The sequence below is a fragment of the Bubalus kerabau genome, chromosome 10, assembly GCF_029407905.1.
Source record: "Bubalus kerabau isolate K-KA32 ecotype Philippines breed swamp buffalo chromosome 10, PCC_UOA_SB_1v2, whole genome shotgun sequence".
NCBI classification, from domain to species: domain Eukaryota; kingdom Metazoa; phylum Chordata; class Mammalia; order Artiodactyla; family Bovidae; genus Bubalus; species Bubalus kerabau.
In genome coordinates, this window is record NC_073633.1 from 51041315 (window position 1) to 51585523 (window position 544209).

At 40.6% G+C, this 544209-nt stretch overlaps 3 protein-coding genes and 1 long non-coding RNA gene across 18 annotated transcripts; 2 read left to right on the forward strand and 2 right to left on the reverse strand.

Moving 5' to 3' along the window:
* The first annotated feature begins 67431 nt into the window (after positions 1-67431).
* Positions 67432-281504, forward strand: HERC1 (HECT and RLD domain containing E3 ubiquitin protein ligase family member 1). 9 transcript variants are annotated; one of them, XM_055537702.1, is made up of 79 exons: positions 67432-67593; positions 118157-119112; positions 125508-125603; positions 132665-132859; positions 133639-133950; positions 137688-137784; positions 138346-138489; positions 139870-139997; positions 142275-142419; positions 142796-142967; positions 144886-145020; positions 145353-145518; positions 149290-149415; positions 150383-150604; positions 154557-154709; positions 154834-154966; positions 156719-156910; positions 159534-159755; positions 161835-162008; positions 165347-165461; positions 165546-165666; positions 167437-167608; positions 170303-170615; positions 171034-171154; positions 178320-178371; positions 181893-181958; positions 185016-185284; positions 187095-187310; positions 190081-190201; positions 190441-190678; positions 190831-191015; positions 194328-194483; positions 196446-196552; positions 197088-197198; positions 200475-200651; positions 205035-205274; positions 207196-207279; positions 209283-209803; positions 211888-212657; positions 215106-215304; positions 217438-217598; positions 223468-223584; positions 223795-224026; positions 225097-225221; positions 226223-226443; positions 227370-227638; positions 228743-228795; positions 229595-229795; positions 230469-230643; positions 236273-236543; positions 236676-236889; positions 239688-239893; positions 240645-240772; positions 241767-241894; positions 242651-242851; positions 244197-244327; positions 245861-246060; positions 246466-246571; positions 248399-248545; positions 248893-248994; positions 250060-250233; positions 251489-251782; positions 256849-256914; positions 257089-257214; positions 258040-258178; positions 259755-259936; positions 260640-260795; positions 261511-261633; positions 265427-265529; positions 267065-267234; positions 268634-268772; positions 270693-270862; positions 271899-272068; positions 272326-272491; positions 273310-273386; positions 274237-274489; positions 275191-275343; positions 277692-277997; positions 278138-278598. In XM_055537702.1, the coding sequence occupies exons 2-79, from the start codon at positions 118183-118185 to the stop codon at positions 278150-278152; spliced, it is 14466 nt and encodes a 4821-aa protein (XP_055393677.1). In that variant the 5' UTR covers positions 67432-67593; positions 118157-118182; the 3' UTR covers positions 278153-278598. The 9 variants fall into 9 exon arrangements, with proteins under 9 accessions (XP_055393677.1, XP_055393669.1, XP_055393668.1 ...); XM_055537694.1 differs by lacking the exon at positions 278138-278598 and adding an exon at positions 280862-281504 and having other exon boundaries at positions 67433-67588; XM_055537693.1 differs by lacking the exon at positions 278138-278598 and adding an exon at positions 280862-281504 and having other exon boundaries at positions 67434-67593.
* Positions 281505-285424: 3920 nt separating this feature from the next.
* LOC129621351 (uncharacterized) lies at positions 285425-318676 on the forward strand. Of its 4 annotated transcripts, XR_008699241.1 has the most exons (5): positions 285425-285439; positions 286409-286514; positions 286638-286755; positions 316063-316162; positions 318440-318676. It is a non-coding gene; the product is annotated as an uncharacterized LOC129621351 (long non-coding RNA). The 4 variants fall into 4 exon arrangements; XR_008699240.1 differs by lacking the exon at positions 285425-285439 and having other exon boundaries at positions 286406-286514; XR_008699238.1 differs by lacking the exons at positions 285425-285439; positions 286409-286514 and having other exon boundaries at positions 286612-286755.
* On the reverse strand, positions 286614-291319 carry FBXL22 (F-box and leucine rich repeat protein 22). The gene is made up of 2 exons (XM_055537707.1): positions 290865-291319; positions 286614-287769 (listed from the first exon to the last, which is right to left on the reverse strand). Exons 1-2 carry the CDS (start codon positions 291197-291199, stop codon positions 287424-287426), a joined length of 681 nt encoding a protein of 226 aa, XP_055393682.1. The 5' UTR covers positions 291200-291319; the 3' UTR covers positions 286614-287423.
* On the reverse strand, positions 297058-468677 carry USP3 (ubiquitin specific peptidase 3). Of its 4 annotated transcripts, XM_055537703.1 has the most exons (18): positions 468155-468290; positions 434178-434355; positions 399895-402508; positions 369862-369922; positions 365807-365938; positions 347393-347476; positions 343790-343871; positions 342748-342830; positions 341420-341533; positions 338737-338850; positions 331183-331329; positions 327822-327928; positions 327564-327644; positions 302460-302578; positions 301149-301262; positions 300947-301014; positions 297461-297556; positions 297058-297303 (listed from the first exon to the last, which is right to left on the reverse strand). In XM_055537703.1, exons 3-18 carry the CDS (start codon positions 399983-399985, stop codon positions 297138-297140), a joined length of 1659 nt encoding a protein of 552 aa, XP_055393678.1. In that variant the 5' UTR covers positions 399986-402508; positions 434178-434355; positions 468155-468290; the 3' UTR covers positions 297058-297137. The 4 variants fall into 4 exon arrangements, with proteins under 4 accessions (XP_055393678.1, XP_055393679.1, XP_055393680.1 ...); XM_055537704.1 differs by lacking the exons at positions 297461-297556; positions 399895-402508; positions 434178-434355 and having other exon boundaries at positions 468155-468669; XM_055537705.1 differs by lacking the exons at positions 297461-297556; positions 434178-434355; positions 468155-468290 and having other exon boundaries at positions 399895-400286.
* Positions 468678-544209: the final 75532 nt, after the last annotated feature.

The window sequence follows — 544209 nt, forward strand, 5'->3', positions numbered from 1 at the left end:
TCACTTTAATCAAGAGGCTCTTTTAAAAAATAAATAAATAAAAAATTTTATTTTAATTTTTAAAATTTATTTATTTAATTGGAGGCTAATTACTTTACAATATTGTGGTGGTTTTTGCCATACATTCACATGAATCAGCCATGGGTGTACATGTGTTCCCCATCCTGAAGCCCCCTCCCACCTCCCTCCCCATCCCATCCCTCAGGATCATCCCAGTGCACCAGCCCTGAGCACCCTGTCTCATGCATCAAACCTGGACTGGCGATCTATTTCACATATGATAATATACATCTTTCAATGCTATTCTCTCAAATCATCCCACTCTCACTTTCTCTTACCGAGTCCAAAAGTCTGTTCTTTACATCCATTGAGAGGCTCTTTAGTTCTTCTTCGCTTTCTGCCACAAGGGTGGTGTCATCTGCATATCTGAGGTTATTGATGTTTCTCCCAGCAATCTTGATTCCAGATTTTGCTTCATCCAGCCCGGTATTTCTCATGATGTACTCTGCATATAATTTAAATAAGCAGGATGACAATTTACAGCCTTTATGTACTCCTTTCCCAATTTGGAACCAGTCTGTTGTTCCATGTCTGGTTCTAACTGTTGCTTCTTGACCTGCATACAGATTTCTCAGGAGGCAAGTAAGGTGGTCTGGTATTCCCATCTCTTTCATAATTTTCCAGTTTTTTGTGATCCACACAGTCAAAGGCTTTGGTGTCGTCAATAAAGCAGAAGTAGATGTTTTTCTTGAACTCTCTTCCTTTTTCAATGATCCAACAGATATTGGCAATTTGATCTCTGGTTCCTCTGCCTTTTCTAAATCCAGCTTGAACATCTGGAAGTTCATGGTTCATGTACTGTTGAAGACCTCACTTGAAGAATTTTGAGCATTATTTTGTCAGTGTGTGAGATGAGTGCAATTGTGCCATAGTTTGAACATTCTTTGGCATTACCTTTGGGATTGGAATGAAAACTGACCTTTTCCAGTCCTGTGGCCACTTCTGAGTTTTCCAAATTTGCTGGCATATTGAGTGCAGCACTTTCACATCATCATCGTTTAGCATTTGAAATAGCTCAACTGAAATTTCATCACCTCTACTAGCTTTGTTCATAGTGATGCTTTCTTTTTTTTTTTTTAATATGTCTAACTTATATATATATTTTTTTCTTAATTCACTCTCATTTTTATTTATTTTTTTAAATTTTATTTTATTTTTAAACTTTACATAATTGTATTAGTTTTGCCAAACATCAAAATGAATCCGCCACAGGTATACATGTGATGCTTTCTAAGGCCCCCTTGACTTCGCATTCTAGGCTCTAGGTGTCTAGTGATCACACCATTGTGATTATCTGGGTCATGAAGATCTTTTTGTATAGTTCTCCTGTGTATTCTTGCCACCTCTTCTTAATATTTTCTGCTTCTGTTAGGTCCATACCATTTCTGTCCTTTATTGTGTTCATTTTTGCATGAAATGTTCCCCTTGTATCTCTAATTTTCTTGAAGAGATCTCTGGTCTTTCTCATTCTATTGTTTTCCTCTATTTCTTTGCACTGATCACTGAAGAAGGCTTTCTTATCTCTCCTTGCTATTCTTTGGAACTCTGCATTCAAATGGGTATATCTTTCCTTTTCTCCTTTGCCTTTAGCTTCTCTTCTTTTCTCAGCTATTTGTAAGCCCTCCTCAGACAACCATTTTGCCTTCTTACATTTCTTTTTCTTGGGGATGGTTTTGATCCCTGCCTTCTATACAGTGTCACAAACCTCCATCCATAGTTCTTCAGGCACTCTATCAGATATAATCCCTTGAATCTACTTGTCACTTCCACTATATAATCATAAGGGATTTTATGTATGACATACCTGAATGGTCTAGTGGTTTTCCCTACTTTTCTTCAATTTAAGCCTGAATTTGACAATAAGGAGTTCATGATCTGAGCCACAGTCAGGTCCCAGTCTTGTTTTTGATGACTGTATAGAGCTTCTCCATCTTTGGCTGCAAAGAATATAATCAATCTGATTTCAGTGTTGACCATCTGGTGATATCCATGTGTAGAGTCTTCTCTTGTGTTGTTGGAAGAGGGTGTTTGCTATGACCAGTGAGTTCTCCTGGCAAAACTCTATTAGCCTTTGCCCTGCTTCATTCTGTACTCCAAGGCCAAATTTGCCTTTTACTCCAGGTATTTATTGACTTCTTATTTTTGCATTCCAGTCCCCTATGGTAAAAAGGACATCTTTTTTGGGTGTTAGTTCTAGAAGGTCTTGTAGGTCTTCATAGAACCATTCAACTTCAGCTACTTCAGCATAACTGATTGGGGCATAGACTTGGATTACTGTGATATTGAATGGCTTACCTTGGAAATGAACAGAGATCATTCTGTCATTTTTGAGATTTCACCCAAGTACTGCATTTCAGACTCTTGTTGACTATGATGGCTATTCCATTTCTTGTAAGAGATTCTTGCCCACAGTAGTAGATATAATGGTTATCTGAAATAAATTCTCCCATTCCAGTCCATTTTAGTTCACTGATTCCTAAAATGTCAATGTTGACTCTTGCCATCTCCTGTTTGACCACTTCCAATTTACTTTGATTCATGGACTAACATTCCAGGTTCCTATGCAATATCGTTCTTTACAGCATTGGACTTTACTTCCATCACCAGTCACATCCAGAATGGGGTGTTGTTTTTGCTTTGTCTCCATCTCTTCATTCTTTCATTTCTCCACTCTTCTCCAGTAGCATATTGGGTACCTACTGACCTGGGGAGTTCATCTTTCAGTTTTCTGTCTTTTTGCCTTTTCATACTGTTCATGGGGTTCTCAAGGCAAAAATACTGAAGTGGTTTGCCATTCCCTTCTCCAGTACATGTGTACTGTGAGATGAGTGCAATTGTGCGGTAGTTTGAGCATTCTTTGGCATTGCCTCTTTGGGATTGGAATGAAAACTGACCTTTTCCAGTCCTGTGGCCACTGCTGAGTTTTCCAAATTTGCTGGCATATTGAGTGCAGCACTTTCATTGCATCATCTTTTAGGATATTGGGGTACATGTATCTTTTTCAATTCTTGTTTTCTATTGGGTATATGCCAAATAGTGGTATTGCTGGGTCGTATGGCAGTTCTAGTCCCAGTTTTTTAAGGAATCACCACACTGTTCTCCATAGTGGCTGTACTAGTTTGCATTCCCAACAGCAGTGTAAGAGGGTTCCCTTTTTTCCACGCCCCCTCCAGCGTTTATTGTCTGTAGACTTTTTGACGATGGTCACTCTGATCGGTGTGAAATGATACCTCATTATGGTTCTGACTTGCATTTCTCTAATAAAGAGTGAATGGACATAAACTTGGACAGATTCCAGGAGATGGTGAGGGACAGGGAAGCCTGGCATGCTACAGTCCATGGGGTTGCGAAGAGTCAGACATGACTTGACAAGTGAACAACAACAATAATAAGGAGTGATGCCGAGCATCTTTTCATGTGTTTATTAGCCGTCTGTATGTCTTCTTTGGAGTAATGTCTGTTTAGGTCTTTTGCCCACTTTTTGATTGGGTTGTTCATTTTTCCCGTATTGAGGTGCATGAGCTGTTTGTATATTTTGGAGATTAAGTATTTGTCAGCTGTTTTGTTTGCTATTATTTTCTTCCATTCTGAGGGCTGTCTTTTCACCTTGCTTTTCCTTTGTTGCACAAAAGCTTTCAAGTTTAATTGGGCCCCATTTGTTTATTTTTGTTTTTATTTGCATTACTCTGGGAGGTGGGTCATAGAGGATCTTGCTGTGATTTATGTCAGAGAGTGTTCTACCTGTGTTTTCCTCTAAGAGTTTTTTGAAATGAGGGAAACCTGGCCATCCTAACACCCAGAGGCAATAGATACATTTGGTACCGATGCTGGGGTGACTTGTTGTAATGAGGAGTGTGGTCAGGAGGTGGCCCATGGAGGTGTCCCCTGGCTGTGAGGAGGGGGACTTCTGGGCCCCGTCACCTAAATCTGACCGCCCTTCCTTCCTGGGGTGGAAGCTACAACGCATGGGGAGTGGGGACACTTGTATTTTAGCCCTGGTCCGGTAAGTGAAGCCTGCCCTGTCACCTCTGCAAGCCTCCATTTCTTTCAGAAGAAGAATCTCAAGGTTTATTTTTGGTTTTCCACTTGGACTGTCTGGCCTACAGCTGGCACACTGCATTTGTTTGTTCAAAGTCAGATTATTCTGTAATGTTTTATTGGTTTTTGTTTGTTTTGGCCACATCATATGGCATGTGGAATCTTAGTTCCCTGACCAGGGATTGAACCCACGCACCCTGCATTGTAAGTGTAGAATTTTAACCACTGGACCACCAAAAAAGCCCTGTGATATTTTCTTTAATAACAAACGGAGGGAAGCAAAACCCAGCCCCCGTCCCTCTCTGACAACAGTCCCTGTTCTCCCCACCTTCCTCCTCCACCCTCAGGCTCTGGGTTGTCCTGGGTGATGGGGAGTTCCACCTGAAATGTTCTCCCATAATCCCGGGCCAGATGACTCTGACACGGGAGGTGCTTCTGCCTCTGGGGACCCACGGAACATGCCGGGTAGTGCTGAGTGAGGCCAGCACACGGCAGGGCTCAGTGGAGAGTAGCGGTTATTGTGATCATCCTACCAACCCTCCTATTCCTGGGGGGAATTTCCCTGAATGTTGGGCTGCTTTCTGGAGGCCTCAGGGCTCTGGTCACTACTGCCCTTTCCTCATTCCCAGGGGTCCCCACAAGGGTATGCGGTAGTCCCAGAGGGGAGTAACTTACCCAAGGGTAGCAAAGGTGGGGCAAAGCCCCCAGATTCCAGACCCCTGACCATCTCCTATTCTACCCTGCCCACCCCTCTCCTTGCCTTGGGCAGAGCACAAGCCTCTCCTCACAGAATCAGGCCTCACTCCTCATGATTCACTCCATAGTCACGCTCCTTGTCTTGACCCCTCAGGGATGAGTGCTGTGAGGAAGTCTATGGAGGTTGATTTAAGGGGACCCTTGTCCTCTAACTAGCTCCTGGACTGCTTATGGACAGCTACCACCCAGACTTAGGAACTCTTCACTTTGATACTTCCCTGTGTAGAAAAATGCTTTGTCTTCTCAGTCCCAGAGGGTAAGATGGAGTTAGATTCAGGAAGGCCCTTTCCCAAGAGAAGCTTCTGTGGTTGAGGGGGGAGGAAAGGGGAGGGTCTGTGCCAAGAAGTGCCCAGAGTGAGTGGGAATGGGGCTCAGAAGGAACAGATGGCCCAGGAAGGGCTTCCCAAGCCCCTTCTGCCTCACAGTGTGTGCTCTTCAGACTTTGAGAAAGATAACTTACACTGGAATGCTTCTCCTTCGTCAACTGAAAGAATGAGCAGTGTGCCACGGGAAAGTGCCTCACACAGACTTTGTGATGAGACACACTCCAGTCTGACCCTGATTCTGTTACCAACTCAATATGTGATGCTGGCAAGTGACTTCACTCCACTGAGCCTCAGTTTCCCCCTCTATCAGAATGGGCCTAAAACACTCACCTCCAAAGGCTGAAGTAGTAGTAGTAGTGAAAGTCACTCAGTTGTGTCCTACTCTTGCGACCCCATGGACTGGAACCCACCAGGCTCCTCTGTCCATGGGATTCTCCAGGCAAGAAAACTGGAGTGGATTGCCATTTCCTTCTCCAGGGGGTCTTCCCGACCCAGGAATCAAACCCAAGTCTCCTGCATTGCTGGCAGATTCTTTACTGACTGAGCTATAAGGGAAGCCCCCAAAAGCTGTAACCAGAGTCAAAGAAAGAATGTGGACTTGCCTGGTGGTCCAGTGGTTAACACTTTACCTTCCAATGTGTGGGGTGTGGGTTCAATCCTTTGGGGAGCTAAGAACCTACATATCTTACAGCCAAAACACCAAAACATAAAACAGAAGCAATATTGTAATGAACTCAATAAGGACTTTAGAAATGGTCTATATTGAAAAAGAAAAAACTTAAAAACAAAAAAGAATGTTTCAGAGCCTGTTGCCTGCACACAATAGGTCTGCACTAAAAGCAGGCTCTGTTCTTCCTTCCCTCTTTCCTGTTCCCCAGTCTGTTTGGATGTTAAACCAATGGTTCTTTGGTTGAGAACAACAGAAGTTGACTCAGTTCAGTTCAATCCCTCAGTCATGTCCAACTCTTTGCAACCCCATGAACCGTAGCATGCCAGGCCTCCCTGTCCATCACCAACTCCTGGAGTTCACCCAAACCCATGTCCATCAAGTTGGAGATGCCATCCAACCATCTCATCCTCTGTCATCCCCTTCTCTTCCTGCCCTCAATCTTTCCCAGCATCAGGGTCTTTTCCAATGAGTCAGCTCTTCACATCAGGTGGCCAAAGTATTGGAGTTTAAGCTTCATGTGTGTTCCAATGAACACACATGACTGATCTCCTTTAGGATGGACTGGTTGGATCTCCTTGAAGTCCAAGGGACTCTCAAGAGTCTTCTCCAACACCACAGTTCAAATGCATCAATTCTTTGGCACTCAGCTTTCTTTATAGTCCACCTCTCACATCCATACATGACCACTGGAAAAACCATAGCCTTGACTAGACAGACCTATGTTGGCAAAATAATGTCTCTGCTTTTTAATATGCTATCTAGGTTGGAGAAGGCAATGGCAACCCACTCCAGCACTCTTGATTAAAAAATCCCATGGATGGAGGAGCCTGGTAGGCTGCAGTCCATGCGGTCGCGAAGAGTCAGATACAACTGAGTGACTTCACTTTCACTTTTCACTTTCATGCATTGGAGAAGGAAATGGCAACCCACTCCAGTGTTCTTGCCTGGAGAATCCCAGGGACGGTGGAGCCTGGTGGGCTGCCATCTATGGGGTCGCACAGAGTCAGACACGACTGAAGCAACTTAGCAGCAGCAGCAGCAGCAGTAGGTTGGTCATAACTTTCCTTCCAAGGAGTAAGCGTCTTTTCATTTCATGGCTACAATCACCATCAGCAGTAATTTTAGAGCCCCCAAAAATAAAGTCAGCCACTGTTTCCACTGTTTCCACTGTTTCCCCATCTATTTGCCATGAAGTGATGGGACCGGATGCCATGATCTTAGTTTTCTGAATGTTGAGCTTTAAGCCAACTTTTTCACTCTTTTTCACTTTCATCAGGAGGCTCTTTAGTTCTTCTTCACTTTCTGCCATAAGGGTGGTGTCATCTGCATATCTGAGGTTATTGATATTTCTCCCGGCAATCTTGATTCCAGCTTGTGCTTCCTCCAGCCCAGTGTTTCTCATGATGTGCTCTGCATATAAGTTAAATAAACAGGGTAACAATATACAGCCTTGACTTACTCCTTTTCCTATTTGGAACCAGTCTGTTGTTCCATGTCCAGTTCTAACTGTTGCTTCCTGACCTGCATACAAATTTCTCAAGAGGCAGGTCAGATGGGTATCCCTATCTCTTTCAGAATTTTCCACAGTTTATCGTGATCCAAACAGTCAAAGGCTTTGTCATAGTCAATAAAGCAGAAATAGATGTTTTTCTGGAACTCTCTTCCTTTTTCGATGATCCGGCGGATGTTGGCAATTTGATCTCTGGTTCCTCTGCCTTTTCTAAAACCAGCTTGAACATATGGAAGTTCACGGTTCATGTATTGCTGAAGCCTGGCTTGGAGAATTTTGAGCATTACTTTACTAGTGTGTGAGATGAGTGCAATTGTGTGGTAGTTTGAGCATTCTTTGGCATTGCCTTTCTTTGGAATTGGATGAAAACTGACCTTTTCCAGTCCTCATGCTAACTTAAAGGGGAAAAGGCATTGGGAGTTTACTGTGTAATTAAAGCAAAAGAAAATAATGAAATCAGCCTTGAGAAGAATCGGAACCAGAGAGCACAGGGGTGATCTGGAGCTCCGTGGTTTGGGGTGCTGGCCTCGGAATGGTCATCAGCTTCCCATCAGTTAGTCCCCCTGCACAAGATTCCCCAGAGAGAGCATCTGATTGGCCAAGCTTGGGTCAGACGCCCATCCTTGGCTGTAGGCACTGGGATGGACAATTTCTCTGGGACATGTGGAATGGGAAGAAGCAGTTCCCCAAAGAAACAAGAGAAGAGAGGCTGGCTGGGAAAAACAGCAGGTATTAGACTCCACAGATGGAATTTCTGACACAAATGAAGACAAACTCTAGAATGTTCTTTGAATTTAAAGTAGAGGCAGGGCTTCAACCCTGGAAAGGCCAAGACAAAGCCAGAGCTTACATTTGCTATAGTCACGGACCCCAAGGTATGGGTAGAGTGAGACGAGAGCAAAAGAACTAAAGGGCTGCTGGATATGGAGTCAAAAAGTGTAGGTTCAAATCCCAGCTCTGCTACTTACTAAATGAGAATTGGGCATGTCACTTTACCTCTTTGGACCTCACTCTTTCCCTTCACAAAATGGGACTTATCCTCACAAGGATAAGACAGACAGACACGCATGCGCGCGCGCGCGCGCGCGCACACACACACACACACACACACACACACACACACATGTTCACTGTCTGGAACCTGACCTGCATTTGCAGCATCTTGAATTATATCATTATTGCTGATTTTACTTACTGTTGAGAATGTCACCTGGGAATGAGGGATACTCACCTTCAGTCTGGGCTATTTGGGAAAGTGTTTTATAGGGGTTCAAAGTCAATCAGTAGCAGATCACAGTGTTTTATTGGAACTATTAGAAGCCTGGCTGCCTTTGTGAGCCAGTGCGGGGGAGTAGGAAGAATCAGTCTAACTAGAAGAGTCTCCCTTCCTTCTGTCTCAAAGTCCTGGGCTTATAGCAGGGGATCATCACCTTTCTTGTGGCACAGCCCCTTTGGTAATCCCGTGAAGATTATGGCCTCTTCTCAGAATGATGTTTTTAAAGAAGTAAACTAAAATACAGAGGATTATAAAGGAACTCAATTATACTTATATATGATTATAAAAGTTATTTTAATGTATGTAATATAATCAATGTTTCCTTATTCAAACTTTTAATAACAAAATCTAACATAATAACTTCAAGAATTTTGAAATGAATGATGAGTATAAAGTGTATCTTGAGATACTTGCAAGGAATAGCAGTGTACTAAGAAAATATCTATGGTCTGTATTAATGACAAAGTCACAGATCTTGTTAGTATTGCTGAGGTTTATTGCCTGCACTCATAATCAGACGAGATGTTAGATTTCAGACAGAGGTTAGTGATAATCAAGATGTAATTTTAAAAAATCTCATTGAAATTCAAATCCCAATTTCCACCCACAGATACAGTGAAAGAATTTCCTGGGCTTATAGAGACATAAGATGAGTCAGCAGCCAGCCCCTCTCCTGTCAGCAGGTTTGGGCCACAGGGCTGGTTCCCATTCAGAGTGTGCAGCAGAGCTGGTACCTGCTCTTCCCTAAGGCTTGTCTTCTCCAGCTCTCCAAGCTCTTGCTACGTCCCCAAAACCTAGGCTTGAAGACCCTCTGGGATGCAAAGGGCCTTGACCAGTCTTGGGCTGACCCCAGTTTCCAGCCCAGGACTCTGACCACTGTTGAGCAGCCATGTGCTAATTCATCCTGAAGGGTAAGAGTGTGAGAGGCTGGAATAGGACTTTTTCTTAAAATTGTTCTATTAATTTTCTAAAATTAATTACTTTATTTTAATTGGAGGCTAATGACTTTATAATATTGTAGTGTTTTTTGCCATACATTGACATGAATCAGCCATAGATGTACATGTGTCCCCCATCCTGAACACCCCTCCCACCTCCCTCCCCATCCCATCCCTCAGAGTCATCCCAGTACACCAGCCCTGAGCACCCTGTCTCATGCATTGAACCTGGACTGGCAATATATTTCACATATGGTAATATGCATGTTTCAATGCTAGTCTCTCAAATCATCCCACCCTCACCTTCTCCCACAGAGTCCAAAAGTCTGTTCTTTACATCTGTTTCTCTTTTGCTGTCTCGCATATAGGGTCATTGTTACGATCTCTTTAAATTCCATATATATGTGTTAATATACTGTATTAGTGTTTTTCTTTCTGACTGACTTCATTCTGTATAATAGGCTCCAGTTTCATCCACCTCATTAGAACTGATTCAAATGAATTCTTTTTAATAGCTGAGTAATATTCCATTGTGTATATATACCACAACTTTCTTATCTGTTTGTCTGCCAATGGACATCTAGGTTGCTTCTGTGTCCTGGCTATTGTAAACAGTGCTCGATGAACATTGGGGTACACATGTCTCTTTCAATTCTTGTTTCCTCGGTGTGTATGCCCAGCAGTGGGATGCCGGGTCATATGCCAGTTCTTTTCCAGCTTTTAAAGGAATCTCCATACTGTTCTCCATAGTGGCAGTACTAGTTTGCATTCCCAGCAACAGTGTAAGAGGGTTCCCTTTTGTCAGCACCCTCTCCAGAATTTATCGTTTGTAGACTTTTTGATACCAGCCATTCTGACTGGCATGAGCTGGTACCTCATTGTGGATTTGATTTGCACTTCTCTGATAATAAGTGATGTTGAGCATCTTTTCATGTGTTTGTTAGCCATCTGTATGTCTTTGGAGAAATGTCTGTTTAGTTCTTTGACCTATTTTTTGATTGGGTCATTTATTTTTCTCGAATTGAGCTGCATGAGCTGCTTGTATATTTTGGAGATTGATTCTTTGTCAGTTGCTTCATTTGCTATTATTTTCTCCCATTCTGAAGGCTCTCTTTTGACCTTGCTTACAGCTTTCTTCGTTGTACAAAATTTTTAAGTTTAATTAGGTCCCATTTATTTATTTTTGCTTTTATTTCCATTACTCTGGGAGGTGGGTCATAGAGGATCCTTCTGTGATTTATGTCAGAGAGTGTTTTGCCTATGTTTTCCTCTAGGAGTTTTATAGTTTTGGGTTAATTTTTTTTATTGGGAAGATTTTTCTTATTTTAAAAGTCAGGATACTCAAGAAAGAAAATTTGGAAAACAGAAAAGCCAACACAATCCCCCCAGCTCCTCACAATAGCTCTACTCAGATCTAGATACTAGGAATATTTTAGAATTTTCAACAGATAACAAAAATAAGCTCACACTGTCATAATGTTTTATTATATTTTTAAAATGTGATAATACGCATACTTTTCCATATCAACAAACACTCTTTGCTGATATAACTTAAAAAAAAATTTATTTGGCTACTCCAGGTCTTAGTTGTGGCACACAGAATCTTTTAGTTGCAGTGTGTGGGATCTAACTGCCTGACTAGGGCTTGAACTTGGGTCTCCTGACTTGGGAGCACGGAGTCCTAGCCACTGAACCACCAGGGGAGCTCCTGACATAACCTTTAATGCCTGAAAAATGCTTCATTGTTTGGAAATAACATAATGTTATTTATCATACTCTATCAATATTTAACATTAAAATTAAAATGTCCAAGTTTTTAACTCTTACAGCTGGCACTATTGTGAAAATTCTTTTACATCTTGGATTTCTTTTTCAATTGTTTCCCCAGATAAATTCTTGGATAGCATTTCTGAGTCAAAGTGAAGAAAGAATTTTGCAATAAAATGCCCATCTGCTCTTCTAAAGTTTATTCTAATTTATATTCCCATCTAGGAATTTCTGCACATCCATGCCTACCCTAGGCATTTAAAAACTTTTTCATCGTAGCTAATAAGAAAATTTAAAAAATCTTATCTCTCTTTAGTTTAAGTTGTTTGATTGATTATGAGGTTGAGTGTATATTCACATGTTTATTGGTAATTTGTAACTTCTTATGTGAATTGTCTATTCAACTCTATCTCTTATCTACTTGGATACTCACCTTCTAAAGGGTTTGAAAAGTCAGTAAAAAGGATGTTACCTCCTCATCTGTCACATGCAAATATCTTTCCCTGATATCTCATTTGCCTTTTAGTCTCCCTAATGGCTTAGCAGCAGCAGCAGCAATGACTCAATGGGTAAAAATTCTGCCTACCATGCACGAGACACAGGAGACGTGGGTTCAGTCTCTGGGTCAGGAAGATTCCCTAGAAGAGGGCATGGCAGCCCACTCCAGGATTCTTGCCTGGAAAACCCCCAGGGACAGAGGAGCCTGGCGGGCTACAGTTCATGGGTAGCAAAGAGTCAGACACAACTGAGCGACTAACACTTTCACACAGAAGCTGGAAAGGCAAGGAAATGGATTTTCCTAAATAAAGTTGGTTTGATTGAACTCTTTCTTTGGGAAATTTCCTTTAAAGCTGAGGTATTTCCCTCTAGGTATCACTGGAAAGTTCCCAAGGGCCTCCTTCCCTACCTTCTCAAGCTGATTGGCTTCAGGCCAGGCAAGAGGTCAAGAAAAAGATGTGGCAGTTCTGGAATAGGTCTGCCCCCTCCCATCCCTAGCTTGTCTGTGGTTTCTGCACAGCTTCCTGATCCTTCAGAGTAGGAGGAGGGCAGACAGTAGTGATGGGGGTAGGAGAGACTCCTTGGCAGCTTCAGTATGAGGAGCATGACGTACAGATGCCTGACTCCCCAGGGCTAGGCCTGGGGTTAATTGAGGGGTATAGGAATGGATACCAGGAATGGGGTTTCTCTGGTAACTCAGTCAGTAAAGAATCTGTCTGAAATGCAGGAGACCTGCATTCGATCCATGGGTCAGGAAAATCCTCTGGAGAAGGAAATGGCAACCCACTCCAGTACTCTTGTCTGGAAATTCCCATGGGCAGAGGAGCCTGGCAGGTTACAGTCCATGGGGTTGCTAAATAGCCAGACATGACTTAGCAACTAGACCACAGCCACATAGGAATAGAAGGAAAGGGATCTTGCCAAAGCACCGTGGAGCTCCCAGGAAACTGCACTGGTGGAGGTGTCCAGACCTGAGGAGAGATGAGGGGGTTCTGGCTTGGATTCTGATAGACTGTGTTTGAATCTTGGCTCTGCACTTTTACCCCAAATTCTTTGGGGGAAGTGACCTAATCACTCTGAGCCTTGACTTCCTCATGGTAAAATGGGAACAGCACTTTAATAATGGGCTGCTGTGAGCCCTGAAAGAGGCAATACACTGAAAGAGTCTGGCAACTCAGGTGTCAACTGTAATAACCGGCAGTGTCTGCTCAGAGCGCTGTGTTGACAGGGTCAATGAGAAAGGTGCTGGGACCAACCAACAGAGTCTGCACGAGGTGAGATGTGAGGAAAGAGGATGAGAGGCAGGGCTGGCGCATGTATGGTGTTAAATAAATAACTGAGAAGTCCCTTTCCTCCTTTTTGGGAGGCCATCTTCCCTACTTGTCGCTCCCTTACCTATAAGTGCCTGGATGTCCCCTGTCCTCTGACCCCAGCCACAAACCCATGGAGCCACTGTAGGTCTGCAGTTTGAAACCCAAAGGAGGCTGGATTCCTAATTGCAGAAATCTCCCTCCTGTTTTTGCCCTAGGAGGCGCATAACTAAGATCCTTGAAGGGCTGACTTCAGATTGGGAAATGTGTCTAAATGTACAATTTTGGAAAAAAAAAAAAACCCTCTCTACTTAGCAAATGACTGTGCATCTACATGCTGAAATATTAACGGTGACATTAAATGCATATTTTGCCCAAATAAGCACTGTCTGTGTTCATTATATACATATATGCATAAGCAGAACTTATATGAATGAAGCAGAATTTCATTTCCTTTTTGTACATTTTGTACTTTTTGTATATTTTGTGAAATATATTTCACATTGAGCATTTATTATATTTATAATGAAAAACAAAATCCCATCGAACAATATACTTTTCCTTGAATAATTGCGTCCATGTTGCTTTTTCTTTAAAGTACTGAAATCTATATGAGCAGGTGGATCAAAGTATAGCTTGAACAGCTCAAATGTCTTGCACTCTCTCCTTATTCATTTTGATCCTTACTCATTTGGGCGTCTTTGAGAATCCCTAGTCCCTGAGTAGGGAAGATGCCCTGGAGGAGGGCATGGCAACCCACTCCAGTATTCTTGTCTGGAGACTCTCGTGGACAGAGGAGCCTAGTGGGCTACAGGCAGTAAGGTCACAAAGAGACGGGACAGAAGCAACTGAGCATGCACACACTAGAACCCCCGAAGAATTCAACCCAACGTCTCTCCCCTCAACTCAATACCATGTTCAGAGCTCCGTGAGTCCTAGCTCTGTGCCAGGGGCTGGCGATCACACTAAAGATGGATGATCTCCATCCTCTAGTGGTTGGGCAAATGAAGGAAGGAGAAAATGCCTTTCAGTGCTTGCATTCAGAGATGGAAGAATTATACACAGGTGGGAGAGGTAGAAGGAGGCTTCGCAGCAGGCAGTGGGGTCAGCCCCAGCTGCAACTTGGGCCCCTGCAGGGTCCTCTCAAGCTTGGCTGAGGCTTGGGGCCCCCAGGTGGGGCTCTCTGCAAGGGGACCTCTTCCCTGCTGATTCTGAGGGCAGAGCTGTTGAGAGCTGGGTCTGTGGGGTGGTTGTTCTGGGGAGCAGCCACTAGGACAGGCTTCTGTTGGCATATTCTCCACAGCTTCCTGGGGCCTGCGGGAGCACTGCCCCTGGGGAGCCCTCCCCTGCAGGTTGAGAGCTGCTCCCAGCCCAGAGGAAGGGTGAAGTCACTGTCTTCAGACCTCAGAGAGAGGCAGGCTTGGTAAGCTGACTCCCAGAGGTGGAGAGTGTTCCTGGCAGTTTCCCTGTGGACTCAGGCTGCAGCAGTCCTTGCTGCTCCTGGCTACTGGCGAGATCAGAGAGGCAAGGCTAGGGCATGGAGTGGGTTCAGGGATTGGGCTCTAGGCCTGACTCTGCCACTAATTCTCTGGGCAAGCCTTGTTACTTAGTACATGCCAGACACTGTGTAAGATACTTTATGCATATTTTTAAAAGTATTTTCATTCTTTTACTACTGAAGAAATTGAGACCCAGAGAGGCTCTATAAATTACTCAAAGTCACACAGGTGGACTTTCTCTCCAGTTCTCTCTGGCTCCAAAGCTGGTGCTTTTCCTCCTGCACTGCGTCTGCCTCTGGACTCACCATCTCTTCCTTATCCTATAAAGAGGCTGGACTTGATGAAGGGAGGGGGCAAGAAAGAGGCCCTTCACCAAACAACCTGATCTGTGCCCCTCACCCACCCAGGGGCTTACTGCCATTGCCATCAGAGCCACTGTGCCCAGGGGGTTCCCTACCAAGTTTGGGTTTGCACCAAGGCTTCTGATCTCTGGGGTCTGAGTCCAGAGCGGCCCTGATCTCAGTGAGGTAGCAGAGAATGGTGGCATGAAGCAAGATCTTAATTCCCTACCCAGGAATTGAACCTGTGTAGCCTGCCTGAAATGGAGAAGGCAATGGCACCCCACTCCAGTACTCTTGCCTGGAAAACCCCATGGACAGAGGAGCCTGGTAGGCTGCAGTCCATGGGATCGCTAAGAGTCTGACATGACTGAAGTGACTTAGCAGCAGCAGCAGCCTGCCTGAAAACTAGGAATCCTAGCCATCAAACCAGCAAGGGCTAGAGGCTAGAAGCTAACTTTCCCTGGCTCTTTGTCCTCAGTGAAAAATGCATTTATCACAGGTGCAGAAATTGTAAATGCGGGTACAAAGTTTATCATTAGAGACATACCACAATGACAAGTGGGAGAGCACATAGAGAAACAGTTTGTTTAGCTGAGATAGAAGCAAGGCAGAGATGCACACCTAAAGAGAAAGGGTGTGGGCGTCCCCCCCCTCCCCCCGTGAGGAGGAGCACAGTAAAGAGGGGGTCAAGCCATCTACATAGGTCAGTTCTTCCAGGTCTTTGTCTTCCTTGAGGCCAATTATCTGGTTTCTTTTTCCACACTTGACTTACCCTGGGACCCTCCCATGAGGTGCGCACACACCCCTCAGCCAAGATGGATCTTAAAATGAAGGCTTCTGGGAGGAGCAAGACTCATTTCGGCCTTGCATCATCTCCTTTTTACTCCAAGGAGCTTTTCTGCACATGTGTAGTGTCTCCCTTATCCTTTACTCAGACATGGATTTTGCCTCTCTTTGTCCTTGCCATGATTATTCCCTTGAGATGTTTACAAGAGACAAACACTGGCTATCTACCCTGTTTCTGTTGTTACTTCCATTTCTAAGAGCAAACCTGGCCAGTTGTAAATTCCTCAGCTGGAGCCCACCTATCTCTTGCCTCAGGAAATGCAAACAGGAGGCTGGCTGATTGTAAATGTCCAACCTGGAGCCCATCTATGTCCTACCTCAGCCCCATCTGATGACCTCAGATACCCCTTCCCATCCCCCCACAGCGGCCCCAGTCCACAAAATGGAAGCTGCTTTCCTTTTCTTTCCTTTTCCCTTCCTTCTTTCCTTCTCTTTGCACAGCTGTGGCCTGAAAATCAACTTGAGGAAAATATATAGAGAGATATTTCTCCAGAGAAAACCCTGATCTCAGGAGAAGCTAAGGCTGGGGCCTACTTTCTGTAAACTTTCAGGGAATCTGTAGGATCTACCTTTCTCCATCTTAAGCTCCCCAAATCCGGGCTCCTTCTCTCCCTGTTGCCCTTTTCAGAGTGAAGACCTCAGTGCCCTGTCTCCTCTGCTTGGCTGGTGGACGCTGCCCCTTAGGATTCTGAGCTCAATCTCCCTGCTGTGGTTCCACAGCCCTTTCCTATTTGTGACTTCACCCACAGCCCAGCTTCATGGGGGCAGGAGAAAGGGGTCAGTAGGCGCATAATTCCATGACCATTTGACAGATGAGAAAACAGACCATACAAGTAGGGGAGGCAGGCCTTTCACCTCCGAGTTCTGGCTCTTCACTCCTGATTCAGTCATTCTGTGCTCCTTTCTTCACCCTCTATGGAGGTTTTCTGATGAAGCTGGAGTGCAGAGTCTGGAAAGTAGGCTGTCTCCCTGATTTTCCTAGGTTTGTGCCAATAGCTCCCAGGCTGGCCCTTCTACAGGAGTTGGACTTATTCTCTGCTCCATTCCTGCTGACAAGAACCCCCCAAGAGCTTTGTTTATCCCCCAGAAGAAACTGGAAACCTGCTGGCCTGCTAAAGGCTCCATTGGAAAATACTTCCCGACCACTTGCCCTGGTCTCTGTCCACCCAAAAGCGGAAATGACACCCCACTACCACCCAGGATCAGACATGGGAGGCTGGCAGCAGGACTCTGCAGCAGCCCCGGGATCATGTGAATCAGGGGAACCAAATACTTGTGTTCTCCTTCCAGATAAGATAAAAGTTTCATTTTGTTCTCATTGGGGAGGGAGCTGATCTTGCCAGGTGCCAAAATGCTAATGAGGTCCCAAGAGACAGCCTGCCTGGAGGAAAGAGCACTGAGCCTGGGGTTGCACAGGGCTTGGCTGATTCCCTTGAGATGTTTACAAGGACAAACACTGGCTATCTACCCTGTTTTTGTTGTTACTTCTGACTTCCCTAGTGGCTCAGACAGTAAAGCATCTGTCTACAATGTGGGAGACCTGGGTTCAATCCCTGGGTCGGGAAGTTTCCTGGAGAAGGAAATGGCAACCCACTCCAGTACTCTTGCCTAGAAAATCCCATGGACAGAGGAGCCTGGTGTCCATGGGGTCGCAAAGAGTCAGACATGACTGAGTGACTTCACTTTCCTTTCACTTGGCTGATTCCCAGAGATGTGACTTTGGGCAAATCAAGTTGCCTCTCTGAGCCTGCCTTTGAGGGTTGTTTGGAAGGAGTGATGAGGCAACACTGCAGGACATATGGCCTTACAAAGATGCTCATGACATACTGGTATGAAAAAGCAGGTTACCAAAAGGTGTGTACAGTAGACCCTCATTACTGTGAAACAGAAAATCAGTGGAGCGCTGTATACCATGCTGGTAGTGCTTGTTCTGGGTGATGGGACCATGGGTGTTTTATAATTTTCCCTATTTATGTCTTCTCATTCTTTTCCTAGAGTGAGCATGTGTTATATATCTACCAGCTCAGTTCAGTTCAGTTCAGTCGCTCAGTCGTGTCCGACTCTTTGCGACCCCATGAATCACAGCACACCAGGCCTCCCTGTCCATCACCAACTCCCAGAGTTCACTCAGACTCACGTCCATCGAGTCAGTGATGCCATCCAGCCATCTCATCCTCTGTCATCCCCTTCTCCTCCTGCCCCCAATCCCTCCCAAATTGCCACAATAATACTGCAAAAGAGAGCAGTCCCAAAACTCAGTAGGCTTATAACACAAGGATTCATTCTCACGCTCACGGGTCAGCAGGTCAACTGCGATTTGACTGATGGAGATGGGGTTTGGCAGGGCTGCCCTGTCTCAGGCTGCAGGTCACCTGGGCCTGCTTCTCACTGCAGGTTGGATTGAGAGCTGTTCCACCTGTCCTCACTTTGGGACTCTGGCTCAAGGGACAGCAGTTATTCTGGACTTGCCTCTCCCTCCAAATCACCAGCGCCTGTGACACAAGCCAAACCATAGAGCGTATACAAACTCTCTGCTTACATAATTTCAACAACATGTCATTGGCTAAAGCAGGCAACACAGCAAAGCCCAACATCAGTGGGGAAGGAAAGTATACACCACCACAGTAGGAATGGGAGGGGAATGAACATATGCTCAGTTTTGTTTTTGTTCAGTTGCTCAGTCGTGTCTGACTCTTTGTGACCCCATGGACTGCAGCACACCAGGATTCCCTGTCCTTCACCATCTACCAGAGCTTGCTAGAACTCATGTCCTAGCAAGTCAATGATGCCATCCAACTACCTCATCCTCTGTCTTCCTCTTCTCCTCCTGCCTTCAATCTTTCCCAGTGTCAGGGTCTTTTCCAATGAGTTGACTCTTTGCATCAGGTGGCCAAAGTATTAGAGCTTCAGCTTCAGCATCAGTCCTTCCAATGAACACTCAGGACTAATCTCCTTTAGGATGGACTGGTTGGATCTCCTTGCAGTCCAAGGGACTCTCAAGAGTCTTTTCCAACACCACAGTTCAAAAGCATCAATTTTTCGCTGCTCAGCCTTTGTTATGGCTCTCACATCCATACATGACTACTGGAAAAATCATAGTTTTGACTCTATGGACCTTTGCCAGCAAACTGATGTCTCTGCTTTTTAATATGCTGTCTAGGTCGGTCATAGCTTTTTTCCCAAGGAGCAGGCGTCTTTTAATTCCATGGCTACAGTCACTGTCCGCAGTGATTTTGGAGCCCAATAAAATAAAATCTGTCACCGTTTCCATTGTTTCCCCATCTGTTTGCCATGAAGTGATGGGTCCAGATTCCATGATCCTCATTTTTTGAATGTTGTGTTTTAAGCCAACTTTATCACTCTCTTCTTTCACTTTCATCAAGAAGCTCTTTAGTTCCTCTTTGCTTTCTTCCATAAGGGTGGTGTCATCTGCATATCTGAGGTTATTGATATTTCTCCCAGCAATCTTGATTCCAGCTTGTGCTTCATCCAGCTGAATAGTAATCTAAATATAATACTTATATAATAAAACAAGAATGATGTGCTTTGTGGGATGTATTCATATTATCCACTAGAAAGAATCCTAAGGGGCTTGCCAAGAATAAGACCAGGGAGTCATTTTATAATCTTATTGTTGGAAGGTAGAACAAATGTTCTATCCTCTAACGATCCTAAAGGAAATCAATCCTAAACATTCATTAGAAGGATTGATGCTAACGCTAAAGCTCCAATACTTTGGCCACCTTTTGCGAAGAGCTGATGCATTGGAAAAGACCCTGATTCTGGGAAAGATTGAAGGCAGGAAGAAAAGGAGACAATAGGGCAGTGCACTAGAAATGGATAAGACAGGGGGCGGCTGTTTCAGATGGTGTGGTCAGGGAGGTCTTTCTTGGGGAGGTGCTCTTGGAAATTATTGGAAGATGCCTTTTGGGACCTGACCTTTTCACCTGGGCTCTTCAGGCCTTGACTCTGAGTCCCACTCAAGAATTTAGCTTGGCTTCTTCCCACCAGCTCACTCTTCACTTTGGCCTACCTCGAGGAGCTGTCTTGTCCTAGTTGAATTTCAAAACCCAACCCAGTTTCCCAGAGTTGGCTGGTATCCCAGTCAGCTTAACTAGCCCTCAACAAAGAGGAGACCCACAAAATCCTATTAGATCAAGCCAACTACTGTTGGCTACTGTGCACCAAACTAGTAGGCATTTATTGAATATTTTCTATAAACTAATCCAATAGGCATTTATGGAGCACCTATTGTATGTCAAATCAAGTCATTTACTAAGTTCTTACCGCATAACCAAACCCACAAGTATTTATTTACTGTATACCTGGAACTGAGGAGAACATAAAGGTTCTAGCTATTTCGAAGAAGCTGCAATTGAGTTACAGAGGCAAATGTTACACAAATGTAGCTGTAAAAGGCAGGGCTTCATAGAAAAAGTACTCTGATGCACGGGAATTCCCTGGTGGTCCAGTGGTGAGGACTTTTGGCATAGAACAAGCTCAAAGCCCTCTGGGACCCAAGAGGTGGGGCTAGAGATCAGCATGGAATGAGGGAGCCACAGAAGGCTTCACGGAGGAGGTGGGCTTTATAGGATAGATAGGACTCAGATAGAAAAAACAGGTGGGGACTGGGCCTGGGCAGCATAGTTCCTGGGGAGTCCGTGCATAGGAACCGTGGAAAATGATTCTGGGCGTTGGTATGCAGGCCTGTGCCCTCTCCTTTCTGGCTTGTCAGCGTTCTGGTAACCGCCAGCTCCTCCATGTCCCCTGTTTCTTCTAGGTCACAGCTGGATTCCTTAGAATAGATAATAATTTGCCTGAGTGATCAAGGGCTGATGTCATCTGTCAGAATGGGCAGCTCTGCAGAAAAGTATCTGTGATACTCTGGGTAGATAAGAGCATAAGCCCAAAAAGGCTGGGCTCAGGATGTCCACGTACAATGCAGTTCTAGTCCAGACGTCCTCCCACCTCCTAACACCTACGTTTTAAAACATGATCACATTTCTTTCCTTGGCCTGGAGCCTTGAGACAGCAGCCAGGGCCATCTAGAATTGATTAGATTTGAGGCATGGGCTCACTGATCTTTTACTAGATTTCTGGAAGCAGGAAGAATGGCCTCTTATCATTTTTATTAATCTGATGGCTAATAACGTAGTCTACTTTCCAAAAACTAGTCAGGAGAAAATGTGAACTTATAAAATGACCCCACTAAGGATAATCACTTTTTTTTTCCCCACACTAAAAATATTTTCATGGCACCCACTCTGAATAGACTGGGACTGGGGGAAAAGGGAGAATAAGCCACAGATTCAGGATCCGTGTAGATAAGGAGACCCTCCATCTTTTGACTATAAGACTTGACTCAGTTTATGAAATAGTCTATTTATACAGCTGCTCAGGAAACTTGCTCTTCTTTTTACATAAGGTGTTTATTCCATCTGCAGAATCACTTCATATTTCATTTATTTGCAGGTCCAGGGACTATGTAAAGCTTAAAAGCCTTTGAACATTGTCATTATAGAGAGAATTATTTAGACCTTGGGCAAAAAAAGAATGGAAACTGAGGAGCAGATGTAAAACAGACTGGAAGATTTATTCTGAGGAGGAAATAAACCCGCACAGGCTTTCTCCTCCACTGGAGTCCCTGGAAAAAGTGAGAAGCAGCAGGCAGGCTCTCGTAGTTTCCTGCAATTGCAGAATCAGCCCCCCTAGAAGGAAGTGAGAGGCAGCAGAAGGAGGGCTAAGGAGCCCTGTCATGTGCATGGTTAAAGAAAACCAGGCAGCCGGCTCTGGATTCATCCTGGACACTTGTAAGTGTGTCATAGCAGGTGGCAGAGGAATGAGTATGAGCTGGCCTGAATCCAGCCAGCCACTCACCACTCAGCAGCTGTGGGGCCGTGCCGACCTAGCCCTTTCGAGGCTTATATGTGTAGAGGTTTATTAGGCCAACGCCTGTGTGCAAAATGGGGAGGAGCAAGGGAGAGCCATCCGACCTCAAAGCAGATCTGATCCCTGAGGGAAGGCAGACAGGCCTGGAGGCAGAGTTTATTTGTATTTAAATATATATATATATATATATATATATATTTACTTATATTAATATTTGGAACATGGAACAACAGGCTGGTTCCAAATTGGGAAAGAAGTATGTCAAAGCTGTATACTCTTGTCCTGCTTATTTAACTTATTTGCAGAGTATATAATGTGAAATGCCAGGCTGGATGAAGCACAAGCTGGAATCAAGATTGCTGGGAGGAATATCAATAACCACAGATATACAGATGACATCACCCTTATGGCAGAAACCTAAGAAGAACTAAAGAGCCTCCTGATGAAAGTGAAAGAGGAGAGTGAAAAAGTTGGCTTAAAACTCAACATTCAAAAAATGAAGATAATGGCATCCGGTCTTATCACTTCATGGCAAATAAATGGGGAAACAATGGAAACAGTAACAGACTTTATTTTCTTGGGGTCCCAAATCACTGCAGATAGTGACTGCAGCCATTAAATTAAAAGATGCTTATTCCTTGGAAGAAAAGCTATGACCAACCTAGACAGCATATTAAAAAGCAGAGACATTCCTTTGCCAACAAAGGTCCATCTAGTCAAAGCTGTGGGTTTTCCAGTAGCCGTGTATGGATGTGAAAGTTGGATTATAAAGAAAGCTGAGCACTGAAGAACTGATGCTTTTGAACTGTAGTGTTGGAGAAGACTCTTGAGAGTCCCTTGGACTGCAAGGAGATCCAACGAGTCCATCCTAAAGAAAATCAGTCCTGGATATTCTTTGGAAGGACTGATGCTGAAACTGAACCTCCAATACTTTGGCCACCTGATGCAAAGAACTGACTCATTGGAAAAGACCCTGATGCTATGAAAAATTGAAGGACAGAGGATGAGATGGTTGGATGGCATCACCGACTCGATGGACATGAGTTTGAGCAAGTTCCAGGGGTTGGTGATGGACAAGGAAGCCTGGCGTGCTGCAGTCCATGGGGTCACAAAGAGTCAGACATGACTGAGTGACTGAACTGACTGATATATTAATTTATTTATTTGGCTGTGTCAAGTCTTGGTTGTGGAATGAGGGGTCTTTGATCTCCATTGCAGCACACAGGATCTTCAGTTGCATCATGCAAGCTCTTAGTTGCAGCATGTGCGATCTAGTTCCCAGACCAGAGATCAGACTCAGGCCCCCTGCATTGGGAGCTTGGTGTCTTAGGCACTGAACCACCAGGGAAGTCCCATGGTGGGAGAGTTTAGGCTGCAGTGCAGGTCTAAGGTCAACAAGGCTGATTGGGGTCCTCAAGTCAAAGCCCCACTTCAGAGGAGTCTCCCAGCTTGCAGCTCTGTCTTGATATCCCCACAGGGAGCGGCTTATGGGAAGTGTGTGATTTTAGCGCAAACACCTTGGGCCTAGGATTCCTCAACAGCAAAGGGAAAGTCGTTGAGAGATTTAAATAAAACAACATATTTAAAGTGGGATGGAAGCAGGTGCCCAGCAAATGTTCAGTGAACATCAACTCCCTCCACTCCCTTGTCATACCCCAGCCAGAGGCAGTTCAGCACAGTGACAAGACCTGTCTTCCCACAGCCCTTCCATTAACCATCCTTCGTCCCCTCCCCTCAGCCTATGCACAGGAAGGCAGACGTGTGTGTCCCAAAGCCAGGGCCTGAGGGCTTGTGCTTGAGCAACCAGGCCCTTGGGCCTTTCTTATTGCTAGCATGGGGCTACCGCCCTGATCAGGCCCTCGGGTGGGGAGGAGGGAGACTCTGAAAGCCAAATGGCATTCTCACTTAGGGGAGCTCACAGCGGAGTTGGAGCCGTGAGTCATACCACCTCAGGAACACCCTCAGGGAAGACTCTCGGACAAACTCTGCTTTCAAGTACACCGGGCTGAGGTCCAGACCATCTGCCTCCCCAGGACAACTGGGTGTCTCCCCTCAAAGGGAGATGTTGGGGGTGGCTGCAAGGCAGTCGCCAGCCCCTGCCTTGCCCACAGCTGCCACCTCACCCTCGTGATCCCGCCATGTCAGTCTCTGTCTCTGTTTGTCTCCCTGACTCCTCTGCCATGAAAAATTCCAGGCCTTTGTCCCTGTTGGCCCCTCTACCCATGGGGTCCTTCCCCTTGCCTCACCCTCCAATGAAAGCCTTCCTCCCTGTCCTGTTCAGCTGTATTTTCTTCCAGACAGCCTTATGGGACCTACTCCTTTGGCTACCAGCTCCAGTCCCCGAGGCATGTAGCTCTGGGTTTCACTTTCCGTCTCTGAAACCAGGGGTAATGGTAATAGCACCACTCCAGCTAATTATAGTGTAGTAGTAAAAATTAAATGAGGTAATGATAAACACACTTTATAAAGAGCTGTATAAGTGAGCCTCATTGCTAGGTGTGTCCAACAGACACTGGTCTATGAATGTATAATATGGTAGAGTGGGGGTGGGGTGCAGGCCCACAGTGTGACAACACGGAAGGAGCGCGGGACTTAGGTACAGAAGACCTGTTTTCTGTCTTTGCTGCAGGGCTACACATTCCCAAGCTAATCCTTGTCCTCTCTGAGCCTCCATTTCCTCCTTTGTACATAGATGTGGCCTCCAAGGGCCCTCCTGGCTACCCTAGCTTGGCTCAGAGTCCCCTGCACTCTTCAGATGTTGCCTGAGCTCCAAGATGCTGCCCAGCTCCCAGGCTGGACAGCTCCCATGGTATTTCAGGAGGCAGCAGAGGCTCCCAGCTCTCAGCATCTGGACAGCACCTTGGCTGGGAGGATGGAGGCCCTGGTGGACCTCAGGCCATGAGCTTCCAGGTGGGGTTGAGGAGAATGGGGAGCCCCCTTCTAGAAGAAGAGGGTAAGCACCAGCAGCAGTGAGGAGTGCCAAGGCCTTAGAGGACAGACGGGAGGGATCTGCACACACCATAGCCCCTGAGTGGAGGAAGTAAGAGACTGAAAATTTGGGGGATTTGCCTACAGTCTTTGAGGGCCAAGATCACCTAAATCAGAGTGTGGTATCTTGACTGGCCCCAATCCAGATACAAGATATAGGAATCTCATTTGATGCTATGGAAAAGAACATTTTTCTGCTCTGATTGTTCAGAATCTAATTAGCAATCAAGGGCTCTATCCCACACACAGCAACTCTGGCATATCTTAGATGATGGGAATTTTTTTTTAAAGTCCTTTGGTGTGTCTTTGATGCTAGATCCAGTAATTGGCTCTTAGGTTTTAAACGTCTGGCATTTCCACTGTGAGTCATAATTGTTCACTGACATATCTCATTTACTGCTTAATGCCATTTATAGACCCAAAAGATAAAAGGCATTGCATGAAATTTTTAAAAACTGCACTCCTTTAAACCGATTCTATACTGTATACTTCCCCCCAGGTCTTTCGTTCATTTGTTTTTCAAGTGTTCATCTAGTGTCCCCTGCATGCTGGCTGGTGTTCTCTTTTTCACACTTACGGTCTCATTTAATCCTCATAATCAACCCATGAAGCAAAGATTGCTATTCTTTTTTCACAAATGAGGAAAATGCAACTCAGAAAGGTTAAGTGATTTGCCCAAGGCCACATCTGCCTACAATGCAGGAAACTTGGGTTCGATCCCTGGGTCAGGAAGATCACCTGGAGAAGGGAATGGGTACCCACTCCAGTATTCTTGTCTGGAGAATTCCATGCACAGAGGAGCCTGGCAGACTACAGTCCATGGAGTTGCAAAGAGTCGAACACGACTGAATGACTATCACTCACTCATACTTACTATGGGCTTCCCAGGTGGCACTAATGGTATAGAATCTGCCTTCCAGTGCAGGAGATGTAAGAGATGTGGATTTGATCCCTGGGTCAGGAAGATCCCCTAGAGGAGGCCACGGCAATCCACACCAGTATTCTTGCCTGGAGAATCCCATGGACAGAGGAGTCTTGCGGGTTACAGTGCATGCTGTCCCAAAGAATTGGACACAGATGAGTGACTAACACTTTCACAGAGTAAGTGAATGAATGAGGATTTCAACTTTGACCTTGAACTTCTAATTGTATCACACCTCCTTAGCTCCCTCCCCTCTGATAGTTGTCATAGCCTGTCCCCTCCTACTTTGAAGTGGAGAAAGATGAGAAGAGCCATGACTTGGTAGATGAGACACAAAAGGATATTGTTGACTATCAACTTCATTTTCCATGTATCTGTTCATTTTTTCAACACAGATCAATGAGAGCTAGCTAAGAACAGAGACTTGATCTTAGCCCAGAAACCTAAAGTTCTTGGTCACCTATGAAATGTCAGGGCACATAGGGGCTCAATAGAATCCCACTCCTACCCTGAATAAGAAAGGGAACTAAAAATGGGCACAAATAACTAGGATTCAAACAGGGGATAGTTGGTCCTGTAGAAGAAGGCCTAAGGGAATGAGAGAAAAATTCTACCAGAGAGAAATCAAGTCTGAACTTGAGGCAGCAAAAGAGAAAAAAAGGTCACTGATTTAGAAAACAAAACAACTCTGTTTCCACTAATCTCATAAACTTTAGTTTAAGATGTTTTATATGTGACAGGATAGGGTATAAAACTATACACCTGGAAAAGAGGTAGGTGGGTAGGGAAACAGAGGCCCTGGTGTTGGCATCTGTCAAATCCTGGGCATTCTTTCAGGCAAGGAGCTTGATGTCTTTTGGCCTTTGTTTCTTTAATCTGGAGAAGGGATATATTTCCTGTCTCTCAAGACATTGTAAATAGAGGACATGGGGAAGTATGTGCAAAGTCTTTGGGGCAGTTCCTGGCATAGGGCACCTGCTTGAAAATTGTTATTTCAATTCTGTGAGTTATGTTGGAGTAGTTGGTCTGGAGCAGAGAGGGCCCAAAATTTGGATCAAAAGAAGGCCCCCTGGGACTTGAGGGTTAATATAACACAGGCATGAACCTTTGCAAAGACACAGTCTATTTTTTAATCAGTTTTTTTAAAAGTTATTTTTAATTGGAGGGTAATTGCTTTACAGTGTTGAGTTGGCTTCTTCCATACAACTACATGAATCAGCCATGGATATACACATGTCCCCTCCTTCTTGACTCTCCCTTCCACCTCCTACACACATCACACCCCTCTAGGTTGTTATACAGCACTAGGTTGAGCTCCCTGTGTTATACAGCAACTTCCCACTTGCTATCTGTTTTACATATGGTAATATATATGTTACAGTGCTACGTTCTCAATTCATCCCACCCTCTACTTCTTCCACTGTGTCTACAAGTCTGTTCTCTATGTCTAGCTCTATTCCTTCCCTGCAAATAGGTTCATCAGTACCATTATCCTAGATTCCATATACATGTGTTAATATGATACTTGCTTTTCTCTTTCTAACTTACTTTACTCTGTATAAAAGGCTCTAGGTTCATCTACCTCCCTTCATTCTTTTTTCTGGCTGAGCGATATTCCATTGTATATATGTACCACTACTTCTTTATCCATTGATCTGTTGATGAACATCTAGGTTGCTTCCATGTCTTGGCTATAGATACACTCTTTTTTCTAATGTGCTGATGAGATGTCCACATCCCATCATGAAGGTGATATAAACGGAAGTGAGATGAGCTCTTATTTGAGAAGTATAATAGATTATTCATGTGCCAATGGCAAATGCTAAAGATGATTGCAAAAAGACAGTGGCAGCCTGAATTAATGAAGGGTCCTTTACATGTTCTGGAGGAGAAGAAACATTATATGAGACTTCTGGTTGGGTATTTTAGGCTGAAGAAGGCCAGTACCATGGGAGACGGTATGATGGAGAGAAGCCTAGACTTGGAGCAAGAGGACCCAGGTTCAAATTGCAGCTCCAGCAAGCTTTGATACCTAGGCAAGTCACCAAGTGTCCTGTCCTCTTTATGTAGACAGTTGTCTTAGTACCTGCTCTGTTATGGAATTGTTGTCAGAACAAGAGGTAGGCTCTTAGAAAAACTAAACCGAGAGTTACCATATGATCCAATGATTCCAATCCTAGGTGTATATTCAAAATAATTGAATGGATATTTGTACACCCATGTTCATATTATTTGTGTGTGTGCATGCTAAATCACTTCAGTCGTGTCTGACTCCCTGTGACCCAATGGACTGGAGCCCCACCAGGCTCCTCTGTTCATAGGATTCTCCAGAAAAGAGTACTGGAGTAGGTTGCCATGCCTTTCTCCAGGAGCATCGTTATTTACAATAGCCCAGAGGTGGAAACAACCCAGATGTCCATCAACAGGTAAACAATTAAACAAATTTTGTACATACATACAATGGAATGTTATTCAGTCCAAAAAATGAATTAAATTCTGATACATGCTATAACATTGATGAGCCTTGAAAACAGTATGCTGGGTGAAATAAAGTGGAAGTATTAGTTGCTCAGTCATGTCCAACTCTTTGCGACCCAATGGTCTGTCCATGGAATTCTCCAGGCAAGAATACTAAAGTGGGTTGCCATTCCCTTCTCCAGGCGATCTTTCTAAGATCAAACCAGGGATCAAACCCAGTTCTCCTGCATTGCAGGCAGATTATTTACCACCTGAGCTACCAGAGAAGCCCTAGGTGAAACGAGCCAGACACAAAAGAACACATACTGTGTGAATCCATGTATATGAGGTACCTAGAATAGTTAAATTCATAAAGAAAAAAACAATAGCAGTTACCAGTGGCTAGGGGAGGGGAATGGAGAGTTATTGTTGAATGAGTACAGAGTTTCAAAATAGGATGAGGAAAAACATGGTGGTAATGGTTGCACAACAATGTGAATGTACTTAATGCCACTAAACTGGACACTCAGAAGTATCTAAGGTGTTAAATTTCATGTTATATGTATTTTACCACAATAGAAAAAAGAATATTGTTGTTGTTGTTGTTGTTTTGTTTTGTTTTGTTTTTTTAGAAAAAAGTATAATGTAGAGGAAAGTGCTTTGCAGTCTGTAGAGCAATATGAACCAATTAGTTTTGGTGAGTTAGGCTGCCATATTTACATTTGTGTTAGAGCAACCATCAAAGTTGAGGTTCCCATTTAGGACTTCTACATCTGTTTTCCAATCTGTAAACCATCAAGAAGAGGAAGATACAAAGACAAAGTAGCATCTGCTTAAAGAGTTGAAAGAGTTCCTCTAGGAAGTGAAAAACAGGAGTGGCGGGGTTGCTGTTTTTCCTAATATGCTAGAACAACTGAACCCTTTAAACGATAAACATATGCATGTTTCACGAAAATAAACATAACCTTGGCCTTATCAGAGGCCAAATTAGAGAAAAGTTATCAAGTATTTCCAGTTCATTATTTTATAATGCTTTTCATTTACTATCTGTTCTGAGTCATTGACTCCCATTCCATAATAAAACGAGCCAGGCCAAGGCAGGGCCTGAGTGTTATGGTCAAGAGAAGGAGCTAACTAACACTGTGCCCCACCCGGTGACCTTCCTCTCTGCTAGCCAGGCCTTGGAGCGGGGGGCCTGCCTCCAGATTCTTGGGGTGTCCCCATTGGTAAAGGAATCAATAGGCCTGCTTGTTTATCAAATTGATTCTCAAGAGTCTGGAGCCAGCGCCTGGATTCTCCAGAGCCTGCTTCCCACAAGTGAGCTTTACAGATGGAGTTTGATGACCTTTAAAACTAGGACCAGACCCTAGGATCCAAGCATCCCAACAAGGTGCTCTTTGAAGCTCTTCCTAAAGCAGCCTGGAGGTCTCGGCCTCTTTAATTATAACACTTGGCATGAAAATTAAATGATAAACTGTGTACATGGAAGTTCATATATACCACCAATTCAAAGTTCACTTTAGCAGTAAGATGGCACAATTTCTAAACCACACCAGACAATAACTCAATATGCCATTAATGTGTTTTAACAGTCTCTTGTTGTTCAGTCGCTAAGTCGTGTCTGACTCGTTATGACCCCATGGACTGTAGCATGCCAGGGTTCTCTGTCCGCCACTCTCTCCCAGAGTTTGCTCAAATTCATGTCCATTGAGTCCGTGATGCTATGTAACCACTTCATCCTCTGCCACCCTCTTCTCCTTTTGCCTTCAGTCTTTCCCAGCATCAGGATCTTTTCCAATGAGTCTGCTCTTCACATTAGGTGGACAAAGTATTGGAGCTTCAGCATCAATCCTTCCAATGAATAGTTAGGGTTGATTTCCTTTAGGATTGACTGGTTTGTTCTCCTTGTAGTCCAAGGAAGTCTCCGGAGTCTTCTCCAGCACCATAATTCAAGGCATCAGTTCTTCAGCACTCAGCCTCTCAGCTGCTTTATGGTCCAGCTCTCACATCCATACATGACTACTGTAATAACCATAGCTTTGACTACATGGACCTTTGCCTCTGCTTTTTAATATGTTGTCTAGGTTTGTCATAGCTTTCCTTCCAAGGAAGGAAGTGTGTCCTTCCTTCCTTCCAAGGAAGCAAGTGTCTCTTAATTTCAAGGCTGCAGTCACCATCAGCAGTGATTTTGGAGCCCAAGAAAATAAAATCTGTCACAGCTTCCACTTTTTTCCCTTCTTTAACAGCCTTATTGAGATGTAAATCACATACCATACAATATACACATTTAAAGTGTACTATTTCATGCTTTGTTGGTATATTCCATTATTAATTTTTAAAGATCGTGGTAAAATGTGTATAACAGAAGATTTGCCAATTTAACCATTTTTAAATGTACAGTTCTGTGCATTTATTACATTCACAGTGTTGTTGCATTTAATTCCTGTAAATAAACCATGACTAAGCAACAACAACGAAAACATAGATGAGAAAACTGAAACTGAGCAAGGTTAACACATCTCTTAGTTGCTCAATGAGGAAGTAGCTGGGTAGACCCTCAAACCTAAAGCTGCTAACTCTAAAATGTGAGGGTTTCCTGGCATGTTGTGTCACTTTGTACTGAGGCAGAGAGGTTCCTCAAAGGTAAACAGCCCAGGGCAGCTAGAAGGCGGGCTTGTCAGTGCCTAAACCAGGCAGGGGAAGCTACAGAAACTACACTTTGTGGCTCCTCGCTTGTCCTCCCGACTCCACTTTCGTGCATGGTTACTTGTGTTCTCCTTGGTGCCCTGTCACTGCTCTCCTTTGAGGACGAATAGGCTACCCTCGTGGCCAAGCTTTGTGAAACAGCACACAGCTCTTTCTCTCTCTCATTTCTTGTTATTCCTCAACACACTGAGGTGCAGCCCTCTCACCCCTCTGATTCGACCCTTTCCCCCATCAGTATGACTAAGAGACCGAATCCAATGGCCCCTTCCCGTGTCTGTGCTGGCTTTCCCCAGGACTCCCATGGCATCCTGCTCTCATGGCTCTCCCAACTCTGACCACTCCTCTACCTCCCTCACCCTGCCCTTCCCTTCAAAGCTGGCTTTCCTCAGAGGTCAGTCCGAAGCCTTCTTCTACTGCTCTTGCTTGCCCTGGACAGCCTCATGTGTGACCACGTCTGGGAGTAGGACACTGAGGGATCCAGGCTGAGAAACTTTTGAGAACAGCTCAGAACCTATGCTCCAAGGACATCTTCATGAAGTGACTGGTGAACTGACGCTGTGGGACTTTTGGGGGAAAATGCATTAAATTCAGGCTGCAAGGCTCCTCAGGAACTCAAATTCAGGCCGGGGACTTCTTGGGAGACACTCTGATTCTGACTGTCCAGGAGAGGCTACTGGTCTCAGATCCAAGAGGACGTTCTTGAACTCAGGCTATGGTGCCTTCTTGGAGGGGTCAATGTCCTCATCTTATAATTGCTTCTTGTGGAGTTCACCAAACTCACTCACATTGTAAGCCTTGAATTTTGCAAGCAGATTCCAAGTCCATGTGGCTTCCCTCTGCCACAAAAACCCACAGTTACAGGACCTTCAGACAAGCATGGACACAGACTGCAGTCACCACAAGATCATGGTCATGACCACCTCACTCATACACACACACACACACACACACACACACACACACACACACGTGCACACACACACACACACTTCTCAGCCCCCTCTCCTGGCTCTTCCACATTTTCCTGACCTCTAAATGCAGGACTTCATAGGGCTTATTCCTCAGATCTCTCCTCTTGTTTGCACTGTCTCTCTAGGTGATCACATTTAGTCTAATGACATTAAATACATCTATTCTCTGACAGTGGTTAACTTCACATCGTCAACTCAGATCTTTCCTATCAATTCCAGACTCAGTCACATCCAACGGCCTGCTTGACACATCCTGGTTGGCTGACAGGCATCTCTTGTCCACAACCAGACTTCTGACCTTTTCTCCTGAGCTCCTTCCTCCCAGAGTCTTCCTCATCTTAACAAAGGGCAACTGTATTCTCTCGATTTCCCATGTTGAAAAAAAGAGTCATCTGTGATCCCTTCTTTTATATAGTATATCAGCAAATCCTGTTGACTCTACCCTATAAGGTGTATTCAGAATCGAACTTTATTTGACCATGTCCAGCACTTCAACCTGGCCCATGCCATCATCAACTCTCCCTAGGCTCTTGGTTATCTAAATAGTCACCTTGCTTCAATTCTTACCCAGTCCTAGTCTATCACAATGCTGCAGCCAGAGTGGTTTCTCAAAAATGTAAGCTATATCTGAACGCTCATTGTTCAAAACCTGCCAGAGTGAAAGCAAAGTTCTTATCTTGACTTCCCAATGCTCCGGGTGATTCTTCCTCCCCACTCCTTTCTTTCTTCATTTTCTGTCACTCTCACCCATGTTCACTCCACTTCCACCATCCTTGTCTCCTTGCTGTTATTTGAACATGTTAAGGATTGGGATTGACTTCTGTATTTTCTCCTTTCTCTACCTGCAATATTCCTCTCTCAGATATCTACCAGGCTCACCCCCTCAATGCAGTCAGATCTCTGCTCAAATACTACCCCTTGGAGGGAGCCTTTTGCTCACCTGCATAAAAGGGTAATGTCCTCCTAGGCACTCCCAACCCCTTTCAGTTCATTTCAGTCACTCAGTCGTGTCCAACTCTTTGCAACCCCATGAATCGCAGCACGCTAGGCCTCCCTGTCCATCACCATCTCCTGGAGTTCACTCAAACTCACGTCCATCGAGTTGGTAATGCCATCCAGCCATCTCATCCTCTGTCGTCCCCTTCTCCTCCTGCCCCCAATCCCTCCCAGCATCAGAGCCTTTTCCAATGAGTCAACTCTTCACATGAGGTGGCCAAAGTACTGGAGTTTCAGCTTTAGCATCATTCCTTCCAAAGAAATCCCAGGGCTGATCTCCTTCAGAATGGACTGGTTGGATCTCCTTGCAGTCCAAGGGACTCTCAAGAGTCTTCTCCAACACCACAGTTCAAAAGCATCAATTCTTCGGTGCTCAGCCTTCTTCACAGTCCAACTCTCGCATCCATACATGACTACTGGAAAAACCACGGCCTTGACTAGATGGACCTTTGTTGGCAAAGTAATGTCTCTGCTTTTGAATATGCTATCTAGGTTGGTCATAACTTTTCTTCCAAGGAGTAAGCGTCTTTTAATTTCATGGCTGCAGTCACCATCTGCAGTGATTTTGGAGCCCAGAATAATAAAGTCTGACACTGTTTCCACTGTTTCCCCATCTATTTGCCATGAAGTGATGGGACCAGAGGCCATGGTCTTCGTTTTCTGAATGTTGAGCTTTAAGCCAACTTTTTCACTCTCCACTTTCACTTTCATCAAGAGGCTTTTGAGTTCCTCTTCACTTTCTGCCTTAAGGGTGGTGTCATCTGCATATCTGAGGTTATTGATATTTCTCCCGGCAATCTTGATTACAGCTTTTGCTTCCTCCAGCCCAGCGTTTCTCATGATGTGCTCTGCATGTAAGTTAAATAAGCAGGGTGATAATATACAGCCTTGACATACTCCTTTTCCTATTTGGAACCAGTCTGTTGTTCCATGTCCAGTTCTAACTGTTGCTTCCTGACCTGCATGCAGGTTTCTCAAGAGGCAGGTCAGGTGGTCTGGTATTCCCATCTCTTTCAGATTTTTCCTGTTTATTGTAATCCACACAGTCAAAGGCTTTGTCATAGTCAATAAAGCAGAAATAGATGTTTTTCTGGAACTCTCTTGCTTTTTCCATGATCCAGCGGATGTTGGCAATTTGATCTCTGGTTCCTCTGCCTTTTCTAAAACCAGCTTGAATATCTGGAAGTTCATGGTTCACGTATTGCTGAAGCCTGGCTTGGAGAATTTTGAGCATTACTTTACTAGCGTGTGAGATGAGTGCAATTGTGCGGTAGTTTGAGCATTCTTTGGCATTGCCTTTCTTTGGGATTGGAATGAAAACTGACCTTTTCCAGTCCTGTGGCCACTGCTGAGTTTTCCAAATTTGCTGGCATATTGAGTGCAATACTTTCACAGCATCATCTTTCAGGATTTGAAATAGCTCAACTGGAATTCCATCACCTCCACTAGCTTTGTTCGTAGTGATGCTTCCTAAGGCCCACTTGACTTCACATTCCAGGATGTCTGGCTTTAGGTGAGTGATCACACCATCATGATTATCTGGGTCATGAAGATCTTTTTGTACAGTTCCTCTGTGTATTCTTGCCACCTCTTCTTAATATCTTCTGCTTCTGTTAGGTCCATACCATTTCTGTCCTTTATCGAGCTCATCTTTGCATGAAATGTTCCCTTGGTATCTCTGATTTTCTTGAAGAGATCTCTAGTCTTTCCCATTCTGTTGTTTTCCTCTATTTCTTTGCATTGATCGCTGAGGAAGGCTTTCTTATCTCTTCCTGCTATTCTTTGGAACTCTGCATTCAGATGCTTATATCTTTCCTTTTCTCCTTTGCTTCTCCCTTCTCTTCTTTTCACAGCTATTTGTAAGGCCTCCCCAGATAGCCATTTTGCTTTTTTGCATTTCTTTTCCATGGGGATGGTCTTGATCCCTGTCTCCTGTACAATGTCACAAACCTCAGTCCATAGTTCATCAGGCACTCTATCTATCAGATCTAGTCCCTTAAATCTATTTCTCACTTCCACTGTATAATCATAAGGGATTTGATTTAGGTCATACCTGAATGGTCTAGTGGTTTTCCCTACTTTCTTCAATTTAAGTCTGAATTTGGCAATAAGGAGTTCATGATCTGAGCCACAGTCAGCTCCCGGTCTTATTTTTGGTGACTGTATAGAGCTTCTCCAGCTTTGGCTGCAAAGAATATAATCAATCTGATTTTGGTGTTGACCATCTGGTGATGTCCATGTGTAGAGTCTTCTCTTGTGTTGTTGGAAGAGGGTGTTTGCTATAATCAGTTTGTTCTCTTGACCAAATTCTATTAGCCTTTGCCCTGCTTCATTCCTTATTCCAAGGCCAAATTTGCCTGTTACTCCAGGTGTTTCTTGACTTCCTACTTTTGCATTCCAGTCCCCTATAATGAAAAGGACATCTTTTTTGGGTGTTAGTTCTAAACCGTCTTGTAGGTCGTCATAGAACTGTTCAACTTCAGCTTCTTCAGCATTACTGGTTGGGGCATAGACTTGGATTACTGTGATATTGAATGGTTTGCCTTGGAAACGAACAGAGATCATTCTGTCGTTTTTGAGATTGCATCCAAGTACTGCAGTCCAGACTCTTTTGTTGGCCATGATGGCTACTCCATTTCTTCTAAGGGATTCCTGCCCGCAGTAGTAGATATAATGGTCATCTGAGTTAAATTCACCCATTCCAGTCCATTTTAGTTTGCTGATTCCTATAATGTCAACGTTCATTCTTGCCATCTCCTGTTTGACCACTTCCAATTTGCCCTGATTTATGGACCTAACATTCCAATTTCCTATGCAATATTGCTCTTTACAGCATCGGACCTTGCTTCTGGGGGGGCGGCGGCAGAGAGGAGCAATTCCACGTCCAAGGAGCGGTGGCTGCGTGGGCACAGGAGGGCCTAGAGGAGCTACTCCACTTTCAAGGTCAGGAGGGGCGACAGTGAGGAGATACCCCTTGTCCAAGGTAAGGAGCAATGGCACGCTTTGCTGGAGCAGTTGTGAAGAGATACCCCACATCCAAGGTAAGTGAAACCCAAGTAAGATGGTAGGTGTTACAAGAGGGCAACAGAGGGCAGACACATTGAAATCATAATCACAGAAAACTAATCAATCTGATCACACTAGGACCACAGCCTTGTCTAACTCAGTGAAACTAAGCCATGCCCTGTGGGGCCACCCAAGACGGGCAGGTCATGGTGGAGAGGTCTGACAGAATGTGGTCCACTGGAGAAGGGAATGGCAAACCATTTCAGTATTCTTGCCTTGAGAACCCCATGAACAGTATGAAAAGGCAAAATGATAGAATACTGAAAGAGGAACTCCCCAGGTCAGTAGATGCCCAATATGCAACTGGATATCAGTGGAGAAATAATTCCAGAAAGAATGAAGGGATGGAGCCAAAGCAAAAACAATACCCCACCCCTTTACCCAGCTTTATATTTTCTTTGTAGCTCTTATCACCATCTGATGTACTATAAATTCGTTTGCTCATTTGTTCATTGTCTCCTCCTCCACTAGAATGCAGATTCCATGGAGGCAAAGACTTTGTCTTGCTCACAGCAGCATCCCCAGGTCCTACAACAGTGCTTAGAAAATACTGTAATGGATGCTCAATGAATATTTGGTGAACGAGTGAATGTATGTTGAAAACTAAGGGAAAATTTGTTGAATTGAGTGGAACTGAATCCACTCTTGCACTTTGTGGGCCTCACGGATCTATATCATTCTTTTCAGAGATTTTTAGCAAACAAAAAAGGAATTTTCTAAATTAGCTATCAAGGGACTTCCCTGGTGGTCCAGTGGTGAAGAATCCACCTTCCAATGCAGGGGACATGGGTTCAATCCCTGGTCCAGGAAGATCCCACATGCCATGGAACAACTAAGCCCATGCTCTAGAGCCTAAGCTCCCAAACAAGAGAAGCCACTGCAGTGAGAAGCCCAGGCACCTCAGTGCCACAACTAGATAAAGCCTGTGGAGAGCAGCTAAGACCCAGCTCAGCCAAAAAATCACCAAAGTCAGTTATCAAGACTGTTATATGGGAATATCAATACCTAGTCTGAGGGAGAGAGTTTAGGACTTCTAGAACAGTATAGGGTTCTTAAAGCATTACAACTGAAAGGGTAACAGAACTATATCTGGTCTGGAAAAAATACTACTTTCAGTAGTTAAAAGAGAGAGATATTTAAAAGGAGAACTGGTTACACAAGGGATGGAAAAATCAAGAAACCACTGGGTAAGGTGATGCAACTCAGAGATAAACAACAGCAGGAAGTCATTTCTACCTCCAGGTCAGAGGTCAGTGGGAGGGGACTGCCAGGGCACAGGAAACAGAGACACCAATAGAAGCTGGAACCACAGAGAGCAAGCAGAGATGGGGGAGGGGGAGGGCAGGGTGGTGGGGGGAGGGTGGTGGGGTGTGTGTGTGTGTGTGTGTGTTAGGGGAAAATAGCCTGGATTTTTTCCATCTCCCTACAGGGCTTTCCATAGGCTGAATATGCCAGGAACTAGCTTATCTAGGAGCCTGGGAAACACAGCCTGCAGGAGTCACCTCCTATAATGCAGACCAGAGCTGGGGAAAAGGAAGAATGGTATAGAGGGCAAACAGCACAGAACTAGGACAGGCGCTGAAGTGATCAGTGGTGTCAACAGACAGAAGAGGAGGGAAGACCTAGGGGAGAGGCAGAGGCAGCAGCAGAGACCATCAGTCTGAGCACGAAGGAAAAGCAGACCCAAACAGTACTTTCACTTTGGATTTAAGCTTGAGGATTAGCCTCCCACCCCTGTATATGATTGTTGCCACTTGTTTCCAGAATCTCAATTGTGGCAGCTGCTTTAAAGAGGAGAATCTGCGTTTCCTGGCTGGGCTTCCAAACTTGCTTCCATTCTCCTCTTTCAAGGTGGAACCAGCTCTGCTGTTTGACAACAGTTCAGGGCACTGCTTTTAAGAGCCCACTATTATGTGGCAGGCACCAGACTGGGTATTGTCCATAGGCACACAGGACTCTGATGGCACCCAGAGTACAGCCACTGATGTCATAGAGACACCCCAGGTGCCTCTGGTGCCTTTGATTTCACAGAAACACCCTTCAAAGTCTTCATTGCCCTTCAGGCTGTCACATCCCAAAGAAGGGGAGGGCTTGTTCAGCCTCAGTAGAGCCAGGGCCAATGGGGATGTTTCTGGGGAGGAAGGCTTACATTAAGGAAGAAGTTTTAACAACTGGAGCTGCCAGCTGGGGGACTGGCTGTCTTGTAAAGGAGTGAGGTTTCTGTTCCCGAAGGTGTTCTAACAAGGGTCCGTCAAAAATATTGTGGAGGGGAAGCCTGCAGTGGCAAAATGGACTGAATGCCTTCTCTATTGCCTCCGTTGTTGTCGTTCAGTTGTAAAGTAGTGTCCTACTTTTTGCCACCCCTTAGAGTGTAGCCTGTCAGGCTCCTCTGTCCATGGGATTCTCCAGGCAAGTATACTGGAGTGGGTTACCATTCCTTTCTCCAGGGAATCTTCCCAACCCAGTGATCAAATCCGTGGCACCACATTTCCTGCATTGGCAGGAGGATTATTTACCACTGAGTCACCTGGGAAGCCGGAGAAGGCAATGGCACCCTACTCCAGTACTCTTGCCTGGAAAATCCCATAGATGGAGGGGCCTGGTGGGCTGCAGTCCATGGGGTCGCTAGGAGTCGGACACGACTGAGCGACTTCACTTTCACGCATTGGAGAAGGAAATGGCAACCCACTCCAGTGTTCTTGCCTGGAGAATCCCAGGGATGGGGGAGCCTGGTGGGCTGCCGTCTATGGGGTCGCACAGAGTCAGACACGACTGAAGCGACTTAGCAGCAGCAGCAGCAGCAGCAGCACCTGGGAGGCAACCCTATTGCTCTTCTAACTCTGCCCAACTCTATTATTCTGTGGGTGACCGACTAGCTCTTTTCATTCTGTCCCTCTGGTCTGGACACATCTTTCTGCAGACCAAGCCCATATCCAAGTTCCCTGACCCTGGCAAGGGAACATCTGAGGGGAGGTTAGACGGGTGCTACCCACTCAGTGGGCTATTCTCTTCTTGTCTGGGTTTGAGTTTAGGAAATTGGCTCTCGGCGGGTGTGATAGAATAATGGTGCCCTATAGATGTTCATATCCTAATCCCTAAGCCTGTAAATTTGTTACCTTATATGGCAAGAGGCACCGTAAACAGATATGATTAAGGATCTTGAAATGGGAAAATAATCCTGGGTTAATCCAGATAAGCCCAAAGTAATCAAAGGTCAGAGAAAAAGTAGATGCGATGGTAAAAGCAGAGATTGAAATGATGTGCTTTGAAGATGGAGGAAGGGGTCATGAGCCAAAGAATGCAGCTTCTAGTTTCTTGGGTCTGCCCTGGTGGCTCAGACAGGGAAGATTCTGTCTGCACTGCAAGAGACCCAGGTTTGATCCATAGGTCCAGAAGATCCCCTGGAGAAGGAAATGACTACCCACTCCAGTATTCTTGCCTGGAGAATCCCATGGACAGAGGAGCCTAGTGGGCTGCAGTCCATAGGGTCACAAAGAGTCAGACACAACTGAGCCACTAACACTTTCATACAGAAGCTGGAAAGGCAAGGAAATGGATTCTCCCCAAAGCCTCCAGAGAAAATGCAGCCCAGCTGATATCCTTGATTTTAGCTCCATAAGACCCATTTCAGGCTTCTGACCTCTAGAATTTTAAAATAATAAATTGCTGTTTTAAGCCACCAAATTGTGGCAATTAGTTATCCAAGTAGGAAACTAATACAGAGGACTTAAGATCAAGTTCAAAGTCAACTAGCACACATCCTGGTAGACAGGAGAAAAACCACTTCCCATAAAAAGGGAGTAGACAGGCAGTGAAGAGCGTGGGCCTTGGAGACAACCAGCCCTGGATTCAAAGTTCAGCTCTGCTACATTCTGCAATATCTCAGAGGCTCATTTCCTCCTCTGTAAAATGGGAGAATTAACTGACTTTGCCCAAGGCCATTGTGCAGGAGAAATAAACTAATGTGGAAACTCTGCATACTGCCTGGAACATAGCAAGGGCTCAATAAAGAGTGGTGGCAGTTATTCTTTTGTTTTAGATTTTATGTATTCTGGACATAAGTTTTTAATTCATATATAAGGTATGCAAAGATTTCCTCCTATGGTATGACTTGTCTGTTTTCTTTCTATTTATTTACTTTTGGCTGCATTGGATCGTACCTGTGGCATATGGGATCTATGCTGGGACACAAGGACTTCTCTCTAGTTGCAGCACACAGGCTCTCATGGGCTCTCTAGTTGTGGCATGTGGGTTTAATTGCCCCACAGCATGTGGGATCTTAGTATCCTGACCAGGGGTCGAACCCATGACCCCTGCAATGGAAGGCCAACCACTGGACCACCAGGGAAGTCCCACAGCAGTTATTATTCCATCCAACATCACTGGTACTACTGCTACTGCTGCCATCGCTACTAATACTGCCAACAACAGCAGTGAGAACACTCTCTATGACTGAAGGACAGAGCAGGCGCTGCAGAAGAATTAACAGAGATAGCAGCCATAATGGCAACCCACCCCAGTACTCTTGCCTGGAAAATCCCATGGACGGAGGGGCCTGGCAGGCTGCAGTCCATGGGGTCGCTAGGAGTTGGACACGACTGAGCAACTTCACTTTCACTTTTCACTTTCATGCATTGGAGAAGGCAATGGCAACCCACTCCAGTGTTCTTGCCTGGAGAATCCCAGGGACAGGGAAGCCTGGTGGGCTGCCGTCTATGGGGTCGCACAGAGTCAGATACGACTGAAGCGACTTAGCAGCAGCTGCAGCAGCAGCCATAAGGAGGGAGGGTGTGATTAGAAAGGATGGGATTCTCCAGGCAAGAATACTGGAGTGGGTTGCCATTTCCTTCTCCAGGGGATCTTCCCGACCCAGGGATCGAACCCCGATCTTTCACACTGCAGACAGATGCTTTAACCTCTGAGCCCCCAGGGAAGCCCAAAGGATGGAAGTCACAATCTGCTATCTGAGATGGACTTTAGAACCTGAAGATGGGCCTGAGGGCCCTGGAGGCAGAAGAGGTTAATATCTGCCTCTGCCTACCCCAGATCTGTGCTGGGGTGTGTGTGTCTGGGCTCAGAGACCTGCGCTCAGAGCCATCAGCCAAGGCCTTCCCTCTGAGCATCTGTCTGGCCCAGGGCCCAGGGCCCCCCAGTCCAGGCCTCACTCAAGCTAGGGGAATGCTGGAGGAATGCCAAGACGTGACAGAGTCCAGAAGTTCAGGAGGTGGTCCTCTGTGCTGGGAGACAAACCAGGACCCTGAACCCAAGTACACATCCATCTCCTTGTGTTATTTTCCAGATGAGAAAGGTCAGACAGTAAAAGAATTTGTGAGCAAGGTACAAATCCCTCCTCATCTCTGTGGTTCTCTCCCAAGGCCCTGCTGTTGTTCAGTGGGCACTCCCTTTTCTTTGATTACAGAGGCACCAGGCAGCTTTTCCCTAATGCGTTCTGATGAATAACACACTAAGACAATGTGTTGTGGATATTTTCAGCATGTAACACCACCTAACATGCTGCAGTCACGGGGTCGCAAAGAGTCAGACACGACTGAGTGACTGGACAGCACCACCACCTAATAGGGGAGTCAAGAATCTTTCTCTGGAGTCTAACAAAATCTGGCTCCACACCCTGGCTTTGTCAATTTTTAGTTGTGTGACCTGGGACAAGTTCCTTAAGTTCTCTGAGCCTCAATTTCTTTATCTTTAGAAAGGTTGTGATAGCAGATGGCTTTTAGGGTTCTTGTAAGGAGAAATGAGATGATGCGTATATGGTACTTAGTACACTGCCTGAACCTTAGCACTTGCAAGGGGGATGTTGATTACTGTTGTTAGTATCAATGTCATTACTGCAGTGAAAAGGAAAACAAAAAGAGAGAGAGAGAGAAATGAGGTTTTTTTCTTTCCCTTTCGTGAGAACAAAGAAGATAAAGAGAACTATGAGCAGGCCTGAACATTCCTAGTTTTTTTTTTTTTTTCACTTTAACTGCTCCTAACTCTGCATGTCTGTACCTAAGCTTGCTTTTCCGCCCCCTAACTCTGCAGGAGCTACACTTCACATCTATTTTCTTTTGACTCTATGCTGAATACATCCTGTGTCTGGTGTTTACCCTTACAACACCCTTCCCTTTGTAGTTACATATCGGAAAGAAGGCCACAGAGCCACCGAACTGCCAGACTCAAATCCTGAGTTACTGACACCAGCCTATGAAGTAATGCCAGTCTTTGAAACAATGCAAGAGGAAGAAATCAAGATCCTAACATCTTTGTTCCTCATCTTATAGAAGCCCCTAGACACCTCATGGGTGGACAGGGCACAGTTCTTGAGGCATAAGCCTACTGAGTTTCCCTCTCCGCTGACTGAGAATTAAAGCCACCTTTCTATTTCCTCCAAACTCTGTCTCTGTATTTTTCATTCAACTTTGGTGGGCAGAGAAAGCCAAGATTTTGGCTTTCGTGTTATTTGATCATTTATATGATAATAGCATCATGTTATTATCATTTTCAGAAAAAGCTTTAACTCGGGAGCAGAGGCCGCCACAAGCCTAGGTACCAAGCTGACTTTCATTCTCTGTGTTGTCCCAGCTGCCTGAGATGGCTTGCTTCTCAGGGACTGGGAGGTCAAGCCCCTCTGTCCTGGAGGGTTCAGGAGGGTAGGCAGCTTGAAGCCCCCCAGGTGGGTTCAGCCAGGCACAGCTAAACGAGATAAAGAAGAATGTTAACATGTTCCAAATGTGCTCCACGGCTGCTGTATTGCAGGTTGGTGCTATCTCTCCTATCAAACTGTTAAAAAATTTTGTTACTGAGAAGATGGTTTCTATTCATGTGTCTTTGGACGAAAGAGTTGAATTAGTTGACAGGCTGATTTGGTTATAACCAATAAAAACGTACCTGAGAAATCATGACACTTCCAGTTTATTTCAAATGTGGTAACTAGGAGCAAATTTCCCCAGAGGGCAAACAGGATACAGAGATTACGTCAAATGACATTTGTCAGCAGTTTGGAATTCAAGTTCCTGGAGCAACAGCAATTGATGGGCTGCAGTGAAATGAGTCTTTGCCTTCACCACTGGTGGCTCTGAAATCACTGTAACCTTTGGGAATGTATTTTTGTTGTCCAATCCAAGTTCATGAGCCCAGTGTACACTGAGGCCAAACAATCTGAAATGTTGGAGTTTGGAGCAGAGGAAGGTCTAATGCAAGGAGAACAGGCAGCTCATGCTGAAAAGACTGGACCTCTCCAATCATTTCAGGGGAAGAATTTTTAAAGGTAAAATTTGGGGCAAGGGCTGCAGAATGTGTGTGACTTTCTTTTGATTGGTTGGGAATAAGATGACAGGGTGATGTCTTGGGAATCTCAACCTTCTGGTTCCAATCAGACTGGAGTCTGTGTGCTTGTGATCAGCTTATAATCACCATCCTCCACCTGGGTGGGGGTCTTAGTTTCTGTAGACGAAATAGGCATCAGATTGTTATCTGTGTTCCTTCAAGAGCAACTGGTCATCCTGTAATTCTGCCATCCTGTTAACTGCTAGAGCCTGCTCTTTGGAACTTGGGGAAGGCCTAGGATATTAACACTTTTTTCTTTGTCTCTCCCCTACAAACAAAAATCAGGGGACACAGAGGGGTGTTTGTACCCGGAGGTTCCTGCAGGGTACTGCTCAGTTTCAGTCCCCACTTTTCTGTGATAACTCCTCAATCTTAAGAGGAATAGGGCAGGACAAGAAAGGAGATAAAGTTTTAGATGGACGCATTAATCATAAACTCAGCAGAGAAACTTGGTTTTACTGGGCTGCTGTGCTGTGCCCAGTCATGTCGGACTCTTGTGACCCCATGGACAGTAGTCCGCCAGGCTCCTCTGTCCATGGGATTTCCAGGCAAGAATACTGGAATAGGTTGCCATTTCCTTCTCCAGGGGATCTTCCCGACCTAGGGATGATCAAATCCGTGTCTCCTGTATTGGCAGGTGGATTCTTTACTGCTGAGTCACCTAGGAATCCCTACCTTTTTTTTTAGTATTTTTAAACAAATATGTAGGCAGTTACTTTAGAAACAATTTTATGTGCCAATAATCTGTAATGTGCTACCCTTACATCCAAATTTCCAAAAACAATTAGGAGTTTTTGAAAAGAAAACCACACCAAAAATTTTAATAGGCACTGGAGTTGTGGAAAAATTTAGTTTATTCTACTAGGAATCTCAACTTAGAATTGAGTATTCTCCAAAGTGGAAATTACATAGTGCCATTTCAGGAACAGACTATTCAACTCCCCTTCAACATTCAGAAATGACTCTCATAATAGTTAAACAACATCAAAACAGTCCAACATAATTAGACTTCAATATATTGGACCATTATATTCTTCTAAGATGCTAATAAACCAAAACCAGAAATACTAAAATCAAAAGAAAAGACATTGGTTTCAATTTGACTGTTGGTGTCAAACTGTGTATTTCCCTAGGCTTGGTAATTCCATCTCTGAGAGTCTATCCTAAAGAATTCATAAATTTAGAAAGATCTGTATGAATATGTTCATCTCCTCATTGTGTGTAAGAGTGAAAAGATGGAAGCATCCTAAATGTCAGCCTAAACATCTAACAATAGGGCACTGGTTAAGTAAACAACAGCATATGCATTCTGTGGAATGTTTGCAGCCATTGCTGATGGGTATCACAAAGACCATGCAGCAGCTCAGGAGAAGGCTTGTGGTGTATACATCAGGTGAAAAAGTCAGACACAGCATGGTATAACTCTAATTATGGAAAGCCCAGATAGAAAAATAGATTGGATCTGTGACAACCTGAAGGGGTAGGGTGAGGAGGGATGTGGGAGGGGCGTTTAGGATGGAGGGGACACATGTATACCTATAGCCGATTCATACTGATGTATGGCAGATACCATCACAATATTGTAAAGTAATTATCCTCCAATTAAGATAAATAAATATTTAAAAATAAAAATAGATTGGAAAGAGTTGCAGAAAGATATCATTAGTGATTGTGTTAGGATAACAGAGAATTGTGGGTAACTTTTTTTGGTACATGTTCCAAGTAAATTTTGTAGTTATATAAATTGTGGTAGGCAGAATAATGACCCCTAAAGATCACCACATCCTAACCCCTGGAACCTGGGCATGTGTTATCTTACATGGCAAAAGGGACTTTGCAAATGCCGATGTAAATTAAGGATTTTGGGATGGGGAGAGTATCCTAAATAATCCAAGTGGGTTCAAAGTATTCACAAAGTTCTTTTAAAAAGGGAGGCAGGAATATCATGGTCAGAGAAATATTATAGTATGTTAGATTGCTGGCTTTGAAAAGGGAGGAAAGTCACCATGAGCTAAGAAATTCAGGTGACCTCTAGAAATTAGAAAAGGCAAGAGAAAGATTCCTTTCCAGAGACTTCAGAAGGAACAGTCCTGCCAACATTTTGATTTTAGCCCAGAGAGACCCATTTCAGACTTCTGACCTCCAGAATTATGAGATAATAAGTGTGGGAGTTTTTAATTTTCTTATTGAGGTATAGTTGATTTATAATGCTATTAAGTTTCAGGTGTACAATATAGTGATTCACAATTTGTAAAAATAATACTGCATTTATAGTTATAAAATATTGGCTATATTCTCTGTGCTGTACAATATATCCTTGTAGCTTATTTTATATATAATAGTTTGTAACTCTTAATCCACTGCCTCAAACTTGCCCCTCCCCACTTCCCTCTTTCCACTGGTAACCACTAGTTTGTTTTCTATGTCTGTGAGTCTGTTTCTTTTTTGTTGTATCCACCAGTCTGTTTTATTTTTATTTTTGACTGTGCCACAGGGCATGTGGGATATTAGTTCCCCAGCCAGGGACTGAACTGATGCCCCCTGCAGTGGAAGCATGGAACCCTAACCACTGGATCACCAAGGAATTTCCTGGTTCAGTTTTTAGATCCATGTATAAATGATAACATACCTTATTTGTCTTTCTCTGTCAATAAATGTGTTGTTTCAAGCCTTAAATTTGTGATAATTTGTTATGCAACGATAGGAAATGATTATAATACATATGATAAAACTGAAATGAATACTGCTGCTACTGCTAAGTCACTTCAGTCGTGTCCGACTCTGTGTGACCCCAGAGACGGCAGCCCACCAGGCTTCCCGTCCCTGGGATTCTCCAGGCAAGAACACTGGAGTGGGTTGCCATTTCCTTCTCCGAAATGAATACTATACAATAACAATTAATTTTCTAAAGTGTCAGCTATTACAAGAGTGTTACCAAACACAGTTGGATGATTATACATTTTTTTTACCCTTATGCCCATGAGATTTTCTCTTTGAATGAGGAAGAAGATTGATCTGTAGCATTGGCTTTGGAGGATCTGAATTTGCATCTTAGCCCCTCAGCTGTGTGACCTTGGGCAAATTTCTTAAAAATCTTTTTGACTCCTAATCTACATATATGTGGACCATGAAATATGATCATTTGTAGCTGCAGTGGGCCCCAAAAAGGTTGACTGCTTTTTCTTTCCTTAAATATTTTTTTTGAAATTTAAAAAATAATATAACATTACAAACAGAATCAAAAGTGTAAAGGAAAACTCTCTATTTATTGGGTAAAATTCCTTTAACCAAACACAACAATTCTTTTGTGCATTTCCTTCTGTCTTTTTTTTTTCATATATACATTGTGTTGGCCAAGAAACTTGGTTGGAAGTAACCAAAGCCCAACTCAAAGTTCAGTTTAGTTCAGTCGCTCAGTCATGTCCGACTCTTTGTGACCCCATGAACCCAGCACGCCAGGCCTCCCTGTCTTTCACCAACTCCTGGAGTTTACCCAAACTCATGTCCATTGAGTCAGTGATGCCATCCAACCACCTCATCCTCTATCGTCCCTTTCTCCTCCTGCCTTCAATCTTTCCCAACGTCAGGGTCTTTTCAAATGAGTCAGCTCTTCGCATCCAGTGGTCAAAGGATTGGAGTTTCAGCTTCAACATCAGTCCTTCCAATGAACATCCAGGACTAATTTCCTTTAGGATGGGCTGGTTGGATCTCCTTGTAGTTCAAGGGACTCTCAAGAGTCTTCTCCAACACCACAGTTCAAAAGCCTCAATTCTTCAGTGCTCAGCTTTCTTTATAGTCCAACTCTTACATCCATACATGACGACTGGAAAAACCACAGCCTTGACTAGACGGACCTTTGTTGGCAAAGTAATGTCTCTGCTTTTCAATATGTTATCTAGGTTGGTCATAACTTTCCTTCCAAATACTAAGCGTCTTTTCATTTCATGGCTGCAATCACCATTGGCAGTGATTTTGGAGCCCAAAAAAATAAAGTCAGCCACTGTTTCCACTGTTTTCCCACCTATTTGCCATGAAGTGATGGGACCGGATGCCATGATCTTAGTTTTCTGAATGTTGAGCTTTAAGCCAACTTTTTCACTCCCCTCTTTCACTTTCATCAAGAGTCTCTTCAGTTCTTCTTCACTTTCTGCCATAAGGGTGGTGTCATCTGCATATCTGAGGTTATTGATATAACCTCAAAATAGCTTAGGCAAAAAACAAACCAAAAAAAAGGAAATCTGTTGGTTCAGTAACAGGGAAGGGTCCTGGCTTTTGGAATATAGGTAGATTCAGGAACTTCCCTGGTGGCCTAGTTGCTAAGACTTTATGCTCCCAATGCAGGGGTCCGGGTTCAATCCCTCATTGTGTACTAGATCCCACATGCTGCAACTAAGAGTTTGCATGATGCAACTAAGATCTGGCACAGTTAAATAAATAAATAAAAGTAAGTATATATTTTAAAAGGAATATAGCTAGATTCATGTGCTCAAGTGTTGTTGTTAGGGTCCTGTGTCTCTCCATGCCCCAGCTCTGTTCTTCTGTATGGCTTCAATCTCAAGGGATCTCTAAGTTGTGGGAAGAATTGCTAACAGCAAAGTGACCTTCTGTGGTCCTTAACAGCCCTTGATCAGAGAGGAAGACAAAGTATCCATGTACCAAATGTCATTCTAAGTCTCTGATTGGCCTTCCATGGGTCACATGCCTTTCTCCTGGACAAATAATTGTGGGAAGGGGAAATGGGTATCATGACTGTCTGGATTGGTATCACTTGCCCACTCCTAAAAGAAGGGATTGGGAGAAACAGTGTGATCGCCATACAACCAGGGGGAGGGGCAGTTCCTTTAGCAAACATGAGGTGTTGGACATGCAAAAACAGGAGCTATCCTCCATCCATATTTTATATCATGAGTAGTTTGTACATCATTCTGTAGTCTTCATAATGATCAATTTAATAGATTTATGATTTCAGCACACTGTGGTCTACCTTTCTGTGTGCATGCTCACAGTCATGTCTGATCTTTGCAACCTCATAGACTATATAGCCCACCAGGCTCCTGTGTCCATGGAATTTTCCAGGTAAGAATACTGGAGTGGGTAGCCATGCCTTCCTCCAGGGGATCTTCCTGACCCAGGATCCAACACTTGTCCCCTGCATCTCCCACTTTGGCAGGTAGATCCTTTACCAATGTACCACCTATGAAGGTCAACCCTAGTTAAATACTGTTGGCTACTTATGTTGCTATTTAAATTCCTCATTATAAATAATGCTGAAATGAACACTTTTTGTGCAAATAATTTTCTCTATCGGTTAGATTATTTCTATAAGACAAGATTCCCAGAGGAGGGGTTGCTGGGTTAAAGGTGAGAACATCTCATTTTGACAAACTGTTTTCCAGAAGGGCTGCACAAATGTACAGGGAGTGGTGCAGCTGCTGAGCCTGAGAGGTAGAATTGCACTCATTCTGAGGCCTTCCACAGTGAGATGGGTTAAAAGGACTCCACAAACCACTGTGCGCTGAAGCCATGGCCAAAGCAACAAACAGGCAATATACTTAACCTGCTTCAGCCTGAGATGAAATGCAAACTCACTTGTAGTTATGGAGATGTGTATGAGAACAGTGCGATACCGTCTTTCATTCATTTGATTGGTAAAACTTGAATACACTGATAACATGCAGTGCTTGTCAGTTTGGGGACAGAAACTGTCTGATAGTCAGCTAATAGAAATAGGAATTATTACCATATTTTGAGAAAATAATCTAGCCATATGGATTAAAATTGACTTGAGAACATCCTCATTATATCACATAATTACCATTTCTTTTGTGGAGAGAAGTTTTTAATTTAATTGAAATATAGTTGATTTACAATATACAGCAAAGTGATTCAGTTATACCTATATATTCTTTTTCATATTCTTTTCCATTATTATTTATCACAGGATATTGGATATAGGTCCCTGTGCTATACAGTAGGACCTTGTTTATCTGTTTATGAAAAGTAGTTTGTATCTGCTAATCCCAAACTTCTAATTTATCCCTCCTCTCCTTTCCCTTTGGTAGCCATAAGTTTGCTTTCTATGTCTTAAATCTGTTTCTGTTTTGTAAATAAATTCATTGGTGTCATTTTTAGGTGCCACATGCAAGTGATGTGTGTACTTTGTGTGTGTGCTCAGTCATGTCTGACTCTTTGCGACCCCATGGACTGTAGCCCACCAGGCTTCTCTGTCCATGAAATTTTCCAGGCAAGAATACTGGAGTGGATTGCCATTTTCCTACTCCAAGGGATCTTCCCAATCCAGGGATCAAATCCGAGTCTCTTTTGTCTGCTGCGTTGGCAGGCAGATTCTTTACCACTGTGCCACCTGGGAAGTCCCCAATACTGGGGATGCTGGTACAAAACACAGGTTTGCACAATTTCAGGGAGTGTTTCTCCTCTTTTAGAAATTACACCAGAAGCCCTTCAAAAAACCTAAATTTGGGGGGGAGGTGGGTGGGGGAGGGGGCACATGGCTTGTGGGATCTTAACTAAGATCCCTTCCCTGACAAGGGATCAAACTCAGGCCCCTGGAAGTGAAAGCATCTAGTTCTTACCATTGGACTGCCAGGGAATTCATGCAACAAACCTACTTTTTAAAAATCTCCAACAAATCTAATACCATGGGCAGGCAACTACATTTAGCACTTACTTGTCTTCCCCATGCTGCTAAATACTGGAGTCAGATGTTTCCTGTGCCCTCGCTCTGGTGTGTGTCACCAGGTTTGTGACTTCCTCCTGTGCTGACAGAGTAAGTGATATCACATGGTATTTGTCTTTCTCTTTCTGACTTACTTCACTTAGTGTGATAATCTCTAGGTCCATCCATGTTGCTGCAAATGGCATTATTTCATTCTTTTTATGGGTGACTAGTATTCCATTATATATATATATATATATATATATATATATAAAAGAAGGCAAATGGCACCCCACTCCAGTACTCTTGCCTGGAAAATCCCATGGACAGAGGAGCCTGGTGGGCTGCAGTCTATGGGGTCACTAGGAGTCAGACACGACTGAGTGACTTCACTTTCACTTTTCACTTTCATGCATTGGAGAAGGCAATGGCAACCCACTCCAGTGTTCTTGCCTGGAGAATCCCAGGGACGGGGAAGCCTGGTGGGCTGCCGTCTATGGGGTCGCACAGAGTCAGACACGACTGAAGCAACTTAGCAGCATATATATATATATATATATATATATATATATATATATATACACACACACACACCACATCTTCTTTATCCACTCATTTGTTGATGGACATTTGGGTTGTTTCCACATCTTGGCTATTGTAAATAGTGCTGCTGTGAACATAGGTGTGCATGAATCTTTTTGAATTATAGTTTTGTTTGGATATATGTCAAAGAGTGGAATTGCTAGATCATATGACAACTCTTTAGTGTTTTGAGGAACCTTCATAGTGTTTTGTATACTGGCTACACCAACTTACATTCCCACCAACAGTGTGGGAGGGTTCTCTTTTCTTCACCCTCTCTAGCATTTGTCATTTGTAGACATTTTAATGATGGCCATTCTGAAATGGCCAATGTGAGGTGGTACCTCATTGTAGTTTTGATTTGCATTTCTCTAATAATTAGCGATGTTGAGTATCTTTCATGTACCTGTTGGTCATCTGTATGCCTTCTTTGGAGAAATGTCTCGTTATGTCTTCTGCCCATTTTTTTTAAACTGTGTTGTCTGTTTTGTTATTGAGTGTATGAGCTGTTTGTATACTTTGTTTTTTTTTTTTGTTTGTTTGTTTGTTTTGGTTTTAATTAATTTTATTTATATAATGAACAGAATACAAAGAAGTAGTACATTTCTGGGAAAAAAAAATATTGCTCCTCCTCTTAGATGAAATTGAGTATATCTTTAAAATTAAGACCTTGTTGGTCACATCATTTGCAAATGTTTTCTCTCAGCCCATAGGTTGTCTTTTAGTTTTGTTTATAGTTTCTTTTGCTATACCAAATCTTATAAGCTTGATTAGGTTCCATTTGTTTCTTTTTGCTTTTATTTCTATTGCTTTGTGAGACTGACCTAAGAAAATATTGGTATGATTTATGTCAGAGAATATTTTGCCTATGTTCTCTTCTAGGAGTTTAATGGGATCAGTTCAGTTCAGTCGCTCAGTCGTGTTCAACTCTTTGCGACCCCATGAATGGGATCAAGTCTTATATTTAAATCTTAAAGTTGTTTTGAATTTATTTTTGTGTATGGTGTGAGGGTGTGTTGCAACTTTACTGATTTATATGTGGCTGTCCAGCTTTTCTAACACTACTTGCTTAAGAGACTGTCTTTTCTCCATTTTCTCATTCTTGCCTTCTTTGTCAAAGATCAATTGGCCATAGGTGTGTGGGTTTATTTCTGGGCTCCCTATTTTTTTCCATCAATCCATGTGTTTGTTTTTGTGCCAATAGCATGCTGTCTTAATTACTGTAACTTTGTACTGTTGTCTGAAGCCTAAAGGATTATGCTTCCTGCTTTGTTCTTTTTCCTCAAAATTGCTTTGACAATTCTACATCCCCAGAATTTATTCATCTTCTAATTGGAAGTTTGTGCCCTTTGACAAAAATTACCTCTTTCCCCTCACCCCCACCCTCTTGTAGGCCTTATTCTAAGCTCTGTTTCCATGAGTTAGGCTTTTTTTAGATTCTTTTAATTCTAAAATCTAATGTGAAAAACAATGTGCATCCTAATAGTTGAGAATTATGCTTTATGTGAGTCACTACCGAGGACTGTAGCCTGGGAATCAGCTTTTCATCTAGCTCTGAGGAACTGTTCCAAGGAGGTAAAGGAGGAGCCAGGATATAGAGGCATTTTCACTGGGAGGAAAAAAAACAAACCCTCATGCAGTCAAAAATCAAAAGATTACTGCTGGTCACAAAAACAGACATCTAAAGATTCTAGTGTTTTTCTTTGTATGAGAAGATGCAAGTCAGTCAGTTCAGTGGCTCAGTCGTGTCCAACTCTGTGACCCCATGGACTGCAGCACACCAGGCTTCCCTGTCCATCACCAACACCCGGAGCTTGCTCAAACTCATGTCCATCAAGTTGGTGATGACGTCCAATCATCTCATCCTCTGCCATCTCTTTCTCCTCCTGGCTTCAATCTTTCCCAACATCAGGGTCTTTTCAAATGAGTCAGCTCTCCACATCAGGTGGCCAAAGGATTGGAGTTTCAGCTTTAGCATCAGTCCTTCCAATGAATATTCAGGACTGATTTCCTTTAGGACTGACTGGTTGGATCTCCTTGCAGACCAAAGGACTCTCAAGAGTCTTCTCCAACACCACGGTTCAAAAGCATCAATTCTTCGGCACTCAGCTTTTTTTATAGGCCAACTCTCATATCCATACATGATTACTGGAAAAACCGTAGCTTTATCTAGGACCAGTACCCTGTTTTTCTCCATCCTGAACTTTCCTCAGGGTACACCAGCAGGGGTGACTGAAGTGCCTGATGGCTTCATGATTGCAACATCCTTTGTTTACTGAAATGGCACATGACATTCCTCATCCACAATTTCATGTATAAGAGAGATCATGCAATATTTCCTGTTGGTGTCACTTTCTCTTTCGTTATAGCTCCCTGCATGAGTGAGATCTATCCTATTTCTTTGGCCTTATCTTCAAGAAGTGCCATACCCATCTTTGTCTTAAACAACTAAACATTTGATATGAACTGTGTGGAAAGGCAGCTAACTATCTCTAGGAGCTATCCTCCCCACCCCACCCCCCATCCTTTTCCTTTTAGTAATAGATCCCACCAAGCCTATGATCATCTAGTTAGAGACCACATAATCTAGCTTCCCTTATAGCTAGGTGTGGTCACTTGAATAAGTTTTGGTTGATAGGACATGAGTGGAAGGAATGTCTGCAAACTCCAGAGGTGGAGCCAGCAGATTTGTTCATCTAGTAACTTTGACCTTTGAGAGATACCAGTGAATATCTGCTGGGCTCTTGTATTGAGAAGACAGAAACTGGGAGCCACAGGATGGGTGCTTTCTGTCATGGGGACAAGAAACAAGGAGAGGTGGTTTGCAAAGGAAGGAGAATAGAGCAGATGCAAAACAAGAGGCATGATGGGGGTACTGTGAGGGCTGATGATGCTCAGAGGCAGCTCTCCTGGTCCTGGCTCTCATTCCTCATGAGTGAGGACATGCTACTCCTGCCCTTGGGTCCTTTTAATAGACTCCCTATTTTCCTTCAATGAATTTGAGTGAGTTTTCCATTATTTGCAAGAAAAGGGGATTCATAAAGATGTGGAATAACCAGATAACCCTTTCTTTTTTATTTTTTAAATTAATTAATTGATTGCTTTTTGGTTGGGCTTTGGTTGGGCTCATCACTACGCGGGCTTTCTCTAGTTGCAGTGAGCAGGGGCTGCTCTTCATCATGACGTGCAGTCTTCCCACTGCAGTGGCTTCTCCTGTTGCAGAGCACAAGCTCTAGGTGCATGGGCTTCAGTAGTTGCAGCTTATGGGCTTTAGGGTGTGGGCTCAGCAGTTGTGGTACACCGCCTTAGTTGGTCAGCAGTGTGTGGACTCTTCCCAGTCACGGACCAAACTTGTGTCATTGTGGCAGATTCTTATCCACTGAACTACCAGAGAAGTCAAGATAACACTTTCTTTTGTATATGGGAGCAGAGAAGTTGTGGCAGGAAAATTTATTGAGATGCTGTATTTTGCTTCTGCTGTTGTGGGAGAATTAGAAAGAATGACAGTCTTTTGTTGCTGTTGTTGTTTATTCTTGGGATTTTCCCTCCTTGTGCTAAGCAGGTGGACAGACTTTGGGTTTCCCACCTCAGAAGAAGCTTGAACTATGGGGCTTCTAGAAGCCCCATAGTTAGAAGGTAGAAGAAGTTACCTAAGGCAGCCTGCTGTCTGAGGTTTGGTTTCCAAAAGATTGAGTGTCTTAGAGGGGATTATTCTGAAGGTAAGGTTAAGTGTTCCAGGGTGGGATAGCTGGAAGTAAGGAGAGTGAAAGGAGAGTCCTTGCTATCTCAAGGAGAAGGATGAAAGTCTGTATATTCAAAAGTCTGTGACTTTTGGGAAACTGTACCCTAATCTGGTCCCAGGCAGATTCCAGAACCTCAGAGGGGACTGGAGGCCTGGTGCATACCAAGAGACGGGATTTGGCATTTCAGGACTAACTGTCACTTCCTGACAATAATATTTTATTTCTAAAAACAGGGGAAGTTTGACAGATTTGGTCTACAGTCCATTGTTTGCTAATCCTTTAATTAGAACATCATCATTCAGGAACCCTTGGTGAATTAGTAGATATGGATATTAGACATCAGTAGACATTAACATCTTAAAAAGGCATGGTGTGCTTCCTGCGGTCTTGCCAAACATTGCTTTTAGTCTTGCCAAAAGGGATCAAACCTGAGTCTAATCCAGTTTCTGAATGCAGCTACATATTTGCAGGAAATTTAGGGGGCAGAGAAACATGTCAAACTGCATCAAGAATATGCAATCAGTAAAATTCAGACTGGGCATTTGTGCAAGTCAAAAGCATTCTTCAACAGATTGGGTAAAGGGGTAGAGGGAGAGATAAGGGTTGAAAGATATTTAGGGATGTATCGACTTGGAATGGGCAAGACTAAAGTTCAGTTTCAGATCAGATCAGATCAGATCAGTCGCTCAGTCGTGTCCGACTCTTTGCGACCCCATGAATCGCAGCATGCTAGGCCTCCCTGTCCATCACCAACTCCTGGAGTTCACTCAGACTCACGTCCATCGAGTCAGTGATGCCATCCAGCCATCTAATCCTCTGTCGTCCCCTTCTCCTCCTGCCCCCAATCCCTCCCAGCATCAAAGTCTTTTCCAGTGAGTCAACTCTTCGCATGAGGTGGCCAAAGTACTGGAGTTTCAGCTTTAGCATCATTCCTTCCAAAGAAATCCCAGGGCTGATCTCCTTCAGAATGGACTGGTTGGATCTCCTTGCAGTCCAAGGGACTCTCAAGAGTCTTCTCCAACACCACAGTTCAAAAGCATCAATTCTTCGGCGCTCAGCCTTCTTCACAGTCCAACTCTCACATCCATACATGACCACAGGAAAAACCATAGCCTTGACTAGACGAACCTTTGTTTGCAAAGTAATGTCTCTGCTTTTGAATATGTTATCTAGGTTGGTCATAACTTTCCTTCCAAGGAGTAAGCATCTTTTAATTTCATGGCTGCAGTCACCATCTGCAGTGATTTTGGAGCCCCCAAAAATAAAGTCTGACACTGTTTCCACTGTTTCCCCATCTATTTCCCATGAAGTGGTGGGACTGGATGCCATGAGCTTTAAGCCAACTTTTTCACTCTCCACTTTCACTTTCATCAAGAGGCTTTTGAGTTCCTCTTCACTTTCTGCCATAAGGGTGGTGTCATCTGCATATCTGAGGTTATTGATATTTCTCCCGGCAATCTTGATTCCAGTTTGTGTTTCTTCCAGTCCAGCGTTTCTCATGATGTACTCTGCATATAAGTTAAATAAACAGGGTGGCAATATACAGCCTTGACGTACTCCTTTTCCTATTTGGAACCAGTCTGTTGTTCCATGTCCAGTCCTAACTGTTGCTTCCTGACCTGCATACAAGTTTCTCAAGAGGCAGATCAGGTGGTCTGGTATTCCCATCTCTTGAAGAATTTTCCACAGTTTATTGTGATCCACACAGTCAAAGGCTTTGTCATAGTCAATAAAGCAGAAATAGATGTTTTTCTGGAACTCTCTTGCTTTTTCCATGATCCAGCGGATGTTGGCAATTGATCTCTGGTTCCTCTGCCTTTTCTAAAACCAGCTTGAACATCTGGAAGTTCACGGTTCACGTATTGCTGAAGCCTGGCTTGGAGAATTTTGAGCATTCCTTTACTAGCGTGTGAGATGAGTGCAATTGTGCGGTAGTTTGAGCATTCTTTGGCATTGCCTTTCTTTGGGATTGGAAGGAAAACTGACCTTTTCCAGTCCTGTGGCCACTGCTGAGTTTTCCAAATTTGCTGGCATATTGAGTGCAGCACTTTCACAGCATCATCTTTCAGGATTTGGAACAGTTCAACTGGAATTCCATCACCTCCACTAGCTTTGTTCGTAGTGATGCTTTCTAAGGCCCACTTGACTTCACATTCCAGGATGTCTGGCTCTAGGTCAGTGATCACACCATTGTGATTATCTGGGTCATGAAGATCTTTTTTGTACAGTTCTTCTGTGTATTTTTGCCACCTCTTCTTAATATCTTCTGCTTCTGTTAGGTCCATACCATTTCTGTCCTTTATCGAGCTCATCTTTGCATGAAATTTTCCCTTGGTCTCTGATTTTCTTGAAGAGATCCCTAGTCTTTCCCATTCTGTTGTTTTCCTCTATTTCTTTGCATTGATCGCTGAAGAAGGCTTTCTTATCTCTTCTTGCTATTCTTTGGAACTCTGCATTCAGATGCTTATATCTTCCCTTTTCTCCTTTGCTTTTTGCTTCTCTTCTTTTCACAGCTATTTGTAAGGCCTCCTCAGACAGCCATTTTGCTTTTTTGCATTTCTTTTCCATGGGGATGGTCTTGATCCCTGTCTCCTGCACAATGTCACCAACCTCATTCCATAGTTCATCAGGCACTCTATCAGATCTAGTCCCTTAAATCTATTTCCCACTTCCACTGTATAATCATAAGGGATTTGATTCAGGTCATACCTGAATGGTCTAGTGGTTTTCCCTACTTGCTTCAATTTAAGTCTGAATTTGGCAATAAGGAGTTCATGATCTGAGCCACAGTTAGCTCTCGGTCTTGTTTTTGCTGACTGTATAGAGCTTCTCCATCTTTGGCTGCAAATAATATAATCAATCTGATTTTGGTGTTGACCATCTGGTGATGTCCATGTGTAGAGTCTCCTCTTGTGTTGTTGGAAGAGGGTGCTATGACCAGTGCATTTTCTTGGCAAAACTCTATTAGTCTTCACCCTGCTTCATGCCGTACTCCAAGGCCAAATTTGCCTGTTACTCCAGGTGTTTCTTGACTTCCTACTTTTGCATTCCAGTCCCCTATAATGAAAAGGACATCTATTTGGGTGTTAGTTCTAAAAGGTCTTGTAGGTCTTCATAGAACCGTTGAACTTCAGCTTCTTCAGCGTTACTGGTTGGGGCATAGACTTGGATTACTGTGATATTGAATGGTTTGCCTTGGAAACAAACAGAGATCATTCTGTCGTTTTTGAGATTGCATCCAAGTACTGCATTTCGGACTCTTTTGTTGACCATGATGGCCACTCCACTTCTTCTGAGGGATTCCTGCCCGCAGTAGTAGATATAATGGTCATCTGAGTTAAATTCACCCATTCCAGTCCATTTCAGTTCAGTTTAGGGATATACATTTGGATGGTCATTAAAAAATCAGGATCTGGGGAGGGTTGTGATTAGAAAGGGGCCCATGTATGGGGCTTTTGAAGTAGATGGCAAGATTCTATTTCTTGATCCAATGGTGGTGACAAGAATGTTCACCTTAGATTTTGCTATGCATTTTGGGGTTTCATTTGTTTTTTGTTAATATTTTTTTTAAAGAGTTCTAAGAACAACATAGAATTCTATAGATGTTCAGCTCAGTTCAGTTCAGTTCAGTAGCTCAGTCGTGTCCAACTCTTTGCGACCCCATGAACTGTAGCACACCAGGCCTCCCTGTCCATCATCAACTCCTGGAGTTCACCCAAACCCATGTCCATCGAGTCGGTGATGCCATCCAACCATCTCATCCTCTGTCGTCCCTTTCTCCTCCTGCTCTCAATCTTTCCCAGCATCAGGGTCTTCTCAAATGAGTCAGCTCTTCGCATGAGGTGGCCAAAGGATTGTAGTTTCAGCTTCAACATCAGTCCTTCCAATGAACACCCAGGACTGATCTCCTTTAGGATGGACTGGTTGGATCTCCTTGCAGTCCAAGGGACTCTCAAGAGTCTTCTCCAACACCACAGTTCAAAGCATCAGTTCTTTGGCGCTTAGCTTTCTTTATAGTCCAACTCTCACATCCATACATGACCACTGGAAAAACCATAGCCTTGACTAGATGGACCTTTGTTGACAAAGTAATATCTCTGCTTTTCAATATGATATCTAGGTTGGTCATAACTTTCCTTCCAAGGAGTAAGCATCTTTTCATTTCATGGCTGCAGTCACCATCGGCAGATTTTGGAGCCCAGAAAAATAAAGTCTGACACTGTTTTCACTGTTTCCCCATCTATTTGCCATGAAGTGATGGGACCAGATGCCATGATCTTAGTCTTCTGAATGTTGAGCTTTAAGCCAACTTTTTCACTCTCCTCTTTCACTTTCATCAAGAGGCTCTTTAGTTCTTCTTCACTTTCTGCCCATGAGGGTGGTATCATCTGCATATCTGAGGTTATTGATATTTTCCCCGGCAATCTTGATTCCAGCTTATGCTCCCTCCAGCGGAGCATTTCTCATGATGTGCTCTGCATATAAGTTAAATAAGCAGGGTGACAATATGCAGCCTTGACATACTCCTTTTCCTATTTGGAACCAGTCTGTTGTTCCATGTCCAGTCCTAACTGTTGCTTCCTGACCTGCATACAGGTTTCTCAAGAGGCAGGTCAGGTGGTCTGGTATTCCCATCTCTTTCAGATTTTTCAACAGTTTGTTGTGGTCCACACAGTCAAAGGCTTTGGCATAGTCAATAAAGCAGAAATAGATGTTTTTCTGGAACTCTCTTGCTTTTTCCATGATCCAGCGGATGTTGGCAATTTGATCTCTGGTTCCTCCGCCTTTTCTAAAACCAGCTTGAACATCAGGAAGTTCACGGTTCACGTATTGCTGAAGCCTGGCTTGGAGAATTTTGAGCATTCCTTTACTAGCGTGTGAGATGAGTGCAATTGTGCGATAGTTTGAGCATTCTTTGGCATTGCCTTTCTTTGGGATTGGAATGAAAATTGACATTTTCAAGCCCTGTGGCCACTGCTGAGTTTTCCAAATTTGCTGGCATATTGAGTGCAGCACATTCACAGCATCATCTTTCAGGATTTGAAATAGCTCCACTGGAATTCCATCACCTCCACTAGCTTTGTTCGTAGTGATGCTTTCTAAGGCCCACTTGACTTCACATTCCAGGATGTCTGGCTCTAGGTGAGTGATCACACCATCGTGATCATCTTGGTCATGAAGATCTTTTTTTGTACAGTTCTCCTGTGTATTCTTGCCACCTCTTCTTAATATCTTCTGCTTCTGTTAGGTCCCTACTATTTCTGGGGCTATTAGGTGTCATGATTCTTTCCATATGCAGAGAGCTACTTTGGGAATGAAGCCACCCTGGAAGAATGCAGGGTCTTGAGATGGAATGTGAGACTGAATTGCATAATGATTTTTTTGATTACCTGCGTCCAGCCATTCCTTAAGATTGATATACCCATGAAATCTTCAGTTATATGAATCAGTAAAGTCCCTTTTTATTTCTACTGCTTTGGTTTGCAACCAGGAGTCCATCCACAAGTCAAAAGTATCTTGACTAGTCTTTGTTGAATATTTCTCAAGAAACTGATGATCCTGTTGGATTTTTGGTGTTGGTTTTAACTGTCTGCAGTAACTCACATTCACTGCCACACACAGGCAAACCTGTTCTTCATTCTCTTTGTGCTTTTGAAAGCTTTATTCCATATTTCATAACGGTGGGGCCCATTGTCATTCTCTAAGACATGTTTCATTGTAGTCCCATCTGAAGTTGGCAAAGCTCACTGAGGGAGGAGATGGGAAGGAATCTTCTGCCAAAGGAGGATAAAGATCCTGTCACCCAAACGTCTGGCACGTTCATTGGGTTCGTCTGAAGTAAGGGGAAGTCATGTGTTTCAAGTATCTTTCATTTATTCATTCATTATGTATTTATTGACTTTCAGGCACTGCACATGACAGCCCCAGGCTCAGCTTTCAGGGAACTCACAGCTGGGGTGTGAGGTGGGGTGAAGAGTTATGTAGCACAACCTGGGGAGCTCTCAGAGGCCTACTTGTCTGGTCTGATCCAGTCTCCTCTTCCAGTTTCTGAAATTTCCATCATTTGATTTCTCTCTCTTTTTCAAAAAAATTATTTCTTAATATTACTGCCAAACTCCCAGAAAGCCCAATTTAGAATGCAGATGTGTTAACTAGAGAGATGAGCACACTTTAGGACACAATACTGCTATGGTAAAGTGTAGGAAAGGACAGATACAATACATTTTGATGAGGAGACAGCCTGGAGCCTAGGTGTTGTCAAAAATAAGAGGAAGATGGCCATGGGAGAAAGGGTAGGGGAAGGAGAAGTTGAGAAGCATCTATTATTTCACCATTTTTTCTCAGGTTTTGGCAGTATCCATGCCTAGAACATCTCTCTCTGGCAAGAAAGTGGGACTTACTATTTTATTTATTTATTTATATTTGGCTGCACTGGGATTTAATTGCAGCATGTGTAATCTAGGTCCCTGATCAGGGATTGAACCTGGATGCCCTGCATTGGGATTATGGAGTTTTAGCCACTGGATCACCAGGGAAGTCCTGGGACTTACTATTTTGTATTCTAGGCTTTGATGTCAGACAGAACTGTGTTTGTATTCCAGCTGGTGACCTGCACCAAGTCACTTCTAAAGTGTCAGCCTCAGTTTCCTTATCTATATAATGCAGAGAAAATACTCGCTTTACTGGATGGTGGTGGAAGTAAAAGATATTAATGTATCTAAAGAGCTCAGTAGAGAGCCCAAGCACATTGGTTTTTCTCAGTGAATATTAGTTTCTTCCTTTAGTTGAATAATCCCAGTCATTTGACAACATTCAGAACAAAGAGAAGAGAAACTTCAAATGGCTCTTTAGATCAGCAATATAGATGAAACTTTAGAGGGGAAATTTTATCCTTTTAAATAGAAAGAAAGAGAAGATTAGCCCAGTCCTTTCAGTTGGTATTCCACAACGACATTTCTCAATATCCTACTTTCTAGTATTCTATAGTGTTTCTCTTCCTGGCCTATTTTAGCCCCATTAAGTCAAGCCTAACCAACCCTCTCTATGTCAGAGATAAGGGGTCATAGAGTTCTTCCCTTAGTTTGTTTTCTGTTTTCTCAAAATATCAGCTTTTGGTGCCCAAGGCAATCAGGAAATGAGGAGAGTTTCCTTTTCTGGGAAACAGATAGTTAAAAATAATGATTTATTGAGTACTGGCTGTGTGCCAGGCAAATGGGCTCTGCAACTTACATGGTTTCTTTAATCTTTACAATAATCCTGTGAGTGGGGATTTCTATCACATATTTATAGAGCCCTTTAGGGTTGTTCTGAGGATTAGATGAAATCGTGTTTGAAAAGTGCTTAGAACACTTAGATTCAATAAATGATGCTGGTGTTGGTTTAGTTCCTAAGTCAAGTCAGATTCTTGTGACCCCATGGACTATATATAGCCTGCCAGGCAACTCATCCATGGTATTTTCCAGGCAAAAATACTGAAGTGGGTTGCATTTTCCTTCTCCAGAGGATCTTCCCAACCTAGGGATCAAACCCACATCTCCTGCATTGGCACTTGGATTTTTTACCACTGAACCACCAGGGCCTTCCCTCAATAGATGTTAGCTGTCCTTATACTATTATTTTCAGTGAAGAAATTCAGGCTCAGGTTGGTTAAGATATTCACCTAAAGTCACCCAGCTGAAGAATGATCCCAAATCTCACTATGTGACGTACGAAGTCAATGTGAGAGATCCACTCTGTTTTACAGCATCTTGATTGAAATAACAAAGCACTAATCAATTGGAACAAGGACCAAAGTTTCAACCCTGTGTTAGCCTGACAGTCAAGTGAATGTTCGCCATGATTTTGGGCCAAAACAGTTCTTCCCTTCCTGATCTCCTGATCTGCTCCTTGTATAGATGCTAACTTCAGACCTTCCAGTTCCCAGAGTATAGCCTTACAAGACTCAGCTGCTTTTAAACACACGTCTCCCACTTCTCAAACCATTAGCGAATACTAAGATGTATATCTATGTCCTACCCTGTACTTCCTCTTGGCCCCCTGGGATTGTCCTAGGGAAGGGCACTGATCCTAGCCTGGCCAATCAGCACGTTTTCTCTCTTAATTTCAAACTTGAATTAAGAATGATAGTCCCTTTCTAATGGTGGAAATAGTAAGGTGGAAAACTTGGGGGTACTGTATTTTCTGATATATGAAGAAAGTCAGTCTTGAAAGAAACTGAAGCCAATGCAACAAGGGAAGCAAAGATGCAGCAAGGGAATTCTGGTGGTGCTGAAGTTCTTGGTTCTACAAGTTCCTGAAGCCTCGGTTTACTGTCCCCCACCACCTGATTTTGACTGTTGACATTTTTTTGGATTCATTAAGCTAATTCTTCTTCTTTTCTTTGCCAAACAAGTTCAGGCAGCAAGTTTCTGTCACTTTCTTTTATAGTATTCAGAACTTTCTATTAATAACTTGTGTTACAATTATTTGTATATACTTCCCCTCTACTACTTTCTTTCTAGAACAAAGATATGCCTTGTTCATCTTATTCCCACTGTGCTACCATAGTGTCTGGTATGGGCAGCACTATATACTTTTTCCCTTCTCAGTGGAGGCACCCTTTCCCCCCTGTAGCTTCATTTTCTTTCCTCAGGATAAATGTTCCATTCCCTGCTGCTGAGTGAGAAAAACTGTCTGCCTCAGACAGTTGTGTTTTGATGAAACAACACTCACAAGCTCTTGTAAAAATAAGCTAATTTACCTAAAAATGGTAACTGAATTATGGCCTTAAGGAACTAATGAGGGCAGTGAATACTGGTGAGATAATGGATGGTCCTGCTTTAGGTGAAATTTCACTTAGAATGTGAATTTCTAGTGGGAACTCTGTAAAGTTTGCATTCAATGACAAGGGACTCCATTTCCAAAAGAACTACCTGTCAAACTTGTGGCCCTATTTTTAGTATCCCTGCTTCCCTTGAAACCTCTTTGACAGATCAATAATTCATTAGGGAGAAAAGATGTACCGAGTGGGAGAAAATACATACGGAGCGTGTTCTCAGTAGATACACTTAACAAAAATTCTAGGCAACTTTTGTGACCTGGAGGTTGGTATTTTGAGAATACATTATTATCAGAATATGTAACTTTTTCTATTTAGCTATCAGCTCCAAGGTGAAGTTCTGTCTAGAAATCTCTTTTTTGAGACTATTTATTTTCTGCACAATCTTTTAGCTCAAATCATACTGCTTTTTATTGATTGCTGATTTTGTTTGTTCCATGCAAGTCTCTGTCTTCCAGAATAATTTAATTAGTCCTTGGGTTTGGTCAGTTTCCAATTTTATGAGTACCCAGAGAAAGTTGCAATGGGTTATACTGTTTAAAGAATGATGTATTCCAGAGGACCTACTAAAATATCTATCATACATCTATAAATATCAACTTGCAATAAATATCTCACCCTTCCTTTGGATCCTGCTTCTCTTGTGGAGTGGTAAGGTAAATGAGTTTCAGAAATTGGGTGTCTTAACTTTACAATTTTGCTCATTCCACCAACAAAAAATACAGGGGAGTGGAATCCACATTGTTGGTAGTTCAGCTATCTTTTCATGGACATTTATCTCCATTTTCACTTTTCAGGACCCAAATGGCATGGACCTGCTTCATACAGCCTATAGTTTCAGCATGAAGTCTTATACACAGCAGGCACCAATAAATGTGAGAAATAATTGAATAATATATACACTCTCTTGGAACATGCTTAAGGATAGTGCTGATATCTATCTCAGTCTTTTTGTAAAAAAAAAAAAGAAGTGGAATATACAGAAACACATACAAATAAGGTATTGTTTTCACATTTTGGAAAAGCTTCTCTGATAGGCAGTATTGCTTGGATCAGAAAGACTGGCTGAAGGAAACTCCTGGAGACCAAGTAAGTGAAGGGGAATGTATTCTCCTTCTTTGGTATTTAAACAGAAGCTGTAAGAACAAAATGTTTCTAATGAAGATACCACTGATTTTTCCCTCCATTAATTCCATCTTTCTTCAAAACTAATGGGTATATACAATGACTCCACATCAAAGGCTCTTTTCTAATTGTTTAGGAGCTGTGAGTTTTATTAGAACAAAGCAAAATTCACAACCCACAACAGAGCAATTTCTTGAAGTTATTTTGGAGTTGATTTACGAATTGCTCTTTAGGAAATGGGCTGGATTCTCAAGATGTGTGCTAGGCTTAAAAAACCTTCTCCAGGATGTGTTTCAGCCCTGTCCTTCCTCTCACTCAATCCTTCCCCCCATACCCTTGTCACTTGCAGTCTCCTCACACTGTATTATACTAATCAACTCTCTTCCCTTCCCCCTCCCATTACACCATAAGCTCACTGAAGGTAGGTATTAAAGCTTGCTCAACTTAGTATATTCTGAGTCTTGCACAAGTGCCTAATTTATGATAGGCATTCAACAAAGATCTGTTAAATGAACGAATGAAAATAATGCATCATATCTGCAGAGTTTTAGGCTTACAAGTACTTTCCTGTGTTATTCGACTCCCATGATACCCAAGGCAGGTAAGATATCCATTATTGGCCCTATTTACAGATGTTAGAGGAGATTCAGAAAGGCTGTGTAAACTGAGGGCAGATAAGCTGCAATTTCAGGAGTCACCAGGACTCACGATTGTGGATTCCTGCTCTGGAGCCCAAAACAAACTTACCCCCTGAATCCTTTCAACTTTCTCCCTGTTCTGCCTCCTGTTGGTTGCTTTCACCTGTGACTTAGCTCCACTTTTTATTTCAGTTCAGTTCAGTTGCTCAGTCGTGTCCGACTCTTTGTGACCCCATGAACCGTAGCACGCCAGGCCTCCCTGTCCATCACCAACTCCCAGAGTTTACCCAAACTCATGTCCATTGAGTCAGTGATGCCATCCAACCATCTCATCCTCTGTCGTCCCCTTCTCCTCCTGCCCTCAATCTTTCCCAGCATCAGGGTCTTTTCAAATGAGTCAGCTCTTCGTATCATATTCCCCATATACAGATGAAAGATGAAAAAAATGTATTTTTCTGTTGATTTTCCACTTCCTCTATCTGGGACCTCCTGGTTGAGTTGTAGGGTTGTGGAGTATGTGGTATGAGATGGGGATGATGTGTGTGTGAGAAAAGATGTAGCTGGTTGTGGTGGTCAGAGTGTATAGCTCCAAGATCAGGCAGGAGCCTACAAAGATGAGGCCTTGGTTTTCGGTTCCCTTTATTTCCACCAACTCCCCATGACCCCACCCCCTCATCAGCAACATTTTTCTCCAGGGGAAATTTGAATAAAATCAACTGGTAGAATTTAGAGTATGATGCTGATTATGAGACTTCAGTAGATATTTTTCTTTGTTGCTGTTTCTAAAAAATATTTATTTGGCTGCACCGCGTCTTAGTTGTGGCACATCAGATCTTTGATCTTCACTGCGGTATATGGGATCTTTTAGTTCTGGCATGAAAAATTTTTAGTCTAGTTCCTTGACCAGTGATCGAACCCAGGCCCCCTGCCACTGGATCACTGGCGAAGTCCCTAGCAGATGTTGATTTGATTATTTAAGAGTGGCCAAGAAAGGGGGAGGAGTGATGAAGGTGAGGGTGGAAGGAATTCAGGGCTTACTTGCTGATATTATTTGTATTTCATAATTGTATGCAATTGGAGTCAATTGTATCCCTTTCTCCTTTCCACACTGTCCTGAGGGGGGAAGCTAAGGAGAGGGCAAAGGAGGGAATGTCTCAATTTGCCTTTAAAATAAGTGGCGTTCTAGTGAAGTTTTACAAATCCAAGAAAAATGGAATGTCATGGGATGCTTCGAGTGGCACTGATGCCTACATCATCAACAAGCTAACATGAGGCTGGCAAGGGAACTTGTTAATCTTGTTTCAGCTTTACACACAATACCCAGATCATAAAGCACTGGTAACAATGACATCACTTCACAGATACCCAGTCCCTCACATCTAGTTTACCAGAAATAGTCATACATTTCACAGATAGAAACTTATAAGTTATACACACAATAAGGCTTAGCATTTAATGATTAATTAATGTTAAGAGATTTATATACATTTTATTCTTCACAGACACCCTGTGATAATAAGAACTAACATTATGAGTTAACAGATAAAGGCCCTCTGAGGTTCAGAGCTCAAGCAACTTGTCCAAAGTCACATACCTGGTGAGTGGGACTCCAGAATTCCCTCTCACCTATGTCTGACACTGAGATAAATTATTTGACAGTTAAGTGACTCTTGGGCTAAACTGCTTCCCATATATCCATGGGACAAGCACTCCCTTTTCTGCCTATACCACAATTTTTTTACATTAGTGACACCTACATGGCCTGTATGTTGTACATTCCTCATATGTCCCCAGTTAGACTGTGAGGGCAAAGATCGGCTCCATGATCTCAGTCAGTGACACATATTGGTGCTTGTTAGAAAATTTCCAACGAAGGATACCAGGATGATGACTAAAAATGCAGTCTTGGAGTAAGAACAGGTACAGAAGGAAGAAGCGGCCAGGTATTGTCATTCGACAATTTAATGAGCACCTGGACCGGTGTTAGGTGCTGGGGGACATAGTGATGACTAAGCCAGTCACGGACCCTTCACTCAGAAGACTTCATTGTAGAGGTCGAGATCAAGGTCATAATTTACCCGTGTTGCTCAGGAGAAAAAAAAAAAAAAAAGAGTCCTCGCAGGCCCCAGCGACTGCGGGGTTTTGGCATTCCTGCAGCGCAAAGACACGAATAATAAGCTAGAACTCAGTCAAGTGAAACGCTTTCACGTGACAGAACCTGACCGGCCAGAAGTCTTGAGCTGGTTGTCGTGGGAGATAAAGCACACTGAGCGCGTCGCGCGGGTCCGAGATAAAGGGGTGTGGCCGCCCAGCCCCTGCAGCCAGTTTTTCCCGGCGTTCCTCCATCCCGCAGCACCAGGTGGCGGGGCGGTGGGGTCTTCCACGCCCACCACGAGGAAAAGGGGGAGCGCTGGTCACCCCCGTACTCCTCATCGCCCTTTATGAAACGCTCCTAACTGTGTTCGTAGGCGGAATCCGAGGAGTGCAGACTCCGCGAAGGCTGAAAGGTGAGAGCTGCGCCGCGGCGGGGTGTTCCCAGAAGCTAAGCTCCCCACCCCCATCCATTAAATCCCCGTCCCTTTTGCCGTCCTCCAGCAACCTCGCCCGTGTGCTCCTCCCCCAGTCGCTCTCGCCTCCCGCGCTGGGCCTGGTGGGCGGGGCGAGGGCTCCAAACTGCGCGAGAGTTCCGCCCAAGTCCCGCGAGACCCGCCTGCCGCCGCTGCCGCCGCCTCTTACGTCTTTCCCTTTGACAAGTCGCCGCTGCTGCAGCAAAAATAAAGGACGCGGCCACCGCAGCAGCTGCCGCGGGTCGCCGGAGCTCTGTCCCACCCCCGTCAGCTCTGGAGCCGCGTATGGTAACGCCTCCTTTCTGCTCTCCTGGCCGCCTGTGCATGCGTCCCGCCGGCCCGGCATGGCCGGCCGGAGCCGTTCGGGAGCCACCGCCGAGAGGGGCCGCCGGGGTCCCGGGTGGGCGGCCAGCGGAGGCCTGAGGAAACTCTCCTGGCGCGGTGCGGCTCCCCTGCCTCCTGAGGCCTCTTGCCTCCCAGGCGCCTGCAGAGCCGCGTTAGAAGCCGAGCCGCCGACCCCAGAGGGCGGAGGGACCCGCCCCTCCAGCGGCTTGCTACCTGTCCCTCGGCCCTCGGTGGTCGCATCGCTGACCACCTTCCCCACCCCTTTATCCGCTAACGAGAGCCCCGCCCCCGGCCAGGGCTTGGACCGGGGCGGGCGGTGGGCTGGGGTGGAGTGGCGGCCCGACTCCTTCTCGGGATCCGAGGAGAGCCGCGACCCCGGTGCTCACCGTTATCTTCTCCCTTTTGACGGGTGGAGGTTGGGACGACGTGCCTTTCAACCCTTTTCTATGCCTTTTGGGTGGGGAAGGCTCATCATCTGGTAAATCTTTCTCCGAATCTTCCGCCTCATAATTTATAAAGCTTCTGCTACAGGGAGAGGAGAAGAGATGCATTGTTAAGTCTCTGGGGTGAGATGAGGAGGATGATGACAGGAGCTGTCTCAAAGAACATGGTGAAACCTTTTTTGTGATGGGTGGCAGGTTCATGGGAGACACGAGAAGGACCAGAGCTGATACCACCTCCCACCTCTCCCAGTGGGTTATGTAAAAGACATGCTATGCATCGTAGAGAGCTGTAAAACACAGGGACGGACTTTGCCTTAATTGAAAAACGATTTCTGTTATACTGTAGAAAATAAGGATACTCAGGATAACAGGGAATACCAAATCTGAGCAAACTAACCTATCCTTGTAGTTCCATTTCCAGAGGTAGCATGTCAAGCTTAACATTCTGGTTTGTTTCCTAACAGACACTAATTTTTTCAAATAGTGTTTGGCTCATCCTTGATTGGGACTTGACAAAACTGTTTTGTTTTATTTGAGTCACTTCTTAGGCTTGCTTGATTAAAACTGGCTGTTTCTTCATTAGCACTGGCTGTACTGTATCATCACTATCTCTTTCACTGGGCCCTCTTCCAAAATGATTGTTCGCTAAATGCTTTTGAAAAATAAAACATTAAAAATTATTATCAACTTGATCTAGTACATATGTGTTGTTACAATCATGCCTGTGGTGACGGTGCTGTAAAGGAGTAGTGTTTGTGAAAAGCAAATAAACTTTTATTATTCATGGTGGGAAGAAACCTATTTATCATAAGGTTTTATAAAATTGACTTCCATTGGTTATTTTTAGACCAAAATCATTGGGTGACATTTTATGTTTCATAGTGCTTTTGTGATTGGAATGTGTTGGACATGTGCCTTTGACTATGTAGATTTTAGTGTTTATGCAAGCAAAATTGAGTATCCTAGGTGTCTGTATGCATATATGTGTGTGTATATACACACACATGTATTAAGTACCTGTACACGTTGGTAAATCTTGGAAGTGAATTAAAATGTATTGTTATATTATTTGAGGAAAGAAAGCATTAGGTGGAGCAAAGAATAGTCTTGTAATAATTCCCTCAAGTCACGTGATGGTTGTATATGGCAGAAGGAGACATTTAGGGATGTTGAAACTGGAAGCTTTTACAAGTAGGATAGATTGTCATCTATTTGGGGTTGTCATTGGAATGGATTAAGTGACCTATTAAGGCCTCTTATAATTCTAAACTTTTTATGAATTTTGCTTTCCCTAAGGTTCTTATCACTTTGCTTCTTAAATTTCTAGTTATGCTGTTTGCATGTGACACTTACCCATTCATTTGCTGGTCATGTATTCCATTCCCAATGCAGCCATCCTGGTGGTGTGTGGAGGAGAAAGCAAGTGTTAACACGTCACTTAACTTCTTTGTTAATATTATATAAATATATGAAAATATTTGATTGAAGCAATTTCAGAAGACTTGATTAGGCTGGTTTGGTTAGTAGAGGATGCAAATAATAAATACAATGGAATTCTAATGTCCTAAGCATTTTTTCCTAGAAAAAGACTAAATTACTCAATATCTGAAATTTTTTAAAAAAGACTACATACATTGAACAGCTGATTTTTTAAAATACAGATTTTCAGAACTTAAAATAACAAAATTGATGACTTTGTGGTTTAGGATGTGGAGAAAAGTTTATATTAGGATAAAAGCAAATTAACTTGTGAAAAAAAGCTTGTATTTTGTGGTTGGACAACTGTGTAATAATAAGTAACAAACTTACTATAATCTATTGATAATTTTCTATGAAAATAAAACTATTGTGTATTATGGGTACACACTGCAGATTATCATGATACTAAAAATGTAGAAATTGGTCATTTTAAAAGGAGTTTGCAAAGCCAGTAAAGTTGCAACAGCAGCAGATTTTTTTTTGACTAAAAAATGTAGAAGGTGTAAAAAAACATAAAGTAGGTAATTTACTTTTTAGATGCTAGATCTGATTTTTATGATTTTAGTTTCTTCTGCTGTCACTTACTGGACCCTTTAAATTAATGGGAATGTTAAATTCCAGGTGAGATCCCTGAACAAGGAATTAAGACAGTTGCATAAAATGACAATTGATGGACTTTATTTATTTTTAGCTTTTGAGATTCCCAAGTGGCTCAGTGATAAAGAACCTGCCTGCCATTGCAGAAGACAAAGGAGACACAGGTTTGATCTCTGGGTCAGGAAGATCTCCTGGAGGAGGAACTGGCACTCCAGTCCAGTATTCTTGCCTGGAAAATCCCATGGACAGAGGAGCCTAGTGGGCTACAGTCTGTGGGCTCTGTAGTCAGTGGGGTTGTAAAGAGTCAGACATGACTAAACACACACACACACACACACATCACATTTATTTTTAACTTTATTTTGAAATAATGTTAGACTTATAGAAATGTTGCAAAGATAGTACAAAAGGTTCCAGATTCCCTTCACATAGCATCCTCTACTGTTGAGGACTTACATAACAATGATCAAACCCAGGAAATTCGCATTGGTGAAATATTATTAATTAAACTACAGACTTTATTTGAATGTCACCTGTTTTTTTCCCAGTGTATTTTTTTTTTTCTCTTCCAGGATCTAATCCAGGATCCCACATTTCATTTAGTTGTTACATCTTTCTCGTCTCATCTCCTCCAATCTGTGACAGTTCCTCTGTTTTTCCTTTTCTTTCATGACCTTGACACTTCTGATGAGTACTAGCCCATTATTTTATATAATTTTTCTCATTTTGGGTTTGTCATGTTTTTGTATGTTGAGATTGAGGTCCTGTATGTTTGCAAGAAAACTACAGAGGGGATGTGTCCTCAGTGCATGATGTTAGAGGGTACATGGTGTTGATGTGTCTTATTGCTAGTGATATTTTAACCTTGATTGCTTAAGGTGAACTCTGCTGTATTCTCCACTATAAAGTTACTTTTCTTCTTGTAGTTGATACATAATCTTAGGGGAGATAGTTTGAGACTATGGTGATACACTGTTTCTCCTCAAATTTTCTCCCACTGATTTTAGCAACCATTGGTATATATTGTCTGCAGCAGTTATTATTGTGATATTTTTCCTGCCGGTGATTTTGTACTTCCCTCATTCCTGAAAGAGATGTCCGTTCCTCATTTGTTAAATTATCTGTTTTGATGAGTGTGACTTCATGGATATATATTCTAAAGATTCTAATCCAATAGTGTCATCATTTTGTTGCTCAGATTCTTCCAGTTTTGGCCATTAGGAACTCATTCCAGTTGGCCTCCACCCTTGTTTTAGTACTTCCTTATACTCTGGCACCACAGGCTATAGTCTGTGCTCATCTTGTAATTTTCCTTGTATCTGTCCTGAAATCAACTCCTTTTATTGGAGACCAGAATTTAAATCAAGACCTGAATGCTGGGTATGTTCACTAAGGTATCATTTCTCCTAGGTCCTCAGAGGACAGAGCAAGGAAATATATGTATATACTAACCTGCTCACATGTGCAAACAGATATACACATGTTTATCTCTATATTTGTCTTTCTCTGTATATTAAAACCATATTTGAGTTCATAGTTACATGTTCTATTCCAGTCCCAACACCACAAGATTCATTCCAACCTTTTCTTATTTGTAACTTTTTTTTGTCTAATGGTGAGAAACCTGGCTTTCATTATCTGTAATACTGTATACCAGTTTATTTGTTCAATTTTAGAATGCACATCAAGTAGTGACCAATTGCTCACCCTTCTGAGGAACATTTGCCAATTAGAGAGCACTATTTGTATACAAGTTTTTTTCTTGTCTTTAACTTTCTAGTATCTTGTCAACATACTGTTTTTCAAAGTTACTTAGGTTAATTCTTTTCTTCCTCATTTCCTTTAGTGTGGTTATATTATTCATCTGTAATGCAGTTAGGTTCTTACTCTTTGTATTCTATTTTGGGTTCCCCCAGTTCTGGTTGATTTTTATTTATTTTGGTATATGAGACATTGCTATTACTAAAATATACTTAGAAAATTGTCACTTCTTACTCCTACTACCCTGGTCCCATTCTCTTCTCCCCACCTTTTCCCTCGCCTGTTTTCTTTCCATGACTTTAGGTAACCAGTTTTTTTAGTTTCTGGTTTATCCTTCCATTGTCTCTTTTGCACAAATGAATAGATTGTGTGTGTGTATGTGTTTTACATTTCTTTTTCCCCTTGCGTACAGGTTTTTAAATTGGGGTACAAGTCACACAACACAAAGCCTCCTTTTTTGAAGTGTACAAAATCATTGTTTTTCGGTCTATTCATAAGGCTTTGCAGCCATTACCACTAGCTAATTTAGAACATTTTCATTACCCTGAAACGAAACCCTGTATTCATTAGTAGTCACTTCCTGTTCCCCTTTCCCCAGTCATTAGTAACCATTCGTCTACTTTCTGTTTGTATGAATTTGTCTGTTCTGTTCATTTCATGTAAATGTGGAATTATATAATATGTGGACTTTTGTGCCTAGCTTCTTTAACTTAACGTAATCTTTTCTAGGTTCATCTATGTTGTAGGCTGTGTCAGTACTTCATTCCTTCCTATGACTGAATAATATTCCATTATATGAATATATCATACTTTGTTCATCCATGCACACTTATTAGACATTTGATTTTCATTTTTTTTTAGCTATTATGAACATTCAGATACAAGTTTTTATGTGGACATATGTTTTCAGTTCCTTTGGGTTTATATTTGGGAGTGGAATTACTGGTTCATAAGATAACTTTTTGAGGAATTGCCAAACTGTTTTCCAGTTCCTTTCTTTCTTATATGAAGAATGGCATGGTATAGATATTCTGTGCACCTTTTTTCAGTGTATGAGTGTGTCCTGGTAATCACTCCAACAGTTCATCCTTTTGAAGTGATCCTTTTGATATTCTGCGTTCTTATTTTTTTAATTAAAGTTTTTAAAATTTATTTTTGACTGCACTGTGTGACTTATGGGATTTTAATTCCCTGAGCAGGGATTGAACCTGGGGCCCTAGCAGTGAGAGTGCTGAGTTCTAACCACTGGACCACCAGGGGATTCTCAGATATTCTCCATTCTTTTTTTTTTTTTAATAGCTGTATAGTACTCTCCTGTGTAGATGTGTCCTCAGTTATTCAGTCATTCTTCTTTGAGTATTTAGGTTGCTTTTTACATTTTGCATTTATAAACAATTTTATAGTACATGATCTGTGTATATGTATTTTTGTAGTGTAAAAGATATATTAATATCTTCAGGGTAGATTTTTATAAATGGGATTTCTGGGTCAAAGTTTCTGTACATATGTAATTTTGCTAGAGATTGCTAGATTTTTCTCCAGAAGGATTGTACTAATTTGTATTCCTCAGTAATGTATGAGAGCACCTGTTTTTACCACAGCCTTAACCAACAGAATATGTCATTGTGCTTTCTATTTTTTTTTTTCTGTCAGAGACGACTGATTTTAAAAAGCGCCCTGCAGTTATTTCAGTGACCTGAATCTGTTGTGAAAGGGCACTTATTGCCTGCCATTGGCAGATTCTTATAGCTTGAAAATGAAATATATTGTCCACTAATATTCTGCTGATACATGCAAGTTATTTTGTGCAGGGGAAATTGACTAGAATGCAGTTTCCTGGTCTAGCTAGGATTGCTCATTTGAGTATTTAATGCTCATTTTTGTATTTAATGGAGTTGCTGCGTTGATTCATAATACCTTGCTCTGAAATACTTGTGGAGTTTAACAAAGGATAACTGAAATTGTGAGGAGAGTTTTGTTGCCTCTAGAGTATGTATGAGATACTAATTATTGGTTCACACTGTCTGCTAGTTATTTTGAACAGGACATACAGGACCTATTGACACTATGGTTTGATAGTTATTTGACCACTAATGGCTTTATCTGGAACCTGTTTTATTTCCATATGAAAGAAGGCCAGTCTTAAGGAAGGTGAAATCATGAGTCTGAAGTTCTGGGTTAGGATAATCCTGTCAGATTTTAGTGGTGCCAGTAACCAAGACAACATGAAAAACATCCCCATCTTACAAGGAAACTTGTTTTGCCCAGTGAGGCTGGGGATTTAGGTTTTTTCCCCAAAAAGGACATTGTTCCAGGTGCTTGGAACAGATTAATGAAAAAAAGATTCTTGTACTAGAGGAGCTTACATTCTAGTGATTTTTTGATGAACTCATGTTCTCAGGAAGGTAGATACTAAGTTCTGATAGAATCAGTAAAGGTCTGGTGTAGTCTTAAAAACACCTTTGGTGGTATAAAAACCTCAAATAAAACTTTATTTGACTGATTACATAGAGAAGGCATGAAAAGTTTACCACCGAATGGTAACTTACGTTGTTCACCAATTTTTTTTCTCTCATTTTAAGTGATTTCTACTATTGCTACTAGTAGTGTGTGGTAGTCGCTCAGTCATGCCCAACTCGTTGCAATGCCATGGACTGTAGCCTGTCAGGCTCCTCTGTCCATAGAACTCTCTAGCCAAGAATACTGGAGTGGGTTGCCATTTCCTTCTCCAGGGGATCTTCCCGACCCAGGGATTGAACTCTGGGCTCCTTCATTGCAGGCAGATTCTTTACCATCTGAACCACCAAGGAAGCCCAATAGAATAATAATAGTAGAATAATAGTATACTATAGTTTTTTCCTCAACTGTGGTTCCATGAGAGAACTAAACTCTAATGTTCTAGGACACTTGAGCATTGATTGTATGTGAAGCATTAGCTCCTGTCCAGTGCATCCAGAATGTCACTAGTTGTGTACTGTCCTTGGGAGAACTGAGAAAAGGTTTACTCCGGTATTCATTTCAAGTTTTATGGTTCAAAACCTAGTTTTTATGAACCTAGCTGAGGAAGGTCATTGTCATTATATAATAGTTAATTAGGTGTTTTTTTTCCCTGACTTATTAACACTTATTAGCAGAGTGTTGTTGGATAAGTTTTAATCTCTTAGGCTGTTACCTGATCTATAAAATGTTTGATAGTTGCTGCCTCATAGGGCTCATGTGAAGCTCAATATTTTGGCCACCCAATGTGAAGAGCTGACTCATTGGAAAAGATCCTGTTACTAGGAAAGATTGAAGGTAAAAGGAGAAGGGGGTGGCAGAGGATTAGATGGTTAGATAGCATCAGTGACTCAACGGACATCAATTTGAGCAAACTCTGGGAGATAATGGAGGACAGAAGAAGCCTGGCGTTCTGCAGTTCATTGGGTCACAAAGAGTTGAACATGACATAGTGACTGAACAACAGGGCTCGTGTAAAGATTAAAAGAGTTTTTTCCATCTACATTTATCCATTTCTGTGACTTTAAAAACTAAGTGTTAATTGACTTCCACATTTATATCTTCAGCCCAGACCCCTTCCTTGAGGTACAGGGTCATAGTTCATCAGCTTATTCCACATCTCATTTGGTTGTCTAAAAGACTTCTCAAACATAGAAGTTGTGATTCCTGTCCTCACCATTTTCTTTGAATTTACCCTTAGTAAATTGGCAGGATCAATTAACTCGTCACTCAGACCAAAAAACTTGGTGTCAACTGCGCCTCTTTTGTTTATACCCTATAATCAGACCATCAGCAAATCTTTCTAGTTCTATCTTTTGAATATATTTCTAATCTGATCAGATGTTACCATCTCTGTCTTATTACTCTGGTCTAAAGCACCATCATCTCCTGGGTAGGTAATTAAAATAGTCTCTTAACTATTTTCTCACTTGATCTCCTACAGTCTCTTCTGTGTTTTATAGCTAGAATGGTCTTTTTAACTGTTCATCAGGTAGGCCACTCCTCTGTTTAATGCATTGTAATGACTTCCTTTTGTAGTTAAAATAACATCTAGATTCCTAGCCATGGCCTATAAAGTCCTCCTTGATGTAGTCCTTGTCTGCCTGTCTCTGTTCACTCCATTTCTGCTGTACCTAGCTTCCCTATATTCTTTGATCATGCTGGGTGCATTCCCAGGGCTTAATGCTTGTTCATGCACTGCTCTTCCTTCAGGTCTCTGCACTGCTTGCTCCCACACATCATTTGTGTCTGCTTAAAAAGGGGTTCAGAGAGTCTACTTCTTTAGAGAGATCTCCAATGATCATACTATACAAACTAGTGATCACCTTGCCCTAATTTCTCCTTGTCTCTCTCGCTTTTTTTTTTTTTTATGGTATGCTTTCTGAAATGTAATGATTTGTCTACTTGTTTATTACTTGTCTTCCTCACTAGAATGTAAACTCTGAGAGTAGGAACTTTATATCCTGTTCATTCCAGTGCCTAGAAAAGTCCCTGACCCACAGTAAGCCAGAGATGCAACTCTAGGAAATTGTATGTGTAGTAAAATTATCTCTAAATTAGATTAAGTGATTCTACCTTTTAAAGATATTAAACTAAAGGAGAACTATTAAACAGTTAAATGATGCTGTCATTTTTTTTTTGCATTAAATACTTATATGTGAAATGTTAAGATTTAGAACTTACTATTAAGATTATATATTTATGCAAAGGATGTGCTAAGTAACATTTAAAGAATAAGCTTGGAGTGTAGCTCTTCTGTTTGTTGTAGTGTTTAACATTCTTTGGTTGTCCTCTAATTATAATGTTAGTGATGTTGATGTTATAATAATATTTCCTCTTACTCTGGCAAACTATTTTTCCTCACTCTAAATTCTTTTTTTTTTTTTTAATTTTTTTTATTTTTATTTTTTTAATTTTATTTTATTTTTAAACTTTACATAATTGTATTAGTTTTGCCAAATATCAAAATGAATCCACCACAGGTATACATGTGTTCCCCATCCTGAGCCCTCCTCCCTCCTCCCTCCCCATTCCATCCCTCTGGGTTGTCCCAGTGCACCAGCCCCAAGCATCCAGTATCGTGCATCGAACCTGGACTGGCAACTCGTTTCATACATATTTTACATGTTTCAATGCCATTCTCCCAAATCTTCCCACCCTCTCCCTCTCTCACAGAGTCCGTAAGACTGTTCTATACATCAGTGTCTCTTTTGCTGTCTCGTAAACAGGGTTATTGTTACCATCTTTCTAAATTCCATATATATGCGTTAGTATACTGTATTGGTGTTTTTCTTTCTGGCTTACTTCACTGTGTATAATAGGCTCCAGTTTCATCCACCTCATTAGAACTGATTCAAATGTATTCTTTTTAATGGCTGAGTAATACTCCATTGTGTATATGTACCACTGCTTTCTTATCCATTCATCTGCTGATGGACATCTAGGTTGCTTCCATGTCCTGGCTATTATGAACAGTGCTGCGATGAACATTGGGGTACACGTGTCTCTTTCCCTTCTGGTTTCCTCAGTGTGTATGCCCAGCAGAGGGATTGCTGGATCATAAGGCAGCTCTATTTCCAGTTTTTTAAGGAATCTCCACATTGTTCTCCATAGTGGCTGAACTAGTTTGCATTCCCACCAACAGTGTAAGAGGGTTCCCTTTTCTCCACACCCTCTCCAGCATTTATTACTTGTAGACTTTTGGATCGCAGCCATTCTGACTGGTGTGAAATGGTACCTCATAGTGGTTTTGATTTGCATTTCTCTGATAATGAGTGATGTTGAGCATCTTTTCATGTGTTTGTTAGCCATCTGTATGTCTTCTTTGGAGAAATGTCTGTTTAGTTCTTTGGCCCATTTTTTGATTGGGTCATTTATTTTTCTGGAGTTGAGCTGTAGGAGTTGCTTGTATATTCTCGAGATTAGTTGTTTGTCAGTTGCTTCATTTGCTATTATCTTCTCCCATTCTGAAGGCTGTCTTTTCACCTTGCTAATAGTTTCCTTTGATGTGCAGAAGCTTTTAAGGTTAATTAGGTCCCATTTGTTTATTTTTGCTTTTATTTCCAATATTCTGGGAGGTGGGTCATAGAGCATCCTGCTGTGATGTATGTCAGAGAGTGTTTTGCCTATGTTCTCCTCTAGGAGTTTTATAGTTTCTGGTCTTATGTTTAGATCTTTAATCCATTTTGAGTTTATTTTGGTGTATGGTGTTAGAGAGTGTTCTAATTTCATTCTTTTACAAGTGGTTGACCAGATTTCCCAGCACCACTTGTTAAAGAGATTGTCTTTAATCCATTGTATATTCTTGCCTCCTTTGTCAAAGATAAGGTGTCCATATGTGCGTGGATTTATCTCTGGGCTTTCTATTTTGTTCCATTGATCTATATTTCTGTCTTTGTGCCAGTACCATACTGTCTTGATAACTGTGGCTTTGTAGTAGAGCCTGAAGTCAGGTAGGTTGATTCCTCCAGTTCCATTCTTCTTTCTCAAGATCGCTTTGGCTATTCGAGATTTTTTGTATTTCCATACAAATTGTGAAATTATTTGTTCTAGCTCTGTGAAGAATACTGTTGGTAGCTTGATAGGGATTGCATTGAATCTATAGATTGCTTTGGGTAGTATACTCATTTTCACTATATTGATTCTTCCAATCCATGAACATGGTATATTTCTCCATCTATTAGTGTCCTCTTTGATTTCTTTCACCAGTGTTTTATAGTTTTCTATATATAGGTCTTTAGTTTCTTTAGGTAGATATATTCCTAAGTATTTTATTCTTTCCGTTGCAATGGTGAATGGAATTGTTTCCTTAATTTCTCTTTCTGTTTTCTCATTATTAGTGTATAGGAATGCAAGGGATTTCTGTGTGTTGATTTTATATCCTGCAACTTTACTATAGTCATTGATCAGTTCTAGTAATTTTCTGGTGGAGTCTTTAGGGTTTTCTATGTAGAGGATCATGTCATCTGCAAACAGTGAGAGTTTTACTTCTTCTTTTCCAATTTGGATTCCTTTTATTTCTTTTTCTGCTCTGATTGCTGTGGCCAAAACTTCCAAAACTATGTTGAATAGTAATGGTGAGAGTGGGCACCCTTGTCTTGTTCCTGACTTTAGAGGGAATGCTTTCAATTTTTCACCATTGAGGATAATGTTTGCTGTGGGTTTGTCATATATAGCTTGTATTATGTTGAGGTATGTTCCTTCTATTCCTGCTTTCTGGAGAGTTTTTATCATAAATGGATGCTGAATTTTGTCAAAGGCTTTCTCTGCATCTATTGAGATAATCATATGGTTTTTATTTTTCAATTTGTTAATGTGATGTATTACATTGATTGATTTGCGGATATTGAAGAATCCTTGCATCCCTGGGATAAAGCCCACTTGGTCATGGTGTATGATCTTTTTAATGTGTTGTTGGATTCTGATTGCTAGAATTTTGTTAAGGATTTTTGCATCTATGTTCATCAGTGATATTGGCCTGTAGTTTTCTTTTTTTGTGGGATCTTTGTCAGGTTTTGGTATTAGGGTGATGGTGGCCTCATAGAATGAGTTTGGAAGTTTACCATCCTCTGCAATTTTCTGGAAGAGTTTGAGCAGGATAGGTGTTAGCTCTTCTCTAAATTTTTGGTAGAATTCAGCTGTGAAGCCGTCTGGACCTGGGCTTTTGTTTGCTGGAAGATTTTTGATTACAGTTTCAATTTCCGTGCTTGTGATGGGTCTGTTAAGATTTTCTATTTCTTCCTGGTTGAGTTTTGGAAAGTTGTACTTTTCTAAGAATTTGTCCATTTCTTCCACGTTGTCCATTTTATTGGCATATAATTGTTGATAGTACTCTCTTATGATCCTTTGTATTTCTGTGTTGTCTGTTGTGATCTCTCCATTTTCATTTCTAATTTTATTGATTTGATTTTTCTCCCTTTGTTTCTTGATGAGTCTGGCTAATGATTTGTCAGTTTTATTTATCCTTTCAAAAAACCAGCTTTTGGTTTTGTTGATTTTTGCTATGATCTCTTTTGTTTCTTTTGCATTTATTTCTGCTCTAAGTTTTAAGATTTCTTTCCTTCTACTAACCTCTAAATTCTTGATTTAAAGTTTCTGTTGATCTTGATTTTGGAGGGGAATGTGTTATTATCTGAGCTTTTTCTTTTTAAACTTAATATAGAAGCATTTATAGACACCCTTCTAAATATTGTCTTTTAAAATTTTTTATGTATTTAGTTTTTTTGGCTTTTCTCAACATGCAGTGAGCTGGGGCTACTCTCTAGTTACATGAGCATCTCATTGTGGTGGCTTCTCGTTGCCGAGCATGGGCTCTAGGGTGCTCAGTCTTCAGTAGTTGGCTCACGTGGGCTCAGTAGATATGGTTCCCCAGTTCTAGAGCACAGGCTTAATAGCTGTGGTGCACAGGCTTAGTTGCTCAAGCCTGACATGTGGGATCTTCCTGGATCAGAGATCGAACCCATGTCTCCTGCTTTGGCAAGTGGGTTCTTTACTACTGAGCCACCAGGGAGGCCACGTTTGCCATTTTTAAAGACCTTTCCTGTTAGTCACTATACAGTAAAAGTATTCATGGAAAGTTTTGTGTGATATAATTCAAGTAAGCAAATTTGCTAACTGATAGTATTAGAAATCTAGGATAACCTAGGAATATTATATTATTTATTTGTTAATATAATTTAAAAGCATGTGGGGGGCCAGTATCTTTTTTATAAGGTATCACTGAACCTTCTTATACATCTGAGCATTCAGTGATATATATTTAAATTTTGTCAGTAGTATAGTCATAGTTTCTGACTTCTCAAAATTGCATATTCTTTTGAAAAGAAGGAATGATGAAGAATGATGGAGAGATTTATATAATTTAGTGAAGGTGTAATGGACAGATGCACATATAAAGAATTAATATTGGGTAACACTGAGTATTTATTGTACACCAGGCACTATTGTAAGAACTTTGCTGTGTTGTATAAATCATCATATTAAATCTGGTTGAATTGTTTATTATTTAAACCAATTTAACTTGTTTATTTTGTAGATAGGAGATTGAAGCACATACAGAAAGGTGCTTGCCCAAGATCTTGTAGCTAGTAAATGGTGGCACCTGTATTTGAATTCAGAAACAGAGGCAGATGTCGGTAGAAACTGTGGGGCAGGGGATGGAAACAGCCAGCCAGTGATTGTTTTATCTGATTTAAAATCCCATCCAAATAATGTCATTTGAGCAGGTCTGTTTTACATAGGTGTTCAGAAACTCATGTTGACAAAGGCAGACTTTTAAGTGTCGTGTGTTGCTTTGACTTTTTAAAAAATAATTTTATTTTTTTTATTTTGGCTCGCTGGGTCTGTTGCTGTGGGGGCTTTTTTCTAGTTGCGGTGAGCTGGGGCTACTCTCTAGTTGTGGTGCTTGGGCTTCTCTTCTCACGTGTGTGCTTAATTGCTCAGTCATGGCTGAATCTTGCGGCCCCATGTACTGTAGCTTGCCAGGCTCCTCTGTCCATGGGCTTCTCCAGGCAAGAATACTGGGGTGAGTTGCCATTTCTGACCCAGGAATCGAACTCTCGTTTCCTGCATTGCAGGCCGTCTGAGCTACGAGGGAAGCTCTCTTTTCATAGTGGTGTTTTTCTTGTGGAGCTTGGCTCTAGGGCGCCCCTGCTCCCAGGCTCTAGAGCACTGGCTTAGTAGTTGCGGTGCATGGGCTTAGTTGCTCCTTGGCATGTGGGATCTTTCTGGATCAGGGATTGAACCAATGTCTTCTGTGTTGGCAGGCAAATTCTTTACCACTGAGCCACTAAGGATGCCCTGCTTTGACTTCTTAAAGAATGTTTCTATCAATAGTTTTCTTCTGCCAAAGAAGGTAATAGGTGTTAGACGAGAACAACAGTTGGAATACGGATTGAACTTTGCTATTTTAAAAAGGTGAATGTTAGTGAATTTTTATACCCTGAAATAAGTTTTTCTTGGTAGACCTTGAAACAATGATATTAAGTAGCGAGTTTAGTCTGAAAACTGTCTGGAGTGCAAACAAGTAGTAAAATAATGATGCCTCACATTTGTATATAGCTTTTCACTTTCCTAAGAAGTTTGGGAAACATCTCAATTTATCTTTGTAACACCTCTGTGGAATAGGCAGGATAGATATTTTGCCATTTGATAAGTTTCCATAGAGGAGAAAGGTGCTTGCCTAAGGAACAAGCCCTTGAATAACCTCTAGTTGCTAGACTCTCTTTTATGAAGATTCTATTCATAAAGGACATCGCTGTTGCTTTGCAAAACTGCCAGTGTAAGTGGTGGATTTCTGCATTGTATGGTGTTATGGACTTATCTCTTACATTAGTGATTGAGAAGTTCTTCATCTGGAGGCAGAATATACTTGGCATGATGAATTTGGGCAAAGATGGCCTATTGTAATTGGTATGTTCTTAGTGTTTGTTATGCTTAAAGCCTAGACATTTTTAAGAAATACAGCTTAGATTAAAAATATAATTCTTGTAGCAACACAGTTGTAATCTTTTTTAAACTGATATTTTTCGTTAAGACCTTTTCCAGTTAGGCTATAATAATATTGATGTTGTTTTGTTTATATTGTAGATTAGCATAGGAGTAGGGCACTTTGATTCTTTGAAATCTAGAAGGGTGTTTTGATAGCTTCTGAAAAGACTCACGTAATGTGTGACAGTAGGGAAATGCTGATAAAAATTTAGTATGTCACCTAACATACTAACACCTAACAGTATTCCTCCTGTTCATTTTGAAACTATTCTGAATTGCACTGATTAAATTGGTCTGAGATTTTAAGAGGAATTTTTCAAAACTCTTAAAAGATATGCTGTATAAGGGAATAAAATCAGGTGCAAATTTACAGAATCACTTCATTTTAATGATGGTTGAAAAAATGTGACATTGTTTTTCAGAAATCTATATGATTGCTGAATGTTTTGTATTTTTAAGTTGCATCTTTCAGTTCTCAGTGTTATTCTCTTTTTCCGTGGTGCTATCTTGTAATTGCCTCCTTGTTACCACCCCCTCCCTCTTGGTCTGCCATCTGTTGGCTTGGCTTTTTATTTCACTATAGGAAGGCAGGAAAGAGTTCTTGTACACAAGATAAAACTAGTCCTGTTTGGAGCTTGGTGAGCTGGAGCATCTATACAGTATGTCTTCTGATGATAAATTCCAGAATTACCATAAGCCCACGGGAATAGTAGCAATGACTCTGCAATACTGTCTACAACTTAAATAAAAATTAAATTATAATTAGACTATTATTTTCATGGAAAGCCATAAACTGGCTGGATATTATTAACAGGCTTGTAAATAAGAATTAATTACATAGGAGAGTTTAGCATATTGAGTATTTGTGAAATTCTTGTCAAATGATTTCATACTTTATAAACTTGATTTGTTCATGGTAAACTTAAATTCACTTATGCATGACTGTGCATTAATCTTTTATGGGAATACATAGAGGCTATTTGCAGTCCTAGGTGGATAATTCAATTCCAAGACAGTGTTTATTTTAAAAAATATTTTTATTATAAAATCTTTTAAACATATACTAAAAGTAGAAAGAAAAGTATAAAGCGCTCCCATGTACCTATCATTGAACCTTCATGAATTATTATAGACAATCTTATTTTCTTTATATTTCTGTCTACCACTACACACTCCCAGTTCTGGACTTTTTTGAACCATATCCTGGACATATTTAATTTGTAAATTTTAGGTATTTCAATATTACCTCTAAAAGATAGTCATTTTCTCTTTTTATTAAGTAAGCATAATACCATTATCTTAAAAAGTTTTATAACAAGGTGTTAATGTCATCAAACATGTAGTCAGGTTTTGTATTTTTCTGATTGTTTTATATACATACACAGTTGGCTTGAAGTGGATTCCAAATAAGGTCTGTAGTTTACAATTATCTTGTATATTAAATCACTTTTAATCTTTAGGCTCGCCTTCCTTTTTTCCCCCCTTTTTTTTGTTATTTTAAGAAACCAGGTTTTTGAGAAGTTTCCCATAGTCTCATTTTGCTGATTGCATCTCTGTACTGTAAATGTCGTTTAACACATTCTGTCCCCAGAATTTCTTGTAAATTGATAGATTTGTCAGGTTTTTTTTTTTTTTTCTTTTGGTAGGTGTACTTCATAGGAGAAATCTGTGTTCCATCAGGTCTTGTTCTCTTTTTGTGATATTGGCAGTTATTGATGATCATTCATTAGGGACTGCAAAATAGTGAAATTCTGTTGTTCATGTATTAGATGTTTTGGTTTTTTTTTAAGATGGTGTTTTTTAGGATAGTCCTTCAACAGTGTAAATTGTACATTTTGGGCCTTGTATTTATATCTGAACGGGTTCTGGGATGATTTGACAAAATTCTTTTAAAAAGGAAAGAGTGCATGTCTTTATTATTGAAAATCCAGAAAAAACTTGGGAATCTAGAGTTTTACATTTGGCCAGTAAATAGCTGAACATCCCATCATGAGATAACAGCTTGTCTCGTAACATGTGTAGCTGGTCATTGGGGTTTGTTCTTTTGCAGTCAGTGTTCATTTTCAGAAATTTCAAAAGTAATTTGTTCAGGGCAGCAGTTATTAGTTTTTTGAGTCTGATTTCTTGGCATGAATTTGAGAATAGGCTTTGGTGTGAATCAGATTTAAGAAATTTTGAGTTAATGTAACATAGCATATTTTGTATTAAAAGTTCTTTGACAACTAGAGCAGCAGTACTTCCCAGTGTAGATCCTTGACAAAAAGGTTTTGAGGTCAAGCAAACTGATATACTATGTGTACTTTTTCCTTTCTTGATATGTAATATAGTACATGTTAACATGTAAAAGACCTACAGTAAGGAACCTGTTTAATATTAACTCAACATTTTCCAAATTTATTTGATAACTGAGGCTTCCCCTTGTTCCCCCATAGCATCTTGAAGAACTAATGGAACAAATTTTCAGAGGAATCAGATTTTGGGAAATATGAATTGGGTTTGAACAGAGAATAAATAAAAATATCTAATGATGATGAGTGTGTGTTACTTCACTACAGTGATGTGGGGAAATTTTTGATAGATAATAAGATGGAAGGTATATATGTATATATGTGGGTGATTCATGTTGCTATATGGCAGAAACAATACTATAAAGCAATTATCCTCCAATTAAAAATAAATAAATAAAAATTTAAAAAATAATACATTTTTTCCAGTGAGAATAAAAGAAAGAAGCAAATGTTGTTTATCTTAGCCTGTAAGCATTATACTTTTAGAGAAGCCATGTTAGGAAAGGACTTCCATCATATATAACATTACATGCTAGGCACTGTTTTCAGTCCTTTATATATAATTTGTAATTTGTTAATCTTTACAACAAACTTATCCAGTAGGTGCACTGTTGTTATCCCAGTTTTACAGATAAGGAAATTGAGGCACAGAGAGATTAAGCAAATAGTTCGAAGTTACACTGCAGAGTTGTTGATACAGCAGAGCCAGAATCTAAACCTAGGCGCCTGGCTCCAGAGTCCTTGTGCATAGCCACTGCTCCATACTGCAAGATGTGGCAGATGGAGATCATGAAATACAAATTAGATTAAGAGGGGATATAAACTCTGCTTGAAAGGACCATACATATTTTCTTTAACTTTGAGGCAATCAGTGTCTGAGAGAAGAATGTGGAGAGCTGACTGTGTCCCAGTGAAGATAGAAAACATGGAAACCTGGAAACTGTTATCCATAAAAAAGGTACACCTCTCAAAGATATAGATTAGATGAATGTAAGTAGAATGCTGAGTTAAGAGGACACTGTTAGACCAGAATTTCAGATGTAGTAGGGAATTGGAGCTTACTTTATAAGACCCCTTCATTTTACATATGAGATCTGAGGTTCCACAGTTTGTTCATGTGCTTGTAGTAGTAATCATAGCTCACTTAAGTGTACTTCATTTTGCATTTGTACTTCATTCTACATTCATGTAGACTCTTGTTTGATCCTCTAAACAATCCTGAAAGGCAGGTAGGTCCTATATTTTCTACAACAAAGCTGGGTTTTGAATTTTTTTTTTCTTGGCGGGGGCGCATACCACATGGCATGCAGAACTTCCTTGATCAGGGACCAAACCGGTGCCCCTTGCGTTGGAAGCACAGAATCTTAACTGCTAGACCACCGAAGGAGTCCAAATCTGGTTATTGAATTTAGATATGGTGCATCCTAAAGGCTAAAATTTCATATACTGAATCACATTGCCTCAGTTCTTAATGAATAACATGTAAAAGTAGTGCACTCTTTTGGAATGAGATGACTTGGAATGAGAAGAAAACCTGCATTTTGACAAATGGAAGTGACTCCCTCCTAAGTGTAAAAGATAGTATGTGCTAATTGGAAACAGTAATTTTTAGATGGTATAGAGGAAAATAAAGAAAAAAGTAAAAACTATCTCACCACACAGAGTAACTACTGTTAAATTCTAATGTGTAGTTCTTGAGATTTTTTTCTAGATTTTTATATACTCAGAGAATTGTTTCAAAATTATATGTGTGTATATATATATGTATATATATATTGCTTTATAACCTAACATGTTGTGTTCTTAAAAGAGAATAATCATAGGCATTTGGTCTTTTGCCTCTAACATAGTAAAAAAGGTACATGCAGCGACAGTAGGCATAAACTGATAGCATCCTGGGCCAACTGAAATGTGCGGTCCCTTCCCTAGTACACTCAGTTTAATAGCTGACCTGTTAGTAACAGGGTGAATAGATGAAAAAACCTGTTTGGGGTTAGATTAATTTAAGGAGGCAGTGAGTTTCACTTTCTATAGTTTCAGTTAACCACTGTCAACCATGGTCTGAAAATATTATATGGAAAATTCCAGAAATAATTCATAATTTTTAAATTGCTTGCCATTCTGAGTAACTTGATTAAATCTTTGGTGGTTCTGCTCCATAAATCACCCCTTTGTACAGTGCTTGAGTTCAAGGAACCCTTATTTTACTTAAAATACAACAAAAGCAGTGATGCCAGTGATTCGGATATGCCAAAGAAACAGGTGCTTCCTTTAAGGGAAAAGTGAAAGTTCTCAACTTCATAAAGAAAATCGTATGCTGAGGTTGCTAAACTCTTTGATAAGAATGAATCTTCTACCTGTGAAATTGTGAGGAAGGAAATAGAAAATTGGTAATAGCTTTTCTGATGTCCCTCAAATTGCTTAAGTTTATGGCTACAGTGCCTAAGTGCTTAGTTAAGATGGGAAGGGCATTGTATTTGTACCATAAGATGTTTTGAGAGAAGGACCATAATTCACATAACTTTTATTATGGTATATTGTTATATATACTGTTTTACGGTATATTGTTATATTCTATTTTATTATTGTTAATCTCTTACTATCCTAATTTATACATTAAACTTTATAATGTATATATGTATTGTATATGTATACATATATATAATGTACATAATGTATAAGTATATATATATACTGTAAAAGTGTATAATGTATAAGTCCATAGTCTGTACAGTCCATGGAATTAATTCTCCAGGCCAGAATACTGGAGTGGGTGGCCTTTCCTTCTCCAGGGGATCTTTCCAACCCAGGGATTGAACCCAGATCTCCCGCATTGCAGGCTATTCTTTACCAGCTGAGCCACAAGGGAAGCCCAAGAATACTGGAGTGGGTAGCCTATCCCTTCTCCAGCAGGAATCAAACTGGGGTCTCCCGCATTGCAGGTGGATTCTTTACCAACTGAGCTATCAAGGAAGCGCAGTGTATGTATAGGGAAAACATAATATATTTGGATTAGGTACTGGCCATAGTTTCAGGTATCCACTAGGGGTCTTGGAACATATTTCTTGCAGATCAAGAGTGGGTACTGCACTGTAGTATAAAGCTTTATTTTAGTGTTGTTTTTTTTTCTGTAGAATTTGGGATCATTGATTGGTTTGTAGTTTTATGTGGAAAAAACTCTTTTCACACTATACTGGATTAAAAGACAAGTAACTGAGACTCTTAAGAAAACATTAAAAAGAATAAAGTATAAGTTTTTTGAAACAGTCTAAATATGGGCTTTTTTAGTGAGTTTGTGTGTTGTGTGGGGGTTATGTAACCATCTCTAATTATCAATATACTGTTGTAGTGGTGGGAGGGGAAAGGAGCCTATTGTGTTGGATTGTGGAAGGGTTCTTTATACTTGAAGTTGGTTCTTTAGCAACTCTCGCTTTCTGTTTTCATGACTACATCTAGTAGTTTGCTTTGTTAATCATTCTCTTTACCCAAGCAGATTTTTGACATGATCTTATTTTCAAAATGTTTTCTTTTTGAGGATTAGATTATATTGTATTTACATCTCTTAATATTTCCTTGTTAGTTTTAAATTGATAGTAAAGCTTATGATTTTAGGCATGCTAGTTCTTTTGCATTTCCATATAAATTTTAAAGTAAGTTCATCTATAGATGCAAAAAAATCTTGCTGTGATTTTGATAGATATTGTACTAAATCTCTAGATCATTTGGAGGGAGAACTGGCATTTTTATATTTAGTCCTCCACTCTAGGAACATGGTGTATCTCTTCACTTATTTAGAACTCCTTTGATTTCTTTCATCTGTGACTTGCAAGTTTTAGCCTATAGATCCTGTATATGTTTTGTTAGTCTTGCATCTACGTGTTTTATTTTTTTAAAAGTTTAAAACCTTTCAATCAGAGTATCATATATCTTCATAGACGTGTATGTAAACTAAATATACAGCTTGATTGCTTTCATGGAGATGGAATTATTTTCAAATTTTGCTATTTTCTGTTAACTTGAGAGATTTTCAGGAGGGAGGTAGGATTCAAGATGAAGGAAGGAAGAAAAGTTTTCTATTTCTCCTTTGTCAGGTTTTCATAGTGTGACTTCATTGTTTTGTTTAAAGGTGAATTCTCAAGGAACATAGTCATAGATAGTTAAGCTCATTTCCAAATTAACTTTGCCATTTAGATTTTTTCTATTGTAATTTACCACCATTCATGTTACAATAGATTAGCTTTGATGTTTTCTAATATAAGAAATTCATAGCTATTTCAAAACATGAAGATGCAGGTTAAAGATTCAAGAGATGGAAAGATCTGCCTTCTCATTTTTGTTGAACTGGTTATTCCCTGCTCGTTAGCTTCCTTCTGTGTACTTTGTACAGGGCACAAGCTTAAGTAAACTTGTCATCTTGCTGTCTGGTTTTTATCTTCCTTCTAAGAAGGGTAGGCAACTTAGGGTCTATGTTTATGGACCGCCCTGGTCCATTTTGAGTAAGATTCATTATTCTAATTCTGAGTTTACAAAGATGATATCATTATAATTACTTCAAATAACCATGTATCAGGGAAATTTAAAGTGGTATTTGATTAATACAGATACTCCAGGAATAAATGAGTTTGTTACGTATGCTCCACCAGGAAGGACATGGTTAATAATAGAAAAACCGTATGTATCATTTAACTCCTCTGTATATTCTTATTGTAAAAGATAATCTTTTTCTTTTTTTAAAAAAAGATAATTTTTTTTCTCCCCTCATTTTTATTACTGGAGCTCAGCTATGCTTGATTTAGCTATTTCTGTCCACTTCCACAAACTCTTATTTTGAAAAGATTTTAAGTCTATAGAAAAGTTGAAGAATAGTACAACAAACTCCTATGTGCTTTTCATTTAGTTTCATAGATTGTAACACTTTGTCGTGAGTGCTTTTTTTCTTTTCTCTAAACATACCCCCACCCTCCCCTCACCACACAATTTGCTTTATGTGAGAGAAGTTGTAGTCACTAAGATATTCCCTCACCCCCTCAATCTAAAAAAAAAAAAAAAAAAAAAAAAAAAGAATTTTCAGGTGTGCATCTTCTAAAAAGAAGGACATTTCCCAGTGTAACCACAATACCTTTATCGTGGAAGTAAAAGTGAAAGTGAAGTCACTCAGTCGTGTCCGACTCTTTGTGACCCCATGGACTGTAGCCTACTAGGCTCCTCTGTCCATGGGATTTTCCAGGCAGTAGTACTGTAGTGGATTGCCATTTCCTTCTCCAGGGGATCTTCCCAACCCAGGGATTGAACCCAGGTCTCCCACATTGGTAGACAGATGCTTTAACCTCTGAGCCACCAGGGAAGTCTTTATCATACCTAAGGAAAATAACATGAATTCATTATCTAATATGCAGTGTCTGTATTTAAATTTTTTGTCTTCCACTTATCTTTTATGCCTTTTTTTTTTTTTTCTGATTCACAATTCAGTCATGTTCACATATTACTTTTGGTTTCATTGTCACTTTAGTCTCTTTTAGTCTAGAACAATCCCTTGCCTCCTTCCCCTCTTTTTCAGTGATACTAACTTTATTGAAGAATTAATCTAGGCCATTTGTCTTACATAATATACTACAATCTGAATTTGCTGATTGTTTCTTTAAGATTATGTATGAATTTCGTGATCGCTATATAAGTGATACGTGCTTTTTGTGTCACCTCACAAGGCATGTAATGCCATTTTTTCCATTATCAGATCAGATCAGTCGCTCAGTCGTGTCCGACTCTTTGCGACCCCATGAATCGCAGCACGCCAGGCCTCCCTGTCCATCACCAACTCCTGGAGTTCATTCAGACTCACGTCCATCGAGTCAGTGATGCCATCCAGCCATCTCATCCTCTGTCGTCCCCTTTTCCTCCTGCCCCCAATCCCTCCCAGCATCAGAGTATTTTCCAATGAGTCAACTCTTCGCATGAGGTGGCCAAAGTACTGGAGTTTCAGCTTTAGCATCATTCCTTCCAAAGAAATCCCAGGGCTGATCTTCAGAATGGACTGGTTGGATCTCCTTGTTGTCCAACGGACTCTCAAGAGTCTTCTCCAACACCACACTTCAAAAGCATCAATTCTTCGGCGCTCAGCCTTCTTCACAGTCCAACTCTCATATCCATACATGACCACAGGAAAAACCATAGCCTTGACTAGACGAACTTTTGTTGGCAAAGTAATGTCTCTGCTTTTGAATATACTATCTAGGTGGATCATAACTTTCCTCCCAAGGAGTAAGTGTCTTTTAATTTCATGGCTGCAGTCACCATCTGCAGTGATTTTGGAGCCTAGAAAAATAAAGTCTGACACTGTTTCCCCATCTATTTCCCATGAAGTGGTGGGACCGGATGCCATGATCTTCGTTTTCTGAATGTTGAGCTTTAAGCCAACTTTTTCACTCTCCACTTTCACTTTCATCAAGAGGCTTTTTAGTTCCTCTTCACTTTCTGCCATAAGGGTGGTGTCATCTGCATATCTGAGGTTATTGATATTTCTCCCGGCAGTCTTGATTCCAGCTTGTGTTTCTTCCAGTCCAGCGTTTCTCATGATGTACTCTGCATAGAAGTTAAATAAACAGGGTGACAATATACAGCCTTGATGAACTCCTTTTCCTATTTGGAACCAGTCTGTTGTTCCATGTCCAGTTCTAACTGTTGCTTCCTGACATGCATACAAGTTTCTCAAGAGGCAGGTCAGGTGGTCTGGTATTCCCATCTCTTGAAGAATTTTCCACAGTTTATTGTGATCCACACAAGTCAAAGGCTTTGGCATAGTCAATAAAGCAGAAATAGATGTTTTTCTGGAACTCTCTTGCTTTTTCTGTGATCCAGTGGATGTTGGCAATTTGATCTCTGGTTCCTCTGCCTTTTCTAAAACCAGCTTGAACATCTGGAAGTTCACGGTTCACATATTGCTGAAGTCTGGCTTGGAGAATTTTGAGCATTACTTTACTAGCATGTGAGATGAGTGCAATTGTGTGGTAGTTTGAGCATTCTTTGGCATTGCCTTTCTTTGGGATTGGAAGGAAAACTGACCTTTTCCAGTCCTGTGGCCACTGCTGAGTTTTCCAAATTTGCTGGCATATTGAGTGCAGCACTTTCACAGCATCATCTTTCAGGATTTGGAATAGCTCATTATAGGTGATGCTAAATTTGATCATTAATTTAAAGTGGACGCTGTTACCAGATCACTTTACTCTTAAGTGCACATTCCCCCACTCCCTTTGTAACTGATAATTAATCTAGGAAGTGTGGTATTTTGAGATTATGTGAAAATCCTCTGTTGTTGCACATGGGCTTTCTTTAGTTGTGGCGAGTTGGGGCTGCTCCTCGTTGCGGTGCATGGGCTTCTTATTGCGGTGGCTTCTCTTGTGGAGCACAGGCTGTAGGTGCACGGGCTTCAGCAGTTGCAGCACATGGCCTCAGTAGTTGTGGCTTAAGGGCTCTAGAGCATGGGCTCAGTTGTGGTGTAAGGGCTTAGTTGGCATGTGGAATCTTCTCCAACCAGGGATTGAACCCTTGTTTCTTGCATTGGCACGCGGATTCTTATCCAGTGTACCACCAGGGAAGTCCTGTGTATTATTTATTTAACCAGTTTCTTATTGGTGGACTTAAGACTGTTTCTTCTTTTTGTTCTTTATACCTTTTATTCTTTTCTGCTACTCTAAAAGACTGCGATGAATAGGATATTTCTTAGTTTAAGCATTACCCTATTATTAATTAAAATTGCATAATGCAAATGTTGATTGAGCCTAGTCTTATTGAGTATATACCTTCTAAATATCCTTAAAATTTATCTCCTCACAAACCCGATCTATTATGACTGTTTTCTTTTAGGCCCTCATCTCTTAACTTTTCAGGTATTTCTTGTGTCCTGGGCATTCTGTTCTTTTCTTCTTTCTCAGTATTATCCACAGCTCCTTCTGAGTGACTTTTGTTATGTAGTGTTACCATAGTATATTCCAGTTGCTTGCACATCCTTCTCATCTGGGTTCTGAGTCCTGTGGGCATACTGTGCTTTGTGTGTAATAGATTTTCCTAGTGTAGATGCATTTGTACCTTTTTCTGGTAACATTTATTTATTTTTGGTTGCACTGGGTCTTCTTGCTGTATGCAGGCTTTCTCTAGTTGCATTGTGTGGGGTCTACTCTTCATTGTGGTGCACAGGCTTCTCATTGTGGTAGCTTCTGTTGTGGAGCCCAAGCTCTAGGTGTGTGCAAGCTCAGCAGTTTTGTTACTTTGAAGCCGGTTAGTATTTGGTACTGTAATGTCTCCTTGCCCATCCCCTGTTTCTTTTGATATACCATTAGTTCTTTCTGCTGCTGCTGCTGCTAAGTCACTTCAGTCATGTCCGACTCTGTGTGACTCCATAGACAGCAGCCCACCAGGCTCCCTTGTCCCTGGGATTCTCCAGGCAAGAACACTGGAGTGGGTTGCCATTTCCTTCTCCAGTGCATGAAGGTGAAAAGTGAAAGTGAAGTCACTCAGTCGTGCTAATACTCTCTTAAGTTTTGTTTTTTCTTCTCAGAATCATATTTGCATCCCTGGTGGCTCAGAGGTTAAAACGTCTGCCTGGAATGCAGGAGACCTGGGTTCAATCCCTGGGTTGGGAAGATCCCCTGGAGAAGGCAAGGGCAACCCACTCCAGTACTTTGCCTGGAGAATCCCATGGAGGGAGGAGCCTGGTGGGCTACAGTCCATGGGATCGCAAAGAGTTGGACAGGACTGAGCGACTTCACGACGACAATCCTGAGATTGTGTGAGGATCTAGCCATAGCACCTGCTTCCTGCGTGCGTGCCTGGTAGCTAAGTTGTATCTGACTCAGTGTGACCACATGGACTATAGCCTGCCAGGCTCCTTTGTCCATGGGATTTCCCAGGCAAGAATACTGGAGTGGGGTTGCCATTTCCTTCTCCGAAGGATCTTCCCAACCCAGAGCTCAAACCCGAGTCTGCTTCATTGGCGGGCAGATTCTTTACCACTGAGTTTGCTATTTCTCCATTCTTTATTTTAGGGAGCCTCATAAAAATGAGTTCTTGAAATGTAAGTTGGATATATCATTGGGAGTTTAGTGAGGATAAATTTACCAAAAATGTTATGGTTGCCATGACTTAGGCTTTAAATACTTGAATATAGATGGTTCTAAAGAAGAGGGAGGAGATTTTTCTCTACAAACAGCATATGATGAGGAGTGCAATGGCAACCCACTCCAGTACTCTTGCCTGGAAAATCCCATGGGCGGAGGAGCCTGGTAGGCTGCCATCCATGGGGTCGCTAAGAGTCGGACATAACTGAGCGACTTCACTTTGACTTTTCACTTTCATGCATTGGAGGAGGAAATGGCAACCCACTCCAATGTTCTTGCCTTGAGAATCCCAGGGATGGGGAAGCCTGGTGGGCTGCCGTCTATGGGGTCGCACAAAGTCGGACACGACTAAGGCGACTTAGCAGCAGCAGCAGCAGCAGCAGCATTGGCCTCTTCAAACCTCTAGATAATCTACTTTTGTTGAAGTCTGTTGTCTGGTTCATGGCCTCTGGTGAGCTACAAATTAAGGTATCCTGCATATGCTGACATTACTCTTTGCATTTCTGGAATAATTGCATCTATTTGCATAACAACAGGTTGTTGAACTTGACAAATTGATAACTTTATTCTTTTGTTCTCAAGGGTTCTTTCATTAGGAAGTGCACTGATGTTCTAAAAACCCCAAGATTGATAGCATCCGTTGTTATAACTGTGTTACATTGAAAACAGAATAATTAAAAGTGTAGTAAATTTGCTCACAGCTAGTTATCAAACTTTTTGTACTAGAACATATTTTTATATATCACTCGTCAAAAAAAATGACTGTTTCTAATGTTAGTGTATATTCTTGATGGAATGTAAAAGAAGGAACTTGAAGTAGTTCAGATTGCTTTCCTTTAGGAGATATGTGGTGAACAAGACCATACAGTGCCGTACCTAACATTTACTTTCATAGTTTTCAAAGTACTTCTGTGTAAGAAGAATGGCAATTCCAAGATAAGAAAGATAACTGTGAGTAAGTTATTAGGACAGGTTTAATGGGATGGGGTGGGGGTGGGGGTGGGGGTTGGCAGGTGATAATGTCGGTTCTGAATTTGTACTGAAGGAGGTATAGGACTTGTTAGGTAGAGAGGAAGGGGTGGGCATTCTTGGGGGGTGGGCAGCAACATGAGTAAGGGTACAGAGTAGAAGTGAATGCATCCCAGATGAGTGATGGTAGGGATTGGTAGGAGAAGGAAATGACAACCCATTCCAGTATTCTTGCCTAGAGAAACCCGTGGACAGAGGAGCCTGGTGGGCTGCTGTCCATAGGGTCACACAGAGTCGGGCACGACTGACATGACTTAGCATGCAGCATGCATGCAGGGATTGGTAGGGATGCCTGCCTGACCAAAACAGAGGGCTGCTGAGGAACATGTGATAGTTAAGGTCTGATAAGTTAGAGTGAACTGTTCATTGTGAGCCTTGGGAAGCAGAGTGAGGAATTCTAAGCCTAGGGAGCTGTATTACCGAGGGTCCTGGCAGCGAACAAATGGACTAGTTACAGAGATTTGGATAGAGTTAAGGAAAGCAACAAGGGATAGTGAAGTTCCCAAGGCCTTGCAGTGTCCAGCCATTGGTACTTTTAAGCCAGCAGGGACAGGGAAAGGAATACTGAAGCCTGATGACAGCGGGAGCAGTGGAAGCCAAGGACCTGTGGCCACAGGGGAAGGGTTCCCAGGTGGGGAGAAAGCCAGGGAAATAAGGACCTCGGTTTCTTTTTCTTTTCATCCTCTAGTGCCTGTCATTGGCCTGACCCAAATGGAAACTAGGGGAGCTTGACAGTATAGTCCACAAAGTAAGCCTTCAGTTCAGCTCAGTCCCTCAGTCATGTCCGACTCTTTGCGACCCCATGGACTGCCATTAACTTCTTTATGGGTGGGTAATGAAATAACTGGTTAAAACAGAGCTTTTAGAACATTAGCAGAAGTAGGTAGAATGCACTGGAATGGGTAGACTCTTTGGGAGCCCATTGCAGTTTCCCAGGGTAGGTTATGACAGCTGAAGCTGAGTGGAGCCAGTGGAAATGTTAAAAGAGGTTGGGGTGTAAAGGAAAGGCCTGAGTCAGACTGTTCTATGATTTTGACTTAGGGTACTTGAGTTGAGATATCAGAGGAGCTGGTTTTGTAAGGATGTAGGAGTGTAGGATAGAAGAGCATTAGGAGGTAGAGAAGCTAGAAGAGATTGAAGTTAATTTTGGAATGGTGAGTTGAGGGTGGGCAGCATTGACATGGTGATGTCCACGAGGCTTTTGGAAACAGGACTGGTGCTCTGCAGAGATACTGTCCAGAGATGTGGATTTGCGAGGTACCTGTGTAGTGATGGGTTCACCTTTAGCAATGAAGATAAATGGTTGATGTAAAAAGAAAGAAAAGTATTGAGGAAAAAAAAGAGGACATCTCAGAACCTTTGGGCTTTAAGTGGATAGGAGGAGGCAAGAAATCTCCCAGTTATTGGGTTTAAAATATTTTTTTTGGTCACCTTTAATGAATAGGACTTCCCAGGTGGCTCAGTGTTAAAGAATCTGCCTATGCAGGAGATGCAGGTTTAATCCCTGGGTGGGGAAGATCCCCTGGAGAAGAAAATGGCAACCCAATCCAGTATTCTTGCCTTGAAAATCCCATGGACAGAGAAGCCTTGTGGGCTAAAGTGCGTGGGTGTCATAAAAGAGTTGGACACCACTTAGCAACTAAACAACAGTGAAGCATAATTAACATACAATAAAATGTACCATTTAGTGAGCAGTTTGACAAATTTTGACCAATGTATGGTCCTGAAACTACTACCAGAGTCATGATATAGTCCATGTTCATCATCCCCAGAAATTTCCACCATACCTCCTTGTGAGTAGTTAATTTACTCTCCGTATTCCCTGGTCACTGGCAAGCAGTGATCTGCTTTCTATCATTATAGTGTTGCTTCTTCTGGAATTACTTATATATTTTATATATATATATATATACACACACACACACACACACATACACACATATATGGGCTTCTCTTGTGGCTCAGCTGGTAAAGAGTCTACCTGCAATGCTTGAGACCTGGGTTTGATCCCTGGGTTGGGAAGATACTCTGGAGAAGGGAAGCTACCCACTCCAGTATTCTGGCCTGGAGAATTCTATGGACTGTATAGTCCATGGGGTTGCAAAGAGATGGACACGACTGAGTGACTATATGTGTATATTTATATATGGAAGCATAGTTATATAGGCTTTTATGTCTGGCTTCTTTAGTGTAATTCGTTTGAGATTCATTTGCACTGTTGCTTACATCAGTAGTTTATTCCTTTTTATTACTGAGTGACATGCCATTGTATCGATACACTGTAATTTATTTATCCATTCATCATCAGTTGATGGATATTTGAGTTTCCAATTTTAAGCTATTATGAATAAAGCTGCTATGAACATTCACTTACAGATTTTTATGTAGTCATGTTTTCTTTTTTCTGGACAAATACCTACAGAGTGGAATTGCTGCATGTACAGTAAATATAATGTATGTTTAGTTTTATCTACCAGTTTTCCACTTTATATTCTCAGTAGAAGTTCATGAGAGTTTTAGTTGCTCCACATCCTCACAAATACTTGGTATTGTCTGTTAGCCATTTTTGTGGGTTTGTAATAGTATTTCATTGTAGTTTTAATTTCCATCTCTCTAATGACTAATGTTGAGCATCTCTTATATGCCTGTTTGGCCATTTATGTATCTTTGGTGACATATCTGTTCACATATTATATCCATTAAAAAAATTGTGTTTTCTTATTACTAAGTTGGAAGGGTTCTTTTTATATATTCTTGATACTAGTCCTTTGTTGGCTATATGTTTTGCAGATAGGTTAAATTTGAGGCTGGCCTTTTCATTTTCTTTTCTTTTTTTTTTTTTTAACTTCATTTTCTTAACAGTGCTTTTTGGACAGAAAAGTTTTTGAATTATGATGAAGTTCAATGTATCAAGTTTTTGAGTCCTATTTAAGACGTTTTTGCCTAATACAGGGTTGCTAAGATTGTTTTCCTTCTAGAGATTTTTAGTTTTAGCTCTTACATTTAGGTCTATGGGCCAATTTGAGTTGATTTTTGTATATGGTATGAAATCATTTAAGGATCTTGAGAGAGTGGCTAGGAGGAACAGATTTTATCACAGCAACAAATAAATAACTGAATTGGCAAATGATTTACTGAAACAGTCTGAGATTTTTAGTTTTTAGAAATTAAGTGATGCAGAACATGCAATGGTCACAATAGTTATAAGCAGCACGATTTAGTGGTTCAGGGTGGATGTCACACTGCTTTGGTTTGAATCCTTACTCTATCACTTACTTGTCAGTGATATTGGGTCACTGTTTAGCCTTTCTGTGCCTCCAATTTCCTTTCCTTGCAAATGGGAATAATAAGAGTACCTATTTCGTAAAGTTCTGAGATTAAATAAGATAATAGGTGGAAAGGGTTTAGTACAGTGCCTGCCAAATAGAAAATACTCAATGAATGTTAGTGGCTATTATTGCTCTTTTCACAAAGAGAATGTTAGAAAGCCACAGAATTTGATAAATTCATTTGTAGGAATGATTAAGTCTACTTCTGTGCTCAAATCCATCAACTTCCCTCACTAATTTATGTTTTAGAAAGAAAGGTAGAGCTATTTGGTTTCTTTTTCAGTCCTTTGGTAGTTTTTAAAACCACAGTTTTCATTGATGGCTTTAGTAGTTTGTATGTATAATTAAATTTGGATTTGTGCGTAGAAAAAAGAACAATTGGCCTTTAGTGGTATAAATCATTACTGTAAATTAAAACAAAACAAGGCAACAGCAGTTTTTTTTTTTTTTCCCTTTGCCAGTATTAGCTGGTTCATCAGGATTGTGAATTGGTTGTTATTGAATACAAGCAAAAACCCATTAGTTTGATTCAGTTTTGTCTATAGTTCTTTACTTGCTGAATAAGCATGTCTGCTTCCTGGTTTATTTGACTAGTTGTCATTATTGATGTAGCAAAACAGTTTGTCAGCAAACTCAGCAAGTCCTTTCATTTTCTAAGTGTACTCACTTTCTAAGTAGGAATAATAACAAGAAAAGCATTTTCCTTTTTTTATCAACTGTTTACTTTTGTGCAGCTAAACATTGATAATTTGTGTGGCTTATTGAGTTAGAGTGCCAAAATCAGTGTCAGCTTAATGAAGTCCTGGAGAAGGGACATACTTGGGGCAGGGTGGGGAGAGTGAGATCACAGTGTGCACTTCATTTTCAACTGCAGAACTTTGAAAATGGGCTGTCCCTCTTGCATTTCCAGAAGTGCCCTTGTTAAGTACCTTTATTGAGGTCTTGCTTATGTGAATCTCTAAATTGATAAATTCAGAGCTTCATACATTCATAGGGGTGGTGGGGAATGACAGGTTCAGTTTTACTTATTTATGTATTTATTTATTTATGTTGTGTCTCATGGCTTGTGGGATCTTAGTTCCACAACCAGGTATTGAACCTGAACTGAGGCCCTTGGTAGTGAAAGTGTGGAGTCCTGCCCATTATACTGCCAGGGAATTCAACAAGTTCAGTTTTAAACATGATAAGTTTAAGAGATCTTCTTTTAAAATTTCTTTCAATTTAAGATTTAAGATCTGAGTGGTTATATCATGTTAGCAGTGGATGCTCAAGTCTGGAGTTCAGGAGGGAGACATTTAGACTAACTCAGTATATGAGAGGAAGGTGAAAGCCTTGGGAGTAGCTAGAACTACTTCAGAAATGTATGTACAGTGATAGGAGGAGACAAGTGGACGGAAGACAGAATCCACAGTGTCCATCTCCTGTGGTACACCATACTTGGAATCAACTCTTTATGTCAGTTAAGAGTAAGATAATACCTGGGTTTAAATTAGATTCTATGTAAATAAGAAACCACAGACCCAGACTGCTTAAGCAAATGTTTATTGAGGTCCCTTTATGTGCTTTACCTTTATTTCTGAACATTGAACATTAAGAATATAAGCAAAATTGACACAGTTCTTGCCCTCATGGACTTAGTAGACTAACACGAGAGGACACTAAACAAATTGTCACATAAGTAGTATGTAATTGCAAACTCTGCAGAATGCTGTTGAGGTAAAATACTAGTTGTTTTGTGAGCATTGTAAAAGAGGGACTCAATCCTATCCGGGCACAGTCAGGGACAACTTCCCTGTGGAAGTGACATTTAATTCATATTAATAGTTATTGAGTATCAGTGCCTGGTACTGGGCTGTTAAAATTGAGAGTTTGTGACTAGACAGTAACTGGGTGAGAGGGGCTGGGATGGGGATGATAGGCTCTAAGTAGAGGGAGCATGTACAAAGGTTCTGCAATAGAGAGAAGCACACTGCCTTCTAGGAATTAAACAGCTCTGGTGTGGCTGGCTAGAGAAGGGCGAGCAATGGGGAGAGGTCAGTTCAGCTTCTGAAAAAATTTTAACTTTGAAAATAGACTTTATTGGGACTGTCCTGGTGGTCCAGTGGTTAAGACTCTGAGCTTCTACTGCAGGGGTTGAGAGTTCGAGACCTGGTCAGGGAATCCATGTGGGAGCCCTGTGTCCCACGTGCCACATAGTGCAGCCAAAAAAAAAAAAGAAAAAAAAGACTTTTAGCTCTTTGTTATAGAAAAATATTAAACATATACAGAAGTGGAGAGAATATTTCCCAACGTAAGTCTTCAACAGGTATCAGTTCGTGACCACTTTATTTTAGTGTTTTCATTCAGTAACACTTTGAACACCAAATGTGTGGGTTTTTTCCTCACACCAAGCAGTCCTGTAACTCGGCTGCTGCTGCTAAGTTGCTTCAGTCGTGTCCAACTCTTCGCGACCCCATGGACTGTAGCCTACCAAGCTCCTCCGTCCGTGGGATTTTCCAAGCAAGAGTACTGGAGTGGGGTGCCATCGCCTTCTCCGCCTGTAACTCTAGTCCTCCAATTTAACTCAGTGCTGATACTGACTATCTGGAATTAGCACAGACCCCATAGATGAATGGCTCAGTCCCACAGATCTGTCCCCATTTGCCCCAGATGCCCGTTGCAAGTCCCAGGTTTATTTTGTATACAAAGTATACTCCCAAGTATACTTTGCCAGCTATACTTAGCAACTGGCTGTAAATTGGGTGTTCCCAGTACCTCCTCATCAGGTTTGATAGTTTGCTAGAATGGCTCTCAACACTCAATAAAACACTTTCCTTGCATTTACTGACTTATTATAAAGGATACAACTCAGGAACAACCAAATGGAAGAGATGGTTTGGGCAAGGTATATGTGGGGGGACAGAGGGTGGAAGTGTGGCTAAAGAGCTTCCAGGCCTTCCTTGAGCATACTGGAAGCTCTCCATACCTGGTCTTTTAGGGGTTTTAATGGAGGTTTCATTATTTCATCATCATTGATTAAAGCATTGGCCCATTGGTGATTTACGTCAATCTCCACCCCTTCTCCCCTCCTGGAAGGTGGGGGTTGGGGGCTGAAAAGTCCCAACACTAATTATGGCTTGGATTTCTGAGGACCTGCCCCCATTCTGAAACTGTCTAGGGGTCCCAAGCCACCAGTCATCCTGTTAGCATGCAAAAGATACTTACCACTCCAGTGATCCCAAGGGTTTTAAGAGCTATGTGCCTGAACTGAACAAAGATCGAGTATCTTCTTTCATATCATACCACGTGCTCCCGTCCACTTTCCTTGTCTCTTGTATTATTTTGAAACAAATCCCAGATATCATATTCCAAAGGATTTTAAAGCAGAGGAGGGACACAATCAGGTTTGTTTTTTGAAGCACTACTCTGGCTAGGGAGGCAAAGAAGGGTTGGTGGTCCAGATGAGAGATAGTTGTAGTTTGGATGAGGGTTGTGACAGTAAACATGGAGATACATGGATAGATTTGAGAGCCTTTTAGGAGGTGATACATAAGTGCCAAAGTATGCACCCTAGGGTATGTGAAAATTCCAAGATTTTCAAGAAAAAGGGTAAATCTTGCCTACAATAGAGAAACAAAGCAGCTGCTAAGTAGCATGAGTTGGTGTTGTGGAAAGGGTAGGGCGTTCAGAATGTATTTCTTTAGTGAGTTTTGTTCAACTCAGCAAACTTTGTTGACTTTAGTACTGCATTAGTAGTTACAGTTGATACATTCTGGTTCTGTGGGTGGCCAGTTCATCCTCGAACCTTCTGCTTCTTTGCATTACTTGCATAGCTTTACTCTTTTTTTTTTTTAAATATAAATTTATTTATTTTAATTAGAGGCTAATTACTTTACAATATTGTATTGGTTTTGCCATACATCAACATGAATCCGCCACAGGTATACAGGTGTTCCCCACCCTGAACCCCCCTCCCTCCTCCCTCCCCGTACCATCCCTGTGGGTCGTCCCAGTGCACCAGCCCCAAGCATCTAGTATCATGCATCGAACCTGGACTGGCGATTTGTTTCATATATGATATTATACATGTTTCAATGCCATTCTCCCAAATCATCCCACCCTCTCCCACAGAGTCCTAAAGACTGTTCTATACATCTGTGTCTCTTTTGCTGTCTTGAATAGCTTTACTCTTAAGGCCCTACTTCCAGGCCAATGATGACCGGTTTCTGTGTTCTCTTAATTATAGTGAAGCAGGCTTTTTACTTTTCTGAGCCACGGGTCTAGGCCTTGGTTTCACAGCATCCTCTGCTCCTCCCCCATGCAATGTAACGTCTACTTTAAAAAAAAAAATGTATTTGTTTATATATATATATGTATATTTATGTATAAAACATCAAATTTACCATCTTAACCACTTTTAAGTGTACAGTTCAGTGGTATTAAATATATTTATAATGATGATGACCCTCATCATTGTCCATCTCCATAGCTATTTTTATTTTGTGAAAACTGAAAACTATTCCCATTAAGCAATAACTGTTTATCCCTCTTCCTCCAAGCCCTTGACAACCACAATTCTGTTTTCTGTCTCTATGATTTTGACAGTATACTCCTAAGTACCTCATATGAATGGAATCATACAGTATTTGTCATTTTGTGACTGGATTATTTCACTTAGCATAACATCCTCAAGGTTCATTCATGTTGTAGTATGTGTTAGAATTTCTTTCCTTTTTAAGGCTGAATAATATCCTATTGTATGGATAATACCATGTTTTGTTTATCCATTCATCTGTTGATGGGCACTGGGTTGCTTCTGTCTTTTAGCTTTTGTGAGTAGTGCTGCTATGAACATGTGTTTACAGTATCTGTTCTAGACCCTGGTTTCAGTTCTTTTGGGTATAACCCAGAAATGGAATTGCTGAATCATATGATAATTCTGTTTGTAATTTTTTGAGGACTGCTGTGCAGTTTTCTGGGTTTTGCAGGTGGCTCAGTGGTAAAGAATCTGCCTGCCAGTGCAGGAGACAAGGGAGATGTGGGCTCACTCCCTGGATTGGGAAGATCCCTTGGAGGAGGAAATGGCAACCCACTCCATATTCTTTTTTTTTTTTTTAAAGATGGCTATAATTTTTTTTTATTTTTTAAATTATGAAAGTATGATAACACATTTACAGGAGACTTGGAAAATGCAGCACAAAGTTACATATAGTTCCACTATATATTACAATTATTTTTTCAGTAGATTAAGATTTTTAGTTGGAGTTTCAATATCAAATCTCAAAAATTAATAAAATGAATAGAGATAAAAGTAGAAAGATGTAGGACCTGAAAAGCACTGTGAACCAATTCAACATAATTAAGATGTATACAATTTTCACATAATAGCAGGATACAAATTCTATTCAAGTTCCTATAGACTCTACACCAGGAGACACTGCAGCATATCTAGGGACATGAAACAAGGTGCAAAAATTTCCTGGTCTCAAAGTATTGAAATCATATAGGGTCTGTTCTCTTATCACTGTGAAATTATGTTAGAAATCAATATCAAAAGATATTTGAAAATAAATCACAGATTTTGAAGTGCAATGTGACATTTACCAAGAGAGATCTTTGACAGCCATTGAAAGCGTCAATAAAGTTCAAGACTGAAAAAACACAGAGGTGATTGCAGAAAAGAATATGAAAATGAGAAATTAATGTTAAAGATATTTTTAAAACCTCATGGATTTGGAAATTAAATATCCACTTTTAAATGATATGACTCCAGTATTATTACCTGGAAGATCCTATGGACAGAGGAACCTGGTGGGCTGCAGTCCATGGGGTTGCAAAGGGTTGGACACAGCTTAGAGACTGAGCATGAGCACAAGCACAGCGCTGTTTCCCACTCACACCAACAGTGCACAAGGGCGCCAGTTTCTCCACAGTGAGGTGGTAGCTCATTGTATTAACAGTTTTGATTTGCCCTACTTTAATGATTAATGATATTGACCTTTTCATGTGCTGATTGGCCACTTGTGTATCTTCTTTGAAGAGAGATCTATTCAAGTCCTTTCCCCATTTTGAATTGGGGTTGGTTTATTTTGTTTTGTTATTGCTTTTAAGAAGATCTCTGTATATCTTGGCTTTTAATCTCTTACCAGATAGATGATTTGCAAATATTTTCTTCCATTCTGTGGGTTGCCTTTTTACTCCATTGATACTGTCTTTTGATGAACAAAATTTAAAAATTTTCATGAAGTCAACTTTGTCTTTTTGTTGTTGTTGCTTGTGCCTTTGGTGTGGTATCTAGGACTTCAGTGCTAAATGCAGTGTCCTGAAGCTTTTGCCCTATGTTTTCTTCCAAGAGTTGCAGGTCTTACAATAGGTCTTTGATCCATTTGAGTTAATTTTTATATATGGTGTGAGATAAGGGTTCAGTTTCATTCTTTGCGTGTGGATACTCAATTTTCTGAGCACCATTTGTTGAAAAGATTGTCCTTTTCCCATTGAATGTCTTGGCACCCTTGTCAAAAATCATTTGACCATGTATGTGAGGGTTTATTTCTGATCTCTAGTCTGTTTTTTCGGCTCTTTGAGGCTCTTTTATTCTATTCTTTGTCCTTTGTAGCGGGCTTTAAAATCAGGAAGTATAAGTCCTACAGCTTTGTTCTTTGTCAAGATTGTTTCGGCCCTTGAGATTCTGTATGAATTTTAGTATTCAGTTTGTCTATTTTTGCCCAAAAAATGTCCTTAGGATTTTTATAGGAGTTGCATTAAATCTGTAGATCACTTTGCATAGTATTGACATCTTCACAGTATTAAGTCTTCTAATCCATGTTCATTTGAAGTGTTTTCATTCCCTGATTAAGTTAATTCTTCAGTATTTTATTCTTTTTGATGCTATTATAAATGGAATCATTTCCATAATTTCATATTGTGGTTAGTTATAGAAATGCAATTGATTTTTGTGTGTATTGACTTTGTGTCCTGCTACTTTGCTGAATTCATTTGTTAGTTCTAACAGTGTGTGTGTGGACTCTAGGATTTTCTATGTATAAGGTATTATTTGGTAACATAATTTTGCTTCTTTCTTTCCAATTTGGATACTTTTAATTTATTTTTCTTGCCTAATTAATCTGACTAGGACTTCTAAGACTGTGTTGAATAGAAGTAGCAAAAGTGAACATTCTTGCTTCCTTCCTGATCTTAGAGGAAAAGCTTTCAGTATTGAAGTATGATGTTCACAGTGCGTTTTTATATGTGGCCTTTACCTACCTACCTTTTTCAGATAGTTTCCTTCTATTCTTAGTTTGCTGGGTGTTTTTCACATGAAGAGATGTTGAATTTTATCAGATGCTTTTTCTGAATTTATTGAGATGATCATGTGGTTTGTTTTCCCGTCATTTGGTTTCACAGCATCTTGAGCCAGATTGGGTCCTAACACCTGCTCACAAGATATTTGACTTCTTTTTGCACCTCTGCATTTTTAATGGGGCTTACCAAGTGGCACAGTGGTAAAGAGTCTGTCTGCCAGTGCAGGAGATGCAGGAGACACTGGTTCAGTTCTTGGGTCAGGAAGATGCCCTGGAGGAGGAAATGGCAACCCACTCCAGTATTCTTGCCAGGAGAATCCAATGGACAGAGGAGCCTGGCAGGGCTACCGTCCATAGGGTTACAAAAAGTTGGACATGACTGAGCACACACTCACCCACCCACCACTTTTAGTCTTGTTTACAGTTATCCTTGTTAATTTAAGTACTTACCATTATTTGTAGTATTTTATTGTTCCAGTAGCTTCCATTTTCTCTCTTCCCTCAAATTCTATAGTTTTCTTTGTCTTCAAAGCGCCTAGTCCCTCAATAACTGACCTCCACTACTATCAATGGAGATCAGAACTTTCTTCCAAGCATCTTCTGAATCATTGCCTCCTTTACATAACTTGTGCCAGAGCACAGTATTTGAGACACACTACAGAAAAGAATTAAAAACAACATAATCCCAGTTTGCAAGGTAGTTCTAAACCAGGAGCCCAGACCTGAAGATAGCTCAGTAAATCAAAAGATAATCAGGTTATTAGGTGAAATTGGCTCTAACCAATGTGCTTGCTTTTAAATTTTATGTAATTGTTCTACTTCCCCAGAGGCATTTATCCAAGTGCCACAAGGGATGTTTGCTATCGTACAGATACCTCCTTACTCAGCATATAAGTAATCAAGCAGTTATCTAAAACTTGAACAGTGCGTTAAGCAACCATTGTTGAGGGAAACTGTGTTGGCTTGTGAAGTCAGCTAGCTCTTCTACTTTCAGGGCGAGATTCCAGAGTATTTGTTCATTGGTGCTCACTCTGATCCATGGGAAGAAAGTGCTCCTTATGGAGGCAAAGCCAGAATCATTTATGCCTCCTGGAGGTTCTTGTCTAAGGTGATTACAGAGGCTTTATGGGACAAACCAGTGAGAGACTTCTGTTTGGTTATGTAGGAATAATAGGACAGTGAATACAGCAAGGGCACACTGTCCCTGTATTCTCAGGTATCAAGGCAACAGAGTCCCTAAGGATAGAGGTCAGTCCCCAAATTTCCATGTAAGAAGGTGTAACTAGGGGTGTACTTAAGGCACCTGCAGAAGTGTTAGTATCTGTGGATTCATTTATTGACATAGAGGTGTTAGCATTACTCAACCAAGGCTCAAACATTATGTTGTTACACACTGAGAGGTTATCTGGGTACATAGATATGTTAATAAGTTTGTAAATGACTGGACTTAGATTGGCAACTCCACAGGACCTTTCTTGCAAGTATTCAAAATATCTCGTTTTTCCCTCCCAGGGCTGGGTCAGATTGAAGCAAGGAATAAGTTTAGGCAGGCTTGGCACTCTGACTCTAAAATGGGCTCATGGAACAGTCTAAACTGGCAGCAGCATATGGAACCTCTGTGAAATGACTTATAAGGTGAACCAGCGAATCTTTGTAATTTTAGATAGACTGAGTTTTCTTTGGGGCTTCCCTGGTAGCTCAGATGGTAAAGAATCTGCCTGCAATACAAGAGACCAGGTTTGATCTCTGGGTCGGGAAGATCCCCTGGAAAAGGGAATGGCAGCCCACTCCAATGTTCTTGCCTGGAGAATCCCATAGACAGCCAGCCTCAGACGCCATCTCCTTCAGATTCTGAGCTTTACTTTCACGTTGGCAGATGTTATGCAGGTCCGGTTGGGGTTTGGTGCCACTTGTAGGTGTGACATGGATCCAGGAATCTGCTCCCTGATATTCAGTGGCATACTGGCTAGTCAACAGTACCTGATAAGGCGCCCTTCTGCCTTCTTTTGATAATGTATCCTACATTCATTTTGGGTAAGCAGTTCCTGCCATACTGTTTTGTTTTCTTTTTCCCCAATAGTTTATTGACTTGTAATTCATATAACACACAATTAACCATTTTAAAGTGAATAATTCAGCTGTACTTCACCACGTTGTGCTACCACCATCTCTGTCTAGTTCCAAAACATTTTCATTATTCCGTAGTAAAACTTCTTACCCATTACGCAGTTTCTCCTTATTCTCTCCTCCCACTAGCTTCTGGCAAGAAATGACTTTCTTTTTCTCTCTGTGCATTTTCCAGTTCTTGGACATCTCATGTAAAAAGAATCATACAATATGTGACTTTTTAATGTCTAGCTTTCACTTAGCGTAATGTTAACAAGGCTCAGTCATGTTGCAGTAGGTATCATTACCTCATTCCTTTGTATGGGTGGCTAATATTCCATTGCATTGCATAGATAATACATTTTGTTTACTCATTCATCTGTTGATGGCACTTGAGTTTCCACTTTTTGACTATTATGAGTAAATATGTTGTGAATTTTCCATACAAGTTTTCTTGTGAATGTATGTTTTTAGTTTTCTTGGTATAGACCCCAGCTTTCATCACTTTCTCAGCGGGATTCATGGTCTGACAGTAGATTCATAACAGAGGTTTACGTACTGTTGTATTTGTCAAGGAATTAAGTCTGACAGTTACTATGGTTGCCACTCTGTATTTCTTTCATTTCTGCTTCATGTATTTCATTACTGTGCTCATACATAAAGGTTTGCAACAGTTGTATCTTGATAGTGATTATACTGTTTATTACCAAGAAACTTTTTGTCCCAATTGTTACTTACTATTAAATAGGTAATACTTTCTTGGCGGGGTGGGAGGGGGTGTTGAATTTGCTTGCTAAATTATTACCTTACATTTTATCTTTAAGCTTTCCACATTGTTTTGTTTTACATCTCTCTCTTATGGATAGCATATATATTTTAAATAAGTTTTACTTATTAGATCTTATTGTTATATATACTTAATTTATAACAGATTAAAAATAATGTGTCTATATTTTGTTTAGATAGCATATAGATTTTTTTTTGGTATCAGTCTTTGTCTTTTTAAAGTACTTTTTAAATTTATTTTTTAATTGGAGGAAAATTGTACAATGTTGTGTTGGTTTCTGCTGTACAACAACGTGAATCAGCCATACATATATCCTTTCCCTCTTGAGCCTCCCTATCCCTCCCCTTCCCTCCCCCAACCTCACTCCCCTAGGTCATCATAGATTGCCTGATGGCTGGGCTCCCTGTCTTATATAGCAGCTTATCGCTAGCTACGTATTTTACACATGATAGTGTGTATATGTCGATGCTACTTTCTCCATTTGTCCCATTCTCTCCTCCCCCCACTGTGTCCACAAGACTCTTCTCTGCATCTGCTTCTCCATTCTAGCCGTGCAGGTAGGTTCGCCAGCACCATTTTCCTAGATTCCATATGTATGCATTAACATACAATATTTGTTTTTCTCTTTGACTTACTTCACTCTGTATAACCAGCTCTTGGTTCATCCAGCTCATGGAACTGACTCAAATTCCTTCTTTTTTATGGCCGAGTAGTATTCCACTGTATTATGTACCACATCTTTATCCATTCATCTGTAGCCATCTGGTCATGTAGGTTGCTTCCATTTCTTGGCTGTTGTAAATAGTGCTGCAGTGAACATTGGGATACATGTGTCCTTTAGAATTGTGGCTTTCTCAGGGTATATGCCCAGTAGTGGGATTGCTGGGTCATATGGTAGATTTATTTCTAGTGTTTTGAAGAATTTCCATACTGTTGTCCATAATGGGTGCATCACCTACCAACAGTGTAGGAGGGTTTCCTTTTCTTCACATCCTCTCCAGCATTTATTGTTTATAGATTTTTTGATGATGGCTATTCTGACTGGTGTGAGGTGATACCTCATTGTAGTTTTGATTTGCATTTCTTTAATAATGGGCAATTTTGAGCATCTTTTCACATGTTTGTTGGCCATCTGTATGTCTTCTTTGGAGAAATGTCCGTTAGGTCTTCTGCCCCTTTTTTGATTGGAATGTTTGTTTTTCTAATATGAGCTGTATGAACTGCTTATATATATATATATTTTTTTTAGAGGTTAATTCTTTGTCAGTTGTTTCTATTGCAATTATTTTCTCCTGAGGGTTGTTTTTTAATCTTGTTTATTGTTTCCTTTGCTCTGAAAAACTTTTAATTAGGTTCCATTTATTTATTTTTGTTTTTACTTCCATTATTCTAGGAGGTGAATCAAAGAGGATCTTGCTGCGATTTATGTCACAGACTGTACTGCCTATGTTTTCCTTTAAGAGCTTTATAGTTTGTGGCCTTACATTTAAGTGTTTAATCCATTCTGAGTTCATTTTTTTGTGTATAGTGGTAGGAAGTGTTCTAGTTCAATTCTTTTACACATAGCTGTCCAGTTTCCCAGCACCACTTATTGAAGAGGCTGTCTTTTCTCCATTGTATATTCTTGCCTCCTTTGTCAAAGATAAGGTGCCCATGGGTGCGTGGGTTTATCTCTGCAGCCGAGGCCTGTGGGGAGTTGGTACAGTCTGAGGCGGTTCTGTGTGCTCTCCCATGGGAATTGGCCCTCCGAGTCATGTGTCCCTCCACAGAGCTAAGCTGTATAGGTTCCTGCAGTGGTGTGGGCAGTAAGTAACCTGTATTTTTTCACAGCTTAGTGGCAGATGCTATCTTTGCGGTCTGGACCGCAGTGGACGGTATTTTGTCCCCTGGCTCAGGCACTTGCCCTGGCTTTGGTGGTGACCAGTCGGCTTGGATTGCCCCCTCTGGGATCATACATTGCAGTTGTGTCTAGTTCTGCCTTTGGCACTCATAACCAGCTTTGATGGTAGCTGGGCATATATACCTGTGCGTGTGTGTGCACTCAGTTGTTCAGTCATGTCTGACTCTTTGTGACCCCGTGGACTGTACCCTGTCAGGCTCCTCTGTCCATGGAATTTCCAGGCAAGAATACTGGAGCGGGTTGCCATATCCTACTGTAGGTGATCTTCACCCAGAGACTGAACCTGCCTCTCTTGTGCCTGCTTCATTGGCAGGTGGATTCTTTACTACTGCACCACCTGGGAAGTAACTGTATCTACCTCTGGGGTTGTGTGGTTCACAGCCGCTACTTATTCCACTTGTGGCATTCACTAAGGTGGGTTACTGTGGTCTGTAAGCTCACGGAGTCCGAGGGTCTCTGCGACAATGATCTCTTGCCCCTGGGAGGCACAGGGCTTTTCCCTGGACTCCCTCAGCTGTGTTGTATTAGCACATATGTTCATGGCAGTCAACCCCGATCCTCTCCCTGAGGTCTGACCCCTGAAGCCTGAACCTCAGCACCCGGTCCCCATTCACTTCGGCGGGCATGCTGGGAAGTACTGTTTCACATCGATCTCTGTGAGGAATTCTTTCCATTTTGCCTCCCAAGCACTTGTTGCTGTGCTCCCCTCTGAGATTCTGAAGCTCCTCCCTTCCCCCCACCCATGAGAGGGTTCCTGAGAGTGTGGAGACTTTTTCTCCTTCACAACTCCGTCCCTGGGGTGCAGGTCCCTGTCCCAAAATCCTTTGTCTCTTTTTTATCTTTGTTTTTTGCCCTGCTTCATTCTGAGGAGATTGGCTTGCCTTTTTGGAAGCCAACGGTCTGCTGCCAGCATTCTGTAGGAATTGTTTCACATGCAGATGTAAATTTGATGTGTTTCTGGGGAGGAGCATGGTCTTTCCATCTTACTCCTCTGCCATGTTGAAAAGTTCCGTGTCTTTGGTTTAAATAGATGGGTTTTGCTGGTAGTGATGTAGCAGATATGCTTAGTCTTATTGCGGACCTTTTTTCTGTTTTATCTTTTAATACTTCTTTATTTTATTCATTTTTTTGTCCCTTTGTTATATATTTTGCATTTCTTTGATTCATCTCTGTCCTTGCATAATTTGGAAAAGTATAAGAATATCGCTGGATAGCAGTAATTATCCAGAAAAGGAAATTGGAAAATTCCATTCATACTAGCACAAAACCAAAAATACTTAAGAAACACTTTATTAAGAAAGGCATAGGACCTATATGGAGAAAATGTAAAATAAGGTTGGGTCAAATAGAAAGGCATATTATGTTCTTGGGTGAACAAATTATCATGAAAATGTCTCTTTTATGAAAATATATGTATTTAATGAAGTTCAAATTAAAATGTGCTCTGTTGAGAGAGGTAGCATGTAATTTTTTTTTTTTAGAGTGATGTTTCATTTCTTTTTTTTTTTCCTTTTTTTAAAAATTAAATTTATTTATTTTAGTTGGAGGCTAATTACTTTACAATATTGTAGTGGTTTCTGCCATACATTGATATGAATCAGCCATGGGGGTAGCATGTAATTGAATACAATAATCTTAGCGGTGAGGGACATGCTTTACCCCATCAGAACATTAATAACGCCATTGTAATCAAGTCACTGTTGGCGTAAGACTGGCAAGTAGACCAAAATAGAGAATTCAAAAATAGATCCTGTTAATGGAAAAAGAGTAAATTATTTTGTTGGTTTAGGTTTTCTATTTCCTTACATAATTTTGTCCACTTGATCCATCTTGTACAGGGAATGGTATTGATATATTCAAATCTCCCATTATTTGTGTTTCTGTTTCCTTGCAACCCCCATGGTTTTGCTTTATAAAAGCTGTTGAAATGCTGTGTATTTGATTGGTTTAAAAATGTCCAATGCCAGTCTGATTCTTTTACCTTTTTAAGTTTTAATTTGATATTTTTGCCTGGAGGTCTTGAGGATTTTACCTACATCTTTCAATTTTACAAGGCCAAAGTATTAGTGTTGATTGTTCTTGGTTAATTTCCTAAGTATCCGTGAGCCTTTATTGTATTGATTCAGATATTTTTCTATTTCTGGCAAGTTTTCTTGGCTGGTAGCTTTAAAATCAGATTTGTTTGTTTGTTTTGTTTTAATTTTTTTAGGTAGTCCAGTAGTACAAACACTTGCCCTTATTTGCTTCTCTTCTGTTTCCACTGCTTTCACTAATTTGTGTGTGTGTGTGTGTGTGTGTGTGTGTGTGAGAGAGAGAGAGAAGAGAGAGAGAGATATTTTAATTCTCATAGTTGTTTCCCCCACCCACACCCCTTAGTTGTCCTTGCCTTTGCTAACTTATTATTTGCGTCTGCTCTTCCTTGGACACTTTATAATTCTTTCTTCATTTCCAAGAATTTTGTCTTTTTCTTCCATTTCCTTCTTGTTGTTTAGTCGCTAAGTTGTGTCCAACTCTTTGCGACACCATAAACTGCAGCACACTAGGCTTCCCTGCCCTTCATCATCTCCCGGAGTTCAGTCAAACTCATGTCCATTGAGTCGGTGATGCCATCCAACCATCTAATTCTCTGTTGTCCCCTTCTCCTCCTGCCTTCAATCTTTCCCAGCTTTAGTGTCTTTTCGAATGAGTCAGCTCACTCATATCAAGTGGCCAAGGTATTGGCGCTTCAGCATCAGTCCTTCCAATGAATATTCAGGGTTGATTTCTTTTAGGATTGACAGGTTTGATCTCCTTGCTGTCCAAGGACTCTCGAGAGTCTTCTCCAGCACTGCAGCTTGAAACCATCAGTTCTTCGGCACTCAGCCTTCTTCTCTCCCTGTCCCTTACCTTTTCAAAAACTTTTATTTATTTATGTGGTCTTTTTCTGATTTTATTTTTCTAATTTCTGAATCAAGATTTTTTATATCCTCAAATGTTTAAATGTGTTTAGTTTTGTTTGAATTGTTAACTTTTATTTTTTTATGCTTTCTTTTTATCAGGAAGATTTCCGTTAGTTGATGTTTGTGAACTTTCCTGATTTTCTGTAGTAGTTCTTTGTGGTCTTTTTTCTTGTTCATTTTTACTGTATTGAGCTTTTAAGAAAATAATATTCCTAATTTAATGGCACCCTCTTTTTAAATTTTTAATTAGATAATAATTGCTTTGCAATGTTGTGTTAGCTTCTGCCATACAACATTAATTAGCCATAAGTATACGTATGTCCCCTCCCTGTTATACATAAGTATACATATGTACCTCCCTCCTACCCTCTGTCCCATCCTACCCCTCTAAGTTGTCACAGAGCACAGGATTGAGCTCCACTAGCTTATCTGTTTTTTACATATGGTAATGTTTATGTCTCAGTGCCACTCTCAATTTATCCCACCATCTCCTTCTCCCACTGTGTACACCACGAGTCTGTTCTCTATGTCTGCAACTCTATTGCTGAATGGAACCCTCTTCTGTCTATATAGCAAAGTCCAAGTACTTTGAAGAATTTTTTGGTGTGTGTATGTCATTTGTTTCTTTTGCTTGAGAGGAAGCTTTGTTATATCTCCAGTTTTATGGTTCTCTTTTGTCTTGCAGAACCCTAAATATTCACTCCTACTTTTTTTCTTTTACCTTTTACCATCCAGTTGCCAAAGAATTCTTCTCTCTTCTTTTTTGTCTTTTTTCTCCTCTCTGCATTTCAAGGATGACTCACATAAATCATACCTGTCAATTAAAATTGTACCTGCTCCTTTAAATCATTCCTGACCCTTTAAATCTACTTTGAAATCTCTTTCTTGTAGTTTGTGTTCTGGACACTTGTTCTGTATTTTCAGATTTAGTGTGGATCTAATCTTTCTGGCATCATTCCAGATCATCTTTAGGCTCCTTCAGTATCCTTCCTCTTCTCGGTTTCCTACAAATTTTCTTAGTCTGCTTTTGCTTGCCCAAAGCCTTGTGGCTGTTTGAGGTGAGAGTATGTGCACTGGGATTGATGCTGTTTCTTTTTTTTACAGCTAATTTGCAATTTTGTCATAATATATCTTCAAATTATGCTGTAGGTGTAGTTTTGTGTAGAATTTAATTTTTCCTTACTGTTTGGGAGGAAATTTGGGGAGATAATTATGTAACTGCCACTGTCCTCAGCTGTCTTGGAAGTCCAGGATTACTTAATAAATGGTAGTGGCATAATTAGCCATCTACATGGAAACAGTAAAATTGGAATCCAATTTTACACCCTACAGAGCTTATTAAAAATGCTACTGCTGCTGCTGCTGCTAAGTCACTTCAGTTGTGTCCAACTCTGTGCGACCCCAGAGACGGCAGCCCATCAGGCTCCCCCGTCCCTGGGATTCTTCAGGCAAGAAGACTGGAGTGGGTTGCCATTTCCTTCTCCAATGCATGAAAGTGAAAAGTGAAAGTGAAGTTGCTCAGTCGTGTCCGACTCCTAGCGACCCCATGGACTGCAGCCCAGTCTCCTCCGCCCATGAGATTTTCCAGGCGAGAGTACTGGAGTGGGGTGCCATTGCCTTCTCTGGCCATTTCCTTCTAGATGAATGTAAAATTCATATAAAGACTCATGTGTAAAAACATAAAAATATACCTCAAGAAAATCCAGGTGAATATCTGGATAATCTAGGAGTCACGTGTAAGAGCATGGTGATGTTGGGGTGCTCCTTTAACCAAAAATGGAAAGCAGGAGCTATAAAAGAAAAGATGTGTGTGTATGCAAAAGGTGGATTTAGAAGAAATATTTGCACTGTTGAGAACAATGATAAAATACAAAAACTTCTTACAAATTGACAGGAAAAATAACCCAGTAGAAAAATATGTGACTAGAAGGACACGAATAAGCATTTCCCAGAAAAGTATATCCAAATGACAAATACACATGCGATGTTCAGATGTTAGTAATCAGGGAGATTCAAATTAGAGCAGCGACATAGTGCTTTATAGCAATCAAACTAGCAAAATTAAAAAGAGCAAAATTACCTGTGGCTCACAGGGATGGAGGTAAATAAGGTACTTTTATATCCTCTGCACAATGTTGAGGTAAATACTTTGCTGAATAAAGTGGAAGGAGGCTTATGGTTTTATTTTCCCTCTCAAGTATATACTTTCCAAGTATCTAGTGAAGATAAAGCATAGTAATTATAAGCTTGAAAAGGGAAGTACCATTAGATTTTATATTTAGAATTTGACAGGATGTATTTAGAAACAGGAAACTCCTTTAATTAGCCTGGCTTATCTGTCACTGGAGCTCTTTCTTTAAGGTCTATCTATATCTTGAAAATAAAATGCCCTTCACTATATGAGGATCTTTCTCTACCACTAACTGTCATGACTACCATCCTGGGGACTTGCTTGAAAGGCAGGAGTTAGTCTCAACTCCCCTGCAATGTTTTATGATGAAAATTTTCAAACATACAGCAAAGTTGAAAGACTTAAAAATGAATAGGCATATATACTCAACACTGAGGTTCTTCCATTAATACTTTATTATACTTGTTTTATCATATAGCTTATCCATATATATGTGTGTATGTGTATATATGTTTACACATACCCACCAATGTATCTTATTATCTGATGTATTTCAAGATTACTCACATCAGTGTATTTCCTCCAAATATATGCTTTTATAATATATATATATCAACTCTATTATATATTTATGCTTATATATGTATATCAACTGGAGTTCAGTATTTATTAAGGTAAAATTTACATGCAGTGAAATGTAAAATCTTAAATATATATTCACTGTGTTTTTACAAATGCATAGAGCTTTGTAATCCAATATTGCCCTCACCTTAGGAAGTTACCTCATGCCCTTCCCAGTCTATTCATGCCCTCACCTTCTAGAGGCAGCTGTCATTTAGCATTGAATCTTCTTATGGTTGTGTTTTTTTCTGGGTCAATTTGTAGGAGAGAAATTGTTGGGTCATCAACAAACTAATACATGTTTAGTTTTGGAGGCTTCCCAGGTAGCGCTAATGGTAAACAATCTGCCTCCCAATGCAGGAGACTTATGAAACTCGGGTTTGATCCCTGGGTTGGAAGATCCCATGGAGGAGAGCATGGCAACCCACTCCAGTATTCTTGCCTGGAGAATTCCATGGACAGAGGAGCCTGGTAGGCTACAGTCCGTGGGGTTGCAAAGAGATATGACTAAAGCAACTTAGTACACACTTATGCATGATTAGTTTTATAAGAAATTACTAGACATCTTTCTAAGGTGGCTGTTCAGATTTTACATTTCCACAAATGGTTTGTGAGAGTTCTGATTGCTCTATATCCGTGCTAACCTTTGATCTTGTCAGCCTTATTAATTTTAATCCTTATGGGTGTGTATTAATATCTCTGTGTTGTTAATTGGCATCTTTCTGATGAATAATGATGTTGAGCACTTGCGCATTTTGGCCATTCACATATCTTTGGTGAAGTTTTGTTCACATCCTTTTTGACGATTTTAAAAATTAGGTTGTCTTTTTATTATTGAGTTGTTCAGTTCCGTTCAGTCGCTCGGTCATGTCCGACTCTTTGCGACCCCATGAATCGCACCACGCCAGGCCTCCCTGTCCATCACCAACTCCCGGAGTTCACTCAAACTCACATCCATTGAGTCGGTGATGCCATCCAGCCATCTCATCCTCTGTGGTCCCCTTCTCCTCCTGCCCCCAATCCCTCCCAGCATCAGGGTCTTTTCTAAGGAGTCAGTTCTTCGCATGAGGTGGCCAAAGTACTGGAGTTTCAGCTTTAGCATCAGTCCTTCCAATGAACACCCAGGACTGATCTCCTTTAGGATGAACTGGTTGGATCTCCTTGCAGTCCAAGGGACTCTCAAGAGTCTTCTCCAACACCACACTTCAAAAGCATCAATTTTTCGGTGCTCAGTAGGAGTCCTTAATTGTATCTTGGATAGTCCTTTGCAGGATATATGTCTTGTGAATATTTTATCCCAGCAAACTTAGTTTTTAAGTGTTATTTGTCAACAAATACTTACTGAGAGCACTTACTGTATGCTAGAATACAGCAGTAAACAAAATATATAAAAAAACATTCTTGCTGATGCCACAGTTTTGGCGTCACTGTGGTTCCTCAGTACAGTCAGGGAGACCAGTAAGAAGGCTTCTTCGGTGATCCAAGAGATGGCTTAGACTGGGGTTTTAGCAATGGAAGTGTGTGAGAACTATTTGGATTCTTCTGTATTTTGAGAGTAGAATTGACTAATTGAATTTGGAGTATAAGTATAAGAGAGGGAGCAATCAATGATGGCTCCCAAAGTTTTTTAGCCAGAGGAAATGGAAGGATAGAGTTGCCATTTATTGAAATGAGGAATTCCACAAGAGGAATAGGTTTGGGTGGGTGTGGGGAAAATGTTGGATTGGGAATTCAGTTTTGAATTTAATTTGAAATGCCTATTAGGTGTCTATTTATGGAGAGGTCAAGTGAACGATTACATTTATAAGTTTGGAATTCAGAGGAGAGGCCAGGAGATATAAATCTGGGATCCATCTTCATGTAGAACCCACTGTTATAATGATAGTGGGACCAGAATCCAAAGAGAAAAGGTACATAAATCACTGATTTTTAAAATAAACCTTTTATTTTGTGATAATTTTAGATTTACATTAAATTTGCAGGGATAGTGCAGCGTTCTCATATGCCCTTCACCCGTTTCTCCCTAATATTGCCATCTTAAATAACCATGGTACATTTTTTGAAGCTAAAATACTAACATTGGTACATAATTGTTAACTAAAGTCCAGACTTTGTGCTTCATCAGTTTGAGATTACTAATTGTAATATGTGATGGAAGTTAAGAAACATTTTCTGAAGTATCTTCATAGGTTTTTGATTGCTTTTTCTTCTCTCTTTATAGAACTAATGGCTGAAGAGTAAATCAATATGGCAACTATGGTTCCACCAGTGAAACTGAAATGGCTTGAACACCTCAACAGCTCCTGGATTACAGAGGACAGTGAATCTATTGCTACAAGAGAGGGGGTTGCTGTTTTATATTCTAAACTGGTCAGCAATAAGGAAGTAGTACCTTTGCCTCAACAAGTTTTGTGCCTCAAAGGACCACAGCTGCCAGACTTTGAACGTGAGTCTCTTTCAAGCGATGAACAGGACCACTATTTGGATGCCCTTCTTAGCAGTCAGCTAGCACTTGCAAAGATGGTATGTTCAGATTCCCCATTTGCTGGGGCACTTCGAAAACGATTGCTTGTACTCCAGCGTGTCTTCTATGCACTTTCTAATAAATACCACGACAAAGGCAAAGTGAAACAGCAGCAGCATTCTCCGGAGAGCAGCTCTGGTTCAGCAGATGTCCATTCTGTTAGTGAACGTCCTCGGTCAAGCACTGATGCACTTATAGAAATGGGTGTTCGAACTGGTCTAAGTTTATTATTTGCACTTCTGAGACAAAGTTGGATGATGCCTGTGTTGGGACCTGGTCTCAGTCTTTGCAATGACGTTATTCATACTGCAATTGAAGTTGTGAGCTCTTTGCCACCATTATCTTTAGCAAATGAAAGCAAGATTCCACCTATGGGCTTGGATTGCTTATCACAAGTAACAACCTTTCTTAAAGGAGTAACTATTCCCAATTCTGGAGCAGACACTTTAGGTCGTAGATTAGCTTCTGAGTTGCTGCTTGGTTTAGCAGCTCAGCGAGGTTCTTTGCGGTATCTCCTTGAATGGATAGAAATGGCATTGGGGGCTTCAGCAGTTGTAAATTCCATGGAGAAAAGCAAACTACTGTCAAGCCAAGAAGGAATGATCAGCTTTGACTGCTTTATGACTATATTAATGCAGATGAGGCGTTCTTTGGTATGTATAATAAATCTCAGCTTTAAAATTCTTATCTAACAATTTTGGAAAAGGTCAACTCAGCTTTTAATGAATTGGTGGTAACAGTGAATGATTTGAGAATTCTACTGGCGATATTAAGTTAGTTAAATATTTTACATACTTGGAGTGAAGAAACTTTTATATCTGTTGATGTGAATACGTAATTTAAGGACAAACTAGTTGGTATTATGTTAAGATTTCTGAATCAGGAGTCAGGATTGTAGTTTAAGTTTTATGGCTTCTTGTACGAACTTGAGAAATTCATCTAACTTCGCTCTGTTTTAGCAAACTCAAATGTAAAATGAGGGGCCTTGGCTGGTGAGTATGGAGATCTTTTGACAAAGAAATTGCTAATTTCAGGCTTCTCAATTTTTATTAAATATTTGTTATATGCTAAGTATTATTCTAGGCCCTAGGGATACAGCAGAGAAAAATGTAGTTTCTTGGATCTCACAGCCTAGTGGGGGAATCAGACAGTGCATATAAATTTCAGGTAGTGTGAAGTTCTAAGAATTAAAATAAGGGAGGGAAAGGGAATGCAGAATGATGGACTCAAGCAGAGATTGGGGAGGGAGATAGTTGTGGTATTTTAGTTAATGTGGTCAAGAAAGTCTCTGAATTGTGACATTTGAGCAGAGACCTGAATGGAGGGAAGTGATGAACTGAGCGTCCTAGATTTGTAATGAATATCTTGTTCATGAAGGAATTTAATTACTTGATTATCATAAAGGAGCTAACTTTGGATACCATATTGAAGAATAAACAGTAAAATGCAGTGCAATATGATCAATTTCAGGAATTTCTGAAATTGAAATTTAATGCTTTTTGAAAACAGAATAAAAGTTTGAAATAATACAAATTTGGAATATAAAGATTAAACCATTCATAAATTGACTTAATTTCATTTGGGTGACATTGATCAACCTTTTTGGTGTCCTTTATCACCAGATATCATATATCATTTAACAAATTTATTTAGTTTATAAAAATATGATTTATAAATTATGTGTGTATATGTCATGTCTTATCCCCTGCCAAAAGTGAAGAGCTCTTGGATTGACAGGAATGTTTCGTAAAAAACAATTATGTTGAATTTACTTTTAAACCAGGGCATTTAAATTTTCACCTGGCTTATGTTTTATGCTTGTGAACTGAATAGTAAATATTGGGTCTTTTTTTTTTTTACAAATAATTTATTGTAAGTAAGTACTTGGAGACTCTAGATTATATCTATGAAAATTTGAATTTCTTAATGTTAAATAAAATGTAGACAGGAAAGCATGTGGTGCTTTGGAAAGGCCCTATGATCTTTTATCTAAAGTAGAGACGTAGAGCCAGAGATGCAGTGATCTGAGTAAGAAAGATTTGAGGTAACAGCAGTGAAAGGCATTTAGGCCTCTTGTGGTTTCTTATTGAATATTTAAACATGCACTTGCATATCTGTGTTTCTCATTTTATTTTGTAATTCTTAATACTTCTGGTAACGTTCTCTAAATTTACACCATTTTCAAATATGTAATCCCATTTGATGACCTAAAGTAATGTATCTGTTCTTGGTCACATGTTAATATTTCTGTGAGGAGTTACTTAATTCTTCATTTTACAGTCCCATTTATTTTCCATTGCCTTTGTCATAAAGAAAAGATGTTAATTATTACACAGTCATCTTATATGATTGCATGCTTACCCCTAGTGTATTTCCTTTTTAACCAGAATGCTAAATACCCTGAGTCAGAGGCCTTTTCCCCACCTTACCCTCTAAACCTTATCCTGCAGTATTGCTCCTTAGCGGGAAGAGAATGCCCAAAGAAAGAAAATTGCTTTTCTCTGTATCTGTTTAGCTTCGTTGTCTTTCAGCACGTTGGAAATGTTTGTATGCATATTTGGTTGTGAGTTTAAATTGGCTCTATAAGCTTAGGAAATCTTCATACTAAATATACGTACTACCTATGTAATGGGCTTTAATATTCATTTAATTAACGTATAGTATACTATTGCATTCATTTTTTGAATTTTTACTTACTGCTTCCCAGTACCTGGCATAAGGGAAGAAGAGCTCTAACCCTCGTTGAGTGCCTGCTACCTACCAGCTGCTTTTTATAAGCAGTGTCTCATTCAATTATCTTGTTAATCTGTAAAGAAGATACTGTTTACTGTTATCTTAAGGATGAAAAAACTGTGGCGGTTATCCAAAGTTACACACCTATTTGTCAAAAGAACTGAAAGTATAACGTGCACTCCTAATTAAGCACGGATGGGCCAGGCACTGTGTTAACCAATTCTTACCAACCCCTAGTCTGTTGGCAAAGCCCGTGTTTTTCTCTGACTACTATAGGCAGCTTTTACACTATTTATGTTAAATAGACTGACTTTTCCCCCCATGAAGGCCTACCTTAAAGTAGATATAAAATACAATAAACTTATTTTATTGCTGGATTTCCAGTTTTCTCTCCACTTGACTTCTTTCATTTCTGGACAGAATGTTGTATTCACCTAGGCAGAAAGGGCCTCCTTTCTTCCCCTTCTAGGCTATACCCTTATGTTATAACTTTCTCTTGGGGCTAGGATACCCCAGATAGCTTTCGTCAGAATTCTGGGTATATTCTGGGGAAGAATTTTGTATGTTTGTGTGATTTAGTTTGGCCCTCCAGGAGACACCACAGGCCTATGTCAGATTGAATTTAATTAAATTTCAGATAGATTTTAGGGAAAAGAGATAGTTATTAACTTGAACTTTGTATTTATTATTCTTTCTTGCACAGTGAGTGATAGGATCTGATGCTTTTGGTCTCCAGGATTCATATTTCTTACACTTTACAGTGTTATCAGTTGTTGTTAGTTGAGAACTCATAAAGTATCTAGAGCCTCTCCTGGTACACTGGACCTCATCCTGACCTGATTCTCACTATCTTTAAGATTCTCTCCTCATGAGCAGCTGGGATAAAACTTACCCCCAAGCTATTAATAAAAGTTAGAGGGAGAGACACATAACCATCATTTGAGTACCTGGTATGCTTAGTCACTCAGTTGTGTCCAGCACTTTGCAACCCTTTGGACTGTAGCCCACCAGTTTCTTCTGTCCATGGGATTTTTTCAGGCAAGAATACTGGAATGGATTCTCATTTCCTTATCCGGGGTACCTTCCCCACCCAGGGATCAAACCAGCATCTCTTGTGTCTTTTGCTTTGCAGGCGAATTCTTTACTTGATGAGCCATCAGGAAACTGGTATAAGGCCTTAAAAAAAAAAAAAAAAAGAGTTCATCCTTAAATTGTATTTACATGTGTGATTCTCACTTAACCTCCACTACCCACACATGCAGTAATTCAGAGATTTGAGTGCAAGTGTGCAAGATAATCATTAACTTATATTTAAATAAAGAGTAGGGAAATAATGTCACTGTATATCCCCACATCCTTAAAAAATAAACTAAAAATATAAACAGCAGTAAAGGCATCTTTGGCCTTTGAGACCACTAGGTATTTACTGTGTGCCGGATACTGCTAGGCTCTGGGTTAAAAAGATGAATAAGCTTTGTAGCATCCATGCCTTTATCTAGCTTACAGTTTAAGGAAAGAGAGATGCATAGACATTTCATGTTAATGGTACTGGACTGCAGTACAGGTCTGCATAGGGACAAGGTCATGGGACATAGGAGGAAGGCTAGAGGGGAAGGGGCTGAAAATGAAGGGTGCCTAAGTTTAGTTGAAAAGAGTTTGCTTCCAAACATGAGGTTTGTGAATGAGGGAGCTGAAAAAGTCTTCAGGTGAGAGGTTTAGTGTTCACAGAGTGATGGAGGTGTGGGAAAGCAGGCTTCTGGATGTTCATGGTGGAATGGGATGAACTAAGGCTGACAAGCTCGGTGGGGCCATGTATCCCATGCTATGGGATTTTGAGCTTAATTCTGTAGGCAGTGGGGAGTCACTGAAACAATTGAAGAAGAATAAAACCAGATAGCAAGAACATAAGGAAATGTACTCCATCAAGTCTTAATGTTCTTGTCTGATTATCTTATTAATAAAAAGACAGGTGGGGAAAAAACAAAAAGGTATTATGATGGTAAATAAGAGAAAGGTAATTCAATGAAGACCTGTAAAACCACATATTTTTGTTATTTTAATTTCCTCTGTATCTTTAGACCTTTGAACTTCCTGTTAGTAGTGTATGAATTGTTACACACTTAACATGCTTTGTTTTCCAAAATGAAAAATGCCTAGATGTAGCCCTCTTTTTCTGTTATGTAGTATATTTACAAAACACATTAAGAATTCTATACAAAATGGGTTTTAGAGATGTCTTTAATCCTAATTGACTGGGGAGGGATTAGTCTCACGCTTAATACTGATTTTTTGGGGAGAACAGAAATCAGTGACAGTCATTGCAGACAGATTTTGAAGAATTTTTTTAAAAATTGGTTTGGTGCAAAAATATATTAAAGACTTCCTGTGTTTTCTCTTCTTTCTCTGTGTACATCATACAAAATAATGACAATCACTGCTTCCAGTTTTGAGTTCTTTCTATGTATTAAGAACTGTGCTACGGATGTTTTATGCATAATTTCAGTTGTTATCACCAACAGCCCTAAATAAAAGAGGCATTATTCCTGTCTAAGGATGAGGAAACTAATCCTTAAGTCACATTGCCCGTAAGTGATGAAGCATGGATTTAAACACAGGTCTGTTACTGAAAACCTTACGTTGTTTTCAGTGTTTTCCTTTATACTGTAAACAGGCATAAGAAAACCAATTATTATAGCCCTGGTACCAGCTCCCAAGAAGGTATAGTAAGCTGTTGTTTCTCATCTGCTTTTGGTTTGGTGATCAGTAGAGGTGACCTTTAAAGAATGGAGTCACAGATTACAATTCTGTTTTTCCCAGAGGTTCTACACAGCTAATTATGGAATTTGGAGAGGCTGTACCTTATAGTATTTTCTGGTATAGCCACACCTTATCTGTCTAGGATCTAGGTAATTTTGAACAGCCAGCTTCTGATATAACTCTGAGACCTGCAAGTGGCTCTTTAAAGCCTTACTGTTGGGAGTGTGAGCCTCAGACAGCAGCATTGGTGTCACTGGAAGCTTGTTAGAAATGTGGAATCTAAGGCCCCCACCTATATTTACTGAATTGGAATCTGCATTTTAACAATTTCAGGATAATTCATGTTTACATTAAAATTCCAAAAGTACCACCTTAAGGGATTAGGACGAAACATTGATTTGGTAGCAGTAGCTTAGCACCTGATGACCCAGCAGTAAATTAAATAGCCAATATAATTTCTTTCATTACCTAGGAATCATGTTAATTAAAATACCTTGAACTGATAAAATCATATAGTACTGGAGTTGAATGGGATCTTACAAAGCACGTAGGCTCAAATCCCTTCTACAGTAGAGGATATACTTTTCTATGGTATATTTGCCACGTGATCATATAGAATGTATTTTTACAAACAATAGCCTTTGAAATAAAGACACCAATGAAAATTTTACAATTATAGGATTGATAAATCAGAGAAGGAACTTGATATTTGTGAAGTAAAGATTTAAGAATTTAGGAATTTGAGGGAACAGTGGAGGTCAAGTTCACTCTGATTTATAAGTTTTCAGTAAAAGAGTGATTTCTGGTCATAACCATTGGGTCCTTTTGTGGAGGAATTGCATAGGAGGAACTGGTTTGGGTGAATGTGGGGGAAATGTTAGATTGGGAATTTAGTTTTGAATATGTTTATTTGAGATGCCTGTAAGGTGTCTGTAAATGGAGAGTCAAGTGGACAATTACATTAGGCTGTTAGTTCCAGAGAGGAGCTGTGATTCCTCAGCTATGAACTGACTTGTGGGACTTTTGTTATGCCAGAACTAAGGAGGAACAGACTTAACTGCTGTTCTGGTCAGGATCATCAGTTAAGTTGATTATATGCTGCTTTATTCTTGGAGCAAGTGAACAAGGCAGCCCCAGGGAAGTCCGGTATTCTTGCCTGGGAAATCCCATGGATAGAGGAGCATGGAGGGCTACAGTGCATGGTGTCATGCCAAGCGACTTTCACTTCACTTCATTTATTAAATACTGGCCACCCAAAGAGTGTGTAATTGACAAAATTCTGCCTCTTTGACTGTTTCTGTGTTAAACCTGTGGCCCTTAGAACAAATCACTGTTTAATAAGATAATCAGTGAGGGATTGGTACTTAATTTACTGCTTCACTGAATAGCCACATCTTTTACAACACATAAAAGTTGGTTTCATGATGTAATGTTAGGATTTGATCTTAAAGCACATAATTACATAAACAGTTCTTTAAACGTTTTGTGGACAGTTTAAGTGATTTTAATATATGTCTCTCTCCTTACCAAACTGTATTCCACAATATCTTAATTATAGGGTTCATCTGCTGATCGGAGTCAGTGGAGGGAACCAACCAGAACATCTGATGGCTTGTGCTCACTGTATGAGGCAGCTTTGTGTCTCTTTGAAGAGGTATGTAATAATCATGACTTTAAATAATCATACATTAAAAGTTGCTTTGTCAAGGGATAAACTGGAAGATTGTGATTGACATATACACACTACTAGATATAAAATAAATAACTTATAAGGACTGACTGTGTAGCTCAGGGAACTCTACTCAGTACTGTTTAATGGCCTGTTTGGGAAAAGAGTCCAAAAGGAGTGGATAGATGTATACGTATCACAGATTCACTTTGCTGTACATCTGAAACTAACACAACATTGGAAATCAACTATACTCCAATAAAAATTAAAGAAGAAAAACGAAAAGTTAGTTGTCTTAAAATGCTTATATTTATCCCTTAAAAATAATCCAATTCCGTCTCTGGAAAGGATGCAAAAGAAAGTGGTGTCAATGATTGGTTGTTTCTAGAAAGTGGAGCTGGGGTGTCATATAAGTGTTGGGAGGGAGACATATTTGTCAGTGCATACCCTTTTATTCATTTTGGACTTTGTGTAAGGTGCATTTTTTGAATTTAAAAATTTATTATTAAAACAGATAAGAAACACAAACATGTGCCTAAATGGAATTATTATAAAACAAACAGCCTTTTAATCTGTGCTCAGGAAAGAAATAAAACTTTACCAACAACTCTAGAAACCCTTTCACGTCCTGGTCATTATCCCTTTCCTCCTTCTCTAAAGAACCACTATCCTGAGAGTAGTCACTTCCTTGCATTTCTTTATAGTTGTTTGCATCCCTAGACACTGTAGTTCAGTCTTGTCTACTTAAAAAAAAATCATATGTATATGTTTATCTTTTCTTTCAATGTGTTTGTTCAGGGACCTGGACTTTTTAGGTTGTAGAATTTCCTACCATTTGGATTTTGTTAATTGATTAGTCATAATACAGTTTCTATGTATTTCTTGTATTTTGACAGGTGAATCTAGAGATTTGATCTGTTTCAGGTTTGATCCCTTTGGCAAAATCATACATGGTGTTGTGATCTTTCATTTGATTGTCTCTCTTTTTGTAGTACTAGCAACCCTGAATTCTTAATGATCAGATCTATTAATTCATTGGTGCTTGGTTGAAAAATGGTATCAGATCAGATCAAATCAGTCACTCAGTCGTATCCGACTCTTTGAGACCCCATGAACTGCAGCATGCCAGGCCTCCCTGTCCATCACCAACTCCCGGAGTTCACTCAGACTCACGTCCATCGAGTCAGTGATGCCATCCTACCATCTCATCCTCTGTCGTCCCCTTCTCCTCCTGCCCCCAATCCCTCCCAGCATCAGAGTCTTTTCCAATGAGTCAACTCTTCGCATGAGGTGGCCAAAGTACTGGAGTTTCAGCTTTAGCATCATTCCTTCCAAAGAAATCCCAGGTCTGATCTCCTTCAGAATGGACTGGTTGGATCTCCTTGCAGTCCAAGGGATTCTCAAGAGTCTTCTCCAACACCACAGTTCAAAAGCATCAATTCTTCGGCGCTTAGCCTTCTTCACAGTCAACTCTCACATCCATACATAACCACAGGAAAATATTCTAATTATATCTTTCATCTTTCAGTTGTTAGTTGGAATGTTTTCATGAAGAGATGATTCCCTTATTGACTGTTTGGTTACCTTGCGACAGTTCAAACAGGAAAAGCAGAATAAATGTTTGATTCTCCCATTTGATTAAAAAAAATTTTTTTAACACCAATTTTTATTTACTAGTTTTCAGTTTAATGAACTGGTCTTCTGTCATCCTTCAAGCTTCACCAGTTGATTTCACTTGAAAAATACTATTACGAACTCAGATTTAAACCTATTCAAGTTTTACTTCATTGAATTATCATCATCTGGAGTGAAGCTGGTACTATTTTATCTTTGGCCAACAGTCTTTCAGGGTAATAGTCTCTTCAGGGTGGTTCCCAAGTTCTTTTAACATAGACCTAATAATCTTGGATAGCTTCCTTGGTAACTGACCCATCAAATTGTTCTGAACTCAAGATGGACTCATCTCACACATTTCTTGATCTGGATCTGCAACTAGCTAGCTATTTCTCCATAAGCCTTGGTTTCTTCTGGTGGAAAATAGTATTTTAGGATCACAGTCAGGGTACTCACCACTACTGTGTCAGTGTTATTTTTCTAGGCTCTTACAGTAGAGCCAGGAAGCTTGAGTGTGTGTCTGTGTGTGTGTACATGTTTGTGAGTATTTAAAGCTAATAGTATACCTCTTTAGTTGATACTTTCAATTTCAGGGCTATGGAATTTTTACTTACCTTTTTCTATATTACAGTTATATCTCCTTTCTTTCAAAGTAAGAACATCAGTTTTCAAGGTACAGGGATGTAAAATTAGAATATCCTGTAATTATTTATTTTGGTCACATAGTGTGACACACAGAGTAACCCTAAAATAAGACAAATACTACCATCATATGTTTACTAAAAAATGCTTTTTACATGCGATTTCCCCATTTTTTGTAGTTGTATTATACGTACATACTCAGAGCATGCATAACTCTGTGTTACAACCCTCACTTAGTATGAGTTCTATAAATAACTACATCTTTAATGCTCACTGCCAGTTTATCTTAGTGTCTTTCTATTCTTTTTAGTTGTCTGAAGCTTATTCTCAAGTAGAATCCTCAGTAAAGAATTATGGAAAAGATTCTCTTAGTTCTTACATGTTAATTGCTATGCTTTTTATACTTAAAAGTCACTTTCCAGAAGAGAGAAGATAAAATCTTTGGCTCACATTTTCTTTCCTTCTCCTTCTTAAATATATTTATCCATTTTCTTCTGTCATAAACCTTTGCTGCTGAGGTCTGAAGATAATCTGATTTTCTTTCATATATTTATGAGTCACATGCTTGTTTTGCTGAGAAGCCCAAAGGATCTCTTCTTTAGAAATCAGTAATTTTACAAGAATACATCTTGATGTTATCCATTTAGAGTTGATATTCTCAGAGATGTGAAGATTTCAATATGTAGTCTGAAATCTTTTTTATTTCAGGAAAGTTTCCCTAAATTATTGTTTTTAGTACTATTTTTACTCTTTTTTTAATTTGGTTCTCTTCTGGGACTCCTATTGCTTATTTGTTGGATCTTTGCCTAACTAGTAATTCTCACGTTTTCTTTAATACTTTTTATGTGATGTTCATTTCTTTTTTATTTCTAAACAACTTTTATCCTTTTAATCTTTTGTTGCTCTTACGATATTATCTTTACTATTTATTTACTCTTGGATTCCCTATAGTTGACTCATTTCCAAAATGATGTTTTTTCTTTCATCTCGAATTCTTTTTTGAGTCTGTCACCTTATTCTTGAACAAGTCTATTTCAGATTTGTGCTTTTCTTTCATGTCTTGTTTCATTTTCTCAATCCCTTTAGCTGGCTTTGAAATAGGTTACAGTTTGATATGTCTTGTGGGCAGTTCTCTTCTGGCTTGCTTTTATTTAAAAGTAATGATGTTATTCTGTCTCTTCCCTCCCCCGCTCCCCCCAATAATAGCTTCATATGGAATTCGACCTTTGTACTTTTCTGTTGCTTATTTTTATGAAAAATTTGTTTTATTTTCCTGAATTTTTAGAATGGGATGAGATTCAAGGTAGCTTTTCTAGATCCAAAGACTCCCTTCCTCTATTGTTTTTATGTAATGTTATAAAAAAAAAGAAATAAGATGGTTTCCAGCGTATTCCCCTCCCCACCTTTTATCTTAAGCTTCTCTCTTTTCTCTCTGTTGTTCCCATTCTGCTGAACTTTTATTCCACTCCCAGTAGTTTCTACTTCACATGAGGGCTCTCTTCTGGAAGGGAGTACTGGCTTGTCAGTTTCTAGAGGTCACCGAATTAGATTGCTCTAGCTTCTTGCAAACTGCTCCTCGTGGATCTTTTTTACTTACCTGCTGTTTAGAGAGGGCAAAGCTCTTCCCAGTTGCAACTGCTTAGATTGGCTCACTGTTCTTTCTGGTGAGTACTGGGTTGGTTGGTTGGGGCCTTTTTCTTTCTCTTAGATCTGTCAGATATTCTCTGGCTTCCTCCTGTACAGATATATTACTGTGCACATTCTGTGTTTGGTAGTCGTCTGCACCTGCTCATACTTTGGAGTTATTGGAACTATGTTTGTCTAGTTTTATTGTGAATGTTAAGCATGAGTTTGGAGTTTTGCCTTCTTTTTGTTCTGTGCAGTGATTCCATGTTTGGAAAACTACATTGCTGCTGCTATCGTCATCTTCCTAGAATTCTTCCCACCCCGTAGTTGTTTTTAAAAAACATTTCTTAAGTCTTTTGAATAAACTTTTTTTTACTTCCTCCCCCATTCCCTCTACTTCTTCCTCTCTTTCCCACTTCCCTCTTCTTCTCTCTCTCTTCCCCTCTCCCCTTCCCTTCCCCTTCTCCTTCCCTGTCCCTTCAGCTTCTCCTCCTCTTTCTTTTTTGTGGGGGTCAGGGAAGGAGGGCTATGATTTTTTAAGCCTTATTATAGAATGGTAATCCACCCAGTATATAATGGGTCTCCCCTGTGGCTCAGATGGTGAGCAATCTGCCTGCAGTGCAGGAGACCCAGGTTTGATCCCTGGGTCAGGAAGATCCTCTGGAGAAGGTAATGGCAACCCATCCCACTATTATTGCCTGGAGAATTCCATGGACAGAGAAGCCTGGCTGATTACAGTCCATGGGATCGCAAAGAATTGGATACAACTGAGCGACTGTCACTTGACTTCACTTCAGTATATATTCCAAGACCCCCAATGGATGCCTGAAATTGTAAATAGTACCAAGCCCTATAAATACCATGTTATTTCCTATATATACATACCTATGTTAAAACTTAATTTATAAATTAGGTACAATAAGAGAACATCCAAATTGCCAGCATAGCTCCTCTTGTACTTTGGGGCATTATTAAGTGAAATAAGGATTACTTGAACACAGGCACCGAAATACTGGCAGTTGAGATGATTACCAGATGGCTACTAAGTGACTTATGGGTGAGTAGTTTATGTAATGTGGCTATGCTGGACAAAGGGATGATACTCAGAACAGTATGCAGTTTAACATTTATGAATTATTTATTTCTGGAATTTTCCATTTAATATTTTCAGATGACAGTTGACTGCCAGTAACTGAAGCCACAAAAAGTGAAACTGTGAGAAAAGGGAGACTACTGTAATAGATCTTGAGATAAATTCTAACTTACCTGAGCCCATCATCCTTTTGTTGGCAGCAGAATTTCAGATCTGTTATTAGGGACTAGCAGCCTTTATTTATGCACATTTTGTGTGTTCTCAGAACTCTCCTGATGTTCACTGAAAATTATTTGACACACATATTATCTTGTTTTTGGGTACTATTTAAAGGTTCTGACTGAAATTACTCTATACCTTCCCATTTAATGGTCTGGTGATATAATATATTGGCTTTTAAAGATTCCTCTCTTATTTTGCTTGATTCAGAAAAAAACAAAACCAATAAATAAATAAATAAAAAGCTTTAAAAAGCAGTCAACAAATTGAAAACTACTATAGTCAGAGATAATATCTTTATTGTATGGGATTCGTACAGGTCAATAAAAAATCCACGGAGCTCTAATAAATGAATGGATGCAAGTTAGTGGTAAGCAAATAGTTGGGAAATTTTTAGTTCTCTTGATAATAAGGAGCTGTGAAGTTAAAAGAATGCATCCTCTTTTTCCCCAGTGAACTTTTCAAAAAAATTTAAAGCATAATGGTTATTGGTATGAATGCAGTGAGACTGGTACTCTTACGTAGGCCTATTCATTGGTTAGGGAAACTGTGATGACAACCCTGGTTCTATGCTTTTGGCAGGGTTTTGAGGAGAGAGGAGGGGAGAGGGGAAGCCTGAATTTTTATAAAGCATTATGAATGGCAGTAGACTTTACCATTATATTCAACACAAATGGTAAATAAGCCATGATTTTTTATATAGCTATATCTATATATACATATAGATGTATATATAAAGATAATGTATAGATTGTATATAATATATATACAATGTATATATAATGTATGTATAGATAATGTAGATAATGTATATATAATTGTATATAATGTATATATAGATAATGTAGATAGATTATATAGATAATATACATATAGATATATACGTATATGTGTATATATATATATAATGGCCCAGAGCAATTCAACACTCACACATGTATCTACACATATATCTATACATATATATATGTGTATATATATATATATACACACACTCACATATATATATATCTATGTGTGTGTGTGTATATATATATCTATACATATATACATATATAAATATGTGTGGATACGTGTGTGAGTGTTGAATTGCTCTGGGCCATTATTATTTTTAGGGAAGCCCTCATTTTATTCATAATATCATAACACCAGTTTCAAAGGCAATTTGGTATGGTATGTTTCAGGAATCGTATGATTGTTGTCATTTTTTGCATATAATAGTCCCATTTCTGAGTTTTTCTACTAAGGAAAGTAATTAAACATGTAGCAGCAGCTATATTGTTAAAATGGCTTATATAACTAATAAGTAGAAAGAATCTGAATGTCCTTTTAAAGGAAAATGCTTAAGTAAATTGTGATTTTTACATCAGATGAAATATTGTTGGTTCAGTTATGAAGACTAGGTAGACAAAGAAAATTCTGTATGGTCTTTTTGTGTCATCCACTTGTATATCCACTGTGATAACTGTTAAAAAACATGTATATGCAGAACTCTGGAAGGACATATATTTAAAAAAGGTAACATATATTAAGGTGATGGGATTATTAAAGGTGGAGTTTTTCTACTTGTTTTTCTTTAATGCTGTTTTATGCATTAATAAAATATTTAGGTATAAAAGTTGATTGTGTCTTCTCCTCCCCATTTTTGCCATGTTAGTATCTTTTTGTGATTTTTTTCTGTGGGAGTAGATAATCTAGCCATCTTTGTTTAAGATTGGATGTGTTGTTCTTAGGTTATTTGAGCAGTTGAGATAGTTTTAGAAGCAAGAAAATCAACAATTTCAGAGAATATTTAAAAAAATATCTATACTAAAAATGTCTTGTGTTCATTGCATGTTTCTTATTTTAATAGGTTTGCAGAATGGCTTCTGATTACTCAAGAACATGTGCTAGCCCTGATAGCATTCAGACTGGTGATACTCCCATTGTTTCAGAAACCTGTGAGGTTTATGTTTGGGGGAGCAATAGCAGCCATCAGTTGGTAGAAGGCACACAGGAGAAAATACTACAACCCAAACTGGCTCCTAGTTTCTCTGATGCTCAGACTGTGAGTTCTCTGCATACTTTACAAATTGGTAGATGTTATGAGTGGGATTTTTTTGGTTTTTGTTTTTATGAGTGAATGTTCTTGCTTGTTTTCTTATCTGTATTGTTTCTATACTATACTGCATCAGTTTTTGGATTTTTATGGAAAAAATATTTTAAGTCCCTCATTTTCCTAACAGTATTTCCAAGTTTTAAAAAATCAAATTTGCATCAAGAGTTTTAAAAAGAATTATGAATGTCAACAGACTTACCATATATTCAACACAAATAGTAAATAAGACTAGGTAAAAATTAGAATTTTCCTTTTGTCATATTGGCATTCATTTTCTTATTGTGATCATTTTTTTACCTTTGAAGCTACCTTTTAGGCAAATTGGAACTTTCTATATTTTTATTAAAATATAAGTTTTTCTCAAATGAATTTAGAATAAATATTACATGGTTCTTGTTATAATGGACCTTAAAGAATTACAGGAAAATTTTATTTCTTTCCCTTCACCAGTTATATTAGAGGAGGCTGAAAATTTTACTTTGTTGTTTCATTGAACCAAAACTGGATAGATAACCTGAAAAGATAAAATATACATTAATTTGAGTTAACAATGAAGTCAATGTGAATAGGCCATTAATAATTTTCTTGATTTTTCTGTTTACTTCTTAATCTCTGTGGAGATGCATTTCTACTTTAAAAGATTTCCTTTGAGCTTCTTTTGTAAGATAAACTTTAATATACTTTGATTCTCACAAAAGCATTTTATATCTGATTCTGTTTGTTTATAGATTGAAGCTGGACAGTACTGCACTTTTGTCATTTCTACAGATGGCTCTGTCAGAGCTTGTGGTAAAGGCAGCTATGGAAGACTAGGCCTTGGCGACTCTAATAATCAATCTACTTTAAAAAAGTTAACATTTGAGCCTCACAGGTCCATTAAAAAGGTCTCATCTTCTAAAGGATCTGATGGTCATACTTTAGCTTTCACTACAGAAGGAGAAGTCTTCAGCTGGGGAGATGGTGATTATGGGAAACTGGGACATGGAAATAGTTCAACACAGAAATACCCCAAGCTTATTCAGGGCCCTCTGCAGGGAAAGGTATGTGCCTTCTTTTTGGATTTAAAAATAATTAGTTGCACTGGAACTCATGATTGCTATAATTGACAATACCTTTCAGATTTTGGTGTATTCTGAGGTAGCCCCCTCCTAACCCTTTGGCTTATCTTTTGTATGTCTGCTTATTGGTTTACAGCACACTTTCACATATAGTTTTAAATTTTAATTCTTCTAAAAGCTTTGTTAAAGCAGTTATTATTTTCATTTTACAGATAGGAAACTGAGAATCATCCATTTCACAAATATTTATCTAGTACCTTACATGGGATTCCCTGGTGGCTCAGACGGTAAAGTGTCTGCTCGCAATGCAGGAGACCTGGGTTTGATCCCTGGGCCTGGAAGACCCCCTGGAGAAGGAAATGGCAACCCACTCCAATACTCTTGCCTAGAAAATTCCATGGATTGAGGAGCCTAGTGGGGCTACAGTCCATGGGGTTGCAAAGAGTCGGATATGACTGAGCAACTTCACTTTCTTTTCCAAGTGCCAGGCATTTGACATATAATAGTGAACAAAAGGGGCTTCCCTGGTAGCTCAGCTGGTAAAGAATCTGCCTGCAATGAAGGAGACCCTGGTTCAATTTCTGTGTCGGGAAGATCCTCTGGAGAAAGGATTGGCTACCCACTCCAGTGTTCTTGGGCTTCACTGGTGGATCAGATGGTACAGAATCTGCCTGCAATGCGGGAGATCTGGGTTTGATCCCTGGGTTGGGAAGATGCCCTGGAGGAGGGCATAGCAACCCACTCCAGTGTTCTTGCCTAGAGAAGCCCCATGGACAGGTACTTGACAGGCTACAGTCCATGGGTTGCAGAGTCAGACACGACTGAGTGACTAAGCACAGCACAGTGAACAAAAGAGACAAGATTCTTACTCTCGTGGATCTTTATTTTATTTTATTTTTTAATTTAATTTTATTTTTAAACTTTACAAAATTGTATTAGTTTTGCCAAATATCAAAATGAATCCGCCACAGTGGGCTGGAGATAATAAGTAAGCAAACATAGAAAGTAATTTCAAATAACGGTAAAGAAAAAATTGAGTAATGTAACAGATACTAACTTTGATGGGGTGTGATGCTAGATAATGAGATCAGAAGGGTCTCTTGGAGTAAATGGCATTTTAACAAAAACTTAAATGAGGCATTAAAAGTGGTTAAGCAAGTTGCCCAAGGTCACACACAAATAATTAGCACCATTAGAAACTGAATCTAGAACTCCTCTTTTTGTTTCTCTTTTACCTTTCCTTAAAGAAATGAAGTCATTTTCCTAACTTAAAATTATATGCAATTTTGTAAGTTCCTCCATTTTAAGATTGCATTCTTTCTATGAATATTTTCTTTTATAAAAACCTTTAAAATTTTATTTTATATCAGAATTAAAAGTGGGATACTTTGCTTTCATGGGAGTTTGTCTGACAAGGTTGGCCGTCAAATGAATTTTCAGTTCGGTTTAGTTCAGTCGCTCAGTCATGTCCGACTGTTTGTGACCCCATGAACCCCAGCACACCAGGCCTCCCTGTCCATCACCAACTCCTGGAGTCCACCCAAACCCATGTCCATCGAGTCAGTCATGCCATCCAACCATCTCCTCTGTCATCCCCTTCTCTTCCTGCCCTCCATCTTTCCCAGCATTAGGGTCTTTTCAAATGAGTCAGCTCTTTTCATCAGGTGGCCAAAGTATTGGAGTTGCAGCTTCAAAATCAGTCCTACCAATGAACACCCAGGACTGATCCCCTTTAGGATGGACTGGTTGGATCGCCTTGCAGTCCAAGGGACTCTCAAGAGTCTTCTCCAGCACCACAGTTCAAAAGCATCAATTCTTTGGCACTCAGCTTTCTTCACTGTCCAACTCTCACATCCATACATGACTACTGGAAAAACCATAGCCTTGACTAGATGAACCTTTGTTGGCAAAGTAATGTCTCTGCTTTGTAATATGCTGTCTAGGTTGGTCATAACCTTCCTTCTAAGGAGTAAGCATCTTTTAATTTCATGGCTGCAATCACCATCTTCAGTGATTTTGGAGCCCCCCAAAATAAAGTCAGCCACTGTTTCCACTGTGTCCCCATCTATTTGCCATGAAGTGATGGGACCAGATGCCATGCTCTTAGTTTTCTGAATGTTGAGCTTTAAGCCAACTTTTTCACTCTCCTCTTTCACTTTCATCAAGGGTCTCTTTAGTTCTTCTTCACTTTCTGCCATAAGGGTGGTGTCATCTGCCTATCTGAGGTTATTAGTATTTCTCCCGGCAGTCTTGATTCCAGCTTGTGCTTCCTCCAGCTCAGTGTTTCTCATGATGTGTACTCTGCATATAAGTTAAATAAGCAGGGTGACAATATACAGCCTTGACGTACTCCTTTTCCTATTTGGAACCAGTCTGTTGTTCATGTCCAGTTCTAACTGTTGCTTCCTGACCTGCATACAGGTTTCTCAAGGAGCAGGTCAGGTGGTCTGGTATTTGCTGGAGCAAATGAATTTTACGTTATTATAACTTTAAATGTTTAAGACATCAGCCTTAAAGCAGTGAGCCTTAGAACATTCCACTTAACATCAAGGGATCTTTTGATAAAGGGTTGAATATGGGACTCGAAGAAACTTGAGAAAATACTCTTTAAAATTATATTGTTTTTAGTTTTTCTAGTACCTTTTTTCTCAGTTTCCATTGTTTTTAATATTTTGGCCCTGTTTCATGACTTTAAACCCAGTGATTGAACCCAGGCCACCACCGTGAAAGTGCTTAGTCCTAACCACTGGACCTCCAGGGAATTCCCTACTTATATTCTTTTAATGTTCCATTTTACAATGGAAACATTACCAGTTAAAAATAACTTAGTATGAATATCATGAAGGAAAAAGTCCCCAAAATGAATTAATAATTTACAGGTAAAATTTTCAGAAATCCTTAATAGATTATCTAAAATGTATTAGGTGCTCAGTATTTTTAATTGAATCTTAGATTTTCTAAAGTGAGTTCTGACTTTTGCAGATTAAAAAACCTGGTTATTAGTACAGATATTTTTCTGTTTATTTTTCAGAAGTTAGTGAATTTGATCATTGTTAAAAGGTATAAGTGATCCCCCTGTGCTGCCATATACCCTTATTTCCCTGATTCTGCTTATCAACTCTGTAGCTATTTGAGGGTAAAGAGATACTGTTAAGAGTTTAATTGATATAAACTTATATACTCCTTAGATCTTCTTTCATTGGTAACAGTCAGTGTGTTTTTGAGAGTTAGCCCTATTATGTAATGAATTTTTCTTGATTAACCAGGACTGGATTATATTTAAAAATCTAAATGTTTTATTTAAAAATTTTTCATTGTGTCATGAGTGTTCAGCCCCATCCAGGTCTTTGAGTAAAGAGTTGATTGGTGATGTAGTATTGTTGCAAGTGATTAGATTGATGTATTTGGGGTGGGGAGGCAAGGGGTGAGAGGGTGCTGCTAACCTTTACAATCTTTTCGTGGGAATTAAGAAAAGTTGTCCTTTCTTGGTAGAAGTCAGAGCTTGTGGCTTGGCCAGCAGAGCTTTGGCTGTATTTCAGCACTTTCTTGACCCTTTAGCTAGGCACCCTTGTCTGGAGCAAAAGCTTCTAAACTGTACATGGCACTTCGTGGATGAGTTGTGAATATCCGTATCTCTGAAGTCTCTGTGCACAGAGTCAAACGTGAGGTCTGTTTTGTAGCATCTTTGTATCATCAGATTCCCTTTGTGTGCAATGCAGGTAGTTGTCTGTGTGTCAGCGGGATACAGACATAGTGCTGCTGTCACAGAGGATGGTGAATTATACACATGGGGTGAAGGAGATTTTGGAAGATTAGGTAAGATTTTTTAATAATTGAAGTTATTCTTACAGAAAAATAGAAATGACAGTGGTTATTGAGAAGCAGTGAGACTGATGGGCCGATGACTCTTTATTTTTTTAGTTTTAAGCTCAGAGAAAGATAATTTTATAGAGAGAGTACCTAGATTCTGGTGCTTTTAAGATGTAATTAAATCTAGCTGGTATTTACTATAGGCGTTATAGGATTTCAGGGATAAGAAAGATACCATCCTAAAGTGATCCTGAAATGTGTAATATAGAGGTAGTGAAAACAAGTTAACATTAACATGATACTAGACAGCTATAGATAGGTGCTATGAGAGGAGCATGATAGAATGTTCTACTGATTCCCTGAAGGAACTGAGTACCTCATAAATGGAGCAGCCTAGAAGATTAGATGTGAAGATATTAGAAATGATTCAGGTTTTCATATTTAATTGCACTTTAACAATTCCTCAATTCTGTGTAAGTAACTTGTAATGTTTATTCTACCTGTGAAGTAATGACTTAAAGAAAGAGTTAACATTATTTCTTTGTTGTTGTGTGTGTTTTATCCAAGGTCATGGTGACAGTAATAGCCGTAACATCCCAACATTAGTAAAAGACATTAGCAATGTAGGAGAAGTTTCTTGTGGCAGTTCACATACTATTGCTTTATCTAAAGATGGGAGAACTGTATGGTCTTTTGGAGGAGGAGACAATGGTATGTAAAAAATTATTTATGGATAACTTTGGCTTTTTTTTTCCTTGAGTTTTAAAAATTTTATTTTTTAGTTGTACAAGCCTATTGCAGAGAACTCACATACAGATGAGCAAATGTTTTTTCTGACATTGAAAAAATTAAAATGAACTGTTTCTACAAAAGTTGCTCATAAACATTGTTAAAATTTTGGGAGATAGACATCTAAATGTTATACATATGCACTTATATAAATATGTGCATATATTTCTATATAGATGTTTTAAAAAAAGAAAGCAGACCTATCTATACCATAGATACTATCTTGCAACCTTTTGGTTTTTGTCTAATAGTATCTCATGAATATCTTTCTGTGTCAACAAACATGGCTGTACATTTTTCTTTTCAATGGCTCAAAGTATTCTTTCCTGTGATTGTAGCAAAACTTACAAAGCAATTTATTATTGTTGAATATCTAGACTGTTTCCAGTTTTTTTCAGTATCAAAAACAGAGTAGTGAATGACAGTCTTTTCCTACATTTCTTAGTCACTCCCACCAGCAATATGAGAATGCTCACTTCCCTATATTCCTCAACAATACTGGCAAGTAAAATTAAGATGATTTAAAAAATAGTTTCAATAGTGAAAATGGTATTTAGTTTGTATTTACTTCTTAGGGAGTTTCTTGGCCTCCCCCCCCCCCCACCCCCGCCCCCAGCCCGGTGATTTGCCAAGTTTTCTGTTTGGCGAATTATTGAGTCTTTTTAAAAAAATAAAAAATACTTGTATGTATACATATTCTTGAATGTGTGTGCTAAGTCACTTCAGTCCTTTCTGACTCTTTGCGACCCTGTGGACAGTAGCCCTCTGTCCTAGTCTCTTCTGTCCATGGGATTCTCCAGGCAAGAATATTGGGAGTGGATCCAGGGGAATCTTCCCTACCCAGGAATCAAACCTACATCTCTTATATCTCTGGATTTGGTAGGCAGGTTCTTTACCACTAGTGCCATCTGAGAAGACTACACAGTCTTGTATAGGACCTGTTTATTTTATCAGCAAATGTGAAGTTAGAAATATGACCATTAAAGAGGAGAAAGGCAGTAAATGAATTTTGTGTATCTCTCTTAAAGTGGTTTTTATTGCTTGAAATTGAAGAAACCTATTGTTTACTGGTTTTTTTTCTTGTAATGAAACCATTCATTTGTTAATATCCTCTGCTATCAGAAACTCTAAGTTTTCTAAGATGTTGCTAAGTTTTCTCAGATGAGCTTTCTAAGATGTGAACAATATGTCAGGTTAGTCATGGAAAGGTTAGTGATGTTTATGAACATTAATAGTTAGAAAAAGAGTAAAGTTTCTTTGAAACAAATAAGTTGTTTAACTTGAATGTGTTTGTTTTTATAGGCAAACTTGGCCATGGTGATACCAACAGAGTGTATAAACCTAAAGTTATTGAAGCTTTACAAGGAATGTTCATTCGTAAAGTTTGTGCTGGAAGTCAGTCTTCACTTGCTTTGACATCAACAGGACAGGTAAGACTAAGGGATGAGCATAAAAGGTTGAGAGTATTTCAGAGGGCCAGGTGACTAAAAAGTAATAATCGTATTTAAGTTTTGAAGTTAATCTACTGAAAGGAAATATTTTCTCTTGTTTGAAGAAGTTGAGTATCTGAGAAGGAACGAAGTTTTCTGACTTGACCTTTGTGAGCTAGATAGACTTCCTGTTAACTCCATGTTCTTTGTATTAAGATCATTTTAAAAAGCCTTCTAGCACTAAATACCCTTTAAACCTTTTCCTAGAACTCATGAATAGTGGGGGAAAGTGAGAATCAGTTCAGTTCAGTTCAGTTCAGTCGCTCTTTGTTCGTGTCTGACTCTTTGCAACCCCATGAATTGCAGCACGCCAGGCCTCCCTGTGCATCACCAACTCCCGGAGTTCACGCAAACTCACGTCCATCGAGTCGGTGATGCCATCCAGCCATCTCATCCTCTGTCATCCCCTTCTCCTCCTGCCCCCAATCCCTCCCAACATCAGAGTCTTTTCCAGTAAATCAACTCTTCGCATGAGGTGGCCAAAGTATTGGAGTTGCAGCTTTAGCATCAGTCCTTCCAAAGAACACCCAGGACTGATCTCCTTTAGAATGGACTGGTTGGATCTCCTTGTAGTCCAAGGGACTCTCAAGAGTCTTTTCCAATACTGCAGTTCAAAAGCATCAATTCTTTGGCACTCAGCTTTCTTCACTGTCCAACTCTCACATCCATACATGACCACTGGAAAAACCATAGCCTTGACTAGAAGGACCTTTGTTGGCAAAGTCATGTCTCTGCTTTTCAATATGTTATCTAGGTTGGTCATAACTTTCCTTCCAAGGAGTAAGCATCTTTTAATTTCATGGCTGCAATCACCATCTGCAGTGATTTTGGAGCCCCAAAAAATAAAGTCTGACATTGTTTCCACTGTTTCCCCATCTATTTACCAGGAAGTGATGGGACCAGATGCCATGATCTTAGTTTTCTGAATGTTGAACTTTAAGCCAACTTTTTAACTCTCCTCTTTCACTTTCATCAAGAGGCTTTTTAGTTCCTCTTCACTTTCTGCCATAAGGGTGGTGTCATCTGCATATCTGAGGTTATTGATATTTCTCCCAGCAATCTTGATTCCAGCTTGTGCTTCTTCCAGCCCAGCATTTCTCATGATATACTCTGCTGGAATCAGTGATATAAACTAAGAAGGCAAGAAGGGGATCAAAAGAGAGATCAAGGAGAATATTTCCAGATGGAAAATAATCTGAGAGGGTTAGGTGTTTCTGGAAAAGGGTTGCTCAGGCTTAAGATAGTCAGAATTGTGTAATCCCTTTAAACTTTTGATTTTCTCCATGCATGTTTTAACCTCCCTCTGTTCATTGGTGGTGGAAAGGGTCCAGCTCTGGCGATTGGTTCAGTTCAGTCTCTCAGTCGTGTCTGACTCTTTGTGACCCCACGGACTGCAGCCTGCAGCATGCCAGGCTTCCCTGTCCATCACCAACTCGTGGAGCTTGTTCAAACTCACGTCTATTGAATCGGTGATGGCATCCAACCGTCTCATCTTCTGTCGTCCCCTTCTCTTTTTGCCCTCAATCTTTCCCAGCATCAGGGTCTTTTCTAATGAGATGGCTCTTTGCCTCTGGTGGCCAAACTATTGGAGCTTTAGCTTTAGCATCAGTCCTTCCAGTGAATAATCAGGACTGATTTCCTTTAGGATGGACTGGTTGGATCTCCTTGCAGTCCAAGGAACTCTCAAGAATCTTCTCCATTGAACCACCATTGAAAAGTATTAATTCTTCGGTCCTCAGATTTCTTTATAGTCCAACTCTCACATGCATACATGACTGCTGGAAAAATCATAGCTTTGACTAGACATTCAGAGTCTCTGCTTTTTAATGAACTGTCTAGGTTGGTCATAACTTTTCTTCCAAGGAGCAAGCGTCTTTTAATTTCATGGCTGCAATCACCATCTACAGTGATTTTGGAGCCCCCAGAAATAGTCTGTCACTGTTTCCATTGTTTCCCCATCTATTTGCCATGAAGTGATGGGACCAGATGCCATGATCTCAGTTATTTGAATGTTGAGTTTTAAGCCAGCTTTTTCACTCTCCTCTTTCACTTTCATCAAGAGACTCTTCAGTTCCTCTTCACTTTCTGCCATAAAGCGAAAGCTATGGTAATAGACTGACAATGATCGAATCTGTGTCTCCTGCATTGGCAGGCGGATTGTTTACTACTGAGCCACCAGGGAAACCCTAACATATAGTGTATTTTTGTTTGTTTCAGGTCTATGCTTGGGGCTGTGGAGCTTGTTTAGGTTGTGGTTCATCAGAAGCTACTGCACTGAGACCAAAGCTTATTGAAGAACTGGCTGCCACAAGAATAGTTGATATTTCTATTGGAGACAGTCATTGTTTGGCTCTTTCTCATGGTAAGATCATTTGTTTTTAAAGAGATAGTGTTAAATAGTACCTTTCATAAGTGTTTTATATTTATTTATTTCTCTTTTTTTGGGCTGTGCTGGATCTTTGTTGCAGTGTGCGGGCTTCTCATTGTGGTGGCTTCTCTTGCTGTGTGCGAATTGTGGGTTCTAGGGTGCGCAGGCTTCAATAGTTGTGGCATGTGGGCCTAGTAGTTGTGGGCATGGGCTTAGTTGCTCTGTGGCATGTGGGGTCTTCCCAGACCAGGGATTGAACCTGTGTCCTCTGCATTGGCAGGTGGATTCTTAAATCACTGGACCACTGGGGAATTCCAGTGTTTTACATTTAAATTTGAGTTTTCATTTGTTCTTTATGTTTTGTTTTCAGATAATGAAGTTTATGCCTGGGGAAATAACTCAATGGGGCAGTGTGGACAAGGAAACTCCACAGGTCCTATTACTAAACCAAAGAAAGTAAGTGGCTTAGATGGCATAGCTATTCAACAGATCTCTGCTGGAACATCACATAGTCTAGCATGGACTGCTCTTCCTAGGGACAGGTAAGTGTACCCCTGTTTAAAATTTCCTGTGTTTTATTAACAGCAAAAACACTAATAAAAGCAGAAATAATTGAACATTGTTCATGTATTATTCAACAATAATTTTTATTCAAAATAAATTTTTAATTTTTATTAAATTATTTTTTATTCAAATACTCTTCTGAATATTTCTGATAATGGCTTTTTTTACTGTCATACACATGCCATCTAGATATCTTTCAATTTGAATGTTGAGGTTAAATGTATTTCATAAGCAAGAAGTTATATTGTACATTAAAATACTATCTTAATTTAAATGTCTTTTAAACATTTTGAATTCCTTCTCTCTCTCCAGATACTGATCTTAAAAATTGTGTCCACTTATCAGGAGGAAACTAAATTAAAATAATCAAAATCAGAACTAGGTGTCATTGATTTTTAATAATAGTTAATTAGTTTCCATGCCCTTTATCTGTGTCATTGTTTTTTTAAGCAGTGGCCATATTTTTAGATAAAGGAAGTTACTTTTTGCAGAAATTTAACTTTTTCCTAACATGATAACCATCGGAGAAGGCAATGGCACCCCACTCCAGTACTCCTGCCTGGAAAATCCCATGGACAGAGGAGCCTGGTGGGCTGCAATCCATGGGGTCGCTGAGGGTCGGACACGACTGAGCGACTTCACTTTCACTTTTCATTTTCATGTATTGGAGAAGAAAATGGCAACCCACTCCAGTGTTCTTGCCTGGAGAATCCCAGGGACGGGGGAGCCTGGTGGGCTGCCATCTATGGGGTCACACAGAGTCGGAGACTCCTGAAGTGACTTAGCAGCAGCAACATGATAACCATATCGTTTTAGATAATCAGATAATTTTTAGCCAATATTTGAAGATTGAATTTTAAGAAATTTGGGAGTTATTTCAGCTATGTTCAGATGTATATGGGCTAATTTATAATTTGCAATATATTGTATTTGTGTTCTAAACCTTTGGTTCAGATGTGGTTTATTATAACATTCTGACCAATTTTAAACATCTGTAGATAATTACCCTCTAAAACAAAAGCTGAAAATACTATAAATTGAATATAAATAACTTAGTGTCAGTGTTAAATCTTCAGGTTTCTACTTTATATGTAGAAAATGATTTCCAAGATCTTGAAAATTTTCACAAGAGTTTTGAACAGGTTTTCTTTTAGTATTGAGTTGGCCAAAAGTTCTTTCAGGCTTTTCCATAAATCCTACGGAAAAACCTGAACAAACTTTTTGGCCCACCCACTACATTTCAAGATATCACTGTACAGAGTCAGGCTATTTTTCTTAATATGAACTGTACATCTTATGGATCCTAAGAACCAGAAGGGGCTGTAGTAATTCATGCCGTTCAGCACTTTGACTTAAGGTGAATGAATATCCAGACCTCCTAAATTAAGTAGTGGCTAAAATTAAGTGGAGAAGGCAATGGTACCCCACTCCAGTACTCTAGCCTGGAAAATCCCATGGACGGAGGAGCCTGGTAGGCTGCAGTCCATGGGGTCGCTGAGAGTCGGACACGACTGAGCGACTTCACTTTCACTTTTCACTTTCATGTATTGGAGAAGAAAATGGCAACCCACTCCAGTGTTCTTGCCTGGAGAATCCCAGGGACGGGGGAGCCTGGTGGGCTGCTGTCTATGGGGTCACATAGAGTCGGACACGACTGAAGTGACTTAGCATAGCATAGCATAGCATATATTTTCTTCTTGAAGAATTCTAGAAATGGCATATTCTTGGTCTTCTTCAGTCGATAAAATGAAGGGTTTTTATCACCTTTTTAATCAGAAAGGTCTTTGTATATCTTATTGATATGTTTCAACTTTAGTACCCTTAATTTTTATTTTTGATTGTGTGTGAAAATTTCATGTTAAGGGTATTTCATGATTTTCTTATGCTTCCTTCTAGACAAGTTGTTGCCTGGCACCGACCTTATTGTGTAGATCTTGAAGAGAGTACCTTCTCACACCTTCGTTCATTTCTTGAGAGATATTGTGATAAAATAAACAGTGAGATTCCCCCACTCCCTTTCCCTTCATCAAGGTATGTTATATAATATATGTGTATTTGTATGTGTCTGTGTGTATGTGCACACATGCACACATATCAGTTACTCATTTTGAATTTTGAGTTATTCTTTCTTACTCAATTTCTCCCTCAATTATATGAAATTTTATTAAAAAAAGAGCTCAACATCCATACTTACTGATAATAAGCTTTAGGAAAAATTATCCATAAATTCATGAACTATGATTTTAAAATTACTGTTAGTCATAATTTGAAAAAAATTTTAAAGAGAAAAAAAATGTTACCCAAAGTAGATAGCACATGCTCTTTTATATTCCAGAAGTTTATAGCAGTTTATTTGGTTTCAGGGAACACCACAATTTCCTCAAACTGTGCCTGAAGCTGCTTTCAAATCACCTTGCTCTTGCACTTGCGGGAGGGGTAGCTACTAGCATCCTTGGGAGACAGGCAGGTCCACTTCGAAATTTGCTCTTCAGACTGATGGACTCAACTGTCCCAGATGAAATCCAAGAGGTAAGAGTATAAGACTTGTACATCTATGTCTCAGTCACATTTCTCCTTGAGGTTGTAGCCTGTAAATTCAGCTTTGTATTGGTAAATTTCAACTGGATGTTCTTTCTGTTACTTCTGTTTTCCTGGTGGGAGTAAATTTTTTTTACTTGTCCTTTTTGTTAGCTTGTCTAACCTAAAGGTCAAATGTCACTTCTGAGAAACCTTTCATTTCCTGCTGTGCTGCCAGGTTTGATTTCTCCATGTATGTTCTCATCACCTCACATTGTTTTGTGGTTGTCTGCTTACAACTGTGTTTCTCTTTTCCGCCAGAAGATGAATTTCTGAGCACAAGTACCCAATTTTATTGTGGTAGAATGCATACAACATAAACTTTGCCATCTTAACCATTTTTAAGTATACAGTTCAGTGGTATTAAATAAATTTATAATGTTGTACAACCATCACCACTGTTTATCTCTCTCTTTTCATCTTACAAATTGAAATTCTGTATCCATGAAACAATAACATACCATTCTCCCCCTTCCTTCAGCCACTAGCAACTACTATTCTACTTTCTTTCTCTATGATTTTGACACTTGTATGTCATAATTTCTTTCTCTACAATTTGGACACTTATATGTCATAAAAGTGGAATCATACATTGTCTGTCAATGGTTTTTTTCACTTAGCATAACGTTGTCATAATTTATCCGTGTTAAGTAGCATGTGTCAGAATTTCCTTTTTAAGGCTGAATAATCTTTTGCTATTTGTATATATTAAATTTTTGCTCATCTGTCATCTTTATGACCTTGAATTGAACTGTGGTTTCTTAGATATGATGCCCAAACACAAGCAGCCAAGAAAAAAGATAAATTAGACTTTATAAAAATTGAAATACATTTATTTTTATGCTGGTGCTGGAGAGGGAATGCTGAGCTGTTGGTTATGAAGAGTGACAAATTAAACTTTACCACTTGAAACTGTTGCTTCAAGTACAGATCAGGCAAGGAACAAACTCTGCAACATCCATCAGGACCAAAGAAGAGTACACTTAAGTTGAAGACATAACACTTGATCTGAAACAAGAAATTTGTGCCTGCTCAACAGCTTTGAAAGAACACTTCCAAATGCTGCTAGTAGTCTTTGTTTTTTTAAAAATTAACAAACATTTATGCTTAAAATGACAATATCAACAAAATGAAAATAAAACTCACAGAATGGGAGAGATATTTGTAAATCATGTGTCATGTCTCATAAGATTCTAGTTTCCAGAATATATAAAATATTCTTGCAACTCAACAGTAAAAAGACAGCCCAATCAAAAAATGAATCAAAAATCTGAATAGACATGTCTTCAAAGAAGAAATACCTAAGGGCAGTATGTACATGAAAGAAATGTTCATCATTAGGCATAAGGGAAATGCAAATTAAAATCACAGTGAGATACTACTTCATACCCATTGAATCGTTGTAATCAAAAAGACTGATAATAGGATTTCCCTGGTGGTCTAGTGGCTAAGAATCCGCCTGCCATTGCAGAGGATATGGGTTTGAAACCTGGTCCAGGAGGATTCCACATGCCACCGGGCTACTATGCCCATGCACCACAACTACTGAGCCAGTGCTCTAGAGCCTGCGCGCTGCAGCTGCTGAAGCCTGTGCTCTGCAATAAAGTAATCCACCACAATGAGAAGCCTGCACACAGCAACAAAGACCCAGGGCGGCAGCAACAACAACAACAACAAAAACCTGATAATAACGAGCATTGGTGAAGATGTACAGAAATTGGAACCTTCATATATTGCTGATGGGAATATAAAATGATACATCCACTTTGGAAAACAGGTAGTTCTGTTAATAGTTAAACGTACAGTTACCATATAAAGTAGCAATTCCACCTGCGTCTATATCTGAGAATTTATTAAAAACTTGTACATGAATGTTCAGAACAGTATTATTCATTATAGCCAAAAAGTGGAAACAAACAAATGTCTGTCAGCTGGAGAAGGGATGAACAAAATGTATGTCCATACAATGTAATGTTATTCAGCTATAGAAGGGAATGAAGTACTTATACAGGCTACAGCATGGGTGACTCTTCTAACCATGCTAAATGAAAGAAATGAGTCACAGAAGGTCACATACTATATGAAATGTGCAGAGTAAGCAAATCCATTGAGACACAAGGTAGGTTAATTTGTTGTCAGAAGTTTTGGGTGAGGAAGAGATGGGAAGTGGCTGCTCATGGGCAAGGTTTTTTTGAGGGTGATGAAAATGTCCTAAATTAGATAGTGGTGATGGTTACACAACTCTGAATAAACTAAACCTACTGAATTTTATACTTTCAAAAGTAAATTTTATGATGTGAATTGTATGTCAATTAAAAAAAAAAGCAAAACGGATACAGTGATTTTTCCATAAGAATTGTAGAAAAATTCTTCTAGCTTTCAGATTGTTAGTGAGAAAATCTATGCTATTCAAATTTTTAATCCTTTTATGGATATCTTTTCCTTTCTGGATTCTATAACAAGTTCTACTTCTCTGTTCTCATATTTTAAAATGATGTGAACTGTTGTGGGTCCAGTTTTATCCGTTGTCACGTATATTTGGATAGACTCTTAATTTGGAAACTCATAGCCTTCAGTATTAAGAAATTATCTTGAAGTGTGTGATGATTTCCTCTTCACTGTTTTCTATGTTCTTTCTCTCTCTGAAACTCATTATTGGGTAATAGACCTCCTAGATCATTCCTCTGAATTTTCTTAGGTTTTCTTTCCTGTTTTTTATCTTTTCTTTCCTCTACTTTATGAGAAATTTAATTTTTATATTCTAACCCTGCTATTGAGGTTTTATTTTCTTATGTTTTTAATTTATAAGAGCTGTTTTCTTAATCATATAGAGTGTTTCTTTTTTTCTTATTCAGCACCATTATTTTAGTGATTAAGAAGCTATGACCCAGAGAAGTTTGAGGCTTAAGATAATAGAGCTATTTTTTAAGCTGTTCCTGCTACCTACACATTTGTTTGGCTAAGGCCTGCTCCGTTTTTAACCTAAATGCCTAATCCTCAGGGAGACCCTCCATGATGAGCCCATGCAAGTGTGCTTAAGTCGCTTCAGTCATGTCCAGTTCTGTGCCACCCTATGGACTGTAGCCCACTAGGCTCCTCTGTCCAAGGGATTCTCCAGGCAAGAATACTGGAGCAGGTTGCCATGCCCTCCTCCAGTGAGTCTTCCAGACCAAGGGCTTGAACCTGCATCTCTTATATGTTTCCTGCATTGGCAGGCAGGTTCTTTACCACTAGCGCCCACCTGGGTAGCCCATAGACTGTGTTAATTGCCTTTATGTATGGGTGCTCACTCAAGTTTGCACTTCATTTTACTTTTTCTGTGTGACTCTTTTCACACTTAAAATTGCTTACTCAGGGTCTCTTTTTCTTATTAGACTATATGCTTATGTAAGCACGGCTTTTATGTGTCTTGTTTGTTGCTACATTCCCAGCACTTTTCAAAGAGCTTTATCAGGCTCGACACTATTAGACTCAACACTGAATATTTATTGCATAATGATTAGCTATGTAGTGGCAAATCCAAAATTCTAGTCTTCTTAAAGACGTCTAAAGAAGGATTTGTCATGCTTTCTTTTATTCATATGCCACCTTCTTTAGACTTCTATGATCCACCTTCTTTAGATTTCTTTGATCTTAGTAGTCTGTGGATTTATTTTTTATGTGTTCCTATTAAAAATGTAAGAACCAAGCCAAATAAATCTACTTTTTTTTTTTTAATATAAGGTTGTAATTGAAACTCTGTCAGTGGGAGCAACCATGCTGTTACCTCCATTACGAGAACGTATGGAATTACTTCATTCTCTTTTACCCCAAGGACCTGATAGATGGGAAAGCTTATCTAAAGGACAGGTGAGCCTTTGTCTGGTATTTAAGTAAACCAGTACTATATTATCAAAAAAAGACTGAGAGCAAAATAAAACTAATCAGTTGCCAGTGTTCATGAAATAATACTTCACTTTATGAGTCTGGTACATTCTAGTATTTAATGCTTTGTGTTGGAAGAGTTCCCAGGCTTCTAATGAAAGTGAAGCAAGTGATAACTTAAGTGATTTGGGGCTCATTATTAAAATTATGTCTGATTTTTCCAATGTTGTTTACACCGTCAAGCCAGAGAACTGAATTTATTTGTAGTGTGTGGAGTTGAAATCAAGGGCATGAGCTACTGTTGGTTTCATGCCCAGAACTTTGTTTGAAATAGTTTATATAAAAAGTAAAGGAAGATGACTGTTGTGAAAAGTTCTTGATGATATGAGTATGCTTCTTCTTTCCATTTTTATTGTCATTTGTGCATTAAAATAAGTATATTTTGCTCAATCAAATTGAACAATCAATTGTAGAGTTACAGATTTCAGGGAAAAAGTGTTACTGGCAGTATAATAGCCACAGATGCTTTCCAATGAGAATTTTGCATTAGTTTAGATTTCAAGTGATAGATATATTAAACATTAGAATAGATAGTTTCATTGGTAATTTTGTAGAAGAATGTGTACTGTAATTTATCTGTTGACGTTTCCTCCTCCTTATAGTGCTAAAATTATTATGTATAGTGTGCCATTTTAGCTTAGAGTTTCAGGTAGTAAGGATGTAATACAACCCTTTAAGTTGCAGTTTCTAAAATGGTGTTAATGGGATAGCTTTTTAAAAAAACTACACATTTTCTAAAAGATTACTGTCTATTAGGATATAAAGCACATTAGTTAGCATCATTATAGTTTTTTTTTCCCCCCTCGGGATTTTTTTTTTTTTAATTTAGTTTTCTAGTGCATTTTAAGCTAATTATTTGTTCTATTTCATCCATGGGAATATTTTTCTTTAGAGAATGCAACTGGATATTATTCTGACAAGTTTGCAAGATCATACCCATGTAGCCTCCTTACTTGGGTATAGCTCACCCTCTGATGCTGCTGACCTCTCTTCCGTATGTACTGGCTATGGAAACCTGTCAGATCAACCTTATGGCACTCAGAGCTGCCATCCAGACACTCATCTGGCTGAAATTTTGATGAAGACTCTCTTAAGAAATTTAGGATTTTATACAGTAAGTTGTCCTTTTTTTGTAGTAAAAGAAAAAAGAAGAAGAAAACGTGTGTTGGGGGCTTCCCTGGCAGTCCAGTCCAGTGGTTAGGACTCTGAACTTCCAGTGCAGGAGGCACAGGTTTGATCCCTGATCAAGGAATTAAGGTCCCACATTCCACATAGCGTGGCCAAAAAAAAAAGAAAAAAATACTTGGGTTGGTTTTTTTTGAAAGGTGTGTCCCTTGGACTGCAAGGAGATCCAACCAGTCTGTTCTAAAGGAGATCAGTCCTGGGGGTGTTCTTTGGAAGGACTGATGCTAAAGCTGAAACTCCAATACTTTGGCCATCTCATGCAAAGAGTTGACTCATTGGAAAAGACCCTGATGCTGGGAGGGATTGGGGGCAGGAGGAGAAGGGGACCACAGAGGATGAGATGGCTGGATGGCATCACTGACTCGATGGACATGAGTTTGAGTGAACTCTGGGAGTTGGTGATGCACAGGGAGGCCTGGTGTGCTGCGATTCATGGGGTCGCAAAGAGTCAGACATGACTGAGCGACTGAACTGAACTGAACTTAACTGAGGGATCATTTCAGGTCAAAGTATTTTGACATTTAAACACTTAGGAAATAAATAAAACTAGACTCCACTTCCCAAAAGGGGGGAAATGTGTCAGATATTCTCAAATATTGTGGGTGCCAAGTGACTTACAGTTGAGAATTCCGAAGAGATTTATTTTGGAATTTTACCAAATTTTTTCTGATATTAATGTGTAAGAATAAACAGATAAAAATAGTCAACAACATTTTGCAAGAGAAGAATCATGAGGAAAGGATTAATCTTACCAGATAGAATCTTATAATTAAACAGTGTGGTTGATACTGACTAAAAATAGGCTGGTCAGTAGGAGAAAAGACAATGGACAGTAGTATTGCTTTTTCTTATTAGAATGCTCTTAATTCTTACTCTCTGGTATTTCTTAGATTGTTCTCTTTTTTCCTTTCCATTTCTATGGGTTCTAATCCATACCGTCATGACCTAATGGTAATAACAGTGTTTTAACTGTTGTCACTGTCACTGGTCTCTTCTCAGCATCTTACTGCTAGAATAACCTTGTTGTATTAAATAACCTCGTTTTATTAAATCAAAACTTTTTCAGACCCTTCATCATTTGGCTTATACACCACACTGTCCTGAGCTTGTGTGTAGCACATCTATCTCTTCTCTACTTGTCTGCCAGTCTGTGACTTCTTTAACACTTGACTGTTTTAGGAAGGCTTTGCTCAAACAACATTTTCTAACCATGTAATTATAACTGCATGAGAAGTATATTAGTCACTCAGTTGTGTCTGACTCTTTGCAAACCCATGGACTGCAACCTGCCAGGCTTTTCTGTCCAGGGGATTATCCAGGCAAGAATGTTGGACTTGGTAGCCATTCCCTTCTCCAGGGAATCTTCCCAACCCAGGGATCACACCTGGGTCTCCTACATTGCAGATGGATTCTTTACCTTCTGAACCACCAGGAAAGCCCAGGAAGGCTTCTAGGAAGCCTTGCTGAAATAACCTTTTCTAACCATGTAACTATAACTTAATACCTCTTATCAGTTTTTAGAGTCAAAGTGTACTGTGTAACTAAACTTCAAAGTGTTTGTGTATCATTTCATATTGTCTCCTACTCTTCAGGGTCAGGTCTGTATATTCCTTTTTTCAGTACAAGTCTTCCCTAGTAGCTCAGTTGGTAAAGAATCCTCCTGCAATGCAGGTGACCCCGGTTCAATTCCTTGGTCGGGAAGATCCACTGGAGAAGGGATAAGCTACCCATTCCGGTATTCTTGGGCTTCCCTGGTGGCTTAGCTGGTAAGAATCTGCCTGTAATGCAGGAGATCTGGGTTTGATCCCTGGGTTGGGAAGAGCCCCTGAAGAAGGAAGCCACTACCCATTCCAGTATTCTGGCCTGGAGAATTTCCATGGACTGTATAGTCCATGGGGTCACAAAGAGCTGGATATAACTGAGTGACTTTCACTTAGTGTTATATTCTGCCCAACTTAAAAGGTTGTTGATTAAGTCAGAGTGACAGTTGTTCCTGTAGAATTATTTTCTTTCAGATTTAAGAATATAAATTTGATCTGATGTTTGGCTGCAGGTGGAATGGAAACAATGTTATAAGTATATCCATTTGGTATTGATTGAAAATTTTCCCCAAAGTTCTATTAAAGTATTGCCTTTCTAATCCCATTAGGGCTGAAGTAGATGTGAACACGACTGAATCGACTTAGTAGCAGCAGCAGCAGATGTGTATATTATATGGAAATGGAAATAAAATACTAACTGTAATAACTGCTTTTAGGCTGAAAATCATAAATTACTGTTTCTTTCTGATATAATTTAAACCAATTTGTCTTGTGCTGAGATTTTAGAATAAGACTGCTTGTCTTGGTCTGTTTGTGCTGCTATAATAGAATACCACAGAGTGGACAGCTTATATACAACACAATTTATTTCTCACAGTTATGGAGATGGAAAGTCCAAGATTAAGGAGGCAGCAGATTGGTGGTACCTGTTTCTTGGTTCATAGACAGCTGTCTTCTTGCTGTGTCTTCACACAAGGGAACTCTCTGGGGTCCCTTTTATAAGGTCACTCTGCCCTCATGACTTAATCACCTCTTAGAGGCCCCACCTTCAAATACCACTGCATCGGGGATTAGATTCAACCTAAGAATTTTGAAGGAACACATTCAGTCTGTATCAGTGTTTATTTGCCCACTTAAAATGGTGCTTATACAGTGAGGGCCTTAAAATATTCTGAGACTTTCTCTTGCATATTATAAACAAAGACCATAGTTTGTGCATAAGGGTGTTTATCACATTATTATTTATAAGAAATAGAAATTGGAAACAACTAAAATATCTAAAAATTGGGGAATGGTTGTATAAATTATATATGCTCAGTGGACTATTTTGTCTCAGATTTCATGTACACATGGTTTATGAAAATACAAAAAATATTTATAGATCTGTTAGAAAAGAGACTAAAAATAGAATATGTAATTTTATGAAAAAAGACACAAAGAAAACCAGAAAAGAAATACAGAAAAAATATTAGATACAGTGGTTGGCTAAGTGGTGATTTAAACTTTCTTTAAAAAAAATACAGTTTTAGTATGTTCTAAATTTTTTACACTATTTCTTTTTAAAAACGATTTTTAACTTGAAATAACTTAAAATTTATGCACGAATCACAAGAATTGTTCAAAGAAACATCCTGTACCCTTCAGCCATATATGCCTTTCTTCCATCCATTATTTGAAAGTAAATTGTAGAAATCATAGTGGCTATTACTAAGCATTTAAGCATGCATTTCTTAAGAAGAACATTCTCTTTCTTATATAACAACAGAGCAGTTATTGAATTCAGAAAATTTAACATTGACACAGAACTATTGTATAATATATAGTCCATGCTCAAATTTATACAGTTATCCCAGTAATGCCCTTTATGGCACCCTCCCCCTGTCCCCCAAATTCAGGATCATACTTTGTATTTAGTTGTTATGTTTCTTTAGTCCACTTACTACTTTTATAATCAGAAATAAAATTAATTTCTGAGAATTGTGTTGTTAGAAATTCAAGTGTGTGAAAATCTTTACAAAAGAGGTTGGGAAAACAGTAGCATTAAAATGTTGATATGTTTTGTCTTTGGATATTGTTGTTTTCCTTTTTCTTGTTTTCTGCATTTTCAAAGTTTTTGTGGTGAAACATTATTACCTTTTTTTTAAATGGAAAAGCAAGTTGAAATTGCATGATAAATCTTAACCATATTATAGCTAATGACTGCATAGCAGTAGCAAAGATGTAGGGATTAATAATGAGAGAAAGGAGACCATGGTTTCTTAAATCAGAATTATTTATGATAGGACATTAATTTCACTTTCAGACACTTCAGATATAATCTTCATTTATGTATCATTTTAGGATCAAGCATTTGGGGAGCTAGAAAAGAACAGTGATAAATTTCTACTTGGAACATCATCTTCAGAGAACAGTCAGCCCGCTCATCTTCATGAACTGCTATGTTCACTGCAGAAACAGCTGCTGGCATTTTGCCATATCAATAACATAAGTGAGGTATGTGATTCTTTGCTTTCTATGTCATTTCTCAGGGACCTTGAAACTCAGATATTTGGGTAAACCATGAAATTTTTGTACCTTGAATCTTCCAATGTAGTAATTTAGAAACTTTTTTCCTCAGAACTCAAGCAGTGTGGCATTGCTTCATAAACATCTTCAGCTCTTGTTGCCTCATGCCACAGATATTTATTCACGTTCTGCAAATTTGCTGAAAGAAAGTCCTTGGAATGGCAGTGTTGGAGAAAAATTAAGAGGTGTGTTTGGTACTGGGTTTCATATTTAATCAGTGGTTGTAAAGCAGGAATTTTTACCCTTTCTAAAGCCAAAGAGGGCCTGAAACCTCTGAGTGGAGTAGGAATGACTTTGAATCTCTTGAGCTGGGTTTTGGGTGATGGCAACAAATGGCAACCCACTCCAGTGTTCTTGCCTGGAGAATCCCAGGGACGGGGGAGCCTGGTGGGCTGCTGTCTATGGGGTCGCACAGAGTCGGACACGACTGAAGTGACTTAGCAGAAGCAGCAGCAGCAGCAGTGATTGATCTGGTTAATCTTAAAAGATGCCCATTGTTGTGATAGAGGTCTAATTTAAAGGAATTAGATGACATATACTCAAAAGGCTAATAATATTAAATGGCATAAAGTGAGATTTTCATCCATTTCTTTACCTTTCTTTAGCATTTGCAATCCTCTTTCCTTCTTGAAATACTTTCTTTGTGTGTGTGTGTGTGTGTTTGTGTGTAGCAGAGTTTTATTAAAGTATAAAAAGGGACAGGGAAAGCTTCTGACATAGGCATCAGAAGGGGGACAGAGAGTGCCCCCTCACTAGCCTTAGCAAAGGAATTATATACTTTTTCAATTGGTTATTACAATAAATCAGAAGAATTTCTCAACATTGTAAAAATTTTACCAGACCCACTCCCACAATTTACATTTTAAGATGACAGGGTTCAGTTCAGTTCAGTTCTTCAGTCATGTCCAACTCTTTGTGACCCCACGGACTGCAGCACCCCAGGCCTCCCTGTCCATCACCAACTCCCAGAGCTTACTCAAACTCACATCCATCAAGTCGGTGATGGCATCCAACCATCTCATCCTCTGTCGTCCCCTTCTCTTCCTGCCCTCAATCTTTCCCAGCATCAGGGTCTTTCCCAGTGAGTCAGTTCTTTGCATCAGGTGGCCAAAGTATTGGAGTTTCAGCTTCAGCATCAGTCCTTCCAGTGAATATTCAGGATTGACTGGTTTGATCTCCTTGTAGTCCAAGGGACTCTCAAGAGTCTTCTCCAATACCACAGTTCAAAAGCATCAATTCTTGGCGCTCAGCTTTCTTAATAGTCCAACTCTCACATCCATACATGACTACTGGAAAAACCATAGCTTTGACTAGATGGACCTTTGTCAGCAAAACAATGTTTCTGCTTTTTAATAAGCTGTCTAGGTTAGCCATAACTTTTCTTCCAAGGAGTAAGCATCTTTTAATTTCATGGCTGCAGTCACCATCTTCAGTGAATTAGGAGCACAATATTTTAATTTAAAAAATTACATTTGGTTTAAAAAACATGAAAGACTTTCCTCACTAACATGTAAGCACTGTGAGGGCAGGCATTTTTAGTTCTTTATTCACAGTCATACACCTTTCACCTGTAATAGTGCCCGATATATAGTTGTAAGTCTTCAATAAATACTTCTTAAGTGAATCTGAAAATGAGAATAAATCTGTGAATGAGAAATTCTTAATACATTTTAAGTGAAGATGCTATAATCATTTGATTTTGTTGGCACAAGGGTATGTGTGCTTTCCCATAACATGTCTGTTGTGATGCATTCAGAAAGTAAGTAAATACTGACCCCAGTATTTTATTATATAACTCTCTAGCTACCAGAGAGTTATATAATAATTCAACAAAGAGTTATTGAATTAGTGTACTCCAGTTCTAGGCAAAAATAGTTTATTAGTCTTTTTCTTTAAGTTTGAAAGTTGATCCATGTTAAATTTCTTACCCTTCATAGATGTGATATACGTCTCAGCTGCAGGCAGTATGCTCTGCCAGATTGTTAACTCCCTCCTGTTACTCCCAGTGTCGGTGGCTCGGCCTTTGTTGAGTTACCTCCTCGACTTGTTGCCACCTCTTGATTGCCTTAATAGACTCCTGCCAGCTGCTGCTCTTTTGGAAGACCAAGAGTTACAGTGGCCTCTTCATGGTAAGTACAGTTAATAAAGGAGCAGATAATGCATTTGAGAAAAGTTATTCCTTTTTCTCACATCAGACAAATCATATCTGACACTTTGGGGTATAATGTGATCAAAAGATAAAGTTGTTGCTGTCTAAGAGCTTATAGTGTAAAGTGGGTACCTGAGATGAGAAAATTTAAGAAAGTTACTTGTGTATAAAGTGACACAAATCGAGTCTATCTGATTATTAGGCTTGAATAGTATATTTCATTGATTTCAAGACATGCTTTTTTCAAATTTTGACATGGCTTAATTTGGATACATTTTACAGTAGATAATAGAAAAGCATTGGTTTCATAAATTGGTTGGCAGCATAATGACACATTTTACAATCAATGGATTGATTTAAGTTTTATTTATTAAATGTAAAGATTTTTAGTTTTAAATCTCTATTTGACAGTAAAATATTTTGTATTTTGGCTTGATACATAGGTAACTGATTGATTGTAAAAGAAATTGGGAACCTATCTTTCTGTGTTTTTCTTTTTAGATACTTTATAGAAAATAACATTTAAAATTAAAAAAAAAATTTTTTTTTGGCTGTGCCAGGTCTTTGCTGCACACAGGCTTTCTCTATTTGCAGAGAGTACTTTTCAGTTGTGCTTAGTCTTCTCATTGCAGTGGCTTCTCTTGTTGCAGAGTGTGGGCTCCATGGCATGCTGGCTTCAGTAGTTTGGGCATGTGGGCTCAGTAGTTGTGGCGCTGGTGGCTCTGGGCTCCAGAGCACAGGCTCAGAGTTGTGGTGCGCAAATGGGGGATCTTCCTGAACCAGGGATCAAACCAGTGTCTCCTGCATTTTAAGGTGAATTCTTAACCACTGGACCACCAGGGTAGCCCAGAAAATAGCATTTTGATTTTAGGCATAATGTGTGAATTCACTCTTAATTTATAAAATTCTGGTTAATTTACTCCATTGAAGATAACTTAAAATATTATGTCTAGAAAATAGCAATGTATTTTTCTATTGAAGTCTATCCTAAGGTTATCAAAGGAGTTTCATTACTGAAATCTTAAAAACTTTTCAAGTTTAAGTGAGATCACATGTTTAATGGAAAGAATCCTGGACTAAGGCATTAAAAGATTTAGATTTTAGTATTGGCTCTGTTTCAACTTGGGTGTATAAGTGACTTGGGCAAGTCACTTATAGCTTCTTTAAACTTTGGTTTCTTCTCCTGGAAAGATTACTTTGAACAGAATACTTTGAGGGCACATCTTACACCCCATTGTTCTGGTCAACTGGATTTAGATGAAGTCAAATGTTAAGGTTACAGCTGTTTCAGGATATTGATTAGACTTTATATGGAGCCATTCCAGGTTTACTCCTGTTTTTCTAAAGCATCTCAGAATTTTCTAAGACTTATTACTCTATTTGTCTTAGGTGAGGTAAGTGTCATTTTATTTTGGATTTTGCATCAGTGTTCATAACTGATTTTTTCCATAATTTTCCTTTTTCATGCTATCCTTTGTGTCATTTTTACTACTACAGTTATACTAACCATATAACTTCAGTTTGGAATTTTCCTTTTTTCCCTCTTTTATTTAAAATTGGTCTAATTTAGGAGTTATCTCTACTCGAAGGTTTGAAAGACTGTAAAAACTATCTGGCCCTAGTGTTTTTTTTATAGATATGTTTTTGGCGATTAATTTTCCCTTTTTAGTGGTTGTTCTCTTACAGCTTTTTCTTTCTTTTCAAATTCATTTCAGACATTGATATTTTTTCAGAAAATGTAATTTTGTTGGTTTTCAAATTTATCAGTACAAAGTTGTTCATAATATTCACTCATGGTTTTAAAAAATCTCTAGTGTGTTTGTGGTTCTATCTTCTTTTTTATTTTTAATTTGAAAATTTATGCCATCATTTTTTCTTGATTGATTTTATTAGAGGTTTATCCATTTTATTAGTGTTTTCAAATAACCAGTTGTTTTAATTTGTTGATCTCTTGTGTTTTTTGTTTATGATTTCATTGATATCTATTCTTATCTTTATGGCTAACTAGTTTTATTTTTTAAGTGAAGAACTTTTTAAAATAAATGCACAATAAGAAAGCATAGATCTGGATCTTAGTACAGGGCAATTCTGAATTCAGGCCTTAAAAGCATTAAGTAATACTAAGTGTCATTTTACTAGATCAGTCTTTCTGTTTTGTTTTAGGCCGCACCATGCGGCATGTGTGGTCTTAGTTCCCGACCAGGGATCAAACCTGGGCCCTCTGCTTTGGAAGCACAGAATTTTAACCACTGGACCACCAGAGAAGTCCCCTAGATCAACTCTTGTTTTGGTTTTGGAGGGATAAGCTACCTCAGTTACTCAATGTTAAGGTTGAAATTTGATCTGGCTAAAATCAGTACCATGTGCCATTTCAATGTTTATCTTAAAATTGGTAACTTTACAAAGCCAGTTTTTATATGATAGACTTATCTGAATGTATTTTAAATTAGCTTGGTAAAGAATATATATACAGAAAGTTACAATTTTTGTTTTCATTATAAAATTTTTTTGCTTCAATATCTTCTTGTAGTGCAATAGAAATAGAAGTGAAAAAGTTTGAGAATCTTGAATACCAGATACATTACTAATGATTTTGTTTTCAGGAGGGCCAGAACTGATCGACCCTGCTGGCGTGCCACTACCTCAGCCAGCCCAGTCCTGGGTGTGGCTTGTGGATCTGGAAAGAACAATTGCTCTTCTTATTGGGCGATGTCTTGGTGGCATGCTTCAGGGTTCGCCTGTGTCTCCAGAGGAACAGGACACTGCATATTGGATGAAAACACCACTTTTTAGTGATGGTGTAGAAATGGACACCCCTCAGTTAGGTAATGTGCTTCTCTGCAACATTTATGAATAAAAGACATTTGTGTTTATACCTCCTTTGAGATTTCTCTTATTATGGGTTTGCTGAATAGAGAACCAATAGAAAACAAATGCAACATTTGCAGGGTAGGGGATCTGAGACTATAACTTGGAGCCCTCATTGTAAAGTGAAAAATGCCCCCTGAATTAGAGAAGTACAGGTCTGGTTCTACTTTGTTATTATTTATCACTCATTTTAAGCAAATCATCTAACTCATAAAAATGAGTAAATGCTTGATTTACTTGTGTTCTTGGGCTTGGAGCTTATGAAACTGCTTCGTAGACAGGTAATGACCTTGACTTACCAGGGCTCAGGTCATAAACACCTTTCATTTGTGAGGACCAATCCCTTCTGTTCCCAGCCTGTCCTGCTTTCATGCTGATATTACCTTGTGTGACTCTTTATTTTTTTCCTCCTCATTTATGGTACCTTTGGAGTTTCCTTTCCTGCCTCATCTCTCATTTGTCTACTTTGCTAGTAGGCTAGCTCTCAGACTGTCTGAACATGAAGATTTGTCCAGGTCCTGAACAGATGGTGTAGTTGTTTTATCTAGGATTGGTCCTTCAATCTCTCTGGACCTCTTATTTCAATCCTTGAAATGAGTTAGATTAGATAGCCTATATGGTCTTGTTAGATTTTAAATTTATTATTTTTCTGGTAAGAGAAGGAGACTCAGAGAATGTCCAAGAAGCAAAATCTAAAAGAAATCTCAATCTAAGATAATTTGAAGAGGAGAAACAAAAAATAGAAACCAAGACAAAAATTGCAGAGATTCTGCTTTGGGATTGGAGAGTGGGAGTGAGGGATTTTGAAGACGTTCCTCCTTTTCCAGCTAGGAGTATATATTCACTGTTTCATTTATGAACCAGAAGGTGATTCCATTGATACTTAGGAACATTTGTATAAAAGAAAAGCAAAATCATGTTTTTTTTCCAAGGGACAATTAACATCATAAAGATGGTTCCAATGCTATCAATGTTTAACTCTGTGATAGTTCCAAATGTCCTCCTGAGGGCAAAAGTATCATTATCTCTACCCTCCTCATATTTCTGTCTACTTTACTCACTTAACTGGCCTTTGATATGAATAAAATCAATTTCAGTTTTAATGTTATTTTTCAGTTTTTAAATTATAAAGTTATGTAACTATTAAAATGTTACATTTTATGTTTAAATACTTATCATATTAGGAAATATAGCAGTGTTAATCACTCAGTCATGTCCAACTCTTTGCAACCACATAGACTATAGCCCACCGGGCTCCTCTGTCAATGGAATTCTCCAGGCAAGAATACTGGAATGGGTTCTATTCCCTTCTCCAGGGGATCTTCCTGACCCAGGGATCAAACCCAGGTCTCCTTCATCACAGGCAGATTCTTTACCACTGAGCCACTGGGGAAGTCTTTATATTAGGAAATGGGTCTTGTCTTTATAAAAATGAATGATAATTCAGTTATATCATGGGTTAAATTAAATTGACTTTGGGTGTTAGCTCGGGAACCTATCATTTAGTGAAATGTTTTGTTTTTTAAATGGAAAATGAATTCTTAATGCCCAATGTCTCATTGAAAAGTTAGGAACCACCTGAACAAACATAAATGTCAGTTGAGAAATTATTTATATAAGTATCAATATGTTTGATCTCCCTTAAATTATCCTTAAGTGATTGTTTTCCCTTAAGTCTACAAAAAGAAAAAAAAAATCTTGGCTAGTCTCTTTCCCAATGGTTCCATGTTTCTCAGTAAGAATATCAACCCATTTTGAACAAGAAAGTTCTTTGTCACGTAAGACTGTGCTGCACATGTAGGGCCCTGCCTACCAAAATGCCAGAACTCCTTCTTGGAATGTTGTTACATGTAGTCACACCAAGAAAGGCGTACTACCCTGAATTGAGAAGCATTAAAAGACTACCTCTATAGCATCTACTTAAAATGGTTTGAAATATATCATTTCACACTCATTAAGTAAATATGGTAAGATTTTATTTGTAGCACCAAAATTGATTGGAATTGATAACTTGTGTAATTTTTTTTTTTTTTTAGATAAATGTATGAGTTGCCTATTAGAAGTAGCTCTTTCAGGAAATGAGGAACAGAAGCCTTTTGATTATAAATTGCGGCCTGAAATTGCTGTCTTTGTAGACTTGGCCTTGGGTTGTTCAAAAGAGCCTGCTCGAAGCCTTTGGATCAGCATGCAGGATTATGCTATTAGTAAAGGTAAAGTAAAGAGGATAAAGGGGATAAATATGTAGATCGCTCATAATACCAACTAATATATGTGTAGTATATATAAATAGAAAATCACAGAAATAACAGTATTTCTTATATAAAAAGGAATTTTACAATTAGCATTTTAAAAACAGTTTCTTAATCCTTTTTGTGGAAACCACCCTGTGTATTTTTATGTACATATATCCTGTTTGAAGACAATCCAGTGTGGGAAAATTGAGATTTTTATAAAGAATAATAAATCCAGAGGCAGCATTTTACTGAAGGATTCCATGTGGTGTAAATGGATCTAATATAAGAATTTGTTTAATGAATCTCTTCCCTTTGCAAGCCCTGGTTAAGAACTGAAATGATGTGTATGTAGATGTCTTGAGCTCTTCGTCTGGTCATTTTCCTCTTCTGTAAACTACTTTACTCTCTTAGAGTGCTGTTGAAGATACCAGTTTGAAATGAGGTATATTATTAAGTATAGCAGTAAAGTGTAATGAAAGTGTATAGTGGTATTTCAGTTTCTGTTGATTAATTGATTAATATAGTTGTTTTATGTACAGGTTTTTAAAGGATATACCTGACTACCTGTCAGCTCCCTTGCTTCCCCTCCCCTTTAAAAATATTTTATTTTTAAAAATTTTCTTGGCTGTACCACATAGCATGTGGGATCTTAGTTCCCCAACCAGGGATCAGACCTGAGCCACTTGCATTGGAAGCAAGGAGTCTTTACCACTGGACTGCCGGAGAAGTCCCCCATGCTTTCCCCTTTTAGCAATGTCTTGGATTTTTCAGAATACATACCTAGTTATCTTTCTCCATGTTGTTTCTTTGATCTGCAATTCCCTGTTTCTTTGGATTTTCTTCCTTCTGTGATAAAAATGGTAAAAGTAAATGCATGTTCACCTTTTATAATACTTTATATAATAAAAATGAGATACATATCATTCAGATCTTTAAAACATCAGTGAGATGATATGTTTGAAAGTTGAATCTCTTGCAGTCTGTCATTTATTTATTTACTCATTCTATTATATTGACTTTCACCAGTGGTAGAAAAGTATGATAGTGGAGGAGAAACAAAGCTTGTTTTCTAAGTTATATTTCCCGATATTCTCTTATTTCATCATTTTCTTGGAATGTGCAGTTAGGTATTCTTTTATATCATGTTGTCACTTGTTACTTTGCAGTGAGCACTTTTAAAAACAATGTAAACATAAGAGGAATAAAAACTATGTCTCCATTGTTCATTTGCTTTTACACCATATATCTACACAAAGTCTAGGTATATAGCCTAGATTTTATACCTGAATAGTGGAAACATTTTGTAGAGCTTGGTATGAAATGACTATAACTTTAGTGAAGGTGTTTTAAAAGAACCGTTTAAACATTGCAAAGGAGGATGGTCCCTGCTAAATTTGAAACACTGCAAAGAATGTCACTTTAGTTTGCTTTTAAATTGAATATTAGGCTACTTGAAATAAGATCTTGTTTGGTTTTAAGTCATAGCAATTTTCTAGAATAGCAAGCAATCCCTTGGAACAGATCTCTCAAAAATCTAATGTGTAAAATTTTGTATGTAATACAAACTGTTATTTTAAGATTCTCTAGATGTAAGATTTTCTTAAAATCTGATGTGTTTATATTCATTTTTTCACCTGTAAAATAGGTAAGTCTGAACTTAAATTTTTACCTAAGCATCCAGAAAGAACTGGAAAGTCAATCTTTAAAACTTTTCTCTTAAGATAGGAGTTTTAAAAAGGAATTGAGAACAAGTGAAGATAACTTGGGGCTTAATATTTTCCAAGGGTGTTTTTTGCTTGGTTTTGTTTTTAAGTAACATGGTAAATCTGTCAAATTAACAGAGTCTAGGAGACATTCTGGGAGTGGAGTAGAGAGTAAACTCCCATATCCCCATTTGGAATCTACTGAATGTATCGCCTTTTTACAGTACCAGTGTACTAACATGGAATAAAGAAAGCAGCTCACTAGTTCTCATCATCTAATGCTGTGATTTGGGTTTTCAATTGCATGTACTCATTTCTGTCCAAATGTTGTTACCCACCTAAATGTACATGTACTCATAGTGTCTGTTGATACTTCAGTAACTTCAAATACCAGATATATACACACTTGACTAGTTTACTCAATATCTCTACTAGGATAACTAAAAGAAACAGACACCTGATTACAGATATCCATCCTCCCAAAGGGCTGTTCTTCTCTCGGTAAAAGCCAACTGCATTCTAAATATATTATAGTCATCATTGACTTCTCTGACGTTCACCTCTGATCCATCAACAAATTCTTTCAACTCTGTCTTCAAAATACATAAGAAATCTGACCTCTTCTTTCTACTCCCACTGCTACTACTTTGGTCTGAGCCACCATAATTTCTTACCTGAATTAGTGTAATAATTGCTTCTGCTATTGCTGTACCTATAGTAAATTCTGTACTCAGCAGTTAGAGTGAGCCTTTTAAAACACAGATCATATCATCTCATATCTCTTCAAAATTTTCTAATGATCCTTTCAATTTTCCTCAGAGTAAAACCAAGAGGACTTGAAATGGCGTGCAAGGCCGTATGTAATCTGGTCTCAGACAGCTTTCTGATGTCTCCTACTACTCTTGTGCACCCATATTTTGCTCTAACTGTATTGGTCTGCTTTAACTTGCCTCAGAGCTTGACATAGTTTTTTTGAAAGGATGATGTTTCTGTATGGCTTCTTCTCTACGTCATCTAGATCTCTCTTCTTGATTGTAGCCATATCTGAGACCTTCCCAAACCAATCTATAAAAAATAGTAAACTTACACAGTACAGTATTCCCTGTTCTCTTTGCTATGCTTTAATTTTCTCCATAGCACTTATCTGTCATAATAATGTTTTTATTTACTGTCTCCGTATGCCCCTCTTGGCTTCCTTTGTGGCTCAGACAGTAAAGAATACTCCTGCAATGCAGGAGACTTGGCTTCAATCCCTGGATTGGGAAAATCCCCTGGAGGAGGGCATGGCAGCCCCCTCCAGTATTCTTGCCTGGAGGATCCCCATGGACAGAGGAGCCTGACGGGCTACAGTTCATAGCGTCACAAAGAATTGGACAGTACCGAGTGACTAAGCACACACATGCCCCCCAACTGGAATATACGCTCTGTGAGATCCAGGACTTAGTTTTATTTACTACTGCACTTTTATTTCCAGTATGTGGGATGTAGTAGGTTCATTTGCTAAGTAATTGCTTAGAAAAATGATAAAATTCAGGTGTTGGGTTACGAAAGCTATTAAAATGACCTCTGAAATGTTTTCTCTGAAATGTCAGTGTATCATTTATTTTTCAGATTGGGACAGTGCAACTTTGAGTAATGAGTCACTCTTGGACACTGTGTCTAGATTTGTTCTTGCAGCTCTTCTGAAACACACAAATTTACTCAGTCAAGCATGTGGAGAAAGCCGGCAAGTAACTTAAAACTATCCTCAGACAAATATTTGCTCTCATGATATTGGAAATTAACTTTTCTATTTTGGTCCTTTATTTAGATATCAACCTGGTAAAAGCTTATCAGAAGTATACCGTTGTGTGTACAAAGTTCGAAGTCGTTTACTTGCTTGCAAGAACCTTGAACTTATTCAGACCAGGTCATCATCAAGAGACAGATGGGTAAAGTTGGAAATCAGTTAATTTCTCTTATTTTTCTGCAAGCTATAAGAGATAGCTCCATGTTGGTTTATGTGAAGGGGAAAAAAATGTGCCTTAGTTATTGCAGATGTTCACTAAATGTTGAATAGTTCTTTTTCTAGTGAAACAAATTGGATAAGTAGAAAATTGAGATTTATTTAACCACTTATTTATCAATTGTGATATGGCTCCTGAGAGTTTATATATTCTTAGGGCGTATAGGTAATAACAAATTGTCCAAATCATATGAAATATTACTCCTTTATTTTACATTGATAAGACAACATTTGAATTATCCTATTTGATTTGGGGTGCCATAACTTATGAGGGATATTAAACTACCTTAGATTGGTTAATCATCTTATACAAGAACTGGAAAATGTCAAAAATGTTTAGATTAGAAAATGAAAACAAAGGGGAGTCTCATGTTAGCTGTCTTAAAGATACTTAAAGGGCTTCATGTAGGAGAGGAAATAAACATGTTCCCTGTTGTTCCAGAGGACACAGGTAGGACCAAAGGGTAACAACTGATTGAAGAATGAATGTAAGGAAAAAGCCTTCTAATGATTAGAGTTGCCTACCACTGGAGGTAAAGATTAAAAGCTTTTATTAAGGATGTTCTAGAAGTAATTCTTACAACAAAATTGAAATGGTTTCTGAAGTGCTTGATAATTCTGATAACATGATCCTATAATTATGAGTATAGCCTGATACATATATATATAATTATACATATAAATTTCTTTGAAACTTTCTTTGAAGCTTCATAACTCCATTATATAGATCTTAGATTTTAAAAACCAAACTTTATCTCTGCATTTGTATTATAGTATTCTTTTAGCATGCACTGATTTAATATTTGTGGATCTGATTATTTGTGAGTGACCTTGAAAGCCCATCAGAGAAGGCAATGGCACCCCACTCCAGTACTCTTGCCTGGAAAATCCCATGGGCAGAGGAGCCTGGTAGGCTGCAGTCCATGGGGTCGCTAAGAGTCAGACACGACTGAGCGACTTCACTTTCACTTTCACTTTGAAAGCCCATGAAATGTGTTAATCAGCCATTTTGTTGAAGCTCACATTTGAAACCTAGCATATTGTGAGGATACATGACTTATGTTTTGTGCGAGTCTGACTGACTGCTCAGTATCCCCATCTAACCATGAATCACACCTATAATAAGGACTCTTTTCTTTAGATGACTACTAGGTATCATAACCACCATGGGGAATAACATTGGTCCTTATCAGATTTCTAACTTTTGGTTTCTTCAAGGGCCAAGTGAGAAAATAATTAAAAAATAATACGTTTATATAACTGAAATTTGCTAAGAGAGTATAACTTAAATATTTTCACCAATAAAAGGTTAAAAAGCACTGTTTTGTTTTAAATTAGAATTATTAAACATTCATGCAGAGTAGCAATAACATATACAACTTGAGGGAGACTGAATAGAATTAAATTTCATGTTCTTTAATTACCTTTTATGCTTATTGTCATACTCAGGTCATTTTAATTTAGCAGTTTACAGCAGAACAATCAAAATGTTGAGGAAGAGAGCTTAGTGAGTTGTCTCTATACATTCTTTCTAATCTCTTCAGATTTATCCAATATATCTTTTGTGTTTTTGTGGTAAAATTTGTAAGTTCTTATTGCTGTTAACATTATTTTTCATGATAAAGAATCAAGGTTTTAATGATTTTTTCAAAATTAAAAAATATATATTTAGTGTAGCTCTGATTATTTCTTTAAGATCTCAGAAAACCAAGATTCCGCAGATGTTGATCCTCAGGAGCATTCATTTACCAGAACCATTGATGAAGAAGCTGAAATGGAAGAACAGGCTGAGCGAGATCGGGAAGAAGGACATCCAGAGCCAGAGGATGAGGAGGAAGAACGAGAACACGAAGTGATGACAGCTGGCAGTGAGTGCACCCTTCTTGCTTTACAGATACACACTGTGGCATTCTTTTTGGTAGGGAAACTGACTACAGAAGAGAGAGGCAAACATTTCTTTACAGTTTTTTTAAAAGGATCCTATATTTTCTTGATGATCTGGTTAGCTAACATTTCAGCTCTTAAAACTGTGTTAGTTCCATTCAAGCTATTGGATTGGGGATTTGGGGCTGAAAAGCTCTATATGCAGGCTTTTGGAAATAGTACCTGTTCCACTGAGTTTCATTCATGAAGTGATGCCCATGAGTCATTGAATCAGATCAGATCAGATCAGTTGCTCAGTCGTGTCCAGAGTCATTGAATAGGGTCGTTCAAAGTATGTTCTCTAGGGGTACCAAATTGTCCATTCGCCTGACTGACTTCTAAGTGGTGAGGGGGAGAGAGACCATATGCAGAACTTTTTAAATTATAAACTTCACCCACTGACTATACTGCTGTTTTCAGTAGAAAGCAAGAGACAATATTATTGGTTGAGAATATTACATGAGAATATTATTGGCTGGTGAATGACATTTTTCATGCTTTTATATTATAAGGCTACAGGTAGTTTTAAAATGTAATCATTTAAATGTTTAAAGAGAAATCCCAAAACTTTTAAATATTTGTTAGTATTTTTTGAGTGATTTGGCTATGTCAAGTTAAAGTATATATTCAGTTTTGTAGCCTAAAACATGGCCATCTCTGCATTTGGTGTTGAGATTGTCTATATTCTTCAGTTTGACACTTAATTTGTTACCGGTTTATTTGTGTTTTGCATATTTCTAAAAATGAGTTTGAGATGGCTCAAAACAAGGCCAAAGCCTATTAAAACAAGAAAAAATATAAGGTCCAAATGGAGAAGAGGGAATTAGAGATGAAGAATAGGAGGAGAATTATAATTATATACAATATAGTTTTGAGGGGTGCCTTACCATGTGGCCAGGGATTGAACCTGGGTCCCGGCAGTGAGAGTGGTGCTGAGTCCTAACCACTGGACCACCGGGGAATTCCCAGAGAATAGTTATAGTTTTAAAACCTAGGCTGAGGGAACATTTTTGGATGAACTTAAGGTTGGATGTAAGTTTGAGTGAACTCCGGGAGTTGGTGATGGACAGGGAGGCCTGACGTGCTGCGATTCATGGGGTCACAGAGTCGGACACTACTGAGTGACTGAACTGAACTGAACTGAAGGTTTAGTTTAGAAATTCCTGAAAGCAAAGACTAAAGGGGAAAATCACAGTAACAAAATATAACTTCAATTACTGTATAATAAAGCATTATAGTTAACCAGAGTGTAATAATTTTTAAACTAAATACCATTTTTGAGTATCAATTATATGCTGGCCTTTGGGTCAAATGCTTCACATAGATTAACTCATAATCCTCTCAGTCTTATCAGATGATTTCTAGTATTACCTTGTTCTAAAGATGGACAAACTCAGGTTTAAGGAGGGAAAATTATGTGCCTAGGGCCACAAGTAGTAGCAGCTGAAATTAGAACCAAGTCTGCCCAGAATTCCAGTGACAATTCTCTTAATTACTTTAACTGGTTTCCAACTCTGGACTGTTAGTTCATTGGTTTGTTTTTCTTAGAAATAAGGGACTTTCAATAGCATGATGAATGTATTATCATAATACCTTGAAATATACAGATCTGTTTTAAAGTTTGTATTTCCATATTTGGAGAAGGAAATAGCAAACGTCTTGCCTGGGAAAACCCATGGACAGAGGAGCCTGACGGGCTACAGTCCTTGGGGTTGCAAGACTCAGACATTACTTAGTGACTAAACCACCACTACCACCACCTCCATATTAATAGATGACCCTAGTATTTTACTAACTTTTTTGCCTAGTTTCTCCATTAAAAAGAACACCTTCACTCAAATTTGAGCAAAATCTTCTTTTCCTCTTGTGAAATGTCTATCACTGCATCAGAACCTTGTTAAACCCACTGACTTTTTACACTTGTAAATTGGGGAGGGCTGGAATTAGATGGACATTTAGTAGAATCCAGTTCTCTTTCAGCAAAGACCTTTAATGGTTGTGCTTATTTAATATGTTCAAAATACAACAACGTGTAGATGTTAGGAATTATATGGACTTTGGAAGGGGAAAAAGAGCTTTTCATTTAAACTAATGCAACTTAAACTTTGTCTTTTTCTCTTGTATCCTGACAATTTTCAAACCAAGGTTGTGAACATTTCAGAAATGGGCAGTTATTTTTATCTAACCCAGTGGTTCTCAAACTAGGATGGCCTTCAAAATCAGCTGGAGGGCTTGTTCAAACACAGATTGCTGGCTCTGTGCCTAGAGCTTCTGATTTAGACAGTCTGAGTGAGGCACAGTATTTTTCATTTCTAGCAAGTGCCTGGATGATGTTGATGCTGCTCTTCTGGAACCACACTTTGCAAACTACTGATCAAACTCACAAGAGTAGAAATAGAATCAACCAAATCTAAATTCTATAAAGGCATGAGTATTTCCTATTGTAATTTTTATAAGTTTAGTATTATACATATATTTTCAGTAAAATTTTTACTTAGATGCTGTATTTAATGTCTAAAAAATAATTTTCCCTCTTTCAGTAAGTTTTTGGTCCAAACTTTTTGACTATTTTTATTGTTATTTTCTTTGCTCTTCTCTCCCCATGTGTTAAGACCTTGTTTTTGTGTTGCATGTTACAGAAATCTTTCAGTGTTTCCTCTCAGCCCGTGAAGTAGCTCGTAGCCGAGATCGAGATAGAATGAACAGTGGGGCAGGGTCTGGGGCTCGAGCTGATGATCCACCTCCTCAGGCTCAGCAAGAGCGAAGGGTGAGCACAGACCTTCCTGAGGGTCAGGATGTGTACACTGCTGCCTGCAACTCCGTGATCCATCGATGTGCCCTGTTAATATTAGGAGTAAGTCCTGTGATTGAGGAGCTTCAGAAGCGAAGGGAAGAAGGACAGTTGCAGCAGCCTTCCACAAGTACCTCTGAAGGGGGTGGACTTATGACCAGGTGGGACTGAGTAGAAACTTAAAACATTTCTTCTCCCTTTGTTTCTGTATGCATTGAAATGATTTATTCTGAGGTTAACACAGACATGGAGGAGGAAATACAAATTGACGGATGAATTTAATGTATAGAGTGATCCTAGTTCAACCTGGAGTATAAATTTCTGATTAAATGAGACAGCACAGTTTTTCATACATATAAGCAACAGTAGTTGAGAAACATATGAAAATATTTGCATATCTCTGTAATTGATTAAGTAGACTTTGTGCTTAGACCTAACTGAGAGCCAGGATTTTCCATCAGCAGTCATAATTACTCTTCACTGTGTGTGTGTTTTATCTCTATGCTGCTAGTTCCATTCAATTTTATGTTCACTAACAGTCCCAAATCAAAAAACTTTTCTTTGTGCATTGTGAGACAGGAGTGAAAGTCTTACTGCAGAGAGCCGGCTAGTCCACGCAAGTCCAAATTATAGACTGATCAAATCGAGGAGTGAATCTGATTTGTCTCAGCCTGAATCAGATGAAGAGGGTTACGCACTGGTAGGTATACCTAGATTCAGTAAAGGATTTTTGTATAAATACATAAGAGTTTGGTTAGAGTAAGTAATATACATTTGTTTTAGACAAAAATGTTTTTTTAAAAAGAACTTTTAAGAGAAATGAGATAACTTTATTGCATAGGTATTTATCACCTGTATGTTAGTGACTCTCAGATTACTTTCTTTAGCCCTGACTTCTTCCTAAACTCAAAGTTCATGTTTCTCACTCCCTGATGGACATTCTACCTGAACATGTCAGGTGACCACAATCTTAACCTATCCAAAAATAAACTCGTTTTTGTCCCAAACCTGTTCTTTCCCATCCAGTATCTTAGTATTAACTCCCCAGGCTGGAAACATAAGTTCATCCTTGCCTCTGCTGCTGCTGTTGCTGCTAAGTCGCTTCAGTCATGTCTGACTCTATGTGACCCCATAGACGGCAGCCCACCAGGCTCCCCCATCCCTGGGATTCTCCAGGCAAGAACACTGGAGTGGGTTGCCATTTCCTTCTCCAGTGCGTGAAAGTGAAGTCGCTCAGTCGTGTCCGACTCCTAGCGACCCCATGGACTGCAGCTTACCAGGCTCCTCCGTCCATGGAATTTTCCAGGCAAGAGCAGTGGAGTGGGTTGCCATTGCCTTCTCCGCATCCTTGCCTCTACTTTTTCTTAATTCCTGGTCCTCCTCACTCCCCATAGTCCAATTAATCCGACCTTGAAAATTTTACTCCTAATACCTTTCTAATATGTCCTGTCCATCTTTCCTGCCACTGTTCTGTCTCAAATTTTTCTTCTCTTTTGCCTGGCCTAGTACAAAACCTTCAAACTGGTTCCCTCTCTCTTGTCTTATACCTGTCTTCAACATTTCACTAGAATAATATTCCTGAAATACAAATCTGTTTTTATCTCCTCTACTTAAAATCTTTCAGTAGCTCTCAGTTACCTATCAAAAAAGCCTCAGGATCTGGATTGCAGGCATTTAAGGTAAAAATCAAAGAAATGAGATGCTGATCTATATAAGAAGTAGGAAGTAATGTGTGCTGTAGTGTGATGGGTTAAATAAATTACAGAATGAGAACAGTCTGATAGCTTCTATTTGAGTAGCTTTGGACTTGGAGTTGATAGCTAGATTTTCATTTTGACTGTTCCTCTGCCTTTTATGTGAATCTATATGTGCTACTTTACCTCTCTGGGCCTTAGTGTCCCATTGTGTGATACGAGGATAGTAGTGCCTGTTGTGTATGTGGTAATGTGTTAGACTTGACTACTGTTTTAGACTTGGCTACTGACCCTGATTCTACTGCTGAAGAGCTTTTTTTTTTTTTAACATTTTTTTGGAGGATAATTGCTTAACAATGTTGTGTTGGTTTCTGCCTTACAACAATGTGAATTAGCCATAAGTATATATATATATGCTGCTAAGTCGCTTCAGTCGTGTCCGACTCTATGTGACCCCATTGATGGCAGCCCACCAGGCTTCCCCGTCCCTGGGATTCTCCAGGCAAGAACACTGGAGTGGGTTGCCATTTCCTTCTCCAATGCATGAAAGTGAAAAGTGAAAGTGAAGTCGCTCAGTCGTGTCCGACTCTAGCGACCCCATGGACTGCAGCCTACCAGGCTCCTCTGTCCATGGGATTTTCTAGGCAAAAGTACTGGAGTGGGGTGCCATTGCCTTCTCCAATATAAATATATATATATATATCCCCTCTTGAGCTTCCTTCCCTCCCCACCCTTTTATCCTATCCCTCTAGGGGGATAGGATAGCACAAAACACAGGCTGAGTTCCCTGTGTTACACAGTGACTTCCCACTAGCTATCTGTTTTATACTTGGTGATGTATATATATTTCAATGCTACTCTCTCAATTCATTCCACCCTCTCTTTCCCCCTGCTGTGCCTACAAGTTCATTCTTTAGATCTGCATCTCTATTTCTGCCCTACAAATAGGTACATCAGTACCATTTTTCTAGGTCCGTATATATGCATTAATATATGACATTTATTTTTCACTATCTGATTTACTTCACTCTGTCTAACAGGCTCTAGGGTCATCCACCTCAGTTCAACTGACTCAAATTCGTTCCTTTCTATGGCTGAGTAATATTCCACTGTATACATGTACCACATCTCTATCTATTCATCTGTCGATGGACATCTAGGTTGCTTCCATGTCCTGGCCATTGTGAATAGTGCTGCAATGAACACTGGGGTACATGTGTCTTTTTGAATAGTGGGTTTGCTTGGTCATAAGGTAGATTTATTCCTAGTTTTTAAAGGAATCTCCATGCTATTCCCCATAGTGGCTATATCAGTCTACATTCCCAAAAACAGTACTAGGGTTCCATTTTCTCCACATCCTCTCCAACATTTATTTTTTGATGATGGCCATTCTGACCAGTGTGAGGTGATACCTCACTGTAGTTTTGGTTGGCATTTCTTTAATAAGGAGCGATGTTGAGCATCTTTTCAAGTGTTTGTTGACCATTTGTATATCTCCCTTGGAGAAATGTCTGTTTAGATCTTCTTCCTGTTTTTTATTGGGTTATGAGCTTTTCTGATATTGAACTGCATGAGCTGCTTGAATATGTTGGAGATTAATCCTTTGTCAGTTGCTTTATTTGCAATTATTTTCTCTTATTATGAAGGTGTCTTTTCATCTTATTTATAATTTCCTTTGCTGTGCAAAAGCTTTTAAGTTTAATTAGGTCCCATTTGATTATTTTTGTTTTTATTTCCATTTATTCTAGGAGGTGGGTCAAAGAGGCTCTTGCTGTGCTTTATGTCAACGAGGGTTCTGCCTGTGTTTTCCTTCAAGAGTTTTATAGTTTCTAGCCTGTAGTTTTTGGATTGATTAATGCAGTCCATTTTTAGCTCTGAAATTCCTCTCTTGTGTGAACAGAGAAAATAGATGTGAAAGTGTTTTTGAGAAGTATGGAATGCTACATAAATATGAAGCTATTGTTTAAAAGAAACTTCTAAGTGTGAAAGATTCCTCCTCTAGGAAGGTTGAACAGTGTCTTCAAGCAAGTTTCATTGTATGTTTTTGTTTGTTCTTCCTCCTTTTCTTCATTCCCATTAGTATCTCTGTGTCCTGATTTCACATTCTCAGTCTTACCATCTACTGAGAATTCCTTTCTGTCCCTTTGATTTTCCAAGTTGATCAGTCTCTCTATTTATTCTCCTAACTGTGACAATTCTCAGAACTTCAAGTGACTTATAGGGATCTGTACCATTCTACATATCCTGGCGTCACTCCTTTCTGGTCTCCTCTGCTGCTCCTCTCCTCCTTGATGACCCTCCTTCTTGCCACACTGACCTCTTGGCTTTTCCGTGAACATACCACACAGCTTCCCCATAGGACCTTTACATGGCTGTTTTTTCTAATTGTAATACTGTTGTCTGCAGGCAGATCCCCTCATTTCAAGCCTTTGTTCCGATGTTACTCTTTTGGTGATGCCTACCCTGACCACTCTATTTGAAACTTCAGTTTGCCCTCCTTTTCAGATGTTCACTCATTGTCCACTTTGCCTTGTTCTGTCCCTCCCACTCTACCCCCACAGTGAAAATGAAAGTCACTCAGTTGTGTCCGACTCTTTGTGACCCCATGGACTATACAGTCTACGGAATTCTCCAGGCCAGAATACGGGAGTGGGTAGCCTTTCCCTTCTCCAGGGGATCTTCCCATACCAGGGATTGACCCAGGGTCTCTGGCATTGCAGGTGGATCCTTTACCAACAAAGCTAGCTATCAGGGAAGCTGATATCCAGGTCTCCTGCATTTTCTGCATTGCAGGTGGATTCTTTACCAGCTGAGCCACAGATGAAGCCCAGGAATACTGGAATGGGGAGCCTATCCCTTCTCCAGCAGCTCTTCCTGACCCAGGGTCTCCTGCATTGCAGATGGATTCTTTACCAACTGAGCTATCAGGGAAGCTGATACCCGTCCCCCGCCCCCACTCCCACTCCCACCCCCTGCCCAGTACCTAGCATTATTTAGTTGCTGTATTTACCAGTTTCTCTTAGCCTACACTAGAATATAAGTTCCCTGAGGACAGAAATGTTTGCTGATTTTTTCATGGCTGTATCCCAAGTACCTGTAGTGCCTGGCACACAGTAGATAGTCATTAAATATTTTTAAAAAAAATGAATATTTAATCTATTTTGGTAAAATTTCTGTGCCTATTTGTTCTTTCAGCTCTTTAATTTAGGCCCTTGTTACCTTTGCCTGAAATGGGTAGTTTTCAAACTGATTTCCCTGCCTTTTCCAGTCCCTCTCCTTTGATACTGCTGCCAGAGCTGGAGCTCTTAAAAACACCCAAAACAAGAACACACTTCAACAGCAGAACACCTGGTCATGCTACTTTCTTATTCATGCTATCTTCTTATTAAAAAAAAAAACAAAAAACCAAAAAAACTCAGTTACTGCCCAGAAATCAAAGATTCTGGAAAATTTTACCTGCCTGCTTTTGAAGCACGTTTCCTTGCAGTAATCTGCAATTTTGCCATAGCATAGTAGTCCATCTGCCCGACCCCAAACATACCTTTTGGGCCTCTGCTCAATGATTGTTTGCCTTAAATGTCCTTTTCCTTTGTTGATGAAGTCTTGCCTTTCTTCTAAGGACTGGTTAAAATGTCACCTCTTCCAAAAGTTGACCTAAGATTACTCAACAGTGACTTTGTTGTTTCCCTGGCAGTTTGTTAGTAGCTCTAATAAACCACTAATGATTTGTCTCATGTTGGACTTACTTAATTTTTTAAAAATTTTATTTATTAATTTTTAAATTTTTGGCTGTACTGGAACTCTGTTGCTGCTTGTGAACTTTCTCTAGTTGTTGGATTTACTTATATATTATTAGTATTTCTTTCCAATAGACCTCTTCAGAGTTCTAGAGTTCCTTTTTTAGCGCCCCTCATATTTCCAACATTGTGCTTTGCACATTGTAAATAATTGACAATTCATTTCAACTGATATGAAAAGGTGAAAAATGAGAGTTAAAGTGGCATACTTTTTGGAAATAAACAATGAAATCTGATTTAATCACAAAACTGTTTATTTGATCTGGGGCCTGACACTTTTAGCTTTCTGAACTCCAGCATTTTTATCTTTGAGATGGGGAATATCTCTGCCTGTTATGCTTGCCTCCCTGGGTTGTTGTGAAAAACAAGTTTAGGAATACAATTTAAACTGAAAATGCTGAAAGTTATGTTTTCACAACATAATAGGAAGACGAATAAATGGAGGTGGGTTGAACTTAGGTCTAACTGCCAAGTCTGGTTTCTATAGTTTAAAAAAAATTAATAAACATAATTTTAAAAAAGATAGACTTTTGATCATCTTTTATTATGGAATATTTAGAGAGATAGTGTCATAAGAAGTGGAAAAGTCAAGAACTAGAGAGAGCAAATTCTCTTGTTGATGAGGAGACCTAGGCTGAGCCTTCTGTTTTGAGCCTCACATAGACAAAGAGGACCAAGCCATGGGGCAATGTGAGATTTTCCAGCTGAAATATGTTACCCTTCTGTCTGAGTTCATTTAGGATTATCATTTATATCTTTAATATCTAGTAGTACTTATTTATCCTGAATTGTTACTGAATGAAATGCTTTCTTAAAATAACTGAAGTTAACCAGCTTAATGCTAAACCTGTGTTTTAATCTTCTTTTATAAAGAGTTTTATTCGATATATTATCTGTTTCTCTTGTTTTAGTAAACAGAGAAACCTAAGTCAACAGTTACACAGTTAAACCCAAGTTTAACTGTTTGATTGGCAAATGTTATACTTACCATCATTTCTTACTATACTCTCCTAATCTACCTCCCTCATTTCCCTACCCCCTTCTTTCACAAAAAAAATTGATTTACCATTCAAAAGTAAATACTATTTATAAAAGTATAAGAGAATGAATTAGGACTAGAAGAAGCTGAGAGAGGAAAATAGTCCTGAGTAAGATTTGCATACCTCCTCATGTATCCTGTAATGTTCTCCTAGATATGGGCCACTGAATAGGAAAAATATGAGTTGCATGATTCACAATGACTAAAAGATAAAAACAAAAAGTAAAAAGTTTTTATTTTTGAGAAAAACTGAGATATTTCTGGTTCTGAGGCCTGAGATAAATTTCTTCAGTAATCCCTAATGGCAAAGGTACTGTTTGATAAAAATGTTACATTGCATGACATGGTAATATTTTCAGGTATCATGACAACTCTTTGTTGTTTTTTCCAGCACCAAATGGCCTGGTAGCATGCTTATTTCTGGTGTGTGTGTGTATGTAAAACAAAATGTATTTACCCACAATGTGGGTTACCAGGAAAAGATTTTCCAAATAACGTTTCCTAAATAGATCTGTTTTGTCACTTCTGCAGGCTTTCTTCTTTGCCACCAACTTTTTTATTGTGTGATAGAGTGCAGTTGAAATTGCTGAGATCCTAATGTCATATCTGTGCATAAATCTAAGTTATGGGTTTATACAGACAACCAGTATATGGTTGTCTTTACATAAGAGAGAGTAGATAGTTGTCACCAGTGCCTCCTCAACACATGCACACAGAAATATACTTCTGTTCTTCCTAAAAGCCTGCACTGTTTTATTAAGCTGACTGCAGTTTCACCAATTTGAGATTTCTTTATTTTAACAGGTTTTAAAAAACCTGTTAAAATACAACTAGAAGGCTTAGGACTGTCTTAGTCTTCTGTTAGTGTGGATCTATAAGATTCTCTTCTTCTGTACACCTAGCCAAGGCTAATAATTTTAGAACCAATAGAAAGTGAAGGTAGAACAAGTAGTAATTTTGGAAAATGAGACTTTGCTACAGGGGCTTTAGGCATCTTGAGGGTATTAATAAGAGATCATACTGTGTTTGGAAGATAAAAGACAATGATTTCAAAGAGGAAATGGTGATGACAAAGAAAAAGTTCTGCTACTTTACACTGTTAATTAATGTGCACATTGATTTTGTGTATTAGTTTCTCAGAGTCATGTGCCTGAGCTTTCTTGAGCTGTTTTCACTGGGTTTTTAGAGACTTGTTTTCTTAGCCTGACTTGACTGGTGAATAAGTAGCACATTGCAATAATTATATAGATTATTTTTTATTCTAGTACTCTCTTAAGTCTTAATCTTGAAATTATTTTCACAATTAAATTTTATGATTTGTTTTTAACTTAACAGAGTGGAAGACGAAATGTTGATTTGGATTTGGCATCATCTCATAGAAAGAGAGGTGAGGATTAAATATTAAATGTATGATTAAATTAAGTAGCTCTTTTTATATCTGATGTGTTTAGATCTGAATGTCATTGAAGCATTATTGTAAAAAAAATTAGAAACATTTTGTCAGAAAAGCTAAGAGGGAGATCATTTTCTTGAAAATAATACTCTTAAAAGTCTGGGAATGTATAGGAGTTAAAAATCGGTTCTGTTTCTCATTTGTCGTGTTTTGACTTCTTTAAAATTTTGTGGATTCTGGAAGCAGTACTTTATATTGTGGAGGCGTTATGGACATAATTTTCTATACTTTAGCTCACTGGTATAGTTCCTGTAGTTCAGATGGTGTTACAGGAAGAGCTGTTTACCTCACTCACCTTTCATACACATATATACACTTCTAAACTGAGAGTTTCTAATTTTTTTTCCTGTTTACCTCTCAAGATAAAACATGTAAGAAATAAACAGGTGATTTCTAAAAATGAAATTTTCCCATGAGGAGCAATTTTAAGAGTGTTATCAAGAGTTAAATTTATTTGTTAAAAGCTGTATCTTAATGAATAATATAGTTAACTCTTGTTTATATGTACCAATAGATGGAAAGAACAGTTTTAGATAATACAAATCCAAGGTAACTAAAAGCTCACCGAGTATTATTCTTTATTAATTTGCATTTGTAATTAAACCCATTTATTCTGTGGTTGTGAAAATGTGAAGTGTTAGAAGTTGCTGCTAGTGGTAATTTCCTAAGAGCTGGTGGGAAAACTTTTTTCCTCCTGATATTAAATCTTTTATATTTCAGAATTGAACCCTTCTCTTGATAGTTTCCTTGGCAGGATGTTAGGTTTACCTACAGGGAAAAAAAGAAGGGAAAACTGAGAAATTAGAGGAAGCAATGCACACACAGTTTTTTCATTTTTGTGTTTGTAACTTAGAAGAAATGTTGGTATTTATACTTAGAATACTAAGAATGATTTTTTTGACCTATTAGGAGTTATGAGGACTAGAGCTGGTACTTTCTTTATTGAAAAGTCTTTTAGTACTATAACATATCAAAGCTGCTGGGTTCCAAAAATATTATAGAGTATATGTGATATCAAATAAATTAGCGTTGTTTAATGTCATATGTAATGTGTATTTTATTGTTTTCTAATTCTTTGAAAATTGGCAATTCATGTGCCATAATTAGCCAGAAGTATCATTTTCTTTAACCACTTGAGTTAGGAATTAAATTTTTGGAACATTTTTACCTTCCTAAATTTGGTTAGCTCAGGTGAAAGTTGTTGCTTTGATTTTTATGTTATATTAATGAAAAGACGGCTTCAAACTCATTGAGTAGCATAAGGGATCCAACCTTTCATATTAAGAGCTTCCTACTATACTTGTATACTCATAAGTGTTATTCCATTGGCTAAAATTACTTTTCTCTCAGATATTTATTATGCTTATGAAAATATAAATTTGAGATTCAGTTTATGATAACTATGTCAGCATGTAGCAGCAGCAGTCAGCATGTAGCAGAGTAATCTTTGGAATAAAACAAAAAGTGTTATTTTTAGCTTTGAATTAAGAATAACCTAGAATTCAAGTGTAAATTACTTAGAAATTAATATGACACTTTAACTATCCTAGATTTGCTCCCTGTTCATAATTTTAATCAGTTGCCCTGTAAGTAGATTTCATGTGGTTTTAGAGCTAAGTAGATACAAATGAATTAATTATCCAAGTTCAGTTTATGGGTAAGCCAACTTTTCCAAAAGTTCAAGGTAGTGCCAAGACATATCAACTTCTTGAAACTTTATTTTATTGGAAACAGGCAAATAAATAGGACCTCATGGGAAAAATTTGTTTAAATTACCCATTTAGGAGGTTTTAATAGGGAGGCAAACTTGTTATTATGTTAATTATGATAATAGCACTTAATGTGGTACCAATTTATTCTAGTAATCATTTTATATCTTAATGTTCTCAGGCAAAAATTTTGCTGATAGCTTTGTTCCTAGAAGTAGGTGACTAGAAAATGGAAGAATTACTGTTTTAGGAAGAGCAGCAAAAATACTGTTCAATCTCATGAATCATAGTGTTTGTGGATTAAACAATGAAAATGTATACTTAATAGTTTCATTTATTTAATTATAATGAATTTCTTTTTTTAAAAGAAATTAACATTGAAAATACACTTGGAACATTATATTTTCAAAAGAATTTTTTAAACTCATGTATATTTAGAGACTACCCTCTGACCACAGTGGGGTTTTGTTTTGTTTTGTTCTTAAATGATGGTAGAATACACCACTCTGTTTTTTCCTTATTTATTGTCAAAATGGACCAGATGTCATAAGCTATAACATGCCTATCTTCAGTTGGGCAGATGAACCTACCAAGTCTGAGAACTTTTTGGAGCAGTTCAGGTGTTCTGATTCTGACTTGAGCTATGAAGGACAAGCAGATGTCCAGCCAAGTGAGAATTCTTTTATGTGCTTATTTATCCCTTTCCAGTATTTTGAGGAGAAAATGTAAACTTTTTTCTCTCACTTTTCCTTTTTCATTTATTAGTCTAGTAGTCCTGAGTTATTAAAAGTTTAGTAAGAGAAATTAGAGATAGCAATATTTAATTGTATCTGTTATTGAAACTAAATGGATAGATTAATGACAGTGGTTGTATACACATTTCAGCTGCTCTTAATATGTCTCCAAAGATACTCCTTGAGAGGGCCTAGTGCCTATAATTTCAGTGTTTGACATTGGGGATATTGGAATTCATACTGTTGAGCCATGAATGCTTCTTTTCCCCTCATTCAATTAATGTTTCACACTTGGTACAAGCTCTTGGTCCAAGAAAGTGAATATGGTAGGAAGGAGTAAAGTGAGCAAATAAATTGAGCTCAGCCAACTTGCTCATCAGAGCTAAATTCTAAATTAAAAAAAAATCATAAATTACTTTAAAAGAGACAGGTGATCCATATTTCTGCTTAGCACCTCAGAAGTAATATCAAATTTGAATTCATTAGACACATAAAAACTTTGCTATATGCCAGGTATCGTGCTAATCACTTCAAACATATTAACCCATTTAATTGTCATAATAACTTGTCAAAATTCTTGACAAAACCTGTTAAACTTGTTAGTATTTGGGTACTTTGATAAATATGTAAAAGATTTGCTGTAGCTGGGTAGAACTGAGCACCTTCTTTACTGAACGACAGTACCTTTTTGCAGATACTTTAGTTTTTGTATTTAAGCTGAAGCTGATATAATCAGTGAAAAATGATGGAGATACCAAAGCAAAAATTGAAGAAGGAGCATCATGGTTTGATTTCACCACCCTGCCCCAGGTCTTTAAATATAGTGTTAGTGTTTTATTGCTAAATAATATCAGAAACATTTATCAACATGTGTGTTTCATGGTATGACTTGTATGGGTGAAATGCTATTTTATCTATGCATTTCAAATTAGATTGTATAAAGAAGAACAAATGTCAATGTTGTCTCCTGTATGAAATTTCTCCTTTTGTCTTCTGATTCTTGTTGTGGTAGTGTATTTACTCCTTTTTGGCCAGTTGAGCCCCAGAAAAAAGAAGAGCTTCAAGCAAGTACATGATGGCATGTTTAATTTTTTTCCCCTTTTAGCTTGCCTACATATTTTATGGTTTATAAAGTATGTATTACAGCTCTGCCATGTTCATTTTGAAAATTCCACATAAGAACCAAAGTTACAAGGACAAGTAAACAATCTCAAATTTCTTGTTGGATTTCATATTTTCTTTTTATAGTAGGAGACTCTGAATTAACATTAAGTAAGAATTGGGTCAGTCACAGTTACTCTATAGAGGCTTTTGATATGCTTTTCAGACACAGTATTTCCTATATTCAGATAAAACAGTACAGAACAAATTAGTTATTAGGTTATTATAATTTTTTTTTAAATTATAGTTTTTCATCTCTCATTTCCATACTATGAGATTTTGTGTTTCAAAGTATTTTTGATATCAGCCTAAACATTTTGGTTATAAAAATTCATTTATTTATCCTAATGCTTTCGAGTAGCGTCTTTCTTGTTCTTTCTTTTGTTCATACAAAGTTTTGTTTGGTCTATACACTTAATAAGTTGCATGTTTTAAATTAGGGGTCAGAAAACTATGAATAGTGGGCTAAATGTGAATTGCTATCTTTGTTTTCAAGTTTTGTTGGAACACAACCACACTCATGTATTATCTATGGCTCCTTTCACATTACAACAGAAGAGTTGAGTAGTTGGATGAACCGTGAATAATCCACAAAATCTAAAATATTTACTAACTGACTCTTTATAGATAAAGCTTGCTGATCCCTGCTTTAAATTGCAGAGAGGACTTAATTTGGGGATTGGCTACCTATTTCATAGGATATTTTGAAGTATATTAAGGCAATTCACTTCCTGTAGATTCTTCACAATTGAACCTTTGTGTAGGCAGACAGTGGAATTCCCATGGATCAATGTTTTGTGAGTTGATTAACAACAAGTATTTGTAAGATCACTTCCCATAAACTTAAGGAATTACTTTTATTAATTTAGAAGATCATTTTCTTTGAGCCTCTGTTTCCTCAAGTGAGGAAACTGGACTAGATAATCTTTAAGGTTGCTTTTACTTATGTGGTTCTAACATTAACTCTTTGCACATTTTATTTTCATTTTGAAAAACAATTATAAGTATTATAAGGTAGAAGAACTTTTTATTCTGAAATTTTTTTATTGAACCAATAGGCTCAATGCTAAGAACCAAAAAATATTATTTGTAAGTTAAGGTTAAATCCAGATTCTGATTTTGGAATGCTTACAAAAATGAAAAATGATTCTTTTTTCCCACATTCCACATTCCCTGCTTTATTTTTTAAATATCATTTTTAATTAAATACATTATGCATCCATGACATTTTTCTTTGGATTTTTACTCTTTTCTGTTATACTTGTGAAAATAATCAGCTATACAATTAGGGGAAATTTTGAGATTGGTTATTTCTATTTCAATAGAACTGAAAATCTAACATTTTTTAATCTTAAGAATTCTTGCTAAAATATGGAAGGCAGATAAACCATATATTCTTTGTCATTCTAAATTATTTTAGTAGAATTCATATAAATTATTTCATAGCTGCTTTATAGTATTAACTGCCTGTTGTGAATTCCTGTGTCTCATTTTGAAGTCCTAAGGTTTTCCTGACATCATTGTAATAAATCAGAAATAAGTTAATACAGTCAATATTGTGTTAGTTCATTTTCTCTGTGGGCATTAGTAGTCCTCTTCCCAAATCTTTTCCATCTAGTATGTAACAAATGTAATTTTTGTAATACATGTTTTCTCATTCCTAATTCATTCCTAATAGAAAAATTTCGTGGGTTCACACAGTAAGATATTCCACAGCACTCAAAGAAATGAACTGTGGCTACACGGAATAATCTGAATGAGTATTAGCAATATTATACTGAAAACATAATATACAAAAGATTGCATAAAATGATGCTTTTTTATAAGGTCACAGGCAACTAACACTAAACATTATTTGTCTTGGGCATACATATAAAACAGTATTTAACAGCAGTAATGAAAGCGTTAGGTGGCAGGACACAGGAGAGAGATGGGTTGTGGGGAGGAACAGATAGATAGTACTCTGCCAAGTTTTTTATTTCTTGTGTTCACATTTATTATAAATACAAAAGCAAGCCATGCATGGACTAATGATGAGAGTATATCATGAGCCAGAGTATAATTAATCTAACTCATGTACCTGAGATCAGTTAAACCAAAAAAGACAAAGCTTGTAAGAATTTAGACATTGTTATATTTATTTAAAGCCCCAGCTGGCACATGACTTGGACAATGTTGTGATGACACATAATAACATTTTTGCTGTCTAATGTAAAGATTTTAAGCTATAAAATGCCCTTTGGCAAAACTAATGGTATTAGCCACTATTGTTATACCATTTGGTAATTTTATGTAGATATAATTTTATAGTAAATCTTATATATTCTTATCTGTGAAACTTTGCTTCTTCTATATAAAGGAGTTTCACAGCCTGCAATAAATGTGCATATAACACAGTGAAAATGTTTATTTTCACTGTGTTGAAACCCAAAGGTGATGATGTCTCCTTTTTGTTTAAGTTTACTTGCCCTTCTATATTCATTTTTTTGGTAATATTTCATTGCAGATATGTAGACACTTCGCACAATGTTAATTCACTCTTTGCAGTGATAATGTTAAATCAGATGAAGTTCTATTGCTAGTTGATCTTACCAGCAGTGTCCTAAGTGCCTAGTTCTGTTGTGTTCATAAATGATGGTCTGGTTTAATACTGCAGAGCCTTTTAAGCTAAGCATTTTGAGAACAGCTTCTGCCTTTCTTTTTCTTGTGGCAGCGTGTTGCTAAAGCGCTTACAGAGACACTGGTACATTAAACAGGGCTTTCCCTTTCTTTTCTTACATTGCTCTAGTTTTTGTTTGTTTATTGTTTTTTAGCAAAGCATTTTGCTCAGATTCACTTAATGCATGCATGTATTCAAACATGAGTATCCATTCCTCACCAGTTGGTATGATAACAGCACTCAGCCCTCATCTAGTTTCAGAATGTATGTTCTACTTGGTCATCACTGATGCATGTTTGTTCTGTTTGTATATAGGTCCTATGCACAGTCAGTTGGAATCTCTGAGTGACTCATGGACTCGCCTGAAACATAACAGAGACTGGTTGTGCAGTTCCTCTTATTCCTTTGAGTCTGATTTTGATCTTACCAAGTCTTTGGGAGTTCACACTTTGATTGAAAATGTTGTAAGCTTTGTGAGTGGAGATGTGGGGAATGCCCCAGGTTTTAAAGAGCCAGAGGAAAGTATGTCTACAAGTCCCCAGGCCTCCATCATTGCAATGGAGCAGCAACAGTTAAGGGCAGAAGTAAGTTTTTGATGTTTACTCCTTGTGAGGGACTATGAACCACTGAATGTACAATCAATAGGAAAAATTTTTCCTTTTCTTCTACTCCTTGCCTCCCTCTTTCCTTCACCTGAGCTTTTTGATGTTGCTATCTTAACTGGAGCAACTTGATATTTTCTTTGCAGTGAACAATAGTGTATTTTTAATTGCTGTCTTTTAGAACAAGATACTCTAATCACTAAGTGTTTCCTTGTCTCCTAGAAACTATAATAAGATTGGTGGGTGACTATACAGATCTGCTCTTAGAGTCTCCATTTTTGACACATTTGTCTGTTTAAAAAGGGCTAGATTAGAACATCATGGTAATAATGATGAATGCTAAAGTTAATGAACAAAGCCTCTTAAGTATCACCCTCAAAATATTTATTAATGATTGTGATTTTAACATGTCCTCAAATTCTTTGATACTCTTCCTGCCAGGAGGTTGAGCTTAATTTTCCTCCTCTTAAGAGTAAGCTGGACTTAGTGACTTAGAGCTAACCGAGTATGAAAATGGCGGGGAAAAGTAATTTTACTTTGCAGAAACCTGGCAGACATCACCTTAACCAACTGATCAAGATTAATATCACCATGATTAATAGGTTACGCTAATATCATGCACGGTGATAATAATATGATAAGAAGGAGACTTTGTAATATTCTTCCCCCAAATCCATATCTGTAGTCCAAACATGAGAAAACATCAGGCAAACTCAGATTGAGGGACATACTATAAAATACAGGAACAGTTCAGGATGGGGAACACATGTATACCTGTGGCGGATTCATTTTGAAATTTGGCAAAACTAATACAGTTATGTAAAGTTTAAAAATAAAATAAAATTAAAAAAAAAAAATACAGGAACAGCCCTTTGTAAGCATCAGGGTCATGGAAAACAAAGACAGAAACTGTCACAGACTAAAGGAGACAAGACAACTAAATGCAGTGTAATATCCTGGATTGGATCCTGGAACATAAAAGGGGCATTATGGGGAAACTGGTGAAATCCAAATAAATTCTGTGGTTTGGTTAATAGTGTTGTACCAATGTTAATTTGTTTTTGATAAATATACCATAATTATGTAAGATATTAACAGTAGGAGAAACTTGGGGAAAGTATATAGGAACTCTTCTATAGATACAAAATTATTTCTAAATAAAAAGTTTATTTAAAAAAAAAAAAAAAAGAGGAATAGGCCAGTTGACTGCTGTGGTGGATATTTGTCCTCCTAGGGAAGATAGAGCCCAAAGTTCAAGAGAACCACATTGAGACCTTTTGGGAATATTTCTTCTAATTCTTGAACTAAAGAGTATTCATTCTATATAACAGTATTATAAGAAAAGAAAGAAATATCCTTACTACCTGACACTTTTGAAACCTTCACATGTATCTCCTCATGAGCATCACAGTAGTTCTGTGAGTAGATTAAAGTACTAATAGCCTCATTTTATACATGAAGAAACTGAGACTCAGGAAATTAAGTGAGTTTTCCAAGACTGCATAGTAATTGGACTACTCTGGCCTTTAAACTAGGTCTCCTGCATCCAGATTTACTACTTTTTCCACTGTACTGTGTAACTTCTTTCATACTGAAGTATGTTGCAGAGACCTTAGAGATATTTTAATTTTTAAAGTCATAATAGCAAAATATTTATGTCAATATAACAGATTCCTAAGAAATACCAAAATTTTCTGTACACTAAGAAATATATTGTCTATGACGTAGAGAGTTATTTGTGTCTCAGTTCAGTGAAGAATTCTAAAATATGTTTATTTTACCTTTTCGCAAGCTCCGTTTAGAGGCACTTCATCAGATACTTGTTCTGTTGTCTGGAATGGAAGAAAAAGGTAGCATCTCTCTGACAGGAAGCAGATTGAGCTCAGGTTTCCAGTCATCCACTCTGCTCACATCTGTGAGGCTGCAGTTTCTAGCAGGGTGTTTCGGTTTAGGCACTGTTGGACATGCAGGAGCCAAAGGAGAGAGTGGCCGATTGCATCACTATCAGGTAGGTGACAAAGCTGTCCTGTGAGGATGACACCTTAGCTGTATTTTTACACCACCAGTTTAATAATGCTAAACTTTTTGGTGTTTAGAAATGAGATTTAAAAATATAAAGACCTAAATGACTTAATGATATCATTGGTTTCATTTCTTGAGTAATAGTAGTGTAGCTGCAGTTAGATAAACCAATAGGTAAGCTATGGTACTGTTATACTTTTACATTCTTTGCTGGCTCAGTTTTATTATCCCTTAGCCAAATTGCATAGAGGTAGATTTAAGTTGGAACAGGGTTGGTATTTGGGAGGATGGGTTTCAAAAATTTACATTTTAGACTTGATCAATTTTACTTAGTTTCTTGGTTGTTTGAACTGTTTTTTTTAAGTGTTCTCTTCATGTCTTCCATGTTTAGAGAGGAGAAATGCTTTGTGGGAAAGGAGAAAGATTATATAGAATCAAGAATTTTCAAGCATTGAAAAATAAGTTTTAACTTTTATACACTGAAATATGTGAAATGATTAAAAACCACCATAGGGCTCTAGTATAGACTAGGAATAAAATGCTATTATTTTCAAAAGTAGGAAGTGTTTATTTAGTTCTTTGGCCCACTTTTTGATTGGGTCTTTTATTTTTCTGGAATTGAGCTGCAGGAGTTGCTTGTATATTTTTTGAGATTAATTCTTTGTTGCTTTGTTTCTTATTTTCTCCCATTCTGAAGGCTGTCTTTGCACCTTGCTTATAGTTTCCTTTGTTGTGCAGAAGCTTTTAATTTTAATTAGGTCCCATTGGTTTATTTTTGCTTTTATTTCCAGTATTCTGGGAGGTGGGTCATAGAGGATCCTGCTGTGATTTATGTCAGAGAGTGTTTGGCCCATGTTTTCCTCTAGGAGTTTAATAGTTTCTGGTCTTACATTTAGATCTTTAATCCATTTTGAGTTTATTTTTGTGTATGGTCTTAGAAAGTGTTCTAGTTCCATTCTTTTACAAGTGGTTGACCAGTTTTCCCAGCACCACTTGTTAAAGAGATTGTCTTTTCTCCATTGTATATTCTTGCCTCATTTGTCAAAGATAAGGTGTCCATAGGTGTGTGGATTTATCTCTGGGCTTTCTATTTTGTTCCATTGATCTATATTTCTGTCTTTGTGCCAGTACCATACTGTCTTGATGACTGTGGCTTTGTAGTAGAGCCTGAAGTCAGGCAGGTTGATTCCTCCAGTTCCATTCTTCTTTCTCAAGATCGCTTTGGCTATTCGAGGTTTTTTGTATTTCCATACAAATTGTGAAATTATTTGTTCTAGTTCTCTGAAAAATACCGTTGGTAGCTTGATAGGGATTGCATTGAATCTATAGATTGCTTTGGGTAGTATACTCATTTTCACTATATTGATTCTTCCAATCCATGAACATGGTATATTTCTCCATCTATTAGTGTCCTCTTTGATTTCTTTCACCAGTGTTTTATAGTTTTCTATATATAGGTCTTTTGTTTCTTTAGGTAGATATCTTCCTAAGTATTTTATTCTTTTCATTGCAATGGTGAATGGAATTGTGTCCTTAATTTCTCTTTCTGTTTTCTCATTGTTAGTGTATAGGAATACAAGGGGTTTCTGTGTGTTAATTTTATATCCTGCAACTTTACTATATTCATTGATTAGTTCTAGTAATTTTCTGGTGGAGTCTTTAGGGTTTTCTATGTAGAGGATCATGTCATCTGCAAAGACATACAGATGGCTAACAAACGCGTGAAAAGATGCTCAACATCATTCATTATCAGAGAAATGCAAATCAGAACCACAGTGAGATACCATCTCATGCCAGTCAGAATGGCTTCTACCCAAAAGTCTACAAGCAATAAATGCTGGAGAGGGTGTGGAGAAAAGGGAACCCTCTTACACTGTTGGTGAGAATGCAAACTAGTACAGCCACTATGGAGAACAGTGTGGAGATTCCTTAAAAACCTGGGAATAGAACTGCCTTATGACCCAGCAATCCCACTGCTGGGCATACACACTGAGGAAACCAGAATTGAAAGAAACACTTGTACCCCAGTGTTCATCGCAGCACTGTTTAATGTGTGTGTGTATATATATATATATATATATATATACACACACACACACATACACACATACACACATACATACATATAGCCAGGACATGGAAGCAACCTAGATGTCCACCAGCAAACAAATGGATAAGAAAGCTGTGGTACATATACACAATGGAATATTACTCAGCCATTAAAAAGAATACATTTGAATCAGTTCTAATGAGGTGGATGAAACTGGAGCCTATTATGCAGAGTGAAGTAAGCCAGAAAGAAAAACACCAGTACAGTGTACTAATGCATATATATGGAATTTAGAAAGAAGGTAACGATAACCCTGTATGCGAGACAGCAAAAGAGACACAGATGTATTGAACAGTCTTTTGGACTCTGTGGGAGAGGGTGAGGGTGGGATGATATGGGAGAATGGCATTGAAACATGTAAAATATCATACGTGAAACGAATCACCAGTCCAGGTTTGATGCATGATACAGGGTGCTTGGGGCTGATGCACTGGGAGGACCCAGTGGGATGGGATGGGGAGGGAGGTAGGAGGGGGTTCAGGATGGGGAACACATGTACACTCATTGCAGATTGAAGTCAATGTATGACAAAACCAATACAATATTGTAAAGTAAAATAAATTAATTAATTAAAATAAAAATAAACAACAAAGTAGGAAGTGTTATTGTTGTTAATAGAAAAGGTAAATCTTTATGTGTAATTTAGGATGGGATCAGAGCAGCTAAGAGAAATATTCAGATTGAAATCCAGGTGGCTGTGCATAAGATTTATCAACAGTTGTCTGCTACCTTGGAGAGAGCCCTGCAAGCCAACAAGCACCACATTGGTGAGTAACTAAGCATGCAAATGTAAGATGCAAGTTGCATTTTTGCCTGGGGTTGTAGTAGGTAGCTAATGTTCTGTATTTAATAACATCAGTACGTCAGCTTATCTGTAAAGAATAAATACTTGAAAGTGTAATAGTGTTCCATACTACCATTTATGTTTTGGAATATGACTTATTTTAGTAAAGGCTTTGTTAACTTCAAAGAAGATTCTCAATTGTCTTTCTCTCTTTTTTTCTAGAAGCCCAACAGCGTCTCCTTTTGGTTACAGTTTTTGCCCTGAGTGTTCACTATCAGCCAGTAGATGTTTCTTTGGCGATTTCCACTGGTCTGCTAAATGTATTGTCACAGTTATGTGGCACAGACACCATGCTAGGACAGCCTCTTCAGTTGTTGCCAAAAACAGGTGTTTCCCAGCTTAGCACAGCTTTAAAAGTGGCTAGTACAAGGTTGCTCCAGATTCTAGCCATCACTACAGGGTGAGTATTGTAGACGTCTTGAAAGAACTTTGTGGGGGTTGATCTTTCACATTTTAGTTAATTTCCTTTTACCCCTAATCTTCTTTATGTATTTAAGTATGTTTACCCTTCTGTATAATTACCATTTATTTTTTTCCCATTATTTCACATAGGACCTATGCTGATAAACTAAGCCCCAAGGTAGTTCAATCTTTGTTGGATCTACTTTGTAGTCAGTTGAAGAATTTGTTGTCCCAGGCTGGTGTATTGCTTATGGCCTCTTTTGGAGAAGGAGAAGAGGATGAAGAAGGAAAAAAAATTGACTCTAGTGGAGAAACTGAGAAGAGAGATTTCAGAGGTATATACGTTTTTTTCTGTCATTATTTATAAGCATTTATTGATTCCACATTGTGTGAATATCTTTAGAATGTATATTTCTTTCTGTTGTGAGGCATGAAAGGATTTTTATTTGTTTATTTAGACACCCCATTTCTCTCCTAATTCGTACGATGTAGATGTACATCTGGTTGAACTTCCTCTCTTTACAGTCAGTTAACCCTGATGTAGTAACTATACCAGCCAAAGTCTAGATTCAGGCTCTCTATTGTATCTAGAACCTAGAGGTTCTCAGTGACTAATTTCCCCAGATTATGTTTTTGTAGCATTTAATCCTGACAGCTCATCTCTTGAGTTGCAGTCTTGGTTTAAGTGTTCCTCCAGGATCAAGGTTTTTAATATTTTGGAATTGGGTTAGAATTAGGGGAGCTGAACTTCTTGCTAGGCTGTTCTGTTCTCTAGTCACTAAAAAAATTTTTCATTGTACTTAGCTGTAATAAATTTTGGTTGCTGTTATATGATCATCTGCTTATAGCTTTAAAAAACTATTAATCAACATTGTGGGAATTCCCTCATGATTCAGTGGTTAGGACTCGGTTTTTACTGCTGAGAATGTGGGTTCAAGCCCTGGTCAGGGAACTAAGATCCCACAGGTTGCACAGCACAGCCAAAAAAAAAAAAAAACCCACAAAAAATATAGTGAACATTGTATTTCAGTAGAATGTAAACCCTTAACAGGAGAACTACTGCATATGTCAGTTATATAATTAAGGAATAAAGGTCTAAAACTGATCATTTGTTGAAAAAATTTTGTGTAACTACCAACGTCTTATTACCATAATAAGCTCTGGGAGCTGTTAAATCCTTTCTGGACCAGATAGACAGATAGATAGATAAAACAAAGGTAATAGACCCAGTCTTTCAAGACCATTATGAGGATTAAATAATTTAATACTTGTAAAGGACTTAGAGAAGTATCTGGCACATACGAGCTTGATGAATGTTAATATTGAAATAGTATAATGAATAATATTTAAATACATAAGGTATTATTTAAATAATATTAATACTGTATAGCTAGGTGGGTGGATAAAGGAACATGCTGGGGATACAAAAATCACAAAACATTATCTCTGCCCTCTAGCACTTTCTAGGATAATGAGGAAGGCAGACATTTAAACAAATAATTACAGTGTAATACAATAAGCTCAGGAGAAATAGCTAAATCTCTTAGGTCAGAATCTAGAAGGATGTATATACGAGTCTCATTGAGGGCTAACTTTTGGTTTCAGAGGCTGAATCTGTGACAAGTTACTTCTTTTATAAAGAGCATGTTGCATATACAGAGTGTGGGGAGACTCACAAGGCATGATAACATAAAACAGGCTTTTAGTGCCACCTCCCTTTTTCCTGAGATCCAACTGGGGATACAGGGCTGTTAAGGTAATAGTTTCTTACCACTCTCTGTTGAGCACTGCACATATGGACAGCATGGAAGAAACAGAAGAGTTACTTCTCAGCATCCTTCCATATCCAGTAAAGGAACTGTGATGAATCTTAGCAGGTGTAACAACACACTGAGTCCACATCCATTTCTCTCAGATTGTACCTTTTCTGTTTATGGGCGTGGCTGGGAGTGAGATTGATTCTAGTCAGCAGTGGCCAGGCATTCAGATAGGTAGACCAGGTATTAATAACTCCACATACTCTCTATAATACTTAACTAAAAGTAAGGTGTACTCTTCATTTCAAACATAATACTGATACTGGAAACAAACTATATCATCAAGCTGTATCAACCAGCTTTACGGTTAAGGTCTCTAGGCTTTAATTACTTTAATTAATTGAGTGTCTTATTAAAAAAATACTTGCTGGGAAATAAAATACTTACTGGGAGTGAGAGTGGGGTTGGATGGAGGCCTCCTAAAAGAGATTTCCCCAGGGGTCTCTACCAAGAGAGAAAGCTTCATGGAGGAGGTAACTTTTGAACTGGATTTTGAAGAAATGCATAGGAACCAGGTTAGAGTGAGATGTAGGTACCCAGGGCAGGCTAATAATTTTATATTCTTAAAATTAATACTATTAAAAAGGTTTGCATATTAGCAAAGACTGAAGAAGTAAAGATTAGAGTACTGTGAGAAGGAAACGTAGAAAAGGAACTCTTAGCTTTTTCTCTAATTGTCCCTGACAGGTTAGTTCTATCATAAACCTGCACACCCATCAGCAAAACAAAAGCCCTCCAGTTAACAAGATATCCATGAAGATATTATAGATTACTGACTAGTCAGACCTGGTCTTTGGCTGGGAGTTGGTCTCCCCTCCATCACAAGTGATTTATATGTGTATTTCTTAATTTGATATGCCAGGATCTCCCTGAAAGAAATGGCCTGTTTTCAAATTGTTACAGTTCTCCATGTTTTAATGCATGTTACAGACTGACATTCTGGGAATCTGCCCCACTGGCAAACTTCTCTGCCCTGGTTCTGAGTGGGTCATACCTCCAAGGTGTTGGATGATACGAGATCATGGTGTATTAGAGGAACAGCAGAAAGTTCATTGGCTTCAAAATGCACGGGGTTGTTGTTGTTTAGTTGCTAAGTCGTGTCCAACTATTTTCAACTCCATGGACTGTAGCATACCGGGCTTCCCTGTTCTTTACTATTTCCCACAGTTTGCTCAGACTTATGTCCATTGAGTTGGTGATGCTATCCAACCATCTCATCCTCTGCCACCCTCTTCTCCTCCTGCCCTCAGTTTTTCCCAGCATCAGGGTCTTTTCCAATGAATCATTCTTTAGCGTCAGTCCTGGAGGGGGTGACGAGAGGTATTGATGCTCTTGGGAAAATTGGGATGGTTGTTTAGAGCAGGTTGGTGGAAAGATTTCTTATATGTAGAGTTCAGGCAAACCATACCCAGGCCTAGAAATTTTTTTCTTGTAGAATATAAAAACAGTTAAGTCTTTTTTAGAGATGTAATTCTTAATTTGATTGGGCCAGAGGAAGGGGAAAATGGTGAGTGGATCATGGACTTTTTGAAAATGTGATTACAGTCATCAGCTCTTTTACTAGTCTAATGCACACACAGACATGATTTTGTTTTGGTTTTTAAGAATATGTTTCAGTTCAGAACATTTATTTATTTTTGTCCATGCAGCATGGCTTGTAGGATATTAGTTCCCTGACCAGGAATTGAACCCAAGCCCTAGGCAGCTAATTGACAGCCTAGGTTGTGAATTAAGTGGTACTTAACTGCATTCTCAGTGTAAGTTATTTGATAAAAAACTGTTTCCTGTTTGCTTTTGGTTATAATGTAAACCTGTCTGTCCACTCTTTAGCTGCTCTTAGGAAACAGCACGCAGCTGAACTGCATTTGGGGGATTTCCTAGTTTTTCTTCGCAGAGTTGTATCTTCAAAAGCAATTCAATCAAAAATGGCTTCCCCAAAGTGGACAGAGGTGCTTTTAAATATAGCATCTCAGAAATGTTCTTCAGGTATGTGACCTTTGTCTTATTTTGGAGTATTTTGCATATCACATGTGTTTTATTCAGATAATGCCAGACTTTAACAACATTGTATACTTGACCTTGATTTTAAGACTTTTCTTTCCTGTTTTGTGAGTACTTATTTGATTGAAAGAAAAGTAATTTCAGGAGTAAAAATGGAAAGGAATCAAATCAATAATAGAAGATAGCACTGGAGACGATCATAGATTTAATATTGGAAACGTCTCTAGTTGTTCAGATTACAATAATAAGTGGAGAATATTCAGTTTAATGTGATAATTAAGCACAGATTTTGAAATTGTTGGATTATCAGAATGCAGATCTGAATTTGTCTGTTCTTTCTCATCATGATATGATTTCTGTTGCCTTGATTTAACTTCTAGTTGTGTGCTATCTATGAGAGTTCTGTAAAATAAGCGTTATTCTTGCTTCTTAGCCTAAAACTCTGGTCTGCTTACATAGATTACTGTCAGTCTTTTCCTAATCTGTTTGCTTTTTGTTTTTAAAATAAATGTACATAAAATAGAATTTACCATTTTAACCACTTAAGTGTACAATTCAGTGACATTGATTACATTCACAGAGTTGCTCAACCATCACTGCTGTCCATTTCTAGAACTTTTTCATCATCCCTAGTCTTTCTTAAGTGTGCTAAAATGTAACATAGTCTTCTATGATACATGTTATTTTATATGTGTACATTTTTAATATAGTTTATTAGTGTTTCTTTTTACTTTTTTGTATGTATTCAATTTTTAAAAAATTCAGATTCTATATATGTTTTAAGGTTGATATATAAACAAAAAGAATACAGGCAGCTTATTATTAACATAATAGCTGTGGTTATTAACTGCAAAAATACAGTAAAATGGAGTCATACTAAATGTTAATGTTCTTGCAACAGAATTATCCCAGTCTTTGTCATAGCAAATTCTGGCAAGAAATTGATTTGTTGTTAAAAGTGTTTAAAGAATTTCCAAAATTGATCAACTGTGCTGCAAATAAAACAGCATTTTATTTAAAAGAGGCCTTACCTTTGTCTTATTTTCTTAAAAGCTCTGCCATTCATAAGTTACTATTATTGGCAGATCAGTAGTTCAAGTCAAGGTTCTTCCTATAACTCTGCTTCTTAGCCTTATATATAGTAAGTTTATACTCATTTTCCTGTTTTTCTTTACTAGTATAACTTACAGTAGCTTTTTTTCCCTCCTTTAATAAAATAAGGCTTATGATAATATTGAGTAAGTTCTTAGAGCATGAAGAAGAATCAGATATTAATTTATTTCTACTAGTTATTTGCATTGGGTTGGCCAAAAGGGTTCTTTCGGATTTTTCTGTAAGACAGTGCAAAAAACCCAAAAGAGCTTTTTGGCTAACCCAGTAATAGTAATGGATAGAAAAAAGAGCATCAGTATCCTGCCTCTGTCTTTGTTTGTTTTAGAAAAATACAAACTGCTTTCTTTCCATTAACCCTGTAGGTCCGTCAGGGCATAGATGCAGTCAGAAGCAATTAAAGGGTACAATAAGCCTGAGCTTTAGAGGTTAACAGATGTGTCATTTAAAATTCTACTTCTGTCTCTACTGGGCTATGTGGCTTTGCTCAAGTTACTTCTCTGAGCCTCTGTTTCCTCATCAGTAAAATAAGGATATAATGTAGGATTTGTGAGGATCAACAGAGTTATTAATGTATATGAAATGCATAGCATGGTACTTGGCACAGGTGTTTATTATAGTACTATTCCCTTATATATACATAAAAACTGAAACACAAACATGAATATTCATATACATTGATGGATATGGGATGAATCCAGAATTCTTGTGATAATGTCCTGAAGTGAAGTCTGTTCCATCCTAAAGACTTAACACCCTCAAGGATTTTTTTCAAGTTTATTTAAACTTTGAATTTAAGTCACATTTATAATAAGACAATGTTCTTTCCCCCTCCAGGAATTCCTCTAGTTGGTAACTTAAGAACGAGGCTCCTTGCACTTCACGTCCTTGAGGCTGTGCTGCCAGCTTGTGAATCTGGTGTAGAAGATGATCAGATGGCCCAGGTTTCTATTTTTAAAATTATTAGAAGACATTCTTTAACATCTGCAACATGATTCACCCAAAGTTGAAACTTACAGTCTCTTCAGTTGCAAATGTGTCATTTATTCAGTAGCATCTACAACTTCCACTTCTGAGATTGTTTTTTAAATTTTTTCATCTCCAAGTAAAGAGAAAGAAAAATTAAATTAGTTAGGAGATGTGAGAAGTGGTGGTATAGTGAATATTTTCAAGGTCAGAATGAAAGGAAAATTTATAGAATTTCTTACTACGTGTGGGCATCTAGAGAGAGAAAGATATGAAGCTGTATGGCCTCATCAGAGGTCCATATAGCGAGGCAACAGGGCAGTTGAACCCACTCTGTAGTGGGTTAATGATCTTTCTAAAAAATGACATTTTAGCTTGCATCTATGCAAAGTAGCTGTCAGACATTGGTATAATTAAATCTCACAGGTGACTTAATCTTATGATTTATCTTTTCTAAAAATAGTTTAAATAATCCTTTACAGATTTTATCATTGTTTTTCCTTCAATACATAGGTTGTGGAACGCCTGTTTTCCCTCCTGTCAGATTGTATGTGGGAGACACCCATTGCTCAGGCCAAACATGCTATTCAGATAAAGGAAAAAGAACAAGAAATAAAATTACAGGTACCTGATTCTTCCAAAAAGGTATTTTTAGACAGCACAAGTGAATATCTTGCCACCTCTCTCTGGATCCTTTCTCCTTTGAGGGACATTTTTCTATCAGTTATTCAGTCTCCTCTCTGTACATGCTCTCCCTCTCCACTGGAGGAGTTTCCTTCTCCTCAGTTTGTAAACATCTCTTATTCCCACTCTCCTGAATAGCATTTTTTTTAATCAATGAATCCTTTCTGTATATTCTTTTGTGCATCATTGCCAAGCCTCCGGGAAGAGTAATCTTGTACATGTTTAAATCACTTCCTTACTTCTCATTTCTTTAGCCCAATCGTTTCTTTTCCACCAAAGCACTGAAATAATGACAGAGGTGTTGTTGGTAATAGTGTATGGCTTTTTGCTCACAACTTACTTGACCTCTGTAAACTCTAGCCTTCCATTGTTTTCAAACCATCACTTTCTCTAGATTCCCTCTGCCAATCCTTGATTCCCTCTGGAGGCATCTCTTCTTTGGTATGACTTTCTCCTTGCCTCCATCCCAGATTCCGGTGTTCCTCAGAGTTCTGTGTTTAGCTTTTCTAGAAGTCTCAGTCATAATCATGACCATTTTCATTACATTCATTGCCTTCCAAACTTGAATGATAGATAGCCCAGGTGTCTTTCCTTCAAACCTTTCTTCTTTTCCTCCTATCCCATTTTTATTGGTGGCACTAACATATAACTAGCTTTTCAAACCTGAATTCCTGGGAATTGTAGACTTTGCTAATATCCCCATCCGTGTGGTCCCTAGACCTCATTGATTTCACCTCCTAAATCGTTTTTGCTTGAATCCATCTATCTAGCTATCTTAGTCTTTCTACTAGTTTTTATGATTCCATGCTTTTTCTGGTTTTCCTTATATCCCAGTACAATGGCCTTTTCTTCTCATCCTTTTTCATTTGTACTTCCCCTTCTATTTTAGGGCTTCCCTGGTGGCTCAGACCAGGGAAAGCCTGGTCTGAGGTAGATTCCCATTGAGGCAGATTCGGGTAAAGAATCTGCCTGCAATATAGAAGACCTGTGTTCAGTCCCTGGGTTGGGAAGATCTCCTGGAGAATGGAATGGCAACCCACTCCAGTGTTCTTTCCTGGAGAATTCCATGGACAGAGGAGCCTGGTGGGCTGCAGTGCATGGGTTGGCAAAGAGTTGGGACATGACTGAGTGACTGTCACTTTGACTTTCACTTCTATTGAATCTAACTGCTGGAATATCCCAAGGTTTGGTCCTAAGACCCCTTATTTTCTTCAGCTGTTACTTCCATTTCATTTCCTCTAGCATCAAACCTTATTCAGACCCATTTGCCATTGGTCATCAAATCTTTAGTCCCATTTTTGACATTTTTTTCTGAATTCCAGACTTATATACCCATCTTCTACTTGCCTTGCCACTTGAATGATAGTCTAATAGGCATCTCATACTTAGCAGCATCCTTAGTTCTGATAATAGTCTGTTCCCCAGGCTTTCCCATATTTCCTAGTAAGTGACTCAACCAAAAAACCAAGCAGTCATCCTTGATTCCTCTCTATCACACACACCGCATTTTCTCTACATAATCTCCAAGTCCTGCTAACTTCTCTGTAACTTGAATTTTTGCACCTCCTTATTCCTCTGCCATCACCCTACTCCAGGCTCCTCTTTTATCTGGCCTGGATTATGCAATATTCCATGTTAATTCCCTATAATTCATTCTCTCCACAGGATCTAGTGTGAGCTTCAAGTAACTTGGTAACTTGGAACATGTTGATCCTCTGCTTAAAACCCTCCAGTTAATGGTTTTCCATCCTTTATCTCCTCTTTCTTACTACACTGTGAACAAATGCCTTCTTGTTTCTTGAACACACTGAGCTTGTTCCTTCCTTTGGGCTTTGCTCTGGCTTTCTTTCTACCTAGAATACTTCCCTCAGATATGTTTCTCAGAAGTCAACTTATTATTCATGTCTTGACTTAATTATCACTTCTTCAGATTCCTTTCCTAATCCACAATCTAGAGTCAGTTGCCACATACTCTTTTTTTTTTTTTTTTTTTTGCCACATACTCTTTAATGCCACAAACATCACCTATTTTAATTTCAGCATAGAATTTATCACCTAATATTTTCTTGTATCTTTTCTGTCTCCGCCTTCTAAAATATAAGCTCTGTGTGAGCAGAGACCTAATCTATCCAGTGTATTGCTGAATATATATATAGGACCTGGTATAGTGTCTGGTACACAGTAGATGCTTAACAAATACTCATTGGGTAAATGAAGGACTTTTACGTTGTCAGTGTTTCTTACCTGAACTCTTGCAGTAAACTCCTGATTGTTCTCTCTGTTTTCATCCTGTATACTCCTGGTTCAACAATGTTTATGAAACATAGATCTGATCAGAGTTCCTCTATATAAATCATTCTGTGTAGAAATTCTCTTGTCTAAAGATCAAATTTAGAATGTCTTCCATGATTTTGTTCCTAGTTCCTTATTCTTTTTCAGTCTCATCCTCCAGATCTTCAATACTGCTTACAATTATGTTAAATCAGTGAATGCTGATCAGTGAATTCTGTTTCAGTTCTGTGCCTTGACACATGCTGTACATACTGCCTTCAATTTCTTTTTCTTTGATCAGCTGCTTAATGCCTTCTTATCATTCAGGATTGAGGTCAGAAGTCATCCTCTTTTGAATGCTTACCTTATCCTTCCCAAGCATGGTTAGAAACTTACACTTTAATGTTTCTGCTATACCTGTCATGTAACTTCTTTTATTCTCTCACTGCAGTACTGTGTTATTTGTCTCTTTTTTGCCTGACTGAGCTATAAGCTCTTTGTGGGCAGGGACCATGCCACATTTATGCTTGTGTTCCCATCACCTGCACAGTAACTGATATATCTGCTGAGTTGCTTCAGTCGTGTCCGACTCTATGTGATGACCCCAAAGACGGCAGCCCACCAGGCTCCCCTGTCCCCAGGATTCTCCAGGCAAGAACACTGGAGTGGGTTGCCATTTCCTTCTCCAATGCATGAAAGTGAAAAAATAAAGTGAAGTCGCTCAGTCGTGTCCGACTCCTAGCGACCCCATGGACTGCAGCCCTCCAGGCCCCTCCATCCATGGGATTTTCCAGGCGAGAGTACTGGAGTGGGGTGCCATTGCCTTCTCCGAACTGGTATATAGTAGATAATAAATATTTGTGAATCAAACCAAGGAGTCTTAGAATATCTATTAACTGAGATCTGAGTTACTTCAAAATACTGACTCAGTTTCTTTTCTGGTAGAAGCAGGGAGAGTTGGAGGAAGAGGATGAGAATCTTCCTATACAAGAAGTATCCTTTGACCCAGAGAAAGCTCAGTGTTGCATAGTGGAAAATGGACAGATTTTAACTCATGGCAGTGGAGGAAAAGGATATGGACTGGCGTCAACTGGAGTAACTTCTGGGTGCTATCAGTGGAAGGTGCGTAGAATTCTTAGTAGTAATTAAAAACATTTTATCTTTTAGTCTCTTCCTCCTAGATTATTATTTTTTAAAAAGAAAGACTATTAAAAAATCATCTTATGTAAAAGTTCTAGTACTCTGTAATTTTTAACATAAATGGAAGCTCAATGAAGGATATATAAGAACCCTATATTATTTTTGTAACTCTTTCAAAAATGTTTTTAATGTATAGTTGAAAAATGACGATCATTTCTTCCATGAGAGGTCATACAGTGCACCCCCAGCAATGAAAATTTGATAACATGTGTGATGTTTCTTCCTAGGAGAGCACATAAGAGACTGAGTGGCCAAGATTTTTACTGGATGCTAGTCACATACTCTGGGCCTGGCATATACTAAAATTTTAGATTCCCAGAGGGAAAGTAGCTTTTTATCATAAACATATTATCATACAGTCTAAGCAAAAGAAGCCACCTTTATCAGTTAGGGAAACTTTGTATCAATGTGGCGAAGTATTTATCAGTCTAGTCCCCAGGTGCCAGCCAAGGACCAACATTGCAAGTAGACATTTCTAAGGATAGCAGTCCTGTTGTGTTACTTCTTTTGATTGCACAGTCTACCTCCTTGGCTCTTTGCCACAGTGTTTTTACAATAAAATTAATGTTATCTGGTAGGACCTCAGACAGCAGGGTGAGACCAGCCTATAGTATTGACTTCAGGGGTCTTAGACTTAGCCAGTTAAAATAAATCTTATTAATCAAAAATATCTATCTTAAAAAGTCATGTGGCTTTTTCCATAAATTTAGCACAGCACAACTCTGGCCAGTCCAGGACTCAGAATAGGGCACTTACACAGAAAAATGTAATTCTAGAGGTTGTACGTGGTATCCTTGGTGATGAAGAGTTTATAAGATGTACAGTAGTCAGGCAGAACAAGTTAACAGGACCTTGATGTGATCTCCTATCAGGGGCCTCCCACCTTATTTTCTCATTGCAGTCTAAATAATTTAGTTGAGTTCTTGGTTTCAGAGGGACTATCTCTAAAGCCAGTTGGTTAAATAGTTCTGTTTGTCTGTGACATTATTTTATCTGCCTTAAGAGCGTGGATGACATCTGGAGGTGTCCTGTGGAAATTCCAGGACCTGGAGTCATCCCCTGCTTTGTATAGCCTGTCAGGTATAATGGGAGGCTCAGAAGCCAGTTTAAATTTAAAGTGCTCAAAACCACCTTCTCCCCTCTCCCAGGAGGAGGAACAGTTGTGAAAAATGGTGATCATTTATGCCATCTCTATTCTTCCACACTTCCTGGGGCCTGGGTTCCCTCCTCACCTACCTTATTCTAAAATCAGTATTTCTCATTTAGTAATTCTAACTTCACATTTTTTTAAATCATTTTTTATCTTCATCTAGCCCTTTTGTCCCGAAGGGTTAGAAGCAATAGGGACAAAAGAATTTTCACACACAAAAAATTTTTTTAATAAAAACATTTTTATTCCTAACCACAAAGATTAGGAATTGTCAGGACAAAATCTCAATTAAAAAATTGTTTTCACACCATCTACCTCTTCTATCCTAACCATTTATCCAGTGAGCAGCATAGGAAAGATCCATCTTTTTCTGGGGAGAGCTTCATTTAATAATCTGTCTTACTAGGGCCTGTGTATCAGACATAGAATCAAGCTATCAGTCTGTTGTTGAAACTGACTAGTTCAAAAAGCTGAACAGAAAAGGTCAGTAGCGATAGGACATCCACAAGAAGAGTTCAAGAGCCCATCTGTTATAAGAGTGGATGAGAGGGATCATGTGCCCTAAAGTATGCCCTCCTCCAGCTTTCAGGTTTCAGGAAGAATAGAAGTTAAGAATGTAATCAGTTTCTATGTCAGAAATAGAAAGCCAATCAGCAGCTCAAGTTAGATGACTATCAAAAGAACAAGCCCTTTCCCAGGAGCATATGTAAGAATCCTGGACAGTCCAACTAGAATCCATGATGTTTTTGGTTTATGGCTACACCAACTAAATCTTCAACAGTCCCAACATTTGATTTTTGTTCGTTGGTCTGGTACCTACTTTTAGTTGAACACAGCTCATGTTAAGTTGAAACAGCCTATAGTAGAGAGTATCAGGTTTTAACTTGGAGGCTGCTCCAAGCTTTTATAATAAAACTAGCAACTTCTGGGGGTAGCAGTAAAACCTAAATGCTGTAGGATCAGACAGCTGCATTTTAAGTCTAAGTGACTAAGGTCTTTTTGCCTTCTTAAAGTATAGATTTGATGTACTTACTCAAAAATACTCATTGCAGGCTAGAAAATCATCAGACTCTAAGGGTCAGACATCTGATTTTACAGGAACTAATTGGCACCTAACAACTGCTTTTTAAAACTCTCAATGTATATTTCTGTGTGGAGATTGCCAGTCTTTATTTTGTTTCTCTTTGTTCTCGTGGTTCTGATAGGCAAATATCATAACAAAAAATCGTTAGTTATAGAGCCTTGTTTTGTTTCCATTACTCAAAGAATTTAAATTCCAATCTACTCGCCAGGGACAAAAAGCAGGGAAGTTGTGTGCCACTAACATTTTTCCTCTGCACCTTTCACTTACTAGTTTGATCTCATAGTGTTTATGAAGTTATACCATATAACATTTTACACTATCTTTTATTATACATCCAGATGCAGTAGCCACGAAATGAAGCTGTTTTGTAAAATTTACTTTCTTCTCAGTTGTCAAGTTTACTTAGACCCCTAGCAGTAAGTTTAGGATTTACAAGGTTAATTGGTTGGACTGGGGTACTAGTATAGTAGTGGCAGCTTCTAGGCGAAAGAAAATTGCTGGAGTAGTTTCTTTTCTTCTCTCTCCCCCTCATCCCTTCCTTTCCTCCCATCCCTTCCCTTCCCTCCCATTCCTTCCTTTCTTCTTTATAAATCTTTATTCCACCCTGGGAACTGACTTAAATACCTTATCTCTTCTTGTTTGGAGGAAAGAGCAACATACACTTCTAATATTTTTGGTTTCCCCAAAACTCACCTCAGGGATTTTTGAACTTTTTCTCTTGCCACCTGGAGGAGAGAGCAACTGCAAGCTTATTTTTATTCTTTGGTCCATCCAAAGCGCATGTGTGGGAATGTTTAGGCCCTTTCACTTCCCACCTAGAGAGGAAAACAACACTTTTCTGCTCTTTTCCCCTCACTTAACTAACAGGGCCAAAAGCAGCCAGGGGATCCAGTGACCCAATCCTCCTGTGGTTGACTCTTATTACTTTTGAATTCCATGGGTAACTTTTGTCTCTCACAATAGATAGCCACTCACCTGCTGTTTCATAATGTGTAACCACATAGGCATTAGAGTTTTCTCTTTCCCCAGTTCTCTCTTGTTCCCAAATATGTACTTATATTTTAATGATTTAGAGTTGTTCTAGGTGAAGCTCATGTTGCCACTACTGTGTTGGAGATCCTGAAGATTACCCCTATGTTCAAAGATTTGGTAGAAGGACTCATAGGACTCCATATATCATTGTATTCATAATGACTGGGGTTTTCTATAACAGGTAGTAAGGATATAAGGATATAAGCCAGATAATAAGGGGAAAAGACACAGGAAGCATCTAGAGGAATACATGTTCAGGCTTCCTTATGTTTTCTCCATGCCACGAAGGGTCACATGGACCACACACTTGTCTCACCAACAAAATACAGCAACATGTGTATGATGTTTTAGGGAAGCCCATTAGAGACTTGGTTCCCAAGATTTTTACTGGAGACTGGTAATGAAGGTACCCTCTGCCTGGCATGTGCTAAAAGTCCAGACTCCCAAAAGGAAAGTTCATGTTCATTGTAAACCACATTGTTTGTTCAAGCGTTCTTGTCCTGGTAAGCTGCTTGAATCATTTAGGGAATGTTTTGTAACAGTGTAGGAAACTGTTTACCAGTCGAGTTACCAGGTACTTGCTAAGGGGCCACTGTTATAAGCATGCCTTTTTAAAGAGGGCAGTCTAAAGCCTGCTATATTAACTCTTTTCTGAACAGAAGTATACATAAGAGTAATTAGAAATTTTGTATATAAAGAATTGAAGCTGTCCATTAAAAATTTTCTGGACTTGATGTACTTTCTCAACTTCATAATTAAGATGTAAGTTAAAATTGTTTATTTCAAATAAATACTCAGAGGTTATATTCAGAGGTTATTCTACATGTACTACATGGTAAATATTAAATTTGCCTTAAACTCTTTAAAAAATGATGAAATTGTTTCATTTTTGTGTTATTTTCACTTAAGCTAAAAATAAACTTATGTTCTCATAAATGCTTAATTCTTTATAAACATAATCCTCAGTATTGCTTTATATGGTTAATGGTATATAAAAAAGTTTTTTTGAATACTAGTGAACATTACCACTTGATTTTAGTTTTACATTGTGAAGGAAAACAGAGGTAATGAAGGCACGTGTGTTGGAGTTTCTCGTTGGCCAGTACACGACTTTAACCACCGTACTACCTCGGATATGTGGCTCTATCGGGCCTACAGTGGTAACCTGTATCACAACGGAGAACAGACTCTGACGTTATCCAGCTTTACTCAAGGAGATTTCATTACCTGTGTGTTAGACATGGAAGCCAGGACCATTTCCTTTGGGAAGAATGGAGAGGTACTGAAACTTATTCGGAGACATTGCTTGTTTTGTTTTCTTTTTTAAATTAGTTATCTATTTTATACATAGTATCAGGGGTGTAAATATGTCAATTCCAACCTCCCAATTCTTCCCACCTCTACCCTTTCCTCCTTGGTATCCATACATTTGTTCTCTACATCTGTGTTCCCATTTCTGCTTTGCATCTATACCACTTTTCTAGATTACATATATATGCATTAATGTATGATATCTACTTTTCTCTTTCTGACTTCATTCTTTATGACAGTCTCTAGGTCCATCCATGTCTCTGCAAATAACCTTATTTCATGCTTTTTTATGGCCAAGTAATATTTCACATGTATGTACCACATCTTCTTTATCCATTCTTCTGTTGATGGACATTTAGGTTACTGCCTTGTTCTGGCTATTGCAAATAGTGCTGCAGTGAACATTGGGGTTCATGTGTCTTTTTGTTTGTTTAAAATGTTTACTTTTAATATCATAAGCAGAAAGCATAACAAAGTCATAAATTTGACGGAAAGTAACCCATAGAGGAACCCCCATAACACTGAGTATATGCCTGATAGTGGGATTGCTGGGTCATACAGTAGTTCTAGGTTTGGTTTTTCAAGGAACCTCCGTGCTGTTCTCTATAGTGGCTGTATCAATTTATATTCACACTAGCCGTGTATGAGGTTCCCTTTTCTCTATACCCTCTCCCGCACTTTTTTTTTCTCCAGGGTCTCAGCTTTCTCATGTATTCTGTTTTCTTATTTTTAATTGGAGGATAATTGCTTTACAGTGTTGTGTTGGTTTTTGCCAGATAGCAACATGAATCAGCCGTAAGTATACATATGTCCCCTTTCTCTTGAACCTGCCTCCCATCTCCCACCCCGTCCTGTCCCTCAGGTCCCAGGATTTGTTGTTTGTAGATTTTTGATGATGGCCATTCTGACCAGTGCGAGGTGATCCCTTGTTGTAGTTTTCATTTGTCTTTCTTTAATAGTTTAGTGATGTTGGGCATCTTTTCATGTATTTGTTGGCTATCTGGATGTCTTCTTTGGAAAAATGCCTATTTAGGTCTTCTGCCCATTTTTTTCCTGAACTCTTTTTTGTTTTTTTAATTTTTACACCGTTGTGTTGGTTTCTAACATACAATGTGAATAAGCCATAATTATACATACATCCCCTCCCTCCCCTCTCCCCATCCCATCCCTCCAGGTCATCACAGAATGCCAGATTGCTTCTGCCCATTTTTTGATTTTTTTTTTTTTAATACTGAGCTGTATGCCCTGTTTGTATACTTTGGAGATTAATCCTTTGTCAGTTGCTTCATTTGCAAATATTTTCTCCCCTTCTGAGGGCTGTCTTTTTGTCTTGTTCATGGTTTCCTTTACTGTGGAAAAACTTTTAAGTTTAATTAGGTCCCATTTGTTTATTTTATTTTCATTAATCTAGGAATTGGATTAAAAAAGATCTTGCTGTGATTTATGTCATGGAGTTTTTCTTTTTACTTATCCTTGACTCAGTTAGTGCTAGCTATTCAGTTTACAGATTATTTGCTCTTCTCTGCTTTTTCTCTAGTCCTTTTGGTTCTTATGATATTTATCAGCACCAAAAAATAAAAAGAAAAAGACAATAGTAAAATCCCAATAAGACAGTTGTAACAGAGGAACAAATTAAGATCATTTATTATATGTGGAATTTCCATATATAATATAAATTGAATATAGTGTGAATATAAATTGATACAGCCACTATAGAGAACAGCACGGAGGTTCCTTGAAAAACCACATATAGCAAGGATAACTGAGATTTGAATCTAGTAACTTACTGTGTCTCGTAAGAGCTTTGAATCTTAATATGTATTGGATATTATCAATTTTAAAACATAGTTTTGTTTCCTTTTTTTCCCATCACCTGTGCCACACTATAGGAACCCAAATTAGCTTTTGAAGATGTGGATGCAGCGGAGTTGTACCCATGCGTAATGTTCTATAGTAGCAACCCAGGGGAAAAGGTAATGAAACCTCAGACCTTCATAATTAAGCATGAAGAATATTTGCTATTTTTTATTAATATTTGTTAACATGATACAGAGTTTATAGGTACAAGAAGCTATTTCTACCATTAGAAGTACCTTCTCAGGTAAATTTAGTCTTCCAGAAGAAGGTTAGATTATTTTTTTTAATTACCGTTACTCTTTTTTAAGGGACTATTTTGATATTCTGATAATTTGAATATAGTGAATCAACTTTGAAACATATGTGGGATTACAGGAATTACAGGAAATAGTTTACGGATAATCTGGTTCATTAGCAGTTGTGCCTATGAGAGAGGAATCTAAAAATAACCTCAGTGTAGTCAGATACTATTCTGTGAATAATGGAAGTTTCAGTTATGATGGGGAAGCTGCTTTTCATTCATTCCTCTGAGGGTTTTCAGACCCTGTAGATGGTGTAAATTTGAACCCTAAGTCCTCAGAACAGTATTAAAGTGATACCCTCTCACTAAAACTTTTTTTCCTCCTAATCTAAAACCCACACAGAGAGAAACTTCTTTGTGGTCTCGCTGGGAGGATTGATTTGCTTTCTACCCCATCCTTTTACATGAGGATGTAGTATAGCCTAGGTCTGGTCTCCAGAATTTCTAGTTATTTTTTAGTAGGAAGATGTCAAGCTGTCTCACATATCGTACATCTGTGATGAAAATGCTAGATTTGGTAAATTCTAACCATGAAAGTATAATTTATTCTGGCCTTTTAAATATATTTAAAAAAATTTTCAAGGAGGTATAATTTCAAGCTAGCTACTCATGAGATAGTGGAACTGCTTCTTGAACCAGCTGGCCAACAAAACTGAATTGGACATGAATAAACAGGTACCCCAGTACTTCCTTTTTATCCCTTTCCCTGGTGATATTCTTGCAGCCCAGAGCAGGTTCTTAGTATGTTCTGGTTAGAATGATGGCCTATTGCTCCGTAACATCTGTGAAACTTGAAGGAATTAATTTAACCTTAGGTAGGTTTTATATCAATCAGTTTATTCTACCCAGAAGTGTTGACTAGGTATTAATTCTGTATTAATTAAGTTCTGACTTCAGAATCTGATAGAAACAATACTAATAATAGTTAATATTTTTTTAATATTTACTGTGTGTCTGGCACACAGCAAAGTGCTGATAAGCATTTTATGTGCATAGTCTAATCTTTAATGTAGTAAGAGATAGATAGAGGTATTAGTGTCAGGTTTTTTTTCCAGATGAAAAAGCTGAGGTTTAGAGAGATTAAATAATTTCTGAAGATTATACAGAGTTAAGATTTGAACCCAGGTCTTTCTCGTCTTTTAACCTCTATGTCTTATTTGAAATGTGTGACCAATTTTATAATCTTGTGAGTTTATCTTTGTGCCTCTGAAACAATATAAGATGGTCCCAGGACTCATTATTATTCTGGAGTCTTAAGGATTAGAGTGAAGTCAAGACTTTTAGAGTGGGGACTAAGGCTTCCCTGATAGCTCAGACGGTAAAGAATCCGCCTGCAGTGTGGGAGACCTGGGTTCGATCCCTGGGTTGGGAAGATCCTCTGGAGGAAGGCATGGCAACCCACTCCAGTATTCTTGCCTGAAGAATCCCCACAGACAGAGGAGCTACAGTCCATGGGGTCACAAAGAGTTGGACACGCCTGAGCGAATAAGCACAGCACAGCAAATTGAATCACATACACCTTGGTCTGTACCTATCTTTTGAGTGACCACAACAGCACTCCTACTCACAGGCTGCAGAAGGTTTAAATGACAGGGTAACTTCTTTCTCAGGACCATACTGCTCCTGACTTTAGTAGAGCTGTAGTACTTGCTCATTTCTTATTGAGGGCCAACAGTACAATACACATATATCAGGAGACCAAATACTAGTTCCACATTGGATTACATGTGCTAGATTTATAGTTTTGTGATTTATAGAATTAATAGTTTAGGATAACTATTAATAATCATACATTTGCCACCCTCTTTTCTTTTATAGGTGAAAATTTGTGATATGCAGATGCGTGGCACACCACGAGACCTCCTTCCAGGAGATCCTATTTGTAGTCCAGTAGCTGCAGTGCTGGCAGAGGCCACTATTCAGCTTATTCGTATCCTTCATCGAACAGACCGTTGGACTTACTGCATTAACAAAAAAATGATGGAAAGGCTACACAAAATTAAGATATGTATTAAAGAATCAGGTCAGAAGCTAAAGAAAAGCCGCTCGGTTCAAAGCCGAGAGGAAAATGAAATGAGAGAAGAAAAGGAAAACAAAGAGGAAGAGAAAGGTAAACACAGTAGGCATGGCCTTGCTGACCTGTCAGAACCGCAGCTGAGGACCCTTTGCCTAGAGGTGTGGCCTGTGCTGGCAGTGATAGGAGGAGTTGATGCTGGTCTTAGAGTTGGAGGTCGGTGTGTTCACAAGCAAACCGGGCGCCATGCCACGCTGCTGGGAGTGGTCAAAGAGGGCAGCTCGTCTGCCAAAGTCCAATGGGATGAAGCAGAAATTACCATCAGGTATGATTTGTTGAGTTACACTGTTAGCAAATGAATATTTATTGGTGAAATGTACTATTGCCTATGGACAGTGAGTAATTATGTATTTTAGGTGAGCTGCCAATTAACTTTTTAAAATAACATTTTTCGTACATCTGGGTATGAGTACTATTGATTTCCTAAAGGGGTATTCCAAACTTGTGTTCCTTGGAATACTAGTAGTTTGTAAAATATATAGTTTTTACTTTGTTTTGTGAAAAAAAATGGTAACCTCAGTAGTTTAGATTAAGTAGGATCCTTCTGTCTGTTTTTCATTTAACTTCCTGCTTTTTAATCATTTCCATTACACATTGGGACAGAAAAAAAGCCAGACAGCAGATCTCTTAGTTCCATTTTATATAGGAAGCCTTTGAATGTAGGATGGTAACATTTCAGTGACTAAAATTAGGTTTTGTATTATCTGTTGTTTTTAAATATTCTTTTTTTTAAAGCATATATTTCTATACCTTCAGTGTGCAACATTTTTGATAGGTATGAAAATTATGTTTATTTGGCACAAATTGTGTGCTTAAAAGCAGTTAGATGTGTTTGGAATCAGGTAGAATTTGTGTGAAATAGAAACTTCATATGTTTAAAAGGAAGTATGTTAAGTATTTGAGTCAATAAGGGGACTTACTTAACTAATGACGACGTAATTGTATCATTTGAAAACATGGATTTATTGATGATGATATGTAACTGTTCATTGTACTGCTTAAAGTGATTCCTTTATTAATATGACATGGGACAATATCAAAAACAATGGTTCTTCAGTATTTTTTGGGGGTGGTAGTATTATATAATGTAATGATAGCTATGGACCCTCTCAGCTGAAAAATAACACGTGAGTTTACACACAATTTCAGGAATTAATGGACTCCAGGCTAAGAAAACAATGAAAATTTTACTTGTGAAAGTATCTACCTTTTCTTTAGTTCTTTGTTTTGTTTTGGAAAGGATTTATGATGCCTTGCTGCTGCTAAGTCACTTCAGTCATGTCCAACTCTGTGTGACCCCATAGACAGCAGCCCACCAGGCTCCCCCGTCCCTGGGGTTCTCCAGGCAAGAACACTGGAGTGGGTTGCCATTTCCTTCTCCAATGCATGAAAGTGAAAAGTGAAAGTGAAGTCGCTCAGTCGTGTCCGACTCTTAGCGATCCCATGGACTGCAGCCTACCAGGCTCCTCCATCCATGGGATTTTCCAGGCAAGAGTACTGGAGTGGGGTGCCATTGCCTTACTAAGATGCAAACAATAAAGCAAAATGATTAAATTAAAACAAATATTAATAAGAAAAATGACCCAAAGAGAAAATAAGAGTAGGTTAAGCTGGAACCAAAATTTAGATTATTAGAACAAACGTATGCCACCAAACGTTGTATACTTGCTAAAGCTTTCTATTCCAGTTCTTTATTAATGGTTATAGCATGTTGAAACTTTTGGAAATTCTTGCTGGATATTAGGAAATATGTAGTCATCTTTTTGCTTAAACTAAATTGAAAGCAATTATTGAAGACTACAAGGTCATTTTTCTGAATGAAACAAAGTCTTAATCTGGAATAGGTTTTAAATGGCCATTACCCATATAATAAGCTAGATTTATTGTACAAACTTTCTGAACAGCTTACATTAGGGATTGGCAAACCACACCTGGCCCAGCTCCTGTTAAATTTAAATAGCCACAAGCGTTCATTCAGGTATATCAGTGACTGCGTTCACACAATGATGTCAGGGTTGAAAAGTTGCAGCAGAGACTATGTGGCCTTCAAGTCCTAAAATATTTACTATTTGGCTCTTTATAGAAATTTTGCTAGTCCCTGACTTAGGTCATATAATAATGAATATTCATATTTGAAGGCACAGGAACATCTCATTGCTTTTGAGTTTAACATCACATCTCCCCATTTTTCTCATAATGGATTCATTTTTCTGTTTGTAATGAGTTCTCTAGTTTGTGTAGTTTATTCTCTGTTTTGATACATCTTATTTTGTCTACATTATTTTCTATACCTTCCTCTCGTCTATCCCTCACTTGCTTCTTCCTGTGTCATTCTGATCTTTATTAAAGCTTCCCAACTTTTTGGTCGCCTAGTGATACTCCATTGTATAATCTGGAACCCTGTGAACCACTTCCTTTTGACGTGGCACGATTTCGAGGCCTGACAGCTTCTGTGTTGCTGGACCTCACATATCTGACTGGCATTCATGAAGACATGGGCAAACAGAGCACGAAGCGACATGAAAAGAAACACCGACATGAATCTGAGGAGAAAGGGGATGTTGAACAGAAAATTGAGGGTGAATCTGCTTTGGACACACGAACGGGCTTAACATCTGATGATGTTAAGGGTACCACAAGCTTCAAATCAGAAAACGAAATAGCTTCATTTTCTTTAGATTCAGCAGTGCCAGGTGTGGAATCCCAACATCAGATAACAGAAGGAAAAAGAAAAAATCATGAACACATGTCCAAAAACCATGACATAGCCCAGTCAGAAATCAGAGCAGTCCAGCTGTCCTATCTCTACCTCGGTGCTATGAAGTCACTCAGTGCTCTTCTTGGCTGTAGTAAATATGCTGAACTGTTGCTGATACCAAAAGTTCTGGCTGAAAATGGCCACAACTCAGACTGTGCAAGCTCTCCAGTTGTTCATGAAGACGTGGAGATGCGTGCAGCCCTTCAGTTTTTGATGCGCCACATGGTGAAGCGAGCGGTCATGCGGTCACCCATAAAGAGAGCACTGGGATTAGCAGATCTGGAACGAGCTCAAGCCATGATCTATAAATTAGTGGTCCATGGGCTTTTGGAAGACCAATTTGGGGGAAAAATTAAGCAAGGTAAGTTATCTGATTTTGAAAAAATTTTTGCTTTGTGCTGCTGAAGTTACTCATAATTGTCAGAAGTGATATATTCTGTAAGTGATTTATAAATTTTTTTGGCCAAAAAGTTTTCAGAGTGTTTTTTCCTTTGCAAGGCAGACAGTTCCTTTCTGCTTCTTTATATTAATAACCATCTGTCTACAGGCATACCTCTTTTTATTGCACTCTGCAGATACTGCATTTTTTACACATTGAAGATTTGTGGCAACTCCGGGTTAGGCAAGTCTTTCAGTGCCATTTTCCACAGCATTTGCTTGCTTTGTGTCTCTGTCACATTTTGGTAATTTTCACAGCATTTCAGACTTTTTCATCATTACTGTATTTCTTATGGTGATCTGTGATCAGTGATCTTTAATGTTGCTACTGTGATTTGCTGAAGGCTTAGATGATGGTTAGCATTTTTTAACAATGAAGTATTTTTTAGTTAAGTTATATACATTGGTTTTGATTTTTAGACATAATGTTGTTGCACACTCAATAGACTATTGTGTAAACATAATTTTTTCTGCACTGGGAAATCAAAAAGTCACTTTATTGCAGTGAAATCTCCGAGGTGTGCCTATACCTATAATTTTTTATTTTTAACTTATGGAAGTATTGAAACTTAATAATTATTACATTTTGTAAAACTGAAATTTAACTCATGCCACAAAAGGTACTCATGTATTTATTGGTCTGATTCAATATATATATATATAATTCTGATAACTTTCAGAGATATTTTAAAGGACTTTCTAAAATTTCTACTTTCATAGGCTGTATATTGTGTGTAAAAATCCTTGTTTATCTTTTATCCTCACCTTTGGGGATAACAAGAGTTCTGAGAATAAAAATGAAATTCATTCAGTAAATATTTGTTGAGTACCTACAGTGTGCTAGGTACCCTTCTGAATTTTGGGGAGTCAACAGTGAACAAAACAAAGTCACCTACCTTCATGGTGCTTCCTTTTTTTTCCCCTTCCTTCCCTCCCACTTCCTCTGCTTTTTCATTTTCCCTTATTCCCCTTCTTCCTTCTTTAGCATAGATAGTAAATAGGCAGAGAGATGTGTATGGTGCATATAAACAGAAGTTGTTATGATCATGATTATGAAAAGTAGCTGGTCACTTCACAAACCAAAGAGAATTAGCTAGCTATTTGTAACAGCTGCTATCTTGATTATGTTTATTTGTAAGTTCCCTTACCAGATAAGAAAAAATTGCAAATGCTTTGACATTTTAACATATGGGGAAAAAAAAAAACAACAACGCTTAAGAGTAGTTTATTTTGTGAGCCATTGTCCTTTTTTTAGAACTTGGGAGTTTCTGTCTAGGTTTTTATTCTTGTATTTACATATCTTCTTCTTTGTTGTTTGAAGACTAAAGATAGACATCAAAATCAAACTGCTAAGGAAACAGTTTTAATGATCCTTAGAGAACCTCTGGTTAAATCTTGCAAGAATAAGTGAAAGAGTACCTTCTCTCAAGTAGGAAATGAGTAATTACAAGAGCTTGTTACGTTATTGTCTGTAGAGGCTATAAGCAGTTCAGTTCAGTTGCTTAGTTGTGTCTGACTCTTTGTGACCCCGTGGACTGCAGCATGCCAGGCCTCCCTGTCCATCACCAACTCCCAGAGCTTGCTCAAACTCATGTCCATTGAGTTGGTGATGCCATCCAACCATCTCATCCTCTGTTGTCCCCTTCTTCTGCCTTCAATCTTTGCCAGCATCAGGATCTTTTCCAATGAGTCAGTTCTTTGCATCAGGTGACCAAAGTTTTGGAGCTTCAGCTTCAGCATCAGTGCTTGTAATGACTGCTCAGGACTGATTTCCTTCAGAATGGACTGGTTGGATCTCCTTGCAGTCCAAGGGACTCTCAAGAGTCTTCTCCAACACCACAGTTCAAAAGCATCAATTCTTCGGTGCTCAGCTTTCTTTATAGTCCAACTCTCACATCCCTACAGGACTACTGGCCATAGTTTTGACTAGACAGACCTTTTTCTGCAAAGTAATGTCAGCAAAGAGGCTATAATAACGAGACAGTAATGAATGTATGTTCAGTCGTGTCTTTGTGGCACCATGGACTATTGCCCATCAGGCTCCTCTGTCCATGCAGTTTTCCAGGCACGAATACTGGAGTGTGTTGCCACTTCCTATTCCAGGGGATCTTCCTGACCCAGGGATCAAACCTGGGTCTCTTGCATCTTCTGCATTGACAGGTGGATTCTTTACCACTGAGCTACCTGGAAATCCCCACAATAGTGAATATAAGGATGTATATATAGAAGAACATTTTTTTCTGTAAATCCTTCACAGAAATTGATACTTATGAAATATACTTAGAAACTTTCCAAATTAAAAGTTTCCCATTTCCACATTGCTTAAAAAAAAAAATCCTTACTACTGTCTAACTATAACCTTGGTTTATAGAGATTGATCAACAAGCTGAGGAAAGTGACCAAGCCCAACAGGCACAGACCCCAGTTACCACCAGCCCATCAGCCTCAAGTACAACTTCCTTTATGAGCAGCTCACTGGAGGACACCACAACTGCCACGACTCCAGTCACTGACACAGAAACGGTGCCTGCGTCTGAATCCCCAGGGGTGATGCCCCTTAGTCTTCTCAGGTAGGGAAGTTGACCTTTAATGTCTGCTGTATTGATGCCTGTGATTCTAAACACATGATTGTTTTCTTATGAAGAATGTGCCCAACTAGGGCAAGGCATTCTAGAGCTAGAGGGAACCTGAGATCATATAGTCAAATTCATTTTACTGAGGTTGGAAATGCCCCCGCAGAAGTTTAGTAACTTGCTTGAAGTCTCACAGCCAGTTAGTGGTGGTCCCAGATCTAATCAACAGTGCCACTGAGAATCAGGTACTGTAGTACTCTATCTCCTTATAATGTGGTTTTTTTTTTTTTTGGCTAGGCTTTTGAATATTTTTTTCTTTTAGAAGTATATACTGTGTTTTGAATATTAGAGTCTCAAGAAAGAGCTTAACTCCAGGAAAATAATTTTCTTTTCTCAGGTATTTTCCTTTTAAGCATAATTCTTTAAGTGTACTTTTATTCTTTCTGAAAAGATCAACCAAATCTGCTCTTCACATGAAAGAGCATGTCTTATGATGCTATTTTGTGGACTTGTAAATTCCAAAGAATGTTTGTTTCTTTTTTGCTTCAGTTTGCCAGAGGTTTAGACAAAATGAAAACCTTTGTGTTTTGTTTTGTTTTTTTTCTTTTCCAAATGAAAACCTTTAAGTGAAAATTCTTGGAGAGAGACTGTTTTGTGACCTCTTTTAACTAGGGCTTAAATGAAATTAAGGGAAGCAGAATGATTATTTTCCCTTTTTCTTATTTCTTTCTCCCCTTCCCTTAATTGACAGCTCATTATTTCCAGTGTGTAGACTGACATCTTAAGAGAGTAGGAGAGTGGTTGTTATTGTAATGATGGTAAAATTTTGTTGTACTCAAGAGCCATCTGGGAAGCTTTCTAAAGCTCTGGGGCCCTATCTCCCAGCAAGTCACATTCAGTAGGTCCAGTGTGGTGCCTAGTTTGCGTTTGAATTAAGTCTCCATGATTCTGATGCAGTGAGCTTCAGCTCACAGAATAAGAATTATTATTCTCGTTTTAGGCAGAAGGAGTGCTAATCCTAGTAGCTATATCAGTGGCCAGTCCCCACACATTGGCTATCTCTTAGTCTCTCTTAAGTAACACAGCTCCAGGAGTTACTTCTATTTGAGAAAGGAGGAAAAGAAGAGTGATAGGATATTTTAATATGTGTTTTAATCCTTCTGGCAGTTACAGAATTCAAGGCATCAACAGAGGATCAGTAGCACTGTAACTCTTTGTTGCCCTGAAACTCCATAGGCATGGAATTCCATGGTAAAATAATGCTCCCTTGCCCCCAGAGGCGTTCACCAGGCCTGTGGCTCCTTCTTTCGTTTTAGTCTGCATTTACCTCATATTGGCTGGGACTGTGTTAGTAGAGTTGCAGTTGTCTCGCCTGGCTCACCATCGTTTAACATGAGAAAAATCAGAGAACAACTGCCCTCTTCATATCACAGTTACTTGACTGGGTTGACAGTGCTTTTTTGGTGCTTAAAAAGTTGTCATTAGTTCTGTTCGGCAAATCTAAAGAGCAGTCAGTCAGTGAGGATCTTCCTGGACTTTATTCTTTAGCTAGTGTCTGCCTTCTTAGCCTGAGAGGGGTTACTTCTCCTGTACTTTTACCCCTCTACACTCCTGACATTCATAGTACTGTTTCTCATTTGTGTTATGTGACTAGGCACTTATCTTTTGTTTCCATAACTTACCTATAGACTATTACTTTGAATCCATGTGACTACTTTCATGGCTACTAGTAAATGTATATATCTGAAGTAACTGTAAGTTATCTATCTTTATTGTCTAACTACAATATGCCTACCAAAATACCCCTGTCATCTTGGTATTGTAATTAAAGGAAAGCTCCACGAAGGCAGAGATTTTTTTAAAATCTATTTTGCTGATTTCTGTATTCTCCCTACTTGTCATGTCACTTTCATTTTGCTTGAACAAATGAAAAGGTATTACTACTTTTATAGTAAAAGCATCCTATGAGATAATGATTTTTAAAACTGCAGAGTCTATCTTCCCTCTCCCCAGTTAAACTGTAGCCAACTTGTGTAGTTTTTCCAGGTTGCATATTTCTATAAGGAGATTGTTATGTATATATTATTTTCTAATTGGATTTCTATGCTAACCATTATTGTTTCCTTAAAGGCAAATGTTCTCTAGTTACCCAACTACCACTGTGCTTCCCACACGTCGTGCACAGACTCCTCCAATATCATCATTACCAACCTCTCCTTCTGATGAAGTAGGAAGAAGGCAGAGCTTAACTTCTCCTGATTCCCAGTCAGCAAGGCCAACCAACCGCACAGGTGCGTGTGCTGTCATGCACTTTGACACCCAGACCTTGGCATTCCATGTGGGTGGGACTTGATTATGTGGGCATTGTGTTTTATCGTCACTAAAACAGTGGTTTTTTAGCTTTTTGTTTTGTATTGGGGTATAGCTGATTAACAATGTTGTGACAGTTTCAGGTGAACAATGAAGGGACTCAGCCACACATATACATGTATCCATTCTCCCCCAAACCCCTCTCCCATCCAGGCTGCCACATAGCATTGAGCAGAGTTCCATGTACTATACAGTAGATCCTTGTTGGTTATCCTATTTTTTTTTAATTTATTTTTTTATTGAAGGATAATTGCTTTACAGAATTTTGTTGTTTTCTGCAAACGTTAACATGAAGCAGCCATAGGTATACATATATCCCCTCCCTTTTTGAAGCCCCCCCCACCCCCATCATCTCCCTCGCCTTCCCACCCCTCTAGGTTGATACAGAGCCCCTGTTTGAGTTTCCTGAGCCACACAGCAAATTCCCATTGGCTCTCTATTTTACATATGGTAATGTAAGTTTCCATGTTACTCTTGCCATACTTCTCACCCTCTCCTCCCTTCTCCCCATGTCCATAAGTCTATTCTCTATGTCTGTTTCTCCATTGCTGCCCTGTGAACAAATTCTTCAGTACCATTTTTCTAGATTCCATATATATGCATCAGAATATGATATTTCTCTTTCTCTTTCTGACTGAGGTCCTACTCTGTAGATCAGCACGTCAAGCACTTAAAGGGGCATGCTGGGTGGGGTCCTACTCTGTAGTTCAGTGTATCAGGCGTTTAATGGGCCAAGCTTTCTGTTGTTCAGCTGCCCATGCTGGCGTGAAGGGGGAAAGAGACTATGGTGATGGCTCCATCCCCTACATGTGACTCAGCAGTATCGCCTTGCTTCCATGGCTGCCCAGCTTTGCTCCACAGGCAATTCCTACCACAATCTCCTCCCTCACCTCCCCTCGATCCGTCTCTCCGCAGTCAATAGCAGCCCTCACCCTGGCATTCCTCCACAATCCCTAAACTCCAGCTCCCACCCTCCACGCCTTCCAGGGTACCTGCATCCCTGTCGTGGTTATGTATGGCTGCGGCAAGGACTGTCTGATTCTCATTCCATTTAGGCTGCCACAGATGAGCTGTTTCACTCTCAGCCTTAGATGTTTCTTCTCTGACTCAGACAATTGCCCCGATGTGGAGATGGGACCCCTGCTTCAGTCTCCCAACCCACTGAGGGCAGGTCCAGTCCTACTAACACTCCTGTTTTCCCCCCTAGTTCCTTCAACCTACTGAGTTTTGCATGGTTCTATATATTCTTTTCAGCTGGTCAGGTACTCCCATCTGTTTTCAGCTGGTGTTCTGCATGCTCTTCTATGTCTAAAGGTATATTCCTGATGTATCTGTGGAGAGAGATGTACTCCACGTCCACCTGCTCCTCTGCCATCTTGTCCTCCAAGTTAGTTATCCTTTTTTTTTTTTTTTTTAGTTATCCATTTTAAATATAGCAGTGTGTACGTGACATCCCAAACTTTCTAACTTGTCCCTTCCTCTTGGCAACTGTAAGGTCATTTTCTAAGTCTTTGAGTCTCTTTCTGGTAAAACAGTGCTTTTAATTAAAGGGAATCTTCCTCATCAAACTGAGCTGTCTTCTCTGTTTTGAAGCTGTAGATTGAATTATGCCTTTTTTATAGAGAAATTTTGAGTTTTAGTTGCTCAGTCATGTCGACTTTTTGCAGCCCTGTGGACCGTAGCCCACCAGACTCTTCTGTCCATGGTATTCTCAGGCAAGAATCCTGGAGTGGGTAGCCATTCCTTTCTCCAGGGTATCTTTCTGACTCAGGGATTGAACCCAGGGTCACCTGCATTGCAGGCAGATTCTTTACCATATGAGCCACCAGGGAAGCACCCAAAGGTCTTGGGAAATTCCGTGTGTTTTTCCCTTCATATTGTAGTTTTCTAGAAGTTTTTGTGTATTTTTTTTTTCCATGTCTGTTTAACATACTCAGTCTTTCCTCTGCCTTATGGAATACATGGAATAACAGTTCTCATTATTAGAACAGTTATGTTCTGTGAACACAGAATTAGCAAAAATGGAACCACTATTCCTGGTGAAAATACAGGGCTAGTTTTTTGCGAGCTTCTGATCACACTCTGTCAACTGATCAAAATAAATCTTATTTTATGTGTGTTTCAATTTAAAGACACCATATTTAATATAATGTATTATTGATTCATTAGCATTGAACTCATGGCTAGGAGCACTATTAACTCATGCCTTTGTGAAGCTTAACATATATTTTCTCCGTAAGGCACATTGTAGCCTTCTTGCACTTAGGAACACCAGACAGCATTTCAATGCTACACTTGGAGGCTATTTTAAACAATGAAATCACCAACAAAAAGTACAAAACATGCAAAAAAAAAGTACACTAAATGACATGAAAAGGATACTTGTTATAGTCTGAAAACTGAAACAAGAATACACAGCATCACCTTGTTTGACCTTAGCTGGAAATAAATGCATCAGGAGACTGAATCTTTTGGTCATCCTGTGCATGTGAATGACTCTGAAAGTGCCATGAGTATTGATTTTGGAGTTATAAATCAATTTTAATGAGTAAATTATTGGCAGATATGGAATCTACAAATGAGAGTCAACTGTATTTATGGTATCTGTTTTAATATCTTGTACTTAATTTATCAATTCTCTCATTTATAGGTCTGTTTCTAGTAACTAATTTATCTCTTCATTTTGAATTGTACTTTCTTGATTCTTTGCATGTTTGGTAACTTTTTATTGGATACCAGACATTGTGAATTTTACCTAGTTGAGTGCTGGATATTCTGTACTTTTGTAATTGTACTTTAACTTTGTTCTAGAATACAGTTAAGTAACTTGAAAACAACTGGATTCTTTCAAGACTTCCTTTTAAGCTTTGTTAGGTGGGACCAGGACAACCTTCAGTTTGTTTAGTATTCTATCCAGTGCTTTATGCCTTATTACAAAGTTTTTTTTCATTCTGGCTTGTTGTAACACAGATGCTTCCCAACCTTATATGAGCTCTAAGGATTGTTCTGCCTGCTGCTTCTTGGGTGACTCTTTCCCTGGCTTTGGATAGTTGTTGTATTAGCATCAGCTGAAGGCTTGAGGTGACGAGGACCCTCTGCACATTTCTGGAGTTCTCTGTATAGGTCTCTCTTCTTTTCATACAGATGAAAAGAGTATCCTACCCTGGTGTCTGGTATCCTACCCTGTTAATTCTAGCCACCTTTGAATCTGTACTTTGTCTCCACCATTCAGAGAGACCCCTAAGTGTAGCTTGAATTTACCTTCCCTGACCTGAAGGTTTGGAAATTTTTTCCAGGCCATAAGCTAATGCAATTTTATACCTTGCCTCATTTGATTCCCTTCTTTCAGGATTACCGCCCCACACTGCCTATCATCCATCTGCAGACTGTTTGATAATTTTTGTCTTTTTTTTTAGTTGCTTAAGGTAAGGGTAAATCTAGCCTTTGTTACTCTTTCATGGCAAGAAGGTGAACTTCAACAGATACATCAGGGCTATCACCACTGTAGCAGTAATGACTTTTTTTCTAAGCAAAAATAAGAATGATAGTCTTCTCTCCTTCCCTTCTTCCTTACTAATCCAATTCAAAAGCCATTAAGTGAGGCCAATCTAGGTAGGCATTCATGCCAGCAGGGTAAGGGAGGTGTGTGGCATGGTAGCCCAGAGTGGGTTGTCAGAGCCAGGTTTGGGTGAAGAAAACTTCTGTGTGTGGAGTGGCCTGGCATTGAGCTTTTTGAGTCCAGGTGGGGTGAGGAAGTGTCCTCACAGTCTGGCACTAGGTGTCAGAGCCATGTAGGTTGAAGAGGGCCTCCGCTGGCAACTGTCCACTGAGAGAGCCTTGGAGCAGTGATGCTTCAATAGCAGTACACACACCTAGTGCCAAAATCCTATCTTCTAAATACTGTTCTCTATTAAAAGAAACCTTGATCTTCTGAGAGAAGTGGCACTTCAGGTCTGAGTATGAGATGAGTGTAGAATGGCTTGTGCCACAAAGTGGTGAAATACTCAGAGAATGATGGACACAGGCCTGAAGGACATATAAATTAGAATGGAAGGGCATCCACTGGCCAAATCTGGGAGATTTGAGACATAAAAAACAATAATTACAATAACAGATAATAACTCTTGAATGCAATAAGAATCTATAACCATATGAAAAAGGAGGAGCTTTGCTTTAGAGTGGAGTACCAACTGATGAATCTGAAAGCACTGATGGACTTTAAAATACCATCATTTGTCAGCTATCATAGTGTTAATTAATTCAGCCAGTAAACATAAACGAGTTGGACTGTGAAGAAAGCTGAGTGCCGAAGAACTAATGCTTTTGAACTGTGGTGTTGGAGAAGACTCTTGAGAGTCCCTTGGACTGCATGGAGATCCAACCAGTCCATTCTGAAGGAGATCAGCCCTGGGATTTCTTTGGAAGGACTGATGCTAAAGCTGAAACTCCAGTACTTTGGCCACCTCATGCGAAGAGTTGACTCATTGGAAAAGACCCTGATTCTGGGAGGGATTGGGGTCAGGAGGAGAAGGGGACCACAGAGGATGAGATGGCTGGATGACATCACCGACTCAATGGACGTGAGTCTGAGTGAACTCTGGGAGTTGGTGATGGACAGGGAGGCCTGGCGTGCTGCGATTCATGGGGTCGCAAAGAGCCCGACACGAATGAGCGACTGAACTGAACTGAACTGAAACATAAACGAAAGTGGAAGTGTTAGTCACTCAGTCTCGTCTGACTCTGCAACCCCATGGACTGGGCCCACCAGGCTCCTCTGTCCATGGGATTCTCCAGGCAAGAATACTGGAGTGGGTAGTCAATCCCTTCTCTAGGGGATCTTCCTGACCCAGGGAACAAACCTGGGTCTCTAGCATTGCAGGTGGATTCTTTACAGTCTGAGCCACCAGGGAAGCCCCAACATAAATGCTGAGTGAAACTTTGATGAAGAATCAGATATTTACATAGTCTCATAGTTTTTTCTCCACAAATACTTATTAATTACAAAGGAAAAGAAAGAGTTAATTTTACAGTGGAGAAACCTGGCAGATACCAGCTTAACTCAAGTAATCAAAGTTCCATCATCAGTAATGAGACAAAATAAAATCATGGACCATCTAATAGAATGCAGTAAGAAGGCAACTTCAGTTCTGTGATACTCCTGCAAAAAGCACAACCTGAATCTAATCATGAGGAAATAGCAGACACCAGATTGAGGGACTTTCTACCCTGTAACTGGCCTGGAATCTTCTAAATATCGGAGGCTGAAGAGACATGAAAAATTAAATGTAAAGATTATCCTGGATTGGATCCTTTGCTGTAAAAAACATCAAGACTTTCCTTGAAACTAGAATCTGGATTAGATGATAATTGTGAATTTCCTGACTAGATAGTTGCATTGTGGTTATGCAGGAGAAAGTTATTATTTGTAGGAGTGATGTATTAGTATATTCAGGGAAGATGGAGCATTATGTCTTTTACTTATTCTCCAGTAGTTCAGGGTAAAAGAATTTTTTGTACTGTTCTGTAAAATTTCTGTAAAATTAAAAACTTTTTGTAAATAGGAAACTTTTAAAAAAGAAAATATTAACCATTGTTTTCAGCAAGTTTATTTCATAATAGCTGGTTTATCTTTAAGAAAAACTGTAATCACATTCAATTAGTGAATTCTTTAACATTTCATTAAATGTAGACAGTATTAAGAAAATTGGGAATTATGGTCACTAAAGGAACACTTTTTACTCATGCTATATAGTGATATTTAGGACTTTACCTCTGTTTCTTTTGTTTCAGCCTTGTCAGACCCAAGCAGTAGACTTTCAACTTCTCCTCCTCCTCCAGCGATTGCAGTACCCTTGTTAGAAATGGGGTTCTCTCTCCGGCAGATTTCGAAAGCCATGGAAGCCACAGGTACTGTAACTTTTTAAGTATCAATATATGCAGATATGAGAAACATGATCTTTATTAAGGGTGATATGTTTTTTAAGAGGCCATAAAGCTTGATAAAATTTTTAATACAAGATTTAATTACAGTTGCATCATAGCAGGCACTCTTAAACTGATAGCAGGAATAATTATTTTGCCCAAAGTCAATATTAGACCTTTTTTCCACCCGTTCAGGTGCTCGAGGCGAGGCTGATGCCCAGAACATAACCGTCCTTGCCATGTGGATGATAGAGCACCCTGGGCATGAGGATGAGGAAGAGCCCCAGTCAGGCAGCACAGCAGACTCAAGGCACGGAGCAGCAGTTGCAGGCAGTGGTGGGAAGTCAAATGATCCCTGTTATTTGCAATCACCAGGAGACATACCGTCAGCTGATGCTGCTGAAATGGAGGAAGGCTTTAGTGAAAGGTGAAATTCCAATTTCCATATTCCTTTTCCATGTGTTATAAATGGTGCCTCAAGAGCCCCACTTATGTCCCTTCATAGGTGCTTCCAATGTATAAGGTTGTTAAGTAGAGATATATGAAAAGATGGGCATTTCAGTTATAAGTTTATGTTTTTGTGAAGGGTGAAAATGACATGACAGGTTTTGACTTGAATGATATTTTTATGAAAATAAGGAAATAATTTTAATATAAAGTTGCTGAAAAGAACAACTAAAAACTAAAATGTTTATTCTGAAATAAACATGTTGATAAAATAATTTTATTATATGTTAAATAACTAGAATGTTCATTTTTATCTAATTGATTTAATGCATCCAATAGAAATGGATTCAGTAGAAATCTTTGTGTCTCTTAATATAGGTTTATATTTTCATCTCACCTTTAGTTTTTAATATCCAATGCAATGCACCCTTTTTTAAAGTTGCAAAACAACTTCTGTAATAATGCCTAGCCTAAAAAGAAATGTAGAAACCAACATAACATTGTAAAGCAATTATCATGCAACTAAAAAAAATGTAATAAAATATTCTGTAATTCTTTCTAAAATGCTCCTCATTCAGCACTTCTTATGACTTTAAATCTTCATTTCATTTTAGTTCATGAAGTCATATTGGGGCTTGTATCTTATATTAATCTTCAGGCTTTTTCTGGCAAGCTCAGTGAATATTTCCATAACTTATTTTGAAATATTTGTTGTTCCAAGGCAAGGATTTCCAGTCATTTCAGATTTTCAGTATATAATCATTTAAGATTTAGTTAAGGCTATTGACCTCATTTGAATTTAAACTTGTATTAAGCATAATTTCATGGTTGGTATATTTCAAAATCAGATAACATTACTGCTCAGAGCAATATGACATTTATAACTTAGGAACTTTGCCAAGCACAAAAGATATATTTCAAAATTTTATCATAAACATATTGTTCTTGATAATACTTGGAGGAAAATGTACTGCAAGCAAGTTAGTACCTGTGTTTTCTGTTCATGATGATTTTTTAAAATGTGCATTGCTTTCAAACTTGCACTTTTAGTGCTGATAATCTGGATCATGCAGAGAATGCAGCTTCTGGAAGTGGACCGCCGGCTAGGGGTCGCTCAGCAGTAACAAGAAGGCACAAGTTTGATTTAGCTGCTCGAACATTGCTAGCAAGAGCAGGTAAGTATATGTTTCACATCCTTCTCTTGATGAAAGTATTATATAGTTTGTTTATATTTTAAAGTCAATGTATAAGCAACATTAAAGAAGATGTAGATTAATAATATTAAATATTCAGTACCTCCACATTCAAAGAGCAACTATTTGCATATTACTTTCTATGCATTTATATAATTTTATTTAATTTAAATCACAGCATACATTCATAACTTTGTTTTTAAGTTCCCTCTGGATGCAGAAGGCTATAGTAGTCACTTGTAGATATTGAGAAATTTCATAAATGCTCTCTCTGCCCTCAAGAAACATAATTTAAGAAGTGAAGATACATGTTTAAGATATCACAGGTGAGAAGGAACTAGAAAGAGTTCTGTGTCAAATAGGCACTGGTTTTTCTGATGTACTTTGTGGACTTCAGGGCTTTACTACTAGGTAAGGCCCTGGCTAAGCAAAAATGTATTTTTTCGTTACATTAGTAAATATTTTGAGGATTATGTTATTGGCATATGAAATGTAAGTTATAGGGAATATATTTTCCAAACTGAAATCTAGAATATGCTTTTTGTCAAAGCAGAGTTTAATCCTTGAATTCTTAAAACATAAATAATGATTCAGTAGTTTATAGGAACAGTCATTGAGACTGTCATAGAACATATAGGATGTATATTTAATATATAGTGAAAGGGACTGATTTTAAAAAACGGAAAGGATAATGACAGCCCACATTTACTGAGTGTTCTTCTGTATAACAAACTTTATGAAATATTTTACACGGACTATCTTATTTAAACCTATCAGCAACTGTGCAAGGTATGAATGCTATTATCCCCATTTCACAGAAGAAGAAGCACATATGATAGGTAAAGTTTTATGTTTATGATCTGGAGTCCAGTAAGTCAGCTGAGATAGGCTCTTACCTGCATTGTACGGCAGTTAAGAACTGGCGAAATATTCAGAATTATTTTATACATGCAAATAAAATGCCTTTCTTGTTTTGTTCTGAGCGGGGTTATACCGCTCTGTGCAGGCCCACAGGAATCAAAGTCGGAGAGAAGGAATATCTTTGCAACAAGACCCAGGGGCGTTGTATGACTTTAATTTAGATGAGGAATTGGAAATTGATCTTGATGATGAAGCGATGGAAGCTATGTTTGGACAAGACCTGACCAGTGACAATGATATTCTGGGAATGTGGATCCCAGAGGTACTGGATTGGCCTACCTGGGTGTGTGTGACTGCAGCGGGGGCTGCTCTGACTTATTTTCCTGCCCTCCTGTTCATACAGCTTACTAATAACAGCCTTGCCTAGAGTTGTAACACTCTGAAAAGTCTGACATCTCATCCTAAAGTTTGGGGCTCTAACACTTGAGGTTACTTTGATACCTACAAACTAATAAGAAAAAGTCTCTCTTGTTGCTTTCTCTGTGCGATTTTATTGCTTCTCTCCCCAGACTAGATGAATAGAGCCATATTGTGATCATTTGATTCTAATATCAAAGATAGATTACAAAATAAGCATCAGGTCCCAATCAACTCTGCTGGGTATTTAACATGGCTGCTGTGCTTATCTTGCTGTTGAATGCATGCTCTTCTCCTTCATAGGTTCTATTTAATCACTGTAATGCCTCATTCTAGGAGCCAGTGCCACCTAGATCTTGTAAATACGTCCATCAAAGGGCAGGGTGCATGGTGGGTTTGTATGTTTATATTGTTTAGCATTACACTTTTTGTAGCAGGGAAACTGAGAAGTTCACAAGTGTAAGTTTTATAGGGAAGATCATATATCAAGTTAATAAGATAAATTAATCTAAATGACTTCTTAGAGATTCGGAAAATAGATATGCATGTTATGATCAGATAAAAGTTTTCATTGGAGGGATTTTAAATCATTGAGATGAGGCAGATTGTTTGTATTAATAATTTTTTTCTCAGTAGTATAGTTAGTTACTTTTATTGTCACTTAGTGTGAGGAAGGGGCAAAGAACACCTTCAGACCATGTGATCTGAATTTTGATTTGTTATAGCTTTGATGAACATCTTGCAAATATTCCAGCATATGTAAACAAGTAGTTTAGTATAAATGATCTACTTACCTCTTCTTAATTATGTGTTAATTGGACTAATCATGTGATATGAAATCATTTTGTGCAGCATGTTTGTGAGTCTGAAGACAGGGAAGAAGTGGTGGTGTGTGAGCTGTGTGAATGCAGTGTCGTCAACTTCAATCAGCACATGAAGAGAAATCACCCAGGCTGCGGGCGGAGTGCAAACCGCCAGGGCTATCGCAGCAACGGCTCCTATGTGGATGGCTGGTTCGGTGGTGAATGTGGGAGTGGAAATCCATACTACCTGCTATGTGGCAGCTGCAGGGAAAAGTACTTAGCCCTGAAGACCAAATCCAAGGCAACAAGTTCTGAAAGGTACCTTGAAGTTGTGTAGATATCCAGACGTTCTGACTGAAGTATATAAAAGTATCTCTCATTAAGACATGGGGATTGTAGTTTTCTTCATGTGAAGAATTACCTGAAATGGCAAACCACTCCAGTACTCTTGTCTGGAGAATCCCATGGATGGAGGAGCCTGGTGGGCTACAGTCCACGGGGTTGCACAGAGTCGGACACGACTGAGCGACTTCAATTTCACTTTACTTTTTTCCTTTATAAAGTCCTGTGATTGCTGAATTTAGATACAGGGATGAGGGAAGTGGAAGAATTCAAGTTTCTGCCAGAGGTGGCAGTTTATAGTCTGGGAACAGTGGTATGGTCTCAGGTCCTTCACTGGAGTTTGACTATATTAATCTTAAATTTGTTAACAAATTGTGAGTGGGACCTTTGCTTTAACCTTCAGGAGGCTTATGTTCCTCTTTTTCCTTTGTTTTTTTTTTTCACCATATTTTTGACATCTTGATTAAGATCTTTTTTCTTGATTAAAAAAATAGACTATTTAGATTAAATGAGCTTCCATGAAAATATTACTTCTTTATATTCCTAAATAGCAATTAATAGCTAATGAGTAAGGTTTTTGCTCATTAATAAATAAATTGGGGGGAAAAAAGATTTATGTTGGTCACTCAGAAACCTCCACAGTTATTTGATAAAATAGTCACTGATTTTGTAAACACCTACATACCATTGGTTTTTATTACATTAGCCCATAACATGAAGGGACTTCCCAGGTGGCGCCTAGTGGTAAAGAACCCACCTGCCAATGCAGGAGACACAGGAGACCCAGTTTCAATCACTCAGTTGGGAAGATCCCCTGGAGGAGGAAACGGCAACCCACTCCAGTATTCTTGCCTGGAGAATCCCATGGACAGAGGAGCCTGGCGGGCTACAGTCTATGAGGTTGCAAAGAGTCGGACATGATTGAGCAACTAACACTTTCACTTTCCATAACATGACACATACTTTTTTATTTTGTGTTGCTTTATTAATGACCTTTTAAAATGTCCTAATGACATAATTTGCGCTTTGGAGTAATAATTGTTTTATATGAAAACACAGTGTTCTTTGTGTTTGGTGCAGGTACAAAGGACAAGCTCCAGATCTTATTGGCAAGCAGGACAGTGTGTATGAAGGTAGTTGTTTTGAGAACCTCTTTATTTCACATGTATTTTTGTATATACCTTCTACTTAACATGTTACTAAAACTTAACCTTCGTATGTTTCTCTGTATTTACGTACATGTTAACTTAAATTTCCCCCCAAAAGTTCAAGATAGTATGATAGCAATAGCCCTAGTTTTAAAAGTCAAGGGAAAAAGACCTGGGTTCTAATATTTTCCCACAGGATGTTAATTTCTGTGTGGCATGTATATTTTTTCAAAGTAGGTTAAGTATGAAGTATTAATACATTTTGAATTTTCATCCTAATTGTGGGAAGTAAAAACTAAAGAAGTGAGCATCAGTTTATCTGGAGCATTCATTGATTTGGAATAACTCATTTCCTAATGATCGTGGACAGGGTCAGTTACTCTTTGTTGGCCCCATAACAATATTTTTTATTAGATGAAACCTCCATTACCAACTGTAAAGCCTAGTCAGTGCCCACAAAATAAAATATAGCACCATCTCCTGGTGATCCAACTAAACTGCACTCTGGAGGAACAGTGGGACTAAGGGAAAGAGAGTGACAGCAAATCCATTTTGCTATTGGTTTAAATGGATTTGCTGTCACTCTCTTTCCCTTAGTCCCACTGTTCCTCCAGAGTGCAGTTTAGTTGGATCACCAGGAGATGGTGCTATATTTTATTTTGTGGGCACTGACTAGGCTTTCAGTCCATCTGCATCTTAGACCTATCTCACAATAACCATTGCCAGCAGGGTTGTGTCGTGTTTATATTTACATACCATCCATTTCTTTCTTTATAAATTCCAGAAGACTGGGACATGTTGGATGTTGATGAAGATGAAAAGCTAACAGGTGAAGAAGAATTTGAATTACTTGCTGGCCCTCTTGGTTTAAACGACCGCCGCATTGTACCAGAACCAGTTCAGTTCCCTGACAGTGATCCATTAGGAGCATCAGTAGCAATGGTAACAGCAACCAACAGTATGGAAGAGACTCTGATGCAAATAGGTAAACTTGGAATGCTGATTGGCATGGATTTTATAGAGTCTGTATTAATTTGCTTCTTAGAAAAGTAAATAATAAGGCAGAGGTTAATAATAACGAGTTCAATATTTTCTATCCCATCAACTATCTTTAGCCAGCTGAAGACAGTTGATGGGATAGAAAATATTGAACTCATTATTATTAACCTCTGCCTTATTATTCTAATGTTTTGAAGGTATAATGTAATATTAACTTCTGATTCTTTTGTTTTTATAAAATATTCAAGTGATAAAAAGAATTTATAAAATGCAAAGTTTTTTTTTTTTTAACTTTGTGTTAAGAGAAACCTGGAAACGAAAACTATTTTATAGTATTTTTTAATTTGGGTGAATATGTACTCAAAGCATATTTTTAAAACTATTTTTTCTATGTGTTAATATCAGTGGAAGTGATACATGAGCAAAAATAAAACCAAAAAATGTAAGAATCATATTTTTCCTATAATAAATTATTGACTTAGAAATATCTGTTTCTCTCAAACCATCTTCTATATAACAGTTTTATGGATGAGCAAAATACACTGATTTGCTTTATTTCCTAGTAGCCTAGAACCTAGCTACCTAGGAAAATTTTTCAGTAGTTTGGCTATTTTTTTCCTTACATTCTTGAAAACTGAGCAAAATCTTACGTTTTTCAGGTTGCCATGGCTCTGTAGAAAAGAGTTCCTCTGGGAGAATAACATTGGGTGAACAGGCAGCTGCCTTAGCAAATCCTCATGACCGAGTGGTTGCTTTAAGGAGAGTGACGGCTGCTGCTCAGGTTCTTCTGGCCAGAACCATGGTCATGAGAGCTCTGTCTCTTCTCTCAGTCAGGTAAGTGTTATTTTGTGTCAAAAAATGCTAAGTTAACTTCTTGTACATATTGGACAGGAAGGAGTCTGGTATTGTTTGGGAAGAAGAAATAGAAGTTTGAGAAACTTGAATAACTACTGTTGAATGAAAGAAATTAGACAATAGTCATCATTATTATTCATTCAGTCAGTCAGTCAGTCAGTTGTTCAATTAACGTTTGGGTCTTTTTAGGCAGAAAATATTGCCGTTATAAGAACTGAGTAAACTGCGAGCATTTGATTATCTGAAATGGGAAACTAAGACCATTGATCCATTTGGTGTAGGGTAAAACTAGAAGGTTGAGTGAATTTTTCTGCAGAGTTTACCAACTGTATAGCTAAGTCAGCCTGTGTATTGTGGAGGCCCCTGCTGTGTTCATACTGTGGAGTGTAATGTTAAAAAACGGAAGAGAACCAAGAATACTTAAAAGACATCCATTTAAGAAATGATTAAGTAGGGATATTTAACAGTAAATCAGTGAAGACCGAAGGACCCTGAAAGAAACTGAAAATTTAGATGAGACTATATGATGTTGGCTCAAGAATATAGACAGTTTGGTCTATGGAAAACGAACTTCAGAAACTGACTCATACATGTAGATTAACATTTGATTTATAATTTAATTTATGACAGTGCTTACATTGCAGAGCAATGAGGAAAGGATAATCTTTTCAGTAACTTGGGCTAGGTCATAGTTTATTCACTTCAGCAAAAAAATGAGTCTTGGCTCCAACCTCAAACTGTATAAAAGCCAGTATTTTCAAGTGATCACACCATCGTGATTATCTGGGTCGTGAAGATCTTTTTTGTACAGTTCTTCTGTGTATTCTTGCCATCTCTTCTTAATATCTTCTGCTTCTGTTAGGTCCATACCATTTCTGTCCTTTATCGAGCCCATCTTTGCATGAAATGTTCCTTTGGTATCTCTGATTTTCTTGAAGAGATCTCTAGTCTTTCCCATTCTGTTGTTTTTCTCTATTTCTTTGCATTGATCACTGAAGAAGGCTTTCTTATCTCTTCTTGCTATTTTTTGGAACTCTGCATTCAGATGTTTCTCTCTTTCCTTTTCTCCTTTGCTTTTCGCTTCTCTTCTTTTCACAGCTATTTGTAAGGCCTTCCCAGACAGCCATTTTGCTTTTTTGCATTTCTTTTCCATGGGAATGGTCTTGATCCCTGTCTCCTGTACAGTGTCACGAACCTCATTCCATAGTTCATCAGGCACTCTTATCTATCAGATCTAGTCCCTTAAATCTATTCCTCACTTCCACTGTATAATCATAAGGGATTTGATTTAGGTCATACCTGAATGGTCTAGTGGTTTTCCCTACTTTCTTCAATTTAAGTCTGAATTTGGCAATAAGGAGTTCATGGTCTGAGCCACAGTCAGCTCCTGGTCTTGTTTTTGCTGACTGTATAGAGCTTCTCCATCTTTGGCTGCAAAGAATATAATCAGTCTGATTTCGGTGTTGTTGGAAGAGGGTGTTTGTTATGACCAGTGCATTTTCTTGGCAAAACTCTATTAGTCTTTGCCCTGCTTTATTCCGTATTCCAAGGCCAAATTTGCCTGTTACTCCAGGTGTTTCTCGACTTCCTACTTTTGCATTCCAGTCCCCTATAATGAAAAGCACATCTTTTTTGGGTGTTAGTTCTAAAAGGTCTTGTAGGTCTTCATAGAACCGTTCAACTTCAGCTTCTTCAGCGTTACTGGTTGGGGCGAAGACTTGGATTACTGTGATATTGAATGGTTTGCCTTGGAAACGAACAGAGATCATTCTGTTGTTTTTGAGATTGCATCCAAGTACTGCATTTCAGACTCATTTTGACCATGATGGCTACTCCATTTCTTCTGAGGGATTCCTGCCCACAGTAGTAGATATAATGGTCATCTGACTTAAATTCACCCATTCCAGTCCATTTCAGTTCGCTGATTCCTAGAATGTTGACATTAACTCTTGCCATCTCTTGTTTGACCACTTCCAATTTGCCTTGATTCATAGACCTGACATTCCAGGTTCCTATGCAATATTGCTCTTTACAGCATCGGACCTTACTTCTATCACCAGTCACATCCACAGCTGGGTATTGTTTTTGCTTTGGCTCCATCCCTTCATTCTTTCTGGAGTTATTTCTCCACTGATATCCAGTAGCATATTGGGCACCTACTGACCTGGGGAGTTCCTCTTTCAGTATCCTATCATTTTGCCTTTTCATACTGTTCATGGGGTTCTCAAGGCAAGAAATATCAATAACCTCAGATATGCAGATGACACCACCCTTAGGGCAGAAAGTGAAGAGGAACTCAAGAGCCTCTTGATGAAAGTGAAAGTGGAGAGTGAAAAAGTTGGCTTAAAGCTCAACATTCAGAAAACGAAGATCATGGCATCCGGTCCCATCACTTCATGGGAAATAGATGGGGAAACAGTGGAAACAGTGTCAGACTTTATTTTTCTGGGCTCCAAAATCACTGCAAATGGTGACTGCAGCCATGAAATTAAAAGACGCTTACTCCTTGGAAGGAAAGTTATGACCAACCTAGATAGCATATGCAAAAGCAGAGACATTACTTTGCCAACAAAGGTCTGTCTAGTCAAGGCTATGGTTTTTCCTGTGGTCACGTATGGATGTGAGAGTTGGACTGTGAAGAAAGCTAAGCGCCGAAGAGTTGATGCTTTTGAACTGTGGTGTTGGAGAAGACTCTTGAGAGTCCCTTGGACTGCAAGGAGATCCAACCAGTCCATTCTGAAGGAGATCAGCCCTGGGATTTCTTTGGAAGGAATGATGCTAAAGCTGAAACTGCAGTACTTTGGCCACCTCATGCGAAGAGTTGACTCATTGGAAAAGACTCTGATGCTGGGAGGGATTGGGGGCAGGAGGAGAAGGGGATGACAGAGGATGAGATGGCTGGATGGCATCACTGACTCGATGGACGTGAGTCTGAGTGAACTCCGGGAGTTGGTGATGGATAGGGAGGCCTGGCGTGCTGCGATTCATGGGGTTGCAAAGAGACGGACACAACTGAGCGACTGATCTTTTGGTCTAAATGTAAAACATAAATCAGTAACATTTCTGTAAGATAAGGAAGATTTTACTCTTGATCTTGGAACAAGCAGAGATTTCTTAAGCAATTCACAAAAGGCATTCACTTTAAAGAAAAACATTGATAAATTGGACTATATTAAAAAAGAACTTTGGTTCAGCAAAAGTCATATAGGAAGTAAAAAGTCAGAAAGAAAAAAAAAAAAAGCCATGGAATGGGAGATGATCTTAGCAATGCATATAACCAACAAAATATATAAAGTATTCTTAAAATCCAATAAGAGAAAGACAGAAAAAGAAAAATGGACACAATACAAAATAATATAAAAGATCTTGAAATGGTCAGTAAACATGAACAGAAAATGTTCAGCCCCATTACTCTTCAGAGAAATGAAAGTAGGATACGACTATACACCCATCAAAATGGCTAAAATTTAAAAGACTGAGGGGAGAAAAGTGATCATGAGGATGTGAAACATCTAGACCTCTCATACACTGCTAGTGCAAAAATAAATTAGGATAGTTACTTTGGAAAACTCATAGATGGTACCAACTAAACGTGAGTATTAATGTACTTATGACCCAGGAAAACACTTCTGGGTATATATCCAACAGACATGCTTACATATGTGTACCCAAAGGTGTCGGAAAGAGCATTCATTCTTTCATCGGAAAGAACGGCAGTGCCGTTCATAATAGCCCCATGCTCTCATCTGTATAGAGAAATTAATTGTGGTAAATTTCATTTATATAGGCAGCCATATCTTTTTCTCTTGCACTCTATTGTGCTTTACAGATATTAGTATTTTTTTTTTTTTTTAACAAATTGAAGGTTTGTGGCAGCCCTGAGTTGAACAAGTCTGTTGGCACCATTTTTCCAATAACATTTGCTCATTTCATGTCTTTGTGTCACATTTTGGTAATTCTTGGACTGTTTCAAGCTTTTTCATTATTATCATATTTGTTATGGTGACCTGTGATCCACTGATCACATCTTTGATGTTACTGTTCCAAAAAGATTACTGAAGGCTTAGATGATTAACATTTTTTAGCATTAAAGTATTTTTAAATTGAGCTGTGTATGGCATCCGGTCCCACCACTTCATGGGAAATAGATGGGGAAACAGTGGAAACAGTGTCAGACTTTATTTTTCTGGGCTCCAAAATCACTGCAAATGGTGACTGCAGCCATGAAATTAAAAGATGCTTACTCCTTGGAAGGAAAGTTATGACCAACCTAGATAGCACATTCAAAAGCAGAGACATTGCTTTGCCAACAAAGGTCTGTCTAGTCAAGGCTATGGTTTTTCCTGTGGTCACGTATGGATGTGAGAGTTGGACTGTGAAGAAGGCTGAGCGCTGAAGAATTGATGCTTTTGAACTGTGGTGTTGGAGAAGACTCTTGAGAGTCCCTTGGACTGCAAGGAGATCCAACCAGTCCATTCTGAAGGAGATCAGCCCTGGGTTCTTTGGAAGGAATGATGCTAAAGCTGAAACTGCAGTACTTTGGCCACCTCATGCGAAGAGTTGACTCACTGGAAAAGACTGATGCTGGGAGGGATTGGGGGCAGGAGGAGAAGGGGATGACAGAGGATGAGATGGCTGGATGGCATCACTGACTCAATGGACGTGAGTCTGAGTGAACTCCGGGAGTTGGTGATGGATAGGGAGGCCTGGCGTGCTGCGATTCATGGGTCGCAAAGAGTCAGACACGACTGAGCGACTGATCTGATCTGATCTGATGTATTAATACATTGTTCTTCTAGGCATAATGCTGTTGCACCCTTAACAGACTAAAGTATAATGTAAGCATGACTTTTATATGCACTGGAAAACCAAAAAAATTTGGCCTTCTTAATTGCAGTATTCATTTTATTGTCATGGACTGGAACTGAACCCACATCTGCTGTGGGTGAAAATTAATAACTGCTGCTAATACTGCAACAGCACATGTATACCTGTGGTGGATTCATTTTGATGTTTGGCAAAACTAATACAATTATGTAAAGTTTAAAAATAAAATAAAAAAAAAATACTGCAACAGCATGGATGAATCTTACAAGCATAATATTGAATAAAAGAAGCCAGACATAAGAGAATACACACTTTATTATCCTATCTGTATGAAGTTCAAAAACAAGCAAAACTGATTTATGGCCTTAACCATCAGAATAGTAGTTATTTTTGAGGGCCTGGACGTTGAGAAGGGCCCAAGTCGTCTTCTGGGGTGTTGGTAGTGCTCTGTTTCTTGATCTGGAAGGTGGTTACATAGGTTTGTTCAGTTTGTGAAAATTCATGGTTTATGAACATTCCTCTAAATTATACTTTGATAATTCAGATATACTTCAAGTGTATGTCGATATTTATTAAAACAAAAGTTTCAATAACAGTTTTTAGGTTTTTATTTTGGGGCATCTGTTACATACTTACATACATACATACATACAGTAGGACATGTATGACTAGGATGGTGCACCTTGCCTTTTATTTTGGTTGTTGGTGCTATGGATTGTATGTGGGGCTCCACTTAAGTCTATTTTCTTTATGTATCTAAAGTGTGTTCTTTTTCTGGCAGTGGTTCCAGTTGTAGCCTGGCTGCTGGTCTCGAATCTCTGGGGCTTACCGATATCCGGACTTTGGTTCGACTCATGTGCTTGGCTGCAGCAGGGAGAGCGGGCCTCTCCACCAGTCCTTCTGCTGTGGCAAGTGCTTCAGAACGCTCACGAGGGGGGCACAGCAAGGCCAACAAGCCCATTTCCTGCCTGGCCTATCTGAGCACAGCAGTGGGATGTCTAGCATCAAACACTCCTAGTGCTGCAAAGCTCCTGGTGCAGTTATGTACACAGGTAGGGTAGTAGTTTTCAGTGTTTTTCTTATTGTATAGCTTTTTCCAACCAATTCTTAAAGAAACTTGTGAAGTAAAAAGCTTATTTTCCAAAATTAAAAATTAAATGTATTTGTTCTGATTGCCTCTTCAGAACTTGATTTCTGCTGCCACAGGTGTAAATCTAACCACAGTTGATGATCCAATTCAGCGAAAGTTTCTACCTAGCTTTCTCCGAGGAATTGCTGAAGAGAATAAGCTTGTAACCTCCCCAAATTTTGTTGTAACTCAGGCCCTTGTGGCATTACTAGCAGACAAAGGGGCCAAACTGAGACCTAATTATGATAAGTCAGAAGTTGAAAAGAAAGGTAAGTTTCATATCATTTAAATATACAGTCTTTTAATCAATGTTTTTAAAAATGTTTCTTCATTGTTATATGTGATGAATTAGATAACAACATATACGATAGAAGTGACAGATTCAGGAATTAGATCTGATAGAAAAGAGTGCCTGAAGAACTGTGGTTGGAGGTTTGTGACATTGTACAGGAGACAGTGATCAAAGCCATCCCCAAGAAAAAGAAATGCAAAAAAGCAAAATGGTTGTCTGAGAAGGCCTTACAAATAGCTGAGAAAAGAAGAGAAGCAAAAGGCAAAGGAGAAAAGGAAAGATATACCCATCTGAATGCAGAGTTCCAACGAATAGCAAGGAGAGATAAGAAAGCCTTCCTCAGTAACCAATGCAAAGAAATAGAGGAAAACAATAGAATTGGAAAGACTAGCGATCTCTTCAAGAAAATTAGAGATACCAAGGGAACACTTCACGCAAAGATGGGAACAATAAAAGACAGAAGTGGTATGGACCTGTCAGAAACAGAAGATACTACGAAGAGGTGGAAAGAATACACAGAAGAACTATACAAAAAAGGTCTTCATGACGCAGATAACCTTGATGGTGTGATCACTCACCTAGAGCCAGACATCCTGGAATTCGAAGTCAAATGGGCCTTAGGAAGCACCACTATGACAAAGCTATGGAGGTGATGGAATTCCAGTTGAGCTATTTCAAATCCTAAGAGATGATGCTGTGAAAGTGTTGCACTTAATATGCCAGCAAATTTGGAAAACTCAGCAGTGGCCGCAGAACTGGAAAAGGTCAGTTTTCATTCCAATCCCAAAGAATGGCAATGCCAAAGAATATTCAGACTACTGCACAGTTGCACTCATGTCACACACTAGCAAAGTAATACTCAAAATTCTCCAAGCGAGGCTTCAACAGTACATGAACTGTGAACTTCCAGATGTTCAAGCTATATTTAGAAAAGCCAGAGGAACCAGTGATCAAATTGCCAGCATTCATTGGATCATAAAAAAAGCAAGAGAGTTCCAGAAAAACATCTGCTTTATTGACTATGCCAAAGCCTTTGACTGTGTGGATCACAATAAGCTGTGGAAAATTCTTAAAAGAGTTGAGAATACCAGACCACCTTACCTGCCACCTGTGAAACCTGTATGCAGATGAAGAAGCAGCAGTTAGAACTGGACATGGAACAACAGACTGGTTCCAAATTGGGAAAGGAGTATGTCAAGGCTGTATATTGTCACCCTGCTTATTTAACTTATATGCAGAGTACATCATGTGAAATGCTGGGCTGGATGAAGCACAAGCTGGAATCAAGATTGATGGGAGAAATATTAATAGCCTCAGATATGCAGATAATACCACACTTATGGAAGACAGAGCCTAAAGAGCCTCTTGATGAAAGTGCAAGTGGAGAGTGAAAAAGCTGGCTTAAACGTCAAGATTCGAAAAATGAAGATCATGGCATCTGGTCCCATCACTTCCTGGCAAATAGATGGGGAAACAGTGGAAACAGTGACAGACTTTATTTTCTTGGGCTCCAACATCACTGTAGATGGTGATTGCAGCCATGAAATTAAAAGACGCTTTCTCCTTGGAAGAAAAGCTATGACAAATCTAGACAGCATGTTAAAAAGTAGAGACGTTACTTTGCCAACAAAGGTCCATCTAGTCAAAGCTATGATTTTTTCATTAGTCATGTATGGATGTGAGTGTTGGACCATAAAGAAGGCAGAGCACTGAAGAATTGATGCTTTTGAACTGTGGCATTGGAGAAGACTCTTGAAAGTCCCTTGGAAAGCAAGGAGATCAAACCAGTCAATCGTAAAGGGTATGAGTCCTGAATTTTCATTGGAATGACTGATGCTGAAGCTGAAACTCCCAATACTTTGGCCACCTGATGCAAAGAGCTGACTCACTAGAAAAGACCTTGCTATTGGGAAAGATTGAAGGCAGGAGAAGGGAACGACATAGGATGAGATGATTGGAGGGCATCACTGACTCAATGGACATGAGTTTGAGCAAGCTCTGGGAGATGAAGGACAGGGAAGCCTGGTGTGCTGCAGTCCATGGGGTTGCCAAGAGTTGGACACGACTGAGCACCTGAGCAATGTGTAGTTAAGTTAGATCATAAGAAAAGGGCCTGGATACGTTTTCATTGCGCATGGAAATAAGTACTAGAAAATATACCAAATTTGTCTTTTTTAATTAGATTATTTTATTCGATTATGGTTTGAGTCACCATAGATAATAATCACGGTAGGTTTCTGTAATATAATTTATATAAAGTAGTGCTGTTTTTCTCTTTGTCTTAAAACGATATACTTGAAGGGACTACTTAAATACGCTATGTACCCTTTTCTTCACCATTTGGCCAAGAGAGATGGTCTTTTGGATCTATCAAGGCAGTCCCTTGATTGGCTATTAAGATCACTTTTGAGCAGCAGAAGCCAAACTCTTAATTTTTAGGACATGCTCACTCTGCCCTGGCCTTAAACTCATGTCTGCTGTATTCTCAGTCTATGTATCCTTAGAGCAGAGACTGTTGATTAATGTATATAAATGTGTATTTGCAGTGAATCAGATTTATTATGGAATTTTATGTGAGATAAGTGCTTTATAACTTGTATGCATATCTTAGTGAAATGATTGCTTGAGAAAGTGCTAATTCTTAAAAGATGGGTTAACCCGTTTTTGTTTGTTCACCAGCACCAGCTCTCACCCGGGCATCATTTCATTGTTTTGTCTAAGCAGGTTTAACTGCCCAATTGTATGCCCATCCTCCCTGTGACTCTTCTGCTGCAGGCCCTCTGGAGCTGGCTAATGCCCTGGCAGCCTGCTGCCTCTCCTCGAGGCTGTCCTCGCAGCACAGGCAGTGGGCTGCTCAGCAGCTCGTGCGCACTCTTGCTGCACATGACCGCGACAACCAGACTGCTCCACAGACGCTTGCTGATATGGGAGGAGATCTCAGAAAATGCTCCTTTATCAAGTTGGAGGCACATCAGAACAGAGTATGTATTTTAAGCCCCAAGTGTGTTGATCACCTTATGTAAGATAAAATAGTTTCTGCTGTTCTCTGGGAGCTTAAAGTTTAGATCATGGGGTGTGTATATGTGTGTCTCTCTTTCTCTGTTTCTCTCTCTTACGCACATACAGTGTGTGCTAAATTATCAGTATTTGCTAGTTACCGACTCCTTTCTCTACATGTGTATGTTGCATGCTGTATAATCTGATACAAATGGGAACATCAGATGGGGAATGAGAAGAAAACCAAAGGAATAACCTCACGAAAGATAAGAGCTTATATATGCAAGAGGAGAAGAAGTTGACCCTGCTGTTTTAATCTAACCCACTAGGCCCCTGAGCAGTGACAAGGGAAGTTTAGGAAATGAAGACTGACCTCTACTTTCCCAATTTAAAAATCATTTTTTAGTCTTATAATTTGTTTTATAGAACATATTGAATACTTCTATTTTATTGGATTAAAAAACATTTTTTAATTAAACAAACATGTTTAGTTAAGATTGTAACAAGTCTAAGATAATTCAAATGAGTGGGCATAGTATTTTAAAGGTATATCTCATATAGGTGTATATTTACAAGCCAATTAGAAAGAATTAGACCATGCATATTGTTTTATAACATGGATACTTTTACAATTTCATGGTAGATTTATTTTTAATTTGATAGAACTCTTTCAAATTACAGAATCATTTGAGTTAAAACTTGCTCACATATTGCTGGACTTTTTATCTTTTCTAGGTAATGACTTGTGTTTGGTGTAATAAAAAAGGACTGTTGGCTACAAGTGGCAATGATGGCACCATCCGGGTGTGGAATGTCACCAAGAAGCAGTATTCACTGCAACAGACCTGTGTGTTCAACAGATTGTGAGTAATGACGTTAGCTCCCTTGGGTAACATTTAAAAATAGGAGAATCCTAAACATGCTTCATCTTGGTTGTGTTAGTATAATCAAATTGTCACTAAAGTTTTTTACAATTTTTTATTTCAGAACAGTTTCCAATGTGTTGTTTTGGTTTTTTGCAAGATAGTATTTAATTAATTAATTAATTTTTGGCTGCACTGGGTCTTCATTGCTGGGCATGGGCTTTCTCTAGTTGTGGTGAGTAGCGGGTACACTCTAGTTGCAGTGCACGAGCTTCTCATTGGGTGACTTCTCTCGTTGCGGAGCACAGGCTCTAGGCACAGGGGCTTCAGTAGTTGCATTGCACGAACTTAGTTGCCTCTCAGCATGTAGAATCTTCCCAGACCAGGGATCGAATCCCTGTCCCCTGCATTGGCAGATGGTCTCTCAACCACTGGACCACCAAGTCCTGCTAGATAGTAACTTAGAAGATAAAAATATTAACTGTCAATATCTGGACTTATTCAGAATTAAATCAAGGTCTACTCTGCTAACATGTTCAATTCTACAAAACAATAGGCTTATTTTCCATCATTCTTCAAGGATTATTTAGGAATTAAGAGTAATGATATTTCTTCTATAGCACAGTGTAGTATTTTTTCTATTTTTATAGCTAAATATAAAACTTCCCTAGCTGTTAGGCAAGCAAGAATCAGTGTGCCCTGAGCAATAATCGTATGTATAAACCATGTAGAATCAGAATATCTTTGTTGACAAATTATGTAGTACATTAAATGATGAATTGTCTAAGTAATACTCTTTTGTAATTCTACAATTTTCACATTATGAGAAACACTAGCAATTATGTGATTGTCAAATACTACTGGCCAAGCTTTTGAAATGTAAGAGTCTCTCTTTATGTACTATGGTCTATATAAAATCCTTATTTTAAGATTTAGGATTTAGTTTCCTTTTGGATGATGGATTAGAATTCCATACTTATCTGTTGTATTCTAGGGAAGGTGATGCTGAGGAAAGCCTAGGATCACCCAGTGATCCAAGTTTCTCACCTGTTTCCTGGAGTATCAGTGGCAAATACCTAGCTGGGGCTTTGGAAAAGATGGTGAATATCTGGCAAGTTAATGGTAAGAGGCACATAAAGACTAGTAAACTACTGAAGGTACTCTTTCTCTTAGCCTTCTAAGTTCAAACATTGGCTTCCCTTCACCTTGAATCTCACAATCTGTTTACCACCTGTGGAAATCTATGCATAGTATGATTTAAATTAAAGAAAGAGTGTTCATTTCCTGACTTTCATTTCTAAGAGTTTCAATTAACCTGGTAATTGTAAACTAAAAATTCCTTTTATGTACCATTCAGCATTCAGCCTAGGATTAGAGAAGTAGCAATCACTACATTTCCAGCTATGTGTTCTTTTGAATCAGTTGAAATATTTCTGTTAATTTTGTCTCTTTCACAGGTACAAACTCTTGTTGATTTTTAATATATCTCTGGAAAATAAAAATTATTATTGTAATCTTTGGCTCACCAGTATTTTTGTTTGCTTTTGCTTAATTGAGAAATTGCCTTAACTATAGATGAATTTCATATGTTAATTTGGTTTTCAGTAATTATTAGGAAAATTAAGTGACATTTGTATACTGACATTTCCTTTATTCTTTCTCGTATAAAAGCTATCTCTTTTTGCTATTAATAGTTACAGAAAAACTCGATTTGATAATCAAATGTAGTATATAAATGAAGGATCCAGCCTTGCAGTCTTATTCATTAGTAGGCTATTATGAAATTGGGAACTGCTTTGAGCATGTTAAATAGTACTTCTTTTTGGTATTGCTCTTAAGAATTAAATGACAACTAGTTAACATTTTTTCCTTCTCTAGGAGGAAAAGGGTTAGTAGATATTCAGCCTCATTGGGTATCTGCTCTGGCTTGGCCAGAAGAGGGTCCATCTACAGCCTGGTCAGGAGAGTCTCCAGAATTGTTGTTGGTGGGACGGATGGATGGATCTCTAGGACTGATTGAAGTTGTTGATGTATCCACCATGCACCGTCGAGAACTGGAGCATTGCTATCGAAAGGATGGTAAATGATTAGACTTGTAGCTGGTTGAGAAACTGTTCCCTCTAATCAAATAGATATACTCTTTCGGCAAATGCTGAGTAAATAAAAAATTTTGGTTTTTTCTAAATTGCCCAGTTGGTATTTCATTTTAGTTAGCTGCTAAGTTGAAAGATAGTTCTCTATCAACTCCTACCACACATTACTGCCAAAATAAGACCTAAATTACTATTTATCTTTTGTGTAAGTGTCTGAACACTTAGAGTGCTCTTGAGGTCTCTCTACAAAGTTGAGAATGTCCAAGAGGAAAAAAGATGATAACCATTGATGGAGATGAAATTGTTAACAAATGTGTGAAATTAAGGAAATGAGGAAGGAGGAGGAGGGGAGGGATGTTCCCGATTTGAGAGTCATACTAGGAAGCCTTTCACTTATTTTCTCACTCTCTTCATTTTGGATGGCTCGGCATCATACTGAACAGTTCTGTTAGATGATTTGGAGGAGTAGGATATCTCAAAGACCCTAGGCCCAGCTTCTGTGGTACTCTTTTAACAGAATAGAACAGGTTTTTTGGTTTTGTTTTTGGTTTTTTTTTTAGATTTTTAAAATAGATAATACCATCATATGGTTCAAAAATTTTAGTTTAAAAAGATACAGTGGGAAATTCCCTGGCAGTCCAGTGGTTAGGACTCTCTGTACTTCCACTGCAGAGGACACGGGTTTGATCCCTGTTCAAGGAACTAAGATCCCACATGCCACAAGGCATGGCAAAAAAAGAAATAAAAAGGTATACAATGCAAAGCCTTTCTCACATTTACTCAACTCCCATGTCCCCATTGTACTCCCACAGAAACTGTTTTTTACTTCTTTTGTAGCCTTCTGGTATTACATATACTAAAACAAATATGGATATAGATTGTTAGAATATAACATGTTTGATAGAATATGCAAACACACAGAATAGGCAATATTAAGCAAAAGAAAGGGTAGGTAATTTTTTACCTAAGAGTTGAATTATTTCACTTGTTTCATGGTAGATTCTGGTCCAAAAGGAGAGAGCCTAAAATGACTTAAAGTCAGCAAGGGAATTCAATTTTTGTTTCTCTTTTTCAAAAACCACTTGAAAAGAATGAAAGATTAAAAATGAGATACTCCTTGTCACTTACAAATAACACCTTTAAAGTGGGTTGCATGAAATCCCTGCTCTAAGCCTACATTTTGTCTAAATGCATTAAAGAGATGTTTGTAAACTTACTTCCAGTAGTTGTAGTGGTATATATTTGTTGCAAAGTCTCTTTTAAAGTGAGACAATGACAAATAAGTCTCTCATTTTCTTTTTTAAATTTTTATTTTGTTTTTATCATGTTAGTGTCTGTAACTTGCATTGCTTGGTTCAGTGAAGACAGACCATTTGCAGTGGGATATTTTGATGGAAAATTGTTATTGGGAACAAAGGAACCACTTGAGAAAGGAGGCATTGTTCTAATTGATGCACATAAGGTAAAGCATCTTTACCAAATTATTATTTTTCTTATTTTATACTGTAGTATTGCTTGATACTCGTTTCTCAAAAAATGTTTTTTACCTCAGTCACTTGTGATTTAATATTCTGTTGTTATACAAAGTTTTTGGACCATGTATATAAATGGAGAAGTCTGTGTAAGAAAGCCGTTGAGGTAAGAGATAAAACTGAAACAGTGATATAGGATACCTTGGTCAGAGTACCTCCCAGTAATGCTAGAAATTCCATTTATGAAGAATGATTCCGTTACCTTAAACAGAAGTTAACAATTCAGAAGCTTATGGGGCCACTAGTTAAGTAACATAAATTCATGAAGCCAGTTGGAATGTTGGAACGTGTGAAGGAGGGTAAAATAGTCAGAAGAATAGAGCCTATTATACAGAGTGAAGTAAGTCAGAAAGAGAAAAACAAATATTGTGTACTAGCACATATATATGGAATCTAGAAAGATGGTACTGATGAACTTACTTGCCAAGCGGTAGTGGAGACACTAGACATTGAGCACAGACTTATCGACACAGCTGGTGGGAGAGGAAGGAGAGGGTGGGATGGATGGAGAGAGGAACATGGAAACGTACATTACCATATGTAAAATAGATAGCCAATGGGAATTTGCTGATATGACTCAAGGAACTCAAACAGGGCTCGGGAACAAACTAGAGCGGTGGGATGGCAAGGGAGATGGGAGGGATGTTCAAGTGGGAGGGGCCATGGGTAAACCTATGGCCAATTCATGTTGATGTTTGGTAGAAACCAATACAATATTGTGAAAAATTATCCTTCAATTAAAAGCAATTATCCTTCAATTAAAAATAAATTTAAAAAAAAATCAGAAGAACCCAGTGAAGACAACCGTATAAACATAAAACATGTCCCAGATTCTCATAGTATTAGCTATTTTTGGTGTAAGAGATTCTTCTTTTAAAAAAAAAGCCTCTTCTTTTTCATATTTTGATAATCAGTAGTTAATAAAAATAACTTTAAAAATGATGATGAAAGATAACATATTCCTTCTGAATTAGAATTTCATAATTCATTCATCAAGTAACATTTATTGGGCTTTGACTGCAGCAAATATATATAATGCAGCAAATATATATATTTATATATATATAAACGATGAGTTAGTTCGTGGTTGGAAATAATGTAATAGTATCTGATTTGCATAAAATGTCCATTTCAAAATAATTGAGTGATAGAAGTATGAAGAAGTGAAGTGAAGTGAAGTCGCCCAGTCGTGTCCGACTCTTTGCGACCCTGTGGACTGTAGCCTACCAGGCAACTCAATCCATGGAATTCTCCAAGCAAGAAGACTGGAGTGGGTTGCCATTTCCTTCTCCAGGGGATCTTCCCAACCCAGGGATCGATTATGGGACTCCCTCATTATAGGCAGACGCTTTACCATCTGAGCCACCAGGGAAGCGATAGAAGTATAGGTCATAAATTACTAAGTTTTAAGTGTTTGTAAAGTAAGCATTACTATGATATTTTTCTCCCTCTACCATTTTAAGGATACTCTTACTAGTATGAAGTGGGACCCAACGGGTCATATTCTTATGACATGTGCCAAAGAAGAAAATGTGAAACTCTGGGGACCAATTTCAGGGTGCTGGCGTTGTCTGCATTCACTCTGCCATCCATCTATTGTAAATGGCATTGCTTGGTGCAGCCTTCCAGGGAAAGGATCCAAGTTGCATTTACTGATGGCCACGTATGTTATAAATTTGTGTGTGTGTGTGTGTCTTAATCTTTATATTAGTGTAGGCTGTTACTTGCATTTTAAGTGTGGCTTCTCAAGAATTTTAAACTGTTCTATTACCAGTTATTCTTAAAATGTATACTACCATAAGATTACCGTAGAGAAATAAAGAACAGTTTTCCAATCCAAAGCTTTGGCTATGCAATCCAAAGATATGCCATCTCCTTTATCCTATGTAATATTGGTAAAAACATGGGTCCTACTTGTATTTCTTGTGAAATTATAGCATACCTACCACAAATAAATTTTTTAAATATATTGTAGTAGTTCTATCAGGTCTTAATTGATTGCTGTTTGAAAATATTTTTACTTCTATATATTGACATGTTTTGGTTTTATGTGATCAAATTTTTCAAGTGGCTGTCAGAATGGCTTAGTATGTGTTTGGCGTATTCCCCAAGATACCACACAGACCAGTGTGACTAGTTCAGAAGGATGGTGGGACCAGGAATCAAGTTGCCAGGTAAGTGTTCCAGTGTTTTTTCAAGACTTTGTTTGAAACCTTAGATAGTATATGTTATCAAGTAGTCCTCCTACTTGGTATCTCAAATGTCAAGAATAGTTAGGGAAATGTGAATAATTGTCATACTTTGTGTGCTTTTTGAATTAGCTTTATTTATTTTTTTTGTAAGTCAGAGATACCATAATTACTTGTTAAGGGGAGATACTCAGTAAATATCAAGTGTTGATCATTTATGGTTTATAATTGACATTACCAGTAGGTGAGTCCCAAGTTAAAGGTTTTTGGTACAGTGAAGTAGGAACACCACAGGAGCACTCGTATCCAAAGTATCTTCTACTGAAACCAGAATTCCATCTATAGGACCATTCCTTTACATTACACAGAGGTTAAAAATCAGAGCAGACAGGAAATTCCCTGGTGGCCCAGTGGTTAGGACTTGGCACTTTCACTGCTGTAGCCCCAGGATCAATCCATGGTCAGGGAACTAAGATGCCAAAATGCATGACGTGGCCGAAAATGAAAATTACAGTAGATGCTCACAGAGCAATCTGGGTAAATAACGTAAATTCACAAAGCTGGGAATTGGAAGGTATGGAGAAGGTAAAACACTCGCCACCACACACACTCTCTCTCTCTCTCTGTCTCGGAGAATGTAAAATACTACACACACACACACACACACACCCCCACCCACCCCAGGAGTGCATATGCTTCATACATATATACATGCACACACCCAGGGGTGCACAGCTTCATATAAAGGGCATAACTGCCACAAGCTGATTGCCACCCTCTAGAAATGAGATCCTACTGTTACCAGATTGTCTAATTTTTTTGATAGAAACCAAAAATTCAGGGTTTTAAGTAAAATTTCCCAATACTAAACATGGGCATCTGACTCGAAAATTCCTTAAAACCCTGGGTGGCCAGTTGAATTATATCCCTGAGTTGCCAGTTTGCAGCTTCTGTTGCTTTCTTTTTTGTTCATGATACAAATACTCCTAGAGGAAATACATTATGTCATTTTTGGGTAAATGAGTATATCTGGTATTATACTGTCTCATAACGAAAAGGAAAAGGGAGCTTGAAGACAGAAAGAGGTGAGGAGAGAGTGGATAGCTCACTACTAGGAAGAAGATACCACAGGAGCAGAGGTAGGAGCACTTGAGATAAATCTGATTTGCCCTCTCTGCTAAAAAGTAGCCCTTTGGACAGGCTTTAGCTATCTCATTGCTAAAACCTGCAGAGCAAACATGAGATTAAGTTGAGATTAAATACCATGTGACAGACAGAACCATAACAGAAAAAGGAACTTGTTTGTATAGCACCAGCATGTGCAATTCACAAATGTTAGAGGCAAAAAATGAAAATTACATAAAGCGAAATTTTAAAATTAAAACACTCATTAAAAAGTAGAAGTGGACTTCCCTGGTGGTCCAGTGGTTAAGACTCTGCACTTCGATTGCAGGGGATGGGGCTTGATCCTTGGTCAGGGAACTAAGATCCCACGTGTTTTGTGGCAGTGCCCCCCCCCGCCCCCGCAAAAGGTAAAAGTTAGAATTTTTCCTATTTCTGAGGGATAATTGAAATAAATGTAGTCTGTTTGAAGAGTAGGGAACTAGATTACAAGTACAACAATAACAAAAGAGATGAAATTGCATCAGTGAAGGAGAACTAGGTTCGTATCTTATTATTTTCCATCAGGCTAACCCTTATGAGAAAGTTGTCCTTCCCTCTTCCCAACTTAATACTGAAATATAAAATTTCCAAGAATGAATTATAAATTGTTTTAATTTCAATGTTTGTTAAAAATAAAATTAATTGCAGGATGGATATAGGAAATCAGTTGGAGCCAAGTGTGTTTATCAGTTGCGAGGACATATCACCCCTGTCCGGACCGTTGCCTTTAGTTCTGATGGGTTGGCCCTGGTGTCTGGTGGATTAGGTGGCCTTATGAACATTTGGTCTTTAAGGGTAAGAGTATAGATGTTATTTTCATCTTCAGAAATGTTTTTATATTAATTTACATACATTAAAAGTTAACCCAACCAATCTTAGGAATATTTTGTGTAATAATATCTTGAATATTGAAGAAACCCTTTTCAGAATTCTCTGCCCTTTAATTTTTCTTAGTGATGTATTTTTAAAGTTCTTTTAAAAAGGTCCTAGAGAATTGGATAGTAATATGCAGTTTGACATTGCCAAATTTAGCTAAATGTAGGTTTTAGAATAAGTTTTTGTGAATGTGAAGTATAAATTTAAAATGTAAGTAATGGCTAACCAGTTAAGGAGTGTATATTAATCAATACATTTCATTTTAGGATGGCTCTGTCTTGCAAACTGTTGTGATTGGCTCTGGAGCTATTCAGACCACAGTATGGATTCCAGATGTTGGGGTGGCTGCTTGCTCAAATAGATCAAAGGTAATTTGCTAATTAAATCAAATCATAAGTTGTTAACCTCTAAGGTATCTTTGAAATCGTAGTCCAAGGATCCCACTTTAAGAGGAGAAAACTGATATCCAGAGGGATTATTACTTGCCCAAGATAATGCACCTATCTAGTGGCAGAAGGAAAACTAGAACCTAGTACTCTTCTATACACTATACTTTGGGGAAAATGCTTAATTATTGAATGACTTTCCACTGGAAGTTATAAAGAGAACTTTTTACTTTCTGCCATGATTTTTGAAATAGGACTAAATTATCTTAAAATAATTTTCCCTAAAAAGAAGGACCACCTCATAAACCTTTCACTCAAGTATTCAGAATAGATCTTGGCTTTCAAATTTAATGTTCTAGTAAAAAATACTAGCCCTCTTCTGTGAAATAATTTTGTGATGACATTATCTCTTACAGTCCATGGGGTTGCAAAGAATCGGACATGACTAAGTGACTTCACTTTCACTTCATATCTTACAGTATTGCTTTTCATACCCCTAATGAGTAGTGCCAATATCCTGCTTTGGTTTACATTTTATGTGGTTAAGTAATATTAAAATAGAGCTATAAACCTGCATGAACAGTCCTACTAGATGTAAAATATAGAATCGGACCATAGATAGTAGTGGCCTGCATAGAATAAACCATAGAGCCATAGGGCAGTGCTGCTTCTCCTGTAGATGTGTGTCAGTCAGCAGAGTACTGCTTCCTCTAGTATCCCTTTGATCATGTCAGACTGTTAAAATATACTGGATGATTTTCCTATAAGTCCTATGAAATAGCAAATAATTAATGTCTCTTTAAGAAGAATCAGCTAATTCAAGGTAGTTCAAAAATTTTATAGTTATTTCTTATTCACTTTTTTTTACCTTAGACAAAATTTAGGATGTTTTGAAGTTCCTAGGCATTAAAAGTATAGCATAAAATGTCTAAAAGGCAAAAGTATTTAATGCAGTTCTTGGAAGGAATTTCTCATATATAAATGATGGTGGAATTGCCTCTCTTTTATTTAAACAAATATCATGTGGCATGGTTTCTTTTTCATCAGGATGTTTTGGTCGTGAATTGTACAGCAGAATGGACTGCTGCCAATCATGTTTTAGCAACCTGTAGGACAGCACTGAAACAACAAGGTATTCTGGGATTAAACATGGCTCCCTGCATGAGAGCATTTCTGGAGCGGCTACCCATGATGCTTCAGGAGCAGTATGCATATGAAAAGGTAACTGATTACAGTCACTCTTGCAGATATACAGATGACTGGTGCTTTGGAATTTGAACTGTAGCTTTGAATTTATCCCTTAAAAGTATGAGATCTGAGTAAAAAAAGTGGGGCTATGTGGGCAGAAGCAAATGAAAAAAAGTCATGCCTAAAATTGTTCAGTAATCCTAAACCTGCTTTTACTTTATTTTAGTGGGAGTAAAATTTTTAAATAACCCTCAGATTTGTATAGTGCTTCTGTCATTCTTTTTCAGATTATTTGTTCACTCAAAACCTCTTTAAACCCCCTGTAATTCAGAGTACATCATCTTCCCTTTTCTAACCCAAATATCTATTTTTCTGTGGCTTTGCTATCCCAAAGTTGGGAGGTGGAGTGGATATGGGCATCAGAGTAAATATCCTGTGCACTTATCAGGTGAATCTTTGTGGAAAGTTTAGTGGAAGAGCTAAGGTTGAACTAAATAAGTAGGGTCATTAAATACTAGAATGGGAAATATGGAGTTTGGATTTGGGGCCCAGGTCATGATCCTGTGTAACCTGTCTTCCAGCCCTCAGTAGTCACAGCATGCTGCTCTGAAGCAAAGTTCTTTGGGGTTTTTTCCTTTTTGTTTGTTTGTTTGTTGCTGTGCTACACTGATCAGCTGTTACCATACCCAGTTAATTTCAATGAGGTTTGCCCAGGTTTTCTTTTCTGAATCACTCAGTCACTCACAAAGTTGCTCTAGTACATCTAGGGAGGACAGTGGAAGAAGTCTGTCTTTGGTGGCTACCAGGGTAAAGGTAGGAAAATTTGGTAAAGGAGGAAATGTGAGAGGGTGCAGGTCTCCATGGTTCAATTTTCTGCCCTTTTTTTGCTCTTGTGAACTAACAACAAAAAACTGTAAAACTGTAATGAAAATATGCTGAATGCAGTGTAGTGTCTTGGATTGAATCTTGGAGCAGAAAAGGAACATTAGTGGGAAGCACCATGAAGTTTTGTGGTTTAGTTATTATTGTAACCAATGTTAATTTCTTAGTTTTAATTAATGTACCATGGTTATATAAGATGTTAACATTAGAGGTGATTGGGGTTTTATAGGACTTCTCTGCACTAATCTCTATTAACTCTCTATGTGCCTAAAATTATTTCAAAGTAAAAAGCTTAAAAAAGAACCAGTAAAGTTACAATATGACTACAGGCTTTTAGAATGCAGTAGGCTAATTTATAATATTTGGCAGAGGCCCTTCAGCATCGTATCCCTGCCTTTTCTTTTAGCCTCATGTGGTTTGTGGAGACCAGCTTGTTCACAGCCCCTATATGCAGTGTCTGGCTTCCCTTGCTGTGGGACTTCATCTGGATCAGCTGCTGTGTAATCCGCCAGTGCCCCCACACCACCAGCACTGCCTCCCTGACCCTGCATCCTGGAATCCAAATGAGTGGGCCTGGTTAGAGTGCTTTTCCACCACCATAAAAGCTGCTGAAGCCCTGACCAATGGAGCACAGTTTCCAGAGTCTTTTACTGTTCCCGATCTAGAGCCTGTTCCAGAGGATGAACTTGTACTCCTAATGGTAAGTGTTGTATGAGCTACTACTATATGTAACTGAGATTGTGTTATATGGATGTTTAACAAATAGCAGACCAGCAGTAAGTATTTGCTGGCTTGAATAGAGCAAGAAGCACACCCTTAGATAAACTCAAAATATTTTGCTTTCAGATAGTCACATTCAGTCTGATAAAAGGTTTCTATGGTGACAGGGATTGATTATGGGAATTGTGGAGCTTGTATAAACTTGCTAGTTTTCAAAAACATCATCCCATATTTTCTCATTTTCTTGTTCTTAGGTACCTTGTTAGTATACATATATATTTGTAAATATATTTTAGCATCTTTTCCTGGCCATCTTTTTAGATTTATTCCATATATAGATTCTCAATTATTTAGCACTTCAAACATGTTTAATAGAATCTGAGAAGGCATTTTAGTTGTCATTTCTTTGTGATTGTATTTGAGAGTGTCTAGACACTAAACTGTGATAGAAATAAAATGCCTGGGTAGATAGTGCAGGCCAGCAGTTGATCTAACAACCCCCTTACCTAATTAAGATTTATATAAACAGACATTTGAATATATTAATATATATACAATGTAAAACATTGTGTTGTTCATATATTCAAATATATATTCACATATTTGAATATATTCATTTATTGAGTATTTATTTGTGGATAAATGAATTTACCAATTCATTTATTAAATATATTCATATATTCAAAAATATGTGAATTGAAGAAAATGAGCAAACTCCGGGAGATGGTAAAGGACAAGGAAGCCTGGCGTGCTGCAGTCCTTGGGGTAGCAAAGAGTAGGACATGACTAAGTGACTAAACATGGAGAAGGAAATGGCAACCCACTCCAGTGTTCTTGCCTGGAGAATCCCAGGGACGGCAGAGCCTGGAGGGCTGCTGTCTCTGGGGTCGCACAGAGTCGGGCACAACTGAAGCGACTTAGCAGCAGCAGCAGCAGCAGCAAGTGACTAAACAACAAGAACAATCTAAATATAGATTATTTTAGTCAGGAAGTATTCTCCTGAGCTCATTTCTCTCAAGTATGTCATATGTAGACAAGGAAACTGAAGCCTAGAAAGATGAAGTCACTTGCCCACAACTGTTCGAGTTCAGAGGGGTGATGGCTCCTGCAAATGACCTTGTACCTGTGGGTGCTCAGAAGTGATTAGCTTTGAATCTCCAATATGTTAGTGATAGTTGATGGTAAAGGGTTTTATCAGCTCAGTGCAGTTCAATCGCTCAGTCATATCCGACTCTTTGTGACCCCATGGTCTGCAGCACGCCAGGCCTCCCTGCCCATCACCAACTCCCCGAGTTTACCCAAACTCATAGCATCAAGTCGGTGATGCCATCCAACCATCTCATCCTCTTGTTGTCCCCTTCTCCTCCTGCCCTCAGTCTTTACCCCATCAGGGTCTTTTCCAATGAGTTAGCACTTTGCATCAGGTGGCCAAAGTATTGGAGTTTCAGCTTCAACATCAGTCCTTCCAGTGAACACCCAGGACTGATCTCCTTTAGGAAGGACTGGTTGGATCTTCTTGCAGTCCAAGGGACTCTCAAGAGTCTTCTCAAGAGTACTCTCTCAAGACTCTCAAAGAGTCTTCTTTGAACTTCTCCACAGTTCAAAAGCATCAGTTCTTCAGTGCTCAGCTTTCTTTATAGTCCAACTCTCACATCCATACATGACTACTGGAAAAACCATAGCCTTGACTAAATGGATCTTTGTTGACAAAGTATTGTCTCTGCTTTTTAATATGCTGTCTAGGTTGGTCATAACTTTTCTTCCAAGGAGTAAGCGTCTTTTAAGTTCATGGCTGCAGTCACCATCTGCAGTGATTTTGGAGCCCCCCAAAATAAAGTCAGCACTGTTTCCACTGTTTCCCCATCTATTTGCCATGAAGTGATGGGTCTGGATGCCATGATCTTAATTTTCTGAATGTTGAGCTTTAAGCCAACTTTTTCACTCTCCTCTTTCACTTTCATCAAGAGGCTCTTTAGTTCTTCTTCAGTTCAGTTCAGTTCAGTCGCTTAGTCCTGTCCGACTCTTTGCGACTCCATGAACCACAGCACGCCAGGCCTCCCTGTCCATCACCAACTCCCGGAGTCCACCCAAACCCATGTCCATCGAGTTGGTGATGCCATCCAGCCATCTCATCCTCTGTAGTCCCCTTCTCCTCCTGCCCTCAATCTTTCCCAGCATCAGGGTCTTTTCCAATGAGTCAGCTCTTCGCATCAAGTGGCCAAAGTATTGGAGTTTCAGTTTCAACATCAGTCCTTCCAATGAACATCCAGGACTGATCTCCTTTAGGATGGACTGGTTGGATCTCCTTGCAGTCCAAGGGACTCTCAGGAGTCTTCTCCAACACCACAGTTCAAAAGCATCAATTCTTCGGCGCTCAGCTTTCTTTACAGTCCAACTCTCACATCCATACATGAACACTGGAAGAACCATAGCCTTGACTAGACAGACCTTTGTTGGCAAAGTAGTGTCTCTGCTTTTTAATAAGCTATCTAGGTTGGTCATAACTTTCCTTCCAAGGAGTAAGCATCTTTTAGTCTCATGGCTGCAGTCACCATCTGCAGTGATTTTGGAGCCCATAAAAATAAAGCCAGCCACTGTTTCCATTGTTTCCCCATCTATTTGCCATGAAGTGATGGGTCTGGATGCCATGATCTTAATTTTCTGAATGTTGAGCTTTAAGCCAACTTTTTCACTCTCCTCTTTCACTTTCATCAAGAGGCTCTTTAGTACTTCTTCATTTTCTGCCATAAGGGTGGTGTCATCTGCATATCTGACGTTACTGATATTTCTCCCGGCAATCTTGATTCCAGCTTGTGCTTCCTCCAGCCCAGCATTTCTTATGATGCGTATAAGTTAAATAAGCAGGGTGACTTTATACAGCCATGATGTACTCCTTTTCCTATTTGGAACCAGTCTGTTGTTCTGTGTCCAGTTCTAACTGTTGCTTCCTGACCTGCATACAGATTTCTCAGGAGGCAGGCCAGGTGGTCTGGTATTCCCATCTCTTTCAGAATTTTCCACAATTTATTGTGATCCACACAGTCAAAGGCTTTGGCATAGTCAATAAAGCAGAAACAGATTTTTTTCTGGAACTCTTGCTTTTTCGATGATCCAGCAGATGTTGGCAGTTTGATCTCTGGTTCCTCTGCCTTTTCTAAAACCAGCTTGAACATCTGGAGGTTCACAGCTCACATATTTCTGAAGCCTGGCTTGGAGAATTTTGAGCATTACTTTACTAGCGTGTGAGATGAGTGCAATTGTGCGGTAGTTTGAGCATTCCTTGGCATTGCCTCTCTTTGAAATTGGAATGAAAACTGACCTTTTCCAGTCCGGTGACCACTGCTGAGTTTTCCAAATTTGCTGACATACTGAGTGCAGGACTTTCACAGCATCATCTTTTAGGATTTGAAATAGCTGAACTGGAATTCCATCACCTCCACTAGCTTTGTTGGTAGTGATGCTTTCTAAGGCCCACTTGACTTCACATTCCAGGATGTCTGGCTCTAGGTCAGTGATCACACCATCATGATTATCTGGGTCATGAAGATCTTTTTTGTACAATTCTGTGTATTCTTGCCATCTCTTCTTAATATCTTCTGCTTCTGTTAGGTCCCTACCATTTCTGTCCTTTATTGAGCCCATCTTTGCATGAAATGTTCCCTTGGTATCTCTGATTTTCTTGAAGAGATCTCTAGTCTTTCCCATTCTGTTGTTTTCCTCTTATTTCCTTGCATTGATTGCTGAGGAAGACTTTCTTATCTCTCCTTGCTATTCCTTGGAACTCTGCATTCAAATGGGTATATCTTTCCTTTTCTGCTTTGCTTTCACTTCTCTTCTTTTCATAGCTATTTGTAAGGCCTCCCCAGACAGCCATTTTGCTTTTTTGCATTTCTTTTTCTTGGGGCTGGTCTTGATGCCTGTCTCCGATACAGTGTCACTAACCTCCATCCATAGTTCATCAGGCACTCTTGTCTATCAGATCTAGTCCCTTAAATCTATTTCTCACTTCCACTGTATAATCATAAGGGATTTGATTAGGTCATACCTGAATGATCTAGTGGTTTTCCCCACTTTCTTCAATTTAAGTCTGAATTTGGCAATAAGGAGTTCATAATCTGAGCCACAGTCAGCTCCTGGTCTTGTTTTTGCTGACTGTATAGAGCTTCTCCATCTTTGGCTGCAAAGAATATAATCAATCTGATTTTGGTGTTGGCCATCTTGTGATGTCCGTGTGTAGGGTCTTCTCTTGTATTGTTGGAAGAGGGTGTTTGCTATGTCCAGTGCATTCTCTTGGAAAAACTCTATCAATCTTTGTCCTGCTTCATTCTGTATTCCAATGCCAAATTTGCCTGTTAGTCCAGGTATTTCTTGACTTCCTACTTTTGCATTCCAGTCCCTTATAATGAAAAGAACATCTTTTTTGGGTGTTAGTTCTAAAAGGTCTTATAGGTCTTCATAGAACCCTTCAACTTCAGCTGCTTCAGCATTACTGGTTGGGGCATAGACTTGGATTACTGTGATATTGAATGGTTTGCCTTGGAAACGAATAGAGATCATTCTGTCATTTTTGAGATTGTATCCAAGTACTGCATTTCGGACTCTTCTGTTGACTGTGATGGCTACTCCATTTCTTCTAAGGGATTCCTACCTACAGTAGTAGATATAATGGTCATCTGAGTTAAATTCACCCATTCCAGTCCATTTTAGGGAAGTATTAACAATGCGTAAAAATCAAGTTTGTCATGATTGTAAAACTGCTCTTAATTTCTCATAATATTACCAAATTCTTTTTTTTTTTTTTTTTTAAAGAAGACTTAGTTAAGAACACATGAATCTTTTGCAAAAAATTTTCTCAGAAAAGGTCCTGGGAAAAAGGAGGGCTGCATTTTGGTCTTCTTCCTGCTTGTAACTGACCATGTGATCTTGGGCTTCTCTTTTTCTCTTAAAAAAAATATTAATTTGATCATTTTTAAGACTTCTTTAAAAAAAAAAAAAAGATAATTATTGATTAGCAAAGTTGATCCTGATGTTTGCCCTGTCTTGCAGGATAATAGTAAATGGATCAATGGTATGGATGAACAAATTATGTCTTGGGCAACTTCCAGACCTGAGGTCAGTAAAGAGGACAATAACTTTATGGTGGTTCTTAGTAAATCTTCTGGTTCTAAATGTTTATGTGTTTATACCCTGGTGTCCCCCATAGAGGCTTCTACACACTTAGTAACCAGTAGATGCTTGTTTGAATGAATTAATGAATCAGATTTTGATTTGTTTGTGGTTTTCTAGGACTGGCACCTGGGAGGTAAATGTGATGTCTACTTGTGGGGTGCTGGCAGGCATGGACAGCTGGCAGAAGCTGGAAGAAACGTGATGGTACCGGCAGCAGCTCCCTCATTCTCACAGGCCCAACAGGTAACTAGGAGGGTAAAGAATTGGAGAACTGACAGTTCTGATTCCCTTGCGTTCAGTAGCTTACTTTAGGATAGTTTGTCCACTGCATAATCTATTGTGAGGAATCCAACAAAGTCATGATATAAAGCTTCTAAATAAAAGTTTTGTAGAGTTTTTATCAGACTTAAGTTTTGTTAATATTCCCAAATTTTTCTTGTTTTCAAGTATAATTAAGTAACATCATGATGCTTTAAGCCTGCCCAGTACATATTTATAGATGTTAAGATTTGCTAATTATCAGTTCTCTCTTTGGGGTCATAAGCTTGCTGGGATCTTGAGCCAGATTTCATTGATACCCGTCCCCTCTTCTAATAATTGGGGTACTAAATCTCCAAACTCTTCTTAAGGCTCCTGCTTTCACTTCCGTTCTTCTCTACCTCACTAAGCCCCAAGATGCACTACTCTTTCTTGCAGATATCCCCTCCAGTGTCTGTTTCTTGGTGACCTCCAGCCAGTCTTTACTATTTTCCCATCACTGTTTCCTTTTCTTCTTTTTATCTATTTTCTTCTTAAACTCTGCACAATTGACTGAAAGCTCTGTAAATAACATGTTTTAAACTGTCTTAAATCATCAGATGAGCCTCATACATCTTCTAGTTAAGTAAGCAGTTTTATAATAATCAAGGGCTTATAGGAATCCCATAGTTATGTCAACTCTTCCACTTTAGTGAAAGGATGAAAGAACTGATAAAGGTATCCTGGGTATACATGGAATCATTTTAAATGTTTGCATGTTAAAGCTATGTAATAGAACATAATATATTTAATTTTGTGTTTTGATACTAGGTCATATGCGGTCAAAATTGTACCTTTGTCATCCAGGCCAATGGCACAGTGTTGGCTTGTGGGGAAGGAAGTTATGGCAGATTAGGACAAGGAAATTCAGATGACCTTCATGTGCTGACAGTCATTTCAGCCTTACAAGGTAAAATTATCCTCAGTTAAAAGCAGATCAGAAACTATGGCTTGTTTGTAGGAATGTTTGCTTATTACATTGCAACTCACCCAAACCTTTGCTAAATAAAGTCATGTAGGGTTTTCACTTATATTTATGTTCTCGTTTAGGCATGTACAACTTTAATTTACCATATTTTAAGTTGTATTATTTTACAAGTTGTCATAGCATTGCTAGAATTCAGTGATATAAATTGCTGTGTTAATACTCACTGAAGATTGTAAACAAATTCTTTAAAATTGCAAAATTGTAATTTGGTAACTATTACTAGCAGTAGTAGGGCTTCCCAGGTGGCTCAGTAGTAAAGAATCCACCTGCCAATGCAGGAGATACAGGAGACATGGGTTCCATACCTGAGTCGGGAAGATCCCCTGAAGAAAGAAATCACAACCCACTCCAGTATTCTTGCCTGGAAAATTCTATGGATAGAAGAGCCTGGCGGGCTACACCCATGGGGTTGCAAAGAGTCGGATATGACTGAGCAACTGAGCACACACGCAATAGTAGCAGTAATCAGGCGTGTGCTTCATTAACATTAAACATTAATTTACATAGAAATGTGCATATGTACTAAAATCTTTTAAAGGGCATCTCCATCAGAGTTCTCTGTGACTTGGAGAAAGAATGTCTCTGGAAAAAGCACTGCAGGGGGCCTCTGGCTTATTTCTTAAGTTAACTTTTACTGACTCTAAAGTCAATAGACAAAGAAAATTGAGTTTTTGAAGTAAAAGCTTTTAAGTAACATAAGTTCATAATGAATTCTTGAATAGCTCCAAGTTCTCTTCCTTCAGATCTAAGTGTAAATAGCACAACATTGGGGATGGGAGGGCTTGGTTCCTGTTCAGTTCTATTACATCCTGCCTCTGTTGCCTTGTATCAGCTCCTAGACCTCTTTGTGATTCAGTTTCCCTAGTTGTATAAGTGGTGATGATAATATCTGCCTCATAGGCTCTGTGTGAAAAGAGAAAATGAACGATCCATGTAAAGCACTTATAGGAGTGACTAGAACATAGTCCTTAGTGACTGGAATTGCTCCTATCACCCTTCTTCTGTTCCTTATCATCATCATTTTATGTTGCTGCTGCTGCTGCTGCTAAGTCGCTTCAGTCATGTCCGACTCTGCGACCCCATAGACGGCAGCCCACCAGGCTCCCCTGTCCCTGGGATTCTCCAGGCAAGAAGACTGGAGTGGGTTGCCATTTCCTTCTCCAATGCATGAAAGTGAAAAGTGAAAGTGAAGTCGCTCAGTTGTGTCCGACTCTTAGCGACCCCATGGACTACAGCCTACCAGGCTCTTCCGTCCATGGGATTTTCCAGGCAAGAGTACTGGAGTGGGGTGCCATTGCCTTCTTCTCATTTTATGTTACTGCTCCCAAATTTCTAGGTTATGGCTACAATTTAGATTTAAAATTAAAGATATTCTTTTTTATTTCTGTAGTACTATTGTGGTATTTTTTTTATTCTATGAAACTACTTTGTAGCAGCTTCAACAAAGAGGGAACTTTTACCACCCAGTGACTCTTGTTGCATTTCTGCTCTGTTGCAGGCTTTGTGGTGACCCAGCTGGTGACTTCCTGTGGTTCTGATGGGCACTCAATGGCCCTGACTGAAAGTGGTGAGGTCTTTAGCTGGGGAGATGGTGATTATGGCAAACTCGGCCATGGGAACAGCGACAGGCAGCGACGGCCCAGGCAGATCGAGGCCTTACAGGGAGAAGAAGTGGTGCAGGTCGGGCAGGATTTGGAGAAGTTTATCTTTGAATGTAAACATACTGGGTTTAGTTCTCAAGATTGGGTAATGAAAAAACAGTAGTAAAAACATATTACCCCATCGTAAAAGATCCAGTGTTTTTGGTGGTTCACAGTCATTCTTGAGTGTCTCAGGGGTTTAAATGGGTTTTGGTATTAGAATGGACTGTTTTTCCTCTACCAACTGGTTGACCTAGGCCAGGGTGCTTCAGGTCTTTGTAAAAGGTGAGGTTTAACTCCTGTCCCACAGTTCTTGATCTACTAATAAATGGAAAGCTTTGCTTTCAACCTGTCATTATTACAAAGGTTGAGTTTGTATACTTTTTTCTGGAAAATCAATTAGCGATCTAAAATAGTGTTGTCAAATTGCATAGTACCTTAGAGTTTACAAAAAATTTCCCCATTCATTAACTCAGAGTCTAGGTCATCTCTGCTGCTGAAGAGCAGCAACAGTTCTTCCAAGGTGTGCTGTTTATCTTGGTCTTTCTGAAGATGATGAGTACAGCAGACTTGCAGGAGCAGGAGGGCCACTTGGGTGGATAGGACATACTGGTCTTGAAGATCCTGAGTTGCCAGTGAAGTTTATTTTAAAGATTATTACTGTATTAAAAACCCAAATGACTGATTTCTTTCTTAGTATACCCTCTTATTAACACTTTTGTTCTTGTTGGTTCTGTTTGTAGATGTCTTGTGGCTTCAAACACTCAGCAGTGGTAACATCAGATGGCAAACTGTTTACCTTTGGGAATGGTGACTATGGTCGTCTGGGTCTGGGAAACACCTCTAACAAAAAACTTCCAGAGAGAGTGACTGCACTGGAGGGATATCAGATTGGACAGGCATGGAATAAGTCAATAATATGTTCTATTTGATCGTAGTTTCTTGTTTCCTCTGTGTGCACTTGGATACTGTCCTTTCAGGAAGATTAGAATCACCAGTTGTACTTATCCTGATGCACATTTTGTTTGGCCTAATTGGTAATTGGTTAACAAATGAAAGTCATAATTCAGGATGTGAATATTTCACACTCCTCTTCATAATACAACTTGATATGAAACCTTTAAATAATATAGTAACTCCTGTTCGGTATCCTGGAAGTAGATGGCAGAATTGCAGCATATTGTTAGCTGCTTTAAGTAATAATTGTCCATGACCTATACGTGTTGAGATTCTCTCTTAATGAAAAGAGGAGATAAAATGTTATCTTCTACTATCTTTTATCTTTTATTATTCCTTAGACTGTCTCTGGTGTGAATGAGTATTTTTTAATCATATGTACTTTTTTCCTGTCTTGTGTACTGTCTAATTCAGAGTTAGCCATAGATATTTGAAAGCTTTTTCTTTGAAGAAAAGAAGGTTGTCTTTTGCTTGTGAATGTTAAGAATATTTTCTTCATGACAAATTTGGTTAACATATGTAAAACCCTGAAACCAGTAAAAATCTTCTGAAAAAAGAGCCAACTTTTTCACTGAAGTGAAGAAAAAGGGTCCCAGAAATGGGTGTGTATTTTAGATATTGTGATTTGTGTTACTGACCACCCTGTTCTTTCTCCAGGTGGCTTGTGGCTTAAACCACACGTTGGCGGTGTCAGCAGATGGCTCCATGGTGTGGGCTTTTGGAGATGGGGACTATGGAAAACTAGGTTTAGGAAATTCCACTGCAAAATCTTCACCTCAGGTCAGTATTGTCTTTAATCTAGGGATGCAGACACCATGGTTTTCTTCTATGTCAGTACCTCTTTTTAGTTGGAAGTAATTTACTTCTAACATTTTTGGTAGTTCATAATGAAATATAGAAGCTTCCTTTGCTTATTCTTAAATTTCCATCATTCTAGACCTTATATTCGGAGAAGGCAATGGCACCCAACTCCAGTACTCTTGCCTGGAAAATCTCATGGATGGAGGAGCCTGGTAGGCTGCAGTCCATGGGGTCACACAGAGTCGGACACAACTGAAGCGACTTAGCAGCAGCAGCAGACCTTATTTTAAATAAGTCATTAATTACTAAACTGGATATAAAAATTCTGCAAGGACAAACATCTGTCTTTGTCATGGACTGAATAGTGTAGAACTACCTCCCATATAGAGAAGAAATAAGTATAAATATATTCCCAGGATATCTTATGAAGGGAAATGTGAACAATTTTTTGTAACTCTGCTTGTGGCTGCCATTTCAGCTTGTTATTACCACTGAATTATACAGGTGTGTGCCTTTTTAAAAGTAATAGGAAAGCCCAGTGCAAAAACAATAATTTAGAGTCTTTATTCACGTTATAGAAGGTTTCTCGGCTCTTCAGAACTCTTGTACATTCTTTTTATGTGGATTTTTCTAATATGTTTAACAAACAGTGTGATTTACAAGTATTCAATTTACATTCAACTCCAGATTTCACTATCATATATAGTCTGTGACATCTTGATAGCTGGATTGGTAAATACTCAGCAGTAGGTACAGAAGGGAAGGACTGCCTCTCTGAAGAACATATAAAGCAGTTACTGTTACCTCTGAAAGCAGAAAAAAATCTGACTGGGAGCAGCCTGTGGCTTTACCTGGTTTTTTAGTGTTCTTTAAACAGCTATAGTACTTGAATGCAGTCTCAAAAATGACAGAATGATTCTGTTCGTTTCCAAGGCAAACCATTCAGTATCACAGTAATCCAAGTCTATGCCCCAACCAGTAATGCTGAAGAAGCTGAACGGTTCTATGAAGACCTACAAGACCTTTTAGAACTAACACCCAAAAAAGATGTCCTTTTCATTATAGGGGACTGGAATGCAAAAGTAGGAAGTCAAACACCTGGAGTAACAGGCAAATTTGGCCTTGGAATACGGAATGAAGCAGGGCAAAGACTAATAGAGTTTTGCCAAGAGAATGCACTGGTCATAACAAATACCCTCTTCCAACAACACAAGAGAAGACTCTACACACGGACATCACCAGATGGTCAACACCAAAATCAGATTGATTATATTCTTTGCAGCCAAAGATGGAGAAGCTCTATACAGTCAGCAAAAACAAGACCAGGAGCTGACTGTGGCTCAGACCATGAACTCCTTATTGCCAAATTCAGACTTAAATTGAAGAAAGTAGGGAAAACCACTAGCCCATTCAGGTATGACCTAATCAAATCCCTTATGATTATACAGTAGAAGTGAGAAATAGATTTAAGGGCCTAGATCTGATAGATAGAGTGCCTGATGAACTACGGACTGAGATTTGTGACATTGTACAGGAGACAGGGATCAAGATCATTCCCATAGAAAAGAAATGCAAAAAAGCAAAATGGCTGTCTGGGGAGGCCTTACAAATAGCTGTGAAAAGAAGAGAAGCGAAAAGCAAAGGAGAAAAGGAAAGAGATAAACATCTGAATGCAGAGTTCCAAAGAATAGCAAGAAGACATAAGAAAGCCCTCTTCAGCGATCAATGCAAAGAAATAGAGGAAAACAACAGAATGGGAAAGACTAGGGATCTCTTCAAGAAAATCAGAGATACCAAGGGAACATTTCATGCAAAGATGGGCTCAATAAAGGACAGAAATGGTAGGGACCTAACAGAAGCAGAAGATATTAAGAAGAGATGGCAAGAATACACAGAAGAACTGTATAAAAAAGATCTTCACGGCCCAGATAATCACGATGGTGTGATCACTGACCTAGAGCCAAACATTCTGGAATGTGAAGTCAAGTGGGCCTTAGAAAGCATCACTACAAACAAAGCTAGTGGAGGTGATGGAATTCCAGTTGAGCTATTACAAATTCTAAAAGAAGATGCTGTGAAAGTGCTGTACTCAATATGCCAGCAAATTTGGAAAACTCAGCAGTGGCCACAGGACTGGAAAAGGTCAGTTTTCATTCCAATCCCAAAGAAAGGCAATGCCAAAGAATGCTCAAACTACCGCACAATTGCACTCATCTCACACGCTAGTAAAGTAATGCTCAAAATTCTCCAAGCCAGGCTTCAGCAATATGTGAACCGTGAACTTCCTGATGTTCAAGCTGGTTTTAGAAAAGGCAGAGGAACCAGAGATCAAATTGCCAACATCCGCTGGATCATGGAAAAAGCAAGAGAGTTCCAGAAAAACATCTATTTCTGCTTTATTGACTATGCCAAAGCCTTTGACTGTGTGGATCACAATAAACTGGAAAATTCTGAAAGAGATGGGAATACCAGACCACCTGATCTGCCTCTTGAGAAATTTGTATGCAGGTCAGGAAGCAACAGTTAGAACTGGACATGGAAGAACAGACTGGTACCAAATAGGAAAAGGAGTTCGTCAAGGCTATATATTGTCACCCTGTTTATTTAACTTATATGCAGAGTACATCATGAGAAACGCTGGACTGGAAGAAGCACAGCTGGAATCAAGATTGCCAGGAGAAATATCAATAACCTCAGATATGCAGATGACACCACCCTTAGGGCAGAAAGGGAAGAGGAAGTGAAAAAAAGCCTCTTGATGAAAGTGAAAGTGGAGAGTGAAAAAGTTGGCTTAAAGCTCAATATTCAGAAAATGAAGATCATGGCATCCAGTCCCATCACTTCATGGGAAATAGATGGGGAAACAGTGGAAACAGTGTCAGACTTTATTTTTCTGGGCTCCAAAATCACTGCAGATGGTGACTGCAGCCATGAAATTAAAAGATGCTTACTCCTTGGGAGGAAAGTTATGACCAACCTAGATAGCATATTCAAAAGCAGACATTACTTTGCCAACAAAGGTTCGTCTAGTCAAGGCTATGGTTTTTCCTGTGGTCATGTATGGATGTGAGAGTTGGACTGTGAAGAAGGCTGAGCGCTGAAGAATTGATGCTTTTGAACTGTGGTGTTGGAGAAGACTCTTGAGAGTCCCTTGGACTGCAAGGAGATCCAACCAGTCCATTCTGAAGGAGATCAGCCCTGGGATTTCTTTGGAAGGACTGATGCTAAAGCTGAAACTGCAGTACTTTGGCCACCTCATGCGAAGAGTTGACTCATTGGAAAAGACTCTGATGCTGGGAGGGATTGAGGGCAGGAGGAGAAGGGGATGACAGAGGATGAGATGGCTGGATGGCATCACTGACTCGATGAACGTGAGTCTGAGTGAACTCTGGGAGTTGGTGATGGACAGGGAGGCCTGGCGTGCTGCGATTCATGGGGTCACAAAGAGTTGGACACAACTGAGCAACTGATCTAATCTGAAACAGCTATAGAGTTCTCTTTAGTTTCTCTTGTGCAGAGCAGTGTTTCCACTTCACATGGGGTGCTGGAGGATTTTAGTCAAACATCCTGTACCCCCTATAGAACTCACCCAAATTCAGGTAGTCTTCAGAGCAGTATGAGAAAATAACATTTAGGAGTGTGGATTTGACTGGAAATAGGTGGGTGAGTATTAATATTTTTCTGGAAGACAGTCCTTGAGTTTATACATACTAGTGGGCAAATTTGAGTGTTTTTCTTTTTAAAGTATGTCCCTTACCCTTTTACTTTGCAGAAAGTTGATGTCCTTTGTGGAATTGGAATAAAAAAAGTTGCTTGTGGAACTCAGTTTTCTGTTGCATTAACCAAAGATGGTCATGTGTATACCTTTGGTCAAGGTAAGGCAATTTCCCAGGCATTAATTATATTGCTTATTTTGTGCACACATGTATTACAGAAATATGTGCCCTCCAGCTAGATAGAAAATGCTTAAATTGAGTCACTTCTCATTCTGGGTGAAGAGTGACTGTCATTCTCCAGCTACTTTTCAGCTCCTCTTTCATGATGTTTGCTGTTAGGACAAACTCTCCTCCTCATTGATCACCCCCGCTTCCAGAGCCTTCATTCTTGCTAGAAGAATTCCTGCCAAAGCCTTCCCTTCCTCATCTCTGCTGCCTTTTTACCTTGCTGCCACAAACACTGCCTTGACCACCAGAGCTCCTCTGGATCCTGCCTCACTTCCCAGCCCTTGCAGGGACTTGGGGGCTCAGGTCTTAGGAATTCACAGTATTCAGGATTCAAATCTTAAGTAAATCCAGATCCAGCCATCCACATCCCTGGAAACGTGTTCACTTTTGTAAGTGGAACTTCCTGGCAAGTTGTAGTGACTGAAGGGTGTTTGAGGCAGATGTGAAGAAGAGGAAGGAGTAAGCTGTGATTGAAGTTTCTAGTCTTGGAAGAATGTTGACACCACTGACAGGACAAGGGGTTGGTTTTGGGGAAAGAGACAAGGAGCTTAGTTTTAGTCGTATTGAATTTGGGCCATGTACTCTAGGCTACATGTATGGAGAAGTCTGGCAAGTTACTGGGGATTTAGGTCTGAAACTCCAGAGAGATTGCTTATAGAGATGTTGGTTTGCCTAATGGATAATGTAGTAGTTAAAGCCATATAAATAGGCTCTAAGAAACCCAGGGAGAGAACATGGGATAGAAGAGTAAGAGGATAAAACTCTGGAATGTGAGTAAAGGGCATGTAAGCACAGGAAGAGGACTCAGGAGAGTTGGCTTTGAAAGGAGTGGAGAGAGAGAGAGGTAGCCAGTGAGCCAGGACAGTGCAGTGTCTGAGGGGCAGGAGGAGCTGAGGCCACATTATCAGAAGGTAAAGTAGAGCTCCGTGGGCTGCAGTAGGCAGTTAGGTGCTATTCATGGCTTTTGAGAGTAGTTTCAGTGCAGTGATGAGAATGGAAGTTAGGCTGCAGAAGGTGGCCAAGCCAAACAGCATGTGAAACAACAGGAACTAGCCTGCACTTTGTAGAGTTTGGTGGCAAAGATAAGGCGAGAAGTTGGCTTTGAGAACAAGAAAGGTTGCATGATGTGTTTTCTTAGGCTGCAAGAACTCTAGAGCCTTTGTAACTTATGTGCAAGTCCTCTCAAGTGTGAGGATGCTAGAGGTAACCTCTTCGTTTGAAGTAAGCTAATCATTTTAGATTTAATTTCATTTATTTTTATGAATAAGGAGATTGTGACATTTTGCAAAGAAGCAGCTTTAAACTTTATCCACTCAGAATCCAGTATACCTTACCAGAAAACCATTTTTTGCCCCAGTGAGATATATATGTCATTGCCATACCACCATAGACATTAAATGACTCATTAGAAATTAGAAAAGGACTATGGTGTACCATCCATAAATGTCCTTTTGCTATTTTTTCAGATCGCTTGATAGGCTTGCCAGAAGGGCGTGCTCGCAATCACAATCGACCACAGCAAATCCCTGTCCTGGCTGGAGTGGTCATCGAAGATGTGGCTGTTGGAGCTGAACACACACTTGCATTGGCATCAACTGGAGATGTGTATGCCTGGGGGAGCAATTCAGAGGGTCAGGTAAATATTTACTTCACTGCTGTTCTCTCATGTCTAGAAATCTGACAAAATTGTTCATTTGGCAAAGATATAAGCTAGAAACTCAGAATATCTACACAAGGCCTTGAGCACATCATTGTGCTCTACAACAGATTATTTGCAGTCCAGTTGTGTGTATCTCTCTGTTGCTTGTGCCCTAGTAAATGTATCATTGTTTAAAGAGAAATATGGCAATACAGCAAATGTAGTTAAGGGGATTAACTCAATATATGTGTGTGTGTACACACTGAGAAGCGCCTGGCACATAGTAAATGGCCAGGTATTTGTATTTATAAGTATTTGCTACTATCATCATTCATTGTCATCATTTTCACTACAGTAATAAGAGAGATTACGTACTGGAAGCATCAGTTGATCTGAAAAAATGGAAAGAATAAAACAACAATACTTTTATATTTTATGATATGACAGTGTACAAAGTATATTTGTGTTTGTTCAGGAGGTCTTGTCACTCCCATTATGCAGAGCAATAAACCGAGCCTGTAAGAGATTGACAAAAGATTCAAGAGGTTGATGTGTTCATCCTATCCTGTGTGTGGAGGAGGGACGTACTTTGGTGGAGGAGGTCTGAGATGCCTCCTACTACAGTGGCTTTCAGCTCCACATGCAGAGCCACATGCCCTTCCTCTGTAAATCTGCTGTACTTATGGCTGCCTCTAGAACCAGCAGCCCTCAAGTTCAAGGTCCAGTATTATTCATAGTAGCCTCATTTTGGCTCTGTGGTCTCCTCATCATTATATTAACAGGTGGGGAAGCTGGTCATCACTCTGGTTGCACATTGTCTTAATGAGAAGAGAGTTGATGTGGGGACACCTTTGGAAGGTCCCTGGCGGACCTTGACATTATCCTGCCTGATAATGTTGAGGTGCTCAGCCACCAAAACACTGGGTGTCCTAGTCAGGCCTGAAGAACAGAGATCTGGAGATGAGAATTTTATTCTGTGTGTATTTTTATAATTGTTTATTTACTGTTACACAGGCAATCTATGTTAAAAATCAAGAAATCAGTGTGTTTTAAGTAAAAACTCTAGAGATCATTCTGTTATATATGTTTGTTTTTTTTTTTAACTTTCCAAGAATTTATTTCCTGTCTAGAGGTGGAAAAGATGTTTTCAGTCATTGAGACTCCTTTGCTAGATTTGGAATGGCCTTGTTGCAGGTTAATTTACAGGAGACAGTAATGAGCTATGAGGATCATTCTGATAGAGAAAATCAAATTAACTTCATTATTTTCATACTGTTGCTTGATACAGATAGTAACTTATTTATGTCTGCTACCATCCAAGACAAAATTTTATCGTCTTGGCTTCCTCTCTTCCTCTTTCTAATTGAATATCTGAGTATTTTTCATTTATTCCCAGCTTGGCTTAGGTCATACCAACCACGTTCGAGAACCAACCCTGGTAACAGTTCTGCAAGGGAAAAATGTTCGGCAGATCTCAGCTGGCCGCTGCCACAGTGCTGCATGGACAGCGCCGCCTGTCCCGCCGAGAGCACCAGGTGAAGGAGGAAATAGCTGTGCTCCGGCAACCTCTCTTTCACCCCAGCTGCACTGTCTGCTTGCCAGCTTCACACTGCATCCAGGCACCATTCTGAAGCCATCAGACCTTCCCGCACACAACCAAAGCACTCTTTGTGCTACTGCAGATACTTTCAAAGCAGGCAATTCTCCTACAGACTTCATTACATAGCAGTGCCTCTCTGCTCCCCAAAAGAAGAAAACATATTACTTAGACAAGCAAATTTATAGTTTTAGAACAGCAATGAAGTATTTTTTGTATGTAAAAGTGATGAATTATAGCTTTCTAAGGCATGCTGTTAATAAAGATGAAAAGCCCTGAGACCACTTGTCGAATTCTCCACCCAAGTCAGTGGTTTGAAACATGATGTTGCATATACATTGGCACAGCAGAAAAAAAATTTGTTAGCATTTTACTCCAGTGATGGGATATTTCTGTCTTTTGTGTGTTTTGCTTTTAATTTATTATGAAACCTTATAGATCTACAAAACATATAAAGAAAATTAAATGCATATCATTCCCCACAAGTGTAACCATTCCCTTAAGTATGATATTTATCATCCTATGCATTTCTTCATATTAGGCTACCTCTTTCATAGACCATCAAGTCCTCTCTGGTATCTGAGGCACTAGAATGTCCCTGAAGTGACCTTGTGCCTGAGAGCTGTTTTCTTGTCCCTTTTTGGAGCCCCCTACTTCTTAGCCACAGGTCCTTGGGGAAAATTCCCCATACCGATTGTTTTCTCTTAGATTCCCTTAGAGAACAAGGTAGGCCTGCCAAGTAGATTCCAAACAAGAATGTTCTAATAGAATGAGCAGTGCTGCTAGGCCACTGACAATTTCAGGTTCTCAGGGGCTTCTTCAGCTTCCATCAGGGTTTCCCTTCCACTTCAGGACAGAGACTAGACAGCATGGTGGCTAAAGGTTCAGACTCAAAAACCACATTGCTCAGGTTGAATCCGCCACTTGGGAGCTGGGTGACCCTGAGATTCAGTTTCCTTGTCTATAAAAAAAAAGCATAATAATAGCACCTATTGTAAAGAACTGCAGGAGTAAATGAATCAGTTCTTATGAAGCTCTTAGAACAGTGTCAGGCACGTAGAAGTAGTCAGTAAATGTTTGTTTAGTTGCTAAGTCATGTGACTCTCTGCAACCCCCATGGACAGAGGGGGTCCATGTTAGCTTTAACTAGTAGGAAAATACCTCTAAGAACTGAGGTGTACAAATGATTATTTGCAGGAAACTCGAATAAGTTGAGTATCTCATTCTTAGAGTTTTGTGCATTTCTGTAAGAGGATACCCATGGATACAGTCCTTGTAGTCTTTGCTTCTACAGAGCTTATTCTTCAGTATAAAACCTCCATGAATCATGGACTCATATCTTTCATTCTGTCATGTTAACTTTCTGTCAGAGCCCTAGTAAGTGTGGGAGGGGGTTCTGCTGAGTTGCCCATTTCCATTTTCCAGAACTTCCTCTCTGGTCCTGGTCCACACCTTGTGTTATTATGAAGATGTCAAGAATGAAATGTTATTGAATGTGAAAGAATGAATTTGGGTTTTTTGTTTTGTTTTGGGTTTGTATGTGTGTGTGTGAAGAAACTAAGTCCATAGGTAAATGGGAAAGTAAATTAAAGGAGAAAAAAGTAAGTTTCCATAATGATAAATAAAAAAGATGTTTTACAAACCAACACTAGTGCATCAAAAATTTAAGATGAATTGATGGATAGAGGAATTGATAAATAAGTGATAAAGTATACATAGCAAAATATTAATTATAAGTGTTGGGAATGGGTGTTCCATTATATACTTGCAACTTCTGTATGTGTTTGAAATTTTTCAAAATGCTAAAAATGAAAACAATGCATTTTCCTTTACAAGTGTGCATTTGTGTTCTGGTCAGGTGTGTCAGTGCCTCTGCAGCTGGGCCTGCCCGATACAGTGCCCCCCCAGTACGGGGCTCTGAGGGAGGTGAGCATTCACACTGCGAGGGCCAGGCTCCGGCTGCTTTACCATTTCTCTGACCTCATGTACTCGTCCTGGAGGCTGCTGAACCTCAGCCCCAACAACCAGGTAACGTGCTGGCTTAGGAAGCGGTGCCTGTGCTGTGCTCACCACATCCCTGGGCCTTTTTTTCAGCCTTCAGATACTTCCTCCATGGCTAATGCTTTTAGCACCCAGGAGATCTAGAAAAGGCAACAATTCTGTTCTCATTTTATTGCTGGATTAAGGATGATCCAGATATAGGTTATCATGCTGTTGGACACAAAATGGTCTTCCTTCAGTGTTTTGGTTTGTCGAAAGTTCAAAGAAGTATGAATGGCTAAACATGTATTTTCTACAAACTGTAGTTTATGATTTTAAAACTTAAGCACACGAAAGTGTTAATACCTCCGTCAAAGGGGTTGTATAAGTGAGTGTGAGAAACTCTGGAGACTTCCTGCTGTCCTTACAAATGAACATACCCTGTGGAGGGGTAGTGGGGAGATAAAGTAAATTTGGCTGATTTGATTGTCTTTATAGAACAGTCTAGTAATTTAGAAAGAAAGAAAGCTGGCTATGTTTGTTGGTTTAATGTGTAGGCATGCCTGCCAAAATGTGTATTAGTTTGTAAAACTGTTAGTCAACAATCCTTTTGGTAACCCAGTTATGGGTGTATGAGAGACATGAGAAATCATTGTTGGAAATAGATAATCAACCTGGCAACAGAATACTGTGCAGCACTAACAGAATGTTAGCATCCTGTTTATAGTTAATGAGAGAAATGTTTATGGTATAAATTGAAGTGAGAAAAACAGAAAATTTATATAAATAGTACAATCTTGAAAATGTGGAAAGGAAGGCAACTGGAAGGAAGTGGATGAAAGTGTTAATGGGGCCATCTCCATATGGTAATATTAGGAATGATTTTATTTATGTGCTTATGTGTATGTCTTTTTCTGTATTTTAAAAATAATAATCATACTTTATCAGAAAAATATTTTGAATAAATTGCCAATAAGGGCTAATACCCAGATTTATGCTTTTAAAGTGCATTTCTAAAAGTGACATGTTACTTCTTTTAAGCCTTAGATTGTACCATTTCTGCTAAGCTTACTTTCTGTTACAGAATAGTACGTCTCATTATAATGCTGGAACATGGGGCATTGTGCAGGGACAGCTTCGGCCTTTGTTAGCCCCAAGAGTCTACACCCTCCCAATGGTGCGCTCTATAGGAAAAACCATGGTTCAAGGCAAAAACTATGGACCTCAAATCACTGTAAAGAGGATATCAACCAGGTGAGCACGTTATATGTGTACGTTTCATTAATGGGACTTACAACTGACTCATCTCTGTAACCTTAGCTTCCTCATTTGTCAAGTAGAATAGTAATAGTATTTTATGTCAGTACCCAGTGTAATTACAGTGAGCCTAGCACAGTGTTTGGCTGTTGTTAAGCTGGCCTGTTCCTTCACTGATGGGAGAATATCTTCAAGTGACATTTGTGGTGATTTGGGAGCATTATATTTTATTCTGTTTTCTCTTTGTTTTAAAGAGGACGGAAGTGTAAGCCTATCTTTGTTCAAATAGCAAGACAAGTAGTTAAACTGAATGCCTCAGACCTCCGTCTGCCCTCCCGAGCTTGGAAGGTTAAGCTAGTTGGAGAAGGTGCTGATGACGCCGGAGGAGTGTTTGATGACACAATCACAGAGATGTGCCAGGTATATTCATGCAGTGTCCCCTGCTGAGTTGTCCACTCGGATGGTGGGTGTTTTACTATTTCCAGTGATGACTGTGGCATGTTTTTATAAATCTAAGCAATAATTCATTTGTGATGCTTACATATAGCCATGCTATTAGTAATGTATATGTGAATTATTGCAAGGGTTTGTGAAATGCTTCATGAAGATATGTTTCTGAGTTAGTGCCAGTGCTTGGCCATCTACCAATGACTTACCATCTGTTGTTCTGTATAGCAGACAGAGGAAACAGCAATGACACATATGTACACTTCTGTAACAGACAAATCCAGGACCACTCATGTGCTCCCATTTATTTTGGTGCTTTTAGAACAAAGAACAGCCAAGGTCCAAGGAAATTAGAAAAACAAATCTTAAGAGTTTGAACAGTCCATATTTTAAGATCTACAGTCACAGTTTTGCTTCCAAATCAGCTCTAATCCTTCCAGCTTTGCCTTGTATAAGAATTTTTCTGATAAATCTGTATCTAAAATAATACTTGGTTATCATTTATTAAGTTTATTTGAATGTCACTATACCCTGCTCAGAGATACCCCAGCTCGGGCCCTGGATTGGCTTTTTCATCTTTATTCTGTGTACTGCAGGACATTTTTTCCATGGGGGAGTTCCTAAATTCATTTTAAGTTACAGCCACGAAAATAATTACAGAGACTGCTGTTTCTCATATAGCATTATAAATTCCTCAATATTCTCTTTTCAACATGATCTTTAATGTTAATTGGTTCATTTTCTTGATACATTTAACTGCATTTCTAAAGAAATTGTTCATTCTTCTACAGGAACTTGAAACTGGTATTGTGGACCTTCTTATACCATCTCCCAATGCTACGGCAGAAGTGGGTTACAATAGGGACAGGTAAGGGCAGTCAGCAAGTGTTACTGAATGTCTGCAGTAACAGTGCACATTTACTATATGCTAGGCACTGTTCTAAGTGTTGTACATGGATTATCCCATTGAATCTTCATTATAGCTCTAAGGAGTAGGAACTGTTACTGTTCTCCTTTCACAGAGAGGAAACTGAGGCACTTACATCATGACTTGTTATTTCTTATGAGACCAACTGAATTATAATATAGAGGAATAGAGGAAGTGCAGACTTGAAAATGAAACCAGACTTCTTTTGTATTTCTGAAGGCCCACATGGCCTTCCCTCAATGAATTAAAATTCATTAAAACCTTTGAAATGCTATCCAGTCACAGCAATTTGTATTTGCAATCATGTATTGTTCCTGTGTTTGTCAAATTTTGAATTTTGGATCCTGCTTCGTGGACTTTTTTTTTTTTTTTTAATTTAACTTTACAATATTGTATTGGTTTTGCCATATATCAAAATGAATCTGCCACAGGTATACATGTAAAGGATAAATGATTTTAGGAAATAGGGCATCTTTGAGCAGGTAGCTTAAGGACTAATGGGCATTCACTCACCCTTTTTATGGTTCTTCAAAGTAATTCAAAATATGGTCCCTGTGCCATCTAGAACAATAGCAGTAGGCCATAGGTCACTATTGAACACCTGAAATGTGGTTAAAGGAGCTGAAGAACTGAATTTTAAATTTTATTTAATTAACTTAAATAGCTGCATGTAGCTAATGACTGCCATATTGGACAGCACAGGTCTAGACTAATGCTTTAGCTGTTTGATAACTTGTTTATAATAGAAATGAGGACAACTTTGTTTGAAGTATTTCCTTTAATTCTGCAGGTTCCTTTTTAATCCTTCTGCCTGCCTCGATGAACACTTAATGCAGTTTAAGTTCTTGGGAATCTTAATGGGGGTTGCCATTCGCACAAAGAAGCCTCTGGACCTCCACTTGGCCCCTCTGGTGTGGAAGCAGCTCTGCTGTGTTCCACTCACCCTGGAAGACCTGGAAGAGGTGGATCTGCTCTACGTGCAGACTCTCAACAGCATTCTTCACATTGAAGACAGTGGGATTACTGAGGAGAGTTTCCATGAGGTAAATCCTGGCTGATCCATGTTTCTGCTGGTGTTGATGAGAATTTTCCTGTGTAAAACTCAGATATAGCCTTCTGTTTGCTGTCCAGCTGACCCATGCCGTATACCATTGCTACACTTAGCAGTTCAACCTAGAAGTTTAAATAGCTGCTAACAGAGTCCGCTCCAGGAGTCAGCTCCAGCACTCAGCTTCTGCTCCTTCCCCTTTAATCCATTCTCTCTGCTAGTTAGAGTGAAGGACAGAGAGAACCCAGGAGGCCTGGGATAGCCAGAGTTCATCAAACCTGGTTTGGAGACAGATTCAACTGCATTTTTAATGAAAACCAGATGAGTCAGCACTCCCTGCTCATCAAGTAGCCCAGCAGTCCCCGACCTTTTTGGTACCCACCAGGGACTGATTTCATAGAAGACAATTTTTCCATGGATGGGGGTAGACAGGGGGTGATTTGGGGATGATTTAAGCACATTACATTTATTATGCATTCTATTTCTATTATTATTACATCAGCTCTACCTCAGATCATCAGGCATTAGATCCTAAAAGTTGGGAACCCCTGAAGTAGCCTAATCAGCTATCTCATTTGCCTTGTCTTCATCCATAAGATTTCTGATGCTGTTGATGTTCTGCTGTATTTGTGTGTAACATACTTTTTGTGGTCATTTCTACTATGGAGTAAAAATTCTTCTTTCTTCTATTCATAGATGATTCCTCTTGATTCTTTTGTTGGCCAAAGCGCTGATGGCAAAATGGTTCCTATAATCCCTGGAGGAAATAGTATCCCACTCACGTTTTCTAATAGGAAAGAATATGTGGAGAGGGCCATTGAATATCGACTTCATGAAATGGACCGACAGGTGAGAGGAAACATTTTGAGAGGTTCACATGAGAGGTTTGAGAGGTTTGCTTTTTGCTGTATGAGTTCACGGTGTTGATTAATCTGTATCTATATTTCAGTCCCTATTCAGAGACTTTTCAGGCCGTATCTCAGGGTCTGCTCTTTACTCAAAGCCTTAGGTGAGCCCTGAATTGGCCAGTGTTTGGCTTGGAGGCCAAGCCCTCGGCCAGGCCTTTGGAACCTGCCTTCTTATTCTCACTCTTCCTCATTCTTCTTTGTCTTCATGTCTTACTGCCCCCCAGCCCACTGTCCTGCTCCAGCTCAGTCAGGATCCATGTGAATGAATCCCTGAAGGCTGGCCTTGTGATCCCATGAGGGCCTCTTTCCTCTAGGTCTGTAACTGTGCAGATCTTTTTTGTCACCTAGAAATGCCTCAAGCTATCACATACTTCTGAATTGTAGACTAAGAATTAAGCTGCAGAGTTTGGGTCTTCTTTCTTTAATTAGCGTGTGAGACATTGAATGAAGAGTATATTTTTTATATCTAACTTATATATCCTTGTTCTGTGCTGATGTGTAGTAAGCATTTAGTAAATGACGGGAGTATGATAAGTGACCTTAGAAATGAATACTGTGTCCCAAAGCGGTGATTTTGGTTATATAGTCCTTTGTAGCCAATTCAGTAATACCTTATTTGCAGAGATGTTGGGCTTTTCTCAAGAGTTGGATGCAGGGTCGGAGGCTGTGTAGTACTTTGAATTATATATATTCTATACTCTTCGCTCCTGGTTCCTTCTTCGACTCTGGCTTTGGGCCAAGTCTAGTCAGAAAACTATACCCCTTAGCTTAGTAAGAGTGGATCCTGTCAGCAATGTTGTTTACACAGTCAGGGCTTAGGATTTGTCTCTAGTGCTTAAAGATGCTTATTCCTCTGAATAACTGACCAAAAATTCCCTGGTCACTTCCAACATGCCAGATGTGGTAGCATCCTCCCACATGTGCAGTTTTCCCCATAGTTACTCGATGGGGAGATAGAAATTACTATCACCATTTCAGAAATGAATGTACGGAGTCCAGAGAAATGAAGTAATGTGCCCAAGGCAAAGCCACGATCACAAACCAGGTTTAACTATGGTATCCAGGCTCTTGTGCTGACCTTTCCTATAAAGGCCAGATTGACCTGTTCTCCAGCAGCTGTGCTCTGCTCTGCCCTGGCTTTGTTCCTTTCTTGATAACAATACCACCTTCCTCTTTCACTTCCTCCTTGTCTCTTAGAACTCCGTGTTCTTCCTATAGCTGTCCCAGTTGTTCCCCATTCAAGCAGCCATCCATGTACCTCAGCTTGTTTTTTGGCACATTTTGGCTGGGGCATTCCCTTTTCTGTCAGCAGAGACTGTCTTTATTGCCCGTTCATTCCTTAGCCCTGGGCATGACAGCCTTACACAATCATAACTCCATGGCCTTCCTCAAGATGTGGCTTCTGAGGTTCTCTTGTTTGGCAGATGATTCTGAACTGACCAAGAGTAGAGGAGTTATTTATGAAACAAACTTTGAACAGTGGTAGGTCTGTGTTTAGAGTATGCTCTATTGTATAACCTTGGAGTAGTTTCGCCAAACAGACTGTGTAGGCAGCCTCTGACCGCACCCCTTCGGCACTCCTCAACTGATCTGTTCTCTGCACTGTGAGAGACTCGTTTAAAATACCTATCATAATCATGTGAGCAGCAATTATTTGCCTTATTTTTTCAGATGAGAAAATTAAAAGAAGTGGTGGGGCTGGGATTCAGGACCCATCTCCTAATTAAATTCTCTATCCTTTTTACTGCCTTCCTATGAAAGGACTTCTCAGTTTTACTTTCTTCTTTGTACTTTTCTAACTTTTTTTTTTTTACAATCAGCACAAATGATTTTTACAAAAAGAATATAACTATTTTCAAAAGAAAATATAAATTACAAAGACAGTAGAAGCCCTAGACACATCCTCCAAAAGCTGCTTACCCTGGTGAGAAGATGTATTCCACAGAACAGTTTTAACAGCCTGTGGCCATGTGTGGTTAGGAGTGTAAGTGGGTGGGGTTGGCATTAGAAGGGCCCCCGTGGGCTGCAGTTTTGTGGGGCTGAGAAGGTGGGCCCCTGAATTGACTTGACCTGGGACAAGAAAGAATGTATGAATCCCACAAGCAGGGAGAAACTCTAACAAAGGGTCAGAGGCAAGAAGGTTGGATTGTGTGCAGTCATACCAGTTCTGAGGGACAAGTAGAGGGCCTGGGAGCAGATGAGCAACATGAGGTGCCCAACCCGATTGGGTCCACCATGGGTGCCCAGTCTGCACACAGATGTTGAATGAACAACCTCTCCTGGGAGCAGGTGGCTGCAGTCCGAGAAGGAATGTCCTGGATCGTCCCTGTGCCGCTGTTGTCCCTCCTCACAGCAAAGCAGCTGGAGCAGATGGTGTGTGGGATGCCTGAGATCTCTGTAGAAGTCTTGAAGAAAGTGGTACGGTACCGGGAGGTGGATGAGCAGCATCAGCTGGTGCAGTGGTTCTGGCACACACTGGAGGAGTTCTCCAACGAGGAGCGTGTGCTTTTCATGAGGTTTGTGTCTGGAAGATCTCGACTACCAGCCAACACTGCTGATATTTCTCAGAGATTTCAAATCATGAAGGTTGATAGGGTAAGTAAGATATTTTTTCTTTCTGGTAATGTCTGCCTTTGTTGCTTCCTTGTTGCTTGCATGTTGGGCTTCAAGTAGGCCTGCCAATTCAGGATTAATGCTTGGAATTTCCAGATTTTTTTTTCTTTTTAATCAAGCAGGACAAACTTGTTTAGAAACATCTCATAACTTCAATTTAAAAAAAATAGTCCTACATGGATGTAGAAATCACACCACAACCAACAACCTTCACTGAATCTTCCAGTATCTTCCTGAATGAAAGCCAAGCTTGGCAGAAGGGCCATCATTGTTACCTCTGCGTCTTATTTCCTGTGCCTTTTCATCATGTGACTTCTGCACTGGGACATGGTCTTGTTTATTTGTTTTCACCAAGATACTAACCATTAACTGGTGCACGTGCTCCAAGAAGAACGTGACGACACGAGGAGCAGCAGTAACATGATCTTCGGCTACGTGTGTGGTGTGCATCACGGAACAGGCAGAGCGGCTTCTCTGCAGCCTCATGAAAGGCCCCTGCTGCAGAGCACCAGCCCAGCTGCCGTTATGACAGATGGCTCAGGAATAAAACGGCTTAGAGCCTTAAATGCATGCTGCTGCCAGAGTCATCTTTCTTTCTCAGGCACCCATCTGACCATGCCACTCTTCTTTTACACTGTTCAGGGCCCCCTTGTGTTGATTCCAGGACAAACGCTGACCACCTTAGTGGCCTTAAACACCTCCACAGTCTGGCCTCTGCCCTGCTTTCTGATATCACCTCTTGACACTTAACTATTTCTGGCCATTATGGCTGCTTGCCTTTCTCCTGATAGACCACACTGTTTTTTTGGTTAGTTGGTTTTTTTTGTTGGGGGGGCGAGGGCGGTTATTGGCCACACCACATGGCTTGTGAGATGTCAGTTCTTCAACCAGGGATTGAACCTGGGCCATGACAGTGAAAGCCCAGGATCCTAACCACTAGGCCACCAGAGAACTTCCAAGACCACCCATGGACACTGTTTTTAAATGTCCATTCCTTTGTGTAGGCTCTTGCCTCTGCTTTAGAAAGTTCTTTTCCTGTTCCTTTTCCATGTATACCTGTTAAGCACTTATTTATCCTTTAAACCCAATACCAATGTCATCTCCTCCAAGAAGCCCTCCTGGATGTTTTCCTATGCCTCCTAACTATTCCTTAGGGCAGACTTAGATCTCCTTATGTCCATCTCCTGGACACTTAGTACATCCCTCAAGCCCAACATTAAGTTAGAGGTGTCTGTGTCCCCTCTTTTGTCCTTCTCAACCCCCCAAAAGCTGGACAGTCCTCTGAGCTGGGCCCATAGTGTTTATTCCAGAAACAGCAAGGAAAATAGGACCTCGTTACAAGGGCCTATCCCATCAGTTTCATCAAGTTTCAGTATCAGCCTTTCTGATATTTTTCCAGTTACTACCCCTTGAAAGTTGCTGTAGTCAAAGCTGGCCCTCTCCTGCTGCCTCCAGAGGCTGCCTGCCTGGGCTCCACTCCTATGCTAGGCTTGCTGGAGAGGCCTCACACAGGAAAGGCTATGAAAAGAGCCTTCCCATGAATTTTCTACATGACTTGCCAGAAACTAAAAGCTGTGAATCTATTTTGTTGCTTCAGAGAGGAGGAAATGGTTTGCTTCTATTCAGTTCTGGAAAAAAGCCTTGCCTTATATCTGTTCTGGGCTACCCTGCCATCCCAGGAGTTAATCCACTAAACATCCCTGCCTGGAAAGTTTTATACTCTGGAAACTGACCACTATTGGTCTCTCCTTTGTGACTTTTAAACCATTTCTCCAGTTTCCAGATCAGAGCCACCTGTTGACACTCCCCTTTAGTGTTTTTGTGGGTTGTGGTTTTTCTGCATTCGTCATTGGCTCTGGCACAGCTAAGCTTCTGGGCCTTCCATCTCCCACTTCTTAGAAATGCACTCACCTGATCAAGTTCCAAAAAGGAGGGCTGGTTTCCAGGAGTTCAGTGAGAAAGAGAGGGCAGATTCTTTTTTTGAAACTTTTTTTAAATTATAAAAACAGTATATATCATTACTATCATTATAGATAGTTTGGAAAACAGTTGTGTTTGCAGGGCAGAACAGTGTTTGCAGGGAGAGACAGGAACCCTGTCCCTCTAGTGGTATCCATTTTCACTTTTGTGTAATTCCTCAAGCATACACATTTTTGCATGACACGTTTGGAACTTTATATAAATTGTATTTATATTCACCTAATAATCTATCCCCAGCACTTTTCTGTCTTGCTACTAAGCATCATAATTATTGTTTTAAATAACTGTATCACCATCAGTTAAAGAGGTGGGCTGGGGTTTCATGAACTGCTCCTTCCTCATCGGAGCGGTGGTGGGATGGCAGGCAAAGGGTGCAGAAGGCTCACTAGGAGGACAGTGAGGGGATGAGTGTGGTGACTGCCTCAGTTGTTCCTTCCATTTCACTGGCTCTGTTGGCGCATCTCCATAGCAGCTTCAAGTTTGCACCCTCTGGTGAAAGGGAGTGAACTCTGTTGCCCTGTGGCAGGCACCATGTGAAGCATGTTCTCCCAAGTAACCCCACCAGGCAGGGCTCATTCTCATGTCACACGGGAGGGCCTTCGAAGAGTGAGGAGAGGGAAGAAGCATCTTCACCAAAAGCAAGGTGGCCACAGGACACCAGAGCCTGCGCTCTCCCTACCACGGCCAAGCCTCTGCTTGCTCTCCAGGTGGCCATGCAGTCAGTCCTGTTCGTGGAGCCCACCTGCAGGCAGGGAGAAATGCTCTCCTGCCTTGGAGGCGGTGGTTATGAGTAGCGCTGCTCCCCACCCGCCCCTGCCATGACCGCCTAATGCTGCAGTCACAGCTCTGGGTCTCTCTCTCCACAGCCTTACGACAGTCTGCCTACCTCACAGACCTGCTTCTTCCAGCTGAGACTGCCCCCCTACTCTAGCCAGCTGGTCATGGCTGAGCGCCTGCGCTACGCCATCAACAACTGCCGATCAATCGACATGGACAACTACATGCTCTCGCGAAACGTGGACAACGCTGAGGGCTCCGACACTGACTACTGACTACCGAGGGTGCCATCACCCCTCTTTCTTCTCGATAATGTTCACTTCCAGTTTAATGTTGATACACTTTTATGGTAACTACATAGATGTTTTAGGAACATACACCGACATTATAAACAGTGGCCACATTTAGTTACTCTAAAGATAACAAAGATTAGATGTTTTTATTTTTCTGTGATTGTACAAAAAAAAAGACAAAGTGCTCTCAGTCAGGTTTTTCCCTCCATACTTTTGGTCACTTTTGATAAGTTTGCATGGAACCATTTTGGTGCATTTTTAGTTGGGAATGGTACATTTTTGTAAACCCGCCCAGTGAACATGGAATTGTACATTGTGTATAATTGTTCATTAGAAAGGACAGTTTTACATGAATATTCATATATTTATTTTGTTTTAATTTGAATTGCCTGTGCAGGGTTCCTTATGCAGATAAATAAAGCTGATTCAGGAATCAGTGCATGGGCTGCTTTTGTTACTGGAGCTTTGATGAAGGGAGAGTAAGCTTTCAGGTTTCATTCTGACAGCTTTTTGATCCATCAGAAGCAGTCCTTCACACCGGACTTTGCTTGGAAATGACAGGGCACAGGCCCACATGGGTATAGCAGCCCGAGGTGAAAGCTTCCATCCATTGGTTCTGTCATCCTCAGCCTCTCACTGGGTTCCCTCATCACAGGCCCTTGTGTCAGCCACTTGGCCTGTACTTTGCACCACCCTTCCGCCGCCTCCAGAGTTGGCTTAAAGTGTGACACACTCATAGGAGCCTTTCTTAAACAGCCCAGGATACCTGGTATAGGATACAGCTCTACTCAGTTCTGACACACCCCCCACCCCACCCCCACTCCCACCCCCACATACTGCCCTTTGAGGAACCAGTGGAAACAGTAATGGAATTAATGAGCAGGGCAGTTTACAGTACATGTCATCTACTCTGGAAGGTGGCCAGGTGGGCACTTACGTGAATGAGTGACCATGTGAATGTGTGAATTAACATGAGAACTAAGGAGTGGCTTTTATGTCCTTGAATGTTGGTAGGGAGTTGTATGGGGGACTGGGGAAAAGATTACACCCTTGGTGCTTAAACGCAGCCCTTGAAGGCCCTGGGCTATATGCTCATTTGCTCAGGCATGTCAGAATGAGCATGTGGTTCTGGGAGAACGGGCCATCTGGAGAGCAGCTGTGAAGGCTCTGGGAGTGGGAACAGGGAGCAGGCACAGCCTTCAGGTGGCTTGTCTCTTTCATCCATTAGAAGTTCATGCCCCCCTATACTTCCAGTGTACTTCATGGACAAGGTCAAGGTTGACAGCCTGCTCAAATGAGGTGCCAGACAGCGAGCTTTACAAGTACTTGCTTTCCACAAGGTAGGTAAAATGCATGTGTTTGCAAAAAGAAATTGAAAGGAAAATGTGGTTTTGCTTGCCAAGATAATGTGGTACATGGATATTTCCCAGTGAGTATGCCTAATAATATTTAGAATGATGACATTTTAGTTTTATGGAAAAGAGACTTCAGTTGGAATTGTGTCTCAGAAGGAGACCATAACTTCCAGGGTCTGGGCCTTTAATACTTGACCTGAGAGCTCAGTCAGAAGAAGCTTGCAGCACCCACTCAGTGAGCGGGAATGCACTGTCAGGGCCTCTAGGTCAACAAGGAACTGCAGAGAAGAGAGGCCTCTGTGCTGTGGAGGTCCTGGACTGCACCACAGGGTTCTCTCCAGGCCCTCTGGGCTGGTTCCTGGTAACCAGTGGTTCTTCCCTCTTGCTGAGCTGGGCCGAGGGTGTGCAAGCTGAAGGCTATGTCTCTAGTCTCAGAGACTATTTTAAATCAAAATGAGGCCTTGAGCTTCATGAGGCTCTGGGCTGTGCTGCCACAGTTTGCTCTGGACTCATGGGGAAAGGGCACCCACAGCAGGCTGATGCTCATGGTTCCAGCTCCCACCTGTCAGGCCTAACGGATGGCTTCTCAGGAGCCCTAACTGTGTTAGGAAACTTAGAGAGACACCTTGGTTTTATAACAGATACCATTTCTTTGCTGGAAACCTATCATTTTGCTTCATTCTACTTTTGGAAGCTGTAGGAGAGAGGAGAAGGCAGGAGTCCCTGATCTGAGGACCTGAAATTAGCCTAGTGCAACTATTCCCCCCCCCCCCCCATAGTTCACTTTTAACCCCCATAGAGGTTTAGGTCTTTTTCTTTCCTTGCTGGATTTAGTCAGTTAACAAATCCTTGCAGTTTTTGTCACCCTTAGATGGTCTCGAGAGACTTTTACCCCCAACCTTTAAGATTTCCTCAGAGGCCCTTTCAAGATGCATGTTTTTTGTGGGCCTCCCAGCTTTGTGGCCTTTGCCCAGCACTGTCAGCCAGATGAAACCTATATCTGCTGAGCTCGGGTTTAGCAAAAACCAAGTCTTGGGCATTGAATCCCAGAGTTGAAGGAATGCTAGAACTAAGGCATCACATGGTCTCTCCCTTTACAGACCAGGAATTCACGGTCAGGAGAAGGAGAGTGCCGGATCACAGGTACTTAATAGATGAGAGCTGGGAGTCCTGGCTTCCTCTCAGCACACTGCTAGTGGAGTTGAGGGAGCACAGTCAGTCCCCTGCAAATGCTTAGCCTGTGCCGAAATCCCCGCAGCAGGTTCTGCTTCCTAGGGAGCAGTCGGGAGCCCCTGATCAGAGCATGTGGCCCCAGTCTATGTTTGCACTGAGGGTCGGCCAGTACAATGTGGTGACTGGGGTCAGCCCCCCCACTAGGGGGCACTGTTCTGCCCTGGTGCTGAGGTCCTGCACCCTCCCCTTAGCTTTCACTTTGGCTGCCTTGGCCAAAACAGAGTGAAAAGAGTTAGCATTCAGGACCTAGGCAAAGTCTGTGATCTGTTCTAATGGAGGCTCTGAGGGCATAGATAACCCCCAGGCCCATTTCCAGGTGGTTCTGGGTCAGGCTCCCATCTCCCCCAGCTCGTCTCTCTTTGGAGATGCATTGGGCTTCCTGTCTTTTCTGAGCTGTGCCTGCTGATACCAACCTTACGGGAACTGGAGTCAGTCCCAGGTCTGGCTTAAAGGTCATGTCTTTCAACATGTGTTGCTGCTTCCCAGTGCCTGGGCCTTGTGGGTTCTGCCAGGCATAACCCCACCATGGATGTGAGGCTGCCTCTCCCTACCCTCCCCCTTCCAGGCACTACACAGTTAGACATAATCTTGTCTCAGTGTCACCGAAAGTGTACCTATCCTATTGTACAAATAGAGAAATGGAGGTTCAGAGAAGTCATAACTTGTCAGAAGTTACAGATGGCAGAGCTGAGAGAGAACTCAAAACGCCTGCCCAACCCCAGCGGCACATCTTCTGACTAGACTGACTCCCCTGAAGTAAGGCCTAGCCCGGCCCAGGGCCAGTACCCAGTAAATGATTGTGCAATGAATGAGTTGGTGGGTTAATTAAGTACACAGTGCCCCCTGGTGTCTGCAAGTCTGAGAAAAGACTTAAGCAGGACACTGTGTTCTGCCCACTGCCTTTGCTGTGAACAGTGACTGTTAGAAGGCAGGCTGGAGAGTCAGTGCCTGCCTTCTGGAAGCATCTCAGATGGGCCTGGGCTTAGGGACCCAAAGCTCCCCTGCAGGGGGCGGGGCCTAACGAGCCCTAGAAAGAATGCTGGACACAGCTGTCAGCACAGCTTCAGTGCTGTGATCACGAGTCTTGGTACATGGGGGTTCACTAGGCATCAAAGGGAACTGAACCCTCATTATAAAAGAGCTTCTGTGGGAAAAGGAGCCTCAAGGGAATGCACGTTACTGACATTCCAACTGAACTTATAATAACCTTTGTTTGCTTTACAAACACAGTCCCATGATTCTTAAAAGAACTCTGCAAAGCAAGATTTTCTTGCTATCCCAATACACAGGTAAGAATGCTGAGGTGTGGAGAGGGCAGACCTGTGCTTGGTCAGAGGAGTGCTAGAAACCAGGATCCTGTTGTTCCCCAGACTAAACCACCAACCCAGGGCAAATGGGACCTCTGGGAACTGGGGCTTATCAGAGATGATGAAAGCAAATCCATGGGGTTTAAGTGGCTTCATTTTAAACAAACATTTAACTCCCTGGAAGCCTGAGCTTGCTTTCAACATTGTTTTCAGTAGTGGCTGAAAAATTAATTTCCTTTAAAAAGCCTCTCTCCACTGTTCAGAGCAATGGTGGGTAAACTAGAAAATCACCCAGAGGAAGCCTGCGTATCATAGGCTAATAGTGGGCCCTCCCATTCCACTGAAGCTGGTGGCTTTGCAAGGCTGGCTTTTCCTACAGGGGGATGAAATGGGATTTTATTTCTGGGCTAAGTGCTGGTCCAACCAGGGGCCCAGGGGCAGGAACTGAGGTCTTCAGTCCCTGGAGGGGTTTAGGCAAGGTGGGATGCTGTCTGCCTGCTCACAGACTCTGCCTAGAAGTTTCAGCACCTCTGGGCCTTCACCATCATCATCTTGGGGCCCTGGCGCCTGCTGGGGGTAGCCTGAGTGTGGGGATCTCCAGCTCTTGTTTCATCCTCATAATAACCACTGAGGCCTCCTTTATCCCTTATTTTTCTGATCATCTCTTCTGCTCACCTTGTCTCCTCACCTCACTCACTCTGTTCAGCCACAACATACCAGCCATGCTCCCAGTCTGGGGCCTTTGTGCTGGCAGCTGTCCCTCTGTCTGGAGTATGTTCCTCCAGATGCTGCACCCCTCCACTTCATTTCTCAGATGCCTCCTTCTCAAGGGGGCTTACATTTGTCAACCTCTTTTAAGTTGCTTTTCCTTTCTGGCCCTGGTCAGTAGTCCGCAAATATCTTTTACCCTGTACTTTCCCCCTCTTCCCCAGTACTTATCTTCTTATACACTGGCTTGTACACTGTCTTTTCCCCCACTAGAACATAAGATCCATGAGAACAGAACGTCTTTTTTTTCCTTGGCTGTTTCCCCAGTGTCTGGGCAATGAATAAGGAACCCATATGTTTGGTCAGGCCCCTCAAGATAGCTGTTCTCTTGTTCTCTGTAAGTCCCCTACCTGACAGGTACCTGTTTCACCTAAACCCTACACATATAGGACTGATCTTCCTCGATACTTGCCCCAGGCCCCAGCTGATGATTGTTCATATCAAAGGGTCCCTGAGTGGCATGCCCCCCATTGGTTTCCTTGGTAACTAATGAGCCCACCTGCCATGAATTCCCCTATAACTGGTCATGTCCCCTCCCCTCTCCCAAGCAAAGACTGCCACAATGTCCTGCCTGCTGCATACAGTGGGGTGTCACTCCAGGACCTTGCTTCAGACATGTAAGTTTCCTCCACCCATTAAACCATTGATGTCTCTGTTGCTGACTCTGGGCTTTTTCTCAGAATTAAAGCTGGGCAAGTGCAGGCCTTGTAGGCCTACAGGTGCAGCCCAACACCAGTGAGTAGGCATCAAGAGCTCCTTTCACAAAGAAGAAACACCTGGTCTCAGGTGGGTCAAGGGCCTTGATCTCAGCTGGTGGTGGGAGTAGCCAGGGTGAATATCGCCCACTACTTCACCATTCTCCCTGCCTTCCCCTCTTCCCCCAAATTTTCGCGCTGTACCTGGAACCAGGAGGCTGCAGGATGACTGATGACTGAAAGCCTCTACTTTGGTGCCTAAAGGTGGGACAGCAGTGACTAAAGCTATGAAATTGAACTCAAGGCGTGTGCCCAACGTTCAAATCTAGCAGGTAAAAATTTAACTTGGCATTGGCTTTTAATGGTTTCGTTAACCAAAGATTTAACCAGGGCTGCTGCTTTTAAGTCTTTACTTTGGGATTGTCCAATGATTTTCTTCGTTTTTGATGGATGGGAGAACGGTAGAAAACAAGCATAGCTGCAGTTTATGAAAGAATCACATCAACAAGAATTTTCTAGAATCGCTCGAAGAGAGTTGGGGGTGGGCAAGGAGCAAAGGCTCGGCTCTCAGGCCCAGGGTTCTACCCCCTCCTTCCTCTGGCGCAGCAAGGAGGGGTTGGGGAGAGGGCTGTCCCTCACACACCCCTGGGGAGCCCCGGGTGGCCACACTTCCCCACGGGGGTGATTTAGGACACCCCCGTCCCCTTCCCCTCCCCGCAGCTGCAGCCTCAGCCGCGAAGCATGGGATAGAACCCAAGTAGAGAACCCGGGGCGCAGGGTAAACATAAAAGTGTGCTGGTGTTTAGCGAGAAACAATCGAGCGTTTTCCAAGCATCCGGCCATCAAATCTCGCACTCAGCCAATGTATAAAATCGTAATATGGGGTAGGCGCTCGTATCCGTCTTGGCTGAGGATGTGGCGGCTGTCTAGGAGCTGGCGTTCAACACATGTAGCTCCTTCGGTGACCCGGGGCCGGTGTCCTGCCCGCGGCCCGGCGGGCCTAGCGCAAAAGCAACTTGCGGAGGGCGGTGCCGGGCGCGTGCGGGCCGCGCGGCAGCTGGTCCGGGATCATGGCCGCGCTATGCTCGGCGCGCAGCGTCAGGCGCGGGCACGCGGCGCGCAGTCGCCCCAGGCCGGCCGCGCTCACGTTGCGGCAGAAGTCCACGTGCAGCGTCTGCAGCGCGCGCCCGTGCGCCGCCACGGCCGTCAGCGTGCGGTTGGTGACGCGCGCGCAGTTCTCCAGGTGCAGCGCGCGCAGGCGCGGGCAGCAGCGCAGCAGACGCGCCAGGCAGTCGTCGGTGACGTGGCCGCAGCCAGACAGCGTGACGCTTGCCAGGTTGGGGCACCTGCGGAGAGAACGCGGGCCCGGGCCGAGGAGGATGCGGTTAGCCTGCTAGCGTGCGGCCGCCCCCGGTCACGCCCCCTAGCTCCCTGGCTGGCTGGTCCCAGTGCCAACTCTGGGAGACCGCATCTTATAGAGTACCGGGCCTAGCTCTTGTGGCTTAGCTGGTAAAGAATCCGCCTGCAATGCGGGGGATCTGGGTTCGATCCCTGGGTTGGGAAGATGCCCTGGAGAAGCGAAAGACTACCTCCAGTATTCTGGCCTGGAGAATTCCACGGACTGTATAGTCCATGGGGTTTCAAAGAGTTGGATCCGGTTGAGCGACCTTCACTTTGATCGGATCTAGTGAGTTTCCCTTTGGGAAGTTGCCCACGGTGACACAACCGAGATCTGAACTGGGACCCACTTCCCTTGCTCTTCTGCTACTCCACCTCACCATACTTGGCTATGAGTGGGCTTTTAGCCCCAGGAGCACAAACCCCCGTCCTGCTGTGGACATAGGTGATGCTGGTTTCTAGGAGGGTGAGGAAAGTGGTGCATGGTGACAGCTCAAGTCTAGCTTCAAGCTGAGGCCCTGGTGATCTTGGCAGGACAGTGCAGAGAGGGTTTCCTGTGAAGTGTCTTAGAGTCAGGCCCATTACAACTCTTGGCCATCAGGGCCCCCTTTGAGTATTGGTTCTGAGTTCTAGAGCCCTGGTTTCAGCTCAATTGACTGAGGCAGTTACTGCAACTCCACTGGGATGCCAGCCTGCCAGAAGTCAAGATCCACAGGTAGCTAGACCCAGGCCTGTTGTGGGTACAGTCAGGGACACAGGTAGCTTGTCCAGAAAGCATGGGGGTAGGGGGGTGTCTGCACCAACCTTACCAGCAACTGCTTGGGAAAAAGATCTTGAGCAAAGTTGGACGTGGCTTCTTTGTGCCGTGACCTTAATTGTCACTGATTACCTGGTATGTATGTTTGAGGTTGGCTGGGAGAGAATAATGCCCACAGTGGGGTTGTCCTGAGGACTAAATGAGATTAGAAGTGTCTGGAGCCTGTGCAAGGCCTTCTGTAGGCGCTTCTAAGCCATGTTTCCTGGGAGCAGGCAGGACCAGACTGCTTCCAGTCAAGAACCTGTCTCATGGGTGCAGGCCTTGGCTTCCTATTGCCAGAGGAAGCTGGAGCCAGGCCACAGAGGATTTCCCTTTCCCCATCAGCCTCCCTCAATGCCCCTGGGCTGCACCTGACCGAGCCAGCTCAGCTCCCTTTGCTTTAGGAAGGAAATAAGGAACTAAAGTAGACTGGACATGGCTGCAACCACACACTAAGAACACCCCATCTTTCCAAGTTTGCACATCTTCCTTAGTCTTCATATCTGCCTTCCACCCCCAGTGTCTTGAATGAGGAAACTGGCTCAGGGAGCTCAAGTGATTTGCCTGTGACTTATTTGCTGTCTGACTCAGGACAAATACTTGAACCTTGCTGCACCACCTCTTCATCTGTCAAGTGGGAGAGAAACTGTTACCTTCATGGTGGTGGTGAGGAGTAGGTAGGCGTTCAAGCCCCAAGGCTGTTAACATGATTTCTTTCTCTTGAGAACCTTTAGAATAATCCGGAGGCAGGAAGAAACCATCAAAAGAAACCATGGACTCCCCACCCAGCCATCCTTAGCTGTCCCCAGGTGATTGCCAGATCTAGGTTTGGTGCACAGGTATCAATACCTACTATGTACCAGTGCTACTGTGTCATTTAATCCCAAATTATCCTGTGAGATAATGCAGTTTATCCCATTTCACAGGGGAAGAAATGAAGTTGAATTAATTTAAATATTTGGGCTGGGGGTCACATGGTCAGACAGTAGCAGTACTGGGGGACTCAGCCCCAAGCCCTTTGCTTTTTTATGACACTCATGACCCTTGCTGTACCCGGACAGGTACAGTCCACGCCTGGCTAGTTAATGGAAGAAATTTAGGGCAGGCTTTTTGCCCTGTATGTATCACTTCCCTGTCTATTTACTGGGTCTTGTTAAACCCATCAAAATGGCATGGTCTCATTAGGGACCAACCCCAAATCCATCTTCTGTTTTCTTCTATGGCCTTAAAAAAAAAAGGAGGGGCCACTACACTATTTGCTTCTGTTCCTTGTTAGGCTGCCAGAATAGAGCAGCTGTTAAACCTGGGTGGCAACAAGCAGACTGAACCTAGTTTGTTAGTGAACGAGGGGATCGTTTCCTCAAAGGCAGGTCAGGACTGGTAAAGGCTCAGGGAGAGCCTGGCTGAGGAAGGCTGTTCTTTCATGGCGGGCTCTGGGCAGGAGGCCGTGACACTGAAGGGGGTCTTGCCACTGTGGGGTCGAAAGGTCAAATATAGGATGTATTTAGGACATACTTATGCCAAAAATTATTCCGTCTATCTGAAGTTCAAATTTATCTGGGCCTCTTGAATCTTTATTTGCTAAAATCAGGTAATCCTATACTGTGGCACAAATCACACAACCTGTCAGACTTTTTGGTTTGCTCATTTGAGAACTTGGGCTAAAGCACTCTTCCCTTCAGTTTACTGATCCTCGCAGTAACTTCAGGTACTGTGAAGATTAGTAAGTTTCTCATAAGGAAACCATTGTCTGCACCCCTGCTGGAGCCTGGATTGGTTCATCTAACCCAGAGCCGAGCAGCCTAACCCTCCTTCAGCTGCACTTCACAGGTCTTGGGGTATGCTTGCCAGGAGCAGAGTCAAGGGGGTGAGCTGATTGCTGAATCTTGAAACCTTTTCCTGGGGCCTGACACTGAAAAGGAAGGCCCAGCTGGACCCACCCAGCCCTTAATGGCTGCCAGGGAGGGCAGCTGTCAGAAGCACAGGGAGAGGCTGAAGCCTAGTTCTTCCTCTCTGCTGAAGCAGCTCCAGGACCTGTGAGGCTAAGAGGAGGATTGGCGCCCTTTCCCCCCATAATTCTGTCCATCCTGTGGAGACTGCGCAGTGGGTGGGCCTGGAGGGTCTGCCTTGGGCCTAGGCTGAGGCTCCCCGAAGCAGAGCCGTCTTGGTCTTGTAATTTACTCTTCCCAGACCCCCCAGGAGCCTCCCAGAGCTCTGGATGCCAGCGCTGCTCAGGAGGCGGCCTACCTGTCGCACACCTGGAGGAGGAAATCATTGACTAGGCTCTCGTGCCGGCTGCAGATGTTCCTCTGGAGGGCGCTCTTGAGCCAGTCCTCGATGCTGCACACCTGCACGCGGCTGGAGTGCCAGCAGATGGAGAGGCTCCTGAGCGCTGGGCTCAGGAGGAAGTTGTCCTTCTTGAGTTCTGTGAGCGAACGAAAGTGCAGCAGGGGCCAGAGTGCAGGGTCCTCAAACACATCCTGGAGCTGGGGGCAGGTCCTGGCAAGGTTCTTCCTGCTGTCCTTGTCCAGGAAGGAGAAGAGGTGCAGCAGGCACTCCCGATTGAGCTGGGTGATGTGCATAGTATGCAGTGGCCACACCGAGTGTGGCTGGAGCCCAGGGACCTGACCTACCTCCAGCTGCTCCTCCCCAGCTCTGGGCTGGTGGACATATATGGTTGAAGAATGGTGTTTATTTTTGGCCAACAACTGGTGCTGGCGCTCTAAGGAGGAGGGAAGCCCAGACCCAGACATACGTGCGGCAGTCTGTGGCTCGGCTTATGTTTAGAGGAATTGAAAACCCTGGCAGAAAAGCAGTATATTGAAGTTCAATAGCCTCCTTAAAGGGGATTTCTTTCCTTCTAGCTGACAATGGTGTTAGGCAGAGAGCTCTTTTGGCATTTTCATTAGAGGTGTTGGCTGGACTACCTTTGTCTGGGCTTGCAGTCTCTACTCACTGGGAGGGACTCTAATTGTAAATAGCATATCTGGTTTTATTTCCTGGGACATCAATATGAGTCTTCGGCTCTACTTTCAATATGAAGAAGCCTGCTGTCTATAAAGAACTAAAGGTGATGGTTTTATGCTCGGAGGTATAAGCAGAAGCCATGGTCGATGCCCCTTTTCTGTTATTTTGTTCCATAGTGATGGTTTCCAGCCTAGGCTGAACTACCTTCAAATCCTGCTGCTCCCCTCCAAGCAGAGGGATTTCCCAGTTGGCTGTTTTTACCCTGAGCTTTTCCATAAAAGATTTGTGTTGAGTAGCTTCTCGCTCCCCAAGGTTCTTCTGTGTGTGTGTGTGTGTATGTCACATTTTAAACTTGTTTACTTGGCTTTACATTTTTCCAGTTACGTGTCCTGCTGTATCTAATCTATATTTCCCCAAGTGCCAGGATGGATGAAGTAACTCTTTATACAAAACTGCTTGAAGCAATTATAAGTTGAAGTATTTTACTCTTGCCCTGTAAGCCAGCCACACATCCTCCTTGTGAATGTGTGTAGTTTAGTTCCCGGTAGTTAAGCTGCTAGGTAAGTTGCCTGGAGGTTTTATTCATGAGTTCTCCCTTCCTAACACAAAACTGAGATTTCTTAATCTGTGGATCCATTTTCTAGTACCACTTCGCTCGCAGTCCTTCACCAGACCCTACTGTATTACCCCTCCTGTGAACTCCTATGTCTGTGTCTTCTGTCTTGCTTGGTTTGGGGGCTGCAGTAGTGAGATGAGAACCATTTTTCCTCTGCTAGAGGAGGCCACCTCAGTGGTTACTATTAGTTCCTTTTCCCACATAATTAGAATTGGAAGGAATGGGAACACTGTTTCCACTTGTGTTGATGAAGCACACGTGCCAGGACCCTCTTCCGGAACTGAGGCTGGGTCAGACCTGGTGCAGCTTTGCCTGTAAAAGCAGAATGCAGCCTAGGGGTGAAAGTAGCCATTGTGGCCTGCTCCCTTGCTTTGAGGAGCCAGTCTCAGTGGTCCCCTGTGCCCAGGTTACCCCACCACTGCCAAGGTCAAGTGGAACGCGTGACTTTTCTTAAAAACAACACACATCAAGAAACAGCCAAAAGCAAGATGTATTTCTCAAGGAAAGGGTTCCTAGGAACTGCTCGTATTTCACACTAATCATTTTAATTGTTCAAATGACAGCTGACAGCCAGAGTCCCTCTTTGGGCTCTGGTTAAACTTACATAAAAGGTCCTGCTGCACCTGTTACAGGTGTGTTTGCTGGAAAGCCTTTAGATTTCCCTCCTGAATCCTTTCCAAACCAGTACTCTTGAGAGGGCTGACCCCTGAAATAGTTCTTTCACCTTCTTAAAGGCAGAGTAGTGTAAGCATGCCAGCCACAGGGGAGAGTCATTTTGGTTCCTTGTGTCTCCCAAACTGCACTTCAACAGCTCTGCTTGAGCAGCAAATATGGGCAGAGCCGGGCCACATCGCTGCTCCTCACGTGGGGGGGTAGGAGGCACCCAGAACATAGGGTGAGTCCACAGGGAGGACTGTGGCTCACCGCCGGGTGTTCGGCACTGCTCCTCCAAGCGCCTCCCTTTCCACCCCATGGAGCTCGGCTCCTCCACAGCCTCTGACCAGCATGGCTGCCAAAAGGAAACGTGCGATTGGGGAACTGGAGGCAAAACCATCTGGGCTGCAGGCGTCTGTCTTCAGTTTTAGAAGACTGATAGAAACAGGCAAATGAGTAACAGAAAAACGATGGGTGTGGACACAGGGTGGTTCTTACAGGAGCTTACTGTAAAGCAGGTATTTAGTCTTTAACAGTGGCACTTGTTTCCCTGTTTGATCCTTTGCTCAGAGCCCCAAACCTGGTTCCTCAAGGTAGTCTGGCTCTGACAGAGGCAAGCGGACCTCATTCTTATAAAATCAGTCACAAGGAAGGACAGGACGAAGTCACGCAGTGCGGGTGAGCTCCCTTGGGACCTGACTGTGGCACTGGATGGCCTGCTGCCACCAACCCTGCCCCTCCAGGTCATTCTGTCTGGGCCCAAGTGTACCAGCAGCCCCAGGTGATGAGGGGTTCGTAAAAACCTGCTACCTGTTGACTCGTTCCAAAGGCCCGTAGCTTGAGCAAGTACATCATCACTTAGCTCCACTGAAAGAGGTTCGGAAATAATAGTCAAAAGGGAAGAGACCAGATCTTTAATGATACTTTCCATAAAACAGTTCAGGTTGGTGAAGCAGAAAAGGGCTGTGATTACAACTTAAATCACTCACTCGCACAAGTAATCCGCTCAGCATCATACAAATTAGGTTTCAGCGGAAATGATTACCTCTCACACAACCAACACCTGCAGAGGGAAGTCTGAAGTCCATCGCAGTCAGACCTGAGGGGGAAGGTCCTCACCCAGCGAGGTGATGCACGGACCTTGGACTACAGCATGATGCCACCCACTCCCACTCCTTCCTGCGCTGTGGGCACCCTCCTGCGGCCACGCTCTGGTCCCCCTTATCTGTTCCTGGCTGCAGAAACAGACTTTGCTCAGGAGCTTCTCCAGGGCCCACGTGAAGAGGCCACTTCAGCTACAAAGGGAACGTGAGAGTTTAGGGGACGGCAGAGGTGGAAGTGGGATAAGTGTATCTAAACAGACATATGTACACATACTGAACCAATGGAGAGGTTTGGCTTGGAGAAATAAATATGTCCCCAACCCTAGAAACCAAGCTGCTGAGCAGGTTCCACAGGTGAGATACACATTTAACACCTAACCAGGCCCATACACTTTACTGGTCTAATTCTGTCACATTTGTCATCACTAGACACTGAGTAGAATCCAGTGGATAAGCAAAGGTTTTCTCCACCATGGAGAGAGATTTGTGTTGCCACAAACTGTTTCTGTCACCCACCTGTGTGGGAGGACTTTTGAGGAAGTTTTGTTCCGAGGAGCCCTGTGACTCGGCGCGAGGCGCTGCCTGAGCACTGCTCTCTGAGTGGGAAGCCACACACGTGCCAGAGGCAGCACGGCACCAGGGAACAGCCCTGAAGAGCACGAAGGTCAGCTTTCGAAACAGGCGTGATAAGGCTGCACAGTTAAATTTTCAAAATAAAAATAGGCACATTTACATCACTGGTGTTCAAGTGCACAGTTCACATGGATCCAGTCGCTTTTCCAAAGAATCTTCATGGTATCCTTCAGGCATGTCTGCTTTAATCAAATGAAGAGATAGAAACACTGCAAAATTCAATAGAGGAAGTGTGTTCATCTCTTAAGCCAACATGTTGCCTGTGTAAGCACCACTTTCCCCAACAAAGCAGTCTAGTCTGTTGTAAGTTCCATTTGGTAGAGGCCATTTTCCTCCATGAACACTGCCCGAGGCTTTCTTGTTGGAATTATAACTGCTGCCCATGCAGAGACTAGTGATCTAAGTGCAAATGTTACAAGTTAGCGCTGTGTATCTTCTAAGCAAGAGAGACTGGATTCATAGGAGCGAGGTCAGAGGAGACGCACATTTCTAGTTCAATGTCATGTGATGTTAATGTACTGATACAGTAGATCAAGTTATGTGAAATTGTCATTTTTGTAGTTCAAAAAGTTGTGGCTCGACATATGTAATTTACCATTGTAAACTGTTTTAAATACATGTTTTCCTCTTAATTTTATCTTCTGGGCTCTCTAAGTTGTAAGATCTCTACATGATGGCAAAGCTTTTTTCTCTGGAGTGAAACTGTAGACCAGCACCATCTGAAAGCTCCGCCCACAGGTGGAACCGTCCAGCCCTAGGTGGGCCTGTGCCGAGTGGCTGCTGAGAACTTGAACCATGACCAGTGTGACTGAAGAACTGAGTTTTCAATATATTTTTAATTAAAATCAACACTTAACTATACGTGGCCAGTGACCACTGTATTGGACAGTAGACGTTCAGACATAATTTGCTCCTAGTTATTTTAAACGGTTTAGCAGGTGTGTTCTGCTCTGAGAAAATGTGGGATTTTTCCAGCTAATATTAAAGTGGGAATGGAGCAGCTCTGCTTCCGCAGCTTCAAATATCCAAGCTAGGGGGAGTGCCACTCAACTTTATTTTACATCCATACACTTAAAATCTGGACCATTTTTTTTTAACAGAAAAAAATATGAGAAAGTCTGATTGGCTGGCTTAACATAAACTAACTACATTCTGCCCCCCGTAACAACTTGTAGAGAACTGGGACAAGAGGAAAATACCGACTGGAACAAGGAGCGAACATGACAGTGTGCGTGGTCCTATCGCACAGGCCCAGCTGGAGCCCCTCCTCCTCTCACTAATTTGCACGCTGTGCACCAGCACCCCAAGATCAGCAGGCTGACTCAGACACTTGAGGAAAGCACAGGAAGCTTCATTAGATGGGATTCTGGTTCCAGATTTCAATCTGAATTAAAGCTAAGCAGTGCTGGTGCCTACTTTTCTTGAAAACAATTTCAAAAGACTGCTAAGCTAAACAACAAAAACTCTACTTATTCAAAGTGAAAATATTTTCATTTGCTCTGCTATGAGGATAGGCCAGTGAGAGGTTTAAAGAGTTGTTAAAACTTAAAGACTTTAGTTTCCTCCTGTGGACTCCACAGTGTTACCCGAAGTTTAGGTGATGGTCAGAATCAACTTTGGAAGGTAGCATCTCAACCTCTGGTGGCCAAATAAGAAGTAAGACCAGAGTGGACATGCAGTTAATCCCAGTGCTACAACCAATGGGGGAATTAGGTGCTGACTCAAAAAGGCAAACACGACACTCCAGTTTCTTCACACTGGATAAATAACACTTAGATAACATGGAGCTGAGCCACAGAATTTTTGAAACACTTTTAAGTGTATTTGGTCTTATTTGGACTGTTCAGTACCCCTATCTCATCTATGTAAGTGCCCCCAAACAAACAAAAAAAGTAATTCTTGAATTTGCAATGTAGGTACAACTGAATCAACCGATTTATTTAGTTAGTGCTGATAAACAGCACCTTTGAGAGATATCAAGAGCAGCAGTCACCTGGTCTATTTAATGATGCCCTTCCTGTTCTCTTTTACAAGCAGAAAGAATGATTACTGAGCAGTCACTGAACTCTTGTGAGCCACAAATTTACGAGCACAGATGATAACTTGGTTTAGAGCCAACCTGATCTCCCTTGGATCTGTGAGAAGGCAGCAGGTGGTTACATTGCTCTTCACAATCACGAACATCTCTCGCTTTCAGCATATGAGAGTAACAAAGCATTGATGTAAATGTGCCTCAAAGTGAGAACTGAACATTAATATAAAAAAGTCAAATAGAACTAAGTTCTTGAAACTACATATAAAAACTGAATTATTACAACTAAAGCAGCAAATCAAAATATCTGCTGAGGTTTTCTGGTAGAACTAAAAAAAAAAAAAAAAATTAGTTGGTGCCCATGTTCAATAAGTCACTACCATTGACAAAATAAAACTAAACCCAAAACAGGAAACTGAAAAGTGCATAATGAAATTAAATCTTAGATCAAGTATTTATGGAAAATTGGAAATGTCTGTCCGGTATAGTTGACAAATAATGATTTGGAGGAGGTATTAAAGTTTGTCCGATCCAGCTTTGGCCTGGCGTTCCACATAAAAAAGGATGTAGGCCTTGGCCTTCAGCACGGTGTCTTCATCGGTCAGTGTTACAGTACTGTCATTGAAATGGAACCAGCGACCTTCGTGAGTTGCGTATGCTGTGTAATGTCCAGAACCGACCCTGTAAAGAAAGGTCAAATGATCAAAGAAAAAGACTACAGAAGTCATGCAAGAATCTGTGCAACCATATAAAATATTAGAAGGACAATAAATTTTAATAAGTACTGTATGGAATAAATTCTAGAGATATGTAGTTTAAGACAGTTGATTAAGCTCACGTGTTTATCTTCTTGAACCCATCGAAATGACAAGGAATATAGTGACACTGGAAAACAGGGAAGAGTGCCGTGGACTGACCAGAAGCTGAAGGCTTTCTGCAACACACAAAGCTGTGTTTACACTGCACTGGATTAACAGAGAAACTAAGCATCGAAGGAGCCTAACAAGCAGAGGTCAAGGCCTATGGAAACATGGAAAACTTAGGACCAGATTTCCCATCAGTCTTAGAAGAAACCTGAGCACAGAACAGAAATCTGCCTCCAGGACTTTCTCTCCTACTTTGACCATCAAAGGCTTTTCTTTCTCAGCATGACCCACCCACTCACACATGGAGCCCCAGAGTCAGTCCTCCTGGGTAGGAGGAAGCCTGTAGACAGAACAAAGACCTTCACAAACTGCTAGAAAAACCCTTACAACATTTCATGAGCTGAAGACACCAGACTAAGAGTATCCCTGTCAACTACCAAACAAATACATCTCAAGTAATTTCTTTAGTCCAAAGAAAAAAACAAGCAAATGAGAATCAGACGTGTAATGGACTTATCATTTATAACTATGAATGGTGAAGTCAATAGAGCAATGTCACAAAGTTCAGAGTGAGGAGGATTTTCAACATGGATAGTGGCTTGCCAAGTCTGAAGGTAAAACTAACATCCTCAAGCAGACCAGAAAAAGGAAAGAAAATACCCCTAATACAGGCTTTCAAGGGGAAAAAGTAATCAAGAATGTTATATAACAAAATAAGAAATGTACCTTTAAAGTAGAGAACATGAAGTTTATTCTAAATAATACCTGTTTCCCTCCATTTAAGTATCAATTGGCCAAGGAAATCAGCAGTCTTTTGGAGTAATGACCACTCAGGATTTTGTGGACAATAGACTAGTTGTGAATGCTGGGCTCAAATGAACCTTTCTCCATTTTGCTTTCGGGTGCCTTCTCTTCATGCTTTTCAACGTATCTCAGGAATACTCTTTCTCACCAAGACTGAAGGGAAGTTTTACCAGTCACTCGGTCGTGTCCAACTCTCTGTAACCCCATGAACTGCAGCATGCCAGGCTTCCCTATCCTTCACTATCTCCTGGAGTTTGCTCAAACTCATGTCCATTAGGCAGTGATGCCATCCAACCATCTCATATCTGTTGCCCCCTTCTCCTCTTGCCCTCAATCTTTCCCAGCATCAGGGTCTCCAGGCAATCTTGAGTCCAGACTGGGCTTCATCCAGCCCAGCATTTTGCATGATGTACTCTGCATACAAGTTAAATAAACAGGGTGACAACATACCAGCCCTGACATACTCCTCTCCCAATTTTGAACCAGTCAGTTGTTCCATATACAGTTCTAACTGTTGCTTCTTGACCTGCATACAGGTTTCTCAGGAGGCAGGTAAGGTGGTCTGGTATTCCCATCTCTTTAAGAATTTTCTGCAGTTTGTTGTGATCTACACAGTCAAAGGCTTTAATATAGTCAATGAAGCAGTAGTAGATATTTTTCTGGAATTCTCTTTTTGCTTTCTCTATGATCCAACAGATGCTGTCAATTTGATCTTTGGTTCTTCTGCCTTTTCCAAATCCAGCTTATACAACTGGATAGTCTTGATTCACGTATTGTTGAAGCTTAGCTTGAAGGATTTTGAGCATTATCCTACCATGTGAAATGAGCACAATTGTGCGGTAGTTTGAGCATTCTTTGGCATTGCCCTTTTTTGGGACTGTAATGAAAACTGACCTTTTCCAGTCCTGTGGCCACTGCTGAGTTTTCCAAATTTGCTGCCATACTGAGTGCAGCACTTTCAGAGCATCATCTTTCAGGATTTGAAATAGCTCAGCTGGAATTCCATCATCTCCACTAGCTTTGTTCTTAGTAATGCTTCCTAAGGCCCACTTGACTTCACATTCTAGGATGCCTGACTCTGGGTGAGTGATCACACCATTGTGGTTGTCTGGGTCATTAATACCATTTTTGTACAGTTTTTCTGTGTATTCTTGCCACCTGTTGTTAATATCTTCTGCTTCTGTTAGGTCCATACTGTTTCTGTCCTTTATTGTGCCTATCTTTGCATAAAATGTTCCCTTGGTATCTCTAATTTTCTTGAAGAAATCTCTAGTCTTTCCCATTCTATTGTTCTCCTCTATTTCTTTGCATTGTTCACTTAAGAAGGCTTTTTTCTCTCTCCTTGCTATTCTTTGGAACTCTGCATTCAGACAGGTATATCTTTCTCTTTCTCCTTTGCCTCTATTCTTTGCTTGGCTGTCTGTAAGGCCTCCTCAGACAGACATTTTGCCCTGTTGCATTTCTTTTTCTTGGGGATGGTTTTGATCACTGCCTCCTGTACAATGATAGTTCTTCAGGCACTCTGTCATCCGGATCTAATCCCTTGAATCTATTTGTCACTTCCACTGCAAGGGATGTGATTTAGGTCATACCTGAATGGCCTAGTAGTTGTCCCTACTTACTTCAGTTTAAGTCTGCTGCTGCTGCTGCCGCTAAGTCACTTCAGTCGTGTCCGACTCTGTGTGACCCCATAGACGGCAGTCCACCAGGCTCCCCTGTCCCTGGGATTCTCCAGGCAAGATCACTGGAGTGGGTTGCCATTGCCTTCTCCAATGCATGAAAGTGAAAAGTCAAAGTGAAGTTGCTCAGTCGTGTCCGACTCTTCGCGACCCCATGGACTGCAGCCCACCAGGCTCCTCCATCCATGGGATTTTCCAGGCAAGAGTACTGGAGTGGGGTGCCATTGCCTTCTCCGTCAGTTTAAGTCTGAATTATGCAATAAGAAGCTCATGATCTGAGCCACAGTCAGCTCTCAGTCTTGTTTTTGCTGACTGTTCAGAGCTTCTCTATCTTCAGCTGCAAAGAATATAATCAATCTGATTTCAGGACTGACCATCTGGTGATGTCCGTGTGTAGAGCCGTCTCTTGTGCTGTTGGAAGAGGATGTTTGCTATGACCAGTGCATTCTCTTGACAAAACTGTTAGCCTTTGCTCTGGTTCATTTTGTACTCCAAAGCCAAACCTGTTACTCCTGGTATCTCTTGACTTTCTACTTTTGCATTCCAGTCCCCTATGATGAAAAGGACATCGTCTTTTGGTGTTAGTTCTAGAAGATCTTATATGTCTTTGTAGAACTGTTCAACTTCATCTTTTCCAGAATTAGTGGTTGGGACATAGACTTGGATTACTGTGATTTGAATGGTTTGCCTTGGAAACAAACCTAGATCATTCTGTCATTTTTGAGATTGCACCCAAGTACTGCATCTTGGACTCTTGTTGACTATGAGGGCTATTCCATTTCTTCTAAGGGATTCTTGCCCATAGTAATAGATATAATAGTCATCTGAATTAAATTTGTCCATTCCTGTCCATTTTAGTGAATGAATCTGAATCTGTTGTAGAGGGAGCTGGGAGAGAGTTACTGAGAGTGGTACACAATTATAGGTCTTTACTGCCCTATTCCCAACCCCAAGAGAGCCCGCTGGCATACTCACCCAGAGCCATGGTGCACCACCACAGCGGCGAGGTCGTACAGGCAGTTCTCTGGGCCACTGTTCTCGGGCTGCAGATCAGGGGAGAAGGTATCCCAGGACTGAGTTAGGAGCAGTGGTCAATGACATCAGCATCTCCCTACCTCAATGACCTCCACCCTTCTCTGTGAAGACTTAATTTTACTAACAAATATAATTACGTTACCTCTAGTAAATAGCATTTCATGTCTAGGCCTCGCAGGGGAAATTCTACATATGTATCAACTTTGTTTCTTAAATATGCTGTCCAGTGAAATCTTTTCAAATGTAAGCATAGCACCTGGATGAGAGATAAAGACAAAAATTGTAAACAAGCACTTAATTTACCTTTCAATCAAAATTAACTACTTGATGGTACTAATAACTCTTAGATAATATTTTAGGCAGCCTATCAGTTTTTCTTTTGATTTTGATATTGGTTTCTTCCATGAATACCTTTTTATGATACTGTGATTTATAATAATGTGTTTAGTTTTGTCTCCTTTCCTGACACAAGATCCTAAAAGCCTTGAAATTTTCTAAGAGAGCACACAGAGTGATCTTTTGTTATGTTAGTGAGGTATGGGGGCTTGTTGCCAAGAGAACCAATCAAGAAATTGAGTTAAAACTTTCAGTCCTACCTCCCTGACCCACAAAAGGGAGAGGGACTGGAGGCTGAACGATCAGCAATGGCCAGTGATTTAATCAGTCGTGTCTGTGATGAAGCCCAAAGGACAAGGTTTGGAGTGCTTCCAGGTTGGGGAACCAGAGCTCTTCCACGTGCCACCATGCAAGGCCCCAAATTCCATGAGGACAGAAACTCCTTTGTTCAGGACTTTGCCCTTTCTGTCTCTTCATCTGGTTGTTGATTTGTATCCTTTAACATCCTTTGTCATGAATTGATAATCTGGTGAGCAGACAGGTTTCCTGGGTTCTGTGAACTGCTGTAGCAAACTAATGGAACCCAAGAAGGTAGAAGGGTCATGGGGACCTCTGATTTCTACCTAGCCGGTCACAAGCAGGAGTGACAATGGGGACATGTGACTGATGTCTGCAGTCCAAACAAGGAGTCGTAGGGACCCTCAGTTTGTAGTCTGTCCCTGCAGAAACCTAAGCCCAAAGTAATAGCCTGGGCTTGTGATGGTGTCTGATGTGGAGGGCAGTCTTCTGGGACTGAGCTCCTTCACCCTGTGGAATCTGATGCTGTCTCTGAGTAAACAGTGTCAGAATGGAGTTGAATTGTATGTAGGACACCCATGGTGTCACAGAACTGCATGCTGGTGGTGTGGTGGGAAAACCCTACCTGTCACGCTCTGTAAATAGTGATCAGGGCATATTTACTTATGAATTCGTAAAGGGCTTAGTTTTATTGAAAATCCTAGAGACCAATGCAGAACAGATTATATAAGTATAAAGTTAGAAAAATAATTTGTCTTCCAACCAATCGTAAGCATTTTCCCCCTCAAAACTGCATTATAACTTGAAATGCAACACTGACCTTGGGTAGTTTCTGAATCCAAAACTTTTTGGTGGACTTTTGTCTCTTCTTGCACTTGTGGCACATGTATAGCTCTGTCTCATCAAGTTCCTCCAAGTCAGTAAAGCTGCGAAGGCAATCTAAACAAAATTGATTTTGGCAGCATTAAACGAGGATGCTTTTTATAGAGCAAGTGTACTGTAGGGAAAAAAAGACTATGAATTTTGAAAGTGAACAATTCGGGTTCAGATCTCAGCTTTATTAGCTACGTGACCTTAGAAGAGTCAGCTTTTCTCTTGCAAAATAGAGACCCTCAAAAAAGTCCACATTGAAGAACTTCTGTGAGGAAGAGAAGGAACACGTATAATGTGCCTGGCATCATGTCTAACATCTGGTGATGATCAGTTCATGACAGATGATATTATTGTAGTTGGGTTTACTATTATTAGTAAAAGAATTAATCTGAATAATTCTGACAGAAGTGGTTCCCTAATGAAATCAAGGTTCAAACAGAAGTTTTCTCTCAATGTCTTATATAACAAAGGACAGAACCCCAAGTTCATAAAAAAGTCAAACTTAGATCAAATGTTTCAGTCAGAATTTATTCAAAAATAGATTACAAAAGGCTTCATCATTGACCTTCCTACAATATCACCAGTGAATCCTTTGTTTCACACTCTACTCAAAATCCTGTGAGATGGACCATAGGTGTATTTTCTCCTTTCAAACATTTAACTGTGTCATCTGGGGTTTAGTAAACTTTGGCCCCAGGCCAAATCCAGCCACCTGATTCTGTAAATAAAGCCTGGAATATAATCACACCTACTCATTTATATACTCTCTGGCTGTTTTTACACTACAGCAGCAGACCCGAGCAGCTGTGACACAGACTATTTGCTGAAAAGCCTAAAATAATTACCATCTGGCCCTTTATAGAAAAAGTTTGCCGAATCCTGGCACAATTAGTAATATATTCAGAAGTCCATATAAAATGAATGCATTGTTCTGTGAGAATTAATATACTATTTTTTTTAGAGAAAAATATGACTGCCTTTGTATCCACCACTCTGGTAAGGATATGGACTATGTAGTACTCGAGGAGCCAGAGTTGATGTGAATGGCATCCCCTAGAGTTGTGGAGGGGGTGGCCAGCCCTGTTCAGAGCTTCCTAGGTGCCTCTTCCCAATCAGCTCCCCCACCCCACCCCAGAAGTACTCACTATCCTGACTTTTGTTCAGTCATTTCTTGGCTTGTCTTTTTAGATCATATATAATGCCCTTATGCATCTTTAAAACAGTATGAGGCTTGGTTTGAGAAGTTGGTTGGGTCGCAAGCACAAACAGCATAAAAGGAAAGGCAACATTGTACTCGAGAGTCTTCAGGTCATAGTCAACCTTGGCATTAGAGAGACTATAAGGAAGAGCCCCTTCAGGGAAGTTAGTGGGGCAAAGTCTAGCAGGGTTTATGAGTGGGCCAGATTCTACACAGACCAACATGTGTCCAGAAGGCCCATGTACTTTTTTTTTTTCTAAGCATACTTTTAAAAACCATAACATAACATCGGTTTCAAGTGTATAATATAATGCTTCAGTATTTATATATATTGTGAAATGATCACAATAAATCTAGTTACCATTAGTCACCATAAGTTACAAATTTGTTTCTTCTGATGACAGCTTATAAGACTTAGTGACTTCCAAATATGCAATAAAGTATTAACTGTAGTTAGCATGCTATTCATTACATCCCGTGACTTACAAGTGCAAAATTGTACTTTTTGACTCCCTTTACCTATTTTACTGACCCCACCCCCTGGATCCTGGCACCCACCAATCTGTTACCCTTATATATGAACTTATTTTTGTTTTTTAAATTCCATTAAGTGAGGTCGTGACTCATTGGAAAAGACAGGGATTGGGGGCAGGAGGAGAAGGGGACGACAGAGAATGAGATGGCTGGATGGCGTCACCAACTCGATGGACTTGAGTTTGAATGAACTCCGGGAGTTGATGATGGACAGGGAGGCCTGGTGTGCTGCAGTTTATGGGGTTGCAAACAGTCGGACACGACTGAGCGACTGAACTGAACTGAAGTGAGGTCATATGGCATTTGTTTTTCTCTGACTTACTTCGCGTAGCATGGTACCCTCAAGATCCATCCATGTTGTCCCAAATGACAAGATTTCTTTTTCATGGCTGAATTATATTCCATTGTGCATGTGAGTGAGTATGAGAGAGTCTGTGTGTGTCATCACATTGTCTTTACCCATTCACCCATCACTGGACACTGTATCTTGGCTATTGTCAATGCTGCTGCAATGAACATGAAGGCGCATCTATCTTTTGAAATTAGTGCTTTTGTTTTCTTTGGACAGACACCCAGCAGTGGAGCTGCTAGATCATATGGTAGTTCTGTTTGAAATTTTTTGAGGAGCCTCCATCCTGTTTTCTGTAGTGGCGACACCAGTTCACAATCCCACTAACGTGAGTGAGTGCTCCCTTTCTCACACCCTCCTCAACGCTTGTTAGTTGCTGTCTTCTTGATGACTGCCACTCTTATAGGTGTGAGGTGGTATTTCATTGTGGTCTTGATTTTTATTTCCCTGATCATTAATGATGTTGAGCATCTATTCATATACCTGTTGGCCCTCTGTTTGTCTTTGGGAAAATGTCCATTCAGATCTGCTCATTTCTTACAGCTGACTCCACTTATATGCAGATACTTGTTAGTAGCAAATGCCCCCCACTCCAGTACTCTTGCCTCGAAAATTCCATGGACGGAGGAGCCTGGAAAGCTGCGGTCCGTGCGGTTGCTGCGACTTCACTTTCCACTTTCATGCACTGGAGAAGGAAATGGCAACCCACTCCAGTGTTCTTGCCTGGACAACCCCAGGGACGGGGGAGCCTGGTGGGCTGCCACCTATGGGGTCGCACAGAGTTGGACACAACTGAAGTGACTTAGCAGCTACAATACTATACGGTCTGTGGCTGGTTGAACCCATAAAGCAGAACTGTGTGTATGAAGGGCTGCCTATAAATTACACATAAACTAACCCCCTCACAGTTCAAGGGTTGACTATAATCAGGTTTTTTTTTCCTGCTATAGAGTTGTGCAAAATTTTTTTAATATATTTTAGATATTAACTCCTTATCAGATACATGATGCAAATTCAGTAGGTTGCCTTTTCATTTTGTTGATGATTTCCTTTGCTTTACAGAAGCTTTTTATTTTAATGTGGTCCCGAGTGTTTTTCATTTTGTTGCCTTTGCTTTTGCAGTAAGATCCAAAAAATCATCACCAAGGCTGATGTCAAGGAACTGACTGCATATGTTTTCTTCCAGGGATTTTAGGGTTCAGGTCTTAATGTTCAATTCTTTAATCCATTTTGAATTAATTGGTGTGTAAGTTAGTGGTCCAGTTTCATTCTTTTACATATGGCTGTCCAGTTTTCCAAACACCATTATTGAAGAGACCGTCCTTTCTCCATTGTGTATTCTTGTCTCTGTTGTCACAAATTAACTGACCCACGTATACATGATTTATCTCTGGGTTCTCTATTCTGTTCCATTGATCTGTACGTCTGTTTTTGTGTGAATACTATACTGTTTTGATGACCGTAGCTTTGAATTACAATTTGAAGTCAGGGAGCATAATACTTCCAGCTTTTTCTTTTCGCTCAAGAGTGCTTTGGCTATTTGGGGTTGTTTGTGGTTCCACACAAATCTTAGAATTATTTGTTCTAGTTCTGTGAATGGTGCTACTGGTATTTTTATAGGAATCGCATTGACTCTATAGATTGCCTTGGATAGTCTGGCCATTTTAACCACTGATTCTTCCTATCTGTGAGCACAGTATGTCTTTCATTTGTTTGTGTCATCTTCAATTTCTTTTACTAATGTCTTATAGTTTTCCAAGTACATGTCTTTTACATCCTTGGTTGAATTTATTTCTAAGTATTTTATTCCATTTGATGCAATTGTAAATGGGATTGCTTTCTTTTTTAAAAAAGATTTATTTATTTTTGGCTGTGCTGGGTCTTCACTGCCACACGTGGACTTTCTCTGGTTGCAGCAAGCAGGGACTACTCTCTGGTTGCAGTGCATGGGCTTCTCATTTGCGGTGGCTTCTCTTGTGGAACAGGCGCTCTGAGGCACACAGGCTTCAGTAGTTTTGGCTCCTGGGCTTACTTGCTTTGCAGCATGTGGGATCTTCCCAGACCAGGGATCGAACCCCGGTCTCCTGCAATGGCAGGTGGAGTCTGGACCAGTGAGCCACCAGGGAAGCCTTGGGATTGTTTTCTTAATTTCTCTTTCTGAGAGTTCAATATTAACATATTATGGAAATGCAACAGATTTTTGTATATTGATTTTGTATCCTACAACTTACTGAATTTGCTTTATTCTAACAGGTTTTGGTTTTTATGGAGTCATTGGGATTTTCTATACATATAACATGTCATCTGTAAACAGTGGCAGTTTTACATCTTCCTTTCTGATCTGGATGCCCTTTCTTTCTTGCCTAACTGCTATGGCTAGGTCTCCCAATACTGTATTGAACAAAAGTGGTGTAAGGGAACATTCTTACCTTGTTCTTCATCTTAGAAGAAGCGATTTCAGCTTTGCACCACTGAGTCTGATGTTAGCTGTGGGCCTGGCATGTGTGCATGCATGCTACGCCACTTCAGTCATGTCCGACTCTCTGTGACCCTATGAACTGTAGCCTGCCAGGCTCCTCTGTCCATGGGGATTCTCCAGGTAAGAATACTGGAGTGGGTTGCCAGTGCCCTCCTCCAGCGGGTCGTCCCAACCCAGGGATCGAACCCATGTCTCTTCTGTCTCCTGCACTGGCAGGAGGGTTCTTTACCACTAGTGCCACCTGGGAAAACCAGACCCGATATATATGACCTTAATTATGCTGAGGAGTCGTCCCTCTACACCCACTTTAAGAGTTTTTACCAAAAGTCGATGTTGAATTTTCTCAATTTTTAATTTCATCTATAGAAATGATCATATGATTTTTATCCTTCATTTTGTAAATGTGGTATATCACTTTGCATCCCTGAAATAAATCCTACATGATCATGGTATATGATACTTTCAATGTATTGTTGAATCATGTATCCTAGTATTTTTTGTGAGGTTTTTTGTGTTTTTGTTCATCAGGGGTATTGGCCTCTAATGTTCTTTTCTTGTGTCCTTGTGTGATTTTGTTATCAGGTAATGGCTTTGTAAAATGAGTTTGGAAATGTTCCTTTCTCTCCTGTTGATTGGAAGAGTTCGAGAAGGATTGTATTCTTTGAATGTTTAGTTGAATTCACCTGTGAAGCTGTCTGGTCCTGGATGCTCTTTGTTGGGAGGCTTTGATTACTGATTCAGTTTCCTTACTAGTAATTGGTCTGTTGAGATTTCTGTTTCTTCATAATTCAGTCTTGGTAGGTTTTATGTTTCTAGGAATTTCTCCATTTCATCTATATTGTACAATTTGTTGCCATGTAATTGTTCATTGTGGTCCCTTATCATCCTTTGCATAGCTGTGGTATTGGTTGTAATGTCTCCTCTTTCATTTCTGACTTTTATCTATTTGAGTCCTCTTTTTAAAAATTGGTTTTAATATGCCTTTTATTTAATTATTTACTTGATCGCTCCACATGGCATGCAGGATCTTAGTTCCCTAGCCAGATACTGAGCCCATGCCCCCTGTAGTAGAAGCACAGAGTCCTAACCACTGGACTGCCAGGGAACTCCCAGTCCTCTGTCTTTTTGCTTGGTAAATCACAGCTAAAGGCTTGGCACTTTAGTTTGTCTTTTCAAAGAATCAGCATTTAGTTTTACTGGTCTTTTCTATTGTCTTTTTTGCCTCTATTTCATTTATTTTTGCTCTGATCTTTGTTATTTCCTTCCTTCTAGTAACTCTGGGTTTCATTTTTTGTTCTTTTTCTAGTCCCTTGAGGTATAAAGCTATGTTATTCAAGTTTTTTCTTATTTCTTGAGGGTAGGCATTTATTGCTATGAGCTTCCCCCTTAACGAGCTTTTCAGATGGAGCAGTGGTAGAGAATCTGCCTACCAGTGCAGGAGACATAGGAGACATGGGTTTGATCCCTGGGTTGGGAAAATCCCCCGGAGAAGGAAACAGCAACCCACTCCAGGATTCTTGCCTGGGAAATCCTATGGACACAGAAGCCTGACAGGCTACAGTCCATAGGGTCACAAAGAGTCAGATATGGCTAAGCATACATGTACAGTCCCTCTTAGAACTGCCTTTGCTGCATCCTATGAATTTGGTGTGTTGTATTTCCTTTTTCATTTCTCTGAAAGTATTGTTTGATTTCTCTCTTGATTTCTTCTTTGACCTACCAGTTGTTCAGCAGCAAGTGGTTTTCATCTTCACATCTGTCACTTTTCCAATCTTCTTCTTGTAGTTGACTTCTCTTTTCATACCGTCATGGGTGTGAAAGATGTTTGATAGCATTCCAGCATTATTAAATTTATTAAGACTTGTTTGGTGAACTTCCTAGTGGTCCAGTGGTGAGGAAGCCACACTTTCACTTCTGAGGACCCGGTTTGATCCCTGGTCCAGAATTAAGATCCCACGAGCCATGGGATGTGGCCCAAAAACAAACAAACAAACAAACAAACTTGTCTTATGGCCAAAAATGTGATTTACCTGGGGAATATTCCTTATGCCCTTAAGATTGTGTATTCTGTTGCTTCTGTATGGAATGTTGTATGTCTGTCTGTTACATTTATGTGATCTAATGTATCATCTAAAGCCAGTGTTTCCTTATGGATTTTTTGTCTGGATGGTCTATGCACTGATATAATTGGGGCATTAAAGTCCCCGCTATTTATTGTATTGCTGTTTCTCACTTTAAGTCTGTTAATAGTTGTATTATATAGTCATGTGCTCCTGCGTTGGGTGCCTAAATATTTACAAATGTCACATCCTCTTGTTGGGCTGACCCCTTTATCATTATATAACACCCATCTTTGTCTCTTATTGCAGTCTTTGTTCTAAAATCCATTTCGTCTGATGCCTACCCTAGCTTTCCTTCGGTTTTCCATTTGCATGGAGTATATTTTTCTATCCTTCTACTTTCACTCTGAATCCTTATTATCTGCAGTGAGTCTCTTCTAGACAGCACATACATGGGTCTTGTTTTTTTAACCCATTCAGCTGCTCTGTCTCTTGACCGGAGAACTTAGTACATTTACATTTAGTTTTTGACATGATTAACCATAATTATTGATGGGTATGTGCCGATTACTATTTTCTTAATTGTTTTCTGGCTGTTTTATAATAGTTCCCCTCTGTTCTCCTCTTGCTCTCTTCCTTTGTGGTTTGATGGCTTTCTTTAGTGGTATGCTTAAATTTCTTTCTCATCTTTTGTGTATTTACTATAGGTTTTTACTTTGTGGCTACCAGGAGGCTTACATATGAAAGAGTTACAACTTTATAACAATCTATTTTAAGTTGATAATACATTAAAACACATTCTAAATTTCTTCTTGCCCATATTTTAAATCACATCCTTTTATATTGTGTATCCCTCAACAGTTATTTATTGCAGTTATGGTTATTTTTACTACTTTTTTTTTAACCTTCATACTAGTTTTGTAAGTGGTGAATCCACTCCTTTTACTATATATTTACCTTTGACAGATTTACACTTTTGTATGTTTTTGTAATTAGTGCCCCTTATTTTCATCTTAAAGAAGTTTCTTTAACACTTCTTATAAAGTCAGTTTAGTGGTGGTGAACTCTTTTAGCTTTTGCCTGTCTGGAAAACTCTATCTTGCCTTCAATTGTGAGTGATAAATATGCCAGGTAGAATATTCTTGATAGAATTTTCTTTTCTTTCAGCACTTTAGGTATGTTGTGTTACTCCCTTCTGGCCTGCAAAGTGTCTGCTAAAAAATAAGATTCTCTCCTTGTTTTTAACTTTTGACATTTTAATTATAATGTGTCTTGGTGAATTACTTTGGGTTCAGTATTTTTGGAATTCCCTGGGCTCCCTGGATCTGGATGTCAAGTTTTCTTCCCCAGATTAGGGGCATTTTCAGCAATTATGTCTTCAAAGTTAAGTTTTCTGCTCCTTCCTCTCTGTACTCCTTCTGGCACTTCTGTAATGCAAATGTTCTGTGACTTCAATACTTGGTACTTGTATTTTCTCTTTGTTGAAGTTCTGTTTGTTCACCCATTCTTCCCCTTTATGACAATTACTTTGAACTCTATCAGGTCAATTACTTATCTGTTTATTTAAGGTGTTTTTTGTTGTTTTTTTTTAATGAGGCTTTATCTTGTTCTTTCATTTGGACCATAGTCCTTTGGCTTGACTCTATGCATTAGATACAAGAGCCAACTCCCCAGTCTTGAAGGAGTGGATTTTGTGTAGGAGATGAACCTTACTGCTTAACCATGCTCTAGCTGTTGGCTGTCTCTCAGAGCTTTCTGATTGGCTAAACAGCTGCCTATTTTATTGTTAATAGTTCTCAGGAGTTGAAGGTATGCCAAGACCTGTCATTTTTCCCAAAGGGAAGAATCTCAGGCAGCAGATTTTAAAGTATGCAAATCTATACAGTCCTATGGGATCCAGAGGTGTCCCTCCCACCAGAGTCCAAAAAACTGGGGTCCAGATGAGGGTATAAACTTTTCTAGAAGATACCAGTGATCTATGAGATGGCCTCCATGGCCTATGTTTCCTGAGAGGATTTCTGTAAGCCCCTAGATGTTATGTCAAACCAGAAGCCTGCCCCTCAGGCCGAAGCTCTAGGATAGGGAGATTGGCCTCTTTCACAGGAAGACTTGGGTGTGTTTTAGTCGGCTGTCTGTGAAGCGCCCTGGGGGTGGTGGCCTACATTGTTCCAGTCCTGTGTGACCAAGGAACCCAAGCCCTCCCCACCCCAGGCCTCTGGAGACAGGCAATCAAGGAGCATCCCATAGGCTGCAGCCACAAAAAAAGGAGCAGCAGATGTGTGTGAAAGCTGCCCTCCAGGAGATACTGGAGCCGTGGAGCACGGCAGAAGGAGAAGACCTCACTCGCCGTCCACAATCTCTGGAAAGGATTATCGTGAGCCTTAGATGTGTGTTTAATTAAAAGCCTACCCTTCATAGGCTGCACCTATGATGATGTGCTAATAGGCCTTTTTCAAAGAAAGGCTGAGCTCCTAGTCTGTTGCTTCTTGTGCCTAGAGGGGGATGGTTGTTTAAGGGCTGTTGCTCCATTGGTTACAGTCCTGTGGGACCTGTGAGCATGACCCCTGCTGGCCACCAGAGTCAGGTGATATAAAGGTGTCCCCTGAAAGCACCTACAAAAACCCGAGGGCCAGACAAGGGTGTAAGCCTCTTGCTGGAAGATACTGGTGAGCTAGGGCAAGGCTGAAGGTGAGCACAAAGGTTGTATCCACTGGCCTCCATTCCCTGAGAGCAACTCTGTCGACCCCTAGGACTGTGCCAGATTGGAAGCCTGCCCCTCAGGCCAAGGCTCCTGCACAAGCAGTCTCAAGACTGGGTGGATTTCAGTCTGTGTTTCTGTTTCTGTGCAATGCTGTGGGGATGGCAGTTGGCCAAGAACTGTCTCTCCACTGTTAATAGTCTCACGGGGCCCAGGAATGCATGCCAGGTGATCAAGGGGCATCCCTGGGTGGGAGCTAACACATGTAAAAGTCCCCTCCAAGAAATGCTGGTGCTCTGGAGAGTGGCAGAGGACAGCCTCAAGATGGTGCCTGCTGGCTGGAGCCCAACAGAAACGGAGTATAAAGATGGCACCCCCCAAACAAACAAAAACCACATACAAAACACGGCATCTGCAGGGTTTACCAAGGCAGAAGAGCATGAAGGTGGTACCCTCCAGCCTCCATCCCTACAGGGAATCCCAGCAGGCCCCTGCCTCTCAGGCTGATGCTTTAAGACCAGCAGATAAGCTTCAGAGGCAAGTCTGGTGCTTTTCAAATGGCTGCTTCAGCATGGAGCCCTAAGATGAGAGCCTGTGCATGAGCCCTTTAAGAGCCACTTCCACGTCTCGTGGGTCTGGTGGATGCAAGCCCTGCTAGTGTTCAAAGCTAGATATTTTGAGGCCTCACCTCCCAGGTGCGGGTCTTAAAAGTTGGGGTGCCTGGGTGGGTTTCAAACCCTTCCCTCCTCAGAAAGAAGCTCTGGGTGAGGGCTTATGGTGAGATTATGTCTCAGCCTCTCCTACCCACTACAATCTGGTTTCTTTCTTACTTGCCCAACCTGCAGGTGTCTCTGTTAGTTTTTAGGGTTTTTTCAAAGCAAATTGTTCCATAGGTAGCTGGAGATTTGTGCATCCATGGAAGGAGGTAAGCTCAGGATCTTCCTGTGTCACCATCTTGAGTTGGAACCCTCCCCCATGCATTTTCTTTTAAATTGAAGTATAGTTGATTTGCAATGTTGTATTAATTTCTGCTGTATAACAAAGTGATTCAGTTATATATATATACATATATATATATATTCTTTTTAAAAATGCTTTTCCATTATGGCTTATCATAGAGTGTTGAATATATAGTTCTCTGTCCTATACATTAGGACCTTGGTGTTTACCCATTCTGTATGTAATAGCTTTGTATCTGATGACCCCAACCTCCCACTCCATCCTTCCCCCTGCTTTCACCCCCTTGGCAGCCACAGGTCTGTGCTCTGTGAGTCTATTTCACAGATAGGTTCGTTTGTGTCATATTTTAGATTCCACATGACTGATACCATATAGCATTTGTCTTTCTCTTTCTGGCTTACTTCACTTAAAATGATCTCATCTATGTCACTGCAAATGGCATTATTCCATTCATTTTTATGTCTGGGTGGTTTTCCATTGTGTGTATGTACCACATCTTCCTTATCCATTCATCTCTCAATGACCATTTAGGTTATTTCCACATCTTGGCTATTGTGAATAGTGCTGCTGTGAATAGGGGTGCATGTATCTTTTTGGATTAGAGTTTTGTCTGGATATGTGTCCACGAGTGGGATTGCTGGACCATACAGCAATTTTATTTTTAGTTTTCTGTGAATATTCCATACTGTTTTCCCTAGTGGCTACACCAACTTACATTCCCAACAGTATAGGAGGATTATTCCCTTTTCTCCATACCCTCTCCAGCATTTGTTATTTGTAGGGTTTCTAATGGTGGCCATTCTGACCAGTGTGAGGTGGTACCTCACTGTAGTTTTGACTTGCATTTCTCTAATAATTAGTGATGTTGAATATCTTTCCATGTGCCTGTTGGCCATTTGTGTTTCTTCTTTGGAGAAGTGTCTATTTACACTGTCTGCCCATTTTTCTGTTGAATTGCTTTTGTTGTTGAGTTGTATAAACTGTCTGTATATTTTGGAGATTAATCCCTTGTCGGTCACATTGTTTGGCAATATTTTCTCCCATTCTGTAGATTGTCTTTTCATTTTGTTTCTGGTTTATTTTGCTGTGCAAAAGTTTGTAAGTTTGATTGGATCCCATTTGTTTATTTTTGTTTTCATTTCTATTGTCTGGGAAGATGTAGAATTAGAATCCTCATGCATTGCTGGCAGGAATGTAAAACAGTACAGCCACTGTGGAAAACAGTCTGACAGTGCCTCAAAAAATTAAAGAATTACCATATTCTAGTAGGTCTACTCCTAGGTATATTCTCAGAAGAACTGAAAGCAGGGACTCAAACAGTTATTTACATACTTTATGTTTTCAGCAACATTTTTCATAATAGCCAAAAGGTAAAAGCAACCCAAGTTTACATCAGCAGAGTAATGGATAAGCAGAATGTCGTATATATGTACAATGGAGTATCAGCCTTAGAAAGGAGGGCAGTTCCGATACGTGCCACAGGAACAATGAACCTCGAAAACATCATGCCCAGTGAAACACACCAGCCACAGAAGGATAGTAGTACGATTCATGGAAAGTAGAACAGAGGTACCAGGGCTTGGGAGAGAGGAATGGGGAGTTATTGTTTAATTAGTACATTTTCTGTTTGGGGTGATTTTAAAAGTTCCGGAAATAGTGGTGATGGTTGCATAATATTGTGAGTTTACTGGCTGCTGCTGAATTGTACACCTAAAAATTATTAACGTGGTAAATTTTATGTATATTTTACCAGCATTAAAAAAAAACTTTAAAAAAAAAATAAATGAAAATCAGTATCTGCCTAAAACTTTCATGAACAAAGAAGAGAGCAAGGCAAGAATGATGACTCTGAGATGCCTGGTTACTCAGCTTCTCTATCCCATATTAACCAGGTGCTTTTATGATTTGCTAGCAAGACACCCTTCTCTAGGTCTTCCCAGCCACGCAACACTGAGAAATCAACTTGATGGTGGGGCAGCATTTTCCCCTATATTTAACCTGCACTGAACCACTTTCCTGTATGGAAGCATGCAGTTGTTCAGAGGGAGATACTAGTGAGTTCGTAGGTAGGCACTGTAAAAGACTTATGATAATTATTTAGAACCTCTAATTTCAGGAATTTGATACCCTTCTGAATGTTGAGATTAGTGAAAGAATATATTGGTTCCCAGCAACTCATTTGCATTTTTGAGACCAAAATGTAAAATGCATAGGTCTTCTGGACTGCCCTGTTTTTCCCTCCTTGCCACACTGGCGGCGCCTCTGCAGCCACAGGGCAGTCCCCCCTCCACCGGGAGGCCAAGCCCGCTTCCCACTCGCACACCCTGAGCCTCCTCTGCACCTGGCCTCGGCCCCGCATCAGCTGCTCCTTATCTGAAACAGAGCCCCTCCCTCCAGCAACCTTCCGGGCCTTCTCTTCTCCATGACATAATTTCAACCTCCGCCAGCATCTTTTTGCTTTCCAACATTTTCTTCCTTTGCGTTTTTATTCCTCTTGAATTTTTGAGAGGCTTAAACTTCTGGGGTAACCGACAAGGAAGTGGTCCCACGGCCCACTTGTGCACAAAATAGTACAGGGTTCCCTCCATTTCAAGTGAGGCCATACACGATATACCGAAATGAAACAGAAGACATGAAATGCCCATTAGACAATTCAATACAAGCTGAGCCTGGCATGTACAACACTCAGGTTTTAAAAGGGTGACCCAACTGCTTCTAGGAGCCCTCTCTGTATTCTCTCAACTCTCCCTGGAACCGCCACAGGAAGCCCACCTGCGGCTAAACCCAGACGATGGTCAGGAGCCTGCTGTGCCAGGGCCAGCCTCTAGGGAGTTTCAATAAATGACATTGTAAATCCTCGCCAGGTTTGTGGAAAGCTACCCCCACTACCACAGTTATCTTCCTATGAATTTTAGAAAGCCGCTTTAGCTCATCTGGAAAATTAAGGCCTGTTTGTCAAGGTTTCTATGGGTTAAAAAGTGACAACTCACAATCCTTCCTAAAGCTTCAACTGCTGCCTTTTTACAAAGGTTTTTAAATGAGATTTTAAAATATTCATAACCATGCTATTTCTGGAAATAGGCTTATAAGGGAAGTTTGCTTTCCTTTTTTGTGCTCTTTTGAATTTCCCCCCAATTTTACAATAAACATACAAAGACTTCTTTGTTTGAAACATCTCCTTGACATTCACAGATTTGACAACTGCTTTGATGTCTTAACTATATGAAAAGTCTGAATGACCCTGAAATGTACTCCATTTTAATATTTTGCAGCAGCACGAGTGTGAGTTTCACCTCAGAGCTCATATATAGATGTGAGTCACACAGCCAGTGACTGGTCTACAAGGCATCCAGCTCTCACACCTCAGCCAAGGTTTGTTGTTCTCTACTTACCTGCACTAAGGATCTGGGGAAACTGGTTACCTTTTTCATTTGTACTTCATTGCATTTCATGAGGAAAAGTGTGTGTGTGTGTGTATATGCCACGGTGGCTTCTGACACTCAAGATTCTTAAAGGCGTCAGGGCATAATATTTCCAAGTGTCAGTCTAACGAATTATATATAAACTGTTTTTAAAGGGACTTTCCTGGTGGTCCAGTGGTTAAGACTCTGCCTTCCAATGCAGGGGGTACAGGTTTGATCCCTGGCTGAGGAACCGAGATCCGACATGCCGCAGGGTACAGCCAAAAATTTAAATTAAGACTTGTAAAAAAAGAAATGTTTAAAAAAAGACCTGTTAAATAGTATCCTATAGAGAGCAGAAAATGAAAGTAGTTTGTTAAAGTTGCTGAATCACTTTATGTACTACATAAATCTAACAGGGCAGTAATTTGGAAGTATGCATAAATAATCCACATTTTGTTTTACTCCCGCAAAGCAAATACATGAAAGTGATACAGTAAGTTAAAAATATATAAAAGAGATGAAAAATAGCTCCATTTCTTTCTGAATCCCACCACCCACTAAGATAATCACTGTGAACAGGTGCACGCTGCTCTAGAATTTTAGTGCACATATTTTTAAAAGTCTTATACAAATGGAAGAATTCATGGGATAATTCTATATACATACTTCCATAGATAGTGTTTGACTCTACAGTATTTTGTAGCTTTCTTTCTGTGGCCTAGCTATTGGTCAGTTGTAGAATCAACAACTGTAGGATCGAACTGTGTGATCAGCTATTGATCCTAACACCAATATATGAGTTCCCTCTTTAGGAAACGTTCGCTAATACTGCATGTAATCTGTATTTATCATCTTGACCAATTTTGCTTTACTTACACTTTCCTGAATATAATTGAGACTTAGTATTTTTCCAGATGTTAAACTGACCATGTGCATTTCTTTCTTTTTTGAAATTTATTTTTGACTGCACTGGGGCTTTGTCTAGTTGCGGCACGCAGGCCTCGCATTGTGGTGGCTTCTCTTGTTGCGGAGTGCGAGCTCCAGAGTGCAGGCTAGTCGCTGTGGTGCACAGGCTTAGCTGCCCCGTGGACGGTGGCACCTTCCCAGGCCAGGGATCAAATCTGTGTCCCAAGTATTGGCAGGAAGATTTTTAACTACTGGACCATCAGGAAAGTCTTGCATTTCTTTCTTATTCATGTATTTGCCCAAGTACTTATATATATATATGTGTGTGTGTGTGTGTGTGTATATATATATATATATATCTATGTTACAAATATTAATTTCAAGTTTATTAACTCCTTTTCCACTTTGCTTATGGCATCTTTTACCATTATACAGTTAAATTTATTAATTTCTAGCCTTGGTGATATACTTAGAAAGTGCTCTCCTACAATTATAAAGATGTTTTCTTACGATGTCCTTTTTTATTTTTCACACTAAATCTCAAAGCCTCAAGTTAATGGGAAAACATGTATATTAGGAATGAAATTAATGTTTCCAAAAAAATTTTCACTTATACAACTTACTAATTCTTTATTTTCTCCACTAATTTGAAGTGTCTTCTTTGCCATATAGTAAATTCCCATATGCATATTTTCTAAACCTATACCTGTTAAATTAGCGCCTCTAGGACACTACTTACATTATCTCTGTCCTGCTCCATTATTTTTGTTTTAAAACGTTTTAGTTCCTCTTAAGAATATCTGCTTGTAGAAGAAATTCTGAACTATTCAGAATTTGGGGAGTAATTTGGGAGGAAACTGACATCTCTACCATATTGGGTCTTCCCATCCAAGAATATGACACAGCTGTTTATTCTGGCCTTTTCTGTCCTTCTATAAAGTTTTACAATTTTTTAATCTTGCATATTTCTCAATAAATTTATCTTTAAGTACTTTAGAGTTTTTGAATACAACTGTGAATAGGATCTTTTGCTATGCATAAGAAGGTTAATTTTTTTTTTTTTTTTGCCTGTTTTCTATTTGGCCATCTTACTAAACTTTTTTGGCTCCAGATTAAGAACTTATTTATCAAATTAATACCTGTGTCTATTTTTGTAAGTTGAGTGCTAGAAAAAGCAGGTCTCCTGCCCAGTCCTGTATTCCAGAGATAGCTAGTATTAAACATTCTTTCATAATTTCCAGCTGATTCTTTTGAAATGTTCTAGGTATGTAAGAATTTAGTCTTTCCTCTTTATTACTTATTCTTATTTCTCTTCCTTATCTACTGCCTTGTCCCACAGCAGTAGTTCTCCGGGCTGATTCCTGACTGTAATGGAAAGTCATCAGTGCTTCACTCTTAACTGGATGATCACTAATAGCTTTCAATGGATAATCTTCAACAGGTTAAGAACATGTTTATTCCTATGATAAAAGGGCTTTTGCTACTTTTAATCAGTAATGAATTTGGAATTTTACCAAAACCTATTTTGGCATTTTGATTTTTCTTCTCCCAATAAATTATACTTTCTAATATTAAATCAGTCTTGCATTATTGGACTAAATCCTACTTGATCTCTCTATATATTGTTTTAGGACAGTCCTGGATTATACTTGCTAACATTTTATTTAGGATTCTTTGATTTACAGTATTAGTAATATTAAACTACATTTTCTTTCCTTTTGGATGATATTTTTGTTACGATTTAGACCTGATGTTATTTTCAGTTCAGTTCAGTCACTCAGTCGTGTCAGACTCTTTGTGACCCCATGAATCGCAGCATACCAGGTCTCCCTGTCCATCACCAACTCCCGGAGTTCACCCAAACTCATGTCCATCGAGTCAGTGATGCCATCCAGCCATCTCATCCTCTGTCGTCCCCTTCTCCTCCTGCCCCCAGTCCCTCCCAGCATCAGAGTCTTTTCCAATGAGTCAACTCTTCGCATGAGGTGGCCAAAGTATTGGAGTTTCAGCTTTAGCATCAGTCCTTCCAAAGAAATCCCTGGGCTGATCTCCTTTAGAATGGACTGGTTAGCCTCACAATATACACCCTTTCAATTACGTGATTTCAAATGTCAGTTATGTTTCTCACCATCACTGTTCCTTTTTAAATGGAAACTAACCTGGCAACCCACTCCAGTATTCTTGCCTGGAGAATTCCATGGACAGAGGAGCCTGGCAGGCTACAGTCCATGGGGTTGCAAAGAGTCGGACACCACCGAGTGTGACTAACAACGTTAAGAATTACAAATCCAAAAAGCACAAAAGCAAAATACTAGCCAAGTAGACTTTTAAGCATGTAAAAGCAATAGTTTTACACATTTCCATTCCCATTTAATAAACAAATGTGTATCACTCAACTAAAACTAATCACACTATGAACCATCCAAGAAAAAATAGTGCCCTTAATTGTTATTAACGGCAAACAAAAAGAGAACCACACCTATCATATATGTTTTAAAGCTAACAGTAAGGTTATTATTTATTTATTATTAAAGTATAGCCGATTAACAATATTGTCTTAGTTTCAGGTGTACAGAAAAATGATTCAGTTATACATACATATATATTTTTTCAGACTCTTTTCTCTCATAGGTTATTACAAAATACTGCGTGTAGTGTGCTACACAGTAGGTCCTTGGTGGTGATCTATTGTATATATAATAGTGTGTATCTGTTAATCCCAAACTCATTTATCCCTCTCTCTACTTTCCCCTTTAGTAAGCATAAGTTTGTCTTCTATGTATTTGACTCTACTTCTGTTTTGTATTTAGTATTTTTTTTTATTCCACATGTAAGTGATACATGGCAGATACCTATCTGACTTACATCACCTAGTATAATGATCTCTAGGTCTGTCCATGTTCCTGCAAATAGCATTATTTCATTCTTTTTTATGGCTTAATGATATTCCACTGTATATATATACTACATCTTCTTTATCCATTCTTCTATCAGTGGATATCTAGGTTGCTTCCATGTCTTGGCTATTGTGAACAGTGCTGCAGGGAACACTGCGGTGCATGTATATTTTCAAATTATGCTTTTCTCTGGATATATGTACAGGAGTGGGACTGCTAGATCATATATATGGTAGTTCTATTTTTAGTTACTGTTCTCCACAGTGGCTGCACCAATTTACATTCTCAGCAAGAGTGTAAGAGGGATCCCTTTTCTCCACATCCTCTCTCTAGCATTTACCGTTGTAGACTTTAATGATGGCCGTTCTGACTGGTATGAAGTAATACTGCTTCATTGTTTCGGTTTGCATTTCTCTAATAGTGATGTTGAGCATATTTTCATGTGCATTTTGGCCATCTGTATGTCTGTTTTGGAGAAATGTCTGTTTAGATTTACTGCCAAGCTTTTGATTGGGTTGTTTGGTGTTTTGTTATTGAGCTACATGAGCTATTTATATACTTTGGAGATTAGTCCCTTGTCGGTGGCTTCATTTGCAAATATTTTCTCCCATTCTGTGGGTTGTTTTTTTTGGTTTGTTTATGGTTTCCTTTGCTACGTAAAAGCTTTTAAGTTTAATTAGGTCCCATTTGTTTTTGTTTTTATTTTCATTATTGTAGGAGGTGGATCCAAAAAGATATTGTTTCAGTTTATGCCAGATAGTGTTCTGTCTGTGTTTTCCTCTTAAGAGTTTTATAATATCTAACCCTACACTTAGGTCATTAATCCATTTTATTTTTGTGTATAATGTTAGAAAATCTTCTAGTTTCATTCTTTTACACGTAGCTGTCGTTTTCTCAGCATTACTTATTGAAGAGACTGTCTTTTCTCCACTGTATAGTCTTGCCTTCTTTGTCACTGATTAGTTGACCATACGTCTGTGGGCTTATCTCTGGACTTCCTATCTTGTTCCAATTGATCTATATTTCTGTTTTTGTGCCAGTACCATACTATTTTGATTAGTTGAGGTACAGTCTGAAGTCAGGGAACCTGATTCCTCCAGCTCTCTTTTCTTCCTTTCTCAAGACTGCTTTGGCTATCCGGAGTCTTTTGTGTTTGCATACAAACTGTAAACTTTTTTTGTTCTAGTTCTGTGAAAAATGCTATTGGTTATTTGATACGGATTGCACTGAATCTATTCATTGCTTTGGGTAGTAGAGTCGTTTTTATATTGATTCTTACAATACAAGAACATGGTGTATCCCTCTGGGTCATTTTTGATTTCTTTCATCAGTGTCTTATCGTTTTCTGAGTACAGATCTTTTGCCTTCTTGGGCAGGTTTATTCCTAGGTATTTTGTTCTTTTTGATGTTGACGGTACATGGGACTGTTTCCTTAATTTCTCTTTCTGACCTTTCATTGTTAGTATACAGAAATCCCAGAAATTTCTGTGTCTTAATTTTGTATCTTACAACTTTACCAGATTCACTGATTAGCTCTAGTGGTTTTCTGGTAACGTCTTTAGGATTTCCTATGTATGGTATTATATCATATCATCTCAAAACAGACACTTCTTTTGGAACCCTTTATTTTTTTTTCTTCTGATTGCTGTGGCTTAAGACTTCCAAAACTATGTTGAATAAAAGTCATGAGAGTGGACATCTTGTTCCTGATCTTAGAGGAAATGCTTTCAGCTTTTCACTGTTGAGTGTAATGTTAGCGGTGGGTTTGTTATATGTAGCCTTTATTATGTTGATATAGGTTCCCTCTATGCCCACTTTCTGGAGAGCTTTATTTTTTTTAATCATAAATGAATGTTAAATTTTATCAAAATCTTTTTCTGAATCTATTGAGATGATCATAGGGTTTTTATTCTTCAATGTGTTAATGTGGCGTATCACACTGATTTGCCGATACTGAAAAATCCTTGTATCCCTGGCTAAATCCCACTTGATCATGGTTAGGGATCCTTTTAATGTATTATTGGATTCAGTTTGCTAGTATTTTGTTGAGAATTTTTGCGTCTGTGTTCGTTAGAGATAGTGGCCTGTAATTTTCTTTTTTGTGGTATCTTTATCTGGTTTTGGCATCAGGGTGATTGTAGCTTTTTCGATTGAGTTTAGCAGTGTTCCTTACTCTTTAATATTCTGTAATAGTTTCAGAAGAATAGATATTAAGTCGTCTCTAAGTGTTTGATAGAATTCACCTGTGAAGCCATCTGATCCTAGACTTTTGTTTATTGGAAGTTTTTAAATCACAGTGTCACTTTTAGTATTTAGGATAGGTCTGTTCACATTTCTTCTGGTTCAGTCTTGGAAGGTTGTATGTTTCTAAGAATCTGTCCATTTCTCCCAAGTTGTCTATTTCATTGGCATATAGTTGCTTATGGTAGTCTCTTATGATCCTTTGTATTTCTGTGATGTCCACTGTAACTTAGTTTTTCATTTCTAATTTTATTGATTTGAGCCCTCTCCCTTTCTTTTCCTTAATGTGTCTGGTAAAGGTTAATCAAAGAACCAACTTTTAGTTTCACTGATCTTTTCTATTGTTTTCATCGTCTCCATTTATTTCTGCTCTGATCTTTATGATTTCTTCTACTAATTTTGAGTTTTGTTTTCTCTAGTTGCTTTAGCTGTAAGATTAGGCTGTTTACTTGAGATTTTTCTTGTTTTCTGAAGTAAGATTGTCTTACTATAAACTTCCTTCTTAAAATTGCTTTTTCTGTGTCCCCTAGGTTTTGTAATGTGGTGTCCATTTGGTCTAATGTGTCATTTAAGGCCTGTGTTTCCTTATTAATTTTCTGTGTGGATCTGTCTATCGATGTAAGTGGGGTGTTAAAGTCCCCCACTATTGTTGTGTTACTGTCCATTTCTCCTTTTATGACTGTTCCTGAATGTGTAAGACAAATGCTATGCTGGGTGCATATTTACAATTGTTATATCTTCTTGGATTAATCCTGATTATTTTGTACTGTCCTTTTTTGTCTCTTGTAACATTTTTTATTTTAAAGTTGATTTTGCCTAATAGGAGTATTGCTATTCCAGCTTTCTTTGATTTTCATTTGTATGGAATACCTTTCTCCATCCCCTTTCAGTTTGTATGTGTCATTAGATCTGAGGTGGGTCTCTTGAGGACAGCATATGTGTGTGTGTGTCTTGTTTCTATATCCATTCAGCCAATCTGTGTCTTCTGAATGAAGCATTTAATCTGTTTACATTTAAGGTAATTATCAATATATATGTTCTTAAGGCCATTTTGTTAATTGTTTTGGATTTGTTTTTGTAGGTCTTTTTTCTTCCCTTCCCTTGTGATCTGATGAATATCTTTAGTGTTGGGTTTGGGTTACTTTTTCTTTTTGTGAGTGTGTATCTTATAAGTTTTTGGCTTGCAATTACCATGAGGTTTTGATATAGCAGTCTATATATATATATAAGATTAAGTTGCCGGTCTCTTAATTTCAAATGCATGTGTACTCTCCTCACCGTTGCTGGTCTTGGTATTTGTGTGTGATTGATTTCCTACTTTTACTGTGTGGTTGCCTTTCCCAGTGAACTTTCCCATTAGTAATTTTCTCATTTTCAGTTGTGGCCTTAACTTTTCTGTCTAGAAAAGTTCATTTCCTATTTGTTGTAAAGATGATTTGGGTGTGCTGAGTTCTTTTAGCTTTTGCTTGTCTGTAAAGCTTTTGATTTCTCTGTCAAAGCTAAGCAAGAGCCTTTCTGGGTAGTGTATTCTTGGTTGTGTGTTTTTCCCTTTTGTCACTTTAAATACATCATGCCACTCCCTTCTGGCCTGCAGAGTTTTCGCTTAAAAAAAAAAAAAATCAGCTGATAACCAGACAGGAATTCCCTAGTTGCTTTTAATATTTTCTAATTTTTGTCAGTTTGATTAATGTGTGTCTCAATGTGTTCCTCATTGGATCTTCCTGTATGCGAGTCTGCACTTCTTGGACTTGAGTGTGCGTTTCCTCTCCTTAGGGAATTTTTTGGCGATTATCTCTTCAAATACTTTCTCAGGCCCTTTCTTCTCCTTCTGGGACCCCTATAATGCAAACGCTGGTACATTTAATGCTGTCCCAGAAGTCTCTTGGACTGTCCACATGTCTTTTCTTAATTCTGTTCCAAAGCAGTGATTTCCAGCAATCTGGTGTCCAGCTCATTTTTTCATCTGCCTCATTTATTCTACTATTGATTCCATCTACTGTATTTTTCATTTGTTATTGTTCATCTCTGTTCTTTAAAGCATCTAGCTCTTTATTGTATCCCCTCAGACTATGCCTTCATTCTTTTCCTGAGATATTGGATCTTCTTTACTATTATTACTCTGAATTTTTCTTCAAGGAGATTGCTTATCTTCATTCCGCTTAGTTGTTCTTGGGTTTTATCTTATTCCTTCATCTAGAACATATTTCTCTGCCATCTCATTGTATCTAATTTTGTGCATCTGTGGCCTCTATTTTCCAAGCTGCAGGACTATAATTCTCCTTGGTTCTGGTGCCTTCCCCTTGGTGGGTGAGTTTGGTCCAGGGACTGGTACTTGCCCACTGGTGGGTAGAGCTGGGATTTGTCCCTCTGATAGGCAGGGCTGTCTCAAGTGATGTGTTTATAGGTGGCTGTTGGGTGGAGCCAGGTGCCAAAATGGCCACCTCTGGGAGAGCTCACAATAATGAGCCTTCCCTGGGGTGTTCACTACCACTGTCCTTGCCCCTACAGTGAGCCACAGCTGACCCCCGCCTCCCCAGGACCCCCTCTTAAGACCCAAAGGTAGGTCTAGCCCATACTCCTATGGAGTCACTGCTTTGCCCTGGGTCCCAGTGCATGTGAAACCTCGTGTGCACCCTCCAAGAGTGGAGTCTCTTGTTCCCCCTCAGTCCTGTGGAGCTCCTACAGTCAAGCCCGACTGGTTTTCAAAGCCAAACGCTCTGGAGGCTCTTTCTCCTGATTCCAGACCCCCAGGCTGGGGAGCCTGATGCGGGGCTCAGAACTCACTTCTTATGGGAGAGTCTCTGTGATATGTTTATTTTCTAGTTTGTGGGTCACCCTCCCACCAGATATGGGGGTTGATTATAAAACAGAAGCATTCCTACCATCTCACTGTGACTTCTTTGTCTTTGGGTGTAGAATATCTTTTTTGGTGGCTTTGAGTCCTTTTTTGTCAATGGCTATTCAGCAATCAGTTGTAATTCTGGTGTTTTTGTGCGAGCAGGTGAGCTCATGTCCTACTCCACCGTCTTGTCTCCTGCCTCCTCCTCCTCAAGCAGAAGTTGAGCCCTGACTCAAAGGCAGATGTCTTTCTTTGATGGGTCGTTATGAGAGATAATGCCACTGTGTGCTGCTATGTCTCCACTGTGCAATTCGGTTGCCTTATGAAACTTTCTGAAATAAGGTGCTTTTTCATCTTGAAATTTTTCTAGCCTTCTGGGTCCTTTACACCTTCTTGAAAATTACCAGCATCATTTGAAAATCTCGTTTTGTTGTGTTTCACAGATACTGCATGGTTTAGAAATTCTGAAGCTGACAGTAAGCTCTTTTAATAAAATAAAAATCAAAAGTGTGAGGATTCAAAGGAAAGTCAGTTGAGAATACTAGAAACATGATGCTAATACCAATCTGTATCAGATTTCAGTGACTCTGTGCCAAGAAAAATTCTATTTGGGATGTGAGGCAAATGCAACTTGTCACTTCTCTTGTTTGTAGCAAGTACAGCTTATAACCACCTGCGTAAGCTGTGTCATACACACTCCTGGATGGTCTCCAGAAAGAAAAATCTCTCAGTATTAGAGCATTCTGGGATAAGTTTAATTGAAATGTTACAGAAAGCAATAAGAACCAAGTATGTGACCAATTCAGGAGGGGTGCGAGGAATCAGCACTGAGGAAAAGGAGGACAGAAACATGAGCAAATGAGTGTCTCTGTGTCTCGAAGTCAAAAATCATCTGGACTAAATCAGTGTTGTTGAGGAAATATTATTCAAATATATACCCATATATATATACACACATACACACTGAGGAATAACATTAATATTAGTGTTCTTATTGAAATTTTAAGATGAATTCAGTCTAATTTAGATTATATAGTTTAAGGCTAATTCCTTTAAAATTTTCATTGATTTCCTCTCTAAATGATCAAATAATGTTTGTTTTATGCTTAAATTAGCCTGAATTCACATGCTGTAAATATACAGGGAAGGTGGTCTGACATTTGCTATCAAGTAAACTGTGATATTTTCTTAATTTCAAACAGGCCAGAAACAGTTTTAGAGAAACATACTATAGCCACATATTTTAGGGGGAAGTGGCATGAATGGGGCTTCCTTAAATTTATTCCATACTCTTGTTCAAACAAGACAGACAACACTGTCAGATAGATGGAGAACAAACTAAAAGCATCTACAAAGTGTCTTCATATACATTTTGCTGAATAATTTGATTCTAGAGCAGCACTGTCCATGCTGGAACTTTCTGCAATAGTGGAAATGTTCTGCATCTGTGCTGACCACTTGCCATATATGGCTACTGAGCACCTGAGTTTTAAATTTTGATTACATTTTAATAGGCACATGTGACTTTGTGGTCTGCATGTTGGACAGTGCGGTTTTAGACCAACAGAACCTTCTTCTGTAAGAAAAGATTACATAATATGTATATAAATCATGACAGTATTACCTAAAACTGTTAAAGGACAAAAAAGTTACTTTTGGTGAACATGCCCTTCAGGGTATAACGTTGTTATCTGCCTTCAGTGTAGGGGTCCTTAATGACAGCACACATACTAGATCCTTTTTTTTCCTATCCTGATAAGTTTCTTCTTTCTCTGACTGAAAAGAATAGTCATTTTAGTGGTTGATCAAGGACAGGCCTTTTGCCTTGACTAAAGTAGTTAATACTCAGGAAGGAAAAAATTTTTTCAAAAATCTCCTAAGTGTGAATTTTAATTTTCCAATTAAAAGCAAGGCCTCAGGCTTAGCCAACAGTTGCCATCATCGAGAGCTCTCAAATTACCAGGCATACAAGAGAGTAAATGACACCACAGTTTATAAAGTTTTTCTGAGGTTCTTTCTCCCTCTGGATACTAGGGGAACAGCCATAGAATAAACTATTTCATTAGAATAAACTATTTCATTAGATCGGAAGAAAGTTTTGTGCTAGATTTACAATTATTAAAAAGAAGACAGAAGAGTCTGGAGCAGAATGGATACATATGCACGTATGCATGGCTGAGTCCCTTTGCTGTCCACCTGAAACTATCACAACATTATTAATGGACTACACGCCAATACAAAATAAAAAGTTCAAAAATAAAAAGGTAAGAAATATTGTACACTTGACAGCAGGTCAATACCTCTGGCAGGTATTCTTGCTAAACAATTTTTTTGGACAGGAAGAGACATTCAGGTTTGACTTAAGTTACAGCACAAATTTCATTAAAACAATCAACAATACAGCACTTCTAGATGAAGCTTATATATGTATTATTCAGCTATTTCAGGGTAGGGGAAGAAATTCCAGAACATTAAAGTATCTTTACCTCGTAATGAACAAGTTGGTCCATTTTCTTGATTCTTAGAGCGCTTATTTCTGAACTGACTTGGAATATCTAATGAAAGGTCTTAAAAGGAAATAGGAAAATGGAACTGTTAAAGGAATATATAACCACACAAAAAATAATTTCCAAAAATGATGTATTTTTAAGGATTTATCTCTTTACTGTCTTAGCTTTCAAAGGAAACATTGCAGTTATTATTTTAATACAGTATCATATCATCACATGCCAAGTATGTCTTACCTAGGAATGGATCAAACTTTCTAGATTCTGTCCCACATATGAGACAGTTAACTTCATTTTGGAGAATGCCTCCGAATATAGCCGTGACAACCGTAGATGCTCCATTTCTAAAGAAAATCACATAGGAAAATATCTCAGTAAAAAACTAAAATATATGTAAAAGCTCCTCTAGGTCACTCCCCACTCCCTTTGGGGGATATATAATTTAAATTATAGAATAACACAAAAGCTTAAAAGCTAAATAGATGTATACCAAATAAAAGGTTTAAGCCACTGGCCTTCCTCTGACCCCTCTCCCAATGCCACTACTTTCTATAATACAAAAGTTACTAACACTGAACATCTGCCATTACTAACAGATCACATATGTACTTGTATTCAGAGCAAGAGACCCCTTTTCCCTCCAATATACCCCTCAGGAACAGGAAACCCCCGTATATTAGATCCTTTGCAAGATTTCTCATCATATGGGGATCTCTCTAAATTATGTTACTTTGAACAACAACCTTCATCAAAGATAGTTTAAGATTTTTTTTTTAGATGTTCACATTTGGGGAAAATGAGGTAAACAAATTTAACACATACTTAGTCATCACTGGTAGAGAGATGATTTCACAAACACTTAAACAATATCATTCCCTTGTAGAGATCAAAAATGTGTACAGCACTGTAAGAACAATAAGACACCGACTGTCCTAATGTTACTTAACCTACGTGTGCCTCAGCTCATCAAATGTAAAACAGGAATAACATCCATCTACCTTAGAAGCCTGGTGATGAGGAAATGCAAATATACGTACAATGCTTTTTAGACAAGTGCTTACCAAAGAGAAAGCCCTCTGAGTAAGCATCTTTGATCTGAGTGGCAGGGCCGCACCTGCCTTCTGCTGTCCTCTCTTCCCTAAGTATACACCTTGGACGTGTACCTCGCTCTGTGGCAGGCGCGCGGCGTGCCACGGTTTGGACGGTAACAGCTGACAAGGTGCATCAGTGACAGAATGATTAGCAAGCACTTATGTACTTAGGTGCCAGGCTCCATTCTAAATACTTTCCATGTGCTAAACTAATCCTCACAACAACTCTGAGGTAGAGAAGATTGTCCCCATTTTACAGACAAGGAAGCTGAGGTTCAAAGGTTAAATAACTTGGCCCAAGTTCACACAGCTGGCCTGACCTGAGCTCCTTCTCTTAACAATATAGTATTGATGGGTATATACTTTGGTAAAAAATATTTAAAATCCCAAATGGCTCCAGGTTTCACTGCAACCACAGGAACCCACATAAAACTGTCAACAGAACAAATAAAGATAAATCAGAATATAAGAAAATGAAATTAAATTATTAATGGTACTGAGGTTATTTTATTGTGTGCTTTCATTAATAGCACTATAGTGAACACAAATGTGAACTTTTGCACACTTATGCAGTTATCTGAGCTAGTATATTGCTCTTTTTTACTAACAGTAATTTGAGGTGGTTTCTGTCACTTACAGTCAATAGTATTCCTAACACACTGAACCATACTTTGAGTTGCTCCAAATGAAACCTACTGCAATGATGAGACAGAAAAAAACCTACCCAAGCAAACCTATTATTTTAAAAGTTCTGCTTCCTTTTCTTTGAAAGGGCTTCCTTCTGTACTGGTAAAAGAAATACACTGTAGCTTTTTAAGTTGTTCATAAGATACATGACTTTAGTATTACAAAGGATATACCCCAAAAAAATCTACTGAAAATAAAGGGTTTATGACTGATCCTTTCATACTGATATTCACATAATCTGCTGCCTTTAATTAAAATGGAAACTGCTTTATTAAAAAGCAGTACATTTAAACTCAATGTACTTCTTCCTTTACAATTTCTTCCTCTGAAAAAAAGATACTAATCAAGTCTTGGCTATTTTAAAACAAGATTCACAAGTTATTTCAAAATCACTTCTATCATAACTGCACACCAGGAAAAGTGTAAATATTAGCTACTTGGACAGGCTGTTATGCTGAGAAGGTCCTTTATACTTGGACTAATGATCTTCTACATATTAAAAAGAACCCACCTGCTATTTATTTCTACCATCCTCGCCCCCACCTTCAGTAGGGATTGATGTGTTTATATGAATAAACACAAATATAGGAGACCTTTTTTGTTGATTTTCTTTTTTTTTTTTTTTTTTTTGGCAGTTTTAGCAAGTCTCATCCTTAGATCCTGAAATGCATCTTCCATGAATTTAAGGAAACATAAAGAAGCCTGAGTTTTTAATATCTGAGAGGGGAACAGCTACCCACTCCAATATTCTAGCCTGGAGAATTCCAAGGACTGTATAGTCCACAGGGTCGCAAAGAGTCGGACATGACTGAGCAGCTTTCACTTTTATGTTCCTAACTCACTGCTGCTGCTAAGTCACTTCAGTCGTGTCCGACTCTGTGCGACCCCATAGACAGCAGCCCACCAGGCTCCCCCGTCCCTGGGATTCTCCAGGCAAGAACACTGGAGTGGGTGGCCATTTCCTTCTCCTAATGAAACTTAAAATTTACTATTATTTAAAATATCATTAAAAGATATGGATTAATACTGAAAACTCAGGAGTTACTAAAAGAACAACCTGTGACTATCTCAAAATGTGATACCCCCTCACTTCACATGGACTGGCCTTCTTAGAGCCCAGCTCAGTATCCTTTGTGTATAAGTATACCGTCACATAAAATACAAAGCAGAATTTGTTATTTAATACTATGTTTGAGTTGATGCTAGCAGCAGGGCCATTTCTACAAGATCACAGTTCCTTCCCCCTCTATACTTGTTTCTAACTTGAACATAGCTACTAGGACCTTGAGGACCAAACATTTTAAGAAGTATGGCCATTCATAATAATTGCCCTTCTCTGATTCAGTCAGATTAACTATGAGACTACCGATTTATGGACTGCCAGGCGATAATACTACAGCAACCCTATATATTATTTTCTTTCATTCTTTGGGGAATTCATCTTATAAAGTCCATTTCCTGCATAGATAAGTATAAAGTTTTTCCCAAAATTTGAACACAAGGAGACAAATAACCAAAATCCAAGCTGAAATAAAAGTCGATTATGTCTCCCTTAGCAAAATAAACATTCTGATCTCAATGTATATTTGGGAGTATTAGTACTTGGGAAAGCAACCCAAAAGGTTGTTTTGTTCATATTGAGAGGCAAAAAAAACCCCAAATTCAGAAAAGTTATCACTGCCTCAGTGTGATTAAAGAATAGGTTAAAAATATAAAATTATTTTTGGAAAAGTTAAGTCAAAAATGAAGCTGTAGGAAAATACACATTCAAAATATTTTAAGCCTTCATGACTAGTGAACAAAGGGAAATGAAATCTTACATGCAACATTTGTTACTTGCAGACAGAGTAGAATTCTCTTGCAGAATTGATGAGCGGGAAATACCGTTGAAACCACCCTGGAGTTCCAAGTGCAGGTGGTCTAGCAGGTAGCGCATGAACTCATGGGCATCCTGCTGCTGATAGCCCCTTGAAGCAAACAGAGACAGTCACTGAGTGGCTCTGCCTCCCTGGCCAGACACGCTGGAGGGTGAAGTGAAGGGAGGGCCGCAACGCTGTGCTCAGAACACAGGGAGGCTCCCTCATCCCTCATCCTCACTTCCTTCTTGTCTTACACATAACATTACCTTCAAGACAGAATTCCACTTCTTAAAAGTAAGTTTGGAAACACGGACTAGTAGAGCTAATTGGACTTAGATGATGTCAGTTGAGATCACTGTAAGGGGAACACTGAGAGGCAAAAAGGGAGTTGTGTGACCCGCCTGAAGCCCTACAGCAGGAGAGTAACAGAGATGGGACCACAACCTTGTCTCCTGGACGGACTGTGAAGCTCCTCGTTTCCCACACAGCCTCTCTAGGAGACGCTCACATGTTAAAACGTCACATCATACCTGCACCAGAAAACTAGGTCTAAAGTTTTATTAAAGTTTAAGAAATAAAATCTTCAGATTAAAAGATACTAATTTTCAAACACTGGCTGAAAGGAAGAAAAATTTTATCTAAAGAGCTAAAGATGTCTAACATTCTATGCTTACATCCTAATCTCTGATTCAAAGGACATTTTTTTAAACAAATAAAATTTTCAAAATGCATTGACACATATACAATTATGCTCTAGCCTAAAACTTGAATAAGTATGGCCACATAGTCTGAGGTTATTTCTTATACTCTATTCAGTCAGGAAATTGCATGGAATTCTTATGCTAATACAGATCAATGCCAAGTGCAGAGTAATGAAATCTGACAAAATTAAGCTGGTACAGCTAGAAGGGTTAGAGGTTTATGTAGATAAGTCAGCGTGATGTCTAAAGTACATTTATAAAATTATGGATAGGAAAGACTTCTGCCTACATTTTTTACCAGCACGGAAGGTTCTCTTTAATCTCTGCCCTAAGTGACAAGTTTTCTGGCCTGGTCTGGAGTCAAAATTTTCATTGCCCTTCTAGGCAGTGGTTCCACAAACAAAATTTCTTTTAACCAGATTTTTCCCCTTTTCCTAAAATTTCTCCTGGAAATAAATTATGGAAATGATCTGCCTAATCAATGGAATTTACATCAAAAGTCAGTATTTCACTGTAACTCTTTCTAAACTAGTAACTAAATAGTAATACATATATTGTTCAAGTATTTAAGACTCTTATGAATAAAATGTTAAACTTAAGTTAAAAGTAAAACTATTCAAAGTTGGTAGTTCCTTTATATATATATCTAAGGAGATACTTTAAACCCTTTCAATATACATCTTTTTCATGACTCAAAGATAAGATCAGTATCTCAGGTCATATCTGAAATTCTATCCTATATAAAAACATTTTATTCTCTGACCAAAATAACCTAATATCTAATCATCATTTTCTAAAATGGATCATTAAAACCTTTATCTTGTAGTTATGTCAATTTGCATTTTCATCAAACACATATCCATCCTTAAAATAATCTGCCTAATGTACATTAATGAACATTTCCAACCACACCATGATTCTCTTTCCTTATATCAAAATACATTATTTTCTACTGTTTCCTTTACCATTAGAAATACATTTGGTGACCTATATGACATCATGGAACACTCATTGTTTCATAAAAGTAAATTATAGGCATCTGTTACAATTTGTGATCTTTACCCAGAGAATGAAAAGTCCGTATTTCCTCTAGGACTTTTTTTTTTTTTTATTCTGACTTAAGAGACATTTAGAATTCCATTTCTAAACATTTAAATAAAGCCTTTCATTGACTTATCTGAAGAATGGCAGCTCCAGTTTTACCACTGTTCCTTATCCTCACTTGTTTGTGACCTTACATAAAGATTACCTCTTTCTCTTTAATGTCTATAGAGAATCTGTATCATAAAGATAAATCATCTTAGCACACTGCAAACATAAAAAGCCTAGACGATCGTAAGGCCTCCATTCTGAATGAGGGGCGCTGCTGAGGCACAACACACAGGAACAGAGCAACTGTCTCTTCATCTTGAGAACAAAGAAAGGTTCCAATGAAGAAAACGTTACTTTGTGCCTGTTGAAGTGAAAAGCAGATATTCCAAATGAAACGGACATCAGGTAATACAGGCACACACAAGCACTTGTGCAAGGCTCCAACATGCACAACTGTGACACATGCCTAGCATTACTGACCATTCGCTGTTTAGTAAGGACCACTGCATTACGTGTAAAATGGCAAAGACCAGCACGGAACAGGATATGCCTCTACGGAATCAAATGTTATCACTCTACAACAAGCTTCTTCTGAAATATCTAGGACACATAAGAGCTTTAGGTTCTGTTCATATTTAAAATAAACTACAATTTTGCCCAAATTATCTGCAAAACCAAAAGCAGTTACAATTAGCTATTCCTACCCAGTGTAAGGCATTAATCAAGGCTGAGTTTCTTTGAGACAAAAATACTCGAAAATGAAAATAATAATGTTTTTGTTTACAAACACACAAAAAACCCATACAATAGATAAATTCCTAATTAGAATTAATACAGGTGCACCTCGTTTTACTGCACTTTGCTAAGTGCTTTGCAGGTACTGTGGTTTTTACAAGTCGAAGGTCTGTGGCAACCCTGCTTTGGGCAAGTCTGTTGGGGCCATTTTCCAACATTTGTTCACTGTGTCTCTTTCACATTTTGGTAATTCCTGTGATACTTTAAATCTTTCCATTATTATTATTGTACTCGTTAATGTGATCAGTGGTCAGTGACCGCTGATGTTACTCTGGTCCTTGTTTTAGGTGCCACAACCACGTAAGGCAGCAAACTTAGTAAATGCTGTGTGTTCTGGCCGCTCCACCGCCAGGCTGCTCCTGCCTTCCTCCCTCCCTCCCGCCTCGCTATTCCCTGAGACACAATGATATTCAAATTAGGATAAATAACAACCCTTAATGGCCTCTAAGTGTTTAACTGACAGAAGAGTCGCAAGTCTCTCATTTTAAATCAAAAGCTAAAAGGATTAAGCTTAGTGAGGAAGATATGTCAAAAGCCAAGAGAGGCCAAAAGCTAGGCCTCTTGCACCAAACAGTTAGACAGGTTGCGAAAGCAAAGGAAAAGTTCTTGAAGGAACTTAAAAGTGCTGCCCCAGTGAAGACACCATTGATTTAAAAAGTGAGACCCTATTGCTGATACGGAGATTGCTGGACAGAAGATCAAACCAGCCACAACAGTTCCTTCAGCCAAAGCCTAATTTAGAGCAAAGCCTTAATAACTCTCCTCCATTCCAGGAAGGCTGAGAGAGGTGAGGAAGCTGCAGGAGAAAAGCCTGAAGCTAGCAGAGGTTGGTAAGCGAGGTTTAAAGAAAGAATCCATCTCCCTAACATAAATGTGCAAGGTGAAGCAGCAACTGCTGATGTAGAACCTACAGCAAGACATCCAGATCTTGCTAAGATCAATAGGTAAGGTGGCTACACTAACCAACAGATTTTCAATGCTGACGAAACAGCTTTATACTGGAAGATGATGTCCTCTCGGACTTTCACGGCAAGAGAGGAGAAGTCAACGTCTGGCTTCAAAGGACAGAGTGACTCTCTTGTTAGGGGCTAATGCAGCTGGAGACTTGAAGTTGAAGCCAGTGCTCATTTACCATTCTGAAAATCCTAAAGCCATTAAGAATAATACTCAGTCTACTCTGCTCTATAAATGGAGCCACAAAGCCTGGATGTAGCACAACTGTTTACAACATTGTTTACTGAATATTTTAAGCCCACGGTTGACACTGCTCAGAAAAGATTTCTTTCAAAATATTACTGCTCAAGGACCTCACACCTGTGATGTGTTGCCCATGAGCTCTGATGGAGACATACAATGAGATGAAAGTTGTTTTCAAGGGATCAAACTCTCTGGATATTGACATCTATTAGCCAAGGAAAATGGGCTTTCTAAACTATAAAAAATTTTACTTTGGGATTATAACTACAATAAAAACATAATTCAAGACTCACTTCATTTCCACTTTGGCATGTTGTAAGAACATTACCCTGTATACATAATAGGTAGTGGTGGTTTAGTCACTAAGTCATGTTCGACTCTTCTGTGACCTCATAGATTGCAGCCTGCCAAGCTTCTCTGTCCATGGGATTTTCCAGGTAAGCATCCTGGAGCCGGTTGCCATTTCCTCCTCCAGGGGATCTTCCTGACCCAGGGATCAAACCAGGTCTCCTACGCTGCAGGAGGATTCTTTACCAACTGAGCCACGAGGGAAGCCCTATACACATAATAGGAGTAACAATTATAAGAAGAAAACCCTACCTCACAGCCTTACACCTGGGCATTGGGCAGTGACCCTGCACTAAAACTTTATCCGTGATACAATCTCAAGATCTAGGTCTAACCAAGAGAAAATTATTCTTTGAGAAACCCACTCCAGTATTCTTGCCTGAAAAATCCCATGGACAGAGGAGCCTGGTGGGCTACAATCCTTGAGGTCACAGAGAGTAAGACACGACTTGGTGACTGAACGACAACACGAAAGTGGGGAACAATCTGAATTATTACAGAACAAAGAGAAAGCCCTGCTGAGAACACAGAGACATCTTATTCTGCCCAGTCGCTAGGTCATTAGCGAGATCTAAGAGGCCATGTTTTACAGGAATCACTCCAGCAACGCCATTCAAATTTCTCAACCTGGTCAGCTTTTCCAGTTCTTTTCTTTCATCGGTAGGAATAACAGAATGTGTAAAATTAAGTAGCTAAAAACTAACTCATGCTCACAGCTAGAACAAATAAACTGGTAGAAGTAATGGGCAGATTTAGATGAAAAGCAGAATTAAATGAGGGAACTGAGTCACCATGCAGTCCAAGCAGAAGAGTACAGAGACAGCTGGTGGGCCTCACTGGGGCATGCAGATAAGTTACTACGAGTTTACTGTGAACACATCTATCACTGACCAGTGCCATAAAGACCTGGGTTCTCATTCTGGTCCTAACACCTACTAGATGTATAACACTGAACTGCTCTCTGTCGAAGTTTCATCATCTTTAAAACGAAGCTAACATTTCCTGTGGATAATAACTGCAGCCATGAAATTAGAAGACCCTTGCTCCTTGAAAAGAAAGCTATGACAAACCTAGACAGAGTATTAAAAAGCCAAGATATCACTTTGCCGAAAAAGGTCCAAATAGTCAAAGCTATGATTTTTCCAGTAGTCATGGATGGATGTGAGAGTTGGCCCATAAAGAAGGCTGAGTGCTAAAGAATTGATGCTTTTGAACTCTGGTGTTGGAGAAGACTCTTGCGAGTCCCTTGGACAGCAAGAAGATCAAACCAGTAATTCTTAAAGGAAATCAGCCCTGAATACTCATTGGAAGGACTGATGCTGAAGCTTCAATACTTTGGCCACCTGATACGAACAGCCAATTCACTGGAAAAAGACTCAGATGCTGGGAAAGATTGAACGCAAAAAGGAGAAGAGAGTGGCAGACGATGAGACGGTTGGGTAGCCGATTGAATCATGGCTAGTCCATTGAATCAAGTCCATTACCGATTCAAGGGACATGAACTTGGGCAAAGTTCATGGGAGATAGCGAACGGCAGGGAGGCCTGGCGTGCTGCAGTTTAAGGGGATGCAGAGTTGGACATGACTTAGCGACTGAACAACAGCAACACTTCCTACCTTGATGGGAATCTGTTGTGTTTCTTAATGAAAATCAGATACAAAATATCCAAAGTGCTTGGCACATAACAGGTATTCAACAAATGGAAGCACTTTTTATCTGGTAACAAAACACAAGGATTAAATCCCTATCAAGAGTCCAACTAGGTCAGTTCAGGTGCTCCGTCGTGTCTGACTCTTTGCAACCCCATGGCATGCCAGGCTTCCCTGTCCATCACCAACTCCTGGAGCTTACTCAAACTCATGTCCATTGAGTTGGTGGTGCCATCCAACCATCTCATCCTCTGTCATCTCCCTCTCCTCCTGCCTTCAGTCTTTCCCAGCATCAGGGTTTTTTCCAATGAGTCAGTTCTTCACATCAGGTGGCCAAAGTATTGGAGCTTCGGCTTCAGCATCAGTCCTTCCAATGAATTCGGGACTGATTTCCTTTAGGATGGACTGGTTGGATCTCCTTGCAGTCCAAGGGGCTCCTGAGTCTTCTTCAACAGCACAGTTCAAAAGCATCAATTCTTCAGCTCTCAGCTTTGTTTATGGTCCAGCTCTCACATCCATACATGACTACTGGAAAAACCACAGCCTTGACTAGACAGACCTTTGTTGGCAAAGTAATGTCTCTGCTTTTTAATATGCTATCTAGGTTAGTCATAGCTTTCCTTCCAACAAGCATCTTTTAATTTCATGGCTGCAGTCACCACCTGCAGTGATTTTGGAGCCCAAGAAAATAAAATTGTCTTAACTAGGTGATTGATAGAAATTCCTACCAGTGATTAGCAATAACTTGACAATCATTTCTACCTTTCCTATTTAGAGTTAGATAATTCTAAAATTCTTACAAGATATTCCTTCCTGAGAAGAGATTAAATAACATGAAATATAAAAGAAATTTCCTTCAAAACAAAGACCAGGGTTAACAATAGTCAATTACGTCTGATCCTCAAGGCCACTCTCTTCAGGAAGGCAACAAATTACAGTCCTATTACCCTTCAGACACTTCTCCACACTACCCATAGATCTGAACCGCTCTGAGACAATCAAGCAAGATATACTGCTAAGGTTTACTACACCATGCTGGCTTTAAAAAAGGAGAGGAGCATATATTAGATGCCAGAATCATGACTAGTAAGAACCATGATGTGCTTCAGAAAGATCAAATCAGCAGAAGGTGGCAAAGGCTGTTGTCAAACACCCGCAGTGCTTCAAATCTGCCGCTCGCTACAGGGCTGATGAGCCTAGGAGAAGAGGGGCTTTTCTGACAGCAGGGCGTTTCCCTCTCAAGCGAGACTAAACAACATGGAAAACTCAGTGACTCTGCAGCCATGTAAAGAGATCATCTGTTCATTTTGTTACTGTCTGAAAAATGAATCTTATGGACTTAACTACAGTCTGGAATACAGTACCATGGTTTTCTGTTGATTACATTTGGATTTTTTTTTTTTTTAGCTGAAATAAGACAGTATATGATGATAATTACTGTTTATAAGATTTTAAAAGAATCAAGGAAATTTTGTCCAGTATGTTTTTCTAGAGCAGTAAGTTATTTATAAGGTCTTTGTTTTTATAACAACAAAATGCCCTGCTTTCTGTTAAAGACATTTCTAAGGTCTATTATTTAAACACATTGTCTAGTAGGATATATCCAACTTATCTTCTCCTTAAAAAACAAAACAGTCTTCATTATTGAGAATACCAGTTGTTGGAAACTGTTTCGGGAACAATGTAAGGACTAATATTAATGTTTTAAATATCCTTCATTAAATATTACTTACCTAAAATTGGGCATAATCTTCCAAACAACATAAAATAAGGACTCTGGGCTAAATGCAGTCTGGCTACCTTGCCATAAAGCACAGAGTGTCTTCCTAAACTCTTCCACCAAAGACCTAGAAGAGAAGAAGGGATGATGAGACCCTGCAGCATTCGTGAGAGGCTGGTGTTTTAGTACACGATGCCAAACTGTCTAAAACTCACAAATAAAATATGAAAACATAAAAAATTTGGTCTCTTCTGAACTAAATCTGACAGTTAACAGCATCTCAAAAACCCAGAGAAAAAGCGGTAACTACTTGACAAAACTAGTTTTTTAATTATATGGTGACCTCTTGAGTATGCCATCATACGTGAACCATCATACTTGTAAAACAAAGCAATGGATAAGTTACAGACCGAATTACTTACTGATGCATATTTTAAAGCATGTAAAACAGGTTAAGAATCTCTTGTCCACCTCCTGACTCTCTCCTTCTTGCCCCTCACTAGGAGCACTTCTCAGACTTGTTCGGGACTGTCTGCTCATTTCTGCCGCAGAGAGTTAATCTGATCGCAGAGCTTCAAAACTCACCTCTGTCCTAGTGACTCTCAAATCCAAATCTGAAATCCACATTTTTCGCACGACTGCTTTTATCCGGGGGTCTCCAGGTCCCAGCAGGAACTTCCTATGGGGCACCCTCTGTCTCTTCTCACCCAGCATGTCCTAAACCTGCTCCCTGCACTCTCCCTATGGCCGCCCGGGCTCCACTCACTCCTCCCACAGGAATACAACTGCCACTTTTTTCTTGGCACATGAGTTCATGGAATAAAAAATTCTGAGTTTGTCCAACTTCTGACAAATCCCCTTAAAGAGAAAGAGTGGTCCTTCTTCACTCCTCCTTTCTGCCTTCCAGCTATAATGAGGTTGAACGGTGGCTCCCCAGCAGCACTGCAGACAATGTAGGCGAGAGCCACACCCAGGGTTGGTGGACAGGGCATCAGGTGAGCCCGATGAGTCCAAGAAACGAAGCTAGATGGGCAAGCTCCAACTTTTACATAAGAAAATAAACCAGGGGTGCTTAAGTCACCATTAGTTTCGGGTTTCTATGCACAAAGGTAAACTTCAACACCGCCTCAACTGCAATGACTATGTGTCGATACAGCTACCATCCTCATCGACACCTGGTTGATACCACAGAGAATCTCACCTTCTTTCTCAACCCCTGTTACCCAACAGGTTCCTGAGATAAAAATTATGTTTTTTACTTCCTAGTACCTAAATCCTCATCCTGTGCTTGAGGAACTCCATCTTAAGAGTCTTGTGAGACTCAAAGGCTGCCTCCCACTATGGAAGCTGAAAACACTAAACACTTGCTCCTCAGCCCTCGCCCCACTCTCTCCCGCAGCCAGGATTCAGGTACCTGGCCTTGGTATGCCTATTTGAAGCAGGAATTAGAGAAGAGCTGTGACAGTGCCAAGTCATTTCAGGTGGCCACGAGCAGCTTCAGGAGCGTGGGGGCAGGTTCAGGGAGATGGGGGAGCCGTAGCAGTAGCTTCCACCCAGCAGCAACTCCAGCGGTGCTGGCAGTGGGAAAACTTGGGCGGGGCATGGCCAGTGGTCCTAATAAGGACACCTTTATCGATGCCTGGACTCTAGACCTGATTTCTCACCCATCTGGTAATGGTAAGTTCACCAAAGACCTTCAATAAATTCCTTTTCTGCATAAAATGGCCAGAGGCAATTTCTGTAATTTGTAACTAAACCCTAAATCCCACTAATGCATCAAGTACTACTGGTTCTTCCCTTTTGTGCACATGTATTTCTTCCTCTTCATTTCACTGCTATTCCCTCTAACCAATTACTATCAAGTGTGAAGCCTCCTTGAACGCAGGCATGTTCTAGCTCATTCTGCACGCTGCTGCCGAAGCCAACTCTTAGGACTGCACTCCTCGTGACATCATGCCCTCCCTGCGCCAATGCCTGGCTTCACTGCATGCTCCACCCTGCACACCATTTGAACACAGTCTATGCTATTCTCCCTCAGCCAGGCAGAGAACAGTGTCAGACTGTAAGTACTAGATTATGTGTGGCTTTTCAGAATGTGTGGGGATGGTGTGTGTGGGAGCAGGGATGGGCAGACAGGGAAAACATTACATTGTTATAGCCTCATTTCAGTAACCTTAAGATGCCTCTTACAACCATGATAAGATGACACACCTTCAGAACCCCAAGAGAACATGGTTTGAATCTGAATACATATTGTTTTGGTTCTCAATAATCACTTGTCACTTCCTCCTCCCACATTAACTAACAAGTGACTGTATTGCCCCATAATGAGTTTGATAACTGCAAATTAATTATTCAAGACAGGTTTACCTAACCCTATCACACAAATTAATTCACAAAGACTAATGACATTCATGCTGCTCTGTAACTAGAACTGTGCTTCATTCACAGACATCAATTTTAGAATGCCCCAATGCACAGACTCCAAAAGTAGAGTACATCCTGCCTGCTAGGTAAATAGAAATAAATGAATTCCGACAATTACTAAGACTGCCAGCTAAATACTGAAACACAACTGTTAACGAGTTTCTTTTTAAATGCACGTGCCTATTTACTCACATACCACAATGGAAATCACCAGTAAGAGTCATTTGTTCTGTAGCTCAAAGCCAGAAAGGACACATTCTGAGACTCACACGTTGTTGTCCCCCTGGCTCCTGGTGTGGTACGTTCGCCGTCCTGCTGTCTTCCCATTTCGTAATTCCACAGCAGGCAGTTCTTTGAAATAACAGCAAAACTGCTCAATGTTACTATTTTAAAAGGAAGAAAAGAAAATAATTTTTTAAATGTCCTAGGACCTGTAAAGAAAGTACTATGAGACCCACATATGGATTCTGAAAATGTGATCTATTTCTCATTAAAGTAGTATTCAATGCAATCTCTTACATCATGTTTCTTTATTAAGATTCCTCTTTTGTTCCCAGGAAACAATACAAGTAAATGACTTTACAGAAATAAAGAACGACCTTAAAGGAAACTCTCTGTTCCCCAAATCCTCAATCCCCCTTCCCATTCAGAGATTATCACCCTTTCTTTCTTTTCAGGGCTTTTGTTTCCAGGTGTTCAATAATTTCCTCCAGCAGAAGCAAACTATGAGAGCAACCATATTGTTTGAATACACTATATAGAGTAACAAGGAGAACTCAGTAGCAACTAGAATTTCTTATTCAAGTTAGAAAAGCTGAGAGCCAGTCCCTTTAAGGAGAGAGCACATGTGGCTTCTGGCCCTGGGAAAATAATTTATTCTGGTCTTTGACACCACATTAGAATCTGAAAGTACACAACTTTCTAAATAATCTCTTCTAGATAACTTAGGTCAGCCTTGTTGCCTGTTTTATTTTTCACTGCTCATCCTACACATTGAGGATCCTCTAAACATCTGATCTAATGACCATACTTAAGACTCAACTAATGACTAAACTGAGTTCTCTGAACAAGGTTCCTTACAGGCCAGGGGTCTGTGAACTGTGGCCCACAGGACAAATCTGGCCCTGGGCCAGTGAGCTTTTCCATTTTTAAAGTGAGTTTTGTATTTTTAAAGAGTTGTGTAAAAGGGAGGGAAGTACTGAAAGGAGGAGGAAAATATGTGGAGGGCCTGGATGTGGCATGCAAAAATTAAAAATATTTATTTAATCTGGCCTTTTTCAGAAGTTTGCTGGCCTGTGGTCAAGCCTATTTAAGAAGTGACAGGAACTAAATAATAACTGCTAACAGTTATTTACTGCCAAGCACTGCTCTAAGCACTTTATGTAAATTATACACTATCTTCCCAGCTACTCTGTGAGGCAGACTATTATCCCCATTTCACTGATGAGAAAACCAAGGCACAGGGAACTGAGGTAACTTGCCCCAAGTTACCAGGCTAGAGTCAGGGCCAGAGACAGAACCTGAACGTGGAGCCTTTGCTCTTAAGCATTCCACCAGAAACTAACGTTAGATAGTTGAGGTCTGACTGTAACGTTACCTGAGCGACTGAAGGATGGCGTTCATGAAACACGTGTTCCCCAAATTCCGAAGGCCCGTGGCACAAATGGCAGTGGTGCTGCCCTGGAAAATGGAACGGGAGGCGGCCTTCAGCGATGCCGGGAGAAGGCCAACTGCTTCAGACATCAAAGGCAAAGGCCTGTATTTGAAACTCTAGCATCAAGCCAGGTTGGAATCAATCCTTTTCAGTCCAATGAATATTTCAAATTCTCTTTCTACTCTCTGTATAAGTGTCTGGATATTTTTAGAAGGCTGTTTCTGATCCTAGGACTGTTCTAAATGGAAACTTAATAGGAAATCAGCTTTAATAAGTACTATGGAGTACATGATGTAAAAACCAGGAAGGTCCTTAAAAGAAATAAGTTTAAGACTTCATGGCTTTATTATAGTTTTTATTTAGTGACTAAGTCGTGTCTGACTCTTTTGTGAACCCATGGACTGTAGACTACCAGGCTCCTCTATCCATGGGATTCTCCAGGCAAGAATATTGGAGTGGGTTGCCATTTCCTTCTTCAGGGATTGTTCCTGACCCAGGAATCAAACCCAAACATCCTGTATTAGCAGGTGTATTCTTTACCACTGAGCCACTTGGGAAGCCCTCACACCTTCAGAAGACTACTAAAGCTACTACAAAGTGGAAAAAATATAACTAAGGAACAAAACTTACCATAACTTCAGACCCACAGAATCTGCAGTAGGGACCTTTACCAGAAGGAAGCAAGGATCTCTGAGACCCTATGCAAAAGGGTAACAAGGTACACGAGGAGGCCTTAAGAACAAATGCTCACTAAGGTACTGGAGCATGGTGGTAATCCTGACGGAAGGCAGGCACTGACAGACTCGCCAAGGTATTTAGTCACATCGAGAGTCGTCAGTACCAGTGGCAAACACTTTGTGAAATATTCCAAATACAAGACATACGTTTATAAAAGTTCATAAGGGGGTAACACTAATGTTAAGAGTTGTAATCAGTGACTAGACCTCAACCAATTCTTGTATTTGAATAAATTTTAATTACTTACATTTACTTTTAGTAACTTGCTGTTCAGTGATGAGTTTTCCAAAAGTTTTCTTTTCCTGTGCCTGTCAGCTGTGAAAGCTGAGCTATCAAAACACAAAAAGACAGACAATCAAAAAGACATTCCTACATACACACCACCCAGCAGGACAGACGGCAAAGGTGGCCGTGCTAAGCTTTGAGGGTACAGCCCTGGCTGACTGAGTAGCCAGGCCAGGGAGGGACCCATGAGGCCGCTGTGGCCCAACAGTACTTCAAGTACTGAGGAGTTCCACTTCCCCTGGAAATGCCCACTTCTCCTCCAGCAGGGTGGGACTAGAATCTGCCACCTCCGGGCACTTCCCAGAGAAGCTGGCCAGGTAGATGTGGTCTCTGAGACGGTCCCTCTCCTCCACCACTCTGTCTACCGATGGTGAATCTCCAGACGAGAGAATACACACGCCACATAAAAAAGGGAGACCCTGGTCTGACATGATTATTCTGACATTGAACATCAACTCTCAAATACTCAAATACTCTATCTCTTTCTTAATTTTGGTAAAGGTATCCTCTTTTGTTCATATGTTGTAACAGATGATCACATAATCTGAGACTGTAGAATGATAAATACATTAGAGGCACACAGGCATACACCAAGTCCTTTGATTAAGCTATGCTATGAAGCATGTTGTAAAACAGCACATAAATTCTGAATTAAATTTAAAATTTTCACAATGAAAGACAGATTTTGTTTGAAATTTATCAGAAAGTAATTCCGATCTTCAAAGGGTCACTTTAAAATGATGTACCAGGGAACTAATCCAAAGGAAGTAAAAGTTACTATTATTAAACAACACAGACTTTTAAGTCTACCAACCCTTTTCCATCTTCCAAAATTATCAGGTTAATCCAAAGAAAATATGTGATTGTTTTTCTTTCCAGAATTTCCACATGAACTGCCTTGAGAGCAGTAGGTCTAGTGACAGTCAGCTGCTTCAAATCTAAAAATATTCTTAAGAAAAATGTCTTCACAACTGTACGTGCCTCTCATACACTGATGACAAGGTAAGAAGCGATCAACCCCACACGGAGTATGAAAGAGAAAGTGCCTTGGAAGTGAAAGTAGCTCAGTCATGTCAAACTCTTTGCGACCCCATGGACTATACAGTCTGTGGAATTCTACAGGCCAGAATACTGGAGTGGGTAGCCTTTCCCTTCTCCAGGGGATCTTCCCAACCCAGGTCTCCCATGTTGCAGGCAGATTCTTCACCAGCTGAGCCATAAGGCAAGCCCGTATGTAGTATAATGTCAAGTTATTCCTTCACAAATTCTGTGAGGAAAGAAGTTGAGTCACAAGCACAGTGACAATGCCTAATAGCTAACTTTTATTCAACTTATACAAATAAAGCCTTTAGCTTTCTAAAATATGTTATTAAATTTTACCATTGGTGATTCTCATAATGGCAGAATCCTTTAGATCCATGCTATTTAACAAGGTAGCTGCTCACTACATGTGGCTGCTGCTGCTAAGTCGCTTCAGTTGTGTCCGACTCTGTGTGACCCCATAGACAGCAGCCCACCAGGCTCCCCCGTCCCTGGGATTCTCCAGGCAAGAACACTGGAGTGGGCTGCCATTTCCTTCTCCAGTGCATGAAAGTAAAAAGGGAAAGTGAAGTCGCTCAGTCGTGTCTAGCTCTTAGCGACCCCATGGACTGCAGCCCACCATGCTCCTCCATCCATGGGATTTTCCAGGCAAGAGTACTGGAGTGGGGTGCCATTGCCTTCTCCGACATGTGGCTAGTAAATTTAAAATAATTCAACTTAAATAAAACATAGAATCCAGTTCCTCATCATGCTGGCTCATTTTCAAGTGCTCCACAGGCACACATGGCCAGTGGCTACACAGTGTGATTATACTAGGTTTCTGGTGCACAGTGCTGCTCTAGAGACACGCTGGACAGTCTGCATCCAGACTCAGATGCAGTCATTGATCTTCCATTGTAGCTTCCAGCACAGACTCAAGGTTGTGTTTGAGAAACATCAAAATAAACTTAGATAATGTTTCTCTACACAGAGGAAGGGTTGCAAGGTACATTTTTCAGTGGGGCCAAGGAGAAGTGAAGACAAGACAGTCTGTGATACCTTTTACCTAATGAAGTGGTCATTGGAAATAAAAGATTGGAAAGCTGCTTATATAAAAGCATGCAGATTCTTCAAAGTTTTGTTCACCCTCTGACTTAGTTCTGATGAATCTGTCATTGAGATGATAGTCTTTTCTTAAGAGAAAACTCTAGGTGGCAAGGAGAAATAATTTGGGGGCTACCTCCTTCTATAACAAAGAATCAGGTTACTAACATCTTTACAATGACGTCATCACACCAGAGAGTGATGTTACAAAAACTACTGCAGGAATCTCCTACTTCACAGTTAATTGTGACAATTTCAGACTAAACTCAATAGTCTAGATCTGTGTGTCTACAGCTGTGTTGCCTAGACAGGGCTCCTGCTGCTCTGTTCAGATTAAGAGAAGGGAGGAAGCACTCTGAAAAAGTGAGGTGCCCCAACAGGACAAGCCAAAACGTCCTTAAATCCAAAGTGTTCTAATTAGTTTAGATTTTAAGGAAATCATTTCCTCCCTTTTCAGCTTATAATCTATATTTAGTCAGAAACATGCAGAGAGACTTTGGTTAACCAAAGCTAGACAGTGTTTAACTTAGAGAACTCAGGTCATTCTCTATCACCACGCAATTTAAAAATACCCTACTGGCTTTACATGTAAGTTTGCTAAAGGACTCCCACTCCTGGCATGTTCTCACAATGCCATTTATACATCAACTGTCACAATAAATTAGATGGCACCTGATGATGGGGAGATTTACACGGATTTCACCTGAGTCAGCAATCATTCCAGGACCATGCTTCCATCCACTGCGCCACCAAAGACACTGCCACTGGGGCTTCTGTGTACTGCTTGGATTGGGGGTTCAGTGAATTGTATCTGACTAACCTATTTGGCTTCAGCCAAAAAAAAAAAAACTATTCACAGTAGTTTAATTTCTTTATGATGACAAAGCATTTCACAGCTTCCTATACTTTCAAGTGATAAATACTGGTCCTAACAAAAAAGAAAAAGAAGAAACTAGGATCTTCTGCTATCATATAGATGCAAAATAAACAATAATATAATTAAACCTATTTTCCCTTAAAATTTATACATAAATTTCAGAGCTTCTAAGAAGACCCCATTAATACATTTGATAAGGATTTTCTAATATTTCAGGTAACCCTATAATGATTTTGGATCATTTTCTGCCCTTCCCTCGCACTAGCAAAACTCCCCTTGAAAATAAACTGAGAAACTTATAAGATGGTGGGTAGTAACTAAAAAACAGGCTCTGGAGCCTTGGATACAGTTTATGGCAAATACTAAATGAAATAAATGCTGAGTTATGACCACTGACAGTTTTCATATACCTAACTCCAAAGTTTATTTTGCTCACATTTCAATCACACTAAAATCATTGAGTGTGATGAGGTTATAGAACTCATCAACAAAAATCCCACTCAGAAATTCTGAAAGACCCCTCAACCCCATTCCATCCCTTCTTTCCCAAGGTCTATTACTTACTTTTCCAAGTTCTGTAAATGTTCTCTGACTTTCTGTACCAGTCCCAGCTTGGTGTCATTAACCACAAAATCATCACAGCGATAACTGCAAGGAAAATATTAATCAGTGTGTGTAAAGAGCTTGAGGAAACCACAGTAATGAAATCACTAAACCCATGCTGCCAAGATGGTCACGTGGCTCTGAGAGCAGTTACAGTCAGCGGTGAGTTCAAAGAGGACTTAGAATCCACACTGGAATGTTTTTAAGGAGCCTTTTTTAAAAGCCACGTAGGCAATGAACACTACTTTCTTTTCACATTTTTATTCCAAAGCTCCTCAATTCCTCTTTGAAAATGAACTAGGCTGCGACATGTGTTATATTCCTTTTAGCGGTGCATAATACATGGAAAACGAAATACAAAGCACCAATTCTATTCATGTAGCATGAAGCCTAAAGCTTTAATGTGATCGCTCCCAACTCAAATTAATGGGGAGAAGAGATGTAAGAAAAAAGCAAGAAAAAGATAATTAACCTGTAGGGATATTTGAATTAAAAGCTATACATTTTACATGCCAGCCAAGCTCCTCTGTCCATGAAATTTTTCAGGCAAGACTACTGGAGTGGGTTGCCATTCCCTTTTCCAGGGGATCTTCCTGGCCCAGGGACAGAACTTGGGTCTCCTACATTGCAGGCAGATTCTTTACCATTTGAGCCACCAGGGAAGCCCCTTTTACACATAATTTAATTTAAATAAACGAAATTGAGAAGAATGAATCTTTTCATTCTGCAATGTTAGAAAACCAAAGTATAAAACAGTGGCTACGTCGTACAGTAAACAAACGCTTTGATGACAGATGTTTAAGATGTTCTTTAGAACTGATACGGTGTGTGTGTGTGTTAGCAAGTCAATAAGCAAATAATATAAGGAATCAGACATAATAAACTCTAACTTGTACATTAGCATTCAATTTTTTTTTCTGGTATATGGCCAATTTTAACTGAAACAACTTACAAGCTAGTACCAAAATATTCTTTTGAACTGCAGCTTTGTACAAAACCACTTATTTAAAACTACCAAAGAATAATGACAATCACAATGCCATTCTTCTGAGCAAAATTTTGAATGCCTAGCAATTAGTAAAAATTAGGTCAAATCTAGCACAATCCAAAAATTATTTCCTACATACCTGAAACCAGGCTATTCAAAAGTTGTAAAGAGGATGGGGGAAAGTAATTTGCTTAAAAAATTCCACAATCGGTCTAACTGCTGGGTCTGCGGAGCGCTCCCCTCTTCATCAGTGGAAGGCTTCCCGTGGTGGACATCCCCACTTCAAGGAAAAGACTTTCTCCAAGTCTGTGAATACCTTCAACAACAATCACATGCGATGCCTCTTCTTCATCTGATGACATTTACCAACCCTAAAATGGACTGGTGCAACACTTTGCACTTTAACTATGGACATCATGTGACTTTTAATTTTGATTCTGATTGTTTTGTTTTTGCTATTTGCTCCCTGCATCTGTAACTATATAACTGGATTTGTTTCTAGTCCCATGAAAGCTTTTAAGTTACAAATGGTTGCTCAAACTCCTGCTACTGCTGTAGCTTCCTCCAACTACTATTTGGGGCCCCTGGATCAGATATCCTCAATATGAGGATTAGGAGAATATGTTGCCTCACCAATTTAGGGACAACGCCCCTTGTCAGCTCGGAAGCAGTTATGGAACGAGAACGACGCCCCTTTTCCCTAGGCAACATAATTCTCCTAAAAGAAAAGGGGGGAATGAGAGAGTCATTTCCTAGGCAGGTTGATAAGGAGTCTAGGGGTCCCCAAGGAGAGAGAGGTCTGGAATTCTCAAGGAGGAAGAAAGGACAAACTTTTTTTTCCTTCTCTACATTCCTTAGGATTATATAACAATAATGTATCCTGCCTGAGGACAGTCTTTGGATTAAACCTTCTGGCTAATTCTGTTATCTTAAAATGTAAATTATGGGAGGTCTTTACAACCTCCAGACATTCTTTGGAGTATATAACTTCATTGTTAACACTAGCAAGCGGGTACTCTTTCTGCCCCCTTCTGATGCCTATGTCAGAAGCTTTCTCTATCTCCTTTATACTTTAATAAAACTTTATTACACACACACACACAAAAATATTACACACGAAAACATGGCTTGTGTCTTTTAGTCACAATTTACACATGTAATTATTTAACAAGCCCCTGCCCCAAAATCTGACTATCTAATGCTGTCAATCAAGAGTCTCTAATATTCTCCAAGCTCCCATGGTCAATCCTTAACATTTCTACTAATAGCAAAAGCTACCATTCACATCCCAGACTGTTTCTCTTTGATCAAAGCCATCAGCAATGGGAGGAAAATAATTCTTCACTGGTTTTATAACAAATGCATAAAGCAATTAAATTCATGGGAAGTTTCAGTTCCTTGCTTCTTCTCAGCATAAATGTTAAGAGGGTAAGGTCTACTCTATAAATCTGGGATTAGGGCACTTGATTCCTCTGTGAATCCCAGGCATGCACTAGAGCATGAAACTGTATTGTTACCCTAATTCCTGCTTACATTCTCATTCTAGATTGGCATGAACATATACATGCACTTTGGCTAAAAGAATTACCCAGTGTTCAAAGCAAAAGCAACTCCTAACGCTACTGTCCATCTGGGGAATGAAGTCTAAGAGCAAATTTAGATGGCCTTTCACATATTTACATGCTGCTAGTCTATCTAATTGAAAAGTGAACCCCTTAACTTTCACATACACACACACACACACACACACAAATGGTTGCTTTGTTTAAAGAAACAAATTGCTAAAAAAAAAAAAAAAAAGAAAGAAAGAAAAGAAACAAATTGCTTTAAATTATATGAAATAACTTTTTTCATATTAAAGTAATTCTTTTTGGTGTGACATGAATTCAGCCTTTAGCATTTGTTAAAGGAACATTTTCATATGTCGAAACAGATTTATTGATGGCTTTGCTCCATTCTGAACTAATCTGCCTTAACTGGGTCTATTTCCTTCATCTCTTTGAGCGTTCATCATTAAATGAGTAGGTTGCTCTAGGCTCTAGAGCTGTGCTACTGTGGCACGGCTATCCTTCTGTTACTTTTCTATGCACTAATGAAGCGTTGTCAAGTGCTCATTTCAATATTTTATGCAGAAAGCAGGAGTTACAGTGATACCTACATAAACTGTAATTTGTAGTTAAATTGAAATATTTATTTTAATTATAATACAATTATTTTTCTGGCTCAAAAACTAAGAATGAAAAAAATTTTTTTAACTTCCAAATTAAGGCACGCTAATGAGGTAGAATCGAGTGTAATTTTCCTAAGAATGGCAATTATGATTTAACATAGCAGAGCCAAATTAATAAGCTGTGTATAAAAAAGTTTTAAGATAATAGACAATGTTGAGTCATTTTCAGCAAATGCATAGTAATTTAACAAGAAGCCGCCTCTCTACAGTCAAAATATAATCAATGAACTCTGTCACAATGAAATCAGAATGAAATATGTAACAAAATGATTTCTCATTGACTTTAGGGATTTGATCTTACAATTCTGGCAAGCTACAAAACAGCCTGAATTCTTGCTCAAGAAAGAAAACCATTTTTAGATGGAGAGATGAAACATTAATTTATTATTTCAGTTAAGGGAATTATGTTTTAAAATTTGAGAGATCACAAAGGATATTTTACAAAAAGTGAAAGATCTTCAGTTGATTCACCAAGAACTGATTTAACATTTGAAAACTATAAATACTTTTATTTTTAGCTTTAGATAAGTTTTACAAGAGACAGTGGCCAATGAATACTTAGGGTACGTTTTGTCTCAAGTGACTTCCAAATTGAAATGTCGTCTACTTGCAACCTTCAGTTCAGTTCAGTCACTCAGTCGTGTCCAATTTGGGACCCCATGAACCACAGCACGCCAGGCCTCCCTGTCCATCACCAACTCCTGGAGTTTACTCAAATTCATATCCATCAAGTCGGTGATGCCATCCAGCCATCTCATCCTCTGTTGTCCCCTTCTCCTGCCCCCAGTCCCTCTCAGCATCAGGGTCTTTTCCAATGAGTCAACTCTTCGCATGAGGTGACCAAAGTATTGGAGTTTCAGCTTTAGCATCAGTCCTTCCAATGAACACCCAGGATTGATCTCCTTTAGAATGGACTGGTTGGATCTCCTTGCAGTCCAAGGGACTCTCAAGAGTCTTCTCCAACACCACAGTTCAAAACCATCAACTCTTCGGCGCTCAGCTTTCTTCACAGTCCAACTCTCACATCCATGCATGACCACTGGAAAAACCATAGCCTTGACTAGATGGACCTTTGTTGGCGAAGTAATGTCTCTGCTTTTGAATATGCTATCTAGGTTGGTCATAACTTTCCTTCCAAGGAGTAAGTGTCTTTTAATTTCATGGCTGCAATCACCATCTGCAGTGATTTTGGAGCCCCCAAAAATAAAGTCTGACACTGTTTCCACTGTTTCCCCATCTATTTCCAATGAAGGGATGGGACCAGATGCCAGGATCTTTGTTTTCTTAATGTTGAGCTTTAAGCCAATTTTTTCACTCCCCTCTTTCACCTTCATCAAGAGGCTTTTTAGTTCCTCTTCACTTTCTGCCATAAGGGTGGTGTCATCTGCATATCTGAGGTTATTGATATTTCTCCCGGCAATCTTGATTCCTGCTTGTGCTTCTTCCAGCCCAGCATTTCTCATGATGTACTCTGCATAGAAGTTAAATAAGCAGGGTGACAATATACAGCCTTGACGTACTCCTTTTCCTATTCGGAACCAGTCTGTTGTTCCATGTCCAGTTCTAACTGTTGCTTCCTGACCTGCCTTAAAAGCAATCAAACTCATGTTGCAAATGTTTTTTAATCTTTTACATCTGTAACTTTCAGTTAGATAGGAAAAAGCTACTTTTTATCAACACAAACAAGAACCAGTTATGTGGGATCAAAACTCCAGATTTATTGGAATTAATTCCCTTATTTGATCCACTTCATGTTAACATACTGAAAATATTTGTGCTCTGAAGTGGACTGTATCATGGGTGCAGTTATTAAAATGGTGCAGTTACTAAAACTGTTCACTATACATGTACAAATGCTCTGACTCATCACCGGTGGAACTGTTACAAGAGACAGAAGATAATGAATTTAATGACTACATGCTCTTTGCCAACATTCACTGCTTGAGCCATGGCAGATTGTACAAAGGTTTATGTTCTGTTAAGCCTAATTCAAGATTTTCTTGAATCAAAAGGAACACCTGCCAATATTTAGCATAAGAGAAAACAGCACCCCATGACCTACATTTTTTACCTATAGCACAGTGCACATGAAGGAGCTGAATTTAAAGATCCAAGGAGAGAGAAAAGGCTTGTTTTTGACACAGCTAGACAGGTATGAGAATTTATGTTAAAATTTAAACTATTCATACTATAAATTAATAATGGTTTTACACATTTCAACATGAACAAATATGCAAGAGATTTTAAATGGAATAGCATTATGTAAGTTGGCTCTAATAGCTACAAGAAAAATTGAAGAATGCTTTGTTGACATGACTAAATTTAGAGCTGATTTTCAGTTTATATAATGGCCCTTTGAATTTGATATTGATAATACTGAGTTGTTACAAGAGTGAGTGGATTTACCTAACTTAGATACAGTTTTGAAACTGATATGCTTTTGCTTCAGTCAATTATTCTAAAAAAAAGATGTCGGTCCTGTCAATACAGATGTCAAGTATTAAAGAAAATGGGGGTTTTGGGGTGGGGTACTTTATTGGAAAAAATTTTAATAGTGTTTGGAATCTACATTTTCAATGGCAACTCTTATGACTGAATACAGATCAAGCATTTCTCATGAAAAGTTAGCATCTGAATGGAAATGTGCTATATGTGTAAAATATCACACTGGATTCTGAAGGTTTCATATTTCAAAAAAAGATACAAACCATCTCTAATAATTCTACATGGATTACAATGTTGACATGGTAATACTGGGTTGGCCAAAAAGTTCATTCAGGTTTTTCCATAAGATCTTAGAGGGTCAATATATGCAAGACCTTATGACAAAACCAGAACAAAGTTTCTGGCCACCCAACATTTTGGATAACCAGGTTAAATAAAATATACAATTTAAATGAATTTACCTGTTTGTCTTTGCTTTTTTATTGTGGCTACTAGAAAATTCTGTATTACATACGTGATGAATTATTTCTCTTGGACAGGACTGCGGGCCTAGAAAGTATCTAAGACACTGGCTGCGCTACTGTTCTATAATAACCATTGTCACAAGGGGGTAAGAAGTATAGCTTCAGTGAACTACAAGAAATCAACTGATTGTGGCTGAATTTGGTCTGTCTTAAAAATTTTTAGGATTTCACAATTGTCCTTATTTCCAAGAGTAGACTTCAGAAATTCTTACAGTCACTAAGAAGGACATTTATCTCTAGGTTTCTAACCTTCATCCTGTCTGAATTCATCACACTGTACAAGCATCATCTGATGACGATGATGAAAGGAAAGCACCTGCTTCCACAGGTCGAAACTTCCAGGGGCGCCTGGCATGTGGTACAGTGTCAGTAAATGTCGGCTTCCTTCCATTGTGTAACCAGGGCTGCCTTGTAACACACCCTTCTCCAGCTGCCCCCATTCCCTCTGTTTTGATTTCTTCTTCCTCCCTGGCCCAGAGGTCAAAAGAAAGTAAGTAACAAAAGTAGGAAATAAATAAGGATTTAAATGCTGTCTGGTGCCTTAGCCTTGAGCTGAGACACTGCTTTCAAACTGGAAACTCTCTCATTAATACTGGTATTAAAAAGTCCCAAGACAAACAGAAGAATTTAAAGTAAACAAAGTTCTAGGAATCTCTTCCTGGTTTGCAATTATGTTGAAGATATTAGGTCAGAATTATGGTTGCCTCTAACACCTGAAAAAAAATGAGCCACCATTTTTGGTTTTCCCTCCAAGGAGACTACACCAGAATAAGTAGAAAGGAGTACATAACTTGTAGGCTGTGTTTCAGAGCTTCTAGACTGGGCATCCGAAACTTGGAAGGCATGTCCCATTTTGAATAAATATTGTTATAAAATATGGCTAAATGTCTTAAGGTGAAAATACACCTGGGTCCCAAAATGTAACTGAAATAATATAAAAAGGTGTTCTCTTTTTCTTCTTTCTACTGAGAAACTGGAGCTGAGGTGCAGGTTTTGGCATCTCTTCATTCATATAAATAGGACTTCATGCGTCTAACAAACAAAAGTCAGATCAGATCAGATCAGTTCAGTCGCTCAGTCCTGTCTGACTCTTTGCGACCCCATGAATCACAGCACGCCAGGCCTCCCTGTCCATCACCAACTCCCGGAGTTCACCCAGACTCACGTCCATCGAGTCAGTGATGCCATCCAGCCATCTCATCCTCTGTCGTCCCCTTCTCCTCCTGCCCCCAATCCCTCCCAGCATCAGAGTCTTTTCCAATGAGTCAACTCTTCGCATGAGGTGGCCAAAGTACTGGAGTTTCAGCTTTAGCATCATTCCTTCCAAAGAAATCCCAGGGCTGATCTTCTTCAGAATGGACTGGTTGGATCTCCTTGCAGTCCAAGGGACTCTCAAGAGTCTTCTCCAACACCACACTTCAAAAGCATCAATTCTTTGGCGCTCAGCCTTCTTCACAGTCCAACTCTCACATCCATACATGACCACAGGAAAAACCATAGCCTTGACTAGACAAACCTTTGTTGGCAAAGTAATGTCTCTGCTTTTGAATATGCTATCTAGGTTGGTCATAACTTTCCTTCCAAGGAGTAAGCGTCTTTTTTTTTTTTTTTAACTTTACAATATTGTATTGGTTTTGCTATATATCGAAATGAATCCGCCACAGGTATACATGTGTTCCCCATCCTGAACCCTCCTCCCTCCTCCCTCCCCATTCCATCCCTCTGGGTCGTCCCAGTGCACCAGCCCCAAGCATCCAGTATCGTGCATCGCACCTTGACTGGCAACTCGTTTCATATATGATATTATACATATTTCAATGCCATTCTCCCAAATCATCCCACCCTCTCCCTCTCCAACAGAGTCCAAAAGGCTGTTCTATACATCAATGTCTCTTTTGCTGTCTCGTATACAGGGTTATTGTTACCATCTTTCTAAATTCCATATATATGCGTTAGTATACTGTACTGCTGTTTTTCTTTCTGGCTTACTTCACTCTGTATAATAGGCTCCAGTTTCATCCACCTCATTAGAACTGATTCAAATGTATTCTTTTTAATGGCTGAGTAATACTCCATTGTGTATATGTACCACTGCTTTCTTATCCATTCATCTGCTGATGGACATCTAGGTTGCTTCCATGTCCTGGCTATTATAAAGTGCTGCGATGAACAGTGGGGTACACGTGTCTCTTTCCCTTCTGGTTTCCTCAGTGTGTATGCCCAGCAGTGGCGTCTTTTAATTTCATGGCTGCAATCACCATCTGCAGTGATTTTGGAGCCCCCCAAAATAAAGTCTGACACTGTTTCCACTGTTTCCCCATCTATTTCCAATGAAGGGATGGGACCAGATGCCATGATCTTCGTTTTCTGAATATTGAGCCTTAAGCCAACTTTTTCACTCTCCACTTTCACTTTCATCAAGAGGCTTTTTAGTTCCTCTTCACTTTCTGCCCTAAGGGTGGTGTCATCTGCATATCTGAGGTTATTGATATTTCTCCCGGCAATCTTGATTCCAGCTTGTGTTTCTTCCAGCCAACTTTTAGGCTATTGAATTAATACTAAAGCAAGTTTAAATTTCGTGATTTTAGGTGATTCTTCAAGTAAAGATGGCCTATACCTCTACTAGACTACTTGTCTGATACAGAGAACATTTACTTCTGTATTTACTGAAAAGAAAGAAATGCTTAATAAAATTGAAGTAAACTGGACACTAAAGACAAAAAATAATACTTAAGAAATCGTATTAGACAACATTTTAGAGATGTTAGATAAGAAAATGAGATATAAAAAGGCAAGGAAGGAGGATTCTTATCTTTCTCTACTTATAACACGTTGAGACAAAGTATACTATCAGCTCAGCTATGTAAAAATTAGTCTCAACCCAAATTCCTTGAACCAAACATGATGCTAGTTTTAAAGTATTTTAAACCAATAGTTAAAAACTGATTAAATGTAGAGTAGGGTATTATATACATACTGTTGTTCAAAGCAGGAGATATGCAAATAATTTTACCACCTTGCACCAGGTAGCAGGTAAATTTTCGTAAGAAATACCAATTATTTATACTATTAAATAATTTGGTTAAAAAAAAGTGGATAATATCATAACTAATTTCAAATTCTGCTACTCTAATAGCAAAAAAAAAAAAAAAGCAAAAAAAAAAAAAATCACTTCATGGCAAATAGATGGGGAAGCAATGGAAACAGTGATAGACTATTTTTGGGGGGCTCCAAAATCACTGAAATGGTGACTGCAGCCATGAAATTAAAAGACGCTTGGAAGAAAAGTTATGACTAACCTAGATAGCATATTAAAAAGCAGAGACATTACTTTGCCAACAAAGGTCTGTCTAGTCAAAGCTATGATTTTTCCAGTAGCCAAGTATGGATGTGAGAGTTGGACTATAAAGAAAGCTGAGCACTGAAGAACTGATGCTTTTGAACTGTGGTGTTGGAGAAGATTCTTGAGAGTCCCTTGGACTGCAAGGAAATCTAAGCAGTCCATCCTAAAGGAAATCAATCCTGAATATTCACTGGAAGGACTGATGCTGAAGCTGAAACTCCAATACTTTGGATGCGAAGAACTGACTCACTGGAAAAGACCCTGATGCTGGGAAAGATTGAAGGTGGGAGGAGAACGGGATGACAGAGGATGAGATGGTTGGATGGCATCACCGACTCAATGGACATGAGTTTGAGTAAACTCTGGGAGTTGGTGATGGACAGGGAGGCCTGGTGTGCTGCGGTCCATGGCGTCACAAAGAGTTGGACATGACTGAATAACAAAATTGTCCGATTTCTTCATTACACTGATTTCTTAAGCATACATTTTCAGATTTTTTTTTCTAATTTCTAGTATTTAAAATCATGCCTAATCCTTTTCTATTTTTATTTCTATAACCTCCCCCAAGCCCACATTTTTCCTCCTCCATCTCAACTAGTAGTTTATCCTATACTTTGGTTATTTCTTTTCATATAATATTTGTCCCTGCCCTATCTAAGTACAATTACAGTCAAATCCATAAATAGCTGTAGCTGAATTAAGCTGTAGTATTTGATGGTCCTGCAATGTCGATCTTACCTGAATTTTCTTCTCTCTCATCTTTCCCTCACAATCTTTCCTTTCACTTCAGTGTTACCTTCTTTACACTTAGATTTCAGCTTTCATTCCACACATCAACAACCCCCGTACCCTCCCTCATTGCCATGTAGCACACCATTCACTGTTTAACCGCAAAAAGTATTCCTTACTTGGTCATCCCCATCTGTACTTTATTTCCCCATTCTCCAAAAATTAAATCATGCAGCATGGCTCAATCATTTTCTCATCCTAAAATTTAATATGGGTCCACCTCCTTTTAAAAATTCTAATTTTAGAAACACTTGTTTCCTTCCTATTTTCACCTTGTACCTCACGCCCCCTCTAATTAAAAGGCAAAACACAGGTCCATTAAGGCAAAATCTTCCAATTTTCAATGGCTTCTAATGAGATTTAAAAATTAGCCACAAAACTGAGCATCCACCACCCACAACACACTTACACATGGCTGTTCTAATTAGAAATGTAAGGAAATCTAAATTAATATATGTATAGTATAAAAAATTTTTAGAAGAATGAGCTAGAGATGAAAGAAACTTTTAAAATGTCTTGCTATTCATATCTTTAATACTTTTGTTAAACCAGTATCTCAAAGTACAATATATACATAGGATGAGGTTTGACATTAATGATAATGGATATAAATTCGTATCTCATACCGTTTCGTAAACTTTTTGTCCGATTTATCAGATCTGATTGAAAGGGAAGGGGAGGGAGGAGGGAGGAGGGTTCAGGATGGGGAACACATGTATACCTGTGGTGGATTCATTTTGATATTTGGCAAAACTAATACAATTATGTCAAGTTTAAAAATAAAATAAAATTTAAAAAAAAATACACAATTGACTGAAATGAAAAAAAAAAAAAAAAAGAAAGTGAAGGGGAAACATATTAGTCTCTCAGCTGTGTCCGACTCTTTGCGACCTCCTGGACAGTAGCCTGAAAGACTCCTCTGTCCATGGAATTCTCCAGGCAAGAATATTGGAGTGGGTTGCCATTTCCTTCTCCAGGGGATCATCCCGACCCAGGGATCGAACCCAAGTCTGCTGCACTGCAGGCAGATGCTTATCCACTGAGCCACAGGCGAAGTCCTAATCACATCTGCTTAGTCTGTGTTTGTATTTAGGTAGCCAAGACTTTTATTTTGTAATGTGTTTGATGAGCTCAAAGTAGGAGTGTAGTATGTCAGCTTGCCTTTTCCTTTTTCACCAGTATTTGTGTTATTATCATTACTGTTTTCATCTTGAAGGATTTTTTCCTCGTAAAAATCTGTCCAAATGTTTATCCACTTGATGAGGGTTGATTTTTGGTAAAATAAAGTAAATCCACATAACTGGGCAGACAAAAAACACAGCAGCATACTGCACAAGGCTAATAAAAGTGAACAAGGGTGAGGCCACCACACACGCAGCTGATTCAGGACACTCTGCGTGTAGCTCACGGCAGAACCATCTAGTCCACAGACCACTGGCAGTAGGTGTATTAAAATATTTGCCAAAGATTTTTTTCAGAGTTCTGACATTTTCTTCCCATATGTTCCAGTACATTGTTTTAGAGACCAAGGCAATGGCACCCCACTCCAGGACTTTTGCCTAGAGAATCCCATGGACAGAGGAGCCTGGTAGGCTGCAGTCCATGGGGTCGCTAGAGTTGGACACAACTGAGCGACTTCACTTTCACTTTTCACTTTCATGCATTGGAGAAGGAAATGGCAACCCACTCCAGTGTCCTTGCCTGGAGAATCCCAGGGACGGGAAGCCTGGTGGGCTGCCGTCTATGGGGTCGCACAGAGTCGGACACGACTAAAGCGACGCAGCAGCAGCAGCAGCAGCAGCACTAAAAACTAGACTCCTAACATAGAGCTGGTTAGTTCTCAAATGAATATTTACTTATCGAATAAAAGCAACATATCCGCTATTCTGATTTTTCGGGATGTTGTTCACATTATGTTCGAGGATCATCATGTTCATCAGTTCCTGTCTCCAGGGAAAATTTTTGAAGGCAAAAACTTAAGGGGGAAAGGAACTGCTTGTAATGCCAAATCTTCTTCAAAAAGGATCTATAGCTTTGCTTTGGTGTCTTTCTTTAATACACTAATTCCGAGATTTAGTTTGTAATTTTTGTCCTATATTGAATGCTTTTTTGTTCGTCATTTCCATTTTTAACTAATGAAGAGAAACCTGTTAGTTTTTGTATATTTATCGTGTATCACAAAGGAGATCAGTCCTGGGTGTTCACTGGAAAGCCTGATGTTGAAGCTGAAGCTCCAATACTTTGGCCACCTGATGCCAAGAGCTGACTCATTTGAAAAGACCCTGATGCTAGGAAAGATTGCGGGCAGGAGGAGAAGGGCAGACAGAGGATGAGATGGTTGGATGGCATCACCAACTCAATGGACATGGGTTTGGGTGGACTCTGGGAGTTGGTGATGGACGGGGAGGCCTGGCATGCTGCGGTTCATGGGGTCGCAAAGAGTCAGACACAACTGAGTGACTGAATTGAACTGGCCATTTCAAAATTAATTATTAATCGCACTTGTTTTCTACTAAAGTCTCCCTGAGTTCTCTGGGCATTAAACAGTTTGAAAGCAGAAATAATTTGTTCTTCTTTTCCAAATTTATACCAATTATTTACTTATTCTGTCTTATTTCAATGACTAGAACTGCAAAAGCAATATTTAATAACAGTGGTGATGATGTAAGTAATAACTGGAAGTATTTGTCTAGTTTCTGATTTTCATGGAAACAGCTTTAGTATTTCATCTATTTGCATATGATGCTTGCTTTCTTTTAGGGGGACCATCCTATTTTAATAGTTTCCTTTTATTTCAATGTTATTAGTTTTTAAGAATCAGAAATTATTTATTTATAAATGTACTTTTGCTTCTAATAGTACAATAATCTGGGATTTCCTTTAAAAATGAATGTGTTGGCAGACTTGTGATACTGATTCAGTAATTACATATTTTTTTTGGACACATCTTCCTGGGTTAGACTGGCTTTAAGTTATACTTATTTACAACTGACATTTTCTTTTTGGAGTTTCTATAAGATTTTTGTCTTACGGTTTTGAAAGGTTCGTAATATTAGTATACTCAATGTTAAATTTTAATAGTTTGAGGCTGCACTATCTGACACAGTAGCTACCAGATACATGTTGCAATGTAAACATCATTAAAATAAAACAGAACATTCAACTCCTCAGTCCCACCAGCCACTTTTAATTGTTCAACTGCTACCATATTATATGACACAGATGTCACACCCAAAACAAAGAAAACTCTCTTTCTCAGCTTTAAAATTCTACAGCTTTTTCCATTCCTGTTGTTAGTGCTATTGAAGCTACCCAAGTCACAAGGCTCCACATCATTTTCTTGAAGTACTAACAAACTTCCCAGACCAAACCAATCTTCACTCTCGTGAAACAAGAGGGAGTCATCATACAACTGAACTGGATTTTTTTTTTTTTAAGCAACAGTAAAGAAACAAGTCCTTTAATCTACTGGCTATACAGCAATCTTTATATAGTAAGTTGTGTATAATACTAATACAAAGAAAATAAAAAACATTTATGCAAAAAGTACCCCTCAAGAAAGAGCAATGACAAATCGATCATTAAGTTTTAAATTATTTTTCATCCCTTGTGTAACAGATACCATAATGTGATGTCCAGAGCAAACTTTGACCTCCAGCTTTATTATAATGACAGATATTATAATGATAGACATAGTTACAGAGAGCAAACCACAAAACAAGCAAAGCTGATATTCCAATGACTTCATCTATTTCAAACCAAGAATAGTTAAATCCAAAGAACTCTTTTAGAAAACAAGTTTATTTTTAAATTCTCTTTTATTCAATTCTAATGTACTGCCATCAACTAAACCAATTTTGGTAAACTAGAAGAATACCTGCAGAGAAAACCCATTTCCTTTGTTAAAAGCAGACAAGTACTAGCTTATTAAGAGCCTTTTGTTTTCAGACCATGAATTAAAGTTTCTTTTTAATAAAACTTCAAAATACTGTTTTTAAATAAACAAAATTCTTCCTGTTCTCTAATCTTTACAACACTGAAAATCTGTGTCCAAAAAGTTTATAAGGATAGTCAACAAAAGATCTTCTTTTTAATCACAACTGCCTTTGAAAATGATTCAGCATCCATTTAGGCCCACAAATAAAAGCTTTACTTTTATAAGTTTTCATTAAAACTGCTATTTGTTATGGGTGTTTAAAATCTAAAATACAAGTCTTTCTTCTAGACAAGTGAATCGACTCACATTTCATAATATTTCTTTGTTTGAAAGAGTGCTTTAAAACATTAATTACTTTGCCAGGAAGGAAAAATTCCAGTAATTTAGTTTTACTATTCCTTTCATACTTCTGAATCCTCAGAAATTCAGTTTTGTGATAAGTTGGCAAGACTATGTCAGATGCCAACAATGACTTGTTCAATATTTTAAATCTATTAACTGTAAATGTCTGGTTATGAGTGATGTTGAGCATCTTTTAATGTGTTTGTTAGCTGTCTGTATGTCTTATTTGGAGAGGTGTCTGTCTGGGTCTTCTGCCCATTTTTTGATTGGGTTGTTTGTTTTTCTGATATTGAGCTACACGAGCTGCTTGTCTATTTTGAAGATTTGACAATGTTTCTTAATGAATTCTATCTAAAGTACAAGAGGAAAAAAAGTCAAATAAAAGTTCCTAAATTTAATTTTTGTGTTTTTTGTTTGATACAGTAATATGTACCACATACAGTTCCATTTGTAGTGACTAGGGGAGAGAATTTGGAGTGGGAGGAGAGGAAATATTACACACAATAATCTGAACACCTGCCCTTGTGTGAAAATCTTGAGATTTTCATTTTTACTAAAATTTTCATTTGTCTCCTAAAGAGTGGGTTTGTGTCAAACCAAAATGCTTCCTTCTGGCATTGGTTCCCCTCTTTTGAAATCATGACCCACTTTATGTTGTTCTGCTTGCTTGATGAGTGCTTCTTCTGGATGTGCTGTTTATATAGGAAGTGAAGGGACCTGCTCTGTAAGACCGTCCCTCTTGGGAAGTCAATGGAATAGCTCACATATGCTGTGATTTGGCTCTTTTTTCAGCAAAAATGTTCTGCAGCTCCTCAGTCCTCCAAGAGGATCGACAGGGTACAGCAGTACAGTTTGGTATAACCTTCTCCACTTTTGGAAAAGAGTTAACAAAATTCAAATCTTTCAAACAGCTACTGCCCACTCAGCACCAGACACCGAGTACTGTGGATGATACAAAGATCTGACATATGGTTGCTGAAGTCCCCTAGGACATTTACAAACAACTAACATGCAGCAGGAAATTACAAGTATCCCAGGGACTGTGAGCTTAGGAGATTGTATCCAGCTACGATTGGCGCTTGGGAGTGGGGGAGGGGCATGCAGACAGGTCAGTAATAAGTTCATAAAGGATATGCAAAAACAGGACAGGGCAGGGACTCACGGAAAGGGGAAAGAAACGATAGAAGAACTGCAGACCTCAGAGCGGGTTTCAAGTTCTTCAGAGGACAGACCACATGGAAAAGGAGCCTTAACATTAGCTACAGTCAAAATAATAACTAATAATCAAATAGGTTAAACCTATTTGTATTCACCAATATTTTATCTCTGAAGTAAACCAATCAGTCTAACCACAAGAAACGTATATACAAGGAAAATCTACAAACTGAAGCAAAATTACTAAGGTGCACTGGAAAATACACACACGTACACACACACCCCCCCCCCAATACAGAAAAAGAAATCCTTTTTTGTTTCTTAATTATTGAGAGGTGTGGGAGAAATGTTGAACTACAGCTCCACCAGCTTACCACTATCACAGATTCCTTTTAGGCTGTCAGTATAAAACTGCAGGATGATTCCCTAGCATTTTGTTCTAAACCCACAAATGAGACGGTTATGTGACCAGCTGCAGCTCCCTTCCTGCATTTCAGAAGCTCTGGGTACCCACACACTTGCGGCTCTGTATTACCTCACACAAAATACTGGCAGTTGGCCAAGAAGCCCCCACCATGGTGTATATTCCCCAAGGTTCAAGATCCACCACTTAATTCCAATTCAGCCATGAAATGACTTGTACTTTAGTATCCTATACCAAATGAAAGCAAATTAAATTCCAGTCCAAGTTAATAAAGGTATTCCCCCAAAATGCAATATACAAAGATGTTAAAGTACATAGTCTATTATTTTTAAAGAGACCTACAAATATAATTCTACTCCATTAAGAAAAGTCTAAGACAATTCTTTAAATTTCTTCACGAGTTACTATTCCTTCATCATCTTACCAATAGCAACAAAACCCACTGTACACAGAGATCCAACTGTATTTCCAAACTTCCCCATTAAGCATCTCATGCACATTGCTAACTAAATATCAAGAAGAATGAATGTTCTCAACATCTGGTGCAACAGACTGACACAACCTACAATGACGACTTAGCGACAGATACCTCCAGAATGATCTTAATTCCTGCCACTGAAGGAGAAATACTTACAACTTTACAGAAACACACAGTGCTGTCAGTTAGATGGCTGTGTCATTCTAGTATATAAGTGTCCTGAGGGAAAGGGGGAAAATCTAATGAAAATACTTTTAACACCTTGGCTAATGCTTAATTTTTGTAGGAAGGAGTGTTTCATGGCATTAAACAACAATAAACTAGGTTCAGAAAATCTTCACAAGGTTTTCACTTTTACTGATGTTTTCGCCTGCCTCTAGCTTGTCTCTCAGGTCTGGACATCGCCCCCACAAAGGATCACTGAAACAGTAGTGATCTGGAGGACTAAATCTTAATATGGTTTATTCAGCAGCCACAGCATTGTAACCGTAAACTTGTAAAAATGTAAACTTGGGAAGCCACTGACCCTTTCCCCCTGCCTTTTGATGGACACCTTTCTACAATACAACAGTCAACCAATGATACAGAAAGCATACAACTTCAGCAGAGAGTGTGAATCAAAAGCAGTATTTGGACCTTAACCCCCCATTGCTGCCCAGTATTGCCTTCATGTATTGTTTTTGCCACACAGCATTCGAGGGCTGTATGGCCAAAACCAAAACCAAAGGGCTCCTTTCAATGTCAAAACCTTTCAAATTCAGTAAAATGATTAAAAACAATAAAGACTTATTCACAACTTACTAGTCAAGGAAAGAGATTTGCTTCACACCAAAGTGAAACTGTAAAATACACTGACTCTCTGAGCATACCAAATAGATGTGGATTGTTAAATATCACTTGTAATCTAAATAACCTGTTCTAAGTAGTCAGAAAAATTCCCACTTTACTGTCATTTATATGAAACAGACATGCATAGTGTATCACAAAGAGAGAATGAGGCCTCCAATATCCTTTTACAGGATGTGATACTTCAAAAAAAAAAAAAAAAAAAAATTAGCCTGAAGGACTTCCCTGGTGGTCCAGTGGTTAAGAATCTGCCTACCTATGCTGGGGACTCGGGTTCGATCCCTGATTGGAGAACCAAGACCCCACATGCTGCAGGGCAACTAAGCCCGATTCAGCCAAATACATAAAAAGAAAAAATAATTTAAAAAGGAATTAGCCTGAAAGACTACACGCAAAGTTCTTAACATCTACCTACAGAGAAGAGGAGGAGAGTGGAACTGTGTTTGGACAGGAGAGACTGTCAAAACAATTTTTTAAACAAAGAAGTGAAGATTTTAAGATTATGTAACAAGATGTAAACTGGAACAGTAGGAACATGGATTTCTATCATGTTATTCTTTAATTAAAAACAAAACAAGAAAAAGAAAAGAAATCATAATGAACAACAATAGTTACCTTTCATTTCCCTAAAGCTTAGTGGGATGGGAAGAGGCAGCCAAGAAGTGGAAAGGGCCGTGCAAGCTTACATCTGAATGACTAAGGACAGGCAGTCCTGACAGCCCCAGCCCTCTGTGCATCTCCACAGGTCCAGAGGGCAGTGATGGCAGCCCCCACTGGCTTAGAGACTAGGGGAGGGGAAAGAGTCAGGAAGACAAGCAAACACTTGTACACACACAGCAAAGGAATATCATTTTCAGAAAATATCAAGACTTACCAGTATGTACTGTAGCTACTGCAATCCATACACACCGTGTGCTGTGCTTTTTCTTGCTTTTCTGATTTCTTATGGTTGGTTAAGGGTATTTGTGCATCTTCATAATGTTTTTTTGCATGGCCATTCACATACCTTCCAAAAATCAAATGAAAATATATTTTAATCTAAATACTGCTTTGGAAGTTAAAGTAGCAGGAGATGATAATAAAATTAGATGGTAATCAAATAAGAATGAGAAAGAATTCCTCCTAATAAAGTACATTCAATCCTATAAGAGCATTCATCACTTGGTGATTTATTAAGCTGAGTTCTTAAAACATGCTCCTTTTTTGCAAACATACAATCAACTTTTAATTATACACAAGACTAGGGTCAGGCAAGAAAAGGCGCTATCTATTTAAATCAGTTTTAATACCACCTATCAACTCCTTTGCTGATTCTTTTGCTAGCCTTTTCCTTTTTTAAGCTTTTCTCAGGCTGCTAGCCCCCAACTCAGGCTATTATCAAAGACAAGCTTTGTAAACTGATTTATTCAATCACTGCCCACAGGGCCACAAGCTCTGCTTGGGTTTCTGCTTAATATAAAACATGCGAGTCAGACATGGAAACAGGATAATCTCCCATCTCTTTCTCATCAATATGGCTTCAGATCTTTTATTTGAATGCCTGAATAATCACTCCACTAACATGGAAATAGGGCTTGTTTAAAAGATATCCTAACAAAACACAAATCATCTCAAGCTTATATAAACTGTTATTTCTTACTACATGGACAAAGATAATCAAAGGTTGACTATAGTCATAAAAATTTTCTAACACTTTCCAACTCAGATTTAATCAATCATTTTATCACAAAAAGCAAAATGAAATTTAAATAAAGTTTCATCTATACCTTCGCCTAAACACTGTACAATATAATGCCATAACTGACTACTACTTAAAGACCTTCATAAAGCAAAAACTTTCCAGTTACTAGCAAACAGCCAGTTTATAGAAGGTAAGGCCTAAATGTAAACTAAGAAGAGTCAAAACAAATGTTGCTTACGTAGTACCAAAATCTGCTCAGAGAGTTAAGGTGACATTTTTCTCATAAGGTTCCTTAATTGTACAGGAACAACACTTACCTTGGAGAAAGTAGGATAGTTTGTGGTAAGCAGGATAGTTTTTGGTAAGTAGGGAGGATCACGGGCTTCCCTGGTGGCTCAGACAGTAAACAATCTGCCTGCAAAGTCGGAGACCTGGGTTTGATTTCTGGGTTGGGAAGATCCCCTAGAGGAGGGCATGGCAACCCACTCCTGTATTCTTTCCTGGAGAATCCCATGGACAGGGGAGCCTGGTGGGCCACAGTCCATGGGGTTACAAAGAGCCAGACATGACTGAGCGACTAAGTACAGCAGAGGGAGGATCAACTAGCAAGCCCAGCCTCTCTACCCGAGGAAAACTAGAGGCATCAGAGGCACTACTAATGTCAGAATGTGATCATGTTTCCTCCCGTTTTTTTTCACTATAATAAACATAATGAAGACTTGTGTGTAGGGTCTTCTGTTCACAAAAGTGGACTAAAATGAATTTTAAAATATAAATAATGATTAAGAGTATAAATTCAAAAATTAGACAGCCTAGGTTTAAAAGTAGGCTTTGTCACATGCTGGTCTGGTAAGCTTGGGTGAGGTACTTCACTTCTCTACTTCTGTTTCTCATGTATAAAACTGAGATAATAGTACTTATACCCTATGGGCTGTTAGGTGATTATTATTATAATCCATGGCTCAGAATGCACGCATGCATGAATGGATGAACGAATGAATGAATGTCAGTTTTATTTTACTCGCATTTTCCTTTATATGCTTAATTACTATCCATTCAGAATCTCAGTAACATAACTCTTAGAAACATTAAACATACTTCGAGATAACACACTGGACAGATCAGAAAACATCCAATATTTAACTAAAAGATAACTTCCAAGGAATCCTATAGGTTCAATATCTAATCAGCTCAATAGCCTATGCTTACATGTTTTTTACTGTGTCATGAAAAACAACAGTAATATTTATGAGTACCCTCAGAATCCCATAAAAGTCAATATGGAACAATGATAAAGGCATTACCACTTTCAAGTCTTTGAAAACTGATAATCTGGACAGAGTATATAGTTTTTTACTAACCATACTGTAGCCTCTAAATGTACTAGATGTTTTCATGGTTGCTATAATAAATTTCAGTGATAAAGTAAGAAGTGTATTAAAGATGACATTAAGATTAGCAATGTTTTGGCTAATATTCAAATATATATCAGAAGTTAACAGTCATGTATAAACTAACATAACAATAAACATTTCCCTCATCCAGTTTTAGATTTTAACCAGATAATTTGGTCCAAAAAAGGAGAAGTGTCATTATACAACATCACAGACTTTTTAACAATACAAAAACTGGAAATATAACTTAAATGGTATGGTGTAATAATGGCCAATAAGATATATAACTCAAATATGCTACTGATAAACTATATTTCCTAGTTGAAAGAATATTCAGTTTAAGACTCCCCTATAGACAGGAGATCTAAATTACTAAAAAAAATCAGAATTCTTGGCAGTCAACACCCAGGATTACATGATAAAAGAAAAACAGCCAATCAACTGTATAAAATGAAGATTCAAATGCAAGGTACTCTCATTATCTATGTAATCTACTTAATCATATTTCTCTGAAACTATGTCAAATTTCTAAACCTAAGATTGATTGCAATTGGAAACATACTACCTACAGAGCCTAGAAAATTTTCCATTTATCTTCTAATACTTAGAGAACTATGTGTTGCTTGCTATTAAGAACCTTAATCTCTCCAATTTTTGAGAGTCTGTCAGGTCTTTTTCTGACACATGCCCTTCCAGATTTTGGTTGCAGAGCACCAGGAGACAACTGGAGGGCAGAACTACATAGATGTTATTGCATCATAATTCTCACCTCTCAAAACCTAAGAGAGGAATCTGTCTCTTCTAGTGCAGAATTTAAATGCTTCTGCTTTTCTTTCTTTCTTTTTTTTTTTTAAATGTTATCTGTACAAAGTATTTTCAGGTTCCCCAAATCCTAGAGATTTCAAAATCACAACAACCACAATTAAGATATGCAGTTAACATTTTCCAAAAGCACTCTTAAGTGTACATGGAAAAAAAAATACTCAATTCCAGGACTGAAAATATGAAAAATCAAACGTTAACTGAATGAAGATGCTCGGTTCACGCATGTGTTTACAAATAATAATGGGGAAGCCACCCAAATAAACACAATATAAATTTCAGACTGTAGGACTTAGTATGATTTCCCATCCCCTTGCTGCTAAGCTACTAACTTCTGAAGTAAATTCAAAGCAGATTTTCTAAGCTAAAAGAGCCTTAGAAATAAAGTGCCTACTACCCGGCAGACCAAGTCTGATACTTATTTGAGTTTGTGTAAGAAGAAAGAGTTACTAAAGTAGTTGATATTTAAGTAACATCATTTTGAAGCCAAGAACTAGGAGGACATGCTTAGGTTTGAACCGGGTTTGGAAGTGTTAAGTCCCTAGAAAGCAAAAATGTCTTAATGGAACAGTGAAATATTTGGTACATCTTAAACACCATTAATAATGAACTTCACAGTGAGACCATTTTCAAGGGAATTCTTTATCTGTTTTGTTTTCAGAAGAATGATATGGTATCTTGGATTTGATTCAAAGGTCAGTAAAGGTAGGGATGAGGTAGGTAACAGGTGAAAAAAAACTGGCCACATGTCAATCAAATATTACTAGTAGGTTGTCTTGATCATCAAATTAATTCTTCTGAGTATCAACAGAAGGGGGTCCGCCCCCTCCCCAGCCTCTAGAGTTTCCTCAGTTCCACCGCTGAACAAAGGGATTCTGTTAGGAGAGGGAAGCCCTACAGAGAAGTATGTACACACCATGATTAAACAATGGTGCTAAATAAATCCAAATAAATAAAACTTTGACCAAAGCTTAAAGGAAAACTGAAAATAAGCCAGTTGGGTAGTTAAGTAATAAGAAGTATGTCACCTACCTTCCACAGTGGACACCTGAACAAGTCAGACAGACCCAGGGGCTTTTGTTGGACCGGCACACTGATAAAAGAAAAACACACAATACACCAGTTGTGTCATTTATTTCCCAGTTTCTCCCCTAATCTGTAATACCACATCCTGTGATTAAGTTATAAATTCCATGGCTGCTTAGGTGCACGGAGGCCACAAATCCCCGCTTTGTGAGTGCATTTACACAGAATGGCTGCCTAATTACAGTTACATGGCAAGGAATCCCAACATGTGTCCACAGCAGCTGCTCACAGTCACTGTTGACTCGACTCAAACGGTGTAACCACAAGTTAAACACATTTCTCCTTCATTACTTAGTCCTTTCTGCCATAGTCTCTGACAAGTTAAGGACAATCTGTTGCCTCATTAAAAATATTTTTTAAGTCTAATTCTTTAAATCACATGTCTTTACCATACAGATCATAAGCTACTATAAATGACAACACTTTCAGTTTATTTAGTGAGAGGCAAAGCCTGAGGATACAATTCGGAAGACTAAGCCCCATTCTTCCCAAATTAATGCCTCAGTTGCATTAAATATAATTCTAAAATTATAAATGCATGTAATTCTTGCTGAGGGTATAATCAGGATATTAATTACTTTGAGTATTTATTATAGGGATGAGGTAGGCAAACAGGGTATGAAAACTTTTAAAATATCGATTACAATTTTGCTTGCTGTTTACTTATTCAATTTTTTTAAGCCCTATAAACATAACAGTGATTTTAAAAGGGAAGGGATATAAGAATCACCTGAAAACAACTTTTTCAAAATACACATGTTCTCTGGGCAGAAACATCTACACTGAGGTGCAGACAGAAGGACCAAAGAACATGTCTATTTTGAGGAAGGTAACTTCCCAGGTGACTCCCTGAGACAACTACTTGAGAACCACTAGGTAGCCTCCTAGGGGCATGAGACGGACAGCACAACCAACACTCAGGATTATAATAAATCAACAGCCTGGCACACAGTACACACTCAATAAACACTTGTTGAAGCGAAATTCAAATGTCTTAGTTCAAGATACTAAGCTCTTCCAAGATCTGATCCCTACTATATCAGTCTTGCCTAATCAATATGTCACAATCAGCCTTTCTTATTGCTAAGAAAAATTAGCCAACACTGGAAACAAAGTGACTCAGCTAAAGCTGAAACTCCAGTACTTTGGCCACCTCATGAGAAGAGTTGACTCATTGGAAAAGACTCTGATGCTGGGAGGGATTGAGGGCAGGAGGAGAAGGGGACGGACGACAGAGGATGAAATGGCTGGATGGCATCACTGACTCGATGGACGTGAGTCTGAGTGAATTCCGGGAGTTGGTGATGGACAGGGAGGCCTGGCGTGCTGCGATTCATGGGGTCGCGAAGAGTCGGACACGACTGAGAGACTGAACTGAACTGATGACCATGTATAGGCCACCTCATGCGAAGAGCTGACTAATCACTGGAAAAGACCCTGATGCTGGGAGGGATTGAGGGCAGGAGGAGAAGGGGACGGACGACAGAGGATGAAATGGCTGGATGGCATCACTGACTCGATGGACGTGAGTCTAAGTGAACTCCGGGAGTTGGTGATGGACAGGGAGGCCTGGCGTGCTGCGATTCATGGGGTCGCAAAGAGTCGGACACGACTGAGCGACTGAACTGAACTGAACTGACTGAAGAACTATAAGTCCTTTCAGTGTATAACGAAACACATTATATTGATACAATGAATATCCCAAAGATATTTAATTATAATACCATTGTGTGACCTGCTGTTTACTACTGATTAGGACTCAAATTCCATGAAGTTACAGGTAAAGTTGTAGGATTTTATTTGGTAGAGATAATATCTGTCCAGCATACTCCGAGGGCTGTGGTTTTACTACCCTGCAGGACATTAATTGATTTTATATCTAACCTAGCAATTTACTTCAACATTCATTCTTCGGTGTCTGCATTCACTCAATCCCTCAAATGCTCTTGGAACCAGCTTTACCATCCCACTGGTTCCCTCATTAATGAGTTAAATAAGCCTTTGACATACGTTCATTTTATATTTGTGTAGGAGGGGAGGAAAGGGCAAGGAGGAATAGGGGAGTACAATCATATGCTGCCCAAGGGACTGCCTGTCTGCCCAGCACAGGGCTCTAACTATTCATGCGTTAGAAAGTTTGTGCATGCACGCATGCTCAGTAGTGTCCAACTACACCCCATGGACTGTACCCTACCAGGCTTCTCTGTCCATGGAAATTTCTAGGCTAGAATAATGGAGTGGGTTGCCATTTCCTACTCCAGGGGATCTTCCCCATCCAGGGATCGAACTAGAGTGTCCTGCATTGGCAAGTGGATTCTTCAACTCAAACCAGCTGGGAAGCCCATAAGAAAGCTTTCAGTGGTAAAAATCTCCTTCCAGTTAGTTAGCCAAGGGCTTTACCTTTCCTTATTGCATTATATCAACTGCTAAGGGCCATCCTGAAGGCATTTTAGTTTTTTACTCAGTTGGGTCCAAGTTTGTTATATGTGCATATAAGTCACATGACAAAGACTAATAAGAAGAATGCCAAACTGCTAGCACTTATTTCACGCAGGTACATGCGAAGACCACTGTGAGGCAGTCTCGGCTTTGGGCTTTTTATGTGTACACACCCCTGTGGCATCTGATTTATATCAATAAAAACACGACAGTCTTATAGTTTGAAAAGAAGACCTAGAAAGTATATTTTTAAAAAGAAAAATAAATTAGGACACCATTTACTTGAAACAGATAATCCTGGTCTGAGATACAATTTGAAGGATTAAAAAACTACAAATATTATCTGGTTGTATTCCTCCACAAATCTGTTTCTTTTAGTAAAGACTAAGAAATATTGTGATTGCAGCCATGAAATTAAAAGACGCTTACTCCTTGGAAGGAAAGTTATGACCAACCTAGATAGCATATTCAAAAGCAGAGACATTACTTTGCCAACAAAGGTTCGTCTAGTCAAGGCTATGGTTTTTCCTGTGGTCATGTATGGATGTGAGAGTTGGACTGTGAAGAAAGCTGAGCGCCAAAGAATTGATGCTTTTGAACTGTGGTGTTGGAGAAGACTCCTGAGAGTCCCTTGGACTGCAAGGAGATCCAACCAGTCCATTCTAAAGGAGATCAGCCCTGGGATTTCTTTGGAAGGAATGATGCTAAAGCTGAAACTCCAGTACTTTGGCCACCTCATGCGAAGAGTTGACTCATTGGAAAAGACTCTGATGCTGGGAGGGATTGGGGGCAAGAGAAGGGGACGACAGAGGATGAGATGGCTGGATGGCATCACTGACTCGATAGATGTAAGTCTGGGTGAACTCCGGGAGTTGGTGATGGACAGGGAGGCCTGGCGTGCTGTGGTTCATGGGGTCGCAAAGAGTCAGACACGACTGAGCAACTGAACTGAACTGAAGAAATATTGTATTCAGTCTGGAAAAAAAGTTTAATATGATCCTGAAATAAGTAATTATAATAGTAAGTTGTTTTGTTTTTTAAGACTTGTTTTAGGTGGGCCATTTTTAAAGTCGTTGTTGTATTTGTTACATGTTTCTGTTTTATGTTTTTTGGGGCTTTCACCACTAGGCATGTAGGATATTAGTTCCCCAACCAGGGACTGAACCCACGCTGGCTGCATTAGAGGGCAAAGTGTAACCACTGGACCTGCAGGGAAGTCCTCAGGCCCCAAGTTTTTAACCATTAGAGGGTTTTGCTTTTTGAACTATGGGAAGATTATTTTTGCCCCTCTTTTGAATCAGGAAAAGAAAACCTAGAACAAAATCACTGTTCTGTTCCCTACCAAGTGTTCATCCCCTTCCCCGACCCCGATGGTTGTAAAGTATGTGTATGGACAAAAAATACACACAATACTGTGATCTAATTTTTCTACTCAGTATAGTAAATACATTTCTTCATGTTGCTAAACTAAAACATGCGTGCATGCTCAGTCACTACGTTGTATCTGACTCTTTTGTGATCCCATGGACTGCAGCCTTCTAGGCTCCTCTGTCCATGCAATTTTCCAGGCAAGAATACTGGAGTGGGTTGCCATTTCCTACTCCACGGGATCTTCCCAACTCAGGGATTGAACCCACATCTCCTGCATTGGCAGGCAGATTCTTTAGCCACCAGGGATGCCCACTAAATTAAAAGAGTGTACTCTCATCTTATAAAATCTCAGTTACCTCATAAAGTTTTAATTCCTTAGTTTTAAATTTTAGAAAATATGCCCTAAGGCTGAGGGAAGGAAGAATAGGGAAGAAACCGCCTAACAGGTGTAGGGGGTGATGAAATGTCTTGGAACAAGATGGAGACGATCGCTGTGGATGCACTGGATACGCTGCGTTTAGCTGCTTATTTCAGAATGGATGATTTGGGGGCCCCCGGGGGCCGCAGGCTGGGGCTCGGCACCTCACTGTCGAGAGCACAGGTGCAACCCTGGTTGGAGAACTAAGATCGCACAGCTGCACGACTTGGCAGTAAATAAATTTAAAAAAAATTTTTAAGGTTAATTTTATGTTATATGAATTATACCTCAGTTAAATAAATAAATAGGTGCTTAAGACGGGGATAAGGAGAGAGAATAAAAGGAAGTAAAATAGCGCTGACATTCCAAAACACAAGAAACAAGTGAGTGTGTCTCTTACTAAATCTCCAAAAAAGACCTCATTTTCTAAATTAAGAAACCAAATTTCTTCTGTCACAAATATTTACAATAAGAAAGTTAAGATTTAATGTGTGATAGGACATTTGGTCTTGGCTATTTAAAGGACAGTACTCTCTGAGTGTGTGATACTTTCACAACAGAAGACCATCTGAAGGCTAGAAAACTACAGAGAATAGGGTTATTATGAAGCCATTTATTACACTGCTTTGGTGAATATTCACTCTGTTTAAATATCCCTTATCCAAATTATGAAACCTTTAATGTACCCAGGAAAATTATAAAATAGAAGAAAAAATGCTGGCTTTAAGTTAAACCCTCAATTATTGCTACAAATAGAACAGGTCATAACATGAGTAAAAGACTACTACAAATAATCTTAAAATCATTCTAATCATCTTAAGGGGACTTATCTTATTATAAAAGGTAGTCTCAGTTTACAGACAGATAGGTTTCAGATTTATCTGTAGGATGAACACGTTTCCTGTGGAAACTGCATTAAAGGTTTGCAGGCTATTCTATAAAACTCTATAAGAACCACTGCTTGTTGTTGCTAACTCACTTCAGTCATGTCCGACTCTGCGTGACCCCTGAGACGGCAGCCCACCAGGCTCCCCCATCCCTGGGATTCTCCAAGCAAGAACACTGGAGTGGGTTGCCAATGCCTTCTCCAATGCATGAAAGTGAAAAGTGAAAGTGAAGTCACTCAGTTGTGTCTGACTCTTAGCGACCCCATGGACTGCAGCCCACCAGGCTCATCCATCCATAGGATTTTCCAGTCAAGAGTACTGGAGTGGGGTGCCATTGCCTTCTCCATAGTGACCCCATGGATTGCAGCCTAACAGGCTCCTCTGTCCATGGGATTTTCCAAGCAAGAGTACTGGAGTGGGGTGCCATTGCCTTCTCCAATAAGAACCATTACAAAACTGAAATACTATTATTGTGTGTGTGTATATAAAATAAAACCATACACAGTCAATAAAAATGTTTTTAAGCTATAAACTATTCAGCAAAACATAAAAATATTAAACAAAGGTTTTTATTTTTTAAATGGTAAATGCTGGTACTTAAGAGAAAGCAGGTGATAAGGATGGAAACTTATAGAAGTTCAGAATGATAAGCCATAACTGAGAACTCATAAAGGCTCTTTTTATTAGGCCTAATTACACTTCAGGGTGATGTCAGGGCAAGGAAGCCATGCAGTGTATTTCTCACACTGTTATGCGTGGCCACAGGAGGGTCACTGGATCTCATAAACACAGTCTGGTCTTCTTTCACTCAGGTTATGAAATGTCCTCAGAGTTACTCTGCTCCAGCAATCTGTCCCGTATGCCGAGACTCTCACGGCCCCAAGCCGAGGTCTCCTCTCTCAGCTCCTGGGCATCTCAGCCTGGGGGACAGACTCTGTCTAGTTCCCCTCACTCTCTTCCTGCTGCTGTGGCCTCAGGACCCTGCCCTGTTCTCATCCTCAGCCACAAGCTCTGTAAGTTGGCAGAAGCACCCCTCTGAAGGGGGTAGAGGCTCTGATCCTCTCCTGAGCTAGGGCCATTCCGCACAAGGTAGAAGCTTTGACACAGGCTGGGCAGGCAAGCGAGGTAGAGGAGCCCCAGGTTCTAAAACATGCTCAGATTCATGGATTCTTGCTCAAGCCCCCAAAGCTTTAACTCTCTGGAAATCCAGAAGTGACAACTGATGGTGGGAAGGCATCCAAGTGATCTACAAACCAAAGTGGTTTTACTCCCTACTATTCCTATGAAAGGAATACTGGTGGCTCGGCAGTAAAGATTCCGCCTGCCAATGCAGGAGACAGGAGCTCGACCCCAGGGTTGGGAAGATCTCCTGGAGGAGGAAATGGCAACCTACTCCAGTATTCTTGCCTGGCAAATCCCATGGACAGAGGAGCCTGGCAGGCTACAGTCTATGGGGTCGTAAAAGATTTGGACATGACTTAGCGACTAAAGAACAACGTTCCTATGAAGGGAAGACTGATCTGCTCCTTTACCAAGAGACGAAGAAAGGCAGAAAACTAGGGAGTTCTGTGCTCAAAGAGGCCTATTTACACACGAATACTTTTAGGTTGTATCAGAAGACAAACAGCATCCACACTGAATATAAATTTCTTCCCACTGATTTTCCTCAATATCCTTAGTATCCACTACATAGAATCTAGTAGGATAGAGTACATTTGATATTCGAGCCCCATTAACAATTCTCCTGGAATCCTAATTTTTTAATAAAACAGCATGCACTAGAGCTACGACACAACTTGGTCACCGTCTCTGCACGCAAGAATAGTCCAAGCACACAGCACTACGGGCAAGCAGTTCACAGTGCGTCCACCATTCAGCAGCTGCTTCAGCTGGCAGAGAGGCTCTTACGCGTCTCGAGAGTTCACAAACGTGAGGATGACCAGGGCTCTAGTCCTGGCCCTACCATTACTCCTTAAAGAATTGAGAACATCACTGCTGTGCTGGGTCTGTTTCTTCACTGTAAAATGAAAACTGGGTGATAAGCATGTCCCCTCTAAGTGTAAAATTATTCAAAGAAGATAAAGCCAAAAATAGATGAAATAATATCATTCTGTATAGATAAAATTCTTCCACTCTCCTAATTTTTTTAAAAGGCTTAATAAAAAGATTAATTGCTAATGTAGTATAATTTTCTAAATCAACACTCTTCAGCTTTTTTTTCCCCCCCTGCTCCACAATCCCTGAGAGGCAAATATTCTCAGCACATTGCCCGTCAGTAACAGCAGAGTCGCTGCTGTGGAGTCACTGTTCAAAACCACTGGAGACAAAGGTGCTGCTCCAACAGTGAAACTCAGATCACCACCCCCTCCACCCAACAACACGCAGAGTTTTTTAAGTGCACCCCTCTAAAAAATAAGCAACCCAGAAGGAAATATTCGTAACTTATGTTTTTTTTTAGAGTCAAGTTCATTTTTATCTATTTAATATTCAAATGGCATGTACTATGTGCCAGGCACTACTGCACTTTACCATGCCACTTTATAAACAGTCCTTCATTTAATCCTCTACAGTCCAAAGACGTGTGTGCTATGACTTGGCCTGTTTTATAGATAAGGAAGACGTGGCATATGACGGAGAAGTTATATACCTTGCTACATTAGTAAGGGACAGAACTGGAACTCAACTCAATGATTGAAGGCATGGACTGCTGCAAAGCAGACGACCAGCAGGTTGTTATTTTTGCTTCAAAAAGATTCCATACTATGTGTTCCTGTGTTATATACCTGTATATAAACTGTTTGACATCTAGAAGGATATATAGTAACTTAACAGTCATGTAAAAAGAATGGGATGGGGGACTGCAGCCACGTAGCCCTACTTTCAACTATGCTGTCTGAATTTTGTCATAAAGCATTACTTATTTTACAACAAAAATTAAATTTAAATGTCTTAAATTTGAAGATACTGGTATTATAAAACTGTCCTAATGAAAGACTTATTCTAAATTATTAAGCATGAGTGGTAAGTGAAAACAAAACCCAATATTACAACTCTATGGGTCTGAAAACACACCAATGAGAAAACATTTGCAGCTGTTACTCAAAACACACACACATACACAAATACTCCATAAAAGTATCAACAGTAGTGTTACTCCTCTTGAAATCGAAGGATAGGGCAGAATTATCATAAGAAATTCTATAAATATTCCAGTATATATACAAGTAGAAATATACTCCAGGACTGACCCAGTTTACCCTCCAACTGATATATTTTTAGATGCGCTGTTGTTGTTCAGTCTCTCAGAGAGCAAGACATACAATCTTTATACCATAAATGCTCTCTGAACCATATACTCACAAGCCTATTCTATGCTAAAATTTCTGAAGTCTACCTTTAATTTGAATTCTCTGAAATTACTGGGGTAAGGAGTGAGTGGTAAAGTCACATGGATAAAGCAGGAAACTGGCTGTAAGGTAGTCCCCACAAGAAGAAATCCAGCTACACTAAGCAACCGCCAAAGTGCCAAAGCAGCCAAAATCACTGTCTGTGTTCTCACTCCCACCCTGATACTGCTGCCCATTCTGAGAGTGGGCACCGGGTTCCCAGGGAACAGGAGAATTCCCCTATATAGCAACAGGCAGTGCCCAGGGCTAAAGAAGTGAGCCAACACTGGAGGAGGAGGAGACCAAGCATAAGCACCCAATCCAAAGTGCTCAGAGCAGCAGGCTCACAGTAGATGATGGGACGGAGGGTTCAGGGCCAAGGCAGCGACAGCAGTTAAGAAGTTAAGTTTATCTTGGTTGCCTTTTCACCTTCCCCCTCTTGCAGCTCTCTCTTCCTCAGTTCCATTCTTATTCAAGGCTGGCAATCATTTAATCTCTCCTGAATCATTAGATAAGTAAATTGCTTTCTGGTAAAGTCATAGTTCAGTATTTCTTATAGCCATTCTTTTCCTTCTGTTTAGTGGCCCTATGAAAGATGAAAGATAACCACAAATTCTTGAATGTTCCTCCCACTGAGAGGCAGGTCTATGTCCTCTTTCCTTGAATCTGGGCAGGCTCTGTCAGTGCCCTGACCAACTGAATACGGCAGAAGGGACCAGGTGTCAGTTTGCAGGTCTCAGTTTTAAGAAATTGACAGTTTTCTCTTTTTATTGCTTGGAATGCTTGCTCTTGGGGTGGCCGGCCACCATGGAAGAAGCCTAAGCACCCTGTAAGAAACACAATATGAGAAAGCGAAAGAACGTAGAGAGACCTTGCAAAATATGACACCTTAGTGTGTGTTGGGGACAGGGGTGCAGAAACAGAGACCAGGAGCACAGAGGCTTGTGACAGGTGAGTTAAAAAGCCACCAAGGAAGTGGATGCTCCAGTTTAAGGAACTCCAGCTGGTTCTTCCTGAATGCCTGACCTACAAGATCATAAGCAAAATGAGATGATTGTTTTAAGCACTAAGATGACAGCATCCACCAAACGACTCACAGGAATGAGTGACACTGCCGTTTAGTAGAGGTGAGGATGAGACCCTTCACGAGGCTCTATCCCGTAGGAATCAAAACCATCCAAAGACTAGACGATACCCTCTGCAACAGAGGTGGTAAGACAGTAAAACACTGTAGTCCATCATCAACTGAGCTGCCATCATCACTCAGGACTGGCTCTCTCTGTATCCTGTCAATGTTTTAAATCTGGATGTGCTGTCTTGAGCATAAGATGACAACCTAATTCTTGGGCAGAATATCACATAGTAAAAAATGACCTTCAAGAATCTCCAAACCGCTATTCCCATAGCAACCCCAAATTCTTGATGAAGATTCTTAAGAAAATGTCATTGGCACTTGCAGGAATTCCTTTTCTCTTCATTAAAAGCTACAGAGCCTTATCCTTCATTCCTTTTGCCTCTCTGGATTATGTTCCCTAATAAACATTCTGGGAAACCTCACATTTTATTTAAGGTTGGATTTGAAAACCTAATTGAATAATTATGAGTCGAGAATATCCTCCTCCATTTTTGTTTCCAGTTCTCTCTTCACCCTAAGAGTGCTGACTTATTCCTCAGCCAGCCTAACTTGATTCCCATCACACCCATCAGCAATGTCTGATCCCAGCCTTTGTAGCTGGGGTCAAGAGCCCACATCCTAACCAGACTCCCAAGATTTCTGAGGAAGTACTTTGACTTTTCTCTTAAAGATCTCAACAAAGTGTATGGGATTTTGGGGTTTTGGTTTGTTTTCAGTACAACTGCTTTACAACGTCATCTTAGCTTTTGCTGTACAACAAAGTGCATCAGCTATATGAATACATACATACATACATATATATATATATATATATATATATATATATATATATATATATATATATATATACACACACTCCCTCCCTCCCACACATCCCCCAACCCACCCACCTAGGTCATCACAGAGCCCCGAGCCGAGCCTCCTATGCTTTATAACAGTAGCTTCCCACTACCTACTTTACACATGGTAGTGTAGATATGTCAAGCCTCATCTCCTCATTTGTCCCATTCTCCTCTTGCCCTGTCAGCCAGCGGAAGGAAGTAGGGGAAGGACTCTGCTCCACATCATTTTGGTTGAACTAGGCAGAGGCCTTGATCTCCTGGCTTTGACCTTAAACCCTGTCAAAAGAATTCCTTTCTGCTTTAATACAAAAATGTACCAAAGTGACTTGGTTACCCTTAGGAATGCGACTATTACTCTGTAGACTCAAAAGGAACATGTCAGAGGCAGGCATGGGCTCCAGAACCCACGTAAGTCTTCTGTTCACCTTCTAGCTCTCCCATTGTTTTGTTCTATGACCTTAAGGAGTTGGTTTCAGAGCCTGCCCCCTCATCTGTAGCAGAGGACAAAGACCACCCCTGCCTCAGATGGCTATGGTAAGGGTTTCATGAGACGAAGCACAAGTAGGGCACAAGGGGCCTAACAAACAGAAGCCCAGTGACTCTCAGTTCCCTCCCCTTAAGAATATATTAAAATAAAAAACGCAGCTATCTGGGGTTAATTCTGTGACAGCCATTCTACACAAGGCAGTTAACATATGTCCACATTAGCATGACTGCTAACTGTTCAGAAATTTTCCCCTTAGTTTACACACATTAAAAGGATGGGAGCTGACAATTCCTTTTCACAGAAAAATTCCAAATAAATAAGTCAGTAAAAATCCTTCAGAAACTCCTCCGGTATCTGACTTGAAATTAAATTATTTTTAAAACATAAAATGAACGAGATAAAATATTCTATTTTAATAAGCTGATTTCAAAATTGATATAATGACTATATACACCTTAATGTCAGAATCATTGAACTTTACACAGTTAATGTAAAATACTTCAGAAGCAAATGTACTTTAGAAGCACATTTCAAGGAGGTTTAAACAACTGAATAAGATGCTACTCAGATAAAACACTTAAGTACATAAGCAACTTGGGTGTCAAAACCATACGGAGATACACTAAATTCTGAGGTATTCAGAATAGAGATTAAATCATGGTGCACCAATCTAATCAATCAAAATACACTGTACCTTGGTCATTCTAATATCCAATATGTGGGGTTACAAGTCTTCAACAATATTTTTAAAATTTCTAACTTTTGTTTTAACAAAGAAGCAAACAGAAATGATTTCAAATCACACCAGATTTAAGATATGGTGATCAGGGACTTCCCTGGTGGTCCAGTGGCTAGGGCTCCGTGCTCCCAGCACAGGGGGCTCTGGTTTGATCCCTGGTCGGGTAACTAGATCCCACGTGCCGTGACTTGGCACAGCCAAATAAATAAATAAAAATAAATATTAAAAAAAAAAGATATGGTGATCAGCTTATTTTTACAGACAGTAGGTTTAAACTTCTACTCTAAATAATTCAATTCTTTTTTTATCCAGGATAAATAGGATTACCTGGTTCTCTTTAAGGGACACTGTCTTTGGTTCTCAGAGGCTAATTTTGAGACTGTGCTCGAGCCAATTTTTCAAACCTTTTTCATGTCAGGACCTGCATGGAAAATGATAACATCTGTATGGTGCACGTACGTAAATTGAAGAGTCATCATGGGGGCCAGAAGTAATCTGCTTGGAGGCTCCAGCCACCCTTAGGCTGAGGGGACTGTTATCTCAACACATGGGTAATCTTTTTATGGCCCTTCTGATGGAAAGCTATGTTTCCCAATCTTTTACCTGGTTTTCTAGTAATGCAGGAAGAAATCCCCCTTCTACTCCAATGCCCACTTGTTGGAACAAAGGCTTTTAAGTCATCAACCCGCTGAGAGGACCAGCAGCATTATCTAGGAATTCAAAGTGCTCCTCTGAGTTTATCCTACTCACTAATGCGCTGAGACCCACTGGAGAAAATGGATGCCCAATTCCTTGTTTCTGTCCTAAGTATAACCGTCCTATCCTACCACCATTCTATAACCTGAGGGAGCAACCAGTTAACAGTATGACATGAAGGAATCTAACACAAATTAAATTAAAAGAGAAAACTACTAGAAACAGTTGCGTCTGAGCACTCAGGCAGTAAAACAGCACTGACGAGTATGTAAAAGGAAAGGAAAAGTCACCTGATTAAGATGAACATGGATGTAGACTAAAAATGTTTCCAAGGCCACTTCTAGCGTTCTGATGTCAAGGTTTCCAAGACAAAAATATAATTACAATAAAGTACTTCACTTCCACAGCCTTGAACACATTTGTAAGGTCACCATAGAAGTGAAGATAGGAGCAGGCAGACAAGTAATTTGAAGCACTATATAATCACTTACACAATATTGCTTACACAATTGAAAAGTTAAAACTTTCCATCTTCTCTGAAGATATCCCATAATACAAAAAAAATATTTGTACAAGGCTTTTAGCTGCAGCATTATCTGAAATTGCAAAATACTGGAAACAACCTAAATACCCAAAGAGAGGAGACCGTTCGAATTCACTGTGAACCACGACAAATGAAGCACTATGAATGGGTTAAAAATAGGAAAAGTTCTACAAACATGGAATGATGTTCAGAATATACTATTAAATGAAAGAAATCCCAAAAGAGCATACTTAGTTTGCTACTTTTTGTGAGAGAAAGAAAACACTCATGTCAGAGAGTGTTTTGCCTATGTTCTCTAGGAGTTTTCTAACACCATACACAAAAATAAACTCAAAATGGATTAAAGATCTAAACGTAAGACCAGAAACTATAAAACTCCTAGAGGAGAACATAGGCAAAACACTCTCTGACATACATCACAGAAGGATCCTCTATGACCCACCTCCCAGAATATTGGAAATAAAAGCAAAAATAAACAAATGGGACCTAATTAACCTTAAAAGCTTCTGCACATCAAAGGAAACTATTAGCAAGGTGAAAAGACAGCCTTCAGAATGGGAGAAGATAATAGCAAATGAAGCAACTGACAAACAACTAATCTCAAGAATATACAAGCAACTCCTACAGCTCAACTCCAGCAAAATAAATGACCCAATCAAAAAATGGGCCAAAGAACTAAACAGACATTTCTCCAAAGAAGACATACAGATGGCTAACAAACACATGAAAAGATGCTCAACATCACTCATTATCAGAGAAATGCAAATCAAAACCACTATGAGGTACCATTTCACACCAGTCAGAATGGCTGTGATCCAAAAGTCTACAAGTAATAAATGCTGGAGAGAGTGTGGAGAAAAGGGAACCCTCTTACACTGTTGGTGGGAATGCAAACTAGTACAGCCACTATGGAGAACAGTGTGGAGATTCCTTAAAAAACTGGAAATAGAACTGCCTTATGATCCAGCAATCCCACTGCTGGGCATACACACTGAGGAAACCAGAAGGGAAAGAGACACGTGTACCCCAATGTTCATCGCAGCACTGTTTATAATAGCCGGGACATGGAAGCAACCTAGATGTCCATCAGCAGATGAATGGATAAGAAAGCTGTGGTACATATACACAATGGAGTATTACTCAGCCATTAAAAAGAATACATTTGAATCAGTTCTAATGAGGTGGATGAAACTGGAGCCTATTATACAGAGTGAGGCAAGCCAGAAAGAAAAACACCAATACAGTATACTAACGCATATATATGGAATTTAGAAAGATGGTAACAATAACCCTGTGTACGAGACAGCAAAAGAGACACTGATGTATAGAACAGTCTTATGGACTCTGAGAGAGAGGGAGAGGGTGGGAAGATTTGGGAGAATGGCATTGAAACATGTAAAATATCATGTATGAAACGAGTTGCCAGTCCAGGTTTGATGCACGATACTGGATGCTTGGGGCTGGTGCACTGGGACGACCCAGAGGGATGGAATGGGGAGGGAGGAGGGAGGAGGGTTCAGGATGGGGAACACATGTATACCTGTGGTGGATTCATTTTGATATTTGGCAAAACTAATACAATTATGTAAAGTTTAAAAAATAAAATTAAATTTAAAAAAAATAGAAAAAAAAAAAGAAAACTCATGTATCTGCAATCTTTTTTTTTTACAAGAAAGAAACAAGGATACATCAAAATAATTGGTTGTTTATAGAGGGTGGATAGGAATGAGAAGTGTGAGGTAGTAACACTTCTTGGTACGGTTTTAACTTTTGGAACTGTGTGTGTGTGTGTGTGAGAGTCACTCAGTCGTGCCCGACTCTTTCCAATCCCATAGGCTGTAGCCAACCAGGCTCCCCTGTCCATGGAATTTCCTAGGCAAGAATACTGGAGTGGGTAGCCATTCCCTTCTCCAGGCAATCTTCCCAACCCAGGGATCGAACCTGGGTTTCCTGCATTGGTAGGCGGATTCGTTACTATCTGAGCTACCAGGAAAGCCCATACTCACATATACTCAAAAAAAAGTAAAATAAAATCAGCAAGCATAAGGCGGAAAAAATTTTAAATGGAAATAACAAACAAAAACAAATAAAGCAGACTATATGTCAAATAAGTGTGTTAAAAGAGGGAAGGAAAGGGAAGGAAAAGGAAGGAAAACTAACACAATTTTTTAACATAATACTTTTTTTTTGTGAGTATACAGACAAAAAACACCATTAAAAATATTAAGCTCTAGTTATAAGCAGTTTTCTTTGCAATGGTGTGGGTCAGCAATTCAGAACTACTTTCTCTGATTATGGCATGGAGCAAACAAGTACATGTGTTGAGGATAATAGGAACCAGATTCTCACTGTTAGAAAAGGGCATTACAAATGCAGAAAGGCGCAAGACGAGACCTGCTGTGCTGAACTGGAATTAAAGGTATCAAAATGAACTCGTGGTTACACAAACACACAAATACAAACAAATATATACATACACACACATACACATTTTCATATTTCTTAATTCCTATTTGCTGAGAGATCTTAGGTTATAAACATTATTCCCCACTAAAAGGAACGATGGCTACTTGGAAAAATAGCTGATTCCAAGACGGGGGCAGGCTGAGTACAAGATGAACCAGGAGCACCCTGCCATGCCAGAAAGTAAGGGCTCCAAGAACAATACGGACATGTCAAAATTATGGCCTAAGAAGGTCTCCACTAGCCAAATCTAGGACAACTTGATCTTCAGAATAAATAACAATAGGATGTTAAGAAATAAAATGAAAACCTGAGTTCATGTTAACAAAATAAATGAATAAACAAGTGAGTGAGAAAGGAAAAGTGTGTCCCCATGTATACTTAGAAGAAATAAGTTAAAAAATCAACATCCTGCAACCATCCTAGTAACAACTGATTCAATCAAGAATCATCAGTGGATGCTAAATTACTAGATTAATGTTTGATGAGGAATAAGACAATTATACGTAAAATCTCAGAGCATCTGCTACAAATTAGTTATTAATAACAAAGGGGGAAAAGTAACTTTACAACAAAGAACCTTGCAAATATCACCTTAATAAAATAAATATTACCAAAATGAGACAAACCAATTTCATATACCTCTTGATATAATGCCCTGAGAAGACACATTGCTTCTGCAGTATTCCTATCAAAACCTTGCATGACTTGAGTTTAATCATAAAGAAACAACAGTAAAATTCAAATTGAAGTACACTCTACAGAAATACTCAAGACGTGAAAGACAAAGAAAGGATAAGGAACCATTAGAGACTGAAGGAAACTAAAAGAGTTCACAACAAAATAAAACTCATGACCGTGGGTGAGATGCAGGGGAGACAGGTGGGGCGACACAACTGGGAAACAGCTATGAAGGACATTATATAAAGGACAGTATTGAGACAACAGGAGACATCTGAGAATGGAATGTGCATTCAATAATACTACTGTATCAGTCATTAAATGTCCTAATTTTAACCAATATCCCATGCTTAATGAAAAGAAAGTCCTTGTTCTTGGGTGGGGCGGGGGGTGGGGGTGGGATAAAGCATTTATGGATGAAGGAACATTAGGTCTGCAAATGAGTGATGGGAGTGGGGGGGAATATATAGAAAGAAGGTACACATGTAACACCAAGGTGGCAAAATGTTAACTCATGAATAGGTAAAGAGTACAAGGGAGTTCTTTGTATTATTCTAATAATGTTCCTTTAAGTGTGAAAGTGTATCAAAATAAAAAGGGTTTTGAGATTTTTAAATTTTTATTCTTTACTTCCTATTAAAAACATACTTTTTGAAAATTACTATAACACAAAGGAAAAGGTTATATTACCATTGTACAGAGCCAAATAGTACTATAAACCTGGCAGTAACTTCCCTTTATTAATGGATGACAAACTAATCCAATAAAAATATTATAATAGATTAATTGCAGTAGTCCAAATGACCTAACAACATGTTTCTTTTATATATCCAAACTCTGGCTCCCAATTTCCCAAGCGGAGCCAAACCCAGAGGCTTATCTAACTCTCTGCTGACTCTGGTAATAGCAACAGTATTTTGCTCTGCTTATCAAGGAAGGTAAATCTGAGTTTAAATTTTTACTCAAAAATAGTACTGCAAAATTTCAGTTTTAGTGATTTAACTCTCTGGATGATTACTAGTAAAATCCATCTCTGATAAGGCAAAGCATGTTTTTACCCTAAAAACTGCATTTAAAAATATTTCATTTAAAAATAAACACTAATTGGGATTCCCTGGTGGTCTAGCGGTTAAGACTCTACACTTCCAATGCAGGAGATGCAGGTTCCATCCCTGGCTAGGGAACTAAGATCCCACATGCTGCACAGCATGGCCAAATAATTTTAATTAATTAAATAAAAATAAACACCAAATTAAGCATGGCAGACCAATTTCTCTCTTATCTCCTCTTCACCCCATTTCACTAAAATGACAATAAAAAATTAAATCGATAGTGACTCACAAAGAGAACATGTGAGACAAGCAAACTTCAACATGCTTTTGGCAGTCAGGAAGAAGCCAAAGGAGCAGTAACAATCTTCGTAGGGTGAAGAAAGCTAAGCCCAAGTGCCAGCAGAGAAGAGTGTCAGCCCAGAAAGTACCAGCAGAGAAGAGTGCAGCCGGGAGGCAGTCCTGGGCTTAGGGACACGGGGCACAGCAGACAGCAGAGTAAGAACAAGGGGCCCAAGGGCTGCAGGGACAATGAGCTCATGGACTTCCTACGTCCTCATGTCAGGACATCAGCGGCCAGGTGTACAGCTCCCAGAGGGAATGCTGGAAAAATGGTGCGAAAAAATAAATATCCACACAGACGTCTTGACTGTCTTCCTCCAATGAAGAAGGCAGCCTGTCCCCAACTTCACGGTGAAGCCCAATGTATACAAGCCTCACAGAGCTTTCTAGTGCCCCACCCTTACATGAAAAAATAGATAAAGATCCTGTGAAGGAAAGCTCTAGTTTGAAAGAATCATTTTGAAAAGAAAAAGAGGAACCCAGAGACAAGAGAAACAATGCAGACAGCACAGAAAAGCCTCAGAACAAACTCTAAAACCCAGGATTAACAAGAGAAGATACTGTGAAACAATAGCAATAAGATGTATGAAAAAACAATGGTCAGAAAAAGGAGGAAAAGCACTTAAAAACAAGAAATATTATTATCAAAATTCAGTAGAAGGGTAGAAGGAAAAATAAAAACAAGGAAATATCTCAGGAACTAGAACCAAAAGGCAAAGAATTAAAAAGATAAGAAAATTACAGGTTCTACCCACGGTGCTCAACATTCAATAAATAGGAGTTGTACAAAGAAAAATGTACAAACTAGGAGATTTAAGGATGGGAAGATGAGTGTACTCTCAAATGCACAGACTGAAAAGTCCCTTGAGAACCCATCACAAGCAAAGAAAAACTAAGCCATGCCAAGACACATCACTCTGAAATTCCGGAACACCAAGGATAAAAGGAATATCCTAAAAGCTTCCAGGAGAAAGAATAAAAGGCTATAAATGAAGAAACAGTCATCAAAAAGGCATCACATTTCTTAAAAAAAAAAAAAAAAAAACACTGAAAGCCTAAAAACAAAGGAACACTGCTTTTAAAATTCTAAGAGAGGGACTTCCCTGGCGGTCCAGAGGTTAAGACTGTGCTTCCAATGGGAGGGGCGTGGGTTTGATCCCTAGTCGGGGAACTAAGATCCCACAAGCTGTGCTGCGTCACCAAAAAAAAAAAATTCTAAGAGAAAAATCTTTTCTAATTAACAGTCTATAGTCAACCAAGCAGTCAAGTACACAGGTATAATAAAGGTGTCAGACTTGGATGGGATCAAAAATGTGGCTCCCCTGAGAAGGGAGCTAGATGATGTACTCCAGCACAATGGTCTAATAAACCAAGAAAGAGAAAGACCTGGGATCCAGAGAATGGGAAATCTAATACAAGAGGACAGCGAGGGAATCACAGGATAAAAACTGTCCAGTCGGCTCAGAGAACAGTCAGCTCAAATGGAAGCAAGGGTACTCTAGGAAGGAGAGCCTCAGGAATACTACTACTAAGAGAGTATGTGTTTAAATGCTTGGAAAAGAATATTCATAGACATTTGACAAATGTATATGTTACTTTTGGGAGAAAATGTAAAGAAAGTAAAGTAAGCAATTAAAAAAAAAAAGCAACTACTAACTAAAGGAAAAATAAAATGCCAGAAAAGAAAAAAAAAGTAATCACAATATTAATAAAAATTTGTGGTCTGGTCATATTGAGAAATGGAGAGTGGGCAGGTAATGAAATACTAATGTCCTCACTTACCAACACAAGATGTCAAGAGATGCTACCTAAAATGGATCAAGTGAAAAATAACAATGTATTACTTAGAAGTATGTGGGTACTGCTGGGCATACACACTGAGGAAACCAGGAGGGAAAGAGACACGTGTACCCCAATGTTCATCGCAGCACTGATTATAATAGCCAGGACATGGAAGCAACCTAGATGTCCATCAGCAGATGAATGGATAAGAAAGCTGTGGTACATATACACAATGGAGTATTACTCAGCCATTAAAAAGAATACATTTGAATCCGTTCTAATGAGGTGGATGAAACTGGAGCCTATTATACAGAGTGAAGTAAGCCAGAAAGAAAAACACCAATACAGTATACTAACGCATATATATGGAATTTAGAAAGATGGTAACAATAACCCTGTGTATGAGACAGCAAAAGAGACACTGATGTATAGAACAGTCTTATGGACTCTGTTGGAGAGGGAGAGGGTGGGAAGATTTGGGAGAATGGCATTGAAGCATGTAAAATATCATGTATGAAACGAGTTGCCAGTCCAGGTTCGATGCACGATACTGGATGCTTGGGGCTGGTGCACTGGGACGACCCAGAGGGAGGGAATGGCGAGGGAGGAGGGAGGAGGGTTCAGGATGGGGAACACATGTATACCTGTGGCGGATTCATTTTGATATTTGGCAAAACTAATACAATTATGTAAAGTTTAAAAATAAAAAAAAAATAAAAAAAAGAAGTATGTGGGTAAACATGAGGGAGAAAGCTAACAGAGCTGAAAGTGGTTGTCTGTGGACAGTAAGACTGAGGGTGGAGGGAAGGGAGCCTGCTGTTCTATTTTAAATCTTCTGATACTATACTGTATGGCGTAACTGTATCATGTACTACTTTTTGAAAACACTAATGTTTAAAAGGTAAACTGATATATCAATTCATGAAGTTGCCTAAACCACGTTTTTTCATCTTAAAAAATCACCTATTACACGAAATAAAAATTACAAACGCTGTGTATCATTTGGGGCCAGGCACCTACTCAACTCACTGTATACTACAAGGCTAATTTCCAGAGCTAATGGTATGTGTCCTCTACTGGAGACTGTAATTTCAAAGCTGGCCAAAATTTATCATCTATATGTTAACAGAGCCAGATACCTACAGAGCCAAAAGAGAGGGCATCTGGTCCTGCTGATATCCTACACAGAGGCAAATTCTGATCCATAAGACTGGTCCCCTCACTCGCTCGAGCATTTTACTCTATTTTGAAATGCATTTCTGAAATCAGTCCTCAAAAGCAATTGAAAACAACATATGGAAATAATGTATGTGAAACTACATATGCTCAACTGTACTGTACTAAACATCTTTTATTATTCCTTCTATCACAGACTCAGACTTGTTCAAACCCACTTTGGTTAAAAAAAAAAAAAAAAAAAAGACACCTATGAAGCTATTATGCTTTTATCTGTTCTACAGTCTTCAGCTAAATGCTGGAACTGTGCCCCTACCTACAAATGAGAGGGAAGAGTAGCGGAGAGAAGGATTGAAACTACTCAAGTCAAAGCAGAATACTAAATCAGAGTCAAAATGGCCACTTCTGCCTTTGGAAGACCATCCACAAATAACCACAGAAAAATTATCAGGAGCTTATATTGTTTCAAAAATAACTCTCCTTATGAAGCTGATTATACAGACTACCAACACAAAAGCCATGAATCACTTAAGAAAAATTCTGGCATCCAATATTTCCATTTATTTAATATAGCAAGATCTGATGCAACTCCACACTTTGCCAACAACCTGAGTAAGCAAATCCATAATTAAATAGTAAAAGGATTTTCAAAAGAAATTAATCAAGTCATAAATGTAAACACCACACAACTATTATTTCAAAACAAAAGCAAGTGTATACAAGACAAGAAAAGATGCACACACATATTTTATAGGAAGCACTCCCTCCTATAAATCAACAAAACATTTAAGACGTTAAGGGACCTCATTATCAAAGACTTTACTCAGAGAGCAGGTTTAATATCTATGTTGTACAATCCTTTTTCTAGCTTTTTGTGGTTATACAGTATAGCTTAGCACTGAAGTACAAATCTGGGGGTGGGGGTGTGAAATTACCACAGTTGTATTTACTGGTGTGTTGGGAAAATATCTTTTTAAAAATCAATGGGACTACTTATGAAGAAATGGAAAGAAAAAACATAAACTGGGCATATACTTATACTCTGCTTAAAGGGCTAGATACCCAGTATTACAGAAAATAAGCACCTGTAAACTCCATTAGCTGTTCTAATTATTTGATGCAAAGCACGAGTTGGAATTTTTTTTTTTTTTTACAACCAATAGGTACATTAAAAAAAATCTGACCCACATTTTCCCCAAAATCTATATTAACCATTCAAAGGAAAAAAGTCTCAAAAAATATTTTTTAAATGAGGTTCTAAAAAGACTACACACAAACAAAACACTTGAAATAACTGAAATGAAACCGATGCAGTTAAATTAAATTAGAATTAAATTCTCACAGCATGAATGTTGAGCTCTGGCAGCTACTTCATACACATAAGGTGAAGCTTGAGTCTTGTTGTTGCAAACTGTTTCTCCAATGCCAAAAGAGCTCACAATTAACATTCAAAATAATTCAGATGGAAACTAGAGTTAATCTCAGTTTTACTGTGTGACCCTAAAATTTAAAAACCACTCAATCAATAATATAAATGTCAGCCCCAGACTAAGTTAAATAGAAGTTCTTTAACAACAACAACAAAAAAAATTAGAATATTTTATCTATCCATTATCCCAGGGAAACATTCTGTCGCTAAAAAAAAAAAAAAATTGCTGCCTAGAAATTTCACCATGATCTTCACAAACTCTGACCAAAACAAAGATCTATTATCTAAAAAGGAAAACCTGAGCATGGTCAGTAAGAACAAAGATTTAAAGAAGTGAAATCAACAAGTGTCCTATCTTAAAATTGGTTAAATTAAACCTGCAGGAACATGACAGTTAATCACCAGCCTGCTTTGCCTGGTGATGAGATAGTTCAAGAACAGTCCATGAAATTACGAGTCTTCAGGACAGGTCAAGGATAAATTGGCAAGTAGATTTCTAAAGGCTGCCTTAAACCCAGCTAGAACAAAGAAAAAATATCAGGAGAGAACATCTACTCAAAATGGAAAACAGCCTGCTGATAGAGTTATTCAATCCTAAAGCAGAGTACAAAGTCTTCAGATAAAATCCAGTCGGTTATAATATCTTTTCAAAGACGCAAACTGGTTCATATTCAAAATAAACTCTCACTTCCCTCCTCAAAAGGGTCTTAGAAAATTTAATTAGCTAGTGGTGATTAACAGTGAAGCATTTAGCTAACACAAATACCAGGACAACTACAAACTTCACTTTTCAATGCACAGGTTTTGTTTCAACAAAAGTTTTCAAAATTTGAAGTTGCCTTCTTAAGCTTACCTGTATATTATATATCTGTAAAAACCAAACATATACCTGTTTTTCAGTATATCTTAAGAAGTGCGCGGGGGGGTAGGGGGGAATCTTGTTTTAAGCATTGCAGCCTAAAGACTATAAGTAACTTCTATAAGAAATATGATTGGAAAATCTTAAAATATAACGAAATGGAATCAACAAAAGTTACTGCCTAAAAGCAAAGATTCAAATAACCCCTGAGCTACCAGCAGCAAAAGCAAAATTCTCTATCTTAAGAATTATCTCCCTCCCCCACCCCATAACAAACAACCTCCAAGAAGAATCTCCTCCAGCAGAAACAAAATGAACAAATGGGAGGGGGCCACGTTTATAAAATGACAAAGAGCTCACTGCATTTTATCCTTATCCACAGCTATGGTGAGAAGGCTGGTTCATGATATCTGAACTAAAGTAAAGCCCATTTCAGCCTATAAAAAAATTCAATCTGAACCAAAATTTAGACATTCAAAAACAGTGTTCTTCTAACTGTATTAACAACCTTGTACCACCTTGCTGGCATTTTAATCAATAAACAGAGGGAGGAAGAGCTCATTAAATATAGAAATTTAAAATAAATTATTTCCAAAATGTAGAATTTAAAATACACCTTCACATCAAAAATCTTCAGAGGAATTACTTCAAGTATGTCTCCGAACACTTATAATCCTTTAAATTATCAAGCAGTAAGTGACTAGATGACAAAATAAAGACCCTGCTTTTAAAAAGGCAAGCCAAAAGTATGGTTTGAATGGTATTTGAATTTAAGCTCTGGGCTATCTCTGATATCCCCAAGCATCTTGAGCAACTCTGTTAATCTTTGTCTCCATTTCACAATCTATGAAACAGGAAAAACTACAAGGATGGGTAGTTAATTAAATTAGTCAGGATTAAATGTTGGCCAACTGCTTTGAAGTTCCTTTATGTTGTTCTCAGTTCTCCTCCTACTCAGTAAAACTAGTAGATGAGAAAACATCTGGAATTACTATCTACACTAACATCTGCAGACTCACAGCAGTTAAAAGATGACCTCTGTTTACAGGTTTCTAAGCCAAAGATCATTCAACAACCCAGAAAGATTTCAAGATACAATTGCAATAACCAATTTTTAGGTAAATTTCCTTTCGTTGTGAAAGATACCTTCTCCCTACATTCTCAAAACAGACTATTAGAAATCATAGGGCATCTTGAGAAGTCTTGGGGCGAAACAATTCTAGGTAAGATGAACAAGCTGTTGCTGCTGCTAATGGTATTCTCGGCATGCTAAGCTGTCAATCAAGGTAAGCTTCATCACAAATAAACCCTCCAAAAAGTACCAGCCCCTGCTGAGAATCTAAGTACCTCCTTCTAAGCCATCTGTCCAGGAAAGCTCTACTAAAACACCTAGAATGCAGTGGCTCTTGTGTTTAAAAGCTATGAATAAACATAAAACACTAAAATACATTAACAATATATAGTTCCCACTTCAAACACTGATAAGCTACTATCCAAGTCCACTTGGATGCTTAGGTTGAACACAAAACCCATGGTCTGGACACAATCAAAGGACACTACTATTTTCTTTCAAAGAAGGAAAATATCTAATATAGCTCAAGAAGTGGGAAAAAACTGCAAAAGAAAAAACAACACAGGTTAGGGGAAATGAAATTACTCCCTGATGGAAGAGGGACTCAATTAAATTTTAAAACAGGAATTTAAATTACTCAATGAGCTACAAACTAAGTTACTCACTGTTCTGCTCACTGAGTGACAAACACTAGAAAAACATAAACATTTTTAAGTTAAGTTTAAAGGATTCAAAATTAATCTATCATATTCCAGTAAAGAAGGAAATCGCTTAAATTTCAAAGTGGAAAAAGTAGGATGTTATAAGAGCCTAAGGCTAATGCTATAAAAGCAAAGAATGATGAGAATGAGCTATTTTGAGAATAAATGAATAACAAGAAACTGAAACAAACAGTTCAAATTCACCCCTCAACCCCATCCTTTCTTCTGCTTTTAGGCCATGAAGGATGTTCTTTGTATATTACTAAGAATACTATTCAGAGAATAACTTCGGATCCATGTGTCAAAACTTCTTCACAACAGCAAAATGTTAGGCCCAGTCCCTAGACTGCAGCCTCTTCAAACGAACACATGGAGCACATTCTAAATCCCAGCTTCTTCACATCTACTACCAATTATTCAGAGACTTTGGAAATAAGCTTAGGCTGCTTTAAAGTTCTAGGGGCTGGGATTCCAGGTGGGATACTGCCAGAAAAACTAGAAAGACAACTGCGTTTGACTTAAGCTTACAAATCTTATTGAAAAAGTTAAAATTCTTCAGAAAAGGGTATGAAATTTAAATATTAATCTTCAAAAGTATCACGGGCCCACTGATTTTTAACTGTCCCATCCACATTTACCACTAAAATGTCATACCTGCCTACCTATAAACACAGAATGTCAAAAGACTACAAATTCATCATGGTAACAAGACTGCAGATGGTTAGTTCCTCACAATCCAGTCAAACTTTACTTTATAGACTAAAAGCCAGGAGTGGTGACTGGTGAAAGCATTCTGGGGAGAAGCTCACTTACTATGCTTTCCATTTATTTTAAACACTCACTTACTATGCTTTCCATTTATTTTAAACACCAAGTTTAAGGCCAATCCAGCCACCATCAAAAGGAAGAAAGTTCCTTCATTCATTAAGCAAATATTTACTGAGTGTCTTATTAGATGCTAGGCACTTAATTTCATACAGGGTTACTACTAGAGAGCAGTAATGCATTTGACCTTACAATGAACAAATGACTGATCCTATCTAGAAAATTTAGTCTACTGGGCATATAAGAGGTTTCTTTAGATGTAGGTTGTGAAAGAAATCTGGTACAAAATAACCCATCACCCCATCAAGGTGATATCTCATTTTTAGCTCAAGCTTTATCACAAATGACAAGTTTATTACCACTGAGATGCAATCAATAATCAGAACTCTATCCAACTAAATGTATCTTCAAAAAAGGATTAATCTCCAATAACCATCCCAAATTGCAAAATATTTACTTAGTCTACACTTACTTTTCTTAGGTAATGTGAGGGCAAGTGTGTACTAGAAACTATAAGAGGATTTCTCAAGTCTTTAAAGAATCAATCAGGGAAAATTTTTTCATGCCTATGCTATTAAAATATCTACAATTTAACTGGCTATTTAGCCCAAACCCTTAAAGTCTTTGGCTCACCTTAGTTATGAAAACAGTTGTGTTTAGAGCATCTTTTTTAACCAATCTGGGTTTTCTCTCCAGTATTTTGCCACTGGCTCAACCCTTTTACCCCCACACACATATACAAATGAAGTATACTTTCAGAAGTCTCCAGCTTCTGAAAATGACATCTGGTATGTGCACTTAACAAAAACCTTGAAAGAATGACTTCGTTTTTACTTAAAACGTTTTCATTTAAAAATGAGAACGAATTTAGCAAAATTAGACATAAATCAACTTTTACCTTATTAGATTACTATTTTCAACACTTACCTTAAGCCACAACATGGATTTAACTTCTAACCAGTTAGCTTCCTGTCTCTCCTCAACTAGACTGGACTGCAACTTTTTTGAGAGCAAGGGATTGACTACTGGACTCCATCGTCCCAGCTTATAATTGTAAATTCTGTGAATCTCCACTCAGACATAAATGCTGCTAGTTTTAAGACCTTAAGGAATTCTTTAACATTTGAAAACTATTTTGATAAGAGCAGCTGTCCTTAACTGTTACTATTGTTGTATACAAGTGGGTTCTCAGAGTGTGATCCTGAGCCCCTGAGGGTTTCCAAAACCCGTCAGGGGTACAGGAGGTCAAACTATTTTCATAAATAATACTGATGTTACTTTTATTCTCTACCCTTATTCTCTCACAAGCATGCAGTGGAGTTTTCCAGAGGCTACCCAATGTGTGATATCTCAAGAGACCAAAGGCAAAGGCAGATGTAAAAATCCAGCTGTCTTGTATTAAGCCAAATAACAAAGACAGTTACAAAAATTAAAATGCCAATCTTCTCAACAAATTTTCGTTTTGAAAATTTACGTAAATTACTATTTGTTAACAGGTAATGGATTTATTATTATTAATTGTAAAGGATTTAATAAATATATATTATTTATATATATAAATATAATTTTCAGTACAACAAATATCAATAGCTATAAGCCATACAAACAAAGGCTCTTTGGGTTCTCAATAATTTTAAGAGGGTAAAAGAGGCCTGAAAACAAAAAGTTTGAGAACCGCTGTGGTACACAATTACATAACATATACAATAATATGTACCAAGGGCTTTCCACAGATAAGAAGCTCAAGTTAATTCCGAAGTATAATTACTTCTTACACCCCCTAATCTTGTTGAGTAATAGATCTTGCAAAACATAATTCAGCATAAAGCCAGTCTGTCCCAGTCCCTATTTAAGGGGCTTTAGATACTTAAGTATTCAGAGTCCTTTTCATAAAGATGTTCTGACCTATAAAACCACCTATTACTTGAATAGTGTTTGGAGTCTCTCAAAGTTTGCACAAAAATTACCTTGTGCACCCTAACAACAACCTGTGAAGTAAATGTGAAGTATTACCCATTGTTTTACAAATGATACCATAAGACTTAGGCTCAAAGGAAACAGAACTACTTTCCAAGGATGTATTGCTACCTAGAAGAGCCTAGGATGTTGGTCTTTTGCAATATGCTTGGCTGCCTTGAGGCTGTTTCACTGTGATGTAACTGCAAGCTCCCAAAGAAAACAGGGCAAGGACATGACTTTTATTGCCCCAGTGCCAAAACAGGGATTTCCCCTCCCTGAAAAGAATGCAATCAGACTCCGCACTCGGTCACCGCGTTATTCCACACACTGGCTACTCTTTTGGTGCCCTACCAAAAAAAAAAAAAAAAAGGAAAGAAGACATTTGAGAGTGTTGGAGAATAAATACCAGAATACATAACCCTCCAAGATGATGAATTAGCCAAAGACTCATAGTTAATAATCGTTTAATCACTGAAACAACAGGCAGGCAAGAACAAGATCAAGCTCAATATAAAAATATGAGATTATATCAATGAATGGATGCCAATAGGTTAGTGGGAGGCCCGCATGAAATGGGTTCAATTCACAGAACTTGAGCAGAAGGAAAAAACCCACATAAAGTTGTGAAACTAGCTTTATTGGCTCTACAAATGAAAGCACATGACTAAAATCACCCTCCCAAAGCAATGTCAGAGACAAACTTTGTTGCAAGATGCAAAGATGCCATCCTAGCCCTTGGACAGAAATAACCCCTCCCTTAGAGCTAGCTATACTAGTTTGTTCTTTGTATCAGCACAAGCCTCTAAGTTATGTTCCATTTTAACTTAAGTTCCTCAAGAGATGGTCGATCTTCTGCACCTCTTTCCCACAGTCAAGTGGACGCCCTGACTGACAAAGGCAAGGCTGACTCACAACAGGAAATCTGTCACTTGCATAAACTCTTTTCCTTTTTCTAGATGCATGTGCCCAGTGAGGCCATTTTAAAATTTGATGTGAGTTTACCTAGAAAAAGCCATAAGGGAGCTGTCTGCTTTGTATCCCTGTAGAAAGTAATCCACAGAGAAAGTAATTTCATCACTCCTCATGAGGTATGCTTTTTCTAGTGTTTACTTTGGTCATTTCTTCCCCCAAATCTCTTCGGGGAAAAAAACAGACACAACTTACCACAATCGCAGCATCACAGCTACAATTAGAGCTAATGCAACAACAACTAATTTGTAAAGCAATTTGACACACCTTATTTGTTGTTTCATACTCAACATTCACTGTGGAAGAAACATTAGTAGGTAAGTTTTCTGCACCCTCATAAAAGAACTGCAATGCTGCACTGCAAAATCAATTAACCGGTTATAATCTTTACGGGCTTCGTGCAGAAAAAGACAATCTGACTTTACAAAGGCAAGCAAAGCATCAAACCTCTCAGAGCTCAAGGAAGCCAGTTATCTCGACTCCTTATACCAGGGTACATTTTTCTTTGTGGCTGTTGCCTGTGATTTTCTCCAAGGACATAATAATCACCATTTAAGAAGTAACCTGTCAAAAGTGTTAAGGCATTCTCTAAACTATCTTCCTAGCTCCGGCCCATAATGAGAAACGTCACACAGTTAAACAGTACCACTGCTCTTTTCTTTTATTTCTTCAAATGAACTTAAGATTTTTGAAATGCACAATTTACATTCTACACTCCAACCCAAGCTGCCACCGATTATCTCAAAGCTAATAAACAAAGACCCTATCGGCTGCACCAGGGCCCTACCAGGAAGTAATCAAAGCAGTGTGGCCGGTGCGATCCTAAGTCGTTAGAGCAGACAATAAGAGGGCACTGGGGCTTCCAAGAGGCCCGGCAGAAGGAGTTAAGATGCTTAAGCAATGCAAAAGCATTACATAAACCTAATAACTGTCCTCCAGCACATGGACTCGGAAATCCCAAAGCAGTTTCAACCCACCAAGAAGACCTGAAAGACAGCGCTAGCCGCCCCTCCAAAGCAGCTGCTCCATCAGCCTTCTGAGCTTTTTTAGCCCGCAGCCTGTTTTCAAACTTCCCCCTCCCGTGCTGATGAAAGCCTCTGACCTCGGCCTCCCGAGTTCTGAGCACCTCTCGGGGTCGCGGCTCCCGCCCACCGGGCGTGGATCGGGTCGCTGGGGCATAGGGGGAAGCGAAAGGAAGCGGGGCCAGAGCAGGTAGCGAAGGGCCCCAGCGCGCCCAGCAGCCCAAACAAAGCTGTCCCCAAGAGCGGCGCTTTTCCTGTCCGGTCGAGGACAGCACACAACTAGGGCCCGGCCACACGTGCGGCCGCCTTGTGGGGGCCGGACACCCACTCCCGCAGCCCCCCGACCGGGCGACACGGGCCACCACAGCCCCCCGGCATTGCCGGGCGGCGCGGGGGCGCGAGCCGCAGGCCAGGGTCCCGGGTCGCCGCCGTCCCCACGCGCTCGTGGCCCCCGCGGGCTCGCGTCCCTCGCGGGCCTCTCCTTCGCCGGCCGGACCGTCGGGCCACGGGAAACAAAGGAGCCGCCGCCGCCGCTCCGCCCGCCGCCGCTCCGCACGCCTCACCGAGTACCCTTCCCCAGCCACCGGGCCCGGCTTGCCCGCACCGCTTCCCGAGTCCGCGCGTCCGCCGCCCGCGGCCCCTAGACGGCAGGCCCGGCGGAGCCGGGGCCTCGGGTGCGTTGCAGGCCGCCTGGGGCCGCACTCACCGCTGCAGCACCAGGACGACGGGGAGCCGTTGGGGAACTTGGCTGAGTCCGGAGCGATGCAGACGCTGGAGCTCAGGTGCGGACACTCCATGGCCACCAGAAGAGCTGCGAGGACTGAGGCTCCGGGACCCGGCGAGGCGGGGGCGGAGGAACTCCGAAGACTCCGTCTGGGGTCGCTCCTAGCCCGGCGCTCGGCCGACGGCGGCTGCGTCCCGAGCCCTTGCGTCAAAGAAAGCAAAAGCTTCCGGGAGCCGGGTTTTCTCTCCCGCCGGCTCCAGATGTCCGGCTCCAGAAAACGTGGTGCTCCGGAATCCGGGTCCTGCCGCCACCCCTAGGTTGGGGGCTTCCGTCTTCCCAGGCCGGCCCGGCCCCGCCCCTGGGCAGGCCCCGCCTCCAGGCCCGGCCCCGCCCCCGTCTTCCCCAGCTGGGTGGGGTCCGCGCGCTCGCAGGCGGGTGGCCCAGAGTCAGACTGCGCTCGGAAGTGACTTTCCCAACTCCGCTGCCCCGAGCAGCCGCGACTTTCCCCGGCCCCGAGAAGGGTGGGGCGCCAAGCCGGGGGCACACCGGGCCGGTCCGCTGCTTTTTCCCCGCCCTGGGCGAGCGCTCGCAGTCAGAAAACACTGATCCAGCGTAATGAGATGGTCTGACTACACCGGGGTAGAAAATCTGGTCACGAAAGAAAGTGTGAAGAAGAAAATAAAAACCACACGGGCAGACAGAGAGCCCCCACTTTACACACTGTGGCTCAGACTCAGAGAGGTTAAAGGCCTGGCCCCCGGTGGCCCAGCGGGCTGCATGGGTCCCAGAGCAGTACTGGTTTAGTGGTCTACTCCCTGCGGCAGGTACCATACTGACCGGGTTCTAGTTCTGGACTAGGTTCTAGACATGTGGCCTTAGCCAGCCACTTAGGTGCGAGATGGCGGGGGCGATCGTGAACCAGGGTTCAAACCCTGTCACTATGAATCACTATTGGCATTACCTCGAGCATATGATCAGGACATTCAGATCTCAACGTCCAGTTTAAGTTTAAGCGAGATAGCTGTAACCTAGGTTTGCTGAGCGGGCGGTCCCGGTGATGAGGTGATAAAAAGGGAAGGGATCTAACGTTTGTTAAACACCCACTGCTGTCTCCTAGCCAGGCACTTAACACACAATACCTCATTTCAACCGCGCACCACCCCGCCAGCTGCTGTTACCATCCTCCCTTTTTACCGCAGGGGAAACCGAGCCTTTAATTAGTTAATCCGCGCCGGGATTGGATCCCGCCTCTCTGACCTCTCAGTCCAAAAAAGAGCATAGGGCAAGCCTCAAGAGGCCGCTAGGGCAAGCGCTACACCCAAGCGAGCCTGCGACCTCTCCGGGAAACGGCCTTGAGGGCGTCCCGGGCTGTTAGAAAATGCCTCAAAGTTGGGGCTCCTTGTAAAACCCGGCGAAGGAGCAACAGGCCAGGAGGCGGGGAGGGGGGAGGTTGATGTGGCAATCCTGCGGGCTGGGAGAGAGGAGGAAGGAGGGTCAGGAAATGATTAACCGGGCCGGGCCGGGAAGAGGTTAGAGCGGGGCACCTCCCCGTACTCAGTCCTGGAGCAGTCGAGGGATGCCCTCAGTCACCTCTCACGCCTCGCCATCCCCCGCACCACCCGCCGCCGCTCTCTTCTGCCGCGTGCTCCTCTGCCTAGGTGTATACGCACCTGCAGCATCTCTGCGGACACTTCCCCTCTCCTCCCCCACCGCATATCCCTCTAGTATTTCCGACTCCTCAGTCAACCCTCTTTGGTTGCTTCCCAAGTTTTACTTGACTGCTTTAGAGCAAGCCATTTGGAGGTTTTATGACAGTGACAGAGTTGTGGAAATTGCAGCTGCTCAAATCCTACTTCAGTTGCCTACTTGATGACCAACTTTAGCAAGTATTTCTAGTCCTCCCAAGCCTTTTTTTTTTCCCATCTGTAAAACTGGAAAGGTAATATTTATCTCACAAAAAGGATGTGAGAAGTCATGAGAATTGCCACCCTCATAGTAGGTAGTCAATAATTTACAGTTTTCCAATGCTGCAAATAATGCTTGAATAAAAGTGGCTAAACCAACAACGAAATTAAAAGTTTTTACATTAAAAATGTTTTTAAAAGATAGCTTTAAAAAAATGGCAGCAGGTGAGAGAATAATTCCTAAGAAGAGGGAGGATAAACAATAAATGTGACCTCAGCTCAGGCTGTCCCAACCCTCTCCTCCTATCAACCGATTCTTATCCAAGGACTAGTTGGATCAAGCTCTATTTCCCTCTGGACACCCCATTTATCATTCATGCCCCCTCATTTAACCCTGAAACATGCCCTGAACTCATGCTGGTCTGCCCTCTAGCATGTAATGTTTCCTTTTTCACCCTCATGAAGACTCAGTTTCCTTGTCATCTAGATCTCAGCTTAAACATCACTTCCTCAAGGGGGCCTTTCCTGACCCTGCTCCACATCCTGGTTCCCTCCAGGTGTGCGATGCCCTTGTCTGCCCCCATATTCCTCCTTTTAAAACACTCTTCAGGCGTGTATTTATTTAATGTCTGTCTTCCCCTTGAAGGTCCATAAGGGTAGCAAACAAGTCCATCTGGTTTCCTGCTGTACTCCTAGGAGTGGAACATGGAGGGTATCCAGTAAGTGAGAGTTAGATCATGAAGGAGTGATCGATTAGCAATGTCTACCATGGGCAGATGGTTAGGAAGTGGCCCAGTATATGCCAAGTAATTGTCCTGCTTAACCTCTCTTAATCTCTAAATTTCCCTTCAGCTTTGAATTTATGATTTTAACGGTATCAAGAATGTGAATATACCTTGTAAGGTGCAAACTGTGTGTGTGGGGGGGGGGAGGGGGGAGGTGGCTGAGGGGAAAGGAAAAGTTTTATTAGTCTTGTCTCTTTAACTAGAATAGAAACCTCTCCAAGCAGGGGTCCTAACTTAATCATCCCTGACTGCTATGGATCACAGAGAGATAACTATGACTATCAGGCAGTTCAGAAAAGCTGGGCAAAATCAGAAGGCCCTCCTGGGATGTTTGCTTGGTTTACCTAAAACTTTATTGTGTCTCTGAAAGTTTTCATACTGTTAAAAAAAAAATTTTTTTTTTAATCCTCGTGGTGAGTAAATGTGTCAAAAGGGGGAAGACCACGGGGCATACTGGGGAATCTGCCTTTTTAGTCCCTCCTTTCTTCAGCTGCGTTTATTGCAATGTTCGCTTTTTGATTCTTGGCCTGCATCCCTCTGGCGCTGGGGAACTCTGACTTACAGGAGGGTGAGCCCGGTGGTGCTGAGCCAGCCTCCATCACCGGTGCCCAGAACACGAAGCCTCCCGGAATCCCCGCGGAGGGGTGGGAGGACGCGGGGGAGGGGTTAGGAATAGGAGAAGAGGACGGCTCTTGCTCGCAGAGGCGGGCGAGTTTTAGAAGTCTGCATTTTTCAGAGGAGAGGAATGAAAAATTTCAACCGTATTATCAAATGTCTTTCTTTTAGAGGGGATATGTATATAAAGGTGGGTGGGGAGAAGGGGCTGAGCCTGGAGCGGGAAGGGGGCGGCTGGGGAGGGGGATATACGTTGCCGAGGGAACCACGATCAGGACCCTTCTCAAGGTTGTCAAGACCATCCTCATCTAACTTTTAGACTCCAGGCTTCTGGCAGAATCGGTGGTCCCGAAGCAAGGATAACAAGCTGACTGGGCCCTGGGGAAGATGTCTTATTGAAAACACCGAGAGACCTAGGTTAATGATTTACCTTAGAGATTTTCCTAGGAGCAAAATCTCCTTAGACAACTCAGGAGGAGGCTTGGCGGGTATTCGGAAGGAGGGGAAGAGGGTGAGGAGCAGAAGCTCAGGGACACTTCTAACAGCTTGTTTAATTTTCCAAGAGGCACTTATCTGATACTTCCTTGCTTGTTTACTTGTTTATCTATTGTCAGTCTCCTCCAGGAGAACGGAGACCTTGCTAGTCCTGTTCAATGCCAGATTTCCAGCTCCTGGAATTCAGCCTGGTGCATGGCAGGCAGGTCCTTCGTAACTATTTGTTGAATGATTACATCAATGATGAGGCTGGGTGTGGGCTTCAGCCAGCTAGCCATCACTGGCTGTCATTCTCTCAGTCCTTTTCATTTACCCCTTTCTATTATCTCCCTGCCCCAGATTCTTCAGTGACTCCCCATGTGTGGCAAGATAAAACTGGAAACTCACTGCCATCACACTCACTCATCCCTTCTTTTTTGTTAAAGCTTAAAAAAAACAAAACAAAACAAAAAAAAAAAACTATTCCAGCAACATCTAAAATATTGTTGTTGAGTCACTAAGTCAGGTCCAACTCTTTGGGACCCCATGGACTGTAGCTCTCCAGGCTCCTCTGTCTGTGGGATTTCCCAGGCAAGAATACTGGAGTGGGTTGCCATTTTCTTCTCCAGGGGATCGCCCCCTCTCCCCTTGCCCGACACAGGGATCTTCCCTGAGTCTCTTGCATCGGCAGGCAGATTCTTCCCCACTGGGCCACCAGGGAAGCCCCAGTATCTAAAATAGCTCCCTCATTATAGAAAATGTGCTTTTCTCCCCCGCTTTCCCTTCTGCTTGGCCAGCTGACTCCTCTCCCATGAAGCATATAGCCTCCTCAGAGAAGCCCTCCATCATTCACTCAAGACTAAGCCTTCCCTTCACACCATCACTCATTCCATTCCTGCAGCCTGCGCATGGTGCTGGGTTTTTCTGTTTATGTTTCAGTCTCCTTTGGGAGCAGATGCTTTTCTTTTCAATTGTGGATCCTAGGCAACGAGTTCAGCAACTGAAGATATAAGAAAAAGATTATTGATTAAATGTTGGAAGTGCCCCTTTCAAGAGTGATTATATCAATCATTTTGTGTAATATTCCCCTAGGGATTCACTGAAAGGACTTCAACTCATTTCTGGTCCTAAGTAGGTGCCAGATACTCTATCAGGTGATTTTCATTTCTTCTTAAATCCCTACAGCAAATATCTTAGATACACGTATAATCCTTTCCTTTTTACTAATGAAAGACCTAAAGCTCAAAGAAGGTTTAAATAATTGCACTGCTGCTGCTAAGTCACTTCAGTCGTGTCCGACTCTGTGCGACCCCATAGATAGCAGCCCACCAGGCTCCCCTGTCCCTGGGATCCTCCAGGCAAGAACACTGGAGTGGGTTGCCGTTTCCTTCTCCAATGCATGAAAGTGAAAAGTGAAAGTGAAGTCGCTCAGTCGTGTCCGACTCTTCGCGACCCCATGGACTGCAGCCTACTAGGCTCCGTACACACAATAAGTAATTGCTCTTTCATCAAAAGTGATTTTCACCCCTCACACACATGATCAGATAAATAATTTTGCAGTATTTTCTGGGGGTAGCTGAAGTTCCTAACAATGAAGAAGATTCTTAGGAACCACAGGACACAGAAAAGCCTTCTGAGTAACTAAAGAATTTATGTTCGGCACCATTATCATAATCATTGTATAATCAACATCTAAATTTGTATTCCTTTTAACGCTTTTCCTCTTTGTCATTGAAATGTGAACTTCAAGGCAGTTTTATGAAGGTGATGAGGTTTTCTTGTTTAAAGACCCACTTTGCAGCTAAAGCACTGACCAACTATGCAAAACCAAATGGCTCCAGCACCAAAGAGCTCGAATAAATGAAGGAATCACTTTTCTCTCTGGGCCCCAGTCTCCCATTTGTAAAATCAGGGAGTTGAACCCCCTGGGCCTTGATGATCCCCAAGGGCCACTGTAGAGTGGACATCCATTGATCCTGTGATAGCTCGTGGCCACCTAGTGCCATTGGCAGAAGACCGTCCTCATATCCTTCGGCAGTGACTGCTAACTGTTGACCCTAAATCTTTTTTTTTTTTTTTTTAAGATTGGCTCCTTTTTAAATTAACTATTTATTTATTTAGCTGTGCCGTGTCTTCATTGCGCGCAAGGGCCTTCTCTAGTTGTGGTGAGAGGGGCTACTCTCTACTTGCTGTCTGTGAGCTTCTCATTGCGGTAGCTTCTTCTCTTGGTCAGAGCACAGGTTCTAGAGCACATGGTCTTCAGTAGTTGCAGCTCTCAGGCTCTAGAGCGCAAGCTCAGTAGTTGTTGTGCACGGACTTAGTTGCCCTAGGGCATGTGGAAACCTCCTGGATCAGGAATCAAACCTGTGTCCACTGCAATGGCGAATGGCTTCTTAGCCGCTGGCCCACCAGGGAAGTTCCCCAAATCTGTTTTCTTTTCCTCCTAGGTTCAGAAAAGACATTTCTCAGCTTCCTTTATAGCTGGGTGTAGTCATTTTTATTCAATAGACTGAGCAGAAATCACTGGCTGGCATTGTGGACAGCTGCCCATGACAAAAATACTTCAGTGTAGAGTTTTGCTTATCAACACGTGGAGGAAATATATTAGGTAGGGTCCAGGAAGAAATGTTGGGTCTTCTAGGCTTCAGAAGAAAGAAAGTCTGCTCTTCTTTTCTGTTTCTCTTCAACCATTTGTTCATTTATTCAACACATATTGTCTGTACTCCTGCCACATGCCAGGCACTAAAAGTACAAAGACTTAGAGCTCCAAGCTATGTGGGGGCCTCCTCTGTTGACATCTCTTTGCCACTATCAAGATGGAAAGTATAATATCACTCCTTTCCCCTTGCTTCTTCATTGACTGACTGGACATCAGATCCTCTGAATTTTAAAGTGCTGTCTAGACATGGAGTCTTAAGCCTTAAAACTGTGAAAATTACTTTACACTTAAAGGGCCTGGCTTGGTGCTTGGTATACAGTAGACCCTCAATGAATGTCCATTTCCTTGAGACCTTGTCTAGTAGGAGGGTTGATGTGGGTGATGGAGGATGGTAGCCTGAAATCACTGATAGTTAGCCCAGAAGAGTAGATTTTTATCCTTTTTAAAGGAACCCAGGACAGATTATTCATTCAATAAATATCACTGATGCTCAAGACTCACAGAATATAAAACTGAAACAACACAATGTCTCATTCTCAAAGGGACAAGGAAAGGAGCAAGAGAAACAGACAAGCAAAGAGGTAATTGCAACCCAGCATGATAAGTGCTATGACGGGAAGTACAGGATGTTGCCTAGCCACAAACAAGGGGCAACCCACCCAGGCGGGTGGGTGGGGGTGGGGGAAGCATCACGCAAGACTTCCTGGAGGAAGTAACATATGACCTGAGCCGTGAATGATACACGGACGTTAACCAGGTAGGGTGGGGGAGGGGGGCATAGCATCCGAGGCAGAGGGAACTGTACCCTGCAAAGGTTCAGAGACTCAGAGAGAGTCTGAGACTGCCAGTCTGGCTGGAGAGTCGTGTGCAAGGAGGTAAAAAGCTGGGAGGTGAGGTCAGCAAGGAAGACAGACGTAAAGGGCTACTGACTCTCTGTAGCAGAGAACTGCCATGATAGAGAAATCTGGGTCCCCAGGATTCAGGAATCTGTCAGGGGTTGCACTCTGCCAGGTCTTGGGAGAGGGTATAAGGGTGCCGAGATGCAGTGATAAGACAAAGGAAAGAAAGGAACGGCTAACAGTCTGTAAGATGTTCACCTGCATTAGTTATCTGAGAAACGCAAATAAAATCCACAGCGCACACCTATGTAGAGCCAAATAGGAGAGATTAGAATGCAGGTGCGACTCCCCCCCACTGTAATCATGACTGGACCCCTGACACTGTGTCCTCTGGGAGCCTACAAACCCCTGGGAGGGAGAGGCTCATATGCTTTAAGAAGTAGGATTTGGGTGGAGAAAAGAATCCTAGACTTAGAGAACCTCTACCTCTGCCTAATCTAATCTGAACCTTATCTAAGCTGACAATTCAGCTATCTGGAAAGTGAAGTCGTGGGTCCCACTCTTTACGACCCCATGGACTGTAGCCTACCAAGCTCCTCACTCCATGGGATTCTCCAGGCAAGAGTACTGGAGTGGGTTGCCATTTCCTTCTCCAGGGGATCTTCCCAACCCAGGGATCAAACCCAGGTCTCCCGCATTCCAGGCAGATGCCTTAACCTCTGAGCCACCAGGGAAGCCCTGAACCTTATCTAATCTGACAATTCAGCTATCTGGAGTATCCAGCTAACCAGAAAATGAAATTCTCACATATCCAGATCGTCTGTTTTTATAGCCCCAGACCCTCCCATGAGGTGCCTGATGCACTGGAAAGAAGTGGGGCTTTGGTCTGCTCAGGCTGGGGTCCTGCTTCCACCACTGGCCTGCTGTGTGACCTTGGCCTGCACCCTGACCTCTCTGGAGCCTCCATCTATGAAACGGGAACAATAATACCTGCTCGCAAAATGGTGATTTTCCTGCTCTGTCTCCCTTAGCCAAATACTTAAAAAAAAAAAAAAAAATTCATTCATTTATTTATTTATCTGGCTGTGCCATGTTTTAGTTGCAGCACATGGGATTTTCAATCTTTGTTGTGGCAGGCAGGATCTTTAGCTGTGGCACATGGGATCTAGTTCCCTGACCAGGGATTGAACCTATGTCCCCTGCATCGAGAGCACAGAGTCTTAGCCACTGGACCACCAGGGAAATCCCTCCCTTAGCCAAATACTTAATGTTTGGAAACGGAGAGCAGGGGTCCATGTATCATGGTCAGAACCATTTTCTGAGGTCACCAATACCCATAATTTATGTATTTATGCAATCACACCAACGGTTATAAGCATATTTTATAATTCTGTCATCTAGAAAGCTCTGCTGTGGTTGACCCAGTTATAAAATTGGCAGCAACAGGAGAAAAAAAACAGATATTTCACCTTTTTTTCATCCAAAGAACAATGATGGAAAAGTAAGGAAAGGGCCTTAGAGCCCTTTCAGCCTTTCTCAGTTCCCTGTGTAGCGGCTGGTGCTTTCAGGCTGGAAATGGAGATCAGAAGTAACAAGGCTTCGTGGAAAACTACCCTAAGAGCCCTTAGGGCAGATGATTAGAGAACAGGAAGGGCCAGAAGTTTCACAGAGGAGGAGACTGGTCCTAGAGAGGTGATGCACTTGTCCAGCAACACAGAGTCCTCTGGGCGACTCCGGACACCAGAGTGCTCTTTGCTTGCCAGAGTCTGTGCAAAGCAAAGTTGAAAAAGAGATTTTTCACGCATCTTATTTGACTTTTCCTGTGTGCGTAGGATGCGCGAGCTGATTCCAATGAAGAAAGAGATGACTACAGAGGCAGGCTTGGGCTTCCCAGGTGGTACTAGCAGTAAAGAACCTGCCTGTCAATGAAGGAGACACAAGAGATGCAGGTTCGATCCCTGGGTCGGGAAGATCTCCTGAGGAGGGCATGGCAACCCACTCCAGTATTCTTCCCTGGAGAATCCCATGGACTGAGGAGCTTGGTGGGCTACAGCCCATGGGGTCGCACAGAGTCAGACACAACTGAAGTGACTTAACATGCACACACGCACAGAGGCAGACTTGTGCCTCCCCCACACCTCCCAAACTTGTCCTAGGTGCTCACCTTGCACATGCATCGCCAGTTCTGCCTGTGGTTGTCCATAATGGGTATTTTTACTGTTGACATCCTAGTATTAACTTGGTTATAGTCATTTACCTCTTTTTCCTATCACTGAATCAAAAAACCAATTATGGTGAGTTGAATGCCCAGGCAGTCGGGTTCTCAGTTTCATTGAGGTTTTACAGCACTTCAAAGACAACTTCATCTGTACTTCCTTAAACAAGACTTTCAAAGTCAGAAAAGAGCCTGAATCTGTAACAGGCAGGGGGCACTTACTGTGCCTTGGCTGAGATGCAAAGACTTCTTTCTCCTGTCTCAGAGTACATTTCCTTTCCATTTCCCCTGCCCAGGCCCACCACCCCCTCTCATCCCAGGACCCTCAGTGTTTCCTACTGGTCCACACCTCCCCAGCATCCAGCCAGAAAAACACAAAATCAGGACATTCCCTTCTCTGAACCCTAGCCACAGGCCTTGAAGGGGCCTCACCCTCAGCCTGTGCTAAGACTTGGAGCTTCCATGGCTGGAGCCCTGCTGAGTGGCCAGCCTGCAGTGGGTCTTGGCCAAAGAAGGGAGGAACCACACAAAGGCCTCATCCCCACCTCCCACTGCCAGATCTCAACTGCAAACTTGCATCACCGCTTCCTGCCTGTGCCCTACTGGAAGCTGTCGGCAGCTGCCCACTGCTCCCAGGAGCAAGCCTACAGCCTTCCGTGGCCTCAAGGCTCTTGACCCACCTGCCAGCCTTGTTTCTCTCCACAACCCCACACAGGCCTGACTGCTGAGCAGATCCTTAGTGCTCTCACCCTGGCTTCTTGCACATGCTCTCCTCTGCCTCTTTCACCCCAGCCTGTGAAAGTCCTCCCACCTCCCGAGGCACAACACAAAGCCCATCTTTAGAAAACTGTAAGTGAAAGGGTTAGCTGACTCTCTGCAACCCCATGGACTGTAGCCAGCCAGGCTCCTCTGTCTATGGAATTTGCCAGGTAAGAACACTGGAGTGGGTAGCCCTTCCCTTCCCCAGGGGATCTTCCCGACACAGGGATGGAACCTGGGTCTCCTGCCCTGCAGGCAGATTCTTTATCATCTGAGCCACCAGGGAAGCCCATCTTTAGAAAAATTCTGCAGAATTCTCTGGCAGTCCAGTGGTTAGAACTCTGAGCCTTCACTGCTGAGGGCCCAGGTTTGATTCCTCATCGGGGAACTAAGATCCCACAAATTGTGCAGCGCAGCCAAAAGGAAAAAGATGCATACACCCATATAGGTTAAGCAAATGTGGCAAGCTACTAACATTTAAAAAAGAGAAAAATTCTGCCCAGCACCCATCTCTTTCATATTTTCTCTCTCTCTCCCTCCTTCTCCTCTTCCCCTCTTCTTTCCTCCCCTCTCTCTCCCTCTCTGTCTCACACACAGCATAGATTGATCTCCCTTTTTCATCTGTGTTCCTGTGGGACTCTGCTTGTCCTTACAGACAGCACTTATTTCAGTCTGCTTTGGAATAGAATCCCTCATGTTTATACCACCTCCCAGTAAGAAACTGTCTGCCTAGAATGCAAGAGCTACCCACCTTCATTCAACTGGATATTTATCAAAGTACTGGCCCCAGTGTTTTACATTTAGTAGGTTCTCAAGAAATGTTGTGTTCTTGAAGACAGTGACCTGATGGACAGAGCCTTGGCTTTGGCAATGGATGGAGCTGAGTCTGCGTGTCCCTCCACCTGTTAATAACTGTGTGAGGATTTCCCTGGCTGTCCAGTGGTTAAGATTCTGTGTTCCACTGCAGGGGCTACAGGTTTGATCCCTGGTCAGGTAACTAAGATCCCACATGCCGTGTGGTGCAGCCAAAAATCAGTTAAAAACAACAACAACAACAACACAACTCTGTGATCTTAGACGAGCAATACAGTCTCTCTGAACCTCGTAGGTCCAAAAGCTGTAAAATGGGGGTTTTAACAGTGCCTGTCCCACAGTGTGGTAAAGAAAGGTTGAGATAATGTGGGTGGAACATGTAACTCTTGCCATTCATAAAGTAGGTTCCTAATAAACACAGGTCACCAACTTCACCTGATACATGCTTTTGAAGCTCTTAGTTTTGCCTTGGACCCCCTAGAATGGATATCTGGGGAGAAGGCTGCTAGAATATTCCCACTGGAAGACAAAAGTGATCTCCTTACAACCTGGGCCTCCTTGCAAGGGGGTCAGAGGGGATGGCAAAGACTGAAAGGGTTCTGAGGAGTGGGGGCAGGGTTGGCAAAAGCTGGCAGCCCTAGGCACCCTAGGAGATGGGCCACACCCTTCCCAACTAATCTAGTCAGTCACTTTCCAGGAAATCAGCTCCTCCAATCTCATTTAGCATCTACCAGAGAACTTCCCCCAAAGCCACGGCCAGACTTTAACGGGAACCTGAGTAATCGGAGATAGGAGAGGCAGCTAGGAGCACGAAGAAAGGGAATTTCCAAAGGAACCTGACCAGTATGTGTCTGGCAGCAAGGGTGGGGGAACAGAGGCTCAAAGGGCCAGACTCTAGAGGACCAGGGAGCCCCGCCTGTCGTGGAGACTTGCATACTTGCCAAGCAGCCTCCTGATCGCACCTTGGTTTCCAGGAGCAGCCATCCTGGAAAAGATGAAGGGGCCAGGGTTCAGTGTGGGGCAGAGAGGGGTGTGGTGGGAGCAGAGCAGGGTCCTCTGTGTGGTGGCACCCGTGGTTCTCAGTACACATTATTAAAAGGGGCCTTTGATACAGTTTAGTCTCCTGAGACTGGGTGGGACCATCAGTTCTTCACAGGAACTGAGTTCCCTGAATAAACTGATCTGCTACTTCCTTCTGTGCACCAGCAACCTGTTCAAAATCGAGTTCCCTGTGATGGGGCAGTGTTGTGTGACTAGGGGTGGGGGTGACCTAGATTCCAGCGTTGCCATGTGGCAACCTTTCCCTTGGAGATGGGGTCCTGGACTAAGGCCTCGGCACTTGAATGAACTTCTGGAAATCATGTAGGCCAATCACCCTATTACCTGTGAGGAAACTGGCACCTGGAGAGGACAAACCAGTTCACAATGTATACGCTATCAAATCACCACCAGGGACACTTTAACTACCTTACATATTTGTTAATTACACCTTAAGAAATCTGAAAAATAAATTAAAATTAACAAAAAAAGAAGCTAAGCCAGAAAGATAACAAGGTCTCCCCCTCCCCAGTCTGGGGTTTCTATCTTGTTTCTCTATGATAGCCCCATAAAGACATTTTGGTGTGGTGTGGTATGACGCAGGCGTCACCACATGGTTGAAAATGATAAATCTGGATTTTTTAATATAAATCTGGATTTGACTGCAACATGTGAATCTTATGTATTCTAATCTTAAATTAGAGCCCCAACCTACTCCTTGCCTGGCTTCTTAACTTTCTTATTCTCATGGGGAACTTGTGTAAATAGTTTCTAGATTCACACTCTGAGGGACTCTTGGGGTGTAGATGGGAAAGGTCCATGGCATGATAGTTAGATCTTGATCAGCCCACTCTTTTGAGTGCTGGGTGGCAGGCAGGCAGGCATTCTCTCCTCCCTTCCTTAAAAGATCTCCATCCTATTTCAGTCCAAATTAGGTTTGTAGGCAAGGAGACACTCTTGGGAGGTAATACACGGCCCCTCTTGTGGGGAAAGGAACAGACTGAGTGAAAAATGGACAGTAACTCTTGTGAATTCAAGAAAAGCACAAGTAAATGAAGCCTAAAGGGGGATGTCAAAAGGATTGATGAAACCACAAGGGGAAACACAGTCACTCATTCAAGAACTCTTTCACTGATCACTTAATTAAATCAGGTATAGTTCTATGCACTGGGCAAATCAAATCAAGAAGGATGCAGAGACCCATGCACGTGACCCAGAAGAGGGTCACTCAAACTCAAAATCACGGACAGTTCCTCAGTTAAATGGAAAGTGAGGTTAGAGGAGGACCATGAAAGGAATGAGATCTTTAAAAGTTGGCCAGAGGTTTCAAGAGATAACATCCACGCAGGTAACATTTTTTAAAAAACTGAAAGAAAGGAGACAGAGAGAGGATGCAATTTGAGAACCACTTTGGGACTCTAAGGACTAAACCAGTGTCTGCACTGCATGCTGGGATAATTCATTCACGCATCAAGGACTTGCTGAACACTTCCTAGTTCTCTTACCACGCCAGGCTCTTCACTGTTCCTTGCCTCCACTGGACACATCCCCCACTCTACCTCTAATACATCAATGTCCTCTTCTTTTGAGGGCTTCCCCCCAGTGAAGGGCATCTTTTAGCAGATATTTAAACAAACTGAAGAAGCTGTCATAGGAGAAGAACACTGTCCTAGTAAGGACCAGTCTAATTAATCTTTGTACCCCAGTGCTGGGCTCATAGTAAGTACTTGGAAAATGTTTGATGAATGAATGAATATCACTGCTAGGCACTGAGGAAGCCCACTTTTTCGAATCAGAAATATTAGCCTGGGGGGTTCCCTGGTGGTCCAGTGGTTAGGACTCCACTCTTTCACTGCCAAGGGAAAGAAATATTAGCTTGGTTATAACTCAGTAAAAAGTGTGTTTTAAAAATGTTTTTAAAATCTACTGAAAAACACAAAAAGTGGTTGAATGATGGAATTATGGGAGACTTTCTTTTCTCTATTTCTCCCATTTTGTATATGGCAGAAACATTTTTTTATAATGAAAAAAACTTTGAGCTCATCTCCACCCTGCTCCCTCCCCCTACAAATCTGTGAGAATTACAACTTATTACCTAATTTAAAAAAATGTTTTTGTGCCATATAAATTATGAAGGCTCTGAAAACATGACCTGAATTTTATAATGCAACCAAATAAAATTTATCACATTATTCTGATGTGTTTGCTGATAGGCATGATCATTTATAGCCAGACATAAACAACAGCTCCCATAAAACATTTTGATTACCATTACTTGAAAAGGCCAAACTGGGCTTTCTGTCAGAGTGCCAGGGAAGAGGAGGCAGAAACCAGGCCAGGGGGATGTGACTCTCTTGTCCTCAATGGGGACCTCACTTTTCTGCAGAGACTGTCAGAGCCTCTGGCTGGCAGATGTGCAGGCCTCCAAGTGTTGGCAGCGGAGCATGGCAGTAACTGGGGCCGCTCAGGCTTCACAAAGGAGCTTTTCACATTGGCAGGAGTGGTGCTACCACCCCAAACTCTCCTTTTCCTCCCAGGGTCAGCATTCCAGATGTGAGAAAGCCCATAAGGATAATGCCTAAAATGTCATCAATAAAAATTTATTTGGGCAGCAGAACTAGTGCCTTTAGAGGGCTAGAGGGGGGACACGTTTATTCACATACAGGTATTTATTGAGAACCTACTATGTACTAAGCATAAGCAAGGTCCTATACATATATGAGGGCTTCCCTTGTAGCTCAGCTGGTAAAGAATCTGCCTGCAATGCAGGAGACCCACGGTTCAATTCCTGGGTTGGGAAGATTCCCCTGGAGAAGGGATAGGCTACCCACTTTAGTATTCATAGGCTTCCCTGGTGGTTCAGACAGTAAGGAATCTGCCTGCAATGAGGGAGACCTGGATTCAATCCCTGGGTTGGGAAGATCCCTGGAGGAGGGCATGGCAACTCACTCCAGTGTTCTTGCCTGGAGAATCCCCATGGACAGAGGTGCCTGGTGGGCTACAATCCATGGGGTCGCAAAGTGGGACATGACTGATCAACTACAGCAGCAGCAGCATACATACATGATGGGGCTTCCCTAGTGACTACGTGGTAAAGAATCTGCCTGCCAATATAGGAGGCACCAGGTTTGATCCCTGGGTCAGGAAGATCTCCTGGAGGAGGAAATGGCAACCTATTCTGGTATTCTCGCCTGGGAAATACCATGGACAGAGGAGCCTGGAGGGCTGCAATTCATGGGGTTGCAAAGGAGTTGGACACAACTTAGCCACTAAACAACAACAACATACATACATGATATCATTTCTCCCTTCCTTCATCGTTTCTTTCTTCATGTTATTATCCTCATCATACAGGTAATGACACAGGCTCAGAAAAGTTAAGTAACTGGGCTTAGGTTACATAGTTAAGCCTTGGGAACTGAGGGGAGTGCGGAGAAGACAAAAGCAGCAAGAAGGGATCCGAACTCAGCTCTATGAGACTTGGAAAGCCATGCTACCCACACTTCACAACATAACAGAGACTTGGTGTTTCAAGTCTGTATGATTATCAGCAAGCACTCTGGGTCTCAGTTTGCTTGCTTAAAAATAAAGGGCGTGAGAAGTATGTTTTCCAAGTGTCCTTCAAGCACTGAGCTCTTTGTCACAGTGTTCCCTCTCCAACCACTGTGAAAGCTCTGCGGGATGAACACTCCCTGGTCACCAGTACAGAGCAATACCAGGGACACAGGTCTCTGGGGATTGCCCCCTAGAGGACGTTGGTGGTGTTGCGGGAGCCACCGCTCCCACTGAGAGTACAATCACAGGGTCCAAGTCAACTTTAATTACTGCTTTACCTTTTTAAAAAATGGATTTAGAAAACATTCTCACAGCCCTTCCCACGCTCACCAGGGCAATGCTGCTGGAACATTTAATGATGGGGAACATTTGTAGACTGAAGACCTACTGGTTCTATGAGTCATATTTTTAAAATTAGATTCTATTGGGTTGTCCAAAAAGATCATTTGGATTTTTCCATCAGATTTTATGGAAATGCCTGAACTAACTTTTTGGTCAACCCAATATTTTACTTTCTACTCCTCAGTTTCTTTTAGGCCTTTTGAGGCCACTTACTGTTTCAGTGGTGATTTTGCAGAGCTGCCAAACTGTGATAATAAAACAATATATTTGTCTCTACTTAGTTATTTTTATTATAATAGTCAACTTTTGATTATACAATATATGCATGGGGTACAACATTCAAAAGTCACTACAGAGTTTTCAGTAATTACATGACCCCAAAATTCTACTCCCTGGTCTATATCCCCCAAAATTGAAAACAGATGTTCCAACAAAAACTTACACACAAATATTCATAGCAGCACTTTTCATGAGAGCCAAAAATTGGAAACAACCCAAATGTCATCGACTGACACTAGATTAACAAAATGGGGTATTAATACATCCATACAATGGAATATTACTCAGTGAGAAAAAGGAACAGAGTCCTGAAATATGCTACTATTTGGATGGATGTTGAAACATTATGCTAACTGAAAGAAGCCAGATACAAAAGGCCACGTGTCATTTTATTCCATTTATATGAAATATCCCGAAGAGGTAAAGCTATAGAGATGCTCTTATCTGCAGGGTAGTAGTTGCCAGGGTCTGGGGGAAAGGGTGAATGGGAAGAGACTGCTAATGTGTATGGGGTCTCCTGCTGGGGTGATGGAAATGTCCTGTAGCTAGAAAGTGGTGACGGCCGCACAATGGACTAAATGTCACTGAACTGTACACTCTAAAATATTTAAAATGCTAAATTGTATATTATGTATTTTACCACAATACAAATAAAGAGCATTCTGTAAAAAGGAAGTTCCCCTTTCTCCTGGTCCCCTTCCCGAAGACAAAAACAGCAGTTAGCACTCTTCCTTCTCTACTCTTCCAGAGATTATTGTATGTATGTATGTATGTATGTGTGCACCTATCCATAGTGTTCATACTATTATACATGTGCTTATATTATATATACTGTAAATATGCATTCTTTTTCTCCATTTTTTTTTAGGACACAGAGTGTCACACCATTCTGCAGCTTGCTTTTTCTACTTCAGTTATTTTGGATGGTTCTAAGTCAGTATTTGTTCTTTTTAATGGCTTTTGATCTTTCCAAAATGGTAAGTGAAGCATACTATTTCATGACGATTTTAATTTTTATTTTCTTATGAATGAGATTGAGCATCTTTTCATGTGTTGAGACCCACTATTTTCTAAACTTTGAATTTTCTTTTCATATACTTTGCCCATTTTTATGTGAAGCTGTTCATCTTTTTCCTTTTGGTTTGTAGATGCTCTTTATAAATTAACAGTATTAGCTCTCTATGGTGTGAATTATGAATCTATTACCCAATTGTCTTTTGGCCCTCCAACATTCATATAACCAAAAGAATTAATTTCTCCTGTTTGAATTACCTGGCATGGTTTCTGTTTTTCTGACTGGATCTTGACTGATACATTTGGGTGGGTTTTTTCTCCTTATTAATTTCTGAGAACTCTTTGCACATCTATCTAACTTCTTTGTATAGCTAACCAATCATCTATCATTCATGTCGAAATTATTTATTAGTTTGTTTTACCTTTTGTTTTGTTTTGCCTTTTAAATATGGTTATTCTTGTACAGCAATTTAAAATTTTTAAATTTAGACTTATCAGTATTTGCCTTTACAGTGTCTGGATTTCATGGCATACTTAGACCTTCATTCTAAGATGATAAACATATTCATCTAAATTTCCTTCCTATACTATTATTTCATGTTTTACATTGAGTTTTTTTATTCATCCGGAACTTATTTTGGACTAAGGAGTGAGGTGGCAATATAATTTAAATGGCTTTCCCAAATGGAAAATGTTTTTTACTTAACTGTCTCAATATCATTTATTGAATAGCACTTCCTTTCGCCTTTGATTTAAAATGCCAGTTTTATCAAGTATTACATTCACAGTCTACTTCTGGTCTTTTAAAATTGGCTTTCTATATCTCAGTCAGTTATTCTTTACTTATTAGCCAGAAACTAGTATTTGATATTATGGACTCATCCATGTAGATACCTTTACCTTTCAAGTAACTCTTAGAAGTTGAGACACAGTAAAAGTAGGGTCTAGTCCCTTCACGTCAGAGAAGCCAGATGTTGGTTGAGGAGGAAATACTGAATACTGATTTTCTAAACCAAGGCTTCTTGAATATTTTTAGATTGATAAAGCAAGTGCATTTAAATGCCAGATTCAATAAAAAAAATAAGGGGTTTTTTTGTGTTTATTTTCTTAGAAAGTTCTTAAATTTTATCTTCCAAGTCTTTTACTGAGCTGTCATCTCTGTTATCATATTTTTAATTCCAAGGGCTTTTATTGTATTCCAAATGCTTCTTTTAAAAAAAAAAGTCCTTTTTTTCATGCATACTTATTTTATCTTCCTGAGGATTAACCATAAACGATGCAGGATACAGGAAGCTTGGGGCTGGTGCACTGGGATGACCCAGAGGGATGGTATGGGGAGGGAGGTGGGAGGGGGGTTCAGGATGGGGAACACGTGTACACCCGTGGCGGATGCATGTTGATGTATGGCAAAACCAATACAATATTGTAAAGTAAATAAATAAATAAATAAATCAAATAAAATTATATATATATATATCTTTTTTCCTCCTCTTTTCTGTATGTCTCTATTTTCTTTGAGTTCATTGTTTTTTGTGTTTTAGCTGCTATCCTTTAGAGACTTCTTCCTCAATTATATGATTTTTGGCCTTATTTAAGAGTGAAGCATGACAAAACTGATTGGAAAATCTGTGTGTGTGAGAGAGAGAGAGCGAGCGAGAGAGAGAGAGAATAGGGTTATTGATTAAAAGACTTCAGGCAGGATAACCAGGCAGAGACCTCCTTGTATATTTAGGTAACCTTCAGCTGTCAATCTCTCAAGCCCTTTCCCCTGGACAAGTTTCACCCAGGAAGAAACCTCCAGTCTCCAGCCTGGTGGGTCCATATCTGGCTGCCTGCTCCTTGGGAGTCAAGCTAGGGAAGAAACTAGTGGGCATCATAGGGACACTACAAAATGGGGAAATCTGGTGGGAAAAATTTGATGTTTGATACCTCAAAAAAAATAATAAAAAGTACTACTACGTGAAAAATTTATGTTCAAGACCAGTAAGTGTGCTGGGTAAGGGCCTCTGAAAACATGAGGTGTCCCTATACTAAGAACTGCTAATACAAGCGTGCATTTGAAGCTCAAATACAGCATGTATCCTTTACTATACTTTCTAAGTTCATTCGTCTCTGGCCACTGTAATGTCACCACTTATCTGAAAGACTACAGACTACTGAGACCGCGCGCGCGCGCGCGCGCGTGTGTGTGTGTGTGTGTGTGTGTAGGGGGGATGGCATGGTGGTGGAGTGGGGAGTTCTTTGGGAAACAATTCCATTCCAGGAATCCTGATCTACTTCCTTGCAACCTCTAGGATTTTGTGCTGTTAAGGATTGTTTCCGTGGGCTGTGTGGCCTCTATAAAGCTCTCAGTTGTTTCTCCTTCCCTTTTAACAGGATCAGATGTGTGGGAAGATTTTGCTTTGAAATGTTTCTATTCTAGCAAGAAGGCTCAGTTTTAAACACAGAATGTACTTGTATTAGCCCTGTGCTCCCAAACTTCCAAAAGGAAGGTCTTTTCTAAATTTGCTGAATTCTGTGAGTTTGTGTTTATTAACTCCCACTGTTTGCAAACTATTTTGCCATGACCTACACATCATTTTAAAACAGGAAGTTAGCTTTTAATCATTAGGCTGAAGTCAAGTGCTTCAGAAAATAGAAAGGCTTCAGCCTGAGAATTTAACATGACAAAAGTCACAATGGGAAGATAGGTGACTCTGGCTTTGCCTCTTGTTCAGTCTTCGGGTTTGTTCATTGTTTGCCCATCTCTCACATCCCTGTTTTGCACATGGCCTCATTTAACACTCTGGTCTATACCAGTCAAATGAGCTACTCAGTCAAAATGCAAGAACTCCATTATAACATGAACTTCCCATGTACAAAGATAGGGAAAAAGGCCTTATTCTTACTGCTATAAAATAGACCATTGTGTGACTGAACCATAATTCATTTACTAATTCTCTTGCTGATGGATAATGTTGTTGTTGTTTATTACAAGCAATGCTGTAATGAATAACCTGGCGCATCCTTCCTGGTGCACATGTACAAGTTTCACAAAGGCAACAGTTCTCAAAGTGTGGTCCAAGAACCCACAGGGGTCCCCGAAGCCCTTTTAGGGGGTCCATGAGGTCAAGACTATTTTCATAAGAATTTTCACTTTCATTCTGTTAGGCACACACTGATGAGTTTTTCAGAGGCTGTGTGATAAATACACAATCATCCAAAAGTCTATTGAAATGCTCCTACCGTTTCCAATTATATATTTGTATGAGGCAGTCTTCTGTTAAAGCCAGTCAATAAAGAGATTTGCAAAATGTAAACAATGCTACTCATCTCCTTAAATTTTAAATTATATATAGGGACTTCCCTGGCCAGTGGTTAAAACTCCATGCTTCCATCTCAGGGGGCACAGGTTCATCCTCTGGTCAGGGAATTAAGATCCTACATGCCACACAGTGTTGCCAACCAACAAACAAAAAAATCAAATAAAGTATACATAATTCTTTTTCATAAAATATGTTAACATGTACTGGGTTTCAATCAAAAAGTGGGCAAGAGACCTAAATAGACATTTCTCCAAAGAAAAAATGCAAATGACCAATAGGCACATGAAAAGATGCTTAACATTGCTAATTATTAGAGAAATGTAAATCAAAACTACAGTGAGGTACCACCTCACACTGGTCAAAACGGCCATCCTTAGAAACCCTATAAATAACAAATGCTGGAGAGGTTGTGGAGTAAAGGGAACTCTCCTACACTGTGGGTGGGAATGTAATTTGGTGCAGCCACTGTGGAAAGCAGTATGAAGGCTCCTCAGAAAGTTAAAAATAGAATTACCATATAATTCAGCAATCCCACTCCTGGGCGTATATCCAGACAAAACTCTAATACAAAAAGATGCATGCACCTCAGTGTTCGCAGCAGCACTGTTCACAATAGCCAAGACATGGAAACAGCCTTAATATCCATCAACAGATGAGTGGATAAAGAAGATGTGGTGCAGAAATACAATGGAATACTACTCAGCCATAAGAAAGAATGAAAAAATGCCATTTGCAGCAACATGAATGCAACTAGAGGTTATCATACAAAGTGAAGTTAGTCAGAAAGAGAAAGACAAATACCATATGATATTATTCATATGTGGAATCTAAAATATGACACAAATAAACCTAAGTACGAAACAGAAACAGATGTACAGACACAGAGAATAGACCTGTGGTTGCCAAGGAGGGGTAGGTTGGGGGAAGGATGGATTGGGAGGTGGGGATTGGGAACTGTAAGCTATTAGAATGGATAAACAACAAACTCCTACTGCATAGCACAGAGAGCTATATTCAAAATCCTATGATAAATCCTAATGGAAAATAATATTAAAATAATGTATATATATATATATATATATATATATATATAACTGAGTTGCTTTGCTGTACAGCAGAAATCAACACATTGTAAATCAACCATATTTCAATTAAAAAACATGTACTGAGCTTATTTTTAAATTAGTTAATATTTTTAAATGCTTCAATTTCTAAAATAGTAAATATGGTAGATGTAACCCACATAAACAAAAGTTCTTTGGTATGGGATCTCCAATACTTTTTAGGAGGATAAAAGAATCCAAAAAGCTTGAGAGCCAATGCCCTAGGGTACATACCTAAGAATGGGACTGGAGACTTGCAGGGTAAGTACATATTCAGCTTGAAATGATAAACCTCATAATCACCAAACATTAAATTTTGCTTGATATTATTTATATAGAACCTTACCCCCCAAAAGTCAAGAAAATTAAAGTATATATAGCTCAGAAATGCATGCATGTTTGCTAAAATGGAAAACAAAGAGAGGCCAGTGTCAGGCTCAAAATGCTAGACTACCTTTTGTGAGAAGGCAAGTGGATAGCTGGGAGGAAGCTGATTGGACCTGTTCTTTTTAAAAATTCTTTTTCATTATAGTTTATTACTAAATATTATATACAGTTCCTTGTGCTATACAGTAGTACTTTGTTGTTTATCTATTTTATATATAGTATTTTGTATCTGCTAATCCCAAACTCCTAATTTATCTCCGCCCCCCACCCCCCACTGATTAGTTCTAAGGCTCAATGTTTATTATTGTGGTTTATAATTTACAGATATTCTGCATTTGTCTTTTATATATATTAAGTATTTATATATATTTTTTATTTACTAAAAATAAAAATAAAAAAACAGTTTCTGCCTTCAAGGGGCTTCTACTCTGCTCCTTAGGTCAAACTCCTCGTCCCTGTGGGGTTTCAACCAACTGAGAAGCTGAGTCAGGGCTAAAAGCATCAGCTCTACTGTTGGTAAAGCTAGATCTGAGAAAGTGGAGCCCGAATGGTTTCTCCTCCCTTCTCACTTGATCCAGGTGGTCACATGCAAACTGGAGGTAACTTGCTGAGCCCTTCCGGAGTGGCAGGGCCTCCTCGGGAGAGGACGAGGCAGGAGAGAAGCCTCTGAAGGGAAGAGGAGAAGGGGGGCCCCCTTCCTGGAGAGCGGAGTGGAGTCCCCTGGACAAGGCACACCCAAACCACCAGGATGCTGAGCAGGAGGTGACAGACGCTGTGAGAGGGCCAAGAGCAGGTGAGCAGTGCAAGGCAGAGGTTTGTGTTTGTCTTTTGCAGCTAACAGTGTGATGGAAAGCTTCCCAGAGGAGGCCACAAACATTTTGCCTCCACAAGAAATGGAGTGGGGTCTGGGCCAGCAGTGGGGAAATAGTGAGTACTAATACAGAGGCTGAAGTGGCAAGACTGGTCAAGGGGCTGAGGGCTGAGCTGGGGCTTCTGTGAACCTCGCAGGACACAACTGGCTTCTCTGGACACTAAGGATATATCACCTGAAGGTGAGTTTAACAGGGCGGGGTCACAAGGCTGGGCGTGTAGGCAGGGTTGGGAAAGGGGTGGGAGGTGGGACCCCTCCCACTCCGTCTCCTCCCCCAGGTGTAGGAGAATCCTTCTAGCTGCTGCTTCCTGGGCAGGCACAGGGAGACCCAGGGAGGAGGCACAGGGGTTGTGCCCTAAAGCAGAGTCCCCATTTCACCTCTCAAAGGGACAGGTGATCTGAGTCTGTGACCTGGTAGCCTGCCACTTCTTGACTTTGGGAAAGGAGCAAGAGAAGCCACACTCAAGGGAAATCTACCTCCCATGTGTCAGGGTCTTGTTTCTGCGCATCATTTTCTTTGTGTTTCATCCTCATGACAACTCTGTGAGGTAGATGCTAATATGTCCTGTTCACAGACGAGGAGTCTGAGGGGCAGGGCAGGTAAGGAGTTACCCAAAGTCATGCAGGTGGTAGGGGATGGCAGCCAAGATGCTAGAACCCAGTTCTGTATGTCTCTCAAGGTGGTATCCATTCTATTGTATTGCTTTACCCTTCTGGGTGTCAGTTTCCCCTTCTATAAAATGGGAATAATGTCTACGTCTCAGATTCATCATGAAGACTAATTGCATAACCAAGCACAGTGACTGACTCTCCTCCTTCGCTTCCCTTCCAGCCCCAGGTGCAGGGTCAGGCCACACCCTGAGGTTGCCTGTCTACACCTCTCTGGGTCTGGCTATGCTCAACTACTATCAGGACAGGCATCTGTCCAGAGAGGGCTGGAACATGAGTTCCATGGCTCATTTTATATCATTAATGATCTCATGTTTCTGAAGGTGGTTCCTGATTTAGTCACTAAGTTGTGTCTGATTCTTTGTGACCCCATGACTGTAGCCCACCAGGCTTCTCTGTCTATGGGATTTCCCAGGCAAGAATACTGGAGCGGGTTGCCATTTTCGTCTCCAGGGGATCTTCCCGACCCAGGGATCAAATTCTGGGTCTCCTGCGTTGCATTACAGGTGAATTCTGTACTGACTGAGCCACCAGGGATGTTTCTGATAGTTAGACTGTTTGCTTCACTGACTTTAGGGGAGCCTACCTCCCTCTTTCCCCCAGTCCCCTCCATTCACGCTCTCACACCCAGGCCTAACTCATATCCAGCTGTCATCAGAGACTCTCACTTTTGACTTGATTCAAAGCCAGTTACTCACCACAGGCAGCGACTATGAGAAACCACAGTGGACTCACAGAGCAAAGAGAATCCCCGCCCCACAAACTATGGAAGGGGCCCCAGCCCTGAGCTTGCCTCCTCTTAGACACGCTTCATCAGGGTTGCATTTAAAGGGCCAGTGGCCCTAATTTGAAAGGCTGGTTAGTCATCAGCCAATTCCATTTGCTTTGATTCTATTTAATTAGATTTAATTCCTTTCAACAGTTAAGTGCCAGATGCTGGGCAAGGCTAGTGTGTTTAGCCTGCTGAAACTTGGCTCCTCAGAAAACAACTTTGTTACGGAATTAATTTCAGAAATGGAGTTTGATTCACAGATATTTTTAAGACAAGAGATGGAATGAGAGGGAATTGGAGGCTCTGTGAGTTTTATTATTATTGAGGGGTCTAGTTCTCTTGCCTGTCACACTGAGTCCCCCTGAAATCGAGTTCCTCTGTTGAGTTTATGGCTAACTTCTCAATTCAAAACCTTAGTACCTGTCTTGTCCCACATCTGTTCCCCTTGGGGTTGAGCAGTATCAATGAAAAGAGGGAACTGAAACTGAGTAGAACCGTGCGGGACACTCCTGGGTACAACAGCCACTTCGTTCTCCCCTTTATTGTTCGCAGAAAAGGCTTTGTCTCCTAGGCCTTCCCTGAGGTCCAAAGAGCAGACTCAGGCTGTTACTAAGTAGGAAAGAGAGGGAATGCAGAAACAAAGGATAGCAGTTAAACCAGGAAAGTAAAGATAATAGTTCAGCAATAAAACTATTATACCTGGTCCCAGGCCTAGTTCCAGTTGCTCCACAAGGGATACACAGAGCAATCTGATATGCATCTTCGAGCTGTTCTGCAGGAACTAAGACTCCTCCCTCCCTCCCCACCAAGTCACCACCATGTAGATGTTGACTGCTATACACTGAACACCATCACATAGACCCCAGACTGGTTGGAACCAGAAGGCTGATGATGGAAATTCCTGAAACACTGCCCTGCTACTTTATCACCAACCAATCAGAAAAAAGTCACACACCCTGCATCCCTCACCCTAAATTTTGCCTTTGAAAATCCTTCCCTGAAATCTATGGGGGAGTTAGGTCTTTTGAGCATGAGTGGCTCACACTCCTTTGCTTGGACCTAACTAACTTCAGTTCTGGAATAAGACCACTGAGCTTCACCAGGAGAGGCAGAATTCACTCACATCTTACCCCAAATAGGCTGTGCTGCTGTAGAACCCAAGTTGGGTCTGCTCATCCCTCATGCAGCAAATCCAATTTACCAAGACTAGGTTGTGGTGAAGGAAAGTACATTGTTAATTCCAGGCACCAAGTGAAGAGAACAGGCATCGCATGCTCAAAAGACCTAAACTCCACCATAGCTTTCAGGTAAAGATCCCACCCACCCCGCCCCCGCCCCAGAGTTTTTGGTGAAGTATTTGAATATCTTTATTGCTTTGGCAGGCAAAGGAGGACAAAGCAGGCTCCTGCCTCTCAAAAAATATGTGTCCCCCCAGGGAAGGCTTTTTAAATGCAATGTTTGGGGTGATGGCTGGAGTGTGCATGATTTCCTTCTGATTGGTTGGCGGTGAGGAGGTAACAGGGCGATATTTCAGGAGTCTCAATCATCAGCCTTGTGGTTCCAACCGGTCTGGGATCTAAGTGCTTTTCCTCAGCGTAGTTGCCACCTTCCACCTCGGTTGGGGGATGAATGTCTTAGTTCCTACAGAACAAATCCAAGATGTGTATCAGATGATGTATACCCCTTGAGGAGGAATCAGGACTCTGTTCTATTACTGAGCTATTATCATTACTTTCCTCCTTCAACTGTTTTTTGTTTGTTTGTTCGTTTCTGCGTTCCCTCTCTTTCCTACTTAGCAAATGCATGAGTTTGCTCTTTGATGCTCAGGGAAGGCCTAGGAGACTAAAGCCTTTTCCTACAAGCAAGAAACAGGGCACACGAGGGGTTTTTGTTCCCAGGAGGGCCCCACAGGGTCCTGCCCGGTTTCAGCGTCACAGAGAGTTGCTCCTACAGAGTAGTGTGGAAACATGTGTTTGTGCCAGGATGGAGCTGGAAAAGGAAAACCAAGGGAAAAAATATAAAGCAAGGGGGAAAAACAAACAGTTAAAGCTGTTCCAACCAGCATTCTCCCAATTGGATATGTCCAGTTCTGACATTTTGGCTCATACATGGAAAATACATACTCATCTATTTTGACTGAGCCTCAAGACAGTATGGGAAGAATAAAAGATACCAAGTTTAGCTGGTAAAAATAAAATGCCTTCAGCCAGTACTTTGCAGCAGAAACTATACCTGGCAGCCAGACCTTAGGAAGGGAAACAAAACAAGATGAAGGAAAAATCCCAGCAGACTGAAGAATGTTTACATTCTTGTGACCACAAATGTGAAGTGAGCTCAGAAGCCAGTGGGAGTTGAAGAAAATAGTTAAGGTCGAGGCAGCGGCTGCTATGTGCAGGGCCCTCTCCTGGTTGCCCTGGCAATGGAACATCACCTTACAGGAATGAAATAATATTGAGAAGAAACCCACAAGCACAGGAGCGTTTCCGGGTCTACAGACTTGCTGTTTCTTTCTCTGACTTGGGCCTAGGGAAGGCGGGAAACAGGGAAGGTAGCTGTGTATGTCTTTTACTCATTGGCACCTGCCTGGGAGGAAACTTCGGGAACCCAGGACTGGCATGGATCCAGAGGGCAACCACCTGGAGGGTGCCTGAGGGGCTGGGATCAGAGACCTACACCAGCCTGATCATACAGGAGGGGTTAGAGACAGAAGGGCCCGAGTCTACTTATTAGCTGGCTAATAACTCTTGAGCTTGTCATGGAGATGTCATGGAGAAGACAAAACGAACGGGACAACATCCACGTCCCCAAGGTGAAGGGACAGCAGATGCATACACACAATTAGCTGTAACATAAGCCACATCGAGGAGTGTGAACCAAGCACTACAGAAACCCTTTTCCTCTTCGGTATTCTCTTCCTTACAGGCCATGTTTTTATAGAAAAAAAAAAAAAACCTGAGTAAATAATAAGCAAAAGGGAAAAATTAAGGCCACTCTGTATTATACCACCTAGAGAGGACTATCATTAACATTTTATCTTTTCAGACCTTTTTTTTATACAAATATATGCCTGGGTTCAAAACATATATATGGTCTATTTATATATATTTTTCTGACAGAATTATACACTATATATAGGATTTTACCTTTCGGCATGTCTCAACACACCATGAATATCTTTTCAATTAACATGTATACACTGGCATCTATCTGTGTTGCATGCTCTATTTGACTATAAAATAATTTAGTTAATAATAATAAGCTAAATAGATAGGGGGGTTCCTGTCCTTCCCCTTGAGTCAAGTGAGGAGGGGCTCCAGGGGCAACACTCAGAGAACCCAATACATATTTCTTACTGTTTTTGGAGCCGGCGTTGGTGTCAGATCTTGCCTAAGAAATCTAAAGGGCAAATGCAAGGTGGTTGGCAGTTGATGGACAAGATAAAGGAGAGGGGCTGTGCTCAGACTGGCCTCTAGTCCCAGAGTTGCCAGGTGAGGATGCAAGAGCATTTCCCATGGACCAACCATACACTGGAGAGAAACAAGTTGCTTGGTGATTACATCAACATAAAGGTTACAGTGGATAAAGGAGTTCAGACTTTATTTAGATGCTAATGAGGACCCATTGGGAGATTGAGATGGGAAACCTGGCTGTAAGAGATGAATCTACTAATTATGTGTAAGACTACGGGAGGCAGGGGAGACGAGAAGACAGGGAGTCAGTTCAGAGGCTGTTAACCAAAGTCTGAAAACAAGGTTCCCTCCTTCCAGGGGAGTTAGAGGATTGGGTTCAAGTCTGGTCTCTACTAGACTTGATGAACTTGGATCACTCACTTCACTTTCCTGAGCCTTAATATCACTTCTATAACAAGGGCATAAAAACAACCCCAAAGGACTTCCCTGGTTGTCCAATGATAAAGAATACACCTGCCAATGCAGGGGACGTGGGTTCGATCCCTGGTCTAGGAAGATTCTGTGTACCATGGGGTAACTAAGCCCGTGCACCACAGCTACTGAGCCTGCATACCCTAAAGCCTGTGCTTTGAAACAAGAGAAGCCACCACAATGAGAAGTCCATGCACCATAACTAGAGAGTAGCCCCTGCTTGCCACAACTAGAGAAAGCCCAAATGCAGCAACAAAGACCCACTGCAGCCAATTAGAAAACAAAACAACCCCAAGGAGTGATGAAAATTCTTTGTGCCTTGGAACCTGCTAAAGGTGATGGTTGCACAACCTAGGGAATGTACTAAATGCCACTGAAGTGCACACAATTATAATACTTAATCCCATGTTATGTGAATTTCACCTCAATTAAAAGACAAAAAAGAAAATAACCCAAGAGTCTGGTGGGTTTGTTTTCATAATCACCCTTATGTGGGCCAACACGAAACTAGCTTTCTTCCCATCCTTGCATTAGCCCTTCTTGGCCCAGGATCTCTCCATTGCCTCAGAGCCAGCAACTTATCTGGGTCCCCTTAACGTTGTCCAGGCTTGCAGTTCAACCTGGTTATTAAAATCTCAGTCACTGTGCAGTTTATAATTTCAGTATCATTCCTCCCACACAGAGAGTACGCCTGCGCTCCACTTGGTTAGGGTGAGGAAGGCGGGCTGGGAGGTTGATCACAGTAGGAGGTTGCATAACTGGTTTGCAGTAACTTTGCTGGGGCTTCCCTCGCCTGAGTCATCACCATCTGGCTCCTGGCCATGGCCTCATCTGGGTGTGGCTGAGAGCAGGAGGGCCAGACTCTTCACCTGCTTCAGTCAGGACTACCAAAAGCGGCGGTCTCCCCATGGGCGCTGTACTAAGCTTTCCTCCAGCAGCGTTCAGACACGGAGGACCCCAGAGAGGGGCTGTTGGGGGTGGAGGACTGGTTGTCCCTCATTCCAAAGCTCCTCTCAGTGCTAGTTGGGCTGGGTGACCATCTGGCAGCCTGAGGCTCTCCCTCCCCAGCCACCACCGCCCAGCTGATGTCTGACATCCTTCTGAGAGTCCTTCCCTGCATCTTCCTAGCTCCTGTTTACCCCAGCTACCTAGGGTGAAGTCACCCTGCTGAACTCCAGTCCAGAACTTGCTTTCACTCGCCACTCGTTAAGAGACACATTTAAAAGTCCCCTCTGGCTTCATGCTCGATTTTTCATTGACTCACAGCTAACATTTTCTTTCGGTGACTTAACAAGGACAGATGACAGGCATGGTTGATGGCTCCTCCCTCACTTGTCCCTGGTCTGCCACAGTCATTACATGGTGGACTCGAGGAAGGTAGCCGCTGAATAAAAATGGATGGCAGAGAGGGAAAAAAGGAAATGGATCTTAACTTTCGTCCCCAAGACAGCCTGAGTCAACCAAGAGCTCACCCACCAGACCCCGAGATGCCGGCACTTTAGACCTTCCAACTCTTCTGAAGGGAACTGTCACAGGAAGATGTGTACACAAAGAGCAGGGGCTTTTCAATCGGAATGGAAGAGGCTGAGAGGCCCATCCCACGCCCTGCTCCTGGCAGCTAAGGCTAAAAGTGCTTACGACACCGAAATCAAGGTTCAAGATGTGCAGTGCAGTAACCTCCTCTTCCTCTTTTCTGCACAAAGAACTCCTATCTATTCCCTCAAGTCCAACTAACTACCACACTTCTGGGGAGCCTCACCCACCCACCGAGGGGCAGGCAGGACTCCCTCCTCTGCGCCCCATGGGGTGCACCAAGGATCCATGAAGCACTGGGTGTGGAAGACAGAACCATTAAGAGAGGGCCCCTCCTTGCTCCCCTGCGGCTGTGCCCCTTGGAGGATCCCAGGATGTCAAATGCATATGTTCTAAGCCACCATATTAAAAATCATACAGGCACATCCCTGGTGGCCCAGTGGCTAAGACTGCACTCTTCCAATGCAGGGGGCCCAGGTTTGATCCCTGGTCAGGCAACTAGATCCCACATGCCTCAACTAAAAGACTCTGCATGCCCTAACTAAGACCCAGTGCAGCCAAACTAACTAACTATTCGAAAAACCATATTTATCTGGCTGGGTTTTGTTAGTTGCTTGCACCTATCCCTGAACTGTTAGCTCTTTGATGACAATAAATTTTATTTTTTAAAGCGTAGCCTCATAATGCTGGGCACAACAGTACGCACTTGACAGATGCGCCAGGCCGAAGCTGCCTTTCCCCAAGCCCACAACCTGGCCGGGAAGGCTGGCACCTTGCTCTTCAAAGCAGCACAGCAATTAGCTGGGCCTAAGCTGAGGGCCCGGCGGGTGGCGGCTTCTTCCTCGGAAACCCCTGTGCTGTTTGCCTTCACCTGCTCCCAGAAGCTCTTCCTGCCAATCCTTCCAGAGTCCTGACACCTTTCCCCTGCTCACTTAGCACTTGACAATGGCCTTGCTCCCAGCTCCTCGCACCACTGCCTGGCAGCTCCCCAGCACTGACCACTGCATGACTGACCCAGGGTTTGTGTTAGAAGGTCAGCCTTTGGGCCTCATGTGTGGGCCGAGCTCAATAAATTCATCTCTGTGTTAGAGAGAACATCAATGAAGTGAACTGATGGGTCAGTGGTGGTGGAAAGAGCAGGGACAGACCTGGGGTCATGTTGTGGCTCAGATCCTAGCTGTCTGATCATAACTTCCTAGAATCTCTGTTTTCTCCACTGTTCATGGAGATTATAAAACACACACACACAGGCCCGAATTCTTAGGGTTACTGTGAAGAGTAAACACGGTGACACATACTACTAAGCCCTTGGCTGCGTGCTGACACATGGCAGATTCTCAAAAAGTGCTCACTTCCTTCCTTTCCTCCTCCCAGCTAAGCCTCTTCCACGTCCAGAAGGCTACGAGCCTTTGAAACACACATTCCCATGTTAAACTATAACTTGGGAAGGTTACCAAACTGCTAGAAAGTGGATCTTCCCAGAGGAACAAGGATCTCAGGCAACAGAGACAACCTCTGTGCCCCTACAGATCAGGAGAGGGTGCTGAAGGTGATAGAGCTCACACATCACACCTGAGCACAGAGATGAAGGCAGGGTCAGTCCACAGAGAATCAACAAGTAAGCGAAAGCTGGGGAGACCTGGGAATGACCGTGGGGTCAGAGAGAAAGAGAGGGCAGTGACCCGAGAGTGGATGAGACTGCACACCACTGAGAGCAAAGGGCTCCGCCAGGGACCCTCTGTGCCCCTACAGCCTCACACAGACTCCCAAGAAGACAGGGAAGAAGGGGGGAGGCACTTGCTTAAGTTTCCTTTTCAGACCCAGGAAATGGGGAGATTTGAGAGATTCCTAGCTGAACTGAATGGCAGGGTCAGGGTTGGGTGAGCCAGAGTCAACTCACTGTTCTCCCACAGGGCAGTGGTTCTGAGAGCCGTCCCTGGACGAGGGTGGCCTCAGCATCACCTGGGTTTGCCAGAGATGCTGATCAGAAGCGCCCGCCTCACACACTTCAATATATTTCCTGCTGTCTAGTTGCTAAGTCACCTCCAACTCTGCAACCTCATGGACTGTAGCCTACCAGACTCCTCTGTCCATGGGATTTCCCAGGCAAGAACACTGGAGTGGATAACCATTTCCTTCTCCAGGGGATCTTCCCAACTCAGGGATCAAACCCACATCTGCATCGGCAGGTGAGGTCTTTTCCACTGATGGGAAGCCCGCATCAATATACAGACCCAGCTGTCTATATTCTAATAAGCCCTCTGGGTAATGCTGATTCTTGCTCAAGTTTTGAGAACCATCACCTTGGGGAAAGCTTTTATTCACTTACCTGAAATTTCCTTCCCATTTTAAGTGGTAGGAGGTGGCATGACACTCGAATGGTCATAACCTTTCGAGACCAGAAGACCTGAGTTCAGACACAGACTCTGCTTCTAACTGGCTGTGTGGCCTTGGGCAAACACATCAACCTCTCTGAACCCTAATTTCCTCAAGCATAAAACATCTGCCTTGCAGGATTAACTGGTTAAGGTTGGAGAGAATGTGCAGAAAGCATTTAGCTGAGTGCCTGACACATAGTAACTGCTCATCCTCATCATCACTACCATAACCACCCTGACTGTGAAGAGGCCCCTGGATGAGTAAAAAGTAGAGATGCATTAAGGATAATCACCAGGCCACGTGGGGATCATCTGGCTCCATGAGTGTTTAATAAGCTGCTCAGAATGCCCCTTGATGCTACTTGTTGCCTGGCTGCACACTCATTAAGCCAGGAATGACTTAAAAAAGATAACAATTCCTTTCACATTTGATGACAAACAAATGTCTAATTTGGATATAGCAAACCAAATGCCAAGGAGAAAAACCACTCTTGCTACAATACACCCAGCCATGTTCCTGCCCCACCCACTTCCTCTTTCCTCTCAGATAAGTCTCTTAAGCACACAGTAGCACCAGGCAAATATTTGTCGAATAGTGAATGAATGGACTGGCTCAATTTGACTTGAAAATGCCCAACTGTTAGGCAATAAAAGGAAGCATTTGTGGCGGGGCCTTTACCTCCTGGGGTGGAGCTAGGGCAGCACTGGCCACAGCAGCCAGAAGGAGAGCACAGTACAATCCTGGGGAGGCAGACACTAAGAGGACAGGGAGAGATCGCTCTGGCCAGGACCGGGAATGGAGGTGGCGTTTTTTAATTTAGTGAAGGCCTTCCACTGTGAGATGGCTCGTGGTCGTCCACCCCTGGTTCTACGTGTCAGTGTCTGGTCCACCCACCAAGCCTGCTGGGGCTTGCCCATGCTGGAAGGTCCAGTGTCCTGTGGCCTCTGCAAGGCAGAGTGAGCTGGAATCAGAGCACTAAGACTGGTGAGCCCATCTGCTTCCCCATGGGTTGGAGGTGGGGGGATGTATACCTCATCCTTCTCATTCTGGCCAAAATGCTATCCTTGGCATCTCGTTTCACTCCCCAAATATCGTACAATTTTTGTCTGTGGCCTGGCTCCCATCCCCCTCCACTCCATTTATCCTTCCCAACTGCGTCCAACATGGATCTTCTCATCCACTCCCTGCTCACAGAATAAAGTCCCAGTGTCTTAGCAGGGTATTCATACTTTGCAATTTGTCCCCAACCTGAATGTCCAGCTTTACTGCTCACAGCCGGGCCTTGTCCACGTCTAACTCCCTCCAGCGCCCTGCTCTTCCATACCATTGGCTGCTGACTAGAAGGTCTTTCCTCCTGTGGTCAACCTGGAGGACTCGGACACCTCTTTCTGAAACCTGCTCAAATGTAGCTTTCTGTGAAATGGGCCCGCCAGCACCCAGGCATCTTCCTGAATACTTTCCCAAGTTTTCACTCAGCCTAGAAGTCTTCTTTTCCAACCACAGGTGGCTCTAGTATTGCTTTAAAATTTTTGTAATTTTTTTTTTTACATAGTTTCAAACTTAAAGCAAAGTTGCAAGCATAGGACAAAGAATTCTAGCACATTTTTCACCCAGATTCCCTGGTGAAGGAAAATATTAATGTTTTCCTGCATTTGCTTTATTTAACCTTCTTCTAGATCTATTCCTTGCTATGTGTTTGTATGATTTTATTTTTTTCTGAATAGCTTATGAGTTATTTGCAGACATTATACTCCTCTATTCCTTCAATGTGTATGTTTTCTAAAACCAAGGACACTCTCTTACGTAATTAGAGACTAATTATCAAAGTTAGGAAATTAATTTTGGTACCAATTATTATCTAATATACAGACCTTATTCAGATTTTACAAATTATCCTTTACAATTATCCTATAAAACCCTTTACAGCAAAGAAAATTCCCAGATCATCATTACATTTAGTTGCTATGTCCCTTTAGTATTCTTTAATCTATAACACTTCTCTGGTCTTTTTTTTGGTCTTTCCTAACAATGGGCATTTTTGAAGTATCTAGGCCAGGTATTTTGTAAAATATACCTCATTTCAGGTTTGTCTGATGTTTCCTTATGATGATTTACGCTGTACAGTCTTGGCTGGGGTACCCCAAAGGTGATGCTGGGTTCATCTTTGGGTAGCATATCAGGAGGTATATGATGTTACTCTGTCCCATTCCTGGGGATGTTAAGGGACTCTCAGCCTTCCTGGGATCTGGTACCTGAGATACAGAGATACAGGGAAGTGAGGAACAAAACCAACTGATGATCCTGTCCCATGTGCCAGGCTCTGTGGCCACTTCTCCTCCAAGCCTCACAACAACCTTATAATTTAGTGGTGGTTGTGCTCATTTTACGGAGAAGGCAATGGCACCCCACTCCAGTACTCTTGCCTGGAAAATCCCATGGGCGGAGGAGCCTGGTGGGCTGCTGTCTATGGGGTTGCACAGAGTCAGACGCGACTGAAGTGACTTAGCAGCAGCAGCAGCAGCAGTGCTCATTTTATAGGTGTGCTCAGTGAAGATGCATAATTTGCCTAAGGATACTTGACTGGTAAGTAGCAGATCCAGATTCAAATCCAGGCCTGTCATTTTTCATAACACTGAGGCACTGGAGACAATGGACAGTCAACAACGATGACTGGATGTTTAAAACAAACAAATCTAACACCAGGACCGTTGAAAAACTGAACACCCTCCTACATCAATGAGGATATATTTTACTCATTTATCCCTTCAACAAATATTTATGGTGAGTCTGCTGTGTACCAGGCAGTGTTACAGATCACAGAGATGCAGTAGTGAACAGATAGCACGCATTCTAGTGGGACTCTGCAAATACCAGCAAGTCCAGCTAAAGTGCTTAGAGAGTAACACAAAGGCTAATAATAGAGCTGATCCAGGGCTGATTAATTTAGCAGCTCAAAGACGTCCTGGCTAAGATTTGTGTTCTCTGAAATTCTGTTAGCTTTCCCTTTGAGAATACAAGATGTTTCCCTTATGTTTGAGCAAGATATCCTCAAAGGAAATAAAGGGGATATTCCTGTCATGGTCTCTTTTTAGATGGGAAAAGAAAGTCTTGCTAGAATTTTCCTAGCCAACTTTCCTTCCACCTCCCTGGCCAGACTGTGTCACTAGCCCACACCAATTCACCATATGGCCAGAGTAATGAGCTGCCACGCTGGGCTCAGGAATTCTAGATTGCACCTCTACCCACCCACACCATCTCCAGGCTCAGCCTTCCCCAAACCACTTTGTTACCAGAAGAGCAAGAAGAGAGTGAACAAAAATTACAGTTTTCTTTAAAGAAACAAAGAGGACTTTGCTTTAAAAGAGCAAAGAGGACTGGATTTCCCTGGTGGTCCAGTGGTTAAGAGTTTGCCTTCCAAGGCAGGGGGTGTGGGTTTGATCCCTAGTCGGGGAGCTAAGACCCCACATACCTTGGGTCCAAAAAACCAAAATATGAAACATTAAACAGAAGCAATATTGTATCAATAAATTTGATAAAGACTTTAAAAATGGTCCACATAAAGAAAGTCTTAAAAAGAAAAAAAGAAGCAAAGAGAGGGAAAGGACATTGAGAGCGCACCTGATAATATTTTCAAATCTCCTACCCTAATTTACTGAATATTTATAGACTCTTGGTTATGCAAATATAAGTTTGTGTCATTGCTATTCCCATAGAATCCTCCCTCGTGATCCAGAGGTTATTGGTTCCAAGATCCCCATGGATATCAAAATCTGAGGATGCTCAAGTCCCTTAAATAAAATGAATTCAGAACCCACAGATAGGGAGGGTCAACTGCATTCATTATACCAAGTTCTACTCCATTTTTCTTACTAAGTCATATAATGTCTCTCTCTTTATCCCTGTATCTCTTGTCTCATTCCAAAATAAGGCAACTTTTTTGTAAAGGTACAGAATCTTAGCCAGGGGAGGTTTAAAAATATTTATTAATAATAACTGGTTCTAGGATGTGTACTGACCACGGCACAGGGTGGGATCCTGGAGAGTCCTGTTGGACCGGGCACTCACATTTGGTTGCTGGATAGGAGATCCAGGAAGATCTAGTGGAGGGGTCAGGGAGGATCCAGGGGGACACTCAGCCCCTACTATTTCAAACCGTATGGAATTACTTCAGTATTTTTTAAAGCTTATTTTTATTGAGATCTAATTGATCCATTAATATTAGTTTCAGGTGTACAAGATAACGATTCAATATCTGTATACACTGTGAAATGATCACCATAAGTCTAGTTAACATAGGTCCCCTTAGTTACTAGTATTTTTTTTTTCTTGTGATGAGAAGTTTTAAGATTTACTCTCTTGGCAACTTTCAAGAATGCAATACAGTTTTATCAACTACAGTCACCATGCTGAATATCACATCCTGGTGACTTATTTTACAGCTGAAAGCTTGTACCTTTTGACCCCCTCCACTCATTTTGCTTATTCCCCACCTCCACCCTGCCCCAACTCCCACTGCTGATAACTACCAACTTCTCTGTGTCTATGAGCTTGGGTGTTTTATTGTCTTTTTAGATTCTACATATGAGATCGTGTAGTATTTGTCTCTCTCCCTCTCTGATTTCACATAATGTCCTCAGGGTTCATCTGTGTTGTCCTAAATGCCAAGATTTTGTTATTTGTTATGACTAACATTCTGTTATATATTTGAGATATATACATATACACACACACATATATGTGTATATACATCTTATATCTTCTTTATTCATTTGCCCACCAATGGATATTTGTCTTAGTTCCATGTCCTGACTACCATAAGTAATGCAATAAACATGGTGTGCAGATATCAAGTTAGTATTTGCATTTTCTTTGGATATATACTCAGAAGTGAAATTGTTGGATCATATGGAAGTTCTATTTTTAATTTTTTGAGGAACCACCATACTCTTTTCCATAGAGGCTGCACCAATTTAATTCCCACCAACAGTGCACATGGGCTCCCTTTTCTCCACATCCTTGCCAAGACTTATTTCTTGTCTTTCCAATAACAGCCATTCTAGTAGGTATGACGTGATGTTGTGATTTCGATTTGCATTTCCCTGATGATGTGGAACGTGGAACACCCTTTTATTGGCCATCCATATGTCTTCTTTGGAAAAATGTCTTTTCAAATAGGCCCATTTTAAAATCAGATTGTTTGCCTTTTTGCCATTAAGCTGTATGAGTTCTTTAAATATTTTGGATACTAACCCTCTATCAGATATGTGATTTGCAAATATTTTCTGCTATTCAGTAGGTTGCCTTTCACTTTGTTGATGCACAGAAGCATTTTAGTTTTATATAGTCCCACTTATTTATTTTTGCTTTTATTGCTTTTGCTATTTCAGTATTTTAACAACTAGCATGATGGTGCCCTTGTGATGAACTGGACATCAGCTCCAATCTTCACAATGACCATTCCCAGTGTCAGTGGTGTGGCTGCAGCACGACCCTCCCAGTGCTGGCCCATGGGCAGGCATTTGGGCTGCTTCCAGTTTTAACTACAATATGAAGCTCAGTTCTAAACATCTGCATATGCACCTTTATTTTTTATATTTCACAATACATAAAATGTATGTATTTATAAATATATATCTCATATTTTTGTTTCCTTGGAACCCATTTCTCCAAGTGGTGTTTCAAGGTCAAATGGTATGATCGATTTGGTCATTTGACTTAGTGATTTAAAAAGCACTTAAGCTGGCAGAAATTACATTGTAGATTTGTTCACAAAACTTCAAAAAATGAAAGCCTATTTGTTGGTTACTCCTTACAACTATAACTGGTGGAAATTAATAATCATTAGACATCGTCATCCCCTTGGATCACTGCCTTGTCATGGCGAAGGGGCTTGTGTAACTCAATGAAGTGACAAGCCACGGATAGGGCCATCCAAGATGGGCGGGGCATAGCGGGGAGTTCTGACAAAACATGATCTGCTGGAGGAGGGAATGCCAAACCACCTCAGTATACTTTACATGAGAACCTCATGACTTGTATAAAAGGACAAAAAGATATGACATCGAAAGATGAGTCTCTCAGGTTGGAAGGTGTCTAGTATGCTACTGGGGAAGAGTGGAGGAGAACTAATAATAGCCCCAGAAAGAATGAAGTGGCTGGGCCAAAGTAGAAATGATGCTCAGTTGTGGACATGTCTGGTGATGAAAATTCCATGCTGCAAAGAACAGTACTGCATAGGAACCTCGAATATTAGGTCCATGCATCAAGGTAAATTGGACATGGTCAACCAGGAGATGGCAAGAATAAACATTGATATCTTAGGAATCAGTGGACTAAAATGGATGGGAATTTAATTGAGATGACCATTATATCAACTACTGTGGGCAAGAACCTCATAGAAGAAATGGAGTAGCCCTCATAATCAACAAAAGAGCTGTATACAATCAGCAAAAACAAGATCTGGAGCTGACTGTGGCTCAGATCATTAGCTTCTTATAGCAAAATTCAGGCTTAAACTAAAGAAAGCGGGGCAAACCACTAGGCCAGGCAGGAACGAATTAAATCAAATCCCCTATGAATATGCAGTGGAGGTAACAAATAGATTCATGGGATTAGACCTAGTTAGCAGTGTGCCTGGAGAACTATGGATGGAGGTCCGTCATATTGTACAGGAGGCAGCGAACAAAGCCATCCCAGAGAAAAGGAAATACAAGAAGGCAAAGTGGTTATCTGAGGAGGCTTTACAAATAGCTGAAGAAAGAAGAGAAGTGAAAAGCAAGAGAGAAAGTGAAAGGTACCCCCAACTAAATGCAGAGTTCCAGAGAATACCACCGAGAGACAAGGCCTTCCTCAATGAACAGTGCATAAAACTAGAAGAAAACAACAGAAGGGGAAGGACTAGAGATCTCTTCAGGAAAACTGGAAATATCAAGGGAATATTTTACCCAAAGATGGGCACAATAAAGGACAGAAACAGTAGAGATCTAGTAGACGCTAAAGAGATCAAGATGAGATGGAAAGAATACACGGAAGAATTGAAAAAAAAAAATCTTTAAGAACTGGATTACTACAGTGGTGTGGTCAGTCAGCCAGAGCCAGATATTCTGGATTGTGAAGTCAGGTGGGCCTTAGGGAGCACTGCTGTTAATAAAACTAGTGATGCGAAAGAATTCCAGTAGAACTACTCAGAACCCTAAAGGATGATGCCATCAAGGTTTTGCATTCAATATGTCAGCAAATCTGGAAGATCTAGCAGTGGTAACAGGACTGGAAAAGGTCAATCCTCATTCCATTTCCCAAGACGGGTAGTACTAAAGAATGTGCTAACCATAGGATAATTGCACTCATCTCCCATGCTAGTAAGGTCATGCTTAAAATCTTGCATGCTAGGCTTCAGCACCGTGCAAACCAACAACTTCCAGATGTCCAAGCTGGGTTTAGAAAAGGAAGAGGAACCAGAGATCAAATTGCCGACATTCACTGGATCATAGAGAAAACTGGGAAATTCCAGAAAAACATCTACCTCTGTTTCATTGCGGAGAAGGCAATGGCACCCCACTCCAGTACTCTTGCCTGGAAAATCCCATGGATGGAGGAGCCTGGTGGGCTGCAGTCCATGGGGTCGCTAAGAGTCAGACACGACTGAGCAACTTCACTTTCACTTTTCATTTTCATGCTTTGGAGAAGGAAATGGCAACTCACTCCAGTGTTCTTGCCTGGAGAATCCCAGGGATGGGGGAGTCTGGTGGGCTGCCATTTATGGGATCGCACAGAGTCGGACACGACTGAAGTGACTTAGCAGCAGCAGCTGTTTCATTGACTACCCTAAAGCCTTTGTGTGGATCATAACAAACTGTGGAAAGTTCTTAAAGAGATGGGAATACCAGACCATCTCTCCTGTCTCCTAAGAAACCTGTATGCAGGTCAAGAAGCAACAGTTAGAACCCTGTATGGAACAACTGATTGGTTCAAGACTGAGAAAGGAGTACAACACAGCTATCTGCTGTCACCCTGTTTATTTAACCTATATGCTGAGCACATCATGAGAAATGCCGGGCTGGATGAGTTACAAGCTGGAATCAAAACAAGCAGGAGAAACAGCAACAACCTCAGATATGTGGATGATACCACTCTAATGGCAGAAAGCAAAGAGGAACTAAAGAGCTTCTTGATGAGGGTGAAGGAGGAGAGTGAAAGAGCCGCCTTAAAACTAAATATTAAAAAAAAAAAGCTAATATCATGGCATTACCTCTCATTGCTTACTGGCAAATAGAAGGGGAAGAAGTGGAAGTAGTGATAGATTTCCTCTTCTTGGGCTCCAAAATCACTGCGGATGGTGACTGCAGCCATGAAACCAGAAGTTGATTGCTTCTTGGCAGGAAAGCTATGACAAACCTAGATACCGTGTTGAAAAGCAGACATTACTCTGTCGACAAAGGTCCATATAGTCAAGGCTATGGTATTCCCAGTGGTCACGTACGGTTATGAGAGCTGTAAAGAAGGCATAGCGCCAAAGAATTGATACTTTCGAACTGTGGTGCTGGAGAAAACTCTGAAAATCCCTTGGACAGCAAGGAGATCAAACCAGTCAATCTTAAAGGAGGGATATCAATCCTGAATACTCTTTGGAGGACTGATGCTGAAGCTGAAGCTCCAGTATTTTGGTCATCTGATGCCAAGAGACAACCTACTGGAAAAGTCCCTGATGCTGGGAAAGACTAAAGGCAGGAGGAGAAGAGACTGTCAGAGGGTGAGATGGCTGGATGGCATCACTGATGCAGAGGACATGAACTTGGGCAAACTTTGGGAGATGAGGGACATATAATGTTTTTTCATATTTTATTTTTGGCTGTGCTGGGTCTTCTGTGCTCTGAAGGCTTTCTCTAATTGTGGCGAGCAGGGACTCCTCTTCCTTGCAGTGCTTGGGCTTCTCATTGTGATGGCTTCTTTTGTTGCAGAGCATGGGCTCTAGAGCAGACTTCAGTAGCTGTGGCATGTGGGCTCAGAAGTTGTAGCTCCCAGGATCCAGAGCACAGCCTCAATAATTGTGGTGCACAGGCTTAGTTGCTCTGCGACATGTGGGATCTTCCTGGACCAGGGGTCCAAGCCATGTTTCCTCCATTGGCAAGTGGATTCTTTACCACTGAGACATCCAGAGAGTCCCTAACCAAATGTTTAGAAACATCCTTGCCCACTTTTCACAGACTACTGTTGCTTGGGAACTGGAAGGAGGGTGAGCACTGGTATAAGGAGAGCTGGGTTCAGATCTGGGCAATGTTACTCTACTAGAGGCCGGGGTCTTGGCAATCTCAGCCTGTCTGGACCTTGGTTTACCCAAGTGTAAGATGCCATCTCTCACAGCACCAGGCGTAGCAGGCACTGATGGCCTTCATCTGTTCCTGACCTTGGCCTGAGGCCTGGTCACCCTTGTCACACTCCCACCATGGTCCTCTGAATGATAAACTATCCAAGTGCCCTGGAAAGTGCCAGTTCTGCACCTTAAGGAAGCGCATAGATCGCCACCTTCTGGCAAGAGTTAGTGTCCAGATGACTTGGGGGATCAAACTGCTCCCCCTTGTGTCCCTCTGAGGATTTGCCCCAAGGGTCAAGTTGCTGAAGTAAGTTGGGGGGAGTCTCTCCACCTAGAGTGGCCCTGGTGTTCGAGGTGTGGCTTTAAGATAATGTCCTTCGGCCAGTGCAACTCTGGGGGAGAGATGATGCAGGATTTTTAAAGTTGCCTGTAAAGGAAGTTGTTTTTGCTTTGGGAGACTGTGAAGGGGCTGGTAAAGGCATCTTTGCAAAAGCAGGAGGTTTTTCATCAGTGATTTATTAAACCTTGTTTCGAGAGGCTGACAGCAGTGGTCAATCAGCCCACAAATATTTACAGAGCACCTATCAACTGCCAGACGCATGCTTGCACAAACAGCCTTGAGCAAGACAGGCAGGGTCCCTGGTCTCCCTGTCCAGTAGGGAAGTTTAGGAATAAGATTCCTTTTTAATTGATATACTTTCTTCCATTTATTTAATTGAAGACTAAACAACGTCTAAGCAGAAAAATTTAAAACACAGTATTTCACCTTCTAAACACAGTAGCTATTTTTATTTCAACACCTTCCAGTTCTTGTACACTTGTGTGTACATTTTTACAGAGCTGTAATAATAAAATCCAACATTCAAAAAACTAAGATCATGGTATCCAGTCCCATCACTTCATGGCAAATAGATGGGGAAGCAATGGAAACACTGACAGACTTTCTTAGGCTCCAAAATCACTGCAGATGGTGACTACAGCCATGAAATTAAAAGATACTTGCTCCTTGGAAGAAAAGCTGTGACAAACCTAGATAGCATATTAAAAAGCAGAGACATTACTTTGCAGACAAAGGTCTGTCTAGTCAAAGCTATGGTTTTTCCAATAGTCAGGTATGGATGTGAGAGTTGGACCATAAAGAAAGCTGAGTGCCGAAGAATTGATGCTTTTGAACTGCAGTGTTGGAGAAGATTCTTGAGAGTCCCTTGGACTGCAAGGAGATCAAAACAGTCCATCCTAAAGGAAATCAGTCCTGAATATTCATTGGAAGGACTGATGCTGAAGCTGAAACTCCAATACTTTGGTCACCTGATGTGAAGAGCTGACTCATTTGAAAAGACCCTGATGCTGGGAAAGATTGAGGGCAGGAGGAGAAGGGGACGACAGAGGATGAGATGATTGGATGGCATCACTGACTCAATGGACATGAGTTTGAGTGAACTCTGGGGGTTGGTGATGGACAGGGAAGCCTGGTGTGCTACAGCCCATGGGGTCACAAAGAGTCGGACATGATTGAGTGACTGAACTGAACTGATAATCATAAAGTATGGTATTCTGAAGTTAGATACATTTCACTCACAATAAACACTTCTCTATGTTGCTACTTAATCTTCATAATTATCCTTATAGCTCTAGAAGAGGCAAACATGTGGCTGTATCAAAATCTATGTAAGAAGACCCCTAAGCTTAGACTCATAACTGTTTTCCTTTTTTTTCTAGCTAGAGTAATATTGCTGATGTTAACTTCTTCACACAGATTTTTATTGCATTACTTCTCAATGATCATGAAGATGGTTCATCCTGTGTGTTGCCATATTGCTTCCCCAGAGAGCTGTTACTAACTTAAGTGCCACCAATATTATATCCATGAGTTACTTTTGCTGCAACATCAGGCACATTGTTGCTTTTACACATTTTGACAATTAACATTTTTTAATGAGGTCCTAAATCTGCTTTAATATGCATTTTTCTGATGCCAGTAGGCAGGTTCTTTTTTGTGTGTGACTATAACTGCTTGTGTGAAATGCCTTGGAATTGTGATTAAAATTTTGAATGAGTGCCTAGTTTGATGTCTTCTTTTAGAAGAGAGAAAAGCAATAGAGGATTGCAGCACTGCAGCCCAGGATGTGAGAATGGCACTTAGTGCTTTAATAATTGGGTTAATAACTCCTTCTGGAATCTTCCTAAGAAAGCTCAGCTGTTCCAGAATCTTAAGTGCAAGTCTCTTCTGCTGCCCAGAGCTATTAATACTAAGTGAGAAAAGTGATTCTGTAACACCCTTGGCTGTGCTGGAGTCAATAGTGGAAAGGACATAAGTTCCCCCTGTTTATGAAAAAGAGCTGGACATCAGCCTAAGTTACAATAATGCAAATGAAAATTATGTGACTGGAGAGTTAATTTGTTTCCTAGTGACTCTGAAGAAATAGAGTGTCCTTGAGTGTTGTAAGGGTCCATAGTTTAAACCCCTGGCCCAAAGCAGAGAAGTGACTCACCTAAACTCACACAGCAAACTAGACCCCCAGCACTGAAACCCCCTTGCATCTTTCCTGTGTCCTGACTGTGAATGTGAATGAACCTGTGATTGTCTCCTTCTTGGGGCCACCCTCCCCTCACGCAGCGTGGCCTCCTCCCAGCCTGGATGATCTCTGGAACACAGCTCTGGGAACACGTTCTGAGATGGGAGTTGGTTTCCTTTGCCACATAGCTTCCTACAAAAACCCTGGGCCTTTCCTCTCTGGGAACTCAAAGTCTTGCACCATACATGGTTCTGAGCAGTAGCTAAAATACTTTTCCAAGCACAAGTCCTTCTTCTGAAAGATGACAAATGTTAGAAATGGGACCTGTGTGAGGGTGAGTGATTCTGACTATATCAGTAAGGCTTTTTGGTTTAACACCTCACCGCTTTTTTTCTGGCCTGATTAGATGATGGGAAATGACATTTGATTAACACATACCTATAGTAGGCACTATCTCATTTAATTTCTTAAAATCAACTATGGAGTAAGAGATTCAGAAATGGAGGCTCAGAGAGGTTAGGTTACTAACTCGACCAGCTCCCAGAGCTAAGATGTCACTATCTCACTGATCCTCACTAAGGCAAGAATGGCCAATCAGAATCACATGGGAGCTTTTACTAACTACTTATGTGTTGTGTTTCCCATTGAGAATCACTGCACCCTACAGGGCCATGTATAGCCTTTGTCTGCCCAGGGTGCCATCCCATGGATGTTCTACTCTAGACAGGTGTCTGCAAACTGGTGACGTACTGTAGTCGGCTCACTGTACTGGCGGGTCCCACATCCACTGATATAGACAGCTGATTGTGCTTTGCAATTTTCTATGAGGGACTTGAGCATCCACAGATTTTGGTATTCTGCGGGGGGCGGGGGACGCTGGTTCTAGAACCAATCCCCTGCAGATTCTGAGGGTCAACTGTAATAGGCAGGATATAGAAATCCATGTAGAGGGGCTGTAACAAAGATAAGGAAAACAAGCATCTGGAAAAATTCCTTAGAGATGAGTAGAAGAACCCTAACGATTGGGACACAGGGGACTATAACTTGAGACCAGAGAAGAGAGCAATCTTGGCCGGAGGGTGCAAGAGGACAGGCCCCAGGGCAGACTGACCAGTTTCCAGGAAATATGTGGTGGGGGAAGGGGATTTGGCACAGGACTTGGGAGCTCCTTGTGGCAGAATCTCTGTCTACCACACTCAGAACAGAGAGGCAACAGCTGAGGGAAAAGAAGCACTTGACCAAGAGTTCTAAGACCTAGTCTTGGCTGTGTGACCTCAGGCAAGTCACATCACCTCTCTGTGTCTTTTTCTTTACAATAGGCATAAAAATAACCTTCTCTGGCTACCTCTCAGGGGGATTATGGAAACTGACAGAGTTAACTTATATCGAAGTGTTTTATAAATTGTGAAACACTGTGCAAAAGAGAGACTACTAGGTACATCAATAAGTTCTAATTCATTGTCACTCAGAATTTCAGCCCCTTGGTTTGTTCTTGGCTATATTTTATTGGCAGCATTTGATGTCTGTTGAGATCTTCTGCAGTAAAGCCTGGCACAGGGAAGGTCTCCTACATTACTGTCTCCTGATCTTGTATCTTTAGCCCAACTAGAATGACTTTCTACTATGTAGAAGATACTCTGATAATAGTCTGATTGGCCTTTAAAAAACCCAGGTATTGTTCTTAAAAAAGAGTTTGTTTGTTTGTTTTGGTGAAAAGCTCACATATAAGAGTATATATAACATGCAAGTACAATTTAAAGAATAATAAAACAAACTGCATAGTAAGTGTGATGCTCCCACTTGTCCTACCCTGATGTATTCTCTTCACTGTACATACATTTCCTCATTTGTGTTCACCTTTCTTTTGCTTTTAAAAAATAGATTTACCACATATATACTATCCCTAAGCAGTATCATTTCGTTTTTCATGTCTCTGAACTTTTTAAAAAGGTGATCATATTATAATTATTCTTCTCTAACTTTATCTCACATCATGATTTCCCTGTGTGGACGGATGCAGCTGTAGTTCATTCATTTTCATTGCTGTATAGTAATCCACTGTGGGAATGTACCAAAATTTATGTATCTGTCCCACAGTGAACAGACAGTTGGGTTGTTTCCAGTTTGGGGATATTATAAACAATACTTGTATATGTCTCCTGCTTCATATGTATAAGAGTTTATATAAATCCCATTTACCATCAAAAAGAATAAAACACATAGGAATAAATCTACCTAAAGAGGCAAAAGCCCAGTACTCTGACAACTGTAAAATGCTGATGAAAGAAATCAGATGACACAACAAATGGAAAGATATACTCTGTTCTTGGATTGGAAGAATCAATGTTGTCAAAATGACTATCTTACCCAAGGCAATCTACAGATTCAATGTAAGTCCTATTAAATTACTAGTGGTATTTTCCAGAGAACTAGAACAACAAAAATATTTAATTTGTATGGAAACACAAAGACCCCTAAGACCCAAGCAATCTTGAGAAAGAAAAATGGAGTTGGAGGAATGGAGTTGAAGCTGACTATACTACAAAGCTGACTAAATTACAAAGTAATTAAAATAGTATGGTACTAGCATTAAAAACAGAAATACAGATTAATGGAACAGGATAGGAAGCCCAGAAATAAATTCACACACCTATGGTCAATTAATCTATGACAGAAGAGGTAAGAATATACAATGGAGAAAAGATGTTCTTCAATAAGAAGTACTGGGAAAACTGGACAACTACATATAAAAAAATGAAATTAGAACATTTCTAATACCATGCAGAAATAAACTCAAAATTAATCAAAGACCTAAACATAAGACTCAATAGTATAAACCTCCTAGAGGAAAACATAAATAGGACACTCTTTCACATAAATCACAGCAATATCTTTGTGGATTCATCTCCTAGAGTAAAGGAAACAAGAACAAAAATAAACAAGCAGGACCTAATTAAACTTAAAAGCTTTTGCACAGCAAAGGAAACCATAAACCAGACCAAAAGACAACCTATGGAATGGGGGAAAATATTTGCAAATGATGCAACAGACATGGGGTTAATCTCCAAAATATAAAAATAGCTCATACAGCTCAACATAAAAAAAAAAAAAAAATCAACCAACAATGGGCAGAATATCTGCACACACATTTCTCAAGAAAACATATAGATGGTCAAGAGGCACATGAAAAGAGGCTCAACATCACTAATTATTAAATAAATGCAAATCAAACCTACAATGAGACGTCACCTCACAATGGGCAGAATGACCATCATCAGAAAGTATACAAATAATAAATGTTGGGGAAGATGTAAAGAAAAAGGAACCCTCTACTCTTTGTAGGAATGTAAATTGGTACAACCACTATGGAGAATAATATGGGGATTCCTTAAAAAGCTAAAAATAGAACTACCATATGATACTGCTATCTGACTCCTACACATGTATCCAGAGAAAACTATAATTTGAAAAGATGTGTCCACCCCAGTGCTCACTGCAGCATTATTTACAATAGCCAAGACATGTAAGCAACCTTGATGTCCATCAACAGATGAATGGGTAAAGAAGTTGTGGCACATATATACAATCAAATACTATTCAGCCATAGAAAAGAATGAAATAATGCCACTTGCAGAACATGGGTAGATATGTTGCAGCTAGACATTATGATACTAAGTGAAATAAACCAGACAGAGAAAAACTAATGTCATATGATATCACTTATATGTGTAATCTAAAAAACTGATATAAATAACCTATTTACAAAACAGATATAGACTCACAAACAGAGAACAAACTTCTGGCTACTGAAGGGGAAATATGGAGGTGGGAGGAGAGGTATATTAAAAGGTTAACATATACATATCACACTACTATATATAAAACAGATAACCAACAAGAACCTACTGTGTTTAGCACAGGGAACTATACTCAATATTTTATAATTATAAGGAAAAAGAATCTGAAAAGGACCGTATATAAGTGTGTGTGTGTATATACATATATGTATGCACAACTGAATCACCATGCTGTTCACCTGAAACTAACACAATATTGTAAATCAACTATATTGAAACTTAAAAAAACTATCAAAGAAAAAGTTTATATAGATCTAGAGAATGTATGTCTTTTAAATTTTATTGAAAAATTTTCAATTGAAATACAGTTGATGTACTACAATATTATGTTTCAGGTTACTACATAATGATTTGACATTAGCATACATTATGAAATGATCACCACAATGTCTAGTAACCATCTGTTCCCATACAAAGTTATTACAATACGATTGACTGTATTGCTTATGCCATATACTATAACCCTAAGAAGTATGTATATCTTTAATTTTGTAACATAAAGCCAAGCTGTTTCCAGTGGCTGTACCAATTAACATCCCCATGAACAGTGTACGAGAATTCCCACTGTTCTACATCCTTGCCACTGCTTGATATTGTCGTCTAAATTTCTGCTAACCTAATAGCTGTGGAATTGTATCTCAATTTGGTTTTAGCTTGCCTTCCCCTTATTACTAAGGAGGCTGAGGAACTTTTCACATGCTTATGGTCCTTTTTGTATTTATCGCTGAAGTGCCTGTTCATGTCTTCTGCCCATTAAAAAAAAAAAGTTGTTTACTTGTCTTATTGATTTGTAGTAGCTCTTTATAGATGCTGGATGCTAATTCTTTGACAGTTAAATGTGTTATTTTCTCCCAGCCTTCAGCTTGTCTTATGCTCTGTGCCATTTTTTTTTTTTTTTGGTGAATAGAAGTTCTTAGTTTTAGGAAGTCAACTGCAATCTTTTCTTTCGTGTTTTCCTTTCACTTTTATCTATTGTCTTGTTAAAAAATTATTATTATTATTTTTTTAACCTGAAGTAAGAAAGATAATCTGTATTTTCTTCTCTAAAAATTCCAAATGTCTTGCTTGGGACTGTTATGTCTTTCAAGCTCCTGAATGTTTCCATAAAATGTTTCTAGAAGCCTGAGGTTATTTCCAGTCCACTGGGCCTCCTCTCAGCACAGAGGGCATTGAGTTCTGACAAACGCCAAGAGAAAGACTCCATTCACGGAGCGCGCTGGTGGGCGTTGCCAAGCTCAGCTCTCAAAGGCCCCATGTGTCCTTCACTCTCCAACAGCCTCAGACCTCTAGGGGGCGCCTTCACACCAGGCATCCAGCTCCCTGCAGTCTGCCCTGGCTCAGAGGTGGTGCCCGGCTTCTGCCAAGGATGCTCTTACCTCTCTCTGGGTAGCTGCCTCCAGCCCTCACCCAGCCTCACACTGAGCTGACAAGGCCAGGCCTCTCTTCTTGTTTTTGAAGGAACCACACAGAAGCTTCCTAGCCAGTCCTGCTCTCAAATCTGCCCTCCCCTCCTCCTGCTCGCTTTCTTCCTTGGAATCTTCTTGAGTCCATATTGTCTTCTTGGGGCCCCTTGGCAATGATCTCTTACTAGGGCAGATGCTGCTATGGCTTAAGCTTATCCCAGGACCTCCATGGTGGTGGTTAAGAATCCACTTGCCAATGCAGAAGACATGTTTTTAATCCCTGCTCTGGGAAGATCCCACATGCTGTGGGGCAACTAAGATTGTGTACCACAAGTACTGAGCCTGCGTGCTGCAACTACTGAAGCCCTTGTGCTCTACAGCCTGTGCTCTGCGACAAGGGAAGCCACTGCAATGAGAAGCCTGCACCCCACAACTAGAGAGTAGCCCGCCACTTGCCTAAACTACAGAAAGCCCATGTACCACAATGAAGGTCCAGTGCAGCAAAAAATAAACTTAGATTAAATTTACCCCAAACCTCTGCAGCATTGCAACTGCTCTTAACTACAGGCTCCCCAAAGGATCAAAACATTTAGGGGCCACAGAAGGTATAAAACATAAGTTTAAGGCCTCATAACTTTGCCTGTTTGTATTCAATTTTGCCTTGCCTTTTCACCTCCACCATTTGATCACTGGCTTTATGACTTCAGGACAGTGTAAGCGACTGCCAGGACTACTCTGGCCGAGAACCAGGGTGAGGCCTGCGGCCTGGGATGTGGAAGGCAGGTGGGCCACATGGATCTATGGGGTATATAAGCTGAATCTGGAACACTTTTTCACTTTTCCTGTGTTTCTGTGAGCTCTGCTTCCCAGGACAGCTAGCACTGAGCACATCTGTGTATATGTAGGCACATCCTTATTCATCCACTAATTCCACAGTTATTTTCTGAATACCACAAAGGGCACAGTGATGAAGGAAGCATGCAAGCACATGACACATGTACTAAACAAATACTGAAGGATGAGGTGTTCCAGAGTCTTGGACTATGAAGCAGTTGGGCAGAGTCAGGCTAGAGTTATAGATCAGTCTAAGCATCAGTAAAACATTTTCTGTAAAGGCCCAGATAGTATTTCAGGCTTTGTGGGCTATATGTATCTCTGTTGCATGATGTTTGTTTGTTTGTATGCCTTTAAAAACCTTTCTCAGCTTGTAGCCCATATAAAACCAGGTCGAGGGTCTGTGGGTTAATCTACCTTGCACTGACAAACTCCAAGTCTAAGCGACTTGTCACATTAAAGGTTTATTCTGGCTCACTTCACCATCCAGTGCAGGTCGGTGAGTTTCCTATTATGTCCCTTATGCAGTGACTCAGGACCCAGACCACCTCCCTCTATGAGGCTACCATCTATGCCACCCCCGTTAAGTGTGAAAGAAGAAGAGAGGGTTGTAGGCTTGAATGAGGTCTTTTAAGGGCCACATCCCTTCTGTGTACACTTTCATGGTTAGAACTCAGATGGTCCCAACCTAACAGCAAGTTGTTCGCCTGTGTGTTAGGAAAGAGGCAGCAAACTGGTGAAGCCCAGTATGGTTTCTACCACAGAGTAAAAAAAGTTTAAGATGCTCCTGTCTCAGCAGCCTTTAGGATGTAGCTGGGGAGAAAGAGGGGCATGTCAGTTCAGTTCAGTCGCTCAGTTGTGTCCGACTCTTTGCGACCCTGTGGACTGCAGCACACATGTAAAGAGGGGCATGTAGGAAGAGTTGAGTAAAAAATTCAACTGCAAATGCTACGTCAACGGTATTCTGAAGACAGCAATAACTGAAATATAGCCAAGATGTAGGAGTTCACAGGACCAAGAGATCAGACTGAGCTGGAGTTGCTGGATCAAATTTCAAGGACAAGGTAGGATCTGAATTAGGTTTTGAAGGAGTGGCAAGATTTTGAGGAATGAGAACTGTTTACCAGGAAAACAGGAAGCAGAGTAAACAAAAGTTCACATGGAGAAGGTGTGAAAGCCCAGAGCTAAAACGGGTAAAGACCAGGCCCTAACCAGTCCTAATGATTACTGGTAAGGTGAGTCTCAGTAGTCTGATTTGAGGGGAGGCTCCTACAGAGGGACTGGGGTGGAGGTGGGATGTTGAGGCGGGGGTGTTCAGGACTGCAGCCAGAGGTGCTTCCTAGAAATTTAACCTCCTGCTGAAGTATTTTAGAATTTTAACAACAGGACAGCTTCATCCAAGCACAAAGGCTAAATATCTGCCTTATATTGGAGAGAGGCAGCTGAGGATGGAAAGACAGACTAGAGTTTAATTGTGAAGGGCTTTGAATGCCAGGGTATTTGGGATTCCCAAAACAAAGATGAACATCACTTATTTTTAGAGTTAAAGCTCAGGGAACCCCTTCCCCTATAAATATCTAATAATGAATGATTAAATAAACAAGTGTATCTATATAATGGAAAAGCCTATAATCATTAAAATCAAGTTTCTGAATACTCATTAATGACATGGAATAAGTGAAAAAAACTATATGGAGTATAATACCAAGTTAATAACTACAAATATGAAGAACCAACATCAAACTGTAAACTGTGGTTATTTTTGGATGGTAGTATTATACTTGATTTTTTGTTTTCCTCCTTACTTTCCTCTATAATGAGCACATTTTACTTCTATAATGAATATGCAATAAATGCTCTTTTCCAAAAGCAAGGCTTAAATGTGGAGTTTGGCACAGTGGTTGCCATTGCTACTGTCTTATTCTTCCTAAGTAGGCAAACTCGGTCCTCACTTTCACAGCATCCAGGACCTGGCTGCCCACGTGATTCAGTTCACGGTGGCAGACCCCCTTCTGTCTCTGAGGTGTTTGACTCTGCCTGCACTGAGCAGGGTACTGTGAAAGCATCTATTGTCATCATTCCTGAAAGGTCCTCGGGAGTACTTGTAATTCCAGCAATTCCCTGAGGCATTGGGGGCCCAGAAAAGGCATGTGACCTCCCTGAACGTGCGCTACAGCATCCTGGGAATGCCACGGACCAACACAGAACTGTAGGCAGCGAGAGCACATTCAGATGCAAATTCTCACTTTATCATTGAGAAAACTGAGGCCAGAAAGAATACTCTTGCCCAAGGTCACACAGTGAATTAGGGCAAGTAGGGACTTGGGTCCATGGCTTCAAGGTCCTGGGCTCTGTTATCAAGTCACAGGCTCTTAGACAACTGTCTTTCCTGGGTTTTGGTCAAATTTGTTTTTTGTCTACTCATAACTACACAGTCAGATGTATTTTGGGCTACAGTTCATGGAGTGGTGTCTATTCTTGTGTGTTTAGTTTTCATGGCTCCCTGGTGGTATGGTGGTAAAGAACCCGCCTGAGGCAGGAGACTCAAGAGACACGGGTTCGATCCCTGGGTTGGGAAGAGCCCCCTGGAGAAGGAAATGGCAGCCCACTGTAATATTCTTGCCTGGGAAATCCCATGGACAGAGGAACCTGGCGGGCTATAGTCCATGGGGTTGCAAAGAGTCAGACACGACTGGGTGACTGAGCATGCACGCACACACTCATGCATAATATATATATAGTACAGGTTTCTTCAGCTAAATTCTGATCTTGTTTAAGTCTAACGCAGTATGAAAATGGTGAAAATATTCTTTGAAAACAGCCAGGAAGTTTCTCAAAAAGTTAAACATAGTGTTACCCAGAAAATTCCCTTCCAAGATATGAACCCAAGGGAACTAAACACTTATGTCCACACAAAACTTGTAAACCATTGTTCATGGTAGTGCTATCCATATGACCAAAAAGTAGAAACAACCTAAACATCCATCAACCTGTGAGTGGATAAACAAAATGTGCTGCAGATGTGGAGAGCAAATCAGTGGTTACCAGTGAGGAGAGGGAAGTGGGAAGGGGCAAGACAGGGGTAGGGGAGTAAGAGGCACAAACTGTTAGGCTTGTGCCTAATAAGCTACAAGGATATATCATACAACATGGGAAATATAGCCAACATTTCTTAATAAATGTAAATGGAGTATAACCTTTAAAAACTGTGAATCATATATTATATGCCTGTAACTTAACATTGTACAGCAACTATATACTTCAACAAAAAAAATTTTTTAAGTGCTATATACATACAATGGCATGTTACATGGAAATAAAAAGGAATGAAGTAGTGTTAAGTGCTAAACACGGATGAACCTTTAAAATATATGCTGGAATTCCCTGGTGGTCCAGTGGTTAAGAATCCGCCTGCTAATGCAGGGGACATGGGTTCAATCCCTGGTCCGGGATGATTCCACATGCCATTGTGCAGCTAAGCCTATGCACCACAACTGCTGAGACTGAAGGCCACAACTACTGAAAGCCAGGCACCCTAGAGCCTGTGCTCTGCAACAGAAGAAGCCACCGCAATGAGAAGCACTCACGCTGCAACCAGAGAAAACCCGAGCGCAGCAACGAATAACCAGCACAGCCAAAATAAAGAAACGAATACTTTAAAATATATGCTGAGTGAAAGAAGATAGTCACCAAAGACCACATGTTGTATAATTCCATTTACATGAGATATCCAGAACAGGCAATTCCACAGAAGCAGAGAATAAACTAATGCTTTCAAGAGGCGCTGGAGTGAGGAGAACGGAAAGTGACTGCTAATGGATACGGGCTTTCTTTACTGAAATACAGCAAAGATTTTTACAAAGACTTTCAGGTCCTCACAGGCGTATTTACAGCTTTCCATGAGAGGCCAGAGTTGACACATGAAATTCCAATTTGATCCATAAAAATTAAGAGTCACGGCAAGTGTTTTAGCATTGTCCAAACACAACTTGTATCTAGTGCTCCTTTAATCCACTCAGACCAAATCTAGGAGGAAGGCAGAGCAGAATAACTGTCCTCTGTCTCTGACACACACACACACACAAAATGAGGCTCAGGCAGGTTAAGTAATCTGTTAAGGCCACGCGGACAGTCTCTGGCTGAGCCTGGCACATGAAAGACTGCTCCCCTCTGCAACTGGGTCCTGTGCCCTCTCGCTAATCATGACATGTCAGAGGATTCTCTGCAACTTCAGAGAAGCTCTGGGGATAGGGAGGCAAGCTAGAGAACCCCAAGCAAAGGTACCCTCAGAGGTGCAAGCTAACAGAGCTCATCCTATTCGCACCCTTCTCTTTGGCACCATCCCACAGCTGAGGACTGGAAAATGTCACAGTCTTGTCGACACTAAAACAAGCGTGTTTGGGATCCAAACACCCATCATGCTATCTTCTTGCCCCTGCTGTTTACAGGATATCAGAAAGGCTGCAGGTTGCCAGTTTCAGCAGGTAACCAGGCTCCCTTCACCCAACATCTCTTGGCCTGATTTATCCCCTGAAAATTCTCAGGCCTTTGGAGGAGTGCGGGGTGTGGGAGAGCGGGATGTGGTGGGAAGACAGAAACCATCCCTTCTGGTTTGATGCATACGTCCTTTAATTCATTAGTTAGGTGTTCAAGAACATAACAGCATGTGTGGCTTTCAACCTAGAAGGTTTCAAGTTGGGGAGATTTTAAAATAGTGATGCTGGGGCCTCACCCCTAGAGACCTGAGGTGAGCTAGGACTTTTAAAGTTTCCCGGGCATTCTCATGAATGGCCAGGCTGGCAAACTGCCATACTAAGGTCAGGATTTGAATAGATCCTGCTACCCTCCTTCCATCGGTGAGTTCTAGCCACTCCATCCTAGAGGTTTTGCTCACCCTGAATTTAAAATGTCGTGTGAATGCCTTTCCACATAAATCAAGTCATGGGCGTGAGATGTGGGCTGGAAGAAGGCTGGTGAATTTCTTGGCTCTATCACTCACTGTCAGAGAGGCAGTATATAAAGGAAGGTTATGGACACAGACCTTCTGGCCTTGCAGCCTGACTCCACTGCTAAGTCACTGAGTGGATCAGAATGTACTGCTAAGCCATCCTAAGCCTCAGTTTCCTCATCTGTGAAATGGGCCTGTGGGCTATTGAAGGGCTGTGGGCTGGGAAAGGAACACACTTGCAGGACCCTGAGCATGAGTATCTCCTTAAGTTTTGCATGCTGAGCACCTCGCTTGCTCACCTTTGTCCTTGCTCTGAGGAGGGGCGAGGAGATAATGTGTGCCCAGCACGTCACCCAGTGCCTGGCATATTTCAGGAGCTCAATAAATGTTCATTAAGGGCAAGAATTGGGCCTACAACCCAACTTTTAACTCAGCCAACTTCACTGTATTTTATTCCCCTCCCAACCAATTAAGCTCCATTTCTTTCTCATAAAGAACACAGTTGTGGTTGCCAAAGAGGAGGAGAGTCGTCGACGGAAGGGTTGGGAGTTTGGGATTAACAGATGCAGACTATTAATGGATAAACAAGGTCCTACTATATAGCACAGGGAATATCCTGTGATAAACAATAATGGAAAAAGAATGTGTGTGTGTGTGTATAACTAAATCACTTAACTGTACAGCAGAAATTAACACATTATAAATCAACTATATGCCAATAAATTTTTTTAAATATTAAAAATTCCATTCTATTCTATTTAAGTTAACCCAATTCAATCTCCCTAGTCCACCCTCCCCCAGTCCTCGAAGTTTTTCAAAGTGGTCAAAGCACCTTAATTTGATATAGTTCAATTCTTCTAACATGTCTCCACTCACAGAGTTGACATTTAATAACAACAAAAACTCAATACGTCCAATTAAATTTGAATTTTAGATCATTGGGCCAAAGTTTTAGTATATGTCCCGTGCTATATTCAAATTTAAATTTGAAATAAGTTTTAAAATAAAAATTCAAACGTAAGCACACTGTGTTTCATCTGGCAACCCCACTCACTCATTACCACCCAAGCTCAGTTGGGCTCTGTGCCCGCTGGTGCTTTTTCTTTCCCACCTTATAGTGCTCATGTGATAAGACAGATTCTAAACTCTTCCCAGAAGACTGGGAACAATGAGGAGATGTGAGCTTAATGAACCTTGCTTTGTTTCACTTACTTAGCAGAGTGCCCGATACTGTCTGTTGAAGATGGGAAGGAAGTAAGAGAAGGAGGGAAGAAGAGAGGAAAGAAAGAAGGAAGAAGGGTGGAGGGGGGAGAAAGGAAAGTTCTGGCTCTCAGCTAATAATCTAATTTATCACATGAAAACGGATGAGCAAAAATTACTCCCTCATGTGCTTACTTAACGCTTTGTCTTTTTAGTAATTAAATGTCTTAAATCAGAGAAGGCAGTGGCAACCTACTCCTGTACTCTTGCCTGGAAAATCCCTATGGACAGAGGAGCCTGGTAGGCTGCAGTCCATGGGGTCGCAAAGAGTCGGACACGTCTGAGCGACACTTTTCATTTTCATGCATTGGAGAAGGAAATGGCAACCCACTCTAGTGTTCTTGCCTGGAGAATCCCAGGGACGGGGGAGCCTGGTTGGCTGCCGTCTATGGGGTCGCACAGAGTCGGACACGACTGAAGCGACTTAGCAGCAGCAATGTCTTAAATATTACACGTGGTTTATATGTATATCACTTGATCTTTGTCTCTTGAGACTTTAGAGGTGTTATTTTGTAACCACAGGCAGCAGACACAGTTGGATGCCCACTCAGCAGTTACTCCAGTAGGTCCCCAGCTGCCTCTTCTTGCCGGTGAAAATTACAAGGCTGCTCTGCTCCTCTCTGCCATTTCTGAGACTCAGAAGAGCACAGCCCCGCTCCCAGCTCCCAGGAGACGATTGTGGCGGGTCCCTTTCTTTGCTAATCTCCACGTTAATTCCCTGACATGATTCTAACTGATGGAGTGCTGGAGCAGTGCTGTTGAGGGACTTGGAGGTATGGTTTCCAGGCTCTTCGCAGAGCTGCTGTCCTGCTCTTATCCTGCTGAACTATGATGTGTTTGAGGACACAGTCTAGAGGTGGAGCAGAGACCTGCAGAGCACGAAGATGGAAGGAACCTGGGCCCTTGGCAACAGCACTGAGACAATAAAGCCAAGCCTGCCTGCCCTCCTCATTATGTTATAATAAAACTCCTTATTGTATCAGCTGTTGCCAGTTGGGTTTTCTGCAGCCAAAAGCATCTTCATTGACACACTCCCTCTTATAAATAAGAGAATATTGAAGCCTAAGGAGGCAGATAACCTGCCAGGGTTGCAGAGCTGGTAGACTCCAGAAAGGGTCCCAGGTCCAGTTGCACCTGGATTTAGGTTCCAGGTTGTCTATGCCTCATGCTCCCTTGTTAACTGTGTCCTCCTTCTGGTCTGCCACCATAACCCAGATTCCCACTGCTTAGCTGGCTCTTTGGGTTAAGATATTGAGGACCTTTATAAAAATGCAACTACATTTGTATTTTACTTCTGAATGTGTAAATGGGCTTCCCTGGTGACTCAACTGGTAACGAATCCGCCTGCAATGCAGGAGACCTGGGTTCAATCCCTGGGTTGGGAAGATGGCTACCCATTCCGGTATTCTGGCCTGGAGAATTCCATGGACTGTATAGACCATGGGGTCACAAAGAGTCTGACACAACTGAGCGACTTTCACTTTCTGAATGTTTATGTGTATGCAGTGTGGTGTGGACTGCCTTTTTTTCCCTTGGGAGGTGAAAATTTATCAATTTATACTGTATCAGTGTGTTACTACATGGACATACCTGCTAACACAGTTGACTTTTCTTACAGTAAAAGGGATTTTTCTTTTTTAAAAAGTACATTTTTTTTTCTTGAGGAATGAAATATTTTCAAAGTACATATTTTCATATTAAGTAGAAACTATAAATAATTGATTTTCTAAAAAACAGTCATAAGGCATAGGGCTAGTGAGAAAGAGATCTGAGTGCTTTTAAATTTGCTTTCAGGCCTCTCCTAATTTGCTCCTTACCTTTCACATAAACTATAAATCTATCAAAACACAAAGATTTTATTCTCTCTGCTGAGAATTAAAGCATTTAACTTGAAAAATCAATTTTTTCTATTAAGAAAAATAGAGTGATGACAGGGAATATGAATGTAATGCCCTGAATTGTGCACTTAAAATGGTTAAAATGGCAAATTTTATGTTACATATATATTTTGCTGCAATTTAAAAAATTAATATCTGAAAGCCTTAAGTTACATACTTTAAATGGATGAATTATATGGTATGTGAATTATATCTCACTAAAGCTGTTAAAAAAATAGAACCAGCTATTATTTCCATTAACAAAGTGTCTCTGTCCATTTCCATTGAAGTTTTTGAAAAGGTGATCTGATAGCTAAATAATTTCAAATGCATTAATCAAAGGGATTCATGTATGATCAGCCATTTCCAAACATTAATGATAGTTACCATGGCCTTTATAATGACTTTTTGGGGATAATGTTTTATTTTTACATAATTCAAACTTACAGCAAAGTTGTGAGCATTTTACACATTGTTTAAATAATATATGACAACACAGACACATGAATCGGGGAAATTCAGATAATCTAAAGTAAGTATTATGACATCAGGAGAAAACCTATTGTATAAAATAAATGCAACTTTGAATAACTATAACAATTTTAACACCATTGCAGTTCAGCATATAGCTGTTTCATGACCAGTCATAAAACAGAAGTTCCTGTAAAAATGCATAAGCACCTAATAGGTAAAGAATTTGTGCACTAATTATTACAGAAATGCAAGTCAAAATGCAAATCAAAACTACAATGAGGTAACACCTCAGTCAGTCAGAATGACCATCATTAAAAACCCTACAAATAACAAATGCTGAAGAGGGTGTGGAGAAAAGGGAACCTTCCTACACTGTTCGTCAATGGGAATGTAAATTGATGCAGTCACTATGGAGAACTATATGGAGTTTCCTTAAAAAACTGTGTGCTCAGTCACTCAATCATGTCTGACTCTTTGTGAGTCTACCAGGCTTCTCTGTCCATTGAATTTTCCATGGAAAAGAATACTGGAGTGGGTTGCCATTTCCTACTCCAGGGGATCTTCCCGACCCAGGGATCAAATGTGCAACTCTTGCATTGGCAGGTGGATTCTTTACCACTAGCGCCACCAAGGAAGCCCATAATCCCACTCCTGGACATGTATCTGGACAAAACTATAACTCAAGAAATACATTCACCCCCTATGTTCAGAGCAGCACTATTTATAACAGCTAAGATGTGGAAACAAGCTGAATATCCACTGACAGATGAATGAGTCAAGATGTGGTACGTGTATACAATGGAATACTACTTAGCCATAAAAAGAATGAAGTAATGCCATTTTCAGCAAAATGGACAGACCTAAGATTATCATACCTACCAGGCTCCTTTGTCCATGGGATTTTCCAGGCAAGAGTACTGGAGTGGGTTGCCATTTCCTTCTCCAGGGGATCTTCCCAATCCAGGGATCGAACCCAGGTCTCCTGCATTGCAGGCAGACGCTTTACCATCTAAGCCACCAGGGAAGCTGGCCACTTGTAGCATATGAGCCCGTCAAGAAAAAGAATTTGTGCATTGAAGTTATGTGTTCAACATTTTCTCATAATAAAGCCAACCAAAATATACACAGGCATACTTTGGAAATACATGTAGGCTTTAAATTGCTTTTAAACTATTCAATGTAATTATCTACAAATGTGCGATTTTGCAGCAAACTCATTTTCTTTCTCACAGGCTCTGGTCACCCTCCCCTAGCTCCACAGCGCCCTCTGTTGATTCCTGGGGGTGTGCCCTTTCCCAGTCCCCGCCCCCCTCCACTTGCTGGTCCTGCTCTTCTGGGCTTGAGAAGAAGTAGTTCTGTCCCATGACTGACTGTGGTGGTTCCTCCTTGTCGCTGTAGTTTGCTGATCTCCAGGATGACCCAGGGACTGGCACCCTGAGTTGTCTCAGTTGTCAGGAGGTTCTGAATGGGTGGATGGAGGCCCCAGTGGGGCAGGACTCCAGCAGCCCCCTTGACAATGGCTGGTCCGTGAAGGATCCGACCTCATCTTTTCAGCTGCCTTATTTCATCTCTAAAGGGTAGCACCCCACCTCTACCATGCTATCCCAGTGTCTTTAACCTTAAGGCCCCTAGCTCTAGGGCCCCCAGCCCAGCTGTAATTTTCAAGAACTGTATTACACAGGGAGCTTGGTGCACTCTGATGACCTAGAGGGGTGGCGTGGGAGGGAGGCTTAAGAGGGAGGGGACATATGTATGTTGTTGTCATTGTTGCTGAGTTGCTAAGTTGTGTCAGACTCTTTAGTGACCCCATGGACTGTAGCCCACCAGGCTCCTCTGTCCATGGGATTTCCCAGGCAAGAATATTGGAGTGGGTTGCCATTTCTCTTTCCAGGGGATCTTCCCAACCCAGGGATTGAACCTGCATTGGCAGGCAGATTCTTTACCACTGAGCCATCAGGGAAGCCCTGGACATATGTATACTTGCAGCTGTTTCACATTGCTGTACAGTGGAAACCAACACAACATCGGAAAGCAATTATCCTCCAATTAAAAAAAAAAAAAAGAAAAGGAGGTGGCCTTGATCCTTCTTTTTATCTCATCCTAAGGCCCAAGCCCCCTCTCCCCTTCCTCCAAATTCTGATCAGGCAAGTAAGCTTTTCAGCTCAACATGAGATTGTCTTGGGGTCATTATCTTGGTTCTCCCACTGTTGGATTTAAGGCATGGGACCCATCAAGTGGCCACCCTCACAATGGAAAGATGGCAAAAAATGATCTCACTTTACATAAAGGTTCATCATCAACCCCACCCCAACGCATCTTGCAGAGATTGGGGGTAGAGTGATGGTGTTCAGGCAGGAGAAATGGGGTGCAGTTTCTGAAGAGATGTTTTGCCTTTCAGAAAGGTTTTACAGGGGCTAGGTGGACCCACAGGTAGAGTTGCTCTAAAAATGCAAGAAGTTTCCAGCTGTGGGCTCTCAGAGGCAATTCTGGAATAAAGAGAAGATCCTCCTATCACGATGTAACACGTTTACAGCAGGAAGGGGGCAGGGCACCTCTCCTTGGCAGGAGTGAAGTTGGGTAGGGCTGAGGCTGGGCTAGGACTTAAAGAAGAAAGTCATGTGCTGGAGAGAGGGGAGGAGCTTCCCAATTGCGGAAGAATGTTAGCAAGAGTCTGCCCTGAAAGGCAGGGCCTATCGGGGAAAGAGTCAGGAGTGCCCGCCTGGCTGGACTGTGGAGTGGCTGGGGCTGGGGGAGGGAGATGATTCTGGAAAGTGGGTTGCAGCCAGCTGTGAGGGCTGGAGTGCCTAGGTAAGGAGCACAGGCTTCTGTTGGCTTAATGGGACACTCTGAGAGTCTTTAAGTAGGAGAGTAATGTCACAGGATGTGTTTAACTTTTTTGTATATTGTCTCATTATGATCAGGACTCATACAGTGAATTATATGTTGTAAAAGTTTCCACTTCTAACATGTTTTTTCAAAGTAACAGGGTGCACATCAACATCCCAGAACAAAAATTTCTGTGGGGTTTTATTTATATAACCAATAATTAAAAGTAGATCCATTCTTTGGGTAGCTATTTTAATATAGTAACATAGTATATATTTTCATTTCTCTTGAATTATAAGCCCTGCTAAATAATTAAGTCTGAGCAAACCTACCAAGACTATAGACTAATGCTTACTATTTTTATTTTCATTTCCCCCTTTTCCTTTCTTCTCATTTTCAATAAAAAAAAATAACTTTTGTGGAGGAAAGAACTTCACCCAGAAACTACTGACATGTATCTGTGCTTCCTGGGCATACAATATTTTCCCACTTCTGCAGGGACACAGGCAAATAATTCAGTAAATTTTATGCTCTTAGAAACAGTAGCCAAGTTTCAGAATCAAAGTACTTTCCCTGATCGTTCCCAGTTCAAATTCACCTTGAATATTGTTTGACTATTTTTCTAAAACAACCTATACTTCCTCCCCTTTATTTTCACTTTTGATTAAAAAAAAATTCAAATTAAAAAAAATAAATTCAAATCTACAGAAGAGTTGTGAAGATATTGCAACAAATGCCTGTATACCCTTCAATGCGATTCACTGGCTAACATTTTACCTCTACAGATATTTGAAAGCACACACACGTATATACATACACACATGTACATACACACATGCATATATACATACACACACACCCAGTCCAGCCTCACCTAGTATTTCCCTTTTTGCTTCTGAGCCACTTGAGAGTAAGCTGCAGATACCATAAATTTTTACCCTAAATACTTCAGCAAGTAATTTATAAGCATGAGGACATTCTTTTATATAATCACAATAATCAAATTTAGGAAACTCAACCTTAATACAGGCATGCACATTTTTTAATCAAACTTCAATTATTCCCATAATATCCTCTAAAGCATGTTTTTTTCCCAATCCAGTATTCATAGTATATATTTCAAGATCACACATCTTATGTACTTTTCATTCTCTTTGATCCACTTTAGTCTGAAAGTGTTCCTTACACTTTTGTGTTTTTCATGACATTGACGTGTTTTAAGGTTATGGGGCCAGATGTTCTGTCATATGTTCCTCTACTTGGATGTGATTAGACCCACTTTATGACTCTGGGGCAGAAACACTGTGCCCTTTAGAGTGCATCTAGAGGAGGCATGCGAGCTGGTTGTCTCATTATTGGCGATGTTAACTTTGATCTTAACTTTGATGTTAACTTTGGTTAAGGATGTATTTTCACATCTCTCAACTGACAAGAAACACTTTCCTCTTTGCAATTAAGAAATAATTTGGGAAAAGATTTAAGACTGTGTAAATATCTTGCTTCCCAATAAATTCTCACCCAATAAATTTAGCATTGAACTGCAAGGAGATCAAACCAGTCAATCCTAAAGGAAACCAGTCCTGAATAGTCATTGCAAGGACTGATGCTGAAGCTCCAATACTTTGGCCATCTGATGTGAAGAACTGACTGATTGGAAAAGACCCTGATGCTGGGAAAGATTGAAGGCAGGAGGAGAAGGGGACGACAGAGGATGAGATGGTTGGATGGCATCACCGACTCAATGGCGATGAGTTTGAGCAATGAGTTTGAGCAAGCTTCAGAGATGGTGAAGGACAGGGAATTCTGGCATGCTGCAGTCCATGGGGTCGCAAAGAGTTGGAAGATGACTGAGCGACTGAACTGAACTAAATTTTAGCATCCATTGAGGATTTTTTTTTCCCCCAAATCCTCTATTAGTATAATAGTTTCAAAATAGTGATTTTATTTATTTCTTCTACACTTATTATCTGATGTGACGATGAGCTCTTCTTTTACATACCATTTCCTATCCCATAATTACTTATCTATCTGTCTATATGTTTGTATTTATAAGTGTCAGTATGGGCTAATAGACTCGTTGAATAGGATATATTATAATCTTTTACATTTATTATTTATGTTGATGCCCAAACTGTCCCTGGTTTTTCCAATAACTTTTTCACAGTGGCTTCTGTGGGGTTTTTTTTTTAATTGACTAGGGTACATTCTATGAATTAAAAAACTCTAACTCCCTTATTTTCTGGCCCCACAAGATGTTCCAGCCTCACCTGGTATTTCTTTGTCTTAGTCCTGGAATCAACCATTTTTCTAAGGAAGGCTTGCTTCTTTTAGAGGAGAATGGTTTTTGGAAACCAAGATTTTGGGTGCTGGGTCTGGTAGAGAATGTATTTTATTAACAGGAAAATCAAATGAAAGGCAGGTTGTGTAGGGACAGCTTTACAGGGACAAAAGCCTTCTCCTGTCCTTGTTTCTACTTGGCAGGGCCTCCGACGTTAACATCTTTCACTCACCAGGCTTGATTCCCTGAGATGAGCTGGATGAGAGAGGCCCAACCGCAGAAATGATGGAACATTCTTTGTGGCCTCCTACCCTCTTTTGTTGCCTCCTGGGTTCCCATCTTTGGTGAACTTGAGAGCTTGTCCTGCTCTGAAACTTTCCAACCTTCCCTGTACCCCCAAAATTCACCCCACTCCTACCATTTTCCAATGTAGTCCATTCTTTGGAAATAGAAGAAAAGGGTTTGGACTCAAACTCTGGTTCCTATACCTGTGTGTCCACGAGCAAGTTAATGATTTTGGGCCTCAGTTATCTTATCCTTAAAATGCAGGAGTCATCTTTAATATCATAAACTAAAATGGAAGTGCTTTGCAAACCCTAACACCTCCATAAAAATGTGAGGGGCTGTTATTACTATAAATGAAATCCTTTGGTGTATTAATAGCTCCATGAGTTAATGTTCCCAAGTTAACAAGGCAGCTTGAAGAAATGGGAATCACTTTGAAGCCAGAGAGATCCAATCTGCCATTAATTGTTTGTGTGGCCTTGGGCAAAGTCACTTGGCCTCTTTGGGTCTCAGTTTCTTCATCTGTAAAATGGGATAATACCGACCTTGTAGTTTGTTTCTGGGTGTCTGCTGAGCCACAGGGCTTCTTGGACTAACCAGGGCTGGCATGGGAGGTGGAAGGGAGTAAGGGTTGAGCACTGGGGCAAGAGGGAAGGAGACAGTGATTCTCAATCATGGCTGTACATTAGAATAACGTGGAGAACTTTTAAAAACTCCCAGCTCCCAGGATGTACCCGAGGCCAATTATAACAGAATCTTTAGGTGGTAAGTCTAGGCATCACTAGTTTTTAAAGCTACCCCTGTGACTCCAATGTTAAGTGAGCTAATAAACCTAACTCCGGCTGTCCCTTCTCTTCCTCTGGGACCATGACCCAAAAGGGTAGCTAACGGTGGCAATGCTGGGTCTGGGGCAAGTGGCGAGGAAGGCATTTTCAAGCCTTTCAGATCTGCTCAAACACTAGCACCCACGCACTGGGGCTGCCTCTTTCCTGAGTGAATTTCAGTTGAACTTCAGTGACATCATTTGAAAGCTAAAAAGGTCTGCTTGCAGCACAGTGTTGATTTACTTCCCCCTCTCCCCAAGTACAAAGGATCTTACTTTTAAAAACTCTCCTTAGTGATACACTGAAATGATGTTGAAGTCGCCTGTTCAAAACATCAACAATACACTTATACGTATAATAAGCACATTATGCGTGTAATCTGGGGTTAGCCAGAGGCTTGTCATCTTGACCACATGTTGTGCTGTCAGGCAGAGGCTTCTAGGAGACCACATGGGTGCCCCCCAGTCATGCCCTTCCATGCTGGGCTGGAGCCTGGCCGGCATTTGAATAATTTGTGTTTGGGAATTACAATGAAGCTTTGGGTTTATGTTCTTGTAGTGAGTTTTTTGGAGTGGCTATATTGAGTGCCTCTGCCCTCAAAGACAGGGGGCAGTGTCCCATGGCTTTGTTAAAAGGGTGGTGGAAAGAGCCAGAGCAAGATCCAAGAGTCTTGGTTATTAAGGTTCCTCGCTTCTCCCTTGAGCAGATGTGTCTTTGGTTTCTGGAGATCTTTCCATCCCCCAAGTAAATGCCTGGTTTTGCCTGCAGTGAGGCCAGCTGGGTAAATCATGGGATAAATTGTGAAGGCAGTTCTCGAACTGTTCAAGTGACAGAAAAGCTGGAGGTTGTGGCGGTTTTAGTCTCTGTGCACTGAGTGCCTACTATGTGCCTGGCGCTTTGTGTGTGCTGTTATGTCTCACTGGCCCTACACCCCGCAGGGTAGATATTATCCCTACTTATTCTCCAATAATAAAACCAAGGCCCCGAGAGGTGAAATAAGTTGCCCAAAGTTACACAGCTAGTAAGTAGCAAGACTGGAAACCAGGGCTGACCGACAGACGCCACTCTCGACATTAAACTATACTATTCCATGAGGCCCGAGTTATCAGCTCTACCAACTCCTCTGGCTTATAGAGATGTGAGAATTCATGAACGAGTCTTACCTCTCCACAAAACCATCAAGCTGAGAGATTGTACTTGTAGAAGTCCTGCCCTCCTTTCAGAAAGATTTCCTGTTACCTCTATGACCACCACCATGCAGATGTGACAATAATTACATAGTGGGCAACAAGGAAAGCATTTCTCTCACTGCCCTCAGGCCACTTCCCAGCCTTCTCTGGAAACTCATTGTGTGGACACATCTAGAACATACCACGGGCCATCAAGACTCATCTCTGGCTTTCATGCTCTGTATGCACACTTTACTTTTGTTTCCATCCATTTCTGGCTCCCCAGGTCAGCAGAGGCCAAAGTTGTAAGGAGTTTATCTTAAAATCTAGTCTTGGTTTTAAAAATTCTGGCTCATAGAATCTTACATTCACAGAATTTTAAAGTTGGAAAGGATGCTAAAGATTACTCATTTAAACAGAATAGAGAGCCCAGAAATAAACTCACACACTCACAGTCAATTAATCTTCAACAAAGGGGGCAAAAATATACAATGGAAAAAAGACAGTCTCTTTAGCAAGTGGTGTTGGGAAAGCTGGACAGCTGCATGTAAATCAACGAAGTTAGAATTCTCTTTCATACCATACACAGAAACAAACTCAAAATGGCTTAAAGACTTAAATATAAGACATAACACCATAAAACTCCTAGAAGAGAACATAGGCAAAACATTCTCTGCCATAAATTGCAGCAACACTTTCCTAGATCAATCTCAGAAGGCAAAAGAAATAAAAGCAAAAATAAACAAATTTTTATTTTTGTTATAAATGTTATAAATGGGACCTGACTTAGCTTAAAAGCTCATGCATAGCAAAGGAAATCATAAACAAAATGAAAAGACAACTTATGGACTGGGAGAAAATGTTCATAAACGATGCGACTGACAAGGGCTTAATTCCCAAAATATAAAAACAGCTCATACAACTCAACAATAAAACAATACTGGAGTGGTTGCCATTTCCATCTCCAGGGGATCTTCCTGACCCAGGGATTGAACCTGGGTCTCTTGCATTGCACACAGATTCTTCACGGTCTCAGCCACCACGGAAGCCCACAGTAAAACAAACAACCCAATCCAAAAATGGGCAGAAGGCCTAAATAGACATTTCTCCAAAGAAGACAAACATATGGCCACTAGGCACATGAAAACATGTTCAATATGTCTTACTATTAGAGAAAAGCAAATCAAAACTATAATGAGTTATCACCTCACACCAGTCAGAATGGCATCGTTAAAGTCTACAAATAACAAAGGCTGGGGAGGATGTAGAGAAAAGGAAATCCTCCTACACTGTTGGTGGGAATGTAAATTGGTGCAGCCACTAGGGACAACAGTATGAAGGTTTCTTAAAAAACTAAAAACCGAGCTACCATGCAACCCAGCAGTCCCACTCCTGGGCATTTATCTGCAGAAAAACATGGTTTGAAAGAATATATGCATCCCAGTGTTCACTGCAGCACTATTCAAATAGTCAAGACATGGAAGCAACCTAGAATATATATATATATATGTGGAATATTATTCAGCCATAAAAATGAAATAATGCCATTTACAGCAACATGGATGGACCTAGAGATTATCATACCAAGTGAAGTCAGAGACAAATATATGACATCACTTCTAAATAGAATCTAAAAAAATGATACAAATGAATTTATTTAGAAAACAGAAACAGACACACAGACATGGAAAACAAACTATGGTTCCCAAAGGGAAAAGGGAAGGGGGAGGAAAAACTTAGGAGTGTGGGCTTAACAGATCTACACTATCATGTGTAGCAAAGATAAAAACAAGGGCCTACTGTAGAGCACAGGGAACACCTGAAACGAACACAACATTATAAATCAACTACATTTCAACTTAAAAAAGGAACAAAACAAAGCCAAAAAGGAAAAAAAAAAAAGATTACCCATTTAAATCTCCTTTATTTACAATTGGGGAAACCGAGGTCTAGAGCTATTTAGACACCCACTAAGGTTACAATGTGAAATCAGTGGTCAGAACAAAATATCACGAGAAGTCAAGTCATGCGATCCCTTTCCCCTTGTCAGTTTACCTCAGAATTTCATTCTTGTCTGACACTTTGATTGCTTTTCAAGAACCTACTTCTGGTATCTCCTTCATCAAGAGATGAGGTTAAGTGGGCAGGACCTGTGGGTGGGCACAATGGAGGGGACAGGAGATCACTTACCCTCAACCCCAGGCCACAGCTTGGGCTTCAGTGCAGCCTGGAGATGCTGGTCACAAAGCAGGAACAACAGAGGGCACCTTTGCCCGGAAACCAGGAATATTTTGAGGGTACAACTCCATGTGGCAGGAGCAGGCCAGGGCATTTAGCAAAGCCCCTCAAATAGATGCCAATGTGAGGAAGTCCCAGTGGCAGAATTCAGGACCTGGGTCCTGGCCGCCATTCGCCTGGAGAACCAGCTCTGATCTGCTTGAGAGCTTTGGCCCCAGCAGAGCTCCGGCTTGTGTTCAGTGAACGATTACCTTTGAAACCACCTGGGGAGCCACACGAGGATCCCAGGTGTATTTCTGAGGTTTCTCCTCCTCTTCAGGACAAAGACCAGTATTTCACTCCTATTGCACAGATTCAGTTCTAAACAACCTAAAGCTATTTCTTTTTTTTAAATCCAGTCTGTCTTTAAAATAAGAATCTTGTTGACAAGATTCATGGGAAGTGTCATAGACTTTGAAGGCATTTTTATAGGAAGAGCTCCCAAAAGGCTTGGAACAGTGATTCTCAACCCTTACTTGTTAGACCTGGTGAGATTTGAAAACCTCCCCCTCGCTCTGGCTCCACCTGCATAATTCAATCAGAACCTCGGGAGGTCAACTGCATCAGTGGTTAAATCTCCCCAGGTGGTTCCAGTTCCAATGTGGCCGGTTATAACCCCCTGGTGGAATTAGTAGAGTCTCCGGCAACCTTTGGAAAAGACAGCAGGGGTATGGATAGCTAAGCTTCCACATGATTGCTCCAAACTATCCTTAAGCACAGGCTTCCCTGGTGGCTCAGACAGTAAAGAATCCGTTTGTAATGCAGGAGACTCAGGTTCGATCCCTGGGTCGGGAAAATTCCCTGGAGAAGGAAAAGGCTACCCACTCCAGTTTTCTTGCCTGGGGAATTCCATGGACAGAGGGGCCTGGCGAGCTACAGTCCATGGGGTTGCAAAGAGCTGGACACGACTGAGAGACTAACATAAACACACATCCTTAAGGACCTTGTTGGTCCAGTTAACCCCTGACAGTGGGGCACACCTAAGTTCATTTCACTGCTCTGACTTGATTTAGGTGCAGTCAGACCAAGAACTGTGCTTTATAGTCCTAGATGGTAGCTTACAGACGGCTTCAGCGTGTTACACAGATTTGAGGTGGAAAAGGAAGAAAGAAACAGCCTGTACCAAAACAGAAGTGTCTTGCTGTCATTCCATTGGTTGGTCCTAAGGTTGTTCTCTCTGCCTCTTCCTCGTTGCTACTGGAAAAATCCAGATGTTGTTGGTGATCTTGAGAAAGTGGCTTTGAAGCTCAAAACAATAAATAACCTTTCCAAGATTACCAGACTCATGGGTATTACTCCTATTTGTAAAATGGAAATAATACTGACCTAATAGCACTGGATGGAGAAGGCAATGGCACCCCACTCCAGTACTCTTGCCTGGCAAATCCCAAGGACAGAAGAGCCTGGTAGGCTACAGTCCATGGGGTCACAAAGAGTTGGACACGACTGAGCGACTTCCCTTTCACTTTTCACTTTGATGCATTGGAGAAGGAAATGGCAACCCACTCCAGTGTTCTTGCCTGGAGAATCCCAGGGACGGGGGAGCCTGGTGGGCTGCTGTCTATGGGGTTGCACAGAGTCAGACACGACTGAAGCGACTTAGCAGCAGCAGCAATAGCATTGGAGGAAGGAGTGAATGAAATTATGTTGGTTAAACTCCTGGCCCAGTGCCCTCCCACTGAATAGTAGCTAATGTTTGTATTCATTGATTTGTCAGACCCTTTAAAAAAAAACTTGTTTTTAAAGATGATAATTTATCCCTTGCATTTTAATGTGCATAAGAAAGGTGCAGAATTTCCAGGTCTTCACTTTGAACTGCTCAGATGTGAATACTCAGCTCACAGTAACTTATGATGGTAATGATCCTCTGGTGGATGTTGATTCAACATTATCCTAACATTTTAGTGTGCGTGCGCACACGTGAGTGTATGTGTGAGTGTGAGTGTGTGTGGGCATGTGTGCTCAGTCGCTCAGTGGTGTCCAACTCTTTGAGACCCCATGAATTGTAGCCCGCCAGGCTTCTCTATCCATGGAATTTTCCAGGCAAGAATACTGGAGCAGGTTGCCATTTCCTATTCCAGGGCATCTTCCCTACCTAGGGATCAAATCCACATCTCTTGCATCTCCTGCATTTGGCAGGCAGGTTCTTTACCACTGTGTCACCTGGGAAGCCTAACGTTTCAGTACCATAACAGAAATCGGAAAGTATAAAAATCTTTAAAGACACCATCTTTCGTGATCTAAAGAAAGAATTCACGTATTTGATGTACTTTCAGCTTCTGACTGCTTTTAAAGTCAGGCACAGGGCTTCCCTGGTGGCTCAATGGTAAAGAATCTGCCTGCCAATGCAGGAGACACAGGCTTGATTCCTGATCTGGGAAGATCTCACAAGCCTTGGAGCAACTAAGCCCGAGAACCACAACTGTTGAGCCTGTGCTCCAGAGCCTGGGAGCCACAACTACTGAGCCCACATGCGCTAGAGCCCATGCTCCACAAGAGAAGCCACTGCAGCGAGAAGCCTGACTGCAACTAAAGAAAAGCCTGCTCAGCAGCAAAGACCCAGCAAAGCCAAAAATAAAGCCAGGCACAATGGAACTCAGGGGACGAGATCCACCATCAACAATAGTTATAACCCTAACAGGTATAATATGCTTTAGTTTTCAAAGCATTTCCCATATTCAATGCAGTAACCTTAGAAGAAAGGCAAGGGAGCCTTATACCCATTTTACAGATAAAGAAACTGTGGGCTAAAGGTACAACAGAGCTAGGTCTGAAATCTCTGCTATTGCCAAGAAAGCACACTGATTCCATAGTTAAAAGAGGAGAGATTGAGTCCACTCAGAAACTATGTACAGTTTATTCACAATTTACTACTACAGGCCAGGCACTGAGTGTTGGGAAGGACAGTGAATGCAGTGGACATGGTGCTCTCCCCATGGAGCCCACAGTTAATGCAGTTTATGAGTATAGTCACTCTCCATCTCCAATTTGTTCCTCTGCTCAGGGTAGCTGCTCTTTCCAACTTCACCTTAGCAATGTGTCTATGCATAAGCTCCAGAAAAGGCAGCTACTTCTGCTTATTGGTCAAACACAGGTCTCCTCCAAGCCCCTGGCTGATGGCATGTCATTCAGTTTGGCCAGCTGGTGCCCTCACATGAGGGTGATCAGAGCCCCGCACATGCCATCTCTCACCTCTCAGATGCTTGAGATGTGGGCCACACATAGCCCAGGGGCCCAAGGTCTGTCCTCACTTGTGGATCCAAAGCTAACAGGAGAGCCTCCTTGGCTGGTGTTTCCTTTGCCACAGGTTGGATCATAGAGCTCTGGCCTAGGGCCTGGTGACTTCTGTGTCAGGTGTCAGAGGTAGAACAGAGAAGGAAAGGGCGGGTGGGGAGCTATTTTCAGCTTGTTCCAATGGCTTAAAACACCAGCTTCTCTTGTGCCTTATTTAAATGAACAGTCTTGACCTAAAAAAAAGTCAAAGCTGTGACTCAATTGAGCTCCTGAGTTGCTCAAACCGCCCTGGGCTCCTGTCTGGGGCTATTATGAACAACATCTTTGGCTGGTCTGAGGTGGACACTGTGTTTAGGCAACTGAAAGAGCTTTTGGAAACCATCCCCCTGGCTTTTGAGGCCAGGGTGGAAACACTGTTTAGGATCCCAGTTTGCTGTTTTGGCCCACTCTAATTTTTAAATTGTGTGGGTGGGACTTGCCCATTCAAAGAAAAGTTCATTTCTAGCTTTCCAAAGCAGAGAAGATGGGACATGTAGACATACCAAGGTAAGCCCAGGCTCACCAGATCCTAAGGAACCACATGTGCTGTGTGTACCAGGAACACATTCCTTTGGGGAGAGGAGCCACAAGGCAGGGGCATAGTGGGGTAAACATGTCCATTTCAAACCTCTTCTCAATACGAGGCTGGCCTGAAGAAGCATGCAAAATAGGGAGGGCTAGCCTCTGGTGTTCCGTGCTGCCCTCTCATCATTGCACAGCTCCTACTACCTGGCCCCACTGCTGAGCTGTCTGTCTGTGTCTTCCTTTCCCAGACAGTGCCCTGTGCTCCCAAATGAGCTCTTTGCCTCACCATACCTGTCTCATCAAACTATTGCTCTGTACTCACATAGCACCCCAGTAACAGGAGGAACGTGTTCCAGTGTCCAGCCTGCCTGGGTGCAGAATCTAAGTGGGATGCACAGACAAGAAGAGGTGGCCTGGTGTGAGGGCAAATGCAGGGGTTCTGGGACTTGGTTCGAATCCTATCCATGCTGTTTCCTGGCCAGGTGATTGTAGTCTAAGGCTCTTCACCTCTTTGGGCCTCAGTTTCCTTTTCTGTGACAACTAATGGGCCATCAATCTACAGAAACATCTCTATAAATGGTTTCAGCAAATACAAATACAAGCAATAATGGTGGGCTTTGAAATCAGCATTTGGTGGTGATATCAGTGCTAACATCACCCCAGCATGTCCTCCTACACCAACAGGCTTGACTAAGTTATAGTCAAACAGTAATGGCAGTGATGCTCATATGCGCACATGTAGTATGTGCAGGGCAGGCTCTGTAGCCCGACCATTTGGCTCGTATCTGAAGGCTTCCAATTCCTGGCTGAGTGATCTCGGGCTGGTATCCCGGTTCCCTTATCTAGACATGAGGGCAGGGCTTCCTTGGTGGCTCAGTGGTAAAGACTCTGCCTGCCAATGCAAGAGACACGGGTTCAGTCCCTGGTCTGGGGTTTCACATGCCGGACTGTGAAAGCCTGTGCAACACAACTACTGAGCCTGTGCTCGAGAGTCCAGAAACTGCAACTGCTGAGCCCACGCACTGCAAATACAGAAGCCCGGGAGCCCTAAAGCTCATGCTCCCCAACAGGAGAAGCCACCGCAGTGAGAAGCCCAAGCAACGCAACTGGAGAGCAGCCCCCACTCTCCACAACTGGAGAAGAGCCCAAGCAGCAACGGAGAGCCCGCACAGCCAAATAGATAAATGAATACAAATTTAAGAAAAAGAAATGAGGATAATGGCAGTGTTCCCCCCTCGCCCCTCCTCCGCTTCACAGTGAGGTTATAAAGATTAAATGAGCTGATTCACGTAAAGCTCTTGGAACAGTGCCTGGCATCAAGAAAGCATTCAATAAATATTCTTATAACTAGCAGTTTACATTTGAAGAGAATGCTCAGATGGGTTATCTGATTTGCATTTGGTTCCTAAACACGCTGGGACAGGCAGAGAATCATATCATTTTATGAGTAAGGAAGTTCAGATTCAAATGGATGAACTATCTCACCTGGAACGGAGCCCAGGTTTTCTGACCCCCAAACCAGTGCTCTTTCTCTGCCGTATTGGCAAAAATACCTTAAAACTAAACAAGGGCTCACGACACTCAAATCAGAGGTCAATGTTTTCGTAAATTCTTATCAAGGGCTAGATAAAATCAAGCAAAGGTTTCAATGTGGCTTTTGAGTGGTTCCCCACCCCAATCTTTGTAGCTTTCCAGAGCTGCCAAGGAGACATGACCTGCCAGGAGACAACTGTTCTGTAAAAATAACTTCGGGGGGTGATAAATTTTCCCCAAAGAAGACTCATGGGAACAGTCTGAGCTCTTTCTGAGTTGCCCTCAGGTAGGAGAGTTCAGAAGGTCAGCTGAATTCCTCCATCCAGCTGTAATGAGGGACTGTCTTCACTGGATTTCAGCTGCTCTTATTAAATTCCCACTCCAATTTAAAAGTAAAAAATTAAAAAAAAAAAAAACGCAGAATCTAATATCGCAACCTGAAAAGCAGTTTCAGAAATATAGATGAGCAAATGCAGCCCAGAGCCCTCTGCCTGCAGAAACACGGATGCAAAGCACTGATACTTTCATTCTGGTCCCACCCTAGATCCATCAGGCCATCCAGCTGTCATTCTTCCACCCAACATGTATGTATTCAGCTCTGACTCTTGAGGCTACCTCTTGAGTTACTTGTGGCTCATCAAGCAGGCATGGTTGGCCACAGCTAAGAACAGTGGCCTGGCGCCTCTTCTCAGGGGCAGTCCTGACTCAGAGCCATAGCTTGGCTTCCTTGGTGTGCCCCTTCCCTCCCTCTTTCCCTTTTAATCTGGGTCAGTGTCTTCAGACATGGTGAGGATGGTGATTTCCCAAAGCACGGCTATTATTTTGTTTCCAAATTTGGCCCACCTGGATGTCATGTGTTTAATTTCAAAGCATCATTGGACCCATTTTTTACCTCTGCTTCTGGGAAGCAGAAGAGCTGGCTCTTGGGTCCTCTCCTGCCACATACACATGGTTCCACCCACACTTCCTCACCAAAAGAGCCCAGACTGATGCCTCCCTGTTGTCACTGTCTGGCATCCACGTCTGAGTCACATGGCTGTTAGGAGCAAGGATGCCCTGAGCTCTTCTCCACTGATGACAGGTAGGGCAGGGTGGGGAATGTGGAAAGAGAGTGTCAGGCAAAGCAGTGAGCCCACAGCACTAGGAGACAGAGACCTGGGAGCTCCCTGGTTAGTTAGTTAGCCCTGCCAGTAACTAACTTGCTCTCAGACCCCAGGCAAGCAGCTTCACGTTTCTCTTCTTAAGTTTATCTACAGGGCTATAGGGCAGACCACTAGAAACAGAACGAGTGAAGTCGCTCAGTTGTGTCCGCCTCTTTGCGACCCCACGGACTGTAGCCTACCAGGCTCCTCCGTCCATGGGATTTTCCAGGCAAGAGTACTGGAGTGGGTTGCTGTTTCATGCGTTAAAAGATTCCAGTCTTAGGGTTTCCCCGGTGGTCCAGTGGTTAAGAGTCCACCTTGCAATGCAGAAGACATAGGTTCGATCCCTGGTCTGGGAAGATACCACATGCCGCAGAGAAACTCAGTTCATGTGCCACAACCACCGAGTTCACGTGCTGCAACACTGAGACTGAAGCCTGCGCACCTAGAACCTATGCTCCATGGCAAGAGAAGTCACCGCAGTGAGAAGCCTGTGCGCAGCAACTAGAGAGCAGCTGCCACTTGCCACAAGTAGGGAAAGCCCGAGCGCAGCAATGAAGACCCAGTGCAGCCAAAAATATCTAAATAAATTAATTACATTTAAATTAGTTACCGTCCTACCTAAAAATTAGTTACTGTGGATGAAAGATTGCTCCAGGGGAGAGTCCGGCTGATTCAGATGCCTGACTCCTACCAGTTGCTTAATGCTTTTATGTGACTATGAAATAAGAGGAGCCACCTCCACCACCTGGGGCTACAGGATCATGTCCAGACAGTTCTAAAAAGGGTTGAGAAACCCGTCACACAATAAGCTCATACAAGGCACAGGGCAAGTATCAATACTTATAACTGAGAGATGATATGGCTATTGGTGCCTCTTGTCATAAAAACGTTACATGGTTTTGAAAGCTTTAGCAACAGTGTGTTAAAAGTCACTGGTGTAAGAATATTCATTTGTGTATACAGGTCTTTTGTGCTCTTTTTCTCATAGTCTGTGCATACATCTGTTTCTTGCTTTATTTATCCCACTTCACTTATTTTTTTTAATTACTTTTTAATTCCCATTTCCCTTGATAGTTCTCCCTTGAACTGGTCATAGTTTAAAAATAAGATTAACAACAACATAGAAATAGACTCACAGACATAGAAAACAAACTTATGGTTACCAAAGGGGAAGGGGAGAGGGATAAACTAGGAGCTTGGGATTAACAGATACACACTACTCTATATAAAATATATAAACAAGGACCTGCTGTATAGCACAGGGAACTATATTCAATATCCTGTAATAAACCATAATGGAAAAAATATGAAAAAGAATATGTGCACATACATGCATAACTGAATCACTTTGACATACTCCTGAAACATTGTAAATCAACTATACTTCAGTTAAAAAAAAAGATTAATAATAATTCAAGCTTCATTGTTCTTACCTGTGTTTATTGGAAGAGTTTTAAATACCCTGCTCTGATTTTTAAATGGAATGGATAGAATATTTTATGAATGGTGAAACCATTAAGCAACAAAACTTGATGAAACAAGAATATTAGAATTCTGAAACTATTTGTAGGGAATTCTTTTTTAGATCCTCAATAAGAGCAAAATCTTTTAAGAGCAGGTTTTTGGAAACAGCCAGAAATGAGCTGGATTCGCCTCTGAAGCTTTAGCAGCTCTGTCCCTAGCACCCTCTAATCAAACTTTCACATTCCTCTTCCTGCCCGGGGTTAGCTCTCTAGGCTCCATTTTCTAAGACCCTCCCAGGTCTGCTTACTCAGCTGTGGGCTCGGGGTGAGACTGCCCTGAGACCAGGGGAAGAGGGCCCTCACCCTGCGCCTTCCACTTTATGGGGCTTGCTCTAGCCCTCCTCCAGCCCTGCCTTTCCCCATGGAGTGAGAAGTTCACTGGGCCAAGTGGCTGTGCCCCTGGCAGCCTGTGCCTCCCTGTAAGACCACTCTCAGCGTACCAGGAACCCCCAATTCCCTGCCCAAGGGTCTCCAAGCCTAACTGAAATTTTTCAGAGGGTATAGCTGCTGTGGTCCCCTCTGGCTAAGAGAGGGCTGAAGGGAGCCCCTTGTGTTGGTGGGGGGTGGGGTTTCTCATGTGTGGGGCTTGGGTGTGGAGGTGCCTTCACCTTAAGGCTCCCTCATGGTGTGAGACAGAGCTAAGAGTGACAAGAAAATGGGGCAGGGGCACCTACAGGTTGGGGTGTTAGGGGCTGGGCCACCATTTTTGGACTTGGAACTTTGAGGAGTGTAAATATTCTAAATCTGAGCCTGGCACTCTGTCTTGTTACAAAGGTATATTTGTCAAGGTAGGAGGACAGGTCATATTTTATTTCACTTTTTTTTTTTAATTTCACTTTTTGTTAGCTTGATTTATCACCTTCAAACACGGAGGCTTATGGACTGTGGCATCTGTACTCTTACCTTTGTATGTGAAGGCGGCCTGAGCTGGGGCAGGCCTCTTTGGCCTAGTATCTACCTCTCAGCCCAGCCCTGTTGGAAGACCCCCAACTTCACCCCAGATCCTGATTTATGGCTTCCACAAGGCCCAGAGACAGCCCCACCCAACCACTCCACCCAGCTCAGGTTCCTGAGAGCCCCTGCAAAGGAAATTTCCACAAGTGGGAACCAAACCTGGTGAATCAGGCTGGGGCTTGAACTAGATCATTGCCTTTATTTGCTGCAAGATGCCGGAGACTATTAAGGGGGAGGCTGCCTCTTCAAGGCGGCTCCACAGGAGATCTGGGGCACAGGCAGCATGATGGTTGGAGGAAGCTGAAGGTGGTTGGGGTTCTACCAAAATCTAAAGTTGAGAGATCAGGTGAGTCAGAGCAGGAGAGAACAAAGCCCAGATCCAGGGCAAGACCACAATGGAGGCCTTGAAAGCCCACTGCAGAGTCAGTTATAGGAGAATCAGCTGACCAGAGGATGAAGGGTAGTTGTACGTGCTTAGGTCTGAATGTTTATGTCTCCCTGAAATTCACGTGCTAGGTCCCAGCACCTAGGGTGATAGTATAAAGAGGTGAGGCCTTTGGGAAGTAATTAGGTCATGAGGGTAGAGCCCTCATGGTTGAGTTCCTGCTATTATAAAAGAGACCTAGAGGGATTTCCCTGGTGGTCCAATGGTTAAGAGTCCGCCTTCCAATGCAGGAGCTGTGGGTTCAATCCCTGGTCAGATAACTTAGATCCCATATGCTACAGAGCAACTAAGTGCTACAACTACCGGACCCGCCACAGCTAGAGTCCCTGTGCCCCCATGGAAGATCCCGCATGGCACAATGAAGACCTGTGTGCGACAACCAAGACCAACACAGCTGAATGAACCATTTTAAAAAGAGAGAGAGAGAGACCTAAAGAACTTGCTTGCCCCTTTCTCCATGCATGGACACAGCGAGAAACTCTCAGTCATGAACCAGGAAGGGGTCCCTCACCAGATCACCACCATGCTGGCACCCTGATTTTGGATTTCCAACCTCCACAATGGTGAGAAATAAGATTCTGTTGTTCAAGACAATTTCTCCAAAGAAGACATACACATGGCCAATAAACATGAAAAGATGCTCAACATCACTCCTTATTAGAGAAATGCAAATCAAAGCTACAATGAGATATCACCTCACACTAACCAGAATGGCCAAAAAATCTACAAGCAATAAATGCTGGAGAGCCTATGGAGAAAAGGGAATCCTCTTGCACTGTTAGTGGCAGTTTAAATTGGTTCAGCCACTATGGAGAACAGTATGGAGATTCCTTAACAAACTAGGAATAAAACTACCATGTGCTTGTATGCATGCCGTGCTAAGTTGCTTCAGTTGTGTCTGACTCTTTGCATCCCTATGGACTGTAGCCTGCCAGGCTCCTCTGTCCATGGGGATTCTCCAGGCAAGAACACTGGAGTGGGTTGCCATGCCCTTCTCCAGGGCATCTTCCCGACCCAGGAGACCTTCATTTCCTGCGGCTCCTGCACTGCAGGCAGATTCTTTACCACTGAGCCACTGGGGAAGCTCCAAACTACCATATGACCCAGAAATCCCACGACTGGGCATATATCCTGAGAAAACTACAATTCAAAAAGACATATGTACTCCAATGTCCATTGCAGCATTATTGACAACAGCCAGAACACGGAAGGAATCTAGGTGTTCATCAATAGGTGAATGGAAAAAGAAGTTGTGGTACATATACATAATGGAATATTAGTCATAAAAAGGAAGGCATTTGACTCAGCTCTAATGAGGTGAATGAACCTAGAGCCTGTTATACAGAGTGAAGTCAGAAAAACAGATATTGTTTATCAACACATATATGTGAAATCTAGAAAAATAGGACTGATGAACCTATTTACAGAGAAGTGGAGATGCAGAGAACGGATTGGTGGACATAGCAGAGGAAGGAGAGGGCAGGAGAAACTGAGAAAGTGGCATTGACATATGTACACTATAATGTATAAAACAGATAGCTGGTGGGGAGCTGCTGTACGACACAGGGAGCCCAGCGTGGCACTGCGTGACTGCCTACAGGGATGGAATAGGTGGGGGGAGAGAGGAGATAACACATAATTATGACTGATTCCTGTTGATGCATGGCAGAGACCACCACAACATTGTAAAGCAATTATCCTCCACTAAAAAAAAATTATTAAAAAGAGTTTTCTGTTGTGTAGAAGCTACCCGGGCTGTGGTTCAGCAGTCCAAATGGACTGAGCTAGTACCCTTCTGGAAATGTGTTTCCCAACCCACCTCTTGTGGGGAGCTCTGCAGGGGTGGGCGGGAGCCCTCAGTCTGGGGTGGGGCAGAGACCCAGGGGCTGTGCTGTGACAGCAGATTCAGGAATGCCTTCCAAGGAGGTGGGTTCAGCGCCTGCAGCACTTCCTGCAGCCTGGCACCCTGCTCTTCTTGGGGGTCTCTGCAGGCTCTGAGATGGGGAGTCCCATGTCAACACGAGTGACGTGGGGACCAAGCACTTGGAGTGAGGCACTGAAGCAGAGGACAACTTCAGCTGGCAGAGGGTGAAGTGCCAATTTCTCCAAACGCATTCTTGGCTGCCCTCTCTTTTGCTGGAGTGCTCATGGCTGAGTCTGGACCATACATTTCTCCATTCACTCTGCCTAGAGTCCCCTCTACAGGGAGGCATCGCTTTCCTCCAACAGGGGTGAATAAGGCCTGACATTCCAGTGGGGAAGATGCATAAGAAAGAAGCACATACACATATAACGTTTCAGGGAGGAATCCTGCCCTAAAGCAGCGGTCCCCAATCTTTTTGGCACCTGGGACTGGTTTCGTGGAAGACATATTTTCCACAGATATGGGTAGGGGATGGTTTTGGCTTCACCCACCACTCACTTCCTGACCTGTGCTGCTGCTGCTAAGTCGCTTCAGTCGGGTCTGACTCTGTGCGACCCCATAGACAGCAGCCCACCAGGCTCCCCCGTCCCTGGGATTCTCCAGCCAAGAACACTGGAGTGGGTTGCCATTTCCTTCTCCAATGCATGAAAGTGAAAAGTGAAAGTGAAGTCTCTCAGTCATGTCCGACCCTCAGCAACCCCATGGACTGCAGCCATCCAGGCTCCTCTGTCCATGGGATTTTCCAGGCAAGAACACTGGAGTAGGGTGCTAGACCTGTACCCCTGCTCTGAAGGACATAAAGCAGGGAGTAAGGAAAAGGCAATGGCACCCCGCTTCAGTACTCTTGCATGGAAAATCCCATGGATGGAGGAGCCTGGCAGGCTGAAGTCTATGGAGTCATGAAGAGTCAGACACGACTGGGCAACTTCACTTTCGCTTTTCACTTTCATGCTTTGGAGAAGGAAATGGCAACCCACTCCAGTGTTCTTGCCTGGAGAATCCCAGGGATGGGGGAGCCTTGTGGGCTGCTGTCTGTGGGATCGCACAGAGTCGGCCACAACTGAAGCGACTTAGCAGCAGCAGAAACAGCAGCAAGGATAGCGGGTGATGAGAGGAGGGGCAATCTTAGATGGGGTGGGTAGGGAAGAGATCATGGAAGACTTCTCTGAGGAGGTGACATTTGAACAGAGGCCCAGGAAAGTGAAGGACTACACAGGCACTGGGGAGAGGAGCATACTGGATGGACACCTTGTAGGCAGAGCAGAGTAAAGCGAGTGATGAGGGGGAGGGTGGTACAAATGAGGACAGAGAGGTCACCAGGGCCTGGGTCACATAGGGCCTCACCGGCTGTGGCAAAGACTTTGGGCTTTATTTTTTGTGATAGGATGTTGTTGAAGTGTTTGAAGCTGAGCAGTGATCTAATGTGACCCACGGGAGGGGGGTCCCTGGGACTGCTGTGTAGACTGCAATGGACAGAGGGGGCCCAGGTTGGAGCCTGGAAGCTCCTACAAATCTCCAAGTCAGAGACACTGGCAGTGTAGACTCGGTCAGATGTTCTCATCTGGGACTCAGGGAGTTCATGCCCTGAGATTGGGGCGGGAACAGTGACAGAACATATATATATCTCTCTCTTTATTTTCATTACCCTTCAACTAAATTTAACCTTCCCTTCATTTATCAATGTACGCAACAAATCACATTAGTATGAGCATTGCCTGTGACTTTGTCAACACTACCGATGTTTTCATGTCACATTATATATAGTTACTGCAGGTCTAGAAACATTGTCTGTATTCATCACTACCTTGGAATTATAATAGCTATTGGACTTGTCACCAGCTCTTTTCATTTCATGTGGTAATAATAAAGCACATATATTCATATATCAAGTTTATTCTTTAAAATATTTTGATAACTGCATTTCAATATGATTGATTTCCTTTGTAATCCTCAGTACTTTATTTTAGGTATTTAAGAACATTATTTGGATATAGGGATTCATAGGTTCTGGTAAAAAGGGTGCCAGGACAAGGTAGAAATAGTATATGTGGTGAGAAATGGTCAGGTTCTAGATATATTTTGCAGGGAAAGCTGAGAGAACTAGCTGATAGATTAAGTGTGGAATGAGAAGGAAGAAAAGGTGGCACTCTTGGGTCTTTGGCCTGAACAGGCAGGTGAAAACAGATGGTTTTACAGAAAAGAGGCAGATGGGGTGTAGAAAGCAGGCTTGGAGGGGCAGGGAATGGATTCTGTTTGGGGTCTGTTGGATATTGGACGTTCAAAAGCAGAAGTTCAGTAGACGGTTGTATAAATGAATTTTAGAGCTCAAGGGAGAAACTGGGGTTGGATATTCAAATGGGGAGGCATCAGCTTATAGTCTGTATTTAAAGTCATAGGACTGCATGCAGGAAATACTGCATTCTTCTAGAGAACAGGACAGAGGTTAAGAAGAAAGCATGGTACCTACTATGGGCAGTCAGTTCTTTATGCCTGGTCTTCCCCTACTAAGCAACACCTGCTCTGGTCTAGCAGGCTGAAAAAACCTAGTGTGATGGATCAAACCCCTCACATGAGGACCACAACAAAGAGGAGATATCTGACCGGTACTGAGTCTGGTACCAGAAAGATGGGGCTTCCCACGTGGCTCAGTGGTAGAGAATCTGCCTGCCAATGCAGCAGACTCAGGAGACGTGGGTTTGATCCCTGGGTTGGGAAGATTTCCTGAAGGAGGAAACTGCAACCCTCTCCAGTATTCTTGCCTGGAGAATTCCATGGACAGAGGAGCCTGGTGGGCTACAGTCCACAGGGTCGCAAAGAACTGAACATGACAAAGCGACTGAGCACGCATGCACACACCAGGAAGATGAAATACATGAAGTTTCCTTGCATCTTCACAAGTGGAACATCTTTCCCCTAATTCAGATGTCTGCACGCCTGTGGAGACCATGGTCATTTCACGTGCAATGGACTGCTCCAGCCACAATGTATTTCAGGCAGCGATTACTTTAGAAAGGTGGTAATTTAACCACACAACCAGAGATGTTCTCATATATGATCGCTCGTACTGATGGCAAACCTTAAACACTGTTTACCAGAAACCCAAGGGTGGTTAGTAATTTCATTTCAGACACAAAAGCACAGAGCAGTCATGACCAACGTGACTGACTGGTCCTCAGTTTCCTTATCAATTAGCCAAACAGGTTCAACAAGGTATAGCAAACATCCCAAGGCTCTAAAATGAGGTTTCCCTTTTCTCTGAACATACTTCCCCTCTTGTGAGTGTCTCGCAATTCCAGGGAATGCTGCCATGCAGGAAAAGGCGGGGAGAGTTCCAGGTGACTGAATTGCTGTTCTTGGCTGGCTGCTCTTTTCAGGGACATTTTCTTACATTTAGGAGACTGCATCCTTTTTTTTTTTTTTTTAATTGGAGTATAATTGCTTTACAATGTTGTGGCGGACTCCATCCTTTTTAAACTCTTCAATAAAAAAGGAAATTTTCAGAAGTGACTAGAGAGGTAGATTTCTTGAATACAAGAAGCCCAGAAGAATCCCTGATTTGAATCACCATAAGAGGATTTCTCAAGTATTTTGTATCACACAGACAACAGTGTTTGCAAAGAGATAAAACGTGATGTGCTGGAAAGAATGTGGGCTTGGGAGGCAGGAGACCTGGTCCCAATGCCAGCATTGTCACTTTCCAGCTGTGCGATCAGGGGCAAGTTTCTATGATAAGCTACCCCTGGGTGTCTATGTGCCAGGCCCTTTACAGAAATGGTGTCTTCCTGGCATGACTGTACAAAAAAGATCTTCACGACCTAGATAATCACGATGGTGTGATCACTGACCTAGAGCCAGACATCCTGGAATGTGAAGTCAAGTGGGCCTTAGAAACCACCACTACGAACAAAGCTAGTGGAGGTGATAGAATTCCAGTTGAGCTATTCCAAATCCTGAAAGATGATGCTGTGAAAGTGCTGCACTCAATATGCCAGCACATTTGGAAAACTCAGCAGTGGCCACAGGACTGGAAAAGGTCAGTTTTCATTCCAATCCCAAAGAAAGGCAATGCCAAAGAATGCTCAAACTACCACACAATTGCACTCATCTCACACGCTAGTAAAGTAATGCTCAAAATTCTCCAAGCCAGGCTTCAGCAATATGTGAACCGTGAACTACCTGATGTTCAAGCTGGTTTTAGAAAAGGCAGAGGAACCAGAGATCAAATTGCCAACATCCACTGGATCATGGAAAAAGCAAGAGAGTTCCAGAAAAACATCTATTTCTGCTTTATTGACTATGCCAAAGCCTTTGACTGTGTGCATCACAATAAACTGTGGTAAATTCTGAAAGAGATGGGAATACCAGACCACCTGATCTGCCTCTTGAGAAATTTGTATGCAGGTCAGGAAGCAACAGTTAGAACTGGACATGGAACAACAGACTGGTTCCAAATAGGAAAAAGAGTACGTCAAGGCTGTATATTGTCACCCTGTTTATTTAACTTATATGCAGAGTACATCATGAGAAACGCTGGACGGGAAGAAACACAAGCTGGAATCAAGATTGCCGGGAGAAATATCAATAACCTCAGATATGCAGATGACACCACCCTTATGGCAGAAAGTGAAGAGGAACTAAAAAGCCTCTTGATGAAGGTGAAAGTGGAGAGTGAAAAAGTTGACTTAAAGCTCAACATTCAGAAAACGAAGATCATGGCATCCGGTCCCATCACTTCATGGGAAATAGATGGGGAACCAGTGGAAACAGTGTCAGACTTTATTTTTCTGGGCTCCAAAATCACTGCAGATGGTGACTGCAGCCATGAAATTAAAAGATGCTTACTCCTTGGAAGGAAAGTTATGACCAACCTAGATAGCATATTCAAAAGCAGAGACATTACTTTGCCAACAAAGGTTCGTCTAGTCAAGGCTATGGTTTTTCCTGTGGTCATGTATGGATGTGAGAGTTGGACTGTGAAGAAGGCTGAGCACCGAAGAATTGATGCTTTTGAAGTGTGGTGTTGGAGAAGACTCTTGAGAGTCCCTTGGATTGCAAGGAGATCCAACCAGTCCATTCTAAAGGAGATCAGCCCTGGGATTTCTTTGGAAGGAATGATGCTAAAGCTGAAACTCCAGTACTTTGGCCACCTCATGCAAAGAGTTGACTCATTGGAAAAGATTCTGATGCTGGGAGGGATTGGGGGCAGGAGGAGAAGGGGACGACAGAGGATGAGATGGCTGGATGGCATCACTGACTCGATGGACGTGAGTCTGAGTGAACTCCGGGAGTTGGTGATGGACAGGGAGGCCTGGCGTGCTGTGATTCATTGGGTCGCAAAGAGTCGGACACGACTGAGCGACTGATCTGATCTGATCTGATCTGGCATGATAGCCAACCCCCTTTTACACACAAGGAAACATTACATACAGGTCAGTGCAGTTCCCCAGCTTGTGGGTCAGGGCAAGGAGGATCAAGCACAGGTCACCTAGAAGATTCTGCAAGGAGGCCGGAGGGACAAAAAGCCCATGAAACATCTGGGATGTAATAGTTGCTCAGGGCACACCACTTTCTTCTCATCTGGGGACTAAAACAGATAATACTTTGATCACTTAATTCACCAGCATCAGAGCCATTGAAAATATCAGACCCTCATCCAGGACTCTACTCCGTTACCAGGACTCTACTCTGTTACCGCAAACTGTTTGCTGGTTTGGCTTTCTCAGTCTTTGCCTCAGCACAGCTGGGCTCTGCCCTTGGGGCTCGGTCTGCATGTGGGTGGAGAATTTTTACAGATCTCAGAATCAGCTCACATCCACAGAGCACTCACCATGGGGCCAAGGACTACATCCAGCATCAAGGTACAGTTTCTCACCTCATTCTTGGAGCAGCCCTGAGAGGGAGAGACAGCTGATACCTCTGTTCAGAGAAGAAGAAACTGAGTCTTAGCGAGGGCCAGCCACTTTGCTAAGGTCACATACCTTGCTACGAGCAGTCACGATTAGAAATGAGGTCAGCCTGACTCCTAAATTCTTCATGCCCCTGAGAAAATAGACATTTCTTTGGGCAAACTGGGGTTGGTTCATCTCCTCCCCGCTGTCTTCTTTAGTCTCCCCACAACCCAGTAAAACAAAAACAAGCCCCAAATAGATTATTTCTAAAATGAAAATTCCCAAGCATTTGGGAGGACCCAGGGCTTTAAGTAAACAGCCATTGTCAAAGGGAAAGCTCTATGTGTTACGTGGCAAAGGCCACGCAGACAGTCATGCCCCCTGACTACTAATTGCACCCCTGGGATTCTGCTGAAGTTATATTTAACATAAACAAAAACTTCCACAAGTATATTTATCATGAAGTTATTTCAATATCTATTTAGAAACAACGTCAATGTCCAAAATAAGGAACTCCTGTGGCCCACTGTGCATCAACACAAGCGGACATTACACAGCTGTTACAATGATGATTACCTAGTTTATTCAGAAACAGATAAACATTTATAAATATTATTGTGTATGATTAACTGAAAATAGCAGAGCATCAAATACATGTGCAATGTAATTACAACTAAGCACAGTATATATGTGTGTGGGCAAAGCCTGGGAAAGAATTACTGAAAATGTAAACAGCGCTGTTAGGCTGATAGAATCATGAAAGTGAAAGTTGCTCAGTCACTTCCAACTCTTTGTGACCCCATGGACTGGAGCCTGCCAGTCTCTTCTGCCCATGAAATTCTTTTTTTATTTTATTTTATTTTATTTTTAAACTTTACAAAATTGTATTAGTTTTGCCAAATATCAAAATGAATCCGCCACAGGTATACATGTGTTCCCCATCCTGAACCCTCCTCCCTCCTCCCTCCCCATACCATCCCTCTGGGTCGTCCCAGTGCACTAGCCCCAAGCATCCAGTATCGTGCATCGAACCTGGACTGGCAACTCGGTTCATACATGATATTATACATGTTTCAATGCCATTCTCCCAAATCTTCCCACTCTCTCCCTCTCCAACAGAGTCCATAAGACTGTTCTATACATCAGTGTCTCTTTTGCTGTCTCATACACAGGGTTATTGTTACCATCTTTCTAAATTCCATATATATGCGTTAGTATACTGTATTGGTGTTTTTCTTTCTGGCTTACTTCACTCTGTATAATAGGCTCCAGTTTCATCCACCTCAGTAGAACTGATTCAAATGTATTCTTTTTAATGGCTGAGTAATACTCCATTGTGTATATGTACCACTGCTTTCTTATCCATTCATCTGCTGATGGACATCTAGGTTGCTTTCATGTCCTGGCTATTATAAACAGTGCTGCGATGAACATTGGGGTACACGTGTCTCTTTCCCTTCTGGTTTCCTCAGTGTGTATGCCCAGCAGTGGGACTGCTGGATCATAAGGCGGTTCTATTTCCAGTTTTTTAAGGAATCTCCACACTGTTCTCCATAGTGACTGTACTAGTTTGCATTCCCACCAACAGTGTAAGAGGGTTCCTTTTTCTTCGCACCCTCTCCAGCATTTATTGCTTGTAGACTTTTGGATCGCAGTCATTCTGACTGGTGTGAAATGGTACCTTATTGTGGTTTTGATTTGCATTTCTCTGATAATGAGTGATGTTGAGCATCTTTTCATGTGTTTGTTAGCCATCTGTATGTCTTCTTTGGAGAAATGTCTATTTAGTTCTTTGGCCCATTTTTTGATTGGGTCATTTATTTTTCTGGAGTTGAGCTGTAGGAGTTGCTTGTATATTTTTGAGATTAGTTGTTTGTCAGTTGCTTCATTTGCTATTATTTTCTCCCATTCTGAAGGCTGCCTTTTCACCTTGCTAATAGTTTCCTTTGATGTGCAGAAGCTTTTAATTAGGTCCCATTTGTTTATTTTTGCTTTTATTTCCCTTACTCTGGGAGGTGGGTCATAGAGGATCCTGCTGTGATGTATGTCAGAGTGTGTTTTGCCTATGTTCTCCTCTAGGAGTTTTATAGTTTCTGGTCTTACATTTAGATCTTTAATCCATTTTGAGTTTATTTTTGTGTATGGTGTTAGAAAGTGTTCTAGTTTCATTCTTTTACAAGTGGTTGACCAGCACCACTTGTTAAAGAGATTGTCTTTTCTCCATTGTATATTCTTGCCTCCTTTGTCAAAAATAAGGTGTCCATAGGTGCGTGGATTTATCTCTGGGCTTTCTATTTTGTTCCATTGATCTATATTTCTGTCTTTGTGCCAATACCATACTGTCTTGATAACTGTGGCTTTGTAGAAGAGCCTGAAGTCAGATAGGTTGATTCCTCCAGTTCCATTCTTCTTTCTCAAGATCGCTTTGGCTATTCGAGGTTTTTTGTATTTCCATACAAATTGTGAAATTATTTGTTCTAGCTCTGTGAAGAATACTGTTGGTAGCTTGATAGGGATTGCATTGAATCTATAAATTGCTTTGGGTAGTATACTCATTTTCACTATATTGATTCTTCCAATCCATGAACATGGTAAATTTCTCCATCTATTAGTGTCCTCTTTGATTTCTTTCACCAGTGTTTTATAGTTTTCTATATATAGGTCTTTAGTTTCTTTAGGTATATATATTCCTAAGTATTTTATTCTTTCCGTTGCAACGGTGAATGGAATTGTTTCCTTAAGTTCTCTTTCTGTTTTCTCATTATTAGCGTATAGGAACGCAAGGGATTTCTGTGTGTTGATTTTATATCCTGCAACTTTACTATAGTCATTGATTAGTTCTAGTAATTTTCTGGTGGATTCTTTAGGGTTTTCTATGTAGAGGATCATGTCATCTGCAAATAGTGAGAGTTTTACTTCTTCTTTTCCAATTTGGATTCCTTTTATTTCTTTTTCTGCTCTGATTGCTGTGGCCAAAACTTCCAAAACTATGTTGAATAGTAGTGGTGAAAGTGGGCACCCTTGTCTTGTTCCTGACTTTAGAGGAAATGCTTTCAATTTTTCACCATTGAGGATAATGTTTGCTGTGGGTTTGTCATATATAGCTTTTATTATGTTGAGGTATGTTCCTTCTATTCCTGCTTTCTGGAGAGTTTTGATCATAAATGGATGTTGAATTTTGTCAAAGGCTTTCTCTGCATCTATTGAGATAATCGTATGGTTTTTATTTTTCAATTTGTTAATGTGGCGTATTACATTGATTGATTTGCGGATATTGAAGAATCCTTGCATCCCTGGGATAAAGCCCACTTGGTCATAGTGTATGATCTTTTTAATGTGTTGTTGGATTCTGATTGCTAGAATTTTGTTAAGGATTTTTGCATCTATGTTCATCAGTGATATTGGCCTGTAGTTTTCTTTTTTTGTGGGATCTTTGTCAGGTTTTGGTATTAGGGTGATGGTGGCCTCATAGAATGAGTTTGAAAGTTTACCTTCCTCTGCAATTTTCTGGAAGAGTTTGAGCAGGATAGGTGTTAGCTCTTCTCTAAATTTTTGGTAGAATTCAGCTGTGAAGCCGTCTGGACCTGGGCTTTTGTTTGCTGGAAGATTTTTGATTACAGTTTCAATTTCCGTGCTTGTGATGGATCTGTTAAGATTTTCTATTTCTTCCTGGTCCAGTTTTGGAAAGTTGTACTTTTCTCAGAATTTGTCCATTTCTTCCACGTTGTCCATTTTATTGGCATATAATTGTTGATAGTACTCTCTTATGATCCTTTGTATTTCTGTGTTGTCTGTTGTGATCTCTCCATTTTCATTTCTAATTTTATTGATTTGATTTTTCTCCCTTTGTTTCTTGATGAGTCTGGCTAATGGTTTGTCAATTTTATTTATCCTTTCAAAGAACCAGCTTTTGGCTTTGTTGATTTTTGCTATGGTCTCTTTTGTTTCTTTTGCATTTATTTCTGCTCTAATTTTTAAGATTTCTTTCCTTCTACTAGCCCTGGGGTTCTTCATTTCTTCATTTTCTAGTTGCTTTAGGTGTAGAGTTAGGTTATTTATTTGACTTTTTTCTTGTTTCTTGAGGTATGCCTGTATTGCTATGAACTTTCCCCTTAGGACTGCTTTTACAGTGTCCCACAGGTTTTGGGTTGTTGTGTTTTCATTTTCATTCATTTCTATGCAGATTTTGATTTCTTTTTTGATTTCTTCTGTGATTTGTTGGTTATTCAGCAGCGTGTTGTTCAGCCTCCATATGTTGGATTTTTTAATAGTTTTTCTCCTGTAATTGAGATCTAATCTTACTGCATTGTGGTCAGAAAAGATGCTTGGAATGATTTCTATTTTTTTAAATTTCCCAAGGCTAGATTTATGGCCCAGGATGTGATCTATCCTGGAGAAGGTTCTATGTGCGCTTGAGAAAAAGGTGAAATTCATTGTTTTGGGATGAAATGTCCTATAGATATCAATTAGGTCTAACTGGTCTATTGTATCTTTTAAAGTTTGTGTTTCCTTGTTAATTTTCTGTTTAGTTGATCTATCCATAGGTGTGAGTGGGGTATTAAAGTCTCCCACTATTATTGTGTTATTGTTAATTTCTCCTTTCATACTTGTTAGCATTTGTCTTACATACTGCGGTGCTCCCGTGTTGGGTGCATATATATTTATAATTGTTATATCTTCTTCTTGAATTGATCCTTTGATCATTATGTAGTGACCATCTTTGTCTCTTTTCACAGCCTTTGTTTTAAAGTCTATTTTATCTGATATGAGTATTGCTACTCCTGCTTTCTTTTGGTCCCTATTTGCATGGAAAATCTTTTTCCAGCCCTTCACTTTCAGTCTGTCTGTGTCCCCTGTTTTGAGGTGGGTCTCTTGTAGACAACATATGTAGGGGTCTTGTTTTTGTATCCATTCAGCCAGTCTTTGTCTTTTGGTTGGGGCATTCAACCCATTTACGTTTAAGGTAATTACTGATAAGTATGATCCCATTGCCATTTACTTTATTGTTTTGGGTTCGAATTTATACACCGTTTTTGTGTTTCCTGTCTAGAGAATATCCTTTAGTATTTGTTGGAGAGCTGGTTTGGTGGTGCAGAATTCTCTCAGCTTTTGCTTGTCTGAAAAGCTTTTGATTTCTCCTTCATACTTGAATGAGATCCTTGCTGGGTACAATAATCTGGGCTGTAGGTTATTTTCTTTCATCATTTTAAGTATGTCTTGCCATTCCCTCCTGGCTTGAAGAGTTTCTATTGAGAGATCAGCTGTTATCCTTATGGGAATTCCCTTGTGTGTTATTTGTTGTTTTTCCCTTGCTGCTTTTAATATTTGTTCTTTGTGTTTGATCTTTGTTAATTTGATTAATATGTGTCTTGGGGTGTTTTGCCTTGGGTTTATCCTTTTTGGGACTCTCTGGGTTTCTTGGACTTGGGTGATTATTTCCTTCCCCATCTTAGGGAAGTTTTCAACTGTTACCTCCTCAAGTATTTTCTCATGGTCTTTCTTTTTGTCTTCTTCTTCTGGGACCCCTATGATTCGAATGTTGTAGCGTTTAATATTGTCCTGGAGGTCTCTGAGATTGTCCTCATTTTTTTTAATTCGTTTTTCTTTTATCCTCTCTGATTCATTTATTTCTACCATTCTATCTTCTAATTCACTAATCCTATCTTCTGCCTCTGTTATTCTACTATTTGTTGCCTCCGGAGTGTTTTTAATTTCATTTATTGCATTATTCATTATATATTGACTCTTTTTTATTTCTTCTAGGTCCTTGTTAAACCTTTCTTGCATCTTCTCAATCCTTGTCTCCAAGCTATTTATCATGATTCCATTTTGATTTCAAGATTTTGGATCAATTTCACTATCATTATTCGAAATTCTTTATCAGGTAGATTCCCTATCTCTTCCTCTTTTGTTTGGTTTGGTGGGCATTTATCCTGTTCCTTTACCTGCTGGGTATTCCTCTGTCTCTTCATCTTGTTTAAATTGCTGAGTTTGGGGTGTCCTTTCTGTATTCTGGCAGTTTGTGGAGTTCTTTTTATTGTGGTGTTTCCTCACAGTGTGTGGGTTTGTACAGGTGGCTTGTCAAGGTTTCCTGGTTAGGGAAGCTTGTGTCGGTGTTCTGGTGGGTGGAGCTGTATTTCTTCTCTCTGGAGTGCAATGAAGTGTCCAGTATTGAGTTATGAGATGTCTATGGTTTTGGGGTGACTTTGGGCAGCCTGTATCTTGAAGCTCAGGGCTGTGTTGCTTTGTTGCTGGAGAATTTGCTTGGTATGTTTTGCCGTGGAACTTGTTGGCCCTTGTGTGGTGCTTGGTTTCAGTGTCGGTATGGAGGCGTTTGATGAGCTCCTGTCAATTAATGTTCCTTGGAGTCAGGAGTTCCCTAGAGTCAGGGTTTGAACTTAAGCCTGCTTCCAGTTATTGGTCTTATTTTTACAGTAGTTTCAAAACTTCTCCTTCTATACAGCACCATTGATAAAACATCTACATTAAAGATGAAAAGTTTCTCTACCATGAGGGTCACCCAGAGAGGTTCACAGCGTTACATGGAGAAGAGAAGAGGGAGGAGGGAGTTAGAGGTGACCCGAATGAGATGAGGTGGAATCAATAGTGGAGACAGTGGGCTAGCCAGTAATCACTTCCTTATGTGCACTCCACAACTGGACCACTCAGAGATGTTCACGGAGTTATACAGAGAAGAGAAGAAGGAGGAAGGAGACAGAGGTGGCCAGAAGGACAAAAGGGGGGAATGAAAAGGAGGGAGGCAGATCCAGCCAGTAATCAGTTCCCTAAGTGTGCTCCACCATCTGGAACACACAGAAATTCACAGAGTTGGGTAGAGTAGAGAGGGGTTAGGGAGGCGACACAGGCGACCTGGTGGAGAAAAAGGAGATTCCAAAGGGAGAGAGAGCAGTCAAGCCAGTAATCTCGCTCCCTAGTGAAAAATGGGTACTGAAGATTGGGTTCTTAAAGGTACAAAATTGGTAACAAATACATAAAAGCAAAAATTAAAAATCTAGAGTAGAGTTTGGAATTTCAAAAATACGATGTTAAAGAAAAGAAGAAGGAAAAGAAAGAGAGAAAAAACGAACAAACAAAAATAAACAAGGTCGCGAAAATTATAATGAAAATATAGGTACAAAATTGATAACTAATACCAAAAAGCAAAAGTTAAAAATCTAGAGTAGAGTTTAGAATTTCAAAAATACAATGTTAAAAAAAAGAAGAATAAAAAGAGAGAGAAAACAAACAAACAAACAAACAATGTCGCAAAAATTATAAAGAAAATACAGGTACAAAATTGATATCAAATACCAAAAAGCATAATTTAAAAATCTAGAGTAGAGTTTGGAATTTCAGATATACAATGTTATATAAAAGAAGAAGAGAAAGAAACAGAAAGTCACAGAAATTATAAAAAAACTATAGGTACAAAATTGATAGCAAATCCCAAAAAGCTAAAATTAAAAATCTAGAGTTGAGTTTGGAATTTCAAAAATACAATGTTAAAGAAAAGAAGGAAAAAAAAAAAAAAGGTCGAAAAAATTTTTAAAATATATATATGAAGTTTGCCGAAAAAAAAATAGGGTCTTTTTTTTTTTTTTTTTTGCAAAGTAATAGGTTATAAAAGTGAAAATTAAAGGAATAATAGAGGACTTAAACTTTTTTAAAAAAAATTAAAAGAAAAAAATGATCGTAAAAATAGTAAAAATATATCTAGGACTTTTTCTGGTTTTGTTGTGAGTATTGTGGGTTCAGTTCATTTTTGGCTAGTTCCTTGGTCCGACTTTTATTTCTTAAGATCTATAGAGCCCTTCCTATGTAGTTGGTACTAACCACAGGGTTTTAATCTATTGCCTGTAGCTTCCAAGGCGGTTCCCTCTGTTATAGCTTCTTCTGTTTGCTGGTCTCTTCAGTGTCTGGTTTCCGCCCTGACACAAAGGGGACGGTGGAGGACACTTTTTTTTTTTTTTTTTAGGCTCACTTGTTCAGTCACGCTGAGGGGAGGGAGGGAGGGACGCTGCAAGCAATAACACTGTTGTGTGCTCGCAGTGCTTCAGCCACACTGGGTCTTCCCCCGCTCACGGCGCGTGTACCCTTCCTGTCCACACTACTCAGGCTCTAGGTTGTTCCACAAGGAACTGTCCATGGCCAGCCCTGGGCTGCCTGCACCTCCCAGGTCCAAGCTGCTCAGGTTCAGGCATTCGGGTAGTCCTCAGAGGCACAGACTCGGTTGGGCCTGCGTTTTGTGCCCTTCCCAGGTCCGAGCAGCTCAGGTGATGAGGTGTTTGGCGAGCACGATTGCTGCGACTTATTGCCTCCCCGCCGCTCGGTTATCTAGGTGTCCAACCAGTGCACCTTCTCAGGCAGATGTTGACTGTCCAGACCCCCAAGAAGTTTTAGTTAACAAAGAAGCCTGCTTACAGTTTTATAGATAATGTCTCTGGGGCTGCGATTGCCCCCTTCCGGCTCTGGCTGCCTGTCACCAGAGGGGGAAGGTCTGCAGCCGGCTATCTCTGTTCAGTCCTTTGTTCCGTGCGCGGGCCTGGCGGTGTCTTAGATTAGGGCTGGCTTTTCGCGTGGTAGATATCCCACAGTCTGGTTTGCTAGCCCAAATTATTTTGCTCAGATAGCGCTCAGGGTATTCAGGCCAGGTCCTTTTACTCTAAGCGATGAAGCCCGCGCCGCGCCTCCCTGCCCAGCTCCCGCTTGCTAATGGCTTGTGCAGGCGTCTGCGCTGCGTCTCCACTGGGGGAGTTACCGTAGGGCTCGCAATCTGGGAGTTTTAATTGTTTATTTATTTTTTCTCCCTGTTATGTTGCCCTCTGTGCTTCAAAAGCTCGGCACAGATTCGGCAGTGAGAAGGTTTCCTGGTGTTTGGAAACTTCTCTCTTTTTAAGACTCCCTTCCTGGGACGGAACTCTGTCCCTCCCTCTTTTGTCTCTTTTTTTGTCTTTTACATTTTTTCCTACCTCCTTTCGAAGAGTTGGGTTGTTTTTCTGGGTGCCTGATGTCCTCTGCCGGCATTCAGAAGTTGTTTTGTGGAATTTACTCCGCATTTAAATGCTCTTTTGATGAATTTGTTGGGGAGAAAGTGTTCTCCCCGTCCTACTCCTCCGCCATCTTGGCTCCTCCCCATGAAATTCTTAAGGCAAGAATACTAGAGTGAGTAGCCATTCCCCTTCTCCAGGAGATCTCCCCAACCCAGGGATCAAACCCCGGGCTTCTGCATTGCAGGTGGATTCTTTACCAGATGAGCCACCACGGAAACCCAAGAATACTGGAGTAGGGTAGCCTATCCCTTCTCCAGGGAATCTCCCTGACCCAGGGCTCGAACTGGGGGTTTCCTGTATTGCAGGTGGATTCTTTACCAGCTGAACTGCTAGGGAAGAGGTGCTTTTATTTATTTTTAAGCAATTTTGCTCACATTAAAAAAATTTCAAGAAATAAAGAAGGTATAAAGTTGAAAGTATTTGTATTATCCAATAGTTCCTATCATATTATCTTGTGCCCATTTCATGGATGTGTTTTTAAATTTAAAAAGATTCTTAATATATTTTTAATTATAACCCAAGCAAAACAAGTCATTTCCTGCACAACAGCTATTATGTCTTTCTTTCAGATCATTTGGATTCTTTTAGTAAGATTTGAATATGGCTATTAAAATTTTTTAATTTGAAAATTTTTCAGACATATGAAAAATTTAGAAAATAATTTAATGACCATCTGTGTACCTACTACCCAGTATAAAAACAAAACACTTAAAATACAGCTTTATAGGTGTACAGTGTACACCTTCCTAATCCCATCTCTCTGTCCCACCCTGTCAGCGTCATGACTCTTCTGAATTTGCTGTTCATATTTTTCAATTTCCACTATGTATATAAAGCTCTCAAAAATATTTGCTCTTGTTTTGCTTGTTTTAAACTTGTCTATAAATTTCTGCAACTTGCTTGTTTTGCTCAATATACTTTTTATGAGAATTATCCACATTGGTACAAATTGTTTATTCATTTTTTGCTGCTGTTAAGAAGAGGTGGCAAGAATACACAGAAGAACTGTACAAAAAAGATCTTCATGACCCAGATATTCACAATGGTGTGATCACTCACCTAGAGCCAGACATCCTGGAATTCGAAGTCAAGTGGGCCTTAGGAAGCATCATTACAAACAAAGCTAGTGGAGGTGATAGAATTCCAGTTCAGCTATTTCAAATCCTAAAAGATAATGCTGTGAAAGTGCTGCACTCAATATGTCAGCAAATTTGGAAAACTCTGCAGTGGCCACAGGACTGGAAAAGGTCAGTTTTCATTCAAATCCCAAAGAAAGGCAATGCCAAAGAATTCTCAAACTACCTCACAATTGCATTCATCTCATGCGTTAGCAAAGTAATGTTCAAAATTCTCTAAGCCAGGCTTCAGCAACATGTGAACTGTAATGTTCCAGATGTTCAAGCTGGTTTTAGAAAAGGCAGAAGAAGAAGAGATCAAATTGCCAACATCCACTGGATCATCGAAAAAGCAAGAAAGTTCCAGAAAAACATCTATTTCTGCTTTATTGACTATGCCAAAGCCTTTGACTGTGTAGATCACAATAAACTGGAAAATTCTGAAAGAGATGGAAATACTAGACCACCCGACCTGTGTCTTGAGAAACCTGTATGCAGGTCAGGAAGTAACAGAACTGGACATGGAACAGACTGGTTCCAAATAGGAAAAGGAGTACGTCAAGGCTGGATATTGTCACCCTGCTTATTTAACTTATATGCAGAGTACATCATGAGAAACACTGGGCTAGATGAAGCACAAGCTGGAATCAAGATTGGTGGGAGAAATATCAATAACCTCAGATATGCAGATGACACCACCCTTATGGCAGAAAATGAAGAATAACTAAACAGCCTCTTGAAGAAAGTGAGAGAGGAGAGTGAAAAAGTTGGCTTAAAGCTCAACAGTCAGAAAACGAAGATCATGGCATCCGGTCCCATCACTTCATGACAAATAGATGGGGAACCAGTGGAAACAATGGCAGACTTTATTTTTAGGGGCTCCAAAATCACTGCAGATGGTGACTGCATCCAAGAAATTAAAAGATGCTTACTCCTTGGAAGAAAAGTTATGACCAACCTAAACAGCATATTAAAAAGCAGAGACATTACTTTGTCAACAAAGGTCTGTCTAGTCGAGGCTATAGTTTTTCCAGTGGTCATGTATGGGTGTGAGAGTCGGACTATGAAGAAAGCTGAGCGTCGAAGAATTGATGCTTTTGAAGTGTGGTGTTGGAGAAGACTCTTGAGAGTCCCTTGGATTGCAAGGAGATCCAACCAGTCCATTCTAAAGGAGATCAGTCCTGGGTGTTTATTGGAAGGACTGATGCTGAAGCTGAAACTTCAATACTTTGGCCACCTGATGCGAAGAGCTGACTCATTTGAAAAGGCCCTGATGCTGGGAAAGATTGAGGGCTGGAGGAGAAGGGGACAACAGAGGATGAGATGGTTGGATGGCATCACCGACCCAATGGACATGAGTTTGGGTGAACTCCGGGAGTTTATGATGGACAGGGAGGCCTGGTGTGCTGCGGTTCATGGGATTGCAAAGAGTCGGACACAACTGAGTGACTGAACTGAACTGAACAATTCCTGTGTATGAATGGAGCATCCCTGTTGGTGTCTCATCCACCTCCATTCTCTCCATGATCCCCATTTCCCTGCCCCCAGGCCTGGCTTCCCACTGCCATCACCTCACATCAGGGACCTTTACATTGTTTCTGGGAGTTTCTGGGTAGGATTCAGGTCTGGTTGGCTGCCCACAGCGGTGACTGGCTTGGTAATTGCCTTAGGCCCTCTTCTCCAGAAGCTGATGCTGACCCAGAACTTGGGGCACAAGGTGTTAATTAGGAATCAACACCTGCAAAAGGAAGTGGGGAGGAAGCAGGATCAGGCAGAGGGAAAAAGAGAACTGCAATGTGGGCCTTGAAGCCTTGGCCAACCTGCAGGGGGACCTGGGAGGGAGGGAGTGGTGGCCTGCAGAATGTCCCATGGAAGCCTCAAAGAGCTGGGTCTCAAGACCTCTGCCTCACTCAGTCCCTGGCTGTGGGCTGCCCTGGGGAGGATGTGACCTTGGATGAGGCTGCTTAGATAGCTGAGGCAGATGCTGAAGCAGATGACGGCTGGAGGACCCGGCCCCAGCTTCTGGGCAGCAAGTGAAAGTGAAAGTTGCTCAGTCATGTCTGACTTTTTGTGACCCCATGGACTGTAGCCTGCCAGGCTCCTCTGTCCATGGAATTCTCCAGGCAAGAATACTGGAGTGGGTTGCCATGCCCTTCTCCAGGGAATCTTCCTGACCCAGGCTTCAAACTCAGGTCTCCGGCATTGCAGGCAGATTCTTTACCAGGGCAGCAAGGCCTTCCTAAAGGGAGGTCTGGGCAGTGTGCCCACGTGCACCACAAGAGCACACCTCTGTTCCTCTGTCACACATCTGGGATCACTTCCCACACAAACTCCTTGTACTTGTACCCTGTCTCAGGCTCTGTTCTGGGGGGAACTCACACTAAGACAGTGGACGTATCTCAGTGTACACATCCATTCTCCCATTAACAGACATCCCTGTTGCCTGCAATCTTTTGCTACTGCACAGTATGCTCCACTAGACCTTTTCGTACCAGTTTCCTTTCATATACGCCGTGGGAGTTTTAAGATAAATACCTGGAGGCCGAGTTCTCAGAAAACAGGGTTACACATCTTCAAGTTTACCAGGAGCTGGACCAAGGCCCTGGAGCTGAAGTTAAGATTGAGGATAAGAATATACTGGGAAGACAGCTTCATATTGAAAATGTTCTGTATCAGATACTTCATCACAGACAGATCCTCAGAACCCTTCCTCTAGAGCAGAGCTTCTCAAACTTGAATGTGCATACAAATCCCCTTGGGATCTTGCTGTATTGTAAGATTCTGATCTGGTAAGTCTAGATTGGGACTTGAAATTCTGTATTTGTAAGCTTGTAGGTGCTGCTGCTGCTCCATGAGTATCACATTGAGTATCAGGCTCTAGAGAATAAGTCTGATTGGGGGGTATCGAATATCAAAGTAAAAGATCCACGATTCTTTTTGACCACTGCCAATAGAATAGGGTAAAAAGAGATGGCCTACAGAAGGAAGTAACCTGTGGGCTAAACCATTAAGATAATACAAGTGTGGGATATTATACTACTAAAGGTCTAGGGATTCACCACTGATGGCTTTTGGGAGTAATGTCAATTCCAGGTTACACCTCACTATTTTCTTGAGGAAAGATAAAGACCAGTGTGGTCTTATAGGAGTAGGTCTGTCTTTTAAATGTCAACTTTTCTGTTGTTCTAGACACAATGTTTGATTGTCAGTTTGAAGATGCTACAACATTTGTCTATAAAAACTGCCCAAGTCAGGTGGGTTTGTACTTGAGTCCCCAAGCAGGTAGACTTGCTTTGAGGATTCATAGCCATGGACCACCATATGGGAAGGTCTTCTGTTCATTCCCATCAGTACAAAGGGACTTCTAGCATCAGTTAAAGAACTTCTGTTTCTATTCATGACAGTGTAACAAATATTGAATTTATCCTCCATTCAAAACAATGAAAAAGATGGACAAATATTAGAAACAATGGGAACACATGAGGTGAGCCCTACAATTACTTAGCTCATTGCCTGGAGAAAGTTTTCCCTCTGTGACATATGGCAGGGAACCCAAGCAGAACCTGGGAGTCTCCCTGTGTTGAGTGAGCAGAGATGGGGTGCAGGGCAGCCATGGCACCTACAGCTCATAGGGCAGAGTAGCAGAGGAGAGAGCTGCACACAGGGAGAATTCTGAAGATCTGCAGAGGGTCCTTCCTGAGTATTCATCTGAGTATTGACCAGCCCAGGCATGTGAAGACTTCTGCTGAAACCAAGGAAAGAACCACCCAACAGGATTTGAGGGAACAGGGTTCAGCACTCATAGTGCCCAGAACAATGCCTGCTCCCCACAGCCAGAGTAGAAAATCTCACAATTCAGGAGGCACTGATTAGAGCACCAAGGAGGGTTTGCCTTGGGGGAAAAATGAACTCTAAATTAAATGAACTCTGACCTGGCCTACTAAAATTGAAATATAAGACCTGAAATTAACAAACTGTTGGAGAGGAAGAAATTTTCCTCCACTCTTCTAGGTTCTTCTGGCTTGTCTAAGAATTAAATTGATATGAGACAGATTAAGAGGAGAAAAATTAAATGAAAGTTTAGTAACATGGATATTTGGGTGAGAGCCAGGAAAACTGAGTAATTCACAAAAATAGCCTAAGTCCTCACCTTAAATACCATCTTCAGCTAAAGACAAAAGAGGATGTTGGGAGCAGTGGTTTGAGACTGCAGAGGGGAAGTAGGCAACTGACATGAAGATGAAAAAGCAACTGTTTGGAAAAGCCATGCAGAGACAATGGAATACTGATCTTTAGGCCCTGCCTAGAGTTTTCCCCACCATCCTAGCCCATATCTTTGCAGAGATCTCTGGTGATAGCTCTAATCCAGAAACAGACCCTTTATCTAAAAGTTTTTAGGGAGCTCAGGGAAGGGCCAAGATTTCTTCCTGAATCTTTTGGGCCTTGATTGTTTTTGTTCAAAACAGTTCACATGCCAAAGAGACATTTTGGGTGGCGAGTTTTGCTCCTCTACAATACTGTTTCCAAGTAACTTAACTGCATTCCAGAACAAAGCTCAAGAATATTTACATGGATACAAAAGTATTCAACATCCAACAAAGTAAAACTCACAATGTTTGGCATCCCAACAAAAAGTACCAGGCATGCAAAACTGCAGAAAACTACAATTCAGAATGAGGAGAAAAAGCAATCAAAAATCACCCAAGTTGACTTGAAGAATACAGATGATAGAATTCACATACAATAATATTTTTAAGTTATTATGACTATATTCCATATCTCAAGAAGATGGAGGAAAGACTCAATATAATATGTAGACACATGAAAGATATAAAATAAACCCAAACCGAACTTTTAGAGACAAAAACGGTGATGTTCAACATGAAAAATGCACTTGCCAACATGAATAGATTTTATATTGCAGGAAAAAAGAACAGTGAGGATGAAGATAATAGCAACAGAAACAATCCAAAATTAAACTTAGAAAAAGACTAAAAAATGGGGATATCAGTGAACTGTGAGATAATTTTAACACTCATGTAATGTAGAGATTGGAGTCCCCAAAATGGGGAGGGGGCAGGGGGCCAAAAATAACATTTGAGGAAGTAATGGCCAAAAATTTTCTAAATTTGGTGAAAATTATAAACCCACAGATTGAAAGAAGCTCAATAACTCTCAAGCACAAAAACATGAGGAAAATATCACTAAGACATACCATAGTCAAATTGCTTAAAGCCAGTGATAAACAGAAAATCAAAAGAAGCTGAGAAAAAAGATATATTAATGCATAGAAACAGAAATAAAAATGACAGATTTCTTGTCAGAAACAAAGTAAGCTAGAAGACATCTTTAAAGTACTAAAAAGAAAGAAAAAACAGTCAAACTAGACTTCTATACCCAATGAAAATATCTTTAAAAAATGAAGATGGTCAAGAGAATAAGAAGACAAGCCACAAACATGGAGAAAATATTTCCAAAAGACACAACTCTTTAAGGGCTGTTATCCAAAATATACAGAAAAACACTGAAAACTCAATAATATGAAAATAAACAATTAAAAAGTGGGCCAAAGACCTGAACATATACCTCACCAAAGAAGTTACACAGATGGCAAATAAGCATGTGAAAAACTTCCACGTTACATGTCAACAGCAAAATGTAAATTAAAACAATGAGACACCTCTATGCACTTATTAGAGTGGCCAAAATCTGGAAGGCTGATGACACCAAATGTTTGTGAGAATGTGGACAGCAGGAACTCTCATTCAAGTGGGAATGTAAAATAGTACAGCCACTTTGGAAGGCAGTTTGGCAGTTTCTCACAAAACCAAACATACTCTTACCACATGATCTAGCAGTCATATGCTCTGGTATTTACCCAAAGGAGTTGAAAACTTATGTCCTCAAAAACTTCCACATGGATGTTTTAGTAGCTTTATTCATAACTGTCAAAACTTGGAAGCAATCAAGATGTCCTTCAAAAGATGAATGGATAAACTGTGGTACATGTAGACAATGCTCTACTATTCAGTGCTAAAAAGAAACAAGCTATTGAGCCACAAAAAATTTTTTTAAATATTACTGAGCGAATGAAGCCAATGTGAAAAGGCTATGTACTATATGATTCCAACCATGACATTCTGGAAAAGGAAAAACTACAGAGATGGTAAAGAGATCAGTGATTGTCAGAGGCTGGGGAAGGGGTAAAGAAACAATAAGCAGAGTACAGAGGGTTTTGAGAATAGTGAAAATACTTTGTATGATACTATAATGGTGGACAGGCCTTCCCTAGTGGCTCAGTTAGTAAAGAATCTGCCTGCAATGTAGGAGACCTGGGTTTGATCCCTGGGTCAGGAAGGAGACCTTCCTGGAGAAGGAAATGGCAACCCACTTCAGTATTCGTACCTGGGAAATGGACAGAGAAGCCTAGCTGGCTACAGTCCATGAGGTCTCAAGAGCTGGACATGACCTAGACTAAACCACCATAATCATGGATACATATCGTCATGCATTTGTCTAAAACTATACAACGGGCTTCCCTGGTAGCTCAAATGGTAAAGCGTCTGCCTATAATGCGGGAGATCCGGGTTTGATCCCCAGGTCAGGAAGATCTCCTCGAGAAGGAAATGGCAACCCACTCCAGTACTCTTGCCTGGAAAATCCCATGGACCGAGGAGCCTGGTAGGCTACAGTCTATGGGGTCCACGGACACGACTGAGCGACTTCACTTCCTCATACAGCGTGCATCACCCTGAATGAACCCTAAGGTAAAATGTGGGCTTTGGGTGATTATGACGTGTCAGTGTAGGTTTATCAACTGCAACAAACGTACCATTTCATTGGGGGTGTTGATAATGGGGACACTATGTATGTGTGGAGGCAAGGAGTACATGGGAAGTCTCTGTACCTTTCTCTCAGTTTTGGTGTGAACCTAAAACTGCTCTAAAAACCAAAATTTTTTTTTAAAGGAATTATAAGAGGAAAAAAAGGGAGTTAGGGGAAATACTTTTTCTGATATATAAAAACTAAAGAATTCACCACCAGTACTTATTCTATCAGGGCTTCCCCTGTAGCTTAGTCATTAAAGAGTCTGCCTGCAATGCAGGAGACCCGGGTTCAATCCCTGCGTCAGGAAGATCCCCTGGAGAAAGAAATGGCAACCCACTCCAGTATTCTTGCCTGGAGAATCCCATGGACAGAGGAGACTGGTGGGCTACAGTCCACGGGGTCTCAAAGAGTCAGACACGACTGAGTGACTTCATTTCTATAGACTCTTTTAGCATCCCCAAATAGCATTAACCACTGTTTGATCTCTGGGTCGGGAAGATCCCCTGGAGAAGGAAATGGCAACCCACTCCAGTATTCTTGCCTGGAGAATCCCCATGGACAGAGTAGCCTGGTGGGCTACCATCCATGGGGTCACAAGAGTTGGACGTGACAGCAAGTACATCACCACCACCACCACTTACTCCATCAGGAATGTTATTGAAGTCTGACAAGCAGACGGAAAATGATAGCAAAGCGAATCTAGATTTACATAAAGGAATAGCGTCAGAAATTATACTGCATGGGTAAATGTTTTTTTGGTCAAGTCATGTGGGATCGTAGTTCCCTGACCAGGGATCAAATCTGTGCCCCCTGCAGTGGAAGTGCTGAGTCCTAACCACTGAATCTCCAAGGAATTCCCTGGATAGGTAATTTAAAGATCTTTTCTTATCTAAATCTCTTTAAAAGGTAACTGACTATGCAAAACAAAATAAAAGCAATTTGCTTATGTAGAAGTAATTGTATGATAACAATAGCAAAGGCTGGGAGAGGAGAAATAGAAATAGCTATTAAAAGGTTCTCATATTTTACATGAAGTGGCATAATATCTCTTGAAGGTAAACCATGATAAATTAAAGCAACCACTAAAGTAGCACAATAAAGAGTTACAGCTAATTAGTCAACAGTGGAGATAAAATGAAATAATGAAATATATCCAATTAATCCAAAAAAAGTTAGAATAAGATGGGAAAATGAACCAAAAAAAATAGATGGTAAAAATAGAAAACAGCAAGGTAGTGGAATTAAAGCTGCCGCCGCTGCTGCTGCTAAGTCACTTCAGTCGTATCTGACTCTGTGCGACCCCATAGACAGCAGGCCACCAGGCTTCTCCGTCCATGGGATTCTCCAGACAAGAACACTGGAGTGGGTTGCCATTTCCTTCTCCAATGCATGAAAGTAAAAAGTGAAAGGGAATTAAAGCTAACCATATCCAAAATCACAACACATTAAAATAGGCTAAACATTCCAAATTAAAATAGAGATAGTCATATTGGATATAAAAGCAAGACACAGGTTTCCCTGGTGGCTTAGTGGTAAAGAATCCGCCTGCCAAAGCAGGAAATACGACTTGGATCCCTGATCCAGGAAGATCCTATGTGCCGCGGAGCAACTGAGCTTGCATGTCACAACTATTGAGCCTGTGCTCTACAGCCTGGGAGCCACAACCACTGAACCCATGTGCCTCAACTACTGAAGCCCAAGCGCCCTAGAGCCCGTGCTCCTCAACAAGAGAAGCCACTGTAGTGAGAAGTCTGTGCACGGCAACTAGAGAGTAACCCGTGCTTGCCACAACTAGAGAAAAGCCCAAGCAGCAACAAAGACCTAGCACAGCCAAAAATAAATAAAATTATATATAAATTAATTTGGCAAAAGAAATAATTTTGAAAATAAAACACAGAACAAAGTTTCAGCAACAGAGAAAGAATTTTTAGGTAAAGAGGGGGTTCAGTCCCTCTGAGTTCTACTTTGGGGTCTATCACTGGGTCCAGAGATGTGCTTATTGGTCCTCTGGGTCCAGGGCAGCCGGAGCTTCTCAGCTTCCCAGCTGACATGGGCTGGCACTGTCACCCAGCACTAAACACAAAGACAGTATTATCCCTAGATCAGGGTGGTCAAGGTGCCTGTCCCACACCTTCTGCTTTCAGGACCATCTGCTCAGGCCTTCCTGTGGCTGAGGCCTCTCCTGGAGTGAGATCAAGGAGCCAGGGGGAGCCAAGGACAAGGAGGACCTTCCACATCCAGGGTCTGGGTCCCAAAGGCCCTGGAACTCTCTGCTGAAATGACCTGACCCCATTTCTAGGGTCATTAATGAACTCTTATACAGATCCATCGGAGAAGACAATGGCACCCCACTCCAGTACTCTTGCCTGGAAAATCCCATGGATGGAGGAGCCTGGAAGGCTGCAGTCCATGGGGTCGCTGAGGGTCGGACACGACTGAGTGACTTCACTTTCACTTTTCACTTTCACGCATTGGAGAAGGAAATGGCAACCCACTCCAATGTTCTTGCCTGGAGAATCCCAGGGACAGGGAAGCCTGGTGGGCTGCCATCTGTGGGGTCGCGCAGAGTCAGATGCGACTGAAGCGACTTAGCAATGTAGCAATACAGATCCATCCTACCGAAGGAGGGCCCTACAGGGGCCAAGAGGGCTGTGGTGGGAGCATGCCAATGAAGTCCGGGCAGGGTCATCTATACCCATGCTTGCAAGGCCCTCTATCATGAGGAATAGAGACAAAGGTGTGGGGAGAAGCAGAATGAACGGTGGGCCAGGGAGCCCTCATTTAAGTTCTTGCCTTGGTCTCTGCGAATGTTAGTAGTGGGCCTGCCCCAAGAAGAACGAATGGGAGACATCCACAGAAAGCACAAGAATCATGAAACCAACACATTTAGTAGAACTCCTAACTCGGTGGAGGGAGAAAAGTGCTCCCAAAGTCTCTGCGTTAATAAACCTGGACTGGTGTGCTGCGATTCATGGGGTCGCAAAGAGTCGGACACAACTGAGCAACTGAACTGAACTGAACTGAAAGCTTAATTTTTTTCATGTTAAAAGTCAAGGGAAAAAATTAATTATTCTAATCACTAAGATTCATTTGTTTAAAAAAATGGCAATAGTTCCCTACATCAGCATGAGGATAAACTGAGAATGCAGGCAATATTTCATGGAGGAAAGCACTTAGCACACACTGACATGATTGTTCTGTTTCTATTTTCCTTCAGCTGGTCCCTAAGATAATGTTCAAAGCATTACCTTTTCCCTCACTATGTTTAGCGGATCTAGTTAATAAAAAATAGACACCGACTTTTTAAATGTCAAGTTAGCCAAGTTAATAATTGCTCATATACAATATGAGAGTAAATTGTAGTTTGGGATCAAAAGCAATTGCTTTTCTACTTTTCAGAGCAGGCAGAATTCCTGATGGTTGTGCACCAGGTGAATGTGGGGACAAGCTTAGAATCGAATGGTCTTATCATCATGGCTTACGCCAGACCCTTGCTGGGGGCATCTATCCAGCTTAATGAGAGTGAGATTTAATCTGTCTTGTCTGGAAAGAAAGGAAGAACTGAAAACCCATGCCGATGACCATGAAATCTGCTAAAATATCAAACCACGCTACATGAGGATAGTCTTCAAAGGCTGGTGAGGTTGCAGGGCATGTGGTGCATGCCAGGAATCACAGCTGTCCAATCTTACACTTGTGTGAGTGACGTGAAAATGAAGTCGCTCAGTCATGTCTGACTCTTTGCGACCCCGTGGACTGTAGCCTACCAGGCTCCTCCATCCATGGGATTCTCCAGGCAAGGATACTGGAGTGGGTTGCCATTTCCTTCTCCAAGGATCTTCCCGACCCAGGAATTGAACCCGGGTAGCACTCTGCTATTTCCATAGGGGTGTGGTAGGCAGGATTTCCCACCATCTTCATTTAGAGACAGAGTGGTGCTCACTAAACCCAGGGATGGAACCCTTGCATTGCCCAAATTCCCTTTGGGAGAACGGTTGGAGACAATCGTGCTGGCTCTGGGGGCTGGACAGAGGACAGTGCTCATTAAGTGACTGTCAGATGCTGCTGGGATTCACCTCTGCAAGACCTCTAACAAGTGAAGAAGCCACAATGCCTTCAGAGAAACCCCCACCCCTGGACCACTGAGTGCAGTCTTTCCCATGAAGGCCTGGCTAATGGGGAGGCTCGTGCCCTGGATACAGGGTTTTGTCTCTCCTCTGTCTGCCCTGGAGGAATAGATGCTTGTAACACATGTAGGCGTCTGGAAACACATGTTTTGAGCCCCAGATTTCTGAAAGGGAGCTCTGGGCTGAAGATCTGGCTGGAGGACATGGTCCTGGACACATGGTGCCTCTCAGGGATTGGGGCCAGATGCTCAACAACCTCATGGGTGTTCAGGCTGATACACTCAGAAGAGGTGCAAGGGCAGGCAGCTGGCCAAAGTAACCCAAATGATTACAGTACCATTTATGGGGCTTCCCTTGTGGCTCAGACGGTAAAGCGTCTGCCTACACTGCGGGAGACCCAGGTTTAAGCCCTGGGTCGGGAAGATCCTCTGGAGAAGGAAATGGCAACCCACTCCAGTACTCTTGCCTGGGAAATCCCATGGATGGAGGAGCCCGGTAGGCTACAGTCCATGGGGTCACAAAGAGTCGGACACGACTGAGCGACTTCACTTCACTTCACCATTTATGGAGCATCTTCAAGCACTAATTATTTCATATACATTATCTTATTTAATCCTCAGAACACCTTGAATTGGTTTCATTATTCCCATTTCACAGATAAGGAAAGTGAGGTTTAGTGGGGAAAAGAAATTTCCCAAAGTACACAGCTGTAAGTGGTGGAACCAAGAACTTTCTATCAAAAAACCAGCTTATAAAAACTCAGGAGTGTAACACTTGGGTTGAAGGTGCTCCCAGGGCATTGTTTAGGGAGGCTTATTTTGACATCTGAGGTTTTCATACTTGGAAGCTCAGTCACCTAAGATTCCACAAAACTCGCTGTGCAGTGGCCGTCATGCGTCACCTCCAGGTCCCCAGAGGCCCAGTCTAGCCTGGCAGGGCTCACTCCCACAGTCTGGGGTCCTGATCCAGGGCCTTCTCCACACCTTCTGGAAGCTTTCCTGTGGTTACCAAGACTGAGCCTGGGAAAGTGGCCAGTGCTATTTGTCAGCTTTTGCCTCTTTCAGCAGCACATGGGATTCTGGCTGGGGATGTGACAGAAGAAATATGGTTGTTGAGAAGGCCTGTCTATCAGCTCGATGGGGGCAGAAACACACCCCTGGGACTTTGCAGTTCTCAGGACCCAAGGCCGAGCTGTTTTCTCAAAGGACAACATCTGTCTCCTCTATAGTTCTGCAGGCTGCCTTGCTTTTTCCTGGTAGAGGAGGAAAGACACTGTGACTGTGAGTACCTCCCTCCCAGTCCTGGGGGTTTTAACCCTCTTGGAAGACAGAAAGAAAACATCCCAAGGTGGGGGCGGAGGGGCAGGGGGGGTGTGCCAAACTGGGGGTCCAGCACGGGCTTCTGAGCCAAACCAGGATAAAGGACCAGTCAGAAGTGGACTGAACCACACCACACACTAAGAGTCAGATGGCACCTGAGGATGAGGGGCCCTGGCTCCAGGAGCGTGGAACTGACGGTGGAGAGAGGGAGGCAGGTGTGCAGAGCCGTGGGAGCCTGCAGGCCCCAGCTGGAAAAGAAGTGAGGCGAGCAGGAGTTTGGCAACAGGGGCTCGTGGAGCTGGCTGTTCTGGTTGCTGGGCCCATGGACTCATTAGAGTTAAAGGAGAGAGACAGGCTGTCCCAGCTGTTTACTCCTATGAGGAATATTGTCCAAGTTAAACTAAAATCCTCTAGGATTCAAAACCAACTTTTGCACACGCTAGCCTCCACTTTCCTTTCTGGCTTCATCCCTAGCCATTTCTCTTTTTTGTCCACCCTAGCCCTGGTCAGAAAGTCTGTGTTTCAAGAGACTCACAGACTTAGAAAACGAACTTACAGTTGCTGGAGGGAAGGGACAGTTAGAGAGTTTGGGATGGTCATGTACACACAGCTATATTCAAAATGGATAAGCAACAGGGACCTAAGGTATAGCACATGGAACTCTGCTTAGTGTTATGTGGCAGCCTGGATGGGAGGGGGTTTGGGGAGAATGGATACAGGTATATGTATGGCTGAGTCCCTTCCCTGTTCCCTGGAAACTACTGCAACATTGTTAATCAGCTATACTCCAGCACAAAATAAAAAGTTTAAAGTCTAACAGACAGAAACAATCAAACAAAAAGTCTGTGTCCCTTCATATGTGGCTCTAATGGCACCCCACTCCAGTACTGTTGCCTGGAAAATCCCATGGATGGAGGAGCCTGGTAGGCTGCAGTCCGTGGGGTCGCACAGAGTCGGACATGACTGAAGCAACTTAGCAGCAGCAGCAGCTCCTACATCTTTACATGAGTAAGTTGCTTGTTCTCCTCCAAGTGCCCACTCACCGGCTCTCTGCCTGTGGAAACTCTGCTCATCTCACCTGAACAGGTAAGTCATGTAAGAGTTACAGTCAGGAAGGATAGGGAAACATAGTTATGAGAGAAATGGAAATTAAAATTTATTACAAGACATCATGGCATGGCTATGAAGTTTCAGATTACAAAGAAAAAAAAAAAACCTCAAAAAACAAAAATCACCCAGTGCTGATGCACTTCTGATGCAATGGGTAAGTCTATTGCTGGTGATGGTATAAATGGGTCCAACATTTTTGGGGGGAACAGTGGAGGAATATATTTCAAGGGGAATAGAAATGTTCAATGCCTGTTGACCCCCATCAATCCTACTTTGCAGAGCTAAGTGAAAGAAAATGATACTGGGCTTCCTTGGGACCTCAGTGATAAAGAATCTGCCTGTCAATTCAGGAGACATGGGTTTGGCCCCTGGTCTGGGAAGACCCCACATGCTACAGAGCAACTAAGCCCCTGCACCACAACTACTGAGTCTATGCTCTAGAGCCCAGGAGCCATAAATACTGAGCCCACGTGCTGCAGCTACTGAAGCCCACATGCCCTGGAGCCTGTGCTGGGCAACAAGAGAAGTCACCACGAGGAGAAGCCCTCACACCACAGCTGAAGAGCAGCCTCTGCTTGCTGCAACTAGAGAAAACCCTGCACAGCCACAAAGACCTGGTATAGCCAAATAATTAATTAATACTAAAAAAGAAAACAATACTGAAGAATAAAAAGCTACATGCATAATAAAGGTACCCCTTACTTGTGGCTCAGCTGGTAAAGAGTCCACCTGCAATTCGGGAGACCTGAGTTCGATCCCTGGGTTGGGAAGATCCCCCTGGAGAAGGGAAAGACTACCCACTCCAGTATTCTGGCCTGGAGAATTCCATGGACTGTTTGGTCCATGGGGTCGCAAAGAGTCGGACAGGACTGAGTAACTTTGACTTTCATACTTACATCATAATTGCTAACTGCAAAGAAACGGGAGAAACAGCCCAACTATCCCACACCAGGGGCCTATAAAGGAAATTACTTTCACCACCAGATGGAAAATACGATGAAAACTATTAGCAAAAGGAAGTGCTTATCACATAATGCTTATGAGAGCATAAAACTGTACCATGAAGATACTATAAAAATCACATATATGTATGAATAAAGATGTGCAAAGGAACACAGAGAAAGGAAAATACTTCTTAGGGTACTATTTTTATTAGAATGTTGTTGATATAATAAAAATCTACCAAAAAATGCTACCCTCCCTTCACAATCCCTGATTCACCTTGTCCCTACTTGGTTTGTGATCCTCACATTATGGCCTGAATGTAATTATTACAATATACTAGTTTGGGACCATAAACTCTTCAAGGACAGGGACTGTGTTTTACTTATTTGTCTCAACTGAGCACTTGTATCTGCCTAGCACATAATAAATGTTCAATAAATTTTAAGTGAATTCAACCACTGCTAAAGACTATCTTTGCTTCAAAATAAAACTCAGCAGAGTATTCCCTTCACTCTCTTGTCTCCTGGCAAAAAGCACTCAAATGAATGAATATCTATATTCCTTTTAAAGGCTTCTTGGGAAGGAAAAGGCACATCTGAAAAGTTAGCATTTTATATCTGGAGGGAAACACAGATGCAGCAACACAGGCAGCACTTGGAAATCTACTAAGCCTCTTAAGGCAACAAGACGTCTAAAAACTGAAGCCATACTGAGGTTTGCCACGTGGGGACAGGTGGATCCCGGCCAGGAGGAGAGCCATTCACCAGTCCCCCTGGGAGTCCCGAAGCTGCTATGTTTGAATCAAGGCCTGTCTCATATGAGCTTCAATGTTGGGACCGGCCAGGAGACAGGAAATGGGACTAACTAGCAGGAGCTTAACCCTCCCAAAGGGGATAACGGGAATTTACTGAGGAGTTATTTTTAAGTACCCAGGCTTTACTGATTGCTAGGCATGCTGTATACACTTCCTTAGGCTCCCATTTTACAGATAAAAACCTGAAGTTCAGAGATAATATACGACTCACCCAAGGTCAAAGAGTTAGTAAGGCCAAGACCCCAAAGCAGCCACAGGCTCTTAATCTTCCCTACCCAGAATGCCTTGCAACGCATTACGAACCGCCCCATTTTGGCTGTTTGTCCAGGTTGGTTAAGTCACAGGGTTTTTCTTTCCCCCGTTTCTCATTTTTTAGAAGGCCAGTTAACATTTTCCCAGGACTGTGGTGAAGAGGGAGTGGGTAGGTTCTTGCATGTACAGATAACTCCCACAGCCTTCAAATTAAGACTATTTTCACCTGGCTTATGTTTTTCTCTTGTTTTCAGCCTGGCTCAACGAGCCCTTGATTTTATTCTTTGTTTTTTGCTTTGTTTTTTTAAAAAGACTTTTAAAGTCTTTATTGAATTTGTTATAATATTGCTTCTGTTTTATGTTTTGGTTTTTTCACCCTGAGGCATGTGGGTGACCTCAGCTCCCTGACTAAGGAATGGAGATGTGAAGCCGCACTTCCTTGGAAGGCGAAGTCATAACCACTGGACCACCAAGGAAGTCCCAACGGCATGCTCTTTGAATCGCTGGGGTCCATCAGTCATTTTCTGCTCAAGAAAATCACATCTTCTCTCTTATCAGTGACTTTCCTGATGCCTGAGTGTGTGTATAAATCATTTTTAGGACACGTTTCTTTATCTGACTACAGTCTCCCATATTGAGGCTAGGTTTTAGGGAATAAAACAGCAGTTGTTCCTGAACAGCTTCTTCCAAAATTATATGAATTTTTTCTTGGAAGTAAAGCTTTTATACAAATTGCACTTTTTTAGTATTTAATGTTCTTCTACTCTGTGTTCCCCTTCCTCTTTTTCTTCCATGAATTTGTGGTACAAAACTGACATTTTCAGTCTCTCTTAATGCAAATAACAACATCTGGTTAATACCCAGCTTCACTTAGGCAGAGGCAGAATCCCCTCTACTTGCTCTCCTGTTGCAGCTGCCTCAAGTTGTACTCATTTCTATTCCTTTTAGTTTTATTTTGTGCCCTTCAAATTATCTTCCTAAAACACAATATTCCACATCAACTAAAAATTGATTTAGAAATAGATGGTACTTAATAAAAGTCACAAACTACAAAAATCCCACCCATTCTTAATTGTCTGGGGCTTACACAGTTATACATTAAGTGGTAACAGATGTTCCCTGCTGCAGACATTTTTCAGGTCTGTGTTTCATCATTCCCTCCAAAGATAGTCAATTTCACCTCTTTCATTCTTGCATTAAAAAAAGAACAAATAGAAGGGGGGAAAGTGGAAGCAGTGACAGCTTTTATTTTCTTGGTCTCCAAAGTCACTGTGGATGGTGACTGCAACTGTGAAATTAAAAGATGCTCACTCCTTGGAAGGAAAATTATGACAAACCTACACAGCATATTAAGAAGCAGAGACATCACTTTGCCAACAAAAGTTCATATAGTCAAAGCTATGGTTTTCCAGTAGTCATGTATGGATGTGAGAGTTGGACCATAAAGAAGACTGAGGGCTGAAGAATTGATGCTTTTGAATTGTGGTGCTAGAGAAGATTCCTGAGAGTCCCTTGGACAGCAAGGAGATCAAACCAGTCAATCCTAAAGGAAATTAACTCTGACTATTCATTGGAAGGACTGATGCTGAAGCACCAGTACTTTGACCACCTGATGTAAAGAGCTGACTCACTGGTAAAGACCCTGATTCTGGGAAAGATTGAAGGCAGGAAGAGAAGGCAGTGACAGAGGATGAGATAGTTAGATGGCATCACTTACTCAATGGACATGAATCTGAGCAAATTCTGGGAGACAGTGAAGGACGGGGAAACCTGGCATGCTGCAGTCCATGGGGTTGAAAAGAGTCGGACATGACTTAGTAACTCAATGACAATAACGAAAGAACATTCTCTAGGTTTAAAAAGAGTGAAAACTTCTGCATTTGGAAGAATAGTTTAGTGATAGATGTTTTTACTTTTGACCAGTTAAGGAAATTTAGGCTATGTTTTCTAGGTTTGCTGTATATTATGTATATTTCAGTATTAAATGAATATTTTAATATGTGTGTGTGATGGATGAAATCTGGCTACAGATTCTCTGCAGGTCCTCTCATCAAGAAGTGGAGTCTATTTTCCTACCCTTTGAGTCTAGGCTGAACTTGTGACTTGTTTTGACCAATAATAGGTGGCAGAACTGGCATCCTGTGAGTTTAGGGGCACAGAGCCTAAGAGGACTTCAGCTTCTGCCTCTATCACTTGGAATGCTGCAATGAGACTATCTTTTAAGAAGCCAGTCCATCCTGCAGGAGGGTGAAAGGCCACCTGAAGGAGAACCCAGGACCACCTGCCAGACATGAGTGGGGGCATCTTGGACCTTTCTGCTCATGAACTCAGGTGACACCTTTCGCTTGCATGAGCCCAGGTGATACCAGCAGAACCACCCCCCAGCAGGTCCACAATAGTGCAAAAAATAAAAAATCTTTTTGTTTTAAGCCACTTGGCTTTTGGGATGTTTTGTTAAATAACAATATATAAGTGAATAACATGGCATCCTCAAGTCACTGTGAGAGAGAGTATGTCTGTATGTGTGTGTATAAATCCAAGTATGTGCATTTTAAAGAAAACTAGTTCCTTAGACCTTAGAGGCAAATTACTCCCTTTGGATGTTCCCCATATTCAGGGTACAGATTAGAAATGGGCTGTTCATTCAACATCCATTTGTGGTATTAAAAAAACCTTTCAACAAAGTGCATATGGAGGGAACATATTTCAACATAATAAAGTCCATTATGACAAATCCACAGCCAACATCATACTAAATGGTGAAAAGCTGAAAAATTTCTCTCTAAGGTCAGGAACAAGGGTGACCACTCTTGCCACTTTCAATCAGCATAGTATTAGAAGTCCTAGGCACAGCAGTCAGAAAAGAAAAGGAAATAAGAGGAATCCAATTGGAAAGGAAGAAGTAAAACTGTCACTGTGTGCAGATGTCATTATATTATATACGGAAAATCCTAAAGACGCACAAAGAACTACTGGAATAAACAAATGCAGTAAAATTATAGGATACAAAATTAATATATAGAAATCTGTTACATTTCTATACACTAATAACAAATTATCAGAAAAACAAATTAAAATCTACAGATTCAGTGCAATCCCTATAAAAATACCAAATGGCATTTTTCATAGAACTAAAACAAATGATTCTAAAATTTGTATGGAAACACAAAAGACCCTGAATAGCCAAATAGACCTTTAGAAAAATAAGAGCAAAGCTGAAGATATTATGCGCCCTGATCTCAAACTATATTACAAAGCTACAGGCATCAAGACAGTATGGTACTAGCACAAACACAGATCCATGGGACAGAATAGCGAGCCCAGAAATGAAACTACACTTACATGGCCAATTCATCTATGACAAAGGAGGCAAGAATATACAAGGAGGAATATATAGGCTCTTTACTAAATGGTGTTAAGAAAACTGGACAACTACATACAAAAGAATCAAACTGGACTACTCTCCCATAGCATTCACAAAAATAAATTCAACATGGATGAAAGACTTAAATGTAAGACCTGAAACCATAAAACTAGAAGAAAACATAAGCAGTAAGCTCTTTGACATTGGTCTTAGTAATATTTTTTGGATCTGCTTCCTTAGGCAAGGGAAACTAAAGCAAAAATAAACAAATAGGATTTCATAAAACTAAAAAACTTTTGCACAGCAAAGGAAACTATCAACAAACAAAAAGGCAGCCTACTGAATGGAAGAAGATATTTACAAATAATATTTCCAATAAGGGGTTAATATCCAAATTATACTAAGAATATGTAAAACTCAACATCCAAAAAACAAACAATGCAATTTAAAAAATGGGCAGAGGATCTGAATAGACAGTCCAAAGAAGACATACAGATAGCCAACTGGCATATGTAAAGATGCTCAAAGTTATAAATCATCAGTTCAGTTCAGATCAGTCACTCAGTCATGTCCAACTCTTTGCGACCCCATGGACTATAGCATGCCAGGCTTCCGTGTCCATCACCAACTCCCAGACCCTACTCAAACTCATGTCTATTGAGTCGGTGATGCCATCCAACCATCTCATCCTCTGTTGTCCCCTTCTCCTACCACCTTCAATATTTCCAGGATCAGGGTCTTTTCAAATGAGTCAGCTCTTCGCATCAGGTGGCCAAAGTATTGGAGTTTCAGCTTCAGTATCAGTCCTTCCAATGAATATTCAGGACTGATTTCCTTTAGGATGGACTGGTTGGATTTTCTTGCAGTCCAAGGGACTTTCAAGAGTCTTCTCCAACACCACAGTTCAAAAGCGTCAATTCTTCGGTGCTCAGCTTTCTTTATTGTCCAACTCTCACATCCATACATGACTACTAGAAAAACCAGAGCTTTGACTAGATGGACCTTTGTTGGCAAAGTAATGCCTCTGCTTTTTAATATGCTGTCTAAGTTGGTCAGAACTTTTCTTCCAAGGAGCAAGTATCTTTTAATTTCATAGCTGCAGTCACCATCTGAGTGATTTTGGAGCCCCCCAAAAATAAAGTCTGTCACTGTTCCCACTGTTTCCCCATCTATTTGCCATGAAATGATGGGACCAGATGCCATGATCTTAGCTTTCTGAATGTTGAGCTTTAAGACAACTTTTTCACTCTCCTCTTTCACTTTCATCAAGAGGCTCTTTAGTTGTTTGCTTTCTGCCATAAGAGTGGTGTCATCTGCATATCTGAGGTAATTGATATTTCTCCCAGCAATCTTGATTCTAGATTGTGCTTCAGCCATTCCAGCATTTCTCATGATGTACTCTGCATATAAGTTAAATAAGCAGGAGGACAATGTACAGCCTTGATGTACTCCTTTCCCAATTTGGAACTAGTCCAGTTCTAACTTGCATTGTCTAACTCTTGACCTGCATACAGATTTCTCAGGAGGCAGGTCAGGTGGTCTGGTATTCCCATTTCTTGAAGAATTTTCCACAGTTTGTGGTGATCCAAATGACAAAGGCTTTGGCACAGTCGATAAAGCAGATATTTTTCTGGAACTCTCTTGCTTTTTTGATGATCCAACAGATGTTGGCAATTTTATCTCTGGTTCCTCTGCCTTTTCTAAAACCAGCTTGAACATCTGGATGTTCATAGTTCATGTACTGTTGAAGCCTGGCTTGGGGAATTTTGAGCATTACTTTGCAAGTGTGTGAGATGAGTGCCAATTGTGCGGTAGTTTGAACATTCTGTGGCATTGCCTTTCTTTGGGATTGGAATGAAAACAGACCTTTTCCAGTCCTGTGGCCACTGCTGAGTTTTCCAAATTTGCTGGCATATTGAGTGCAGCACTTTCACAGCATCATCTTTCAGGATTTGAAATAGCTGAACTGGAATTCCATTACCTCCACTCTCTTTGTTCGTAGTGATGCTTCCTAAGGCCCACTTGATGTCGAATTCCAGGATGTCTGGCTCTAGGTGAGTGAGCACAGCATCGTGGTTATCTGGGTTGTGAAGATCTTTTTTGTACAGTTCTTCTGCGTATTGTTGTCACCTCTTAATATCTTCTGCTTCTGTTAGGTCCATACCATTTCTGTCCTTTATTGAGCCCATCTTTGCATGAAATGTTCCCTTGGTATCTCTAATTTTCTTGACGAGATCTCTAGTCTTTCCCATTCTATTGTTTTCCTCTATTTCTTTGTATTGATCACTGAGGAAGGCTTTCTTATCTCTCCTTGCTATTCTTTGGAACTCTGCATTCAAATGGGTATATCTTTCCTTTTCTCCTTTGCCTTTAGCTTCTCTTCTTTTCACAGCTATTTGTAAGGCCTCCTCAGACAACCATTTTGCCTTTTTGCATTTCTTTTTCTTGAGGATGGTCTTGATCACTGCCTCCTGTACAATATCACGAACCTCCGTCCATAGTTCTTCAGGCACTCTATCAGATCTAGTCCCTTAAATCTATTTCTCACTTCCACTGTATAATCATAAGGGATTTGATTAGGTCATACTTGAATGGTCTAGTGGTTTCCCCCACTTTCTTCAGTTTAAGTCTGAATTTGGCAATAAGAAGTTCATGATCTGAGCCACAGTCAGCTCCCTGTCTTGTTTTTGATGACTGTATAGAGCTTTTCCATCTTTGGCTGCAAAGAATATAATCAATCTGATTTCAGTGTTGACCATCTGGTGATGTCCATGTGTAGAGTCTTCTCTTGTGTTGTTGGAAGAGGGTGTTTGCTATGACCAGTGCATTCTCTTGGCAAAACTCTATTAGCCTTTGCCCTGCTTCATTCTGTACTCCAATGCCACATTTGCCTGTTACTCCAGGTATTTCTACTTATCAATCATCAGGCAAATGGAAATCAAAACTACAATGAGATAGCATCTCACGCTGGTCAGAATGGCTATCATCAAGACAACAACAAATAACAAATGCTGATGAGGGTCCAGAGACAAGGGAACCCTTGTACACTGTTGGTAGAATTGTAAATTTGTGCATCCAGTATGGAAAACAGTATGAAGATTCCTCAAATAATTAAAACTAGAACTGCTATATGACCCAGAAATTTCACTTCTGGAAAAGAAGACAAAAACACTAATTTGAAAAGATGTGTGTGTGTGTGTGTGTGTGTGCGCGCGCGCGCGCGCGTGTGCACGCGTGCGCGTTGTTTAGTCACGTCCAACTCTTTGGGACCCTATGGACTGTAGCACACCAGGCTCCTGGAATTCTCTGGGCAAGAATACTGGACTGGGTTGCCATTTCCTACTCCACAAGATCTTTCTGATCAGAGATCGAACCCAGGTCTCCTGCATTTCAGGCAGATTCTTTACCACCTGAGCTACAGGGAAGTCTCAACATTCATTGCAATATTATTTAAAAAGCCAAGATATGGAAGCAACTTAAGTGTAAATCCATAGGTGAATGGATCAAGATATCGGGTGTGTGTGTGTATATCACACACAATGGAATATTAATTATTCCAGTATAATTATCAGCTATCGAAAAAAAAAGGACGCTTGCCATCTGAAACAACAGTGGATGGATTTAGAGTGTATTATAAGCAAAATGTCAGACAAAGACAAACACTATAATATCACTTATGTAGAATCTAAAAAACAAATAAAATGAAGCAAAAATAGACTCATAGACACAGAAAATAAACAGGTGGCTGCCAGAGGGGAGGGATGGTGAGGGGTGGGTGAAACAGGTGAAGGAATTAAGAGGTATATATTCCAATTATAAGATAAATAAGCCATGGGGATGTAATATATGGCATAAGGAATATGGCCAATAATACTGTAGTAACTTTGCATAGGGATGGTTACTAGACTTGTGGTGGTGATCATTTCATAATGTATGTAAATATCAAATCACTATATTATATACCTGAAATGATCATAATATTGTATGTCAGCTATTTTTCAATTAAAATGTAAAAAAAATTAAATAATAAAAATGTTATCTCTAGTCCATGGGGGGGGGGGGAAGAAATGGGCTTTTTATTTATTTTTTAAATATAAGTTTATTTATTTTAATTGGAGGTTAATTACTTTACAATATTGTATTGATTTTGCCATACATCAACAAGAATCCGCCACAGGTATACACATGTTCCCCATCCCGAACCCCCCTCCCTCCACCCTCCCTGTACCATCCCTCTGGGTAGTCACAGTGCACCAGCCCCAAGCAACCAGTATTATGCATTGAACTTGGACTGGTGATTCGTTTCCTGTATGATATTATACATGTTTCAATGCCATTCTCCCAAATCATCCCACCCTCTCCCTCTCCCACAGAGTCCAAAAGACAGTTCTATACATCTGTGTCTCTTTTGCTGTCTTGCATACAGGGTTATTGTTACCATCTTTCTAAATTCCATATATATGCGTTAGTATACTGTATTGGTGTTTTTCTTTCTGGCTTACTTCACTCTGTATAATAGGCTCCAGTTTCATCCACCTCATTAGAACTGATTCAAATGTATTCTTTTTAATGGCTGAGTAATACTCCATTGTGTATATGTACCACTGCTTTCTTATCCATTCATCTGCTGATGGACATCTAGGTTGCTTCCATGTCCTGGCTATTATAAACAATGCTGTGATGAACATTGGGGTATGTGTGTCTCTTTCAATTCTGGTTTCCTCAGTGTGTATGCCCAGCAGTGGGATTGCTGGGTCATAAGGCAGTTCTATTTCCAGTTTTTTAAGGAATCTCCACACTGTTCTCCATAGTGGCTGTACTAGTTTGCATTCCCACCAACAGTGTAAGAGGGTTCCCTTTTCTCCACACCCTCTCCAGCATTTATTGCTTGTAGACTTTTGGGTAGAAGCCATTCTGATTGGCATGAAATGGTACCTCATTGTGGTTTTGATTTGCATTTCTCTGATAATGAGTGATGTTGAGCATCTTTTCATGTGTTTATTAGCCATCTGTATGTCTTCTTTGGAGAAATGTCTATTTAGTTTTTTGGCCCATTTTTTGATTGGGTCATTTATTTTTCTGGAATTGAGCTGCAGGAGTTGCTTGTATATTTTTGAGATTAGTTGTTCGTCAGTTGCTTCATTTGCTATTATTTTGTCCCATTCTGAAGGCTGTCTTTTCACCTTGCTTGGAGTTTCCTTTGTTGTGCAGAAGCTTTTAAGTTTAATTAGGTCCCAGAAATGGGCTTTCCAAAGGGGTAAATAGTGGACAGTCTAGGAATTTGCAAAATTATTATTAGGCAAGTGAAACAAATATACATAAAAAATATATGCTGTCTCTTCAACTATCTGGGATTCCCTGGCTCAGACGGTAAAGTGTCTCCCTGCAATGTGGGGGACCAGGGTTCGATCCCTGGGTCAGGAAGATCCCCTGGAGAAGGAAATGGCAACCCATTCCAGTACTCTTGCCTAGAAAATTCCATAGATGGAAGAGCCTGGTGGGCAAAGAGTCAGACATGACTGAGTGACTTCACTTTCTTTTCTTTTCTTTCTTTCTTTCAACTACTTAAACATTGTGTGAAAAGCATGCATTTTAAAGCACCATCTTTTGTTGTTAAAGCATTTTTGTTATGAAATATTTCCAGTCTACACAAAGGATAAAAAATAAATATCAAGATTATTACAGATAAAATGAAAGCCCCACCTCAATAGCATTCTCCTCCCTCTGCCTCCAAATGGAGTCATTGTTGCTAATTGGTGTTTATCATTTCCATGTATGTCCACATTTAATATACAGCTCTGCAGTTTTACAATTTTATGTAAAGTGAATCATCCATATGCAACTCCAACTTGCTTTTTATCTTCAGGGTCAGGTTTTTGAGGTTTATCCATGTTGGCTCAGGTGGTAACCCACTGGACTCTATTCTTAGAAAAGTAAGATACAAGTCATTGTAACAGACTTATTTTGCTGTACAGCAGAAACTAACAAACACAACACTGTAAATCAACAATACTCCAAGTCAAGAATTAGTAAAATAAATAAAAATGTAAAAACCATTCTTGGCTGGCTGACTGTAAAAATTAAAGGCAGCTGGACAAATTTGGCCCACAAGCCAAAGTTTGCTGAACTGTGTTCTAATGAATCACAAAACTGAGCTCGATGACATATTTTTAAGCTTCAGTTCTGTTAAATATGTTCAATATACTAAAAACTCTAGACTTGTTTTTGGATCCTGAGGTTAGGTATCTCTACCTGGATATCAAAACAGAGATGTGTATTTGTAAGACAATAAAAATAATAATAGAGGGTGGAGATACAGCTGTCCCTCAGGATTCATGGGGCATTGGTTCCAGGACCTTTTGTGGATACCAGAATCCACAGATGCTCAGGTCCCTTATATAAAATGTTGAAGTATTTGCATAACCTACTCGTGTCCTCCCGTATGCTTTAAATCACCTCTAGATTACTTACAATACCCGATACAATGTAAATGCTATGTAAACAGTTGTGGCACACACCCGATTCATGTTTTGCTTTTTGGAAATTTTTTCCAAATATTTTCAATCCAAGATTGGTTGAATCCCTGGATGGGGAACCTGGGGATATGGTGGGCCAACTGTACTCACTCTATGAGAGAACAGGGGTTGGGACCCTGAGGGGACAATGGAACATTCCGTCCATTTCACGCCCACTCAGGGCACCTACACAGTCACTGTTCCGTTTACCTCTTTCCCTCTATCTGTCTATGTCTGTCTCTCCCTCTTTCCATCCTTTCAGTGTAAGTATGGCAAATGAGTGTACATGAGATGATTCTGCTGTAATACAATGTCTAAGATTCAAACAAAGGCAGGCTCTATGTCCTATATCTCCGAGTTCTCCAACAGAAATGTAATGTGAGCCCAAATGCCATTTTAAATGTTCTGGCAGGGGCTTCCCCGGTGGCTCAGTTTTAAAGAATCCACCTGCCAATGCAGGAGACACGGGTTTGATTCCTGATCAGCAAGATCCCACATGCCCTGAAGCAACTAAGCCTGTGTGCCTCAACTATTGAGCCTGTTCTCTAGAGCCCGGGAGCAGCAACTGTTGAAGCCCAACATACTCTAGAGCCCTGCTCTGCAACAAGAGAAGCCACTGCAATGAGAAGACTGCACACCTCATCTAGAGAGTAGCCCCTGCTCACTGCAACTAGAGAAAAGCCCGGGCAGCAAAGAAGACCCAGCACAGCCAAAATTAAATAAGTGTTCTGGTAGCCACATTGTAAAAAGTAAAAAGAAAAAGGTACTTTCGATAACATATTTAACCTCATATGTCTAAAACAAACCTCATACATCTAAAATATTATCATTTCAATATGTACTTAGTTTAAAAATGATCAATGAAACAATTCATAATTTTTCACACCAAGCATTCAAAATCTGATGTGCATTTCACAGTTAGAGCACATGCTAATCTGTGCTACCCACATTTCAAGAGTTCAGTAGCCACCTGTGGCTGGGAGCTATTGTATTAGCACCAGTGTACCTTCAAAATCTGATGGAATACACACTCAGTAATCCTTGATGTGTCAGTCTTCCTATCAGTGAGTGCTCGCTGTGAAGGTAAGTTTGTATCTTTCCATGAGACTAGAGGAAGAGTTTGCAGGGCTGCTGGAATGGCAGAGCGGAGGCAGCCCCAACTTGGCTGGGGAGCCTGGTGGGAAGCTCCAGCCCTATAAACCCCTGACGTAACCTAATGAAGCTCACTTTACTTCCTAACCTTTCAGGGCATCAGTTTTCCTCTCTCTAAAATGCAAAAGTAGACTAGAAACACTTTAAGGGCCCTTGTAGCACTGAGGATCCTGAGCTTTCCATTTCCCATGGCCAGTGTTCCTTGGAGTAAGGACAGTGTTGGTCCTCTGCTGAAGGGATGGGCTGCTATCTGGATTCCAGAGAGTACCAGAGAGCCTTTCATTAGAAACTGACTCCTGCATGTCCCACAGAGTCAGAGCTTAAACCTTTGCTCTTTTAGGGGAACCATGATTCCTCCCGAGGCCAGGCTGGCACCATAGCAGTCCACAGTCAGAGAGAACCACACACCAATTCCCCTGGGTGGCATGGTCTGGGTGGTGCTTTATTTAGATGAATGCACACAGAGATGCTACAGTTCAGTCTTGGCATATGATTACATGGTCTGGATGCCGTGTGGTCTTAGGGCAAGTCAACAGCTCGCACGAAATTTACTCTGCCCTGCCTCACTTTCCCTTTTTCTCAGATTGGCAGCAAAGCTGTCACGTATCTTATGGGTATGACAGTTCCATGCAGATTCGCAAACCTCTTTTTAAAGAAACCCAAGTCTCTACCGTAACTGCCATAGAAATCCAAGTTTCAAAGTACATTCGGGCTGAAACCAGTTTTGAAGTCATGCAAGATCTCAGGTTTCACCTTCTTTTCTTCCTTGAAGATCCAGTGATATGAAGAAGGTCAAGTAACCATGATTATTAGCCCGGGAGGGCCAAGGAAAAGGAAGAGAAAGGGTAACTTTCACTTTATTCATCAAGGTCTTACTGAAAGAGAAGTGGATGAGTAGACGCCAGAAAGGAAGCTGGTTGGCTGTTAGTGTTTTCCATCCCTTTGGAGCTGGGCACCAAAGGGCTAGGCTTCCAATGATGGGTGGGAAGAAAAAGGAAGGCTTTTTTTTTTTTTTAAGATTTTTTAAAAACGTGGACCACTTTTAAGGTCTTTATTGAATTTTGTTACAACATTGCTTCTATGTTTTGGGTTTGGCCCCGAGGCATCTGGGGCTTCTCAGATGGCACTAGCGGTAAAGAATCCACTTGCCAATGCAGGAGACTGGGTTTCGATCCCTGGGTGGGGAAGATCCCCTGGAGGAGGAGATGACAACCCACTCCAGTATTCTTGCCTGGAGAATCCCCTGGACAGAGGAGCCTAGCAGGCTACAGTCCATAGGGTTGCAGACAGTTGGACACAACTGAAGCGACGTAGCATGCATGCATGAGGCATTGGGATCTTAGCTCCCCAGCCAGGTATCTAACCTGCACCCACTGCAATGGAAGGTGAATTCTTGACCAATGGACCATCAAGGAAGTCCCAGAAAGGCTTTATTTTTAATATCAATCTCTATCAGCAATCAGGAGGGGAATTTTTCAGGGCATTCTGATTCCTGGCAAATTATCACTGGATCTAAATCTAAATTTAATGCAGTCTTATGCCCCCTACATTATCTGTTTAAAGAGACTATCACCACCCAAAGCTCTGAAGGTTCATTCAAAAGCTACCTTTTCTAAGAGCTCATTTTCATGGGCCATTTTGGTTTGATCCTCTTGATGTGACATTTTCAGATAGTATTTTTAATTTCAAAGGTAATGTAGAATTCAATAAGTCTTGAACACACATAAAAATCTGGTAAAAACTCAAATACTATAAAAGGGTATACAACAAGAAGTAAATTTCATTCCATCCCAACCAATGCCAATCTGTAACTAGTTTCCTGTGTATTATTTCAAAGCCATTTTCCACACAAAATGTGTATTTTTTTTAGGCATTGAAAGTTGTCTTTTTTTCACTTTTAAAAATACTTAAACTCAAGACAGAAAGGTAGAAACCTGTGGATTAAAAAAAGAAGAAAAAGAGGTCTGAGGTATAATTGTTTTAAATGCTGTGTTGATGTGTTGAGTTTAAAAATATTTTGATGTGTCCCAACGCATGGAAAACATGATGCTATGAATCATTCACTGCCCTGGTGAACTGTCCAATATGATTACATATTTTTTTACTTGGCAAGGTCACCTTGACAAGTTTATATAACAACATACAGAAAACAAAAGTCACCAAATAAAGTAGAGTGAGCAGGGAGGGAGAGAGAGGAACAGAATACAGACTATTCAAGAACCACTTACATAAGAGGGGCTGAGAAGGGAAAGAGATGAGAGACTGGAAACATAGGTCAGCCAAACACTGGGCCAGGACCTTCCCAGAGGATCTTCTGCAACAGTGGACGTGATCACATTCTGCAACGTCCGAGAGGGCAGCTACTGGTGCTACTGAGCACTTGAAGGGTGACTAGTGTGACCGAGGGACTGGATTGTTCATTTTAGTTCATTAGAGTTTATATAGCCACATGGGTTAGTGGTCCCCAGCACAGACAGTGCACCATCCTTAGGAGGCATCAATGAACACAGAGAGAAGGGAATGAAGAGAGGTGAGAAAATAAAGGAGGGGAAAGTCAAAGCAGATGAGGAAAGAAGGAAGGCGAGGGACAAGAAGAGAGAAGCCGTTGGGTCTTGCCAGAAGGGAAGGAGAAGGGAAGAGAATAAAAGGACAAGTAGATGCAGGGGAAGAAGATGGAAAAAGAGTAAGATGTGACGGAAAGGTAGACCATTGAGAACAGTCTCAAGTGACAGTGAGTAACTTTGTGCTACCAGAAGTGCCCACACCGCTGGCATTTATTCTGAGGTCTCGGCAATAGCACCACGGGAACAGGCTCTGGGGCGCTAAATTCCGGGATGACATCCCACCTGCGCTGACCCTGGGAGGCCTAGGGGCCTCAACTCCCTAGTCTACGAAGGGAGCAGGGGTCCAATACCCTAAGGACTTGTTCACCTTCACTTGTAAAATAACTTTACTCCAAGGAAAACCCACAGTTTTGATACACCACTAGGTGTCACCATTAACCAAAATGAGTTTTAATTTTTTTGACCTGCAAAATGTGGTGAAAGTTTCATCTTTGAATCTGTATCTGACCTATACAATGTATTTGGCTCTTTCCGAATTCTGTCACACAAAAAGCAAAACGGTTTGTGCTCTGGGAGTCCACTGAAGAGGGATACTCATTCTAATTTGGTTTGTTTTTCTTTCCATGAAAGCTCTCCTGAACGCCACAAACACGGTATGTCTGCACATACACACGCTCAGTCACTTGCTTGCCCGTTCATTCACTCAACGCTTACTGTGTGCCAAGAAGCGGTCTCATGTACAGCACACAAGTTGTGCACCGCACAGCTCGGGGCGGGGGTTGGGGGTGGGGGCGGTGCTGAGGGCTCTGTGCACACAGACCTCAGTGGGAACGCCTGAAGTTGTTCAGACAGGAGGCTCTGCAAGATTTTGGTTTAGGCTTGGGAACAAAACGATGGTCCCTGCTTTTTGGTCTCTTCCTGTTTTCTCTCTTAGGAAAGAATCTTAGTCTAAAATCTTTATAACTAGAAATATCTGTGCCCCATATACATTTTGAGAGTTAAACATACCACATAGAGGTTTATCCAGCCTCATACACACTAAACTTTCATTCCTTTTCAGAAAAGTTATACCCCTCGCTGAGCATATTTTACAACTAAAGCAATGTGCTGAGAAAATCAAAGCATGGCCTTTGACCTTGAGAAATTCAAGAAGAGGCTTGATCATACCTAAGATACAGAATAATATTCTTAAGATCTGCATATCTCAACTTGACCTTTGACTAGAAGAGGAGTAGCAGCAATTGAATGTGAACCTAAGCACCAAGACTTCGAGATCTAATCTGATTAGGCTTTCTTGGGGAACGTACCATTTGGTTTTGCTGTGTCACAAACCACCTGGAACCTAAGTGGCTTAAAATAGCAAACATATTATTTCTCATGATTCCATAAGTCATCTGAACAGTAATCTGATCTAGGTTGGTGTGGTGGATCTCTGAGGTCTGAAGGTGGCTCATCCAGAGCTGGCTGGTCTACTCACATACCTGGAGATTGATAGGCTGGTTGGCCAAGCGGGACTCAGCTGGGATGACATCTCTGCCCTATGTGATCTCTCCTCCTCCAGCTTCACATGGTGGTCTCACCATGAAGGTCTCAGGGTACCAAAGAGCAGGAAGAGAAGGCAAGCTTCAATATGTAAGCACTTAATTTTTTTAATTAATTATTTCTGGCTGTGCTGGGTCTTTGTTGCGGTGCTCAGGCTTTCTCTAGTTGTGGCAAGTGGGGCATACTCTTTGTTGTGGTGTGCAGACTTATTGCAGTGGCTTCTCTTGTTGTGGAGCAGAGGCTCTAGGGCACACGGGCTTCATTGGTTGCAGCACGTGGGCTCAGTTTAGTAGTTATGGCGCACAGGCTTACTTGCTCCACAGCATGTGGCATCTTAGTTCTTTGACCAGACATTGAACCTGTGTCCCCTGAATTGGCAGGTGGATTCTTAACCACTGGACCACCAGAGAAATCCCTGCGAGCACTTAAAATTTTCTGCTTGTGACATATGTGCTCTTGTTTTATTGGCCAAAGCAAGTTACATGGCCAAGCCTGAGTCAATGGGAAAGGTGTGATTCAATGGGGTGGATCCAAGGAGGTATGAACAAATTAATAGCCATTGCTCCAACGATCTACTGAAGAAAATAAACTTAATTTCTGTTTATCTCAGTTTTCACTAAAATGATAATAATACTTTCTTTACCTGTTTTCCAGGAATGCAAAAGGGATAAACACACAGAAGAAGCTGCTATATATTATTCAAAAGAGGAACAATATAAACATTAATTTTACTTCAGTCTCTTCATTTGCCTTTTTCATGTCTCCTCCATAAAACGACTTATCTTTCCCATTTATTGGAAATTCCTATTGAAAGGAAAGATACTATTTTCAAAGTAAATTTCCAATTATCTCATAATCTTTACCTGTAAAGAAATAGGTACGTTTCAAGGGCTGTGTGTAAAGATACCTACCTCGTGGTGTTAAGTAGGAGTAGTATGCAGGAGCAGAGACCCAGGAATGTCAGTCTGCATGCTAACTTCCACAACTGCCCCCATGTGTTTTAGACTTTTCAGGTATATTTCATTCTGAATAGCTGCTCAGCACTGCACAGGTTGAACACTTGTTAGTACAGCACTCAGACAATTTACCAGATAGTATAGAGAATGACTAGGAGTTTACAGCGTCTCTTCTTTCTATTTGCATGTTGCTAAGTGTTACTCAAGGGAACGACACCTCTGCAAATTCACATTCACTCCTACTGGCACCAAGATTGGGCAAGAGCATTTCTTCACCCTGACAAATGACTCCTTTTTCATGTAATTTGTAACCTCTAGAATCTAATTTGATGAATAAAAATTTATGGAATGTCTACTGCGTATTAAGAACTGCTACAGAGATTGAGAAGAATAAAACAGAGTCCTTGTCCTTCTGGAGGTCACAGCTAATGGGACGTTAGATAACGAACAAAAACTATAAGACACATCTGACGGACAAGTGCCATGGAGGGCACTGGGGCAGAAATGATACACCCCCATGCGATGAACTTGAGAAGACTTCATAAGAACGAGTTGTTCTGAGCCTTGATGAATGAGTAGGATTTCTCAACATGGAGAAAGGATAAGAGTACTCTATGTATGGTCACCATATGGTAAACAGATTAGGTTTAAAGTACACATGTTCAGGGAAAGGAAATCACCCAGAGTGGTTTGAGTGTGGGATAAGTTGTGGTAAGTGGAAAAGGAGGCAAGACCAGCATGTCAGGACCTCTGAATGCTCTTGTTAAAGACCTTACAATGAGGGTCTTCAATAGCCTATGATTAAAGCATTCTCATGATCATAGTTATTTGAGAAATATTACTCTGGCTTCTGGATTCTGACAAAATGGCAATCCACTTTAGGCTACTGGCTATTTCCCTCAACCCAGCTTTGGGAGTGCCTCAGAAATGGGGCAGTTGTTGGATCTGAGCATCTAATGTAATAATTGTGAGAAGCCTCTAGAAGGACAGAAATAGTTGGGTTCCAAGTATGTGTATCTGTGACTGCAATTTACAGAAGAAGAGGAAAGATGCCACAGGTGGGAAAGTTTTCATCTTGGGATCTTTTTTTCCCTCAATATTTTCGTGGACAGATTGTTGTCTACTCCAACTCCACTACATGTCTACCCCAACTCTACTATAAGACAAAACAAAACAGAATCAGTCCTGCACCAACAGAAGATGAAGTTTGTGGCTAAAAAGCTGGCTTAAAACTCAACATTCAAAAAAAGAAAATCATGGCATCCGGTCCCATCACTTCATTGCAAATAGATGGGGGAACAATGGAAACAGTGACAGACTTTTTTTTTTTTTTCAGACTTTATTTTTGGGGGCTCCAAACTCACTGCAGATGGTGACTGCTGTCATGAAATTAAAAGATGCTTTCTCCTTGGAAGAAAAGCTATGACCAACCTAGACAGCATATTAAAAAGCAGAGACATTACTTTGTCAACAAAGATCCGCCTAGTCAAAGCTATGGTTTTTCCAGTAGTTAGGTATGGATGTGAGAGTTAGACCTAAAAGACTGCTGAGCACCAAAGAACAGATGCTTTTGAACTGTGGTGTTCAAGAAGACTCTTGAAAGTCCCTTGGACTTCAAGGAGATCCAACCAGTCCATCCTAAAGGAGATCAGTCCTGAATATTCATTGGAAAGACTGATGCTGAAGCTGAAATTCCAACATTTTGGCCACCTGATGCAGAGAACTGACTCATTTGAAAAGAGTCTGATGCTGGGAAAGATTGAAGGCAGGAGGAGAAGGGGACGACAGAGGATGAGATGGGTGGATGGCATCACTGACTCAATGGACATGAGTTTGAGCAAGCTCCAGGAGATGGTGAAGGACAGGGAAGCCTGGCTTGTTGCAGTCCATGGGGTCACAAAGGGTCGGACATGACTGTGCAACTGAACTGAACTGAACCCATAGGGTCAGGAAGGAGATAACACGTGCAGACAGGCCCAAGTTCCCTCTAAGAACTGGAGCTTCCAGAACATAATAGAGTACTAAAAGTCTTGACCAGTGTGATATGAGATGAAGACAAAGTAATAGGTGTAAGGATTTAAAAGGAAGTGACAAAGGTATCCTTATTTTACTTGGATTACCTACATGGAAAACCTCACAGAATTAATAGAAAAACTTTTAGAAATACTACTTATTGTCTGTGAGGATATCAGGAACAAGATCTCCTTACAAAGATCAGTAGTATTCCTCTATGTCAGTAATATTCAACCAGAATATATAATAGAAAATAAAATACTTTTTTGCAAGAGCAACGAAGCTATTAAATACCTAAAAATTAATATATCTGGAGAAAACCATATGTCCAGAGAAAACCATACTTTGAGAAGGTACACGGACTCCGGTGTTCATTGCAGCACTATTTACAACAGCCAAGACATGCAAGCAACCTAAATGTTCATCATAGACAATGAACTTTGTTCTTATTTAGTCTATAAGTAGTGTCCAACTCTTTTGCAACCCCATGTACTGTAGCTCACCAGGCTCCTCTATCCATGGGATTTCCCAGATAAGAATACTGGCGTGGGTTGCCATTTCCTTCTCCAGGGGATCTTCCTGACCCAGGAATTGAACCTATGTCTCCTGCATTGGCAGGCAGATTCTTTATCACTGAACCACCAAGGAAGCCCACAGTGGAATATTACTCAGCCATAAAAAGAATGCAATAGTGCCATTTGTAGCAACATGGATGGATCTAGAGATTACTATACTAAGTGAAGTAAGTCAGAGAGCGACAAATATCATATCACTTATATGCACAATTTTTTAAACCATACAAATAAACTTATTTATAAACAAAAATAGACTCATAAATTTAGAAAACAAAATCATGATTACAAAAGGGGAAAGGTGGGGGGAAGGATGAATTAGAAGGTTGGGCTTAACATATACACACTACCATATAAAAAATAATTAACAAGGACCTACTGTGTAGCACAAGGAGCTCTACTCTATAATAAGCTATATGGGGAAAGAATCTGAAAAAGAATAGACGTGTATATGAATGACTAAATCACTTTGCTGTATACCTGAAACTAACACAACATTGTAAATCAACTATACTCCAATATAAAATAAAAATTTTTTAAATATAAAGCACTTAAAATTAACATAAAAGCTCAAAATAAATTTTTGGAGAGAAATGTAAAATTATTAAAGTTCATAATATAAGACTTGAATAGACAAAGAGGTATGCCATGGTGGTGAGCAAGACTCCTTAACATGTAAAGATACCAATGCTTCCAAAGTTAATCTAGAAATTCAAGGCAACTTCAATACACTTCCAGTGAATATTCTGAGGGAATAAAAAAAGCATATTCAAAAACATATGTGGAAAAATAAAACCAAAGTCTGCAATTGAGTTGATTTTGAGAAAAGAATAAAGAGAAAGGACTTGCTCCACTCTGCTCCAATCCCGTGTAATAAAACACTGTAGTCTCTGTGCTTGTACTCAGTTGCGTCCAACTCTGTGATGCCATGAACTCTAGCCCTTCAGGCTCCTCTGTCTATGGGATTTCCCAGGCAAGAATACTGGAGTGGGTTGCTATTTCCTCCTCCAGGGGATGTTCCTGACCCAGGGATCAAACTCAAGTATCCGGCATCTCCTGCATTGTGGGCGAATTCTTTACAACTGAGCCCAAGACACTAGAGTACTGCTGCAAATTCATGCAAACAGACTGAGGGCCAGAGAGTGTTCAGAAACGTATGTGTGTGTGCTTATGCATTGGGATGTGAGTGTACCTGATGTATGGAAAAGAATACACCACAGATCACTGGGGACAGGATAGGTTGCTTAGTAGATAGTACAGGGAAAACTGGTTCACTTGATGGAGAAAAATTAACTTGAATTCCTAACACCATAAACAAAGGTAAACTTCAGAGACACTAAAGGTATGAATGTGAAAGGCAACCCTGCAAAACAAACAAGCAGAAATATTTACAGGAGAACATATCTATGATCTCAAAAGTGGGCAAGGATTCTTTAAAAAAAAAAAAGGAGGGGGACTGCCTAAAAAATACAACTATAGGCCAAGGAAAAAATTGAGGGATCTATTTTAAGATTAATGATAATGATGGGTATCAATATCAACTGATGGGTGAAAAAGAGGAACACAATGAGGAAAATGTGATATTGAGAAATTATTAATGATTTTTGTGAGTGATAGTAACACCATGATTATGTTTTAAATAAGGGAGTCCTGGGGTGGGGGGGAACTATGTATGCACATACAATTGGATATATCTCAAGAAGATTATGCTAAGTAAAAGCCACCACACAAAAAAGATATATATTTTATGACCCCATAGATAATATTCTTATAAAGTCTGAATAACCTATAATGACATAACGCAGCTCACTGGCTCTTGGGCGGTGGGGGGATAGGTACTACAGGCTGAGGCACAAGAAGTCTTTGGGGGCACTAGAAGTGTTCTTCATCCTAATTATGATGATTTCAAGGATATAAGCATATGTCAAAGCTTTTCAAATTAAGACACTTTAAATATGTACAGTTTACTGTATATCAAGTGTACCTCAATAAAGTTGTCAAAATGTAAAAATTATTTTTACAAAGGAAGTCCTTTTTAAAAGAGAGATATGTAAATAAAATAGTACAATGGTTCTCAGAGTGTAGCCCCTGGATTTGCAGCATCGGTATCACCTGGAAACTTCTAGAAATACAAATTTTCAGCCTCACCCCAGACCCGCTGAGTCAGAAACTCTAGGGGTGGGGCTCAGCAATCTGTTTTAACAAGCCCCCCAGGGGATTCCACTGCTCACTCCAGTTTGACAACCACTTAAATAACGTGCGTGTATGCTCAGGGTCTCAGCCATGTCTGACTCTCTGCAAGCCCATAGACTAGAGCCCACCAGGTTCCTCTGTCCATGGAATCTTCCAGGCAAGAATACTGGCGCGGGTTCGTCTTAAATTTCTTTCAGAATAACCCGAGGAGGGGTGATAGTTGGTGCCGATATGTATGAAACAAACTGGATCATGAGTTGATCATTGTTGGAGCTGGGGTGATGGCTACCTGGGGGCTCATTACAACCATCCTCTACTGTTATATACATCTGGTAGCTTCCCATAATAACAGTTTTTAAAAATCCGAAGTGTTTTTCCCCAGGGCCCCTTTCCTGCTCTCCCTCACTCCCCTTGGTCCCTTCTTTCCAGCTCTCCTGTCTCTGGAACATTCCCTCTTGACCTCAGAAATTGGCACTCTCCTTGTTCTTCTCAGGAGCCTCAAATTTTCCCAACCCTCAGGGCTCCTTCTGCTCTTGCCCTCTCTCCCTGTCCTCCCAGCTAACATTTTGAAGTGACCCATTCCTTATCATCAGTCACCACTTCTCTCAAAGTTCTTTTGTGCACTCTAGTTTCTGTCCATTCTCTCTGGGCGGACAGAAACTAGAGTGTGCAAAAGAACTTTGAGAGAAGTGGTGACTGGATTTCTCAGAAGCACTGAGGACTCTGTCTTGCCCAAGACCTTTTCTCTGCACTTGCCACGTGTGATCTTTTTGCTGCTTTCATTGGCATCATTGATGCCCTCTTCTCCTGTGATAGTTGCTCCTTTTCTCTTAGAAAAACAAGATGCTTGCCCCTTTAAATTAAAAAAAAAAATTTAACTTGACTGTTTTAATGTGTAACAGAATTGCTGATTTAAAAAAATCCAAATAATACAGTGTGTAACAAGCACCACTGTTATCTTGCTCTCTGGGGCCCTATAATTTATTTCCTACTACCCTAGGGGATCCCTCTGTGGGGTATGAGTTCATTCCTCCTTGGTCTCTGCCTCAGCTTCCCTGGGAAAGCACTCACTCTATGGAGCTGGAAGACTGCTGCCCATTGATTCTTGAGGCTGAAGGATAGAGAAAGACTAAGGGAAAGGAGATGAAATAGAGAAGAGAGCAAGACAGAGCCACAGTAAATATGAGGAGGATGGCTGGCAGCCACCTGGAAGTAAGAAGAGAAATGAAATGTTCCTCACAGATGTCCAGCTCTGAGACTCCCCAATCCATTTTTTATCGAACATCTTTGTTTTCAGTCATGGCTCTTGGGCTCTTTCGGAGAAGGCGATGGCACCCCACTCCAGTACTCTTGCCTGGAAAATCCCATGGGCAGAGGAGCCTGGTAGGCTGCAGTCCATGGGGTTGTGAAGAGTCGGACACGACTGAGTGATTTCACTTTCAATTTTCACTTTCCTGCATTGGAGAAGGAAATGGCAACCCACTCCAGTGTTCTTGCCTGAAGAATCCCAGGGACGGGGGAGCCTGGTGGGCTGCCATCTATGGGGTTGCACAGAGTCGGACACGACTGAAGCAACTTAGCAGCAGCAGCAGCAGCTTGGGCTCTTTGGGGATTCTAAGGTGGTACAGAACCCCTGCCAATGCAGGAGATACAAGAGAGGCAGGTTTGATTCTTGGTTTGGGAAGATCCCTTGGAGGAGGACAAGGCAACCCACTCCAGTATTCTTGCCTGGAGAATCCCATGGACAGAGGAGCCTGGCCAACTATAGTCCACAGGGTTGCAAAGAGTCGGACACAACTGAAATGACTTAGAGCACACACTTGGGCTCTTTGAGGAGCTCTGAAGCCCAGGAGCTTAGCTTCTTCAGAGGAACTAGTGATAAGACACTGCTCAGCATATAAAGTTAGAATGAAGACTCACCATCACGCACGTGGCCACCTCTGCCCTCAGCTGTGAACCTGGATCCATCCTAAGGGTTCACTGCCCGCCACCCGGCCAGCACTGTGTGCATTCACAAACTTGTCCCCAAAGACATCGAGCTGCTAACTTACTGACAATCTACCCACTGTCATATTTATCTGAATCTGCTCAAATTGTGTTCTTATTTCTCTCCGAGGAGTTTCCTGAAAGTCATTCCAGAAACTTGACTCTGTTTTAAATTGCTTCATGACTTAGTGAAACTCTACTTAAGATATTTGTGATGTTACACATCTTTAAGGCTATGCAGAAATGTGGAAAAATCCTTACGACCCAGTGTTAGTTTCCAAAAAAAGTAGCACACAAAATACAGTGTATTAACTTGGTAGTAACTCGGTAAATATTTTTTGTTGACATGGACAGGAATAAAAATGGAAGACACAAGAATGACATTATTGTCGGGTAGGACTGAGTAGTGGGAATTCTTCTCCTCTATGAACTCCCTCTATATAGCTTTGTATATAAAAATCACTTAGCTGAGATGTTTCCCTGCGCTAGTTCGATGTTGAAAGTTCTGTTTCCAGGGCTCTGCTCAGTGTTATGTGGCAGCCTGGATGGGAGAGGAGTTTGGGGGAGAATGGATACGTGTATATGTGTGGAGAGGAGTTTGGGGGAGAGTGGACACGTGTATATGTGTGGAGAGGAGTTTGGGGGAGAGTGGATACGTGTATATGTGTGGAGAGGAGTTTGGGGGAGAGTGGATACGTGTATATGTGAGGCTGAGTCCCTTTGTTGTTCACCTGAAACTAGCACAGCATTGTTAATCAGCTACACCCCGATAGAAAATAAGATGTTTAAATTTTTTTTAAAAAGTTCTGTTTCCAGGGAACTTTAAAGGGAAGGGAGTGAGACAAGATAGGGATAGGGGATTAAGAGGCACAAACATAGCAATGTATAAAGTAAATAAGCTACAAGGATATATTGTACAGCACAGGGAATACAGTCAGTATTTTATAGCAACTTTAAATGGAGCACTGAATTAGCATGTTATACACCTGGAACTAATATTGTAACTAAATTGTACTTCAATTAAAAAAAAAAAAAGTTCTGTTTCCAGTCTTGGCTGGCATGCTTTGTACAGCATAAGATTCTCTGTGTAGAGTCTACACAAGCAAACCCTGTTGCTCAGCCCCTAGGTGGAAGCCCTCGGTACCATCTTTCACTTCCCTGCATCTCCCTCTTTGTCCAGATAATGGCTACGAGTTCGAACTCTTCCTTCCAGAACTTTTCTCTGCCCTCTTCCCCACTTCTTAGCATTTTTCTCCTGCTGACAGCTAGTTATATGAGACCTATTATGATGGGATTTCTCCTAACCAAGATCTCTGAACTGATTTCTTTCCTGTGAACTGGGCCTGCGTCAACTTGTTTGTTCTGTCAGAGGAGGAATAAGCCCTGGGTTCCTTCTTATCACAGACATGTCTAATGCCTCCACTAAAAACCACTAACCAACTAAATTGTTACAGGTATCAATACACTTTATAATTTTAGAGTATAGTATCCTTCCTAAACCTCGCAAAAAGAATTTTACAAATCCTCATTGGAATTAAGTGCTACAATCTCTATGATAAAAGTGGAATGACTGAGGTATTGGAGCTATTTCCCCTTCCCATCCCCCCAGGGAAAACAGAAGTTGAAGAGTGCACCTAAGTTTCTGAGTTTTCATTTTCTGATTCTTTGAATACCCTTTAAGGACTCTCTGCATCCTCTCCTCATTTCTACTACCCAAGAAACCGTGTCAAGTTGAGAAAATAGATAGGCAATATCAAAGAGAAGTTTTGCATATCTGTGTTTAAAAAAAAAAACAACTAGGATGTAGATATAACTAATCTAGTTATAATTTATTCCACTACAAAGTGAGCTCCAAACTCGTATTTCAAGGATGGGGAGGGAGACGGGCATGAAGAAGCAAGCTCTGGGTATGTGTATGTATAGCTGAACCACTTTGCTGCACGCCTGAGACTAACACAATAAATCAAGAATAGTCCAATATCAAATAAAAATTTTATAAAAGAAGCTATTAACAGCTCCATAGGTAAGACTTCTTAACTCATCTCAGTGGGTTTGCTATGCAGCCGCTCCACAAGGAAGTATCTCTTGTTCGCTGGCTGTGTTGCCTTGGGTGAGAGAACTATGAGCTTTTGGCTGGCTGCCTGCCCTGCTGCTCATCAGATACACCTGCGCCCTTTCTCACAGCTAGACAGAAAGCTGGATCCTTGACAGAGCTGACCTCTGGCCACAGAGGCGACCCGACCGGAGAGGTCTGTCAGGATGCTCACTGGCCTTCGTCTGTGCAGGCCATGCAGCTGACTGTGCCAGCCCCACTGGGCTTCCAGCCTCCTGAGGACTTCATCAGCCACTGCAACTGAAATAAGATGGCCGAGGGGCAGAAGAATCACCCCACGTGTTCCAGCACCCAATAACCAGGGGAGACGAGTGCAAACTGAAAATGCAAGCATCTGGGGGGTGCTGGCCAGTCTTCTTTGAAAGGAACTGAAATGAGGGATCAGATCATACATTCCTGCCATTGCACAGAATTAGAGCATCCAAACAAGAGGAAATTGCCAGTTTACGCTGATAGAATGTGGCATCTCTGAACTCAAGAATACCTCCCAGCCCCACGAGTCTGGTGATAGGGCATTTCCTGTGGACACGCGGTTCAGGTCTACTGAGTTAGAAGGCATCATTGCTTCAGCAGGAAAACTGGCTTGTTATGACAAAAGCTACATTCTTTGAGAGGCCAATGTGTAGAACTGCAGGGAATGACACTTGGAAATCACTCATTCTTTCTTAGGGTTCATGAATTTGGTGTGATTGCTCAAACCAGAGAAGCTAATAGGGTTGCCCAAACTAGAAACTATGGGATGAAATAGTCTCCCCCTTCAGCCAGTCAAGACCTTTCTACAGCAGAGAACCACTGACGTATCTACACAGCACTTATTATGAGCCACTGTGCTAAGTTCTCCACATGCCTCGCTCATAATATTTATTCCTTCCTCCTGCTCTTTGGAATGTATTATATGGCCTTCGTCTTTAAAAAAGTAGAAAACTGAGACTCAGAGAGGTTAAGTGACTTGCTCAAAATCACAAAGGAAGTGAGTGGTGGAGCTGACTCTCAAAGCCCAGGTTCATGAGATACCAAAGTTCTTTCCCCTCCACCATTTGATCTCCCTAACCATCAGTGAAGTGGTCAGAGTTGATATGAGGACTCTGCTTTATGGAGGTATCTGTGAGCTTGCTAGAATGTGGTCTGTGACTGCATTTTGGTTTACAACACAGTGGTGAGAGAGGACAGTGCTGCAGACTGAGAGTGAGAACAGGATCTGGACCAAGCCTCTGAGCTTAGAGGAGAGTGGGTCTAATCAGATAATGTGAAAGGAGAGATGGGCATGAGAAACCTTAAGCTATTATAGTCTAATGATATCTCCTAAGCAGTCTTGGCGTCAGCTAACCATGGATTTCAGAATAATTCACCTGGAAAGAGATAACACATATTGCACCAAGGTTTATTTTCACTTAAAATGCAAACTTCCCTGTTATATAGGCTTTTGATTTATCATCATTTTTATCAGTCACACAGAGTGCTTTATAAAAGTCCCAGCAGGAAAAAAAAAAAAAAAAGTTCTGGTGAGAAGCCATTATTCCCTATTCGACAGAAGCAGCAGTTGGGAGTCCATGGACAAATAATTGGACCAGAGTCACTAGTTACCATGGTAACTGGTGGCAGGGGCTGGGTAAGAACTTATGGCCCCTTGTTGGAATCCAAATTTCAGTTTAAGTTAGTAAACCAAGGCTGAGATCAAGACAACTTCCTTTTGTTTCAAGCCCACACTCAGGAGTATCTTATATATGTCAGATGCTTTTGTTTTCCAACGTACTTTCCCATATGTGGTCTCATTCTACATCCATCACCTTGGCTGGGCTTAGACACTCTTATTTCAACTTACAGGTCAGAAAACTAAGGCACATACTGGGCTAGAGACTTGCTAAGGGCCCAGAGCTGGTTCCTGGCAGAGTCAAGAGTCTGGCTTTCTTTTCTGTGGGTCACATTGCCCTCCACCTGATCCTGCCTGAAACTGAGCATGGTAGCTAGGGTTCATACAGAGGTTATGACTCTAAGCCACAACTGCAAAAGTGGAAAAAAAGATGTGAAGAAAGTGGCAAAAGTGATTGCATTTTCAAAGACCTTGACACTTGTACTGGGATCAACAGGTCCATGCACACCTTGGCTTTTTGTTCCCTCAGCCAACGCCCAGGCCAAGCATTCTCTTAGCCTTTTCCTTACTTTCTTCCTTTCCTCTACCTCACCTTCCCTCCACACTCCCTTTACCTGGTCAAAGCAGAGCTCATTAATATAACAAAGAATTACATGGTTGGGCTCATAGTCTCCTTTGCTAGAGAACTTATTGAATCAAAGCTCTGTGGTCTCAGGTTCCTCATATCCCATTTGGGCAGATGCTCTATGCAGTGATCAGAGTTCAGGGTCCCTCAGCATCCCTCCCCATGGCACTTGGGGAGAAGCATACAGTCGGGTCCTGGGCAGAGCATCATGTGATTGCTAGAAGTGGCTCACTGTACCCCAGATCAACAAAACACAATCACAGCATCTAGAATCCACATCTCAGAGGGACCCAGAAATACAGCATCCTCATTTGAGGCATTTGTTACCGCAGCCATGGAAAATGCTTGCCTGGGCCTTGGAGACAGAAAATTGTTGTTGCTATTCAGTTGCAAAGTCATACCCGACTCTGCGACCCCATGGACTACAGCATGCCAGGCTTCCCTGTCCTTCACTATCTCCTACAGTTTGTTCAAACTCAAGTCTATTGAGTTGGTGATGCTATCCAACCATCTTATCTTCTGCTGCCCTCTTGCCTTAAATCTTTCTAGAAAATTATCTGGTTGAAAATTCAGTCTCTGTTACTCAAGCTTTGTGAACCTGTGCAAGGAAGGGATTTTAGTTTTCCAAGCCTCATGTGTCTCTTCCATGATACAGCAAACACAACACTAATCCCTATGGGTTGTTGTAAGAATAAACTGTCTGGCAAACAGCAGGCACTCAAGAAATGTTAGATCTCCTCCCACGAGCCTTTTCTTTTGCCCCATCCAAAGGGGCTTTCCTCATTGACTGACACTATTTGAAGAATGAATTCTCACCTTAAGAAATAAAAATCTCTGTACTCTAATCTTTACGCCTGAAAAGCCAATGGTTAGCTTGTGTAAGGGGCACATACTGCCAGACGGCACCAGCTTTGAGAAAGAAGAGCCTGGCATTAGCTGTGCATTTCAGAGGCTTTAGGAAGTCACAGAATCTCACCCTTACACAGATTATGTGGTCCCTCACAGCCCCAGGACAGAGTGGGACTCTTCTGATTATACATCAAGCTTATTACAATCCTTTTGGGTTGGCCGAAACGTTTGTTTGGGGTTGGCAAAAGAACGTTTGGGCCAACCCAATAATTACATTAATATTTATGACATGGTTTGTTTTATGTTTACATATTCTCTGAGCAAGGCCTATGCCTGGCACAGTGCCTGGCACATAAAGGGTGAATGAATGAATGAAGTTTCCACCCACTTTATCTCATTTCAGCCATATATCAGTACTGTCGATGACCCTGGGGCCAAGATGTCAATCTGTACTTTAGAGATGAGGATACTGAAGTTCAGAGAAGTTGCACCACCGTCAAGGCCATCCAGTAAGTGGTGGGGCAGACACTTTAGTCCAGACCTCTTGACACAAAATCTGGTATACTTTTCTTCCACTCCTCTGCCCTTTGACTCATCAGCCTCACCCTCCTGTTGATACACACGTAGTAACATTTGAGAGAAACTCTGCTCCCTGGAACCTTCCATCTGGGTGTGGCATTCATTGGCCTGGTACTATCTCTTGAGAACTGACAGTCCACTTTCTGCCTTAATCCATTGAGTAATGGGCTGTTTATCGACTGACAACAGCCTCATCTGCTGCTGGCAAGGCAAATCCATACATGTTCAGTTGCACAGGGCCCAGTAAGCCTCCAGCAGGGAGGGTTTCCAGAGTTGGGGTCTAAAGCTGGTTAGGTTTGTGCTGTTTGCTGAGGTATGGAAGGGAGAGGCTTGATATTCAGCTTCAATGTTTCATAAGTTTGATCATATCATTCATTTCTGTTTACTTTCCCTCCCGCTGATATCAGAAGATTAAAATTTAAAAAAAGAAACAAACCCACTATTGTAGGTCAATTACACTTCAAACAAACAAACCCATAGAAAAAGAGGTCAGATTTCTGGTTATTAGAGGTAGAGGGGCAGGGGAATTGGATGAAGGTGGTCAAAAGGTATAAATTTCCAGTTAAAAGGTTAATTAGGGCTTCCCAGGTGGCACTGGCGGTAATGAGCCTGCCTGCTGAGGCAGGAGACATAGAGATGGGAGTTTGATTCTTGGGTTGGGAAGATCCCCTGGAGGAGGGCATGGCAACCCACTTCAGGATTCTTGCCTGGAGAATCCCATGGACAGAGGAGGCTGGTGGGCTACAGACCAGAGGGTCGCAGAGTGTCGGACACAACTGAAGCAACTTAGCATGCATGCATGTAAATCTAAATTATGCTGAATTAATTCATAGTGCTTTTTACGTCTACTATATCCTTCTACTTCTCTGTATATTCAATTAACTTTTGAGAGTTTGATGTTGAAACTCCAACTAAAAATCTTAATTTATCTACTTAAAAAATAATTGTAATATATAGTGGAACTATATGTAACCTTGTTCTGTATTTTCCAAGTCTCCTGTTATACTTTTATAATAAAAAAAAGATTAATAATAGGGATGTAAGGTACAACATGACAAATCTAACACTGCTGTATGTTATATATGAAAGTTTTTAGGGTAAATCTTAAGAGTTCTCATCAGAAGGGAAAAAAAATTTCCTTTTTTCTTTTGTTTTGTACATATACCAGACAATGGATGTTCACTAAACTTATTGTGGAAATCATTTCATGATGTATGTAACTGAAATCATTAGGCTGTATACCTTAAAATTATACAGAGCTATGTATCAATTATATCTCAGTAAAACTAGAAAGAAAAAAAACAAAGCACTTAAAACAATTGGGTCTCTGTTTATATTCTCAATCCTCTTTTAATTGCTATCCATTCTTTACCAATTAACCAGATCTTTGATCTAGCTATAAATAATAATAATAATAATAAACATCCCAACCCTCTCCTTTCTCTCCATCAAACTCAGTTCACAGTTCAGTTCAGTTGCTCAGTCGTGTCCGACTCTTTGCAACCCAATGAATCACAGCACGCCAGGCCTCCCTGTACATCACCAGCTCCCGGAGTTCATTGAGACTCACGTCCATTGAGTCAGTGATGCCATCCAGCCATCTCATCCTCTGTCGTCTCCTTCTCCTCCTGCCCCCAATCCTTCCCACCATCAGAGTCTTTTCCAAAGAGTCAACTCTTCGCATGAGGTGGCCAAAGTACTGGAGTTTCAGCTTTAGCATCATTACTTCCAAAGAAATCCCAGGGCTGATCTCCTTCAGAATGGACTGGTGGGATCTCCTTGCAGTCCAAGGGACTCTCAAGAGTCTTCTCCAACACCACACTTCAAAAGCATCAATTCTTCGGCGCTCAGCCTTCCTCACAGTCCAACTCTCACATCCATACATGACCACAGGAAAAACCATAGCCTTGACTAGACGGACCTTTGTTGGCAAAGTAATGTCTCTGCTTTTGAATATGCTATCTAGGTTGGTCATAACTTTCCTCCCAAGGAGTAAGCGTCTTTTAATATCATGGCTGCAGTCACCATCTGCATTGATTTTGGAGCCCAGAAAAATAAAGTCTGACACTGTTTCCACTGTTTCCCCATCTATTTCCCATGAAGTGATGGGACTGGATGCCACAATCTTTGTTTTCTGAATGTTGAGCTTTAAGCCAACTTTTTCACTCTCCACTTTCACTTTCATCAAGAGGCTTTTGAGTTCCTCTTCACTTTCTGCCATAAGGGTGGTGTCATCTGCATATCTGAGGTTATTGATATTTCTCCCACCAATCTTGATTCCAGCTTGTGTTTCTTCCAGTCCAGCGTTTCTCATGATGTACTCTGCATATAAGTTAAATAAACAGGGTGACAATATACAGCCTTGACGTACTCCTTTTCCTATTTGGCACCAGTCTGTTGTTCCATGTCCAGTTCTAACTGTTGTTTCCTGACCTGCATACAGATTTCTCAAGAGGCAGGTCAGGTGGTCTGGTATTCCCATCTCTTTCACAATTTTCCACAGTTTATTGTGATCCACACAGTCAAAGGCTTTTTCATAGTCAATAAAGCAGAAACAGATGTTTTTCTGGAACTTTCTTGCTTTTTCCATGATCCAGCGGATGTTGGCAATTTGATCTCTGGTTCCTCTTCCTTTTCTAAAACCAGCTTGAACATCAGAAGTTCACGGTTCACATATTGCTGAAGCCTGGCTTGGAGAATTTTGAGCCGCACTAAGCGCAGGCGGCTGCGACCAGCGTACTAAGTGCGGCCGAGAGGAGCTACCCCACGTCCGAGGACAGGGGAAGAAGCCGGGAGGACCCCATGCCTGAAGGGTGGCGGCCAAGAGGAACTACCCTGCGTCCAAGATCGGGGGCGGCAGCCGAGAGGAGCTACCCAGGGTCCAAGGTCAGGGGCGGCGACGAGAGGAGTTACCCCGAGTCCGAGGTCAGGAGCGGCGGCCAGGAGGAGCAACCCCACGCCCGAGGCCAGAGGCTGCGGCTGGGAGGTCCAACCCCATGTCCAAGGAGCCGTGGCTGCGCGGGTGCAGGAGGGCCTAGAGGAGCTATCCCACATTGAAGGTCAGGAAGGGCAGCAGTGAGGAGATACACCCATCCAAGAGAAGGAGCAGCGGCTGCGCTTTGCTGAAGCAGCCATGAAGAGATACCCCACGCCCAAGGTAAGAGAAACCCAAGTAAGAGGGTAGGTGTTGCAAGAGGGCATCAGAGGGCAGACACACTGAAACCATACTCACAGAAAACTAGTCAATCTAATCACACTAGGACCACAGCCTTGTCTAACTCAGTGAAACTCAGTTCACAACATCCTGTTAAATCCATCCCCTTTTTAAACTTCTCCATCTCTGGGGATCCTTGGGGAACACTTAGAGATGCATGCTCAAGAAGAAACTGGACTTACTGTTTAGCCAGACAGAATGGAATGGGAGTAATAAAATGTGTGTGCCTGATCCAGCTTCCTTTGAACTAGTGGTGAAATGTGGAGTAAATGATTTCACTTCCATGGTGTGCATTTCTGAACCTGCAGCAGCTCCTCCCCAACCTCTTGTGTTCCTCTAGTGCACTTCATCTTGTAAAGACCTAGATGACGAATCAGAGATATGAATGTCTTAAGAACGATAGTGAAACGCTCACTCACCACCCTAGAGGTGTGGCTCTTGATTAAGAGTTATAAGCAGAAAAGGTCATCCCTAAGCCTACCCCGGTTTGAAAGTGCTTGTAACAAGATTGTCTTTGTAACAACTTCCTCAACAAGACTTCATAGCCCTTTATTAACCCAAACAATGGCTGAGCAGATATGAACAGAACAGTAGCACCCCTTGAAATGTGGGTGGCATGTGCTTCCTGTGTCTTCAGCAGAAAAGCTGGTCTGTCCTTCCAAAACTATCACGGACAAGCAGCTTCATCAGTCATTGAGGCCAGCCTGAGAGCCCACTTGGACTGAGATCAGCACAGACCAGAGGGGTGAGGGCTGGTCAGGCAACTGTGGCCAAGAGAAGAGGGTAGGATGATTCAGGTCACAAAACCAGGGGTCCTGTACCAGGGCTGGGGGTGGGCACACTTCAGCAGGCCATGTGATCTGAACAATGCCTGTGGGCGGCAGGGAGCCAAGAGAATAGGCAGAGTCACTGAGCAGGAAGGAAACAGAGCCAAACCACCGGGACCAGACACAGTCAGAGGACCTACGGAAGTCAGAAGCGCCAATAACAAGACTGGTGGTGGGAACAGCAAGTGGCAATAGCAGCAGCAGGAAAATTCAACGAACGCCAGAGGCAGCAAGTTAGTAAGACCTTTGACTTAACGACTGAACGTGGACTAAATACAAAGGGGATCAGACAACAAGTATCAGCATGTGACTAGATGGAGACCTGGATTTGATCCCTGGGTAGGGAAGATTCTCTGGAGAAGGAAATGGCAACCCATGCTAGTATTCCTGCCTGAGAATCCCATGAACAGAGGAGTCTGGCAGGCTACAGTCCATGGGGTCCCAAAGAGTCAGACACAAGTGAGCAACTAACTTTAACACACTGTATATATATTTAAAAGAATATAGACATGTGAGGCAAGTGGGCAAAAATGAGCAACGGGT

Excerpts from the sequence above, each read along its gene's own strand:
- FBXL22 (XM_055537707.1), bottom strand. The coding sequence starts at position 291,199 with ATGCACATCACCCAGCTCAATCGGGAGTGCCTGCTGCACCTCTTCTCC. Across the intron at positions 287,770-290,864 it reads CTCCTCCAGGTGTGCGACAG|GTGCCCCAACCTGGCAAGCG; the intron begins GTAGGCCGCCTC and ends TTCTCTCCGCAG.
- USP3 (XM_055537703.1), bottom strand. The coding sequence starts at position 399,985 with ATGGAGTGTCCGCACCTGAGCTCCAGCGTCTGCATCGCTCCGGACTCA. Across the intron at positions 342,831-343,789 it reads GCAAGTTACTAAAAGTAAAT|GGCAGCACCACTGCCATTTG; the intron begins GTAAGTAATTAA and ends TCCATTTTCCAG. Across the intron at positions 341,534-342,747 it reads GCCATCCTTCAGTCGCTCAG|TAACATTGAGCAGTTTTGCT; the intron begins GTAACGTTACAG and ends CTTTTAAAATAG.
- HERC1 (XM_055537694.1), top strand. The coding sequence starts at position 118,183 with ATGGCAACTATGGTTCCACCAGTGAAACTGAAATGGCTTGAACACCTC. Across the intron at positions 145,519-149,289 it reads TCCCAGATGAAATCCAAGAG|GTTGTAATTGAAACTCTGTC; the intron begins GTAAGAGTATAA and ends TTTTAATATAAG. Across the intron at positions 207,280-209,282 it reads GTAGCAACCCAGGGGAAAAG|GTGAAAATTTGTGATATGCA; the intron begins GTAATGAAACCT and ends TTTCTTTTATAG.